The sequence below is a fragment of the Lissotriton helveticus genome, chromosome 1_1, assembly GCF_964261635.1.
Source record: "Lissotriton helveticus chromosome 1_1, aLisHel1.1, whole genome shotgun sequence".
Classification (NCBI taxonomy): domain Eukaryota; kingdom Metazoa; phylum Chordata; class Amphibia; order Caudata; family Salamandridae; genus Lissotriton; species Lissotriton helveticus.
In genome coordinates, this window is record NC_136057.1 from 2,001,924,211 (window position 1) to 2,002,500,926 (window position 576,716).

A 576,716-nucleotide genomic window follows, 5' to 3' on the forward strand; every position below is an offset into this window, starting at 1 on the left:
TTCTGTAAACAGAAGTGATGACAAAAGGGCCCATAGATTCCGTGATACCCTTTTTATGCCACCGTGGTTTTTTGATGAGTACCCAATCACCCACCTTCCATGTTGTGGGTTTGGTATAATTCTTAAAGTCAAACAGCTCCTAGTACCTCTCTTGATAAGATTTGACTCTTGCATCCACCTCCTCCTTATCCACAACAGGACCCTCAATGAGAGGTAACCAAGCAGGATTAAGTTTGGATAAAGCAACTCTTCCTCTCAATATTTGAAAGGGAGATTTCTTTAATACAGCATTGAGAGCAGTGCGATGTGCCCACCAAATATCCCTCAAGACACTCTTGAGGGAAACCTTCCTCTCTATAGCCCTCGGCACACATGCTTTAACCACCCTTTTCATACGTTCCACAAGCCCATTGGCTTGTGGTGCATAAAGTGCAGTTGTCTGATGAGTGATGCCATAGTCCCTCAAAAACTCCTGCATCTCTTGCGATATGAACTGCACCCCATTATCTTTTATGAGGAATCTAGGTATGCCTTCACATGCAAATTCATCTAAGGAAGTCAATAACAACTCTGGTGCTGATAGAACTCACACACCTGGTAGACACCCACTTGGAAGAGTAATCCACCAAAAGAATCACAAACCTCTCTGAAGGACCCAAAAGTTCAAAGGGACCCAAAAGGGCCAACCCAAGCTTGATCCATGGCTCGCGCAGAACTTCAACCGGTGATGAATGACCAGTATTAGTGACTTGGGATTTATCATTGGAGGCACACTGTCAGCACTTTTTAACAACCTCCTCAACATGTCTATCCATCCTAGGCCACCAATACCTCTCACGTAGTTGAGACTTCGTAAGGTTTCTCCCTAAGTGTCCCTCATGAGCGAGATTCACCAGCTTAGGTCTTAAGGCATCAGGAGGTATTACGCTCTCACCACGCATGAGTTGACCTTGGCATTGGGTAAGCTCATTCCTAATGGACCAGAAAGGTAGCAGGTCAGAATCAAGTCTCTTGCTGTCAGACCACCCTTTAACAACAAAATATTTAACTATAGGAAGCACCACATCTCCCAACAAAGCTTGTTCCCATTCTAACTCTTGAATAGCAGGCTTTGTTACCCAACAAACGCTGACAGTGTCACCGTCCAAAAGCATCATTGCAAGAGTCAACGGGCAGTCTGGACAAACAATCTGTTGCCTTATTGGCAGAGCCAGGAAGATATTGCACCTGAAAATTGTACTCTTCCAACCCCTCGCTCCAACGCTTAAGACTAGGGGTGAGTGTTTCGCTCGCCACACACGAGAAACCTGAACTAAGGGGCGATGATCAGCTCTAACGACAAAGGGAATGCCCCAAAGGTAAAACTTAAAGTGTTTAATCGCCCAAACAATAGCCAAAGCCTTCCTTTCGATACACGAATACTGTTGCTCCAGTTTCTTCAATGCTCTAGAGGGGAATGCAATGAGCTTTTCCACACCTCCTTCAACTTGGGAAAGCACCTCTCCAAGGCCAGACAAACTGGCATCAGTAGTTAAGAAACTTTTCCTCTTAGAGTCAAAGTGACCAAGAGTAGACATCTTACCTATTGCCTGTTTTATGAAGCTAAAAGCTGAAATACATTCTGGTGACCAAACAAAGTATGTACCTTTCCTTAGAAGGGCCCTGATGGGCTCAACAGTGGCAGCAAAACTTGGAACAAACTTAGAGTAAAACTCAGCAAGGCCAAGGAAAGACCTGACCTGCTCTTTGTCAATTGGGGCATGAGCATCCATAATACTCTTGGCCAGTTCCAATTTCGGTTGGATACCCTCCCCAGAAATAACATGTCCCAAATACGTGAGAGAAGATACCCCAATATTACACTTCACTCTATTCACAGTCAAACCACTGTCAATCAGTCTTTATAAGGCACTTCTCAAAACTCTGTCATGTTCCCAATCATCCTTTTCCATGGATTAAGATGTCATCCTGGAAGATCATGATATTGGAAATATCGCCCAGGATCATCTTCATGATGCGTGAAAACAGGCAGCCTCAGAGGCTAACCCGAATGGCATTCTGATAAAACAGAAGGCCCTCAGTGGTGTTACAAAAGAAGTTAAATAATTGGACTCTGGATGGAGGGGCACTTGGTGATAGGCTGAGGAAAAATCTAACACATTGAAAACCTTGGCTCCATCAAGCATGTTAATTGACTCTGAGATATTTGGCAGAGGTTGGTGGTCAACCCATATCCACCTATTCAGGCTCCTCAAGTCCACACACATTCTAATACGTTTCCCTCCATTCTTTGGGGCCAAAACCACTGGGGCCAACCATTCAGAGGATTCAATCTTCCTCTATCACACCCATAAGTTCCAGTCTCTTAAGTTCATTCCTGAGTGGTTCAAGTATCATGTTCCCATCCTCGTTGCCAGTGTTGAAAGGACTCACACAGGTAAGTTTCAAAGTCCTTTTTATTCTTCATTCATAGTGCCACCAACTCCAGCTGCCAGCCTGCTTGGTTCTCCTGGTAGTAACTGTCTCACATGAGACGCTACCATGGAGATGGAATATTAGGCTCATGCAGCTCTAAGATAAACATAACAGAATGTCACCATGAATTACTGTTGTTTACCTACATTCTACCTTTGGTCAGTATGAAGCTAGGACTGGAACCAGGCAGAGACAATTGGCATCTCTGTGTTGTGTGAAATTAGCACAATGGGTCCTTCTACCTTAATTGAGAACATGTTGACCATCTAGTTCTTAATTGCCCTTGCCCCTCATTATGCAACTTGCCTTTGGCCTATCATTTTCAAGCAGTCATATAATAGCAGCAAATACCCTGAGTTCAAAACACCCTTAGCATTAAACAAAACACTTAGTCCTGGTATCTTTTTATAGGAGACTTCATGTGGCTAGACCAAGCAATTTAAATCTATTTCAGATCTAACTACAGGTCAGTATGCCACCTATTCATAAACGCTCCTTTAACATTTTACATTTAAGGAACGGACTTTCTGCCTGTATTACCTGGGTCCCCGTGACTGCCCTTGACTGCCGCTACAACTCCCCAGTGCTTCCGTGGGGGCTGCGAGGTGGAGAGGGGCGCGACCAAACATCCAGCAGTCTCCTGTAGGTCTCCCCCGCCGCCGCTGCACTCTGACATCCGTGGGCAGCCGCCGAGGGGGGAGACCACAATTCTCACCACTCCCCGCGGCTGACCCGGCCCACCAAAGGATTTCGCGCCAGGCGGCGCTTCAAAAGGCGTATAGAGGTCCCGCGTCGCGGGACGCGCGCGGGCTAAGCCCGGGCAAAGGGCGGGCCGTCTACGCCCGTCACAGGCCAGAGGAGGCCGGGCTGGGCCCCCCTTTTTACTTTTTTACTGTTGTGGTACTATTGGCAAGGTCTGGCTGACTGTTTCCATTACACGTATTTGGTTTCTGCAACTTCTGTTTCCTCTTCTCTATTTACAATATATTTAGTTTTGTTGACCAATGTGCATTGGACGCTCAATCACAGGCCTGTGCTTATATATAGACTAAGTGTGTTTTTGGGGACTTAATCAAAGCATTAAAGTGGCAAAATGACAACATCTGCCCCCACAGCAACACCCCTAGTAGGCGGAGGAGAAGAACAAGGTACATTAGACAACTTTCCCATCCGGCCTGCTGCAGGAACCGACAGGGACATTGCACTTGAGGAACGACGGGCAAATAGACGTCGCTCCATTGAGCTAATCAAAAACAAACGCTCATCCCTGGGCTCGCTGCAGCTAGCCATGTCTCCGCTCCCCAGTGTGCAGGGTGAAAGTGAGGGCCTGGACACATCGTTTGGAGACAGTATTCCTTTACTTCTTCAAGATATTACCCCCCCTCCAGATCCAAATAACGACCTGCTTATAAATTTTTCTGTCTCCTCAGGTAATATGACGCGGGAAGCAGATACTTTCGTAGATATATCGACTCCAATACCAGAGCCTGTTAAAAAATATAACAAACCCTCTAAAAACGTACGATCACAAGGTCCCCCGCCAAAAAGAAGGAGAAAGGGGGGTAGTAGACCACAGCCAAATAAGATCAGTACCATAGTTTCTCCTAAACCCAAGAACCCAACCACAAACGCTTCTATACCACTTGAACCAGCAATTGATTTACCTCTTCTTCTGAAAGATTCCTCTAGTAATGACATAATGGGAAATATAGAAAAACTAATTAGATCTTTCATATTGCCCCTAGTAGCAAGGTTACAAAAAATAGCCCTACAGCTGGAGAACCTTGAACAGGCAATTGATGTAATCAAAGAAGGAATTAAGATAACCCCAGCCCCCTCATCAGTGTCCATTAGCACTGTCCCACTTCCAAATGTAATTGATCAACTGGCGGCCAAAACCAAAACTAAAACTGCAAATTTAATTAACTCGAAATCTTTAAAACCTACACCCATTAAAACATCTCGGCAAAAGGCTTTAAATACCGACAAAGTAGTACACGCGGGAGTAAAACCTAATCCACAAGAAAAATCTAAACCTAATCCCCCAGGAAATTCCCATAAAACTAACGATCGGGAAGACTCTGTAAGGCCATCCTATTCGAAGAGGTTTACCGTAGATCTACCTCCAGAAGCAGCCCCTCTTGTGGTGGTCCTCACTGGAGTCCCGGTTTTGGAAGAAGGCAAAAATGAGAACCAATCACAATTAAAAAACAAAGTCATATTTTGGCTTAGGAAGAACCGCCCTATTCCTCCAGACGTGAATGGTGAAATCCTCAATGCCAGACGTCTCTCCTGGCTAGGTCCTAGTAAAAAGAACATCATAGGGGATATCATCATAATAAACTTTAGAGATGCCAGGGCAGTCAGATACACTTTGGACTGGTATCCCTATGAGGACAGTAACGCAATCACAGCCCGAGATCTGACTTACTTTTACCCTAGAAATCTGATAAACCCTTCTCATAATTCTAGGCCGCCAATTTACCATCATGATGAACACACTAGACCTGTAATCCGGCATGTGGCGGATTGCTCTAGGCCCCATTTCAATTATCGAGATGATCACTTTAGCCCTCTATTTCGGTATCAGGATGTCGGCCCCAGATTCTTACCCTCGCACCAGAACGATTATAATAGACCACCATTTCACTTAAAAAATCATTACTTAAAGCCTCCAGGTAACCACTATCTCCCATTATGGAACAATTTTCCAAGGCAGGAACTCAATTCTAATTACCAACCGTCTATTAATCCATTCCGGATTTCCACCCAGAATCGTTTTAACATTCTGTCTGGAATGGACGATATAGAATGACTGAGAGTTATCCCAACTTCTTTGGATAACCGTAATTTGGGCCCATCAGGAAACTTGACTGCAGATAAAAATGTACCATCATTGGTGGACCTTTGCGGTAACCACCCGCCCTCTAGTGACATTCAAAATAAGGCCCAGGAAAATAGTATTCTGATTGTAGGGGCCTGTAACCATCTAGAAGACCCCCACCGATGTCGCAGGACCAATTTGCGGAAATTCAAACACACTCGAATCAGTTGCATCCTTCTCCCAAGGCTTCTTTATTTAGCTTCCAGACCTTTTCTATTACATTCTGGAATATAGCAGGCTTGCGCTCTAAAGCTGATCAACTAAACTGGCTCGAAAAAATTAGAAACTATAATATAATATGTTGCCAGGAAACCTGGTCGGTAACTGCTATCCACCTCCAGGGGTACAGATCGTATAACTCAAATGCACGTCCCTCTCTTTGTGGTAGACCCAAGGGAGGTCTGTCGGTTTATGTATCTAATATCCTCTCATTTAAGGAAATTGTAGTAATATCAACTGAAGAGAATTATCAGATACTTAAACTCACAGTGAACGTAGGGCATTCATATCTATTGGTAAATTTCTATAACAACCTGTAATTTCCTGATTTTCGGATGGTCTTAAAAAGGTTAACTCTTGCTCTGGATGAGCATATAAAAAAATGTCCTGCCTCATCTTTAAAATTGATTTGGGGTGGCGATTTTAATATTACTCTATGTAAAGAGTACAATAATTTAAGCTGTGGTATTGTAGACGAGGAAGGGAGACCTCTGACGCATTTTGCACACTCAAGTGCTGGGAACATCCTAAACGAAAAGCTTTTTTCACTAGGACTGGGGTTTGCAAACGAATTAGTTGAGCCGTCAATTGATTTCTCCCCCACTTTTCATGGTAGGGGCTGTAATACTATTATCGACTTTATACTGACCTCCAATTTAATGAAGGATGAGCAGCAGTCATTTCTAACTGGAGATGACACTAGTAGCTTCCCTAATAGTGTTACTATTTTATTGCAAACTGCATGCACTTCAATAAGTAATCCTGGATTACTAACCCAAAAGGCCATAAGTATAGATAAAATTAATGGTTACTAAGTCAAATGGTCCAAAGTAGATCCAGACGCTATTACAAATGCCGTCATTACCAGAGCCTCCTCTATGTTAGAAACATGCCTTAATCCGGATACCCAGGCAGAACAGATTTTGACCACTCTTATTAATATCACCAAGATAATTAGCAAAGAGCTGCAACGAAAACAAAAGCAGAAATTCCAACATGTTAAGGGGTGGGTTAATTCGGACTGCCGTAAGGCCCTTTCGAATTTAAAAAAAGCCCTGTGCAAACCTGAGAGGGACCAACCTGAAGTTAGGAGGTTGAGAAAGTGTTATAACTTAGCTAAAAAGAATGTAGGAAAGACAGGAAAAAGCCTTGTGGGAGAAGCTTCACGAAAGCTGCAACAGAAAGGATGGTTTAATGTTTTGGAAAGTGGTTAACTCACCCTTCCTGAATGAGGGGAATACCGGACCCAGCATTGAGGTAGCAATCACAGCCGAGGAGTGGGTCTCTCACTTTTCAAAAATATTTTCAGTAGAAGGTGTCCATCCAAATGAAAGTGGAGAGGAAACTATTATAGACACATCACCCTATCCCATTGATCTATCCTTTAGCCACGAAGAAGTAACTAATGCCCTGACATCCTGAAAGTCTGGTAAAGCCCCCGGGCCGGACAGCGTACCCCTGGATATATATACTCATATTCAGGAACTCTGAACCCCAGTGCCGACCCGAGTAATTGAATCAGCTCTAAAAGAGGGACTTATAAAATCCTGGTCAAGCTCTATATTGTTGCCCATCTTTAAGAAGGGCGATCGTAACAACCCCGCATGCTACAGGCCCATTTCACTCTTGGACTCTCTCGGAAAAGTTGCTGGCCGTTTGATTCTATACAGACTGCAGGCCTGGTCCGAGGATAAGAACATCATGACAGACCTGCATTACGGGTTCCGGGAGGGTCTGGGCACTGTGGAGCAGGCCCTGAATCTCTCGCTACTTATCGGGAAATACACCCAGGCCAAGAGAGGTAACCTCCGTCTAGTTTATGTTGACTTGACCGCAGCCTTTGATTGTGTCTCTCACTCAAGGCTGTGGTCAATTTTAACTGAACTGGGCGTAGATCCCCCGATAATATCATTTATACGCGAATTGTATTCGGAAGCATCGGCCAGGGTGAGATTTGGGGTAGATGGTGAGCTTACCCCCCCTTTTGCAGTTACTGAGGGAGTGAGACAGGGGTGTGTCCTGGCTCCCCTCTTATTCAACCGCTATACCAACGGACTTGAGAAGGCCATGTTAGAGGGGAGCCAGGACTTGCCAGCAATCGCCCGTCGTCCCATCCCCGTGTTACTTTACGCGGACGACGCGGTGATTATGGCACGCACCCCATTGCAACTCCAAAATCAGCTAAACTCCTACTGCAACTTTATGACATCATTGGGCTTAATGGTAAACATCAAAAAAACTTTTGTCATGCACTTTGGTAAAAAGGCAGCAAAGAAAAAATCGATATATATTGATGATGCCAAACTAGATTGCACTAAAACCTATCCATATTTAGGTATCCTATTCGATAACATCTCTACTTGGAAATCGGCCATTGTTAGCAGGCATCTCCTGTTTCTGAGAGCTACTTCGGCCCTTATTGCCTTTGCACGTAAAATAGGGAAGCCCCCCCCAACAGAACTCATACAAATATACAATGCAAAGTGTCAAAGCGTAGCTGTATATGGCGCGGGGGTAAGGGGCTACGTACCTGTGGATATTTTACAGAAGGTTGAGAACATTTTTATTTGTTATTTGTTGGCTGTTCCAAAATGCTCTCCAACGTTTGCCTGTCACGTCGAATTGGGAATGGACTATATCGCTGACTATATTACAATACAGCCAATATTACTGTGGCACCGTGTTTGGACCACGGAGCAATGCACTTTAACACGAGGGTTAATTTTAGATTGTCTTGGCCTAGATACCTGGTCAGATATTCCGTGGCTGTCCTTCGTACATAACTTCCTTAAAGATCTGGATCTTTCTATTTATTTTAACGAACCTTCAATTTTAACTACCATTACAAGAAAGACCCTGAGGACGCTTTGCTTGACACATTTAAAGGAGCTACGTATAGCCAGAGAAATACATAAAGTATCAAATTGCCACATTCTAACAATTCAATGTACCCAGGGCAACTGACCTTTTGTCTGACCAGTTATGAAAAGTACCTGTTGACACGATTTAGGTTCAGTACATTCTTCCGTTTGGTTACATTCCCTAATAGACAAGATTGGTCCAATACAATTATCCGGTGTCCTTGCGATGGTATTTCTGAACAGACTGCCACTCATGTTTTGCTGTTTTGTAAATTTTATAAATTACCACGCAAGCGCTGGATCATTCCATTACTGCAATCCCAGGGCTTACGCAGATGTCGCCCTGCCCTTCTGGCATTACAATATCTTGAATCAGTATTGAATGCTAAAAGCATAGCAATGTTTATTAAAAACTGCCTGAAAACCCGCTGCAAATACGACTAACTGTAGCTTTCGAGTGGTACAAAGTTTTATTTTTATATATAAATCTCTTTATTGAACAAAAAGTAGCAATCCACGTGTGTACAATGAGCAATGAAACAGGCGCCAAACGGGGCCCAATTGCAGCAGGTATCAGGAAACCAACAAGTGTACACAGCGTAATGGTAGGTAAGCATGACACAATACACATTGACAGTGATGATTGCAATGGAAGCACAACATAAACTGGAGAGACAATGAAGTTTCTGGAAAAAAAAAACTAAAATCAAACAATAAACCATAATAGTGAGTGCGTGAGAGCAGAGGGGTAGACCAAGAATCGCTAGAAGTATGTAGAGTAGTGGACATTGAGCAAGCGGAGGCAATCAATATAGCAGGTGACAGCAGCAGTAAGGAGGGAGCAACCCTCAAGCCCGTGGAGGCCTTCAATCAGTTCCATACATACTTTGTACAGAGCATACCTGCACAGCACCCCTATGTCCAGCCGGGAACGCCGTAATTGAACGGGCGTCATATAGTGACCGGGTAGATAGGCGGAGCGATTTTTCCCTGAGCAGCCTAGCCCACGCCCTCCGGGACAATGGATGCCATCGATCGAGCCTGTGATTCTTGGGTCAATTTCGCAATGTATGTACGGTACGGCTCCCAAATATCCAATGGCCGGGATGCAGAGGGAAGTTGCCCAGAGTATTCAGTACTGTTAACATTGCAATGGGCCAAGCTGCAGAGCCAAGCGTGTACAGTAGGGGGCCGCCTAGCGCACCAGTGCAATGCAATCTCCCGCTTGGCTAGCAAAAAACAAATGGCCGCTAACTTACGGAGTGGGCGATCAAAGTTAACCACATAGCCAAGCAGTGCTATCTCAGGAGTGGGTACCAAAGGCAATCCTAAGATTTCCCCCAAGGTCTTATGGACCTGGAGCCAATAATGTTGTAGCAGCGGGCAAGTCCAGAAAAGATGGGCAAAGTCAGCCTGCGGAGCAGCGTATTTGGGGCAGGAATGTGGTCTGTTAGCATCAATTCGATGAGCAAGTGCCGGAGTGTGGTACATCCGTCTCAGAAACTTAAAGTGTATGAGTTTGTGTCTGCTGTTTATGGACACTTCCCTGGTGGCAGCGCAGCACGCCTCCCATTGATCATCCGTAATCTGTGTACCAAGGTCGCTCTCCCATGCTGCTCGAACCGCTGTGTCGGAAGTGGGAAGCAAGGCTAAACAGAGTTTAAATAGCTTCGAGACAACATGTGACCCTGTTTGAGATTGAATTATGTACGTGAGCATAGCGGTGTCTTCGGGGGGAAGCGAGAATGTGGGAAATTCTGCACGCAGCATGGATCTAACCCTAGTCAGAGTGAATGAATCCATGAAAGTACGATCCTGGAACCTCTGGTCTTCGGTCAAGGAAAAAGCGTGGCCCTCGGGGAACAGGTCCCCGATCGTGGTCAGGTGGAATTTGGAAAGCGTGCGGCGAACCACCGAGTCGTCAGTGATGGGGAGCCAGTGAGGATTAGGCAACGGAAGTGCGGGGAATATAGCCGATCAATTCTCAGCATCCGTCTCAGCTTTTCCCAGGCCCAGCACGTGGTGGAGACAGTTTGAATGTCTTGTGGATCGCGGGGAATTCCGCGGGGGAGAAGGGACTGAAGGGCTATCGGTAATGCCATGTCCGCCTCCGGCCGCAGATGAGGGATTCTGGCGTCAGGGTGAAACCAGGAATGGGCATACGAGCACTGCGCAACCAGATAGTAAAGGAAAAAATCAGGCACACCGAATCCGCCGCGTTCATAAGGGAGAGTCAGGGTGCACCACGCCACTCGGGGGTTTTTGCCGCCCCACACCAAGCGTAGTAGGACGGTTCGAAGTTGAGCGAAGAAGACCCTTGTCAGTGGGATAGGTATATTATTAAATAAGTATAAAAACCGAGGTAGCACAATCATTTTAAGAATGGCAATCCGGCCAGCCAGTGACAGAGGAAGTCGGATCCAACGTTCCGTGTGGTCTTCCAGGTAGTCGAGTGCACGGCCATAGTTCAAACGCACAATGGACACCGTGTCTAAATGGATATGAATTCCCAAGTATTTCACGGAGTCCGTGTTCCATTCCAGAGGAAAAGTGCAAGACCATCGCGAGGTGGCCGGGGTAAGCGGAAAAATGACAGACTTGTGCCAGTTCACACGGAGGCCCGAAAATTCGCCAAATCTGGTAATTTCCAGTAGCAAGGGCTCGAGATTCGTTTGCGGAGTTCGGACATACAATATCGTGTCATCCGCATATAGGGAAATTAAGAGCGGGCCCGTGCGAAACTGGAGTCCTCGGTGGAGGTGGGTCTCCTGAAGGTGACGAACCAAAGGTCCATAGCCAGGATGAACAACAAAGGGGACAACGGGCAACCCTGACAGGTGCCACGGGAAAGGGAGAAGTTAGTGGTGATAGTGCCATTTAAACGAATCCGGGCAGTCGGCGCAGTGTACAGCAGCTCGACAGTTGCCACAAACAATTCCGGCATGCCCATGCGGCGCATGACCGATAGGAAGAAGGTCCATTCTAAAGTGTCGAACGCCTTTTCGGTGTCTAAGAACACCGCTGCAGCTGGGGTGGCCGGGTCAATCCTGTGTAGAACCGAAAATAATGTGCGCAAGTTCAGAGATGTGGACCTATGCGGTACGAAGCCAGATTGGCCAGGGGAGATAATAGATCCCATCAGTAGGGAAAGTCGGATCACCAGGACTTTGGCTAAGATCTTATAATCTAAATTCAGCAAAGATAAGGGTCTGTAGGAGCTGCACAGGGAGGCGTCGCGGTCAGGCTTGGGGAGAAGAACAATCACAGCCTCTCTGAGTGTAGGAGGGAGAACGCCAGATTCAAGGGCTTCTGCATAGACCTCTACCAGTTTCGGCACCAATTCTTCTTTATATTCCTTATAAAAATCGGCCGAGTAGCCATCCAGGCCAGGGGCCGAGGAGCTGCACAGAGAGTCGATGGCCTCGACAATGCTGTCAGGGGTTATGGGCATAGCTAGAAAGTCTTGCATATACTTTTCGAGGTACACCATGGCAATCTCGTTTATGTAAGGGCCAGGGTCGCGCCGCTCATCCGCTAGCGAGGAAGTATATAAAGTCTTGTAGTACTGCAAAAAGGTGTCGCAGACAGCAGGGGTGGAGTAGTGTCGCGTGCCCCGCATGTCCACGATCTCTGAGATATAGGCTGCCTGGCGGGGAGGACGGAGCATTTGTGCAAGGAGCCTGCCCGGTCTCTCTCCCTCGCCGTACTGACGAGCCGTGTGGTGTTTACCCAAAAAGTGCAGCTCCTTGTCAGCAGTGTCCCTGAATTCCATCAGTAACGTCAGGCGTTTGGCCTCCTTCGCGGTTGAAGGACAAGCAGTAAGGTCCCTCTCTAATGTAGTAAGTTCCCTCTCAATGCGGGACAGTGTAGAACGTATATCACGCAGAGCCCCCACATGTTTTGCGATGCATGTCCCGCGAATGGTGGCTTTGAAACCCTCCCAGAGTGTAGCCCAGGAGGTCACCGAGCCGGTGTTGTTGTCAAAGTACTCGTCAATAGCTTCGCGGAGCTCCTCCTTAAAGACTGGATCCTGCAACGCTCTGCTCGGGAACCGCCACTGTCGTTCATAACCACCCAGCCTAGGAATCAGCAGTGTCAAAGTAATGGGAGAGTGATCGGACAGCATACGCGGCAGAGTGGAGAGGCCTTCCACCCAACCAGCGACACCAGGGGATAGGAGCCAGTAATCGATCCTAGTGCTAGTGTTGTGGAAGCCAGAATGATGTGTGTACTCAGGGGCGCCGGGGTGCAGTCGGGCTTCAATGTCGATGAGGGAAAAGTGAGTGCAAATCTCTGTGAGGACTGAGCGGGCCTGAGGCTTGCAGTCTGGGGAAGGGGAGGTGCTGTCCCTGATCGGAGTAGGTTAAAGTCACCCCCCATCACTAATAGATCAATGTCTGAGTGGAGCAGCAGCATTTGTAAGTCATGAAAAAAGGCGGGGGAATCGACATTGGGACCGTATACCCCAACCAGTGTAATCTTATACCCAAACAGCGCGCCGGAAACGAGCACATAACGGCCTTCAGGGTCTGTCGCACTACAGTGAAACACAAAGGGGACACGCTTGTGCACAAAGACTGCAACCCCCCTGGAGTAGCTACTGTAATTCGAGAATATCCTATGTTTGCCCCAGCCCTGAGCCAGTGAAGAAGCGCCGTTCTGCGCCAAATGCGTTTCCTGCAAAAAGAGCACATCCACCTTATGACGTGCCACATAGTTCAGTACCTGTCTACGCTTGCGTGTGTTATTCAATCCCCGCACATTCCATGACATAAGCGTGAGCCTAGACGGGCCAGTCTGCAAACCTACCCTGGCCATAGCGCTGCAACAGAAGGAAAGTAAATCTCGCTAGCATCAAATAGTCCACTTCCAGGAGCTCTATCAGCACTCACCATAAAAAAGGAACACACAAAAAACACAAGCCCCACCCCCAACCCACCACCCAGCCTCCCACTGACCCTGGAGAGGCAAACCCCTAACTGGCTCTGGTACAAGGTACAAAACTGATCATGCAATAGCAATAACCTCAAACGATAAGGCAAAACATAGATCAAAACCCCAAAGAAGGGAAACATTAAGGCATACGCCATAGGGGGTGGCAACACCACTCCATGCGGGCGCACCAATCAAGGCGACCAAAGTCATAAAAGCATTTAAACAAGTGACAGAGAAATAGGAAACTGACGCAAATCGACAGAACACCGGGCCGGGTGCAGCAATGTGGCAATGATCATCGAACAGCAAGGTTCATTCATCCCTGGCCAGTCTCAGCAAAAAGTTCTGCTCTGGACTGCGTGTTCGTCCGGGCCAGGGATCGCGTCGCGGATCCAGAAGCCGGCGGCGAGCCCTGCTGCCTGTATCCATGACAGAACTCTTGCGCCTCCGTGGGGGTATCGAAGATTCGGAATCTCCCATTCACTTCCACTTTTAGGCGGGCCGGATACAACATTCCGTACTTCAAGCCAAGGTTGCGCAGTGTTGCTTTGACCCCATTAAATTTGCGGCGGGCTTCTTGCACCATGAGGGTGAAATCCAGGAAAAATGATAGGACACTACCCTGCCAGCGGACTTCGCCGGCCTCACGGGCAGCGCGTAGCGCGGCGTCCCTATCCCGGAAGTTCATGACTCTGGCGATTATAGGTCGCGGAGGCTGACCAGTGCGAGGTTTAGGGCCCAAGGACCGATGCGCACGCTCGACCACAAAGCCAGACGTAAAGGTGTCTCTGCAGAATAGTTCAATGAGGAGGTGCTCTACAAAGGTGCCAAAGCGACCCGTCGCAGTCGTCTCCGCCACACCAAGAATTCGTATGTTGTTCCGTCGACCACGTGCTTCTAAGTCCTCGTTTTTCATGGCCACGTCCTTGAGGATTTTTTCCACTCTTTCCAAACATTTAAGCGCTTTGGCGGCGCTGTCCTCCCCATCCGAGATCCTGGATTCGGCCAAGTCCAGCCTCCTGTCGTGCGCCTGCACTGTAGTGCCCATGTCGGCAAGTTTCTGTTCTAAGCCATCGAAGCGGGTGTCGAGCGCCTTGAAGCCAGCGCGCATCTCAGTCATCATGGTGGCTACCATGGCGGCAGTGTCGCCCATGTCCGCAGAGCCACAGGCCCCGCTGGATGAGCTGGGCGGAGGATCCGCGGTGTGGAGAGGCGTTTTGTCAAAACTCAATTTGCGTTGGTTCGGGTCCCTCTTCCCCATGGTCTGGGCAGCAAGCGCGGCAGAGGCGACCAAGGAAGGGTGAAAAAAACCGCAGACTGGACAGTAGGTCGTGATAGGGCAGGACCAGGTCCCAGGTGAAGGCCTGATCACAGCGCGCCGCGAGGGACTGGAGGGGTCGCAGCACTCAGGTGGCCGCGGGTGGTATCAGACCCCCCTTCGTATTCGCCGGCCACTTCAGAAAGCAGGAATGTCTCTGGGCCAAGTTTTCTCAGTGTTGTGGCAGAGGCTGTGGCTGGTTCTGCTGGGAAGCGCCCCCCACCGGTGTGAAGTGTGGCAGGGCAGATGGAGTCTCCGGGCCTCCACACGCGTGTGCCTAACGGGGCCGCCTATGGGGAGAGGCAGAGCGCAACGACGACCCAACCGCCGCCACCCCCGACCCCGGTTGTCGCCGGGCGGACAGCCCCGCCCCACGCCCAAGCCCCGCAGCAGGCCCGAAAATCGAGGCCCCGGCCCCAACGTGCGGCCAGGCCCAGCGCCACAGCCGTGCCCCGGAGACCGGCGCCCCCCCTCCCGGAGCCCGCGAGGGACCAAAGGCGAGAGTGGCGTCCAAACCCCGCGAGCAGCCAGGCAGAGGCGCAGCAGCCGAGCGCCGCGTCGTCCTTACCCGACTCCCTGGCGCAGTTAGGGAAGATGGCGGCAGGGCCCGATTGGCCCGCTTTCCCCTCCGTCCGTGGCACCGCGGCGGGCTCTTCACGCAGCCTCAAAAGTCGCCCAGTTGGTCACGGCAATGTCCTCATCCGGAGCGGCAGCAGAGCGGGTTCGGAAGGCGCCGGGTCACATAGTTGGGATCGTCTTAGGCCGCCCGCATGGAGGAGCTTCACTCCGAAGCGGCCATTTCGATCGCCTCCGTGGCCACGCCCCCCCGAGTGGTACAAAGTTTAATGTCTTATTACTGAATTATATATAGTATTCATGCCTGCAAATATATAAATTACTAGCTAAAGTATAATTTTTCTGCTAGAAATCAAATTTAAATTTTATCTAGAAACCATAGTTATTGTAGACTTTATTCTGTCAAAGCAATTAATTGTTTAATAATATTTTGAATGTATTTTTAACGATTGTGTATGAAACTGTATATTATGATTGTTGCTTTTATGATTTTTATCTGTTTTAAAATCGAATAAAGCTTTCTACTACTACTATTCATAAACTGTAAGCATAAAAAATGTTGAACAACAGTGTGAGAAAATCCCTCTTTTTCTGTGATCACCCCCGTTTTTGCTGGCTGGTATTTTGAACTCTGCGCACTGGAGGACTGCTGTCCATTCCCCAGTGTGTGTGCTCTGGGCTCAAAAATATGGTTACATTGGCTAAAGGCCATGGCATATGGAGCAAGAAAACTACTAATGGCATGGAAGGTGAAGGTCACCTGTGGTTTGCAGCACAAATTGTGCCAATCACTATCCTGACTAAACTAAACATGTGTTTAGGCCTGTAAGTGTAGTCTGGCTGCTGCAGCTTTTAAATCTGCAGTTGAACCTGTAAAAATAACTTATTCTGACCGGAAGGCAGTGGCTGCTCTCTGTTATGGCGGAGGAGCGTCGCCCCACTGCTTTCAAGGAGTGCGAGTAGATGAAACATAACATGATGATAACTGTTATGTTTTCTTTGCAGGTGGGAGGGAGGATGGGTGTGGCTGCTCTGCTTACGGAGCAGAGCAGGGGTGGAGTATTTGCCCACTCAAGTGTACAATGACTGTTTGGTCGGCCCTCTCTGGCCGCCCAAAGCAGTCATGCACACTTTTCTGTTCTCCATGCAGGCTGCATTACAGGCTGCATGGTTAGCATGCCCACTCCTACAGCCCCTGCCAGACAAATCACAACGCTGCATTGCAGCGTTGTGTTTGGGGAGGGAGCCTGGCTTCCTGTTAGTGGACTCAGGGGACCAGGAGCACAGAAGATGTGGGACACGGCCTCGAGGTAAGTTTTTTATTTTTTTAATTTCTAAACCTCGCAACCCCCCCTCACAGCCTCTCCACAACACGCCTTGGACCTCCGTCACTCCTTTGACCACCGCCCACACTTGTGAGCCATGCCGGCCACCCCTGCCGGAAGGAACAATACTTTTAAATATTAAGTTACCCCAAAGTAGGCCTTGTATCCCAAAAGATAGGGTGCCTAATATTTAAAAGTAGAACATGTAGGAATGTTATGTTTGCATGTTGCTAAAGTGGCAAACCACCTAGAGCTATTTTCACTGAACAGGAGGGTAGTGGATACTATGAGGTAACCTAAAGTGCAATTAAAATACTATTTTTGCAAGCTCTGGTTTTGGAGAAGCTACATAAATAATTCAACCACTGTTTTTAATATTTGTTTTAAATCCAATTCATTGGTGAAGTTGGATGTTCCCCTCATTGATGTGTGAAAACTGCTCTCAGAGCAGAAACCAAATAATACCTTTTGACAGAAAGACTTTGGTGTAAGGTATGTGTCTCCTCTCAGCTCAGGAATGGCAGTTTGGGGGGAGTTAAGGAGAATCATTAACTTGAAAGGGGCCAATGTGAGACCTGTCCATTCATAGTTAGGTGTAATAGGATACATGAGAAAGAGAAACATTTGTTCCCCGGAGCAACTGTAGCCAGCTTGGCCCCAGCCCCGTGCTCGTGTCACAACCAGTTTAGAGTGGTTAAGGAGGAGGGGACTGCTCAGTTCCTTAAACAGAGCATGCCTTGGACACCAGCCACCTCCAACGGAAGAAGAATCTCTCCATGTTAGATTTTACTCAAAGAAGTGAACTGTAAGATAATTTGAAGTAAGACAAATGGTTTGTGACTGCAATCACAGTTGCAAACCATTGTATAGTTACTAACCCCAGTAGGTCTGGTAAATGATTCACAAGGAGAAGCTTTCCCTGCAGGGCAGCTTCTCCTTTGGTAATTGGAAAGGACATCCTCTGATGGAGCAGGCAGTGGTCCTGCACCAACATAGCGACCTGAAGCCTGTAAATGTTGAACAGTGTCGGGGTGAGGGAGGATCCTTGGGGTACGCCGCAGATGATCTCTTTGCCACTGAATTCAAGCAAGCCGGGCTGAAGACGGCTGGAATGCCAGAAACCGGTCCACCGAAGCTTGTTTCCGGTCCAGGAAAGGCATGGCTTGGCAGTTCGGGCTGGACTGTTCCCATGAGGCACAGGGTCAGACTGATTTGCATATAGCCATGTCTGAACTGGGGTGGCAGAGTGGGCTAAAGAACGGTGATGGATCAAACCCAGATCTTTTGACTGGGTGTGAGTGTTTGATTGGTTCAGATGCTCCGTCCATCACCACCCCCTTTTGTACCGCTTTGGCCGCCATAAGTGTGGCAGGGTATGCTCAGATGTGAGTCCCTTGCTCACTTTGCCACTGGATTCAAGCAAGCCGGGCTGAAGACGGCTGTAATGCCAGAAACCGGTCCTCGGAAGCTTGTTTCCGGTCCAGGGAAGGCATGGCTTGGCAGTTCGGGCTGGACTGTTCCCATGAGGCACAGGGTCAGACTGATTTGCATATGGCCATGTCTGAACTGGGGTGGTAGAGTGGGCTAAAGAACGGTGATGGATTAAACCCAGATCTTTTGACTGGGTGTGAGTGTTTGATTGGTTCAGATGCTCCATCCATCACCACCCCCTTTTTGTACTACTACCAGTTCCTTAAACAGAGCATGCCTTGGACACCAGCCACCTCCAACGGAAGAGAAATCTCTCCATGTTAGATTTTACTCAAAGAAGTGAACTGTAAGATAATTTGAAGTATGACAAATGGTTTGTGACTGCAATCACAGTTGCAAACCATTGTATAGTTACTAACCCCAGTAGGTGTGGTAAATGATTCGCAAGGAGAAGCTTTCCCTGTAGGGCAGCTTCTCCTTTGGTATTTGGAAAGGACATCCTCTGATGGAGCAGGCAGTGGTCAAGCACCAACATAGCGACCTGGAGCCTCCAACTAATACATAATCGTAAACTAGCCTCCATAAAGGTAAGCTTAATTAACAACTCAATTTCATTTGACCTTCATTAAGAACAACTAAATGAAATACGTTTTAGTTCCTTGTTGATTCCTGCTCTGATTTCCTTCTTATAGAGCATCACCACGTTCTTAATTGCACAGAAAGAATGACTGTCTTTTTTTATTAGTATAAGGTGAATGTTTGATTTAAGTGTCCCAAAATCAACGCAATACTTTTTCCTTGTAAACGAAACAAAAAAGGCAACAAAAAAAGAGATTTGTACGGTACCCAATACCTTAAACAGGATGCAAGATGTACAAATAACTGCTCCTTGATAAATGATGTAACACATACACTCTCACATGCCATGCCGCGTTCTAATTGGCTGAATGAAGACAGAAAAAAGGCTGTCCCAACTAAACCCAGTACAACCGGTACATAACAGAAAATGGAAATCGTCCTTCCCCAATCGCTTTGTTTTAGTCAGACAAAAGCAAACCAATAGTCATAGTATGTATTTCTAAACCACAAGAAGAAACACAGAAAGTGTTGTTCGCTCTTCTGTGTCTAAAACTAAATGTAAAGATCTCAACTGACAGAAAAGCAACCAAATTCTCAAAGTAGACAGACCCTTTTGTTGACCTGTTAAAATATGCCCTCTCTCTTTGTACTGATTTTCACCGACATGACATAACTAGCTGATAAGAGCCAATTTCACTTTCACTTATATTCTTTAAGTATGCCTCCCTAAGTCTACTATTAACTTACTAAATTTCTAGTTTCATATAAAACTAGATTAGATATATCATATTATCCTATTCATATTTGTCACTGAGCTCATTTTTGTGGGTATGCAAATTAAAGATGTAAAATTGTTCTCTGTATATTTTTCTTATGATGTCTGTTTTATTTGAAATAATGTACTAATTGCGTCTCTGTTCTTTTAGTTCCAATTTCAGACCTGTGCTCACCTAATCTAACTTGCATTTCTCTGCTTGTTTCACCCATATACCCAAATTGCAAGGGGGTAATATCAATTAAATGACAACATCCCTGTGTTAGTATTAATTTGTGAAATGTCTCCATCTGAAATGTTGTGCTTTGGAAATATCATTCAATTGGCCATGTACATAGAATCTTTTTTTACATCACTATATTTTAGGACAGGGGTGGTTCATCTTCGAGAGCGCTGGGGCATTGCGCCCCTATATTTGTGGCCCGACACCTTTTTGTGGCCTATTCATCCCCACTGTAATAAAGAAATTTATAAATAAATTCTGGCCGTAGCGGTCAGCTTTTCAGCCAAGGGCCATTTGCATAAATTAAAGTTCCTGAGTGAGGGACCTGGGCGGTGTGTAGCTTCAAATACACAGACACAGTAAACATGACTGACAGTCACTGACTCACTCAAGTGTGCATATTGGGCTCGCTGCAGAAAGACAGCCGTCCATCCCAACATGCACACTTGAGGCATTTCTCATCTGCTCAATTAGAGAGCCGGGGGACTCGCTGCTGCAGCCCCAGTCTCCTAATGAGTGCTAACTTCACCTGCTCAAGCCAATCCTTGCACTGCTCTCATGCTATGTTGAGCAAGAGAGCAGTGTAGGGATAAGGCTCAAGAGATGTGGTTAGTAGGCCTCTCTGGGGCACAAGAGGCAGCACGGGAGGTTGTTTTAAGCCCACGGAGCTCATGACCAATCACTGTAAGGCTTTATTATGAAGCCATGCCGTGATTGGGCCTTTTTCCTGTTGCAGTGCTGGAGTCTGATCCTTCCTGCCATTTGCCTACAGGGCCTGTCGACCACCAGCAGTACAGCATTGTGGCAGACAGTTAGAGTGTAGACACGACAAAGATGAATCGAAGTGGTGGACGAAGGTAAGTTGATGCGAGTAGTGATATTTTTGCTCTTTCTGACCATCTCGATCATCACCTCTCTGACTCATTCTAACTTGCATGTGCCACGCTCAGGCCCGGGCCTGACCTCTGCGCAAGCCAGTACTTGAAGCCAGCTTCAAAGACGCTGAAGCCGGCAGCAGTGTCCAAAAAAATAAATAAGGGCCAGACTTGCTGCACCTCTACGAGGAAATGGTGGGCAAGGGTACTATGCCCTAATCCTTGCAGAGGGTATGATAACACTCTTGTATAAACAGAAGGGAGAGAGAGAAGACCTCAAGAACTGGAGGCCAATCTCTCTCCTCAATGTGGACTACAAGATTCTCGCAAAGGTGATAGCCAACCGCCTAAAGAAAGTGATAGCGAAGCTAGATCACCCTGGCCAATCCTGTGGGATACCGGGTCCGCAAGGCACAGACAGTCTGGTCCTGGTCCGGGACACGATTGAGCACATCAAGGGTCGCAAAGTACTGACGGCCTTGGTCAGCCTGGATCAGGAAAAGGCATTTGACTGCGTTTACCATGAGTTCATGGACCGTACACTCGGAGCACTGAGACGGGGAGACGTTTTCTGTGACGTGGTGACTACAATGCATAGAGACGGCATTGGTAAATGGCTGGAGAACCGACCCCTTCCCTGTCCTATCAGAGGTGAGGCAGGGATGCCCACTTTCCCTCCTCCTGTTAATCTGCGTGATTGAGCTCCTCGCCAAACGCATCCGGCAGAACAAGATCATCAGAGGAGTGAAGGCACCAGGAAGCAGGGGACAAGGCGAGGTGAAGTGCTCCCTTTTCATGGACCCTGTCTCAGTCTTCTGCGCGGACGGACCATCTGTGAAAGAGCTGGAAAGGACCTGTGTAGAGTTTGGAAAAGCATCAGGAGCAAAGATCAACAGCACCAAATCGGAAACCCTACTCTTCGGACACTAGGCCCCACCGTAGACCCTCTGCCATTCCCCATCAAGCAGGACTTCTTGAAGATCCTTGGAGTCTTGTTCGGTGGAGAAGGTGCTGAGGAGAAGACATGGGAAGAGAGACTGGTGAAGATGAGGCGGAAGCTGGGACTCTGGAACCTCCGGAAGCTGACTATCAAAGGGAAGTCTTTGGTCCTGCAGAACGAGACCCTGCCAGTGCTCCAGTACGTCGCTCAAGTGTGGCCTGTGCAGACCCAAATGGCCAAGGCCATCACGAGAATGATCTTCTACTTCATCTGGAGCTCGAAGATGGACAGAGTAAAGAGGGCGGTGATGTTCAAGACCCACGACAAGGGAGGCAAGGGATTGCCAGACATCGCCACCATCCTGAAGGGAATCTTTGTGTGCCACTGCGTGAGGAACACCCCGAGGACTGCAAATAAGAGCCATGTCTGCCTTTTGATGGCACACTTCTTCCTGTTGCCAACGTGGAGAAGCCTCGATGGGCAGAGTGGGTGAGTGCTGTCTCGTACAACTGGGAGACCCAGTGGTTCTACAAAGAAGTGGAGAAGTTTGTGAAGGAGTTTGGGTTGGAGGCTGCAATCCCCGTCACATGGATCCCGAAGCTTGTCCAACACCAGATACAAGCAAAGGACATCAGCGAACCAATCAGCGCCCTCCCCTCTGCCACAGCGAACCACATGTGGGGAACGTCGCATCCAAGTGCCTGACGAGTCAGCACAAAGATATCGCCTGCACCGTGGATGAGACGACATACCATCTCTTCTGGAAGTTAACATACACACAGGGCCTGAATACCTACTTCATGCATCACTGTGGACTCTGTGATGTATGGGTTATTCCCAGGGACACATGCACTAGGAGACCGCCAGGGCTGCTTGAGGCTCCTGTGCTGTTTTATAGATGTTCTTCTGTTTTCCCAAAAACACGTGGTAGTTGGGAAGGAGGAGACATCGATCCTGGTGTGCCGTAATATGATGCACAGCCTCCTGCGTGACTGAGCTGCACTGGACTGATCAGATGAACACGACAACAACGACTGAGGACCCAAAGGCGTCCTTTTGTACCCTTTCACGGGGGGCCTTTTTTCTTTAACCCAGGAACTGGTTGGCGACAGGGGAGAGGAGAAGGTGGATGAAGAAGGGTGGAGTAAATGTAGTTATTCATTATATGTATTTGACTAACGTGACCTTTTCCCTTCACAGGTAAAAGTGCACTTATTGCCAAGTTTGTTACCAACGACTGACTAATATATAGGGAGTTGTGGAAGGTGACGATTGATGTATCTGAACCAGAAACGACGTACTGACAAGAGAAAATAAATAAATAAATAAACAAGGTAAAAATAAATTGAAAATAAAAGTAAGTTCAGTCTGTGACTGTGAGTTAAGTGTATTTTTTACTATATGGTTGTTGTGGTGGTGCCACTGGTAAAAATTTGCCTCGGAGATAGAGATGTCTTTTTTTATACTAAAAGATTTGAATTGTTATTGTTCACATGTGGAAATTAATTGTTGCACCAAGTTGAGTTGACTTCTCTTACTGACGTTAGAGGTGCAGGTGCCCTCACCTCGGACCATTCTTGCTTAGATTCACATGGTTCACCACCTGTGTGCAGTAAACCCTGTGCTGTTTGCCTTTTCCATTTCTTTGTTGGGTGTGTTGTAAAGCTAATGTAAGCTCTTGCTGCTCTTGTCAGCATCCCCGAAGGGGCTTGGAGCATATAAAGCAGTTTGCTGCCCGATGTTGCACCAAGGAGACCCCTGCTTTGAGCCAGGGTATAAATGTTCCGGCATCATGGTTTAGCCTAGGGCATGGGTACTCACAAACTTTCTCTCGGGGGCCAAATTTACAGTGTGGTTCGTGTCCAAGGGCCGCACCAGTGGGGGTGGGGGTCAATGGGGGAGGGGCGGGGCTAGAGCAACAAAAAAACTGACCATGAGATTGATCACTGGTCTCTGCAGCGGACGCCTTCGTCCACTGAGCCACCAGACCCAGCATACACACATCTCTCTCTCGCTCTCTTTCTCTCTCTCTCGCTCTCTTTCTCTCTCTATCGCTCTCTTTCTCTCTCTCTCTCTTTCTCTCACTCTCCCTCACTCTGTCTCCCTTTCCCTCCCTCAGTCTCCCTTTCCCTCCCTCAGTCTCCCATTCCCTCACTCACTCTGTCTCCCTCACTCTGTCTCCCTCACTCTGTCTCCCTTTCCCTCCCTCAGTCTCCCATTCCCTCCCTCACTCTGTCTCCCTCACTCTGTCTCCCTTTCCCTCCCTCATTGTGTCTCCCTTTCCCTCCCTCACTCGGTCTCCCTCCCTCTGTCTCTCTCACTCTGTTTCCCTTTCCCTCTCTCACTCTCCCTTTCCCTCCCTCCCTCTCCCTCTGTCTCCCTCTGCCTCCCTTTCACTCCCTACCTCTCCCTCTGTCTCCCTTTTCCTCCCTCTGTCTGCCTCCCCCTCCTTCACTCTCCCACGGTCTCCCTTTCCCCCCTCACTCTCCCTCTGTCTCCCTTTCCCTCCCTCCCTCTCCCTCTGTCTCGCTCTGACGCCCTTTCACTCCCTCCCTCTCCCTCTGTCTCCCTATCCCTCCCTCTCCCTCTGTCTGCCTCCCCCTCCCTTGGTCTCCCTTTCCCTCCCTCACACTGTCTGTCTCCCTTTCCCTCCCTCACTCTGCCTCCCTTTCCCTCCCTCCCCCTTCCTTTCCCCCCTCACTATCCCTCTGTCTCCCTTTCCCTCCCTCCCTCTCCCCCTGTCTCCCTTTCACTCCCTCCCCCTCCCTATGTCTTGCTCTGCCTCCCTTTCACTCCCTCCCTCTCCCTCTGTCTCCCTTCCCCCTCACTCTCCCTCTGTCTCCCTTTTCCTCCCTCATTCTATCTCCCTTTCCTTCCCTCACTCTCCCTCACTCTCTCTGTCTCCCTTTAACTACCTCACTCTCCCTTTCCCTCCCTCACTCTGCCTCCCTTTCCCTCCCTCCCTCTCCCTTCCTTTCCCTCCCTCCCTCTGTCTCCCTTTCCCTCCCTCCCTCTCTTTCTGTCTCCCTTCCCCTCCCTTTCCCTCCCTCCCTCTCCCTCTGTCTCCCTCCCCCTCCCCATCTCCCTCCTTTTCCCTCCCTCACTCTCCCTCTGTCTCCCTTTCCCTCCCTCCCTCTCTTTCTGTCTCCCTTCCCCTCCCTTTCCCTCCCTCTCCCTCTGTCTCCCTCCCCATCTCCCTCCTTTTCCCTCCATCACTCTCCCTCTGTCTCCCTTTCCCCCTCACTCTCCCTCCCTCTCCCTTTCCCTCAATCACTCTCCATATGTCTCCCTTTCCCTCCTCCTCCCTCCCTCTGTCTCCCTTTCCCTCCCTCACTCTCCCTCGGTCTCCCTTTCCATCCCTCACGCTCCCTCTGTCTCCCTTTCCCTCCCTCACTCTCCCTCCCTCTCCTTTTCCCTCCCTCACTCTACATCTGTCTCCCTTTCCCTCCCCCTCTGTCTCCCTTCCCCCTCACTCTCCCTTTGTCTCCCTTTCCCTCCTTCACTCTCCCTCCCTTTCCTTCCCTCCCTCCCCCTCCCTTTCCCTCCCTCCCCCTCTGCCTCCCTCCTTGTCCCTCTCCCTCCCTCTCCCACTGTCTCCCTTTCCCTCCCTCCCTCTCCCTTTCCCTCCCTCACTCTCCATCTGTCTCCCTTTCCCTCCCTCACTCTGCCTCCCTTTCCCTCCCTCTCCCTCCCTCCCTTTCCCCCCTCCCTTTCCCTCCCTCCCTTTCCCTCCCTCCCTCTGTCTCCCTTTCCCTCCTTCACTCTCCCTCCCTTTCCTTCCCTCCCTCCCCCTCCCTTTCCCTCCCTCCCCCTCTGCCTCCCTCCTTGTCCCTCTCCCTCCCTCTCCCTCTGTCTCCCTTTCCCTCCCTCCCTCTCCCTTTCCCTCCCTCACTCTCCATCTGTCTCCCTTTCCCTCCCTCACTCTGCCTCCCTTTCCCTCCCTCTCCCTCTCTCCCTTTCCCCCCTCCCTTTCCCTCCCTCCCTCTCCCTCCCTCTGTCTCCCTTTCCTCCCTCACTATCCCTTTCCCTCCCTCCCCTCTCCCTCCCCCTCCCTCCCTCTGTCTCCCTTTCCCTCCCTTCCTCTCCCTCTGTCTCCCTTTCCCTCCCTCACCATCCCTCTGTCTCCCTTTCCCTCCCTCACTCTCCCTCTGTTTCCCTTTCCCTCCCTCTGTCTCCCTTTCCCTCCCTCACTCTCCCTTTCCCTCCCTCACTCTCCCTCTGTCTCCCTTACTCTGCCTCCCTTTCCCTCCTTCCCTCTCCCTTCCTTTCCCTCCCTCCCCCTCTGTCTCCCTCCCTCTCCCTCCCTCCTCCTCTCCCTCCCTTTCACTCCCCCCTCCCTTTCCCTCCCTCACTCTGTCTCCCTTTCCCTCCCTCACTCTCCCTCTGTCTCCCTTTCCATCCCTCATGCTCCCTCTGTCTCCCTTTCCCTCCCTCACTCTCCCTCCCTCTCCCTCCCTCTCCTTTTCCCTCCCTCACTCTCCCTTTGTCTCCCTTTCCCTCCTTCACTCTCCCTCCCTTTCCTTCCCTCCCTTCCCCTCCCTTTCCCTCCCTCCCCCTCTGCCTCCCTCCTCGTCCCTCTCCCTCCCTCTCCCTCTGTCTCCCTTTCCCTCCCTCCCTCTCCCTTTCCCTCCCTCACTCTCCCTCTGTCTCCCTTTCCGTCCCTCACTCTCCATCTGTCTCCCTTTCCCTCCCTCACTCTGCCTCCCTTTCCCTCCCTCTCCCTCTCTCCCTCCCTTTCCCCCCTCCCTTTCCCTCCCTCCCTCTCCCTCCCTCTGTCTCCCTTTCCCTCCCTCACTATCCCTTTCCCTCCCTCCCCCTCTCCCTCCCCCTCCTTCCCTCTGTCTCCCTCTGCCTCCCTTTCCCTCCCTTCCTCTCCCTCTGTCTCCCTTTCCCTCCCTTTCCCTCCCTCACCCTCCCTCTGTCTCCCTTTCCCTCCCTCACTCTCCCTCTGTCTCCCTTTCCCTCCCTCTGTCTCCCTTTCCCTCCCTCACTCTCCCTTTCCCTCCCTCACTCTTCCTCTGTCTCCCTTACTCTGCCTCCCTTTCCCTCCTTCCCTCTCCCTTCCTTTCCCTCCCTCCCCCTCTGTCTCCCTCCCTCTCCCTCCCTCCTCCTCTCCCTCCCTTTCACTCCCCCCTCCCTTTCCCTCCCTCACTCTCCCTCTGTCTCCCTTTCCCTCCCTCACTATCCCTCTGTCTCCCTTTTCCTCCCTCCCTCTCCCTCCGTCTTGCTCTGCCTCCCTTTACCCCCTCACTCTCCCTATGTCTCCCTTTCCCTCCCTCACTCTATCTTCCTTTCCTTCCCTCACTCTCCCTCACTCTGTCTGTCTCCCTTTCACTCCCTCACTCTCCCTCTGTGTCCCTTTTCCTCCATCACTCTGCCTCCCTTTCCCTCCCTCCCTCTCCCTTCCTTTCCCCCCTCCCTCTGTCTTCCTTTACCTCCCTCCCTCTCTTTCTGTCTCCCTCCGCCTCCCTTTCCCTCCCCCACTCTCCCTCTCCCTCTGTCTCCCTTTCCCCCTCACTCTCCCTCCATCTCCCTTTCCCACAATCACTCTCCATCTGTCTCCCTTTCCCTCCCTCTGTCTCCCTTTCCCTCCCTCCGTCTCATTTTCCCTCCCTCACTCTGCCTCCCTTTCCCTCCCTCCCCCTTCCTTTCCCCCCTCACTATCCCTCTGTCTCCCTTTCCCTCCCTCCCTCTCCCCCGTCTCCCTTTCCCTCCCTCAGTCTCCCATTCCCTCACTCACTCTGTCTCCCTCACTCTGTCTCCCTTTCCCTCCCTCAGTCTCCCATTCCCTCCCTCACTCTGTCTCCCTTTCCCTCCCTCATTGTGTCTCCCTTTCCCTCCCTCACTCGGTCTCCCTCCCTCTGTCTCTCTCACTCTGTTTCCCTTTCCCTCCCTCACTCTCCCATCTCCCTCTACCTCCCTCACTCTCCCTCTGTCTCCCTTTCCCTCCCTCACTCTCCCTTTCCCTCCCTCCCTCTGTCTCCCTCTGCCTTCCTTTCACTCCCTCCCTCTCCCTCTGTCTCCCTTTTCCTCCCTCTGTCTGCCTCCCCCTCCTTCACTCTCCCTCGGTCTCCCTTTCCCCCCTCACTCTCCCTCTGTCTCCCTTTCCCTCCCTCCCTCTCCCTCTGTCTCGCTCTGACGCCCTTTCACTCCCTCCCTCTCCCTCTGTCTCCCTATCCCTCCCTCTCCCTCTGTCTGCCTCCCCCTCCCTCACTCTCCCTTGGTCTCCCTTTCCCTCCCTCACACTGTCTGTCTCCCTTTCCCTCCCTCACTCTGCCTCCCTTTCCCTCCCTCCCCCTTCCTTTCCCCCCTCACTATCCCTCTGTCTCCCTTTCCCTCCCTCCCTCTCCCCCTGTCTCCCTTTCACTCCCTCCCCCTCCCTATGTCTTGCTCTGCCTCCCTTTCACTCCCTCCCTCTCCCTCTGTCTCCCTTCCCCCTCACTCTCCCTCTGTCTCCCTTTTCCTCCCTCATTCTATCTCCCTTTCCTTCCCTCACTCTCCCTCACTCTCTCTGTCTCCCTTTAACTCCCTCACTCTCCCTTTACCTCCCTCACTCTGCCTCCCTTTCCCTCCCTCCCTCTGTCTCCCTTTCCCTCCCTCCCTCTCTTTCTGTCTCCCTTCCCCTCCCTTTCCCTCCCTCCCTCTCCCTCTGTCTCCCTCCCCCTCCCCATCTCCCTCCTTTTCCCTCCCTCACTATCCCTCTGTCTCCCTTTCCCTCCCTCCCTCTCTTTCTGTCTCCCTTCCCCTCCCTTTCCCTCCCTCTCCCTCTGTCTCCCTCCCCATCTCCCTCCTTTTCCCTCCATCACTCTCCCTCTGTCTCCCTTTCCCCCTCACTCTCCCTCCCTCTCCCTTTCCCTCAATCACTCTCCATCTGTCTCCCTTTCCCTCCTCCTCCCTCTGTCTCCCCTTTCCCTCCCTCCCTCTGTCTCCCTTTCCCTCCTTCACTCTCCCTCCCTCTCCTTTTCCCTCCCTCACTCTCCATCTGTCTCCCTTTCCCTCCCCCTCTGTCTCCCTTCCCCCTCACTCTCCCTTTGTCTCCCTTTCCCTCCTTCACTCTCCCTCCCTTTCCTTCCCTCCCTCCCCCTCCTTTTCCCTCCCTCCCCCTCTGCCTCCCTCCTTGTCCCTCTCCCTCCCTCTCCCTCTGTCTCCCTTTCCCTCCCTCCCTCTCCCTTTCCCTCCCTCACTCTCCATCTGTCTCCCTTTCCCTCCCTCACTCTGCCTCCCTTTCCCTCCCTCTCCCTCTCTCCCTCCTTTTCCCCCCTCCCTCCCTTTCCCTCCCTCCGTCTCCCTTTCCCTCCCTCACTATCCCTTTCCCTCCCTCTCCCTCCCTCCCTCTGTCTCCCTCTGCCTCCCTTTCCCTCCCTTCCTCTCCCTCTGTCTCCCTTTCCCTCCCTTTCCCTCCCTCACCCTCCCTCTGTCTCCCTTTCCCTCCCTCACTCTCCCTCTGTCTCCCTTTCCCTCCCTCTGTCTCCCTTTCCCTCCCTCACTCTCCCTTTCCCTCCCTCACTTTCCCTCTGTCTCCCTTACTCTGCCTCCCTTTCCCTCCTTCCCTCTCCATTCCTTTCCCTCCCTCTCCCTCCCTCCTCCTCTCCCTCCCTTTCACTCCCCCCTCCCTTTCCCTCCCTCACTCTGTCTCCCTTTCCCTCCCTCACTCTCCCTCTGTCTCCCTTTCCATCCCTCACGCTCCCTCTGTCTCCCTTTCCCTCCCTCACTCTCCCTCCCTCTCCCTCCCTCTCCTTTTCCCTCCCTCACTCTCCATCTGTCTCCCTTTCCCTCCCCCTCTGTCTCCCTTCCCCCCTCACTCTCCCTTGGTCTCCCTTTCCCTCCTTCACTCTCCCTCCCTTTCCTTCCCTCCCTTCCCCTCCCTTTCCCTCCCTCCCCCTCTGCCTCCCTCCTCGTCCCTCTCCCTCCCTCTCCCTCCCTCTCCCTCTGTCTCCCTTTCCCTCCCTCACTCTCCCTCTGTCTCCCTTTCCGTCCCTCACTCTCCATCTGTCTCCCTTTCCCTCCCTCACTCTGCCTCCCTTTCCCTCCCTCTCCCTCTCTCCCTCCCTTTCCCCCCTCCCTTTCCCTCCCTCCCTCTCCCTCCCTCTGTCTCCCTTTCCCTCCCTCACTATCCCTTTCCCTCCCTCCCCCTCTCCCTCCCCCTCATTCCCTCTGTCTCCCTCTGCCTCCCTTTCCCTCCCTTCCTCTCCCTCTGTCTCCCTTTCCCTCCCTTTCCCTCCCTCACCCTCCCTCGGTCTCCCTTTCCCTCCCTCACTCTCCCTCTGTCTCCCTTTCCCTCCCTCTGTCTCCCTTTCCCTCCCTCACTCTCCCTTTCCCTCCCTCACTATTCCTCTGTCTCCCTTAGTCTGCCTCCCTTTCCCTCCTTCCCTCTCCCTCCCTTCCCCTCCCTTTCCCTCCCTCCCCCTCTGCCTCCCTCCTCGTCCCTCTCCCTCCCTCTCCCTCCCTCTCCCTCTGTCTCCCTTTCCCTCCCTCACTCTCCCTCTGTCTCCCTTTCCGTCCCTCACTCTCCATCTGTCTCCCTTTCCCTCCCTCACTCTGCCTCCCTTTCCCTCCCTCTCCCTCTCTCCCTCCCTTTCCCCCCTCCCTTTCCCTCCCTCCCTCTCCCTCCCTCTGTCTCCCTTTCCCTCCCTCACTATCCCTTTCCCTCCCTCCCCCTCTCCCTCCCCCTCATTCCCTCTGTCTCCCTCTGCCTCCCTTTCCCTCCCTTCCTCTCCCTCTGTCTCCCTTTCCCTCCCTTTCCCTCCCTCACCCTCCCTCTGTCTCCCTTTCCCTCCCTCACTCTCCCTCTGTCTCCCTTTCCCTCCCTCTGTCTCCCTTTCCCTCCCTCACTCTCCCTTTCCCTCCCTCACTATTCCTCTGTCTCCCTTAGTCTGCCTCCCTTTCCCTCCTTCCCTCTCCCTTCCTTTCCCTCCCTCCCCCTCTGTCTCCCTCCCTCTCCCTCCCTCCTCCTCTCCCTCCCTTTCACTCCCCCCTCCCTTTCCCTCCCTCACTCTCCCTCTGTCTCCCTTTCCCTCCCTCACTATCCCTCTGTCTCCCTTTTCCTCCCTCCCTCTCCCTCCGTCTTGCTCTGCCTCCCTTTACCCCCTCACTCTCCCTATGTCTCCCTTTCTCACTCTATCTTCCTTTCCTTCCCTCACTCTCCCTCACTCTGTCTGTCTCCCTTTCACTCCCTCACTCTCCCTCTGTGTCCCTTTTCCTCCATCACTCTGCCTCCCTTTCCCTCCCTCCCTCTCCCTTCCTTTCCCTCCCTCCCTCTGTCTTCCTTTACCTCCCTCCCTCTCTTTCTGTCTCCCTCCGCCTCCCTTTCCCTCCCCCACTCTCCCTCCATCTCCCTTTCCCCCTCACTCTCGCTCCATCTCCCTTTCCCTCAATCACTCTCCATCTGTCTCCCTTTCCCTCCCTCTGTCTCCCTTTCCCTCCCTCCCTCTGTCTCATTTTCCCTCCCTCACTCTGCCTCCCTTTCCCTCCCTCCCCCTTCCTTTCCCCCCTCACTATCCCTCTGTCTCCCTTTCCCTCCCTCCCTCTCCCCCGTCTCCCTTTCACTCCCTCCCTCTCCCTATGTCTTGCTCTGCCTCCCTTTCACTCCCTCCCTCTCCCTCTGTCTCCCTTCCCCCTCACTCTCCCTCTGTCTCCCCTTTCCTCCCTCATTCTATCTCCCTTTCCTTCCCTCACTCTCCCTCACTCTCTCTGTCTCCCTTTAACTCCCTCACTCTCCATTTCCCTCCCTCACTCTGCCTCCCATTCCCTCCCTCTCCCTCTGTCTCCCTTTACCTCCCTCCCTCTCTTTCGGTCTCCCTTCCCCCCTCCCTCCCTCTCCCTCTGTCTCCCTCCCCCTCCCCATCTCCCTCCTTTTCCCTCCCTCACTCTCCCTCTGTCTCCCTTTCCCCCTCACTCTCCCTCCCTCTCCCTTTCCCTCAATCACTCTCCATCTGTCTCCCTTTCCCTCCTCCTCCCTCTGTCTCCCTTTCCCTCCCTCCATCTCCCTTTCCATCCCTCACGCTCCCTCTGTCTCCCTTTCCCTCCCTCACTCTCCCTCCCTCCCTCACTCTCCATCTGTCTCCCTTTCCCTCCCCCTCTGTCTCCCTTCCCCCCTCACTCTCCCTTTGTCTCCCTTTCCCTCCTTCACTCTCCCTCCCTTTCCTTCCTCCCTCCCCCTACGTTTCCCTCCTCCCCCTCTGCCTCCCTCCTCGTCCCTCTCCTTCCCTCTCCCTCTGTCTCCCTTTCCGTCCCTCACTCTCCATCTGTCTCCCTTTCCCTCCCTCACTCTGCCTCCCTTTCCCTCCCTCTCCCTCTCCCTCCCTTTCCCCCCTCCCTTTCCCTCCCTCCCTCTGTCTCCCTTTCCCTTCCTCACTATCCCTTTCCCTCCCTCCCCCTCTCCCTCCCTTTCCCTCCCTCCCTCTCCCTCTGTCTCCCTCTGCCTCCCTTTCCCTCCCTTCCTCTCCCTCTGTCTCCCTTTCCCTCCCTTACCCTCCCTCTGTCTCCCTTTCCCTCCCTCACTCTCCCTCTGTCTCCCTTTCCCTCACTCTCTCCCTCTCCTTTTCTCTCCCTCACTCTCATCTGTCTCCCTTTCCCCCCTCACTCCCCCTTTGTCTCCCTTTCCTTCCTTCACTCCCTCCCTTTCCTCCCCTCCCTCTCCCTCCCTTTCACTCCCTCCCCCTCTGTCTCCCTCCTCGTCCCTCTCCCTCCCTCTCCCTCTGTCTCCCTTTCCCTCCCTCTCCCTCTGTCTCCCTTTCCCTCCCTAACTCTCCCTCTGTCTCCCTTTCCCTCCCTCACTCTGTCTCCCTTTCCCTCCCTCACCCTCTGTCTCCCTCCCCTCTCCCTCCCTTTCCCTCTGTCTGCTACCCCCTCCCTCACTCTCCCTCGGTCTCCCTTTCCCTCCCTCCCTCGGTCTCCCTTTCTTTCCCTCACTCTGTCTCCCTTTCCCTCCCTCACTCTCCCACACTCTGTCTCTGCCTCCCTTTCCCTCTCCCTTTACCTCCCTCCCCCTCCCTTTCCCTCCCCCCCCCCACTCTCCCTATGTCTCCCTTTCCCTCCCTCACTCGCCCTCTGTCTCCATTTCCCTCCCCCTCTCTCCCTCTCCTTCCCTTTCCCTCCATTCCTCCCTCCCCCTTTCACTCCCTCCCTTTCCCTCCCTCTCCCTCAGTCTCCCTCCCTTTCCCTCCTTCCCTCTCCGTCATCTCACCCTGCCTGTGTGTGCCCGGGCTGAGACAGCTTCCGGGCGCACACACAGAGCCGCATCTGAGCACTTCACAGGTCTTTAAAAGACCATTTGCGTGTTAATGAGGCTGCATTGCATTTCACCTTTTAGCACCACAGCTCCACTCAGACTATGGCTGGCCCCCACAGAGCAGCAGAGTCTCCGGGTCACACTGGTAGTCGTCTGAAAGGTCCGCGGGCCGCCAGGGAAAGCTTGCCGGGCCGCTGGCGGCCCACGGGCCGTACTATGAGTACCCGTGGCCTAGGGAGATCCTGCTTCAGGAACTTTTCTGGTGTGCTCTTTGGAATTTCAGAAGCAGGTCAGAAGTTTGGGGGGCAGGTCCCACATAAAAGATGACAATAAGGACATTACATCATCCTATTCTTCTCTCTTTGAAAAACCAAATAATCTGAAGTTGTTTCCCTGACTTCTGTCTTCAAGGTGATCTTCCACAGCTTCGACCCTCCTACCTATTCTGTGCTTCTGTGCCTGACCTTCTTAACAACTTCGGCAACAGTTTTTGAAGTTCTGTCTTTTATAGAGTCTTTGGCTGTTTTGATTAATGTATATTCTTTCATCCACACAAGTCAATATTGCAGATACCTGGGTGGTCTTTTGTTTACCGGCCTTCCAGTACAGAGACTCTTAAGAAGTGGTGGGAATATGAAACCATAGAGTGCTTGGACGTGGAAATGTTGTACAACTGTTAGAAATTCTGTACTGGTTGGCAGAGGTGTGCAGCCTTGTCAAGCAGGAACCACAATCATAGTCAGGGTAAGTCTGATAAACACCCTATATTAACCTGTTCTCATCATCTGGTAACTTGGTACAGAGCAGTCAGGCTTAAGTTAACCACTTTGATTTTGAGGACAGAATGGTTCTGTCCTCAGCCACGGCGATTGTGTGCTGAGGATGGAACAGTTCCGTCCTTTGCGCATGACCACCAAATCCCTCTGTTTACTTTTTTGTTTTCCATCTTCTGGAGCTGGGGAAGAACTTCCCCCGCTCCGGAGGCATTTTTTTTATGTAATAACTATCACGCACATGGCACGCTGACATCATTACATTGAAAGTATGAGTGAAATGAGCTGATTGGCTCATTTCACTGTCACTGCATTGGTCAATCAATCAATCAGTCATTTGTTAAGCGCACTACATACCTGCAAGGGTCTCAAGGCGCTAGGGGGGTAGGTGGCGGCCGCTACTGATCAACCAGCCAGGTCTTTAGTATCCTCCTGAAGGTCAGCAGGTCTTTGGTCTGTCATAGGCTCAGTGGGAGGGTGGTCCATGTCTTGGTGGCGAGGTGGGAGAAGGATCTCCCGCCGGTGGTTGTTCTTCGGATGCGTGGGCGGTGACGAGTGAGAGGTCGGTGGAGCGTAGCTGGCAGTTGGGGGTGTAGAAGGAGAGCCGTCTGTTGAGTTAGGCAGGGATCGGTCTTGTGGAGTGATTTGTGTGCGTGGATGAGGAGCTTGAAGGATATCCTCTTGTTGACGGGGAGCCAGTGCAGGTTTCTCAGGTGGGGGGTGATGTGGCCCTGTCGTGGTACATAGAGGATCAGTCGTGCCGAGGCGTTTTGGATGCATTGTAGTCGATTGATGAGCTTGGTCGGGGCTCCCGTGTAAAGGGCGTTTTCGTAGTCGAGTCTGCTGCTGACGAGGGCCTGGTTGACTGTCTTTCTTGTATCTGTCGGGATCCATCTGTAGATCTTGCGGAGCATGCCAAGGGTGTTGAAGCAGGAGGAGGAGACGGCGTTGACGTGCTTGGTCATTGAGAGCGTTGAGTCGAGGATGATTCCCAGGTTGTGTGCGTGGTCGGTGGGGGCAGGGCTGCCCCCAGTGCCGTTGGCCACCAGGAGTCGTCCCAGGCTGACGGGTTGGAGCAGAGGATGAGGACCTACGTTTTGTCCGAGTTCAGCTTCAGATGGCTGATCTTCATCCAGTCGGCGAGTGCCTTCATTACTTCATGGAGGTTGGCTTTGGCGGTGATGGGGTCCTTGGTGAGGGAGAGGATCAGTTGAGTGTCGTTGGAGATTATGTTGAGGTTGTGCTGTCGGGCGACGTGTGCTAGCTGGGCCATGTAAATGTTGAACAGTGTCGGGGTGAGGGAGGATCCTTGGGGTACGCCGCAGATGATCTCTTTGCCACTGGATTCAAGCAAGCCGCGCTGAAGACGGATGGAATGCCAGAAACCGGTCCTCGGAAGCTTGTTTCCGGTCCAGGGAAGGCATGGCTTGGCAGTTCGGGCTGGACTGTTCCCATGAGGCACAGGGTCAGACTGATTTGCATATAGCCATGTCTGAACTGGGGTGGCAGAGTGGGCTAAAGAACGGTGATCGATCAAACCCAGATCTTTTGACTGGGTGTGAGTGTTTGATTGGTTCAGATGCTCCGTCCATCACCACCCCCTTTTGTACCGCAGATGATCTCGAAGGCTTCGGAATGGAATGGGGGGAGACGGACGCTCTGGGTTCTGCCGGAGAGAAAGGAGGTGGTCCATTCCAGTGCCTTGTCTCGGATTCCTGCGGCGTGGAGGCGTGCGCGTAGTGTGTGGTGGCAGATGGTGTTGAAGGCGGCGGAGAGGTCTAGGAGGAGGAGTGCTGTAGTCTCCCCGTTGTCTTTCAGGGTCCTGATGTCGTCGGTGGCGGTGATGAGGGCGGTCTCGGTGCTGTGGTTGCTGCGGAACCCTGACTGGGAAGGGTCCAAGATTCTGTTCTCTTCGAGGTATCTGTTAACGATTTTCTCGATGACCTTGGCCGGGAAGGGGAGCAGAGAGATGGGTCTGAAGTTCTTGAGGTCTCTTGGGTCTGCCTTGGGTTTTTTGAGTAGGGCGTTGATCTCTGCGTGTTTGCAGCTCTCTGGGAAGGTCGCGGTCTCAAGGGAGAGATTGATGACGTTGCGTAGGTGGGGTGCGATGGAGCTGCTTGCTTTGTTGAAGACGTGGTACGGGAATGAGTCTGACGGAGAGCCGGAGTGGATTGTGCTCATGGTCTTGATGGTTTAATCGACGCTCAACCTGGTCCAGGCTAGCAAGGGGACGTGGTCGATGGTGTGCGGAAGGTCTATTGTGTTGCTGTCTGTGGGGGCTGTCTGGGTGTTGAAGCTGTCTTGGATGTCTGCTATTTTGCTGTGGAAGAAGGTGGCGAGGGAGTCGCACAGGGCTTGCGACGGCGGGATGTCGTTGGTGTTGGAGCTGGGGTTGGAGAGTTCCTTCACGATGTTTAAGAGCTCATTGCTGTCGTGTGCATTTTTGTCGAGGCGATCTTTGAAGGAGGCCTTATTGGCAGCCCTGATGAGGTGGTGGTGGTTGCGGACGGCGTCCTTGTGTGCTGCGTGGCTGTCCGGAGTTTGTTCACTGTGCCATTTCTTCTCTAGTTTCCAGCAGGCTAGCTTGGAATCTAGGAGTTCGGGGTGAACCAGCTGGCCCTCTTGCTGGTTTCTCTGTGGGGGGGTTTCTTCAGCGGGGCGAGGGTATTGCTGCAGTCCCCGATCCAGCGTCTGAGGCTGTGGGCAGCGTCGCCAGTGTTGGAGGGTTCGGTGGGTGGGCTGAGAGCGAGGTTTGCGTGTAGTTAGTCTTCGGTGATTTTGCTGCGGCGGGGGATCTGTTGGGTTCAGTGGTGTGTGGTGGGTTTCTGGAAGGTGAAGTGGATGCAGCGGTGGTCGGTCCAGAGGAGTTCGGTGGTGTGGCTGATGGAGACGTGCGGGCTTGAGGAGAAGACGGGGTCGAGCGTGTGGCCGGCAGAGTGGGTGGGCGTTGTGACAAGTTGTCTCAGTCCGAGGTTGGCGAGGTTATCGATCAGGGTTGTGGAGTTGTTGTCATTGCTGTTCTCAAGGTGAAAGTTCAGGTCTCTGAGGAGGATGTAGTCGGTGGAGGTCAGGGCGTGCGTGCTGATGAAGTCGGCGATGGAGTAGCTGAACTGGGGGCGGTGTCCGGGGGGTCGGTAGACGAGGGTGCCTCTCAGGGTGGAGTTGGGGTCTGTGTGGATCCAGAAATGTATGTGTCCAGCGGTGCTGAGCGCTTCGTCGGTGCTAGTCGAGACACTGATGGTGTTCTTGTGGATGATGGCGATAACTCCTCTGACTCCGTTGGTGCGGTCTCTGCGGGTGATCTTGTAGCTGTCTGGCAGGGCTATGGTGATGTCTTGTGCAGAGGAGTTGTTCAACCAGGCCTCTGTCAGGAAGGCGACGTCTGGGGAGGTTGTGTTGAGCAGGTCCCAGAACTCAACGGCGTGTTTGCGTGCAGAGCGGGTGTTCAGTAGTATGCATCGGAGGTGGTTGAGATCTTTCTTGGTGGGTGGTTCGTCGGCTCTGTGGCTGGTGTAGCTGCAGTTCCGGCAGGTGAAGGGACCGTGAGTGCGTTTCGGGGCAGCCTTGAAGCAGTTGTGGGTATGTCCGGGGTTGAGAGTGTGCAGAGTGTAGTGGCGGCGGTCGACGTGGCGGGGGCTAGGGGTTCTGGCGCTGGGCACGGTCCAGGCGCGGGCTGGCGCAGACGGGCTTGCCGCGCCCCAGTGGCGCGACCGCGCAGCAGCTGGCATGCATGGGGAGGTGGGAGTGAGGAGCAGCTGGGAGGCAGGGGCAGCGAATGGGCAGTCAGGGGGCGGAGCCGCAGGGGACGCAGCGGCGGGGGCGGTGAGGGGCGACGAAGGAAACAGAAGGCAAAAGGGCACAACAATTGAGGGGGAAACGAGTGGCAAAGAGGGCAAAAGGTCACAAGTAAGGGCAGAAAGGTCACAAAAAACGGGGGGAAACGAGTGGCACAGAAGGCAGAAAGGTCACAGAAATGCAGGGGCAGCTAAGCAACAGAAGGCAAAAATGGGCAGAGAGACACGGGGGCCGCGAAGGGAGCAGAAGGAAAAACCAGGCAGAGATCAAGGGTCGCTCTCCTCACCGCGCAGCGGCCGGCCTATATGGGGAGGTGGGAGGGAGGATCAGCTGGGAGGCAGTAGGTGGGGGCAGCGAATGGGCAGTCAGGGGGGCGGGCCCGCAGGGGACGCAGCAGCGAGGGGCGATGAAGGAAACAGAAGGCAAGAGGGCACAACAATTGAGGGGGAAATGAGTGGCAGAGGCAGGAAGGTCCCAGGAAAGGGCAGATAAGGTCACAAAAAATGTGGGGAAACAAGTGGCACTGAGGCAGAAAGTTCCCAAGAAAGGGCAGAAAAGGTCACAAAAAAACAGGGGGAAACGAGTGGCACAGAGGTACAAAGGTCCTAAGAAAGGGCAGGAAGGTCAGAAAAAATGGGGGGAAACGAGTGACACAGAGGCACAAAGGTCACAAGAAAGGGCAGAAAGGTCACAAAAAACGGGGGGAAACAAGTGGCACAGAGGCACAAAGGTCACAAGAAAGGGCAGAAAAGGTCACAAACAAATGGGGGGAAACGAGTGGCACAGAGGGCAAAAGGTCACAAGAAAGGGCAGAAAGGTCACAAAAAACGGGGGGAAACAAGTGGCACAGAAGGCAGAAAGGTCACAGAGATGCAGGGGCAGCTAAGCAACAAAAGGCAAAAACGGGCAGAGAGACACAGGGGCCGCGAGGGGAGCAGAAAGAAAAACCGGGCAGAGAGACACTGGGGCAGCGAGGGGAGCAGAAGGGAAACCGGGCAGAGAAACGGGGGCAGCGAGGGAGAGAACGGGCACAGGCGGTGCTGTGCAGAGGGGAGCAACTTACCTGGAAGGGTCAAGGGTCGCTTGTGGGGCTATCTCAGCCCCGAGCACCTGGAAGAGGTATCATTAAAAAAGGAGAATCTCTCCTTTAAAATGGTAACATTCCCTAGTGGATCACCGAAGGAGAGTGATCTCCAAGCAGGAATCCACCACTAGACATCGAGTGGCCACCACTTGGGCAAGGGCTTTTGCTCCCCCCCAACTGTTTTTGGCCAATTCAGTCTTTCTGCCCACTGGAGGGCAGATGCGGGCAATAGCCCCTGATATGCCCCTCCTCCAGGGGGCAGAAAGGTTTCTAGGCACCAGGACTATTTTCATTTCATAGTTTAGAGGTGGAGCTGCCCAGAATGTCAATGCCCCTACCTGCTCCCACAAAATAGGCCCAGTATTTCTGCCCCCCCAGGGGGACTAATATGGAGAACAGTCCCCGATTTGCGCCCCTGGGGGGAGAAGAAATCCCACTGGGCACTAGGTACTATTTGTTTCTTAGTGTACAGTTGGGGGCTGCCCAGAATGGAAGTGCCAATGCCCCGCCCAAGAAAAATAGACACAATCTTTATGCCTCCCCTGGGGGGGGCATATGAAATAAATGAAATACCAGTATTTGTAAAGCGCACAGCTACCTCCGAAGTGGTGTCCCAGCGCTGGGGGCCCTCAGGAAGATTAAGCAAGCTATTGCCCAGAGTCACATGGTGCTGGGCTGACCTGCCCCTGGTACCGGGGATCAAACCGTGAGCTCTAGATTCCAGCGCCAGTTGCTCTGGCCGCTGCGCCACACCTCTTCCACCATATGGCACTAGCCCCTGATCTGGGGACCCACTAGGCACCATGGACTATTTGTTTCTTTGTGTGGGGTTGGGGGCTGCCCAGAATGAGCATGCTGATGTCTCTCTGCTAAAAAAGTGGGCATGTTCTCTCAGCCCACCCATGGGGGCCAGATATGAGCAATAGCCCCTTATCTGCCCCCCTGGGGGGGTCAGGGGGGGGGGCAGACAGTCCACTAGGCACAGAAGACAATTTTGTTTTCTTAGTGTATGGGTGGGGGCTGCCCAGAATATCCGGGGCTTGGCGGCCATCCAGTAAATTGGTGAATTTTTTTGTTGCTAAATTTGGGGTTTGCAGGGGATTCTTGGTAAGAATACGCTGGGGGATCTATGCAAGCAACACCTCCCTGGACTCCCCTGGGTGTTCAGTTTTAAGAAATGTATGGGTTTGGTAGGTTTCCTTAGATGGCTGTTGAGCCCGGGACCAAAAGTGCAGGTGACGACATTGGAAAACCAAGTAATTTTGAATGATGCCTCGACAAAACGTGTTGGACCTTCCCCTTTCGCGGGCACTAGGCCTACCCACGACAGTGAGGTACAATTTTTCTCATGAGACTTGGGGAAATGCTGGGTGGATGGAAGTTTATGGCTTCCCTTAGATTGCAGAACTTTCCATCACAGAAATGTGACGAAAATGCGTTTTTTAAGGCAAATATTGAGGTTTGCAAAGGATTCTGGGCAACAGAACCTGGTGAGAGCCACACAAGTTACCCCATCCTGGATTCCAATAGGTGTCTAGTTTTAAAAAATCAACAGGTTTGCTAGATTTCCCTAGATGCAGGCTGAGCTAGAGCCCAAAATCCACTGTCAAGCACATTGCAAAAAAAGGAATCAGTTTTTAGTGGAACATTTTCCACATTGCATTTTGGGTAGTTTCCTGTCACGGGCAGTAGGCCTAACCACACAAGTTAGGTATCATTTTTATTGGGAGACTTGGAGAAATGCCGGGTAGGTGAAAGTATGTGGCTCCCCACAGATTCCCTAACTTTCCATCACAGAAATGTGAAGAAAATGTGTTTTTTTAGTCTAAGTTTGAGGTTTGCAAGTTATTTTGGGTAACAAAAACGTGGAGCCACCCAGTCAGCCCGTCCTGGAATCCCCAATGTATCTAATTTTAAAAAATATACAGGTTTGCTAGTTTTCCCTATATGCCGGCTGAGCCAGTGCCCGAAATCCACAGCTAGGTACACTGCAAAAAAAGGGTCAGTTTTCAGTGGAAAAATGTTGAGTCCACATTACGTTTGAAGCTGTTTTCTGTTGCGGGCTCTAGGCTTATCCACAGAGGCAAAGTACAATTTTTATTGGGAGGCTTGGGGAAATGCAGGGTAGGTGGAAGTTTGTGGCTCTCCACAGATTCCAAAACTTTCTATCACAGAAATGTGAGGAAATGTGTTTTTTTGGACAGATTTAGCGGTTTGCAAGGGATTCTGGGTAACAGAACCTAGTCAAAGCCACCCAATTCACCTCATCCTGGATTCTCCTCGGTGTCTACTTTAAAAAAAGTGTACAGGTTTGCTACGTTTCTCTATGTACCGGCTGAGCTAGGGTCCAAAATCCACAGCTAAGTACATTGCAAAATAAGGGTCCGTTTTCAGTGGAAAATTTTATGTGTCCCCATTGCGTTTTTGGATGTTTCCTGTTGCAGGCACAAGGCCTACCCACACAAGTGAGGTACCATTTTTATCAAGAGACTTTCAGGAACACAGAATAGTAGAACAAGTTTTATTACCAACTGTCTTTCTTTACATTTGCGCTTTCCAAATGCAAGACAGTGTGCCAGAAAGAAGTCATTTTGAAGAAATGTCCTCTAATTCACATGCTAGTATGGGTACCCACAAATTCAGAAAATTGTAAATAAACACTGCTTCTAAACTCCATATCTTGTGCCAATTTAGGAAATACATTTTTTCTTGATACCTATTCTTCACTCTTATATTTTCCCAAATTAATTGCTGTATACCCAGTACAAAATGAAAAACCTTTGCAAGGTGCAGCTCAGTTATTGGCTCTGGGTACCTTGGATTCTTGATGAACATATAAGCCCTATATATCGACACAACCACAAGGGTTCAGCGGACGTAGCAGTATATTGTTTTAAAAAAAGTTACAGATGAAAACGTACACACAATGGCTGTTTTTTTCAACTCAATTGCAATATTTTTTTATATCAACTGTTACTTTTTATAGGAAAACCTTGAAGAATCTACACAAATGACCCCTTGCTGAATTCAGAATGCTTTCCGAGACCCACTATGGGGTTCAGATCTGTTTCTAACACTTACTGGACGAAGGTTGAAAGCACAAGAAATAGAAAAAATGGTCTAGCTCCCAGTAAAATGCCAAAACTGTGTTATAAAATTTGGTTTTCTCATTCAAGTCTGCCTGTTCCTGAAAGCTGGGAAGATGGTGATTTTAGCACTGCAAACCCCTTGTTGATGCCAATTGCAGGGGGAAAAAACACTTTCTTCTGCAGTACTTTTTCCCAAAAACTAAATATTGCTATATTTTGACTAATTTGTCAGACTCCTCCCTGGTAATCAACAAACCCTGGGTACCTTTAGAATCCCCAGGATGTTGTAAATAAAAAAGGATGCAAGTTTGGCATTGATACCTTATGTGGACAAAAAGATATGGAGGCCTAAGCACAAGCTACCCCAAATAGCCAAAAAAAAATGCTCAACACGGGGCGAAAAGGCATAGCAGCGAAAGAGTTAAGAGACTAACAGCCTGATTCATGAAGCGAAATAGCGCCCGCAATGGCAGCGAAAACGCAATTGCGGGTGCAAAACATGGAATCGGCATTCATGTACGAAATAGCGAAATCGCTAAAAAATAATAGCGAGCGGAATAGCGATTACGCTGTAAAAGTCGCAGACTCCGGGAAGTCGAGCATTAGCGAAAATGAAATAGCGACCAACCACGGAATCTGCGATTTGAATAGCGAAACGCAATACTGTCTCAATCGGCATTCATGAAAGAAATACATTAGCGAAAAATCGCTAAATCGCACATTAGCGCGGCGCAATTTAAGGACAACTCAAAGCAGGTGGTAACCATAAAAGCCATGATTAACCAAATTTTGAAAAACTGTTAGCCAATCACCAACAGGTCCAGGCCTGACCAATCACACATAAGGACATTCAGCAGCAGCAATAGGCGTTCCACAATGCCTGGGATGTACATGGTGGTGAGGCGGCGAAGGCTACAGCGAGCAGCACGGAGGAGACGCATGAGGCAGGCACGGATTTACCGGCAGCGGGTCACCTTGCTGGGGCAAACCAGAGAACAGATTTATGCCAAATACAGGCTGAATGGGGAAATGATCACCTGGCTGATACAAGAACTCGACCCCATCATGCAGCACCCAACAAGGCGAAACAATTCTGTGCCCACACATGTGCAGGTATTGTGCAGCCTGCACCTCCTGGCATCCGGCAGTTTCCAGGGCATAGTAGCCGCTGCTGGGGGGATTTCCCAGCCCACCATGTCACGCTGCCTCCACACTTTTGTTGACGCCATGCTCACCCAGCTCCACCAGCACATCACATTTCCCACCAGCCAACAGGATTTGGACCTCACAAAACTACAATTTTATAATGTTGCCCATTTTCCCCATGTCCTTGGCTGCATAGACTGTACCCACGTCGCCATCTGCCCACCAGCTGGCACGGAGTATATGTACCGCAACAGGAAGTCCTACCACTCCCTCAACATACAGATGGTCTGCAATGCCAAGACCATCATCACTGACATTGTGGCCCAGTACCCAGGGAGTACCCATGACTCCTTTATCTTCAGGCACAGCGGACTCCACACACGACTGCTCAGGGGAGAGTTTGGGGAAGGACACCTACTTGGTAAGTACACTTTGTCGACAATGTCACATTGCTATGAAGTAACTGCGCTGCACAGGCAATCAACATCTGCTCCTCTCATTCAGGTGACAGTGGCTACGCCCTACGGGAATACCTCCTGACCCCTTACCTCAACCCTGCCACACCTCAGCAACGCCGCTACAATGTTGCGCACATCCGGACAAGGAACTGTATTGAAAGGACATTTGGCCTGCTCAAGAGCAGGTTCCGTATACTGCACAAGACAGGTGGGGCCATGTATTACAGTCCTGCAGCGTGCTGCCGCATTGTGGCTGTCTGTGCAATGCTTCATAACATTGCAACCAAGCGCCGGATACCTGTTGACATCTCAGGCAGTGAATCTGAGGGGGACGACCGGCCACCAGCACATGCGCACCATGCACGCGGGGAGAACCCAGCTGAAGGCCACAGACGTCGCAACCATATCACAGCTAACAATTTCTAGCCCACCCCCTTCCCCCACCCCACATATCACAATTGCATGCAAACTGTAATGATTACACAAGGCGTATGTGTGCACCAAAATAAATGTATTTGTTTGAATCACAAAAAATATAAATGGGTGTTCGTAATAACTATATACAAAAAGCAGTATTCATGCATACTGCATGGGACGCTCCATTGCAGGCTTAAGTTCAGCCTGCGTCTGTGTCCCTGTCACAATGTCATTGCCGTCTCCGGCGCACAAGTTGCTGGCGCCTGGGAGCCTCTTCCTCTTCCTGGGCAGCTGGAGGTGGGGCAGCCCTTGCGCTGCGCCTAGGTGGGGGGGCCTGCGCGGCAGAGTGGCTGCTGACACTAGAGGTACCCTCACTAGCATCATCACCCCCCACAATTGCCGGAATCACAGGTGCGTGCAGTGCGGTGACCGCGGTTGTCAAGTGCTCCAGCACCCGGGTGATATCTTCGCAGCACTGGACGAGTTGGTGCTGCTGGGTTAAGGAGCGGCGCGCAAGCAGGGCGGTGGCATTTGCCGAGGAATAATTGGAGCGGCTGTTGGTGGTCAGCCGGCTCAGCAACTGGTGGTGGCGCCTGCCAGCAACACTTCGGTGCTTCACCAGCGCAGCGGTGTTGTCTTCCATTGCCGTCGTCATGCGGTCAATGGCCGCCGTCATGCGGTCCACCCTGTCGCCCACTCCCGCAACATTGCGGCCGATCTTCTGCAGCTGGAGCTGGATGGCTCCCTGCTGCTGCGACTGGCGCTGGTGTAAACGCAGCATGCGCCGCTCCACACTCATGCATGCGTGGAAGTGGCCATTGCCCCTCCTGGTGGTCGGCCGCTGTGTAGCCGATGTGGCTGGCCCAGATGGTGGTGGACGAGCTGCAGGTCTTGCAGCAGCTGGTGTTGCAGGTGCGGCAGGTGTGGTGGGTGGCCTGGCCTTGGCAGCCGGTGGGCCTGAGGCGGATGCTGCAGGCAAGGTGGGTGGCCTAGACTTGGCAGCCGGTGGGCCTGAGGCGGATGCTGCAGGCAAGGTGGGTGGCCTAGACTTGGCAGCCGGTGGGCCTGAGGCGGATGCTGCAGGCAAGGTGGGTGGCCTAGACTTGGCAGCCGGTGGGCCTGAGGCGGATGCGGCAGGTGTGGTGGGTGGCCTGGCTGCTGGTGATGGCGCTGGCGCAGGGGCTGGTGGCTGGGTGGCAGGTAGGGATTCCTCCTCCTGGGCCTCCTCGTCGATCAGCAGCCTCTCACTGTCGCTGCTATCTCCTGCACCTGTGAGGGTAAGTGGATACTCATTAGGTGCATGTGACTGACAGACGTGCAGATGTTACATGCATGCTGGGTGTCATTCCCTGGGTGGCTGTGTATTTGCGCACTTTGGAACCTTTCGGGCCGCATTGTGGTAGTACTACATTGTGGACATACTACGTCTCCCACAATGCTTCAGGGCATTTCCTGATGCACGGCATGACTAAGGGCCAATGAGTGAGCCTATTTGGTCATGGGCGGTCATAGGGACAGGGTCGCAGTCGCATGCCACTTACCTTGGGTGTCTTGGGTGGGGCGGGAGGAGTCCAGAGGGGTGACGCCAACACACGCCTCCCTCTCCAACGTGTCCTCTACCCGGTCCTCCAGGGGGGTGTTGGGTGGGACAGTCGGGCCACCTCCTCCGGTGCCTGATGCCTCACCAAGGCGCTCCGCAACCCTCTCCTTGGCACGCCCTCGGAGGTCGTACCACCGCTTCTTTAATTCCTCAAGGGACCTGTCCGCAACTCCCACAGAGTTCACACTTGCCGCAATCCCCACCCAGATCCTCCTCTTCTCCTGCTCCGGGACCCTCCGGGAGTTTGCACCAAACAGCTGGTCGTGGTTGGCCACCACACCCTCTATGAGGTTCTCCAGCTCCTGTTCCGAAAATTTCAATTTGCGCTTTCGGCCAGCGCTGTTGCTGGGTCCTGCCTGCTGGTCCTCTGCCATAGCGGTCGCTATTTCGGCGGGGTCGGGATGCGCAAACGGCGAGTTGGTGGCAGCTTTCCGTCGTGGACAGTCGACAGTTGGCGTCACTGTGGTGTTTGGGGGTGGGATTTGGCTGCTTCCTGGTTGTGATGTCATCACGGTGCTCGGAATGCGTCTTCCCGTTTTCCTGATCCCGCGAGAATGCGACTCGCAATCCCGTGCAATCGGGATTGCGAGCGCAATCTCGTGCGATCGGGATTGCGAGTCGCAATTCCCGTTCGCAGGTAGCCGGAAATAGCGATTATTCTGCGTTTTTGGTGGGTCGCTAACGGCTTTAGCGCCCGCATGCGAGTCGCTATTTTTTCTCAGATAGGTACATGAATGCCGTTTTGCGTTTCCTCAATAGCGAGTCGCTATTGATCGCTATTAGGGACACGCAAAACGGCCCGTACATGAATCAGGCTGAATGTGTAATGTATTTGTGAAACACCTCAAATAGTAAAACTGTGAAACACCACAAAAAAATAAACCAAACCTGGTTAGAAAAATAGAGATTAATTTAATGAAGGATACTCCCATTTATTTTCATCATATTGGAAGTAGGGACCAAATATCAGTGTGGCATGGAACAAATGATTAGCAATCTTTGTGAAAGCATATCTTTGGCGAAGGATAAGATGTTAAGTCTGTGGGTTCTGATGATGTTGGCCAATGGGGTCATATAAACATTGAACAGTGTAGGGCTGAGGGACACGCTCGAGGGATGCTGCAGATGATGTTCTTGGGTTCTGAGGTGAAAGAGGGTAGGAAGTCTCTGTGTTCTTCTGGTGAGGAAGGAGGTAATCCATTTGAGGGCATTTCCTTGGATTCCAATGTTGTGGAGTCTCTTAATGAGGGTGTAGTGGGATACAGTGTCGAAGGCAGCTGAGAGGTCAAGGAGGATCAGGGCTGATGTTTCTCCCTAGACCAGGAGGGTTCTGATGTCATCAATTGCAGCGGTCAGGGCGGTGTAGTGCAATGGTTGGTGTGGAATCCAGATTGGGATGTGTCCAGAAGACTGTTGTAATCAAGGTGTTCCTTGAGTTGGCAGCTAATGGCCTTTTTGAGGACCTCGGCTGGAAAGTGGAGAAGAGAAATGGGACAGTAGTTCTTGAGGTAGCTAGGATCGGCGGATGGATTCTTGAGAAGGGGCTTCACTTCAGTGTGTTTCAATTCTTCAGGGAAAATGGCCGTGGAGATGGACATGTCAAAAATGGTGGGAGCTTGTTGCTGATAATATTGTTCCAGTGGTTGAAGATGTTGTGGGGACAGAGGTCCAAGGGTGCTCCCGTGTGGATGTAGTTCATGGTGGCGGTGGTATCTAGAGGGGTGAGCTGGTCCTAGGAAGTGAGCCGGTAGGTGGGGTTAGGACTAGTGATTGCAAGGCTGTTGAGGATGTCAGCAGTGGTGGGTTTGGGTCCGATGTTCTTGTAGATGGTTATGATCTTATAGTAGAAGTTCACCAATGTGTCACAGAGTCGCTGGGGGCGGGGGGTGATAATGCATATTTTTAGTGGCTATGGGGTTGGAGAACTCTCTGATGATGTTGAAGAGTTCTTTGCTGTGGTTGAAGTTGGCTTCGATGCATTTGGTAAGGGCATTCCTTTTTGTCTTTTTCAGGAGTTGGTGGTATTGGTTGAGGGATGTCTTGAAAGTGGCTCTGTCCACGGGCTCCTTGGAAGTGCACCATCTTCTTTCAAGATGCTTGTGTGTGGGTTTAGTGGTTCTCTGTTCTGCAGTGTACCAGTACTTGTTTGGAGCGTTTCTAGAGTTTGGTTGACTTAATAGGGGTGACTCTGTTGGCATAGTCAATGAGCCAGATGGAGAGGTTCTGGACGGCTTGTTCTATTTTGGTGGAGGTGTCAAGGTGGGCGGTGGTGTGTGTGTGGGTCCACCGAGCCTCAGATACTTTGTTCCTCGTGTGCTGTTGGGTGATGGGCTCTTCATGGCTGAGCCAGGGGATCCTGTGATGGTGAAGTGGACAAGGACCCTTGAAGTCACTTTGGTTCTGGAGATCGAGATGCAGGTCCAGTCCTTCTTACTCGCAGGCAAGGAGGGCAGGCACAGCAGAGCAGGAGTCCAGCAAAGTCCAGCAGAGTGACAGTCCTTTCAGCAGCACAGCAGTTCTTCTTCCTGGCAGAGTAGCCTCAGCTCCAGAAGTGTACTGAGTTGGTGTCTGAGGTCCAGTGCTTATGCCCAGTTGAGGCTGTGAAGTGGGGGAGACTTCAAAGAGAGGGAAATTGTGGATAATCCAATGTTACCATGTTTTAAGTAGACAACACATGCACTTTAGCACTGCTAACCAGTGGTAAAATGCCCAGAGTTAGAGTTTGGGGGTACCATGATTGTCTGTTTCACTGAATGGATACAGCAGTAAATTGGCCTTTAAGCCAACTGAGATGCAACTACATGTTCTCTTTGAAAGTGTTGAGGGTTTGAGATCCCCAATGCTAGAGATGAAGGCGGAGTGAAAATGAAAGTCAGCAGACTTGGGTAGAGATGGGTTTGAGGATCTGAGGATGCATTTGGAGGTACAGTTGGAGACTGCCCAGTCTGAGTTATACAGCAAAGCCATGGTCTGTCAAACTGCAGTTTTAGGGACTTGTACAGGCATAGACGGTAGCACATGGCCTACCCATCTGGATGTTATATGGGGCTGCTGGGTTAAGAATGTATTGGGAGATTAAAAAGGCACAATTATCATAATGATCATATTTGAAAAATTTGTAGAGACAGTATTGCTAAAGACTTAGTAGGATGCAATACCGATATACAAACTTAGCAACTATTAAACCTGTTTAACATTTTAGAAGGTGAAAGGCTGCATTACAAATGTGGCGCTGCTTCTTTTTGTTAGTGGTCAGTGATTAAGGCTATGACGATGCAAAATATCAGAGGTTGTGAATGCAGTTGGTGACATGGATTTGATCACAGGAAGCAAACAAATGTGGGTGTCTACATTTTTAAGGGCCACTTTAACAACTGAAATTAAATGATCTCAGCTTTAGTTAAATCTGAAACAATGAGTGGTCCTGCATTATAAGTGAATGAACCCTATTGAGCCATTCATATTTGTGGTACTTTTTAGAGGACGGGACAGGCAGAAAAAAGAGTTATCTGTCATATAAAACACACAATTAACTATCAAGCTACTCACTAGACAATCTAGTTAATAATAGGCCAAAACAAGTTATAATGATCTCTGAAAAAGTATTGTAGAGTGAAACGGGGAGTGGCCGAAGACTGGGACTGTTAGAATTCAGAAAAAAGAGTTTAGAGTTGGTCAAAAACTATGAGTTGGTGTATCCTGCGATGTATAAGGTGAAGTAGTAAAGTGTGGTCTATCTGATGCCCGGGATCTGCAATTTGTTTAGGAATATGGTGTGATCAGTGTTGTTAATAGTGAATTAGAGTTTAAGATGTATCAGTATAGAAGACACACTGTTGTGGTGGGGAAATTATAGCTGGAGCTGTTGGAGTGAGGACACCCAGAATAGAAATTGTTGTGAAATCCAAACTAGAGTGGCTGAAAAGGCTCATGGCTGAACACTAGCCTATCAAGAGCTTTAGAACATTAGGGAGGAGGGAGACGATGTATTTTAAGGTGGCTAGATGGGGAGTAGGTCTGCAGAAAGGTTCTGATCAGAATGACTATAGAAGTCTCTGGTCAAAGATGGAAAAGGCCAATGCCTCCCTAACATTGTCCATTTTATTTGGCCTTCAAGGTAATCCTCTCTTACTGGTGTAGATGGGGAAACCACGATCAAAAAACAGGGGGAGGGAGTGGTGTTAGTTAGGTTCACCCTCCTTACTCAATTATGAAAGCAAAAAAACAGAATACCGGGATAAGAACCTAACCATGGGAGAGAAGTAGGGCTTCCACTCATATGAAGTAGGAAAGCCTTCTATCTTGAAAGAAGTGTTTTTCTTTCTAGAGTCACCTCACCCACCAGGGTTTCCCCTTGGTGGCATGCTTCCTCATAGGGGTCCTCTGAATCTGCTGCGGATTTTGGTGTGCTGCGACTTGCGAAATTACGTAGGAGCACTTTTGTGGAAAAATGTGTAGTGCAGTGATGTGGAGTGGAAAAGAAAAAAGGTTAAAAATACCTAACTAGTGGGCCAAATCTTTATTCCTGCTCCTAGTTGGTATGTTTAAAATCAGGGGAGAAAACTGGGGGAAACAACATAACAGTGATGAGTCAGGTGTCCCTAGTATTAGTTAACATGTTTCGAGCCTCCCCTAAAGCTCTTCCTCAGGACCACACAGGGGTCAGCCCTGTGCGTACCACTCCTAAGTAACCTATAAATAAGGTAAAGTTGAGAAAATAAAGTGAAAAATGCCACACATATTGTGCGAGTTGTGCGAGTTTGACTCTCTCCCATATAAAGGCAACACTATCTAAGGTTCCTAGAAAAGTTTTAATGGTAAACCACAAGACCCCGTTCACAAGGCAGCTCAACAAGCTATGTCTCTCAGAGACCATTTTCTTAGGCAGCCCTTTACTTATCTCATTTGTTCCAAAATACTCAGTTTAAACCAAATGACTACTAGTGAGGACGTATCTACTTCTACTGTCAAGTACCATTATGAACTTTACCACAGGAGTGAAATGAGAGATGTATTTTTGTATCTTCAAAAAAGCTCATTTGAAAACCAGCATTCGCTGCCTTTTTTTATTAAGAAAAGAAACAATACAAATGTAATTTTACAACAGGACTGCTCATCATAAAGGAGCACAAAACAGCAAGTTACTTTAATAGGTGCCTAAATGTGTTCAATTGAAGGACCAATGGTTATACTAGTTCAGCAAGAGTATTTTCTCCCTATACCTTTGCAAAGGACCACACATCGTTTCAAACTTCTTGATTCTATCTAATGTCTCACGTGTTTATGTTTATTTTTATAAGCAATGCATACTTCATGACATCAATATTCAAACTGTGGCCATTTCTCTTTGTGCAGTCTTTGCAATTGTAACTGTACCTTCCAACATACAATAATTATCTCCCAAAGTTTTTAGGGTATAGATAAAAATAATTTTCCAACTTGTTGGGTAAGTCTCAGCATCTAAGATTCGACAATTGAGTAAACATGTTTCTCTAACGATGTTTAAGAACAGACTATCACACATTGATATAAACCTGCAACCTTGCCTAACTGTAGTGGATGCATGACCCTAAGACAGTTGGTCTAAATTTAGAAACAAGTGTATATATATATTTTATAGTTCAACGAGCCAATCCCATCCTATGACATTTTTGCCATCCCAAAGATTGTCAATCATTTGTTGCCATGCCTCGGTAATATTTGTTTCCTGCTCCAAATATGATGAAAAGAAATGGGAGTACACTTCCCTGCACAGCAGAGTAAAGAAATGGGTATGTGGGAATACGGTTGACCCAGGTACTTCCTGGGATTAGGGACTCAACCTTTGGCCTTTCATAGTAAGAACAAAAGGGAGACTGAACACTTTCCAGTACGCTGTGCTGTCCATTAATATCTCCATTACTTCTAGGTCCTCCCATGCTTTTGATCTGATCTCTGCTTTCCTTATAACTAGTGTCTCCTTATAAATCCAGCTAGCATCAGTTATTCGTACTCAGAGCCTGGGCAGTTACTATGGGCTTATTTAAGATTTTTGTGATCTGCTGTATATGCATGATTGAACCATTTGTATTGCTGCGGGCTCTTCTGTGGTTTCTGTGGAACTAACATGGATGAAATAGGCGAGAGAAATGAACTAAAGGCTTCTAAAAAAAATGCACAGGCTCCAACATGGCCTGTGCTTGCTATAATAGTGAGAGAGCGCCATTTGCAGAAAAATTTGTAGGGGTGCATCGTATGTACAAGTAGTCAGTAGTCAGCACCCGTATATATAGAGGATTTTAATCATGTTTAGATGGAATGTGGGATGGAGAACTAGAGTAACTGGTATTAGAAATCTGAAGAGCCAAGGTTATGAATTGCATCCACATTTGCTGTTTAACATAGAGATGTAGTTGAAATGAAATCTTTCACTAATGAGAAGCGTGTTTAAACAAGCACTTTCGTGCATTCAGATTTGCTTATTGAAATATATAACGGTCATTTATACTCGATAACTAGCAAAAATAGAAAAATGCATTTGCTATGAAGGTTAGAGGCCTAGGGAACCAAGGGATTGCTCAGGCAAAATGTTGGGCCTATAAATCAAGTCGAGGCCTAGTCTATGAAACTCTTGCAGGCCTGTTTGGGAAAAAGTCTTGCTTAGCATTTAGCTGTGGAAATGTTTTATAAAGATGCTTTTAGAAAACTTTGCAACATTTATGGAATGTGAGCCGAATCGTATGTATTCCTTAGCAGGTGCACCACTGTGTAGGCATCAGAGTAGAAGGGCTCATTGTGTATGAGAGTTAGAAATGTTAGACTTAGACATGGAGAAGTAGACCAGGAATTTGAAGATACAACTGGAAGCGACAGAGAGTCTGAGACCCAAGGACGTTTTAACGGACGAGGATGGAAGAATGCCATAGTGGAAAACTTTTGAAATCAACACCTTCGAGAGGGGCGTACCGAAAGGCGTGTCGTTCACCTTTTGGGGTTTCGTATTAGGGACAGCACCCCGAGGGTGGAGGCAGAGCAGGTGGGCTGAGGAGTTAGAGAGAGCAGCTGGCTTGGCAGGGAGCTTAGCTAGGATTGATGATTCTCTAGTCTAAGATAGGAGGTGAGTGAACTTCTTGGGAAGTCACCACTGCTGACACCTTTGGTTAGGTCAGGCAATTGCTGAGTAGGGATGTCACTTAAGCATAGTGTAGGGACAGACTAATCTGAATTTATGTCTATTATTCCAATGAGTGCCAGAACACAGGTTATAGAAATCTTGTTTAGATACAAACAGAAGCTGCGGTGAAAAACAACCTACTAAATGCACCTGTAGAGATATAGTATTTAATAACCTGAATTGATAATTGTTTAGACACTCAACTTGGAATGGTCCACCGCTAAGGCCACTACAAATAGAAATAATATACAAGAAACCAAGGAGTATCAAAAGTTCAAAGTCCAAATCATTCAACAGTCATGTGTAGACATAGTTCTTCAAACAGAAAGAGAAACTCTTAACAGCAGGTGTTGTTTCTTCTTTTAGTTTTTATTTCTCGATTTCCACTTGCAAAAAGAATATCTTTAAAAGATGTTTCCAAACGATCAAATGAAGTCAGTTCAATTGATAATCAAATAAATGCCAGTACAGCCTACGCGTTTCGTCCTCACAGGGACATCATCAGGGCTGTAGAGTAGAGAAAGAAAGAAAAACTATAACTAACCGTTCATTCAATCACATTTAAGTGTAAAAGTTCATTTAAATCCAACCCATTTTGACTTATTCAAGCTGCCTATATAACAATCTCGAGTCATTTAAAGCCATGCCTGCCTATATAACATTCTTTCCCAACAATATCATTAATGAGAGAAACATCAACAAAACTCCTGATGAATGAGACCGGGAGTTGATCTTACTCCTAAGTGAGTTTCTGACAATAAACATAATCTCATAAACAAACTATTTTTACTTTTTCACATGACCTGTTTCTTTACAGTTATCCCCTGCTTAAGGATGATAAGTAATGGCTCACCTAAATTCGTTAGAGATCGGTTTCCTCCTTTGAGTTTAAGTATTTAAGGTATAAGCGGTTGAGAAGTCTTCAAAAACTAGTGCACGATATTTCTTATAGTTTGACAGTCTGAGATAAAAAGAAATGTTGTTTAAATATTTTTTGTATATATACGTTTTAAAAGAAAACACTGATTCTTTGTTTTGACTCTTATCAATCTTAAGCGATCAACTGAAGTACTTTGCTATTCCTATTCAAATCGCATAATAAAATATGGTCCTGCCATATAAACATTCTCTAAGTGGAACAACAGATTTATCAAAAATGTAGAATATAAGGTGCTCCTACCCTTGTAGTATTTAGAGCGCTGCCTGTTACTTCTCACATTCCAATAGCGGTCATATAAGACGTTTTTCCTCCTTTTCAAATTCCTGAATGGAGAAGACAGACTAAGTAAACTGTGCCCCTTAAATGAACAACTGACCTCTTATCTTTCACAAGTATTTGCCAACTAAAGTTCAAGTCTATAGTGTACATACCTTCGATAATCAAAGTCGGCTTCTCCCGCATGTAACCTCCCAGACGGCTCGCTTGATAAAGAGTCGACAAAATACCTGTTCTTTCTAATCACTATTTAAACAGTGAATTATCGAATCACAAACTTGCTATGTGTGCACCAATAGCCTATTCGTTTATATTTGAACTAGTTCCCTATCACGTCCGCATGTTATCGTGTCATACGAAAATCCAACCATCCATTGCGTGCGACAACTTTGCCTCCATACAGATACAAATACCAAACCGGAAATCTGTGTATTGTTTCCGGTTTGTCTCGCGTTTTTTTCTAATAGGCCCACCGATGGGTTATGAGTTGGCCATTCTCCATTAGAAAAAGGTTACTAAAACAAAAACTACACACCGCGTAGAAATAAGCACTCTTGACTACGCTGTTAACTCTTTCTAGTTTTGCTTAAATAGGCCATGGGAACCTACATATTGCCATGTCATACGAAAATCCAATCAACCGTTACGTTCTGAAGCCTTGCCTCAATATGAGTACAAGTAACAAACCGGAAATCTGTGTATTATTTCCGGTTTGTTTAGCCTCTTTTGTGATTGGCCCGCTGGTGGGTTGTGAGTAGGCCAATCTCCATTAGGCAAAAGTCGCTGTAGCTAGAACTAAACACCGCGTAGCAATATACCTGAAGCTGGGGATAAATGCAAAACAAGGACAGTAGTCTCTAATGTGTTCATCAAAATGCGTAAGGACCGCAATTTACAAAATGAAAAAAATGAAAAAAAAAAAAAAACATATTTGGTAACTGTCTACTATTTATTTAAAGTGGAAAATGCAATGTGTAACCAACGTAATTAACTAGAATATACAAAGATCAAAATGTATTTACTTATCACAATACAAAATCAGTAAAAAAAAAAAAAAGATACCTGTTTTCTGTTTGTTTATAATAAAGAGTGCCATGTATGCCCAACCTGGGTAACTCAATAACACATCTAATTAATACTCAGAGTGATAATTGCTACATTCAATTCATAAAAAATGATGCATTTCTGAGTCGCTGTTCAAACCATCCCTCACCGTGCGACAGCGACTTATCCATCTCGCTTCTTCTTGCCTGATCATTAGTTCCCAGTCTCCCCCCCTCACACTGGGTTCTATTTTTTGGAGACCGTGAAACTTGAAATCTTTTTGGTTCTCATGAAATCTTTTTACGTGTACATAAATGGGTGATTTAAGGTCTTCATTAAGAATGGCCCTTCTATGTTCTTGCATACGAATTTTGAGAGCCCTCTTGGTGCTCCCAATATATACTTGATTACAAGCACAGATCAATGCATACACAACTCCAGTGCTGTTACAATTAATGAATTGTTTAATTTGATGAGTCCGTGTGCTATTATATCGAAATTCCTTAGTCCTATTCAAACCCCAGGGACACATATTGCACCCTCCACAAGTAAAAAATCCATTAGGTGTTATGGGCATCCATTCATGTTGGACTCGTGTCTTAGGCTGAATATAATTTCTGGTGATCAGATTGCTAATGGTCGGGCTGCGTCTATATATTATGTTGGGAGTTTCTCCAATCTGTCCCAAGAGACCAGGTACGCCCATTAGCAAATGCCAGTTCTTTTTAAGAATCTTGTAAATTTTTTCTTTATCGGAATTATATGTTGTTACAAATGCCAAAGGCCTGTTCATCTCTTTTTTGCCTTTCATTTTAGGTGTCAGGGTTGTGTGTCTTTCTATCTGGCTTATTTTCTTCCGAGCAGAATTCAACAATTTTTCAGAATAACCTCTATTTTTCAACCTGTGGCAGAGCTTATTGATCTCCTCCTTAAAATCTCCCGTCTCAATACAATTTCTTCTTATTCTGACCATTTCGCCAAATGGTATGCCCTCAATTACTGATGCTGGGTGTGAGCTATCTGCCCTTAAAATTGAATTAGTTGCGGTCTCCTTTCTGAACAATTTGCTTTTAATGGAATCTCCCACTACAAAGAGTTCCACATCCAGATACTCAATCCTCTGATGTTGAAAATTCATGGTTAACTTCACATTGAACAAATTATTGTTCAAATAGGATAAATACTCTTCCATCTGTTTTTCAGTCCCTCTCCAAAGGATCAAAATGTCATCTATAAAACGACCCCAGAAGAGTATATGGTCTGTCCAACTGGCGGCTCCCAGGCTCCAGGCATGCTCCCTCTCGTACCAACCCATGAACAGGTTGGCATAAGAGGGAGCAAACCTGGATCCCATCGCCGTGCCCCTGATCTGATGGTACCAATCATTTTGAAAAAGAAAATAATTGTTGTTGAGTATGAGAGAGCTCATGGTCACTAACATTTCTGAATGCTCAATCAAACTGGCGCTTCTCTTTCCTAGAAAATATCTTAGGGCTGCTTCCCCTGTGTCATGTTTAATACAAGTGTAGAGTCCTACTACATCCATAGTTACAAAGCTCATACCTTCCTCCCAAACCACATTCTCCAATTTGTTCAATATGTCCATGGTGTCTCTGACATAAGAGGGTAAATTAAGAACCATCGGTTTTAAAAAACCGTCGACAAATTCTGACAGATGTTCTGTCAGACTACCTATGCTGGAGACAATGGGTCTTCCTGGTGGATCAGATCTTGATTTGTGTATTTTAGGTAAGGTATAAATAAATGGATGAGATGGGTTCAAGATTCGCAAATATTTGTACTCAGCCTCATCCAGTAACCCGGCTTCCTTCCATGTAAAAAGACGTTCTGCAATCATTTGTCCTGCTTGAGTAGTGGGATTCTGGCTTAGTTTGCGATAGCATGTCTGATCTGATAATTGTTTGGAAATTTCACTACAATATTGAGTTTTATCTTGCACAACAATATTTCCACCTTTATCCGCCTCCCTTATTACGATCGAATCATCATTCTTCAAACTCTTGATCGCCAATCGCTCTCCCATAGACAAATTATCTAGAATTTTTCCAAATTTTCTAGGCCGTTTGTCCCTGTCCTGAAATTGATGTAAATCACTCAACATTCTCTGTGTAAATATGTCAATGGCAGCAAATTGAGTCCCCTGTGGGGTGAATTTTGATGCTGAGCGTAAACCGCTTGTCAACTCATAATTAGTTTCTACTCCCAATAAACTTGCAACGTCATTGATACTTAAATCTTCCCCCTCTGTAATAGACATTAATAATTGTACATCATGTAAATGTTCAATTGACAAATCAGATTCTTTAATGACTGTTTTGGGGTTGACATTCTTGTTGTACATTGAGAAAAAACTTTTTAGTTTCAACAAGGGCCTTTCTTTCTGTCCTCAGCAATGTTGTGACTTTACAGAAATTGAAATTGATTTATTTAAATTTTCTCGCTTGTTGAAACTAAAAAGTTTTTTCTCAATGTACAACAAGAATGTCAACCCCAAAACAGTCATTAAAGAATCTGATTTGTCAATTGAACATTTACGTGATGTACAATTATTAATGTCTATTACAGAGGGGGAAGATTTAAGTATCAATGACGTTGCAAGTTTATTGGGAGTAGAAACTAATTATGAGTTGACAAGCGGTTTACGCTCAGCATCAAAATTCACCCCACAGGGGACTCAATTTGCTGCCATTGACATATTTACACAGAGAATGTTGAGTGATTTACATCAATTTCAGGACAGGGACAAACGGCCTAGAAAATTTGGAAAAATTCTAGATAATTTGTCTATGGGAGAGCGATTGGCGATCAAGAGTTTGAAGAATGATGATTCGATCATAATAAGGGAGGCGGATAAAGGTGGAAATATTGTTGTGCAAGATAAAACTCAATATTGTAGTGACATTTCCAAACAATTATCAGATCAGACATGCTATCGCAAACTAAGCCAGAATCCCACTACTCAAGCAGGACAAATGATTGCAGAACGTCTTTTTACATGGAAGGAAGCCGGGTTACTGGATGAGGCTGAGTACAAATATTTGCGAATCTTGAACCCATCTCATCCATTTATTTATACCTTACCTAAAATACACAAATCAAGATCTGATCCACCAGGAAGACCCATTGTCTCCAGCATAGGTAGTCTGACAGAACATCTGTCAGAATTTGTCGACGGTTTTTTAAAACCGATGGTTCTTAATTTACCCTCTTATGTCAGAGACACCATGGACATATTGAACAAATTGGAGAATGTGGTTTGGGAGGAAGGTATGAGCTTCGTAACTATGGATGTAGTAGGACTCTACACTTGTATTAAACATGACACAGGGGAAGCAGCCCTAAGATATTTTCTAGGAAAGAGAAGCGCCAGTTTGATTGAGCATTCAGAAATGTTAGTGACCATGAGCTCTCTCATACTCAACAACAATTATTTTCTTTTTCAAAATGATTGGTACCATCAGATCAGGGGCACGGCGATGGGATCCAGGTTTGCTCCCTCTTATGCCAACCTGTTCATGGGTTGGTACGAGAGGGAGCATGCCTGGAGCCTGGGAGCCGCCAGTTGGACAGACCATATACTCTTCTGGGGTCGTTTTATAGATGACATTTTGATCCTTTGGAGAGGGACTGAAAAACAGATGGAAGAGTATTTATCCTATTTGAACAATAATTTGTGCAATGTGAAGTTAACCATGAATTTTCAACATCAGAGGATTGAGTATCTGGATGTGGAACTCTTTGTAGTGGGAGATTCCATTAAAAGCAAATTGTTCAGAAAGGAGACCGCAACTAATTCAATTTTAAGGGCATATAGCTCACACCCAGCATCAGTAATTAAGGGCATACCATTTGGCGAAATGGTCAGAATAAGAAGAAATTGTAGTGAGGAGGGAGATTTTAAGGAGGAGATCAATAAGCTCTGCCACAGGTTGAAAAATAGAGGTTATTCTGAAAAATTGTTGAATTCTGCTCGGAAGAAAATAAGCCAGATAGAAAGACACACAACCCTGACACCTAAAATGAAAGGCAAAAAAGAGATGAACAGGCCTTTGGCATTTGTAACAACATAAAATTCCGATAAAGAAAAAATTTACAAGATTCTTAAAAAGAACTGGCATTTGCTAATGGGCGTACCTGGTCTCTTGGGACATATTGGAGAAACTCCCAACATAATATATAGACGCAGCCCGACCATTAGCAATCTGATCACCAGAAATTATATTCAGCCTAAGACACGAGTCCAACATGAATGGATGCCCATAACACCTAATGGATTTTTTACTTGTGGAGGGTGCAATATGTGTCCCTGGGGTTTGAATAGGACTAAGGAATTTCAATATAATAGCACACGGACTCATCAAATTAAACAATTCATTCATTGTAACAGCACTAGAGTTGTGTATGCATTGATCTGTGCTTGTAATCAAGTATATATTGGGAGCACCAAGAGGGCTCTCAAAATTCGTATGCAAGAACATAGAAGGGCCATTCTTAATGAAGACCTTAAATCACCCATTTATGTACACGTAAAAAGATTTCATGAGAACCAAAAAGATTTCAAGTTCCACGGTCTCCAAAAAATAGAACCCAGTGTGAGGGGGGGAGACTGGGAACTAATGATCAGGCAAGAAGAAGCGAGATGGATAAGTCGCTGTCGCACGGTGAGGGATGGTTTGAACAGCGACTCAGAAATGCATCATTTTTTATGAATTGAATGTAGCAATTATCACTCTGAGTATGAATTAGATGTGTTATTGAGTTACCCAGGTTGGGCATACATGGCACTCTTTATTATAATCAAACAGAAAACAGGTATCTTTTTTTTTTTTTTTACTGATTTTGTATTGTGATAAGTAAATACATTTTGATCTTTGTATATTCTAGTTAATTACGTTGGTTACACATTGCATTTTCCACTTTAAATAAATAGTAGACAGTTACCAAATATGTTTTTTTTTTTTTTTTAAATTCATTTTGTAAATTGCGGTCCTTACGCATTTTGATGAACACATTAGAGACTACTGTCTTTGTTTTGCATTTATCCCCAGCTTCAGGTATATTGCTACGCGGTGTTTAGTTCTAGCTACAGCGACTTTTGCCTAATGGAGATTGGCCTACTCACAACCCACCAGCGGGCCAATCACAAAAGAGGCTAAACAAACCGGAAATAATACACAGATTTCTGGTTTGTTACTTGTACTCATATTGAGGCAAGGCTTCAGAACGTAACGGTTGATTGGATTTTCGTATGACATGGCAATATGTAGGTTCCCATGGCCTATTTAAGCAAAACTAGAAAGAGTTAACAGCGTAGTCAAGAGTGCTTATTTCTACGCGGTGTGTAGTTTTTGTTTTAGTAACCTTCTTCTAATGGAGAATGGCCAACTCATAACCCATCGGTGGGCCTATTAGAAAAAAACGCGAGACAAACCGGAAACAATACACAGATTTCCGGTTTGGTATTTGTATCTGTATGGAGGCAAAGTCGTCGCACGCAATGGATGGTTGGATTTTCGTATGACGCGGTAACATGCGGACGTGATAGGGAACTAGTTCAAATATAAACGAATAGGCTATTGGTGCACACATAGCAAGTTTGTGATTCGATAATTCACTGTTTAAATAGTGATTAGAAAGAACAGGTATTTTGTCGACTCTTTATCAAGCGAGCCGTCTGGGAGGTTACATGCGGGAGAAGCCGACTTTGATTATCGAAGGTATGTACACTATAGACTTGAACTTTAGTTGGCAAATACTTGTGAAAGATAAGAGGTCAGTTGTTCATTTAAGGGGCACAGTTTACTTAGTCTGTCTTCTCCATTCAGGAATTTGAAAAGGAGGAAAAACGTCTTATATGACCGCTATTGGAATGTGAGAAGTAACAGGCAGCGCTCTAAATACTACAAGGGTAGGAGCACCTTATATTCTACATTTTTGATAAATCTGTTGTTCCACTTAGAGAATGTTTATATGGCAGGACCATATTTTATTATGCGATTTGAATAGGAATAGCAAAGTACTTCAGTTGATCGCTTAAGATTGATAAGAGTCAAAACAAAGAATCAGTGTTTTCTTTTAAAACGTATATATACAAAAAATATTTAAACAACATTTCTTTTTATCTCAGACTGTCAAACTATAAGAAATATCGTGCACTAGTTTTTGAAGACTTCTCAACCGCTTATACCTTAAATACTTAAACTCAAAGGAGGAAACCGATCTCTAACGAATTTAGGTGAGCCATTACTTATCATCCTTAAGCAGGGGATACCTGTAAAGAAACAGGTCATGTGAAAAAGTAAAAATAGTTTGTTCATGAGATTATGTTTATTGTCAGAAACTCACTTAGGAGTAAGATCAACTCCTGGTCTCATTCATCAGGAGTTTTGTTGATGTTTCTCTCATTAATGATATTGTTGGGAAAGAATGTTATATAGGCAGGCATGGCTTTAAATGACTCGAGATTGTTATATAGGCAGCTTGAATAAGTCAAAATGGGTTGGATTTAAATGAACTTTTACACTTAAATGTGATTGAATGAACGGTTAGTTATAGTTTTTCTTTCTTTCTCTACTCTACAGCCCTGATGATGTCCCTGTGAGGACGAAACGCGTAGGCTGTACTGGCATTTATTTGATTATCAATTGAACTGACTTCATTTGATCGTTTGGAAACATCTTTGAAAGATATTCTTTTTGCAAGTGGAAATCGAGAAATAAAAACTAAAAGAAGAAACAACACCTGCTGTTAAGAGTTTCTCTTTCTGTTTGAAGAACTATGTCTACACATGACTGTTGAATGATTTGGACTTTGAACTTTTGATACTCCTTGGTTTCTTGTATATTCAATCTTGTTTAGTCTGATGATTCTGGAATTGATTCTCGTATTATTCATCAGTCGCCTGAGACTTTTCCGTAGGATTATGTTTGTATTAGGACCCGTTTACCTTTTGAACCTCTTGTTGAGATGCTTGTACTTTCAATTGTTCTTGGTTATGTAATAAACCTTCAAATTTTGTCCTTAGTCAGTGGTTCTTTGGGGGAAGCAATTGGGAATCTTGGAATTAAATTGAAAATTGTGAACAGGTTGCCTTAATCACTCTATGACAAGTAAAAAGGTTCAGTCGACCTGAGACGGGATTCTGGAGAATGGTAAGCAGATTCTAGAAGTTGAAATCCCGCCTTTCCAGTTGGTAGCAGAGTAGGATGGTTTATCTTCTGGAGTGAGGGTAATCTAGAAGTAGGTTGAGATTTCCCCGAGGCCCATAGAGAACAAATGAAGAGTGTCCAGAGAGTTGCAGACGGAGGTTGGCGTTCCATGGAAACTGACGGAGAGTGACAGTGCGGCAGAAAGCAGCAGGTCGGAGGAGAGTGAGTATGAAAAGGGTCATGCGTTGTTAGATTGCGGTTATGTTGTGTTGTTGTGTTGTGTTGTCTTGCGGAGTTGAATGCCTGTAGTGTGAAAGGAGAACAGGTTGTGAGCGCGCGCAACCGGAGAAAATCTTAAGCTCAGAGAGTTTAAGTGGTTCGGGTGTATCGAACACCCAAAGTAATTGTCGACCATTGTTAAGGGGGTCATGAGGTACCATTGATCGCCCGCAGGACCGAGATAGGGGGAACGAATGTGTGAGTGCGTGGGTAACAGACGCTGGTCGGAAGTTGCCGTGAGTTGTAACCTATCAGTTAAGGCGATTGTCAGGTCGTTCGCGGACAGACATTTGCCAGTTTGGTGACAATTACAGTTAGACTGTGGACGTACAGTCAGGGAAGTGGTTGCTTGGTCGGAAGTACTCATTTTCAGCGTGTGATTGGGACGCATGCGTGATTGGGAGACGAGCGGAGAAAGGAGGGGAACTGCTGCGAAACGGAGGCGAGTGACGTCAGAAAGAGCCGCGCTGGGATTGGCCGGCTAGCGTGGAGCCGCGCTGGGATAGGGCGGTTAGTGAGAAGCCGCGCTGGGATTAGTGGATTGTCATCAGGAAGTTAACGAGTGCAGTAAACAAGAAAACGTTGTGAATTTTCATCATGAAATGTTTTAAAGTGTTGCGGAAATGTTTCAAGGGCGACAACAAGATAGAACCTCGGGGTGGGGAGGAGGCTCCACCCGAGGATACTCCAGCTTATTATATGGCAACGAATGTTGGGTTACACACCATATTGTGGCTTGGTACCTGGTGTAAGATGACAGACGGAAACGAAGAATTGACATTTCCTAAATATGGAACGTTTAGACTAGAGGTGTTGTATCAGTTGAAAGCGATTATGGCTGCGTTGCGACCGTTGCCCAGACCAACACAGTTTGAAGCACTAAATGCATGGATCAGGGCAGCCCATGAACGGAACAGAGATAGGAGACAAGAAAGGGTGAAGCGATCAGTTAGGGCAGTGCAAGATGCGAGATGGGATGCAATGGCCAAGAGGTGGAGGGTACAGACCATTGAAGGAGATAGGTTGTACCCGTTGTTGGTAAATACGGGAGATGCACAGAGGAAAAGTACGGAGGATGAGGACAGTGAGACAGACGACAGCCTGATAGAGAGGCTGTTATCAGAGAGACCACCTCCTTACAATCCTGAGTTGGAGGGAACGCCAACATCAGCAAAGAACTAGGAAGTCCCTGACGGGGATGGTGGGGTTAAAATGGTGAGTGGGTCGAGTACCTTAGGGGACAAGTTTTGCCCAGCAGAGGGAGAAAAGGCACCTCCACCTTCCCCAGTGGCGAGGGTAGTGGGAAGGTTTACTGTACAAAAAGTTCGGGTAGAAGAGGGCGTCAACTCTCATAAACTGCCAGATGCTCTTATGGTACCGGTTACCATAGGTCCCATAGTATCAGTGTACAATCCAGAACAGAAACAAGGCGAGAGTCCACCACAAAGAGAGAGCTAGAGATGTGTCAGTGAGGACAGGAGTAACGTGGCAGATGGGTGGAGGCAGTTGCCAAAGCCCGTAGAAAGAAGCACTCCTTTGGCAGCATCAGCAGACTCCTCAGAAGAGCAAATGGGTTGGAGAGGACCAATGGATCTGAGGGGACCGCGGCCGAGGTCGATGAGAGAATTAAGGCCAGATTTGAGAACTTGGGAGACCATTGTGGACACTAGGAGTGATAGATCAAGGAATGTGTTTGGATCTGAGAACCAGGAGAATAGGATGGAGTCTCACTGTGTGCCTAGTGAAAGCAGGCAGGAATGGGTTTGCAAAGGGGTGGGGAATAGGGGGGCGTCCCACCACACCTCTGGCGACAGTAGACAAGAGTGGGACCGGGAAGGTTGGAAAAACAGAAGGGTTCCCCCTAACACACCTGAAGAAAACAGACGAGAGAGTCAGGACTGTGCCGGGAGGGACTCTAATGGGACTTCTAGTCAAGGTACATTGAGGGCTGCAATTAAGGCACGAAGGATCGATGTGCTGAGACTAAAATCAGAGGTGGAGGAAATAGTGGAAGGTACATTGCCACTAGAAAGAATAGAACTCTATGAACCAGACGAGCTGTTGTTTGTGGCTAAAGATGTTACCCGGAGGGCCAGGACAGCTCACGAGAAACTTTCTGAATTAGCGAATAAGTATACTGTGGATTTGACAAAGACAAAAGCGCTACAGGGTGGCAATAGGTTGCAGTACTCGGACCAAGATCTAGAAGAAAAGAGGGTGATCGGATTAAAAACCCACATTAGGGAACTGATTGTGGGGATCCGAACGTGGTCCAATTTGGAGAAGTGGGAAGAAAGGTGGTCAAAGAAAAAGACGGTTAGACGAAGTGTTATTGAGACATCCCCGGGAGGAGGATTGATGCATACAGAAGCGTACCCCTTGCGGGAGGTGGCTCATGGGGGTTATGTACATGTGCCCTGGAGTAGGGGAGATCTGGCTGCCTTTACGAACACATTTCCAAAATTGCGTGAGAGTCCAGTGGAATGGTACAAACAGGTAGAGAGGTTCGTTAAAATCTCAAAGGTGTTGTGGATTGATTTGAACATGCTGTTTGACATTGTGGTTCCAGGTGATTTGTGGATAGCATGTAAGGTCAGTGTTGAATGGCCCACCGCAGAGCCAGAGCGAGATGCTGCCACAAATGGACCGTCACCCAGGGTGATGGCAAAGTATGAGCAAGCAATCACGTGGCTAAAAACTAAAGTACCTCCACAGGACATTGACTGGGTGAAAATAGATCGGACTAGGCAGGAACCAAAGGAGACAGTACATGAATATTATGAGAGATTATTGCAGATTTTCAAACAGTATACTGGATTAGATGTTATGGATCCAAAAGACATGGGACAGTTTGTATCCAAGTTTGTCCTGGGACTGAGGCCTGATATTTGTCTCATGATACAGCAACATTTAATCTGTTGGCAAAACAAGCCTCTGGATGAGATCTTGAGGTATGCAAGGTATTGCAGTGACGAGATAGACTCGAAGACAAGAAAACTTAAGGATAAACTAATGTTAGTACAGATGCAATCAGGAGGACAGGGTCAGTCAAGCAATGGCACGCTGGGGAGGAAATCGGGGGGACAGAAAAGGGACAATGAGGAGGGTCCGAGACCAAGGATAGATATAGCGACCCTGAAAAAGACGACCAAGTGCCATCAATGTAATGAGGTCGGGCATTGGAGACGCGAGTGTCCCCATAACCCTGACAATCGGGTACAGGAGGAAGAGGAGGAGGAAGTCCAAGCCCCTCCAGTATGGAAAGTAACTGTGACAAAATACCAGACGACTAAAGGGGGGACTTCAGCCCCTAGGGCTCCGGTTCCCCAGCCGCCGAAGATATCAGCAGGGAACAAGGTTTACAAGCAGATGCCTTTCATAGTCGAGGGGGACGAGTGTTATTACTTTGACCCTGTGACAGGACGGTACTTGGATGGGGAGGAGGGCTGTACTCTTGGAGCGGTGCTGGAGGTAGATCAGAGAGGACCATTTGTGGAGGCAGATGTAGATGGACATCCCACCACCTTTTTAGTTGATACTGGTGCTTCTCGCTCTACTGTGCGATCTGCGGTAGTCCCGAACTTACCCCTTTCAGGACAGACCATCCAAGTTGTAGGAGTCGCAAACAGGAGAATGACAAACCCCCTGACCGAGCCAGTCCCTGTGAAGATCGGAAGTTTCAGAGATAGACACCAGTTCGTAGTGTGTGATTCCAGTCCCGTGTGCCTGTTAGGAAGAGACCTTTTGTGTAAACTCAATTGCACCATCTATTGTACCCCAAAGGGAGTGGAACTACAGACTAACGATGATGATGCTGACTTTAAAGTTGCAAATACGCATGTGTGCATTGAATTGTACCCTGCTTTGACGGTGGAGGAACTTCCTTGGGATTTGAGAGATTCAGTCTCACCGGAGGTTTGGGACTTTACAGGGGAGGAAATCGGATTGATTAAAGGAGTAGAGCCGGTCAGAATTCAAGTTAGACCAAATGCAGAATTCCCGAGAACACCCCAGTATAAGTTGACCCCGGAAACACTTGCAGGAATAAAACCCGTGATTGAGTCCATGATTAGACAGGGAATTCTAAAGGAGGTTATGGGCAGTCCCTGTAACTCTCCGATAATGGGTTTGCAGAAACCAAGTGGGAAGTTTAGGATTGTGCAGGATTTACGAAAGGTTAACAACATAGTTGTTCCATGCTGTCAAGTGGTACCGAATCCATCAGTGATACTGTTTCAGATACCGTTCCAAGCTGAATGGTTCTCTGTGATTGACTTGTGTCAAGCCTTCTTTTCCATCCCATTACATGAGGAGAGCCAATTTCTTTTTGCGTTCAAAATAGAGAGCCGCTTCTTAACATGGTGTCGTATCCCTCAAGGGTATACAGAGAGTCCATCAATCTTTAATCAGTTGCTGAAAAAGAATCTTGAGAGTCTGGTACTGCCGCAGAACTCTGTTCTTGTGCAGTACATAGACGACCTCCTTGTTGCGTCAGACACCGAAGATGCTTGTAGGATTGACACCATTGCCTTGCTGAACCATTTGGCAGAGAATGGACACAAGGTATCCCCCAACAAGTTACAGTACTGCCTATCTGAAGTGCAGTATCTGGGTCACAGAATAGAGAAGGGAAAGAGAAAGGTGTCGCCTGACAGGATTGAGACGATCATGAGGATGACGGTGCCTTCAACCCAGAGAGAGGTCAGGATGTTCCTAGGCATGGTTGGCTACTGCAGACAGTGGATTGCTAACTTTTCCCTGAAGGCGAAACCATTGCAGAAGCTGACACACAAGGACGTGAGTGATCCGGTACCATGGGACACAGATTGTATGATGGCCTTTCGCGAGCTGAGAGAGGACTTATGTCGCGCTCCGGCTCTGGGAATGCCCGATTACACCAAATCGTTTGCATTGTTCTGCAGTGAGAGAGAGGGGTGTGCTGTGGCAGTCCTAGTGCAGGATCATGGAGGAGTCCGTAGACCAGTTGCCTACTTCTCGGCTACCTTAGATCCAGTAGCCGCAGCGTTGCCCGGATGTCTCAAATCCGTTGCTGCAACAGGTGTCAGCATTGAAAGATGTGAAAGTATTGTGATGGGATATCCACTGACAGTGCATGTACCCCATTCTGTGGAATTGTTGATGACCAGGACCAAGACGCAGCACTTGACCAACAATAGGCTCACTCGCTACGAGCAGGTTATACTTGCTGCGGAGAATGTGACTCTCAGGAGGTGCTCTGTCTTGAATCCTGCTACTTTGTTGCCATTACCAAACGATATAGAAGATGATTGGGAAGACCATGATTGCCTTGATGTGACTGAACTATGCACCAAACCTAGTCCGGATATTGTTGATGAGCCATTGACGGACCCTGATGAAATTTACTTTGTGGATGGCTCATGTGTAAGAGACAATACTGGTCAGTTGAGAGCAGCGTTTGCTGTCTGTAATATTTCTGGAATAATTGAAGCAGCCTGCCTGGAAGGAGTACACTCCGCACAGGTGGCTGAGATAATTGCGTTGACGCGTGCCTGTCTGGCAGCCAACGGGATTCGGATCACCATATTCACTGACAGCCAATATGGATTTGGGGTGGTTCATGACTTCGGTCAATTGTGGTCTCAAAGGGGCTACATGACATCATCGGGCTCCCCAATCAGGAATGGCGAATTTATCAGGTTATTGCTGGAGCCCTTGCAAGGTCCTGCAGAGATAGCCGTGGTAAAATGCACAGCCCATACCAAAGGTACAGATTTTGTGACAATGGGGAATCGTTATGCTGATGAAGTTGCACGATATTGTGCGGAGCAGGGATACTCCTTTACTGAACAAACCATTGAGGGGCCAAAGGAAAGAACCGAACTAAGCATGATGCTTGAGGTGGCAGACACATGGGAAGAGTTGAGAGACATGCAAGGACAGGCGTCAAACTATGAAAGAAGGGTGTGGGAATCGGCTGGTTGTGTTAAAGGAGATTTGGACATGCAGGGGACTTTCGGCTGATGGAAGAGCTGTGTTGCCGAATGAGTTGGTGAGCTGTGTTGCCGAATGAGTTGGTGAGTGCAATGGCACGACAGATACATGGTCCTGTGCATCTGGGAAGGGATGCGATGATGCGTGTGTTCAGGCAAACGTGGTACAATCCGAAACTCCGACAGGCTGCGGAAGCAGTATGTCAGAGATGTGTAACCTGTCAGCAGATGAATGTTGGGAAAAGAACACCAGTTACATTGAGTCACATTGGGAGGTCCGGAGGACCTTTCTATAGGATGCAACTGGATTTCATTGAGATGCCGAGGTGTAACCACCTCAGATACGTCTTAGTGATTGTGTGTGTGTTCTCTAGATGGGTTGAGGCATATCCCAATCGTAGGTAATACACTCACAGTAGCGAAACTATTGTTGAGGGAATTGGTGCCACGATTCGGGGTTCCGACCTCTTTGGAATCGGACAGAGGAAAGCACTTTAATAGCGAAGTTGTGAAGATGCTCTACTCTGCCCTGAACATTGACCAGAGGCTGCATTGTAGCTACCGCCCAGAGGCTTCTGGCATAGTGGAGCAAATAAACGGAACTCTCAAGGCTCGAATGGCAAAAGTGTGCTCATCCACATCCCTGAAGTGGCCCGATGCATTGCCGTTGGTACTAACGAGTATGCGTAGTACCCCAGACAGGAGGACAGGGCTCTCACCTCATGAAGTACTGAGGGGGAGGGCTATGCGACTGCCATCTATTCCTACAACTGACTTGCTGAATATCACAGATGATCTGATTCTTGATTACTGCAGGGGACTTTCGGATGTCATCCGTTCTGTGTCCCTTCAGGTGCAAGCTGCTGAAATCCCGGCTTCTAGCGACCTTTGTCACGACCTGTGCCCGGGTGACTGGGTCCTGGTGCGGAAACACGTTCGGAAAAGTTGCCTGGATGTGCGTTGGAGAGGACCTTTCTAAGTTATCCTGGTCACAACCACTGCTGTGAAGTGTGGCGGATTGCCAAACTGGATCCATGCTTCTTATACCCGACGAGTCCCAGCACCCCAGGAAGGAACCGCTCCTCTAGAAGAGAAATTCTGACGAGGAAGAAGATCCACAAGAGGGGTCGAGCCAAGCTGTGGGGGTGCCAGTGGAAATTGGGGACTCCCCTAATCAAGCTGAAAGTGACCACGACGGCAGTGACACTGAGTCTGCCTCAGAAAGGGGAAGTGGCGACGAAGGTGATCTGAGCGCAGAAGAGGCCGACAGTGGGGACGAACAGGGTGTGTAAACGAGAAGCAGAAGAGCCAGAAGTGCAGAGGCTCATTGGCCCGAGAGACGGAGGCGAATGAACGTGAGATTGGCTTCCGAGAGAGATCTTGCTCCGGTGTCTGAAGAATCAGATCTGGAAGAGGGAGAACAAGAATCAGAGCAAAGGGGTCCGAGAAGGTCAAGGAGGGTAAGAGTACCTTGCCGAAGATACGCCACTCCTGAGTGGACCTACCCTTTTACAAATGCCAGGTGTACTGAGGTCCGGGAAGGTGAGGTCAGTGGCTGTGACCAGTACGATCCCAAACGTTAAGTTGGAAGTGATACTGTTGGTACCTGGACTTGAAATTGAAGGCGTACTGACACTCACAATTCCCAATCCCCCTTACCTAAGCAAGATACGTGATTTACTCCTGGATAGACTGATTTTTCCTACATTTGGTCCGGATATACCAGCCTATGACGCAGTTGTGCTCCGCATGGAACTTTTAGACTATGTGTTGCAGGCAATTGGACCCAGTATCATAATCGATTATTAAAGACTTTGTAAATAGCTGTGAACTAACCTAGAGCCCAGTGAAAGAAGAACCAATTTAGGGAATTTCCACAGAGGACGGAGAAGGGTTAGGGTTGTCTGCAGTTGTTGAAGCAAAAGAAGAACTGAAACGGATTTCTGATTCCCAGCTGTAGTTCGAGAGACTCAAATAACAAAGAAAGAGACTTTGGGTGCTTTCCGAGAGCAAACTACTTTGTGCTGAGACCATGGCGCCTGGAAACCCGAATCGTAGAGCCAAATGCATAGTAGGAACTCTTTTAGGAGGAGTGATACTCCTTATAGCTATAGTAGTTTTAGTTTCCTATTTTGCACCACACGAACAGGTAGAGAAGGCTGAGGGGACACCGACACCTACCACCCCTAGCCAGAAAGAAGACAGAGCAAGGAGAGAGAAAGCTTTGCTGGCTGCAGAAAGTCGCAGGCTACATACAGATCTGTCTAAGGGAAACTTTGGACAGAATGCATATGCAAAGTTGTTGTATGAATACATTGATGCGATGGATGCGAAGGACTGTTATGTGTGTATGCAACTGCCAGCTTCAGTAGATGAGGGCATTAGATACCATCACCTTCCATTGACATATGGAATTTCATGTAGTTTACTGATCAGTATACTTTATGGGCGAAATCATTTTGAATATTTCTTTTCGAATTATGATGCTGTGTTGCCGGAAGTCCCGAATTACAAGCACCTGAACAAATGGGATTATTATGTGAGAGGACAGACTTGGATATTTTTTCATTCCCACACAAGAGCTAGACACCCCGTATGCACATCAACACAACTTAACCTGCTCATTATCTGAGACGGAGAAGAAGTTCATTGAACAGGTGGAAGATAGGTACACGAAGCAAAAACAGTTGCGAGATTCAGGGCAAGGCAAAGTAGATTGGACGGAAGAAGAGAAGCAGCATAAGTCAAGAGGGAGTTATGGTCCAATAGCTTTAGATGAAGTGCAGAAAGGGAAGTTGTGCCTTCACCGACCACAGACGTATTATGAAAATGTGTATGTGGGCCATACTACATGTGAACACACCTTCACATTGGAATATTACACGAAAGATTTCTTGAAGAGCGTGGTGCAGGTGATTCCTACTGTGTATTTTGTTTGCGGAAGGAATGCGTATGTGAGATTGCCAGAGAAGTGGTATGGAACATGCTGTCTAGCAATTATTTTTCCCAAGATTTATCATACTGAAGATTTTACGCTCTTAGAGGGAGGGCCTCAAAGGAGGGGAAAGTGCTGGAGCAATTGTGGGGGATGTGTTTGGAGCAGCGATACCTATGTTGGGGGTCATTTTGAATGATGTGAAAATACGGCGATTGGCAACTGTGGTGGATGAATTGTCAATGAATACAGCTAAGTCACTAGTGTTGGTTGAATGGGAGATGTTGTCGATCAGGACGATGGTTTTGCAGAACCGTCTTGCGCTAGACGTCATACTAGCGAAAGAGGGCGGAGTCTGTAAACGATTGAAGGTTCAGGAATGTTGCACTTATATCCCAGACAACTCTAAGGATCTGGAAAAATATATAAGCAACATTACGGCAATCCATTACGAAATAGAGGATTTGACTCAAGAGAATGCATGGGAGACGGTTGGCAAGGGATTTGGGAAAGTTGGAAACTGGTTTGCCAATTTGGGAAAGAGTTTCCTTGGGTTTGTACTGAAACTCCTCATCATAGCGGTGGCATGTGTGATTGGATTGGGGGGTTTAGTGAGATTGTACAAGTGGTACAGGTCAACTAGATTGGCGAGATCAATGAGAGCGCAAGAGGTACGAATGGAGAGGCTGCAGGACAGTCAATACCGCAGCTTGAGAGCGTTGGAAATGCTCAAGCGAGGGAAAAGGGCCACAAGCTCGGTTTAGAGCGGTTCTTACCCCGAGGAAGGTGTAAGGGTGGTGATGACACGGGTCATCAAAGGGGGGAACTGAGAGAGCGCCATTTGCAGAAAAATTTGTAGGGGTGCATCGTATGTACAAGTAGTCAGCACCCGTATATATAGAGGATTTTAATCATGTTTAGATGCAATGTGGGATGGAGAACTAGAGTAACTGGTATTAGAAATCTGAAGAGCCAAGGTTATGAATTGCATCCACATTTGCTGTTTAACATAGAGATGTAGTTGAAATGAAATCTTTCACTAATGAGAAGCGTGTTTAAACAAGCCCTTTCGTGCATTCAGATTTGCTTATTGAAATATATAACTGTGTCATTTATACTCGATAACTAGCAAAAATAGAAAAATGCATTTGCTATGAAGGTTAGAGGCCTAGGGAACCAAGGGATTGCTCAGGCAAAATGTTGGGCCTATAAATCAAGTCGAGGCCTAGTCTATGAAACTCGTGCAGGCCTGTTTGGGAAAAAGTCTTGCTTAGCATTTAGCTGTGGAAATGTTTTATAAAGATGCTTTTAGAAAACTTTGCAACATTTATGGAATGTGAGCTGAATCGTATGTATTCCTTAGCAGGTGCACCACTGTGTAGGCATCAGAGTAGAAGGGCTCATTGTGTATGAGAGTTAGAAATGTTAGACTCAGACATGGAGGAGTAGACCAGGAATTTGAAGATACAACTGGAAGCGACAGAGAGTCTGAGACCAAAGGACGTTTTAACGGACGAGGATGGAAGAATGCCATAGTGGAAAACTTTTGAAATCAACACCTTCGAGAGGGGCGTACCGAAAGGCGTGTCGTTCACCTTTTGGGGTTTCGTATTAGGGACAGCACCCCGAGGGTGGAGGCAGAGCAGATGGGCTGAGGAGTTAGAGAGAGCAGTTGGCTTGGCAGGGAGCTTAGCTAGGATTGATGATTCTCTAGTCTAAGAGAGGAGGTGAGTGAACTTCTTGGGAAGTCACCACTGCTGACACCTTTGGTTAGGTCAGGCAATTGCTGAGTAGGGATGTCACTTAAGCATAGTGTAGGGACAGACTAATCTGAATTTATGTCTATCATTCCAATGAGTACCAGAACACAGGTTATAGCAATCTTGTTTAGTCTGATGATTCTGGAATTGATTCTCGTATTATTCATCAGTCGCCTGAGACTTTTCCGTAGGATTATGTTTGTATTAGTACCCGTTTACCTTTTGAACCTCTTGTTGAGATGCTTGTACTTTCAATTGTTCTTGGTTATGTAATACACCTTCAAATGTTGTCCTTAGTCAGTGGTTCTTTGGGGGAAGCAATTGGGAATCTTGGAATTAAATTGAAAATTGTGAACAGGTTGCCTTAATCACTCTATGACAGGTAAAAAGGTTCAGTGGACCTGAGACGGGATTCTGGAGAATGGTAAGCAGATTCTAGAAGTTGAAATCCCGCCTTTCCAATAGCATGCCGATTAAAGCATCCCACTTACCTCTAATCCCTTTATTCTGCGAATGCTTGCCTGCTTGGCCCTCACTCTGGTCGCTACCGTCTTTTAGATTAAAGTTGATGGGTGCTGTAAGCAAGCTATGATCATGAATATAACTATTAGATTGAACTTTCTCACTAATGGTGCGATATTTGATGACAGTAGGATAAACTCAATCGTGCTACAGCTTTCGTTGCCATTGTATGGGGCAGCTAATTTCTCATTTATTAGCTCTATATCACAGGCACAAATCAAGTACTTTGGGCCATATGTATCAACAACCTGATTTGCGATTCTCAAATAGCGATTTTTTAGAAAATAAGGATTTATGTACAAAATCGCATTTTTTTAGCGATTTCTTAGTATTCCTTAACTGCGATTAGTAAAGTGCGATTCGCAATTAAGGAATACTTTCCCATTCATTTCTATGGGAATGAATGGGAAGTTATTGTCAATTTGCGATTCGCAATTTGAGAATCGCAAATTGAGAATAATTTGAAGGGTGCAGGTGTGTCCAAAGGACACCCTGTTGCACCCCTGAAATTAGCATGGGTGCGCATGTGGCGCATATCTGCTTCACATTGCACTTTGAAAAATGCAAAAAAATGCATTTTTCAAGGAATTTGCAAATTACCACCAACTTGAAGTTGGTGGTAATTTGCGATTCCTTAAGGCCAATTTGCATTTTTTTAATGCTTCTTACATTGCATTTAAGGAATCGCAAAATTTACGATTCCTTAAATGCAATCTCAAAATAAGGAATCGCAAACAAACGCTGAAATTCTGAGAATTACGGCGTTTGCGAACACATTAGTGCTTGATACATATGGCCTTTTGACATCAGAATGCTATTTAATCCATCTCCTTATGGGAAATGTCTAAAATGTGTATCCCAGTCCTACCCCCTCATATGCCACAAATGGTAGTGTTGCTTGTGGTGCATAGGAAAATATCAAAATCTTCTACCCATAGAAACAAAACGTATTTTTGATGCTTTTCTAGAAAATTAACCAAGAACATCAAGGTCTTTGATTACCTGAGTAGATCTAACATTAAAAAAATCATGAGACACATTTATCAACATTATCTCATAAGCTTCAGGTATCCTGAATAACAATAATTGATTACAAAAGTGGTGCATTTGAATTGATCAGCACACACGTTTAGACACCCTAAATGTGATCATCATGACTAACCCTCCTTTTGCTCTGCCTGCAACACGTGCGGTTGCTGGGTTACACAATGTGTAATATCCATTTACAGGAAAAAAAAGGATCTGTGCCCCATGTCTCTTGGCAACAAATAGTGTATGTGGTGTATTGAAATATCTATTGATACTGTACAGTTTTGGACATACTTTCAAAATAAACGTACTTAAAACGTGGCTGTCAACAATTTGCAAACAATCCCATATGAAAGTTATACATACACATGCCCTACATTAAGTTAAAAACTGTTCATCTGCATCTTCTGCCTCATAATATATTTTGGCTTCATGGTTGTCTGAACATCAGTTAAGTTAGAGTCTTGCTATTTTCTTCCAAGCCAAGCAAAAGGACCTACATTAATTTCAGTAGTGAATATGTTTTTGAAAAGAAAATTAAAAAAGCATTGTGAATTTTGATGCTAATAGGCTGGGAGAAGAATTGCAAAAACAAGCAAGTTTCATATTTCCCAGAGAGAATTGACATTTCATGTGAATTCTGCTGAATTCTAAATCCATGATCTTGTCTATTTCTAAAGTAATCAGATTGCTACTGGAACAAATCACTAGGTTTGGCACACTCTTATAAGCTTTAACTTATGCCCACAAGTCCTAAAATGTTTTCACACTGATAGAGACTTGTTGAGTGGCTATACATAATAGCAACAAGAAGGTCAAACAGAGGTAACTCTGGTGTGTGCCACAGGTATTCTGGTAATGGATGCCCTTTGACTTCTACTCTATGTTAACATTTGTATACAGGGCTTGGATTATCCAACTGCAGTAACAGAGCTCAAAATACTACCAAGACACCCCATTGAATGCCTTGTGCACATTGTGACTGCTCACTGGCAATATGTTTCGATCCTGGGATACTTCACCCAAAGTTTAGAGAATAGGGATTTTGGCAGACGTTCCCTGCTTGATAGATTTTTGCTACAAAACCTTCAATGCTGACTAATTGAAGTTCCCCAACTGTGTAGATCCCTCAACACACCATGGCTTTGAAAATATGCTTGTATGTATGTATGCATGCAGTGGTATTTACATAGCACAAAGCTGGCTGAAAGACAGCGGAAAAGGGGCATCTGCCTAGACGTGTTGATTTTGTTCTTTTTGAAGTCGCCTTCGTGCAGTATAACAAATACCAAGAGCTTCTCACATGACCCAGCTCACCTAGAAGGGATAGAGGCCATGTCAATGAGCAAGGGTCTTAAAAATCAGCAAAAAACAGGGACCGAGGTGTAAATGCTGGGAAAGGAGAGGGCAACTTTGTAAAGAACCAGAATCTCGAAAATCTTACAACTCATCCATGCAATCATATTTTGAGCAGACTTGTTAAAGTAAAATGACTAAGAGGTCATTTGGGTGGTGCAGAATGCAGGTTACCTGCCATTAAGCCATGGATGTCCTGCACATTTAGAGATTGTTTACCGCTTTCTTTCTGAACGGAGAGTCTCAGCTGGTTCTGCCGAGAGAATCAACCTAAAGCAGGCACATCCACTATACCACCACTGGTCTGTAAACGCCTGTTGGCCCACCCTATTGAAGGCTGGTCTTCCCATTATGACTCTTCCTGCCTCCACCATGACCTGGCAGAAATCTCTCAGCGCAAAAAGGCTAATTCAATGTGTTTCACAGAAATAAAATCAGTCTGTGGAGAGTTTTTCTGTGAAATACAATCAATATAGACCTGACTGCCATGACCAGACATTAGAATTTAAGAATGCAAAAGCACTTCCGGCAAACCTTTTCCACCAGGGAGGTGGGGAACTCTAACTCTACTGGACAGGCTGTCATGGAAATGGTAGAGGTGGAGCCTCAGCCACCCTAGCTCTCTGGTGGCCGGTCCAGCAAACGTAAACAACCGCCTGAGTTGAACCCATATCTGCTGCAACGAGTATTGAAATGGGTGAACTTCAAGTTCGCTTTTGGATTCCTGGTGAATCTGGAGTCATTCTGATGACTCTAGGACCCACGGACTATGATTAAAGGCCACAATTGTCGTTCTACTTACTTTCTTCACTTTGCTTTCTGCAAATACTTATATTTTCAGAATCCGCTATTGTTATTTGCATTTCTGTTTGTTTACAGCATCTGTGTTTTTATCAAATGTTTGTGTGGTGCAATATTTCTGTTTGCTACAAAAGATTCCTCCATGTACATTTCACCCTGATTCAAATCACGGTATGGCTCGGGAAATAGGTAATGATATTATGCTCTTTCACAAAGAGCACACCCACACACAACACAGTTCCAGGGATTACTATGACAAATTGTGTTTTATATGCACAAAAAATATTTTTGCTTTGAGACAATTTTTTATTTTTTTATTTTGGGGATGCCTTGGCAGCTCCCCCAACAATAAAGTTTTACAAAAACAAAGCAAGCCTTGCAAAGCCAAAAGGCGTGCATCCAAATCAAGATCTATTGCCTTGGCCAATGCTTGTTCTGTGTTCTGTTGAATGTAGCTAAAGCCCTTCCTGAATAAAGATAACGCATGTGGTATATGCTGATGTACAACAAATAGATTTACCAGTTGTCTTTGAAGGAGTTTAACACATATTCATATTGTATCTGGTGCAACAATTCACAGGAAATTGCATCAAGGAAGACGAAAAAATAACTCATTTATTTGATGGTTTGATTTACTTTCCAAAACACTTTTATTCTGCATCCCTAATTTTCTGCATAGAATGAATATTTACAAAATGAGGTAAAAAGAGGTAAACAGTGACCATCGAACTCTTGGTTGCTTTATGAGTAATACGTTGAGCTATCTGACATGGTCAAGTTGTCCAAGCAAGATTCTTCGACGGCAAAGAGCTTCAGCATCTCGATCTCAAGAGGATGCATGTAGCCGGTTATTATCAAGGAATGGAGAGGGCCACCGAGCTCCACCGTGCCCATTTGCTGCAAGGTGCCAGCAGCAATTTTCTGGTCTGTGGCGCCCACCCTAGCAAGACCAACACAGATTGTCTTCTCGGTAATGGCTGAAAATGAAATTAAGAAATGTGAAAAAGTTACAGAAGCAAAAAAATCTCAATGTAATAGTTTTCATCTACTTTTGCAGGGCAAGGGTCTTATTTAGAGTTTGCCATATGGAATAGTCAGTGCACAAACATGACGGATGACCTGTCCGCTGTATTAAAAGTACACTTGTAATACGGAGGATGAGATTTCAGTTACATTTGTGATGGGTGTATCCCATCTGCCAAATTCTAAATCAGGCCCATATTTTTGCACAAGCGTACACCCCCATAGTTATCTTCGGTATACACCTCTATTGATGACATAGTGAACGGCATGGTCAAGTGAGGCTGTCAGTGCAAAATATTCAATCACCACTGCCTTCAAAATATGCACAAACAAAAGTGAAAACTGGTTTTCTTTTAGGTTTTCAGTTGTCATGAACTATTTCATTTTAAGTAGTCAATGGGAGATAGCTTCGAACCATTTCTTTCAAACAGATGCTTCCCTATGTTCTTGAATGTGTGTATATGTATGTATATATGTTTGTGTGTGGAGAGTTTTTCTGTGAAATACAATCAATATAGACCTGACTGCCATGACCAGACATTAGAATTTAAGAATGCAAAAGCACTTCCGGCAAACCTTTTCCACCAGGGAGGTGGGGAACTCTAACTCTACTGGACAGGCTGTCATGGAAATGGTAGAGGTGGAGCCTCAGCCACCCTAGCTCTCTGGTGGCCGGTCCAGCAAACGTGGAAAAAAAAAAAAAAAAAAAAACATTATGGCTGCAGAAAGTCGCAGGCTACATACAGATCTGTCTAAGGGAAACTTTGGACAGAATGCATATGCAAAGTTGTTGTATGAATACATTGATGCGATGGATGCGAAGGACTGTTATGTGTGTATGCAACTGCCAGCTTCAGTAGATGAGGGCATTAGATACCATCACCTTCCATTGACATATGGAATTTCATGTAGTTTACTGATCAGTATACTTTATGGGCGAAATCATTTTGAATATTTCTTTTCGAATTATGATGCTGTGTTGCCGGAAGTCCCGAATTACAAGCACCTGAACAAATGGGATTATTATGTGAGAGGACAGACTTGGATATTTTTTCATTCCCACACAAGAGCTAGACACCCCGTATGCACATCAACACAACTTAACCTGCTCATTATCTGAGACGGAGAAGAAGTTCATTGAACAGGTGGAAGATAGGTACACGAAGCAAAAACAGTTGCGAGATTCAGGGCAAGGCAAAGTAGATTGGACGGAAGAAGAGAAGCAGCATAAGTCAAGAGGGAGTTATGGTCCAATAGCTTTAGATGAAGTGCAGAAAGGGAAGTTGTGCCTTCACCGACCACAGACGTATTATGAAAATGTGTATGTGGGCCATACTACATGTGAACACACCTTCACATTGGAATATTACACGAAAGATTTCTTGAAGAGCGTGGTGCAGGTGATTCCTACTGTGTATTTTGTTTGCGGAAGGAATGCGTATGTGAGATTGCCAGAGAAGTGGTATGGAACATGCTGTCTAGCAATTATTTTTCCCAAGATTTATCATACTGAAGATTTTACGCTCTTAGAGGGAGGGCCTCAAAGGAGGGGAAAGTGCTGGAGCAATTGTGGGGGATGTGTTTGGAGCAGCGATACCTATGTTGGGGGTCATTTTGAATGATGTGAAAATACGGCGATTGGCAACTGTGGTGGATGAATTGTCAATGAATACAGCTAAGTCACTAGTGTTGGTTGAATGGGAGATGTTGTCGATCAGGACGATGGTTTTGCAGAACCGTCTTGCGCTAGACGTCATACTAGCGAAAGAGGGCGGAGTCTGTAAACGATTGAAGGTTCAGGAATGTTGCACTTATATCCCAGACAACTCTAAGGATCTGGAAAAATATATAAGCAACATTACGGCAATCCATTACGAAATAGAGGATTTGACTCAAGAGAATGCATGGGAGACGGTTGGCAAGGGATTTGGGAAAGTTGGAAACTGGTTTGCCAATTTGGGAAAGAGTTTCCTTGGGTTTGTACTGAAACTCCTCATCATAGCGGTGGCATGTGTGATTGGATTGGGGGGTTTAGTGAGATTGTACAAGTGGTACAGGTCAACTAGATTGGCGAGATCAATGAGAGCGCAAGAGGTACGAATGGAGAGGCTGCAGGACAGTCAATACCGCAGCTTGAGAGCGTTGGAAATGCTCAAGCGAGGGAAAAGGGCCACAAGCTCGGTTTAGAGCAGTTCTTACCCCGAGGAAGGTGTAAGGGTGGTGATGACACGGGTCATCAAAGGGGGAACTGAGAGAGCGCCATTTGCAGAAAAATTTGTAGGGGTGCATCGTATGTACAAGTAGTCAGCACCCGTATATATAGAGGATTTTAATCATGTTTAGATGCAATGTGGGATGGAGAACTAGAGTAACTGGTATTAGAAATCTGAAGAGCCAAGGTTATGAATTGCATCCACATTTGCTGTTTAACATAGAGATGTAGTTGAAATGAAATCTTTCACTAATGAGAAGCGTGTTTAAACAAGCCCTTTCGTGCATTCAGATTTGCTTATTGAAATATATAACTGTGTCATTTATACTCGATAACTAGCAAAAATAGAAAAATGCATTTGCTATGAAGGTTAGAGGCCTAGGGAACCAAGGGATTGCTCAGGCAAAATGTTGGGCCTATAAATCAAGTCGAGGCCTAGTCTATGAAACTCGTGCAGGCCTGTTTGGGAAAAAGTCTTGCTTAGCATTTAGCTGTGGAAATGTTTTATAAAGATGCTTTTAGAAAACTTTGCAACATTTATGGAATGTGAGCTGAATCGTATGTATTCCTTAGCAGGTGCACCACTGTGTAGGCATCAGAGTAGAAGGGCTCATTGTGTATGAGAGTTAGAAATGTTAGACTCAGACATGGAGGAGTAGACCAGGAATTTGAAGATACAACTGGAAGCGACAGAGAGTCTGAGACCAAAGGACGTTTTAACGGACGAGGATGGAAGAATGCCATAGTGGAAAACTTTTGAAATCAACACCTTCGAGAGGGGCGTACCGAAAGGCGTGTCGTTCACCTTTTGGGGTTTCGTATTAGGGACAGCACCCCGAGGGTGGAGGCAGAGCAGATGGGCTGAGGAGTTAGAGAGAGCAGTTGGCTTGGCAGGGAGCTTAGCTAGGATTGATGATTCTCTAGTCTAAGAGAGGAGGTGAGTGAACTTCTTGGGAAGTCACCACTGCTGACACCTTTGGTTAGGTCAGGCAATTGCTGAGTAGGGATGTCACTTAAGCATAGTGTAGGGACAGACTAATCTGAATTTATGTCTATCATTCCAATGAGTACCAGAACACAGGTTATAGCAATCTTGTTTAGTCTGATGATTCTGGAATTGATTCTCGTATTATTCATCAGTCGCCTGAGACTTTTCCGTAGGATTATGTTTGTATTAGTACCCGTTTACCTTTTGAACCTCTTGTTGAGATGCTTGTACTTTCAATTGTTCTTGGTTATGTAATACACCTTCAAATGTTGTCCTTAGTCAGTGGTTCTTTGGGGGAAGCAATTGGGAATCTTGGAATTAAATTGAAAATTGTGAACAGGTTGCCTTAATCACTCTATGACAGGTAAAAAGGTTCAGTGGACCTGAGACGGGATTCTGGAGAATGGTAAGCAGATTCTAGAAGTTGAAATCCCGCCTTTCCAATAGCATGCCGATTAAAGCATCCCACTTACCTCTAATCCCTTTATTCTGCGAATGCTTGCCTGCTTGGCCCTCACTCTGGTCGCTACCGTCTTTTAGATTAAAGTTGATGGGTGCTGTAAGCAAGCTATGATCATGAATATAACTATTAGATTGAACTTTCTCACTAATGGTGCGATATTTGATGACAGTAGGATAAACTCAATCGTGCTACAGCTTTCGTTGCCATTGTATGGGGCAGCTAATTTCTCATTTATTAGCTCTATATCACAGGCACAAATCAAGTACTTTGGGCCATATGTATCAACAACCTGATTTGCGATTCTCAAATAGCGATTTTTTAGAAAATAAGGATTTATGTACAAAATCGCAATTTTTTAGCGATTTCTTAGTATTCCTTAACTGCGATTAGTAAAGTGCGATTCGCAATTAAGGAATACTTTCCCATTCATTTCTATGGGAATGAATGGGAAGTTATTGTCAATTTGCGATTCGCAATTTGAGAATCGCAAATTGAGAATAATTTGAAGGGTGCAGGTGTGTCCAAAGGACACCCTGTTGCACCCCTGAAATTAGCATGGGTGCGCATGTGGCGCATATCTGCTTCACATTGCACTTTGAAAAATGCAAAAAAATGCATTTTTCAAGGAATTTGCAAATTACCACCAACTTGAAGTTGGTGGTAATTTGCGATTCCTTAAGGCCAATTTGCATTTTTTTAATGCTTCTTACATTGCATTTAAGGAATCGCAAAATTTACGATTCCTTAAATGCAATCTCAAAATAAGGAATCGCAAACAAACGCTGAAATTCTGAGAATTACGGCGTTTGCGAACACATTAGTGCTTGATACATATGGCCTTTTGACATCAGAATGCTATTTAAAACATCTCCTTATGGGAAATGTCTAAAATGTGTATCCCAGTCCTACCCCCTCATATGCCACAAATGGTAGTGTTGCTTGTGGTGCATAGGAAAATATCAAAATCTTCTACCCATAGAAACAAAACGTATTTTTGATGCTTTTCTAGAAAATTAACCAAGAACATCAAGGTCTTTGATTACCTGAGTAGATCTAACATTAAAAAAATCATGAGACACATTTATCAACATTATCTCATAAGCTTCAGGTATCCTGAATAACAATAATTGATTACAAAAGTGGTGCATTTGAATTGATCAGCACACACGTTTAGACACCCTAAATGTGATCATCATGACTAACCCTCCTTTTGCTCTGCCTGCAACACGTGCGGTTGCTGGGTTACACAATGTGTAATATCCATTTACAGGAAAAAAAAGGATCTGTGCCCCATGTCTCTTGGCAACAAATAGTGTATGTGGTGTATTGAAATATCTATTGATACTGTACAGTTTTGGACATACTTTCAAAATAAACGTACTTAAAACGTGGCTGTCAACAATTTGCAAACAATCCCATATGAAAGTTATACATACACATGCCCTACATTAAGTTAAAAACTGTTCATCTGCATCTTCTGCCTCATAATATATTTTGGCTTCATGGTTGTCTGAACATCAGTTAAGTTAGAGTCTTGCTATTTTCTTCCAAGCCAAGCAAAAGGACCTACATTAATTTCAGTAGTGAATATGTTTTTGAAAAGAAAATTAAAAAAGCATTGTGAATTTTGATGCTAATAGGCTGGGAGAAGAATTGCAAAAACAAGCAAGTTTCATATTTCCCAGAGAGAATTGACATTTCATGTGAATTCTGCTGAATTCTAAATCCATGATCTTGTCTATTTCTAAAGTAATCAGATTGCTACTGGAACAAATCACTAGGTTTGGCACACTCTTATAAGCTTTAACTTATGCCCACAAGTCCTAAAATGTTTTCACACTGATAGAGACTTGTTGAGTGGCTATACATAATAGCAACAAGAAGGTCAAACAGAGGTAACTCTGGTGTGTGCCACAGGTATTCTGGTAATGGATGCCCTTTGACTTCTACTCTATGTTAACATTTGTATACAGGGCTTGGATTATCCAACTGCAGTAACAGAGCTCAAAATACTACCAAGACACCCCATTGAATGCCTTGTGCACATTGTGACTGCTCACTGGCAATATGTTTCGATCCTGGGATACTTCACCCAAAGTTTAGAGAATAGGGATTTTGGCAGACGTTCCCTGCTTGATAGATTTTTGCTACAAAACCTTCAATGCTGACTAATTGAAGTTCCCCAACTGTGTAGATCCCTCAACACACCATGGCTTTGAAAATATGCTTGTATGTATGTATGCATGAAGTGGTATTTACATAGCACAAAGCTGGCTGAAAGACAGCGGAAAAGGGGCATCTGCCTAGACGTGTTGATTTTGTTCTTTTTGAAGTCGCCTTCGTGCAGTATAACAAATACCAAGAGCTTCTCACATGACCCAGCTCACCTAGAAGGGATAGAGGCCATGTCAATGAGCAAGGGTCTTAAAAATCAGCAAAAAACAGGGACCGAGGTGTAAATGCTGGGAAAGGAGAGGGCAACTTTGTAAAGAACCAGAATCTCGAAAATCTTACAACTCATCCATGCAATCATATTTTGAGCAGACTTGTTAAAGTAAAATGACTAAGAGGTCATTTGGGGGGTGCAGAATGGAGGTTACCTGCCATTAAGCCATGGATGTCCTGCACATTTAGAGATTGTTTACCGCTTTCTTTCTGAACGGAGAGTCTCAGCTGGTTCTGCCGAGAGAATCAACCTAAAGCAGGCACATCCACTATACCACCACTGGTCTGTAAACGCCTGTTGGCCCACCCTATTGAAGGCTGGTCTTCCCATTATGACTCTTCCTGCCTCCACCATGACCTGGCAGAAATCTCTCAGCGCAAAAAGGCTAATTCAATGTGTTTCACAGAAATAAAATCAGTCTGTGGAGAGATTTTCTGTGAAATACAATCAATATAGACCTGACTGCCATGACCAGACATTAGAATTTAAGAATGCAAAAGCACTTCCGGCAAACCTTTTCCACCAGGGAGGTGGGGAACTCTAACTCTACTGGACAGGCTGTCATGGAAATGGTAGAGGTGGAGCCTCAGCCACCCTAGCTCTCTGGTGGCCGGTCCAGCAAACGTAAACAACCGCCTGAGTTGAACCCATATCTGCTGCAACGAGTATTGAAATGGGTGAACTTCAAGTTCGCTTTTGGATTCCTGGTGAATCTGGAGTCATTCTGATGACTCTAGGACCCACGGACTATGATCAAAGGCCACAATTGTCGTTCTACTTACTTTCTTCACTTTGCTTTCTGCAAATACTTATATTTTCAGAATCCGCTATTGTTATTTGCATTTCTGTTTGTTTACAGCATCTGTGTTTTTATCAAATGTTTGTGTGGTGCAATATTTCTGTTTGCTACAAAAGATTCCTCCATGTACATTTCACCCTGATTCAAATCACGGTATGGCTCGGGAAATAGGTAATGATATTATGCTCTTTCACAAAGAGCACACCCACACACAACACAGTTCCAGGGATTACTATGACAAATTGTGTTTTATATGCACAAAAAATATTTTTGCTTTGAGACAATTTTTTATTTTTTTATTTTGGGGATGCCTTGGCAGCTCCCCCAACAATAAAGTTTTACAAAAACAAAGCAAGCCTTGCAAAGCCAAAAGGCGTGCATCCAACTCAAGATCTATTGCCTTGGCCAATGCTTGTTCTGTGTTCTGTTGAATGTAGCTAAAGCCCTTCCTGAATAAAGATAACGCATGTGGTATATGCTGATGTACACCAAATAGATTTACCAGTTGTCTTTGAAGGAGTTTAACACATATTCATATTGTATCTGGTGCAACAATTCACAGGAAATTGCATCAAGGAAGACGAAAAAAATAACTCATTTATTTGATGGTTTGATTTACTTTCCAAAACACTTTTATTCTGCATCCCTAATTTTCTGCATAGAATGAATATTTACAAAATGAGGTAAAAAGAGGTAAACAGTGACCATCGAACTCTTGGTTGCTTTAGGAGTAATACGTTGAGCTATCTGACATGGTCAAGTTGTCCAAGCAAGATTCTTCGACGGCAAAGAGCTTCAGCATCTCGATCTCAAGAGGATGCATGTAGCCGGTTATTATCAAGGAATGGAGAGGGCCACCGAGCTCCACCGTGCCCATTTGCTGCAAGGTGCCAGCAGCAATTTTCTGGTCTGTGGCGCCCACCCTAGCAAGACCAACACAGATTGTCTTCTCGGTAATGGCTGAAAATGAAATTAAGAAATGTGAAAAAGTTACAGAAGCAAAAAAATCTCAATGTAATAGTTTTCATCTACTTTTGCAAGGCAAGGGTCTTATTTAGAGTTTGCCAGATGGAATAGTCAGTGCACAAACATGACGGATGACCTGTCCGCTGTATTAAAAGTACACTTGTAATACGGAGGATGAGATTTCAGTTACATTTGTGATGGGTGTATCCCATCTGCCAAATCCTAAATCAGGCCCATATTTTTGCACAAGCGTACCCCCCCATAGTTATCTTGGGTATACACCTCTATTGATGACATAGTGAACGGCATGGTCAAGTGTGGCTGTCAGTGCAAAATATTCAATCACCACTGCCTTCAAAATATGCACAAACAAAAGTGAAAACTGGTTTTCTTTTAGGTTTTCAGTTGTCATGAACTATTTCATTTTAAGTAGTCAATGGGAGATAGCTTCGAACCATTTCTTTCAAACAGATGCTTCCCCATGTTCTTGAATGTGTGTATATGTATGTATGCATCTTATGCACCGGAAAGTTTTGCACTACAATGTTCTGAGGGTGATTAGGATGTTTACTTTGATGCAGTGTAATGTGTAACATTACATTTTCTGAGTAGTTTCTGGTATTCAATAAAAACATTGAGATAATTTCAATACATATCACAAACTACCTGTACGTTTTCTTTAATGCCATTTTTCTCATATAATCATGAATTTTCTGCAATATTGATAAAACGAAAACCTGACACAACATTAAGTTTTATTTGAAGACGTTTTGTTTTATGACCATGCCCATAAAATCACATTCAAATGACAACCTGGTAACATCAGGAATATTACTTGGTGAATGTGCTTCTAAATTTAATTTTGGAGCCTCAACTCCTGCAAATTTGCCTTCACTTGATTTGTTTTAAATTGAACATACTATATGTGAGGGAACGACGAGTGGGAGGTGCTGCTCCATAACACACAGTACCTCTGTCTAATTTCCATCATAGGGGCATAGCTTCCTTTCTCTGGGCTCCAACAAGGGAAGAAGTAAATTGGCTGATAAGAGCAACTGATCAGGTTTGATCAGTGGTATCAACGGTTGTGCGCCACCAGGTGGCGCTCTGCTGCAGCCTGACCCTACGCCGATGATAAAATAGCAGCTGCAATATTAGTAAAAAAAACACGCTTATTTTACAACGTTAAGGTTCAATACGCCGAGACCACACATGCCTGCATAGAAAATAGAGAGACAGACAGAAAAGTTGCTTCTTAGAAAATGTGGATACATGTAGAATCCTAAGGAAGAACTCAGATGTATACTATGGATGAATGTATCCAGGCATGAAGCAAACAACTTTCAAGCAATAGGGAAGTCGAAAGTCCGTATCTCACCTGGTACTCCATGTACATAAAATCACGTGTGTGTTTGCAAGTGTACAAACATTATGTGGTGTTAGATCAGAGGTTCTGCTCACAGAAGGGCGAATCAAGCAGTAGTCCTTCGTAGCAAATGCAACATTGTATTATTTGTAACGCCAGTCCACACATAAATCCAAATGAGAAACACTTTGAAAAGCTGACTTGGTTGGCACAAGACTGAGATGTTTCGAAACCACCGTGAGAAAGATAACGTACAACTTGTGTGAAAAGTGGTTGTGTAATTTATAATTATTTGGAGACCGAAGATTTGCAAATTTAGCTGAAATGGCATATCCAGACAACTGCTACAGCGTACTTAACTTAGAACATAAGACTACACAGAATATACAAATAATGTAAAGTTCCTTGAAAACTACTGTGAAAAACTACGTCGACGCACCGTGGCATTCTCCCCTAAATATGAACTTCTGAACACTGCCTCACTCATTCACACAAACGTACTCATTTCCAGTCCCACACACAGGCAAACAAGAACATTAGGGCATTGGTAATATGATGTGCGCTAACTAGAGCATTATGGAAATTAGTAATATAGGCCAATGGCACTATCTAGATATTCGCACTAACTGCAAGATTTATGGAAACCAGGGCATTTTGGAAATGTAATCTTTGTAAAGTAAGTAAAATAGCATGAAACCTGAACCGGATCCAAAGACTATGGAATGCTTGTGAGTGATACACATACAATGTCACTCCACAAAATGACACTTCACTCAACTCCACACAATGCCACTCCCCACCACACAATCCCACTTCACTACACACCAAACAATGCCACTCCACGTAATGCCATGCTACACAATACCACACCACGTAACACAAAATGCCACTCCTCGCCACATCACCCAAAGCCACTACATGCCTCTCAATGCCACTTCACAAAACACCATTCTACTCCCAACAGTCCCACTCCACTCTCCACAATGTCACTCCAAGTCACACAAAGGCACTACATGTAACACAATTCCACTCCACACCACACAATGCCATTCTACTCCTCACAAAGCCACTACACTCCCCACAATTCCACTCAACACAATGCCACTCCATACAACACCATGCCACTACACACAATGCCACCCCACTCTACGCTACACAAAGCCATTCCACACCCCACAATGCCACTCCACTCAATGTCACTCTACTCTACTTGACATAATGTCACTCCACACCACACAATGTCACTCCACTTCATACGACACATGCCACTCCACTACACTTATTCAGTGCCTCTCCACTCCACACAATGCCACTCCACACAATATCACTCCACGCCATACAATGCTACTCCATGCCACACCATGTCACACAACACCACTCCATGCCACACAATGCCACTCCATGCCACTCCACACAATGCCACACGCCACTCCACACAATGCAGCTTCACTCCACACAACGCCACATGCCACTCCACACCACACAATGCCACTTCACTCTACACAGTGCCACTCCACTCTACACAGTGCCTCTCCACACAATTCCTCCTCATGCCACACAATGCCATTCCACTCCCCACAAAGCCACTTCATGCCACATGTCTCTCCACCCCATGCCGCTCCATGACACACAATGCTGCTCCTCACCACACAATTCCACTCCACACCACACAATGCCATTCTACTCCTCACAAAGCCACTACACTCCCCACAATTCCACTCAACTCAATGCCACTCCATACAACACCATGCCACTACACACAATGCCACCCCACTCTACGCTACACAAAGCCATTCCACACCCCACAATGCCACTCCACTCAATGTCACTCTACTCTACTTGACATAATGTCACTCCACACCACACAATGTCACTCCACTTCATACGACACATGCCACTCCACTACACTTATTCAGTGCCTCTCCACTCCACACAATGCCACTCCACACAATATCACTCCACGCCATACAATGCTACTCCATGCCACACCATGTCACACAACACCACTCCATGCCACACAATGCCACTCCATGCCACTCCACACAATGCCACACGCCACTCCACACAATGCAGCTTCACTCCACACAACGCCACATGCCACTCCACACCACACAATGCCACTTCACTCTACACAGTGCCACTCCACTCTACACAGTGCCTCTCCACACAATTCCTCCTCATGCCACACAATGCCATTCCACTCCCCACAAAGCCACTTCATGCCACATGTCTCTCCACCCCATGCCGCTCCATGACACACAATGCTGCTCCTCACCACACAAAGCCACTCCACGCCACACAATGCCACTCCACGTCGCACAATGCAACTCCAAGCCGCACAATGCAACTCCAAGCCGCACAATGCCACACCATTACACTCCCCACCACACAATGGCACTTCACTGCACTCCACCCAATGCCACTCCACTAAATGCCACACAATACCACAGTGCCAATCCACAACACACAAAACCACTCCACACCACACAAAGCCCACACCACACAAAGCCCACTCCACACCACACAAAGCCAATAGGTGTCACACCTAGACTGGATACACTCATTCCTCACAGGCAGAACATGGAGAATAAGACTCCTGCCCTTCCTCTCAGAACCGATAGCGTCCAGATGCGGAGTACCCCAAGGATCCTTCCTCAACCCCACCCTCTTTAACCATGGGCTCAACATCGTTTCCTATGCCGATGATACCAAACTCACCCTCTCCCTCACCAAGGAACCCGACATCACCAGGCACAACTCTTTCAAGAAGGGATGAAAGCTGTCACAACCTGGATGAAGAACAGCTGTCTGAAACGCAACTCAGAGAAAACAGAAGTCCTCATTCTCAGCTCCAACCCCTCTGCATGGGATGACACCTGGTGGCACCCTGCCCTCGGAAATCCACCCACCCCAACAGACCATGCACATAACCTCTGCATCATACTGGACTCATTGCTCACTATGAATCACCAGATCAACACAGTCTCCTCTGCATGCTTCAACACCCTCCACATACTACATAAAACATTCAAAGGGATACCCTCCAACTCCAGAAAAATGGTCACTCACGCCCTCATCACCAGCAGACTGGACTATGGCACTGCCGTCCATGCCAGAATCAACAAAAAACTCCTCCGCAAACTCCAGACCGTCTAGAAAGCCGCAGAAAGACTAATCCTTGATATCCCAAGGCACAACCACATCACCCAACACCTCAGCAACCTATACTTGCTCCCAATCAAAAGAAGAATAACTTTCAAGCTGCTCACACACACTTACAAGACCCTCCACAACATCGGACCACAATATCTCAACACCCCCCTCACCTTTCATGCCCCCAAGAGAAACCTGCGCTATGCTGACCTCGCCCTAGCCACTGTCCCACGCTTCTACAGGAACAGAGCGGGTGGAAGGTCCTTCTCCTACCTTGCAGCTAAGACATGGAACGGGCTCCCCCTTCATCTCCGGCGAAGCCCGACACTGCACCAATTTAGGAAAGACCTCAAGACCTGGCTCTTCGAATGACCCCAACGGAGCTGTACACACCCCCCACCAGCGCCTTGAGACCCTAACGGGTGAGCAGTGCGATTTACAAACCCCTGATTGATTGATTAGTTCATAGGTAAGATCAATTGGTTTTGCCAATGCTTTTTTCTCATGGCTGTCCTTACTCTCGCCCCTCACCTTCCCTGTGCCTCTCCCATTTCTCGATAAGTAGACTTGAGAGAAATGATTACTCAAAAAACAAACTAACAAAATCAGCCTTTTTTCAGCTTGCCTGTGGAGTGTAATTGTGATAATAATTGGCCATATCTTTTCTGCAGGAGAACTATTATAAACAAACATTTATTGCAGGAATACAGGGGAAAACAATTCTGTATACCACGACTCTCTAGACCATAAAAAGTGGTCCAGTGACGTGTAGCCTGCCACAAGGAATCTAAATCAGCAGCCAATCAGGACTTCCAACGAGTAATGTCCGCAAATGACATGTGCAGAAGTCTGAGCCCCGGTGCTACATTATAACCTGAGGTAGTTGGACCCTTTTTTAGGTAGTTGTGCATGATCAAGACCAAGCAAAAATAACATATTTGGACTGTGATTCACATCTGCATAATGCGGAATACAAAAATACCACAACACATGAGCAGACTAGGTCAAAACAAACACTAACCGGCGATTATATAGGTCAGTGCCTGAAACAACACATGTATTTGTAGACAAGGGGAAAAAACAAAGGGAGGGAACCCATGAGCAGTTTAAGCAGCCTAAATATCTGCCAGTTTGTCCTTTTTTCTTTATGAGCATCATTGGAAGTATTCTTTTTCTGGACAGAGGGACTTGGTTCCTGAAGTATGTTGGAATCAGTTCAGGAGCCACTGGGCACATAGGGGTTGCTGACCACATTTGTGGGATGTGGGTCTGTTTACTTCTGATATCCTGGGGATGACCTGCTATGCAATCCAAAAACTGAGCACCAAGTAAATCGTAACATAAATAAACCAGCTATGATATCAGGCCATAATATAAGAAAAACAATGGCTCCTGTGGAATAGATACTCATTAATATTATCAAGACAAGGCGAAAATTCGCATGTGTAGCCAGGGTTAGGGTGAGATGAAAATAGAAAAAACAGGCCAAAAACACAGATTAGCGTTTTCCAAAAGAAACTGTATTTAAATGTAAATATACATTTAACGTACTGATATCAGGCCATGCTAGAACTATGGGCAAAAGAGAGATAATGCCTCAGTGTTTAGAGTGATTCGATGTGTGCCTATAGCTGTGCCCTTGGGTTGTTTCCTGACAACTGAGCTTTTAGTGCTGTTGGACAGACTAAACTCTAGTTCAGTATGTGCAAACCAAAAGTCTCAAGCCACTATAGGCCTCAGCATAACTATTCACCTTGATTGCTATGCCCAGGACTCTGTTCAAGTGAGTCATGCCACAACTGTAGTAGCCCGGTTGCAGCTTTTTCGCCTGCCCAATTTACCTTCTTTCATGACACCTCTGTGGTCTCAGACTACAAGCCCAGAGCAGCCCCTGCCCCCAAATGGGATGAAGGTCATTTGAAAAAGGGAGCACCTCTTCAAGCAGGTGAGGTTGGAGCATGATGGCAAACTACTGTTTTCTCTAGAATCACTCTATAGGAACCCTGGGCCCTGGAATTGTTGAAAGGGTCAAAGGTCATAGGGGCAGAGAGTTACAGCACCATGCACAGTGTTGGCAACAGAGCAGGAATTACTGACTGTAGTTTCAGTCTTTTCCGTGTGTTGCTTTTAGAGACACTATATGTAACCCATGATATTATAGGCAGGTCCCACAGCAGTAGGGCTCAACCTCTCTGGGTATATGGTACTTCAGTATGCACTGGCACCCCTGCTGAGTTCTCATAGGACAGAAATGAGGGGCTAGACAATCTTGGGGCCAGGTTGCTTGCAGTCAGAGATCTATGACGCACCAGTCTCTTCCTGGGCTTCACAGTGCAGGTGTTGCTCATTGACGTTGTTTAGATCTTCTTCTGGTCAGATCTTCTCCTCCCACACAGCTAGGCTCTGTGCTACGCAGTCCTCTTCTGCAGAACCACTTCAATTTCTTCTCTTTCAATCGTAAGGTGAAGATCCTCAGCATATTCAGCAGTATTTCTTGGACCACAGGTGATGTTCCCTCATCTGGCTTGGAAGCTCGCTGTTGGAGAAACCAGCATTGGATCACAGAAGTTTCTCTAATACCATACAGATGTGCTGCCTCTGCATGGGTCAGTGAGAAGACCTGGTACATTAACTTGCGGTGTCAGCTTCAGTCTTATACCAAAGCTTCTTGCTTTTTTTAATGAACATGGTTTTGTTGGCTTTAGGATTCCTTGCACTTTTTCTCTGCTAACCCGTGGTAGAGCGCTTGTGCTCTCTCTCTAATCATGGTAAAACTGACCCGCAACTAATTGGCACATTTAATTTACATATAAGTCCATAGTAAATGGTACTAGGTGTATCCAGGGCCTGTAAATTAAATGCTACTAGTGGGCAGCAGCACTCCTTGTGGTACCCACTAAAGTAGCTTTCAAAATATGTCTCAGACCTGCCACTGCATCCTGTAATGCAATTTTAAGGCATAAACTTTCCTTTTTAACATGTATAAGTAACCCCTAACAGACCCTAAAGTGCCACACTTCAGAGTGCATAGTATGTAAAAAGTAGGACATGTGTACTTGTGATTTACATGTCCAGGCAGGGAAAAAAACTTCTAAAGTTGTTTTTTGCTGCTGTATGGCCATCTCTTTTGCAGACTAACACTGAGTTACCTTATGACGCTTAATAAGGGATAACTTCAGTTTGGGATCAGATAGTGAAATGCTGTTTCCATTCAAATTAATTGTAATTTAAAACCTTCTTTAATAGCAAAGTTAGGTTTAGAGTTACTATTCAGAAAACGTCACTTTAAAAACGTTGGCATTTTTCCACCTAAACCAACCGTGCTTTTCTACCAGTGTCTAGGGTCACATGACTGCGAATGGGTCTTCTGTGGTGGGCTGTGTATTATTTTCAGACATGGTGACAAAGGAGGCCTATGTGTGAGGGGAGTGAGTTTTCCTGTCAGGATAGCTGGGGAGGAACTCTACCCTGCTGACTGCACTTCAAAGGGCCATGCCAGCAGCACACACAAGAAACCGGACACCAAGCATGCCCTTGCCTGTGTCACCCAGAGAGTTTGGAACCAGGACCAGGCGACAAACGCACCAGAATCTGCTGTCTGAAGAAGGAAGATATGACCTGCTTGCCTAGAACCCAGGCCCCCCACAAGTGACTCCAATGGTCAGACAGCTGACCTCTTGTTAGAGCTACAGGGACTCAACAAGCTAGAGGCCTCCCTAATTGGCAACTGCCCAGCTGATCAGTACCAACTGGACCGGTCTGGATTTGCATGAACCCTGCTGCTGACCTCCCCTGAAGTGAGTCCTGATCCCCAAGAGGTGCCCCCAAGTCCTGGACCCTTGGCTGGCACCAGAGTGAACTCCTCCTGAACTCAAGGTGAAGATGCAGAAGTTTTGGGCTCCTCATGATCACAATGTGACCTCTTTGCACCTAGAAAGGACTGCCTGTAACAACTGGCAACGCAAAGCTTCAGCAAGACCTGCTGTTTATGTCAACCGCGACAACACGAAGCTCCAGCAACAATAGGCTCTTTATGCTACAACAATGAACATCTGTGATGCCTGACCTGCTCCTCAAGTCGACAACGACCTCCTAGTGGCCCCCACAAACACAAATGGCTGCCCCTCATGTGGGCTTGAGAAAGTAACTCTTCATCGGAACAAATATGGTCCCTATATCCAAACCGTTCTCCATCACAGTCTGCCTGAACTTGTGACTTTACCACTTTGAAGTGTAACCAAATAACTGAGTGGGCTTCTCAGGCAATATTTTCACCTACATTTTAAAAACTCATCTCTGGTTGTACGAAATGGATGCCTGCTGTTTTGGTATCATTTTAGTTATTACATTTGACTAAATTGGTTTGGGATTTTTCTTGTGGTTAGTCTTTACTTTATTAATGTTTGAGTATTGCATAAATAATTTACACATTGCCTCTAAATTAAGCCTGATGCTTTTGTGCCAAGCTACCAGAGGGCTAAACACAGGTTAATGTGACTTTTTGGGGTCCACCCTGCGAGGACTGTGTTTAATGTGAGTGGGGATTCCCCCCTCCCCCCAACTGATAATCCAATATCTTAAAATAACAATGTTCAAATCTTGAACACTGCACTTATTCAGTATCTAGAGTATTCTAAAACACTGCACAACACAGTTTGCAATATCCAGTAGCAATATGATGAAAGGACAAGGGAAGTCATAGTTAAAAGGTAGTAGTGGATTTATGACTAGTAGTACTAATAGTAGTGTGAAAAATTGTAGAGGCAGCCGTAGTATTAACATCGGTAGTTGTTGGAACCCAAAGTGTAGCACTCATGTTAGGCATACACTCCGAGGGCTAGTGTTACAAGGTACATTCAGAACTACTTGAAGCAGCAGAAAAACTGGTAGAAGAGTTGGTTTTAGTAACTGGTGCTACAGTAAACATAGTTATAGTAGTAGTTACATTGGTAGTATTTGTCCCAGCTTTAGTAGTTGATGCACTAATTCTAAATGCCGGGCATCAACTGGCACTACCAGTACCAGAGAGGGAAGAAGAAACGTTACCAATATTAATTATTGGTCTCCTACCATAGCTGTATTACCGGTGGAAGCATAACAAATGGAAGTACTCGAAGTACCAGTTGCAATATGGGTTAGTGTTACTGTGGAACGTAGCACAACTAGCAGCAATAGAACTGCTAGCAATAAATGTAGTACTATTAACACTATGCAGCACTGACAGCTTTAGTGAAGTTCATTAGGGTAAACAAATATATTCCATTATTCCGTACACCAAATGCACTGTATTACATTTAGAGTCCATTGATTTGTGGGAGCGTTTTGTTTTTGCATAATTACGAACGTGCTGCATTTGACACAAAATCCAGCATATGCTGCATAATCTGCATATGTTACATAAACTTTAGATTTGTTGTTTCTATCTCAAAAGGATCAATAGATACTAAAAACGCTGCAAAACACATTACCGCGAGGCGGAAGGCCCTTAGCAAAGGCTGACTGCTCACTTTGTATGTTGATTATTAACTGCATTTGAGTGTCAGCCAGGTACTAATTATATTACATTTTCCCCCAGATAGTGTTAACATGTGAAAAATTCCAAAATAATGAGGTAAAACGAAGACAACATCTGTTAACTAATTTGCCTTTTCTATCTGCATACTTTCGCCAACCATGCTGCATAATTTGGGACTCCCCTGCAGCATAATTCCAGTGACCCTGATTATATCACATATTCAATGTTTAGAAAGGGGGTGCTATGGAACTCGGCCCCTCTGATGAATACGTACTTTCTACGTTAAATTGAGTGTTCGAATAGAATAATTTGGACTATGCAATAATACACCCCAACTCACTGGCAGCGGTTTCCAGAACCCAGAAGTGCAGGACACAGCAGACCTAAAAATCTTGCAGGGTCTCAATTTCCACATCCAAATTTAGTGCAGGTCAGGAGCCGCTTGAAGCCCTCGCACAATACATAAATGTAAGTTTGCGCTAAATAATGCCGATGTTGAGTGTGGTTTCAAACTGTCTGTGCCTGGTCGCTTTGTGCTGTGGTAAATGACACAGCTGATAGTCTGATAAGAAAGGAATGCCTAGAAATGTGCCCTCTGTATGACAGAAAATATTTTCCAGCTGTAATCTGCTCGGTCAGATTCCTTTCAAGGATGCACAGGGCATAACATCAGGAAACGCTGGAGAATGTACGTCACTCCTTTGAGGAAGTTCGAGTGCTTATTGGGCGAGAAGAAAGGAATGCAGCAGTGAATACGCTGTTGGTACGTAGTCCCATCACCTTAGTAATGCATCCTTCCGATTCGGTCATTAGGCGGAAATGAGTGTGCGGGTCGCCTCTTACTCACATCTAGCAATCAAAGCAACAGGAAGAGCGCAGGACAGAGGGCCACAAATATCAGGAAAAGAAACATTCTTTGAATGCAAGCAGGGCACCCTGCCTCCTTTGTCACGATCAGAAACTACTCAGAACTTTTTCTCCTTCTCAAGGACAGCGATTATTGTAGTCTGCTACGACTACTAAGAAAACACGATTCAATCACTCAATCAATCAATCAATCAATCCCTCAATCAATCAATCAGAGTACTTGTAAAGCGCGCTACTTACCCGTGAGGGTCTCAAGGCGCTGAGGGGACGCTACTGCTTGAAGAGCCAGGTCTTGAGGAGTCTTCTGAAGGCGAGTAGGTCTTGGGTTTGCCGTAGGTGGGTAGGGAGGGTGTTCCAGGTCTTGGCGGCAAGGTAGGAGAAGAATCTGCCGCCGGAGGTCGTTCGTTGGATGCGGGGGACAGCGGTGAGGGCGAGGCTGGCGGAGTGGAGCTGCCGGGTGGGGGTGTAGAAGCGGAGTCTGCTGTTCAGGTAGGTTGGTCCGGCGTTGTGGAGTGCTTTGTGTGCGTGAGTGAGGAGCTTGAAGGTGTTTCTCTTGTCGACGGGGAGCCAGTGTAGGCCTCTCAGGTGGGGGGTGATGTGGCTGCGGCGGGGGGCGTTGACGATCAGTCGGGTGGAGGCGTTTTGGATGCGTTGTAGTCTTTGTAGTTGTTTGGCTGGGATTCCTGCGTAGGGTGCGTTGCCGTATTCTAGTCTGCTGCTGACGAGGGCCTGTGTCACTGTTCTTCTTGTTTCAGTCGGGATCCACTTGTAGATCCTGCGGAGCATGCGGAGGGTGTTGTAGCAGGAGGAGGAGACGGCGTTGACCTGTTTAGACATGGAGAGGGAGAAGGCAAGGATTAATCCCAGGTTGCTTGCATGGTCGGTGGGTGTCGGTGCTGTTCCCAGTGTGGTCGGCCACCAGGAGTCGTCCCTGGCTGAGGGGGTAGGTCCGAGGATGAGGACCTCCATCTTGTCTGAGTTCAGCTTCAGACGGCTGCTCCTCATCCAGTCGGCGACGGCCTTCATTCCCTCGTGGAGGTTGGTTTTGGTGGTGTGTGGGTCTTTGGTGAGGGAGAGGATGAGCTGGGTGTCGTTGGCATAAGAGATGATATTGAGGTCGTGGTGGCGGGCCACTTGTGCGAGGGGGGCCATGTAGACGTTGAACAGCGTCGGGGCTGAGGGATGAACCCTGGAGGACGCCGCAGATGTCGGTGGCTTCGGATTGGAAGGGTGGGAGGCGGACGCTCTGGGTTCTGCTGGAAAGGAAGGACGTGGTCCAGACGAGGGCCTTCTCTTGGATTCCGGCTTCTTGGAGGCGTGTCTTTAGAGTGCGATGGCATACCGTGTCGAAGGCGGTTGACAGGTCCAGGAGGATGAGGGCTGATGTTTCGCCGTTGTCTAGTTGGCGCCTGATGTCGTCTGTGGCGGCGATGAGGGCTGTCTCAGTGCTGTGGTTTCGTCTGAATCCGGACTGGGACGGGTCCAAGATGTTGTTGTCTTCGAGGTGGCGGGCCAGTTGCATGTTGACGATTTTCTCGATGACCTTCCCTGGGAACGGGAGCAGGGAGATGGGCCGGAAGTTCTTGAGGTCCTTGGGGTAAACTTGGGCTTCTTGAGGAGGGCGTTGATTTCGGCGTGCTTCCAGCCTTCCGGGAATGTCGCTGTATCGAAGGAGATGTTGATGACCTTCCATAGTTGGGGTGCGATGGCTGCATCTGCTTTGTTGAATACGTGGTGTGGGCACATGGTCGGACGGAGAAACTGAGTGGATGGAGTTCATGACCTTGCGTGTCTCGTTGTCGTTGGACCATGAGGTCAGGTGGTTGGTGCTGGTGGTGTTTGCAGGGGAGGTGGAGTCTGGCATAGTGGGGGCGATCGTGGTGTTGAAGCTGTCGTGGATGTCCGCGATCTAGCGGTGGAAGAAGATGGCTAGTGAGTTGCATAGTTCTTGTGAGGGCGGGATGTCGCTGGCACTGGGGTTGGAGAGTTCCTTTATGATGCTGAAGAGCTCTTTGCTGTCGTGTGCCTTGTTATCCAGGCGGTCTTTGAAGGAGGATCTCTTGGCTAATCTGATGAGGTGGTGATGTCTGCGGATGGGGTCCTTGTGAGCTGCGTGGTTGTCCGGTGTGCGTTCGTGGAGCCATATTTTCTCCAGTTTCCGGCATGCGCATTTGGAGGTCTGGAGTTCGTCAGTGAACCAGGTGGCTCTCTTGCTGGCATGGCTGTTGGGGGGTTTATTGATCAGGGCGAGGGTGTTGGCGCAGTCGATGATCCACCGTATGAGGTTGCGGGCTGCGGCGTCTGGGTTGGTGGGGGCGGTAGGTGAGTTCTAGGCGAGGGTGGTGATCAGCTGGTCTTCGGTGACTTTGCTCCAGCCGCGGCGGGGCAGCTGTTGGGTGCGGTGGTGCGTGGTTGGTTTCTTGAAGGTGAAATGGATGCAGCGGTGGTCGGTCCAGTGGAGTTTCATGGTGTGGTCGAAGGCGATGTGGGTGCCTGTGGAGAAGACGGGGTCCAGCATGTGGCCGGCGTGTGGGTGGGTGCGGTGACGAGTTGTCTGAGGCCAAGGTTGGCGAGGTTGTTGATCAGGGTGGTGGAGTTGGCGTAGTTGTTGTTGTTGTTCTCGAGGTGGAAGTTCAGGTCCCCGATGTGGATGTAGTCCGTGGATGTGAGCGTGTGGGTGCTGGCGAGGTCGGCGATGGAGTCGCTGAACTGAGTCTGGGGGGTCTGTAGATGAGTGTTCCTCTGAGGGTGGTGTTGGGGTCGGTGTGGATCCGGAAGTGCAGGTGTTCGGCGGTGTTGAGTGTGTCAACTGCATCGGTGGTGACCTTGAGGATGGACTTGTGGAGGATGGCTATTCCTCTTTTGATTCCATTGGCGCGATCCCTGCGGGTTATCTTGTAGCCGTCCGGGATGGCTATGGTGAAGTTAGGCGCCGAGGAGTCGTTCCACCAGGTCAAGGTCAGGAAGGCTACATCTGGGGCGGAGGTGTCGAGCAGATCCCAGAGCTCGATGGCGTGTTTGCGTGCGGAGCGGGTGTTGAGGAGTATGCAGCAAAAGTGGTTGAGTCCTGTCCTTGGAGGTTTGGGGGCTCTGTCGCAAGTGAAGCTGCAGGTGCGGCAAGTGAAGGGTCCGTGGGTCCGTTTCAGGGCGGCCTGGAAGCAGGTGTGGTTTCGGCCGGCGTTGAGTGGGTGGAGGGTGCTGGCGTCGTAGCGGAGTCTGGAGTCGAGGCGTTCGCGGGGGCCAGGGGTTCTGGCGCTGGGCGCGGTCCAGACACGGACGGGCAAGGACGGGCTTGCCTCTGGCGCGCCTCCGGCGGTATTATAAAATAACACCTCGGATTTAGAAAGAAAAAGTAGTTGTGTTTGTCAAGTTGCAGAACCTTTGCATACTAGTTTCCAGATTACATTTGGGGAAATATAGCTTCCTCCGTTCGCTTCAGTAAGTCCTATATCTATTATTAGGCCCGGCTAGAAGCAAATCTAGTTATCTGCTGGAGTTCAGCTATGAAAAAGAAAGCGGGGCTTTGGCTCTGTGCACTATTTTGATCTTCGTCTTAATTTCTTTTTTGCGTGGACCACTTGAGTCAGACTGAGTACTTCTATTGCAGTGGCTGTAAGGTGAAGTGTCCATACATTATATAAATAAAGATGCAACATTTCCTCAATTGGTACCAGAAAAAAACTCTGCTGCGGTCAGACTGTGTGCAAAGCAAACAGCAACAACAGCATATTGTGTGCCGTGTGTCCACAGGAGCAGTGCCGGTGTAATGATAACGATAGCTAAGTAGTGCTGTAGTTGATCTATATTAATGGGTAGCACAGAGACTAGGACGCTACATATTAATATATTAACCCTAGATACGCTAGGGTTTTTCCATCATCCAAGATGGTCAGCATCAGGCCCGGTTCTAGCGGGTGGGCCGGGTGGGCCTGGCCCACCCAAACATGAGCCTGGCCCACCCAAACATGAGCCTGGCCCACCCAAACATGAGCCTGGCCCACCCAAACATAAACCGTGGCCCTGACGTCAGGGGGGCAAAAGCAATTGGCCACGGCAATTAAAACGTTCTTCTGAACGTTATTTTTCTTATTTTTCTAGGAGTTGCATGATTGGGCCTGGGCTTTTTCTCACAGGCACCCCCAATCACACATCTCCTTTTAGGAAGGTGGGTTGTGTCCCCGCCCACTTGTGCAGGTACAGGGGCATGGCGAAGGGGTGAAATCCTCTTTGGCACCGGGTAATGTGTGCACACTGTCCTACTGCGTGGATATTTCAGCGCTGGAGAAAAGGAGTTTGTTGATCCAAATTCACCTTTCCTGACCCCTTCAGCTGTTTATGAGATCGGGCTGTGCCAGAGTTTGAACGGAGCAGTTAAGAGAATGTGTGGCTATTGTTCCATTTTTTTTGAATCCGCAAATGCCCAGCCAGATGTTTGCTTCGAGGATGTGTGTATATTAGTTATTTTTAAAAAGTCTGTATCGTTATCATGACGGATGCACAACATAACTACTAATGTCCAGATTACTCTGATGATCAATGATCCTGCTGGAGAGCAATAGTTTGTCTGTTCCTAATTTTTAAATGCAGGTAAACTGTATTTATGTGGATAGCTCAGTGGGTTACTTGCAGTACAGAAGTTACAATCCTAAAATAGGACAGTGACCTATGAACTGACATCAAAGAGCTGCATACAAACCTGAATGGTATAATTAGAACTTATTTTTTTTGGTGTTGCAACAAATTAGAATTTACCCTGTCCTTCATTACTCTAATGTTGCTATAAAGAGTTTGTTTTGGCAGATATACATTTTAATCAGTAAAGCCAACTCCACAACCACTGGGGTATGCTATAAGTCCTGTGTTTGTGCTTCTCCAGACCAAACCCTCTTAAAACATGCTGCCCACCAGTAATGATGACATGTGATACCTACACCTTGTAATCCTCATTGGCTTGCGTGACATTCCCTATAGACTGATTTACATACTTGCATGATTCATTGTCTCTGCATGATGTAAGTACTGTGACACCCTACACTATGAGTAGCGCTATACAACCAATGAAATCAAATATGAGGGAGGGGCTACAGAGAGATGAAGGACACTGTTGGAGGGTGACAATTAGGGAATCCGAATAGGGGGTTATGGGGGGCTACGGAAAGATGAAGTGCACTGTTGGAGGGTGGTAGTGAAGGTGTCTGAGGAGGAGGTGATGAGGGGGAGAGGCTATGGAGCGATGAGGGGCACTGGTGGAGAGTGGAAGTGAGGGAATCCAAGGAGTATGTCATGGGGGGCTACGGAGAGATTAAGTAAACTGTTGTAGGGTGGTAGTGAAGGTGTCTGAGGAGGAGGTGGTGAGGGGGAGAGGCTATGGAGCAATGAGGAGCACTGGTGGAGGGTGGCAATTAGGGAATCCGAGGAGGAGGTCATGGGGGGAGAGGCTATGGAGCGATGAGGGGCACTGGTGGAGGGTAGCAATTAGTGAATCCAAGGAGGAGGTCATGGGTGGGAGATACGGAGAGATGAGGGGCACTGGTGGAGGGTAGTAGTGAGGGAGACTGAGGAGGAAGTCATGAGGGGGAGGAGATTGTGAGAGGCACTGTTGGAGGGTGGCAGTGAGGGCATACCAGGAGGAGGTCATGAGGGGGAGGGGCTTTGGTCAATGAGGATCACTGTTGGAGGGTGGAAGTGAGGGAATCCGAGAAGGAGGTAATTGGGAAAGGGGCTACGGAAGGATGAGGGGCACTGTTGGAGGGTGGCAATCAGGGAATCTGCAGAGGAGGTCAATAGGGGGATAGGCTATGGGGCGATGAGGGGCACTGGTGGAGGTGTGGCAATGAGGGAATCCAAGGAGAAGGTCATAAGGAGGAGGGCCTTTGGAGAGAGGAGAGTGTAGTTGGAGGGTGGTACTGGGGGATTCAAGGACGAAGTCATGAGGGGGGGGCTTTGGAGAGATGAAGAGCACTGTTGGAGGATAGCAGTGAGGGAATCCGAGGAGGAGATCATTGGGGGAGGGTGGGAGATACGGAGAGATGAGGGGTCTTGGTGGGAGGGTGGTAGTGAGGGAGTCTGAGGAGGAGGTCATGGGGAGAGGAGCTACAGAGAGATGGAGTGCACTGTTGGAGGATGGTAGTAAAGGTATCAACAGAGAAAGAGATTAGTGATGAGGCACCAATAAATAACTCTCCACATGCTCTGTTTACACACAGAAGCAATCCTTGTATCTTGGTGACTGTTTGCAAGTAGATATGATGTAATCTATGGCTTGTAGACTACCTCCAGAAGCGACAAATTGGGCTGGTAGTGGCCCACCCGAAAGCACCCTTGGCCCACCCAAACAAATATTTCTGGAGCCAGGCCTGGTCGGCATATTTAAACAATGCAGTGATGTGCAGGGAGAAACCCACTAAGTAGAGGTAAGCACAAAAGCATAGAAGTGCGAGTCTCCTGGTGGGCCAGGGGATGGTGTTGTGGACAGCAACGGCTGCACTTGTGGTTGTGCCAATCTTTTTGCCTTCTGAGGCATTTGGTGCACTGCTGCCGAGTCACCGCGCAACCTACCAGCCTGCTTACGCACGCCAGTGAGGAGGTGGTGCCTGCTGTCGTGAGCTATGATGCTTGCCGCGACAAGACTGTCAGGAGCATCCCTGTCTGGTGAGGGGGTGCCACAATGCTCAGAACCAAGCAGCCTCAGCACACCAGTGAGGAGGTGATGCGTGTGATGATGAGCTCTGTTATGCACTGTGAGGTGAATACCTGCCTGTTGTGTGGTGCCACAATGGTCAGTGTAACGGTGCTCAGTGGTTGCTGTGCGGTGCAGCTCTTCTCACTCTGTGGAGCCCCAATGGCTGCGTGAGAAGGGGCCTTGTTGCTTCTGTCCCAGTATCTGTCCTGTGTTTCTGTCCCTGTATTTCTGTCCCCGTCTCCTTGTCCTGTGTTTCTGCCCCAGTCTCTGTCCTGTGTTTCTGCCCCAGTCTCTGTCCTGTGTTTCTGTCCCAGTCTCTGTCCTGTGTTTCTGTCCCCGTCTCCTTGTCCTGTGTTTCTGTCCCAGTCTCTGTCCTGTGTTTCTGTCCCAGTCTCCTTGTCCTGTGTTTCTGTCCCAGTCTCTGTCCTGTGTTTCTGTCCCAGTCTCCTTGTCCTGTGTTTCTGTCCCAGTCTCCTTGTCCTGTGTTTCTGTCCCAGTCTCTGTCCTGTGTTTCTGTCCCAGTCTCCTTATCCTGTATTTCTGTCCCAGTCTCCTTGTCCTGTGTTTCTGTCCCAGTCTCTATCCTGTGTTTCTGTCCCAGTCTCCTTGTCCTGTGTTTCTGTTCCAGTCTCTGTCCTGTGTTTCTGTCCCTGTCTCCTTGTCCTGTGTTTCTGTCCCAGTCTCTGTCCTGTGTTTCTGTCAGAGTCTCCTTGTCCTGTGTTTCTGTTCCAGTCTCGGTCCTGTGTTTCTGTCCCAGTCTCCTTGTCCTGTGTTTCTGTCCCAGTCTCCTTGTCCTGTGTTTCTGTCCCAGTCTCTGTCCTGTGTTTCTGTCCCTGTCTCCTTGTCCTGTGTTTCTGTCCCAGTCTCTGTCCTGTGTTTCTGTCCCCGTCTCCTTGTCCTGTGTTTCTGTCAGAGTCTCCTTGTCCTGTGTTTCTGTTCCAGTCTCTGTCCTGTGTTTCTGTCCCAGTCTCCTTGTCCTGTGTTTCTGTCCCAGTCTCCTTGTCCTGTGTTTCTGTCCCAGTCTCTGTCCTGTGTTTCTGTCCCAGTCTCCTTGTCCTGTATTTCTGTCCCAGTCTCCTTGTCCTGTGTTTCTGTCCCAGTCTCTGTCCTGTGTTTCTGTCCCAGTCTCTGTCCTGTGTTTCTGTCCCAGTCTCCTTGTCCTGTGTTTCTGTCCCAGTCTCCTTGTCCTGTGTTTCTGTCCCTGTCTCCTTGTCCTGTGTTTCTGTCCCAGTCTCTGTCCTGTGTTTCTGTCCCCGTCTCCTTGTCCTGTGTTTCTGTCAGAGTCTCCTTGTCCTGTGTTTCTGTTCCAGTCTCTGTCCTGTGTTTCTATCCCAGTCTCCTTGTCCTGTGTTTCTGTCCCAGTCTCCTTGTCCTGTGTTTCTGTCCCAGTCTCTGTCCTGTGTTTCTGTCCCAGTCTCCTTGTCCTGTGTTTCTGTCCCAGTCTCTATCCTGTGTTTCTGTCCCAGTCTCCTTGTCCTGTGTTTCTGTTCCAGTCTCTGTCCTGTGTTTCTGTCCCAGTCTCCTTGTCTTGTGGTACTGTCCCAGTCTCTGTCCTGTGTTTCTGTCCCCGTCTCCTTGTCCTGTGTTTCTGTCCCAGTCTTCTTGTCCTGTGTTTCTGTCCCAGTCTCTCACACTATACAAGCAGGGGCTGCCTCATTGATCACAAGACATTTCCAGTCAGGTGCCCTATCTCCTGCTCCTCTGCTGACTCTGCCATCAAAGATCAGGGCTTGTCCCTGATCATCTGTTCCTGGGCAGCACGGGCTTCAGCTCCACTACCTGGCATTAAGCACTTGTCAACCCAAGCACGTGTCACCCCACAGCTCAGCACTTCAGTGAGGCTCACGATCTTCAGCCAATGCCTCCAGGAATGTGAGGTCCGCCAAATCCAGCCAACATTCCTACTCCGACCAAGCCCACCCTGTTAAGATCTCAAATGATCACTATAGTAATGAACCTATATTGTGAATGGTTTCTATGTGTCCAAGACAATGTTGACGCACTTCCATGCATAAGATATGAATACAGGGGACCCTATGCTGCTCCGCTGACCGCCCTGTGATCTCTTGAATGCAGACTCCACCAAAGATATGCTCTACTTTGCTGATCTAACGAGAGCTATGAAGGGCTGCAAGGTGTGACTTCTAAAACATTAGCAGAGATTTAAATGCTAGCCCCTGTTTACTCTTAAAAAAATGTTACATATTTGCTATCTGTTCATATTTCGAATACTCACGTGCACCAACCTTTTACATATTTTAAGTATAATAGTATTTTATCTGTTATGGTCTAAACTAGCGCCTAGTAAAACCTTTTGAGATCTAAAAGTTTCACTGCAAATTCGGTGTTGATAAATCTATCAATGGTATGTGTCCTTCATGCAATCAGGAAGAGGAAACTCTCCATCACTTCTTTTGCAGTGCATATTGGAATGGCTTAAGCCACTATGCAAGCTTCTGGGTTTTATGCAGTATACCACCAGACCCAGAGTCCTTTGCACAGACACCAGTCAAGTCAAGTCAAATAATTTATATAGCGCACTACATACCCAGAGGGTCTCAAGGCGCTTCAGGAAGGGTGGGGAATTATTTGTCGAAAATCCAGGTTTTGAGCTGCTTTCTGAAGGCTGGGTGGTTTTGAGTGAGGCGGAGGTGAGTGGGAAGGGAGTTCCATGTTTTAGCCGCTAGGTAGGAGAATGATCTTCCCCCCATGGTGGATTTGTTGATGCGTGGAACCGCAGCGAGGGCTTGGTTGGAGGAACGTAGCTGGCGGGGGGGGGAGTAGAAGGATAATCGCGTGTTGAGGCATTCTGGTCCAAGTTTGTAGAGTGCTTTGTGTGCATGAGTGAGGAGGCGGAACGTTATCCTCTTATTGATAGGGAGCCAGTGGAGGTCTTTTAGGTGACCGGAAATGTGGTCTTTACGCGGGATGTCTAGTATGAGTCTGGCTGATGCGTTTTGGATGCGTTGGAGTTTTCTCTGAAGTTTAGCGGTGGTACCGGCGTATAGGGTGTTTCCGTAGTCCAGGCGGCTTGTAACTAGTGCGTGGGTGACCGTTTTTCTAGTTTCGGTGGGGATCCAGCGAAATGTTTTTTTGAGCATGCGGAGGATGTTGAAGCAAGATGAAGAAACTGCGTTGACTTGTCTGGTCATCGAGAGAGAGGAGTCCATGATGACGCCCAGGTTCCGTGCGTGGTTCGTTGGAATGGGTGCTTTTCCTAGGGCAGCTGGCCACCAAGAATCGTCCCAGGCAGAAGGGGAAGTACCTAGGATGAGGACTTCTGTTTTGTCTGAGTTCAGTTTAAGACGGCTGTGCTTCATCCACTCGGCTACTTCTTTCATTCCTTCATGTAGGTTGGTTTTAGCGGTGTTTGGGTCTCTGGTGAGGGAGAGGATCAGCTGAGTGTCATCAGCGTAGGAGATGATGTTGAGGTTGTGTTGGCGTGCGATGGCCGCGAGGGGGCTCATGTATACGTTGAAGAGGGTGGGGCTGAGTGAAGAGCCTTGTGGCACGCCGCAGGTGACTTCGGTGGCCTCCGACTTGAACGGTGGGAGGCGGACTTTCTGAGTTCTTCCGGCGAGGAACGAGGTGATCCAGTCCAGTGCTTTTCCTTGGATTCCGATGTTGTTGAGGCGTTGTAAAAGGGTGCTGTGGCAGACTGTGTCGAAGGCTGCGGAGAGGTCAAGGAGGATGAGGGCGACTGTGTCTCCATTGTCTAGTAGTGTTCGAATGTCATCTGTTGCTGCGATGAGGGCGGTCTCAGTGCTGTGTTTGGCTCGGAAGCCGGACTGTGATGAGTCGAGGGATTTGTTGATTTCGAGGAAGGCGGCAAGCTGGTTGTTGACTGCTTTCTCGATGACTTTGGCCGGGAATGGTAGGAGCGAAATGGGGCGGTAGTTTTTGAGTTCGGTGGGATCAGCTGTGGGTTTTTTCAGGAGGGCGCTGAGTTCGGCGTGTTTCCAGCTTTCCGGGAAGGTGGCGGATTTGAAGGAGCAATTGATGACGTCTTGGAGATAGGGTGCTATGATGGAGTCTGCTTTGTTGAAGATGTGGTGAGGACATGGGTCTGTGGGGGATCCTGAGTGGATGGAGTTCATCAGGCGGATGGTGTCCTCAGTGGAGATTGGGTTCCAGTCATTAAGGATGTTCAAGGGGGGTGAAGGTACGGTGGAAGGTTGGGTGGGTTGGTGTCCGGGTTGGTTGTCGAAGCTGTTGTGGATGTCTGCGATTTTGTTGTGGAAGAACGAAGCTAGGGAGTCGCAAAGGGTTTGAGAGGGAGTGATGTCGTTGGAGTTGGCAGTGGGGTTGGAAAATTCTTTGACGATGTTGAATAGTTCCTTGCTGTTGTGGGCGTTGTTGTCTAGTCGGTCTTTGAATGCAGCTTTCTTGGCAGTTCGGATCAGTTGGTGGTGTATGCGGGTGGCGTTTTTGAAGGCGTCTCTGGTGCTGGTGTTTGGGTCTTTTTTCCAGGCTTTCTCAAGGGAGCGACAGAGTTTCTTGGATTTCTTAAGATCATCGTTGAACAAGGGGGCGTTTTTGCTGCCTAGTTTGATTTGGCGTTTTTTCAAAGGTGCTAGGTTGTCGGCGCAGTTGGTTATCCATTGAGTGAGGTTAATGGCTGCTTGGTTGGCGTTCGATGAGTGGGCAGGGGGGTTTTGAAGAAGCGATGAGGAGATCTGGTCGATGGTGATTTTGTTCCAGTTTCTTTGCAGAGTAGGTTGAGGATGGTTGTGGGTTGTGGTCTTTTTGTAGACAAAGTGAACGCAGCTGTGGTCCGTCCAATGGAGAACTGAAGTGTGACTGAAGGAGATGTGTTTGCTGGAGGTGAAGATAGGGTCGAGAGTGTGTCCTGCGTTGTGGGTGGGGGTGTTAACTAGTTGTTTGAGTCCGAGGTTGGCGAGATTGTCCAGAAGGGTGGTGGTGTTGCTGTCGTTACTCTTTTCCAGGTGAAAATTGAGGTCTCCCAGTAGGATGTAGTCCTCGGAGGGGAGGGCGTGTGGGGTGATGAAGTCAGTGATGTCTTCACTGAATTGTGCACGGGGTCCTGGTGGCCTGTAGAGGAGTGTGCCTCTGAGTGTGGTCTTGGGGTCGGTGTGGATCTGGAAGTGAAGGTGTTCGGCGTTAGTGAGGTTGTTGTCAGAGTTGGTTGAGACGCGGATGGAGTTCCTATGGACGATGGCGATGCCTCCTCCTGTTTGGTTAGTGCGGTCCTTTCGGATGATCTTGTAGCCTTCCGGGATGGCTATGGTGATGTCCGGAGCTGAAGAGGCGTTCATCCAGGTTTCTGTTAGGAAGGCGACGTCCGGAGAAATGGTGTCTAGTAGATTCCATAGGTCGATGGTGTGTCTGTGGACCGAGCGGGTGTTGAGCAGGATGCAATTTAGGTGGTTAGTGTCGGATCTCTGTTTGGTGTTTGTGGGTGTGGAGTTGGTCTTGGTGCCGTCATACTTGCAGGAATTGCATGTGAAGGGTCCATGGGTGTGTCCAGGTGCGGCTGGGGCGCAGTTGGGGAGTCGGCCGGGGTTTAGTGCTAGGAGGGTGGAGGCGTCGTATGTAATGCGGGAGGGGTGGGTGGAGCGGGGGCCAGGGGGTCTGGCTCTGGGCGCGGGCCAGGCGCGGACGGGCGTAGACGGGCTTACCTTTGGCGCACCTTCGGCGCGGCCGCAGCGCGTGGCCGCTGCGCGTTGGGACATCTGCCTTAAGAGGATAGTGGAGGGGGGCGGAGCATGGGAGGGGCAGCTGGGAGGCGGTATCGGGGAAGGAGAGGCGGGCCAAGGGAAACCACAACAACAAAATGGAGGTCAGAGGTAAATTTAAACAGGGGCAGCAAATGTGCAATAGCACCGAGTGTTACCAGCGTGTAAATATGAGCCTGAGAAATGATGCGCTATGCAGAGCAGTGAGTGCGGCGCTGCGTCTCAAAGCGCTAGATTATGAGACTTTGATTTTCGCAAATTACATTTAATTAAAGCTGCGATGTTAAACACCAAAAAAACGATACAAAAGTTAAAGCTGGCAGAGTGAACGATACCAGATCCGGCAGCAATTCGATTCACCAGTGAAGTCGCTGGTATCGCAGTATCCAAATGCATTCATGCAGCATGGCTCATGCGGGTCCTAAGGGAGCGTGGAAGAGGCGCGCTCACGGAGGCCTCTGTGCTCCGGTGAGTAGAGTCCCACTCCTTATGGGCCCTGACCACTGGAGCACCCTGGGAGTTTTCCCAAGAGGTCATTATCTAATCTCTACTAAGCACTGGCACTTTCTGCCAAGTAGGGACGGCAATGTGGTGTTTTATCTTGAAATGGAAATTATATTTGTTTACTTAGCTTGCTCTCTAATCTCCAGTATCACATGCACCTCGCTGATGGTTTATGCTTTTATTCTTGCATTTTACATGTTACTTATTCTTTGTTGTTCATGTGTGCTTTTATTGCTGTGGTTATTTATGATGAAAATGTAGTGCTCGTTTTATTGTGGTTTTATGGATTTTGTATCCGAAATAAACTAATAATGAATGAATGATATAGCATTCTGGCTGTCTTTCACTTCTGAAAAGAATGTGCAGGCTTCATCCTCCCTGAATGTACCCAGCAGAGACTCTGGCAGGTCTGGGCAGTCTCACTAATGGCCCATTCTTGTGGACTCTGCCCACAGGAGGGTTGGTGGCTGCACGGACCAGATACATTGTGAAGGGGATACTGTTATTTATAATTCTGTGAGGCTAAATTACCTATCAAATAGGACATATTGTCTCCTTGACTGCCTCAGCCAAAGAAAACTTAAAAATCTTATTAAACAAATGGAGATTATTAGTTTCCTTTTTTCTTCGGATGATTGGGCCAAGGCTTCATTTTAATTTGCTCGCCATCCACACCTGTTCCAGCGATTCAATCCTTGGTGACTCCTGACAATTAAGATCAGCTGTATGAATTTAAGGCTTCCAACTCCACTACTTTTAAGGTAACCACTAATTCACCATTTGTCTGTTCAGTGCACCACTATGCAGATTTGATTAAATTCAGCGATGAGTCAACACTAACATTTATTTGTCTCTCAGTACTGTTTGCTTCTCACAACTTTGTCTTACAGAATTAATTACCTGCATCATAGTAAGATTGAGCAGAAAACATTTTCTGAGGACGTTCATGACCTTAGATTACGTAGACGTCATAAACAGTGCAAGTCAGCAGCCTTCATTTCCCCTGATAAACTACACCACAGCATGCTCTTTAAATGGACTGATTTACCCCCACCTTCAATTGGATGTAGTTGTGTAAATTTAGTAACCAGACAAATACAATTTCCTAAGCAATTCCTCCCATGCATTATTTGAAGTTATTCCATAAAGTGTTGAAAGGATCCAGAGTTCTATTCATCTTCACAAAACTCCACATTCTCCTTTTCAACTAGAATTTTGCAGTGAATCGCAATCTACATATTACCCTAAGCACGTGGTGCAGATCCTCTAGTCAAGTGTAGCTAGAGCCCTTTGAAAATGTGTGCCTGTGAATCTTTACAGTGATGACATCTATCAACCTCAGAGTAATAATCTCGACTGCAGATTCAATTATGCGTAGGTAGTAGGCTATCAATGAGGCACTGATGCCAATCACTACTGAGTCTCAATGAGGAATTATTAGTGCCAAGTGGTAAGCTCAGGGGACATATTGCTCATACTGGATTTCAGTTACATCTCGCAGGTCTCTGGAGACAAATGGAATCCGGACCCTGTTGTTGGGTAAAGTGAATAAATCTTGAAAAATAAAGAATTCCTGTCCCCTTAAAGATGTGGCCAATGTACTACTTGGAAAAGTTGGATCTAAATTGCTGTTGCCTCTGATGCTTACTGGTCGAACCCCATGGTTGCTCTGTGCCTGAAAATGAGACTTGGAACCTAATCTTGTTATGAGATCCATATAAATCAACAGTCTACTGGGTGTGGGTGTCATCAAATTAGCTTTGCACTCTACATGAGCTGCCCTGGCAATTACAATTTTGATATTTGCTCTGATGTAAGGTTATAAACTTTTAGTAGCAGTATTGCACTATAAAATGACACAGAGGGCCTTCCACAGCTTGTTCCATACTATGATGTAGATGCATGCTTCTTCTACTTCCACTGAGCGAAGCCAATCTACACCTGGCACCAGGGGCAGAAGCAGGACATTAGACCTCAATTCTCTTTCTATAAGGTGAAAATGGATGGGAATAAAATCCCTATCTATTGTGCACCTTGGGAACTCGTTCTATGATCCTTAGTTAAGAAACCTCTGAATTTGTGCAATTAGGCCTGATAATGTCCATGGACATCTTGAAGCAGATGCTGATGTGATTGCGAAAAGCTGACAATCATTTTCGGCTATGATTAGAACTCATAAATCCAGGATTAGAAGGATCCAATAATGTTAAATATGTGCAGTCTTCTTCCAGTACAGGAATCATAATCCAAAACACTGAAGCTTCTAGTCCCTCAGACTGGTGTGGGATTGACTTTCGAACAATGCATCTTTTTTTAAAACTATGAATGAGCAAATTATTTCTTTTTTTATATATATTGTTTTATTTTAAAGCTTACAAGGGACTTTCAGCTTTTCCGGTCACAAAGCAGTGTTAGAAGTGGGCGGGATCGGAAGGGCACGGCGTGCCCCTACTTTTAAAAATGTTAGTCCGTTCCCCTACTTCTTTGTTTTAAAAAAGCGTACCGGGACTGCAGGATTAGCCCGGCTTTCAAAGTACAACTTTATTTTTCAGCCTGTGTGGTGCACCATGCACATCGAAGAAGGCCTCTGCAGTGCGCCTGACCTCCTCCCCTTCCCCTCTGTGTCTTGGGGCCTGCAAAGTGACACTGAATGGGCCATCAGTCTTAGCATTGGCGCAAAAACGGCTGCCTTTGATGGCCCTGCTTGCAGCTGTGAGCCCGTGATTCACACCTCATTGAGTTAGGACGATGCCTGCCTGCCCCCACTGTGACCATCAGAATACTTTGGTGGTGCCGCCCTTGAGGCCACCTGGAAAGAAGAAAAGAGCTTCACTGGGAACTTTGTGGATTGCTGTAAATCTGCTTTCCAGCCAGTCAGAACTGAACAAGCATTGAAAATGCAATATATTTCGCCTTTGATTAAGTTAAAGCCATTTGCTTTGCTAATGGTATTGTATAGCAAAGCAAGTTGCTTTAACTTGATGAAAGGCAAGACCTATTGCATTTTTATTATTAATGCTTGTTTGGTATTGTTTTTTACTGTGCTGTTCAGTGCGGACTACTTGTCTGCTGCATGCAAATAAATACAGCTAGTAATCCAGTAGTTTACTTGCCACTAGTTTTTCATGTTAAATAGATAGTCTGTTTCTAGATTGATTATATTAAGGCACAAGCCCAGATGGCACACTGTTTCCAGTTTCCTGTATCAGATTTCTTCATCAGTACCTCTATTTGGTAACGTTTGGAGGTCTGACTGACCTTTGACTATTTGAGTTTGTTCACTTTTGGCCCTACAGCACATGCTCATTGGCTTAGCTTGCAAATTGAATAAGTTCTTCTCTTTCCCTGCCAGTATAGAAACCATGCTCATGGCTGTGCACAGTGAGTGACCCATCTATGTGCCATATCCTAGTAGCATTCTTTGGGACATATTAGCTTCACAAAAACTTTAATTGATCGCAAAAGATACTGAGCCTTGCAGTTTCTCTCAGAGTGTAAAAGCATAGGCATGCACTCGCCATACACTTATCAGGGGAATCGGATAATACCTGTTCTTGCGGTTTGTGTTTTTACAGAGTGGGAGGTTAGAAGAAACCGAGGCCTCTGTACATAGAATTATCTGTTTCACAAACATCAGAGACCGCACTGTACCATGCCGTGCTGTAGCACAGAGCAGGAGAGGTCTTACTTAACCCACCCTATGTTTTGGCAAAATTTACAATCATCATAAAATCTTTAGTTTGTCAATAAAAGCGACCGAAAAATTATAACCTACATTAAAAACGAGTATATATATATATATATATATATATATTGCACAGATTACAGTAAGATAAAAACATCATAAAATAAAAAATTAAGAACAGAATTAATATCCATCATCAACTAAAGTGACCTATTGCCTCTCGCACCTCACTGTAAATTGGCCAGCCGGTCCCCTGCAACCGGGTCCTTCAACCATCCATGAGGGACAGGAATGCTGTATGATGCTTCTTTCTGCTTGTATAGAGGATATTTGTATGGGTCGTTTATGATACAGGTGCTCCCAGCCATGCTGGAATCCATTTAGTATTTGCTACAAGTGATATCTAAGATGAAGGGATGGAGCGAAGTCAGACAGCAGATGTGAATTCCAGGGCTCTTTCAGGGCAGTGCAGCGATCCTTTGTACTGGAACAAACTTGTGGGTGTGGAAGAGGAGACAGAGAAACCCTTGAAACTGGATCATTAACCACATACCCTTCCCTGGCCTATTGTTTGCTGGAAATGCCACTACCCACAGGTTATCAGAACTCTTGCTTACCCTCACCTTCCTGCTAATATCTTGTGATAAAGATCTTGGTTGAATCAGTCTGAGTGAAATAACCAAAGGGACAGAACTGGCAAGAACTACTCACAGGGCTGACTGTTGAAATGCATAACTACTTAATAGTATAAAGATGGACCACAAACTTCCAACCAGTGTGCAAGGTGCCAATGCACTTAGAAGGCAGGGCCAGAGAATGTTCCCTGCAACAGTGTGAGCCAGGATATAGTGTGCCAGCAAGGCTCATTAAACAATGAAAGATAATAGTCATATATCTATAAATCGGGACACTTGTATAGTGTGCTTCAGTGCTTAATTTGAGCAGGTTGTTTCCGGTGCTCGGAACCAGCACTTAATTGTCAACACCGGCACTTGTGACAGTCTGCCACAAGGTGACGCCGTCTGACTAATTTAAAGATGATCAAAACAACGGATGATTATTAAGTCACTATACACTAAAAATTACTATTTCCTCCACCCAGCCCATTCTTATAGCTTTGGGGGCCTGGAATTGTCTAAATTGTTTTTTTTGTAGAAGTTGTGTTGTTACTATCATTGGCAGCATGGCTGATTATATGATTCCAGGAAAAGAAGAGCTCCAAAACATATGATGTCTATTTGCCAATGGAGAGCAGAAATGGTAAGAAAAAGGGAGGAGAAGTGTCAATGAAAGAAACTGCATGGCTCGGAGACAAATGTCTTATGATTCCACTTATAAGCGTATTTTGGAATATTCTGTGATTGGAAATATGTCCCACATTGTAAATGAATTAATTATAAACAACTTATATATTAAACCTCAAATAAACATGTTTATCGATTGTTTGAATTAAATAACGTTATAAGCTGTAACTGGTCAGTGAAATGCCAAACGTACTAAAAATCGGTATGTTTTGCTATTTCTCCGCCCACTATTCCAATCCTCTGTTTAATCCCGCCCCCTGATTCTCCGCCCACAGTTCCCCTACTTTTTTTTCCCCACTTCGACCACTGTCACAATGTACCATAGATTCTTATAGGGGCAAATTAATGTGAACTAAAATGTTAACATTGGTGTCTGAGAAAGGCAGTGAGGTACAGAGAGATAAGATAATAATCTAAGTACTGCATAAATTGGTTACATAAAAAAGTCAGGTTCTGACCCACATCTTCAGGTTTTAAAGGCTGACACTAAGACGTTTGATATCTAGGCCTCTAACCCATGAATGCTTAGAGAGATGGAAAGAGGCTTGACTGTTACCTAAAGGAGTGTGGATGGTGTTAAAAGATTAACTTGTGTGTTTCAGTGCAAAGAGCAATATCTGCTGATGAAGAAAAAGATGTTTTCCACCAAAGTGCAGGTCAGTGACATTTACCTGCACATTTTAATCCACAGTAAACGAATCTCCCCACTTGTGTGTTATGAATATTCTGGCAGCTACTAAAACTGACTTAATTATCGAGGAAGTGTTCTCTGATACAATTTCATCACTGCTCTCTCCAACAACGAAGAGAGGTATTCCAGTTGTGCACGATGCAACACATCTGCCCACCTCAGCCCGCGTATACCAAGCCCACCCATAGTTGTCATTGGTGTGTGTCATTGTCCATTCTAAATGATGGCTTCTGATTCATCAATAGGCTTGTTAGTCCCTCCTTAGTACCGCCTCCTCTTCATTTGTCACCTCCCATGGCGACTGGCCACTTTACTTCGGTTGTTACATGGTACGTGTTATTTAGACTGTGAGCACTATTTTCTTTAATAAGGTTTTCCTACTGCAGGTACGACATGCTTTGGTGCCTTCTCCCTCCACCTCCCTCCCATTGTCCGTACCTTCTCGCCCCCGCCCTCCTGTTGTCCGCACCTTCTCGCCCCCTGCCCGCCCTCTCGTTGTCCGTGCCTTTTCCCCCCCTCCCGCCTGTTGTTCGTGCTTTCTCCCATTCCCTCCGCACCCTCCCGCCCTCCCTCCCTCCCTTTGTCCGTGATGCCTTCCATTTTCAATGCAATAGGTCTCGCGTAATTGCGAGACCTATTGCATTGCAAATGCTTGTTCTGATTTATTACCAAAGCGCTGTATGGGTTTCTTGGTAGCTTGCTGAGGCCTGCATCGTTAAGGCCACTGTCTGTAATGGGAGAGAAAGGGACAAAGTTATGGAGGTGCCTCAGTAGAAATGAGCAAGGTTGCAGTGGAATACACCTAATCTCGTGGCACTGGGAAAGCACCAGCACTTCATAACAGGGAACAGGCAGGGTTTTAGGTGGGCTGGGTCTCACCGGTGCAGAGCACCGGCAGTTTTTTAAAGGAGGCCTCGAAACGGGTCTCTATCGGGCTCAGTTTTGTGCCCTGCCACAGGCGGTCAGTTTTTTTCCGGACTGCAGTGACAGCAGGCATATCGATGTGCACGTGCTCATACTGCTCGCTTCTCACTACTGGAGAAGTTACGGTATGTCTTCATGCCAGGTGAGCGTTGTAGGGGAAGGGAAATCCTTTTAAAAGAGTCATTTTCTCTCAGGGTTTCCCTTCTCTTTTGTAACTCAGAAGCAGCAACATTGTCGTGGTGTCACCAGGGCTTTAAGTGGAAGTTTTTTCAATATTATATACAAGTCATAGTTGCTGCTTATTTGATTATTTACCTTATGCAACTAGGTATGATGTTACTTGTTGTATCATATAACTGGATGCAATGACAGAAACAGCAAAATTCAAGTTGGGCGGCACACTATACTAAGCACAGATTTTTAGCTTACATGTTTTAAGCCACGCCCTTAATTACATTGGTCACGCCCCTTTAAGAGACCCTGCAGTTTTTTCATCCCGCTTAAAGCCCTGGGAACAGGTACTTTAGAATATTGAGTGCCTGCACTTATACCTTTCAAGGTTACAGAACTGAATTAAACGTTCTGTTTTTACCATCTCAAGTATGCGTTTCTAACACAAGTTCATAGAATGAGCCAACAGACAAAGTAACACATTACATGGTGCTCAGCAACCCCAATGCGGTAACATTACACCCGGAATTACAGATAAAGCGAGCTCAGTGACTACGGACACATTATTTGCTTTTTCGCTCAGGAATGAAAAATAACAGTTTGCATCAGTGGTTGTGCACTAATGCCTGCGAGTTTTTGCTCTTACCTATATTGCTTAGTTTTTCCAGGAAAAATGTGCTTAGTAGAAAATAGTGGAATTATTCAGGATCTCGTACTGTGGGCTGAGGAGGATGACAGAAGCCATTATTGGCAAGGCCGCCTGATACACTTACTGGATTCTTCCAATATTGGGTGAGTTCTACGGGCCTCATGGTTCTATGAATGAAGTCAGCCTGGAGTGGCCAAACATGGAAGCCTTCTTCAGGATAAATGAGGTGGGGTGGCAAGCGTCACTTTTTGAGTTTCCCTACTGTAAGCTCCCAAACTGACTTTAGAGAGTAGGTAAACGTTTTTAAAATGTCGCTCGAAGAAAAAGGACACGAGCAGCACAACTATGCATCAGCTGCTTGGAAAGAGAAGCCAGGACTGCCCAAGAAGACTGGGTGGAGGCTTCATGGGTGGCCACAGCAAAGCCACCTCCTGTCAGGAAACAGATGTGATGGGCCGGGGGTGCGGCTGCCACAACCGTGGCCGGAATCCAACCACTGCTCCCAGTCAATGGCGTTGTGAATCCCCAAAGCCCCTGAAGAACAACAAGCATTGCTGCTTCAAATCAAGGGCTGCTCCTTGCACCCAAAACCACCGCCAAGGGCGGGAAAAAATACACGCGAGGCGAGAGCGCACAATACATCCAGCAATCGCTGACCAGAGATCTAAAGTAAAGTTTAAATGATAGTCTGTCTACGTTTGTTGACAATATTTATACAGCGCAGCCCACACAGGGAGACTGGCATCAGGGCGCTTTGAAACTTACTGAAAGCACGGCAGCCGCCCACCGATTAACAAAACAAAAGAATATTAAAACGTGCTGAAAATGCTACAAGGTTTACATTTACGTTAATTAAACCGAACACAGAAAGGTAATAATGCGGCCAGCCGAGGAAACGGACATGTCAGTATGCATGTCTTTAGCACTACAAATTCAGAAAGGATATGCAAGCCCAGCTTTTTATTATTTTTCCATGTTCGCTGGGCTCCGCCTATGCTTGTGGTGTTCTGAAATGTGCTTTGAAAGAGTGCTCCCGCCCGTGTGATTACAAGCGCTCTACAAACCACAGTAATTGTACTAAGTGATTACCCAGCGAGGCCGTGAACTTGATCATGAGGATTTCTGTCCTACAAACCCGAGTCTGGGGTGGTACAGCGCTGTGCTAGCACGCCACGCCTGTTTTTTTTTTTCCAGAACAAAAGGTAACGCCACGCCTGTTTTTGACACACACTTTTCCATGTGGACATAGAGACATAACAAAGAGATAAGCAAGAGAGGCAACATGTGAGGAGGACACCTGGCTTAAAGCCATGTGCCCATACACAGAGGACATCAAATGGGGCCTCATTACTAGCGGCCTGGAGCGATCTCCTGGAAGGGGCCAATCCAACTTGCCCTCTATAGGCCCGGAATTGCTGGACCAGGTAATTCCAGGTCTGCAAACACCGGACCTAATACTTATGGGCCTGAGACACTGAACCCCGATCCGCAAGTGGTGCTGCTAGGGAGTAGGCAGCGACTGGCCTCCCCTGCCCGCTCCCAAACTACCGGGTAGTTGCATATGGTCCACCTAGCGTTTTTCCTGGTCTGCTCTGTCATGCACCAGTGGCTAAGTTGACATCCGCCCGAAGGAAATAAGGTGTCCAATTTGCACCTGTAATTTGTGGCCTGATCGTGCCCAGAGCCTTAATCGTTGGAGACCTCGACCACAGAGATACATAGTAGAGTCAAAAGTAGAGGCTTAACACACACAGCCTGCTCAGACCACATCATAATGGAAAGTTTGGCGTCACTTCAACACCGTGTTATTCCAGCTAACAAAGTTTAGGGGGCTACCTGACAAGATGCACCTACAATACTTGCGAGTTACAACAGTTGTGTTCAAAGATCACATGCAAATGCTCCCGACCGTGGCCCTCCCAGACCAATCGGGATTCATACCAGGCCGCGCTACCACGCATAACCTAAGAACGGTCTTTTCAGCATTGCATTACTTACATCCCGATACACAAGCGGCGGTGGTGTTTCTTGACGCCACGAAAGCGTTTGATTCCCTTGAGTGGTCATTCATGTTTACCATTCTGGAGCGTATGGGGTTCAGCCCATTATTTGTCAATCTGATTCGCCTACTCTATACCGCCCCAAAATAAGAATAAACGGCATGGTGTCTGACTCCTTTCCAATCTCCAGGGGCACTAGACAGGGGTGTCCACTGTCCCCACTCTTGTTCGCCATTGCTATGGAACCACTAGCCGCCAGGATTGGACAACATCATACGGCTAGGGGCATTGCACTCAGCATTCGCAGCCTACTCATCTCCCTATACGCTGACGATGTGACACTGTACGTCAATAACCCAAATGAGAACCTTAATCCGCTGTTGCGTGAGTTTGTTAGGTTTGGGGGGCTGTCTGGCGTTTCCATAAACTGGTCCAAGTTGGTCATATTCCCTCTCACTGACAGCACCACAGAGGTACACTCAGATTACCCTCTAAGATGGGAAGCGGATGAGGTAAAGTACCTGGGTATCTGGATCAGCCGAAAGGTCCAGGAGATCTGGAATCTTAATTTCGGTAGGGCGGTGTCCTGGCTGGAAGGCAAGGTGGCGATTTGGTCCAAACTTCCTCTTTCTTTAGCAGGTAGAATTGCACTGATAAAAATGATTGTGTTGCCTAAGTTCCTTTATTTATTCGCAAACATCCCACTTCCACTGACACAACATTTTTTCACCTGCCTGCGCTCTCACCTGTTGGCGCTGGTTTGGGCTGGGAGTCAGGCTAGACTGTCATGGGCATTACTGACACTTCCACTTAGACAGGGAGGGTTGGGAGCTCCGGACATGCATTTATATGCACTCTGCGCACAGGCCCAATACCTACACTTTTGAGCTTACCCCACGCCTTATCAACCACATGTGGCAGTGGAGATTGACATGGTTTCTCCGCTCCCACTAAGTGTGGCCCTGTACCGTAGGGCTCCCAGGCAGTCACAGGACATAAACTCAGCTGATATGCTCCGCTGGACTTGGAGGGAAATGCTAAAACGAGCTGCCATACCCCTGTTATATGCGCCTGCTATACCCCTTAGTCATAATCCTATGCTCCCATGCCTGGAGGTCGGCGGTGGTGAGATAACCATTGCTGGCACCACCTTGCGCACATTTGCAGACATTTACCCTGCTGGTACGTTTCTGGACTTGCCTACTGCAACTGAAGACAACCCGCTGCCCTTTAGTGACAGATTCACACATCATAAACTCAAATCTGCATGCAAGGCATTGTGGGACCGGTTCCCTGAAGAGCCACCTCACCTGCAGGCGCTGCAAAACATTTTAGCTAGAGCTTCCCGAAAGAAGCTTGTGTCGCGTCTGTATAACTCCATGCATGAACAATCCCCCATAGTGGTGCCCAAGTCACAGCTACTGTGGAGCGCAGAGCTGGAGGCGCCCCTGACTGATGAACAGTGGTCGTTCTGCTGCAGGCAGCTATTGATACTCTCCCCAAACTACAAGCTCAGGCTTATACACTTCAAGTTCCTCCACAGATTTTACCGTACCCCGCTGTCTCTCCATCGCATGGGCATCAGGGAGGATGACAGATGTTGGAAAGGTGGTGCAGAGGGTGCTTCCTTTTTACACGTGGCTTGGCACTGCCCGGCGCTGTTTGATTACTGGTCTGAAATTTTTGTTGCTATTAATCAAATCCTAGACAGGGCGGATGCCCCATCTCCACTCCTAGGCATTTTGGGGTGGGTTGAGAACACTGCACCCAAGAGTCGAAAGCTACATGCATTGCTGCTGTTATATGCCAAGAGGCGTGTGGCCATTAACTGGGGGCGGATATCCAAGCCCAAATTTAATGACTGGCTGGCAGATGTTACATATGGCCACACGCAGCTGTGAGCCTACTGGGATCTAATGCCGACCACTTCGCGTCCCAGAGACATTTGGGAGCCTTTCTTGCAGTGGTCGCGCGGCAGATCGACCTCCCCCGAGACTGCACCTGAGAGCCCAACTGAGCAGCCCTGATCTGTTGTTGAGAATCTGTCCTTAATCTGTTTGTACGAGTGTGCCGCGTTAAGGCCTGGGTTGATGCTGTGATGTGTAGGGCCCCTGGAAGTTTCACTTACCGCCTCAGCGGTTAATATATCAGAGATGATGTGGTTGCCCTTTTGTCTGTGGATATCAAGCTATAGATCTGCCCGGATACTGCATGTTGACCCTAGAGAGCATATTTATGTATCAGACTTTTCATACTTAAATGCGGTCATGTTTGATCTGATTTAAAACTACACTGACGAATGCCTATGTTCTGGTTAGTTATGTCAAAACAGAAAAATTGCATCCTTTTGTAATGTACAACAGCAACGCTATACCGATTGTTTCGTCTGATGTAACTGAGATATCTCAGGATGTAATTGTTGCTTTCTTATTCTGAAATTCTTAATTAAAAAAAAATTAAAAAAAAGATCACATGCAAACAAAATAAAGACAAGGTCATGGTCAAACTAAGCCTGCTGAACTAGACAAGCAGTTGAGGGAAGCCACGACAATCTCTAATAAACAAACAAGTACCGAGTTCTTCCCCTCGATCTCTTCTGTTATTAACAATATCCAGGAGCTGCTCTGCTGCTTGGTTCACGCTCATGTATCTTGGAGGTTCATAGATCTTCTTCCCTCTGAAAGGAGAGAATCAAGTAGTAGTTATTTAAACGAGCCTGGCACGCTGACTGCATCTTTCACTAGCCCAGTCATATTTTTCAGAAGTAAAATCCATTTGTTCATTCTAGGTAAACAAGTAATTTGAGAATTTTTTAAAAACTACAAAACTCAAAATATTCAACTTAACATGCAATGAAGTCATATCTGAAATGTAGCAGTGTCACTTAAACAATTATTAAAAGGGCTCGCACAGTTTGAGGGTCAGCAGATGAGCCTCAATTTTGCAAAATCGTGAAACCTCAGGTTACTGTCCTGGTTCCCTGGTGTTCCAGATTTCTAACATGCCTGCCTTGTTGCAAAGAGAAACTGGTGTCCGTGGTTTTGGTGCCAGTATTAATAACAGAAGAGATCGAGGGGAACAGCAACACTATCTGTTTAGTTCCTTCCTAGCCAATATTCAGCATAAACCTATCAGGTTCTCAGGGAGCAGGAAGGAATAACAATTCAACATGTGCTACAGGCTAAGACCATAACTTACCCTGATGACTTTGGCATTTGCCTGCATAAATTTGAGAGCCATTGACTGGTACAACCTTTGGCCAGTTCCCAGACGCAATCTCCTTTCCCATAAGAGAGGATAAAACCTGGCTCTTCAGTTCACCTGCCGGGACCACCAATAAAATAAATGTTGAGGTTTGGATTCTTCCAGATTTCCTAAGCCTGCTTAAGGACTTTGTGCTTGACGAGAAGTGCTTGCTTCCATGCATTAGATAAGGCTTCAAGGCTGGCACTAGCAGACAGATGCCCTTTGGTGTCTCAATGGACATAGTTTCAAGCATTTTGCTAGCAACAAGTAGCACACCTTGGTAAAATGCTAGACCTTATGTTCACTGGTACCAACCAGAGCCTTTTGCCAGGATTGACCTGAAGGTGAAGGATCAACTGCAGCCAAAGAAGATCCTTATGGTTCTAGTAGGTTCTTCAAGAGCAGTAGCAATGGCACTGGAACAAAAGACCATCGTTATGGTGGCCTGTGGTCTAGTAACTCCTCAGTATGTGCTACAATGGCCTGAAATTTGTATAATGTGAGCTGCAATAGGAGCACGGGGCCCTGGAAAGAAGCCACTACTGCAGGGCCCACAGAAGACTCACTAGTCTTCCGCTTGGTACTCAAGGCATGCCAAAATGCATCTGAACTAAGATGAGATGTCAGCATGTCTGCAAACATTGAGCTGGGGTTCATGAGAAGTAAGGAAAGGTGGCTCATGAGTCAGAAGCATCATATCTATCCACCATGAATTCTAAATTCCAAGAGAGCAGGAGAGGTTGCTAATGATCCTAAGGCAAAGGCATCCTGATGGGATTGATTTCCAGTATAAGCTGTATCCTTAATGGCTGTATCCTGGCACTGCACCGGAGAAGAAAATACTGGCCTCACCACACACAACAACAGGAAAGGACATATGTCTCTCAATTTGGAGTGCAATTCAATCCGACAGGAAGTAGGACTTGACCTGGTATTGCAAAGCACTCTATGGACCAGTAAGTATTAGGCTCCTGGATGTTCCCAGAGACTGGGTGTCTCTTAATTGGGCCTTGATAACACAAGAAGGAAGGGGATATTAGTGTTATGACAAAATTGGAACGAAATGACAGAGATAGGGTCCCCACCAAGGGCATTCATTACTCGATGTATATGAAACATGTTCTAATCCATACAGATTGGCTTACAAAAACAGAAGTGGGAAGGGGACATGAAAGCTTACGATTTATGATTACACAAATTATACCAGACATGCAAAGCTATATATAGCAGCTATAAAAAACGTTCTGGTTTATCCCACAAGGTGGTATGTTACCCAAATATTGACATAGGAAGAAATACAGGGCATAAGAAGACATTAAGGTATTTATACCATTTTGCCTAGCACTAGTATTATGCTTTTTGGGCCATCTAGGGTCCTACAATTGAGGTAGGCTATATCAGACAAGGGATAACAGAACTATTATGCTTTATACTGTGGCACATATCTCAAAGTAACTTCTTGAAATCGTATATTGTTTGTGGCCAGCTCTCATTCTCATAATCTTATGAGGACGCCTATTAGGGATAGAACCTAAAACATATGAGAAATTGATGTATCCTAACTGATCTAGATATATAATTATCAAGGCTGAAACTTAGCATCAGATATGTAATACGTTGTAAACCTTTCCAACTCTTAAAAGGGGTTCTGCAACCCTTTATAAATCTCAAACAGGAAAGGGCATGAAAGAGGTGCTTTCCTCCACTTTGTGACTTGTAGAGGAATCAGTGCTTCGGGACCTCAACCGCAGTCCCAAACCAGTGAAACATTACAGTCTGTCAAATTGGGGTAGTAACCAAGGAACAGCTTTCCCTTTGGTAATCATGCAAGATGGCCTCAGAGGAATTTTAGTCATCTGTGAGGACCACTGCCTGCTCCAGTGATGTGTTCCCAAATGGGAAACAGTCTTTTGAATAGACATTGGCTGCTTCGTAAATTACATTCATGTTCCCAAACTAGTAAGTGTGCAATTTGCACAACTCTGATTTACAAACAGGGACAGTGCATCACGCCCCCGGTTCTTTCACATTGTTTTAGCTTTGATATGGCACTTTAAAATGTTTTAGGAAAATTAATCTTTGATGATCACCCCTATTGTTTTGGACTGATGCTGTTTTTTTACTCTGTGCACTAGGACTCTGCTAACCAGGGACTAGTGCACGTGCTCTGACCCTAAAACATAAAATAAATTGTATATTTAACTTACCTGTAAGTCCCTAGTGTATGATATAAAGTGTACCACAGGCGTGTAAGTTAAATGTCACTAGAGTACTTCAGCATGCATTGTGCCACCATTAGAGTGACCGTACAAAATATGGTTGCAGGCCTAATATTGTAGCAGTTTTAAAACTGCTATTTCAAGCAGTCTACTTAACCCCTTTTGACAGGCCTAAACCCTCTATTTAAATATTACCAAGTCACCCCTAAGTTGGCCGTAATTCCCTATAAGGCATGGTGCATTGTATATAAAAGTAGGACATGTGAAAGTTTAATGCAAAAGATGTCCTTACAGCGACAAAAGCTATTTTCACTGAAGCAGGGTTCAAGTCAAGTCAAGTCAAGTCAGAATTTATATAGCGCACTACATACCCAGAGGGTCTCAAGGCGCTTGAGGAAGGGGGGGGGGAGGTTTACTTATCGAATATCCAGGTTTTAAGCTGTTTTCTGAAGGCTAGGTGGTTTTGAGTAAGGCGGAGGTGGATGGGAAGGGAATTCCAGGTTTTGGCCGCTAAGTAGGAGAAGGATCTTCCCCCCATAGTGGCTTTGTGGACGCGCGGAATAGCGGCGAAGGCTTGGTTGGACGAGCGCAGCTAGCGGGTGGGGGTGTAAAAGGAAAGGCGCGTGTTGAGACAATCAGGTCCAAGTTCGCATAGGGCTTTGTGTGCGTGGGTGAGGAGACGGAACGTTATTCTCTTGTTGACGGGGAGCCAGTGAAGGTCTTTCAGATGAACGGAAATGTGGTCTGTGCGGGGGAGGTCTAGTATGAGTCTGGCTGAAGCAATGTGGATGAGTTGGAGTTTTTTCTGCATTTTTGCGGTGGTACCGGCGTAAAGGGTGTTTCCGTAGTCCAGACGGCTTGTAACCAGTGCGTGGGTGACTGTTTTTCTTGTTTCGGTGGGGATCCAGCGAAATGTTTTTTTGAGCATGCGTAGGATGTTGAAGCATGATGATGAGACGGCGTTGACTTGTCTGGTCATCGAGAGTGAGGAGTCCAGGATGATGCCCAGGTTCCGTGTGTGGTCCGTCGGTATGGGGGCTTTACCTAGGGCCTAGGTTAGTTGTTCCATAAGAAAGCATTGGGATACAATAATACAATTAAAGAATGTTCTCTCCAAATATCTTCAGGTTCAAAGTTTTGTCCATAAACATTTGAGTGGGTCACCTTCTCTGTTTCATAAATTACCTATATGTGAATTAATTCAAAAAAGAGTTAGAATAGGAATGCTGTATCGTTACTTATTATCTAGTTTTATTGATGATTTAGGGGCCCAAAGTGTCAAATGGGAAGGTAAACTCGGAAAATCGAGTATCGATTTAAAATCGTCATTGGAGCTTGCTAGTGAGGTGTTGGTATCTGGTTGTCTTAAGACCCAAAGCTACATGGCATTGTTTGATTTATATTATACGCCTGCAAAAATTGGGAAGTGGGGTAGTAGAAAGGGGGACCATTGCTCAAGGTGTGGGTTGTTTGCTGCGGACGACATCCATATGTTTTATTCCTGCCCATGTCTTGCTGACTTTTTATCTGATGTTGAGCACTTTATTAACGGTGTGCTCAAGATTCAGTGTACTTTGATTCCAAAGATGGTGATAATGGGCTATGATTCAGGGAACATCGGAAATACGTGGTATATGTCGGCCTTTTTGTATATAGCTATGTCTCAGATTCGGCTGTGTGTAACCTCACAATGTATGTCACCTGAAGCACCGACATTTATGAATTGGAGAGCTAGACTGCTTGCTATTTACAAGCTCGAATACTCAGTATTTTCTTTAAAGGGTAGGAGGAGGAGGAAATTGGCTTCTAAGATTTGGGCACCAAATGAGGAGTGGATAAAATGATAGGATATTTTGTTACTAGGTGCTCATTGCTTTATGGTTAATTTCTGCCCCACTTTAGCCTTATGTTTTTTCGTAGGCTTTGTGGATTATTTATTATTGCTGATTATCTTTTTTCTCATTTTTTCCCTTGTAGAAATTTCCTGTATGCTTTTTAGTTAAATGCAAGTTGATTTATAAATCTGATGTATTATTGTATTGAATGTCATGACTGCATTGTTTGGATCAAATAAAATGTATAAAAAAAAAAGAATGTTCTCTTCAGTCAGGGAAAAGCTACAATGTTGATTTTTTGACTATTACATTTTTTACTACACACTTACTTCAAAGATAAAGTAAAATGTATACTAAATATTTTACAAAAGGTACTTTTATAAAGTCACTATTAACCTTCTTAAAGCCTCTAGAAGCCCATTTGCAAGAGCCTCCAATGGACTCCTAGGAGTTGAATGGCTCCCAGAGCTGACACAAAGGCCTTGGGTGTGGGGAGATGTTCTGTTCAATCTCGGCAGTGCCAAGGGACTTAATTAATTTCAAAGAGGTCTACCCTGTCACAGGCAGATGTAGCTAACACCCAGAGCTGCCCCACCCTTTGCCCCCCTAGTCAACTGGGCCCCAATACCAGTGGGAGAGGAGCTCCCCCAGAACCAGTTATAAGTTACCACAAAGGAGGAGTTGTTCATTTCCCTGGCCACACATCTAAGGTGGGCATAAGAGCACTGCATAGAGTAAAAGTTCTGCCATGTTGGTTTTAAATATAGACAGACATGGGAGTGTTTGCAGGAGGGCACCCAAGAACTGCTGTGGAAGTGGTTATGAATACCCCAGGGAACCTTCCCCTATAGATTAGTGTTGGATTGGGCCATCTGTCTACATGGTCACCTAAGATTCTCTCCTCCCTTTGCTGAACCTGTTTTTGTTGGCTTTTAGGATGCTGTGCACTTTACTCTTGTTAACTAGTGGTAAAGTGCTTGTGCTCACCTTTGAAAATATGGTACAGTTGACTTACACCAATTTTACTTCTATGCCTCTTTTAAATGGTACTACATGTACCCAGTGCCTGTAAATTAAACGCTATTTGTGGGTTGTGCACTTAATGTGCAACTTACTAAAGTAGCACTGTCTCAGGCCTGCCACTGCATCCCATTGAGCAGTTTTAAGCTGCCATTTCAACCTGGCAACTTTTGCCAGGCCTAAACTTTCATTTTTAATACTTAAAAGGCACTGTTAAGGTATGCCCTACTCACTCCTAGGGCAGGATGCATGGTATTTAAATCAGGACATGTGTATTTAAGTTTTACACGTCCTGATAGTGGAAAAGTCCTGAAGTTGTTTTTCACTGTTCCAAGGCTATCGATCCAATTGACTAACACTGGGTTACCTTACTACACTTAATAAGTGATAACTTCAGTTTAGCACCAGATAGTGAAATGCTGTTTATGCTCAAATGCATTGTAATTTAAAATTATTTTTAATTCTAAAGTCGGATTTTAAGTTACTATCTTAAAAAAGGCCCCTTTTAGAAAGTTGGTATTTTTCTGCCTAAACCAAATGTGTCTTTCTGCCCGTGTCCAAGGTCACATGGCTGTGAATGAGAATTCTATGGTGTTTTGTGAATTCCTTCCAGACATGGGACAAAAGGGCCTTGGGTGTGGGGCAGGGGGTTGCTCTACTGACCAGGATGTCCTTGGTGGATTTTACTCCGCCATTCTGATCTTCAAAGGGTGGTGTCAGAGCTATGCCCACCCCCTTCCTGACTTCTAAGGGTGATGCACCTCATACCAAGGTCTACATGCACTTTGTTATCCTATACAGTTAGGAGCTGATGGAAATGGCCCTTCTTAGGGAAGCTCATGGCCATTCTTAGTGAATTTACCTAATACGTTTTGCTTTTTCTCCTCCTTGTTTTTGCGGATTCTCTTTTCCTGGCTTTAGGACTCTGGGCGCTTTTCCACCATCATGCAATTTGAAAGTGTGCATGCCCTTCCTACCCATGTTAGGAAGTGGTGCTTACTTGATTGGCTTAGGTATGAGTGCCCTGTAAAAAGATACACCACATACCCAGGCCAGGTACTGCACTGGCCAATGGTGGGACGCAGCACTGATTGTCCCACCCACCAGAAAACCCTTTCAAACAAGAATCAAGCCTGCTATTGCAGGCTTGTGTGTGTGCAATTGAATTAATGTCCAGGTTGGCTTTTCTAAACCACTGGCCAATCCTGAGGGGACCTTTCACTACCACAGGGGAACCCCCTTGGTAGGTGAAAGGCAGATAGGTACACATGAGTATTCCCTGCCCAGGTAGTGAAGAACCCCCATGTGGGTTTTCCCTAACTAGGAAGTCGGCTCTTCCCATGGGACAACACCAGGGTTTTGCAGATTCTCCTTTCAAACAATATAATTGTTTTATTTTTCATTTGCCGGTTCTCCAGCCCGGCCACATTGAACAGCCGGGCTGGAGAAACCCTCCACAGACTCCCTGGTCTGAGCGGAGCATCTTTCCAACCCGCTCAGACCAATCCTTGCGCTGCTCTCACATGAGAGCAGCGCAGGGATTGCAGGGAGTCTGTGATGCGGCCCAGTGCTTGCTGGGATCAGGAAAGATGAGGCACAATGCAGGAGGTGGCGGCAGCTCCAGGTATGTGTTTCTTTAAAAAATATATATATTATTAAATCCATCGTGCTCCCCCACGTCCCCTCCTCCCGCATCACCACCTCTTTATTGCAAAGGCCACCACTGAAGCATGGATATTTGCCTTTCTAGGAACCAGTGGACGTGAACAGTTTTTGGACTTTTGCCTGACTACCCTGTCATCCCTAGTTGAAACAGGCAGCAGAATGCAACCTCCCATGTCATAAATTAGAAGAAGCCTGTCACTGAAATGCTCAGTCATAAGGAAACATCTCCTACATAAAGAACAGACAGAGTCTTCTGCAGTCCTTTATCATTGGATTTGATCCCAGAACCAAGACACAAGACAAAGAGGTCATTTTCATACGATTCGAATGAAAAGCTAGGAATAATTTAAAATGAAAATGGTAGAAAGCTAAGAATATCATGTGAAAGAATTCTTCGGTCACCCAACAGATGGGCACGTAGTTTTATGTACTCAAATGAGAGTGGGCCCTGCTTTTGCTCCTCTTGGTTATTCCAGCTCCCCCATCAGAGTGCACACTTGTGTCTCCATACACAATGCGTCTAACTCGTATACCAGATTGTTCATGTTACTAAAACCCCTTTTCTCGTTCTCCAGCAATATGGCACACATTCAGCAATTCTGTGCACAACGTGTAAACATTAAATAGAAAACGCAAGACTCAATTTGAATGTGCCTATAGTCAAATTCAGACATTTCACATAGATGCTGAACCATCGGCCCTGTTGAGCACTTCAAGGGATCATGACACACTATATAAATGCTTTTACACAAACACAGATGAACCATGCTTGTGATGTAGTCACACTATCTTTGTGGTACACATCTTCTTTACGCCACATATAGATACAGTGATATAGTATTAAAAAAATTTGGCATTGGCCTTACAATTTTGTATGGTTGGCCAGCAGTAACATTCCATTCTTAGGCCACACCACATTTAGCGAACACGTCACATTTCAGAAGAGCACACCAAAGCATTCCAGTAACAACACAAGGACGAAGTGGAAACCGTAAGTGCAGTATCATTTCCAAGATCAGATGTTTTTAATGACAGCCTCTGTGAAAGTCAATGAAATTACAAGTCGCTGGGCGAAGCAATGAAAAGGGCTAAGAAATGCAACGCTGCTATCTAGCAAGCCTCAAATTGGGGCCTGAACTATTTAAAGAGCCAGTAGCGTGGCCGAGTGCCACAGCGGCAGGGCTACATTGGCAGCTGCTGGTTCAGAGGACACACGCCCCTGCCCTCCCTCTGCGACGACAGGAACGCTGAAACAGGTCACGAATCTCCAGGAAACTAAACTACGGGCATCCAAAGATGGCGCACTCACTTGGTTCAAGAATTACTTTATATATTTATCTATACAGGGCAAAAGTAAAGTGCAACATTTGGCCGATTTTGAACCTGGGCCATCTTGATGCAGGCTTTTCGGCTACTTAAGAGATCCGTATAGCAAGAGATATGTGGCAAGAGAAGCAGGTAGGCAGCTTGAGCTGTGACTGAGCTCCAGATCGACCTATATTGAAGGATCCACAAAATCAAACAGTTGTACCCATAGAGAACCATGGTTTGCTTTCGGTCGCATTACCCGATCCAGGAGAAATGCATTCTCTTGTACAAAAAGACAAGGCCTTCAAATGTTATGAAAAAAATATATATTATTATAGAAAGCAAATCCATTGCAAAATAAGAAAAATGATAGAATGGCCAAAGCGACTTCTAGGATTTAACATTACCAAGGCATTCAGTTAGACTGACCCGCAAGTGCATAAAATCTGACTGAAGAAAGTGATGATGTTCCAGTCAAGATTTTTACATAAACATTATGTTAAATTACACAGTAAATATCTGCCCATTGGAACACAGCTGGAGGCCTCATTGGATTAGGGCAGGAGGAGGTTGAATACACGATGATGGAGGTCTGAGTGAGCTGCTGAGATGGTGTGCAAAAATAAAACCTCAACGCTGAAAGAAGGAGCCTTCGTCAAGCTTCTAATGAGTGTGCGAAATTCACGCTGTCATTTTTCCTGTGGAGTTTACAAAGGTCACATATGTAGAGATGGTGCTTCCCAAAGGATCATGTTGCATTAGAAAGTCACAGTCTTAGCTGCAGTTTTCAGCGCTCCCAAAGACAACTTTCTAAAGTTCAATAAAGCGCTACTTAGGACAAAGCACCTCTCCAAGCCGAGGAAACTACATCTTTCGCAGACAAGTGCTACAGAATACCCACAGTCCTCTGGATGGATTCACACAGGTTAAATACTTCCAAAGGGCAGTAAGCCTAGCACTAAGTGGTCATTTCAAGCAAAATCAAGGAAACCAGAGCTATCTTGTAGAAGGATGTATGGGACTGGCTGAGTGAGCTCATTACTCGTGGAAGAAAATAGAGTGGTCTCTCAAGATTCAACTCAGGTCTCCACAGCCTTTTAGCGAGCAAACCTGTTAACTGGGAAATGTACCGGCAGGCCAGTAGATGCTTTTTCTTGAAAACAGATCACAGAGAGAATCCCTTTACCATTTTACATTTACCTCACCATCATTGACCATCAATACAGGTGTACCCCCGGGATCTATATTCTCCACATATCTGTTCGACGTTTCTATTCTACCTCATGTGCACCTAATTAGAAATTTGGGATGCAGGTTTTACACATGTGCGAAAACCACCCAATTAACATTTTACTCAAAGGAAGGATAGCCCGTCGCAAAACCCAGTGTTAAAAATTGGATGGATTACAAATGCTGACAATTATATGGGAGTAAGAAATCCTGACAGTGAGTGAGAAAGGACCTTTCTGTTTGGACTCCTAGACTGTGGCTAGTTTATTTAGGCTCCTTTTCCCTAACCGAGGCCTAATGGCATTTAATGGTATTAAATTGGATGCTAATGTTAAAATGGACTCCCACCTCTCTGCCATGGTTTCCTCCTGCACCCTCTGCAGGTGTAAACTCAGACCAATTCTCCCCCTTTATTCAATAAAAGGCAGAAGATCAGCAGTAGCAGTTTTATTATGATCTAGATTAGACTACAGTACCTCTCTGTATCTTACTATATTCAAATATTTCCTACAAAGACATCTGACAAATCAAAACGAAGCATCAAGGTTAGTGTTCTCACCACCTCTTCTCACAAAAGTTTAGCCAATCCTTGACCAACTACTATGGTTGGCAGTCCAAAAGAGAATTCATTTAAAAACATTATGTCTAGTGTTTAAAAGTTTATATGGAAGTGCACCAGAACTTCTGAAAGCTAAGCTCATCAATTACTCCCCTACTCACACCATTCACCTGGCCCCAGCTAATTTACTTGTTCAAAAACAATTCAAGAAATCCTCCTGCGAAGAAAAGCTTTCTACGGGTTTGCCCCATGCGCCTGGAACACCTTACCATCTCAATTAAAAAGAATACCTTCACATTTAATTTTCAGGAAAAAAAAAACTTCCTCAACAACTGCCTCAGTAAATGCATGCTTATCTTTGTTTAGCGCCACAAAGACCTTAGGTATATGTTGTCCTTTATAAAGGAAACTCAAACTCTCATATTCTTAGCAATCCAAGCTGTAAATAGTATGTTCTATGGTAAGCATTCATGTTGTATCTGGCACACCTGGACATCTCAGAGCATTTTGTCCCCAGAAACTCCCTCCCTCAATATATGGAGCAAGTCCTTCAAGGAAGGATTTATGCTTTTCTTGCTTTCCTCCTACAAGCAAATAGGGATTCTTAGTAGCAGATGTTAAAGATTTCTTCTGATGTCTTTTTCAAAGATTGGTCTGAAGGTCCAGTAGGTTCATGGTGTATTGTTAAAAAGAAAACATAGAAGACCCCCCTTTCCCAATTAATTATAAAGTCACTAAATTCCACTTATCACTAATTTGATGTATTTCATGCTCAGGTAAATTGCCTTAGAGTGGAAGAAATCTTTGACTGTCCCTAACAAATAGAATCCAACACCACAGAAGTCTTTTTCATTTAGGCAAACTCTCCGGTTTCCCAACACCAACACTTACAAATATGTCCAGCCCACCTCACAGTAAAGGCATTTCTCAGACACCACAGGCTGGCTACCCTTCAGACAGGAGAATCAATCTACCTGAAGGAAACCTATCAATTCAATAGGTGTTGAGTTAGTCACACTTTCATGTGAAGTGGGATCAACCAAGGAAAGTATCTCCTATTAATCTCTTCTCCATTGTAGCAATCTTTAAGCATCGTACAGATCAACCTCCAGCACATGCTAACATGTAACGTCGATAATATTAATCAAAGATTAGCACTTATTTTCTCCTTTTTGTCTTCTTTTTTGATTCTTTTGTCCAGTTGTTTAACTTTTTAGCCTCATAAGCCAACATGTGTTTTGTCGCTCAAAGAGAAAATATCCAGCGACTTCCTCAGGGCTATATTCTCTTCCAAAGTTCCTTATGATCGGTTGTAATTATGTCCCGCTCTTTTAATTTCATCAACCTATAATACTCCTTGTCTTTATGTCAGTAAAGGACCTGTTACAAATTATCAGTGTGTAGGTTCATCAGTAACATGCTCCACGTGTAAAGAATACCTTTCAGGTTTGTACCAGTACAGAGTATCTCTCTCAGTATGACTAGCAGCGAGTATGTTGTGTCTCTGTGTTGGCTTATGAGGCTCAGGAGTTAAACAACAGGACACAAAGAATAAAAAAAGAAGACTACTGCTAATCTTTAATTATTATTATCGATGTTATATGTTAGCGTGTGCTGGAGGTTGATCTGTATTGCTATGTTGTCTTTGACCACATATTAGGGAGTGGGGTGGTTCTCCCTACCTCATTAGCATCGCATTTCTTTATATCATATGATCAGAAAACATTTTGGGCATTTCTCTGAAGCGCCAACTCCCTACGATCCACCACCCAATTTTCTGAGATTTGATTGATTCAATAGGTCATTAACTGCCATCTGCATGTTTTACTTTTTTCCCTCTTGAGTTTGGGGTGTATTTACTGCATCAACTCACCCTCCCTAGAAAAGGCACTATATTTTTTAAGATGTGCTCATATTGGGATAATTAAGATATACATTGCACATATTAAACCGATGGTCGTGACAAGGCCAATTTTGGCAATGAAAGGTCAACTTACAAAATCCAAAGAGATGAAGATGAGGGGACATACTGCCAGCACTGCATGACCCAAAGGGTCCAAATGAGAAAGGTCTGGGCATACATTAGTATGCTGCATCCATATAACCCTCCTACACACAACAGTTACTACTTTTAATTGTGGTAACTCAGTTGTTGATATTTCACACTGGGCAGTATCAGCTTGATGGTTAGGCCATTCCAATTGTAACAAAAAGTTGCAGTGTCAGGAAAGAGACTGTTATTTAAATGTAGCACATGTGGCTGATGCCTTGAATGAAGATCTATACCCACAGTTCAAAAATCTGGAGGGAAAAAACCCATCAAGAGCTAGAAAATGGAATCGCTTACAGCGACTTTCAACTACATCAAACAGACAGGCTCACTGAGCTTGGAGCCCATCGTTCTAATCTTACTTTCTTTAAATACATTATTTTGATCAATGACCAAAAAAGCAGCATAAAATAAAAGTCACGTTGGGTCAACAAACCATTAAATAAACTCAAAGCTAAAGATTCCCAAAGGGACAATGCCTTAACCGCATGCGTGCGGGCGGAATTCCGCCTGTACGCTGGGTTTTTAAAAAGCGCACTTTACGTGACGAGCTGGGCTCGTCATGAGCGTGCAAGGAGGCTACGCCATGACGAGCCCAGCTCGTCATGAGCGTCGAAGGGGTTAATAAAAAAGATTTCATTTTTAAGTTTAAATAGAATATGAATTCTAAAAAAAAACTTTCTCACTTTAAAAGATTAATTTGGAGGTGATGCGGTATAAAAACAAGATTTTGTTAAAAGTGACTCTATTCATGGACGATTATGTTTGGTGGTTGATCGAATAGTGGTGTGCAGCTGTAGCTATGGTGTCATGATCACGGGCAACTTGTATACTCAATGGTTGGGTTGTGGCGTTTGCATAAGTATCCTAGTACGAATAGGCCCAACTGATTCTAAAAGTTTAGCTATTGAGAAAACCACACAAGACCCCGTATCTGACCTGATAATGCGCAAAGTTTGTGTAGCCTTATTCCAAGGTGTCTGCACAAGGGGACAATCCAGCATTTCCGCTGTTTGGTGTATGCAGGGCAAAAAAAAAGAGTAAGTGGGCGTCTGTATCCTTTGCTGTGCCACATACAGAGCAGCCAGCACTGCTGCTTGGATGGGATCTCCATTTGCTGGTAAAGGATGCAAGTGGCAGGGTACCCAGCCTGAATAAGCTATACAAGGATCTAGTGAATGGCGGGTCAAACCATGGCTCAATTTTTTGTAACTGCAAAGAATCAGCTCAACTGCCACTGGAGGTGATTTCCAATACTTTCCTCCATTCATTTGTCCAGAAGGCTTTTCTGATCCCCTTTACAGATAAGACAGAGATGCCCTCTGGGTGTTGCCAAAGATCTGACGCCCCCAGTGCAGTGAGCGATTCCCTGATGTAGCTGAGCCATGGTAAAGTGTTGGCAAAAAAGAACAAGTGATGGACTGAATGTGGATCAATGTCACACACTCCCCCAGTCAAAAGATCTGGGCCCAAATCCATCGTTTTTTTGCACTCCACACCACCCTGGGTCAGATAATGGCTTTATGCAAATCAGCTCTGACCCTGTTGCCCCATGGGAACAGTCCAGTCCGAACTACAACAGCCATATCTTTCCCAGACCGGAATCAAGCATCCGAGGACCGGACCGGTTTCGAGGTAACACCTCTCTTCAGCCCGGCTAGCTTGACTCCAAGTGGTGTGGAGTGCCTGGGACCCACGTCTGGGCATCCCCAGCGCACTTAGGGCGGCAAATGCAAAAAAGAACAAGTGATGGACTGAATGTGGATCAATGTCACACACTCCCCCAGTCAAAAGATCTGGGCCCAAATCCATCGTTTTTTTGCACTCCACACCACCCTGGGTCAGATAATGGCTTTATGCAAATCAGCTCTGACCCTGTTGCCCCATGGGAACAGTCCAGTCCGAACTACAACAGCCATATCTTTCCCAGACCGGAATCAAGCATCCGAGGACCGGACCGGTTTCGAGGTAACACCTCTCTTCAGCCCGGCTAGCTTGACTCCAAGTGGTGTGGAGTGCCTGGGACCCACGTCTGGGCATCCCCAGCGCACTTAGGGCGGCAAATACAAAAAAGAACAAGTGATGGACTGAATGTGGATCAATGTCACACACTCCCCCAGTCAAAAGATCTGGGCCCAAATCCATCGTTTTTTTGGACTCCACACCACCCTGGGTCAGATAATGGCTTTATGCAAATCAGCTCTGACCCTGTTGCCCCATGGGAACAGTCCAGTCCGAACTACAACAGCCATATCTTTCCCAGACCGGAATCAAGCATCCGAGGACCGGACCGGTTTCGAGGTAACACCTCTCTTCAGCCCGGCTAGCTTGACTCCAAGTGGTGTGGAGTGCCTGGGACCCACGTCTGGGCATCCCCAGCGCACTTAGGGCGGCAAATGCAAAAAAGAACAAGTGATGGACTGAATGTGGATCAATGTCACACACTCCCCCAGTCAAAAGATCTGGGCCCAAATCCATCGTTTTTTTGCACTCCACACCACCCTGGGTCAGATAATGGCTTTATGCAAATCAGCTCTGACCCTGTTGCCCCATGGGAACAGTCCAGTCCGAACTACAACAGCCATATCTTTCCCAGACCGGAATCAAGCATCCGAGGACCGGACCGGTTTCGAGGTAACACCTCTCTTCAGCCCGGCTAGCTTGACTCCAAGTGGTGTGGAGTGCCTGGGACCCACGTCTGGGCATCCCCAGCGCACTTAGGGCGGCAAATGCAAAAAAGAACAAGTGATGGACTGAATGTGGATCAATGTCACACACTCCACCAGTCAAAAGATCTGGGCCCAAATCCATCGTTTTTTTGCACTCCACACCACCCTGGGTCAGATAATGGCTTTATGCAAATCAGCTCTGACCCTGTTGCCCCATGGGAACAGTCCAGTCCGAACTACAACAGCCATATCTTTCCCAGACCGGTTCCCAGACCGGAATCAAGCATCCGAGGACCGGACCGGTTTCGAGGTAACACCTCTCTTCAGCCCGGCTAGCTTGACTCCAAGTGGTGTGGAGTGCCTGGGACCCACGTCTGGGCATCCCCAGCGCACTTAGGGCGGCAAATGCAAAAAAGAACAAGTGATGGACTGAATGTGGATCAATGTCACACACTCCCCCAGTCAAAAGATCTGGGCCCAAATCCATCGTTTTTTTGCACTCCACACCACCCTGGGTCAGATAATGGCTTTATGCAAATCAGCTCTGACCCTGTTGCCCCATGGGAACAGTCCAGTCCGAACTACAACAGCCATATCTTTCCCAGACCGGAATCAAGCATCCGAGGACCGGACCGGTTTCGAGGTAACCGTCTCTTCCTCGGCTAGCTTGACTCCGGTCTGGAGATTGCTGTGTAGTCGGACTGGACTGTCCCATGGGCAACAGGGTCAGAGCGATTGCATAAAGCCATTATCTGACCAGGTGTGTGGAATGCACACACCCCAGTCAAAGATCTGGGCCCAATCTTTGACTGGGGGAGTGTGTGACATTGATCCACATTCAGTCCATCACTTGTTGTTTTTTGCAATTGCCGCCCTAAGTGCGCTGGGGATGCCCAGACGTGGGTCCCAGGCACTCCACACCACTTGGAGTCAAGCTAGCCGGGCTGAAGAGAGGTGTTACCTCGAAACCGGTCCGGTCCTCGGATGCTTGATTCCGGTCTGGGAAAGATATGGCTGTTGTAGTTCGGACTGGACTGTTCCCATGGGGCAACAGGGTCAGAGCTGATTTGCATAAAGCCATTATCTGACCCAGGGTGGTGTGGAGTGCAAAAAAACGATGGATTTGGGCCCAGATCTTTTGACTGGGGGAGTGTGTGACATTGATCCACATTCAGTCCATCACTTGTTGTTTTTTGCAATTGCCGCCCTAAGTGCGCTGGGGATGCCCAGACGTGGGTCCCAGGCACTCCACACCACTTGGAGTCAAGCTAGCCGGGCTGAAGAGAGGTGTTACCTCGAAACCGGTCCGGTCCTCGGATGCTTGATTCCGGTCTGGGAAAGATATGGCTGTTGTAGTTCGGACTGGACTGTTCCCATGGGGCAACAGGGTCAGAGCTGATTTGCATAAAGCCATTATCTGACCCAGGGTGGTGTGGAGTGCAAAAAAACGATGGATTTGGGCCCAGATCTTTTGACTGGGGGAGTGTGTGACATTGATCCACATTCAGTCCATCACTTGTTGTTTTTTGCAATTGCCGCCCTAAGTGCGCTGGGGATGCCCAGACGTGGGTCCCAGGCACTCCACACCACTTGGAGTCAAGCTAGCCGGGCTGAAGAGAGGTGTTACCTCGAAACCGGTCCGGTCCTCGGATGCTTGATTCCGGTCTGGGAAAGATATGGCTGTTGTAGTTCGGACTGGACTGTTCCCATGGGGCAACAGGGTCAGAGCTGATTTGCATAAAGCCATTATCTGACCCAGGGTGGTGTGGAGTGCAAAAAAACGATGGATTTGGGCCCAGATCTTTTGACTGGGGGAGTGTGTGACATTGATCCACATTCAGTCCATCACTTGTTGTTTTTTGCAATTGCCGCCCTAAGTGCGCTGGGGATGCCCAGACGTGGGTCCCAGGCACTCCACACCACTTGGAGTCAAGCTAGCCGGGCTGAAGAGAGGTGTTACCTCGAAACCGGTCCGGTCCTCGGATGCTTGATTCCGGTCTGGGAAAGATATGGCTGTTGTAGTTCGGACTGGACTGTTCCCATGGGGCAACAGGGTCAGAGCTGATTTGCATAAAGCCATTATCTGACCCAGGGTGGTGTGGAGTGCAAAAAAACGATGGATTTGGGCCCAGATCTTTTGACTGGGGGAGTGTGTGACATTGATCCACATTCAGTCCATCACTTGTTGTTTTTTGCAATTGCCGCCCTAAGTGCGCTGGGGATGCCCAGACGTGGGTCCCAGGCACTCCACACCACTTGGAGTCAAGCTAGCCGGGCTGAAGAGAGGTGTTACCTCGAAACCGGTCCGGTCCTCGGATGCTTGATTCCGGTCTGGGAAAGATATGGCTGTTGTAGTTCGGACTGGACTGTTCCCATGGGGCAACAGGGTCAGAGCTGATTTGCATAAAGCCATTATCTGACCCAGGGTGGTGTGGAGTGCAAAAAAACGATGGATTTGGGCCCAGATCTTTTGACTGGGGGAGTGTGTGACATTGATCCACATTCAGTCCATCACTTGTTGTTTTTTGCAATTGCCGCCCTAAGTGCGCTGGGGATGCCCAGACGTGGGTCCCAGGCACTCCACACCACTTGGAGTCAAGCTAGCCGGGCTGAAGAGAGGTGTTACCTCGAAACCGGTCCGGTCCTCGGATGCTTGATTCCGGTCTGGGAAAGATATGGCTGTTGTAGTTCGGACTGGACTGTTCCCATGGGGCAACAGGGTCAGAGCTGATTTGCATAAAGCCATTATCTGACCCAGGGTGGTGTGGAGTGCAAAAAAACGATGGATTTGGGCCCAGATCTTTTGACTGGGGGAGTGTGTGACATTGATCCACATTCAGTCCATCACTTGTTGTTTTTTGCAATTGCCGCCCTAAGTGCGCTGGGGATGCCCAGACGTGGGTCCCAGGCACTCCACACCACTTGGAGTCAAGCTAGCCGGGCTGAAGAGAGGTGTTACCTCGAAACCGGTCCGGTCCTCGGATGCTTGATTCCGGTCTGGGAAAGATATGGCTGTTGTAGTTCGGACTGGACTGTTCCCATGGGGCAACAGGGTCAGAGCTGATTTGCATAAAGCCATTATCTGACCCAGGGTGGTGTGGAGTGCAAAAAAACGATGGATTTGGGCCCAGATCTTTTGACTGGGGGAGTGTGTGACATTGATCCACATTCAGTTCATCACTTGTTGTTTTTTGCAATTGCCGCCCTAAGTGCGCTGGGGATGCCCAGACGTGGGTCCCAGGCACTCCACACCACTTGGAGTCAAGCTAGCCGGGCTGAAGAGAGGTGTTACCTCGAAACCGGTCCGGTCCTCGGATGCTTGATTCCGGTCTGGGAAAGATATGGCTGTTGTAGTTCGGACTGGACTGTTCCCATGGGGCAACAGGGTCAGAGCTGATTTGCATAAAGCCATTATCTGACCCAGGGTGGTGTGGAGTGCAAAAAAACGATGGATTTGGGCCCAGATCTTTTGACTGGGGGAGTGTGTGACATTGATCCACATTCAGTCCATCACTTGTTGTTTTTTGCAATTGCCGCCCTAAGTGCGCTGGGGATGCCCAGACGTGGGTCCCAGGCACTCCACACCACTTGGAGTCAAGCTAGCCGGGCTGAAGAGAGGTGTTACCTCGAAACCGGTCCGGTCCTCGGATGCTTGATTCCGGTCTGGGAAAGATATGGCTGTTGTAGTTCGGACTGGACTGTTCCCATGGGGCAACAGGGTCAGAGCTGATTTGCATAAAGCCATTATCTGACCCAGGGTGGTGTGGAGTGCAAAAAAACGATGGATTTGGGCCCAGATCTTTTGACTGGGGGAGTGTGTGACATTGATCCACATTCAGTCCATCACTTGTTGTTTTTTGCAATTGCCGCCCTAAGTGCGCTGGGGATGCCCAGACGTGGGTCCCAGGCACTCCACACCACTTGGAGTCAAGCTAGCCGGGCTGAAGAGAGGTGTTACCTCGAAACCGGTCCGGTCCTCGGATGCTTGATTCCGGTCTGGGAAAGATATGGCTGTTGTAGTTCGGACTGGACTGTTCCCATGGGGCAACAGGGTCAGAGCTGATTTGCATAAAGCCATTATCTGACCCTGGGTGGTGTGGAGTGCAAAAAAACGATGGATTTGGGCCCAGATCTTTTGACTGGGGGAGTGTGTGACATTGATCCACATTCAGTCCATCACTTGTTGTTTTTTGCAATGGTAAAGTGTTGGCACACATTGGGATTAGAAGGATATCCTTCAATCCATTTCTAAAACAGTTCAGCTCTGGGACCAACCATAATCTCAGCTAGTTTAAGATTGGTTTCTGACTCACTATGGCATTGATGGGGCAAACATTTAGATCCACTCTGTAAAACACCCAGGGTATGCCTTGTGGAAGTCTACGTGCTGGTCTCATAAACTTGCTTTTGGCAATACCCAATGGGTTAACATCGCTATAGCCCCATAGTTCAGAGCCGTAGTAGCTGCAGCCACAGCTTGGGCTTTCCAGATTTCCAACAGTGGGGACATAGGATGGAAAGATATGTTCTTAGAAAAAATCAACCTGGCTGCTGCCCTATGGTTAAGAAGTAATCTACTCTTAACAACCTGGCTGTTCCAAGAGCTGGTGTTGGAAAGGCCTATGCCCAAATAATCAAAGTCTGAGACTCTCTTAGGTTCTGTCTGTACTCAGGGTTCTAAGCCAAGCTTGTTAATTGTTTCAATTACTTTACCCTTCCAGGAGTTAAGAATGGTGTTCATGGGTGCATAGTTCTTTCTAGTCTTTTGTTTAGACTTTTTCTTCAGTCCCTTTGCAGCCTTATCAAATATTGTGCTTTCTTTGTTGTTTGTCTCTACTGAAAATCGGGACATCTTCTATCTTTGAGGATTTAGCACCTCAACTATCAGACTAAGGAAATTCCCAAACAATGCAAAACGTACATTTTGAGCACCGTCAACCCTATGGCCAGGGTTGATGGGCACTATTTGCTAAAAGGCAGTCAGGATCACAGAACGCCTGACGGATGGTAATCTTTCCCTGGAACTCAAAGTTGTTAATTGGTCAATTTGAGGTTTACTCAGATCAAACTGTTGAGGTGCCTATTACTCTACCTTTAATTTCCACATAGTGTACAAGTAGTAATTGTCAGTCTTCAGGCTGCACTTTGGAAACAGCATATACAATGGCCTCTATGCTATACCTAAGGAAGGTCTGAGGTCCTTTTGCGTACTCGGTGTCTGTTTGCAGATCACTGCGCACAGAGATAAGGGAACATGAGTACTAAACTTAGCAGGGGAAGGGCAGATGGAGAGCGGTAGCCAGAAAGGATTCAAATCATCCAATTAGAGGATTTAGTAATTTCCATATGTAAAGATGTTTTGCAAATGACATAGCAATCTCCAGAAATCAATCATATTGGAAAGATATTTTGGATGCTAATGAAAAAAGCTGCACATATAAAAAGGCATAATTGGAAAGGATGCAGCTATTGTAGATGAAACCAGATTTATAAGAGTACATATGTAATTACACATTTTAGTTCTGAAATTGTCTGAGTAGCAAATGTCAACAGTAAGTGTTGACCACAGAGGCCTGGTACTGTGGCGGGTCAGACTTTTTCTTAGAGTGTAGGTGCTCTGTGGAACTCATGGCCTGTGCTAATTTGCAACTGTGGTTAAATCCAGGACTGGTCCTGGGGCAGAGAGGGGAGGCCTGCAGCAGCTATGGTACACAAGCTCTCCCTGCCTGGTATGCAAAAGGGGGTAATATTGACCAACTATAGGAGCAACTGTAGGCCTTGTGTGGATGTAGGTACAGATAACAGTTAAAACATTGTCCCACAAGGTATCATTTGGAAAGAGGTAGAGAGGTATTGGATGATATGCTTAGTATGTAACAACACACACAGATGTGACCAGCATATATGAATTTTACAAAAGAAGAAAAGACCAAATAAACCGAAAGAAAGTTATTTATATATGGCAATAATATAGGACATAGACACAATATTCAATAAATAAATAAACAATTGCATAGGTGCTCAGTGTAAAAAGGGTGAGCACACAGCACTGCTTAGTGAAGTGGTCAGTCCGAAAGCGTGATCAAACAGAATGGTATGGCAACAGACTGCACAACTTATAGGCAAAGTAATTACTATTAATGAAGTCTGTGTTGTTTTTAGGTCGAGCCTAGAGGCGGGCGCAGATGAGCTGCGCGCTCTGCGAGACTGCTGTACTAGAGTATGGGAGAGAAGCTGCGCCAACTCTCTGCCCATATTTTTCAATGGCTTGTGTCATTGTCTTTTGTAAATGCTTCCTTTGGATTCGTTAATAGGCTTATTAGTCCATCCTTAGTATGGCATTGTCTTCATTTGTAACCTCTCATGGCTACTGGCCCCTTTACGGTTGTTACATGGGACCTGTTATTTAGTCTGTAAGCACCATTTACTTGATTGAGTTGCTCTTACTGCAGGCCGGACATGCGCTGCTTCAGCTGAAACCGCTCGTGTTTTTTCAAGCAGCACAGCCGCCCCCGTAAAACGACCGCATGCTTTCAACCGCCTCAAGTAAAATGGATTTAGCAATGATTAAGGAATTAAGTCGTTTGAATTCCAGGTAGCACATAACCCTATGCTAATGAGCTGAAGCTGACAACAGCACATCTCTGTTACATTTCATCTGTTTTATTAACATCACCACCAATACCACCACCGCCAGTACCATCACCTCCACCACCACCAGGGAAGAGGTGTGGCGCACAGCCAGGGTGACTGACATCGGATGCTGGGGATCACGGTTCGATGCCCGGGTCCGGTGGCAGGGGTCTGCCCAGCACCACGTGACTCTGGGCAATAGCTTGCTTAATCTTCCCAACGGCCCCCAGCACCGGGATGCCTCCGGGTAGCTGTGCGCTTTACAAATACTGGATTTACAAATACTGGAATTTACACCACCAATAATAATACCACCACCAGTACCATTACCTACACCACCACCAATACCACAATCAATACCAACATCACCACCAATAACATCACTAGCAATAGCACCACCACCACTAATACCATCACCACCACCAATACATACCACAACCAATACCACACCACCACCAATATCATCACCACCAATATCACCACTACCCCCAATACCACCACCACCAATATCATCATCAATACCACCAACCACCACAAATACCACCAACAATACTAATACCACCACCAATACCAATACCATCACCACCAATACCACCACCACAATACCACCAATACTACCACCACTAATACCAATACTACCACCACTAATACCACCACCAATACCACCATCAATACCAAGGCCACCGCCAATACCACCACCACCAATACCACCAATACCACCACTAATAAAACCAATACCACCATTACCACCACCACCACGAATACAAATACCACCAATGCACCAATACCACCAACAATACCAATACCACCACCACCAATACAACCACCACCACAAATATCACCACCACCAATACAATCACCAGCACCAATATCACCACCAATACCACCACCAATACCTCCAATACCACCACCAATACCACCAATACCACATTACCACCACCACCACTACCACCACCACCACCAATACCACCACCACCAATACTACCGCCAATATCACCACCACCAATACCACCACCACCATCAATACCAAGGCCACTGCCAATACCACCAATACCACCACTAATAAAACCAATACCACCATTACCACCACCACCTATACACCAATATCACCAACAATACCAATACCATCACCACCAATACCACCACCACGACAAATATCACCACTAATACCATCACCAATACCACCACCACCACCAATACAATCACCACCACCACCAATACAATCACCAGCACCAATATCACCACCAATACTTCCAATACCACCACCACTAATGCCACCACCAATACCACCACTACCACCAATACCACCACCACCACCATTATCACCACCAATGCCACCACCACAAATACTACCACCAACAACACCAATACCGCCACCACCAATACCAATACCACAACCACCAATACAATACCACCACCACCACCTTCAATACCAAGGCAACCACCTATACCACCACCACCACCAATACCACTACTAATAAAACCAATACCACCATTACCACCACCACCAATACAAATACCACCTATACACCAATACCACCAACAATAGCAATACCACCACCACCACAAATATCACCACCAATACCACCACCACCAATACAATCACCAGCACCAATATCACCACCAATACCACCACCAATACCTCTAATACCACCAATACCACCAACACCACTAACACCTCCACTAATACCATCACTACCACCAATACCACCAATCCCATCATCACCACCAATAACACCACCAATAACACCAATACCACCACCACCAATGCCACCAATACTACCGCTAATATCACCACCACCAATACCACCACCACCATCAATACCAAGGCCACTGCCAATACCACCACCACCAATACCACCAATACCACCACTAATAAAACCAATACCACCATTACCACCACCACCAATACAAATACCACCAATACCACCTACAATAACAATACCACCACCACCACCACCACAAATATCACCACCAATACCACCACCAATACAATCACCAGCACCAATATCACCACCAGTACCATCACCAATACCTCCAATACCACCACCAATAGCACCATCACCACCAATAACACCAATACCACCACCACCACCAATACTACCGCCAATATCACCACCACCAATACCACCAATCCTACAAACAATCCTACCAATACCACCACCATACCACCACCACCACCACTAATACCAATACCACCACCACCAATACCACCAGCATCAATGCCACCTCCACCAGTACCACCACAGCCAATACCAGTACCAATATCAATACCACCACCACCAATACCGCCACCAATGCCACCACCGCCAATACCACCACCACTAATACAAATACCACCACCACCAACTCAGCGCCTCTCGCTCACTTGTAATAGCAGGGACACTGTACGAGGCCGTAGCTGCAGCCGAGACCATCCCTCCCTCCTTCCCTCCGTGCTTGCCATAAAGCACAGCCCACCCTGCAACAGGAGGTGAAGCCAGGGCCCTACTACAGCTGGATTGTTTTTTATTAGACCAAAGATAAGAATGAAATTACGCAATGCCACACTGCACACTCAAATCACAGAGAGGGCAGGCAGGAAATACTCCCCCGCGTTCTTCCTCCTGAGCCGCGACCGTGTAATCACAGAGCAAAAGGTGTTGGAGCGCCTTGTTAGTGTTTATAGCTTGGATCATATGTAACTCACTTCACACTTTGTGTCTGTGTAATTTACAACACTTGCACATCTTCTTCACAGCACTATTTATCACTACTTTGAAGACGTCGCAGGCCGGTCTCTTCATCTGATATTTACAATCTAACAAGCGGTCGAGAAGGCCCTTTATTGCAATGCAATAGGTCTCGCATTAGCAAGAGTTTAAGATATTAGTATTGTAAATGATAATGCCTTTTATTTATGTTTTAAAACATAAAACATAAATAAAAGGCATTGTCATTTACAATGCCAATAGCTCAAACTTGCGTGAATGTGAGACCTAATGCATTGCAAATGCTTGTTTAGTTTGTACTCAGCAAAAGGAAGATATCCAAGAATAGTCCTTATTGTTGTTATCTTGTTGACTACATTTCAACCCTTAGACCATATTTGACAGGCCATCGTCGGGCCCAAAACAAAGTAAACTGAGCAAACGTGGGAGTCTTAAGACTCTGTATTGATTAAAAGATATAAAAAACAATCAGGATATGCATGAGATTGTAGCTAAGAAAAGTCATACATGGCCAAAAGACTGAAAAATCCCATAAACTCCTCTAAAGGTAATGAATATCTGAAAGAAAAAGTGAGGCAATAAACTGGAGAGATTAAAATAAAGGAAAAAAATTAGAACCCATGTATGGGTGAGCACATGTACGAAGGAACGTACAGAACACAAAAGTTGAGATAACCGTAAAGTCTAAGTGGGGGAGAAATGACCAAGAGATTTAGAAGCGTACTCGCAGAGGATATGTAATGGATTACGCAGAAAAACAACCTTAAGACAATCAATGCAGGGAGGAAAAACTGACATCTATCTGAAGCAAAAGGCAGAGTAGATCTGCACCAAGGTGATACTACAGGGGAGAAGTCACAAAAAAACTCTTGTGTTGGACCCGGCCTCGTGGTGTGGTCCTACCTTTCCCGCATGGCGGGCCCTGGACGACATCGGCCCTCCATCGACCCGCTGTCGCCCCCCCCGGACACCACTCTCAACGAACTCTCGACGAGAGCAGCCCCCCGGCTCTCCCCCCTGGAACCCGGCTCGCCCCAACTCTGCAGGTCCGGTCACCACCCCGGACCACCATTTCAGGCCCGACTCCATCTTGGGCCCATCACGTCCCGAGCATGTGGCCTCGGCCCGACCCCGGCCGCGGCCCCAGCGAAGCCCCGACATCGAGGCACCAAGATCAGCCCAGGTGGTAGAGTGGCCACTCGACGGATCTAGGAGGAGGGTAGTTTCGATGGCCCTCCAGCTGTCCCCGGACGCCTGGTATCGATCGCCCTCCGGCCTCCCTGGGCGCTGGCTCCACCCCCCTGCTGGGTGTCTGGACACCTTCATCCCGGCCCCTCTGTCCCCCAGGCGCGAGGGTCCGGACATCAAAGGACTCCAGTCCTATATCTGGGCCAGCCCTGGATCAGGACACCAGTTGTATCTTGGAGTCGAAGCCCTGCTGACCTCGTCACGGCTGATCCTGATAAGAACTCTTGTGCCTGGAACCTGGAACCTCTGAGCCCTGCTGACGCTGTCGTGGCTCGACAAAGCTGAACCACCTTCGGAGCCCTGCTGACGCTGTCGCGGCCTGACATCGCTGAACCACCTTCGGAGCCCTGCTGACGCTGTCGCGGCCCGACCAAGCTGAACCACCGTCGGAGCCCTGCTGACGCTGTCGCGGCCCGACATCGCTGAACCACCTTCTGAGCCCTGCTGACGCTGTCGCGGCTCGACCAAGCTGAACTACCTTCGGAGCCCTGCTGACGCTGTCTCGGCTCGACATCGCAGAACCATCCTCAGAGCCCTGCTGACGACGTCGCGGCTCCTTGCACCCCCCCAGCTCGAGGATTGAGAGCTGTGTGCAGGGTAACCTAGTACTAGTTGGTACCAAGACTGTCCTGCTACCCCCTTCCCCCGGATACTAAGACTTTTGAGGATCCCCTGATCCCCCTGTACATATTGCTGCCAGAACTTGCCTTTATTCCTTATACAAAGACTCTTAAACCTACTCTCGTGTGGTGTCCCTCTGTAGTGGTGTGATTGCTAGGCTGTTACGATAGTAGGAGAGGAGCCTCGCCAAGGAGGCCTCTCGACAGCGCTCGGCCTATTCCATAAAGAGAGGTGGGTCTCGGGGTGGTCAGTCAAGACATCTTCTGTCTCCCCTGGGATCGCCTTTCTAACATTGGTGGCAGGCGACGGGATCCGAGCCGACGCATATCGTACAGCGAGTAACTCGCCCACTACTAACAGAGACCCACAGCAACCATGAGTGCTAAGGAAGCCGGAACGACCGCAGAGTTCCAGAAAGAACTATTGGAGGAGTACACACATAAAGAACTCAAACAATTTTGCAAAGACTTAGGTATCGCTACCACCGGACTAAGTACCAAAGAAGATTTTAAAGAAGCGCTGCAAACATGGGTGGAGGCCAGAGAGACACCACCCCCAACCAAAGGTGACACGGTCTCAGACGTGCACCCGGAGACCTTAGCAGCCCCCGCAGAGGGAAGAACCACCATCAGAGACACGGGCATCTCCCACAAAGACGCCCGAGAACGAGAGAGAAGCCGGCTCCATGAGTTGGAGCTCCCCGACTCCGGCTGGACGGAGAACTCCGACTAGCGGAAAGAAAATGGCCATTGAGCAACTACGGCTGCAAGGAGACCTGGAGGAGAGACGGAGGCAGAGAGAATTAGAAGAGAAGAAAATCATGCTCGAGCACGAGCGTGGCCTCAAAGAACTGGAGATCAAGGCCAAGAGCGAAGAAGCTGGCGCCGCTGTGATCTGAAACCCCCAGCCTCTTGCTGACACGAAGGTCCACATTCCCATTCAGCGAAGGAAGAGACACCCTGCTGGAACTGGCCGACGACGTGATGTCCTCCTATGATCACATGAAGGACGCCCTGCTCACCCGGTATGAACTCACCCCTGAGATGTACCGGCAGAGATCCCCGGTACTACATGGGTGGAGTACGTGAACTTTTATAGCAGAGCGCTAGAAGGGTGGATCAAGGGCAGCAAAGTGACCACCTACGAGCAGCTGTTCGACCTCATCGTATGGGAGCACCTCTCCAACAACTGCTTCGTCGAGCTCAGACAGCATCTACTCGACAGCAAACTGACCGAGCCACGGAAACTCGCCATCGAGGCCGATCGATGGGTGAGCACCCGGGTCCCCCGGACCCCGATAGGAGAATCCGGACGGAACGCACAGGGGCACCCCCGCCAGCGAGGCGGCGGAGGAGGCCAGAACCGGAGCCGAGACTTCCCGCCTGTGCCGCCCCGGAGTCCACCCCGGGGGTCGCCTCAGAACAACACTTCGCCATCCCTGACCAGAAGAGGGCCTCCCCCAGCACGGCCGGGGCCCCGCCCGAACGTTACCTGCCACAGATGCCAGCGGCCAGGTCACTTTGCCAGTGACCCCCACTGCCCCATGAACCAGCGTCCCGGCCCCACCGGGCCTCCAGTCCGCCAGATCGCTGCCGCCGCCCTGGGAGAAGGAGAAGAAGAAGAAGAAGTCTACAACGAGGACCAGACCGAGTGGGAGCCCGCTGCCATGGCCCTAGTCGGTCTGGGCGAGAGAGACATGATCCCCCGTGCTCCCCTCCCGAGCAACACCCAAAAATACCGTCAGTGGGTCAGCATTAATGGGCGCCAGGCCGAAGCACTCCGTGACACTGGGGCCAGTGTGACAGCCGTCCGCTGCCACTTGGTGACCCCCGAACAGATCCTACCAAATGTGCTGTGCCCCGTGCTGGCCGCCGACGATTCCGAGACCCTGTGCCAGATGGCCCGAATCCCCTTCGAGTGGGGAGGGGTGTCAGGCCTGCTAAAAGTGACCGTCCGGGACGCCGCCCCCGTGGACTGCCTCCTCGGGAACGACCTCGAGAGTTCCCCCTGGACCCAAGTCGAGCGGAGAGAGCATCTGGGGATGCTGGGACTACCCGAGTGGGTCTGCGCGACCACCCGATCCATGGCAGCCCGGGCCCCGGCGCCGGCCGAGGCCGCCCCGACCGAAGAACAGGAGTGGCCAGCGCCGCCGCCGCCCGCCGTCGATGAAGAAACCAGCCTTGAGTCCGGGCCACCGGAGCCCAACCGCGAAGACATCGCCGAGCTCGGCGACCTCCCTGAACTAGGCCAATGGCGCCAGGAAGGTGGTCCCACCCGAGAACAATTCCGGCAGGAACAGAAAACCTGTCTCTCCCTCGAGGGGCCCGGCAGCAAGCCGCCGCTCAAGCCGCCGGGGACATGTTGGGGTCCCACTGGGTCTACTGGGACCACGACCACCTATACAGTGAACAGAAAATTGCCGAACTGGGGGCCAGCCGAGTGTTGGTGGTCCCCCTACGATTCAGAGACTTCCTCTTAAACCTAGCACACGACGTGCCCCTCGCAGGGCACCTGGGGCAGGACAAAACCTACAGCCGCCTGGTGACCCATTTTTACTGGCCCAAAATGCTTAACGATGTGAGCAATCACTGCAGGACCTGTCCGACCTGTCAAGCCAGCGGGAAGAGCGGGGGTAAAGTCAAGGCCCCGCTCCAACCCTTTCCCGTGGTAACAACCCCCTTCGAGCGAGTAGGGATCGATATCGTGGGGCCCCTGGACCCCCGCATCCTCGTCCTGGTGGACCATGCCACCCGCTACCCAGAAGCCATCCACCTCCGGACCATCACGGCCCCCGTGGTGGGCCGAGCGCTCATGGGGATCTTCTCCCGAGTGGGGTTCCCCCGAGAGGTCGTGAGTGATCGGGGCACAAACTTTATATCAAAATATATGCGGTCCCTGTGGCAACAGTGCGGGGTCACATATAAGTTCACCACCCCATATCACCCCCAAGGGAATGGACTTGTGGAGCGGTTTAACAGAACACTCAAGGGAATGATCTAGGGCCTAGAAGAACCCCTCCACCGCAAATGGGACGTCCTGCTACCCTGCCTCCTGTTTGCCTATCGGGAGATACCTCAGAAGTCCCTGGGGTTCAGCCCCTTTGAACTATTGTATGGACACCCTGTCCGAGGTCCCCTCAGCCTGGTCAAAGAAGGCTGGGAGACTACAGTCCGAGATACCCCGCCAGATGTCTACCGGTACCTCCTGACCCTCCGAAACCAGACTCGGAAGTTCCGGGAACTGACCGAGGCCAGTCAGGAGGAGATGAAACGCTGGTATGACCAGAACGCCTCATCCATCGAGTTCGAACCGGGCCAACAAGTCTGGGTCATGTCCCCGGTCGAACCCTGTGCCCTCCAGGACAAATGGACGGGGCCCTTCAAAGTGGTGGAGCGCAAGAGCCCCGTCACCTATCTGGTGGACATGGAGTCCCCCAGGAACCCGCTCCGGGTTCTGCACGCCAACCGGCTCAAGCCTCACTTTGCCCGCACGGAGCTGAGCCTGCTGCTAGCTACGGATGACGGAGCCGAAGACGACTCCGAGCCCCTGCCCGACCTCCTGAAGTACTCTGAAAAAGACGGCTCCATCGAGGGAGTCCCCCTCTCCTCCGCCCTGACCTCCGAACAGCACCAGGACTGCCAAGAGCTGTTGGGGCAGTTTGCGGACCTGTTTTCGCTCACTCCTGGGGTCACACAGTGGTGTGTCCACGATGTCGACACCGGGGACAGCCCACCCGTGTGACAACGGGCCTACCGAGTTCCCGACCGAGTTCGGGCCTGCATCCAGTCCGAAGTTGCCAAGATGCTAGCCCTGGGAGTGGTCGAGCTCTCAGACAGTCCCTGGGCCAGTCCAGTTGACCTGGTCCCTAAAGCCGCCGCCCCCGGCGCCCCTCCAGAACTCCGGTTTTGTGTCGACTACCGGGGACTGAATGACGTCACCAGGACCGACGCCCATCCCATCCCCCGGGCTGATGAACTGATTGATCGCCTGGGGGCCGCCAGGTACCTTAGCACCTTTGACCTCACGGCCGGATATTGGCAGATCGGCCTCACCCCTGGTGCCCAAGAGTGATCTGCCTTCTCGACACCCGATGGCCACTTCCATTTCAAGGTGATGCCCTTCGGCATGAAAAACGCCCCGGCTACCTTCCAGAGACTGGTGAATAGGGTGCTAGCGGGGCTAGAAGAGTTCAGTGCCGCCTACCTGGACGATATTGCAGTATACAGCCTCCACTGGGACGAGCACTTGAGGCACCTTGGGAGGTCCTGACGGCCCTCCGACGGGCCGGACTAACTGTGAAAGCGAGCAAGTGCCAGATAGGCCAAGGGTCTGTGACCTATCTGGGGCACCAAGTAGGGAGCGGCCATGTGGCTCCCCTCCAACCCAAGATTGACGCCATCGTGGCCTGGGAGCCCCCGGCCACCCAGACAGCAGTCCGAGCCTTCCTGGGGCTCACGGGATATTACCGGCGCTTCATAAAAGACTATGGGAGCATTGTGGGGCCCCTCACTGAACTGACCTCCAAAAAGCAGCAACCGAAGGTGCACTGGACACCCGAGTGTCAGACGGCCTTTGAGACTCTGAAGACTGCCATGTGCACCGCCCCTGTGCTCCAAGCCCCCGACTACAGCCGAGAGTTTGTAGTCCAAACCGACGCCTCGGAGCACGGCATCGGTCCGGACACCACCCTCAACGAACTCTCGACGAGAGCAGCCCCCGGCTCTCCCCCCTGGAACCCGGCGAACCCGGCTCGCCCCAACTCTGCAGGTCCGGTCACCACCCCGGACCACCATTTCAGGCCCGACTCCATCTTGGGCCCATCACGTCCCGAGAACGTGGCCTCGGCCCGACCCCGGCCGCGGCCCCAGCGAAGCCCCGACATCGAGGCACCAAGATCAGCCCAGGTGGTAGAGTGGCCACTCGACGGATCTAGGAGGAGGGGAGTTTCGATGGCCCTCCAGCCGTCCCCGGACGCCTGGTATCGATCACCCTCCGGCCTCCCTGGGCGCTGGCTCCACCCCCCTGCTGGGTGTCTGGACACCTTCATCCCGGCCCCTCTGTCCCCCCAGGCGCGAGGGTCCGGACATCAAAGGACTCCAGTCCTATATCTGGGCCAGCCCTGGATCAGGACACCAGTTGTATCTTGGAGTCGAAGCCCTGCTGACCTCGTCGCGGCTGATCCTGATAAGAACTCTTGTGCCTGGAACCTGGAACCTCTGAGCCCTGCTGACGCTGTCGCGGCTCGACTAAGCTGAACAACCTTCGGAGCCCTGCTGACGCTGTCGCGGCCCGACATCGCTGAACCACCTTCGGAGCCCTGCTGACGCTGTCGCGGCCCGACCAAGCTGAACCACCTTCGGAGCCCTGCGGATGCTGTTGCGGCCCGACATCGCTGAACCACCTTCTGAGCCCTGCTGACGCTGTCGCGGCTCGACCAAGCTGAACTACCTTCAGAGCCCTGCTGACGCTGTCGCTGCTCGACATCGCAGAACCATCCTCAGAGCCATGCTGACGACGTTGCGGCTCCTTGCACCCCCCCAGCTCGAGGATTGAGAGCTGTGCGCAGGGTAACCTAGTACTAGTTGGTACCAAGACTGTCCCACTACCCCCTTCCCCCGGATTCTAAGACTTTTGAGGATCCCCTGATCCCCCTGTACATATTGCTGCCAGAACTTGCCTTTATTCCTTATATAAAGACTCTTAAACCTACTCTCGTGTGGTGTCCCTCTGTAGTGGTGTGATTGCTAGGCTGTTACGATAGTAGGAGAGGAGCCTCGCCAAGGAGGCCTCTCGACAGCGCTCGGCCTATTCCATAAAGAGAGGTGGGTCTCGGGGTGGTCAGTCAGACATCTTCTGTCTCCCCTGGGATAGCCTTTCTAACATTGGTGGCAGGCGACGGGATCCGTGCCGACGCATATCGTACAGCGAGTAACTCGCCCACTACTAACAGAGACCCACAGCAACCATGAGTGCTAAGGAAGCCGGAACGACCGCAGAGTTCCAGAAAGAACTATTGGAGGAGTACACACATAAAGAACTCAAACAATTTTGCAAAGACTTAGGTATCGCTACCACCGGACTAAGTACCAAAGAAGATTTTAAAGAAGCGCTGCAAACATGGGTGGAGGCCAGAGAGACACCACCCCCAACCGAAGGTGACACGGTCCCAGACGTGCACCCGGAGACCTTAGCAGCCCCCGCAGAGGGAAGAACCACCATCAGAGACACGGGCCTCTCCCACGAAGACACCCGAGAACGAGAGAGAAGCCGGCTCCATGAGTTGGAGCTCGCCCGTCTCCGGCTGGACAGAGAACTCCAACTAGCGGAAAAGAAAATGGCCATTGAGCAACTACGGCTACAAGGAGACCTCTCGACAGCGCTCGGCCTATTCCATAAAGAGAGGTGGGTCTCGGGGTGGTCAGTCAGACATCTTCTGTCTCCCCTGGGATCCCCTTTCTAACATCTTGCCATAAATAACTGATCTTTTCTCTTTAAAGTTTTTATAGACCTTTTATATTTGTTGTGTGTTGTGCAATATTAACTAAGCCATCCAATACTACTTTCATTGCAAATGATGCCTTGTTGGACAATGTTTTGGTGGGAAATTAGGGGAAGGGACATTCTTCACATTAGGCCAAACTGAGATGAACTATTTAGCGAGGAACTGAAGAGATCCGTTGTGCCATTAATGACTATTTTGACCTCAATACCGGGTCTGTGGAGTCCTGGGCGGTACTTTGGGAGGGGTTCAAAGCCACTATTCGTGGGGCATGTATCGCCGAGCATGTGGGTGCCTTGCGAGATATATTTGTTCTCTTTGTCCCGTTTTGAGAGGGATATCTCGGATGTGGACCGGGAATTATTGGTCAGTCCGACGGAGGCTAGAGAGGCCAGACGCTTGGAGCTACTGCTAGAGCTTCGGGAGACCGCAGAGAGGGAGATGAGGTTTCTGTGCACACAATATACTGCGCGTCAGTATGGAGAAGGTGACAGACCAGGCAAATTACTGGCGCAGATGCTCCTTCCTCCACATCAGGCAGCGTATATTACGGAAATTGTAGATTCACAGGGAGCGGTGCACTATTCTACCCCAGACCTCTGTGACACTTTTTTGTCATACTACACGAACCTCTACACATCCAAGTTATCGGGAGACCGGAAGGATCCCGGACCTTATTTGAATGAGATCGCACCCCACTCAAGCAGTCAATCTCTCCGCATCTTCGATCCCTGCACTGGCTGCCAGTTGCCAGCAGAATAAAGTTTAAAGCATTGACATTGGCGTTTAGATCTCTGCATGGCTCCTGTCCAGAATACTTGAAAAACCGCCTCCCCAGATACTCCCAAACCCGTGCATTGCGGTCCAATTGCCGTGTTCAATTGGCAGTCCCACGCACGAAAAAGGCTCGACTAGGCGGTCGGACCTTCTCGACTAACGTCGCCGCTCTGTGGAATACCCTGCCACAAGAAATTCAACGGGCTCCTTCTGAACCCTGTTTTAAGACATTGCTGAAAACTTGGCTCTTTATCCAACCCCGTTAGCTTTTCCTTCATTTGCCCCGGGTCTTCTGTGTTCTACTAGCGCCGGGACACCTCCTCGCGAGGTAGCTGTTGCGCTTTACAAAAGTCCAGTATTATTATTATTATTATTATGGTCTATCTCGAAAAACACATGCAAGAGTTCCTTGCTACACCCATCACTCCGGATAGTATGGTCGAAGCCATAGATGCATTAAGGGGTTCCTCGGCGCCGGGCCTTGATGGGTTCTCCGCTGATTTTTATAAAGCATATAAAGAGGAATTGGTCCCGAAACTGGTGGAGGTATACGCAGAGGCCTTGGAATCCGGCGTTTTACTACCAACTCTCCGTGAGGCGGTTATCATTCTTCTCCCAAAGCCTGGCAAAGATCACTCTTTTTGTAGCTCGAACAGACCCATTTCTTTATTGAACCTTGACTATTAGATCCTGGCTAAGGTTCTGGTTATCCGTCTTTCGCTTTTGATGGAATCCATTATTTCGCCAGCACAGTCGGGCTTTGTCCCACATTGTTCCACCTCCTTGAATTTGAGGACCCTGTTCTCGGTTCTACATAGAATTGTCCCCTCCACCCCGGCCGCTGCTGTGCTTCTAGACGCTGAGAAAGCGTTTGATTCACTGGAATGGCCCTTTTTTATCTATTATGAGGCGCATGGGTATGCCTGAGGTGTTTGTATCCACAGTTGCTTTGTTGTACACCGCGCCCAAGGCCCGGTTACGCTTGAATGGCACTATTTCTAAACTGTTTTCTTTGTCGCGCGGTAGCAACAGGGATGTCCCCTCTCCCCCCTCCTGTTCATTCTGGCGATTGACCCGCTGGTTTGTCATTTTCAGGAAAAACACCTTCACCATGGTCTTCAGTTCCGAACGGGCCCACTTTTAATATCTTTGTATGCTGACGACACAATTTTATATATAGGTTAATCAAACAGGGCCACCTCACATTAGGTGGGTGTGTATCCAGATGTCATTGGAATACACCATCTTTGTTAAAATACCCCTCACACACCAAAAGGGCCCTTGGTGTCATGCTTCATCATCGGGGTCTTCCCGTCCCGCTGCGGGGCGGGCAGTGCTGCGACAAGCGGATACGCTGGAGCACCTTTAGATGGAGGTGCTATGTGTTGGGAGTGAGTGTCATTGGGGTCAGGAGTGATATAAGTGTGGGTTGTTTAAAAAATACCTGGCCTAGTGGAAAAAAGAATTTTATTAAACACTGGCTGGTATTATTAAAAGAAAAGTGAAGCGGAGAGATGGAGCAGGTTAATGGGCTCTCTCTCCTAAGTGGGTCAACATGTTTCGAGGCACGGGGCCTCTTCGTCAGGACCTAGGGGAGATCCCCCTGTCACTCACTAGTGTTTCTCCACAGAGGTAGAAAAAAGTGTATATACAAAAAGTGAAAAAAAGAGACTATGTGAGTAACTACAATTAATAATTACACCACATATGCTACCACACTAATAATGTAGTATGCCTGCAAGGTAAGAACAATAGATTAAAAATGCGCCGATCCCAAAGTGCGCTTAACTCTAATTCACCTGTAATGGAAAACGAGAAACACACAGATATATACCAGATTGGGGTGTAGGATCATGCGTAAACAGTGAAGAATATTGAAGCATTTCTTCAGAACACACACAGTCACACACAGAATAAGTAACACATAGGGGATGAGAATAGCCAAGGGTGGAGGTATTCAAATGCATACTTATCAGTGGGGGGGTCAATGCCTCATGAGCCAGCTTAAGACAGAAGGGTATGGTGGGGTCTCAACTGCAGAGAGGGAGAAGAGGGAGTGTATTGTAATTCTGTCCCATAAGTTGTATATTTAAACACTACCAGGTAAGGCTAGGATCCAGGATTCATCCTAGTGGAGACGGCTGTGCCGTACTTACTGTGCCCCTAGCACGCTCGTGCTTCCTCCTTCGTCCGCGGCTTCCGTGGATGTGAGGGAGGCTGAGGGCGGCGAGTTTATATACAGAATAGTAATTGGATAATTGTTCAATTAAGCGCGGAAAAAGCCCGCCGAATATACAAGGGCCAGAAAGGAAAATATAGCGGGCGGCCATGTTTGAGTGTTAGGTAGCACCCATAGATGCAGTCATGGTCTATTGTTCTTAGATCGGGTGCCCGCTTCATACCAGGTTTAGACACATTACTTATGTCTGTGGCAGCTCCTTGCTTTGTAGACTAACGGACTGGTGAGATCCGATTTTCCCAAACCTATGTTTGCACATAGAAGAGGAATGAACCTAAAGGATCTTCTGGTCCATACCAGACCAAAAGCAACAGGTGTAATTGAACCTTCTAGAGTCATAGGGGTCAGTGGACACCACCCATGTGGGACCTGTGTATCTTGCCAATACACAAAGAAGAGCAGACGTATCACATTTTCTAACCAGTCTACATGGGAACAGCGAGCCTTCACCAATTGCAATAGTCGCAATGTGGTGTACCTAATCACATGTCCCTGCAACAAGGAGTATGTGGGCATGACCAGCAGACCCGTGAAAATTCGAATGGGTGAACACCGCAGTAATGTACTCTGCAATAGGACAACTACAAAAATGTCAGCACACTTCGCCACCGTAGGACACAGTGTCCACGACCTGCAGTGGACAGTCATCGAGGCCTTTTCCAATGATAGAGACCTTCTATCGAAAGAACAATGCTGGGTGTTCCGCTTGGGGACACACCGCACTGGCTTGAATGATGACATTCCGTGGGCCCAACTGAATACCTAGGGCTCGCCATGTGCGTTACAACTACAGACACCTTTGTTTCCAATAGAAATGTCCTGTGGAAAGAATGGTTATTCAAGCATAATGCATTACAGCATAAGTTTTCCGTAGGTTCCACCCCTTCCAGTCCTCCTGGAACTGTATTGTGTATATATATATATATGAACATATCAGCAAGCAAGTGGCATACTGTATTTTAATATCACAGCCCCCCAAGGTTCTAACCCTCCCAGTCCTCTAACAAACTGAGGACTGGGAGGGAGGGCTAAGTAACACCGAACCATGCATGAACGATAGTGACTGGGACGAATTGGCTGTGCTAAGGAGAACACAGATCAAAACGGCCCTACACGGTCTATTCATGTCGGAATATCTGAAGTCCAAGACAGCCCCGTCAGGGTTAATAGTTAAAAATGAACCTTTCATCTTTACCCACGACCTCGAATTTAAACGAGACTGGTCCTTGATTAGCTGGCGATGCACCAGAGATTGGTTGGTTCTCATTGTAAAGACAGCGACAAAGCTGACCCAAGAACTTAAAATTGAAATTTCAAAACTGGAAGTAAAAATCAAGAGTTACTTATCCCCTACTGCCCTGAAAAAACGACTCGAGGAACTAAACCAAGAAATGACCGAGTTCGAACTCACTCTGAAAAAAAGTAAAAGTAAAAAACATAAAAAAGATACAGAGGAGTTCACACATGAGCGGATTTACCCGTATATCAAGAAAGACTATGTGTCAAAAAGTCAAAACAGTGATCAAGACACCAACCTTTCTGATACTAGCTCGAATAGCTCTAACTCGAGCAGAAATAGCAATCAGGGCGCAAACAGAGGAAAAGCCTCTTTCAGAGGGCAATTCCCAAGAGGCGGAAGAGGGTGGATACCATACCAGGCCCCCCCAGGGTACATGCAATACCAACCGGCACCACCCTTTATGGGTCACCCCTTCCAACCTTGGGACCCACAGGCTCCCCAGTTTAACTACTATGGGCAGCAGCCTTTTTTAGGCCAGCGCCGAGGCCCCAGAAGGGGAAGAAATCGAAAAGGAACTCAGGTTCACTGGAACCAACCACCGGAGACCGCACCAGGTGTATCAACCCGGAGCCAAACAGCCTCCACCAGCCGGGGAACCTAGTAGTGAACCTGTCGGATCAAGAGCTAACAGAGGACCAAGAGAAGGTTCTGTCAAAAGGTCTAGGCTATGTCCCCACGAACAAAATGGACAAGTTTAAAATCTGCCAAGAGATGAAAGAGTTCATGCGGAAACTCAAACTCCGAGCTTTCTTTCAGGACTCGACCAACGAGGGTACCGAGCAGTCAGATACAGGGTTAAAGAAAAAGTCGACTTTCACCCCGCTAGACTCCACCATTCCTGTAGAACTGTTAACCTTCGAGAAAGCAGTAATGGAAGATCTTGAGAAGTTACCCACCGGTGACAAGATCTCCTTTCGGAATACTTCTAGACAAGAACAGGCTGCATTGCAGGAACTTGCGAATAACCAAACCATTGTGATCAAACCAGCCGACAAGGGTGGGGCCACAGTTGTACAGGCCTACAGTAACTATGACAGGGAATGCAGGAAACTGTTGAGCGATGGGCGTAACTACCAGGTGCTAAGAGAAGATCCAACTGAGGAAGTGAGGATCTCGATCCTGATAATGATCGAGGAAGCCAGAGCTCACGATTGGCTGACTAGAAAAGAGAGTGAATTTCTAATCCAAGACAAACCAAAAGTACCGTACTTTTACACTATACCCAAGATTCACAAGGACGCCCCTTATCCACCTGGGCGTCCTATAGTGTCTGGCATAAACTCAATCTTGGAACCACTATCTAAGTTTGCGGACGCATTCCTCCGGCCAATTGTTCAAACCACCGATACCTATCTGAGGGATACCAAGGCAGTCCTCCAAGTGATCAAAGATGTTTCCTTTTGACCCGGAACATGATCTTCTTGTGGGACTTGACGTGGAGAGCCTTTATACAAGTCTTCCACATAGAGAAACCTTGGAGATAATAGAGGAAGTACTATTCTCCACACCATGGGATTACCACACCCCCAGACAAGTGGTCCTCGAATGCATCTCTTTGTCCCTTACAAAGAACTTCTTTCAATATGAGGACACTTACTACCTCCAAAGACACGGAACCAGCATGGGGAGCACCTGTGCCCCCAGTCTGGCAGGTCTATACGTGCACCACCTGGAATCCACTAAAATTCTGGATCAGAGCAATCCCCACAGGCATCATGTACTTACATGGAAAAGGTACATAGATGACATATTTGTCATCTGGAGGGGCGACCTAGACTCCGTTACCCGTTTCATGAACTGGCTGAACCAACAAGATCAGTTCCTAAAATTTACTCACACTGCTTCCAACGAAAATCTGGTGTTTCTAGATCTAAACATCTTCCCTAAAGAAGGTAAACTTGCAACTAGCACTCACTTCAAACCCACAGCCAAGAACAGTCTGCTCCTGTACAGTAGCTTCCACCCGCGCCACTTGCGTGAGAACCTTCCGTACGGACGTAACTGTAGCAACATTGATGACTTTAAGACACAAGCAGCAGACTTGGAGTGCAAACTCCTGAACAGACAGTACCCTGCGAACATTGTTCGTAAAGGCCTCAAGCGTGCACGTAATAACAACAGAGAAGCCCTTTTGGAGGACACCGAAGCGAAAGAACCTGATCTACGCCCAATCTGCGTAACCACTTACAACACCAACTCCAACCAGATCACTAAGATCGTGAACAAACATTGGAGGGTGTTATCATGTGGCAAACTGGATTTTCCCAAACCTATGTTTGCACATAGAAGAGGAATGAACCTAAAGGATCTTCTGGTCCATACCAGACCAAAAGCAACAGGTGTAATTGAACCTTCTAGAGTCATAGGGGTCAGTGGACACCACCCATGTGGGACCTGTGTATCTTGCCAATACACAAAGAAGAGCAGACGTATCACATTTTCTAACCAGTCTACATGGGAACAGCGAGCCTTCACCAATTGCAATAGTCGCAATGTGGTGTACCTAATCACATGTCCCTGCAACAAGGAGTATGTGGGCATGACCAGCAGACCCGTGAAAATTCGAATGGGTGAACACCGCAGTAATGTACGCTGCAATAGGACAACTACAAAAATGTCAGCACACTTCGCCACCGTAGGACACAGTGTCCACGACCTGCAGTGGACAGTCATCGAGGCCTTTTCCAATGATAGAGACCTTCTATCGAAAGAACAACGCTGGGTGTTCCGCTTGGGGACACACCGCACTGGCTTGAATGATGACATTCCGTGGGCCCAACTGAATACCTAGGGCTCGCCATGTGCGTTACAACTACAGACACCTTTGTTTCCAATAGAAATGTCCTGTGGAAAGAATGGCTATTCAAGCATAATGCATTACAGCATAAGTTTTCCGTAGGTTCCACCCCTTCCAGTCCTCCTGGAACTGTATTGTGTATATATATATATATATGAACATATCAGCAAGCAAGTGGCATACTGTATTTTAATATCACAGCCCCCCAAGGTTCTAACCCTCCCAGTCCTCTAACAAACTGATAAATGCAGTTTTTTTTTTGTATATAGTAACATCAGTATGGAGTTAGTTCAGCTATCGACTTCCTCAGCTTCTCTCCAGCCATATATAACTCGGGAGTAGTGCTAGTTCCCAAATCCTGAATCGCGTGTGTCTGCAAGATACACTATACCAGGGTAGTTGTGCGCATGCGCGCCGACCTCAGTGTCGGTTCTACACGCATGCGCGCAGAACGAATAATCCGGCGCATGCGCAACTCCACAGTAGATTGCACTCTGCGCGGTTACGGGCTGATCTCACCAGTCCGTTAGTCTACAAAGCAAGGAGCTGCCACAGACATAAGTAATGTGTCTAAACCTGGTATGAAGCGGGCACCCGATCTAAGAACAATAGACCATGACTGCATCTATGGGTGCTACCTAACACTCAAACATGGCCGCCCGCTATATTTTCCTTTCTGGCCCTTGTATATTCGGCGGGCTTTTTCCGCGCTTAATTGAACAATTATCCAATTACTATTCTGTATATAAACTCGCCGCCCTCAGCCTCCCTCACATCCACGGAAGCCGCGGACGAAGGAGGAAGCACAAGCGTGCTAGGGGCACAGTAAGTACGGCACAGCCGTCTCCACTAGGATGAATCCTGGATCCTAGCCTTACCTGGTAGTGTTTAAATATACAACTTATGGGACAGAATTACAATACACTCCCTCTTCTCCCTCTCTGCAGTTGAGACCCCACCATACCCTTCTGTCTTAAGCTGGCTCATGAGGCATTGACCCCCCCACTGATAAGTATGCATTTGAATACCTCCACCCTTGGCTATTCTCATCCCCTATGTGTTACTTATTCTGTGTGTGACTGTGTGTGTTCTGAAGAAATGCTTCAATATTCTTCACTGTTTACGCATGATCCTACACCCCAATCTGGTATATATCTGTGTGTTTCTCGTTTTCCATTACAGGTGAATTAGAGTTAAGCGCACTTTGGGATCGGCGCATTTTTAATCTATTGTTCTTACCTTGCAGGCATACTACATTATTAGTGTGGTAGCATATGTGGTGTAATTATTAATTGTAGTTACTCACATAGTCTCTTTTTTTCACTTTTTGTATATACACTTTTTTCTACCTCTGTGGAGAAACACTAGTGAGTGACAGGGGGATCTCCCCTAGGTCCTGACGAAGAGGCCCCGTGCCTCGAAACATGTTGACCCACTTAGGAGAGAGAGCCCATTAACCTGCTCCATCTCTCCGCTTCACTTTTCTTTTAATAATACCAGCCAGTGTTTAATAAAATTCTTTTTTCCACTAGGCCAGGTATTTTTTAAACAACCCACACTTATATCACTCCTGACCCCAATGACACTCACTCCCAACACATAGCACCTCCATCTAAAGGTGCTCCAGCGTATCCGCTTGTCGCAGCACTGCCCCGCCCCGCAGCGGGACGGGAAGACCCCGATGATGAAGCATGACACCAAGGGCCCTTTTGGTGTGTGAGGGGTATTTTAACAAAGATGGTGTATTCCAATGACATCTGGATACACACCCACCTAATGTGAGGTGGCCCTGTTTGATTAACCTATATCCCTGATAAGAGGAGGACGTGCCCACCTCGGTGCCCATCGGCACCACCTCTTCACTCCCCCCTTTTTGATTTTCTTAGACACAATTTTATATGTCAGACTGCCACGGGTCAACCTGGAACCTCTGGTGCTTGAGATAATTTGTTTTGGAGAATATTCTGGCCTCTGCATTAATTGGCACAAGTCCGTCATTTTTCCGCTCACTCCCTCCACTTCACAATGGGACTGTGCCTTTCCTCTGGAATGGAATGCTGAGTCGGTCAAATATTTGGGGGTTCATATCCATCTTGACACGGTTTCTATGATCAGATTGAACTATGGACAAGCTCTTGATTTTTTGGAAGACCGACTTGAGCGCTGGATCCGCCTCCCTCTATCCATGGCCGTTCGAATTGCCATAATAAAAATGATAGTGCTTCCTCGGTTCTTATACCTTTTCAATAACATTCCGATATCACTCACAAAGGTTTTTTTCGCCCAACTGCGCTCCTTATTGCTACGACTAGTGTGAGGCGACAAGGCTCCACGGGTGTCCTGGCGTGTTCTAACGCTCCCATATGAGAGAAGCGGCTTTGGGGTCCCTGACTTCTAGCTCTATTTTTTGATGGCGCAATGCTCTTACGCATACTCCTGGTTGCATCCGGATGCCAGGATTTTGTAAATGAAGCCTGAGGCTGACCTGGTGCTCCCTGTGCCTCTTAATAACGTCCTTCCCGGAGGTATTCCTCGTGACCCGCAAGACATACAGACTGTCTCGTCCACATGCTGGGCTTGGGACAGGGTGCGCAGATTGCTTCATCTGGATCGACTATATTCTCCCGCCCTCCCCCTGCCCAACGCTCATTGGCTTCCCATAACCGGTGAGTCCGTGGTCCAGCGCACATTGTCTAAGTATTCACTCCACACGGTTGGTGATCTCTTCCCCGAAGAGCATGCTTTTTCCATATCAGAAGACCAACGTTTTGCTGACCGTTCATTTATTGACTCTTTTGTATTGACTAGAATCCGTTCCATGTTGCGCGCTGAGTTCCCCACATTTCCGGTCCCCCCGGATGACACCGCACCACTCACGTTTCTCGTGCAGAGCCAGACTGGGTTGCATATGGTCTCAAAGCTGTATAAGTCGTGTGTAGCCGTACTCCCTCCTGTGGATTCCAAGGTGCGCGCTGCCTGGGAGGGTGATTTGGGCAAACCCATGACAGAGGATCAATGGGCACAGTGTTGTAGAGCCACGAGGGATGTATCCATCAAAAGTAGGCATAAACTCATACATTTCAAATTCCAGAGACGGCTTTATCACACTCCAGACCTTTCACACAAGATTGATCCTTGCAGATCTCACTGCTGTCCCAAATGTAATGCCCCTCATGCTGATTTTGCCCACCTTTCCTGGACATGTCCTCTTCTACATGATTACTGGGTCCAAGTCCACCGTATCTTTGGTGATATATTGGGTATAGTGCTGACTCCCACACCCGAAATTGCACTATTGGGCTATGTCGCTAACTTTCCACGTTCTGTCCGCAAGCTTGCGCTGCCCTTGGATTTCTGCTGGCAAAATGCGAAGTTGCGCTGCTTTGGTGCTCTAGGCGTTCTCCAAGCCCACGCTTTTGGCTTCAGAGTATGGCGTTCTGCAATGTTAACTATGTAGAGTACTCCATGCAGATCCCACTTACTTCCCGCCCGGTTGATATCTGGGGTCCATATCGATCATATATTGCTAAAAGAACTGAGGAGCACCAATCTCGGGCGATGAGCTCCATTGTCCCAGAAGGGGTGGGATAGACGACTGTATGCAATTGCGCTGTCATTGTACGCCTCACTTTTCTTGCGTTCAATTTATTTGATGTGTCAAAAAGGTGCCAGCAGTTGCTCTGTGGATATATGTTAATTGCAGACTTGCAACTTTGGTGAGGATTTTTTGTTTGCTTTGCCTGCACTATGTATTCTATTGCCCTTTTCTCTCGGAAATGTTAGCTTTGATTTATAATGGGGTTGGTTGGCGGCAGGCACCAGTGCGATTATTAAGATTTAGTTATGTGTTGTGCGCTGCTTTACCCCCATTATCTCATTGTTTACCCATTATGTTAGGTACTTTGGATGCATCACTGCAATCTTTGCTTTGTACTGCTTTCTTTTCTGTTTCTTTTTGAAAATGATAAATAAAATAAAAAATAAAAAACTATTTAGCGAGGAGAAAAGCTCAAGATACGATAGAAACCACAGTTCTTGTAGAGCATCTCTCCTTCCTATCTTAAACGTGTACTGTAAGAGCCCTGAATAAGAATGGAAGTCTTTATGATCAAGTCATCGAAATACAGTGGATTGTCTTTCTGCTAGTTTGTTGCTCTTTCACTTTTTTGCATTATTCCTCAGCTTTTTGGAGGAAGAATATTAGACTTTTCTAGCCCTGCTGTGAATAAGTCCTGCTGTCTCCAAATCCATGCATGGATCACTGTTACCAGCTCCTTCCCTACTAAGCCAACTTTTGATCCTTTTTTCGGTAGAAGCTTACTAGACTATCAGGGTTTCTATAATAGTTTTGCAATGCATATTACTGAATTGAATACAGTTGAGTATGTTCTTGTTTTCTCTCTTAACAAGGGCTCTGGATCATTCCTTCCTTTTCTCATTTTTAGTGCACCCACCGGCTTCACCTTTTTCCAAGCATGTGCCTCTGTCCTTCTGCACTTCAGTGATGAGCAATCATGCAAAGGTCCACTTCTGCCCACGCGGTCCTGGTGGCTACCACTAACTTCGCCCGACATGACCTCTGCAGCATTGGGCAGTGGAGCTAACTGCTGCATGATCCTTGCTCTCCCATCCACTTGTTTTTCCTTTTCTGCTCCCTTTCGTGGCTACAAGGAGCAAGGAAGGAGATTAGGAGAGCTCTATGGTCCAATGTAGGGACCATATAGTACAGTTAAAGGAGCACAAAAACACACCAAATGCTCACTCATCCACTGGGGCACTGGCCCTTCCTGGGTAAATACCAATAAAACCACTCAATACAGTACACATTTTCTCAGCTTAGTGGCCTGGAGACCCATCGGACATCCCCCCTTCAAGGGACGGGGGCGGGGGGGGGGGGGGGCTGTGCTCCAGCCACCAGAAGGGTTTGCATAGGGATCCTGGTCTCTAGAAGTTTAGAAATGTTTAGTGATACATTCATAAGGCTTTTTCTTTCACACCTCCTGATGCTAAGATTTTGTTGATGGTTGGGAAATTATTTGTCTATTCTTCCTCAGCTCAGGTAACTGCCCTCTTGTGCCTCAATCTCCTTGCAGTCTCCATGACCCTCATCCATTGCCAGGAGATGGCTAATCCCACCCATATTGGCTTATCGTTGAGGACTGGAAATCATTCTTTTTGAATGCCTAATTGAACTAGAAATTCTGCACAGGTCATAATCAATTTGTTAAATGTCTCAACAGGCTACCTGTTTGCAGATAGCAAGTTGAGTTAGTCAGTAGTCCTATCTGCTCTGTATGTGTACACCTGAGTGTGCAAGTACTCACATTAACAACACAGAGCCTCTTAGCCCAGCTGTGCAGAAGTGGGCTTTATTTTAAAAAGAATAGGCAGATACTGGTAGTTATCACTCTAGTCCTTGTTAGCAGAAGCTTACATTCAGCAAGACTCAATTAGTGTTCCTCGCTCACAGCAGAGGCCCACATATCAGACGTTTAAATAAAAAAAATCTCAAGAGTGTAAACAGGACAGAATACAATTCTTCACAAACATGTGGCAATTGTTTGGGCTGGAGCAAGCATTTATAATTATTTACATATAAAAGATTCCAAGACACGCGCATAAGTGGTAGAGGTTTTCATACTTTCTTCACGTGTGGGTTACGTTTTTGTGAGTTGTTGAATTGCTGTCAGTTTGAGGATTATAGATATCATTTTGTCCCACTAAGGACACCTTTGTCAATATTATCTTCTTCTGGTTCACAGAGGGTGTGTTCAGGTTTCTCAGTATTCCCTGACAACGATTGCCATTATTTCTGCACGGCTGCTTAAAGTTTACCAATCCAAGATTGTTCCATGTGAATTTCCATTTTGAATCATATATTAAAAAAAGTCTGTTCTTTGTTACATTCATCACCCACTTTATTTTTACTCCTGATGTTTTGCCTATTTTTCAGCAGTTAGTTCCCTGTTGGACTCCAGGAATCCCGAATCCTTTAGCTGGCTCTTTACTCTGCGGAGGCTTGGAAGGATCTCGTGCCTTGCCAACTCTCTAATGTTTTTCTTCCACTTCAATCAAGAGTGTTAGGATTGCCCTCGAAGCTTTTTCTGTCCTTGGCTTTTACCTCCTTTGGAAACAATACTAGAAGGCATTGGTCACCTTTCAAGTACCAGAGCTGTGCAGAGTAGCCCCTGGGGTACTAGAAAGGGATGACCATTCCTCAGCTAATTAAAGCAAATCTAGCACACCACCACCCAGATACCTATAGTTGATTGTAAGCTCCAGCAGGGCTTACAGTCACAGGATACCATCAGCAACAGATATCGAAAAGGCGTTTGAACCTCTACAATGGGAGTTTCTTTACGTGGTGTTGGCCAACATAAGTCTTGGCAGTGTCTTTGTTAAATGGATAAGACTATTGTATGCTAACCCACACCCTGTATCAAGACAGGCAGCATCATATCCACGCAGATTTCCTATAGGCAGGGATATGCAACGAGGCTGCCCACTAACACTGGTATTATTTGCTATGGCGTTAGAGCTGCTGGCTTTGATAATTTGGCTGGGCAATCACTATCAAGAATTAGTGGTCCGTCAGTCCCCTCTGAACTTATTAGATGTGTACGATATGTTGTTATACCTACAAGGTGAATAAAAAGAGTTGAAGGGGCCTTTGATGCCCTAAAACAAATCAACACATTATGCAGATTAAGGGTGAATTGGGATAAGTTATATGCTTATCCTAAAAGGACCCCTTAAAGTAGTTTGCAAGCCCTTGGAGATAGGGAACGCCACTTGATGGGACCCATATATTTGAGAGTACACATCTATCGATTGGATGACTGATTGCTGGATGGCAACATAATTGCTACCCTGTCACCCTTATGATAAACTATGGGGTTTTGGCATACTCTTCCACTGTTGGTAATGGGAAGGATTGCTCTCTCAAAAAAGATTTTTTTCCCAAGGCTGCTATATATCTTCACTACTATCCCAATAAAGAAACCTGGGAGGCTCTCAGGGAGAGTTCAGTTAATTTGGGGCACACAGCAGTAAAGAATAGCATTTGCAACGCTAAGGTTTCCCTCTGTGAAGGGGAGACTGGCAGTCCAGGACCTAGAACGTTATTACTTGGCAGAGCAATTACAGTGGACTGCTGGATGGCAAGCCTTTCGCTGGGGAGCCTGGAACAGGGAGGATTTAGAGCTTGCTGCAAAGGAAGCAAAAAGGATTGCCATCACTCATGGGCTTTTCCAGACCTCACTGTTAGCTGTGCTGTACTCAGGAAACTGAAGCGGCCTTCATGAAAGGGTAAACATGGCCTTAACACGGAAGGGGAGCCGCAAGAGAATGGCACAATAGTGGAGTTCAGGGACTTGATTGAGAGGTATCAGATATCAGGCCGGCACTTCCTGCTACATGCGGTGCTGGTAGCTTCAATGCAAGAATGGTGGGGACATGGCATGCTAGAACCACAACAGCATGATTGCCTTAAGTATTATTTCATGATTAGTGGAAGACACCGACTGACTTCGCTGCTCAATGGGCCGCTGATTGCGCAACCAAACTGCAAACTAAATGGCTTACATGATCGTTGGGCTGAAGACATGAGCATACCCCTCAGTAACAGCAACTGGAAGAGCATATTATGGCACACCCCTAGTACGTCTAGGAATGCTACATTCAAACTAATTCAATATTATTTTTTACACAGAATATACATAGTCCGGGGGCTTGCAGTCTGGGACTATTTCCAAGGATGTTGTTACATCTAAATTGGTAGATTAAGACTTGCTACTGGCTCGGCGCCAATTGGCGATGAGGTTCAAGGCCTCCGACGGACGTAAATTATGAAGCATGAACAAGAGAGTCCATAAATGTGCATGTTGTGAGGGAGCCGTGTTGAAACGCACAACAGACACGGGGCTCAGAAACCAACATTGGACGATGGCCTGTGAAACCATACTACACTCCGCCCCACAATAGATACAACTGGGCGAATTATACACCTCTTGGAGGATGATGACTCTGAATAAAGCTAGACACCATGGACTTTAGCAATCTTACCAAACATACCCGCGTAATGGGACCCTCACTTGTGTGTGCATTGAGCATTACACGTTACTTTGTGGCGAAATTCACTACCATGTAAAGTCACTTCAGACTGACAACTCACTCCTACAACCAAATCTTCAGCAGGGTTTTTATGGCATCACTGTTCATTAATCAATAAAACATATTTCTATAACAGAATTGTACTTATACCAATTACATATGTAGTCACGGTGGCATGAACCTGAGGATTTATTTGTTTAGCAAAGTGGATGGCTACAGACGCCAAGTGTGAACAATGGAGAAGATGAAAAAGTGTATGTATTCCTGAAATTGTTGGAGAAATATAATGTAAATTTCTAGTTAAGGAACAGTCGCAACTTAAAGACCAAAAACTGATAAAATATGTTTTTAAAAAATTGTGTAACGCAAATTATGCAAAATGTTGAACATTAAGCTACAGTGAAATTATACACAATTGTATTGCTGAGAGGACTCGTTTAAGCCGAACATATCTTACGGGAGAGAGGTTTGAGCAGGAAATGTGGAAGGAGAGGCATTTTCTCAACGAACCAGTCTTTTGGACAGCATCTTAAGTGGCCACTGAATGCGAGTTATGCCCTTGTATTCAATTTTCACTCAAGATATCCTCAGGTGAATTTTGTGTAATTTAGACATAACATCACACACTCTCTCGACATTTTGAGAAATTTTAGATGAAGAAATACACAATTTCACAAGCACTTAACTATAATCTAGGCGGTCTCTCCTTTAGTTAAATGAGCAAAGAAAACTTTTTAATAAAATTATTAGTCTAGGACTATGTTACATTAAACATGATTAGCCAAAATTTTGATATGCGACTTATCATAGGCTGGGGGATCTACTAAGGAAAACCACCCACCAATAAGACCCTTATTTAGCCAATAAGTGTATCCTAAGGGATTGTACCTACTGAAAAAGCAGTAATGAGCTTTTGTTTGTAATATATATTAATTTGTAGTTTTTATAGCCCTCAACTTGTCATATTTTGTTTTCCTTGTGGCGCTTTTGGCCTATTAGTCCTGTAGGTCAATTTGTGGTTGTAGATCCAGTCAATAGTCTGGGTGATGGCTAGAAGCTCACAGTTCAACACCTGGGGTCGTACATAGAGTATGCTAAAGGATTTGGAAGGAGTGCATGGCACAGAGTGTAGTTCGCTCTGGTGTGCAGAGTCACCAGTCACCCTAGTAGAACAATGGATGGGGCCTGGGTTCTCAAGAGAAACAACGGGGGCGATCTAACCAGAGATTTATGTTTTAGAGCCATGTTTGGTGCTCAATTGCACATCAACAACGACTCTGAATCACAAGATAATGTTGTGTTACGTTAGGTGCAGTGGCATAATGCAAAATGATGGAGCCTCCCAGCAGAACATGATGAGGGGCCCGAGTTCTCCATATCTCACGATTAGTCATTGGTCTCGGGCTAAATGGGGGTCATCTAAGGGCCTTGGGGCCCCTGAAAACTTAGAGGCCTATTTGCACCACAGGAGCTTGCGTTACGCCCCTGATTATACGCACTTATGTACCCTTCATTCTGCCATTGGTATGTCCTTGCAGTAGTATCAGTGGGTCTCCTCCCTTATTGCCATCATTTAGACTGGTGTCTGGTTGGGTTTATGAGCTGTAATGCCAGTTGTTTTTTGTGGGTCCTTTGTAATAGGTTTTCTTTAATAATTTATAGATCAGAGGATTACGATGTTTAATGCAAAAGAAAGATATATTATCAGTTCGACAAACAAAAAAATGGCTGGGTTTTCTTTTAACGATCTGTTCTGGTTCACCTCAGAGGCAAGTTACTGACCGACTGATTTCTCAAAGGGAAATGCATAGATCTTGCCTCTTTTTTCATCCAGTTTATATGGTGGCCTAAATACATACACAAGAATCCATGCTATGCTTTATATCTCTATGTATAGGCCTATCGAACATCAATTTGGTTGCACAACTGGCGGGGAGGGGGGCATAGCGTGAGAATCCTTACTAGCTCGGTGCCGTCAATGTAGCACAAACCTGCTGACGTTCATTGACAGAGAACTTTATACCTAGTGTTATTATTTTGAACATCTGCCAATTACCTCACTGTGCTACCTAAAAAAGTGCTTTAATTGCTTACAACTATAAAGTACTTCTACTCTGGGAAGTGACAGTAACAAACACTTGCCAACAGAGTAACAAATGAAGTGAGAATTAAGGTAATATTTATATATGTTGTATTATGTACTTGTCTCTGTTGATCAAAATATGCCATTCTAGCAGATGGCCGGGACTTGATCCAGAACTCATGAAGACCTCAGTCATATTGTCGGATACTTTGAACTAGGAGGAAAAACCAAGCAAAGCTGACATGCCCTTAAATAGCCACAATACTGTCAAACAACCACAGTTTAAAGGGTCCCTGGGGAGTAACGGGGATGGCTCTGCTGCTCCACAACATCTTTACTAGGTGATTGGTGAACTGAGACTTCTTTGATAAATACGAACCTAGTTTATCGAACCTGAAAACAGTATTGTCAAACATGATATTTAACATGATATTTAACTAAAAACACAGTACAATCACATGGGCCACCATATACGTGAAAAGTGCGTTTGTAGCAGAGACTGAAGTACACAGATAACAAGCATTTGCAATGCAATAGGTCTCGCAGCATTAAAGTTTGAGGTATTGTCATTGCATATGACAATGTGTTGCATGAAATTTTTAGCAAAGTCTGTATTGCTGTATGAAGATGATTTGCAAGCTGTTAGTTGTAGATGAAGGTGGCAATGTGTACAAAATTTACATTCGCTTACTGTTCACAAACCTCCAGGCTTCACAAAGTTTGAAAAGTTTGCAACCTTAAACAAGTCACTGCAGAAGGATGTCCCCCTCCCCCCGACACAATTAGGAAAGTATCATGGAGGAGGGCGGGGTAGTTCACAAAGGCAACGTTTAACACCTCCACTAGGCTTCTGTTGAAAGCCTACTCCCGATAAACACCACATTGCGCCTAATGCAACAGCACTATGCAAAATGAAACAATATTCAGCAGCAAGGTTTAAGACATCAGATTTCGTCATGATTTTGAGTAAGCCAGGCAGCGTTTAAGAACAGGACGCTCACGTAGTCTTTGGAAGCCAATTATGGTACTGTTTTTTTAAGTGCATGGCAGAGTGTAGACGGGATGTCACTGTCACCCTCTGAACTGGAAGCTAGCCAGCCAGCAGCAGTTAAGAATTAAAGGCACTCAACGAGACAGTAACATTTCTACCTACTAGAATGAAGGGGGAAAAAAGCTTTGAAACTACAATCGTTCTTGTGCTGCCTTTCATACACGAGTGCTGAAGAGGGCGAGTGGGGAGGGTGGGATTGAGGAGAGGCACCCGGGCAGCCATTATGCATTACCAGCCTGCTTACTATTTTACAAATTAAGTTGGATGTGCTTTGCTAGGGGATGAAGGGTGTAGCGGGCGGCGGTGTAAGGAATGGAACAGACATACTTGGACCTCGAGGGTGAAAGGCTACACAGAGACGGGTCCGATGGGAGAGCTGTAGCAAATGTTGGCTATTACCCCAAACCTGCCTAGCTAGAATGTAAGGTTGGTGGCCACCAGTTGTGTGTTAACAGGGAAGGGTGTGTCATAATTTACACTGTCTCACTAAAAAGTAGAGCAGCAGACAGTGTACTATGGTCCTTATAGAACCGTATCATAAAAATACAGTGTTCTAAGAAGAAAAATCAATGGGAGTTCAGGTAGGTGATGCATTGGGTGCACGTATCAGTATGATGAATATTAGTATTGTGTAACACCTCTACTTCAATAATAGACACCAATGTGCTATTAAACCACTTCTGTGCGGCTGCACATTTTAGGATCATGGAAGTGACGCATCTTGTGTACAGACAGTAAAAGGTTTGAGAATAAATAAAAACAAATCTAAAATAAAACCATAAATGAATTGGTATGCACTACAATATTTTTACTATGCTGCCGGTACCAGGGCTTTGTACCCAAATAATACGATCAACAAATATCTGCAAGCCTTGAACTGCTTCACTTCCTCCTAACGCCCCCCTCCCCCCCAAAAAATAATAAGAAATAGGCTAAAACGTCTGTAGGAGCCACATTGGGTGCAACGAAAGAAAAGAACACACGAAAATAATACATTGCGCCCAGCAGTTCATGGATGCATATAGCGCCCTGCCTCTTTGAGAAAGAACCCAGTTCAACATTTCGATTCTACCCGCAGCCTGTGCCACGCTACGAAAAGGAATCAATCGCAGGCCTCTGAAGATGTCCTTAAAATGCTGTTATAAATGTTTGAGACCTGAGAAGAAGTCACCAAGATAAAAGGCAAGCACCTTTTATTGTAACTTTTTGCACCAGTGTATTGAAAAATCAATTGTAGTGAACAGACACCACTATATGTGTGTGTATGCATCTGTGGGCTTATATCTGTGTTTGCTTGTGTACTTGCAATGTAATATAGAAATGTCTTATTGTGTAGGTGCGTGCACGTGTGTGCGGTCTTATATGTGCCCTGGTGTATTTGCATGTCTGTGCATTTATGTGCGTGTGTTTCGATGTGCGTGCTTATATGTGCCCTGGTGTATTTGCGTGTCTGCATGTATGTGCTTGTGCTTCGATGTGTGCGTGCTTATATGTGCCCTGGTGTATTTGCGTGTCTGTGCTTTTATGTGCGTGTGTTTCGATGTGCGTGCTTACATGTGCCCTGGTGTATTTGCATGTCTGTGCATTTATGTGCGTGTGTTTCGATGTGCGTGCTTATATGTGCCCTGGTGTATTTGCGTGTCTGCATGTATGTGCTTGTGCTTCGATGTGTGCGTGCTTATATGTGCCCTGGTGTATTTGCGTGTCTGTGCTTTTATGTGCTTGTGTTTCGATGTGTGCATGTGTGTTCATGCTTATATGTGCCCTGGTGTATTTGCGTATCTGTGCTTTTATATGCTTGTGTTTCGATGTGTGCATGTGTATGTGTGCTTATGTATGCCCTGGTGTATTTGCGTGTGTATGTGCCCTGGTGTATTTGCGTGTCTGTGCTTTTATGTGCTTCTGTTTCGATGTGTGCATGTCTGTTCATGCTTATGTATGCCCTGGTGTATTTGCATGTCTGTGTTTTTATGTGCTTGTGTTTCGATGTGTGTGTGGGATTTTGTACACGGCTGTACCGATGTGCGGGTGCTTTCAGAAACTGCGGGGAGTGAAACAAAACATGATTTTTTTATTGCGAAAATCAAACAAAATGTTCGTCCACTTACACGAGATTAGTGAGTTGTGCCAGGACGCTACTGCGTCTGGCCTTGTTGTGTTGCCCCTTCGCCTTGTAAGTCACACGGTAATGATACATTCGGTTTTGGCATTACAAGTGAGATGTTGCTGCTGAGTTTGACGACTTTGCATTTTATTGTGTGCACGACAGGAGCTTAGTGAGTTCACAATTGAAATCACGAGGCACTTGGTCGGATGACCACACTTCTGGCTTAATAGCAGCTCGGTCCTTGTGAGTTCACCTTACTCCTTGTGCATAACGCAGCTTCCGTGGGTTTGTATTTTGATTTGCTGGATTCTGTTTGTTTGACATGCTGTCTTGGAAGTGACACAGCTCTTGTGAATTCACACTTACACTTCGCCTTGTAAATGATAGATCCCCTTAATCAAATTAAAGCACTATAGAACAATTGGTATTTATGTCCATCTTGCATCCACCGTACCCGCCAGTACAACCGAGCAATGGCATTAACTAAAGACATCTTGCATTTTTACAACGGTTTCTACTGGGGAGACAGAATAACAATATGTGGGTAGTCTCATAATGTCTATATTTTACACAAAACTTGCAGAGACTGTTTTCACAGATGAAAACAAAATGGCACGTCGGCAGACCTGCGAGGCCTTTACAGGTTTGCACTGACTTGAAGCACTGGGGGCTCGGGCATCTCGCTTCGCTGCGGTCTGCGGACTGTCTACTAAGGTTTTTTCCTCTCCCAGCAAACATGAAAACACAGCCCACAGGCCTCAGACATCTGGTAGTCCAATAAAGTGATCCTGTCTCAGACACCGAGCATTGATATCGGCTCACTCAATGCAGGTGCAGGATTCATCCTTTGCGTCAAGCTTCCGCTCAATGTGCTTCTCACATGACGTCTACATGCATTTAATGGGGCTTTGTGCGTCTTCACTTTTCTGACCAGTGTGCAGTTCCTCGGCATGTGCAATCGCAGCGCCAAGAAAGAGTTGTGGTTAATCCGCTTCCATTACTGTTTTCGCGGGAGGAAGCCGGCGCACAAAACAGCCAGTTCATTTTTAACTGGCCTTGCAAATGAACATTGTAAAGAGCTTTGCAGGCAATTACTCTTTTTCATGCAGTAAATTGGGGGGAGTACCTAGAATGCGAATCTATTTGTAAAAAAAACAAAAAACGCTATTTTCGATACTCTTCAAGAACTTCGCAGCCCAAATATGGGCCGGACATCACTCTCAAAAGAAGTGAAGGTTGTTCATGGACCTTTTACGAGATACAAGCAAGCAATCAGTACATAGATGCTGTCTGCAGCTGCGTGGGACGTCAATGACTGCTGTACCACAAACGTAAAAGTAACATGAGGAGACCTGGGAGGGCGGGGGCTGCCCGCGCATGCGCGGCATTTCTAACTTTTATTCTGAAGAGCCCCAGTTACAAATGTCGCGCATGCGCGGGCAGCCCCCGCCCTCCCAAGTCCAGCAGCTGAAGTCCCGGGTCCCAGGAGGGGGCCTGGGTGAAGAACATCGGGAAGCCTGGTGAGGTAAGAGGGGGAGGGGGGTGTAGCTGTGTGTGTGCGCGTGTGTAGCTGTACGTGTGTATGTATATGTGTGACTGTGTGTTTGTTAGCTGTGCGTGTGTATATGTGGGTTTGTGTGCCTGCGTGGGTGTATGTGTGTGCACATGCGTGAGTGTGGCTGTGTGTGGGAGCGGGCGAGAGCCTGTCTTGCTGTGAATCTGAGGCAGGAGCTGGGCGTGCGCGCCCACGAGGTTAAGTCGACGCTCGTGCCCGGCCCCTGTCTCAGATTCCCAGGAGACGGACGGCTATAGTTGTCGAGCTGGACTCAGCATGCTTCGCATGCTTTCTCCAAGGCTCGACCTAAAAACTCATTGTCGTAACAAGGCCTGTTCATGTCAATACTGCTATAAACAATGCTCCCTTCTTCAAGGTGAAAAATAAACAAGCAATATTAAATTGCATAATGGTGCAGCTAATACAAGTTTTGACACTAATTGTACTTAATGCTTGGATGTTGAATCTGAGTAGGCAATACATACGGTCTGCCATATTATACTGTAAGTGATCTGTTCCAACCAGGCATTTAAGTGTGCTCTATGTTAATGTCTGCACAGTCCTTCACTTTCCACAAGCAATGCCGCGTTCCACTTATTCTGAGTTGTGGAACAATAACTTTGTGAGTATATTATATCATTTGATGTATGATACAATATATTTTTCACTTACAGCGAATTACTCAAGATATGTGCGCAAGTACATTCATTGGTTGTGATGAAGAGGACTCCTAAAGGTCTCTTCCCTAGAAGTCAATATATATCTTAAATATATCCGTAGAATCCCTATTGATTAACTACATTAGATTCCCTGATTATGAGGATTACAGGCACACTCCAATATTTTAACAAATTGGGTCAATGATGAGGCAGGTTATGTGACCCTGAGAAAGGCTGTGCCCTGTTAGGCGCGTAGTACACCCCGGGAGTGCGGACTGTCTGCCCCTTAGCAAGCGCTTGGCTTACGTCTCTCTGCAGGGGCAGGGCTGAGTATGCCCAGCTGCCCCTGCGAGTAAGGGAGGGTGCTACAGATGCTATTCAGGCACAAATGTTCCACTTGGCCGGCCCCAGCGGATTCTTAATTCCCGCGCAGGGCATTGTGTACCCAGTCCTTTACAGTGGCATCTGCAGCTGTGGGTTGTAATGTGAGGGTGCTTCACAACATGAATGTAAATGTCACCGAAATGTAATGTAGCTCGGCTCAGGCAGAATAGGTCTCATAACTGCTATAGATGTGACAGACAAAAGGCATTCTCACCTCTTGTCGGACCAGGTTACCTGTACACTGCACATTTGACTTTGATAGCATTGTCCAATCAAAGATACAAATTATGTCACATAACATTTTTATATACCCAGAAGCAAAGGTTGCTAGGAAAATATACAATCCAGGGTCATATGACATTTTTAGGAAGATGGAGGGTCAACAATAGCCTTTACTATTGTTTGTTGTATTTATACTTTAGGCAGCTGTGTAGGGGGCGGACACACACATATCTGCCTTAACAGAGAGACAGTTAAAGCAATTTGGAAACATCCTATAAACAGAACATATGGGAATGAGGCTAGTTAGTAGGATGCAGTCACTGAAGAGTTCAGAATATCAGCTTTTCAGAGCAAGTGAATTAGGAACATAGCTGTAAATGGATTTCCTTACAGAGGTGCAGTGCTCGACAACATGTTAGTGCAATTGTAGATCTACAATTATACTCATAGAGACGTGCCATGTGCAGTGTTGTAATCATTCTCCAAACACCTCAGTGGTCAGGGTGCAAGAATGTTTCAAGCCACATTATATATATTAGAAAGGGAAACAGTGATTGGAAATGTCCTAGTCCAAGGGCTTTTCAGCAACTGACTACATTAAAATGCATAAGCAGGTGTTACAGTACTAATGGTCTGAGCTATTGTTCACAATACAACCACAAAACATCCTATGAACACTGGAAATGTTGAGTGGGATAACATGTTTTTTTAGGTCTCGCCTGTCGTTAGCAGCGTGCATGCGCTGCACTCGCCATGCAAGGGTCTCTTGGAATCGATACAGATTCCTAAGTAACTTAAAGCCCCGCCCTTGTTTTCAATTGGCTTGCATCATCATTTATGTTAAACGCTGGTGCGTGATTGAAAACCTGGCTTTGGGGTTCCCGCGTTGTCCACTTTTAGAACGGCCCATCTGGACAGGCCGAAGCCATTTTGGATTCCCGTGATGTAGGAGGCCTTGCTCCTAGCTTGTTTAGGGGTGCTGTTGTAGACAGTCCAGTGCGCCGGACAGAGTCTCTCTTTCCAGCTACTACTGCCTGAGAACTGCGGACCACAGCAGATTTGGAGTCTGGCAGATGTAGGGTATCCACTTACAAATGGGCTCTTTTTTATAGTGTGTATGTGTGTGTGTAAATGTATATAACAAACAGTTAGTGCCCTGATTCTGCCAAACTCTACACTTTCTGTGTCTTCCTAGGTTAAACATCTGTTACTGACTTCAATTCCATCCCCCAGGTTTGGCCATTGCAGCTAGCGCCCAGTACAGCGCTCCTTTGTAAGGAGGTACATTCGTGCTTCGGAGGTACTGAGACACACTTACACACAGAAGTTTTACCCTAATATGAAGGCTTATTAATGTCCAAAGACAAACCTGCACAGCAGCAGCTCACTCACTTCACATAATACTTGGAACATCTTTCGACAGAGATCAGCAAGGGAGTCTGTGTGTAGTTCCTGCTGAGCCGCTTATGTCTAGACTTAGCAGGCTGCTGCCCTTTGCCCTCTGCGGCCCCTTCGGAATCAGACAAGGGCATGCTGTATGCACCTGGGTCCTGAGGGGGTGCTCTGAAATGGTTGTACTATGTCGCTTGCAAAGCTCTTAAAATGCCTCTTAAATTGATCAGACAACACTCCGTCACTAAAACAGTTTAATGGCGTGTTGCAGGGGAGAGAAGAGGGTTGGTGCAGAGGGGCTGAATTGACCCTGAGGCCAGGGAGGGGCCGGTGTCCTGGCTTATATAAACAGGGTGACCAGTGTGAGTGCGAGGTAAGACAGACGAAGAGACATCTCCTGGTGAGTACTCTGCGAGGGAGATTGCGCTTGGCTTTACTAACTATCTCAGACAGTAAGAGAGTTTACTAGGGAAGTTGTTCGGATTAATACCTGTTGTTTTTGTGAGGATGCAGAGACTCTTTGTGTACCCGGGCACTTTTACACCTGCACACATCCAATGCATGCACAAACAGAAACACACATCACATCCATAAACATCAGACTTAAAAACCAGGCAAACACCTAAACAAACATACACACAAAACATACTGTTGGACCCGGCCTCGTGGCGTGGTCCTACCCCTCCCGCATGGTGGGCCCGGGACGACATCGGCCTCCGTCGACCCGCCGTCGACCCCCCTGAACACGAACCATCGACGAGAGCAGCCCCCCTGGCAACCCACAGCTCTCCCCCCCTGGGATCCCAGCGGACCCTGCTCGCCAACACTGCCGGTCTGGCGACCATGCCAGGCCACCATTTCCGGCCCGACTCCATCTTGGGCCCATCACGTCCCGAACACGTGGCCGCAGCCATCCCTGGCCCCGGCCCCAGCGAAGCCCCGACATCGAGGCACCAAGATCCTCCCAGGTGGTAGAGTGGCCACTTGGCGGATCCCGGAGGAGGGGAGTTTCGATGGGCCTCCAGCCATCTCCAGACGCCTGGTGTCGATCGCCCTCCAGCCTCCCTGGGCCCTGGCTCCACCCCCCTGCTGGGTATCTGCACACCTTCATCCCGGCCCCTCGGACCCCCAGGCGCGAGGGTCCGGACATCAAAGGACTCCAGTCCTATATCTGGGCCAGCCCTGGATTAGGACTCCAGTTGTATCTTGGAGTCGAAGCCCTGCTGACCTTGTCGCGGCTGATCCTGATCCGAACTCGTACACCTGAACCACCTTCGAGGCCCTGCTGACGCTGTTGCGGCCTGACCGAGCTGAACCATATTCGAGGCCCTGCTGACGCTGTCGCGGCCTGACCGAGCTGAACCATCTTCGAGGCCCTGCTGACGCTGTCGCGGCCTGACCGAGCTGAACCATCTTCGAGGCCCTGCTGACGCTGTCGCGGCCTGACCAAGCTGAACCACCTTCGAGGCCCTGCTGACACTGTCGCGGCCTGACCAAGCTGAACCACCTTCGAGGCCCCGCTGACGCTGTCGCGGCCTGACTCCTTGAACTATCCACGCACTAGTTGGTGCCAAGACTGTCCCGCTACCCCATTATTCCCGAAACCACGACTTTATGGATCCCCCGATCCCTACTTGCTAACCTGCTAAGAACGTGCCTTAATTTCTTATATAAAGATACTTGTGAATACTCCGTCGTGTGGTGTCCGTCTGTAGTAGTGTGATTGCTCAGCTGGTACGATTGTAGGAGAAGAGCCTCGCCCAGGAGGCCTCCCTACGGCGCTCGGCCTATTCCATAGAGAGAGGTGAGTCTCGGGCCGGGCAGTCAGACATCTTCTGTCTCCCCTGGGGTCGCCTTTCCAACCTTGCTGGCAAGCGACGGGATCCGAGCCCGCGCAAATCGTACAGCGAGTAATTCGCCACTACTAACAGAGACCCACAACCACGATGACTACTAAGGAAACCGGAACGACCACAGAATTCCAGAAGGAGCGATTAGAGGAGTACACCCATAAAGAACTCAAACAATTCTGCAAAGCCCTGGGTATCGCTACCACCGGACTAAGCACAAAAGACGATTTCAAAGACGCGCTGCAAACGTGGGTGGAGACCGGAGCGACCCCACCCCAGGCTAACGATGACATTATCCTAGAAGTACCCCTGAGTACGGTCATAGCCCCAGTGGAAGAAAGAACCGCCAACAGAGAACCGGGCCTCTCCCACGAAGACGCCGGGGAGCGAGAGAGGAGTCGGCTCCATGAACTAGAGCTCGCCCGACTCCGGCTGGATGGAGAACTTCAATTAGCAGAAAAGAAAATGGCCATTGAGCAACTACGATTAGAAGGAGATTTGGAAGAAAGGCGGAGGCAAAGGGAATTGGAAGAAAAAAGCTCACGTACGAACACGAGCGTGGCCTCAAAGAACTAGAGATCAAGTCCAAGACCGAAGAGGCTGGCGCCGCGATAACCTGGAACCCTCCACCTCCTGCCGACCCGAAGGTCCACATTCCCAAAGATATCGTCAAGGAATACTACAAGAATGACGATATCCAGCAATGGATCAAGGCGTATGAAGTTGCCATGACCGCGCACCGCATCCCGCGAAAAGATTGGGGTGCCGGCTTATGGGGGAGATTTGTCAGCGAAGGGAGGGACACCCTGCTCGAGCTGGCTGAGGAAGTGATGTCCTCCTATGACCACATGAAGGACGCCCTGCTCACCCGGTATGGCCTCACCCCCGAGATGTACCGACAGAGGATCAGAGACTGCAAAAAGATCCCCGGTACCACGTGAGTGGAATACGTAAACTTTTATAGCCGGGCCCTGGAAGGATGGATAAAGGGCAGCAAAGTGTCCACCTACGAGCAGCTGTTCGACCTTATCGTTTGGGAGCACCTCTCCAACAACTGCTTTGTCGAGCTCAGACAGCATCTCCTCGACAGCAAGCTGACCGAGCCCCGAAAACTCGCCGTCGAAGCTGATCGATGGGTGAGCACCCGGGTCCCCCGGACCCCGATAGGAGAAACGGGACGGAACGGCCAGGGGCACCCCCGCCAGCGTGGCGGCGGAGGAGGCCAGAACAGGAGCCGAGACTTCCCGGCGACCCCGGGCCGGAGCCCGCCTCGGGGGTCCCCCCAGAATAAACATTCGCCAACCCTGACCAGAAGAGGACCCCCTCCAGCACGGCCGGGGCCCCGCCCGAACATTACTTGCCACAGATGCCAGCGGCCCGGTCACTATGCCAGTGACCCCCTCTGCCCCATGAACCAGCGCCCCGGCACCACCGGGCCTCCGACCCGCCAGTTCCCTGCTGCAGCCCTGGGGGAAGGGGGAGAAGAAGGCGAAGAGGTCTACAATGAAGATCAGACCGAGTATGAACCGGCCGCCATGGCCCTAGCCTCCCTGGGCGAAAGAGGCATGGTCCCCCAAGCCCCTCTACCGAGCAACACTCAAAAATACCGTCAGTGGGTCCACATCAATGGACGACGGACCGAAGCCCTCCGAGACACGGGAGCCAGTGTGACGGCCGTCCGCTGCCACTTGGTGACCCCCGAACAGATCATACCCAACGTGCGATGCCCCATGAGGGCCGCCGACAACTCCGAGACTCTGTGTCAGATGGCCCGAATCCCCTTCGAGTGGGGGGGGTGTCGGGCACCCTCAAGGTGACCGTCCGGGACGACGCCCCCGTGGACTGCCTCCTCGGAAACGACCTCGAGAGCTCTCCCTGGGCCCAAGTCGAGCGGAGAGAACATCTAGGAATGATGGGACTACCAGAGTGGGTCTGCGCTACGACCCGATCTATGACTGCCTGGGCCCCGGCGGCACCCGAGGCCACCCCGACTGAAGAACCGGAGTGGCCCGTGCCACCACCGCCCGCAGTCAATGAAGAATCCGAGCCCGAGCCATCAGAGCATGACCGAGAAGGCAGCGCCGAACTCAGCGACATACCCGAACTAGCCCAATGGCGCCAGGAGGGTGGTCCCACCCGAGAACAATTCCGGCAGGAACAGAAGGCCTGCCCCTCCCTCGAGGGGACCCGACAGCAAGCCACAGCCCAAGCTGCCGGGGACACCTCGGGGTCCCACTGGATATACTGGGACCACGGCCTTCTATACAGTGAACAGAAAATTGCCGAGCTGGGGGCCAGCCGAGTGTTGGTGGTCCCCCTACGATTCAGAGACTTTCTCTTGAACCTGGCACACGATGTGCCCCTCGCCGGGCACCTGGGGCAGGACAAAACTTACAGCCGCCTGGTGACCCATTTCTACTGGCCGAAAATGCGCAACGATGTGCATAACCACTGCCGCACCTGCCCGACATGCCAAGCCAGCGGAAAGAGCGGGGGGAAGGTGAAGGCCCCGCTCCAACCCTTTCCAGTGGTGACCACTCCCTTCGAGCGAGTGGGGATCGACATCGTGGGGACCTTGGACCCCCGAACCTCTCAAGGGCATCGCTTCATCCTCGTCCTGGTGGACCATGCCACCCGCTATCCCGAAGCCATCCCCCTACGAACCATAACGGCTCCCGTGGTGGGCCGAGCACTGATGGGGATCTTCTCCAGAGTGGGGTTCCCCCGAGAAGTCGTGACCGATCGGGGCACAAACTTTATATCTAAGTATATGCGGTCCCTGTGGCAACAGTGCGGGGTCACATATAAGTTCACCACCACGTATCACCCCCAAGGGAATGGACTTGTGGAGCGGTTTAACCAAACACTCAAGGGGATGATCCAGGGCCTAGAAGAACCCCTCTGCCGCAAATGGGACGTCCTGCTGCCCTGCCTCCTGTTCGCCTATCGGGAGGTACCACAGAAATCCCTGGGGTTCAGCCCCTTCGAACTCTTGTACGGGCACCCTGTCCGAGGTCCCCTCAGCCTGGTCAAAGAAGGCTGGGAAACTACAGTCCAAGACGCCCCGCCGGATGTCTACCGGTACCTCCTGACCCTCCGAAGCCAGACTCGGAAGTTCCGGGCCCTTGCCGAGGCCAACCTTGAGGCCAGTCAGGAAGACATGAAACGCTGGTATGACCAGAACGCTTCATCCATCGAGTTCGAGCCCGGCCAGCAGGTCTGGTTTATGCCCCCGGTCGAGCCTTGCCCGCACAGAACTGAGCCTGCTGCTAGCTACCGATGATGGGGCCGAAGACGACTCCGAGCCCCTGCCCGACCTCCTAAGGTGCGCTGAGAAAGACGGCTCCGTCGAGGGAATATCTCTCTCCTCCGACCTGACCCCCGCACAGCGCCGAAACTGCCAAGAGCTGTTGGAGCAATTTACGGACCTGTTCTCCCTCACCCCCGGGGTTACCCAGTGGTGTGTCCACGATGTCGACACCGGGGACAGCCAGTCAGTGCGACACCGGGCCTACTGAGTTCCCGACCGAGTTCGGGCCTGCATCCAGACAGAAGTTACCAAAATGCTGGCCATGGGGGTGGTCGAACCCTCCGACAGTCCCTGGGCCAGCCCAGTTGTCCTGGTCCCCAAAGCCGCCGCACCTGGCACCTCTCCAGAACTCAGGTTTTGTGTTGACTACCGGGGACTAAATGCTGTTACCAGAACCGACGCACATCCCATCCCCCGGGCCGATGAACTAATCGACCGCCTGGGAGCCGCCAAGTACCTCAGTACTTTCGACCTCACAGCAGGGTACTGGCAGGTCGGCCTCACCCCTGGCGCCCAGGAGCGATCGGCCTTCTCCACACCCGATGGCCACTTCCAATTCAAGGTGATGCCCTTCGGCATGAAAAACGCCCCAGCAACTTTCCAGAGACTGGTGAACAAAGTGCTGGCGGGGCTAGAAGAATTCAGCGCCGCCTATCTAGACGACATTGCAGTGTACAGCCACCACTGGGCCGAGCACCTGAAGCACCTCTGGGAGGTCCTGACGGCCCTCCGACGGGCCGGACTAACAATAAAGGCCAGCAAGTGCCAAATAGGTCAAGGGTCCGTGACCTACCTGGGACACCAAGTGGGGAGCGGCCATGTGGCTCCCCTCCAACCCAAGATTGACGCCATCGTGGCCTGGGAGCCCCCGGTCAACCAGACAGCCGTCCGAGCCTTCCTGGGGCTCACTGGATATTATCGGCGCTTCATAAAGAACTATGGGAGCATTGTGGGTCCCCTCACTTAAATGACCTCGAAGAACCGGCCACAGAAAGTACCATGGACACCCGCGTGTCAGGTGGCCTTCGAGACTTTGAAAACAGCCATGTGCACCGCCCCTGTGCTCCAAGCCCCTGACTACAGCCGGGAGTTCATAGTCCAGACCGACGCCTCGGAGCACGGCATTGGGGCGGTCCTATCTCAGATTGACCCCGAGGGGATTGACCATCCTGTGGCCTTCATCAGCCGGCGGCTGCTGGCCAGAGAGCAGCGATGGAGCACCCTTGAGAGAGAGGCCTTCGCCGTCGTGTGGGCCCTCAAGAAACTCCGGCCCTACCTCTTCGGCACCCACTTCCGGGTCCAGACTGACCACCGGCCCCTGCGGTGGCTGATGCAGATGCGTGGCGAAAACCCAAAGCTGCTGCGATGGTCCATCTCCCTCCAAGGGATGGACTTCACTGTGAAGCATCGCCCTGGCAACGACCACGCCAACGCTGACGGCCTGTCCCGCTTCTTCCGCCTCGACGAGGAGAATACCCAGGAAGATGGGTGACTCTCCCCGCCTTCAGCTGGAGGGGACGTGTGTTGGACCCGGCCTCGTGGCGTGGTCCTACCCCTCCCGCATGGCGGGCCCGGGACGACATCGGCCTCTGTCGACCCACCGTCGACCCCCCTGAACACGAACCATCGACGAGAGCAGCCCCCCTGGCAACCCACAGCTCTCCCCCCCTGGGATCCCAGCGGACCCTGCTCGCCAACACTGCCAGTCTGGCGACCATGCCAGGCCACCATTTCCAGCTCGACTCCATCTTGGGCCCATCACGTCCCGAACACGTGGCCGCAGCCATCCCTGGCCCCAGCGAAGCCCCGACATCGAGGCACCAAGATCCTCCCAGGTGGTAGAGTGGCCACTTGGCGGATCCCGGAGGAGAGGAGTTTCGATGGGCCTCCAGCCATCCCCAGACGCCTGGTGTCGATCGCCCTCCAGCCTCCCTGGGCCCTGGATCCACCCCTGCTGGGTGTCTGGACACCTTCATCCCGGCCCCTCGGACCCCCAGGCGCGAGGGTCCGGACATCAAAGGACTCCAGTCCTATATCTGGGCCAGCCCTGGATTAGGACTCCAGTTGTATCTTGGAGTCGAAGCCCTGCTGAACTTGTCGCGGCTGATCCTCATCCGAACTCGTACACCTGAACCACCTTCGAGGCCCTGCTGACGCTGTCGCGGCCTGACCGAGCTGAACCATATTCGAGGCCGTGCTGACGCTGTCGCGGCCTGACCGAGCTGAACCATCTTCGAGGCCCTGCTGACGCTGTCGCGGCCTGACCGAGCTGAACCATCTTCGAGGCCCTGCTGACGCTGTCGCGGCCTGACCGAGCTGAACCACCTTCGAGGCCCTGCTGACGCTGTCGCGGCCTGACCAAGCTGAACCACCTTCGAGGCCCTGCTGACGCTGTCGCGGCCTGACCAAGCTGAACCATCTTCGAGGCCCTGCTGACGCTGTCGCGGCCTGACCAAGCTGAACCACCTTCGAGGCCCTGCTGACGCTGTCGCGGCCTGACCAAGCTGAACCACCTTCGAGGCCCTGCTGACAACTTTATGGATCCCCCGATCCCTACTTGCTAACCTGCTAAGAACGTGCCTTCATTTCTTATATAAAGATACTTGTGAATACTCCGTCGTGTGGTGTCCGTCTGTAGTAGTGTGATTGCTCAGCTGGTACGATTGTGGGAGGAGAGCCTCGCCCAGGAGGCCTCCCTACGGCGCTCGGCCTATTCCATAGAGAGAGGTGAGTCTCGGGGCGGGCAGTCAGACATCTTCTGTCTCCCCTGGGGTCGCCTTTCCAACACATACAGTTCAGACACACATGCACACATACACACACCACATCCATACACTTCAGACACCCACACACATATACAAACACAACACATCCATACATATCAGATGCATAAACCTAATACCGAAGCGCACACACACATCACATCCACACACATCAGACACACAGATACACACAGCAGATTCAGACATATACACATTAGGCAATCACCAGTCATTACATTGGGACTGCATCGAGTGCCTGAGGTGGGGATCCAGGTAACAAGCATCAAACGTCATCTTAAAGAGGTCAAAGTAAAGGTCCTGGACTCTGTGCAGCCATACCCCAGCAGTCACCCATATTTATCAGTATGTGCCACTGAGTGCTCATTTGATCTTGGTACGTCAACTGTGGTCAAGTGTCTTGTGTACATGTCCACCAGATCAGAACTGCATCTATTAAGATCAGTGGTGCTGAAACGATTTTCAGGGTGGGGGATACTGCCAACAATGTTGCGGCAAGTAACACATAGGCCCGCGAACAATCCAAGCGTTTCATTAAGGACAAGTCCATTCAGGAGACTGGTCAAGGTGTGGTATGGAGCAAGGGGCGCATTATGAAGAATAGGTTATTAAAAGCATCATGTGATATAGCACACATACATCATGTATCCATTGATAAGGCTGCAAACGTTGCACTGATGCAGTTTTACTGATAGAACTATATAGCTCACATACCATAAGGTGTAAATATCTGGTTTCAACAAATGTTTATCTTTTACTCATCCCAAGTAAAGGATATTCATTTGTTTTGGTCCTATGAAATATTTGTTTCCGTCACACTTCAAGCGTGCTTTCCTAACTGCTGATGTTTCAAAAATGTGTACAATTGATTTACAGGTATTTACATTTTGTTGCATAAAAAAAACAAGCATGTGCAATGCAATAGGTCTCGCATTTACGCAGGTTTAAGCTATTGGCATTTAAAATGACAATGCCATTGATGTTTTAAACACAAAAATAAAAATAAAAGATATTGTAATTTGCAATGTTAATAGCTCAAACTCGGGTAAATGCGAGACCTATTGCATTACAAATGCTTGTTTACGCTGACGCTGGAGCTTGTTAGAGAATGATGTTAACACATTAAGTGTAGGAAATGTTAAGACTTAGCAGTGTGGACATTCTTAGGTCGACACAAACCACCATGACTCCTAATAGTGAAGGCATAGCTAATACCTTCCCTGAGTTCCCAGGATGGTTTAGATCTCAGTCTGGGCAGGTTAGAGATTCCTACACCTAGTAATTGTCTAGTTTCTTTATACATTTCAAATGTTGACACTCAGCAAAACTTTCCTAATTTTAGAATTGTTTCTAGCACTGTAGCTTTTTCTATGGTAGACATAAAATTTCAGGTTTGATGGCCAGAATACAAAAATGCTTATGGTCTGAAGGTATTTTGCTGAGACATTATTTACTACTGTGTGAATAGACAGGACAAACATGTGACTAAAATGTCCTACAGCACTGGCCACTACCACATTTACAATCTCTCTTGTATATTTATTGTGGGCATTTAACTAAAAATAATCCTTTATTTATTGTATTTTAGCACTGAAGCTCCTTTCAGTGTAAAAACAGGAATATAAGGAGGCCATCAATCCTAAATTCCAAGTCATTCTGATTGCATTTTAAAATGCAAACCACACACAATAGTATTTTTAATACACTGTTGTTACATTCACTCAACTATCTTAAGTATCCAATCACAATTATTATAGATACAAAGTAGAAAATATTGGAGACTCACCTCATCAGATTTTCATATGATTGCTCCTTTACCTTGATATCTTTAGGAGAAAGTGAGACAATACAATTTGGTCTTTGATCTGAAACAGTCAACTAAAAACTACATGCAACCCTAAAGAAACAAATACATTTCAATTTAAACAATAAAGTTCAAGGGAACGGAAAGGCATTGGTATCATTTAATTAGACTTGACCAATTGATTCAGAACAATTCAAAGTCTACATTCCAATGGATCTGCACATTCAATGTCTATATTTTATTAGACTTTATTTATTTGTAACTTGCTCATGCAGGTGGAAACGGGGGCTCCAAAGTGTGTAAGGGACAGTATGGGGGTGTTACTCGGTATTCGTGTGGGGCAGAGTTCTCCGATTAATTGACCCATGGCTGTTGATGGTAGCCATTGAGTGCAAAACATCTTCCATTTGGGGGTTTCCATATTATTTATTAAGTATTTTATTTGTCTTTTCTAAAGCACTAGAAACCACTGAGTTACCTTCAGGACACTTTGGATCATACATATAGAAGTGACAGAAAGTAAAAATCAGTCAGCTGTTTTATTATAAACTAGTACATGGATCATGGATGTTGATACAGAGATTGTAAAGAATTGGAGAAGAGTCAATGGAGTCTCAAGTGAATAAGGAAGGGGATGCAGCAGATTTTAGTTGTCGTAGGGGATGAGGCTCTGTTAAGCAGGTCTTGGAAAGATTCAAAGGTTCAATCGATCTGGATATCACAACTTGTGCCAATAAACTGTGGGTCTTTCTTGCACAAGTATGCTGAAGGGAGTTGGAAAGAGTTGGGTACTGAGCACTGCCTTTATCTAATCCCGTTGATTAGCATCTGGTCAGAATGAAGTGCCTTTGCAAGCACTGTGAGAGTGTGGTGTTCATGTTTTTGTGGGTTAGTGTATCCCATTGCTCATGCCAGCGCCTACCTCTTCTGAGATCCCGTTTCTGCTGTGTCCACTTGTCCTCGGTTATCTCTGTTTCTGTTTTAAGCTATGAAAAGGCTGGTACAAAAAACTGGGAGTGGAAGAAAGTGCAAGGCTGTTAGCTTGCAAGGAGGGAGGGTGGTTTGTCAGGAATGATAAGTAGAGAGAAGGTAGATGGAGGGCAGAATCCTTAAGAAGCAGGCTAAGTTAGGGAAGGCAAAGACATGGGTACTTCTGGGACAGAACGTCCACTGGCCAGAAGTGAGGAAAAAACATAGAGCCTATTACAACGTGCGTATAACACTTTTGAATAATATTTAGTCTGTGTTTTTTCTCGATGGGTAAAAAGGGCCAGACTAGAACACCTTAATGTATAGAAACAGTAGAGTGATGCACAAAAATAGACAATTTGAAACTGCAAATACTTGAGAGAAGCTCATTTACTAATAGCAGTTTGAAATAGGTTGGGGGCTTTACGAAGATTTTGTGAACTGTGAGAAAGACAGTGAGGGAGAGAGAAAGCATAAAACAGTGTGCAAGAGAAATAGAAAGATATGGATGTGCAGAGAAAGAGAAGGGGAGAGAGAAATTGGAAGAAGTAGAGATACACAGAAATAGATAGAAAGAGAGAGACAACACAGTGTTGCCCAAAAATAGTACTTCATGGAGATTCTAAAGTCACATGTATCAAATATTATCCACTGCTAGGAAGGATCTCCCTGAATCATTTTCCATAAACTCTATCAATGCATCCCTTTTGTGAGGAGAATGTCCCACCTCAGATTTGATGCTAGGCCCACTAGTAACATTACAGGCCCTGGGTACAAGTAGTTCAACTTTACTAGGAATGTGCATGTCAATCAAAATGCCAATTGAGTATAAGTCAATTTTACTATGTTTTAAGGAGCGAGCACAAACATTTAAATACTAGTTAGCAGTCCTATTAGCCAACAGAAACGGGTTCAGCATAATGGAAGAATGAAGGCAAAAACATTGGGGATGACCCTGCATAAAGTGCCAAGTCCAATAGGTATTCTAACACTCATCCAACTATACTACTTTGGATGACCAAATTAATGGTACTTTTAGCAGTATGAGAATCAATCAACGCATTGCTCATTTTTTGAAGAACCCTGAGAATATTTACACAATAATGACATCCTCTTTTTTTAAACATGGCAATTTAAGAGATCTTCTACAACATGAATACATGGGGCAGGTGGTCATTCTGATTACTGAAATGGACTATAGGTTAATGCCTGTCTTTGTGCACACACCCTCTCACTTATTCATGCTCGAAACATATAATTAATACTTTTCAATATATACATACTGCACTGTGCTCATTTATGATAATTTATGCGTATAGAAATTCATTTAAACTTCAGTGTCGTAGGCCAATTGATACCTAAACCCAGAAACAGGTCCATCATGAACTATATTATTGTTTTGAAGGACAGTAGAAAAAGGGGATTTTCCAGAAAGAGATACCAAATACTCTGAGTTACTTTATATGTCCTATTTCCTCCTATGGTACAATAGTCAGTAATCAGGTGTACTTCTTGTTCGCTTTAATGTCCCTAAGAAAGAAATGTATTAGGCTCATTTAACCATCACTGAGGCACCCTCACCTAAAAATGCAAAGATCAGGCAAATTCTTAAACAAAACACTGGTCAATCTTTTCCAAGTGGCTTGAGTGTCACGGAGCAGGACACGTACAACATCTACCTACTGTTAATTCTCATCACTGTTTTTATCAATCATGCCCTTCACTCTGATTGTTGTAGAATATTACAGGAGTGTGACCCATTAACCACGTTGGGATTAGGGTAGACAATCTGAGTGAAAAACACAATATCCCAACTGGTATTATTCAAAAAAGGCAATTAAACATGTATGCGAAAAGTATTACGTGAACAGAAACAAGGAGACTCATTTGGTTATGAAACGTGCTCATGGCATAATATAATTAAAGAAAGAAGAGGGGGGAAAACAAAATATACAGTTGTATCAGCACTATACTCTAATGAATAACAAAACAACCCGATTTGGACTTGGTGCTCAGCATGTGCAAGTGGCATAAAGTGCGGCGACGCAAGTGACAATTGTGATCAGCATGAACGGCGCATGGTATAAAAGTGTTACATATATACAGTGAATTGAGAGAACAATGTGGCTCCAAATAAATTGCGATGCGAAAGTTTTTTGGTTTGCAGTAGTGATTTGGACGAGCCACATTTGGAATTGCGCCCTTTATAGCGCTGAATGGTCGACAAAGTTTCGATCCGTCTTAGTTGGGATCATCTTCAGGACCGGGTTGTGGTTGGAAAAACAGTGCTGTACAGGTAAGGAAGGAAGATGGTAAGGGTAGGGAGGGAGTAGGGTGGGCGCTGGCGCTCAAGAGGTAGGAAGAGGGGAAGGTTGGCAGTTGGGAGGTGGTGTGGGAGCCCAAGAAGTGGAGCAGGAGGCTTCTACAGATGTAGGGTCGGGTGGAACATGGATGGGGGTGTGTGTGTGTGTGCTGGTCAATTGGGTCAGGGGGATGTGCAAGATATCGGAGTGCGGGGGGGCCTTATAGATTAGCCCAGGTGGGAAAAGTGGGAGGGGGAACCAAGAGATGGAGGGGGTGATGGAACAGCGGGGTATAAACCGTGAGGGCTGGCGTGGGTGAGGCTACGGGAGTGGATGTGCCGGAAGGGAGCCGGTGGGGACAGCGAGCGCGGTGGACACAGCGGGGGTAGGCGTGGGTGGGCAGTGGGTGAGACTGCGGGAGTAAGTATGAGGAAGAGTGCTGGTGTACACAGCGAGCGGCCGGTGCTGTGGAAAACATCCAAAGTATACTGGCCCAGTGTCATGATTCGAGAAAGTAGCCGTCGTGTTGAAGGGATTTGGTGCGGAAAGAGCGATGACTCGTGAGTAGCGAGGCGTTAATCGAGAAGCAGGCAGGAATTACCTGAAAATCAGTGGGACTCGATATGTGAAATCGGGTCCGATGAACCATCGTCATGAAGCTGCCTGTGGGAGGGAGAAGAGGCATGAGACCGCTGTTGTGCTCGGACTGAGCACGGATCATATGAAACAAGGCATGCGAGCAGAGATGAGAGTGGCGAGGGTCCGCGGGGTGGTGGAATATTAAAGGCTCAGGGTGATGACGGCTTACCTTAGCTGAATTAGGCAGCGTGGATCGGCGTAAACTCGCCACTTTGTGTGCAGAGTGCCGTGGTCAGGGACGGGAGTCAAAGGCGGAGGTCCGAGACTAATAGGAAGGGTCACGTGGGAAGGGACACGTCGGAGCGTAAGTGGGGGGAGTGGCGGGGGAAAGGAAGGGAACGAGAGAACGGTGTCACGGAGGACGAAACGAGGAACAATAAAGTATTTCAAACAAAATAACTCATATGAGTGCGTACATCATTCATGTCACAAGATCGATATAGATTTAGACATTTGGACGAAATGAGACAACAAGGAGGATGGATGTACAGGTTTTGAATCAATAGGTATCATGAGATAAAATTTGTCAAGTTAGAATGAGAAAATATTTAGTCAAGTCAAATTGAATAGGTACGATGAACAATGAATAGGGTATGGCGCACAAGGAATAGCGAGACTTAGTTAGGAACAGACATGGTCTTCAAAAATTACAAGGTTAATTAGGGAAAAAGGACATGTAAAAACCGGATAGGAAGGAGAGTAAGGCATGTAGTGTATCACAGTACATAAGTGGCAGTTTAAACACAATTAAAGAACAGACAGGATTATGTCTCACAAGTCAGATGGAAAGGGGATGGAAAAGGAATACAATGGTGAGACAGTGCCTGTGGTGTATAGATGGGCTAGGTTGGTATTCTGATATCAATGTCTCAGGGGAAGTTAAATGGAAATGGTACTGTTCCATTCATCAATTGTGTTCAAACCCTGATTCACTGAATTACATAAAGTAATCCATTTACATTCACACCTATTTAGGAGCGTTCTGATGTCTACGCCCCTGTTAGGTATAGTTGGTTTGTCTATAACCTGCCAGCTGATGTCTGTGTCTCGGTGATTCTTTTCCAAGAAGTGTGAGACCAGTGGTGCGGGGAGGGCTTTGCAGTTGATGCGGCTTTTATTTTGGATGATTCTTTGCTTTACCATCTGAGTGGTCTGCCCCACATAGATCAAGTCGCATGGGCAGCGGATGGCATAGACCACGTTCTGTGACCGGTAGTTGGTGTGGTTCTTGAGTCTCCTTCTAGGATACAAATATATATCCTTGGGATGGTCCGCCTAAGAAATCTGTATTTATTATTCAACGGCCCTATATGATATATTTCCTTATTCCTGGCTAGGAATACTTACTATAGCTCTGGGTCTTATTACATTGATCAGAGTTCCTTGATTCAACTTGACTGCACTATTGGAAGACTGACCACTTATTATATTTGCCCTGACGAAGCTCCTGCTGGAGCGAAACGCGTTGGCTGTCTTGTGCACCTGAAAAATAAGAAAATAAAAAGAAAATATATTTTTGGAATAAACATTTGGCTCCATTGATTCACTTCAAACTTGGTGCTGCCTCCATTTAGTCTTGACATTCTACATCTGGGATTCCAGTGGGACCCAATCACAGCAGGTCCCGGAGGTTTACAGCACAATTACAAGTAAAACTTTTATGGGACTTTGGAAATCGGAGGTGCTTGCTAGTTGATCCGCTGTGGAACATTTTTCTTTGGTTCTTGAGTTTGTACGTTCTGTCTTTGTGTGTGAAGTCTTTGGTATTCAGGGTGAGGTCACACACATTGCAGTTTTGGCATTTGTAATGTCCAATAATAGGTGGGAGTCCCCAGGAAGCGGTGATGGTATGTTTGTCTGTCGATTTTTCTGGCCATGTAATTGCATGTACAAGGTGGGATGCTAGATTGTCTCCATGTTGATAGGAGAAGAATGGTGGTTCTCTGAAGATATTGTAGGGGCATAGCAATGTCCAGTTCTTCTTGATAATCTTTGAGATTAGATTGCTGCATGGGCAGAATTTGGAAACAAAAGGTATTCTTGATGATAAATGATAAAATTATTTATAGAGCGCACGTTTACCAGCTGTTTCTTGGCGCTTGGATGGAGAGGCTGAAGGCCACGGCCGTGAGTTGGAATTAGTTGTATGCTTGGGAGAAAAGCCAAGTTTTAAGCGACTTCCTAAATTGAGGATGGGAGGGTATTAGCGGAGTTCTGGAGGGAGTGGAGCTTGGGTGGTAAATCTCAAACCACCATGTTTCTTGCGTCTGAAAGTGCCAGGGGACAATAGATTGGAGCAGGAAGAGTGTAGGACGCGGGAAGGGACATAACAGTGGATTCGGGAGGCAATGAAAGAGGGTCCCTAGGAAGAGAGGGCTCTATGGATCAGGCAGCCAAGTTTGAAGAGGCTGCGCTGGGTCACTGGGAGCCAATGAAGGCTCCTAAGGAGGGGTTTAGCGTGGGTAAACTTTGGCTGGCCATGGATTAGCCTGGCTGCTTGGTTCTGGACAAGTTGAAGTCGGTGGGATTGGTACGCGGGGATTCCGACATACAGGGAGTTGGCATAGTCAATGCGGGACATGACTAGTGCCAGGGTAACTTGGACGAGGGCTTCATGTGAGAGAAATCTGCTGATTTTCCTGATTCGGCCTAGGTGGTAAAAACAGACAGAGACCACCGAATTAATTTGAGCCCTCATGGAGAGGTTGTTACTGATAGTGACGCCTAGGCGCTTGACCGAGTTGACTGGGGATGGTGGGCAGCCCAGGGAGGGGGGCAAGAAATTGGAGTTCCAAGGGTTGCCCGGGGGCCCTGTGAGAACCAGCTCTTTCTTGTCAGGATTAAGTTTGAGCTGGTTCGCGTTCATCCAACTGCTGATGAAGGTCATGGTGGATTGAACGTTCTCGATAGAGGAAGGCGAGTTATCAATATTGAAAATGAGCTAGGTCGTTGGCGTAATTAAAAATGACTACTGCTCTTTTCTGGAGTTCGGAGATCAGGGGGAGAATATATAGATTAACAAAAGGGGGGAACGGGAGGAACCCTGATGGACTTCACAGGTAAGCCTTTTTTCGGTCTTTGAGAAATTAAGTGAGCCACCTCAACGGTGGGCCCCGGATCCCTGCGCTCTCTACCCGATCGAGAAGAAAAGCGTGGTCGACGGTGTTGAACGCCGCCAACAAGTCCAGGAGCACCAATGCCTGCGAAGTGTTCAGATCAGCTCCCTTTCTAAGTTTATCATGGACGGCCAGGGCGATGGACTCAGTGGAGTGTTGGGGCCTGCAGCCAGCTTGATGGGGGTCTAAATAGTGGGAGTTTTCCACAAAAGTGATTAGGCAATTTGCTACAAAGGCCTCCAGAATTTTGCCCAGGAAGGGGAGTAGCGAGATAGGGCAGAAATTACATAGCGCCTCGGGGTCGGCTCCTGCTTTTTTAAGGATAGGTGAAACTACCGCAGTTTTGAAAGAATTGGGGACCACGCCAGAGGTAAGGGAGTTATTGAGGAGAGAGAGGGGGGGTGGTCGGGGATATTGAGAAAGATCTCCTGGGCAATGTGGGGGGGGGACAGCTGTCCCGCGGAGAACTGGAGCAAACTTTCCTGAGGAGGGAGAAAAAATCCTCCTGAGTGATCGTAGGAAAGTTGGAGAAGAGAGAGAGTTATGGGGTGCATTGCTGGGATCACGGGGTGAGACGGCCTTGGGGTTACTAGTTTTAATGTTGATAATCTTCTCAATAAAGTAACAGTTGAGGGAATCACAGAGGGATCGTGATGGTAGGGGTTGGATGGTGACACGGTCATGTTTTACAAGTTCGTCCACGATGGAGAAGAGGTCTTTGGCTTTACTGGTCGAGTTCAAGATTTTAGAGGAGAAGTATTCAGTTTTGGCTACAAGGATGGCGGTTTTGTAGTCTTTTAGGGCAGAGAGAAAGGTGGATTTTTTGAGGGGACAGAAGTCAAGTCTCCACTTGCGCTCGGTTTGGCGTAGGGCGAGTTTCCTGTCTTTAAGGTCCTTAGTGAACCAGAGCTGGGCATCGTGGGGCCTCCTATTTTTAAGTTTTTTGCAGGGGAGCGAAGTTGTCTCTTGCCTGGGCCAGCCAGGTGTTAAGGTCTTCTGCCTGGGTATGAGGTGAGGTCGGCGGTTCGGTGGGTTGGGAGGCACTAGGCATAGAGGTTGAAAGGAATGCACAGAGAGTAGGAATATTTACCCGACTCCAGTTCCTGATCATGAGAGGATCAGTGGTGGGGGATTTGGTGGTAGTGGGTGTAGTGATGGAGAAAGAAATAAGAAAGTGTTCAGACCAGGTACAAGGGTAGATCTGGAGATTAGTGATGTCGAGGTTAGAGGTCCAGACCTGGTCCAGGGTGTTTCCTTTCATGTGGATGGCCGCTTTAATATGCTGGGGGAAGTTCATACCGTTGAGTAACTCCATGAAGTCCATCGAGCAGGAGCTTTCGCACGAGTCATGAGGCCAGTAATTGAAGTCCCCTATGATGAGGATTTTGGCATGGTTTATCACCAGCTCAGCTGTCATGCTACTGAATAGTTGGAGAAAATTCGGCAAGTGGGCAGGTGGCCTGTAAAATAGGGCACAAGTTAAAGGGAAACTTTTGGATTCGAGTTTAAACAGCAAGAAGTCAACAGAGGGGATTTTGGGGGGTGGTTAGTGAAGTGAATTTGTGGGATTGAGAGATGATGGCAGCGACTCGTCCACCCACTGTACCCTCTGGCCTATTCGCCTAGAGGATATAGTAGTTGTCAGGATATAGTAGTTGTCATGGATTTTTTTGATTATGGTGTGAGGAGGTGGTCACGATGACGGTACCATGCCCTCTTTCGTGCTCTGGTCACGAGACATTTGGGATATCCTCTGTTGATTAGTTTGTTGATGAGGATGTCTGACTCGTGGAAATAGTCTTTACGCCATTTTCAGTTCCTTCTTACGCGTAAGAACTGGCCATATGGGAGGCCATCTCTCAATCCTCATGGGTGATAGCTAGAGTATTGTAACAGGGTGTTCCTCTCTGTAGGCGGCTCTCGATTAACGCCTCGCTACTCAAGGGCCATCGCTCTTTCCGCACCAAATCACTTCAACGTCATGGCTACTTTCTCGAATCACCACACTGGGTATGTATACTTTGGATGTTTTCCACAGCACCGGCCGCTCGCTGTGTACACCAGCACTCTTCCTCATACCTACTCTCACAGTCTCACCCATGCCTACCCCCGCTGTGTCCACCGCGCTCGCTGTCCCCATCGGCTCCCTTCCGGCACATCCACTCCCGTAGCCTCACCCACGCCAGCCCTCACGGTTTATACCCCGCTGTTCCATCACCTCCTCCATCTCTTGGTTCCCCCTCCCACTTTTCCCACCTGGGCTATTCTATAACGCCCCCCGATATCTTGCACAACCCCCTCTGACCCAATTGACCAGCACACACACACCCCCCTCATCCATGTTCCACCCGACCCTACATCTGTAGAAGCCTCCGGCTCCACTTCTTGGGTTCCCACACCACTTCCCACCCGCCAACCTTCCCCTCTTCCTACCTCCTGAGCCCCAGCGCCCACCCTCCTCCCTCCCTACCCTTACCATCTTCCTTCCTTACCTGTACAGCACTGTTTTTCCAACCACAACCCGGTCCTGAAGATGATCCCAACTAAGACGGATCGAAATGTCATCGACCATTCAGCGCAATAAAGGGCGCAATTCCAAATGTGGCTCGTCCAAATCACTACTGCAAACCAAAAAACGTTTGCATTGCAATTTATTTGGAGTCACATTGTTCTCTCAATTCACTGTATATATGTAACACTTTTATACCATGCGCCCCTCATGCTGATCACAATTGTCACTTGCGCTGCCACCCTTTATGTCACTTGCACATGCCGAGCACCAAGTCCAATTCGGGTTGTTTTGTTATTCATTTGAGTATAGTGCTGATACAACTGTATATTTTGTTTTCCCCCCTCTTCTTTCCTTAATTATATGATGCCATGAGCACGTTTCATAAACAAATGAGTCTCCTTGTTTCTGTTCACGTAATGCTTTTCGCATACATGTTTTATTGCCTTTTTTGAATAACACCAGTTGGGATAATGTGTCTCTTCACTCTGATTGTGTCACAAATATTGAAATAATATGGGGGGTGGATGTCTCAAGCAAGTGCTTTGGGGAAACGTCTGCAGTTTATGACATGGTCCATCAACCATAGCTACCTGCATAGTTATTAGGACCACTGCACCGTATTGGTTCACCAATACTTCCATCTGGTTATATTCAGTGTGTCAAAACAGGGGGCACACATGTGGTGCTCCTTCAACGTGATATACAGAGTGCCTCACCTGTCTAGTGAATAACCAAATTTGCTGCTTGGGACATAAATGGAGGTGAACTGTTACATGTCCAACACCTGAAACACGGCTGCCATACCATCAAAACCTGGATGGTCTTCCACTGCCACAAATGCAATCTTTCAAAAATAATGTATTTTGTTTCTTCTCTTTCAGTCTTGACATCTTGTTCTTGACTTTCCACACTCTACCCTTTTGGTATTGTCATACATCAATAGCATGAGCCTTTTTTAAACTTTAGTTTTTCAGCCTTCGAAATTCCAGCACATTGTTTTCAGAAGACTCACACCTTCATACTTCATTTCCATTTCCAGTCCGTTATTCATTCTCAAGGAAGATCTGTAAATGACAGCTAATATTTTTATTTTCCGTGTGATGCAATCTATCCTGACGACGACAGCTGGAGGATTTATCAATGGTAACTAAAAAGGCAGGGAGGGGTATAAATTCGTAAAATCAGGGTTAAACATCTACCAACCCTCAGTCTTCTTCCACCCACTACATACTGATAAGGTTCTGCTGAGAGAAAGAGCAGGTTTAACAAGAAAACTGAAAGGGGTTTACAGTGCCTCCTGTCCTCCTTCTCAACCACCATTCCAAACCATATGTGGAAAACTGAGAAGTGGGGATTGGAAGATGGGGGGAGGGGAGGAAAGGAACAGCTGGACAAATAGCATATTTGATCTTATTTCTGCCAACTCACCCCTCCTTCAGTGTCAATTTCACATGCTCACTATTGCATCTGGAGATAAACATGAGAGTTGAAGGGTATAATAGAGGCTTCCCAAAATCTCTTTTCATCCCTACAAACTTCCCAAGCAACAAGTGGAGAAAAAGTAAGGGGGATTTAACAGGTGGAGAGTTGGCAAAGCTGACTTTGCTTTAAAATCCCAATGGTAACTCTTCCAGTGCCCATACCAGGATCCTCAACTTTGTAGATAGAGAGACAGCCCATCCCCATTCCTCTTTCTCGGCAACTAGGATAGGTTTGGAAGGAGGATGACAGAGAGGGGGAGCAAGGGGACTATTGACTCAGCCCAACCCAAACATTTCCTGGTTTTATGATGTCATCAGTGTCGACTGTTGCACCTGGCACAATTTGCGAATGCAACGGATTCTCACATAGAGATTCAGAAATTTGTGAATGTGAATACTTATGAATCGTTATTTACAACCAGCAAAGGTATGTACATACTGGTTTTCCATCCAATAATTCTGATACGTTAGTATTCGCAAATTGTAATTTGTTCAACTGGGTACATCAGGTCACGTATTTTTACAAAATACTAATTTACACAAAGATATCATTACAAATGCACACCAGAGTTGATAACAGGAGCAGCCCTAATTATCAAGGTCCAAAAAGCACTGAATAACATTTGTTTAGATGTTTCCAAACAAGAAAACATTCAGCAGGCGGTTTATTTTAGGCAAAAGAGAGGTCCACAGATTAGGAGCCAATACAGAACAAGCATTGGTAAAGCCAATATGTCTCGCCTACATAAGATCAATTGCCTATGTCAATTTCTTTTCAGACATGTTGCACAACAGTGCAGGCTGCTGTACAACATGGATTCGATTTGTTTTTTTTTTAAAAAGCCGTCACATAGCCATGCACAGCCTGTGTTGCTGGGCAATATGTCTAGCAACATTACACAAAGTCAAATAGGCCTTGCATCTTCAAGAGCTATTTGGCTTTGTTTAATGTTTTTTGTGGGGCGGCAGTAGGGTTGGAGGGAGCAGGGGGGGAACATGTGGGAACTTTAACTTTTCAGTCAATGCATTTAAACATTTACAACTCATCAGTTTGGGGTTAAAAAATGTTTGCAGATTGCATTTGCAGTTTTAATGGGGCCGCCACTTTAAAGAGTCCAGTGGGGAAGCAGGGTTTTGTTACAGTTCTTCCTCTTCCTCACTTTCCTTCTTGCCCATGGCTGCATAGTCTCTAAGCAGGCTGAGCACCATCCTGCGGCACCCTTCTCTGTTCACCGCCTCTCCATTGGTCACCAGGCGGGTCCTGGCGAACATGAGAATGTCCTTAATACAGCAGAGGAACCTCCAGCACCCCTGGATAGCTTCCTCTGTGTGTGTCCCTGGAAACAGCCCGTAGAGCATGGACTGTTCTGTAATTTTCTCGTAGGGGAAGGGCTACCAGTTCTTGTCGCAAGGCAGCCCTTAGTCTCTGGGCTAGGGGCAGGCCCAGAAGAGATGGTGTGCAGATTCCTCTGTGGGGCATCCCCTTGGGCAGTTCCTGTGTGGGCACAGGCCTCTGCTGTGCATGAAGGACCTCACTGGCAATTAGCAACACAAAGTCGGGGGGCTGAGGGTGCGAGGGTAAGCAACATGAGGGAGGTGTGTGGGAGGGAGCAGCAACTCAACAGAGGTCAGGGGGAGTGCAGAGGCACAAGCAATACAAGTGTGGAAGGGAGCTGCAACAGAACCGGAGGGCAGAGGAGTAAGGGGGAAAGCAACACAACTAAGGTGTGGAGGAGGAGCGAGGGAACAGCAACAGAAGAGAGAGCTGGGAAAGAGATGGTGTGAGGACGGAGGAACTGGAGACACATGTACTTATATAGAGTGTATGTAAAAAAAATTTAACAAGTAGTTGTAAGAGCATGCAACCAGTGGAATGAAACTGGCCACAGAAAGGAAACTGTACTTGGTCCATGTCCCACAGAAGGGACAAATACTTGAAGACACAGCAGGTAGTAGGAAGTAAGCAGGAGGAGGTGAAAAATAGGTAGCAAAGAAACAAGAGTGATGTGAAAGCCAATGGGTGGGCTCTAAGCCTGTTTTTAAGCTTTTATGTTACAAACGGTTTCGCTGACAGTGCATGTGCACTGTTGAGGCAAAACCTGAAAAAGAAGGTATACTAAAAAGTGTTCAAAGAAAACATGGAATAACAAAGAAACTAAGGCTAGTGGACTGAATATTATGAGTAAATGGATAAAGTATCAAAATATTTAAGGTCAAACAAGAGCCTGTAAATTCAAACCTAAGGTATGGCAAGTGGTACTAAAGACAAAGGGAAAGGGAAGCCAATGGCGTGTAAGTAATTTATACAAGGATGACACAACCCCCAAAAAAGTACTCGGTGCATGCAATGAATTGTTAGGGTCTTACTAAATACATTGAAAAGCTGATCTAAACAGGAAAAGCTTATGCACATGAAAGACATTTTAAACAACTCTATGCTTCCGATAAAATAACATATCTCAATGGTGCAAAGAGAATGAGTGCCACTTCTAGATTTGAGATTGCCCCATCAAGAACTAACCACTGTGTTATAATAAACAAAACACACACCAAACTAAATATCACCCAGAGAATGGTATAATGGGACAATTCAAGAAACTACTCGAGACAAGCGATTTATTGGTAAAAAGAACGCACTACCAATTGTGAGAATTGGTAGAGTTTTTCTTTCTTTTAATATTAATTGACTGAAGATTACTGGTGAACAAACACTGCTTGGATTGCATCAGGTTTTCATCTATAGACGCCAAACCTACAGAAACTTCAATCACTAAATTTTGGCAGGGACTATTTCCGAGTTTGCAATTAAAAAAAGGCTCGATATATAATTCTTTATTCCACGAGCATCTACAATAACTTGATGAAGCTACACACATACCATAATCCAAAAACATGCTTTAGATTCTTGACAATATTCAACACACACCTCCAATGTTTTACTGAAAGTAGACGCCAAGATATTTTCAAGATGACAAGTAGCTCTCCTGAACTAAGTGTGACTAATATTCAAATGAAAATTAAATAAGGATAATAGACTACAGAGACCAAATGGCACTTTTAAACCGCTCATATTTGTTATAGACACAAAACATTAGTCTGTGTTGGTTCCGTCATCCTTCAGCCGGTATAAAAACCTTTGCATTTGTTCATTCAATTCAATGCAATTCTTACTTCCTTTGCATATAGCACCAACCATGTTTTATTATGGCTACTTAAAAGTCCTCTTGATCGACAAAGTGGATACCTAAACTATGCTTGGTAGTTTTACAGGGAATACAATGTTATTGACCCTCAACTATGAGCACCTTTGACCACCAGCTCTTCAAATGCATCAAATGCCAAGCACTTTTGTTTATTTGTAAACTTTTACCACCCTCTGATCTAATGGCTTGACTCTTTCCAGTTAGATGTACAGGACTGTACCTGTAATATGCTAAATTCCTCAAATATTTCATTCACAGTGGACGAATCATATGTACAATGATTGGTAGAACATTTGGACAACTTTGGTCGCAAAGAAATGTTGGACCCATGAGACATTCCACAGTCTTGAATTGTTTTTCCTTCCAGGTAGTAAACTTCCATATCCTCATTATAAACCACTCTCTTGATCAGAACACATCTTGTTTTGCTTCATCATCAAAGACCTGTCTACAGTTTAAACTAAGGTGCACGACTGATCGTGGTCCCTGAAGAAGAAACATCACAACGTTTCAGCAGCAAGATATGCTTCATGATTTTTTGAGGTAATCGTATCTCCATAATATACACTAGTGTTCATATTATGATAGGGGATATAAGAAGTCATGACTGGCATTAACATAGAAAATCTCCAGCTGAAGGGCAATTCAATCTGCTAAACCTACACTCAACAGCTGTTTCCCTGATGTTTTATACCTTCTGAAATGCAGGTACAGGGCCTTAGCATGACTTTGTTATATGTCCTGAGCACTGTGTAGCATTGTTGAAGATGGAAACAAACAAGCTATTCTTCAGGAAAAGGAGTTTTATTTCCAAACTCAAATCATGCGTTTACGTCAATTTTTTCCGAAACTAAACAACCAAGAACTGATGGTACTTCTTTTGACTCACTCCTATTTAGAACCATTTTAAGTTTTATGACAACCTAATAACCTGCTTGACTGACAGAGCAGCTAATATTTATGCCAACATCCCAGCAGCAGTGCCTTCTCCTCATATCGCTATCACAGAAGACACACATCATGGTGCTATTCTTTTTAAAAAAAATTTTTTTTTTATATATTTTTATTGATTATAACACAAGAGTAAAAATGTACATACCGGGTGTCATTTGGTGGTATATAGTACAGCGGTGAACGGGCGAATGAATTGAGGAAATACACTACAATCATAGGTATCCGAAAAATATCAATACCAGCTTAGAGCTGAGGCAAAACAATACGATACAGATAGCCATAAGCAAACCTCATCAGAACCCGCCCACCAGGGATACAGGATATGCAGATTGGACATTCGACACCCGGATACGAGAGACAAAAAGATCAGGAGAAGATGCCGCATCTCTTGTGAAGAAGGGAGAAGGGAAAGAGAAAGGTCATAGAACACAATAAAGGAAAAATAAAAATAAAAACTCAACCCCCACCCTGCACCCCTGCGGATGGCTACGACCTAACCCCACTAGCAGCGTGCCTGTCGTCCCCTAAACTACAACCCAGGGAAGGGAAAAAGATGGAGGAGGAGAGGTATTACAAAATGATACGGGCTCCCGGACTCCCCCCCGCCAAAAGCAGAAATCCCCTACCGCGATATTAAGCAAGTTATAACAGACTAATAAGCAAACCAATAGGGGAGCCACCGACAGAGAAAAGACCGTCCCGCCCAGCCCCCGGCACCACAGAGACAGCAAATCCCTTTTCGATCATAGCAGTCACACCAAACCCAGACAATAAGAATTCCATCTGGCCCTCACTCCCACAGAAACAACCCAGCTGAGCCAAAAGAAAGTCATCGTACCGAATTCAAGTCAAAGTCAGCCCTGGCCCATACGATCCATTGCACAAACCCCATCCAGTAGAACCAATACAGTAGCAAAAGAGTCAAAGTGTTGGTGAAAAAGGAGATCAATATAGCCAAAAAGAGTCAAAAAGGTTAAGTCTCGAAGTCCATCAGATACACGAAAGTCAATCCAAAAAATAGTAGTGGTGGTCTGCAGAAGAGAAGGAAGAAGTGAGTCCTGTGCGGGCGACGACTTTGCCGATCTTGCTAGGTGTTCAGGGGCTCCAGTAACGTAGCGCTGTATTCGTGCGGGCACAATCGGCACCAGGTTCAGATCATAGTCGGGGTTCTCCTCTCGAGGTAGATCAAGCGTCGCGGGGGTAAGCGTATGTGTCAGGTCTAACACAAGGCTGGAGTCCGGTCTCAAACAAACAGTCTCGAGGCGTGCAGTCAAATTGTGAAGAGCAGCCTCCATTTGCAGGCGAAGAGCCCCGATGGCGGCCATTATGGTCCCCAGGGTCGGTCCACACATCGTCCGATCCATCTCCGCGTGGGCGATAGAAAAGCAGATCTTCAGCCCCGGAGGCCGGCTACTCCGGGGAAACCAACAGGCGCGGAGTGGACGGAAGCGACTGGCGACTCACAGGCTTGGCGACCTTTACACCACTGCCGAGAGCGGGGGCCCACCCCGGACCCCAAGGGCTGCAACAGGGTCCCGGGACCCGGCCCCCACCCACCGCGGCAACCACATCTCGTCGCTGTTCGTCCAGTATTCGCAGGGACCGAAAACCACCACCAGGATAGAGAATATGTTCCACTCCGATGAGACCGGACTCAGGCACCCGCGGCCGATGTTGTTCAACTGAAACCCAGCCGGGTCAGTACTCGAGGTCCCGGCTTACACACTGGAGGAGGCCCAAAAATGAAAGACGGTCTAACTTCGTCAATAAAGGTCGATAAAAACTCCGGGATTGCCCCTCTGGGCTCAGCAACCATTCAGACACACGGGAGTCTGGCGGGAGGTCAGGATGAAGTTCAGGATAAGTCCGCCAGCGAGGGAGGTCGACGGAGCCGGGAGCCTATGCGGCCATCTTGGATGCTTGCGTAGCTCCTCCTCCGGTGCTATTCTTGGAGTATAAACTGCAGTCGCTGAAGACGTTGTAAGTAAGAAATACGTACGCTGTTCCTGCCATCATCTGTAATAAAGCCATCATCAAACATGCTCGCCGGTCTGCACTCCATTTATAACAAAGCTTATCAATGCCGCTCTTTCATCTAGCAAAGTCCTCGAGGACAGCAAGCACATCATCATTACCCCACTGCTACAGAAACCTATGAAAGACCGAGAGAATATGGAAAAATACTGTTACATTTTAAGGCTTCTCTCCTCTTGCCTATTTCTATGATATTATAGTAACAGCGCAACTCTCGGCACGAATAGAAAACAACACAATCTTTAGCAACTTGCAGTCTGGCTACCGAATGTATTGAGGTACCAATCTACTTCATGAATATTGTTGGAAACGGGACCCCCGGCTGGCCAGGGCTTTCGCCAAAGTCAGTCAGAGATTCCCATTCCCAAGTCAGGGCAAGGGAGTCACACAACAAGATAACCCCTGCTCACCCTCTAGGTAACGTGGCGCGAGCAGCAAGGCTAAACTTGGAGGCGATCTAAGTTAAGTGTTTGCGCGCGCACCCTCAGCAACAACTTCCAAGGCCCACCACAAAGGAAAACTCCACACAAGGTTATATAAAAATAGCCTTTGTATTACAATAAACATACATTAGATAAAACACACATATTGTTACACTGTGCCAACAGGCACGGGCGGAATTTACAAGGGATATTGTACAAGACAGGGCCACCTGGACCACTATCAAGGGTATGCACTTTTAGAACTTAGCACTTGTAGAAAGAATACTTTAGAATGTAAAATCACTGTAGCACACAATATAAAAATAGAGCACACAACCAGTAATCACTGGTAACAAGACCTCACTAGCACCACCTGCGCTAGGAGGACAACAACCACCTAAGTATTACAATACCTGTAGGGGTGTAAGAACATAACACATGATGCAATGCATAACATTCATTCAGAGGTGTAAGGAAGGGAAAACACATGATGCATCAACAATACATTCAGAGGTGTAAAAAACAAGGCACATGATGCATAAAAACACATTCAGAGGTGCAGGAAACACAATAGCGCAAAACTCACATTAGTCACCACCTGTGACTGTCCCTAGGCCAACTGGCCTCTCTAGGGCTAGGACGCCCTGTGTCCCAAAAGTCAGGGGGCCTAAACGTGGCAGTTGCCCACAAAGTGCTGGGCAACTGGTACAGGGAAAGTTAGGGCAACGTTGGAGCCTGGTGGGCTCAAGAACCACCACTGTGGCACTGCTGGGCCTCTCTGGGCTCTAGAACAAGAACTGGCCCTCCTGAGCCTCTCTCAGGCTCTTCAACAGGACTGGGCACTCGAGCCTCTCTGGGCTCGCAAAGCAAAAGGCGGGCTGGAGCCTCTCTGGGCTCAAGAACGAGGAAAGGGGCACCCTCAGAGCCTCGCAGGCTCGTAAATTTACTGTGGGCGGGAGAGCCTCGGGGCTCTGCACAAAGAAATGCCCTCTCAAGAGCCTCGGGGCTCTGCACAAGAAATGCCGCCTTGGTTGGAGTCCCCCCTCTGGGGGACTCGAGACGCGGAAAATGCCCCTTGAGCCTCTCAGGGCTCAATCAGGAATGCGGCCGTCTCTGGAGTCCCTCTTGGACTCTGCAAGAATGCCCCTGGAGCCTTTCGCCAGGCTCCACAACAATGAGCACGAGATCGCGCTCTTGGGGGGGGGCGGACACCGACAATGTGTCCCGGCGCCCCTCCCTTCTCTACTTTGGCCGCACTCACCGGTACTGGTCGCAGTGCTCTGCAGCGGCTCCCTCCTGGGCGGCGGGGTCTCGCGGCCAGGCTCTGCTCCCTCCTTCAAGCTGGTCACCACGGGGCTCTCCCTCACTCCTGGGAGCCCCGTGGAAGGTGCCGGTCGCGAGCTGCTTCTTCCTCCAGTTAGGTCCCGGGCCGGCAGCCAATCAGAGCGCGGCTCGGGGAATGACGAGTGTCCCGCAGTACCGCCCCCGGCCTGCCTGACTTCCTGCTGCGGGTCGGGCGGCGGCAGGGACAATCTCGGGGGCAACTACCGGACAAAGCGAGGGGTGAGCACCCTCGGACGCGGACAATGCCGGGTGGGCACTGGCCTTTGCAAAACAGAGCGCTCTAAAGCGCTAGTCAAAATCCAGCACTTCCAGGCGCTTAAGGCAAAAGTAAAGCGCTCCCAGCGCGAAAGGACAATCAATCACCGGCTGTGCACCACAAGCACTCCCCAGCGCTACAAGCCAATTAAAGCGCTCTTAAGCGCTATGAAAAGAGAAAGCACTTCCAGGCGCTTCCAGGGGTGAATGCAGCGCTCCCAAGCGCTATCAAGGCTAATCAAGCGCTCCCCAGCGCTGAAGGGCATAGAGCAGCGCTCTCAGTGCTGTAGGCACAGCACAAGCTCCAGCAGGGGCTGGAGGCAGGCAGGGGGGCAAGGCTGGGCCAGAGCCAGCACACTGGGTCTCCAGGCAGGGAGACAGTCCAAGTGGCGGTCCTCCTGGCCCCAGCAGCAGCAGCAGCCCCCTCTGGCAGGATCAGAAAAGAGAACCCATTTCTGGGGACACAGCCCTTTCTTATACTGTGAAATCCTTTGTTTCAGGGTGCAGGGTGGGGGGAAAACCAGTTGCAGCTGGTTCTGGAGCACTCTTGATGGCCCAACCACCCATTTCATTCACTGGGGAGGGTAGGGTCGTTAGACACACCACAGGGGGGCGGAGCCAGCATTGTGTGGGGAAAACCCAGCCCATCCAGGACACAGGTACACTCCTCCCACACATCACTCATGCTAATCTCACACTCACCACCGGGCAGACCCATCCAGACTTCCTGGAGTCTGGCATGCCAGCCAGCTCCAGCCAATCACGCTCCAGCACCCTCACTGCACACATATCTCAACGTCCAGAAGTAGCACTTCCCTTCTAGACACATACAAGCCACACATACCATCGTGCAGCATTCACTCTCACGAGTTCACACACACCAAACTCGAGCCTGCACTCCCCACGCATCAGGAACTACCAGGGACACATACATTCCCCATGCATTCCTATGGGAGGGCAGGCCAGCCATACTACACGCACGCACTTTCACTCTGGGACCCAGGGAAAAGTGCGCAGAGACCCAAAAATCACTAACATAGGGTCACACATAAAAGCAAAAAAGTTTAGGGGTGAACCTGCCCTACGGGCCAAGTCCAACAAATATCATAACTTGTCACTTCCAGAGGTGCACACTCTGCAACACTGTACTCGATCCCACTGTGCTCTATACGACTCTACACCATTACACTCTACAACAATGCACTCTATGCCACTCTACACCACTGCACACTATGCCACTCTAATCTGCATCACTGCACTCTACACCACTGTACCATTTTCTGCCAACATGTCACACAGGCTTCAGACAAAGTGAATATCGCCACCGATATGATGTGCGGCCTACCACAAGTGCTTTTGCAACATAGTTGTAGGAGGGTTACTTTGGTTCAAGTCCCTTTTCTTTCACTCCATTGCAAAGTGAAATCAGGTTTCCTTCTATTGACTCCTTGCGTGTCTCCTCTGGCATGCTTCTAGCCTATCCTAAAGGTCATCCCAAAACCTCATCGTTTTCTTATAGCCACGTGACCCAACTCACACAGATTTCGGATAGTCACAGCATTGGCTTTCACATATAGGGCGGTAACACATTTCAACATATCAGCCCAAAGTAAAACACACGGACGAGATTGCATCATGCGTTTCCAACAGCAAAATCTGTGCAACTGGCTCTTACTCAATACTGCTGATATTGAGGTATTGATCTCAACACCTCACTGCTGTAGCTCTGCTGACCCTTCTCAACTCCCCTCCACATCAGCAACATGGAAGGCACATTTCATGATGAACTTTCACTCAACCTGCACCTCAAGAATATGGTCAAATCTGTGTTTATCCATCTTCACACTGTCCCCTGCTGATGATACCACATTTCATCATCCTGGCCCTCGCAGTTGTCCTCTTCTGAACTGTTACTGTAAAGCACACACAGTTTAACAAGCATTGGCAAAGCCAATAGGTCTCATCTATGCAAGAGCAATTGGCATTGCCAATGTGGTTTGGCCAAGTTGTACATCAGTGTGGCTACTGTTCAGTACGGCCAAAATATAGTGGCATAGAGGAGAGTGGCATGGAGTGTTGTAAAGTGGAATGGCAAATGGTGGAGTAGAGTGTCGTAAAGTGGAGGGACATATAGGGTCGTGTATTGAAGTGGCAGAGTAGAGTGGCATACAGTGGAGTGGTGTAGATTAGAGTAGAATGATGTAGAGTGCATTGGCGAAGAATCTTGCAGATTATAGTGGTGTAGAGTGTAGCAGCATAGAATGCAGCGGAGTACAATGCAGAAATGTAAACTTTGTGGCGTAGATTTGAGTGTTGCATAGTAGAGCGCAGTGCTAAAGGGTGCAGTGGTGTTGTGTAGAGTGGCGTAGAGTACAGTGGCGTAGAGTACAGTAGCGTAGAGTAGAGTTGCATAGAGTGCAGTGGCAGAGTGGTGCAGAGTAGAGTGTCGTAGAGTGGTGCAGAGAAGAGTATGGTGCTGTAGAGTATGTTGACATAGAATGCAGTAGTGCAGAGTAGAGTGAAGTAGAGTTTAGTGGCACAGAGTGCAAAGTTGCAGAGTAGAGCAGCGTATAGTGTAGTGGAGTAGAGTGGCATAGTGTGCATTGGCATAGAGTGCAGTGGCATATAGTGGAGAATGGCGCCGAGTAGAGTGGGCTGGTGTAGAGTGCACTGGTGTCGAGTGTTGCAGAGTGAGATAGAGTGCAGCAGCGTATAAGCAGTGGCGCAGATGAGAGTGGTGCATAGTAGAGTGCAGTGGCGTAGCATGCAGTGGAGTTGAGTGGAGAAGAATAGAGTGGCAGAGAGTCGAGTACAGTGGATCATAGTGGCATAGAGCAGAGTGGCATGGAGTGGCAGAGGGTGCATTGACATAGACTGGTGCATAGTGAAGTGGCATAAAGTGGAGTACTGCAGAGTGCAGTGGTGTAGAGTTCAGTGATGTAGAGTAGAGTGGCGTAGAGCGCAGTTGCATAGAGTGCACTGGCATAGAATGCAGCAGTGCAGAGTAGAGTGACAGAGAATTCAGTGGTGTAGAGTGCAGTGATGCAGAGTAGAGTGGCTTAGTGTGCAGTGGTGTAGAGTGGCATAGGGCGCATTGTTGTAGAGTATAGTGTTGTAGAGTCACAGAGCGTAGTGGGATAAAGTACAGTGTTGCAGAGTAGAGTGCAGTGACGTAGAGCGCAGTGGCATAGAGTGCAGTGGCACAGAGTGGAGTGGCGTGGAGTGGCATAGAGCAGATTGTTTCAGAGTGGAGTGGTACAGGGTAGAGTGAAGTGGCGTAGAGTGGCGTAGGGTGTAATGGAGTAGAGTAACGTGGTGTACAGTGCAGTGGAGCAGAGTAGATTAGAGTGGTGTACAGTGGATTGGCATAGAATGTAGTGGCGTAGTGTTGAATGGTACAGAGTAGATTGCATTGTCGTACAATGCAGTGGTGCAGAGTGCAGTGGCGCAGAGTTCAGTGGCACAGAGTGCAGCATTGCAAAGTGCCACAGAGTAGAGTAGAGTACAATGGCGTAGAGTAGCATGGTGTAGTGTGCTTTGGCAGAGTAGAGTGGTGCAGAGTAGAGAGGTGTAGAGTGAAGTGGCATAGAGTGCAGTGGTGTAGAGTGGAGCAGTGCAATGTGGAGTAGAGTGCAGTGGCGTGGGGTGGGGTGGTGAAAAGCAGAGTGGTGCAGAGTACATTGTAGTGGCATGAGTGTTGCAGAGTAGAGTGAAGTATGCAGGGTGTGGCTGCCATTACAGAAAACACATTTTCATTTAAAATGACCAATACATTTGCACAGACATTCAGTTTTACTAGTCAAACTTCACAGTTTACAAATACTTGCACATTGTTTTGTGGTACAAAAACATCCTTACCCTAGTAACCAGCAAGATTTTCACATATATATTCTCACTTTGAAGTCAGAGAGATAAAAATAAACACCAATCTCCCTCAGAAGACACAGCCTGGCATTTGGGCTCTGTCTTTGAAATCACAGCAAATGTGACAAGATAAGAACAAGATTTACAGGCCTGTTTGCAGAAAGGAGCACTCCTGGAAGAATACAAGGAGAGGTAGTGTGAAAAAGATTTGCTCCTTGGAAGGGACACACTCACTCTGGACAGTCTAAAACAAATAAAGCCAGGCAACCAGAAAGCCATACAATGTGAGTTACAAACCACAAAGTCAATGTTAAGCAATGGGTGGAATCCATTCCTAGGCAGGCTTTCTAAATGTGTCTAAGATGTCTTCAGCCAACCAGACTGCTGTGCGGTTTGCTAGGCTTCGACCTAAAAACTGCCTCACCCTTAAACTTAAGTGGGTCTGACACATCACCCTTGCTCTGAAGTCTATACAAAGGCCATATTTAAACTATATGTACTGTGCATATAGGCTTGCACAGCTGTGCACCAGGCTACTCATTATGGGTGATATAACAGAACCAATTAAGCGGATGCTCAGGTCAATTAGGTGGCAAGGTACTTTCATGAAAACATTTAGTAGTACGGCCCTAGCTTTTAACCCCTTGCATGCTGGGGTTATTCCCCCGCTGTGCTGGGGAGAGGGAGGGCGCGCACAGCGCCCCGGTGCTCATGACAAGCTCAGCTCGTCATGAGGCACAGTGCTCGTGTACTCATGACGAGCTGAGCTCGTCATGACCACACCCTTTTTCATGGAACGTTCAGCACAGCAGGGGAATTAGCCCAGCGTGCGAGCGTTCCACGGCTCATGACGAGCTCATCTCGTCATGAGCACTGGAGCACCGCGCCTCATGACGAGCTTAGCTCGTCATGAGCATACAACGGGTTAATTGCTCGGGAATGGTTGTGCAGGGCAAGGCTGCCTTTATTTGAAATTAAGCCATTGGCCACCACGTGGGAAACAAATAAAAGATTAATTCATAAAGTAGATTGCTTTTTAAGAGGTTTATTGACATAAAATGTACTCTAAATAATAAAAACACCATTGTCAATAGTGCTCATCAAACACCACACCAGTATGCCCATATTTTGAGATGTTTATGGGGCAGCCCTTGGCATGATAAATAGGTTCTCCTTGCTTCACACACCAGATCATAATTGCCCGACATTCTGATATTTTAGGACGAATCGATGAATTACTTTAGCGACGAATGTCCTTCTTGGTCATGATTGTGACAATCCCTACCAGTGTGCTTTCTCCACGGGTGACAATCCCCACCAGTGAGCTTTCTCCACGGGTTCCTCCCAAGTCGTGCAGATCATAAAAGTGATTTTAACATGTTAAATCCGGGATCAGGCACAATTGGGTTTGCGCCCAATTAAGAATTCTGATTCAGGTGTGAAATGTGCATTGGCCTACATTTATTTTCCCTGAGAAAATTCTTCCAAGTATTTTTGGGAGAACCTTTCTTGGAAAAACAGTCAGACAGGGGACAACCAGGCTTATGGATGAATAAAATCAAAATGTCCACAATTGGCCTTTCAGACATAAATCTCAGAAGGTAAAGGCACACAGGGAAATATTATGACCATGAAGGTATAGCATGGGTAGTTCTCATCCTGATAAGCCTGACCCAATTGGAATGAGGGGCCTGTAGTCTTAAAAATATATCCTTGGTTCAGGAGAGACTGTCTGCTCCTCCCAAGCCTGCTACCCCCTGCTTGAAGGCATGCAAGGCAATGAAGTTCTTTATTGATGAATATACCTGGATTGGAAATGATAAACAGCTTCCTCTTTTAGCTGAGTACATCATCTTTTTTTGAACAATTTCTGTTCTCAGGATGATCTAAACAGACTGTCGAACTAGTTACCTACATGCAGCTCACCCTCACATGCCCAGCATTTCATCACCCACCTGTCAACATTTAGTAAGCTATATTCTTTTCAAGTGCACCAACACTCAAAACTTTCATCCTTATTTAACAACCTCCAACCGCAATTAAGAAATCCTAACACAAAAATCAGAAACAGCTACACATGGCACACTTTCAATCACAAAGAAAAACTACCTGCATAATTGAAGGGTATTTGATGAAAGAGTAGAAGAAAAAAAATCTAATAACATGTTAAGGACATTCCTTATCTAAGAGCTAGAATCAAATGAGATAACATAACAAGAAGGCGAGATGTGTCTATAAGATAATTCGCATGCATAATTTACCTGTAACCAAAGAATTCTGATCACGTGAAGAAGGGATTTTATTCGTGGTATTGAATTTTTCAGATATAGAGTCAAACATCCATCTTAGCTGCGTAGAGCCCAGCCTGAAGCATGCTGTCGCCCTTCAGTGGGGGAATTCTCCCTCAAGAATAAAGGCATCACTATCACTTTCATCAAAAGGATCCCATAAAATTTAGATGTTATGTCAGAACCAAAATCAGCTGTACATTTTGAGACTTGTACACCAAATCCTAATAGTTGAAGACTAGTATTGTGGATATTGTCATTGTAGTATTGTATTATACCTGACAGGGGCTAGTCAGGTTTTTGAGGCCTGCACCATTGTTGACATTGTGAATTGGAATATTTGATTAAAAAGTGAATACTTTTGAGGTGTGCAAGGTATCAACACTGGCATTGTGGATATTGTGCCTTTATCCCAAACAAACTCAAGAATGATTTGACGCCAGGGGCAATAAAAAGTCGCAGACTTTCTGAATTTCTGGTGTAGGTTACATTATCCATCCTAAAATGTAAACCACTGGTCTGCCCTTTATTGCCTTTTCTCTTTGCCCTCACAACAGAGCTCTTTGCAGGTAGTCGTGCATTGCAAGGAATTCAAAGGGATGAGCATTGGGCATGACACCTTCATAGTTACCATGTATGCTGATGAGATCTTGATGGTAATAACAGACCCAGTGATCTCAATGTCTCCTCTTCTGGCAACTCAGTATCAATCAATATGGCTAGATTTTCAGCTTTATAGTAAACAGTCCAGATCACAAGCACTAAACAGGAGACACTAGTAGCACGGAAATCCCAGCTCGCTCTTCTATGGGTGAAACAGAGCATAAACTATTTCCTTATTTAGTTACTAACCAATTTTTCAATGTGGTTGGCGTAAACTACATTGCACAGTTGAGGGGCATCCAAAATAACTTACTGAAATGGTTCTATAAAAAGCTGTCCTGGGTGGGCCCTATTGCTACACATACAATTACAAACTTACTCAGGATCTTATTCCATTCAATTTACCACCATCAACCCTTATGAAACTACAAAGAGAAATGAGGAATTCATATGGTAATGTAAAAGACCCAAACTGAGTGGGCAGAGTATACAAAGACTAACCAGACAGGGAGGGATAGGAGTCCCAGATTTAACACAATACTATCAAGATTCCCAACTCTGATTTTTGGTAGAATAGGGACACACAGAAAAAGAAGGACACTGGTGTTTTGTGGACCCAGTAATCATAGGAACACACATATGGAATGTCCTCTACTTGTAAAAAACAGACTAACAATGGGACTTTACTCCACCCCAGTCACTAGATCATCACTCGCAGTATGGGACAGAAGTGCAGCGACAAAAATTCCTCACTACTTTCCTCTACCAACTCTCCCCGATCATTGATAACCTGTTGTTCTCTCCAGAGCAGGATACATGGACATTCCGGACTTGGATGGAGGCAAACTGCTACAGGGTAGGAGACCCATGCATAAAGCAGGGATCAAAGACTGGGTCTCTAAAATATGAATTTGGGATCCTAGATGGGCAAATATACCACTACTGAAAGAGCAAACATTTGGCAATGCAATCAGAGATCAGAAAAGCAGTGAGCCAAAGTCTGACTGGAAGGTGAATTCTTCCAGAGGATCAAGACAAAAGACTAGTGTCAAAAATCTACAACGTAGAACGTGAGAACTCATGCGTTTGGTCAGGGCAGTTGTGATGGAAGAGATAGCCAGGCAGAGAACAATCAGATGAATGGACACAGATTTACATTAAACACAACACATCCCAAGTTACAGCACTAATAGAGAGACAGTCGTCAAATTAGCCTAATATTTGCACCATAAACAGGTCAAAGCAAATGAATGGGAAATGAAGAACAAGACAAAATGCTGGAGGGGGTGTGAACTTTTAAATCCCTAGCAACACACATACACATTACTAGGTCTACCCAACAAATGAACTTTCCAGCTATACTCAGTGAGAGGTAAACATACTTGCCTCGGTATTGCTTGTGGGAAAACAAGCAATCCTTGTTTTATGGCGGAAAAAGAGCATGTCCACCCAATCAGATTGGATACACAGGTATGGAGCATTGGGTCATGGAAAAAAATTGAATCATCATTAACTCAAACTCCTTAAACGTTTTGCAGTCTGGAAAGTGGAATATCTGGCAACAAAGTTTAAAGAAATTGCATGTTCTAGATTTTTAAGTGCACTGGAAATATTTCCCGACACAATACCCAACTCCAATGAGTGGACAGCGCAAGCAGCACAAACTACCAATCCAATTCACATGCACTAAATAACACTCAAACATAATTTGCCTTGACCCGCACCAGCCTCTGGGTTGTAGGGGTTGGTAGCCTGAATATAAAATCTCAATAAAAATAAATGAAGCCATTCAATGTAAATCATTTCACATCATTAGTTCAAATCAGGAAGTAGGTAGAATATTGCCCAGCGATAGAGGATCGTACCCGCACCTGCACCAGTTACCCTACAGTGTACCAATTTGTATCCCTGTTCTCAAATGTGGGATGCACATTACATACAACAATCTCTCCATACATACATATATATTTGAATCTTATAGTATAATGATAGTTTATCATTTTGGTTGCGTTCTATTGCTTAGGTTTTTTAACCATATAGTTCAAATTCTCTAGATAGTCTAATCTGATTATCCAACATGACATAGTGTCCAATCACTTAGCTGGTCACAAAGTGACTAAATAATCATTATTTTCATATGTCGATAACACTGGTATTGTCTTAGCTTAACATCAGTGTCCATTCATATGTCTAAAGATTGCAAAACCCAGTTTTCTTCGTATCTAATCAAACACGAAAAAAACTTTAGTAAGGATTAGTGTTTTTTTCAATAATTTATTTACAAGCAGAAGTGACTTCATTGCTTGTAAGTAATAGCATCATTCAGCAGAGATACTTTCAACCATGTCATGTGAGAGCAGGGATCTCCAACTTTTTGTATACCAAGAGCTCCAAATGTTCAATAAAAATCATCCCATTTTACAAATATTATTAGTATTGTAATAGTGACCACATCAAACAAGATTAATTAGTGGTATCGTTTGCAAAATTCCCAGTAGTGATCATTTTGTCAGTGCATCAGATAGTCCTGTCAGCAACAATGTCAAAAAAGATGGTTTATGGAATGCCTCTACATGGGCAATACATGACCTACATTGCATCAATGCCCCTGCCACTAACTTAATAGTATTACTAACAAGTTTCTCCAAAACTGCGTGATTAAGCACTCAAATAATATCTTTATATATACTTTGGAAATTCAACCGTTTTTCTCGAAAAACTAGCTTATGAATTAAGAAATTACAAACATTTTCATGCTCAAATATATGCTTTTCTATGTTGGCTTACACGAATTATTTAAACTAAGCAAATGTTTCTAATATAGTAGGCTTGCTGCACACAGTAGAGCAACTTGCACAAGTACCAACTAGTTGGAGAATTTTGTCACCATCTATCATTATTTTCCTTTTTGGAAAACCCAGGCTACTACTTAAAAAGAATTAAATAAAAAAAGGTGGCATGCTTTATTTTCAATCGGATCCAAGTGTCATAAAATCTAAGCCCAGGAAAAGGCTCTTTTATTTCTCGTGGAATAGCTTCCTTAGTTCACATTATTATTCTTGCAGCACGAAGATTCTCTTTGCATATTTTTCTGCTGTTTAAAATGCGCACAGATTACTTCTCCTTCTGCCGTGTCCCACCATATGTCTACTCTTGAATAGTGATACGGCTGGCAGGGTTAACACGACCTTGGCAAGATTTCTGAACATACCATCCCTTGCATTATGGTGTACTCATTATTATCAGTTATCCAAATGTGTGACAACTGCTGCCAACACTTAGGTAAACATAAGCAGATGACTCAAAGGACAGAAATTTGCTCTAAAACAGTCGGTCATAGACCACAGATATTGAAGGCAGTGGCGGCCGGCACAGGTAAGAGCGGTGAGGTAGGGTAAGTCAACATATTACTGGAGAAATCAAAATAATATATATATTTTTTTAAAACACTTACCTCGCGCTCGCCGCGTCGGGGATGCGCAAGGTAAGTGGTTTTATTTATTTAATTTTACTTCTCCAGTGGTAAAAGTGGCCCTTACCTCTGATCAGGATAGTGCCTGAGAGACTCAGGGGGGTGCAAATTAAGATTATATGCACGCATATTTACCAGTACTACCAGTACAAATTTACGAAATGGGGAGTCATTGTACGGCCCAAAACTGCCCGCCTCCCGGCCTATTTGAGAGGGTCTCATTGCCTATGTGCACCTTAACTGCTGAATTGAATGCGTATATGCAGATTAGAACGGTCAATACTTGCTAGTCATGGTTTATGTGTGTGAGCGGGACGGACGTATCAGACGACACAGGTACTTTGGGTAAGTAAGGTTTTATTTGTTTTAACAGTTTCTTTCGCCTAGGGCTTGCTCGATAATATGGAAGCGAAGGTTCTTTCTCAGTTTCAGGAGAGTCGCTCCCTTTTTGTCCTCGACGCCATCTCTCCAGATTGGTTCCGGCTCGGTTTTCAATATGAAATGAAAAAGAAAGGAACAAGTCTCAGTGGAATACTTCTTCCGTAAGACTCAGGGGGACAGGGAGTGAGGAGTCACACGGTGCTCTGACACGCTAATAGTGAGTGTCGAGGGTGCGCTGGGGTAGGGGAGTGCTCGTAGGATCTGACGTGACAAGTGAGTTTACAGGTGTTTTCCAGCCCAACCCGCCAACCGGGCACGCACCTGTGATAGCCACACTTCTCCTGAAGTTTGGCTGGGCGAAGCACGGGGTCGTTGGCCTCCTGGCTCGTCTGCTTCTTGGTTCTCGGTCTCTTCTGGTCTCTCGCTCCTCCTCTCCTCGAATCTGTCTCTGTTTCCTCTGGACGCTCTTCTCTCACTCCTGAATTACGGTGCGCTCTCTTCTGGCGTTCTCTCCTCCATTTCTGTTCCGGGAGGTGGGGCTACGTCATACGTGACGTCAGCAAACGGGGCAGGGACTCCAGCGAATTCAGCCCAGTTAAAGTAACAGGGCTCTGTTACTGTTTCTCGGTGTGGCACCGGCGGCTGTATCGGTTGCTGTTGAGACAAATAGGAGGATGTGCTGTGTTTGATGATACCCGGCAACACACTACACTGCCAGTCCTGGGGCACCCTGTTACATACACCCCCCTTGGATTCTTCCGCTCGGGGAGAGGGTGCCTGGACAGGTAGTCCGGGTTGTCGTTGTTCACCCCCTTTCTATGACAAACCATAAAGGTGAAGGGTTGTAGAGTTAAGAACCATTGTAAGTCCCTCGGGTTGTTGGACCTGTTCTGACTCCTCCAGGTGAGTGGAGCGTGGTCTGTATAAAGGGTGAACGGGTGGCCTTCTAGGTAATACCTCAATTTATCAACCGCCCACTTGATGGCAAGGCATTCTTTTTCCACCGTGGGGTATTTTAGCTCTCTAGGGAATAATTTATGTATACCAATGGATGTTCTACTCCGTCTGTAGTTTCTTGTGACAGGACGGCCCCCACTCCATATTCCGAGGCATCCGTGTGTAAGATAAACGGACGGGTGAAGTCTGGACTGGATAAGACAGGGCTAGAAGTGATGATACGTTTCAATTTAGTGAAGGCTTCAAGCATAGCGGCTGTAGGACAAAGAAAAACTGTTGGCTTCGCTCCCTTTTGTAGGGTGTTGGTTAAAGGTGTGGCTATGTCTGAGAAGGAGGGAATGAAAAGTCTGTAGTATCCTATAAGACCTAAAAAAGCCCTCATCTCTTTTTTTGTCTGGGGAAACGGAAACTCAGAGATGGCACGTATCTTTTCTACTTGAGGTTCGATCATGCCATGCCCAAGCAAATAACCTAAGTATTTGACCTTGTGGAAGCCAACCCGGGATTTTTTTGAGTTGACGTGTAGACCTGCTGTCCTTAAAGCTGTAAATATTGCCTGTAAGTGTCTGAGGTGCATTTCCCATGAGGGACCGAAGACGATTATGTCGTCTAGGTAGGCTGAGCTATAGGTCTGGAGGTCTCTGAGAATTTCATTCATGAGCCTCTGGAACATGGCTGGGGCCCCGTGCAATCCAAAAGGAAGCACATTGAACTCGTAGAGTCCTTCGTATGTTGAAAACGCTGTTTTCTTACGGTCTTCCTTTCGGAGGGGGACCTGCCAGTACCCCTTCGTCAAATCCAGGGTACTTATATATTTGGCCTCCCCTAGTTTCTCTATGAGCTCATCGATTCGAGGTATCGGATATGTGTCGAATGATGAGATCCGATTCAAGGCCCTGAAGTCCATACAGAAGCGAGTGCTTCCGTCCGGTTTAGGTACCATAACAATCGGGGATGACCACTCACTTCTGGAGGGGCTAATCACCCCCAGCCTTAACATCTCCCCTACCTCCCTCTTTATGTCTTTCCTTTTCGAAGCAGGGATTCGATAAGCCTTCTGGTTCACTACCTCCCCTGGCTTTGTTTCTATGTGATGTTCGATCACTGTCGTCTTCCCTGGAAGGTCTGAAAAAAGGTCTGAAAAGGGTATAAGCATTTTGTATAGGTCTTCCTGTTCTCGTTTCATTAATTCCTCATTTATCACTAGACTATCTATGGTTGTCTGGTCCTTGTTGCTGCTCGGTATGGTAAGAGAGACGTTTTTAGGTATCGGTCCCAACCACTTCTTTAAGGAAGGCGTTATTTGAATACGATATGTAGTGTTCCCGATGGTCCCGACTACTTTATAAGGCCCCATCCATTCAGCCTGGAATTTCCTGGTGCTGGATGGGAGAAGGACTAATGCCCATTCATCTATTGTCAGGGATCGCCATCTCTTGCCTTTGTCATAGGCCTTTTTTTGATTCGCCTGGCTTTTCTCCAAACTAGTATATGCCAGTTCCCTGATCTTTCCTATCTGGTTCTTAAGGTGTTGACTATATTCAAGGAGTGTTTTCACCTCCCCTTCTTTTTCTGTTTCCCATGTCTCTCGTGTCATCTCTAACAGTGTCCTTGGTTGACGACCATAAAGGAGCTCGAAGGAAGAGCACCCTAAGCTACTTTGTACCTGTCCCCGAATCGTATATAAAGCTAAGGGGAGTATACTGTCCCATTTCTTCCCGTTTACTGACAACATTATTCGTAATGTGGCCTTTAACGTGCCGTTGTAACGTTCTACCAGTCCGTCTGTTTGGGGGTGGTAGACTGAGGTTTTGATGTGGTGTAGGTCTAGGAGCCTGCATACCTCCTTCATCAGCCTGGAGACGAAGGGGGTGCCTTGGTCTGTCAGGATTTCTTTGGGAAATCCTACCCTCGAAAACAACTATTAGTTTCTCCGCGATGGTTCTGGATGTGATGGCTTTAAGGGGAAACGCTTCTGGGAAGCAGGTGGCATAATCCACTATCACTAATGCATATTGATTACCTTTCTTGGTTTTCGGTAAGGGCCCTATTAAGTCCATCCCTATCCTTTCAAAGGGAGTTCCTATGATAGGGAGTGGCTGTAGGGGTACTGCTGGGGGTCGGTGTGTATTCCTTTTTTGGCACACCTCACATGTTTGACAGTGTCTTTTTATTTCCTGGTATATCCCTGGCCAGTAAAAATATCGGAGGATGTTCTGAGTGGTTTTCTCGTGCCCAACGTGTCCAGCTAACAGGTGAGTATGAGCATAGAACATTATCTGCTCTCTGAAACAGGTAGGTACAAGTAGTTGTAAGGGGGTCATGGATGTGCCCTGTCGGTACAGAAGACCGTCTTGAATTGAGAACCGGGGATATCTGGGGTTGTTGAATCGTCGTCACTATGGGCTTGTTCCCAGGCATTAAAAAGGGTTCTGTCATAGCTCTGTGCGAATTTGAAACTCCTGTCAGCGGACCAAGGGTCGGGGGACAGGAAGGCAGAGCTCACCTCTGTGTTCCTCTTCCCCTGTCCAGAGGATAAAGGATTTAACAAAGTAGAAAAGAGCTCTGTGAAATTCGGGTTGTCTGTGCCTAATATCAGGTCCTCGGGAAGTGTCTCGAGTACTCCCACTCTATGTGTGGTTCCCCCTTCCAGTTCTAAGGTCACCTTTGCAACGGGATACGGTCTAACATCCCCATGTACACACTTAATGGCCACCCATTCAGAAGGTACTATGTCTCGAGTTTCCACATGTATTCCCTTTACTACAGATTGTTTACATCCGGAATCAAGGAGGGCTTGTGTTGTGTTGCCGTTTACCCTCACACTTACGTGATAGGCACCTCCGAGCTCTGCTGTATATAATACTGGCTTCGATAGATATCCCACCTCCATGGGCTCCTCTGTTGTTTTCTTCTGAGGGCACAGTCTAGCTATGTGTCCCCAGGAACCACACTCGAAACACTGGGGCCCACGAAAACTGGGACGTTCTGGTTTTTGGAACCCATGTGGGCCGTATTCAGCTCCTGTTTTGGTCTTCCGGTCTGTTTTTATCACCGTTGTCTTGTGTGGTTTTTCTGGCTCGCAAGGGGATTTAGATTACGTGGTTGCCATCTCCATGGTTTGAAGGGTGGTGAGGTTTGTGTGTTGGCGGAGCCACTTCTGGGTATTATATGGCAAAGCCTCCAGATATTGTTCTAGATAGATTGTATCCATTATGTCTTCTTTGATGGATGTTGCTGGGGTAAGCCACTTGTCTGCGGCCATCTTCAGGCGGAAGTAGAGTGTTTTGGGGTTTTCTCCCGGCAACCCCTCTCCCTTCGGAACCTGATCCGTTAGACCTCCGAATCTAGGCCCAAATGGTCTAGGATGATCTGTTTAATGTTCGCATACGGCACAGTTCCCGTGGGATTGGCTACTTGGTATGCCGCTTGTGCTTCGGCGGATAGGAGGGGGGCCAAGAAGAACGGCCACTTTTCTATTGGCCATCCACATGCATGGGCTACCCTCTCAAAATTTAGCAAGAAGGCGTCCGGGTCTTCGCCTGGTATATATTTTTGGAGAGAGATCCCTGAAGGGCTTGGGTTATGTCGTACACTTCCTGACTCACGTAGGGGGGGTCGACTATTATATTCTGTAAGCCCTCTAGTTGTGCAGAAATGGACGTTTTGAACGTTTCACGGTCAGTCTGAAGGACGTAAGGTGTTGCTCCACGGCCCACCCAAGCTGCTCCTGGCCCTTCACAAGGTGTTGCAACAACTCCTCCATCTTCGTGGCACAGATGGGTTCGCCTATGCCCGCATTCTCCACCACTGTGAGCGGGACGGACGTATCAGACGACACAGGTACTTTGGGTAAGTAAGGTTTTATTTGTTTTAACAGTTTCTTTCGCCTAGGGCTTGCTCGATAATATGGAAGCGAAGGTTCCTTCTCAGTTTCAGGAGAGTCGCTCCCTTTTTGTCCTCGACGCCGTCTCTCCAGATTGGTTCCGGCTCGGTTTCCAATATGAAATGAAAAAGTAAGGAACAAGTCTCAGTGGAATACTTCTTCCGTAAGACTCAGGGGGACAGGGAGTGAGGAGTCACACGGTGCTCTGACACGCTAATAGTGAGTGTCGAGGGTGCGCTGGGGTAGGGAAGTGCTCGTAGGATCCGACGTGACAAGTGAGTTTACAGGTGTTTTCCAGCCCACCCCGCCAACCGGGCACGCACCTGTTATACCTGGGCGAAGCACTGGGTCGTTGGCCTCCTGGCTCGTCTGCTTCTCGGTTCTCGGTCTCTTCTGGTCTCTCGCTCCTCCTCTCCTCGAATCTGTCTCCGTTTCCTCTGGACGCTCTTCTCTCACTCCTGAATTACGGCGCGCTCTCTCCTGGCGTTCTCTCCTCCATTTCTGTTCCGGGAGGTGGGGCTATGTCATACGTGACGTCAGCAAACGGGGCGGGGACTCCAGCGAATTCAGGCCAGTTAAAGTAACATGGCTCTGTTACTGTTTCTCGATGTGGCACCGGCGGCTGTATCGGTTGCTGTTGAGACAAATAGGAGGATGTGCTGTGCGTGATGATACCCGGCAACACACTACACTGCCAGTCCTGGGGCACCCTGTTACAATATGTTTATCTTTGAATTTTTTCTTTACTGTTGTATTTGTACTGGGAGGCCAGGGACGCTGATGCCCAATCCGCAATGATGCTGAAATGATATTGTATTGTTATTCTTGTGACCCAGTGATTGGACGCTTCCACTGTACTGTACTTCATCGGTCCTGCTGGTGATGGGCATTGTACCCAAGTCTTTTCATTCATTCATTCATTAAGTCTTTATTGCGATTTTTCATCATAAAAGACAGAAAAAGTCAATTAATTACAAATTTCTCCCATAAAATACACCACAAAATTACAGAAGTCCAAAACTTACAACTATTACATCAACACAGTTAATAAATAAATACTTATATTTTACATTTTAAAACCAATTCTAAAAAGAGAATAAATGTATGACCAGCACAAAGACTTAGATCAAATGTCATAGTTAAAAATCTGTTAAAAAATTTCCAACTCCAAGCGCTAATTTCAAAGTCCCAGCTTAGAACTTTACATGGCTATTTCGCCCCCCCCCTTTTTCTCACGTAATACCCATGCCCAGCTCAAAAACTTAGCTACTCCTACTACTGCAAGGTCTGATGAGTCAGATTTCAGTATTCTCTTTGCAACCATCGCTGAACTTGTTACCAGGTACCGGCATACTGGTTTCAACCAAATGCTCCTTGGTTTGTGGTAAACCAGGCAAACAAATAGGAGCTGATCAGTGTTTTCTATGTGGTCTTGGCAGAATGGGCACTTATTGTTGATAGTGGGGGTCCATTTACTTGTTATCCAACGAAGGGGTAATGACCCTACCCTAAACTGATGGTAGAGTTTACGATCTTGTTGCTTTGTTATAAGATCCCAATAGTTTTTCAAAAGGGGTTCATCCTTGATCTCAACGTAATCCCTCGACAGGGACGAGCTACTATGGGAGGAAAATCTCCTAACTTTAATCAACTCCCAATACGCTGCTCTATAGGACCTTTTTGATGGAAATTCTGCTGTCTCTGGGTAATCCCAAAGATTCCTCATACCCATATCGATCAACAAAGATTTAATAACAATCAACCATGGGATCATATGTGAGCGGCTTAACCCCCTTACTTCCAACAACGCCCTTGCATAAAGGTGGAGCTCCGGAGTGATCCAGAGGCGCCTCCAGAATGCCAGTGGTCTGTATCGTGCAACATCCTCTAGTGCATGACAACCAAGGTCAAGAAGCAATGGAATACGAGGGGATGATTGGGGCAACCCCAATATAGATCTCATGAATTTATTCTGAGCTGTGGATAGTGGAGTTAAATTACAGAAACCCCACATTTCAGCACCATATAAAATGGCAGGGCAGATTTTGGTCGTATAGATTTTAACAATAGGGGCAATGGGCTTGGTTAGAGACAACCTATGCTCCTTGAACAGGGCACCGGCTAGCTGAGCATGTTTCAACGCTAGAATCTCAACATGGGGCTTCCAGCTTAACTTTTTTTTTTTTTTTTTTTTTTTTTGGTGTAAGATATTTATTGGTCGTAAACAAACGTTACACTGCGTCGTGCCAACAACCCGGAGGCAGGCCGCGATATTCACAAATAACACACAGTGATAGGGCTCATGTAGGGACGCTCCAGCATAATTGGCGAAAACGCGTCCTGCAGTTCCTGTAAACACTGTATAAGGAGATTAAACATGCAGCACAACAGAGGCAAATCACATAATCTTACATTTTTTCTTTTTCCCCTTTAGTTCGGGAATGGTGCCGCAAACAGCCAATATCAAACGTGAGTCAGACAACGTCTCGTCATATTGGCAAGCACGGAGGTCATATCGCAGCAAAACATCAGATGAGCATAGGTAAAACTGCGGCACTCATCCACCCAACCCCCCACAACAGTGCGAGGGTAACAAAGAACTACGTGGTGCTGAGTGAAATAGGATCTATATAATCAGAATGGGACTCTCGGGGGCGTGTGCGCAGGGGTGCAGACAGCAGGAGAGTGATGTAAGCAGTTGGCAGGTTCAGTGGTAGGGACAGTCCAGGTATCTCCCATGAGGTTGGGGGGGGGGACAGTGCAGCTAGTGTTACGTTCGATCAGTTAGTGGGGCGTGACGCTAGGTACAGTAGGCGCTAAGGGAAGGGCAGCCAGGGGGCGGGGAATATATTACTCAGGTTATGGGAGCAACCCCCCATCCGTTCTCAACCCAACGTAAACAGATGTCAAGCAGTCTAAGGATTTCAACCCATGTCATCAGAGACGCCCACGTCAGGGGCACCCCCGGAGGCATCAGTGCTCGCTCTCTCCCTGGCCCATTGGAGGAAAGGTTCCCAAATGTCATTAGGTCTTGTAGCAGTGGGCATCGACTCCCAGTAATGTGTAAGTTGTGCCTGACCATAAGCCACATCATTGACCCATGCCTGGAACGCAGGTAGAGCCTTACGGCCCCAATTTATTGCCACCTGCCGTTTCGCATACAGGAGTAAGATCGCGTGCAATTTTCGGTCACAAGGCTCAGTGTCTTTGACATACCCCAGCAGGCCCACAAGCGGGGTGGGCTCGTCTGAGCGGTGTAGCATTTGGTTAATGGCAGTGAAAACGGCCGTCCAGTAATCGTGCAATTTAGGGCAGGTCCATGCCACATGTAGGAATGATGCATCCTCCCCGCCACATTTCCAGCAGGAAGCGTCTTCTTTGACGCCCATGCGGTATAACAGTGTCGGGGTACGGTAGTACCTATGTAGGAACTTAAAGTGGACCAGTCGCAGCCTATAGTTCGGAGATAGTGCCAAGAGTTGTGCGCAGCAGTAGTCCCATGTGTCGTCAGTGAGGGGGTCAGCCAGGTCTACAGACCAAGCCCGTTTGGCCGCCGGTATAGTGATCGGGGCCTGCTCCTGCATACAATTATATAGTCTAGAGACCAGCTTCGCGGGGGACGGTCTCGTCAGCAAATTGTGGAGTGCGTCCAGGCGCGGCGGCTCCTCAGGGAATTGAGGCCACAATTTCTTACAGGACTCCCGGAGTGAGTGGTGCAGCAGTGCATCTGAGAACGAGTCAGGCGTGTCATCCTCCCGCGCCGGCACCTCAGCAAACTTCCCGTCGGGGTAGAGATCAGCAAACGTCCGTATGCGTTCCCCTCGAAGTAGAATAGTTTCACCCCTGGCGCATAGGCACGGCAGCATCGGGTTCCCACGTAGTGGGATCGATGGCGCGTAGAGTAGCGGGAGCTTCGCCCTGATCCGCAGCTCTCGCCAGGACCAGCGGATCATTTCCACCGTGTCAATATCGTTCGATGGGCGCGTCGCCCTGCCGTACAGCGCCACCTGGAGAGGCGACGGGGCGGCAGCGGCCAGTTCCACCGCCACATGTGGTTGGAATGGGGTGGGGAAAACCCAGAAATGCAGGAACTGCGCCTGCGCGCACAGCGAATAAAGTTTGAAATCCGGCGCACCAAGGCCACCCTGCCTGAGCGGGAGGGTCAGCAGGGCCCAGGAAGACCGAGCTTGGCCCCCGGCCCACACCAATTGCAGAAGTAGCGACCTCACGCGTGCATGGAAGTGCGCCGTCACTGGCACGGGAACATTTACAAATAGATATAAAAATTTTGGGAGGACTACCATTTTCACCAATGCTATCCGTGCAACCAGGGAGAGGGGAAGCCTGCTCCAGATCTCTACTTTGCTTTCAAGCCAGTCCACAGCTCTCCCGAAATTCAGGGACCATATTTCTTGCATGTCTCGACTCACCCATATACCCAAGTATTTCACCGCCTCGGTTTCCCACCGTAGGGGATATTCTGAGGGAGGCTGTGCAGTAGTGTCTGTCAGGGGGAACGCTACAGATTTCGACCAGTTGATCGATATGCCGGCCAAACCCTCGAATCTCACGAATTCTCGGAGCAGTGGGTTCATATTTTCAGTGGGATCTTTAATGTACAGAGTGACGTCATCCGCATATAAGGAGATCAGCAGACTCCGGGAGCTGAATCCTATCCCCCTCGCCGTGTGATGTTGACGAACCCGGGCCGCAAGCGGCTCCATGGCAATAGCGAAAAGGAGAGGGGATAGGGGGCATCCTTGTCTGGTCCCCCTGGAGATGTGAAAGGGCTCGGATATCAATCCATTCACACTCACTCGCGCCCTGGGTGCATCATACAGCAGTTTTATCAGTGTGACGAAGTTAAGGCTAAACCCCATCCTCTCTAAAATTTTGAACAAGTAGGGCCATTCCAAGGAGTCAAACGCCTTGGTGGCGTCTAGAAACACCACCGCAGCCTGGGTAGACGGGTGTAGGTAGTGCAAGATGGAGAAAAGTGTTCTGAGGTTATGGGAAGTCGCGCGGCCTGGGATAAACCCAGATTGGTCAGGAAGCGCTATAATGGGTAGTAACGGTTGCAACTTGTCCGCAAGGACCTTAGCAAAGATCTTAGCGTCTATGTTGATGAGGGAGAGGGGACGGTAAGAGTCAAGTTCCGTGCAATCTTTATCGGGTTTCAGGAGGGTGATTATTAGGGCTTCGCGCATCGAGTCCGGGAGTGCATTCAGTTCTAGAGCTTCAGCAAACAACGAGTGTAGTTTCGGGGCCAATTCTTCCACATAAGTCTTGTAGAAAGAAGTCGTAAGCCCATCCGGGCCAGGCGCCTTGTTCGAGGGCATGTTCTTAATGACCTTTGCTATATCTTGGGCAGTTACGGGAAGGTCCATGTATGTCCTGTGATTGTCGTTGAACCAAACCAGTGCAATAGAATCAAGGAAGCTATCTAGGGAAGCAGGGATTTCCGCCTGGCGAGTTTTGTAGAGGGATGAATAAAAATCAGTGAATGCCTGTAAGACTGCCTCTTGACCCACCACCAGGGAGCCCGCGCCGTCGTGAATAGTATGTATGTGATGAGACTGCGACCTAGGGGCGATTAACCTGGCAAGGGTCCTGCTCGGTCTGTCCCCCTCTCCGTACCTCCGTGCCTCAGCCTGTTTACCTAGAAATTTAACTTCTCGCTGCGCCTCCTCATTAAATACGAGCAGTTTGGCTTTGATATTGCCGGCCAGCTCTAGGGTCGGGTCCCGGCAGAAGGCCAGGTCTAACTCTTTCAGTTCCTGTTCAAGCCTGGACAGAGAACGCCGGATGTCACGTAGCACCCCAGCTTGTCTAGCTATACACTGACCTCTTATCACCGCCTTAAAGGCGTCCCATACAATAGCCTCTGTGGAAGCCGACCTCTCATTATCCCTGAAATAGTTCTCAATGTCAGTGCGAATGTCTTCAGTGAACACTGGGTCAGTAAGGGCATGTGGGGGCAAGCGCCAACTGAACGCTCTAGTGTTAGCACCAGGAATACTCAACTCCAACGCACAAGGGGCATGATCAGACAGTGACCTAGCTTGAACATCGGCGTTCACCACCCATGTCGCCACCTCAGGCGTCACCAACCAAAAATCCAACCTGGACCAAGCAGCATGATGGCATGTGATGCATGTACCCAGTCTCACTCCAGGGTGCCGAACCCTCCATACATCTGATAGCATTCCTTCCTCCATTACATCAAGTATAGCCTGTCGCGCATTAACCTGCGTGGGTCTGGCGGCACCCTGTCTGTCTAGCTCATCATTCAATACAACATTAAAATCCCCCCCTATCACAATCGAGCTACAGTTTAGCAGAGTAATTTGCGTCCAGACCTCCCGGAAAAAGTCTGGGTCATCCACATTTGGACCATATAGAGCAGCCAGGACCAGGGGCCTGCCCTGCAGCGAACCATGCAGAATGACAAAGCGGCCATCAGTATCAAGCACACATTTATGTTCTTTCCAATCCAACCCCCTACGCATAAGGACAGCCACCCCTCTCGCATAGTTGGAATAAATGGCTGAGTACACCTGTGACCATCTAGCATGTTTCAGCCTGGGCGACGGAGTCGCATTTAGATGAGTTTCCTGCAGGAAGCACACGTCAACATTGTGCCTAGACAGTACACCATGCATCAGCTTAGCCTTTTTGTAGTCCCCAAGCCCTCTAATGTTCCAGGTCCATAGCTTAACCCCCCCCATCCCAGCAATTTCGATTAAGTGTCCGAACACTCCCCACCGTGAACACCAACATTGTCCGGGTGCTCGCGCACCCCACAACCAGCAGCCCCTCTCGCACCACGCCAGGAAAGTCTAAAACCATCATGCACCAGTTCAAAACAAAGAACCAAACATCCAACCCCCCTCTCCTCCCCCCACCCACGCCAACCCCCCAATTAGGTTGCGTTAAAACCCTTGTCGTGCTCAAAACAGCACTCCAATGAAGTAGAAACAAGAACAGTGGGAAATACCCCATGGGGCGAGGTGCTTCCGGCATACACCCCCGATTCCTCGGGGTGGCTGCACACCACAGGAGAGTCGCAGCTCTTCAGAGACAACCCGACTCACGAAGGCTCTAGTAATGTACCAGAATGGGATATAGTAGTGTCTCAGACCCAGGGCTGCACCCTGTCCAGGTCGATCCCCAAGCATGGCACATGAAACAGGTTGTGGCAGTTTTCAATCCCGGTGCCCAATGAGCGCGAAGAGTCCAGGGCCGCCCTTCCAGGTTTCAGAGTGGGGGGCCCTCAGTCAGGTAGGATCGACGTGGTCAATCATTGTCGCTCATCCGGTCCGCGTCATCTTCCAGTCTAGGCGATTTTCGACGAGCACCAGGTCCGCATATGTGTCGGGAGAACTTCAGGGCGGACTTCGCGTCCGTAAAGAAGTGCGCCTCACGGTCGTGCATGACTTTCAATTTGGCCGGATATAATAGGGAGTACGGTATACCAGCTTGCATTAACAGTTTCTTGGCTGGCAGAAACTCCTTCCTCGCCGCCTGAACCCTGGGGGTAAAGTCCGGATAAAATGAGAGCTGGTTCCCCTTGTGAGTGATCTTGCCCTTCTCCCGGGCCAGTCGTAGGATCCGGTCTCGATCTTGGTAATTCAGCAATTTCGCCAAGATGGGTCGAGGAGCGGCTCCCGTCGGAGGTTTCTTGCCAAGGGATCTGTGTGCCCTCTCCACCGTGAACACCGGGGAAAGGTCTGGGTCAAACAGTTCGTGGAGAAGATCCGTTACAAAAACCTCCATCTTCCCAGTATTATCCGTCTCCGGAACGCCCGTGATTCGAATATTGGACCTCCGGGACCGCGCCTCCAAATCATCCGCTTTAGCTCGCATGAAGTCCAGTTCGCGCTCAATATTCGTTATGTGTTGCTTAGTTTGTTGCTGGAACTCGCAGCATTCCGTTTGCCTGTTTTCGAGTTTGTCCAGCCGCGTCTCGTGCGTATCCACCTTAGCTTTCACCGCCTCCAACTGCGATGCCATGGCGTCGAGCTTTGAGTCGATGCTTTTTAGGCTGGAGCGGACCTCCATAATCAAGGCGCCAAAGTCAATGTCCGGTGTGGGGCTCGTGGATGGGGGTGTCGCCGCCTCCTGATCAGCCAGCGTCTGTTTGGCTTTTTGTTTCTGCTCGAAGGTGAGCTTGGGCTGTCTCACATCCCTATTACCACCCATCTTGAATAAGGAGGTCACCACCCCTAATGGTACGTCCGGCCACCTACACCTGTGTGTCGTCCAGTCCGCAGCCCAGGATATCGCAGTTCAGAGCGAGGGCCAGCGGAGTCCCAATGGGAGGCAGTCGAGTGTCTCAGTAGGTGATCCCCACTAGTTGCAGGCGCTGGAGGGGTGCAGTGTCAGCTGGTGGGCCCCGCGCCAGGGAAATGGCGGGCCGTCCCCCAGCTCGCACCAGCCAAGCTCTGTGTGCCCGGTGTCCACGCCCCCAGATCTCCCATGCACAGTCGGGTTTCACTCACCGGGGGTGCGGCAGCTCGTCTCCCGGGCAGTAGGCAACAGGAGCGCCGAGGGTCACCATCAGGATCCGCCTCCCCTCCAAACCAGCCGAGTGATCCGGCCGCTGTGGTCCTCACCGCAGTGCTGTTTTAAAATGGCGGCCGCCTCGCCCGGTCAGCGCCCGATCCGGGAATGGGGGCAGGGCGGTCGGCAAATAGCTCTATGTGGCTCCGATTCCGCAGCTGCAGCCCAGCAATCACAGCGGCGTACTGTAAGCTCCGCAGGGGCCCCGACAGCCCCGCGCCAGCCTCATGCAGATGGGCTCCGGTGTCCGGTGGAGAGCAGCCGCCGTCTCAGGTTCCGCGGCAGCCGGCAGGCAGAGCCGGTCAGGTCAGCAGCGCTAGAACTCGTGCGCCTTGCGTCCGAGCGAACCGGGATTTTCACCGAGTGCTCCCCAGGTCATCTAGCGTCCAGCCATCTGCGAGTCAGGGTCCCTCCACAGCAGAGTAAGGATCTATGCAGGATTTACAATGTGCAGCCGGCGGAGCTCGCTCACAGAGCGGCCATTTCGCTGCTCGGCTAGCCACGCCCCTCTCGGCTTCCAGCTTAACTTGTCGCTAAATGTGACACCCAGGTAGGTAAAAACATCAGTCTGCTCCAGTGGTTCGCCATCCATAAAAACTTGTGCTTTAACTGGCTAAACCCCATGGAGCACCATAATCTTTGTTTTCCCTACATTAACCACATGCTCATGTTCGTGGCAAAACACCTCAAAACGAGACAGTGGCAACTGCAATCCCTGTCTCGTCTTGGATATTAACAGGGTGTCGTCCACGAACATGAGCAAGGGCACTTTCATGCCAGCTAATATTGGCGCATCCGTTGGGTGATTCACAAAATACTGCACCACCCCATTAATAAATAAAGAAAACAGGATGGGAGCCAATACACACCCCTGTCGGACGCCTTTGCTCATCTCAAACTTTTCGGTGACCTCACCTGGTTTGCTCCAACGAACCTGCGCATGGGTATATTCATGAAATTTAACCAAAATGGAAACTAACTCTTTGGGCATCCCTATTTTCAATAGAACTTCCCACAATTTTGCCCTTGGGACCAAATCGAAAACGGACTTAAGGTCCACAAATGCTGCAAAAAGCATACCCCCCGCCTAAAATAACCTCCTTCCAATAAATTAATACAAATCTAAAGGTTTGGTCAAGAGTCCCTATATGGGACCGAAACCCTGCCTGCAGGGGTGTCAAAATATCGGCATCAGTAATCCATCCCTGCATCCTGCCCAGTACCAATCTTGCAGCAATCTTTTGCACAGCGTCAATTAAACTGATGGGTCTGTAGTTGGCCGGAGCAGAGCGATCTCCCTTCTTATAGATCGGTATGATCTCTGCTCCGAACCATGATGCTGGGAGCGGAGCTCCACCTGCTATAGCATTAACTAGTATTTTGATTTTTGGTACCCCTAACTCTTAGTCCTGCTTAAATAAGTCAGCAGCAATACAATCAGGCCCCGGAGCTCGGAATTAACTTTAACACTGACTCCACCTCTCTGTTTCTGAACACCAGTGGATCATCAATTGTGATGAGCGGGGCAACCTCATTACTACAAAGACTTGTTTTAAACTGTGCTTCAAAAAATTACACCCATTGCTGAGGATCGAAGTGGTTATTCGGGGTTTTTGACTGTTGCCTATTCCCCCATTTGAGTAAATCCCAAAATTGGATCATGTTTCTACCCTTACAGGCATGTAACAGATCCTTCCATCGATCCTCACCCCAGCCTGTCTTGACTTGTTTTAGGGCTATTTTACATTTTGCTCTACACAGCTTTATATTGTCCTGGGACCTAGATTTTATTGCTTCCACCAAGGCTTTATGGGATAATCTACACGTGTTATTATACCACGTGCTTGGCTTCAACGTACTAGTCTTTTTAGATGGCTTTGCATTTATTTTAAAAAACCTTTTCAGCCCACTAAAAAGTTCATTGTGAACACCCAGTAAATTAGCATTAAACGCCTCCTGAGTCTCACATTCAGAAAGTTTCTCTGAGGACCCTGTTACCATGGCCCTAATCTCTGCCACACTCCTTTCGTTAGTAACTACCCGAGCCCATCGTACCCGTCTTAAGTCATTGGAGATGGTTAACATATTGGGGCAGCTATCACCTTCCCTCTGTAGGGGACTAAAAAAACTCCTATCGTTAATTTTAAAGACCAAGGGGTTATGGTCACTTTCAGGTCTACTCTGTACCTCCATGTCTAGGACTGTAGGCCACAGCTCCACATTCCCAAGAATGTAATCTATACGGCTATTAGACCTACCATTATCAAAGGTGACAGCACCCTGACTATCAGATTTTGTCCTTCCATTAACCGCCCTCAAGCCCCTTTCCAAACACAACCCCTTCAATTGAAGTGCTGCCTCAGACCATTTCCTAATAGGTTGGAGATCCAAGTGAGGGACACCCCATAGTGCATCCACATCATCACTTAGCCTTCCATCTTCAGAATCTAATGGTTCGAAGCAGGTATTAAAGTCACCAGCGATGATCAGATTACTAGTATTGACCTCTTGAGACAGGTGGCCTTCTAGGGTTGTAACGACAATAGAGCTCCTGCCACCAGGTTGGCCCCTAGAGTACACATTATAAATAATTATATTGAGGCCCCTTGCTGAGCTGACCCGACCCTTATGGCCAGAATATCTGGGCTATCGATGAAAACCTCATCCACCCTTATCCCCTCAAATTGCCTTCATGAAAAACTCCTTCTACGGACCATGTCTCTTGAAAAGCCCATATATCCGAACACTCAATATATGCGTACCAATCTGTAGACATTAATTTAGCTTCTAAACCCGCTATATTCCAGGAGGATAGAGACAAAAATGGTCTCGAGGGGCTATGACCACCATTCCCAATGCCAATCCTAACTTCGTTTATGTTAGTTTCCATTATTGGTGAATGGCCTGGGCTAGGGGTTCTAAGGGGAGGTTGTACCTCAGAAGCAATTGGGGTATCCCGCCCTTCACTTCCCATACATAAATTCCCTGTATCAATTGTTAGTATATCCCTAGGTAAAACACACCCCCTACCCAGATTGCTACCAGTGCCAATTGGTGGATTATTAGCAACCATTGTTATATCGCCACTGCCTGAAACCCACTGTACATTATCACTCCCTCTCAGTCAGTCAATGTCTTCGAGTGATGAAAGTAACTCGAAGCGGTTGTTAGTCTGAATGGGGAAGTCTATCCAATTATGTATCTCGTGGGGTACCCGTACTTCCCTACTTCTAGGCGACATACGTCGGTTGTAGAAGAATCCAAGGGGGAGTAATCTAATTCTTTCTGCAGTAGGGGGAAAGTGCCCAGCCATCTCAAGAATATAACGGACCAATGGGGGTGACCTAAAGCTCAATACCACACAATCCCCAGGCATGGATTTAAACAAATGGCCAACCCAATTGATGCGTCGCAGCATTTTAAATTAATCAAATAGTTCATAACCGATGCCTGTCTTCTTACTCAAGAAGTGGAGAACCTTGTTTTTAAGAGTGGACCAATGCTCTCGAGTACCCGAAGGGAGTGCGGGTACATTCGCAAGGATGGGGAAGATGGAGAATAGGTGACGTAACTGGACCCCCTTCTATACCATGCGCATCCAACCTCCTAACCCCTTCAGCCCTATGTTGCTGTAACAATGGGGCAGAACTACCATTACTAACACTGGTAGGGGGAGGACAAACTACGTTCACCACTGAATGTACCCGATCCACACTTATTTGGGCATTCGCCATATTTCCCCACTGTTCTTTGTGTGTGTGTCCCGAGATGTTACATTGGTTGGACCCTCCCCCCCCCCCCATTAGGCTGAGTAGTAGGTTGCGCAGGATTCCTTTGAATGGTGCAAGCTAGGGATTCTTCGATTTTATTAAGCCTAGCATCAACTGAATCTAGTCTTTTCATGATGGGATCAATAAGGGCAGCTAATTGTTCTCTTAGTAGGGAGCACAAGTCTCCTTGATTGAGCTGAAAATGTGGGTGAACAACAGGGTTAGGGTCTGTGGTATTAACATTCGGATTTCCAAAAACACAAACCCCACTTGATTCGCTTATGGCAGACAATGGATTTTGTTTAGTTGTGCCACGACCTTTCTGTTTTTTAGTATGCGGTTCCGCACCTATCCCCCCCCCCCCCATAGCTTTCTTTCCTCTGGTCTTTACCATAGCAGGGCTCTCTATACTGCGCTGAGTTTGCGGGGAACCCAGGGAGGGAGACATAGACAACACACATGATAACCTAGGGGATGTTATATCACATACAGTTTCTAATTCAGTGTTAGTTTGCAGATGGGGTATCTGGGCGCTAGGCAAAGAGCGTTCCATAGATGGTATGGGTTCAAGCGAGAGCCTACGCTCTGTTGCCTGGATCTCATTTATTAGGAGAGATTCGGCTCTGTTTAAAAAGGCATCCAAAGTGCCCACCACCCTATCCCCTACCTTCCTTTTACTCATGATATTAAGTTTCTCAAATCCACACAAAAACAGTACCCCAGCAGCCTTCAAAGGACAAAAGCCCAACAATAATCACAAGCTTACTGTCCAGCACAGAAGAAGTCAATAACGTGGCCCGGCCCGGCCTCTTCCAGCCTTTGACGGGCGCAGACAGGCCCGCCCTTGGACCAGGATTTGCACGGGCAGCACCTGGGCACGCCCGCGCGCGTCCTGCGCTGCAGGAGGGCCGAGGCATTTTTAAGCGCCTCCCGGGGACTCTGGGTAATGAAGTCCCATCGCGGAAAGCGTACGTTGCAGTCCCCACGGACTGGTCAGTGGCGGCGATGCGAAGTGGCAGCAACAGGGAGAAGTCCAATGGGTAAGTGTATAATCTGTGTATAACCTGCAGCAAAGTTAGGGTCCCAAGTCTTTTCATCGCTGATTACTCATGAGCATACTTCGTGGGGCGTGTTGGCCCTGACTGACCACTACCTTGACAACAATGATAATAAATATTTAAAAAAAAATAGTTGTATAATGCAATGGCAACACAGTAGCTAGATAGATTGTAATTAAAGCTTGGATGGGCATACTACCCCATCCTTGAGTCGAAATTGAAGACAGACAAAATATATCTGCAAAATAATTGTCTTTTACTTGTTTTCAGACTTTCCAATTTTTTGGATGAATTGAAAATTATTCCAAACAAAAACGAATATTGGACCGGACTAATAAATTGATCCTTAAAAACTCTTGTCTGAATGGATTTAGGGCCCACAATCATGATATGTTATTTAGCAAAATTAGTGCTTAACTCCAGACTGTCCATAAATTAAACAAATTAATCTAACCGTTGTTTAATACAATTTGCTGTTGCAGAAAGTGGGACAGCATCATCAGCATATGATAGTGCAGGGATGGGCAGTAGCCTACTAACAGCATGCACCTCCAATTTGATTAATGTAGGAAATCAGTGTTTTTGTGTGGTAATTCCGGACTGTTTGCCTTCTGCTGGACCCTATATTGTTGCTGGCTTTATAACGCTGTTCACTTTACCCCTGCTAACCAGAAGTAAAGTGTCTGTGCGTCACCATTAAACATTGTTGAACTGGCATACTCCTATTGTACATTCAACGTACCTAAAAGCTTCTACTATATGGTAGAAAGCATACCCAGGACCTGGACATTTAAGGCCTCTAGTGGACTTCAGCGCCCACTGTGCCTTCCACTACAATGGCAGTACAAACATGGTTTTATGCCTTCAATGTGGCAGCGTAAACACTGCAATTCACCCTGGCAAAATAAACCTTTTGGCAGGTAAAAAAATATTTTTTTAAATATCAATGTCAACACTATGTAGGCCTTGTACCTCACAAGGCAGAATGCCTGGTATTTAAATGTAGGACTTGTAGAAACGCAATATTAACATGTCCTTACATTGATTTAAATAGCAGTACTGCCAAGCAGTATGTGACAGCTTCAGATGGTTTTAATTTAGAACAATAAGTGATCAGCCCTACAAATAAGGCAAGTCATACTTTGGATCTTATGTTTTCTAATCATTTTAATGCAATGGTTAAATCTGCTCTTAATCTAATGTGGCCTGACCACTATCTGGTTCCTTTTATGGTCACTACTTCCCTGAATTATAGGCGGCAGGATGAAATACACGACATCTCAATACCCTGGCACAACATTTTGAAAACGCTCTTAGCTGATGTTCTCCAGTCCATTCCTATCAATCTTTCAGGCTCTTTAGAGATGGAGGTTGAAAGCTTTAATGGTTGGCTATCTGAGGCTTTAGATCTAATTGCCCCAAAAAAGTATCTATCTCCAGAAGATCCAAGTCTTCTGCTTCATGGTCCTCATCTGCTTTAAAAGAGGAAAAACATCACTACACATTCTTGGAAAGAAAATGGAGTAAGTCATGCAACATGGATGCAGACTTGCTTACAAAACTGCCCTAAACTGCCCTAAAATGTTTTGTAATTCCATTCGTAGGGGACACAAGGATTTCATTTCCTCCACAGTTGCTCTTGCTTATAATATGCCTCGGGACTTTTTAAAAATTGTTAGTACTTTTCTCTCTCCTACAGCCTTAAAGAATAATTTTACCACTTTTACCAATATATGTAGAGATCTTTAGGATTTCTTTTTAAAGAAAATTCAATCAATCTATGACCAGTTCCAACTCAAAGCCTGAATGCTCATGCTGAGAACTCTAGTTTTTTTTCTGGTCTTTTATTAACAGCTTTTAATTATATACCCCTTGAGGACTGAACTGCAGAATTATTTAAATGCAAATCTGGATCCCCTTTAGATCAATGTTCCCCTCAGATTTTAAAACTAGCCTCCACACATGTTAATCTCATTCTGAATAAAATCATAAATACCTCTCTGGACTCTGCACAAGTTCAGAGGAGCTGCAAACATCCTCATCTGAGCCCTTTAGTAAAAAAAGCCAAATGCCGATCCGAATACTTAAGTCAGTTTAGACTTATTTCACTATTGCCTCCAGTGACGAAAAGGCTGGAGAAACTAGTTAATAGACAACTCTCCCACCTCCTGGAATCCAATAATCTGCTAAAAGACTCGCAATCCGGATTCCGTTCAGATTTTAGTACGGAATCCGCCTTGCCTGAAGTCACAGAGTTTATTAAGGATAATCTTGACCAGAATTACTGGTCTTACTTGATTTATCCTCTGCGTTTGATCCAGTTTCTCATGTTATTCTTCTACATAGGCTCAGGAGAACTGGAGTCCATGGGATGTCTTGGCTTGGTTTAAATCTTTCTCGAAGACAGGGCACATGCCATTTTTCTACCTCCTTATTCTTCTGCCCCTAAACAACTTGGATGCCTGGTTCCACAGGGATCTGCTTTGAGTCCTACCTTCTTCAGTGTTTGTTTGGAGTCACTGGCGAGTCTCGTGGAATCATGGGGTTTGCGTGTGATTTCATACACCGATGACACTCCACTCATCTCCTTTTTTTTGTCCTCATTTATGCAATTTTTACGGTTTATATACACCTCACGTCTGGCTAATAGAACTAAAACAAATAATAGATTTTCCTGTTTTTTACTCAATACAGTTATAGGTTTGTTACTCTCCAAAATACCAAAAATAATGGTAAAGGTGCTTACCTTAATATTCGTTTCTAAGATGAGACACTCAACTCCTTCTGTCTTTTCAGGAGATTGATGTGGAAGCTTTGAGTTCTTTTAAGCAGTGTCTTAAATTAGTTGTTGAAAGGATTAACAGTAATTGTCTCAAACTCAACTCCTAAAAAAACTGAGATTCCTTTTTTTTTTAACAAAATGTTCCCCTCAGTGGCGTAACGAAATTTGAGGGGGCACCCCTGCAGGGTACGTGGAGGGGCCCCCTCCAAGCTTGCAAGTTCATCCTTCACTTACCCCAACAGTAATAAATTTGGGTATCAAATTTGATTCTCACTTTTCTTTTGAATCCCTAATCAAGGCAGTTTCTTCTAGCTGCTTTGCAACTGTTAAATCGTTAAAAAGGATACTGCATTTGTTTCCAGAAGATACTCGTAAGATCATTGTTCATTCTCTGGAGACCTCTAAACTGGGCTATGCGAATAGACTATATTTGGGTTTACCGGCCCAATTGAGTCAGAGCCTTCAGATTATTCAAAATGCAGCTGCTTGTTTCATTTGGGAAATTCCTGCTCGTTTATCAGTGACACCTTATTTGCGACAACCACACAGGTTGCCAGCAATTGAACAGATTCAATTCAAGGCTCAAACCTGTGCCTATACAGCATTTGAGCAAAAAGGACCTTCTATTTAAGGAGGAGATTCAAACCTTATAGTCAGGTTAGAAGAGCCTTGAGATCCAATGGCCTAAAACTACTTCAAGTTCCTCAGCTCCGCAAAGCTTGGAGAGGGAGATCCTTTGTCTATCTCTAAGCTCTGGAATTCTCTCCCACCTAGTCTTCATTTAGCTCCCTCTGAAGGTATCTTTAAAAAGAATTTAAAGACTTTTCTTTTCTTAGTCTGCTTGGGATGTTTCAAATTTTTGGGCTTTGGTTTCCTTATTTGGCTTACAGTACTAGTTACATGCAGTGTGCTCTGGGACACTTCTTCGGAAGCAGGTGCACTTTTTAAAATGATATTGTATTGTATTACATTGACTAGCACCCAAATATATTTTCACTGTGCCATTCCTAACTGTCTTATGTAGAAAACTAGAGTACAGATTATACAGGCACCTGGATCAATGTTGGCTTTTGCGATTTCTTAATTGCGATTTTTAGGGAATCGCAGTTAAGGAATCGCAAAAGCCTATGCATGTACAAATTGCTTAAAAAATAGAGATTTCTAAACATTCCATAATTGCGAGTCGCAATTAAGGAATAACTCCCCATTTATTCCTATGGGCCTACGCTGATGACACCCAGCTGATCCTCTCCCTCACCAAGGACCCCCACACCGCCAAAACCAACCTCCATGAAGGAATGAAGGCCGTCGCCGAATGGATGAGGAACAGCTGGCTGAAGCTGAACTTAGACTAGACGGAGGTCCTCATCCTCGGTTCCACCCCCTCGGCCTGGGACGACTCCTGGTGTCCGACCGCACTGGGAGCAGCTCCAACTCCCAACTATCACGCACGCAACCTAGGGGTCATCCTCGACTCCGCCCTCTCCATAACGAAACAGGTCAACGCCGTCTCCTCCTCCTGCTTCAACACCCTCCACATGTGGATTCCCACTGAAACGAGGAGTTTAACTTCATGGTAATTTGAGTCCCCTAGTAGCCCCCTAGTAGCAAAATCGCTACTTCAAAGGGGTTCTTGCATTGCATTTAAGGAATCGCAAAATGCGATTCCTTAAATGCAATCACAATTTGAGAACTCGCAATTAATTGCGAATTCTCAGATTGCGAGGCCCTTGACCCTTGATGCATCGCAAAAGCTAATTTTGCGATTGCAAACGGCCGATTTTTCCAAATCGCACCGTTTGCGATCGCAAAAGGCTTTGATGCATGTGCCATGCTTACCCTGTATCTCAGGAATACGACTAGCTAGAAAAATAATTCAACAGATATTTGTAATCAATATGAAAAATACAATTTAATTGTGATGGTAGTTTTTTTTAATTAATATTAAGGAAAGCAACTTTTAGAAAGTTACCTTTTTCCTACCTGAAGATCCTGGAGGCTAATTTGCATTGGCTGACCAGCTTCTCTCAGCCATCATTTAGCCTTATATGCATGAATAGGGTGACATGAATGGGCAGCAATGACTAATCTGAACTCCACAGAATATGCAGGGGAGGCTTTGGGCATACTTTTGACACTACAATGTCAAATTGTGCTAGACAGGAGTGCAGGGTTAAGATATGGAGATTTATTGTAGGTACAGAGGATACCTCAAACTGTATTTTAGTGTTAGATGTGGATGGACAATATGATTACTAAAGTACACTCCCCACACACTACCAGCCTTCTGAGCCTATGTTTAGGGTGCCTGAAGACTCTTGCCATCTTGACAATGTCCAATGTACAGAGGGGTGAACCCAGGTACTTTTACCCCATTAGTTAGGGTGTGCTCAGGATTCATACCCACACACTAGCTAGGGCCAGGCATACAAATGTACTCCTGTGGTGGATAGGGACATAAAAGACTTAATCAGAAGGTATAATCATTAACCAGGACAAACCTGGTTTGTATATCCGACCCATGGTGCATTGCAGTCAGTCTCAAATGGCACCTATGTCCTGGTCTACTGCAACCAATGACTATCATTGACGCTTTGTGCTTTTTGGTGCTATTTCTATTTAAAAAGTTAGAAATGTATATCTCCTGCTCTCCTTATTTTGCATTTTGGTGTCAGTTTGTTTGTTAATATTTTACTCTATTTCTCTAAATCAGTTTGGGATTTTTATTGTTTTGCATTTTAAATATACTACTGTTTCAGTACTGCATATGCACTTTATACATTGCTCTAAATTAAGCCTGTCTGCTCTGTGCCATGGCTACCAGGAAATCGGTTAATTTATTTGCATTAAGAGTTCAACCTGAGAAGAATTGTGATTCTTCCTTGAGGTGGGTAGTCACCTACCCTAAATAATAATAATACATTTTCTTTCAATTAATATATAATTGAAAAAGAAAAAGAAGCAGTAGACAACCTCGACGGACCCCCTATGAAGATTAAAAGATTCGCATATTCTCCCTCAGACCGATATCTGACTCTAGCAGGGAGGGTTGAGTGAAGGTCATGCAAAAAAATAACAATAATAATACTTACCGCAAGTGAAAGCACAATTGACCAGCAGCGTTTGCTACATTTGTTTTTGTAACCTTAATTGAAAGTTAAGAGCAAAGAAAAAACATCCCATATGGTCATGGCAGTGTATACAAACTTTGCTAAGGTCCATAAAGGTCAAATATACAGAGCCTTGTATAGCTAGGAAATATTTGTGAATGATAGGTGCATGTTTCAGACAATGCTCAGTTGTGCCTAGCCCAACTCTGAGTTATCCAAAAAAAGATGTCCCACTATCTTAATAACTGAATGTATTAAAGAAATGTACCTATAACAAGGGGGGTTGCTTTAATTACCCTTGTTAAGAACTGAAACTATCAGAGAGTGTGAACAAGTAGAAAGCCATCTGGTCTGAAGAGCATCCTTCAAGGTCATGGTCAAGAGAGGAGCTGTCAGGGCCAGGTGCCTTACCATTTGGACTCTTGTGTATCACCTCTGACACTTCCTCACAAGATTTGACAATTTCTTTTTAAGTCCCGAGCACTTATTTTGTTATTTTTTTTAAAGAACGAATTAGATAAACTGGCTGTGTTTTTGCCATAAATGACAGACAAATGCAAGACCCATCATCTACTGGGATATGAGAGCCACGGGACATTCACTTGCAATCAGTACCAAATTCAAATTAGGATTTTCTTCTCGATATCAGTTTTATTACCGATGCCCTTTGTCACCTTTGTTCTTGCTTTTGGCTTTGAGCCCCTAGCCATAACCATCCAGTTCTCTGGCTACAAAGTAAACTGGTCTGAGAATGAGGATCAAGACTGTGGCGATACCCATGATCAAGCACAGACTGGCTTAATCACTGCGGGAACACTTGTTTAAATGGGTCTAATTTACAATGAAATACCTGAACATATTGATCAGTGGCAATATTCAGGATATGATGGTTAATAATCTTAGAATTCTACAGCATAAACTGCACAGAGACTGTGCAAGACGGGGTAAATTACAACTTTGCCTCTGAGGCAGAATTAAAACGATGAAGATGGTAATCACACCCCACTTTAATTATGTGTTTAGCATGATACCCCTCAAGGCGCCCGCTCTCTACTGTACAACATTGACCCATAAACCAAACAATACTGGCAAGGAGACAGGCTCCGGTTGGCAATTTCTAAACTCTAAGCAGCTACTTCATCGGAACAACTACGCTTATGTAAATTAGAACTTTCCCAGATAGCCTATCTTTTCTCTTCAGATTTAGAGACCCCAGTCTGGGTCAGTTTGGGAAACAAAATTTCAGGGGGAGTAAAAGGACTGCAAACCATCCACAGGCACCTACAAACAAATGACAATATATTCGCCAATATGATCAAGGAAGGCTCCATTACAGTATGGTCAAAATGTCATAACCCTTTGAAACAAAAGGGCTTTCCACTTCCTTGTGCCCCTCTATTGAACAACGCCGACCCACATAATCAGAGGGAGCTCATTCTGTTCACCTACATAGAGTCTAAGAAGGTGTTCTAACTATTGATCAAATAATGCCTGGAAGTCCCTTGAGTATATGCATTGTGACTTTCAGCTTGCTTCTTAACAATTCTGGTACTACCTGGAACTCAAAACCTGTCTGTTGAATCAATTGTGATAACACCCTTAGGATCTCGGAGAATCACTCTGCCATACCCAACTACAGTGATTGGGAGGCTATAAAAAGCTATTTTCTGGTCTATATGAGGCCTTGAGAGAAGTATTATACACCAAAACCAATAGAAGGCTCCCCTAGCTAAAATAACAATTGCAACTGCAGAAAACCTACACAGACAGAGGGGTTGGATCTCCTTAGTGATCATGACCTGAGGAATGATAGAGGCCCGGGTGAAATTCAGCTATTTAGAAATTATACATGATTGGCCTTCGTTGTCCTACAGGCCATATAGAGGGAGAATTATGCCTATGTTGAAATGCTGGAGGTGCAGCCAAATATTGGAGATATGAAGGACATTCTCAGCCGTACTGGGAGTCAACCTGGAATCTGCTGCAGTTTACTAGAGGCCGTAATATAATCCCATCCTCCGAACGTTCAGTCCTAAACAACTCAGAAGATATTGCATCACTACTCTCCTAGCAAAATTGTGTATACTTCATCAGTGTAAGAAGGATTCACCCTTGACCTCTCGCCACTGGACGGACAGAAGCCTTGTCCACTGTGGCTTCTTACGAAAGACCGATATACAAGCTGAATAATCAGCTGATCTGTATGATGAGATATGAGGACCCTATAATCATGTCTGAATCTCAATGGCCGTAATAAAGTATAGTTGAATGGCCCCTATCTGTATGCTTGTATTATATTAGACAGGGACCCCACAGCTCCAAAAGATGATTCTGTGTAGTATACTGATATCTAATGCATACTCTTCCCTATTGTGTCCAGTCATATGGGTTTCTTAATTCTATCAAATATTGACCGCTGTTAGATCCATATAGCTGTGAAATGCGTAATATTCTTTTAGCGACACACGGGTTTTCCTTTGTTTTTTTTGCATAACATTATTTGTGAGCATTTTCTGTACTTACTGTTTATCACTTACTGTCCATTACAAAACCAATAAAATATTTGCAGTCACTTCAAGGTAAAAGAAAAGCAATAAGATGAAAGGAGACTTACTCCTTCCACTCTTTGTTTAGGGTGACCAGCAACACAGATTTCTGAGGTTCTTTTTTGTTTTTGTCTTAGCCCACTTATTCTCTAGCTGTCTGATGACATTTCAGTAGCACACACTATATGACAGAGTCTCTTGAAGCTGGTCTTGCGAAACTATTTTAAGCAAAGAAATTAGTTTTCACCTTTTGTCTGAAGCAAGGGAGAGAGACTGCCAATGTAGCATCAAGCTGCAGTGCATTCCCTACCCAAGCAACCTACAGGAGCATCTGCACCTTGGGGACAGGGCTTGGGAACAGTCAGTAGGGCCATATTTTTACTGTGAATTTCTTTGCATTTAATACGTGGCCAGAGCACAGAAGGCACTAAAGGGAGCCAGTGACTAAGGCATTTCAAAGCCAAACAAGCTAACTTGAATTGCATGCAAGCAGTCACAACCTGTGCAAAGGTCAGAGGGCAGCATAAATAGTGCCTTGTTTCCCAAGGACATTGAGGACTAGATGGTTACACTTTGTGCTTTATGAAGATGTTTGTTAAACAACACTGGAAGTTCTCCATGTAAGCATTATATTAATTTGGCCTCAAAATTGTCGAGGACCGACTACTTAACCTAATTTTTTTCTGTGAGAACTAAAATCTGTATACGTTTTTGGAAGAAGCAGTGTATTTATTACCTCGGTTCTGGCCCGTGATACACTATCCTCGCCCTTGCTCAAGTGGGGCTAACTAACTAAGGGAGGCAGGGGTGGGAAATTAGGTGAGGATTTGAATTTCAAGTCTGTTCAGGTTTTGTACAGGTAGCACTATTGACACCTATCAACCTTAACTTCCGTTTAGGGGATGTGCACTAAACGAGAACTCACAAAATGACACCTCATATATAAATAAGCATTTCCTTTCAGAAAACCCCCTTGTATACATGTGTTCTAGATCGTTTACTGTACATACAGCTACTGAACAAGGTAGTATTTGACTCATGGACTAAGTTCTTGGGGAGAGAATGTGGAGTAAACAAACGCAATGCAAAAAAGTATGCCGCGCTGATGCTTTGAACAAGGTGCCTGCTCGGAAAACCCGCAGTGCTGTTAATGTTTCATAGTTTAGAACGGGTTCCTTCCACAGCTGTTCCGAGTTGAGTTCGGGTACTACCAGGGTTTTAAGTGGGATGAAAAAACTTGGGGGGTGGGGGGGTCTTTTATAGGGGCGTGGCCACTGTGATTAAGGGCGTGGCTTAAAACACTTAAGCTAAAAATCAGTGCTTACCATAGTGTGCTGCCCCACTGGTATTTTGCTGCTTCTGTCCATTCATCCAGTTATATAACACAACAAGTAACATTACACCTACAACAAGCCAGGACTATTGGCTTTGTCAATAGCTGTAAATTGCATAAGATAAATAAGCAACAACTATCACTTTGTTGTATAAAATATTGAAAATGCTTCTCGCTTTTGTGGGCGAAGTTGTGGCGTAAGGCTAGAGCGCTCGACCTTCGAGCTGAGAAAACAGATTTGAGCCTGACGTCCTGTGATTCAAAAAATGAATATGTCATTGTGTAATGTAATTGGTGCTCATGTAAAGCGCTGCAAGTTTGCACTATATAAAACTGAAAAACGAGTCTCTTTGAAGTTACATCAAAGGCAGTGACTTGGTTGTACTATTGCAGAGATGAGTTTTCTTTTTCCATCCTGAGGGTAAAAATGGAGAGCCTGATAGGGACCTGTCTCTTCACCTGCTTTTAAAAATTACTGTTGCTGAGCACTGGCAGGACCCGGCCCACTTGTAGCCCTGGGTGCTACGCATGTTCAGTGCAGTGCGAGCATCCAACAGACATGAGTGCTCTAGATAACCCTGATGCCTTTCCTCACGGGATCACAGGCGACATCAGAAAGGACTACTGTTAACTGATGTTATTCAGGTTTGGCCATCTCTTCAATATTTTTATGGTGTGGCAACGATTTTTAAGAAAAATATAACCTGAAAGTCACTGAATGTGTTATTTGTCAATGTAACATTTGTTACCATTCCTGAAGCATGATGATCATATTGTCACAATCACAGAAAAGATGCTTTTACAAAGGAAAACATTAATTTCACAGAGTCCAGAAAACACTATTCTAGTGCTCATATCTTGATACAACGTTTTAGGACAGAGAACATTATCTACAGTGGCACTAAGCAACTCTGATGGCATGCTGAAATAATCTAATGGTCAATGCTATACCATAATCAAATTCATGGACAGGTCGATATTGACCATTCTTGAACATAGCAGAATTGCAATTGTATGGAGACAAAATAGAGAGGACCACTCCAGGAAGCCTCTTCCAGAGCAGCCAATGGAGAACAGAATTAGCATAGATAAAACGTCTCCCCTTTGGACCTTGTAAGTGTTTAGCTATGCTACCGTGGGTGCTGTACCACAAGGAATTAAAGAACTGCCGGGACGCTCCTTCGCTGGAGCAGCTGTGCGCAATACAAATAGCACTAACATAACATAACATACAAATACTACACACTGTGTCATGCAGTGTGATGTAGGAATACATGTTTGGCTCAGGAAACATTTATGGACACATTCCAAGGCTTATCTCACAGACAGAAAGACAAGTACCTTAATGAAAGTCAACAGCACTATAACATTCTGTGTGTGACTGCATCACTTGAGTATTGAACAGCCTATGAAAAAAAATGCCCCTGGTCCTTATTCACCAGGCACCCTTTCTCCAGAATTTTCCAGTCAAAACACTGCCCGCACCATCCGTATACCAGCAAGTCTCCAGCCCCGCACTCAGTCCCAGCCCCCTAGGTATATGAGCCCTGGACATAGCCACAACAACAAAATGCCCTCATTTGTCAGGTAGAGGGGAAATTATTAATAAACATTGATGGCGTTGGCATCACTTAATCTCAGCTCATCTAAAAACAAAAACAATTACCTGACCTTGTGTATTGGAATTTCCGCTTTTGGAAAGCGCTTCGATGCCTTCGGGTCAGTCGAGTTTGTGCTCTATAAAAATGCCCCCAAAAGATGAATCCTGCCTTGTGTATTGTAACTAACACTCAGGTAAAGCACTCAAACACCTTCGGGTCGCTGGAGTTCACATTATATAATAAAAAATGTCTCACAGTCCCTGGAGAGATGCAGTGAATGTGCTGTAAAATTAGAGGCGGAGGACAACAGGAAGAGGCAGCGAGGTGGGCATGCAGGAACATGGGAGGAGGTGAGAGGGACAAATGCTGCTCCCATTTGTCAGTTAAAAAGGAAAAAATGAATAAACAGTGGCCGCATCGGCATCACTTAATCTCAGCACACCTAAAACGAAAAAATTAACCTGACCTTGTGTAATGTAACTCAAGCTTTTGTAAAGCGCTTCAACACATTTGGTCAGTCAATTTCCTGCTCTATAAAAATCCCCCCAAAAATCTATCTGACATTGTGTAATGTAACTAGCACTCATGTAAAGCACTTCATCACCATCGGGTCACTAAAGTTCAGATTATATAAACAAGCATCAGAGAAAACCCAACAGGATTTGCCCACGCCTTGCCCTTAACGGTGCTGCAAGGTTGGGCTGCTGAAGGTCAGTGACCGAGGCTCGATAAAGCAACAAGCAGTGAAGCAGAAGGAGTCTGGGGGAAATTCTCACGCTTTGAAGACTGAGAAAATTAAAGCAGCGATTTCGAAAAACAGTGTCTGACATTTTATCTCGGTATTTGAATGGGATGGGGAGACTAAGAGACGGGCGCTGAAGCTGAACAACCAAAGATGGGCAAACAGTGACATGAGCAGGAATTAAAGAAAAAAAATAGTCCCTCAAATGAACACTTCAACACAGAAACGTAATGTTAACAGTAATTGGGCAATGGTCTGTGGGAGGAAACCAAACAGAAAAAGGAGGGACAAAGAGGAAGGATTAACCACTAGAAAGCACGCATTTTTGAGCGACAATTGAAGGGATGAATACAAAGGCAATGGACATGCTGTAAGCCCAGAGTGAAGACAGCATGGCTGGAAGAGACAGCGCATGCGCTGCCTAGGCTCGACCTAAAAAGGACAAAAAGAATCAGCGCTGATAAGAGAGGATAGTGGTATAACCGAGTTTATTGCAGTACTCTAATCCACTGGCACAAAGACCTACACACTGATCTTCAGAAAAACAGACATTTCACTAATTCAAACTAACACAGCAGTGATGAACTCTTACCCAATAAGCACAGCGTGTGCATTCCATTCTGTCGATTTTTCTTTATTTTATCGTAGAAACTTTCAGGTTTCCAAGTGTCAGTCCAGAAAACGATGGAAATGGTTTCTCCAAAACTGTACAGCTACAAGAAGCAAACATAACATTAAGACTAATACAAGACTGCACCAAAACACAAGAGCAAAAACTTAACAGTGCCTGTGTCAATAAACCACACACTGCAAGCTTAAAATGAATTCTAATTGTAAAAGAACCAATACTAATATACCCCACTCTGCAGGATAAATGTTTTTCCTCATCACCATTTCATCATAAATGCATTTTGTTGAAGTAGCACAATAGTATTACCTACCCATCTAATACTCAGAGATATTTAAAGGAACAAGTCAAACTTTGTTTGGAAACTAGATATGCGCGACACTATGCAAAATATTTAGCTGACAACTGATTTTTCTTCCTTTCTAATTTAGGTTGCTTCTGGTGGAGGATGTGAGGTTATGCTTTTTATTGATCTTTTCATTTTCTTTCATTATTATAGTATTATTCTACTCTTAAGGATTGAGACCGCCATTTTGGGAATTGCTGTACAATCAGTTGATTTGCTTCAAGATTTTTCTCCATTGCTTTAACATTGTTGATTAGTAAACACTTAACCAGTACACAGCTAAGGAGGGCAACCTTACACACGTCTTACTAACAGGACACAAAAGAACAAGTAACTGTAATCGTCCAGAAACAGATCTACAATTTCTGAAAACTGTGGAAGTTCACTGCAGTTTAATTGACCGATAAGAACCAAATAATAGTCTAAAGCTTATGGTATGCAACTGGATCATTGTGTTAAGGGTGCACTTTGGCCTCTAGGAACTACATTCCCTTACCTGCACCTGGTGATGATCTGCCAATACTTCTTGCTCAAAAAACCCAGGGCAGAAGGAGAGCCTTGGGTGGGAACGGCACAGAACAACTAGAGAAATTGGTGGCAAGTTATGCTCATGACAACAAACTACGTTGGTAAAACACTTAGTTTGTTGCTGTCTTCATATTTTGTTACCAAACTAAGACCACACGCCATAGCTGTTGAAATGTGCAGGGGGAGACTGATTCTCCCTCTTCCATTGTGTCCCACCCAGCTCACAGGAATGCAGCAATACACAAATCTGCCAGGGGTGTTCATTTACCTCCTCATGTTTTCACCAGGCAGGCCTGGTCCTCCTTAAATGGAACCCAGGGTCCTCCATGTAATGAACCATTACAGGCACTCTTGCACTCTGTGTATGTTTACAGCACACACACTATCCAGCACTGTTACTTCCATCTATTGTGCCACCACAGAAACAGAAAAGGGGGTGGTGATAAACAGAGTGTCTGAATTAAGCAGACCACTCTTACCCAGTCCAAAGATCAGGGCTTGATCCATCACCGTTATTTATCTCACTGCCCCATCCCAGCTCAGAACCTGGCTATATGCAAATTAGTCTGTCCCTGGCCCAGTGCATCATGGGAACAGGGCAGACCAAACTACCAAGCCAATTCTTCACCAGAAAGGAGACAAGCTACCGGGGACCGGTTTCTGGCATTTCAGCCTCTTCGGCCCGGCTTGCTTGAATCCTGATGGAGCAGTGAGAAAGGGACTCATGTCTGAGTATACCCTGCCACACCTATAGTGGCCAAAAACGATACAGAAAAGGGGGTGGTGATGAACAGAGTGTCTGAATTAAGCAGACCACTCTTACCCAGTCCAAAGATCAGGGCTTGATCCATCACCGTTATTTATCTCACTGCCCCATCCCAGCTCAGAACCTGGCTATATGCAAATTAGTCTGTCCCTGGCCCAGTGCATCATGGGAACAGGGCAGACCAAACAACCAAGCCAATTCTTCACCAGAAAGGAGACAAGCTACCGGGGACCGGTTTCTGGCATTTCAGCCTCTTCGGCCCGGCTTGCTTGAATCCTGATGGAGCAGTGAGAAAGGGACTCATGTCTGAGTATACCCTGCCACACCTATAGTGGCCAAAAACGATACAGAAAAGGGGGTGGTGATGAACAGAGTGTCTGAATTAAGCAGACCACTCTTACCCAGTCCAAAGATCAGGGCTTGATCCATCACCGTTATTTATCTCACTGCCCCATCCCAGCTCAGAACCTGGCTATATGCAAATTAGTCTGTCCCTGGCCCAGTGCATCATGGGAACAGGGCAGACCAAACTACCAAGCCAATTCTTCACCAGAAAGGAGACAAGCTACCGGGGACCGGTTTCTGGCATTTCAGCCTCTTCGGCCCGGCTTGCTTGAATCCTGATGGAGCAGTGAGAAAGGGACGCATGTCTGAGTATACCCTGCCACACCTATAGTGGCCAAAAACGATACAGAAAAGGGGGTGGTGATGAACAGAGTGTCTGAATTAAGCAGACCACTCTTACCCAGTCCAAAGATCAGGGCTTGATCCATCACCGTTATTTATCTCACTGCCCCATCCCAGCTCAGAACCTGGCTATATGCAAATTAGTCTGTCCCTGGCCCAGTGCATCATGGGAACAGGGCAGACCAAACTACCAAGCCAATTCTTCACCAGAAAGGAGACAAGCTACCGGGGACCGGTTTCTGGCATTTCAGCCTCTTCGGCCCGGCTTGCTTGAATCCTGATGGAGCAGTGAGAAAGGGACTCATGTCTGAGTATACCCTGCCACACCTATAGTGGCCAAAAACGATACAGAAAAGGGGGTGGTGATGAACAGAGTGTCTGAATTAAGCAGACCACTCTTACCCAGTCCAAAGATCAGGGCTTGATCCATCACCGTTATTTATCTCACTGCCCCATCCCAGCTCAGAACCTGGCTATATGCAAATTAGTCTGTCCCTGGCCCAGTGCATCATGGGAACAGGGCAGACCAAACTACCAAGCCAATTCTTCACCAGAAAGGAGACAAGCTACCGGGGACCGGTTTCTGGCATTTCAGCCTCTTCGGCCCGGCTTGCTTGAATCCTGATGGAGCAGTGAGAAAGGGACTCATGTCTGAGTATACCCTGCCACACCTATAGTGGCCAAAAACGATACAGAAATCTGAATCATTTTGTCCACCATAAGCGTGGAAGGGTATACTCAGATGTGAGTCCCTTGCTCATTGCACCATCAGGATTCAAGCAAGCCGGGCCGACGACGGCTGAAATGCCAGAAACCGGTCCCCGGAAGCTTGTTTCCTTCCCAGTATAAGAATTGGCTTGGTAGTTTGGTTTGCCCTGTTCCCATCATGCACTGGGACAGGAACAGACTAATTTGCATGTAGCCAGGTTCTGAGCTGGGATGGTGCAGTGAGCTAAAAAACGGTGATGGATCAAGCCCTGATCTTTGGACTGGGTAAGAGTGGTCTGCTTAATTCAGACACTCTGTTCATCACCACCCCCTTTTCTGAATCATTTTGTCCACCATAAGCGTGGAAGGGTATACTCAGATGTGAGTCCCTTGCTCATTGCACCATCAGGATTCAAGCAAGCCGGGCCGACGACGACTGAAATGCCAGAAACCGGTCCCCGGAAGCTTGTTTCCTTCCCAGTATAAGAATTGGCTTGGTAGTTTGGTTTGCCCTGTTCCCATCATGCACTGGGACAGGAACAGACTAATTTGCATGTAGCCAGGTTCTGAGCTGGGATGGTGCAGTGAGCTAAAAAACGGTGATGGATCAAGCCCTGATCTTTGGACTGGGTAAGAGTGGTCTGCTTAATTCAGACACTCTGTTCATCACCACCCCCTTTTCTGAATCATTTTGTCCACCATAAGCGTGGAAGGGTATACTCAGATGTGAGTCCCTTGCTCATTGCACCATCAGGATTCAAGCAAGCCGGGCCGACGACGGCTGAAATGCCAGAAACCGGTCCCCGGAAGCTTGTTTCCTTCCCAGTATAAGAATTGGCTTGGTAGTTTGGTTTGCCCTGTTCCCATCATGCACTGGGACAGGAACAGACTAATTTGCATGTAGCCAGGTTCTGAGCTGGGATGGTGCAGTGAGCTAAAAAACGGTGATGGATCAAGCCCTGATCTTTGGACTGGGTAAGAGTGGTCTGCTTAATTCAGCTCTGTTCATCACCACCCCCTTTTCTGAATCATTTTGTCCACCATAAGCGTGGAAGGGTATACTCAGATGTGAGTCCCTTGCTCATTGCACCATCAGGATTCAAGCAAGCCGGGCCGACGACGGCTGAAATGCCAGAAACCGGTCCCCGGAAGCTTGTTTCCTTCCCAGTATAAGAATTGGCTTGGTAGTTTGGTTTGCCCTGTTCCCATCATGCACTGGGACAGGAACAGACTAATTTGCATGTAGCCAGGTTCTGAGCTGGGATGGTGCAGTGAGCTAAAAAACGGTGATGGATCAAGCCCTGATCTTTGGACTGGGTAAGAGTGGTCTGCTTAATTCAGACACTCTGTTCATCACCACCCCCTTTTCTGAATCATTTTGTCCACCATAAGCGTGGAAGGGTATACTCAGATGTGAGTCCCTTGCTCATTGCACCATCAGGATTCAAGCAAGCCGGGCCGACGACGGCTGAAATGCCAGAAACCGGTCCCCGGAAGCTTGTTTCCTTCCCAGTATAAGAATTGGCTTGGTAGTTTGGTTTGCCCTGTTCCCATCATGCACTGGGACAGGAACAGACTAATTTGCATGTAGCCAGGTTCTGAGCTGGGATGGTGCAGTGAGCTAAAAAACGGTGATGGATCAAGCCCTGATCTTTGGACTGGGTAAGAGTGGTCTGCTTAATTCAGACACTCTGTTCATCACCACCCCCTTTTCTGAATCATTTTGTCCACCATAAGCGTGGAAGGGTATACTCAGATGTGAGTCCCTTGCTCATTGCACCATCAGGATTCAAGCAAGCCGGGCCGACGACGGCTGAAATGCCAGAAACCGGTCCCCGGAAGCTTGTTTCCTTCCCAGTATAAGAATTGGCTTGGTAGTTTGGTTTGCCCTGTTCCCATCATGCACTGGGACAGGAACAGACTAATTTGCATGTAGCCAGGTTCTGAGCTGGGATGGTGCAGTGAGCTAAAAAACGGTGATGGATCAAGCCCTGATCTTTGGACTGGGTAAGAGTGGTCTGCTTAATTCAGACACTCTGTTCATCACCACCCCCTTTTCTGAACCACAGAAACAGACACATTCAGCATTAACTTTGTGCACACTGCTCAGTACTGTAGACTTTCTATGTTGCCACTTGCAGACAAACATGCAGCTAGCACACCAATTCACCATGCATGTGTTGTACAACACCACAACCTTCATGTACTGCTTGCAGGTAAACATACACCCGGTACATGCTCTTACCATGATTGCACTGCATAGCACTACATCTTTCATGCACTGGACACAATCAATCAACTTTTATTCAATTTTCAAAGAAAATCATACAAGTGTACATCAAAAAAATCAATCCATTAAAACAAACAATCTTATAATAAAAACTGTCAAGTCGACGCCAAAGAAATATACAAAATCAATTATATTAATTCATGAAATTCATACAGACACAAAAAATCCAGCATAGAAATCTAAAGAATACAGTACTAGCACGTTTCCCGTCAGACCCAGATAAATAAAATGGGAGACAAAAAAAGAACAGTTTGGGACTGGCTAAAAGTTGCAGATATAGTTAGGTCAGTCTATTTTGCTAAATTACTGCGCTACTAAAATGGGTCTTAGAAATTTGTGTCGCAGGATAGAAAACTTAGAACACAACAAAACTAGATGCAAAGAGGTGAAAATAGAGGTGTGGTCACAGGTAAAAGCAGGTAGGGTGGATTGCGAGAACCAGACATCCTTGGTAATAGCAGCTGATGAAAGATGTTCAGTCTCAAAAATGTATAAAGACGTCAATGGTAAGTGGACATGTCCAGGGAAAGACAAGGCTCCATTCCTCGGACTGATCTGACCAGGACGTAGGCTCTGTATGACTGTTTAACTATGGCAGAATGTTCCCTTTCAGTCGCTACTCTCTGCACAAAGGCCTGCTTCTCCCAGGTTCAGCTCTTTTTTACAGTACCCTGGGGTCAAGAAACAAGGTCTGGTTAGTTCAGTTAAAAAAAGACCTCTTAATGTATGAGATCTATGGGATCCGAGCAGAACTTTCCAGGGTCAAACAATCCCGGAGGACAAGTCTGTTCAGATGAATATTCTCTTTTTGCCAGACAGAGCACCAATGAAGCAACGAACGAAAGGGGATCAGATTAAAGCCAGACTTAATTCCTCATGAACAATGTCAGATGGGGTGCTCTGGCTGACAGCCAGAGATTTATCAGAAATCTGTTGTCGATTAACTGTATGGAGTCAATGTTAGTGTATCCCAAGATTTCACACCCGAAAGTGGCCTTTGGGATGCATTTGGCCTTGTAAACCTTTAGCAAAAGTGTGGGGGGGATTGTGCCCAATTCGCCTGGCAAAATCATGTATACTAGAAATGGCTCTTTGCAGGGGGTTCCCATTTTTCCTTAAAAAGGGGGACCAGCTAAAGCCAAAGTTCCAGAGAAGGCCTAGGTAAGTGAAATTGTCCACCCTAGTTAATACTTGGCCCTGTGCACAAAGATTATGAGATGTCGTTTTTTTTAGGCCAGCTACCATAAAAAGGATTTTTTTTAAATTGGTAGTAAGACCCAGATTGTTTATAAAAATAACAAAAGAATCTAGAAGACGTTGCAGGCTCTTGGCAGAGTGAGCAAATAAAACTGAACCGTCTGCATAAAAAAGGACCAGAATTGCCCCATTTCTCTCCTTAATATGGAAGTGAAGGTGTTAGCGACCATCTTAGCAACTCGCATGAGAGCGGTGCTTCCGGACCTTGTCCATATGGACCAGTCCTCCCTGATAGAGCGACAAAACTAAACCTTAGGCGCACCCACAACTGGTTGCAAGAGGTCAAGGAGAGAAACGAACCGCACTGGTTCCTCTCACTTAATGCAGAAAAAGCGTTCGATGCGGTGCATTGGCCCTTCCTCATGGCTGTACTACAGCGGTTTGGCTTCGGACCGAAACTCTGTAACTGGATACAGCTCCTATACAAGGCCCCGAGAGCACGGGTGAGAGTGAACGGGAGACTTTCCCGCGAATTCAAGGTCGAACGGGGCACGAGACAGGGATGCCCGCTGTCCCCCCTGCTGTTCACACTTACAATTGAAATCTTAGCGATTAACATTAGACGAAATCCGGACATCCATGGCTTTTCACTAGGCCCCTCAGTGGCGGGACAGGAAAAAATACCACTATACGCGGACGATGTGCTCCTATACATTACCAACCCTGACATAACAGTACCAGAATTATTTCGGGAACTGGGCAGCTTCGGAGCAAGAGCAGGCCACGCTATAAACTGGCACAAGTCGGTTCTCTACGACCCGCAGGGGAAGGAGCAATGGGGTGACATTCCCGAGCGCCTGGTCACTACCTCCACAGGTTTTCAATACCTGGGAATATATATTACCCTAGACAGGAAACTCTCATTCTCCAAAAATGTCGACAGAATCATTGGGAACGCGGTGCAGGACATGGACAGATGGAAACGGTTGCCGCTCACGCTCCTGGGCCGGGCGGCGATGTAGAAAATGATTACCCTGCCTAAGTTCCTATATGCACTCCAAAATGAATACTACCCACTCCCGACCAATACGATACAAAAGATACACGCAGATCTTCGCACCTTTTTATGGCTGGGAAAGCAACCGCAAATAGCTCTACAGACACTCCAACGACATCAATATAGTGGGGGCATATCTCTACCTAATTTGGAGGCCTACTACTGGGCGGAACACCTGACCCCGATAAACGATTGGATACATGTCCCAGCGGACCACCCGACGTATGCCCTCGAAAGACACACACTGTCACACAGAAACATTCTACATTATCTATATGGTGGTAGGATTAGGATGTCGCTACTACCTGCAACGATGATCACACTGAAAGCATGGCGGCAGGCGACCAAACGTACAGGATGGGAGGGAAAACTCACCAAACAAACGCCGCTATGGCATTGCCAGTGGCTGATAGAACTTTGTAAGCTCAGGGGCTTCAAGCGGTGGGACGATATCGGTATATCACACATAGGTGACGTGATCCACAGGGGGGACTTGAAATCATTCCAGACACTCAGAACTGAATTCGGGCTCCACCACTCACAACTGTTTAAATACACGCAATTGCGACATGCCTGGAGGACACAAAACGTTACACTTACGGACATACCTGAATATGCACCACTGGAGGGCAGACTACTCCAGGAACATATCATGGGTAAGGCGGTCTCCCTCACTTACAAAACCCTAACTAATAATATGCTAGGCGACCTGGCGAGACTGAGGGGCGTGTGGGAGACAGAGGTGGGTGAGATGGAAGATCTAGACTGGGAGATGGTCCTCATGCACCCCCGTGAAGTAGCGATCAAATCCAGGTTACGTCTCATTCAGTTAAACGTGCTGCACAGGACGTATTTTGATAGAGTGAGACTACTCAAAATGGGGAAAATAGTAGACTCCACATGCCTTAGATGCGGTCGTCAACAGGGGGACTTCTACCATACTATATGGCAGTGCATTCATATACAAAACTACTGGACGCACATCTTTACTGAACTAAGGGAGGTTCTAGGGGTGGAACTTACACAGGAGCCTAAGCTGGCCATACTGGGCATGACCACCGAAGTAGACCTGCCGCGACCTCTGCTCATTTTTCTGGTACTAGAGCTGGTGGTTGCCAAGCGGGACATAGCAAAATACTGGGGGGCCACAACATCGCCGAGCATCGAGGAATGGAGACGGGGGCTGGACCTCTATATGGTAGCGGAGAGGGTAACTTATAAGGCAAGAGGGTGCCCCAAAAAATTCCGAAGAGTGTGGGCCAAGTGGAGACAGTACCATGGTCTGGAGGGGGGGCAGTGAGGGAGGGAACTGGAGGGAAGGAGAGGAGGGAAATATAAAATGTGATGGACAAGGATCTGTATTCAATGTGACTACAAGCTACGAGGTACTGCGGGACTGTGGGAACAGGCTGTGAACTAGTTTTGTTAAAGATTGTGGTTGCGGGGGGGGGGATGGGATGGAGTGGGAAGGGTTGTGCATCAATGTGTCGATGTAAGCGGGGAATGTCCCTCGACAGCGACCCAAGGAGTAATAAGTGGCACGGCAGGGAAGTGTCGCACCTGCGGCAGTTTAGTTAAACAGTTATGGAGGGAGGGGGAGTTGAGGGTTAAAAAGGGACTAAGTTAAATCTAAAAAAGCAGATATTCACTATGATCTGGATTGTTATTAACGGCCACACTGGTTTGCTTCCAACACACACCTTACGAACGCCGCCCAACCTCCGGGGTGTGGGCTGATTGGCTGTGTGACATGGTGTTTTGTCTACGTTTTGACTCTCCCGCATCTGGGACAAATGAGACTTGCATACCATGCTGGCCTTTTTGGGTTTCGCCTGCCGAAAGGCTGCGCTCTGCGCAGACTTTCAGCGCAGGTGAAATCCTATGTCTACACTAAGCACTTCGGGAACGTCCCCCGGCTCTCATTGGCTAGCTCCATAAATGGAGGCTAGCCATTGAGTGCCGGATCTGTCCGTCAAGGCCGGACCAGATTTGGGGGCGTTCCCGAGATTTTTTCCCTGGGCGGAGATGCGCTGTCCATTCCCGCCCCCTCCGTGTGCCTCCCCGCCCCACCCTCGCTGTCCTGTGCACGTTTCCTGCAGTCCGTGTCCCCTCCCGCCGTCCGTGTCCTCTCCCGCCCCCCTCCCGCCCTCCGTGTCGTCTCCCGCCCCCCTCCCGCCCTCCGTGTCGTCTCCCGCCCCCCTCCCGCCCTCCGTGTCATCTCCCGCCCCCCTCCCGCCCTCCGTGTCGTCTCCCGCCCCCCTCCCGCCCTCCGTGTCATCTCCCGCCCTCCGTGTCGTCTCCCGCCCCCCTCCCGCCCTCCGTGTCATCTCCCGCCCTCCGTGTCGTCTCCCGACCCCTGTGTCCTCGTAGGTGCTTGTTTTCCTTTGAATTCTAGAACTCGTAGTGAAATACACAAACCTACATCTAAAACAAAAGCACACCTGGACTGGAGCAGCTAGCCATGCGGCGACATAGGAAACATAGCAGGACTGATTCTGCCTCATGTATGTAGACATGCGCGTCACAGACTACCACAGCCACTTTCGTGATACTGGGGTAAAAAGTGTTCGCTAGAACACTCCGCTGTTAACCACCGAGGATATGTAATAACACCGCTCAGAAAAAAAGTGTTTGAAGTACGTCACGTGACGTCATAAGGCAGCCCTTCATACGTCAGAGATAGAAGATTCTAGAAGCAGGCGGCAGAAGGTTGTCCTCAGAGAGCGCCCGGCTGCCCCAGAGGGAGGCCACCGAGGTGGCGAGGGCCTGGCGGCGCTGGTCTGTGACCCCGGAGTTAATGCAGTGAGGAGACACCTTATGAGTAGAAAACACACTGCTTTGGGTGTCCCGTACAGAAGTAAATTTCAGCAGTCGCTTCCCCTGGCGGTAAGGAGGGTGCCTCACCCGCTGTACGGAGTCAAAGCTGCAAGATCGACAGCATTCAGCTGACAGGACCACTCACTGTCTTCCAAGAATTCTTTCGGGTACTTCAGACCTGCTCCGCATTTCATCATAACGGGACGTTTTTGTTGATAACAAAGAACAGCCACATTTATCAAGGGAGGCTATGTGCCAGTAGAAACCGCCGATTAAATAAGCAATGGGAAAATTAATTATCATTTGAGTTAAAGACAAGTTTGTCTTTTTAGTGTTTGGGTCTCTCCTACAGACAGCTTTTAGCTGTGATTCGTCAAAAGACTCGTGGACCCTATCAAACCTTAAGGGGGGTTACAGTTATTGCTTACTATTGTTTTTTTGGTCACTCGCATTTGTTTGATTTTAATTCGATTGCTTTCCTCCTCCTCTTCTGTTTGTCTCTCCCCTTGATGGACCGTCTTCTTGATTGGATGGCTTGTATTCTCCCACTGCTAACATTCAAGGGCTTACTTTTTCTTTTGTTATTGACATTCCATGTTGAGTCAATGAGTTTTGTTCCTTTTTGCAGCATGTTTTCTTGTGTTGTTGCAATAATAATTCAAAGTACGCTTAAAGAAGTCTTCACTAAAATGTAATGGCAGCAAACAACCTGTGTCTGTATTGCCAGGCACTTTACTAATCCGCTCCGCAAACTGACATGGAACCCCGTGATGTCACCGCCCAAGGCCCCCAGGCAGTGCCTATGACATCAAGAGGATTCCACAGACCCACATTAGAAAAGCCCATAGCATACAGCCCACCGCTCCTTTGTGGTTCCTCCCAACCTTGTTCTACGTCTGGTCCCCGTGTGACAGCAGGCCTCCTAGATTTTGTTTCAGCCTAAACAAACAAGCATTTACAATGCAACGGTTTCGCCTTTGGAAAAGTTTGAGTTATTGGCATTGTAAATGACAACATTTGTATTTATGTGTTGGTTTTGAAAACAGATAAATAATTGCCATTGTCATTTACATTGCAAATAGCTTTAACATTTCCAAAGGCGAAACCGTTGCATTGTAAATGCTTGTTCTTTCTCTGCAATAAAAATAATTTTTTAAAAAAAAGGACCAGAATTAGCTTTCTTCCCACCTGGGAACATCTGCCTCAATGTTGGTTGAAACCTCATCTAGCAGAATAATATACATTATGAATAAGAAGGGCAAAGGGATACATACCTGCCGAATTCACCTTTTAATTTCAAACGGCTGGATGCATTCATCATTTGGGGCCCGCTGAGTCCATAATCAAGAACTCTCATGAAGGCAACCAGGACTTGCTCCACCCCCATGGACCCCAGCTCAGACCAAAGTTTATCCCTACCGACTTTATCAAAGGCAGAGCTCAGGTCCATAAATGCAAGATGGATTGCTCCCCTCTTCAACTAAGTATATTTGGAAATCAGGAGATGGAGGATGAGGTTTCTGTTCAAACATTCCCCTACCTGACCTGAACCTGTATTAGATGTCTGAGAGAATAGACCACGTATTCGTCAATGAGGTTTGTCTCTCAAGAATGATTCTCTCAATAATCTTAACCTCCACATCATTTAAAAGATGGGTCTATAGGAAGCCGGGCCAGCCCTGTCCCCTTTATTAAAGATTGGAATCATAACAGAGCATTTCCATGCAGCGGAAAGGAGACCTCTGATAGCAGCATTAATATGGCGGGTGACAACCGCAGCCCACAAATCGAACAGCATGGAACTAGATACCATTTCTGTTACAGCTAAATTGAGGAGGGACTACCACTAATCGGATAGTCACTTGGATCTTCTGAGCAAGATCCCCCTGATCTGCAGCTTTACTGGTCCTCTATTCGTAGAACTAGTCCTTAAAACCAATGTCTTCACATAGTAAAGGTAAACTGGCATACAATTTTTGTGACCGCCTCATTTTTGGTTCTCTCTTCAAGAGTTAGATCACAACAAATGATACGGTAGCAGAAAACTACACAAAATGGCAGCAGGGTACGGAGTCCTGGGGCCGTAGCATGAGTATATCTTCATGCAGGGAATAAGACAATGTGCCTGCAGACCTGGAGTATATTTTCAGAAAGGAAGAATGGATGTGCAGATAAACTCGGCACGTGTTTCCATCCTTACTGGATTTTTACACACATCGCTGCATATGTTCACTGATCATTCATGCAATGGTGAAAGCACATACTCCTTCCTCAAAGTTCCTGTCTCCTCAGGACTTCAGCTTTCCTAGAATAATTTTTTGAATGGGGGTGCTGGCCAGGGGCATCAGCTCACTAAAATTATACAGGTTAAAAAACAAAATGTTGGTATTACTTAACGAGCGCCTGTATCAAAAGTGTAAATAACTTTAAGCAGGAGTGTTTGCACTAGGGAAGGCGGTGAATGTGATGGCAGGCCAGGACATATTTTGCAAACGTTTTTTTTAATGGTACATCATGAAGCAATATTCTTAAAAGACAGGGATACGTTTTGCCAATGTTTATTCAAAAAAGCATTTTTATAAAAGACACAGTTAACAAATCGAAATTGTTTTAGTCATGTGGGCAAACGAGGGTAAAATAAAAGTGTACTAGTAGGTTTTCTCACCACACATCGAAAATTGCCAGCGACCACATTCCACAATTACAAATAAAAGGTTCAAATGAAAAATTTGCCTCATTTTTACTATTTGTAAATTTTAAAGAGAAGCTATTTTTACATTGGTGACTTTCATGTGCTTATTCTATCATTTTCTTTCTGGCCCAAGCACAAGAGTGGCAAAGGTTTGTTAGCGAATGGAATTGTGAAGCCACATAATGTAAACTTAGATACCCAACAAGAAAACGTGCAGTGGTTTGTTAAAAGTTGTTCTCTGTGCTCTCTTTAATTACCACTGACTTTTCACCAGCACTGGAACAAACAGCTAATGCTGCATGAAACGAAAACTGAGAGAAAAGCCTTATTGTTTACCATTATCTTTCGATCCTGCCTTCAGGTCTGGGTGGTGCTGCGGCGCCTGCCACACCCCTTGGTCCAGTGTCCCTCATTGGGATGAATGCACCATCATTCTTGCAGCACAGGTAGGTCAGTGCATTTGGACAGATCCTATTTCCAATGGTGCTGTCATAAATTCAGGATAAGGAGTGGAAGCTCTCATATCATTCACTTGAGTAGTGAGATAACAGATGTCATTATCCAATGTAAAGACAGTGAATTATCTACCAAGAAAGAATGAAAGGTTGAACTGGCCTTGATGGGATTCAACCTAGTGATCTGCAGGTTATGCAGATGTCAGCAGTGAGCGCTTAACTTACTGCGTCATGCATGCAGTCTTAGCCAGCACTTTATTTATTCTATTATCTGCTTGTTTTTCTGTACTGCAATATTATTTTTAATTCGCACACTGAATTTCTTGCAGGGTACATGGAGTGTGAAAGGAAAGACTTTAGGATGTCATTTTTTGCAACACAAAACAAAATGTAAACACCTGCAAATGAACTGCACACATGCAGCAGTTCAGAAAGCAAAAATGAAGCAAGTCAAATTATCAAATCAAGATGCCTTTTATTGGTGATGCACAATTGATAAATATTCACTGAAACCCGATCTCCACACACTATCATTTGTCTGCACTATAGTTATTAGTAAAACTGTATGTCTTTGCAAATTTAGTGGCCATTTTAATGGAAAATGTGCTGTCTGTAAATTATAGTGCGCTTCCACTTAATGCTCTAGTTACATTAAAAAAATTGTCTGCATCAGGCCCATTAATGCTAGGGGGGTTGTGAAAGATTGCCATGCTAAAAAGTAGGTCGTGGTTCTAAAAAGGTTGCGACGCACGAATTTAGATGCAAATTTGAAGTGAAACTCATGAAACATTCCAATACTTCAAGAACTGGAAAGATGCCCTGGAGCATTTGTCTTCGCAGCAACAAATGATATATGTGCCTGTAACCAGTGCATAATTAGCCAAACTAAATAAATAAGTGCCTGTGCCCGAGCATTTTCAAAAGGAGAGCATCCCCCCATTCCCACAATGGCATGGTCCACTTCTACCATTGGTGCTGTGCCATCCAGGTTGCAGGAAACAACGCTGGGGTCCGAACATTCACTAAGCTCACGGAAAAAAAGTAGCAAGGCTGACTTCCATCGGAGGGTGGGGGCTTGCAATCATCTACTCGAATGTGTGGCTGAGCAACTATTGAGGGGGAAAACTGAAATCACATTGTTGTAAATAAAGGAAGTCAAATTCATCTCCTTTAAATCTTCTTTATTATCCAAGTATAATTAACACAGGCCCACATACAATCAGTAGTAAAATAATGACCAGTCTCCAGGAGTCCTTACTGCAGTCTCACACAACATTCTTATACGTCATATAAATACCTAAGTAACATTCCATTTATTATGTGAGGCACAAGTTAAGTACTGATAGGACAGTGACCTTGTGCGAGTGTTAATGTGAATGTATGAGTATTAGTAACTGTGTCACATGTATTACTGTATGAAGGTTGTATGAATGATTGTATGCATGACTATATGAATGTAATGTTTTGATTAGTGTCATGCTTATGAACTATATACATCTCAATTTCCATAAATAAACAAATAAGATATTTACACTAATACATCATGAAATCGGATTTTTGCTCGGTACAGTAATCCTCCTCCAGAGTGTAACACGTTTTCAATTTTTTTCAATCATTAGTATGTGAATTTTAATCCTGTGAAACTGGCGACTTAAATTCTTGCCATTCACTAAGATCAACCTCGTGTGATACATCACCTTATAAAACATCTTCACTTTCTACAACAATACTGCCTGTGTCATTACACACCTCTTGCCCCTTTTTCTTATAAGGAAAAACAAAGTTTCTATCATTGTCAGTTAGTGTCACACTTTTATCTTTCCAGAATTTCTCTAGTCCAGATTGTAATAAAACAACAGCACTCTTACTCCACCATCCTTTGTAAGCAATACTGCACTACTTGAAACATTCATTATCTGTAAATATGAAGAGTACACTGGCTCCCCTTTTTGAACTTTACCTGGTTTTTAGGTCAAGCCTAGAGCAGCGCATGCGCTGCTCTAGTAAAACGACCTCTTGGAATCTCCATGGACTTTTCACACGTGTGAAAAGGCCTAGGGCTTGCGGTTACGAGCAGCAACGCGCAGTGTGCAATCTGTCAGATTTCACACACGCGTGCAGCTGCTTTCAATTCACTGTCACTTTAACTTTTCTCCCACTGACTCTGATTTATAGGATTTGTTTGGATAAACTAATCTGCCCCGGGTTGCTGCTTTTTGCACTCACAAACATTTAAGGGTTTGTGCCAAGCATACGAGGGATCATTGAAAACAATGGGGTAGACCCAATAAGTCAAAGGACCTGGGTAGCAATATGTATAAAAAATATAATGGTCCTAGACAACAAATCTAAAAATCAATTAATGTGAATCTTGATTTTTCACAAAGCAATTAATCAGATTGAATCTGTACCAAAGGGAGATTTATTACTTGCGTATTATGCTATAGATGCAATAAACCCAACACAACAATAGCAAGAAAAACATATAACTAATAATCACATTTATATCGCAATTTTATTTACATATTCATAAAATGAATGGAAGGGATAGAAAAGGGGTGCTCAAGTGATATGGAAAGAAAGCTCAAGGCACAAAATTCAAAGTAATTCTGTACAACAGGAGAACAATTTAAGTTGCACAAATAAAGCCTACCCACACAATTCTATGTACATTCTTTCATAAGGGGACAGGGGAATAGGGATGTAGGCTTTCAAATTAAAGGGGCCTAATCGTCGATGTTTCGACCCTGGCGCAATACGGGAAATTCACGACCTCTGCTGCGGGTCTCCTTCAGGGGGAGGGGGGGCAGGCGGGGGGGGGGGGAAGTGGCGGTTGGACAAGGAACCACAAACAATTTATTTAATGAGGGTGTCACGCCAGATCGATTGGACGGGCCACCTCTGACTGGTGCATCCATTGTGTATTCAGTTAGAAGGTATGATTGGAGTGGATATCGAGAAGAATGGTTCCTAGTCTGGTAACACGATGGACGTGCAGATGGTCGTTTAGAATGAAGCACTACTTTTGGGACCTTGGTCACTTCGTTGGTTGATTTATAAATCCACACGCAGGTTAGTTTAGGGGCAACACGATGTGCATTCAATCCGAGTCAGTTTCACGGAATTACAATGAATTCGCGGCACGCCCCGTGTCTCACTCCCTCCCTCCCCCCCTCCCCCTGAATTAGACCCGCAGCAGAGGACGTGAATTTCCCGTATTGCGCCAGGGTCAAAACATCGACGATTACGCCCCTTTAATTTGAAAGCCTACATCCCTATTCCCCTGTCCCCTTATGAAAGAATGTACATAGAATTGTGTGGGTAGGCTTTATTTGTGCAACTTAAATTGTTCTCCTGTTGTACAGAATTACTTTGAATTTTGTGCCTTGAGCTTTCTTTCCATATCACTTGAGCACCCCTTTTCTATCCCTTCCATTCATTTTATGAATATGTAAATAAAATTGCGATATAAATGTGATTATTAGTTATATGTTTTTCTTGCTATTGTTGTGTTGGGTTTATTGCATCTATAGCATAATACGCAAGTAATACATCTCCCTTTGGTACAGATTCAATCTGATTAATTGCTTTGTGAAAAACCAAGATTCACATTAATTGATTTTTAGATTTGTTGTCTAGGACCATTATATTTTTTATACATAAGCATACGAGGGAGTCTTGCCATTTTGGCAGGTATACCTATTTATCCTCCTGTTTGGTGTTCTTGTTCAATCTGTATATTCAATCTACGTTTGCTTTTAAAATCCCAATGCCTATTATTTTACCCATGTATTGGTCGATTTTAAATGTATTTATTTTCCAGAGTAATTGACTTTAAATATGGCTGTGTTTTAACTGTAGAAGATACCTGGGGTACTTATCTTTCTAGGCTTCCCCCAAAAACCATACACGCATGAAAGAAATATGGATGGGATAACTTGGGAAGGTCCTCAAAAACGTGGGGGGCAGAGCTTAATGGCAACCGGAAAGGGCATACAATCATGTTTCTGCCTGTCTGTGCCCGGATGTCTGCCCTTTTGTCTAACGCTCCCTGTCCCATAAAATAATATTTCAAACTCACTTTGCCCCTCAAACCCACTTTCTCTGTCTCATGCGCAGTCCATTTAAACCCTGCGTCATTCCCGACACCCCAATACTCTGTCTCTCTTCTTTAAACTCCCTCTCCCTCACATGCATGTTACCCTCGCCTATATTCCCACCCAAAACTCTGTCCGTCTCTTTCTTCTAGTTTCTAGTCTCCCTAACTCATCTCTGCTTATCTCTTTTATACTAACTGCTATCCTTCAAACTCTCTGTTGGTCTCTATCTATGTTATCCCATTGTCCCCCACTTGCCGTCCTTCTGCAAAACTCTCTCCCTCTGTCACACTGCCCCAAACACTGTCCTTAAAGTCTAACCAAACATTGTTAGCTTTTTATTCAACACAGCTGGTTTCCCCGTTTCATGCCCATACCCTAAATATGCTGAATCACTAAATACGTATAAGGTCCCAAAGGTGAGACCGATTGCATAGTAAATGCATGTTTAACTATCAACCAATCAACTTCTTTTAATATTTCACTTTGACTTTTACTTAATTGACAGAATCATGACAAGTCATTTGTAATATTGTATTTATTTCCAAATTTGGGTGTAAGAATAGTGTTTACCACACAATAAATGAAAAGGTGAAAATGAAGTTACCGTTTCCGATGTATTGTTGTAACTATTCATCTTCTCACGTATAAACTCAAATGCAGACAAATGAGAAATCATAGCCATTTGTATTCTATTCTTAAGAAATCTATTTACTCTTTCCACTTGGCCATTCGAAGGACTATGGAGAGGTGTTTTTTCCTGTTTCGGCGGCAGGGTAAGTCAGATGCCAGTAGCGTGAACACAGAGGACCCAATCGGTGTCCTTTATTACTGCCGGCTACTGTTGCAAGAAAGTCAAGACAGTATTGGTCAACGACCAGAGAACTGGTTATGTAGAATCCACTTACCTTTTTAGTGTAGATAGCGTTCCTTTGATCCTGAGGAAGTGCTCTGATCTTGATGACATTTGAGGCACAAAACATGTTGATCACCTGAGAGCAGGGCAGACACCACTAGACACATTGCGACTAGTCTTTTGCCCCTCTCACTCTTTTACTGCAGGCAGTTTACCTTCTTAATAAACTGTAGGCTAGGACTAACTGACCTGTTTTAACACAAACGTCTTCCCACATATACACACACTAGGCCCCTCACTCCCACTGTACCGTCAGGAATTTTAGCACCGACCTGACGAGGGGCAGGCTCAAATGATGACGCATGACACCTAGCTTGCTGGGTGTGTAAGAGCCCTAGTTCCGACAATGATAACTCCCTCTCTTTTGCATACATAACAGTACTCAGTGACCCATTTGTCTCTACCTACTTCCTGCTTCCCTAGACCCTTCCACTGAGGAACTTCGTACTCTCTCTGTACACAGCCTTGCTGGGGCATGTACGCTGGATCTCATTAAACTAGCCCCTCAGTCTCTCCCTGATTTGATATTTTCCTGTTTGATACCATGTCAAGCCAAATATTTTGACAATTTTATTAACGCCAATTGTCTGCCTTTGTCTGAGACTAAAATATTGGGTAAATCAATGGCAAAAATCTTTTTTTCAATTCAACAACTACACCTATTGTAATATTGTACATACAATCATAATGAATCCACTTAGAATAGTAGTTAGTAAGAACAACTAAATAACGTTTGTCTGCCTCCAAAATATTGAATGGACCACAAAAATCTAGGCAGTAATCCCAGGGTGACCCTTATGAGCTCAAATCAAACGTTTAGCCCACAATTCAGGTGGTTTAAACAAATCGTGTCTCAATTATATTTCACCTTTAATTGTTAATTCACTAACTACTTGAAAATAAATCCTAAACGCTGTATCTAGATTTCTGATTGGCGGCTAACACTCAATTACATATCTCATTACCTGTTTAATGGTCACATCATATTTTAATGCTGCTAACATTTCTTTTTCATGAATTACTCCCTACATTCAACAGCATCAACTGGAGCAGCAACACCCACAACATCTCCCAAACATTCTTCACCATCTTTTTCATCTAATGTTAACATGGACAAACATATTTGTGCAATTTAGCAATTAATCTCACTAGGCGTGATGATGCTTTCGAGTTCCCCCTACCACTACCATCCATCATGTATAACAAAGGTTTGTGATCTATAAGAAGATAAAATTCTCTACCCCACAAGTAGGGTTTTAATTTTCAACTGAGTGGGACGTGTTGGGGGTGGGTTAGGCATACTCTATAGAGACTGTTTTTCCTGCCACACCATCCCTCTCAATATACCGCTAGGTTCCTCTCAGGCCCTCCAGTTCTCTATTAGCGGACCCTATGTAGTTCCGCTCACTGGCCTTCTTATATATAGGCCACCGGGCACCAGGACAGCTTTCAGCCAACACATGCTCAACCTGTTAGAGCCATATTTTGGCTGTGAGCACTTTACAGTCCTTGGAGATATGAATTTCCATCTGGAAAATTTGGAGTCGAAGGATACTATAGCCCTATTAGACACTTTTTCCGGTTGTGGGATGAAACAACTAGTGAATGACCCCACTCATCAAGCAGGTCATGTGCTTGATGGGGTATTCTCTAACGACCCCCGGCTTACCACTGGGACTCCCATTCCTCTTTCATGGTCGGATCATTTTGCGATCCCTTTAGAACTAATCTCCCCGACTGTCAAGACTAAGGGAAATCAGTCAAGCAAAACGGAATTGAGACGCAATATCAAAAACATCTCCAATGAAATGCTTGCCCTTAGACTGCCCAGTATGCTGACTGCTTCAGAGGAGGATGTAGGGAAAGCAGTAGACAAATTTGATACTGCTATTAGAATTGCCATTGACGATCTGGCCCCTGCCTCACTCTGTTATTCTGCGAGGAAAAGCCCTTCGGCACCGTGGTTTTCTGAATCACTGAGACTCCTCAGACAGGGAGTTCGAAGACAGGAACGCCTATGGAGGACTAGCTGGGATCCGCAAGAAAGGGATCATCATAAAACCCTTCTTAAAGAGTATAAAACTGAGGTTATAAGGACTAAACAAGAGTACTTCACCTCACTGACCTCTGCGCTCTCTTCGCCCAAAGAGCTGTTTAAGATCGCTGACATGCTCACCTCTCTGAAAATACCAGACCCCGTGGTCAGTTCACAGCGGCTCTGTGATGATGTGGCACAATTCTTTCAATCAAAAATTGTGGACATTTATTCAGCCTTAGAATCCCAGAGGTCGGCACTATCTCTCTCTCAGAGCGTCCAGGTCCCTCCTCTAACACCCTTGGAGGAGATACCGGCAGGGTGTCTTTCCAACTTTCCCCCCCTCGCCTTGATGGATCTTGAAGCTCTCCTTTTGAAGACCAGATCGGGGTCTCCTTTGGACCCTTGTCCTTTAAAACTTCTTAAACAATGTAAGGAGACTCTTCTGCCCTGGTTACTTGAGATTATGAATAGGGCAATGAGAGAGGGGATCTTCCCGCCACAATGGAAAAAAGCGGTGGTTAAACCACTGTTAAAAAAGCCTACCTTGGACCCGGGTGTTCTTAAAAATTTCCGCCCTATTTCACTGCTCCCAGCCCCAGCAAAGATGTTGGAAACCCATCTGAACCAGCATCTGGCGGTTTTCCTGGAATCTTCTGGCCTTTTAGATCACTCGCAGCATGGATTTCGGAGAGAGCACAGCACGGAGTCAGCCCTTACCACGGTGCTCGATAACATCCGTACCAGGGTGGATAAGGGCATGACCACTCTCCTCATCCTATTAGATCTTACGGCTGCGTTTGATACCCTGTCTCCCTCAGTGTTAACATCACGGCTGAGGGAGATAGGGGTTGAGGGGTCGGCACTTAGTCTGCTTTCCTCCTTTCTTGGCCAGAGGGAACAGAGAATCAAGCTAGGGGAGTTCCTATCTCCATCCCTTCCTGTGCGTTGTGGGGTCCCACAAGGGTCGGCATTAAGCCCGACCCTTTTCAACATCTATGTGACCCCTCTCGCCAGGCTTATTAGATCTTACGGGATGGAGGTAGTCTCCTATGCCGACGACACGTAGATTATGATGTCTCTCGCCCATCCGGTCACCTCGGCTGCCTCCAATTTTAGACACTGTATGGAGGCAGTGGCTCAATGGATGATTTGCAATTCATTGAAGCTTAATGGCGAGAAGACCGAAATTCTGGTGTTCGGAGGCAAGGAGGACATTTGGTCAGCGGAATGGTGGCCTCCTTCCCTGGGAGTGTGCCCCACACCCACCGCCCTGGCTAGGAACCTAGGAGTTATGATCGATCCTCATTTGGGGTTGGGTCAGCAAGTGAATAGGACCATCTCCACTTGCTGGGGCATAATAAACATCCTGAAGAAAATAAAACATTACCTGTCCCCACCAGCAAGAAAGCAAATAGTAGTTGCACTGGTAGGCTCAAGACTCGACTATTGTAATGCCCTATACCTGGGCATTAACAAGAGTCATATCACGCGACTTCAAATGGTGCAGAATGCGGCCGCAAAATTTGTTTTAGATCTGCCCAGGCGGGCCTCTGCTACGGCTGCTAGGAAAGCATTGCACTGGCTCCCAATCGATGCCAGGATCTCGTTCAAGTGCCTTTGTTTGATCTATGGGGCCTTGGCCACGAACAAGTCAGGAGGTATAAGGGATCTATTAATATCCTATACCCCCTCCAGATCCCTGCGCTCGGCTAATAAAGCCCTGCTATCCATCCCCCGTGTCCGTAGAGCTAGGTGGGGTGGCAGAGCCTTCTCAACCTTAGCTCCAAGGCTGTGGAACTCTCTGCCCGTTGACATTAAAACCCTCCCTTCAAAACAGGCCTTTAGAAAGGCACTCAAGACATGGCTTTTTGCCAGTGCATATCCTTAGCTTGGTTCTGCCTTTTTTGATTTTATTTTGTTAGGCGCCTTGATGCCTAAGGGCTTAGTTGCGCGTTATAAATTTCATTTCATTTCATTTCATTTCAACTGCCCCTATGCATTCCAGGGTTTCTCTTTCTATAGTACTGTAAAAACATTAGTAGTTTCATAAATTGCTAGAAATTAAATTTACTGTATGCTCCATGCCAAACCTAACCTGGCTAAGAACGGCTCCAATACCTACTGCACTGGCATCACCAGTAATTATATATCTTCCTTTTGCATTCATTTGACATTCTTTCTCTCTTTAAAAGCATTCTCTTGTTCAGATTACTAAATACATTTTATTTTCTTCAAAAGTTCTCTTGAAGGTTAAACAATGACTGCATGAACCAGTACGAAACGCAAATAATATTCGCTAAGTCCTAAGAATTACCTTAGTGTGTTTTATCTTGTGGATTAGCTGCTTCCCTAATGGCCTTTACCAAGTCGCCTTGTGGTCTTATGACCTCAAAGGATAAAGTGTGCCCAAGATACTCTATTTTTGTATGTAAAAGTTAGCATTTTGATTTAGAGACAGTGCCTCTAGCACCTAATGTTAATAAAACCCTGTTCAGAATTTCACTACGCTCCTGAATACTCATTGCATGTGTTAAGATGTCGTCCTGAAAATTGTGAACTCCCTGTAAATTATTTAATAAAACATCCATCAATTTTTAGGAAACGCTTGCCACAGAAGCTAATCCAAACGGTAGTCGTACATATCTGTAAGCACCAAAAGTTGTTACGAAGGTAGTTTTTAGACTGATTAGAATGATAATCGTACCTGATATGCTGACTGTAGATCTATTAACGAAAAATATTTGGAACCACTATGCTGTGTGGAAACAAAATTTGACATACTTTGTGTGATCATATTTGCCCTTATATTTGGCCTGGTGTTCACCCACTTTCTTGGAGATTTCATTACGGTCCACTACACACTCTTTTACCTTCTGCAAGTTAGGAGGGGATAACCTCATTCTTGGTGCTCTGCCTTTTAAGGACATGAATAGGGATATCCCTGTGATAGTGTTGTGAGTAGAGCGATACGCCCAAATGGTGTATTGTATAGCGGCTAAAGCAGATGTGCTAAGGGACTCTGCCCTTTGTAAACACTCCTTAAACATACGGTTCATCCACTCTACCAGTCCATTAGAGTGGGAGCAATACAAGGCCATTTTATGATGAACAATGCCTAAGTCACTCAAAAATCCGTTCATGTTCTCTGACGTGAAATGCACTCTGTTGTCTGTGACCAACACATCAGGGATACGTTCTTCAAAAAATGCCCCTTTCAGAAACGTTATGATGGCTTCTGTGTCTATTTGATGCATACACTTGAACACCACCCAACGAGTGTGGTAATCTACTAACACCACCATGAAGCGCTTTCTGAGCATTTTGAGGTTAAGCGGTCCAATAATGTCCATTGCCAATTTAGACCAAGGTCTATTGGGGACTTCTATGGGGGAAAGCAGGGGTGTGTGTGTCTGGTGAATTGTGTCACTCTTCCCACACTCAAAACATTCCTTCACTATGCTCTTCGTCATGGAGTCCATGCTTCGCCACCATTACTCCAGGCATACCTTGTTTTTTGTGAGACTGTGTCCTAGATGGGTTACGTGTGCTAATTCTACGGTTTTAGCCCTTAACTTCTCGGGGGAATGATCTTCTCACTGCTACAGACCATCCCTTCTTGTATGCTGAGCTCTAGTCTCACCTCCCAATATTTGCAAAGCGAAACCGGAACCTCATCTTTGGTTGATGGCCAGCCCTCCCTTATGTACTCTTTCAGGGACTTAATTTCCTCATCAGCTCCTACACAAGCTTCCCATTCCTCTCTGTTAAGACTTGTTCATTTTAGGACAATTTCCTCACACTCCCCGTTGGCAAAATCTTCCTCTACTTTAATAGGGCTCAGGGTAAGTAATCTGCCACAATATTTTGCGTACCAGGCACATATACAAACTTGAAGTTAAAACCTTCCAAACCTAAGACCCATCTAGCAATCCTGGGTGTAGTCCTGTCCAACCCTTTCGTGGTGAACACAAACATAAGGGGTTTGTGATCTGTTTTCAATGTAAATGGTATTCCCCATAGAAAGAATTTAAAATGTCTGATTGCCCAAAAGCAAGCAAACGCCTCCTTTTCTACCACGGAGTAATTTTTCTGTGCACCTTTGAGTGCACGAGAGGCAAATGCCACCACTTTTAATGCCACCACTTTTTATTTTCCCTCCACACATTGAGTGAGGCTAGCTCCTAACCCTTTGTTGCTAGCATCAGTACATAGTGTAGTAGGCTTTGTGGGGTAAAATCTGCCCAGAGACGGTGCAGCCAAAAGCGTCATTACACTCATTGTTCCATATATAAGGGACTTTACACTTGGGCAGGCTCCGTAAAGGTTCTACGATGCTGGGATAGTTGCGAACAAACCTGAAGTAATAATCCGATAGACCCAGAAAGGACTTAAGGTCCTCAACACATGACGGCTCTTCAGTACTTTGGATAGCTTCCACTAGATCTAACTTGGGTCTGATGCCATTGTGTGAGATAGTGTAGCCCAAGTACTCCACAGATGCCACTCCTATGCAACACTTCTCTTTTTTTAAGGTGAGTTCAGTCTCTTCCAGATTGGATACACAATTCTCAGCCTGACATTATGCTCCCCCACAACCCTTCCATAGATGATGATGTCATCTTGGAAGCATAATGTCCCAGGAAGATCCTTTAGCACATGTTGCATAATACGCTGGAAAGCAGCTGCAGCCGAGGCCAGTCCAAACGGCATGAGTAGGAATTGGAATGCAGCCAAGGGGGTTATAAGGGATGTAAGGTGGCATGAATCTGGATGGAGCTCTACCTGGTGATAGGATGCAGACAGATCCAGGACACTGAAACAACTTGCTCCTTTAATGAGTGTGAGGACCTCATGAATAAGAGGCAGAGGGTGTCTGTCTACCCAGATGTTTTCATTCAAATCCCTGAGGTCCACACAAAGTCTTATGTCTTTCCCCGAGGCTTTGGTGGCGAGAACTATGGGAGCCAGCCATTGTGAATTTTCAATGGGTTCAATGACACCCAAAGCTTGTAGACTGTCCTGTACAAGTCTTAAGGTTATTTGCATCAAGTGGGGAATGTGCCTGACCTTATGTGCAACCGGCTTGGCTTTAGATTTCAGTTTAATGGAATGTTGATACCTTTTTAACGGACCCAGTTCCAATGAATACCTTGGGGAAAAATTTACAGGTCTCCATCCCTCCCACAGATGGGTCCACGAGGAGGACTTGGTCAGGGGTGATGGGTCTAATTTGATGCCGAATTCATTCTGGTGCCTCCACCCCAGTAAGCTTGAACCTTTTTGAGTAATATAAATCTTGCCCACAGTTCTTCTGCCTTTGAATACAATCTCTATCATAGTCATCCCCACTAAAGGTATGGGATCTCCATTGTAGCCCCCAGGTTGTGTATCTGGAGACTGTAACATGTCTTGCCATGCAGGAAAAAGTTCAGAAAATCATTTGGCATCCACTAATGTGTATGGGGAGCAAGAGTCAGCAAATACTGACACCTTTTCTTGTCAAGTGTGATGTTGTATGAAGGAAAACGTGTGGTTTCAGTGTTATCTTGAAGTTGGAACACAAATTTGGTTTCAGCAGGGGATTCATGTTCAATGGCAAGGACTGGTTTGCTATGTTGTTCTCTGTAGACTCTTGCCAAGTGACCTCTTCTTCCACACTTGTGACACACACCTGCTCCCGCTGCGCGAGCTACATTGTTCGCCAAATTGGCTGGGCTGCCACATCTGTAGCACTTGAGTTTGACCGCTGAAGGAAAGGTGGTACTGATTTTGCTTTTATTGTCCTTCCCAGCCTCTTGTTTATTGATGATGTTTACATCAGATAGCTTGTCTCCACCCTCTTTCATAGCCACAATGCAGTCAGCTGTGTGTTCAAATCCTACTGCAATGTCAATTTACTATCTTAGGTCGGGATTTGCAATCAGAAGTCTTTCATGGATCTTCGGATTATTGGTACATCTGACCAATTAGTCTCTAATAAGTGACTCTTGTAGCAACTCAAACTCACATGTATAAGCTAAACCTTTTAAAGCAGCAATGAACGGTTTTACTTTTTCATTTTTTCCTTGTACTCTTGAAAAGAATTTGCGCCTTTCCAGTACAACGTTAATTTTCTTACTGAAGTGCTTCTCTAACCTGTTCACTGCAGCTTGATAGACATTTTCATCTCCGTCACTGTCGTCATCGCCCAGATCGAACTCTGAGATATTATCATAAGTTTTACGACCTTCAATACTCAAGTTGTGAAGTAGCGTGTGTAGCTTCCTTAATGGTGAGAATTTCCCCCCTCTTTGGCAATGAGATAAGATTCCAACAATCCAAACCATTGTTTCCACAGTAATAGAGGTTCCCCTACCGCTTTAGAAAAGGGGTTCATTGTGACATGTTCGCAGAGGCCATGGTAAACCAGTGACAGAGTGAGAAAAGTCACAATGTAGATCTTTATTTAAGTTGGGATGTGCCCATCAGTGAAAGGAGACCGACAAGCACCTAAAAATATTGGTTGTGCCCATCAGCGAATAAGCACAAATTGCACATTGTTTAATTGAATCAAAAGGCTGTGCCTATCAGCGACAGAGGACTGACAGGCAGAGGTTACTAGATGGCTGTGCCTATCAGCGAAATGAGCATGTCTGCTCTGGTAAAGGATGAACAGGCGGTGCCCATCAGCAAATACTGGAATTGACAAGCAATGTGTTACGTAGCTGTACCTGTCAGCTCTAAAGAAGAACACCACAAGGAGCTGACAGGCTGCTGACCAAACAAAGCGTGTCAGCGTTGAGGCATTAGGGGGAGACCGTCAGGCTGCTGGCACACCAAGAGTAATGCTGTGTGTGTCAGCGTTGAGGCATCGAAACACAAGCAGGTTTTAAACTGTGCACAGCCGGTGAATCTTGCAGCTGATCGCAGGGAATACACCCCCCTCCACACACCACCCAGGAGGGGGCGGCAACCACTAGGATGCCTTACCTGAGGGGAGGAGTAGAGACGGCTATGCGGAAGCAATCAGCCCTGGAAGGTGGAGACTGTTTCTTGAATCGTCGATGATGAGGAGGCACTCAGAAAGCGGCAGGCGCTGTCACTGAAAAAATGCTCTGAGGCGAAGATCTGGTCGATGCGCGCTAAACGCCTGCTGAAAGGAATGCCCTCAAGATGCAGCTGGCACCATCTCTGAAGAGAGACGCTGTGGGGAGAACGTTGATTAAAGCAGTTCGACCTTCACTCTGGAGAACACTGAGAGGAACGGCGCTGAGGGAATCTGAGGGCAGCCACCGGGGACACAGCTTGACTTGAGGAAGGCTACGCAGAATGGAAAAAACTGGGAAACGAAAAGTAATGGCCCAAGGATACACTCAGGGGCAGCCTCAGTTTGAAGAGCACGAACATGTACCCCAAAGTGGCGCTAGCTAACTGCTCACTGAGAGACAGCGTCCCGATGGTTCCACCTCAGGCTAGAGTGAGAGGAGCAGGTTGAAAGTAGCTGGGCGTCACACTGGTTCCCAAACCAGGGAGTAGGGAACACTAGCCGGCCAGCTCAAAAACAGTACCTTTGATCCACACTGGGAACAAGATTGTACAGCTTGAAGAATCCACAGAAGGTACAACTACACCGGTTGACAACAGAATAGCACAACACCAGACACAATTCTTCTGGGGTGCAGGTGTAGAAGGAAGCAGACAGCACTGGAGAAGAAGCTGGGGGTGGTGATGAACCGTCCCCACACGGTAGATCGTCGCCAGTAATATAATCGAAGACAACACTCAGGTAAGTGTTGAGAAGACTTTATTCTCTTTCACCACCCCAGTCCAGTGAACTGGAGTCAGCTGTGGAATGTTAAGGACAAGGTAAGGCTGAGCCAAGGGGAGGAAGAAGGAGGGGGGAACGCAATGTACCAACTACCGGATTATAACAGGAGGCAACCTGTCTAACAAACAGAGGGGGGACTGAAATCCAAGCAGGCTGGTAAGAAATGTTATGTGCTGCTTCTGTAGACCTAGAGCGAGGGCTAGATGGTTTGACAGATCCTCAGGCCACTTCCACCACCTCATCCTAAAGGGGCAGGAGTGTCAGGGGGGCTACATCCAATAAGTACCATCCAGCGTTGAATGTCATGACCACTCTCTAACAGAAAGGGTTTAGCTCATCAAATGTCAAACATTTTTGTACAGCTTAGAGAACAACTTTTATAAATTTGGACTGGTGGAGGGCTTGCACAATCAACAATAAATGCTCCACCTCACCGAAGTCTGAGAAGCAGAGCACAACTCGGTGGTCCGCTGCGCGTGACAGATCAAACTTTTCAAGCCAGTGCATTAGGAAAAGAAAGAGAAGGGATGCGCACCAGACCTTTCAAAGCTGTGCCTGCTACCGTGGAAGCCTGTTCAGTGTATTGTTCTGATCTGTTAAAACGAACCAGCTGCAGCATAACCTAACGCGTCATGGCTGAATAACTAAACAAGAAATTCACTAATGAACCTGGCGTAGCAGATAAAAAAGGCAATTTTCGAACTTATTTGACTAAAATTGGTATTACGTATTGAATCAAATGCAGCTGTTGGACGTATAAAATGTTCACTTTTGTTAAATACTAAAGAGAGATGATTCTACGCATGAAAGGGCTCAATGGCAAAATATTGACAATTAAAACAGTGTCACGTGACTGCCGTCTAATCAATAAATGGACCGCGCGCTCAACTGTGAGGCGCCGCAGAGCAGTAAAAGTAACATCAGTAGCTGAGGGTGTTACACACCCTCATAATAAATTGATTCTCTAGTAAATAGTTGGGTCAGAAGCGCAACTGGAGACAAATTTCGCGGGGGCTAAGAAAAAATTTCAGGGGGGCTAATTCTTCTAGCAATAGTCAGAGTGGAGATGCAGAGGCTTAACAAGCAAATGGTCGTTTAAAGACCTGTGAAGTACTGGGGTGTGGCTCTGTGTGTGCCCGGGAAGCTGTCTCATCCCTGGCTGCCACACACGATCGGGGAGGGGAGGGCGGGCTGAAGGCCTTTGAGCCCAACGGGCGTTGCTCGCCTGAGTTGGGTACAGATGCTTTCAGTGGGGTATGGTCAAGTGGCTGTCGGATTTCACCTAGGATTTTTACAAACACACACAGAGAAAAACAAAACCTTTTTCTCTCTAGCCTCTCTGTTTTGAAGTTTTTAAAACTGTTATTTTACAACAAATAGCCTTTTAAGTAACCCAAACAATCTGCACTGCTATCCCTCCCACACCCCTTCTCAAATAATGTATTTTATTTACCATGCCAAGCGAGATTGTTGAAAAATTAGAACCCCCAGTCTTACTGACCAACCTATGCCACTGTATGCACTTTCAGAGTGGAACAGCAAAATAGGGGAGCATTGTTTTATGAGTTTTAAAATAAGAGCCTAAAAGGATGTTAAACACAGTTACATCCTGGCTGCACGCTAAAAATCTACAGAGCTGTCACCGGCTTCCTGCTTCACTACCGATCGCAAATCTATTAACGCGCATCTGGAGTCTTTGCTATTAATACAGATTTAATTCTTCACAAAATACGGGGTCAGCTATTTGGGAACGTGTTACTGGAAAGCTGTGTCAGAAGCGCAGAACTTTCCGTTACCGGATGAAGAGTACAGGACAGGCCAGAGCACTAAGCAAAAAATAATGTAAGGTTCATGGGAATTCCTCGGACCCGCACGTGCTTCACTGTATGCATCTGTTCCGGGTCATGGGGACGGCATCTGATCATCAGTGGGGCTCTTACGTCATCAAACCGCAAAACATATGTTTGCGAGAAGATCATGGAGAGGGTGCAGTGGGAATCCGTGGAACAGGTATGGAAACGTCACTTCCTCGAGGAGGGGCCTACTTACTCATCACCTAAATAGGGTGCAAGTGAGAAGGAGAGGAGAAGTGGGCTGCACCCTCTTCAAAAAATATTTGGGCACCAGCACTTATTCTTTTACAAATTAAGCACGTATAATAAATCAGTTTCTCAAACTACTTGAACATTAGTTTTCATTACTTTTATCCATCAGTAAGTCAGTCTCTTTGATCTCATTCTTCCCAGACTCGATCACCTAAGCCTGCTGCATGTTTTCCCAAGATATGTATGCGGTGGTTCAAGCAGCACATCTGTACATATTAGGGTCACTGACACTGCATCGGAGGGCACAACTTTAATCCTTCACCATTACATCATCACGCTTCTAGGAATCAACTGCAGTTACCCTTGGGAGCATTATTTTACAACAACACTACTGCAACTGCAGTAAGACCTTCGTTTACTGGATACTTCAACACCTGAGTGAATGCAACGGTAAATCCCTTCTACTGAAATGGTGTAAATCAGCAGTTCTTAACCTATTGTGACTCCTTCAGAATCACTACTAGAAACTGTAAGCCTCGGTCTAAGAACCTCCTGCTAGTTAAACCTAAAAAAATACACAAAAATACAGAAAGGAGTATATATCAAACAAATGTGCAAATTAAAGAAATGTTTCATTCACAAACAAACAATAATCAAAAATCGAAATTTTTATGGAAAATTTGGAGCTTTTCAAGTGTGGTTTTATTTCTAAAAGACGACGCAATATATTAGTAATTGGCATATCGTTTTTCCTTTTTTTACTACTTGCATGCTTACTATTTGTTGGTGCATACCAGTGCTTCAATTAAGGCCACCAACCGTTCATTTTAGTTTCTGCTTGCTGTACTTGCATAACTCCCATAAATCAAGTCATGAATACCAACTGAATTTTTAGCCTTCAACTTCAAATTCTTCCACATGAACAGTTTTTTAAAATGTTAAATTCCACATTTTACTTATTTATAATTTATAAATACATAGTTTAATAATCTTTTACTATCATTTAATTTTCTAAATAGTAACAGACCCCAGAAAAAGAACTGCAGGTGTAAAAAAACAAATAGCTTACCACCACCCTTATAAAACGTCTATTCTGGACAGAATTGATCAAATTCTGTTTCAGTTTCTCGTTTGTACAAATACTTTATTGACTTCCAGAATGACAGCCAAAGCATCCCAGAGAAGCTAAGCAGGTAAGGAAAAGGTTCCTTATATGTAAAGAGTTTCTGTCTCCCCCGCGTTCTACAAATCCAGAGCGGAGTCACTTGTCGCTAATCTGATCCTGTCCCTACTGTCAGCTCTCTGGACAACCCATATGCACAGTCTGCCTTGAAAAACCTGTTCACTCAGAAACCAAATGCACAGTAGGTGCATTGTACGTGGACGTGGGAATCCGTCACAGGGTTGGATGGCCGTAGCGGGCACCCGGTGTTTTCCCGGTGGGCCAAAAGGGTGGGGGCCGTTTTGGGCCGGTGGTGGCCGTTTTTTGTTGTTACTTGGGGCTGGTTTTGCAGCAGTGCTGCAAGATCGCCCCCCTGTAACAAAAGTGCAGCAAAGCAGCAGTGTTTCCCACTAGGATCCCCCTCAGCCAGGACAACGTCATTGCTAGGGCTCATTTGCTTTCCCAGTCTGGCCCGGATCCTTCCGGTGCACACAGTAGAGCCAGTTGGTCAGCCTTCCTGGCTAATAATATCTGAACCCTTTCCACCATGAGGACTCTAGTAAAGGTTTCCAAATACAGAAAAGACAGGCTATGAGTTTCCTTCTTTGCTCTTTTGTCTACCATCAGTCCACGAATAGTTCCTTCTGCAATCACAGAGGTCACCAATCCCAGTCCACCGAGTTCTTCTTAAACTACATTGTGTTTGAACGTGATGAAAACCACAGATGTCTCAAGGACATGGAGATATTTTAAGTCACTTTCTGTTACAGTTTGCCATTTAAAAGTCCCAAGTGGTGAAAGACATGCAGAAATGTCGAGATGGGAGTGCAACGTTCTCACGGCTGAAGCCAGATGATACAAGGGGAATCAAAGAAGTAGAAAAAGGATCCTTCCACTACCTACACTTGCTGCATTAGGGCATCTTAAACAGGTATCCTACCATAAATATATAGGATTTTATGACAAAGTATCACAACCATAATATTGAATACCACAATATTATAAAGCTACCTCTACATAGGTATGTGTAGATTTACTGTTCGTGACTTCACATGATGATATATTTTCAAGGTACATAGATGCACCAATAAAGGTAATTAAAACAGCCACCAGGCTGCAGCGCAGGGCTTCCATGTTTATTTGGTCCAGTTTCTCAACTGTAATAAGTTATTAAAGTGGAGTTCTGATGTCACAATGCCTGCTGCCAGCAGCCTAGGTCAGAGACAGGCCAAGGAGAATCATTGCAGCTGTAGTTTAAATAGGAAAAATTAGAACTGGAATTTGGTTCTCATCTGTTTTTATAAAATGAACAGCGATCAATAGAAGGTAGATATTTATGTCAGCATGTTTATTTTATGTACGTCATAGGTCATTACAGGAAGCAGAATCTCTCCGCGTGTTGCTGCACGTTCTGAGCTACATACTTTTTTAACCCAAATTATGTTAACTTGGTTCCAATATCTGTTCTGCAACACATTAGCAAATGTTTTTTGATGTGTTTGATTTTGCACTACAGATTCTACTTTCATTTTTTATGTCTGCAACCACACGATCTCTTTCATATGAAAGAGCAATAAACCAAGGATTTAAGTGGTTTGTGAGAAGCATAATGGTGTGACCAAGTGATATAAGGAATAAAATATTTACTGCTGTATGTTAAACGGATATCGCAAGTCTCCTCAGAACTTCAAGACTTGGCCTTCAGACTTGTTCCTCTATATGGTCAACTGACTCCATCTCATGTTTATAGTTTGCCTACTTCCTTAATGTTCCAATGCAATTTTCAAGAGAAGACACATTAAAAAAGAAAGCATGGCGGGGAGGAGCCTAGCCTGCAAACATGATGGCCGCCTAAACCCTCGGCTCCGCTGCCCCGCTTGTCTTCCCTCCGTACCGTTGCTCATCCTGTACTTTATCCGGTCTTCTTGATACGGTATCGGATTCGGGAAGTGATGCTGATTCCAGCGGTGTGCCCCCCGATGTGCTCCCTGCAACAGGACTGATTGAACGTCCCTGTTTCTTTTCCGGTGTTAATGGCGGCGACCGGGTCTTTGTTCTCGGAGCCGGCTGGCCCCGACCGCCACAACAGCGGCCACTGACGGCAGAGCGGAGTCGACCGGCGGATAGCGGCGGCCGCTTAGAGTTCTCCGCAGCAGCGCGCTTTCATTCCTTTTCACCTCCACACTTGCTCGATCTTGCAGCTGCCAGTGCTACATTTGTATCCTTACCCCTGGCCGACTTTGGGTGCCTTTCAGAGCGGTGAAGGTGGCCATTTTGAACCGAGCGCTCGGCGACTATACCTGGTGGCCTGACCAACTACTGAGGGTGCTTACGACTGCCGACATCGCACAATTTCCGTGTGCCGAGTCGGTATGGAATGTGCTGCCCATGTCCCCGCGACCTGGCTGTGCTTGTCGGGGGGCCCATGGGACGACGGACTGCTGGAAGGGGATGCCGGCGTACGGACTCGAGGACTGCCCCTAGTCGTCGAGCCCTGTGTGCAAGGAGCTTCATCATCCTCATCTCCGGAGGTGCCCCTTAAGATCACCGAGATTCTGGGCGCCCTGGTTGCCTTACGAGCTGCTTGGTGTGGTCATGCCCGGGACCTGGGAGGCCGATTAGATGCCATTTTGTCCACGCCATCCTTAACTGGCCGAGCTGGAGATCGCGTGCAGAGCGCTTCGCCACACCCTGGGCCCGATTACGGTGAGCTGTCTATCCAGAGGTACATGGAGACGCTGGGGGTGCGAGAGCTGGATACCGCTGCGACTCTATCTGCTACAGCGGTGGAGAGCTGTGAGACTCCTGGACTGGCGCAGCTGCTGGGGAGTCGCCTTTGGGCGCCATGTCCTGCAACTTCTTCGGGATCTGCTGGCGATTCTTCCTATTGTGTCCTGGGCGCGCTGCTTCTACTTCAACTGTTTAACTTTGGAGAACTGCTATTGCGCACCGCCCTTCTTTGTACACCGGTGGCCCGCATGGCTTTGTGTTGGACAGTTCTTTGTGGACGGCGCCCTGTCCTGCCGTGGTCCTTGCAGCTGTTTACCTCATTCTGGGGGGCTGTTTTATTGTTGCTTCTCGTTGGCACGCTGGATCGTCAGGGACAAGGTTGAAAATTATTTTCATTTTTGCTTACTGTTGTTTGCTTTGCTGGGACTGTGATGGGTAGACGGGGGAGCTGGATGTTGGTTATGCTTCAATTTGGGGTCGGGGGTAGGGCGGCCGAGAATATCCTGACGGGCTGTTTAGGACACATAAATTTGGCCCTCCTCCGGTTTTATATGTATACTTTTTCTTCCTTTCTCTTCTTTCTTTATTTCGGGTACTCTTTATTGGGCGACCGGCACGCTGCTAGGGGGGGGGTAGGCCGTAGCCTCTGCATGTGTGCTGGGTGGGGGGTAGGGGGGGGGGCTTTGTTTTGTCAGTTTTAGTTCCTATGGGCCTTATTTTTTCTTTCTTTATTCTCCAATTCCTTTCTCCTTTTTCTTTGGGTCAATGGTGTGGGTCGGGGAGGGGTGGGTAGCGATCGGCACACGACATGCTAGGCGATTATCAATCCTTTTCAGATATCACTGTGCCGCCATTTTGCTTCTGTTTTAATGCTCGCTGGATTTCTTTGATGGACGTTGCCCACCTTTGTTTTGAATGTATAGTGAGAACTTTGATCCTTTCTAACGTTTATTATTACATATGCTTTATGAACATTATAAAATTAAACCTTAATTTCTCCTGCTTCTCGGTAGTGTAAATGCTTCCACGTAACCTAGGTTGCCTGTATTTGGATTTGAGTTGCTACTGAGTTGCCATATTGCTTGCTACGGTGCTCCGAATGATGTCGAGGCCGGCCGGATGGTTGTAGGCCCGTAATTGTTTATGATTCTGTGCAATAAAGGTTTTTAAAAAAAAAAAAAAAAAAGAAAGCATGGGATAGGCACACTTATTCCAAAAACACATTATTCACTCAGAGCTACGATAAACAGAGTGTGATTACTCAGTGGACGAATGCTTCCGATGCTTGTTCCTGGGTAGGTTTGAATACCAATAGAGCAGCATTGAGCTCAATAAAAATAAAGGTCTGTTATATATTGCCCAAAAACCTTGGGCGCCCATGTGCTTTACAAAAACACCGTTGGGTCTGTCCGACTCAGTGCCGATCAGCATTCAGAGACTCAGAGTCGGTCAGAGCCGAATCGTACAGGTCTACGGACCGCATTACGATGTCGGATTCCGACAGCCGTTCCAAATCAGTCTGTCCGACATGAAACGGCTGTCGGAAACTGACTTTGGGGGCCCATAGCAGGCCCCCCTTCACCCAGAGGCCTCTGGTTGGGGCCCGTTGGGTAACCCATGGGACTCCTCTTTCCAACTCACCACAGGGTGCAAGGATTTCCGCAACCACACCGTTTTTCAATGGGAACCGGTGTTGTCGGTCGGAACACAGGCTCACATTGAAGTCAATGGGAGTACGAGCAAACAGTGTTTGAAATCATAGTAAGTCAGTCAGAAACGATTGCAACAAGGAGTCGGGCGGAAGTATTTCCGACCGACATGATAGTGAGGCCCTAAATGTTGTAAGCAGTAAGCTAACGATCACCAACATGGAACAATAAAAATATAATTTTTTAGTGACTATTTCTCATTCTCGCCAGCAACACAATGCAAGCTGTCTGTTTGTGGAAAGACCTATTGTCAGCTTCAGTGCACTTAGAGCCAGCGCAAGTCTTTATTGGTACTCTCATATGCTCGCTTTTTATTTGTTTAGCTTGTGTGGTCTTTCTTTCTTCCTCTTGTGTTTGTCTTTCCCCTGGAGCATGGCCTTATTACTTCTGTCCTTCCACTGTTTCCTTTTTAGGCACTACTTTTTGATTGGGCACCACAAGAGAGTGCAAGTGGTTTCCAACTATCTCCCTTGTGTACTTCTTTTCTCCACTCTTCTGTGGCCTATGTTGCTCATGTGCTTCTCCCCCACACTGTTCCGAGTTGTGCTCACCCTCATGCGCTTCTGCACCCTGTTGCTTTCTTGCCCGTGTGCTTCTACTCCTGACTTCTCTTACAGCACCATGTGTCTCTCTCTCTCGTTAATGTAGGGTGCTTCTCCTGTGCTCTCCGTGTCGCTTCTGTTTTAGTGTTGCATTACCCCAGATAAACCTTCCATATTACTTCAGCTGCCCCTCCCTGTCCTCCGTGTTACTTCTCCCCACCCACTCTGGAAGCAAAAAAAAAATAAGGTTTTTTTCCCTCTTTAAAAAAATTACCAATCAAACTCAGATAGGTAAATAAAAAGAAAAACAAAGTGCTGCATCATTTTGAAGACACCTACAAAATGACTTGGCTGGACCATCATAAAATATTTTTAGGGGAGGGGTGTTGGGCGGGGGGATCCTCATTAGCCATGCTGCACAGCATCAACGATGCTGTGCATCTTCACTAGAAAACCTTTGGGAAAAGCAATAAGGCCCCAAAGGCTTTGGCAATGTTAGTTTTAAGGGAAGCAATTTCATGCGTTGCTTAAAGCTAGTTATGCAAGCACAGCAAGAGTGGAAGTCACCGGAGCAACAGCTGTGCAGAGAAAAACAATCTATGTAGAAATGCGCTGCTATATAAAAAATATTGTTCTCAGAAACACTACTCACATCTGTATGAATGACTGTGCATTTCTTAAGTGAAAGCCACAGGATGCTTTTAGAAATGGCATGACGTAACATTTAGACCGTTTTAATCCTTGCCTGATTAGAGGATTTTCCAGACAGAATTCTCATCAATGTGTGAATGGATATCTGAATAGGGAGCCACGGGAAGCACGCTGCGCAGTAGCCCCAGCCAAGGCAGACTGTTTAGGAAGCTAGTGGAGCAGTGACAGAAACAAACCCATGGGTCGAGAAGTATAGGATGCCCGAAAAATAATAAAGAGCAGGACAAATCTGAACTGAGAGTGGTGACACTTTCAAAGTTAGTGGACTTCAGAAGTCTGGAAACCCGTAAGCAGTGAGACCACTATAATAACAGTGGATAGATAGATTTAATTCTTAAAGTGATTCTATACAGCTAAATGTCACAAAGCTTAAAGATATAAGGGAATTAGAGAGGAGGCTACACTTTTAAATCACCATAATTTAATCTTTATTAGTATTTACTCTTAATATCAGAGTGACGCTTCAAAAATGGAGTAGAGTAGTGAATATAATGAAAGAATATACTCATTTAAAGACAAAAAGATTGCACAAGCGCAGTCAAAAAGCCAGGGGACCCTTACCGCTGAAATGAAATCAGGTATTGTGACATAATCACGCATATACCTAAAGCGGTAACTATCAGCTCGTGCAGGCCAACGTTAGGTGCAAAGACAACCTAACCAAGCCTAGGGCCAGTGTTATGTTGAAAAACACAAGTGAAAACACCTACATGAATTAGAGTACATGTACAGTTGGCATGACCTACCCTATAAGTCCCTAGTAGATAACAGGGCAAGGGGATTACAACTATCTTTAAGTCCCTAGTAAATAATAGGGCATGGCAGTTTAGAGGCCAGCAGCCATTTTTGCACTTGCATGTGTGCACTGCTGAGCTCCTGATGTCATTTTAAAAGCAGCCCTGTGTTGCAGCACTTCTTTTAAAAGTAACTTCACTACAAACTCCACTTTGGTGGCAGGGGCACTTAAAATGTAATAATCTACAGTATTTTGACATATTAGGTACCCCAGGGTCTCCTCTAGGTGTCCCAGGGGTGGCGAGTCAGGTAATTATCAGGAGGGCCCTTATAAAATAGGTTTTCTATGCCCAGGGGATAGAGAAAGTGCACATTTATCTTTCCCCATTGTAGTAAAGTTCCACCCAAAATCGACGTTGGTGCTAGGAGCAGTGTGGAACGTGGATCTACATTATTGTTTCATATTCAGAACCCCCTAGGTGTCCCTAGGGTAGAGGGCCATGCAACTATAAGCAGGGTCCTTATAAAATATGTTTTATATGCTCTGGTATTGGGGAAATTGCACATTTCTTTTTCCCCATTGTAGATCCCCAGCCACATAGAATAACATTGCAATAGTTAATAAACACATACATATTTCTAGGAATTCCATAAATATCATTCAAGTACTTAGGAGAATGGAACTGATAAATCCAACAATATGCTATTGTTGAATTTGTGCTAAAATATACAGAACATAAGTTATATGACTTTGTCTGTAAGCCAAAATTCAGCCTTACTGTGGTTTTCCCAGATTGGTCAGAGTTCACAGGATTAGCCAGGTTGCTTTGATGAAGTGATAAGTGGTTCACCCAGGGAGAGGCTATCTGGTGGAGAGGGTTCTGCTACACTGGAATGATAGAGCAGGAGGGAGGGGTTGTAAAGCATGAAGCTTCAAAGGAGGAATAGGACAGGCAGGGAATACCAGGTCCATCTACCCCTATCCCCTCTGACCTAGCCAGGTGGCAGGCTTAATGAAGGAATCTGGAGATGTTAGGGGGAGGAGAACTATGGAAATGAGCCACACTGGAGGTTGGTTTAGCTAGTTCTTGCTCCTCTGCTGATATTTCAGCCATACTGAATTTTGGAAAAAATAGTGCTTTCTGGGAGAAAAATATGCAACACTTTGGAGGAAGTGGTCATTCTCTGGGGTTGCCCTGCACCTCATTGGACAGGAGTGCTCTCCTGCTAAACCCCAGAGAATACTGAATAAATATGTGAGAGGAATAGAGTATCAAAGATCTGCTGCATGAAACTAAGAGAAGGATTGCCAAGCTGGAAAGTTGATTTGCACCACCGAGCCCAGCATTCTGACTGACTACGCCTGCTGCATTATCTGGAAATACAGCCCAGTGGATGTACCTTGCTTCAAAAGGATTAAAGAGTGGACTCCCTGCATGCTACAGGTTAACAGAGCACACCTTGACCATATTCACCAAGAATCCCTTGCCTGGAGTGCGTCCAGTGGATTTGTAAGGGTTTTGTCCAGGTGCATTGTGGGAACTGTGGTCCCAGCCTTTCAAGGACCATCTCGAAGCTTCTAGACCCTTGGATTGTGTTTTGGACACTTTGGATCCTCACAAGGAACTTTTGGACCGACTCAACCGCGAGAGCCGAGCCAGCCACCTTCAACCATGACCTGGCCTGGATTCCAGGTTCATCCCGCTGAAGAGCTCTGGAGGCACGATTTCCAGATTTTGACCAGGAGCTCCCTGAAATTCAAGCCAGCGAACCCTCACTGAATTCAGCATGGTGAAGAGCAGCGAGGACCCTTGGAAGAAAAAACTCCAGAAAAGTTTTTAAGTCCGAAGGTAACATTTTGACCGAGGCCTACTATGTGTGGAATACGAGTAGGGCTCCATCGCGGTTGACCTGAAACTTTGACTAGTCCTGGTCAAGCGTGACCAGGTGTCCCAGAGTGGCGCTATAGGTTTCTATGTACTAGAAGGTGTTTTGTCTTTAAAAAGCCATATATCCGGTTCCCTACATTGGTTTTGTGTAGTTTCTGTGCCATTTTAAAGATAAAAATATTTCCTATTGTTATAAATTGGTGTTGGACATTTATTGTGTGTGTTGTCTTAATTATTTACTGAATTGTTTATTTTTTAAATTTCTGTTTATTGAGAATATCTGTGGTTACAATCAGAATATTGCAGCAGAGTACCCCCATTTTCACATTGAGAAAGGAGCAAGATCTCCATACAGCCTGTACATAACTTCTAGTCCAGAAGCCCATCAGCAGTGTGTCATGCAGTTATATACCGAGTTCCAGGTTTGTGCCACAGATCCCAACCAGTAGAAAAAAAGACCAGAAAAGTGAGAGGAAAAAGCGAGGGAAGGGGGTGGGGAGGTGGAAAGCTGACCTCCTCATACTGTGCCACACAGTGATTCCACTCCTAGTTGCCGTCAATCTGATACCTTTATCTCAAGCGTGCTCGGTGGCGATAGGGGCAGGGCAATGAATTCCCCTTCATCCATCCTGCACACTCTGTCGCAAGTAATTCTTTAACGGCCCTCAAATTTCTCGGTGACGTGCTTGGACAAGCATAAGGTCCCAATAGGCTGACAACTGACCTTGGCAAAATGCTGCATCTCGGAGCCAGTCCTTCACATGAACAACCTAGTCGTGGCCCCAGCACATCACTATTCGTCGCTTAGCAAGCAACAAAAGCAAGGAAGCTAGTTTCTTGTTGTCTACAGCGATCTTCCCAACATATCCCAGCAACGCAATCAAGGGGGAGCAATCTAGGCACAGCTCTAACATTGCATCAACTGCACTAAAAATGTCTCCCCAATAATGACTAATGTCAGGGCAATCCCAAGACAGGTGCAGGAAAGTAGGGCTACGGGCCAGGCATCTCACACATTGCACATCTTCAATCAGGCCTACCTTGTGCAACCATTCTGGTGTCCTATATCATCGATGTAACAATGTAAAGTGGATCAAGCACAGCGTTTTGTCAGGGGACAGTTCTCTAGCCTGCGCACAGCATTATGCCCACTGTTCTTCCGACACCGGTGTACCCAACTGAGCCTCCCAATCCTGACATGCCTTTGAGACACATACTAGCGCTGTGCACTGCATTTCAGTGTATAGCCGCGCTCATGCCAGGCCCACACAGTGCATTCAACCGTGTCCATTCTGGCCTGCGGCTTAGACTGTGATCTATAGAGAACCGTATGCAGTGGGTGTGGCGCTGCTTGGTCATGTTCAGGCACTGTGTGTGCCATAAATTGTGTAGGGTATACCCAGTGAAATCCAAATTGCACCTGTGCACAGCTATAGTAAAGATCCAGTTCTGGTGCGCTCAGTCCCCCCTGCTCAAAGCAAAGTGTTAGTATGTCCCAAGAGGCCCTGGGTTGTTTCCCAGCCAATGCCAATGTTATCAGGTTTGAGCATAATCTATGCCTCTAGCCTGTTGCGGCCCGTGGAGGGAGCTCCGTGGGGCGGAAAGGCGGGGCGGGGGAGGGGCAGGGTGGGGGGTAGTAAACACCGGAATATGGATGATTGGAGGTAAGTAAATAAATAAATAAAACACATTTTCATAGCTCACGCTGCATCGCAAAATGCGATGCAGCGCGCTACAAAATTCGCTTTATTTATTTAATTGTTTACTTACTTCCAATCATCTACATTCCGGTGTTTAATACCCCCACCCTGCCCCTCCCCGCCTTTCTGCCCAACTGAACTCCCTTAAGAGGGAAGGGGAGATTAATAAATGGGAAACATCCTTTACAGCGCAACTTTTACCACGCAGTGCTATTACAACGCAGATTTTACAACGAAAACCATTACAACGCATTGCGCTGGGGGGCGCTCTAGGATAGGGAATAGATTTAATTTACTATCCAACACCTTCCCTAGTGTCCACGGGGACTGGAGTTGGAATAGTAAATTAAACTATTCACTATCCAGCACCCTAAAGCGCTATGCGCTGTAATGGTATGCGTTGTAAAAACTGCGTTGTAACAGCATGCGTGGTAAAAGCATGCGTTGTAACGTCATACATCCTTAATAAATAAATTAAGGAATTTGGGCACAATAACCATTTTGGCTACGGCCAGCTCACCCACCAGGGACAATGTCAATCCCATCCACCGCTTCAGTCGGCTCTCCAACCATTCAATAAGTCTGCCATAGTTGGATCGCCATAATTCTTCAACATAACGGCTTAACCAAATTCCCAGATATTTTACCGGGCCCTATGCCCAGAAAGCGGAAATTTCTATTGGAACCGCTCCATAACTTCCATTAGCGGGAAAATTACCAACTTTGTCAAGTTGATGAAAATGCCCAATAGCCCTCCAAGCCTGATACATTCTCTGATTAGAGGATCAAGGTTCTCAGCCGGATGTTTTACATATAGTGTGACATCGTCTGCATATAGAGAAACAAGAATTACCCGAGGGGTGAAAGCTAGACCACAGTGCACATGATGCTGTCGGAGGCAGGCCACCAAGGGCTCCATGGCGATGGCAAAAAGAATTGGGGATAGTGGGCACCCCTGCCTCGTTTCCCGGGAGAACTGAAATGGAGGCGATATCACTCCATTATTCCGGATCCTCACAGTAGGATTTGAATAGAGAAGGACAATCAATTGAATAAATTTTGCGTTGATTAACAGGCGGACTGAAGCCCAAAAAGATACAGCTATTCAAAAGAATCAAACGCCTTGGTGGCGTCCAGAAATATAGCAGCCACTTGCAGCGAAGGGTCAAGTTCTTGTATTGTGGCAAAAAAGGTGCGCAGGTTGTGCGTAGTGGTCCTCCCCAGGACAAAGCCAGACTGATCAGGTCACATCATGAGGGGCAGCAGGGGAGAAGCCTCGAGGCAATGAGCTTTTAATCAAGCCCTACAGATTTTAGTGGAATCTTGTTCAGAGTCAAAATCGCTCATTATTTTAGGTGATTTTAACTATAAGTTGGAACTTAATAATAATTCTGACACTAGTAGGCTATTGAATAATCTAGCTGGGTATGGTCTATCCCAGATAGTGTCTGAACCTACTCATTCTGCTGGACACACACTAGACGGTATATTTACGAATAACTCCGATGTCACAGTGGTTAAAACTTCCCCTCTTCCCTGGACCAACCATAGGGCGATACATTTCAACATTAAGTTCACTCACTCTAATATTCCAATTGCAAATAAATCTGCAAGTCTAAAAAGAAGATCATGGCATAAAGTCCAAGGGGCGGAACTTGAGCAGGCTTTAAACATCTGCCCCCCTCACCCCCACCCGCGGGTCATGAATAACAATGATGCTGCAATCCAGTTTGATAAATGGATTGCTACAGCGGTTAACCAGTTAGTACCTGAAAAAACTATTAAAGTACGAAGATCTCGAGAGACCTCGTCATGGTATGGACACGAGCTTAAAAGCTACTTGTAGGAAAGCTGAGCGCACCTGGAGGACGGATTATAGTAGGAGCATATGGCTGCATATAATATAACACTATAACTTTATAAAGAGGCTATTATAAAATCTAAAATGACATACTATACTGCAACAATTGAGGAGGCCAAAATCTCCTCCAAAGAGCTTTCCAAAACTGTCCAAGTGTTATCTAAACCACAACAGGTTAGTTAATTTAAGCCAGACCAAGCTTTTTGTAATAAAGTGGCGAATTTCTTCCAGACCAAGGTGCAACTAAGCTATGACGATCTTTCTAACAACGTGAAGTCTGTGGAAAGCGGCCTGGATTTAGCACTGGAGGACATAACGCCTTAGTGCCAATTAACTAGCTTTAGTTCTTTCACTCCAGAAGAAGTGAATAGAATCTTATTGGCAACTAAATCTGGATACCCGAATGACCCATGTCCACCAATGGTCATGCACCTGGCTTCCGGGATGATTAGTTCATATCTAACCCCCCCTCTTAAATCAAGTACTTGAGTCGGGGACGTATCCGCTGGTCTGGAAAATAGCCTGCATAAGACCAATTCTGAAAAAAACAGCCTTAGACCCCATGGAAGTGAGCAATTATAGACCCATCTTGTGTCTGCCTATTACAGCTAAAATCCTCGAAAGCGCGGTGAATCAGGAGCTTTGCAATATCTAGATGTTAACAATCTGTTGGACTCTAGTCAGCATGGCTTCCGGATATGTCACTCGAACAAGACCGCCCTGATCATGGCAACTGAGGAAATTCACAGACAGGTAGATGGAAGGGGCAGAGCCATCGTCATTCTCTTAGACCTCTCAGCAGCGTTAGACATTGTGAATCACACGGTGTTAGCGCCACGGCTGAGGGCGGTGGGGATTGGGGAAGTGGCACTGTCCCTTCTTTCTTCATTTCTGGACTCCAGGGAGCAGGGTATATATTGGGAATACGTGAAATCTGAACCTTTCCGCCTACTGCGTGGATTGTCGTAGGCATCTGCACTGTCACCTACACTGTTCAATATATACGTCACTCCACTTGCCACACTCATTAGAGAGTATGGCTTTTCGTTGGATTCCTATGCAGACGATTCACAGATTGTCATCACTGTATCCAAACAGTTTAAAGTTACGTCAGTTAACTTTCATGCCTGTCTCCCCCACAGAATGAGATGGACGAGTTGTTACTATCTTAAGATCAACACGGATAAGACGGAGGTGATGGAATTTGGCAGCGGCCCATCCATGTGGAATCCAACCTGGTGGCCGACAGAGGTGGGGCAATGTCCCATGCAGTCTAACAAAGTGTAGGATCTGGGGATCATTTTTGATGGCCAGCTTAATTTTACAGCTCAGATCAACAACGTAACCTCAACCTGCTTCTTTGTATTGAAGCTTCTTAGGAAAATGTTTCGTTTGATCCCTCAAGAATTGAGGAAATCAGTATTAGTGGCCCACATCCTCTCGTGGTTAGACTATTAGAATGCGATTTTTATAGGCATTAATATAGCGCAGAGGATAAAACTGCAGTCAATACAAAATGCTGCTGTCCAGCTATAGCTAAACATTCCTAAGGGTCACCCCACTTCCACTTCCATCAGGTCATTACATTGGCTCCCGATTCAGCAAAGGACGGAGTTTAAAGCCCTATGCCTGGTCCATAAGACATTATATGGCAGAGGGGCAGCAGATTTCCGGAAACTCTTCTCCTGGTACATCCCCACCAGAAACCTCAGATCCACAGACTCAGGTCTCATCTGTATCTCCAAAATTGGTAAAGGCAGATGGGGAGGGAGGAGCCTATCATAATCTGCAGCCAAACTGTGGCACAAGCTGCCCATCTCTATGAGATTATTGTCGAATAGGCTTCTCTTCAGGAAGACACTAAAACTGTGGTTGTTTCCAGTACCCAAGGTCAGGCATAGCTGTTGCAATCCCTCAAATCTCACCTTTTAGCACCAAGACGCTTCGGCAATCGAGTGACCTATAAAACTATATCCTATCCTTAGCCAGAATTTTGTTGTCCAGATTAATCATGGACAGCGGCCTGTAAGATTCACAGCTTTGTGGGTCTTTATCAGGTTTTAGGATCGTAATAAGAAGCGCTTCTTGAAGTGACGGGGGAAGCTCCTCCCTTTCAAGTGACTTCCTGTACATATTTATGAGGTGTGAAGCTAATAACGACGCATATTCTTTATAAAATGCTGCCAATAGACCATCCAGACTAGGAGCCTTATCTCCCGGTAACACACAAATTGCCTGAACCACCTCTTCTTCTGTGAATGGTTCGTCCAGATACCTTTGGTGCCCATTCCGAAGCCAGAGCAGCTGTATTGAGTTCAAAAACTCACCAAGATCTAGGGTGGGCTTTGTATAAAGAGATCAGTTCAGTCTTCACAACTTCCTGACCCACCACCGCCGCATTTCCGGAGTATGTAATTCTGCAATATAGTGACTTGCCCAGGGTTTCTGGAGAAGGCCGGCTAAAGTCTTAATCACCCGATCTCCCTCTACGTATTACCTAGCACTCGCTTCCCTGCCCAGATAGTAAGTCTCTCGCAAGGCAGCGTCTTCAAAGTCTACGATCTTTCCCCTGATGTGACTCAGTATCTCTGCGTAATTAGTAGTGAAAAATTCTCACGCCAAATCTTGCATCTCTTCTTCCATTCGCCTAAGCTCTCCCTGTAGCGAGCGCAGTACTCCAGCCTGCTTTGCAATGCATTCCTTCCGTTAACCAGCTTGAATACCTCCCATAGTGTCGAGGGGGACTCAACTTTACCCTCATTAATCTCAAAGTACTCTATTATTGCAGCCCTGATGGTTTCCTGAAACACCCGGTCACACAGGCCACCAGGCGGAAGTCGCCAACTGAATGCCCTGCTGGGGTACTCTGACATGTTGAGATCCACGAGCACCGGGGAGTGGTCCGATAGGGTTCTAGGTAGGAGCGCACAGCAGTGCCCCAAATATTTATTTAATTTTCTGTTATCTGTCGAGCCCCCCACCCTATTCCATCCTAACGCCCCACCACTCTTACCTGCACAGGCCTCTTCTGATGCTTTGTTGTTGGGTATCAGAAAGCTCCAAAATATTTAATCTGGAGACATTTTTATTTTCCTATTTTGCATCACTGACCACCCTAAATAGAGTAAATAGTGTTATGTATTTTCTCCAAATGCCCCAATTTCATTGTGTTGTTGGAGACAGCATTCTGTCGATGGAGCTGATGGAAACTCTATTGACGGAATACTATTATTTCTCCAACTTTACTTCTTCTTTAAAAAAATATCTTGCGCTCCGTCCAAGGTGTTGGTCTGCACCCGGACGTTTGATGCGGCCCTATGATGAAGAATGACACTGCATAGTGTGTGAGGGCAGTATTAAGAGAAATCATTTTTCCCTCTCTTCTGGTCTCTTGTGGCACGAATTAGTCAAAGATTATACAGGGAGCTAGATTAGGCCCTCAAACTCAGCTCATATTTTTTAATGTATATTTTTAGTCAGTCCTTCTCTCTATAGTAAGTTATACACAAACATACTTGCCTAGTTTTAAGAGTGACCTCACCATAAAAAGATGCCTAAAAGCACCGTTACCCCTTGACCTATCGTGTTCTGCACAAACAGAATCAATGTGAAAATTCTTAAAAGAGGTAAAAATATGAGGTTTTGCAAGCATTTTTGCAGCTTAAGTTGTAATATGCTATTTCCTTAACAATTCCACACGTCTCCCAAAGCATATGATTGCCTTCACAGCTTCAGGGGGGAGGGTCTATCGGTCAGCAGCTGTCATCTACCCTGGAGATAGCAAAGACTTGGCAAGGCAGGATTTTGGTGCAAGCCACAATTTAGAGGCAGTATTGAAATGAAAAACTGCAATAAATAAAGTATGCGGTACTACACATACATTTTGCATGTTTTGCTTTTTGGAAACTCTGCTTTGCAACCTTTGTATTTAACAAATCTGAAAAGTATTCTTTTCGAAAACTACAATGTATGAAGAAGGCAACGAAGTACGATGAGCTCGTGAGGGACAAATGGGAGGAAGTACTTTGGAATGTAAAGATATAAAAAAACAGGGTTAGAAATAGATTCTCTGCTGGTGTGTTCGATAGGAGATGGTGACAGAGGCAAGGTACGTTGTATGATATGTGGATGGGTGAGAAAGTTGAAAACTAGCATAAAGAAACACATTAAGATAGCACGAAACAATATGACTTAACATTTGAAGTCTAATACGACTAAAACAACTCATATCACAAATCTAATAAGAGCGAGAGGAAAAGATAGTCATAAAAGATATGGGGAATGTTACAAAATAATAACTGATTAGACATGAAAAAAAGTGGCAATATGGGGAAGGAAGGATCGGAAGCGTTCAATTAATACTTAGAATTGGGTGAAACGTGCTTGCGAAGAACACACTTCTAGGAAACAATGTTTATCAACATCCTGCAGAATGAAGTAGTACAGATTGTTAAACCCAGGGAGTAAGACCCATGCAAGCTGCTTAAATGTAAGGCTTACCTGTATTTGTTAATTATCTACATTTAAAAATTAGGGAATCCTTGGCTACAGAAGGCAAGAGTAAACAAGGAAAATAAATTAATGTATGTGAGCTATTAAGAGCTGCCAAGATGGCTCTCCCCACCCAGATGATGACGGCTAGAAGATTTTTTTTATGACCCACCTTGGCCTCTAATCCTTAGTCGCTTACAGGTCCCCCATTCAATACTACATGTGACAGTGATGGCGATAAGGTGTTTTAAGGCCAAGAAGCGTCAACACATTACAGAAAACAACAATACCCACCGCTATCCCTTGTTGCCTCGGATGCATCAGATTCAATCTTTTAAAGAAAACAAATGTACAATTCTTAATCGTGCACCATTTCCTCTCAATAAGTAATTTAACTACCCCTAATTTCGTTCCCAATGGGGATAGTTTTTTCCCACCTACCCATGGGATGGTTTACCAAGTCCCGGTCCAGAACAGGTACCAGTCCCTGAGTTTCTTGGACCAGAACGATTGACATCAGATGGGTCCTGGGACCTGGAGGGACGTTACCTTGAGTACCACATCAAATAATCAAAGTGAGGAGAGAGTGGCTATCCAGAGCCCATTTACTGCCACCATGGGTAATTTGAGTAGTGTGACTGCAGTTCACTGTGTGAATGAGATTGTTGAAGAACCGGTGAATGTTACAGGTAGGCATATAGTTGGGTCTGTGGATGACCGAAGTGACAAGGGTAATAGTACTAACAATGTCCATGGTATTGCTAACTATCATCAAACTGTGGGGATTTCTATTGCCAGCTGGAATATTGCTGGATGGGCATCTAAAGTACATAAAATGGAGTGGGAGGGTATTGTTAGGTCTTATGACATTTTATGTTTACAGGAGACGTGGTGTGTTGAGAAACCTAGCCTTGAAGGGTACACTTGCTATAGCTTAGAAGCCTCTGAAACTAGGCATGGCAGGGCAAAAGGAGGACTTCTTTTTCTTATTGCAGTAAACTTAAAGTTGACTATGGTTAAACATTTGTTAGTTGAACCACACTCACAAATCCTTTGGGTACGTTTACTGGATGGCACTGATGTGCTTTTAATACATTTTTATAACAACATTTTTAACAATTCCCGGCACAAAGTGATAGATGAGTTATCATGTACCCTCATGAAGCTGGAAAGCGAAGCAAAAAGCATTTTTACTTACATTTGGTTGGGGGATTTTAATTTAACAGTTTGTAGTTTATCCTCTTCCAGGGTTTGTGGAATCCTAACTAATAGCGGGGAGAGTATGTCGCATTTCCCTCATAATGCCTACGGAGAGTCAATCAATAGCGTCATGGCTTTGTATGATTTAGAGCTATTGAGTACTGTACAGGAGGGTAGTGAGTGTTCCATCCCCACCTTTACTGGTCGGAATGCGGGCTCCACTATCGACCACATCATGGTTTCGTCTAGTTTGGTACCGCACTGTTTAATTAAAGTAAGGGATACATCCTCTTTGAGTGACCACAATTGTGTTACCATGCATATTACCACGTGGAAGTGTAGAACTGAACTGCCCACTAGAGTGCTGGCCAATATAGGCCACATAGGACCAACGGGACCAGGCTGAGATGGAAAGGGGAAAAATCAGCTACAATGGAACCCATAATCATAAATAAATGCCTGACGGACATTGACATTATTTTGTCCCCAGGCCTGTTCATGTTATGACCCATTTTCTTAATATTAATAATGTCATTAACAACATCTTCACAGGGAATAAATCGGGTAGAGGAGAGAAAGGGATTGGATGGTTTGACCATGCCTGCACGTCCCTTCTCTCGCAATTTAAACACTAGCCCACACCCCTAGGGATAATGATAGAGTCAGACTTCTGAGAACTGATTATAAAAAGGCGCTATCCAAAAGAAAGAAGGAGTTACGGCAGGAAGCCTGTGATCACCTTAGCCAGGCAGCAGAAACTGCCGATAGTCGCCTGTTTTGGTCCACTGTTAACTCCCCTTTCCTTCAAGACGATAAAATCCCCCATCTTTCATCTAATGTGGGCAGTGAGGACTGGGTGAACCATTTCTCGGCGATCTTTCAAGATAACACTCTGTCGTCTAATGAGCATATGCTATGGCCCGTGGTGCCTCTTGACATCTCTCTGGGGGAGGTGGAGATTAGTATTAAAACCAGTAAGGGGGGAAGGCTCAGGGGCCAGATGGAGTCCCGATAGATGTATACAGGGCTCAACCGCAGCTTTGGGGACCAATACTTACCTTGGCACTCAATGCTGCGGTAACCACCATGATTCCACAGACCTGGGGTGACTCTATTATTGTCCCTATTTATAAAAAAGGGGACAGAGCACTAGCCTGTAACTACCGGCCGATTAGCCTGCTCGATTCATCAGTAAAAATCATGAGCAGAGTACTGCTTTCCAGATTAGAAGAGTGGGCAGATGAGAACGGGATTCTTGCCAATTCTCAATATGGGTTCAGGAAGGGAAGAGGGACCCTAGATCAGTGCCTGAATCTAGAATTATTGATTGGCAAGTACACTGGAGCTAAGCCCGGTAATATTTGTCTTTGCTTTGCTGACCTAAGCAGTGCTTTCGATTTAGTTAATCATTCACTTCTGTGGTCAGTTTTGCTAGACATGGGTGCCCCTAAAGAAATTATTTTTTTCCTTGCCAGACTATATAGCAAGTTACAAACATGTGTCCGGTATGGTACTAGCGGGGAGTGCACTAGTAATTTTAATGTGAAACGGGGAATTAGGCAAGGGTGCGTCCTTGCGCCCCTGTTGTTCACCCTTTTTGTTAATGGGGTTGAAGCCGCCCTGATGACTGTTAAGGCTGATGCTCCACAGGTTGCCGGGGACAGTGTCCCAGTTCTGCTGTATGCAGACGACGCTGTGCTCCTGTCACGGACACCTGTTGGTCTGCAGCGTCTGATGGACAAGTTCACCGAATTTATTGGGAGCAGGAGACTGCTGATCAATAAGAAAAAAAAAACATACAATGACCTGTGGAACAAATGCGGGCAAAAGCCATTCCTTTTTTATAGATGGGGATAAAGTTCAGCATGTGAATAGTTTCTGCTACCTGGGGGTAACTTTCACTAGTGATGGCAGCTGGGGGCAAGAACTAACGAATGTTCGAACTAAAATGAGTAAAAGTTCTTATGGCATTTTTAAATTCGCGTCTAAGCTGGGGGATAGGCGAATCAAGGATATGATGGAAATCTACAAGGCACGTAGTATATCCATTGCCCTTTATGGGGCGGGGCTCTGGGGTTACTGCAATATTGAGCGTTTGCAGACAGAAGAAAATAACTTCCTTAAGAAATTATTGTGCCTCCCTAAATCTGCCCCTACAGAGTTGATTCACAAAGAGGTTGGGTCTCTTACCTGAGTGAACTTGCTTCACTTAGGCCTTTGTTGCTTTACCGAGCCATTTGGCTCAAGGAAGAGACTGAGTTCAATCAACTTGTAATTAGGGACTGCCTTGGACTAGACAATTGTTTGCAGATACCATGGCTTAAATATGTTATAGATTCTTACAAAAGCATCTTTGGTATTAATTTGTTGCTAGATCACTGTCCCCCTAGAGGTCTTGCCAAACAAGACATGAAAAACTCTTTTAAGTCTTACAGAACCCATAAACGCTCAGCTGTGAGTAATTCTCTCGTTACTGTTAATACTTATAATAAATATATTGTTACTGAGGGATTCCAGAATTACCTGAGCATTGTAACTAGGCCTGCACATATATTTGTACTGACTAGATTAAGAGTTGGAACTGCTCATGTACTGGTGGCTTTCCCACATCCAAAAAAGCATCCGGTTGGCCCCTGCCCCTGCGATGGGCATTCGAAACAAAGCACAGTGCACTTTATGCTCATTTGCACCCTGTTCAAGAACGTTAGGATATCCTTTTTAAAAACAATATTTCTCAAGTATGGTGTTTTTAATGTGGAGGATGCAATGTGTTTGTTGTACAACTTGGACCGCCCCGACATATGTTTTTATATTGCCAGTTTTATTTGTAAATCCATGACTTTTAGGAAAAGTATGATCTTTTAATTATTGCTTGTATTTTTATCTTGTTGCATGTTGTTCTGCTTTTATGGTTACTATTCTTAATGACCGAATAAAGCTTCATGAACTGAACTGAACTGAACTACCCCGTTCTCAGGAACGGTCTCCTGGAGCACATCTCAAGAAGTCTCTTGTCACGTCTGGCTGGGTAAAGCTATACACATTAGGGGACAGATGCAGCGATGGAAGGCAGAGCAGTAACACTTCCATACGTATACATGTGGATTGTCTTGGACAGCCCTACAACTTGTTTAGGTTGAGAGCACACATTCAAAGATCAAAGCTCCCGGGCTCTCTAGGGAAATTACTCCCCATATCACCGCCACCCTAAAGATCTGCTGCAGCCTTCCTTCACTAATCTGGCTTTTTTCTTTCCCTCTGGGTACAAGCCAGATCGCTTTGACAGTATTAATTGATGGTGATGATGGCTGGCAAAAATACTGTGCATCTATACAAGAAGTCACTCGCATGCTCCTTTTAGGATTCAAAGCGCTCGTATTGCTGACCTCTTTTTGTTTTCCTCTTTTTCTTATTTCTGAGCTCTGGACTAAAGCAGTAATAGAGAAGTCCTGAAAGTTCCTGATTTTTTCTCCAGAGGGCTCTACATCTGTCATGGCTCCTTTGCTGGCTTAAATACCTGCCTAACGGCTCTATAGCTTTCTGCGTGCACATCACTCCCTGGTGTCTCCATCTGGCTGTTATAGTGGCCACTGGAGATCCTACACAGTGGACCTTTTTGTGGAGAATGTAAGTACAGTCAGTGGCTAAGCAGTGCCTTCTCCATGGTTCCCCAAGCTGTCTATTTCAAACTCTTGTCTTCCTTCCTGCATGGGGTCACAGTGACAGTTACCCCTGGCAGAAAGCACCAACGTCAACAGAGAACCACCATACTCCATCACTTCTTTCAGGGGGACTGCTTCTTCCTGACATATTGTTCCTTTGACAGAAATGCATAAGCAAGCAAAGGAGTGGTTCGCCCCGGTTGTAACTCCTACTCTTTGCACCTGGCTCAATAAGGACTAGGTCTCAGATTCCAGTCCTGATTTTCCTAGGTTTCTATTAACTTAATCTTTTTTTTAACAGCCTTTCTATTTCGGACGACGTTAGTGTCTGCCTTGTGCGTTAGTGTCTGCTTTTGTTTAACCTGCAGGAACTGGTAGAACAAAAGGGCCAAGACTCTGTTCAGCATCTAGTGCTTGACTTTAAGAGGGTCCCAAATTTGCTGTTAGAAGCATACAGCTGGGACAACTGAATATCAGGTTTGCTAAATATCATGGGTGCCTAAAGTTGGATCCACCTCATGAGTCCCTCTTTCACCACTCTACACTTCCAGTCTCCTTATGTACTCTTGTAGGATCATCTTCACCCCTACTTCCACCGTTTTTTTGCGATATACCTACCTTTCTGTTCCTCCTCCTAGCTCCCGTTTCTTTTGATTGATTTGGCTTAAAGGTTGTGGTTGAAAAATAGGTCTAGGTACCCAAAAATAAGTGCTGGTGCCCACCACCTGCAAACACTGGCACAAATTAAGCATAATCGGCCTCTAGCATCCAATTAGGTTCACATGAAGGTTATCGCTCATACTAGCTAATCCACTCCAGTCAAGACACAATTGAAAGGTTTTTCAAGAAGAATGACCTTAAGAAGTCCTTCAACATCCAAATGTTTTTTTTATCTTAGTGGTACAGTCTGGTCTTAATAAGAATAGTAGTGCGTTACAAAAGAACATTAGATCTGAAAATCATCTAAAAGTTCATCTGAAATTACTAACACAACCTTGTATCTTACCTTGTACAACCTTAAATCCAGTGAAGAAACCACTACTTTTGCAGTGTGGAGGATGTGAATGTTCTGACTTCCCACAGCAGGAGGGAAATCCTTCTGGTGGGATCCCCTTTTTATTTTTTCAGCACGGGCTACTGGAGACGGGCTTTCCCAGGAAGATCAACGCTTTTAAATCTGAATGACAATCAGCGTGCAGAGCACACTGACATCATCAGAGTATATTACAGCAATGAATGTCCAATCCATTGCTTGATTACCTTTTATAATAGAGAAGTACTTTATTATATCAAAACACCACATAAAAGGTAAATGCCAGTGGGTACAGGGTTCTATAAGATGCATTACTGGAAAAATAGGTGAAAACATCTGAGGTTTAGGATAATCTCACATGTGCAGGCTCACCATGGCAGCGTCAGCACAGGACGTGGTGCTAGGCACAGTCACTGGAGAACTGGGACACCGTCAAACACTCTTTCTCCCTCCTTTTTCAAGTTGGCGCCTTATGCAGTCCTGGTTGACCCAGCAATCTGGGAGCAGGGTGACTTGCTCCAGCAGGTAGATTAGGACATCTGCTGCTCCATCTACTACTTCTTGGAAGCAGCACACCAAGTGATTGAACAGCAAATGGGTGTCAGGAAGACCCATTGGAGCACTCGCTGCTCCTCCTGCATTGCGCAACATTACCTCTGAGCAGTACATTCCATTCAGGCCCATAGTCTGGGATCCTCTGGGCTGCCTCCTCCTGCAGGGATGTCTTCCTCTCCCCCTCTCTCAGTATGTGATGGACTCTTCGTTACCAGGGCAGTCCCGCAGCTTCTCCAGCAGCTCCTTGCAGACTGTCCAAGTGATGTCCCCATATCTTTGTGGGACTAGCGGTCAGTGACATCAGCCCTGGATCTCAGGAATTCATTTGGTACTCTGCAGAGTGCAAGTCCTTCAGTCATCAAGACGTCTGGACCCCAGTGAAAAGGTTTCAGTATTACTTTTACAGACATATTGCTGAACAGGAATGTTGATTCCATTTGCAGGGACCTAGAACCGATCGAAAGCAGTTCCACTCTTAGTGTTGCGCTCCTCTTCGTAGCAGATGCAGTCTTTGTTTCAGGTGATGATTTCCACAGTAGATAGTGGCAAGGAAGGGCCCATGGGTTTCTCAAACTGAGCACAACCATGCATGTAGACCTTGCACCGGTAGCCATTAGCCTTTGGCAGTAGCATCTCTGAGAGTAGCAAAGGGACATGCCTTTCTTGGATGATACCCACTGCACAACAATGGAAATCGTTGCTTTACGCTCCCTACACCCTCCATCATGCCAAACTGTATTTTTCAGGAAGAGACAACCAGCAGGCCCCTCCCTGTATGTCACTGCGACATAAGTAAAACAGTCCCGTCTCCATCCTCCACCACTTTACTTTTCTTATACTAATTCCAAAGCTCAGGGATGCGAACAGTACACTTTGCGAGTCTGGGGAAGCTGTGGTCAGCTCTTATAGATTCTGGTACTCTCTTTTGCACCTTGAGCCACAAACAATAAATCGGAAATTGAAAGTAAATTAATCAAGAGATGTGATTGCGACTATTTTACCAGTTGATATAATGGATCCTTGTGGGTCACAGGAAAACAGCTGGAAATGAAGAACTATATTAATACTTCCCACTATAGGGAATGGTTGGCCATTTTAAAAGGGAATACTTGCACCTAAAACAGGGATGTATAGAGGTTCCCACTGTCATATTGCACATACATTAAGGTTTCACTTTACAATATCACCTTCAGAAATCACTCTATTCATATGTTTTCCAAATGTAATAAGCTAAAAGTTACAGCAATGATCGGAGACCAGTCTTTAAGAAAAAGGGGCTTCAAACATCAGTGTTTCATAGAATATGCTGCATCCCACTGCACAGTTCGAAGCCTTTTTTCAGCAGGACAGTAACCGTCATTGATATTGGAAGGACAGATTTACAAGCCGAACCCTGAGATTTCTCCTAAGCAACACAGACCAATTACACTGCACATACATCTCCATCTCATATTAGCGCCATTCTGAGCCCAAATGTAGAAAAGAAAGCCCAAGTGAAGACATTCCACGAAATTTAAGACAATACAATGAAGCTACCCATCATCTGTGGACAGGTAGAACCCACTCTAGTCGGTTTCAGTTTACTGTGCTACCACCCACAATAGTGCTCACTCAATGACAAATAAAAATAAGCATGTCTCTCAGCACTGCACTCGTCATCTTTGTGTTTTTGGCACTCCCATAAGGGGATCCAGCGCTCAGCGTGCCTAAAGGCACAAGTCACACCTCACTGATAAAGCTAAACAAAGCTATCACAGGTCTTGGTTTGCGTGTGTTGCTCTCCAGAGGGGGCGTGGCCGGACGTTTCAGACTGGACTATTCCTATTGGAACAGGACGAACTCTGGTTGCAGACATTTGGTCCATGTTTGGAGGACATAATGGACTGGGATGCAGCATAGAGTGAACTCCAGGGGCTTAGGCTGCTGTAAGCATGCCCCCGGCATAAGCTTTATTTTGCAATTGTTTCTCTTCCTCTTAGGCTTGCTACAAAAACGTGTGCTCTCTGGGAAGATAGATGGTCACCAGTATCTTTAGTGCTTCACTTGCCCTCTTCCTGAAATTTGAGTCTATGTCAGGCCTCTCTCATCCTGCAGCAAAGGGGGCAGAGCAGCAGCACCATCATGTGATGCACGGTGTCATGTTAACAGCAATGTTCCTTCAGAATAGCATATTAGAGGGGTCTGAAATTCACCTAATTTGCTCTTGTGTGTAACACATAATTTCAGGAAAATTATGCGAAATTACTCAAAATGCAAATCCAACATGTTACACTATATGTTAGCACGAACTGTGTACTCGCGTCCATTATGGACTGTGCAATTTCGGTCTTTCCTCCTTCTTGTTTCCCCCCCCATAAGACCTGCATGCACAAGCACACATACACACTAAGGCATGGGGGCCAGATGCAAGGTGTGACCTGTATCAAAGCCTGCTTAGCACAGTCAAAAGCCATGCTCAGTTGTGGCAAATGTAAATAGGGAGATTTTACGTCTGATCTTGTGGCTGTATTTACGCCACAATGTAGTCCTTCTGCCCTGAAGTACAAAAAGGAGGTATATGCTTTTGGAAGGAGGGGGGGGGGGTTGCTGCGCGGCCATATCCATTACAAATTTTTCTCCAAGTATTTGCACATGGGCAGCTCCATAATGCATCACAAAAAAGAAAAAAATTCTACTTCAAATATAAGTTCGGGAGCTATGAAGTTTTCATATTCTAACTTTCTTTCAAAACTCTGACCTCCTCTACCTAATTCATCCAACTAACCTGCAGGCATATCCAGCATCCCGCTTAACATCTCACAACGTCCCTTTACACATCTACTTCAATTAATCTATCCCTTTCAAAACGCTGAGTAAATGCATGAAATCTCAATAGCACAAACTTAACAGGCTTACCACTCTAATCCACAAGGAAAAAGGAAGCACATTACTCATTTTACTATCTATTTAACACTAACATTAGGTTTCAGAGTTGTGCGCTACTCGCCATAAACCTCTTCAACGACTCAAATACAATACACAATTAGAGGACAAGCTGCAGAAAGGGAGGGCTGGCCAAGATGGCTGCAGTGGAAAATAATGGAATAATTGATTTACTTAGAGGGACACACTTTTAGATCAATTGAACTCGTAATGGGGGTTTTCACGACCATGGCCTTTGGCACTAATAAGGTGTTTTAATCGTTGTTATTTTTCTACATTTGAACTTAAGACCGGTTTTATGTATTATTGACAATTTTAATGGAGCATGGCAGGTAGCCTTTTGCTTCGTTTTCATTGATTTTGTGAGTAAATCGGTCAATTGCTTTAGTCTGTGACAGCAGTGGCAGCTAAGAAACGAGCCACTGATGGTGGCCCTATTTCACTGGGGATGTCGCTCAGCCCCTGCACCCGTTTGGTTGGATGCCTTTATAAACATGATAGCACGTGCTCCTGAAGCTGTTGTTAAGAACTGCTCGTTGAAATTGGGCGAGAAGCCAATGAAAAAGAGGAAACAACAAACTAAAAGCATATGTGGCTTTGTTATGATCACTGTCATCCCATCTGTGAAAGCACTATACTTTTAAATGACAGGAGAAACCATGCTTCCCCAGGATCTCGAGACAGACTTGTTTACCACTTACAATGACAAAATAAAATCTGGTAGTTTGCAAAAGAAAACTCAATGCCACACTGCATACATGGTATTTGGCCAATACTTTTGGGAGTTATTGCTATTTAATAAATGTCTGCTAAGTGATAGCCAGCAGAAAAATGGCCTCATGTTTTCACCACAAGATAGCTTCCAAGACTGGTCCGGAAGACTAGAAACAGCAAAGTTGGGTAAACGCTCACGGTAGTTTGATGGGGGATCTACAATCGGAGACCATTCTCACGTGGCAAATGTGGCCGGTGAAAACATCTGTAAAGGTAAATATTCACTGATGTTGCCATAGTTTAAAAGATTGTCTTTCGGAATACCCAATGTTTTGCAAATCACACGCTCATCCAACAAATCTCCAAGTCTACTCACATCATCTGTCAAAAATCCTCCCTCTCTGCTCAATTTCATATTCAGTAGATGTGGCCACTAAGGATTCAAGTGTGACGAGCTGCATTTTCAAAACATATGCAAGTTATAAGCAGCTTGTGGACCACGTGGACGGTGGTGCTGGAACCATTTTCAAAGTGGGGGTGCCGCCATCAATGTTACATCACTGAAATCGTAGGGATTGCAAAAAATGCAAGCATCACACAAAGAACAAGTGTCACTAATCAGCCCCGCCCATTCAGCTAGAGAATGGTAAAGTTGAAGCAGGGAGGTGGTGTTGCAATTTGGAGCAACCTGACACTAACACCTTACTAAAACATGGATTGGTAGGGCACTGTCATTTGGAGACTTAATGTTTTCCACTGAAATGAACAACGCCATTCAAGGTTTACTGATAAAACTATACAGCTCACAAACAATAATATGTGGGGGTGCAGCAAACCTTTGCACTCTTTCTTCGAGTGCCCATGCATTGTGAAGATCTAGAAGGAAACATAGGGGCAGAAGGAAGTCATCAGATCTCCGGTTGCCATTGTGCACAGGCACTGGAAGTAAGCCTGCTGGTGGTGCTAAAGCACCTCCAGAAAAAAACATGCTGGGCTTCAGAAGCTGAATGAGCAATAATGAGGTAATAATTGATATTCTGGTTACAGAGCACAGCCACTGATAAGTTTCACTGCTGACTTAGTTGTCAGTATTTTTTAATCATATATTCATAACACCAATTTATATATCAATTATAAAAAACTAGTAAAATTGCAAAGAATGATCTTGAATGTGTTGACACGTCAGAGGTGTTGAAGAAAAAGACAGCCAAAACGTGTTTCGTTGTAAAGACGACTTCTTCAAGGCTGTTTAAAGAAATGTACATACCAACATTCAATGTTATATCAAATGTATATATATATTTGGTATACTGTCTCTGCATTATATCTTTTTTATTTAAAAAAAGATGAAAAACATCGTGAGGATTGTGAATCCTTCACCCAACCAGCTTTAGGCCAAATCGACTTAGAATAATTTATTGTAACGCTAGTGCCCAAATGAAAAATTCAAATGGGCACTCTCATATATAGCACCCGTGACCCATTGTGTATTTTTAAAACAAATAGGAGGTGTGAAAAATTCATAAAAACGATATTGGGAAAAGCAGTAAAGAGGTCTTTACATTTTGTGTTTACCTTGTCACATTTGATGAGTGATCAAAGACAAAGGTCAAATATCAGGCTTTATCTTAAGACAAATTTCTACTAATTCTGAAACTAGGGTGTTCTTTTATTTCTCTGACTGCAAAGTGAGAGGAGTTTGTAAAAGTGATCTGGGTGACATTCCTACTGGGGTACAGTCAGTCAGTCAGTCAGAATACTTTATTTCGATAAATTAATATCATAAAAAGACAATGGTACTGTACAGAATTAACATAAAATACAGTTACAATAATTGTGCATGCTGAAACAGAATTAATTTATACAAAATTGATTTTACACAAAAAAGTATCAAACATTTAAAATCTTCATAAAATTCATAAAAAGTTTCATAAAATTTCCTACAATGTGGTCATAATGTTAAAAATTTAAAAGACTATTTCAGTTATTTAAAATGGATCTTTCACAATAATTATCCTTAAATGCTATAACATATTATGTGTAGTAAACCCAAATTTCAGCTCAGTTCATATCCATACATTTACGGGCCTTCGTTCATGTTCTTTTTACTAACCCTGCCTGCCCCACTAAAAAACTAGCAACATGGAAGATAATCCTGGGGGTTTGTAATAATTGCAAATACAAAAGGGCAGGCTTAACCTGCAGAAACCCAGCCTCCTTTATAATAGGGACCAAAAATTTTAACCTTAGTTCCGTATAATGACCACAGAACATCAGGAAATGCATTGTGTTCTGGGTAGAAAAATCGCCACAGGAACACGGAGTTGCATTTTCTGGGGTACTCCAGTTAGGGAAATGTCCAAGGTTCAAATGGATCATATTGAAACGGAATCGGGTTAAAAGAAACCTATGATATTGGCGATTCACTATTTTAAGATAGGTTTCAGGTCCTGGTTGACTAGAAATGATAAGATTTGCCCTCACAGTAGGTTTTTTCAGCTCCAGTTCTTCCCTTTCCAAACTTAGCATGTTTCCCATTGCACCCTTAATTAGTGCAATGTCCTTTGATGTTATTGTCTCCGGAGTAAAAAAGAGCTCTGGTCTCCCCAGTTTGACAAAACTGTTTTTAATATATGTCAACCACTGAATCTTAGTATTATTGTCTAAGAGTAGACAGTCTTTCAGGATAATATGGTTCAGGGGAATCTCCTGATTCAACCAGGTCTTCATCCAGGATATTAGAGGGGCCATTTTTATCCTGTCTGAAATAAAACCTTCTCCAAGTTCGGCATGAATAGAATATGAGGGAGTAGACTGTGGCACTGAAAGGACAGATCTTAAAAATTTATTTTCGGTAGTCTGCAGACAGTCCGGGGAGCGATATCCCCAGATTGAGCTGCCATAGGTGGCCACTGCAAGGCATTTAGCTTTATAGATTTTCATTAGAGCTACTATGGGCCTTGCCCTCAATCGTTTAGAAAAACCCTGGAGAGCAGAAGTAGTTCTTGCGAGGGAGATGTTTCTATTTTTTTAACTGCGGTCCCCAGTTCCCTCTTTCATCAAACGTTATCCCCAGATAGGGGAATGTAGTAACTTTGCAGAGTTCTTCTTTTCCACAGGTGAAAGTTTTGGAGTACTTCTTCCTAGAAAACTTTCCCATGATCATGATCTGGGACTTCTTAGCATTGGTTTTAAGGTCCAAGGAGCCCATAAAATTCTCGAATGCATCCAACAGGCGTTGTAAACCAACCCCGGTCCGCGAAAGAAGAACAGCTTCATCCGCGTATAGGAGAACCGGTATTCCAAGTTCTCCTACACGGGGAATGTCAGGGGTGGCCTTCTTTAATACGGGTTCCAGAGCATTTATATATATCGTAAAAAGAAGGGGAGCCAGGATGCACACTTGCCTGACCCCCCTTTCTGATTTAAAATTGGTGGTACATCGGCCCTCCGTGGTGACCCTGACAGAGGCTAACAATCCCGAGTGTAAATCAGCCAGAAGGTTAACCAGGGCCCTTTCAAGACCAATATTAAGTAAGAATTCCCACAGCTTTGGCCGGTTTACAAGGTCAAAAGCTGAGGAGAGGTCCATGAACCCCAGGTACATGGACCCCTCCTTAGCCGTGGTGTATTTATTCAGGAGCAGATGTAAGTTAAGACATTGGTCTAAAGTACTCCTTTTTGGCCTGAAACCATATTGCACATTTGACAGGACCCCTTTTTCGTTTACCCATTCATTCAACTGGGGTACAGGAAAGGAAATGAATGGCTGTAGCATGTCAGTTTTTTTTCTAAAACACATCATTTAAATAGTGGGAAATCAATGATATACATTTCAAATTATATCAGCATTAGGAACGCACAAATGAAGCACTTTTTTTTAGAAGTCTGAAGTGTGATGGAAACAAGATTTTAATAGGATCAAAACAAATCAAGGCACTTTACTTGGTAATGTGCAAATGATAAATATTCACTGAAATGCAATTTCCACTCATTATCTTTTTTGTGTTATATAGTTTAACCAGCATAACTGCCAGTTTATGCAAATGTAGTCATCATTTCAACGGAAAAAGTGCTGTCTGTAAATGACACTGAGCCAACAGGCACCACCAGCTACACACCACACCCTTACCACTCTCCTGCTGAATGTTCATGGCACATTTCCTAAATGTGTGTTTTTTGGATGATGCTTGGATTTGTCACAATCCCTATGAGTTCAGTGATAGAATATAAATGGCTGCACCCCAGTCTGGAAATTGTTTCACCACCACTGTTTTGTTGTTATTTGTAAAGAGCTCCTTTGCTCTTGTGGCTAATTTTGCGCTAGGTAAATACTTAAAGAAATAAAAAAATTAATTAGTATCCCTAAATTATCGAGAAACAGGAGGCAGGGATTTGCTACCCAAGCGTGATGTTCTGCATTAAATTAACTCTCACACCTTACGCTGACGCATGCAGTGGTTCCTCAATGTAATTAACAAAACAGCCTGTGCTTGTACACAACATTCTATATGAACAGCGATCAAAAGACCGTGCAGCACAACATACTTGTAGTGTCTAGGTTGGTTTGTCGTGATATAATTTACATGTTCACAGAAAATAGTACTTTCAAAGAAGGCAGAATGGAGTAAAGAGATCAATTCTAAAACTGAAACCAAGAGATTTTATTCGGTTATATGTGAAACATAATCACTGGCAGCCAGTTAAGTGGCATGCATCTTTCAAATTTTATGCATAGGATAGATTGCCCAAAGGCAAATATCTTATTTACAAGCAGGTTGCGAAATAAAGAGCCATCATCTACCACTCTGCCTTTAGTAAACAAATCTGGATTTATCCAAAAAATATCAGAGAACGAAGATAAAAGATTGAGCGTCTCTTTTCAAAGATGGAACATTCCAAAGTGAATGCTCTTTCAGATTATTTGACCTCAATCTTTCAAAATCTGACTTGGCCCTGTGACTTCACTATCCTTTCCTTAAGAGATGTTAGGGTAACTCGACTGAGATCAGGTAGAGAGGAGATAATGTTTACATCACCACAGGTGTTGTTTCATCCTGATAAAGTTTTTATACTTGTGTAATTCATTTTAGAATTTAACTTCTTGGTCTCGAAAACGTGTGTATTTACGGGAATTCTAAAATATCTTTATAGATCTGATTCTCATCAGAAGTGAATAACATTCCATTTGCTGTAGTTCATCTTTTGACTCTGGTTTGGACCTGTGCTGTAACTTGATGTTCGTGAAACAGGGCTCCACCATAGTAGGCTTTGTGTAAAATGGCAGAAAAACACCTACTATTTAAGTCTGAAGTGACCTTACAAAGTCAGGACACCAGGCTCTCTGTGTAGTCTGCCATGTCCAGTTACAATATGTTCCTATTGCTGGACTGTGAAGTATGATATTAATATTCACCTTCCTGACATAGGTCTCTGTGGAGCATGGTGTCATACTGCTTGCTATACAAGTCTACATAAAGCAGATGTTGCCCTGATCCTGCGGGCAAGAACATTTCACAGCATCCAGGGCCTACATTAATCAACGGTAAACACCATCTTTTACCGAACAATTTAATTATTAATACTTATTGAGTGCTTGAGTTAGAGTCGATTATTGTGTTTTGTTAACCAATAAGTCTAAGCCACCAAATAAAGTTCAGAACTTTTAATGACAGAGTCCATCAGATGCCAGGCTCAGCAACTCCAAAGTGGTTGTTTACAACACTCAGAAGACCAGGAGAAAATCTGACATGCACCTGCATTTCTCCAACTTGTAACTCTGCTGACATTTTACACGTTTCAAACTCTTTGGGCCCAATCCACAAACTGAATTAGTACCAGAAAATGTTTTATAATACATACTACAAAATGTAAGTTGTACCTATAATTATACTTGTGGAGTTCTCTGCCTTGACCCAGAATCTCCAAATATGCAAGAAAACATTTTAGTAGTAAATGTGGGAGGGACACAGGGCAGAGGTAGGAAGGATGTATGTCAGTACAACGCAATCTTTTAGATCGCGGTACTTAACAATGCGGTTATTACAACGCAAGTCGTTACAACGACTTGCGTTGGAGGGCGCGGATTTAGGAATATTATAATTTTATATTCCAACACCAGTCCACGTGACATTAGGGAAGGTGTTGGAATATAAAATTACAATATTCCTTAACCAACAGCGCCATCCAGCGCAAGTCGTAGTAACGACTTGCGTTGTAATGGCAGCGTGGTAAAGGTTGTGCGGTGTAAACACCACGTTGTAAACGACGTTTACCAGGTGGGAAAAGGGGCACACTTACTCCTAAGGTGGATAGGGTTAGGGAGGCGTAAGATGGGTTTAGAGATGGTTGGGAGTGGTTTAAGGAGGTTTAGGAGTGGTTTCGAGAGAGATGTCACCCAGTCACACAAGTCTAAGCCAGTTGCTTTACTCTGGGGGTGGAGACATGAAATGTACTCTTTTGTAGTAAGTTTATTGGAGTTTGCGAATATTGAAAGTAGTAAACTTACTCCAGAGTGTAAACTCCTTTAACTTACTCAAAGTGTAAGTTACTTTTGTGAATCCGGCCCCTTGACTTCTCTGCTGGATGGTCAATGATGGTGACATTATATACAGCAGAAATGTTTTTATAGTGGTTGAAAGCATGGGCAATCGATCAATAAGGTGAAAGTGTCAAATAGTTATAGTAAAGAAATAAAGGATTCTGTCATGACCAACAGAAAATGTATTCGGGTCCTCCTCACCACGGACTACACACCAGATTGCAATCGCCTGCTCAAATGAAAAGCATTATAAGATATTGATGGAGAGTCCAACGACATGTTTGATGATTATCATACAAAAACTGGTGTATGAAGCAGAAACTGGGAACTGGATTTTCAAAAGAGTGGCTCATTTCCTGATAAACCAAAACCCGGTCACGCCATATTTTTACATCCTCCCTAAGATCCACAAGAATAAGATCCCCCCACCGGGACGACCAATTGTTTCAGGTATTGAATTTATTTTGGAGACATTATCTCAATTTGTTGACTTCATTTTACGACCAGTTGTACAACGCACACCCACATATCTGAAGGACATGAGGGACTTATTATGACTACTACAAGATACAGCTTTTGATCAAACCCAATATATCCTGGTGGGTTTGGACATTGAGAGCCGGTATACCAGTCAACTAAATCATTATGTTTGAATTATTTTTGGCCCACTAGGTGCTTTTTGGATGCCAGTACCTTCCCTGATGGTCATGTTAATTATGTTCCAAAAAACAGTTGAGGAAGTGTAGAGGCAGTAGTGATAGAATCACCCTCCTATACGTTGTAGATAACTAAAAGGATTCTATCAATGTGAAAAAGTGGTTAATTTTATTTATTTTCTTTATAAGGTGAAGACTATGTGTCTAAGGGTTCCAGTGTGTGCTCTCTTCGCGGGTGGTTGAAGGAGAGCACTATGTGCTTTTAAAATACCCCTCACACACTATGAATCCCATAGTGTCATGCTTCATCACAGGGGTCTTCCCATCCCTCTTCGGGGCGGGGCGTGCTGCGACCTATGAACTACGCGGGAGCACTGAAGTAATGAAGATAGGCTATGTGTGGTGTAGTGGCAGTGGTGTATGGTGAAGGTGGGGACCTACTGAAGTGTGGTGATAATACTAAAAAAACATTTATTCACTTCTCTGGCTGGGAACAGTAAAAAGGGGTTAAAAAGGAGTAGAACAGAATATGTTAACTACTTGGTCGACATGACATGTTTCATAAGCAGACCCCTTCTGCTTATTCATCAGGACCTATGGTTGTCCCGAGCAACAATACTCAATTCTAGGTAAAATGTTGTATGCCTAAAGTCCTATTCTTGGTGGCAAAAATCAGCCGTCAAGAAATGCTTCTGGGCTTGAGTGGGCCCCTGGTGAAGCTTTGGAAAAGATTGACCTATTCCGGTCCCTGTGGAGAGAAAGAGGAGAAAAAAACAACAAAAATACAATTGGTGAATTTTGTAAAAGCACATGGGAAAAAAAATGCTCTACGCATAATGATCCAAGACCAGCTTATTCGCGTGGGTCACATAGTGGCATAGTATTCATCAGCAGGGGTGTGTTGCACTCATGCTCAATCAGAGGGAAAGGAGACTATTAGTACATGTTCCCTAGGTAATCATTGTTCATAGGGTGTAATATCCCTTCATTGCCTCACACATAAAACGGTACACATACTGCAAAACAAGTACACACACAAAATCTCTCAATGTCCCAGGTCGTAAATAACTAGAAGTAGCAGGAGCCTCCCTATCGATGTTGCGAGTGGCAAGTTTAAAAAGGGGAGGGGTGCGCGGGGCGGCCGAGAAAGCCCGGGTCCGTTTTATGAAAAAAACGAACGGTGAATTTATGGTACCAGTTAACAAGTAAATACTAATGGCATATACATACACTTGTTTCAAATGGTGTTTGCCCCAGGAGTCTGCGTCTTAGGGTTCAAATCACCGGTTTACTATAAGAAAACAAACGATGGAATCATTTGGACTGCTTGTTGTTCAAGCGTGACCCACTTGTAGCAAGTAATCAGGTATTTTTAAAGACCCGTGATCAGGGTCTGACTTACGTGACCGATTGCGAAAATTCGCGTTATTCCTACCCTAGCGCAGCTCCGTGGGATCCGAGGGGGACGTCAAACCCTCTTCTTTTAAACCGGAAGGCCAAATTCCTAGTACGATGCGTCAGCATATTCAGTCAGTGTTGAAGAATAAAGACTAGAGCGTGTACAAAGATGGCCGACCTCTGTGGCATAGTTGGTGGAAAAAGAGGGCCCGGTGGTTTGGTCTCTCTTCTCTTTTCACTTATCTCGATGGGAGCGGTTTGTTTCAGTTCTTTAGCATATAAAGTTCATTTTGGGCTTGAAAGAGATCGACAGTTAAGACGATGTTCATATTCGTCTAAGAAATAGAGAATTATGATAAACCTCTGAAAGTGCGAGCAAATGGCCTTTGGAGTTTCATTTGCGCATATGATGTTGGAATAAAGCATGGGATTTCCTCAGAGTCGCTGTTTTTAAAATTTGGAAAACACCATGATCTGGCTGTGGCGAGCTGGAAGCATGCCCCCATTAGAAAATCAAAAATACGCTATGAAAGAAGAAACAATTCTGCTATTGCTTCTGCTATATATAATCTGCGTCAGGGCAATGGCAGTATTTATTGAGTGGGCATAAACCTGGTGGCTTCCCTACAGCTGTACCCACGGTATTTAATCGTTCAAGCCAGTGTTAATAGTGTCCAGACGGAACACCCATCTTTGTTCCTTCTCGAGGAGGTGTTCCTCTTTGGTCACTTGCTCAATGATTGTCCAGGAAATATCTTCAGGTTTATGGTTCAGTTCCAAAAAATGTGTTGTCAATTTGGTGCTTGCCCTTCTACATTTAATAGTGCTCTTGTGCTCCCCTATTCTTGTTTTTACGGGCCTACTGGTCATGCCCACGTATTCCAGGTGACAAGGGCAGGTGATCAAATATACAACATGGTTGGTGTTACATGTTGTCAAGTTCCTCTGTTCCCAGCTCGTTCCATTCCTGAAGATTAGTTTATTGCTCTTTTTTGTCAGACAGCAGACCCTACAGTTGCCACATGGATGATGGCCTTGGACAAAGTTAGGGTTCCTACTGGGGTTATTGTTCGGGATTGTTCGACATTCTCCGTCACATTTTTTCCTCTTGCCCTTACCCCCCCCTTCATCTTCTCAACAGCTCTCTCTCTCTCAGGGCGTTGTACCCGCCCCATTGAAAACAGCAATCATTGTCCCTATCCTAAAGAAACCGGGCGCGGATCCCTCGGTCCCCGCCAACTATCGCCCCATCTCCCTCTTGCCATTCTTGGCAAAAGTACTCGAGCGCCATGTCACCTGCACTTTGAGCTCTTTTGTGGAGATGCATGGGGTCTTAGCCCCCCGTCAGGCCGGTTTCCGCCCCGCACACTCTACGGAGTCCGTAGTACTTTCGGTCCTTGACAACCTCAGGGAGGGAATGGATACCAACCAGACCCAGGCCCTGGTCCTCCTCGATCTCTCAGCCGCCTTTGACACGGTTGATCACACCATCTTACTTTCCCGTGTCAAGGCAGCGGGGATCGGGGGTACCGCCCTGGTATGGTTATCCTCCTTCCTAAGGGACCGCACCCAGGCGGTTCGCCTGGGTGACTTTTCTGCGGACTTCCGGAAAGTTCAGTGTGGGGTCCCCCAAGGTTCCTCCCTTTCACCCCTCCTGTTTAACCTTTACATTGCCCCTCTTATTTTCTCATTGCAGCAGATGGAGGTCTCCGTGTATAATTATGCGGATGCAAAACACAGAAAGAAGACCAGGTCAATTGGTGGTGTGTTGTCCTGAATGGAGAGCAGGAATCACAAGGACACCCGTGTGGATAAATATGTTGGGTCACACTGGGCTAGAAAAGTCCCATCAGACCACCCTCTTGGCGGCATATCATCATGTGGGGATGGGCAGCTATTCCATTTACCGTACCGTCCATGTAGCGGTACGGGAATGAAGAACAGCATGTTTTGCCACAGTTGTGCCCAAAATAAGGTGTGAGAAAAGTGCAGTGCTATAAAGAAGGTGATACTTAAAAATGACTACCTAGACTAAACAGATAACTTATTGAAATAAGTATAGGTGTCAGGATTAAAAACACGCCTGGTAGTAAACAAGTAGGACTACATTATGGCGCTGTGTGAAATGCGGATGACCTCCAACTTGTCTTTAATCTGTCTTCTTCCCCTTCTTCTGTTTCTAACTTTCAATCTATTATGATTCACATCCGAGACTGGATGAACCACAACCATCTGAAACTCAACCCAGACAAGACTGAGCTGGTGTTGACGGGTGGTTCATCCAGTCCCTGGTCTTCTCTGTTTTGGCCCCACTCCCTAGGTTCTCCACCTGTCCCCTCTACCTCAGTAAAAACATTAGGCATCAAACTCAATTCCCAGCTCACCCTTCACTCCCAGGTTAGTTCTGTGGTGTCCTCTTCCTTTCTTTCACTGCGCACTATACGCAAGGTGTCCCGTTTTTATTTCTTTTGACGCTCTGAAACTGATTACCCTGGCAATGGTCATCTCCCGCCTGGATTACGGCAACTCCCTATATGCTAGTATACCTGCATATAGTCTAAGGCGGTTGCAGCAGATTCAGAACCAGGCGGCGCCCTTGGTGTTTAAATTGCCAAAGTTTCACCATGTCACCCCCCTCCTCAAATCTCTGCATTGGCTCCCAGTCCGTGAGCGTGTCCAGTTCAAGCTCGCTTCCATCACCTTCCAAGCTCGACTGAGCACGGCACCGGTTTTTATCTCATCTGAGATCATCCCCTACGTTCCTACCAGGGAACTACGTTCATCCACCAAATCCCTTCTCACAGTCCCGCGGTTCCGGAGGAAGAAAATGGGGAGGATCGAAATTTGCGACCCTTGCTCCACTTTTTTGGAACTCCCTGCCTCCAGAACTCAGAGCCTCGACTCTTTATCCGCAATTCAGGAAACAGCTTAAAGCTCATTTGTTCACCAAAGTTTTTAATTAGTCCTTCTGTAGTTCTAATTCCCTTAGCTTAGTTTTTACCATTCCTGCCCTGTTATCTGCTAGTTGCAGCGCCATGAAACAAGCTGGTGAACGTGCGCTTAATAAATAATTTTAAATTCAAATTAAATTCAAATTCAAATTTTGGGTCTGGTGTGCGCCAATATGTCTCTAATGCTCCTCCCCCTTCTGTGTGAGAACATTGGTTTTGGAAGCTGCAGACCCCCACTGTTCAGAATCCTCCAATGTTTATTTACGATCTTGGTGACCTGGTTTGAACTCATATTGTAGGTTGTGACACATATAGGTCTTTTTTCTTCCTCTTTGGGTATTTTTTCTTCAAGGAGTCTCTCCCTGCAATTGTACCCACATCGCCATCTGCCCACCAGCTGAAACGGAGTACATGTACCGCAACCGCAAGTCCTACCACTCCCTCAACATCCAGATGGTGTGCAATGCTAAGACATACATCACGGACATAGTGGCACAGTACCCGGGGAGCACACATGACTCCTTCATATTCCGGCACAGCGGCCTCCACACACGACTGGCCAGGGGAGACTTTGGTGAAGGACACCTACTTGGTAAGTACACTTGGCCCACAATGTTACACTGTGATGAAGTAGCTGCGCTGCAAGGCACTCACCCTCTGCTCCTCTCATGCAGGTGACAGTGGCTACGCCCTCCGTGAATACCTCCTCACCCCATACCTCAACCCTGCTACACCACAGCAACGGCGTTACAATGTAGCACACATACGCACAAGGACTTGCATTGAGAGGACATTTGGGCTACTAAAGAGCAGATTCCGCATACTGCACAAGACTGGTGGGGCCATGTACTACAGTCCTGATGTGTGCTGCCGCATTGTGGCTGTGTGTGCAATACTACACAACATTGCTACCAAGCGCCGGATACCTGTAGAGATCTCTGGCAGTGAGTCGGAAGGGGACGACCGGCCACCTGCACATGTGCGTCAAGCACGCGGGGAGAATCCAGCTGAAGGACACAGACGCCGCAACCACATCACAATGAACAGTTTCTAGTGCACCCACTCCCCTCACCCCACAATTCACAAATGCATGCCAATGGAAATAATGACAGGAGGCCGATGTACAATGCTAGAATAAATATTATTGTTGAAGGCACAATAATAATGACTTTTTGCAATTCTTAACATGTGAGCAGTATTGTGCCATACTCCTCTAAATCATACACAGGACATGCTTCTATCATCAGCATGTCCCTGCCAATGGACAGTAAAGTCAAGTGCACCTCCGGCGCGCGGCACCCAATCGCCTTTCAGGCTCATCCTCTGGGACGGCACGTGAACCCGCAGTGGGCCTGCTGCTGCGGCGTAGCACACCAACCTGTGAGGCAGACAGGATGCTGACACTGGAGGTCCCCTCACTAGTGTCGTCCCCACCACCATTGGCTGGGCCGGTTGGATGAAGTGCCAGTACGGCACTGGTGACCTGCTCCAAGACTCGCGCCACATCCTCGCAGCATTGCACTAGCTGCAGCTGCATAGCTAGGCACCGACGTGAGAGCTGGAAGGTGGCATTACCAATGACTTAGTTCGAGCGCGTGTAGGCAGATAGCCGCGTAAGTAGCTGGCGGTGGCGGCGGCGGGCGGTGTTGCGCTGCGAGATGAGGGCCGCAGTGTTCGCCTCCATAGCAGTTGTCATCCGCTCTATCCTGTCCGACACATTTGCGACATTGCGGCCAATGTTGTGGAGCTGGAGTTGCATTGCCCCTTGGCGTCGTGCCTGCAGTTGATGGATGCTCAGCATCCGGTGCACTATGCTCTGCCCTGGCACGCGCACAGCCATCCCCCTCCTGCCGCTGCGTGCTGTGCTCTGCTGGCGAACCCTGCCATGCCTGCTGTGCTGCCTGGCCACAGTGGGTGTGCACACTGTCTCCGCACTAGCAGCACCAGATGTTGAGGGTCCCGCTGGTGGTGGTTTTGCGGTTGACAATGGTGCAGCGCCTGATGGTGCTGGCGCAGATGGTGCTGGTCTGGCAGCAGGGATTGGAGCAGCGCCTGATGGTGATGGCGCAGATGGTGCTGGTCTGGCAGCAGGGATCGGTGCAGCGCCTGATGGTGCAGGATGTGTGGCTGTTGGCACCTCCTCTGCATCCTCTGGTGCCTCGTCTATGTGCAGCCTGTCGCTGTCGCTGCTGTTGTTGTCAGCGCCACCTGTGAGGGGAAGTGGACCTAGATTAATTGCATGTATCTGTCACACGTGCAGTTGCTACATGCATGCTGGCTGACATTCCCTGACTGGCTGTGGCATTGCGTACTTTGGGACATGTCTGGCTGCATTGGGGTTTTTGTACATTGTGGGCAGACTACATGTCCCACAATGCTTTTGGGCATGACCTAATGTGCATGGATTGCATGACTTGGGTTGATTATGGGAGGCTATAGGGTCATGGCCATTGTCAGGGGACAGGGTCGCAGTCGCATGCCACTTACCTTGGCTGTCTTGGGTGGGTCGGGATGAGTCCAGAGTGATGACCCCTATACACGCCTCTGGCTCAAGTGTGTCCTCCACACGGTCCTCCAAGGGGGTGTTGGGAGGGACTGTAGGATCTCCACCAGCAGTAGCCAGGGTCTCGCCCAGCCTCTCTGCCACCCTCTCCTTGGCACGACCTCGGAGGTCGTACCACCTCTTTTTTAGCTCCTCCAGCGACCTGTGTGTCACGCCCACAGCGTTGACTTTTGCGCCGATCCCCAGCCACAGTCGGCGTTTCTCCGCTTCAGGCACCCTCCTGGAGTCCTTTCCAAATAATTTTGGGTAGTTTTCTACCACTCCCTCTATCAGGTGCTCCAACTCCTGCTCACTAAATTTGAGCTTCCGCTTGCGCCCGGTGTCACTATGCTCTGGTGCTGCATCCTCTGCCATTGCTGCAGTCACAAAAGTGAGGATTTCAAAGTTTGGAGGTGTTCAGGAAGGAGCTCTGTGAGATGCAGCCTCGAGATCTGCCTCACTGTTCTGTATGGGGGTGGGAACTGCCTGCTTCCTGGTTGTGATGTCATCACTGTGCTCGAAATGCGACTTCCCGTTTTAGCGATCTCGCTATTAGCGAGATCGCATTTAGCGAACTCGCTAATAGCGATATCGCAATTCCTACACGGATTTTGACAGAAATAGCGATTTTCCAGCGATTTTTTTAATTCGCTAACGCTTTTTGCGGCCGCGTGCGAATCTCTTTATTTTCTCGCAGATTTTGATGAATGCCGGTCTGCGAATTCTAAATTGTGATTCGCTGTCAATCGCAATTTAGAATTCGCAGAATTCGGTTTTCATGAATCAGGCCGATAGTCTTCACCTTATAACGAAAATAAATAAAATTAACCACTTTTTCACATTGATAGAATCCTTTTGGTTATCTACATGTTAATTATGTACCTCTCCTCTTTACTATCAAAGTTTTTAGAGCAGTTTCACTGTTCTGATTTTTCACACCACCACTGAACCTAACAATGTAGATAGGCACATAGCAGGCTACGTACTTTCATTGTACAAACGAGGGGCGGCAACACTATACCACAAGTATGTATGAGGGGCAGGACGTTTAGCCAACGCTGCGCATACAGAGGAGGAGGTGCCTCCAGCAAACACACCGCTCTGTCATTCAAAACCCCACCAGAAGACGTAGACTTCAGTATGGAGGGAAAGGAGGTCCCATTAGGTACGATTGAAGGACTGAACCCTTAACAAAGTAAATGAGGCCCTTGGGGGAGGATGCTTGATTAATTGATGTTTTGGATAATTTGTCACCAGTCCTTTCTGCCCATCCAATTTCTTTGCAGTGTGTGACTACAGGGTCTGTTCTCCTCCAGTATTCACTATGGGACCTTTGATAGCCCCCTGAGAGGTACATCTTTCCCTCACTTTACCTTAAGTGCCTTTAAATGTGTGTGCAATTCACTTGCGTTATGAATGAGTTATATTCAAGATATCACATCAGTCCTTTGCACATGATTAACTATTTATTTGCCATATTATGATTCACATGACAAAGCCTTTTCAGCGTTCACAGCACTCCTGAATGGTGATACAGTATCCTGGTTTTTAGATCAATGAACTTAGAAACTACAACTGTGTTTCTCTACTATACTTTGTAGTTTAATGCTTCATTTGTTTTTGATTTTGTTTCTCCCAGATTTACAGGGAAGGGGAAAATTAAACCTGAATTGTACGTAAATCTGTGATTTGTATGAGCGAATGCTGTTTATGATTCATTTTATCTTAAAGGGATCTGTAGTAGGGTCCTGAAGAAAGCCACCAGACCTGATCTGTGCAGTAGTGGCTAAAACATGTTGAACTTTTAAGTGTATGCAGGGGACCCCTTACTCAACCCCGTTAAGCAACCCTTTTGTTTTTAACCTTACCCTAGCACCCAAAACAGAGACGGTTTAAGGCATAGGCAAAGTGGGCACTTGCCCAGGGCCCCAGCCTTTTAGGGGGGGGCTGAATGAGACAGCTGTGTTTTGCTGAGGGTTTTGTCCTTATGACCTTGAATAATTCCTCAAAAAACTTTTTAAATTACTCTCTTTTAATTTATTTTCGATGTGGGTTATGCGTGGGAATCTATAACTGACATTTTGCAGAGAAACGTTGCGTTTTATGTTTCATACAACATCCATAAAAAAGTTTCTTTTAGCGCAAAAAGGGACTTTACATAGGAGACATGGGTGCGTGGAGTCACGGAGATTATTTGCAATCATATTGGTGAGCTGCTGCTGTTTTACAATATTGAAAACACGTAATTCTCCCTGGATATTAGATGGAAACACATTTAGAATGTGGGCCAATGTTCCTGTGCACAGTCAGTGACCTGGCCAAAAGGGGCATGAAAGAGCTGAAATTGGATCATAAATTCAAAGCTGTTCCAAACAGGTGCCCCCAAAATATGTTGGGCCCCAAAATCCTGGCTTGGCAGTTCGGGCTGGACTGTTCCCATGAGGCACAGGGTCAAGACTGATTTGCATATAGCTAGGTCTGACCTGAGGTGGAGAAGTAAGCTAAAGAATGATGATGGTGTCAAACGTTTCAGCGCTCCGTCCATCATCTACTTGTGTTTGCTTCATTCGCCCTAAATTGGCAGGGTATGCCCACACGTGGGTCCCTTGCTCACTTTGCCACTGGATTTAAGCTAAACTGGGTGATGAGGGGTGTTACCCCGAAACCGGTCCCAGGATGCTTGTTTCCGGTTCAAGGAAGACCTGGTTTGGCAGTTTGAGCTAGACTGTTCCCTTTGGCACAGGGTCAAGACAGATTTGCATATAGCTTGGTATGAACTGAGGTGGCGAAGAGAGCTAAAGAATGATGATGGATTCAACCCAGATCTGTGACTAGGGATGAGTGTCTGAAAAGTTCCAGCGCTCCGTCCATCATCTCCCTGTGTTTGCTTTGGGAGCCCCTGATAGAGCCAGCTGTGTTCTGCTGAGGGTTTTGTCCTTATGACCTTGAATAATTCTTCAAAAAAATTGTTTTAAATACTCTCTTCTTTTAATTTATTTTCAATGTGGGTTCCGTGTGGGAATCTATAACTGACATTTTGCAGAGAAATGTTGTGTTTATGTTTCATACAACATCCATAAAACAAGTTTATTTTGGCGCAAAACAGGAATTCACATAAATCGACATGTGGGTGGGGTCACAGAGATTATTTGCAATCATAGGTCACAGAGATTGTTTGCAATCCTATTAGTGAGCTGCTGCTGTTTTACAATATTGAAAACACACGTTATTCTCCCTAAATATTAGATGGAAACACATTTAGAATTTGTGCCAATGTTCCTGTGCACAGTCACTGACCTGGCCAAAGGGGGCACGAAAGAGCTGAAATTGGAATCATAAATTGAAAGCTGTTCCAAACAGGGGCCCCCAAACTATGTTTGCCCAGGGCCCCCAAAATCATTAAGATACCGGACCCACAAGCTCAATAAAGAATCTTTTTGGGATACTTGAGGTCCTTTTAATCTTTCCACAGATCCCCCAAAACCATCTAGAAGACCTTTATCTTTTTGTGAGATTGAGCCCACTCAGACCCCCAAGGTAACCTGGGTGTGAACTCGAGGATGAAGCATGCCACTAGAGTATTCAAGTGGATGAGAGTCCTTTTAAAATCAATAAAAGATTCCCAGATCGGAAGAGGTATTTTCCTGGTTCCATTCTTGTTTAGTTTGTAATCAACCAGCCCACCAGAGCACTCTTGTGTAATGTACTGTTGGATTGCTCCTGGGTACAAAACTCGGTGCATCATGTTCCACAAGTATTACACTGCAAAAACACCAGATGTAGGCTGCAAGTACACCCTGGTACAGAGAATGGTGACTTAAGGTCTTGTGGAGACCTCAGACTTCTTTTAAGTGTTAGGCATGTGTGACACCTTGTGTATTTGACTTGTGTCTTGAAAGACTATCTCGCCCTACTGGTATTATCTCAAAATGCTTTCCACCCACCAGTGGGCTCACTGCAAAGTACTTACTCTTGTGTTCAAAGCTATTTGTAGCTATTTGTAGTGCATAAAGCCACACTTCTCCACGTTTATGACAAGCAGTCACACTAGACCCAATAGCTGAATGTCACCACTCCTCCAGCGAACATTTCCAACTGACTCAATATGATCCAGCTCTTGAGTTGCTAGGTCAACTACTCCAGAACTCCTGTGACAGCCACTTCAGATCTACACAGTCTCTGGATCACTTCAACCAGGCCCTGGAAGCTTGCTTTATTAAGCTGGAAACCCCAGGCATTTGTTGTAGTCTCCACAATCCCACATCCTTCCTCATGACCGCCCCTGACATCTTCGAAAATGGGTAACCTTCATAGGTTTCTAGTATTTTAAGTTGTATTTACATTGTTTAGCAGCATATAACGAGATGTTGCGATGCCTGAATCCCATTCCTCAAACTCGTGCACCCTACAACATGAGTGCCCATCCAATACAATCCATATTGGCCCTCGTGTACCGATGAACTACTATGCACAGCACTACACATGTAAGGAGTTACCTGCAGGCCGCAGCATCCCACTGCATTCAAGATGGAGGCGTTGTGAATAACTCGGTACGGGATCCCAGCCTTCACTGCGCGCAGCACAAGATCGCTGTGAGTTGTCGCCCTGTGATCAAAGGAAGAATAAAGGGGCATCCTGAATACAACAGCTTCACTTGGGAAACAATTCAACATTTACAGGTCGCAAATACGTTACAAGAATTACTCGTCTGTCAACTTTTACACATTTTCTTCACACGTGGTTATCAAATGCAGGATGTTTACGTTCACGCTCTCTAAGTCTGGATCATACCAAGTTGAGTCAGGGAAGTCACATTGTGCTTTAGAACTGCAGGCAGGAAAGCCTCTCTGTGCGTTTGTTATCGGCCCAAGCCCACGTTTCACCATCGCTGCTCTTATCGCACAGTTGAAATTACCACACCGTGTTTGGCTTCCGACCCCTCAAGTTGCTTTGGCAGCTGCTTGGAAGGAAAAGTGGCCATTGTTCGGCGCCCACACCTGCAAACACATCTGTGGTGTAGCAATCCTGGTTATACTGAGAGAAGGCAACACGGGCAGGTCTCCGGCGTTCCATTAATGGCCTCTTCCTTCCACTCATTGGAAACTGTACAGTGTGTCACAGTACAAACAAAAGCGGCCAGAGCTGGAACTTTCTAGAGAACAAAACAGCATCCCTATGTACTAGGCTTCCAGTGACTAGAAATGCTTAAACATCCATGAAACTATGGAAGCAGAGATACTATAGGCACCATGTACATGTCCCTAAGGTCTTTAGGAAATCAGCCAATGAAAGGGAGTAAAAACAGGCGGGAGATGGGGGAGAAACAACCTTTCGCAGCTGGTTTCACACATTTATCAGGCAGGGCTGTTTCCTGTCTGCTCCCAAACACAATGTTCTAAAATTAAAAGTACAGCAAAACATGGCCTTTCCATTCGAATGTTTTCTTTTGGGATGCCTTCGCTTGTTATGCATGACCTGTTTTAATGTCAGGAAGAATGCTGCCACTAAATCACCATAATGCTGGTTTCGAGGCACAGGATGGAAGTCCATCAATGATGCAATTTCACAAAATATCATGACAAAAACACATGCAAATCAACAAAGATTAAAAGTAGATTATGCCATTTTATGATTCACTTATAAATTGCTTGAATGACCCACAAAGCCATACACTGCAACACCCCGAGATAACTTGCACAAAAATTGGAACTATCGGGTGGTTGTATTGCTTCTATAGGCACCCTACTGCTGAAGCCAGCGAAATTTGATTAAAAAAACACGTAACCGAGCATTCTCAGGCATAGCCCCAAAAGTTTGGAACGTTACAACCCCTGAAATCAGACTGATTCCCTCAATTGCGTCATTCAAAAAAGAAGTTAAAGTGACACAGATGAACACATTTCTGCCATAGAATCCACAATCTCCTCTCTTGTATACTATGTGTTTTAGTCCTGCATTCATGCTTATCCCTTGAGTCTTTAATTTGTATGTCTTGGACTCTGTGTTGGTCTTACTTGAGTGTATCATAACGTGTTTTGTCCTTGATAATTATGTTGTTCTTAATACTCCCAACTAATTAAACACTGCAAAGCGCTCTGATACCCGCAAAGGTCATTTTCACTCTATATAAAATGTTATTAATACATTAATATATAAATTAATAAAATGTGAACGGACCTGCAACATGATAAAAAACAAGTTAAATTTGCAGGAGGCATTTATAAGAAATAAAAAGATGTCAATGCAAAATGTCAAATGGGCCACGCGAAAACGTAAAAGGGAAAACAGCAGGGAAACGAGGAGTGACAGTCCAACTATGCTTCCATTCAATCAAAGAAAGAAAAGATAAAAAAATCTCATAAAACAGCAACATTGTTAAGCGCTGAAAAAGAATGGGTGTGGTGTCCTTAAAGCTTTAGATTGTAATGTGGTGGAAGTGCGTTTTGCCCGGGAGAATCACTATACCATGCATGTCATTGGACTAAACTATGTCCCCATCGTCAATTATAAGTGTGGAATCCTGAAATGTGAGGCTGGTTTGAACTTTTTTGCCAGAGCTGAATTTAGTTTCCAGTCCAGCCCTAGACACCAACAATTTAGTAAGTGTCAGCAAAGGTACCACTACCATGTCACAACACCACGTTTCACCACCAAATTTTCACCAACCAGATTAATTGAATCTTTCGACTTCTAGTCTGATTTTATCCCCAAAAGGCACCACTGGGCTATACCAAGACAGGCTGTTCACTACGCAAAGGTGAAATAAAAGATTCACATCAAAGGCGCAACTGAAACAACTGGATTACCACACGTGAAACAATGGTTTGATAATGGAAAGTCTAGAACTGAAAAAGCTGCTTCCTAATGTTATATGGTTACCCTATTTACTGTGGTATTTATAATGCACATATTACTGTAGTATTGCAGTTGTGGTGCTGGTGCCCTGTCATTTTGTCGTAGTGTATCTATAATGATACAGTTATACAACTCCTGTTTGCATATGTTTTTACTTTAGGGCAAAGCCAATGGATGGAGTTTGAATGACTACGGACGTCAGGTGGGAGGAAGGTGAAGGACCAAAGATGGGAAGATGGTGAAGCAAAAAGAGGGCAGCAAGAGATCACAGATGAAATTAGAGCAAAGGGGCACACTTGGCAGGTGAGCGGAGGATATAGAAGCACAGACAGAAGGTGGGAAGAGGATGAAGAGGTATATGTGGAAGGAGGGTGAAGCAGCACAGTATTAACTCTGGGGCTTTGCCAACTATTAGGGCCACCAATCACCAATATCATTCTGTAAATATGGGCTGTTTTTAGGTGTATTGGCCCAAAGTAATAGTTTCACCAGTGCCAGGTTCACCAGAGGGTAGAGAAAGCAGGAGCTATGACTTGGATGACCACCAGAAATCTACTGTGCCCGCCCCAGCCCAACTCAATTTAGAAAGCACGCTTTTATCCTTCTGTCAACAGCACATTAATCACCATCAGAGCTGAACAGGCTCCTCCTGCCACTGTGGAGTATGTGAATAGGTAAGCAGGTTCATTCTACCCCTTACTGTTGCCTAGGTCCTTTGTGCTGCGGCTGGTGGCAGCAAAGTCTGTTGAGTGGCCTGTCTTCCTGCTCTGTGCCACATCATCTACTTTGTGACATCCATCCCCCAAAACCACCACACAACCAAGACACCAAAGCAGGGAAGTGCTTCAGCACTTGCACATGCAGTGCAAGTAGGGTAGTGATCATGAAATGTCATAAAAATTACCTGTCTTGTATTGGCCACTTGCATTGTCTCAGGGCATTTCTGTGGACGCCAGAACTGTTCCCATGCTGAAAACATACTAGTCTGAAGAGGAAAGGGTCAACCCAGGAGTATGGCACGGACCACCACTCAGTGTGCAAGCTCTTAGCATAAATGCCACTCAGGCCCTGTTTGCTGCAGGGGGCACTGGTCCAATGCTGGTGTTTTTTTTAGTTCAAAGAACTTTATTGGGTTTTATACAAAGAAATAGGAAATAATCGACAAAAGGGATATTAAACCAGATATATGGTAAAATTGACCAGAACAGTGTATATTCACTTAGACAAAGACTATTTAGCATAGTGCAAAAAAGAAAAAAACAAAGCAGGCAAACATGAGTAAGGGGGGGGACGTGGCCCGGATGCAAATGGAGTGAAACGTGAGAGCTCGGGTCTCCGCTCCACCGTTCCCGCTAATGCTGTTGTGTCCCATTGTCGGGTCAACTGTTTGGAGCAGGGGTGCCTGAACTACCGCTGTGCTCTTGTGGGGACCCCCGGAGCGTAGGAAGGGGGCTCTGTAGCACCTGGAGCCGCGGATTCCGGAGCGGCCTCCGCAGCGACATTCGTGGCCGCAATTTTGTTTTGGCGGACTCAGCTTGCCGCCGCAGCAAAGCTGAGCCACCTGGCCCCTAGTTTCAGGTCCTGGCAAGCTGCGGAGCACCTTGGGGCTGTGCCCGATACCAGGTCTGCCAAGTATCACGCAAAGGACGTGACTCTAACACATTTCAGTGTGGTGTTCCGCAACACCGCACTGAAATGCTTTGTCACGCAATTTAATGGCACTGTCTTTCTGCTGTACCAACCGCGCCCAAGTGGCAACGCCAGACTGCTACTAGCGCGCGCCGACCTCTGTGACTCTCAGAGTGCTAGAGTTAATTATGATCTTGTGTACTACTGCTGCTGCTACAATGCATCTTAAAAATGTATTGCTGACATTCCCACCAGCGGCGCGATCGCGAACAATGGCGCGGCTGAGTCACTCACTACAGCCCTGACGTCACCCAGCCGAATGGCAGGCCTTTGTCCATTCAGACACTGTAACTCGCGGCGGGCGGGGCCTGCCCTCAGCAGTGGTTGCCTACTGGTGCCGCCGGGGAGGGGGAGGGATGTGACCTCACATCCTGGATGTAGGAAGTGAGGTTGGGATTGGTAGGAACTTAAGCGGGAACTCGACCGGAGAATGGATTGCCGCGCGTCGGGGGCAGACCGAGTAACTGTCTTGTCCTCGTCCCGGCGCATGAACTCACTCAGTGTGTGTGGACGGTGCTGCGCATATTTACTGGCGTTGGACGCGGGCAGCATCACTCAGCAGCATGGCGCCTGAGTGGCCTCGGCCGCTGTGGAGTCACCGTCACCCCGGAATGCAAATGCCAGGGTAGGAGCCAAGGGGCCCTGTCGGCATACGCTGGCTACAACATGGCATCATGATCTAATTATTGGTCCGCCGGCCCAGCAACACACATGCCCAACTAGTGCATGTGTCTGATTGTCAATTTCCTGCCTCAGCGTCTGGTGTAGTGTGCACCTGCATGATGCCTACGTTAAAGGAAAGCAGTCCAGTGTAATGAATGCCAGAACACACTGCAGTACTGAGCCCCAGTAAGGATAAAAACTGCTTCAGCCTATCTACTATCATGCCAGCACCAACAACATTCAGCTAAATTATCACAGGAAACTGCATTAGAAAACCGACACCAGTACAGTAAGCTTTTTAATATCTTGACAAATACAAAAGGTATTTTACCCATATTTGCACATACTTTAAACCGTGCATATGATATAAAACATTATACAATGTGTTCCCAAGCTGCCCTAAGAACACCTGACTGATAATGTAAACAAAGACAGAAAGTGTATTTCAAAAATGAATACGGACAATTTCATATAAAGTTCCCTTAAAAATTAAGTCAAGGCCTTAGCAAACTGTTAAAGGAATGGTGGCTGGTATTTTTTCTGCATAAAGTGGCAATCCTAAGTGAGTACCTATTGAGGCCGCATTTAGAGGCCACCACTCTCTGCAGCACTGAACCCCTGACAGATGACAGTACGATCATCTTAGAAAGGGGCAATAGGTGAGTGAACTTCCTTTTCAGGTATTTTATAGTCGTTTCAATATCTTTTTGAAACTTCTCATTACTTGAAAGTGTGTAATTTCGGATCTCTATTTCAATGCACTTCATTGCTTGATTTGACTTGTGGAAGTGTCACTGTATGTGTTACACATGTTGTCAAATGTTGACACTGAATGTCACTCATATGTACAGTGAAATCGTGAAAATGTGACACATAAGAAGTCAGAAAACCTACCAGCTTATGTGCTTGAGACCGAGAGACAGTATAATCGCTTAGCTGCACTTGCTATGCTATAAAATTTGCTTTTTAGGATACTGTGTGGTCATAGGATACTGTGTGGTCATGAATGATCAGATTAATAATATCTTCTGAGCAGCTGCAGTTTATGCCCTCTGTTACTGAGAACTGCAGTCACCCTTTCATTTCTGGTGCTTTGCAGCAGTTTTCAGATCTTCTCAGTTTCTTGTTGCTCAAATGGGTGTAATTTCTGATATTTAAATGTTTACCTCGTCTTCTTTCTGTGATTTTGCTTTTGAGAAAGTGTCACTCATAATCGTTGAAATGTCACTCACAATTACACTGGAAGTATGAAAATGTCACACATAGCAATCTGAAACCTTGGCAGCTATGCGATACCGGAGGCAGAATGACCGCGAGGAACATCGAGAGTCGCACAGTGACGCTGCCGAAGCCCCGGTAAGAGTGTCCAGTGCCCTGGTGGCCCAGCCCTGGTGGGTTGGCTGACTTCGGAGGAGAAGCTGTGAGGCCCCAGAGAAAGGGAACAAACTTCAGGATCACTAAGCAGCAGCTGGGATCCTACCTGCGCTGGCAGATCGTGGGGGTTGTCGGCCCCGTTGTGATTCCTTGAGCTGCATGCAGTCTTGACTCCCCTGCCCGCCCGAAGGCTGTTGCCGAACCGGAGAGGCGCGGGACTCGGGCCGACTGGGAGCCCCGAGGATGGTTAAATGTTCTTCACAACATGTCGGATGTCAAGAACCCTGGGGGAAGTTCCTGGGCCCCTTTGCCTCTGGTCCTACAAGGTGAACTGTGGTGGGGGTAAGACCCCATGCTTGTATTGTGGCTCGCCCTGTTAGTGTGGCTCTGAAGTTTTAACCTGTGTCTTATGGACCTCACTCTCCCTGCTAAAGAGCAAGGCACTGGCGCTTGGGGGGGGGGGGGGGGAGGGGGGCGGGCTGTTGGAGCTTCTTTAACTTGGCTCATAGGGGACCACTACAGACACAACAGCAGTTGCCATATCTCTCTCCCTCACTGCTCCTTCACTCCGCCCTTGGGCCCTGGATATTTTATATTGCTAGGCGTGTGATCCACCCAGAATGCCTGATCATGCCTCCTAAAAATAAAGCGCAAAAAGATGTTGAGTCCACTGCGGCTCGGGACAATCCAGTCACCTCTCTCTGGTCTAAAACTAATGCCCAGACTCAGGAGGATTCCACTGCCTCAACCTAGCCATCGGGGAAGTCTAACTCGGAAGGGCCGGTTACCCAGGCATTCATGGCATCCCTCCTGCAGGAAATCAAAGAAGAGATTGGCTCTCTCAGACAGGATTTTAAAGCAGGCCTGCAGGATATTCATCGCAAGGTCACGGAAATTGGTGGTAGGGTAGACGAACTGGAGCACACCATGGACACCAGAGCGGAGGATCACGAAAACCTGTGGAAGCGCATGTTGGAATTAGAAGAGCAGAATATCACCTTACAGCTGAAGCAGGAGGATTTTTAAAATCGCAGCTGAAGAAATAACCTGCATATCAGGGGGGTTCCATTGGGGGTGGAGAGTATGGATATCCTGGCATACACGGCAGAACTCTCACAAGCCATCCGAGAGAATGAAGAGGCCTCACCGCCTATGTTAGACAGAGCTCACCGGGTCTTTGGCCCGTGCAATCGGCCTGACTTCGTTCCAGATATTCTTAACAGGGTCCACTACTACGCCGACAAGGAGGCCATATTGAAAAAGGTGCAAGGGATTCAATCAGTCTCGTATAATGGCCTCTCGATTCAGATCTTCCATGACTTGGCGCCAGCCACACTAAGACGAAGGAAGGACTTTAAGCCTGTCACAGATAGGCTGAGGGAACTCAACAAGTACCAGTGGGGTCATCCTTTTGCTCTGATGTTAGCATGGGAGGACAAGAGATGAGTCCTTCGGTCACTAAGTGACGCAAAACAGCTTCTGCACCTCACCATGGAGACCGAGGGGGGGAACTGCCTTCACGGCGAGAGCGCAGAGAGGGGCCTCTTCGTCCGCTATGGTCTACAGTTATGCCCCCTAACTCCAGACGCCGAATACAGGAACTTAACTCTTCTCAAGCGAAACAGGAGATCATTAGCCATACACGCTCCCTGAGTAACTCTTCCTCTCCAACTCAATCGACTGACCATATGGACTGACTGTTTCCTTGCTGTGCTGGTGCTTGGTAATGCGGTGAGTCCACTCAGGACTTGCAATGGATTCATGATGGCCTGACTCAGGGAAGGATCTCTTATCTTCCGATGGGAATTGTGGCACACTTCAACAATGCACATCATGGACGATGACGCTTGATCCTCCTATACCGAGCGTCTGCGGACTTGGAAAATCTTGGACATCTCATAGGTCCAAACCGCCAGATGGACCCACTGGCGCTTTTTTCTTTTTTTAACTTTGTCACAGGACAAAGGTGGCAGAGACCCATGATCTTCTGTATGACTGCCACCCCCCCTTTTTAGAGTCCCGCAGGAGAGTAACTTTTCCGGAATGGCCCGTCTGAATGACATTGGGCTGTTCTTGATTGACTCTGGCAGGGTATGGCCCGTTTGGCCAGTTGATTTTGTATCCTTTATATTCTCTGTTTTTTTTTCATAGTTTGTTGTTTTCTTTTGGATGCGCTGATTTTAGGGGCTGGGAGGGTGCGTACATTTACTTGGCGGGGAGAGGGTTTGCAGGAGGAGATGTGGATCTGTGGGTGTCTCTGTGGGAGCTGTGAGGGTAGTACCTCGTTTACTGGAAATGTTATGACTAGCTCCATTAAATTTCTCTCTCTAAACGTAAAGGGACAGAATTCACCTAACAAGAGGCGACGGGTATGGCGATATCTCTTCCACCAGGACCCTGATGTTATATTTATTCTGGAGACTCACCTGCTCCTTAATGACATCCACCTTATGTCCCATCCCAAATATTCCACTCAATTCTGGGCCTGCTCATCTTCTAAAACTGGGGGAGTTGCAATCTTATTCAAATCAAGCTGGCATGAGCGGTCTCCCAAAGTTACACTCGACGAGGGCGGGAGGTTTATTAAGGTACACATCGCTTGTGTAGGGTGGTCTCTAGCCTTCGCCAACATATATGCACCCAATAAACATCAGGGTGCCTTTCTACGCATACACCTTAGGGAGCTTCTACAGTCTGTCACAACTCCAATTATCCTCGGGGGAGACTTTAATTTGGTTTGAGACCCAAAATGGGACTGCACTGCGCAGATACACCACAGCTCTGGGGCGAAGTCGGCGGCACTGAAGAGTGCCATATCAGAACTGGGCCTAGTTGATGCCTGGAGACACCTGCACCCAAACTCTAAAGATTATTCCTTTTACTCTCATACTCACAAATCATATTCTCGTATAGACTACTTCTTCCTCTCCCTCCCCTTGGTACATGCTTTGAGCGGCGAGGAGGTATCTGCAGATCCCTGTCGGACCACGCACATGTCCTGGTCACGCTCCTACCCCCTAACCCCCGGTAAGAGTCCTTGCCCCATTGGAGATTGCCCCCTCAGTTCCATCGAGACATGGTAGACGTGGCGTATATATTAAAAAAGGGATAGAGGCCTTTTTTCTTGCGAACTTCATTACTGAAAAATCAGAGGACACTCGATGGGATGCTTTTAAAGCTACTATTCTGGGGGTCATCACCCCTATATCAATCGCTAGGACCCAGGAGGCTCGGTTGGTGAAAACCACTCTCGCTAGAGACATCAAAACCCTAGAACGCAGCAATTACCTCCACCTGGTCTCTTAGCAACAAGCGGCGCCTAGCTGAATTGTGGGGCCAATTACTTCTGCACCGTACCAACAGGGCAGTGACACTTCTGCTCAATCTTAAGCAGAAGTTTTAAACTGGGGGGGGGTAAGGTTGGGGCGTGCCTGGCACGGCGCCTCCGCGCACAAACAGCGACAGCACACGTCGCCAAACTCAAGCACCCAGATGGTTCATGGGCCATTTCCGGGGCAGATAAAGGCCTGGAGTTGGAGAAATGTAATGGGGACCTATATGTGCATGCTCCTTGTCCTACGGAGACTGTTAATGCCTTTCTTAACTCCTGCCCCTGGGACCCTATCAACCCCCACTTTACAAAGCTGCTGGAAAATCCCATTACTCACGTTGAGATTGCTAAGGCCTTAAAGCAACTTCCGCTTGGTAAGACCCCTGGGCCGGCCCGACTGCCCGTCACTTTTTATCGGGTCTTCTACCCGCCGCTTTGAGACCATCTACTCCATCCTTTTAACAGCTTTACGGACACCACGGGTCTGACCCCCTCAATGAACAAAGCGGAGGTGGTCCCTAAGCGAGGTAAAGACCATACCCTCCCTGCGTCCTATCGCCCTATTGCGTTGTTAAACACTGACGCAAAGATCTACACAAAAATCCTAGCCAATCGCCTGGAACCCCATCTTCCTGGCCTTATTGATCCTGATCAAGTGGGGTTCATTCGCCATCGCCAGGGGGCAGATAATATCCGTTGGATAGCCCACCTCGTGGAAAAGGTACACTATAGAAATATTCCTGCCTGTTTGGTGTCCCTTGACCCGGAGAAAGCCTTCGACCGGGTAGATTGGGAATTCCTTAGGGAAGTATTGCGGAGAGTGGGGCTGGGCCCGGGAATGGTCTCTAAACTAATGGTGCCATACGCGAAACCCACTACCCGCATAATCTTTAATGTTCGCCTCACTGCCCTTATCCCCATTCATCGAGGCACCAGACAACGGTGCCCACTATCACGTCTGCTGTTTGCCTTGGTGGTCGAGCCCCTGGCTATCGCCATTCGACACAATCCGAACATACAGGGTATTCCCATCTAGGGGACGGACCACAAAGCCTCCCTTTTTGCTGATCACCTCCTTCTTTCCTTATCCTCCCCATCTACAGCTACTCTCCTGACAGCCTTTGAAGATGCGTTGGTGTATAAGATCAATCTTGACAAATCTCATGCCCTTAATCTTACTCTCCCAGCCCAGGAGGTTCAGGAACTGAGAGATCTGATCCCAGTACAATGGGCAGAGGTATTGATTCGGTATGTAGTACTTGACCTGACCCCTACACTCTCGACATCTTCTCAAACCAATGGGCCTAGATATAGGAAGGCCGTCCGGGAGGAACTGCATAGAAGGAGCCGTGGATGAGCCAGAACTAGGTGGAAACGTGGGGAGTCGTCAGCAAGCCAACGCTGACGTGAAGAATTCCTCCACCACGGACTCATGGGGCCATTTCTGTAGGATCGATGCAATCCTAAAGAGAATGCTTGTCTTTCACTATAATCTAAGAAAAGACTGGAACACTAACAGAATTCCATAATCCTCACAGAACAGAGGTAACAACACATCTGAAGTTTTTTCCAAAACAACGAACAAAAGTTGGTAAAAACGTGTTCTCTTGAACATCCATCCGACGTGAGTAGGTACTTTAGGGGGTGTACTGCCTCGCTGGGTGAGTTACTTTTATCACTGGTCCTGAGGAATGCTGGGTCGAATAAGACCATTTAGCTGAAACATGTCGACCGTTTTTTAGGACAGGAGGTTCAAACTTACTTAACTCTTCACTGTCCGTATAAGCACATAGGTTTTAACTGAGTTCGAATCACCCCTCTATTAAAATTGTTGGTTGAGGGTGTGATCTACACTCATTTTAATCTGCACTTTTGTTTTCGTACTTTTTCACATACGAAATAATGGGAACCCGATGAAGACAAATGGCTACCTACCTAGTGTGGGTGCCTGAGGGGCCCATTTTTTCCTTTTGGTATACTCTTTTTTCTTTCTTTCTATATATCCGTTACGCTTCTTGACACAGTCATTAAACCTCGCATGGGGCACTGATGTTTGTTGGTGAACGGTTGTTCTCAACATCTCTCCCAGTGAGCTTATGTTTTTTATAGATTATGATACTCTCTAGTTGTTTTTGATAGAAGGTAGGGCCTCCCGCTTGTCTGGCTAGGACGTATCAATAATATTAAAATGTCCCTTCTTCCTAAAATTTGATATCTTTTCCAGACCCTGCCTACTCCAATACCGCAGGCTGATATTCTAGCCCTACAACGTGACTTTACTAAATTTATATATGGGGGAACTCCCACCCACGCTTTCCCAACAAGATTTTAATGCTGCCTCAGGACCGGGGTGGACTAGCATGTCCCAATATTTTGGAATACTAATGAGCCTGTCACCTTAGATATATATCAGAATGGATGGTTCACGAAGGTGAAAAGAATTGGTTCCACCTGAACCGGGCGGCTGCGTGTAGACCTTTCTGGGATCTGGCTTGGCTCCCCCATGTGGCGCGCCCCTCCAGCGCTTACATAGCTACCCGTACCAAGACAGTATTGGAGATTTTGGATAGGTTGGCGATGTCCCGGGGCTTAACGACATTCCAATCCCTTAACACACCTATATCCTGTAATCCTATGTTCCCCCCGGCTCTACAGATGCAGGCATTTAGTAACTGGGCGGAGGGTGAATGCCGGGCTATCCAGTACTTATTTCAGGTGGAAAACTTCCTCACGTTTGACGAATGCCGGCAAAAGTACCACCTCACAGGGGGATCACGAATGCAGTATTACCAGATACGACATTGACTTAGCTCCCAGACTTACATCGAGGGTGCCACCAGATAACTTACCGCCTTTCAGTCCCTGGTTCGTAAATTCGAGAGGTCGAAGGGTCTGATTTCTAATACATATGCTGTCTTAACAGCATTCCCAGCAGCCAACATACCATGGGTATCAGACGAGGTGGCCTTCAGATCTAGAAGAAGAGGTGCCACCCGAAGGGTGGCCTTGTTTATGGCGAGATATCCCAAAGACATATCAGATCATACCACAACGTGAGTCAGCATATAAGTTAATGATGCAGTGGTACTTCACTCCAGTCCGCTTGCACCAGATGTTCCCAAACTCCCCCGACCTGTTGGAGGTGCCAGAGAGAGGGGATCTTATCCACATTTGGTGGTCATGCCCGAACCTCACGATATTCCGGACGGAGGTCCTCAGTCACATCAAAGAGGTGGTGGGCTTTCCTATCCCTTTTTCCTCGGCCATTACGCTGTTAGGCATTAAACCCTCAATGCTCACTGCTATGACATACAGATTGGCGCTAGATTCTTCATATGCTAGGAGCGGCTAGACAATCAATAGCTATGTTTTGGAAGAAACCTCATACTCCCCTATTGCTACTTGGTTTCTTCGTCTATGGAATGTTTTAGCCCTTGAATTGCTCACAGCTAGCATAAACCACACAGATGCTCGCTTCACCTGTATTTGGCAGCCCCTTATACAATACTTCACTACGACCAGGCAATCTCGGTTGGTGCCCCCTAGACTTCGTGCCTTGCAGTTGTTTGAGGACTCCCTTGAACCATATTTTAGGGGTCAGTAGTCAGACTCTCCGGATTGACTCCCCTCTGTCAGATTACCTAGCCCCCTGCAACCAGGCGAGCCCCCGGCTCATATCCGGTGTTCTGGCTCCATTCAGCGCATTCTTTTTTATTCTTTTCTTTTGTGAGAATCTCAGTTGGTTCTTATTTTGTTTATTATCTATTTATGATAGACAGCAGTTCCCTGTAGCTTTTTAAGGGTAATGGCCCCCATGGACTGGGGTAGTATATAAACATTGGGATGTTATACATGGAGTGCCCACAATACTTTTACTACATTGCCAAGGATAGGCGCTTACTTAACACTGTTAGCGCTGGAAGCCTAGTTCCTTCGCCTCTAGATTTGTTCTATATTTTTGCTTCTGCCACAATGTGTTTCTTGACAAGATAACTGGAGATGAGATCCAAGCGACTATGGTATTCTGTTTGCTGTATTATGCCTTCTTTTTTCTTCAAACAACAATGTCCGCTATGTAGGACCTGACAGCTTTTTGCATGGTCTAGACCCCAATATTTGTGTTGTCAATAAATTATCACATCATGTACCATGGAATGTGGGCATATTTGATGCTTTTTCTTTTTTACAGGGATACATGTCTCCAATCTGTCTGATTTGTATTGTTTGTTTCGTATTCAATAAACAGAATTTACATAAAACATGAGTAAGGAAAAATCAACTTAATCTTAAAAAGAAATATAACACAAAAAATGAATGTTGGTCAAAAGGGTTACAATTGTAGGAATGATAATCCGTGGTACAATGAAGCAATATACAGCTCTAAAAAGGAAATGATCTGGCGTCATAGACGGGAAGTATACAGGCTAAATAATGATTATACGGCCATTTCATTGTATACGAAGGGGTTCTTGGAGGGGTGTTATTGGCAAAATAGTTGTCAAGTGACTTCGAAACAGATCTAATCTGTGGTCTGTATGGAAAGTGAGATTATCGGCACCTCTAGATGTGAGAGCCAGTTCTTTGAGGATCGAAAATCAATAGCAGCTGTATTTTTCCAGTTATTCAAGAAAGACTTACAGGCTGCAGCTAATAATATGTCAACTGGAGGATATCATCATGTGACTTGAGTTAGGGATCAAGGAAACCCCGAATAAGTGAAAGAAAGTCCAGTTTCAATCGGACCCCAACTAAAGCTTTGATATAGTCTAATATGCTGTTTCAGATTTGAGAGACGGCACTGCAGTAGAAAAGTAGGTGTGGCGACCCCCAGTGGCTTTACTACAGTTCTATCAAGTTGGATTTTCTATAAGAGACAGCTTATGCAAACAGGAGGGGCTCCAGAATGTCCTATGCAGGAGCCAGAATTTTGTTTGTGATAGAGAGGGGGAAATTCTGTGGGAGAATACAGATTTCCAAATTAGTTCCCAGTCCTCCGGAGGAATAACTGAGTGGGTATCCCATTTCATCAGTATTTCTGAATCTAGAGGAGTAGATTTATTCTTTAAGAGGCTGTAAAACTTAGAAGACTGGTAATCAGTTTTATTAAATGAGTGAATGATCTTCAGGAGAGAGGGTTCTTTACTGGAGAGCTCAGTTTTAGGTTGTATTTTTGTTGCATTTCTCTGAAGGAAAGAGGGCCGTGCTGTGATCTTGGTTGGTGCAGGAAATGAATGCCCTTGGAGGCCCAAGAACACCAAAATATAGGCACATATTGGACTTTGATTTTAGGAATATACCAAAGTGAGGTCAGGTTCGAGTGGGCAATGGGAGTCTCCAGCAGTATGTTAATTCTCAACAATGCTTTTTTTGTACTGTTAAATATACATTTGGCTGGTAGTGGGGATTTCGTTTTCATGGATAAAGCGTCCTATAGATGTAAATCACCAAGTAGATCTTTCTCAACGGATAGCCATGTGGGAGTATAATCCAAAGGAGAGGAGAACCATAAAGAACCTTGTCTGGATAACAATGCAGTTTGATAGTTTCTAAAATCGTCCAGGTTTACTTTTGCTAGATTCATGGAAAGTCACAGCTTTTTGATGGAGATTCTGGGGTGTTTGTTCTGCCAAAGAAATTTCCGTAATAGCTTGTCCAACCTTTGACGGATTTCATCAGAGAGCATTAAGGGTAGGATGTTTATAAAATAATTAACTATCATGGAAACCATCATCTTTATGGTCTCTATGAGACGCCACCAAGTAAGGAACTTTGGGTTCCAAGCATCCTGAAGATTTTTGATTTTTTTTTAGTTTTGAATCTTCGTCGTGGGGGCGCGTTTCTAGCAGGTCCGAGCCAAATTCTAGACCTAGATATTTAATAAAATGAGGTTGCAAGGATAGTCCTGAGGAGTTTAAAAGGCCACTAGTACAAAAAATGTTTAAACCCTCAACTTTGGATTCATCTCTATTGAGTTTATTGCCTGCAACTAGGGAATATTTGTCAATCGTTTCCAGCAAATGGATGATAGAAGGACTGGTGTTCTCTGTCATGACTAAAATATCATCTGCATAAGCCGCCACCTGCGATTCATGGTCGCAATATTTTGGTTTATTTGTCTATAGAGGAGAGAGCAGGCAGCTAATAGTTGAGGGTTTGCTAGATTTCTGAACTTTTCGAATGATACTATTTCCCTACGTATAGCAAACTAAGCATTTGTAGGGGTCCCCTGTTTTCTAAATAGAGTAAGCCGCCACCTTTACCATGGTGCTATTGAAGGAGACAACTAAAATAAAGGTTTTAGTCCAAATACTATGTAGTAAGGATTCAAGTGTCTAAATAAATAAAGATGGGGAGATAGGGCGCAGCCCTATCTGATGCCTCTTTCTAAATTTCAGGAGGGAGGTTATAGACCGCTGGTTCTCACTTTGGCAGAGGGGTCACTGTAAAGGGCCATGATAATCTTAGTAAAGGTTTTGCTCAGATTGAACTTCAGAAGGGTTTAACGAAGGAATTACCAGGAGACTCTGTCAAATGCTTTTTCAGCATCTAGGGTTATTGCAACAGTGTCAGACTTTGATAATTTGGATCTTTCAATAATAGGACATAAGAGGCAAGTGCTGTCATTATATAGTAGATTCCTCATGAGCCCCCCTGTGAATGGTCAATACGGTGTGGCAAAATTGGCCCAAATCTTTTACAGAGGATTTTGGCATACATTGTTGCATCCAGATTAATCGAGGAAATTAGCCTATAGATTTCGTCACAGTCGGGTCTTCCCCATTCTTGGGGATCACAGCAATACTAGGCTCAGTAGCTGTGCCTGCAATGACGCCTGACTTTGAGAAGTGATGGAAGAGATCTAAGGACGGCGGCAAATGTTTTATAAAAGTTAGCATTAAAGCCATCAGCCCCCGGGGCCTTGTGAGCTTTAATGGATATAGCCATTGTTATTTCTGCTAATGTCACTGGCGAGCTGAGGGTTTCTTGTTTGAGGTCGAAGATTGTAGGCAATTGCATATTTTTGAGGTATTCCCTGCATTTCTTCGTAGATGTATTTGAGTTATCGTCATAAAGAGATTTGTATAAGTCTTTAAGTATATCTAAGATAGTTTGGGGATTTGTGTGGGTTACATTCTTTTTATCTTTGAGTGTGTAAATTCCTTTCAGACTTGTGTTTCAAATACGACACCAAGATTTTACCAGCTTTGTTACTTTCGAACAAATGTAGGCTTTTGTATTTATTAATCCAAACTCCTGCCCTTTCACTGAGGATTGTGTTCTATTCATATTTTTTATTGGTGAGGAGAGAGAGAGAGAGAGGGTATGTGATTCATATTGTGGGCTTTGCTTAACTTTAAATTGAATCTTAGTTAAAGAGCCTATAACAGTTGGCTTAAGCGCATAGGTAGAAGGAGATGTGCCCGAGGCCATTTTTCTTTAACAAAATTTATCATGGTTTGTTCAATGATATCATCCTTAAATGATTCAGCATTGAACCTCCAAATTTTACAGGACAGTCTTGCATTCCTACCTAGTAAAGAGAAGGCATAGTTTAAGAAGTGAGTTGTGCGATTTAGGGGGTTGTAATGAGGACTTGGACTGCCTATCAGTGGTAACATCCATAAGGAGATTTAAGTTAACTCCCCTGATGATTAAACCGCCGGCCCTAACTTGGTTTAAAAGGATAGTCAGGGAGTCCCAGAATTCCAGGTCATCTATGTTTGGGCCTTACACTTTAAGAACGTGAAACAAGTATGTGTTGTTGGAGAGTTTTTTCAATATCCTTCTGCCCTCATCATCTGTAATGCGAGTGTCCATGGATAAGACTGAATTTTTTACGATAAGCTTTATCGACCCCTGTTTCTTATTGATGGCAGGGGAGCACAGAACATTGCTAATCCAGTTCTTCCCAAATAATGACATTTCTTTGTCGGAAACCTTGGTTTCCTGAAGTAGGAATACATCACCTTTGAGTTTATAAAGGTCATATTCAATTTTCTTTCACTTAACTGGGTGGTTAAATTTAGGGAAATTACCTTTAGATTCACATCCAAGGGATTGTTAGACATGTTGTAGGAGTATGTATATGGTTACAGGATGTATGACCGGAGGACATAAAATGGGACCACAATAATGGCTGTCATAGTGATCCATAAATATAGAGGACAACCAAGAGAACTGCAACAACAAACAGTTAGGGTGAAATTGATACAGGGGTACCTCCCTCCAAACGTGGATGAAGGTGATTTGTCAGCAGGAAATATATATCAACAAGAATTGGAGAGTCAAGCCATGCCATACAATACATCAGTAGCAAAATACATAACAAAATAGCATAATACAAAAATAAGAAAACAGAAAGAAACCCATTCTGCAAACCCGCTATCATCCTCCCCAAGCCCACCCTGAACTTTGAACGTGAGGGAAATGACAGCGGGGTGAAAACCCAGCCAACACGGAAATCCAATTATCATTTGAACAGGAATAAACAGTGGTCCGCAAATAAGAGAAACCCTGAAAGGTGCAGATAACAGGAAATCAAATTATGACACAAAACCTAAGTTTAACCGTGGTGTTCCATTAGAACCTTACACAGGCTTCAGCGACAAATTAGAAAAGGAAAAAATGTTTGGAAGGACTATGGTTGATTCTAATAGGACATAGGCTTATAGGCAGCCAACAGACTAGCAAGAAAAAACTACTGGAACATGGAAAAAACAATGCAGGAAGTTGAGAAATGCAGTAGGACAATGGGGCCCTAAAAAGAAAAAAAAATCTTTTTTATGACGTTGCAAATGTGGGGAAAAACAAGTTAGTATCCTATGTCATAAGACAAAAAATACAAACCGTTTTCATATGAAACAGTAAGCAACTAAAGGTTGAAACCATTTTCAAAAGAAAAACCTGTTTTGCGATGTTAACACCCGTATGGATTTCAAATGATGCAGAACGCACAGGAGCCACTTTGCCGTAGTAATAGAGAGTATCAGCAAGGGTGCCTGGGCGTGTCTTGGATCAACAGCCATTTTGGAGTCAGCGATCAATCGTCACACAGAATCCAGCAAACAGCAATAATAAGTCTGCAAGGCGCCCACTAAATGTCACGTAAATGGGTTCACCAGGTTCCCAAATCCATAGATCCAGGGAAGACATGGCTTGGCAGTTCGTGCTGGACTGTTCCCATGAGGCACAGAGTCAGTCTGATTTGCATATGGCCATGTCTATACTGGGGTGGTGGAGTGAGCTAAAGAAGGATGATGGATTAAACCTAAATCAGTTGACTGGGGGTGAGTGTTTGATTTGCTGAAACACTCCGTCCATCATCCCCTTTGGTATCGCTTTGTTCATCCATAGATCCTGTCACATCGGCGGTCGAGTGCGCTCTGCGGGAGCAGCAGAATTAAGCCATCATACACCGCTCCATTCAAGCCACGTCCCCCTCCCAATGCTGGTGTTTTATTCTTAACACTTCTGGATAGATTTTGAGAGAAAGCAGGGCTCTAAAGATCATAAAAAGCTCCATGCCCCATTTATAGCTGTAAAAGCATTTGCGTTTTATCTATGATGCTAGGAGACAGTCTTTTGAGCAGTGCCTACTTAGACATGCGATCTTATTTCAGATCCAAAAATAACAGCTCCTGACCCCGCAAGGACTGAGATTTATGGCTGCGTGTGCCTATCACCAATGCAACATGTATATGTGAAAAATGTAAACAACTGCAAAACACCGTTTGTTGCTCCAATATTTAAGCAGCATTCCATACAAGCAATGCCTGAAGATGGCCAACCTAAAGCAATGGATGGCTGAAGAGGGCTGACTACTGACAGAACTGGCCTAGGAATTCTGCTCTCAAATGCCTTCAGTGGGACATCTCAACTTTAGAATCTGTTGCACAGAAGTACCTGCTACCAAAATACTTTTTATGCAGACAGCGTAATGACCACCGAATGCAGTGCATGCAAACTCAGGGCATCTGAATGATGTGCGTGTAGAAACCAAGGTCTTCAGCCAATCACATGTGCTTTCTCCATTGCATTTGTGAGCTCTGGCAGTTTACCCCGGCCCTGGGATGAGCCAACAGCTCTGTTTTTTATTGCAGGTGGATCGGTCACATTTTAACCCGTTCCGTGCGTTGGCCGATTGGGAGCACTACCTGGCTGGTGCTGCGAACGACCGTTGGCCAACGCAACCCCACCCATTTTTCGAACTTTCCGCACTGGCGTGGAACGTTCGAAGCAGCTATGGAGTTAAAATGGGGCAGGGATTCCTCTAGGTTTGTTGTCGAACTGCACCCATCTTTGAGACGATGCTTAGAAAGTCACTGGCATGCATGTTTCCCTCTAAAAAGTTGCTATGGGGGCACACTGACTTTGTGCCACGTCCAGTGTGGCATACAATATGTGCATCTCCCAATGTTTTCTGTGCCACTAAGCTGAATTCTGTAATATGACTTGGGCGCAACGGCAAATGCTTTGCTTTAGTTGTACGGGGGAAAGATGAAGGCATAACATGATGTACTGAACTGAAGGAAAGCAAACTAGGAGAAGGATACCAAATGAATGAACTAATAAATATTGAGTAACTATAAAAGTAGTAAGGGATGTGTATAGCAAAAAAGTGAGGCTTACAAATGCAGTTGTGAGAAAGTCTAATTGAGTAACCCCTCACGCACATCACAAGTGATTTGATTTCATGTCATGGTTTAAATTACTGTATCTGAATGAGCCTCTGCATCCAATTCTAGAAGTGAGAATACCTTCAAAATGGAAGGAAAAAGACGATGTTGTGGTTTGGAGAGCGTTGGGGAATGTCATAAGTCATTCATTTTCCTGCGTTACTCCTCCTGTCTTATACTCTTCTTCTCTTCTCATATTTTACATAATGATATTCTTTTATCCCCAATAGACTTTGTTTTAATTTTTGCAAGGTAAGTACTTACCTGTGATAACATTTATCTATGTCATCTACATATTTATTAATTCTTACTCTTTATACAACTTTCTTCTCTCCCCTATGTCTTTTCCTTTCTCTATTTACGTGCTTACTCTCTATCTGTTTGTCTATTCAATTACTTAAATATTTATTCGTAATATACTTATTCATATATGTCATTTATGTATGATTTATTTAAATAACAAATGTCATGTATCTATTGGTGCCTTTTTACTTTTACAGATTATGTCATTTATTTATTACCAATCTTCTTGTTCTCTTGTCTTTATTCTTAGGATGTATTCTCTTTGTAAAATTCAATAAAAAAATTCAACACAAAATGGAAGGAGAAAAAACCCTTGGCTTTATTACTTCCATGAACCTTTCAGTTAGACCAAGGAGAACCGACTGGAATAATTCGGCACCACCAGAAATTGCCAAGTTCATGTAATTATCCATTGTTATAGACTCTCTGTGAAGAAGGGAACAGAGGTATTGCGGCTTTACCATACAACAGAACCAAGCCATGGAATTTTACTTGGCTATGGGGAAAAAACTGTGCTTCGATATCCCAGGATTGGCATACACTGCTTGCAGACTCTAGGAATAAGGTTCATACAAATGGAGTAAAATCCAATAATAAATGCACAGTAAAAGTGCCATGGCATTAAGAAATGCTGCATGTGTTTACACAGCATAAAGAACACACAACTCCTTATTAGGAGTTGCACAGAGCAGTATTCTAGCGAGAAAGCGCTCTGGGCAACAACCAATGGTTTTACTGGGCATGGATCAGTACCTGGGAAAACCGGAATTGACAAAGGGTATGGGCTGCAGCCACAAACACAGCTCGGCCTCACATCCGCCCCTTTCAGCACCGTGAGGAAGGAGCCAATGTACCCCCCTGAGAAGTCCAAGCCCTTCCCACAGATGCCATTCCTACCCGACATCCCTCAATCCACAATAGGTCCACTTGGTTATTCTGAATTCCAGGATATAAAAAACTTGGTGTGGCAAGATTCCGGTGTGGGGTACCAGCCTGAATCAGAGACTGGGTCTCCAGCATCCCATCACCTAAATCCAACCCATAATAGCAGAGGCTGCCCCGAAGGGGGCCTTGAGGGCCGGTGTCATAACAGCTACCAGAGCCCGAAAAAGAACAGAACTGGTTTGCCCCACCCGGAAGCACTGCGCGGCAAACCACACACCTTGTGGCGCTAGGTCACTGGACCAATAGGGGGGCCTGGCAAGGGTTCGGATCACCCAATAGGGTGGCACCCCCTCCCCTCCCCCCTTTCAAAGAGCAAGGGCGAAAAGACGAAAAGGGGGAAATAAGGCAACGCCCCCCCTGGGGCAGCTCATGAGGGTTACAGAGTGGAAAGTCATCAACACCTTCAGAAAACCATATAATGCCACAAACGTGTGAGATTAACAAGTCCTAAGACACATGGCAGACACTGAATTTATAGCTGTGAAACATCACATAGCTAAAAGAACACACACGATCTAGATTGGTGTAATGGATACAGAAAAGGCCCAACAGTGCGCTTCAAGTAGGGAAGAGAGTGAAATCCTTACTATGAAGCCAAACTCACAACTTACAACTTCAAAGACATTCCAAGACAACCCTTTAGCTCCATGTTCAAAACTGGTTAGTTGCTTACCAACATATAGGTGATCTGTGATGCACCAATTGAATTTCAGTCAAAGCAACAAAGTTAAAAATTAACAGCATCATCCGGCTTTTTAAAATATCACATTCACATTGATTCAACACTTAGAAGGGGGCGTCACAGGTTTTAGATGCTGATCACGCTCCGCAGCTCTGGCGGCACCTTCAATGGCTTAAAAATTACGCATTTGTGAATTTCCTGTCACAACATCATCTGTGGTACACTGCACCACGCAGGCATTTAATGACTTCAAAATGTGCGGGAAGCAAATTGTAAAACGTGAGGAGTTTTTTAATGACCCTGGCAGATACGTAAATGACGTCGAGCCGCCATGTAGTAATAAAAAAAAAGATAACTAATTGTCACGTTTAAAATATAATTTTACACATGGGAAAAGAAGCAGCTGCCATATGCCGATCCGAACCCAAAAAAAATAAAGCAGCAGGCAGTAATTCACCACGTTGCGAGATTGTTGCTGGTGATAGCCCTGAAAGGCTCGAGGCTTCGCGGTTTCTTCCAGTCTCGTTGCCAAGAATGTTTTGTCATTTGTGAGACTGGCTGCGTGAGTGCAATTTGTCTGGTTTTAAAGTGGCTCCCTGCTAGAACGGGCCTTTTCCCCCCTGTTTACACCAGACTGAGAATATTTTAGCCGCATTTATGGTTAAAGAAATTGGAATGGGCATCATTACATCTGTTTGATATCACGGTAAAAGCCTTCTCAAGTCAGGCACGCAAAGGATACCAATCAGAAAATTCGACTTCCCTACTCCCCCCTTGAAACCATCGGTACAAGAATTCTTCCAGGTCCGCCAGTGGTAAGATATGCAGACAGAGGAGGCCAATCCGAGCAAAGACCATCACCATTAACTCACCTGCTAAACAAGTGCCTGCCTTATCTAGGCTGACAAATGAAACAAGAGCCACAATGTAATACTTGATGGCATGTTCATAGAAGCAGGAAACACGCAGAGACCGATTCTGACCCATTCTGTATTCCAAATTTCAATTTAGGGGTGAAAAATTCAATTTACAGAGGAAAATCCCTAAGGATATTCACAGAATCTGAAAATGCTTCTCTTGCAAAGTGCATAAGTAAATGTGGAAATGTCAGTGGTACAGACGAATAGCCGGAATCGCAAAGTTGTTAATAGGGCGTATTTGGAGGTTGTTCCTGGAAATACATAAAGCTGTAGAAAAGTAGCCGCAAAATGGTAATTGTGTCGCCATTCCCACCTCCTTCAGGGAGTGCCCCACCTTGCCACCATGGAGAAATGTATTCTTGCAGGTGGAAGTGCATTTTTAGACTGGAAACGGAAGCCAACACCTCTTTATAGGAGTCTAGCCACCACCCCAACCCACACAACGAAAACGTTTTCCATTGGAGAAGTTAAAACGGAAAAGCTAAATATGCAAATGAACGTGTGTCACATTTCCATACACAGGACGTTCAACCCCATGGAAAATTCACATTATCACATTTGCGCATACCAGTAGGCAGGCCCGGTTCTAGCGGGTGGGCCAGGCTCACCCAAACATGAGCCTGGCCCACCCAAACAGGAGCTTTGGCCCTCGCAGTGAGGGCTTTAAGTCAGGCGTTAAAGGCACAGGTCGTGAGTGTCAGCCCGGCCGAGACAGCTTCCCGGGCGCACACACACAGAGACAGTTTTAGAGATGATCGCAGCCGCACCCGAGCACTTCACAGGTCTTTAAAGACCATTTAAATGTTAACAAGGCTTTGCACCCCTTCATCTCTGCATGGTGAAAGACGACAAATCCAGACAAAAAAAGTTTGTTTATTCCTAGTCCCCTTTCCTGACCCCTGCAGAGACTTATCACATCAGGCTGTGACACAAAGTTTGAGTAATTTAGTAGGTAAGAGAATGTGTTACTACATTTTTTTCTTTGTAAAATCTGCACAGGCCCAGCAGGACACATGTGTGCTTCATTTAAACAGTTTTTATCGTTATCATGGCCGATGCAGGACAGCAATAAGACAATACAAAATGCCCAGATGACGCTGGTGATCACTGATTAATGATCCTTCTGGAGAGCAATCATTTCTGTTAATAGTTTTTAAATGCAGATGAACTGTATTTTATGTGGATAGCTCAGTGGGTTACTGCCTTTGTCACAGAGATCCTTGTGTTACTTGCAGTTCAGAAGTTACAATCCTAACATGGGACAGTGACCAATGAACTGTCACCAAAGAGCTGCACACAAACATGAATGGTATAGTTAGAACTTCGCTTTTTTGTTTTGTGATATAGTTGGAACTTCCCCAGTCTTTCATCATTCTAATGTTGCTAAAATGAGAATGTTTTGGCAGATATACATTTTTATCAGTAAAGCTGACCCCCATGGAATACTCTTTAAATCCTAAGGTTGTGTTCCCCAGACCAAACCATCTTAAAATATACTGCCCACCAGTATGGATGGCATGTGATTACTACACCTTGTAATCCTCATTGGTTTATGTGACATTCCCTGTAGACTAATTTACATACTTGTATGATTCATTGTCTTTGTATAATGTGTGTGTGGTGTAAAGTACTGACACACACTACACTGATATGAGTAGCGCTATACAACAAATGAAATGCATATGAGAGAGGGGCTACGTAAAGATGAGGGGCGATGGTGGAGGGTGGCAGTGAGGAAATCCGAGGAGGAGGTAGTGGGCAGGATTGGATTGGGATTGAAAATCGGCCCAGGCACGCCAATACAAAAATCGGCCCACATTTGCATAATCACTCCTCAAATCACTGCTTTGGCGTAATCTTATAAAAAAACTTTAGGAGGAGGGGTAAAAAAATGCATGCGTTAGTTTACATAGGTGAAACAAGTGAGGCCTCTTCTGCCCAAGCCCCCTGCCCCCACTCAATATGTGCACACATTAATGGGCTGGCCAGCGAGAGAAAGGGAGTGACACCACTGCCTGTTGCTAAACTGAAGTAATGAGCGCCCATCTGCCTCTAGAAAGGCCACTCAGACACCAAATGGGCCGCTGGCTGAGCCTGTATTCGAACAATAAACACAGCGCCCAAATGGCCCCTCAGATTGCTAAAAAAAGCAGCCCACAGCAGAACTCGGACACCGGCCCCTCGGGCATTGCCCGAATGCGTATGTTACCAATCCGACGCTGGTAGTGGTAGGGGCTATGGGGCCATGAGGAGCACTGCTGGTGGGTGGCAGTGAGGGAATCCGAGGAAGAGGTCCTGGGGTGGAGGCAGGAGCTAGGGAGAGATGAGGGGCACTGATGGAGGGTGGTAGTGAGTGGATCCGATGAGCAGGTCAATAGGGGGGAGGCTATGGAGAGATGAGGGGCACTGGGGGAGGGTGGTAGTGAGGGAAATCCAAGGAAGAGGTCATGACGTGGAGGAAGGAGCTAGGGAGAGATGAGGGGCACTGATGGAGGGTGATAGTGAGGGAGTCTGAGCAGGAGGTCATGAAGGAGAGGGGCTACAGAGAGATGAGGGACACTGGTGGTGGGTGGCACTGAGGGAATCCGAGGAGGTTATAAGGGGCAGGGGCTATGGGGAGATGAGGGACACTTGTGGCGTGTGGCAGTGAGGGAATCCGAGGAAGAGGTCAATAGGGGGGCCATGGAGGGATGAGGGGCACTGTTGGAAGGTGGTAGTAAAGGTATTTGCTGAGAAAGAGTTTATTGGTGCGGCGCCAAAAAAGACTTTTGCCTCAGCGCTAAAGCCGGCTCTGTCATGGCCTTTCTGTTTTTGTTTATTTAATTAGCAGTCGGGCCATAAGGGCTACTGTGGAACATACTTTAAAGTGTCTGCTAATTATATTTACTGCTATATTCAATGTTTTAAGTATGAAGGTGATTTTACGAATGTTTTTACCGGGAAAAATGAAAGTGGAGCCCGATGGTGCCTGATATGGGGCTGGGGCCCAAGGTCAGCTGTGAGATAAGGTGCACTGGAGAGGAGTAGTGGATAATCAAGCCTGTAAGGGAATGCGTTGCAGAGTCTGTGGTTAGGTGGAGGTAGTAATGAAGAGGAATTCTACCTGAAGGCTCGCACAGAGGGAGACCGAGGAGTGTCACTTGCCTGATACTCCCACCTCAGAAACCTCCTCTTCCCATCAAAGTAACATTACATGGAAAAAACACTTTTTGAAAGTGATAACATTAAAAGGAGATTTGGAAAAGAGTGAGTTTTACTGGGCCTTGTAAGACTCAGAAGAAATAAAGGAGGGCCCTGAAGCAGGCCTGCCTAGACATATATGCAACAACTCAAGCCCGCAGTGGCCCACCCAAATGTACCCTTGGCCCACCCAAATAAAAATTCCTGGAGCCGGGCCTGGGTGGAGGTAGTAATGAAGAGGGATTCTCCCTGAAGGCTCGCACAGAGGGAGCCCGAGAAGTGTCACTTGCCTGATACTCCCACCTCAGAAACCTTCTCTTCACATCAAAATAACATTACATGGAAAAAACACTTTTTGAGAGTGATTATATTTAGAAAGAGATTTGCAAAAGAGTGCGTTTTACTGGGCCTTGTAAGACAAAGAAGAGATAAAGGAGGGCCCTGAAGCAGGTCTGGCTAGACATATATGCGACAAATCGAGCCCGCAGTGGCCCACCCAAATGCACCCTTGGCCCACCCAAATAAAAATTCCTGGAGCCGGGCCTGCCAGTAGGCCTGAGAAACTATGACCCTCATCACTCAGGTGCAATGATTAATATTCCCTGAAAAGTGGAAAATTTCTCGAAATTCAAGAGTAATCCGACGTGAGCGAACTGCTGACTTTCGGAGCTAAAACGTGACTCGAGCTAGTGGTGTTTGTTTCTTAAAAACAGGTGGTTCGTGTTTTTAGTATTTATTTATTTTTATTTATAAAGTTTTATATTAATCTGTAGTTATTTGTACCATGTTCTTCACCTCTAGTCAGGGCAACATTTCTGGTCGAATACTGCAGCCAACAGTGAAAGTGCTTACTACATTTTCAGATGAACCTAAGGTACTTTGCCTACAAATAAAGACGTTGTATATACTTTGTTGATTGTGTGATATATCTGTTATGAGAGCAGCAACCAACTATCTCCAATGCAGTAGTGGCTGGTATCTAGTGGGGGAGGAAGGCTGAGGGAGGGGTGAAAATAATATATAAAAAAATAACTTACCTAGAGACGAACACAAAGGATGTTCTCCGGTGTGGACATCTACTTCCTTCCACAGCAGCCTGGCCACCAGGAAACTCCCTTGCCCAATCCTGGCGCTGCTCTCATGCAGCATGGGAGCAGCGCCCTGACTGGAGGGACAGCCTCACTAGGGGCTCTAAAGTGCTCTGGAGGCCTGCACCCCCTCTCAACCCAGCTGTCGGAGGTTTAAAGTGTGCATGTGTGGCTGAAGGGGGGGACTGCAGTTTCTGTTGTTCAAAATGAGGAAGTTTCTAGTCAAGACCTGCCCTTTTGTTTGCCCCAGATTACTACTTCAGGATGAATGATGACGGCCAGATGTAGATATTTCCCACTTTACTGCACTCATGTTTTGGGTATCACTGCTTGGAGGCAGTCCCTGTGTTTACTGATATTAGGAGCATCACAAAGGAGGTGTCTGGAGAGCAGCCAGAGACGGACACTTGAAAGAGAACCACCCCAAACCGCGTCTGAAGTGACAGTGGATCTCATCTCCTGCCCAGAAAATGTGCATAACAGAGGGACGCAATCTGAGTGGCACGATAATTTCAGAAAAAAAACTTTTACACAAATAGGTATGCAGCATTAATACGTTTGAAGACCATTGTTTTAAAGGAATAGCACAAGGTTACTAATCAACCGTGTATACTACAGGTGGGAATTGAACAGGATATATCAATGTAATGCAAAAATGAATGTGACCATCCATTTTAACCTTATATCTCTCCAACAGTCCGCATCTGTTCACCGGTGCACAGCTGCACCAGGAAGGATGCTTTCCTCTTGCAGCGATCACCTGCATCAATATTTCACAACAATCCTGTGGTTTTAGTATAGAAGCAAACACTAGGCACTCATCTCAGAGTGTAATAACTTACTAAATAAAGAAATGCATGGAAGAAAAACCAACGCGTGTTCACGATGGGCTTAGAGTTTCGTAGCCGCTGAGTCCTCCTTCATGATACCTCTCAGGATAGCTTTTCCAGATGCCCAGAGCGTCTGATGCAAGGCCACTGTGCCATCGTTGTCCTATTTTGTGCTCCAGGAAAAGCCCTCTTCATCCAGCAGATGGGGGAAATGTAGCCGAGAAGCAGGTCTAGGCAGACCATCCTATGAGCTGTGACAGCAGCCTTGTGAATATCACAATATGTGACCATGGGGAGGAGTGGGGACTGAAGGAGGAAGCAGTCAATTCAAGCCTGGGTACCATTGGAAAAGAGAGTAACATGTACTCCCTATTAGAAGGGTGCAAGAGGCACCCTATGTCAACCAAGGCATGGTCTGTCAGGAGATGACTGAAAACTGCCCTATCTGCCCCAGAACAAGCATCTATCTTCTGACTGGACGAGGGTGGGGTCTGGGGACAGGTTACAATCACCCGAACTAAAGAAGTGCCACCAACGAACAGAACAGCAAAGGAAAGGGATGCCAGGAAGTGAGTTTTGTTGGTATTGGGCGCACAGACAGAGTGCTCAACCAGCGTCTGATTGGGTTAACGTAACTTAGCGAAAACCCAGTGCCCCTTGTCATCAACCCAGGATTTGAGAGGTTTACAAGGAAGGTTGCGCCATATAAGGATAGACACTCCACATTTCTTGGAACAGATGCTGGGGAGGGGATTCAGAACATCTGCCGCCAAGACATGGCTGCTACTGATCACTGTGCCCACCCTGTCCAGCTTGAGTTTCAGGGACTCAGCAGGGTCAAGTGGGTTTTTTCAACAAGTGCAATGTCCAAATGTTTAGTTCTCAGATAGTGAAGGATTTTCTTGCACTTGATGAAATGCAAAAGGCCAATGACATTTATCGAGGCAAACCTGAGGTGCGAAGGCATCTGGCCTTATAGGGAAAGATGGTGGAACCAAGGGTGTCGGCTCCCAGGTATGGGGGTGCCAGGGAGTAAAGGTCTGGGGCTGTGCAGGTGGAGAGGACTGAGTGTGGTGGAGGAAAAAAGAAAAGAAGGAGGCTGGGGAATAGGGAAGAAGGTGGGGAAAGGAACAAAGAATTCATTAACTTCTGGAGCTGGGAACCTGCGTCCAACAGCGCAGAAGGTTCCCGCGGCCCCCTGGGTGGAAGATGAGAAGCGTGCATGTAGGTGGGCATGACATGGGCAACCATGGTGACCGACGAGGAGTGGGAGGTGGTAGAAAATGTGGCCGGCAGAAGGGAAGGGGTGCAAATCAAGAGAAAGTGTGGGGGGAGAACGCCCATGAACCTCAGAAGAGGGTCCATGGTTACCCTAGTCAAGCCATAATCGGTCAGACTGTTGGGCCACAGGAGTGGAAGGTGTGACAGACACCAAGGGGAGAACAACTCTATATGAGCGGGAAGGAGAACACTGCTCACCAGCAGGGTCAAATAGGCATTAGAGCAGAGGGAGCTCCAGAGACAAGGGTTAGGGGGGTCAAACTGATGGGGAGTAGGGCAGCCCCTTTGTGGGGTTCGGGGGAGTGGTTGTTTGAGGGGGGCAGCAAGACTTGTCCCTATCCTGGTCCCCACTCAAGGCTGCAACCACCGGGTTGAGGCCTTGCTGGTGAGACTCCCGGTGCCCGAGGCCTGGGAATGGAGATGCGGGTGTTGCTTGAGGAAGAGCGGCCAAGCCACCTTGTCTGATGGCATGTCCACCAATCCATCAGAAGGTAGTGGTGGAATTCTCAAAGTCTCCCAGGAAAGCCTGGTTGCTGGAGTCGATGAACATCCGCCTTTTCCCATCCATTGAGCCCTTCATGTGTGCTGGGGTTGAGAAGTCAATACTTGAGATCCCAGCAGTGGAGCAAAGACAGTAGGCCCAGGAACTTCTTACGTTTAGCGGATGTGGTCTGGGAGTAATCTGCAGTAAAGGAAATATAGTGATCCTAAAAAAATGGTGGTGCCTGTATTCGTCGTGCCACTTATATAAAAACATTGGCATGCTGGTGGAGCAAAAGGCAAGCAAAAATTGGGTGAGGGGAACCATTGATAGCAGCAGAGTGAGAGAGGGACCCTGTGCGCCTGTTGGAACTCTACGGTTTCCAAAAAGCAGATCTGCAGCAGTTTAACAATCAAGCTTCCCAGAAAAGTCAGTATATGGTCTCCCGCTACTCCCTCCAGAACTCCAAGAACACAAATACTGTCTCTGCGGAATCGGTCTTCCAGATCTGCAGCCTTATGGGGGAGGAAGTCGATGTCCATATCCCAATCCAGCAAGGAGCCATACTGAGTGTCCAAGTGGTCCACCCAGGCATCTAAGCTATTGAGGCAGACATGGAACATGGTAACCTCCAACCGCAGGAATTTCATCTCTGTAGTGAGGACTGTCATTTTGTTAGTCATGGAAGTAAGGGTTGTCCCATTAGTTGATATTTTCTCCAATAGGGCATCCATGTTTTCCTCTGGTGGGGAGACTAAGTCAGAGGAAGAGCACAGGTGGCTAAGTATTTAGGACGCGCTACCACCTCTGAAAACAAGAGTAGATGGGATGCAGCATGGGCTGTGACACGGGGGACAGCAAAGAATCAGGTAAGCCTCTGTCCTGCAAGCATAGGGAGGTTATTGCTGCCAAGTGATCTGCTGTCAATCTCAACTGTCTCTGGATTCAAGCATATGCGAGTGCCAATCAATCAATCAATCATAACACTTGTATAGCGCGCTACTCACCCGGAGGGTCTCAAGGCGCTTGGGGGAAGGGGGTCTCTACTGCTCGAACAGCCAGGTTTTGAGTTGTCTCCTGAAGGCGAAGTGGTCCTGGGTCAGCCGGAGGTGGATGGGGAGGGAGTTCCATGTCTTGGCCGCCAGGTAGGAGAAGGATCTGCCTCCGGCGGTGGCTCTTCGGATGCGTGGTACGGCGGCGAGGGCGAGGCTAGCGGACCGTAGCTGGCGGGTGGGCGTGTGGAAGGTCAGGCGGTCGTTGAGGTACTTGGGGCCCAGGTTGTGGAGAGACTTGTGTGCGTGGGTGAGGAGCCTGAACGTGATCCTCTTGTTGACGGGGAGCCAGTGCAGGTTCCTCAGGTGGCCGGAGATGTGGCTGCGTCGAGGGATGTCCAGGATGAGTCGGGCGGAGGCGTTCTGGATGCGTTGAAGTCTTTTCTGTAGCTTGGCTGTGTTTCCGGCGTAGAGGGTGTTTCCGTAGTCCAGCCGGCTGGTGACGAGGGCCTGGGTGACCGTCTTCCTGGTTTCGATCGGGCTCCATCGGAAGATCTTGCGGAGCATGCGGAGGGTGTGGAAGCATGAAGAGGAGACGGCGTTGACTTGTCTGGTCATCGAGAGGGAGGAGTCCAGGATGAAGCCCAGGTTGCGTGCGTGGTCTATCGGCTTGGGGGCGGTGCCCAGGGCTGGGGGCCACCAGGAGTCGTCCCAGGCGGAGGGTGATGGTCCAAGGATGAGGACTTCCGTCTTGTCTGAGTTCAGTTTCAAGCGGCTGGTCTTCATCCACTCGGCGACGTCTTTCATCCCTTCGTGGAGGCTGGTTCTGGCGGTGTCGGGGTCTCTGGTGAGGGAGAGGATCAGCTGGGTGTCGTCGGCGTAGGAGATGATTTTGAGGTTGTGTTGGCGTGCGATGGCTGCGAGAGGTCTCATGTAGACGTTGAAGAGGGTGGGGCTGAGTGATGATCCTTGCGGGACGCCGCAGATGACTTCGGTGGCCTCGGAACGAAATGGGGGGAGGCGGACTCTCTGTGTTCTTCCAGCGAGGAACGAGATGATCCACTTCAATGCCTTCTCTTGGATGCCGGTGTTGCTGAGGCGTTGGACTAGGGTGCGGTGGCAGACGGTGTCGAACGCGGCGAAGAGGTCCAGGAGGATGAGTGCTGCTGTTTCTCTGTTGTCGAGAAGGGCTCGGATGTCGTCGGTGGCTGCGATGAGGGCGGTCTCGGTGCTGTGGTTGGCTCTGAATCCTGACTGCGAGGGGTCGAGGGATCCATTCGTCTCGAGGAAGGCGGCAAGCTGTCTGTTGTCTTCTCGATGACTTTGGCAGGAAAAGGGAGGAGCGAGATGGGGCGGAAGTTTTTGAGGTCGGTGGGGTCCGCTGTTGGTTTCTTCAGTAGGGCGCTGAGCTCGGCATGCTTCCAGCTCTCCGGGAAGGTGGCCGTGTCGAAGGAGGTGTTGATGACATCTCGGAGTTGGGGTGCAATGGTAGAGTCGGCCTTGTTGAAGACGTGGTGGGGGCAGGGGTCAGTCGGAGATCCGGAGTGGATGGTGTTCATCGTGCGGGTTGTGTCTTCGGTGGTCACTGCGGTCCAGGTGCGGAGGGTCGTGGTGGGGTGCGTTGGTTCGACGGTTGGGTGCGAGGATGTGCCAAAGCTGTTGTGGATGTCGGCAATCTTGCGGTGGAGGAACGAGGCGAGGGAGTCGCAGAGATCTTGTGAAGGGGTGATGTCGTTGTTGCCGGTGCTGGGGTTGGAGAACTCCTTGACGATGCTGAAGAGTTCCTTGCTGTCGTGGGCGTTGTTGTCCAGTCGATCCTTCAGTGATTTCTTCTTGGTGGTGCGGATGAGCTGGTGGTGCTTGCGGGTCGCGTGTTTGAGGGCGGTCATGTTGTCAGTGGTCCGGTCGAGGAGCCAGGCTTTCTCGAGGGTGCGGCAGGTCTTCTTGGAATCCTTGAGTTCGTCGGTGAACCAGGGGGCCTTCTTGCTTCTGGGTTTGCTGGGAGGGTTCTTCAGTGGTGCGAGGTCGTCGGCGCAGGCTGTCAGCCACTGCGTGAAGTTGCGGCCTGCTTCGTTGGGGTCCGGAGTGCTGGCAGGTGGGTTCTGGCTGAGGGAGGTGGTGAGCTGGTCGGTGGTGATCTTGCTCCAGCTTCTGTGAGGAACCTGTTGCGGGTGGTGGTGGGTTGTGGTTTTTCTGAAGCTGAAGTGGACGCAGCTGTGGTCGGTCCAGTGAAGTCCGGTGGAGTGGCTGAAGGCGATGTGCTTGCTGGATGAGAAGACGGGGTCAAGCGTGTGGCCGGCGTTGTGGGTGGGGGTGTTGACCAGTTGCTTGAGTCCGAGGTTGGCGAGGTTGTCCAGAAGGGTGACGGTGTAGCGGTCCTTGTTGTTCTCCAGGTGGAAGTTGAGTTCCCCTAGGAGGATGTAGTCAGCGGAGGGGAGGGCGTGTGGGCTGATGAAGTCCGCGATGTCTTCGCTGAATTGTGTGCGTGGTCCTGGGGGTCTGTAGATGAGGGTGCCTCTGAGGGTCGTCTTCGGGTCGGTGTGAATCTGGAAGTGGAGGTGTTCGGCGGCGGTGAAGGTGTCATCGGCGTTGGTCGTGATGCGGATGGTGTTCTTGTGGACGATGGCGATGCCTCCTCCGGTCTGGTTGACGCGGTCTCTCATGGTGATCTTGTATCCATCCGGGATGGCGATGGCGATGTCGGGGGCTGAGGAGGCTTTCATCCATGTTTCAGTGAGGAACGCGACGTCTGGTGATGTTGTGTCTAGCAGGTTCCAGAGTTCGACGGCGTGTCTGTGGACGGAGCGGGTGTTGAGCAGGATGCACTTGAGGTCGCTGCTGGGGTTTGGCTTGGCGGGCGCGGTGCCAGTTCGGAGGCAGGTGAACTTGCAGGTTGAGCAGGTGAAGGGTCCGTGGAAGTGTTTCGGGGCGGCCCGGCAGCAGGTGGGCTTCCGGCCGGTATTGAGTGCGTTGAGGGCCGCGGCATCGTAGGTTTGTCGGGTCGTCTTGCGTAGTTGGGGGCCAGGGGTCCTGGCACTGGGCGCGGTCCAGGCGCGGACGGGCGCAGACGGGCTTACCTTTGGCGCGCCTTTGGCGCACAATCGGCGTGACGGATGCGCGTCCGCGCGGTCGTCATTTATGGCAAAATGGGAGGGAGGGAGGAGCAGCTGGGAGGCGGGAGCGGGGAGGGCACAAAACAAAAGGGGGCATGGCCGCTTGGACGGCGACGGGAAGCGGGGCGGGCACAGGGGGACAGGAACAACAACGAAGCCTGGCAGTGGCAGAATACAGAAAGGCAAAAAAAGCAGTTAAATAAGGAAAAACAAGGTTAAACACAGAATTAGCGCAACACACGCTCGAAAAATGCTGAGGAGGGTCTGGGAACAGAGAGGCAGTCCCAACGAGGCTGCGGGAGCAGAGGGCGGGGGGGCACACACACAGCTGGTGGCCGTGCGGCGCGGGGGTGTCCTGGGACAGGTCACACTCACCTGCGCCGCGCGGTCGCCATTTATGGCCAAGTGGGAGGGAGGGAGGAGCAGCTGGGAGGCGGGAGCGGGGAGGGCACAAAACAAAACCTAAAGACACAAATGAATAGGGCGAAGGAGAAGAGAGAGTTCAGTGGCCCCACTCTATGCACAGCCCCACCAATGTCTGTATGGGGTTTGGAGGAAACCAGGACATCTGGTAAGGCGTACATTGGGGGACCCAGGGGTATCTCAGTGGCAGAGTCCGGTGAGGAGAATCTCCAGGTGGGGCTACCTGACCAGGTGTGGATCCCCTCTAGAATGAAGAGCAGGGCCCCACCATTTATGCAGGCAAGGGCACCGAGGGGGGGAGACAGTCTACAGGAAGCTCATCTGTTGACGCCCCCTCGGGGTCTCTCGAGGGCTAGGAGTAGGATGGGGCGTTTAGCCATTGGTGCAATGGGATCCTCAGGTGTACTGCTACAGAAGGAACTACAGCAGTAAGGATGTTCCAGGTGATGGCCCGTTCAAATATGCGTTGCCAAACAGGGATAGAGCCCAGGATCGGGCCTCAACTCTCACCACATGTGTGGCCCATAGTTGCAGGAATAGTAGGTGCTTCAGATTCTGGGACCATTACCGGGACGGAAGAGGGTTAATGAGGGGGGAATCACCACACCAATTCCGCTAAGGATCATGCCGGCGGATGTGCAGGCTTGGGCAGATGGAACCGCTCTTCTCCCACCCTCTTGCAGGGGTTGGTGGCTTCCAGGCGAATGGTGCCGCAGGCGGTAAGAGCAGCCTGGATTAGTGCATGGAGCGTGACGGGGCTGGGTGAGCCATTATGAGACGACTTGGGCAGTAGGCCCAAAAAGTGGCTCCCGCGAGGTGAGTGCTCGGTGTAGATATCGGAGCTTCTGTGTGGCTTTGCGCCTCCTGTTGGGTCCAGTAGGGAAAAGCAGCCCCCTCGACAGACACAAGAATCAAGATGCTACCAGACAGCAGGATCGGAGAGCCGCTGAAGGCTGTTTTGGTCGGAGCTCTAGCAGTCTTGTAGATCGGCATTCAAACGCAGGGTACTGTACATGATAAGAAAGCAGATATTCCAGTTATCAGCTGTAGCATTTTAGTAATTTAACCGCGAATAAAATACTGCGATGATGCACAGACTATTTGAGTATCATGTTGAATGTGGATGGTCTACAATCAAAAATAGATGGTTATAATACAAAGACTCGATGGGACAGTTAGCGAGACTTTATGCAGGATGGTGTACCTCAATCTGGAGGCGACAGCTCTAGAATAGTTGCTTGTACAATCTGGAGGCGACAGCTCCAGGAGTATTTAGACGGATGAGAGATAGCCCAAAGGTGGTATAGTTAAAGCATAATTCAGATGGCAATTGGGTTGAAAATCACCATATATGTATATTACAGAAATATCAGGAAATGGAGGGGATATCATTTAAAGTCTAACATTTCTGGAGGGAATAGACAGTGCAGCATGAGAATACACACGGACATGACAAGGATACACTAATACATACGTTTTCATGAGAGTTTATTGTGTTGTGCAAACTTGGCTGCATAAAATGCAAAACAATTTTTTATCAGAGGCTAGGGTAGGGAAAATGGTAGCAATAGTATGAAGCAAGGCTGTGTTAAACTGGAGAAAAAGTAAAGTCTATTTATGCTTTAATTAATAAAAATAGAGGTGTTTAAAGAGTTTAGTCACATTTCAGCTCATCCTAGCTCATCGAGAAGTTGGCTGCTGGCGGGGGACCTTCTAATAGTAGAGAGAGAGAACCCATTCTCTATTTCAATTCTGTAGCTGAGAATGTACAGACATTTTCCCCATTTGCTTATGTTGTTAAGATAATCTTATTTGAAAAATAGGAGCGTATAGAAAAGGAAAAATGGAATGGAAACAAATATCAGTTGTAATGCCCAAATGTGATGTTTTATAAATTTTAATAGATTACGCCTAAAATACTTCACATGTACTTTCAAAAATTGTACACCTAACTTAAATGCTCTTCAAGTCTCTTTAGCCTATATGTTACAGTTGACTAGCTCTAATACGAATGATTTATTGCTAAATACAAGGGGAAAAGCTATAAATGTGCTTTGAGACAGTAAAATTTGCACTTTAAGAGATAATTTAATAAGCTCTTGAGCATTCTGCGATATTCCATTCACACCTTAATACAGATTGTCTCGATATAGAATCTTCTGCCATGCACAACAAAGGGCTATGCCTTTTCAATAAGAAAGCATTTGAAACAGCAATAGGTATCTTTAAACAGGTCTGCATATTTGGATAATACATTTTTCAAGTTTTCTTTGTCACAAAAAGCAATCACGCCTAGGTTTTTGAAGCAGTGAGTTAAAAGCTAAATAAAATAAGAAATACATTTTGAGTACCTCCCCCAAAAGTGTCAAATATTAAAACATCTTTAGAAATGAAAATTCGATATTTTAAACAAATCACTAACTCTTGGCAATTTGTAATGATGTTGCCATCTGGTACTATGGACAGGTGAAATGGTGAATGGCAAGAAACATCCTTTGTTTTCTATATCTTTTTCTGGAAAGGGCTTTGGATCGAAATCAATTGGATAACACGTAAGGTAATGGAAAAAAAATTTTTTTAAATGGTCTTTGGGTCCTTTCTTCCAGCTTTACTGTGGAAATACTTATTATTTGGTGTCATAGTTTTCATTTTGATTTCTCAGAGATAGGTATTTCCCCCTGGATCGTGTATCTGATGATATTCAATCTGAGCATAACAGAATACTTACAAATATGCATTAAAACAACAAGCTTTGGCAAAGCCAATAGGTCTCGCCTTCAGGGCCTAGCCCTATTGGCTTTGCCAATGGTTTTAGCAACAAGGCAAATCATTCCTGATGCTGTCACTTGGATAAAATCTTCACAAAAAAAGGCTTTTGAGGCAGCGCTTGTTTTGTGTTTCATTTTAGTTACTGATCCAAGCTGGATCAGAAACTACAAAGAAAAACAAAATGCGCAAATGTGCAGGAGCCTTTTTTAACCCCTTCGATGCGGATGACAAAGCCAGCTCGTCATGGGCGTTACCTGCGCTACGCGGATGACGAGCTGGCTTTGTCACAAACCGGCCGTTTTTAAAAAATCAGCGCACAGCGGGAAAACGCGGTAGCGCGGTAGCGGTTAAAGCATTTGGGGGGGCAAAGGGAGAGCAGAAACACCATGGGTTTAAGGGGTTTAAGATGGGTGGTGAAAGCAACCCTGGGGTGTAGGTGGAGGGATCATAGCTGCAAAAGACAGCAACGTGGAGCTGGCAGAGAGAAAGCATGTGAGTGAGAGGGCTATGTGGGGTGAGTGGGGAGAAGCACAGGTGCGAAGGAGGAACACAGCTGAGTTTGGAGGGAGCACATGAGGAGACAGCAGGAAAACACATGCACTTACATAAAGTGCTCGAACAAAAAAAGAAAAAAGTAGCGCCTGAAATAGTGAACTGTGTAAGGTGATCACAATGCTTCCATGCTCCGCGGGAGGGAACAACATAAAAAGAGGAAGAAACGCCCCCACAGCTAATGAGTAAGAAGCAAGCAAATGAGAGTGACAACTGCACAACCAGTGGTAAACCCTGGCCAGGCTCTACGCACGATGATAACAATATGCCTCGCACCAGTAAGCACATGCACTGTGAATGGAGAGACCTAAAAAGGAATGTTACACGTTTATATGTTTTTTGCATAGGCCACAGGTCAGGCCACCTATGCAGGAATGCATCTGACATTTTCGATAAAAAATATACAGAGATGTCCAGCCAAAGGAAAAAGGCTGTCAAAGTGATTATTATGGGACAACCAACTTTCCCAGATCTTCAGTCTGCAACTAATTGTATTCTAAGCCCCTGATTATGACCTGTCCTTTAAATTCAGATTTGACTGCAAACTCTTATTTTTGCAGGGATCAGAATTCTGAGTAAATCACCTCCCAACAACATGAATTAACAAGCATTTGCAATGCAATAGGTCTAGGATTTACAAGAGTTTCAGCTATTGGCATTGTATCTGGCAATGCCTTTTAGTTATGTGCTATTAAAAAAAAAATAATAAAAGTAATTGTCATTTACAATGCCAATAGCTTAAACTCTTGCAAATGCAAGGCCTATTGCAGTGCAAATGCGTTCTGCATCCGTGCTATAAAAAATGTTTATGAAGCGTTAGGAAAGAGCGTGTCCTGCTTGCATCAGCAGGCAGGACAAAGCTATTTGAGAAAATATTGCTCGGAGACTGTAATTAAAGCCTACCGAGTAACAACACTTGTAACAGCGGGTGTTGCCATGGGAGGTTACAAAATGAGACAAGGAGTTACTAAGGAGGGACTACTAAGCCTATTGACCAATGAACAGCCAGAATTTACAGTGGACAATGACACAAGCCAATGAAAAATATGGGCAGAGAGAGGGCATAGCTTCAAGTCCCTACCTGAATACAGAATGCCTCGCAGAGCAGCACAAGCGCTGCTCAGGCTCGGCCTGAAAATCTACATGCATTATGACCCCAAAATATCAATACTCCTATGACAAGCAGTATCTAAAGGAGAGAGGATCTAACCAAAGTACTGCTCAATAAGGGTTTGAAACACAGCCTGGCAAACGCAGTCGTCATCCCTATAGTCCGTTTCAAGAATCTATAGCTTGCAGACAGTGTGAAAATAAGATTAACTTTACCTTTGCGGATGGCAGATGAGAGTCCCTTACGAATGTAAGTAATCATTTTAATAAACCCACAGGACAAGAAAAGTAGTAAATAGCTGTGAGAAGTTGGCCTGATGTATGATGTCTCCAATTCTGGGGGCACCTTATATCAGTCCAAACAATCCCTTATGGTGGTGGTTGTAAATCAACCTTATAGACAAGCTATCCTAGGGGTAGCATGGACTAAGCAGCCTAAAGGCTTTAACTTCAGAGGGCGAGTGAAGCCAGCTGTTTTACCATAGGCAATCCTGTAATATCAAATGAAAGGACACCACACAAGTTATATATGATCAAAATATATGTATTTATTCTTAGAATAATCCCCACTACTCTTTATGAGCAATGAAGCACAAGCGTTTAAATAAATGCACAGTATAACATACACAAGTTGCACAATTATGGATGAGGCCGGTGGCCACTCAAACCATATATCAAAAAAGTGGTATAACAATCACTAATCGATCAGGGGTAAGGCCTAGGGCCTTGGGAATCGCTTGGACTACACTGGACTAACAGCAGTTAGGACAGAAGTAGCCCGCGGGATTCGGGTGCAGTGCCTAAAGCACACGCATGCACCAATGCAAAGTCAATGGTGCGTAAAAGTTATCGAGTTACAGTTTTAAGAGTCTTCCGACTGGACTAGAAGGACAAAACTTTAGACTTAGACACTAGAGGTGTAAACCACTACAGGAGCACCGGCGTTCAAGAGTTACCTCACCCACAGGAAGCGGGTGCACAAGTGCAAAGATGTGTCGGGTTTCGTCACGAAGATCTATGGTGCCTGGAGAGGAAGATGCTGCAGGCGTCCAGAAGAGAAGTGTCCGGTGTGATCCAAGGGTGGATCAAAGATGTAGAGTACCTGAAAGCAGAGGGGACAGAGTCTGGGTCACTAGCCAGTAACCAGGAAGGAACCAGGAAGGAACCAGGCAATGTCGGGCGCAATCAGGTGCTTTTCGTGAAGCTTGTCTCCGCTGCCAGGTGGTCTCTGGGGCACCGAGGATGTCCTAGAGTGAATCACGAGCTGTCCCACGTAGGCTCTCGCTGTCGGCGGTGTCGGCTTCAAGATCGGAGTCAACAGGCCTTGGCAAATGCAACCCAAGCAGGATTCGAAGATCGCTTCTTACTCGGACCAGCAAGGTCTGAGCGGGTGCTCCTTTTCAGGGGAGCGAGGGCCAGTCTGGAGCAACCAGACTAGCAGAGCAAATTCAAAGGTTCATCGGTACTGGGGCCACTAGCCAATAGCCAAGCGACCGGACCAACGCGTCGAGCAGGAAAATGCAAAAGGGCCCCACGCAGCACTCGAGGAGTGTGGAGGGGTGAGCTTCGGTGCAAAAGCTGCTCGGGGCTGGAGCTTCTCAAACTTCAATGCACAGCTTCGAGGGAGCCTCGGATGCTGCACGGTCAGCGCTTCGTGGTTTTTCCAAAATGGCCGGCCCCACACTTCAGGTCGCCTCCACGGGTCTCAGCTCTGCAGGGACTGTGGATCGGGCTGTTAGAAGGCAGGCACGCTGGGTCTTGTCGATCTCTGTCGCTCGAGTTCCGGCGGGAACTGCAACAAAGCAAACGTCGAGGTGCTGGATGGTGCCTGTTTGCACAGGGTGGTCACTCCTTGACCACAAGGGAGATTGTTCAGTCTTCCACGTCGAGTGGGATGTCGAAGGGTCCAGAGTTTCGTTTCATAAGTTTCAGTCAGGATAATCTGATGTGCATCTGCACAGCTCCTACTTTTAAGTCAAATCAAGGGGCTGGATTACCTACTAGGTCCCTCCTAGGGGTGGGACCTGAGAAGGGGGTGGTTACACCCCTTTCCCTTTGTCCAGTTTCGCGCCAGGACTGGGGCTGGATGGCCCCAGAACCGGTTTGACTGGAATCTGCCCAGGGACACCTTGTGCGCCCCAGGTAGTGTCTAGTTTCTTTCAACCCTCCCTGCTACAATCCACTATCTCCTGTCTGGGGTGGTGTGACACCACCCTGTGACAGGAAACCCTTTGTCCAGGCGTCCTCTGCCAAGTTTCGGTCAGCAGCAGGAGGCCAGACATGTGTCTGTGGCAGCAGCGTCCATTTTGTGATGCTGGGGCTCTGGTTAGGATTAACCGCGTTTTCAGTAAAGTAACATGTATTCTCCCTCTAGAAGGGTGGAATGCTACCCCCGTCACCAGAACTGGCGAGGGGGTAGTATTCCAAAGTGTATGACACCAAACACGACATGTTTTGATAAAGCCAAACCAAAGTTAGCATTAACCGCGAGGATTATAATGCATTTAAGAGTATATGGTATGGCAGTATCACTGGAACAGTAGTAAGGAATTGGTTCCAAACACTGCAGACAGGCTCAGCTCATGCTAGAGCACCATCTCACATAAAACCTAGCACTCTGCCTCCAGGATTGTAAAGGCCTTCCATAGGAGTGACTTATAGGTGTCTATGTGTCCAGATATAGGTTTAGACATAGGTATACTATATCTAAGCAAGGGGTGAGTACACCACCTTGCCCCAGCTGTGTGAACAGCCAGTTGTGTCGATTTAAGAACCAGCCAGGGGTGGCAAAAGATATGCTGCAGCCCCTGGTAGGCCTTGGATGCACCTATGCCCTTGGCACCTATTGTGCACTGGATAGGGGCTGACAAGGTGTCCAGTACCAAATTGGTTATGTACCTATAGTACATGTCTGTGAATTTAGAGAGAGAACAGCAGGCTGTGGGTCTGATTAGCAGGCCCACAGCCACATTAAGTCGAAAACCAGTGAAGCAAAAAGCAAAAATTGGGGTGACCATAGGATAGCAGACCCTACTCTCCTACAATAGCCTACTTCCTGCCACAAATCAACGTTCTCATCCACTTCATCAATGCATGTTTTTGATTATGGGCATTCTGGCAGATTTTGTTAACTTGTGACCATACCCTTAAATTGGATCAAGAAGGGCCTTTCGAGGAAGAAAAAGCTGGTGGTGATCACAGAATGTTGGTGGTGCTTGGCTAAAGGTTGCGCAAAACTGCTCTACATGATTGCACCCAGCAAGAAAACTACATTTCCCATGTACACTTGAGCTCTGACACATTTTGCAATTAGCAGCGGCCATTTGAATCTCTAGGTAGAAGTTGCCTTCTACTTCACATAGTCATTGCTAGGAAATCATCATATTGTGTTGCTAACATCAAGGACCTTGTTACTTGGATTCGTGTATCGCTGAAGAAAAGCTGTTTCTTATAGAGGTTGCAGGTGAACAGTTTGGTAATAGGGAAAAGTATTCCGAATAAAGATGCATTTAGGATAAACAAACATTCATCTATTTCAGCATTGACATTTGAGATTATTACTCGTACGAACTTTGGGTTTTATTCACGTGAGGATAGAGGAAGGACCCACTAATCAAGGATTGTTGACTATCGATCATTTTTAATTATATTTCAGTTGCACATAAAGTAATCTAAAAACCTAAAATCAAAGCCTATCACAATGACAGAGTGCATATCTACAAGCCGGTAGGGAAGAAGATATTTTATTTCTACATTACTTAAATAATGTCTTGTGTAGGTTCAGGAACACCAGCCAGAATATTAGGATACCATCATCAAAATAGTTTCTTTCAGAAAGTTCTTTCCTTAAAAACACAGTACAACATGAGTCAGTTTGCTATCATTAACTAAAGATATACAATAGATCATAAAACCCAATAAACAAATCATTCAGTTTTAAAACAGTACTACAATAAAAGGTCACAACATATGTTTAAAAGATAGTTCATAATTTCGTTGATAAATTTGCTCTAAACAGCCATCCATATCGATTGAATATAGTTCAACAGACAAAATACAGCTAGAGTGCTATTGTCCGTTCTAAGGATTCTTAATGCATCTTGATATCTTATCTTGTCTTTGTATATAGGAAATAGTGTGCAGAAGACATTGCGACACGGATGGATCAATTAGCTTAGGCATTGTTGGTGAGTGAACATGCATGTAAAAAGAAAAAACCTGTACTACGCTAGGACAGCAGTTGATCTTGTGATGCTTACTTTTGCTACATGAAATACACAAAAGTATATGTTCTGCCAAGGTGTTGTGTTTACTCTGCCATGCCAATGCAATGGATCGGGAGAGACAGACCGTTGAGGTTATGTTAACCCAAAAAAACAGGAGATTAGTTGAAGGCCCCGGGAGGATGATTAGTACCAGGGAGAAAGAGGTTTGAGATGCAGCTGGTAGGAGTCAGGAGAATCCTGGGTGTAACACAGGCCCCCGCAGCCCCTGCGGTGTGGGGGGCCCCCGAGCTACAGGGGGCCCCATCAGCACAATACTCAGGGCCAAGACCTCCAGATTAAATCCGAAGTGGGGTCCCCTTCCTGTGCATGGCAGAGGGCCCCCCTCAACTTTCGTTACGCCACGGAGGAGAATCTTGGGTTAGCAAAACTACAGATAACACCGTAAAGACACCTGGCACAGAAAAGGAACTATCTTTCTGTAAGCCAGATTTTAGTGCATAAAAAGGAGTGGTGTGGCGCACTAGGAGAAGCTCACAGACGGTGTTGTGCACGTCTGCCGCTGTCCACATCCCCTGTCCTTCTGCACAGTTTCCAGAGAGTATTTGGAGCGAGCTTCCCGCTGCTAGCTGCCAAAGCAAAGTGAACCAGGGATGTAGGGCTTTTTCTCCTACTTTAGCTTTAATCACAGAATTATTATGTTTTTGACTTATTGCACTGTAAGTGATTTGAGACTGTTTTGCTATTATTGAGACAGTATTGCAATATAAATATACATCTGTTTTTCTACTGTTTAGCCAGCATTACTAACATATGGGACTATTTTGCTATTGTTCTCATTAAATCCATACTGTACCAGCTATATGTGTTTCTCATTACTGAGCATCCTCATTGAGTAGTATCTGATAAATGTAGCTTGGGGTGGTTGCAGGCCACCAGTCCAACACAACTTGTTAAATGAATCAAGGTAACACATTGTTCGCCTATGTGAAAGGTAGGCCTCACAAAACAAAAAATCTGGGAATTTTTCACAACCAGGCATGTAAAACTTAAATGTTCTTTTCCAACCTTTTAAACATGCGCACCCTGCCCTATGGGCTGTTTACACCATACCTTATGGGTGACTTGTATGTATTAAAAAGGGAGGTTTAGGCCTGGAAAAAGGTTCATTTTGCAAGGTCAAAGTGGCAATTTAAAAACTGCACACAGGCTGCAATGGGAGGACATTTTGTACCACTTTACAAGCTATGCCAATCAGGTTGACCATGTTTTAAGGCGTGAGCGCAAGCACCTTAGCTCTGGTTATCAGTGGTGAAGTTCACAGAGTCCTAAAGCCAACAAAAACACATTTAAGCATCAGGAGGTGATTAGGCAAAATGTTTTGGGGAAGACCACCCTAAGGGCTGTCAAGTCTAAAATGTGCACCCCCCACCTAGTTGAAATAGGGGAGAACTACCCACCTTCTTTTGAGTTCTCATCGCTAAAGTGGAAGAACCTGGATTGACAATCAGGCACTTTAGTAGTATGACCTAGGGTGGTGTTCCACCATAAAGTCCACTTCCTGTAGAAAGATGGATCACATCAACAGTTTGGGAATCTCATCCCTCATCTACATGAACCATCTAAGGGGCTGTGATCTTTCTGAACTTGGATGTTAGACCCAAACTGGCATGGTTTCACCTTCAGTGCCAAGACCAAAGCAAAGTGTCTGTTTCAATAGCAGTCCACCTCTGTGCCCTGGGGAGTAACCTCCTACTTATGAAGGCTACAGGTTGGTTTAGGCACTCCTCATTTAACTTTGATAGTACCTACGCTATGCCATGCTCTGAAGCATCTGTCTGCACTATAAACTCCTTGAAGAAGGAAGGGGCACTGAATACAGGTGCTATACACATGGCCTCCTTGAGGGTACCAACAACTTTCTGGCATGCCTCTGTCTAGATCACCTTTGGGCTGCTTCTTTGAAGTCCGCTTAGTCCAGGGGGCAACAATAGTGCCATATCCATTAACAAACCTCTTATAGTAATCACTGAGGCCCAAGAAGGTGCTCACTTCAATCTATGTTTTCGGGTGATCCAGGCCAGGATAATCTCAATCTTGGCCTGGAGAGGCTGCACATTGCCCCCACCCATCAGGTGTCCCAAGTACTACCCTACCTGCCACTTGCTAGTCTTGATGGTCAGGCATGTCTGTTGCAGAGCCTGACATCCTTACTGATGGTGGAAGAGGTGATCCTCTCACCCAAAACTAAAGACAGATATATTTTCAAGATAAGCTGAACTAAATGCCTCCATCCTAGCTAGAACCCTGTTTTCCAACCTCTGAAAGGTAGCAGAGGCATTCTTTAACCTAAAGGGCATCACCCTAAATTGGAAGTGGCCCTCTGGTGTGGAGAATGCGGACCTCTCCTTAGCCCCCTCATTTAGGGCAATCTGCCAGTATCCAGTAGTCAGAGCGTAATTAGCCCATAATATACCTGTAAGCTCATCAGCTCGGTGGATGGGGTGCGCATCACTCTAGGTCAGAGCTTTCCAATGTCTGTGTCGCGACACAGTACTGTGTCGCCTCCCATGTGTGGGTGTGTCACGACGATGACGTGAGGTCGTGGGAATATTAGGGCGAATGCTTGCATTCAGTGAGGCAGTACAGTACAGCGACGTACGCAGAGGAAGGAGAAGTTGAGCGCGCGACCTTGTTCCCTTTCTGACACAGATACCACGGAGCCGCCTCTGCTCCCCAGGCACTCGGTAAGCCAAATCTTCGAAATTTTAACACTCTGTTTAGGCCGCACGGGGATTGCATTTACAAGTGTGTCGGATTTCAACAAACCCTGTAATTACCGGTTGGTTTAAAGACCGAACTACCCCTCCCCTAGCCCCAAACCCCTCCAGTGTAGATTTCAGCAGGTCAAAGCTGCTTGGCTCCTGTGTATCAGTTTTGAACGGGTGTGATAAACCTCAAGATAACCATCAAAATCAGGTCCCTTGTCTGCCTGATAAAGTCCGAAAGGGAGTTGTAGGCTGCTGGGAAATGGGGCATGCAGTCATGGCAAGGTTGGTGAGTGGAAATAAAAAAAACGTGTGATCCTAGGCTTATTTTTAACCCTGCTGCGTTTGCCAAAGATGAGCAGAAGCACCGTTTCCTACATCTGTGCCTTGCGAGGGGTGGGAGCAGGGGGACTTTTGTCCTCTATCTTATCTGAGCAGATACAATGCAGAGTGCTGCGAGAGGGAAGGTAAGTGTGCGCATTTGGCGTGCTTGAGCGAAAGTGCCTGTGTGCTTTGTGTGTCTAAGAGAGAAAGAGCTGTACATCATCTCTGAGTGTCTAAACGTATGTTCTGTGCGAGAATAGAAAAGGATGTACTGTGTTCTTGCGCGCGCTATGTCTGTGCAGAAGTGGTTTGTTTGGGGTACATGCTATGCTTTCGTGTGTGTGCGTGGTTCTTTGAGCAGTGTATTTGTCTGAGTGCAGGGGTACTGGGTTCGGGGTCAGCAGGTCCCTTGTCTGCCTGAAAAAGTCAGAAAGGAAGTGGTAGGCTGCTTGGAAATGGGGCATGCAATCATGGCATGGTTTGTGAGTGAAAATAAAAACGTGAACACTGCACTGCGCGAACAGCCATATCCACTCTGCATGTTTCTACAAAAATTGAGACACAACATATTTTACCCTGACACATTACATTGATTTAAAAATATTTCTGCAAAATACGAACTGCTTTTTAGTGTGTTTAATTTCACATTGCGGATTCTGCTTTGATTTTAATTGCACCCTCGCTCCCTAAGCCCCGGTGCCCCTGAGGTGGTTCGGGCTCGCTCGCATTACCGTGTCGCAATATGAAGATTGTTGAAAAGGTGGGTCACCAACATGAAAAGTTTGGAAAGCTGTGCTCTATGTGATGGAGCTGGGACCCCTATAGTTCACGCAAAATCTGAGTTCTGGGGTGGCAGCCGGAGGGGCGGCTTTGGGTGACAGCACTACTGGGCTAGACCAGGGGCTATTGGAGTGGATCACCCATAATTCAAGAATCTTGATCACTTATTCCTTAATGCTAGCCCTCACCCAGTCATCTAGCCAGTAAAATGTATTGTCACTGGCATACTGTCTTACTGACATCTGTATCAATATCTTGGGTACACAAATGTGTGAACCCATCGGTGAGGGAGAGCCGAGAGGCAAACTCCTCCAGCAACTGGTGACAGTTCCCTCTGGTGCACTGGGGTGAGGGTTGGGGATAGATTGACACACTTCACTGACCTTTCCTGTTCCTTTTAAGATAGGAGGTCAGGGAGAGCTTCACTCTCCTCTTCCACCCCATTATCAGTCACAGGAGCATGGTAACTTCAGACCTCTCATAGTGTGGTTTGAGGTGATTTACATGGAACACCCTTAAGAGGTTGCTGGGGGTCTTGAGGCCCACCCGGTAGGTGACTGCCCCTTCCTCTCTTTAACTTCATAAGGGCCAGCCAAGCGGTCTTGGAGGGCCATGGGCTCCACAACCTACACTTTTTGTCCTAGGCTGGAACCTGATTAGAGAGGGCTTCTGGTCATCCAGGAGTTACACTACATTCTATCTTACTTCTTGGTTCTCAAAAGCCTTCTTCCAGAAGTGTTGCATCTAGTTTCTTAAAGCTAGCATGTAGCTAACCATATCCTGGGAGGGAGAGGTGGCTGGGAGCTCAGAATGACAGGTCACCTAACAGGGTAGAAATAAAAGAGCAGAACCCAACTAATTTCTGTGCTGTAGGCAAAGATAAGGTATGGCAAGAGTATGTTCCATTTGCACCTTATGGGCTCTGGTAGGCCCATAATGATGCCTTTAAGGGTCTTGTTGAACCTTTCAACAAGCCCATGGTCTGAGGGTGACAGGGTGTGGAGAACTTCTAAATCACATCACACTCATCTCACCTTGACTTCATGAGGTTTGTACCCCTACCGACGCTACTTCTTTGGGGACCCCTACCAAGGTAAAAATCCCCAACAAGGGCCTAGCCAATGCAGGAGCAGTCCCAGTTCTCAGAGGGATGGCCTCTGTGTATCTAGAGACATGGTCCACCAAAACTAAGATAGACCTGTTGCTGAGAGCCGTTTTGAGATCAAAGGGCCCAAAAAAAAATCCTATCAAAGGGGGTGCTAATATCAAATAAGGGAACCAGGGGAGCCTTGAGCTTTTGCCTAGACTTCCCACTGGCCTGGCAGGTGGGACATGATCTACAGAATGCATTGGAGGCGGTCTTCATTCGGGGCCAATAAAAGTGCGTGTCAAGCCTGGCAAAGGTCTTGTCCTGTCCCAGATATCCTGCCAGGAATACATCATGAGCCAGACCCAGAAGGAAGGCTCTTTTGCACTGGGAGACCACCAAAACATCAGTTGCTCCAGGCTCAGGAACCTTAGGTTCACTATATAGGAGGTTATTCCTCCAAGAGATAAGGTGCTCTCCAGATATAGCATCAGCTACCTGGGCCCCATCTTGCCGTTTCAAGCCCTCTAGAGTTGGGCACTCTTTCTAAGCTCTACAGAGCTCCTCCCTGGTGGGCCCACACTCCCCTTCCCATGCATGAGCTCAGGCAGATCTTCCAGGGCTTTAATGTTCTCCCCAGGAGGTTCCAGAGAGGCATCCTCATGATGTGCCCCCTCTTAGGATGTGTGAGTTTTACAGGCTGGTTTCCCAAACTTTTGCCCTTTTTCTTTTTTAAATCTGCCTGGTAAATTGTATCCGCCTCCAGGACCCCTTGACTCCCCTCTCAGCCTGCCATGGATTTGTGGGCATACACACCCACTTAGGTTACTAACGTCTCCTGGTTGGACTTGAGCTACACTTCTCTACAGACAGTGTACTTCAAATCATTCCCTAGTACACAATCAACAGGCATGCTAAGACTCACAGCTACTTTAAGAGAACCTGAGACCCCACCATCTACTTAAAGCTAATCAGAGCCACTGGGTAGGGACTTTCACAGTTGTCTGCAACCAAAAACTGGTGGAATGTATTAGGGATTACTTGCTCTGGAGACACCCGATGTCACTGCACAGTAGTCATACTGGCTCATGTGTCCCTCAGAGCTTCCACACTCTACCCATTGATGGTGACCCACAGCCAATACTTGTAAGTATTAAAAGGCATTTGGATTTTGGGGACAAACTCTTTTTCACCCATGGACACTAAGATAACCTCTGCGCTTTCCCCCGTACTAACTAATCTCCCCCCTAAGCAATACACTGGCCAACTCATGGTTCTGCTCCCCAGTGGGGCGATGTGCCTTCTTGAGACACTTGCTATTTCCCTTCACATGCCCATATATGTAACACTAATAGCACTTGAGGACATACTGTCTTCTTGTATATAAACACATTCCTTTCTGGTCAGGTTGGGCCTGGGTATCCTTCCCCTGTGAACTGTGAGTGTGCTGAGGCAGCCACTTTTGAAATGTAAGTGGGGCACAGAACAGCTCTATCCTGCCAAAATCTAGTACCCCTTTGTCTCACTGTCTGGGAGAAATACACAAAGGCCAACTGCCAACTACTCATAATTATGTGACTCAGGATACAGGCACAAAATGGTTAGGGCAAGAAAATGCCAACTTAATAAGAGTGGCATTTTCAGAATTGTGACTTAAAACCTGACCTTGCCATTAAAGAGGATTAAAAATGACAATTATTTTGAGACCAAGCATGACATTTCTACCTGTTCCGAAACAAAAATGATCAATTATTAATAATAATCAAGTAACACAATGTTATCCTACGAGAGAGGTAGGCCTCACGGTAGTGAAAAATGAATTTAGGAATTTTTCACTAGCAGGACATGCAAAACTTAAAGGAACACGCTCAATGTTTTAAAAGCACTGCACTCTGCCCTGTGGGCTTTTTTGACATTCCTTGGGGGTGTCTTATATATATTCAAACGGGCGGGGTCTAGGCCTGGCAAAATATTCATTTGTCAGGTTAAATTCGGAGTTTAAAAACTGTAAACAGACCTTATTGACAGGCCTGAGACATGTTTTAAATGGCTACTTAAGTGGGTGGCACAATAAGTGATGCAGATCCACTAGTAGCATTTACTTTACAGGCTCTGGTACATGTTGTACCACTTTACTAAGAACTTATAAGTAAATTAAATGTGTCAATTAGGTATAGGTCAATTTTATCATGTTTTAATGAGTTAGCACTTCAGCACTGGTTAGTAGTGGTAAAGTGCACAGAGTCCTAAAACCAACAAAAATGATTTTCAGCAAAAGGCGGTGAGTAAACTAAAGGTTTAGGGGAAGACCTCTCTGTTAGGTCTAACGCCCCTTTGAACTCAGATGTGACAAGTGCTGGCAAGGATCTGGGGAACAATTGAGGGAGACTTGAGTTAGCAAAAAAAGGTATAAAACGGATTAAAGAGATTCATTTCAAAGCTCTTTCCTTTGGGGGCGGGAGCTCCACACATGCATTCTTTAGGTACGCTTCACACATCCACTACCAAAGTCATCGATTCCATTACAAAGATGTGTACTGCTCTTATGTCCTTTTAAGGGTGATTGCCTCTGCTGTTTCTGTGCTTTGGAACTAACCTTTGATAACACCCTCTTGGTTATTCGGGGCAGAGGTGTTTTCCGTTTTCGATGGATTGGGCAGGCTCGGATCTAAATGATGGGGCCCTAAGGACTCTGATCTTGAAACTGGCCATCTAAGTCTTAAGCAAGGAAGAACCATCTGCAAATCGTAGGGCATAATTTATTCTATAAACCGTAGGGCCCAGTATTGAATCATTATCTTTGACATCTGTCCTCAGATCTTTGAAAGATGACTTTATACTGGTGACAAATGAGTCCTAAGCAGAAACATCTGAGGCACATTAATAGACCAATCAAGCTGCGGCCAAGTGGAAATGATGGAATACGATTCTGAGAGGACTTTCCATTCCTTACACTAAAAAATATGGTATAATTGGGATTTATAAATCCCTATACAAGCAGAAAGATGAAGATATATCCAAGGAATAATTAGTTATGGGCACCACAAACAGGAACGGTTTGAGCCTTAAACTGTGAAAAGCTTTATTTTTTTTTAAATCAATATATATATATATATATATATATATATATATATATATATATATATATATATATATATATATATATATATTGCCTGCACTGTTAAATAAAACCATTACTGCTATAACAATAATTACTGTTAGCAGTGAACAATACGTAAAACAAAGGCACATTGAAAATAATTTTTAAAAAACACCACATAGCTACAATTTATATAAAAATTCAAAGTGCATGCTTTAATTTTTGCCACTGTATTTCTGCATAGTAAAAGGCAGGGGTGTAACTTTAGGGACTGGGGTGTTACACCCCCCACACCCAATAAATGCATTCTATGATAAATAGTTGAGTACAGAAGATGTTAGTCGGATTTCAGAATTTTTACATACACACAGCCAAAATGCACACTCGCTCTGCTTTGAAAGTCTTCAAAAACATTGGTTATTTAACAAAATATGACATTTGCTCTCTTAGTACTCCTGTCAACCCTCATTCCCCTCCCTTTCCACTGCCCTTAGACCCCTCTCTACTTGTCATATTATGTATTTGAACATTATATGCCAACCTGACTGTTGGAAAATCTGAAGCTCACATCCCCCAATGTTACGGACCAAGCTACACCCCTGGCAGAAACGCAGAAGTGTGGAACAACTGTAGGCCTCTGGTGAAAAATGAAGGCGTGTGCTACAATAGCCACACAAAAGTATCACCCAAAGTCAATTCAGGACTGCAGAATAGAACAGCACACCTTCCACACATAGGCAGCACGTGGGTCCTTCAGGCGCCACACCTGTGCTGGACGAGAAGACGTAATGCACATACGGACTACTCCGCTATCAATGAAGTCGAAAGACGCTGATGTGGAACGCAATTCCGCCTAATGGGCCTTCAATGTCATTGAGCCGTCACCATGAAATGTTGATGGCGCTCACTCTTAATACACTTGAGATTAGATGTCGCACTCCGCAGCTGGGTACCAGAGCTGTGATTAAATATAATGCATTTCGGATGAGCTGGGGTCCCGCGCGCACGCACGCTCTCCTTCGTCGTCATTCTCTTAACCACAGGCACGTATCCTTCGCCCCCACCGATGACAACAACAAGGCCCGTCCAGCGTGGCGTGGCATTGCAGACGGAGTCATTGTAGGGGCCGTGCGTCGCGAGGGCGTGCTTCCGGTAATGAGCCTTGACTGGGCTCCCTTGGGGAACAGGGCGCCTAATGGGGGTCTTGGTAGGCGACCTTGAACGAGGCGTACAAATCGTGACTCAGGTCTCTGGAGACAGAAACAAATATATAGGAAGAGGCATATAAAGGCATCAGAAATTAAATTAAAGGAGCGTAACAAAAGCCAAGAAGGGGGCCTAGTTTGTAAATCTTAATTAATACGAGCAGCAATTTAGCACAATGCACAGAACTTCTGTGGACTGAAAACATAGCTTGGTATCTTTGGGAAAAAAAAAAACCAAACAACAACCACATGGTCCGAGCAATACTTAATAACAGGATTTATGTTTATGTGTTATTGATATGTATGCGTAATATTTTTTTTTAAGCGCGCAAGATGGCTCAGTGAGATAAGCATTGGCCATGGACGTCCAACAGTCACTAGTAGATCAGAAGTTAAAATCGCAACATGTTCAACTCCGCCATTTATGGATAATTTGCAAGGAGAAGAAATAACTTCAGAAGATGCCTGTGAGAAAAATCTGGCACTCTGTAGAAGACAATAATTTCAAAGCAATGTCTCACAGTGTTTTATCCTGTGGCACTTGCTTGTGCTACTGGAGCACGTGCCAGAAACACTGCCCCACTGGAAAGACCAACAACATTAAATCCCGTGCAAGAACATAATGTGGTTGCTGTCCCATCTAGCAACTCCTCTAACTTTCTGGGATAGATATTTGAAACAATCAGACCAGGTGCACTTACAAGCCAGAGAGCTGCTACTGGCCCCTCTCCTTCTCCTCTTATTCTTCCTCCAGTGTGCTATGCAGAGACGTTTTAAGACATTGGCAAAGTGGGCTTTAGCCAATGACCCCCTACCTTTCTTGGGGCCCCATCATCAGGGCCGGACTGGGACAGCAAACAATACTGGCAGATTGCTGCTCGACCGGCCTGATAGTGGGAGGGGGGAAGGGGGGGTAGGGGGGGTTCTAATAAGAAGCACGGCTCTTGCTTTTGTTACATGTGGCCGATATTGCATCACTGCTGCACAACCGGCCCCCAGTGACAAAACCAGCCACCAAGGTGCCAAAACTGGCCCCCACCCCTCAGGCCTGCCAGGGAAACACCAGATGCCCGTTACGGCCAGTCCGGCCCTGCCCATCATTAAGCTTTCAGGACAATCCAGTGGCATAACGCAGAATTAATTCCCCCCCCCCCCCCCCCCCCCCCGGACAATATGAAAAGGGGCTCCCACGTCTCCAATATCTCATGAATATTCAAAAGCTTTGAAAGACAGGTGTCCCCTTAAAAGTTTGGGGGCCAACAAATAAGTTGTCAATGATCAGACCATAGTTGCTTAGGGTTTGACTGAGCTGAAAATGAATAATAAATTCAGGGTTGTTTCAAGCAGGGGTCCCCAAATTATGTTTGGCCCGGGGCCCACCAAATCCTTAAGGTGTTCCTGCGGAAATTAGTTGGAACACAACTAATCTATGGGCAGAGGCTGCTGGGAGACATTGAACACTTGATGACTCACCCCTTTTGCCAAGACACCAACTATTCAGTCCTTAAAGGTGTCACAAGAGACCACAAAACCCCAGCTGAAAACATCAAACAAATATTCTAGAATGCCTGTTGTTGTTGATTAGTAATACAAAAGGGGATGATGGACGGAGCGTTTGAGCAAATCTAACACTCACCCCCCCAGTCAACTGATCTGGGTTTAATCCATCACCATTCTTTAGCCCACTCAGCCACCCCAGTTCAGACATGGCCATATGCAAATCAGTCTGACGCTGTGCCTCATGGGAACAGTCCAGCCCGAACTGCCAAGCCATGTTGTTGATTAGTAGACATGCAGAGCTGAGCACAGAGATCGGTGTTTTTCTCTACTCTGAATGGCTGCTGTAAGTAACCCTGGTATACCCTGCAGTCACGGTTGATTAGGGGATCAAAGGGAAGAGTAGAACAGCCCGAACACTGAATTCCACATTGGAAAAAAGAGGAATGTGGTGGTCCCACTTATTAAGCATTCTAAAATCCTGTCAGCCCCTGATCTCCTATATGAACACCCTTCAAGCAGCCCTGCCATGCATGAACCCACCTACATCTTCCAGCCCCCGCGAAAAATGCCCGGATAGCTTCTGGCCAGTCTAGATGTGACCGACACTCACACAAATAGCGCAACACCATTATACAGTAGGACTTTAAGGTTTCATTAGCACAGGCCAAAAACCACAAAAATTGTACAAAGGTAAGCACACCCCACAACGAGCATAATAATCAAAACCTTGTTGTTAGGAATTTCTTGAGTCATTATTTATGTGAAGAGAGTAGCAGGCTGCCTCACCTGGAATAAACAAATTCAATCAAAGAACTGGACACTTGGAGAATTTATATTACAACACGAAATACCGGGGGATCGTGCTGCGTTGAGTTGTGCTCTATCAGCAGTAATGAACAAAAGTGCTACTAACATTAAAAAATCGCCTACTGCCCCGGGGCTACCAAACAGATGTTTTCCAGCAATCCTTCAGGGCAACAAACCAGCACACCATGCACCAGCCCTCTTAGAAAATACCCGCTTAGCTGCTGGGCAGTCCTTCTGTGCCTCAACCCACACAGCACCATTAATGCTTATTCCTACTCCCCATCATTAACGGATGGGTTAAGCCCTTGCATACATCTGGCCCTTAGTTTGGAAAAACGGGAAGGTAAAAAACAAGTATGACATGGCAAATATTTCAGAAGAGCAGAGGTGATTGACGGCTGCATGCAGAAAAATACAGACATTGTTACAGAAACATAGACCAGAATTGGAATTGTCCTCACCCAAACGGATCCCCAACCACCAGGAACGCAACATCGGAATCAGCAGCAGCTTTCAAAATATCACCTGCTTCTTGCTCCACAGTTTCTCGGTCAGTCAGAAGCAACTCTTTGCCGTAAAACTCTTCCTGGGATAGAACAAAAAGAGAAAGCGTCCATCCTTTTGGTAGCGGTCAAGTCATTTGTAATGCAATCGTCCATGCATATTCGGTTACTGTCACATTTTAACAGGTTGCAGTTCATCATAGGCATCTAGTAAGTTCGAGCACAAGATGCGAACTCATCACAACCAAACCAAATATTCACAAGCTATGGGTGCTGCATGAACCATGGACCACAAAAGAAAGGAAGAGTGTAGGGTGACCAGATTCTCAAAACAAAAAACGGGGACAGGTCATAGACATAGAAGTAGGACTACGGTTTGCCGTAACCATCGACATAAAAGTATGATTATTTGACAGCTGTCATAGACATAGAAAAAGGACTACAATGACCGCTCCTTCCACAGACCGAGATGAAGCATTACAGAAAATAAATCCGAGGTCTTTTATTGGCACCCCTCTCCTTTACACAGCAGCACTAGTACATTTATTACATTTACACTTTTAAGGACTATAGCATATATTTGCCAAAAATCAATAAAACATCACAGGCTTGCTACGCCAGTGCAAAGAGAGCATGCGGGCGCATACTCAACCGAAACAATGAAAAACAGGGACATTTCTGTGTTTAACTGGGACACTGATTGAAAACGGGGACATTTGAGTCACTTGGAGAAAAGTGTCGGGACACGGGGACATTTCTCCAAAAACGGAGACCGTCCTGGGAAAACGGGGACGTCTGGTCACCCTAGAAGAGTGGGATGAACAGTATCATCCCAAAGTTACTTTCTTTGCTTTAGATGATGTATGGGTCCCCCTAGGTTGACAAGCGACAACATCGTTTTTTGCCTACACAATCACTTCATAATAGCTCAGACTGGACATTTCGATAAATAAATACCTATATGTGAGAGTTCCTGTTGTCTGCATCAAGGTCTGATAATGTGACAATCTAGATGGTCTATATCAGAAAGAGCTGCCGGCTTTCACCCTCTCTCTGCTCCTACTCAGGTGCCACAGGTGAGAAGAGCTATTCACCACTGCTTGAAATCACATCACTCACACGACCTCCCCTGGGAACTAAAGCCAAATCAACACCATTTATTATTATAGGCTGTTTCCCATTTGATAGCTCAGGCGAGGGTAGAACTACAAGAGTTTATGTGGAAATTCACAACAAAAAGCACTGCTTTTGCTCTACACTTTCCAAAATTCCCCCAAAGTGATGCAATGGAGGCAGAGAGAGAGTTCCAGAATATACACGGTCTTGTGAGACATCTTCAGGTAGGTCCATCTAGCTGCTGTCCCCTTACATGGGTCCCTAAGGGAACCAACAAATGGTCAGCCTCTAAGAATACTGGGTTGTGGATTAATAACTATTGGAACAAGAAAAGCCTAGTTTATAGGACTTATCAGTGTTAACGTAGCTTATGTAATGTGTATCATTCTATATTCCTGAACTGTGGCAGTGTTGACTTTTAGGAGATTTAACAACAGCAAACCTAAAAATTTTTATTTATGTGGATTTTCTTTCCCTTTTTTGTTGTTGTTGGAATATACAGTCACGAAGTATTGATTTCACACTAGTTGAGCAGCAATATTTCAAACGAGTTGGCCAACAAATAACCAATTAAATGATTTTTCTGCATTTGTTTAAGTTTTCTCAGAAAAAGGGCAATGATAAATGGAACCCTGTAAGCTTAGTAAAGATTGAAGGGTTTCAGTGATTGGTTCTAGTGCTAGTGTTAATTTACATTTTTACAAATGATGAGGACAAGCCAATCAGATGTTAGTACTACACTGGAAAGTTTAGAAAGCTGGGCTGCTGCAAATGGTATGAGCTTTACCATACACTTAAAAAACGCTTGATATAGGATGAACCAATCCGAAACTGGCATAGATAAATGCTTAGTAGAAGGATGGTCTGAAGTCATTCTGGGAACACTCTGGATGCACCCAGGACAACACCTCAGACATGAACAGTTGCTGTGACTTAATAACAAAACAAAGAACTACAGTCCATCAATCAATCAATCAGGTCATTTGTAGAGCGCGCTACTCACCCGAGATGGTCTCAAGGTGCTGGAGGAGGGGGGGGGGGGCTACTGCTGCTCGAAGAGCCAGGTCTTGAGGCGTTTCCTGAAGGCGAGATGGTCCTGGGTAGTACTGAGGCATGTGGAGAGGGAGTTCCCCGTTTTGGCCGCCAAGTAGGAGAAAGATCTTCCTCCGGCGGTGGTTCTGCGGATCCGTGGGACGAGGGCGAGGCTGGCTGAGCGGAGTTGACGGGCAGGCCTGTAGAACGAGAGGCGGCTGTTGAGGTATCCGGGGCCCCTGTTGTGGAGTGCTTTGTGTGCATGGGTGAGGAGCCTGAAGGTGATCCTCTTGTTGATGGGGAGCCAGTGCAGGTGTTTCAGGTGGGCAGATATGTGACTGTGGTGAGGAATGTCGAGGATGAGGCGTGCGGAGGCGTTCTGAATGCGTTGTAGTAGTTTCTGAAGTTTGGCGGTAGTTCCTGCGTATAGGGTGTTTCCGCAGTCCAGTCGACTTGTGACGAGGACATGGGGGACCGTCTTTCGGCGGGGATCCACCGGAAGATCTTACGGAGCATGCGTAGGATGTTGAAGCATGATGACGAGACAGCGTTGACTTGCTTGGTCATCGTGAGGAGGGGGTCCAGGATGAACCAGAGGTTGCGTGCGTGGTCCGAGGGGGTCGGTGCGGTGCCCAGCGCCGTGGGCCACAAGGAGTCGTCCCAGGCTGAAGGGGTTTGTCCGAGGATGAAGACCTCCGTCTTGTCTGAGTTCAGTTTAAGGCGGCTGAGCTTAATCCATTCCGCGACATCTTTCATGCCTTCCTGAAGGTTGGTTTTGGCCGTGGCTGGCTCTTTGGTGAGGGAGAGTATCAGCTGGGTGTCGTCGGCGTAGGAGATAATGTTGATGTTGTGTTGGCGTGCGAAGGAGGCGAGGGGGCTCATGTAGATATTGAAGAGGGTTGGGCTGAGCGACGAACCTTGGGGTACGCCGCAGATGATCTCGGTGGGTTCTGAGCGGAAGGGAGGGAGGCGGACTCTCTGGGTTCTGTCGGAGAGGAACGAGATGACCCAGTCCCGGGCTTTTCCAAGGATTCCAGTGGTGCAGAGGCGGGTTATTAGGGTGCTGTGGCACACAGTATCGAAGGCTGCCGAGAGGTCCAGGAGGATGAGGGCGGTTGTTTCTCCGTTGTCCATCAGGGTCCTGATGCCGTCGGTGACTGCGATGAGGGCGGTTTCTGTGCTGTGGTTGGCTCGAAATCCAGACTGGGATGGGTCGAGCAAATTGTTAGCCTCGAGGAAAGCGGTCAGCTGTTTGTTGACGGTCTTCTCGATGACCTTGATCGGGAAGGGAAGAAGAGAGATGGGACGAAAGTTCTTCAGGTCATTGGGGTCTGCCGTGTTTTTTTTTTAGGAGGGCGTTGATTTCTGCGTGTTTCCAGCTCTCGGGGAAGGTGGCTGAGGCGAACGAGCTGTTGATGATGTTCCGGAGATGGGGTGCGATGATGGTATCGGCTTTGTTGAAGATGTGATAGGGGCAGAGGTGCGAGGGGGAGCCGGAGTGGATGGAGTTCATGATGCTTATGGTCTCTTCGGAGCTGATAGGGGTCCAGGAGCTTAGGGTAGTGGTGGGGGCTTCTGTTTCGGTGGTAGGAGGCGGTTGGGGTCCGAAGCGGTCGTGTAGATCTGCGATCTTTCGGTGGAAGAACGAGGCGAGGGAGTTCTTGTGTAGGCGTGATGTCGTTGGAGCTGGCGCTGGGGTTGGAAAGCCCTTTAACGATGTTGAAGAGTTCCTTGCTGTTGTGGTTGTTGTTGTCTAGTCGCTCTTTGAACGATGTCCTTTTGGTGGAGCGGATCAGCCGGTGGTGTTCACGGGTGGCGATCTTGAGGGCTGACATGTTTTCTGTGGTTCGATCGTTGCGCCAGGTTTTTTCGAGGGTACGGCAGGCTTTGTTAGATTCTTTAAGGGGGGGCCGTGAACCGTGGGGTTTTCCTGTTGCTGGTCCCGCCTGGGGGGTTCCTAAGCGGTGCGAGGTTGTCGGCACAGTTGGTGATCCAGTGTGAGAGGTTGAGGGCTGCGTTGTTGACGTCGGTGATATTGGCTGGTGGGTTCTGGTTCAGTGTTGAAAGGAGCTGGTCTGTGGTGATTTTGCTCCAGCATCTGCGGGGGATTTGTTGAGTTCGATGGTGGTGAGTGTCCCATTTGAAGGTGAAGTGGACGCATCTGTGGTCGGTCCAGTGTAGTCCAGAAGAGTGGCTGAAGGAGACGTGGTTGCAGGCGGAGAAGATGGGGTCAAGTGTGTGGCCAGCGATGTGGGTGGGGGTGCTCACCAGTTGTTTGAGTCCGAGGTTGTCGAGGTTGTCGAGCAGGGTGGTGGTGTTGTTGTCGTTGTTTTTCTCCAGGTGGAAGTTCAGGTCCCTGAGGAGGATGTATTCTGGTGAGGCTAGGGCGTGCGGGCTGATGAAGTCGGCGATGGTTTAACTGAATTGTGCGCGTGGGCCCGGGGGTCTGTAGATGAGTGTTCCTCTGAGGGTGGTCTTGGGGTCGGTGTGAATTTGGAAGTGTACGTGTTCGGCGGCGAGGGGTGTGTCTTCGGTGGTGGTCGTGATGTTGATGGTGTTCCTGTAGATGATGGCGATTCCTCCTCCGGTTGGTGCGGTCTTTCCGGGTGATCTTGTATCCGTCGGGAATGGCTATGGCGATGTATGGGGCCGAGGAGGCGTTCATCCAGGTTTCCGTGATGAAGGCGACGTCTGATGCTGTTGTGTCCAGGAGGTCCCATAGTTCGATGGCGTGCTTGTGGACGGAGTGTGTGTTGAGGAGGATGCACTTCAGGTGGTTGATGCTGTTGCGAGGTCCGGTGGGTGGTCTGCAGGTTCGGAGGCATGTGTATTTGCAGGCTTGACAGGTGAAGGGTCCATGGGTTCGCTTAGGGGTGGCTTGGTAGCAGGCGGTTGTTCGTCTGGTGTTGAGTGCGTTGAGGGCGGCGGAGTCGTATCTCAGTCGGGTGCTTTGTGAGCGGTGGGGGCCAGGGGTTCTGGCGCTGGGCGCGGTCCAGGCACGGACGGGCGCAGACGGGCATGCCTTTGGCGCGCCTTTGGCGTGCCACCGGCGCGGCCGCACAGCGGCCGCCATAAGAGGGGAGGAGGGGTCAGCTGGGTGGTGGCAGGGTAGGCTGGCCAATGGGTGTAGGGGGGTGGGGCCGCACTGGAGTCAGCGGCGGGAAAAACGGGGCTGAGAAGCCCGGCAGGGATCGCGAAGATCCACAAAAAAGACAATAGAAAGGCACGGAATGGGCAAGAAGCCCGAAAAAACTTCAGGGACACTCTCTCGGGGTACAGAAGAGAACGGGGACGGCAGGCACACGGGGTCACAGAAGCAGGGGCACGGCGGTGATCGTGCGGCAGAAGTACAGCGCCGATCAGAGGAGCAGGATGAGGTCAGGAACAGCGGTCAAGGCAGGCGGGGCTGCAGCGGTGGGGGAGCGACCTACCCAAGGGTCAAGGGTCGTTATACTAAAATAATTATAGCAAGCAGAAATAGAGGTTTCGATTTGATTCCTTATTGGGAAGATTGCAATTCAGATATCATGTTGAGTTTGACCAAATTCAAGAACACTCATGCTATTCATGCATGGGCAACAAAAGCCATTTGTATTTTAAAGTAATCAAGCACTTATTCTTAGGCAGCAAAAAATGAAGTAGAAAGGTAGCTGTAAAGTTCTACATGGACGTTTCAGGGCATAATTCTCATACATCCAACTACTCCTGTAAGGAAATAACTTCTACTGAAAAAGTCAATGTTCACAATTAAAAATGGAAAATCCAGCTCAGTATATGAAAAGCTATCCAACTAACCGAGCAGTGGTTACCTTTTTGAGTTGCTTGCCATATGACTGTCATAAACTCCAAAAAACACAGTTGATGGACAGAATGTAGAACAATGTCATACATTCACCCCAGTACAAGGATATGGGCCTAAATCCATCGTTTTTTTGCACTCCACACCACCCTGGGTTAGACACTGGCTATATGCAAATCAGCTCTGACCCTGTGCCTCATGGGAACAGTCCAGTCCGAACTACCAAGCCATGTCTTTCCCAGACCGGAATCAAGCATCCTAGGACCGGTTTCTGGCTATCAGCCTTCATTCAGCCTGGATAGCTTGACTCCAGTGGTGTGGAGAGCCTGGGACTCACGTCTGAGCATACCCAGCCCACTCGGGGTGAAAATTGCAAAAAACACAGTTGATGGACAGAATGTAGAACAAAAACAGGGGTGAGCTGATGTGGAAACATTCAGCCATGTGGAATTTTGCAGAATTGCTGGCGAATGGTGCAATTTCCCTTTCACTTTTAAAGGAAGCCCTTTTTTTTTTCCCCAAAACTTCGACGAGAAATAAGCTAGCCTCTGTTTGGTTGGATAATCCTTAATCTAAGTCTATTAGGAAAGTACAGCTTTTTCGAACCACTAAGGATATAAGTTTCACATTTGATATTAAATCTCTGAGTACTTTGAAAATTAATAGGCCAGTCACTAAAATATACTCCACGTTACAGCAATGCCTACAAGTAGCTATGTGTCCCAAAAGTGAACATTGTTTTGTGCTTTTCAAATGTAATCAGTTAGCCTTTTATACCTCACTGGTGCAAGTCTGGAGCCTAAGATGGCCAATTACATATGCACTTTGTGGAACATGTATCAGTTGTCCATATTGTATGCATTTGCCCTAGTCTCTTGGAACTCGGTATGCAGTATTTGAGTAACTGTCTTCTTGACTGTGGGATCCAGACAATTGGGAGGCAATTGACTTTAGTGATAAAGGACTGTTTTAAGAGATTGTGTGCTTGGTTGGTTCATTTTTTTGAGTTATTTGACAAGAGAACCCCCGCAGTTATCTTGACAGATAGATTGCCTGTAGCCCCTAGTAGGTGGTAGGGGCATTCTTCTTGCCAAAGGGCATCACTTTAAAATAAAAGTGGCCCCTAGGAATGGAAAATGCTGACCATCTCCATACTCCCTCATTTCACTTAGGCGTAGTTGGGCATAATCTCTAGATGTGTGAGTATGCTTATTTGCTTAGGTAACAATGGCTATACTTTATCAAAGTACCTACAAATGGTGCTCAGTATGCGCCCTATCCCGAACATAAACTCTTCACTTGTACCAATGTGCACTGCCCAGACTAATGTCCTATGTACAGTACCAGTACTGATTAATACTAGACATGTGCGCGGTCACAGAAATGTATTTTTGGAATTATGACAAATTTGCACAACCGTCCCAAAAAACTAAATATGGTCACCTAAGTTTTATATTGAAAGATGCATACAGACGCGTAAAGCGGGAGGAAGACATACGTTGCCATGCCCATTGGGCTATAGTGATATAGGGAACTGGTTAAGGAGTATGGCTGAAGGCTAAACCTTGTACCCAGAGCTCTTGGGCAAGCCCATGCGCGCTAACAAAGCCCACACTGTAGCAAAAGTGTATCACTATGACATACATTTTTCCTGTAAATAGATGTCCATTATTAGGCAAAATTTGAATAGGGAAGCATCAGAACCTTTTTTTTTTTTTTTTTTTTAAAGAAGCAAAGTAATCCTTCTCTAAAACGCCTCCCACTGACCAACATAGATTTCAAGAATTTGTTTAAGCTTTTCTTTTAAAATGTCCCAGAAGTGTGTCCTAAAAAATATATTTTTTTTCAAAAAATAATGCTTCGTCCAAAGCTGTCACTTTACAGATAGTATTCGTTGCAGTGTAGCTTGGAATTAATTGCTAGCATTCACGGTGGATATAATTACATTTTAAAAGTACAGTGTCAGCTTCAATTCGGAGAAGAAACACGTGTTAATAGTAAATGTGCAGTGCTGTGTGATAGAAAATTATCAAAACGTGGTATGTTAGATTTAGTAGGTTGAGTCCTACTAGAAAATGTTTGAATGTAATCTCCTGTTGACAAAGCTTCTTTTCATTAGTCAATAGTCCATGGATGACATTGGTTGTGTATGGATATCTTTTTCTTTTTATGTTTGTTCTTGAATTTGCCAAGTAAAATCCATTTGAAGGAATCGTGTGCTTAATGACATACATATGTACTGCATTCTTTTTTCATAGCCTTGGTGGTTGATTAATGTGTTTTAAATACAATAAATACGTGGACTTCTGAATAATATTAAGATACCTTTGATTTCTGTGCTAATGGGTTTATATGCACAAGGTCCATACCCTGTAACATCCTCACCAGATAAATATGGATAGAATGCAGCGTGAACCGCTTTGTACATAAACAACCAAGATTTTGGCCAAGCAGATTATTGTCCATTTGGACACTTTTTGTAACTTCAAAATGGAAACAACTCTGTATTTTCGTCACTGCTTAGTGACCTTCGACCAATTGCACCCTAAAACCTGGGTAACTAACTGCTGCTTTTCTCTCGCGCCCAGACCATGACAAGTGCTTTGAAAAAAAGAGTGCCTCCATTGGCGCGGATGCTGGCAGTTCTAGCCCAGGCAAACACTGCATGTGTTGATGGGGCCGAAAACTCAACCAATGGGCCATCTGCTCCGGTCTTGGACCAACTCCTGCTTCCACCCTGTCAATAAGTTTAACTGAACTGAAGTTCATCATCAGAGCGGAATGAGGCAGGATCCAGAAGATCAAACTGACCAGTAAGTACCCCAGAAGAAACGGTACACAATCTTTTTGTTTGTTTGTCCATTTGTGGCAGATCATTGAGGCAGTGTGTGGGGGCTGAGGGTAGCAGAGGAAGCCCCATATATATATCCACCTTTCAGAACTGAACTTTAAAATTGAGTATTGCATAATTAATTTATTTAATCAGACAGTTTTTGTTAGTGTATTTTTTTTCCCAAACACCCTCAAGTCTCAAACTCCTAGTACTCGAACAGTGCGCATGGACAGACGTGTGACACTTTTTTTAATGAGCTGTAAGAAGAGGAAGCCCAGACCTGGGATCTATATAGCAAAGAAGATGAAAAACTATACAAATAATTCCTATGGCAAAATTTACTTGACTAGATTCTAAGTAAATCTGGAGAGCAATAGTACCCTTACTACTATCCCGTTCTTTTGTTAAGGGTCCATCTAATCTTTCTTGTCACTTTATCCTGCCCTGGACTTTAATCAAGCGAGATGCTCCTGTTATGTTCTCTACGACATTTCCTGTGTTTTTGTATTGTTATCCCATAAGTCTGTACTTTTCGACTTTTCCTGTGTATTCGTACGGTTATCCCATGCTTGTTCTCTCCTTCATAATATTGCCTGTATAGTGTGACATTCTATTCGTTATGTATAATCAGCTTTGATCACTTTAAAGCAGCTTTGATCACTGTAAAGCGCTCTGATATCCGCAAGGATCTTGTCCGCGCTCTATAAAACCTTCAAAATAAATAAATGTCATACATTCACCCCAGTACAGAGATCTGGGCCTAAATCCATCGTTTTTTTGCACTCCACACCACCCTGGGTTAGACACTGGCTATATGCAAATCAGCTCTGACCATGTGCCTCATGGGAACAGTCCAGTCCGAACTACCAAGCCACGTCTTTCCCAGACCGGAATCAAGCATCCAAGGGCCGGTTTCTGGCTATCAGCCTTCATTCAGCCTGGATAGCTTGACTCCAGTGGTGTGGAGAGCCTGGGACTCACGTCTGAGCATACCCAGCCCACTCGGTCTGGGAAAGTCATGGCTTGGTAGTTCGGACTGGACTGTTCCCATGAGGCACAGGGTCAGAGCTGATTTGCATATAGCCAGTGTCTAACCCAGGGTGGTGTGGAGTGCAAAAAAACAATGGATTTAGGCCCAGATCTCTGTACTGGGGTGAATGTATGACATTGTTCTACATTCTGTCCATCAACTGTGTTTTTTGCAATTTTCACCCCGAGTGTGCTGGGTATGCTCAGACGTGAGTCCCAGGCTCTCCACACCACTGGAGTCAAGCTATCCAGGCTGATGAAGGCTGATAGCCAGAAACCGGTCCTTGGATGCTTGATTCCGGTCTGGGAAAGTCATGGCTTGGTAGTTCGGACCGGACTGTTCCCATTAGGCACAGGGTCAGAGCTGATTTGCATATAGCCAGTGTCTAACCCAGGGTGGTGTGGAGTGCAAAAAAACGATGGACTTAGGCCCAGATCTCTGTACTGGGGTGAATGTATGACATTGTTCTACATTCTGTCCATCAACTTTGTTTTTTGCAATTTTCACCCCGAGTGTGCTGGGTATGCTCAGACGTGAGTCCCAGGCTCTCCACACCACTGGAGTCAAGCTATCCAGGCTGATGAAGGCTGATAGCCAGAAACCGGTCCTTGGATGCTTGATTCCGGTCTGGGAAAGTCATGGCTTGGTGGTTCGGACTGGACTGTTCCCATGAGGCACAGGGTCAGAGCTGATTTGCATATAGCCAGTGTCTAACCCAGGGTGGTGTGGAGTGCAAAAAACGATGGATTTAGGCCCAGATCTCTGTACTGGGGTGAATGTATGACATTGTTCTACATTCTGTCCATCAACTGTGTTTTTTGCAATTTTCACCCCGAGTGTGCTGGGTATGCTCAGACGTGAGCCCCAGGCTCTCCACACCACTGGAGTCAAGCTATCCAGGCTGATGAAGGCTGATAGCCAGAAACCGGTCCTTGGATGCTTGATTCCGGTCTGGGAAAGTCATGGCTTGGTAGTTCGGACTGGACAGTTCCCATGAGGCACAGGGTCAGAGCTGATTTGCATATAGCCAGTGTCTAACCCAGGGTGGTGTGGAGTGCAAAACAACGATGGATTTAGGCCCAGATCTCTGTACTGGGGTGAATGTATGACATTGTTCTACATTCTGTCCATCAACTGTGTTTTTTGCAATTTTCACCCCGAGTGTGCTGGGTATGCTCAGACGTGAGTCCCAGGCTCTCCACACCACTGGAGTCAAGCTATCCAGGCTGATGAAGACTGATAGCCAGAAACCGGTCCTTGGATGCTTGATTCCGGTCTGGGAAAGTCATGGCTTGGTAGTTCGGACTGGACTGTTCCCATGAGGCACAGGGTCAGAGCTGATTTGCATATAGCCAGTGTCTAACCCAGGGTGGTGTGGAGTGCAAAGAAACGATGGATTTAGACCCATATCTCTGTACTGGGGTGAATGTATGACATTGTTCTACATTCTGTCCATCAACTGTGTTTTTTGCAATTTTCACCCCGAGTGTGCTGGGTATGCTCAGACGTGAGTCCCAGGCTCTCCACACCACTGGAGTCAAGCTATCCAGGCTGATGAAGGCTGATAGCCAGAAACCGGTCCTTGGATGCTTGATTCCTGTCTGGGAAAGTCATGGCTTGGTAGTTCGGACTGGACTGTTCCCATGAGGCACAGGGTCAGAGCTGATTTGCATATAGCCAGTGCTTAACCCAGGGTGGTGTGGAGTGCAAAAAAACGATGGATTTAGGCCCAGATCTCTGTACTGGGGTGAATGTATGACATTGTTCTACATTCTGTCCCTCAATTGTGTTTTTTGCAATTTTCACCCCGAGTGTGCTGGGTATGCTCAGACGTGAGTCCCAGGCTCTCCACACCACTGGAGTCAAGCTATCCAGGCTGATGAAGGCTGATAGCCAGAAACCGGTCCTTGGATGCTTGATTCCGGTCTGGGAAAGTCATGGCTTGGTAGTTCGGACTGGACTGTTCCCATGAGGCACAGGGTAAGAGCTGGTTTGCATATAGCCAGTGTCTAACCCAGGGTGGTGTGGAGTGCAAAAAAACGATGGATTTAGGCCCAGATCTCTGTACTGGGGTGAATGTATGACATTGTTCTACATTCTGTCCATCAACTGTGCTTTTTGCAATTTTCACCCCGAGTGTGCTGGGTATGCTCAGACGTGAGTCCCAGGCTCTCCACACCACTGGAGTCAAGCTATCCAGGCTGATGAAGGCTGATAGCCAGAAACCGGTCCTTGGATGCTTGATTCCGGTCTGGGAAAGTCATGGCTTGGTGGTTCGGACTGGACTGTTCCCATGAGGCACAGGGTCAGAGCTGATTTGCATATAGCCAGTGTCTAACCCAGGGTGGTGTGGAGTGCAAAAAACGATGGATTTAGGCCCAGATCTCTGTACTGGGGTGAATGTATGACACTGTTCTACATTCTGTCCATCAACTGTGTTTTTTGCAATTTGTCATAAACTCGGCATCCCTGCTTCAATGACTCATTCCAGTCTCAGCTTTCTAGCTAACTTTGTGGTCTTCAAATTAAAATGAAACCAAAAGATTACCCCTCTAAAACCAAAACTCCAATTTTTAGTTTGTCTTCTCCCCTCTCCCATCTCCAGATGTCTTACTGCACCCAGCTCTGGTCCTCTGCCAATAACCTGGAGGTTACATTTCATCCACCTCTGCCCTTTTCTGCTCCTTATTTTCCCACCGCTCGAGCCTGTAACTTTTCAGTTACTAAATCTGCTTCAAAAATTCCCACTTCATCAACAATCCTTCCTTCTTTCATTATGGGACTAAATTCCCACAGCTTGTTTTACCTATAGCAGGGGCGGCTCCTCCATATGGGCGGAGGATTGTCGCCTCACTGCTTTCTCGCAGTGCGAGAAGCAGAAACATAAAATGGTATTATGAATACCATTTTATGTTTCTGGGCCGACCAATCCAGTCATACGCACTCTCTCGTTTTCACCCATCATATAGGCTACACGCAGCCTGCATGGAGGAAACGGCCTCCCCATAGACGCCTGTGCGGTCGGCGTCCCAGCATATCACAACGCTGCCATTGCAGCATTGTGATTGGCTTAGGGGAGGAGAGGGAGGCTGCCTGCTTCCTGGGACTCAGAGCAGAGAGAGGAGGAGAAGTGACGTGGGACCAGAGGCGAAGGTAAGTTTTAATATTATTTTCAAATTAACCCCCGTTTGACCCCCCGCCCCTCCACCCGCGAGTCATGCCAGCCACGACTGACCTAGGGTCTCCATCACTTCACAAAATCTTCCTATATTCAGCCTTGACTGCAACAGCACAGATCACCCAGCAACTCTGCTTCTTAACAAAGCACATCATTGACCCCTTTTCTTTTTCACTTCCCCTCTGTGGCCCCTCACTTGTATCTCCACCTTCTTCTTAATTTCACCCTGTATTCCCCTCTATCTTGGTCTCTTCCAGTTCGCCTTTTGTTTATTCTTCTGTACCATTACTCTCATGGCATTTATCTAAACACTGCACTTCCATCTCTCTCCCTGTACCTGCATTATTATCACATGACGACTCTCCAATAATCGCAGGTTCTGATGGGCTGCTGCATTCAAATCATCTCTTGAGTATTACCTCTAAACGTCAACCATAACACTTCTAAAAATAACACCTCCCAATAATTAGTTATAAAAAATAAAAACTGGGAAAAGGGAACACTTCCCATAAGGGTTGTTCTCAAAATATACTGAAGTAAATAAAGACAGCGTGAAAAGGGTGAAGAGACAGAAGGTTAGATGATCAGGGCTTTGAACTATGGGTAAATTATTAAGAATTAATGTTTAAGGGTTTGCGGGATTGGGTAAAGTATTAGGGTATAGTTTAAAGCGCTTAAAGTGATTTTTTTTGTTTTAAAGGTGTACAGGTTATGCATATGGGGTTAGCATACAGGATTGAGGGTTTAGTCTACAGAGTTAAGGGTTTAGGTGCAAAGGGTATAGAGCTAAAGGTATAGTTTTAAGGGTTAAGTCTCTAGAGAGAAGGGTTAAGGGGATAAAGGTATAGGTGTTGAGGGTATAGGATTAGGCATTACGGAGATTGCTTTGGAGTACAGGTGTGATGGGTAAAGGGGTAACATTTTAGAAGTACGGGTTCAAGGGCATAGAGGGTAAACTGCGGGGTTAGGGTTGGGTTCAGGGGATTAAGTATAGGGGTAAAGACATTGGGTTGAGTTTGGTGTATAGGGCTAAGGGTAGATGGCTGATGGCATGAGGTAAAGAGTTTAAGGGTATGACATTAAAGTTATACGGTTAAGGGGTAGGTTAAACATAAATGGTAAAAATATGAGGTTAAGGACATATGGTTAAGATTGCGGAGTTGGGGTAAAGGGTTAACCCTTATGATTACATTTGCTTAGTGCCTTCCTTCGAGATGTATTTATGATGTGTTAATAACTGTTCTTGGACTATCTGTTGAAAATATAAAAATAAAAAAAATTGAAGTGCTGCCTTTCATAGTACCACTGCACTTAATTATTTTCAATGAAACATAGTACAATTTTGAATTCTACAATTAGAAGTGTTAAAAACAAACTGAAGCTACTTCCCAGTAAAAAAAAAAGCAAGTTGCAACCTATACCTTTTATTCATTTATATCTTTTGTTTTACTGATTTTGATTTTTTGCTATGTAAGTTTGAATTGGACAAAAGTGCTTTAAATATAGTCCGTCATAATAATGTTTATTTAGACCGCTTGGCCTTTACAAACCACCAAATGCAAAATGTTCACCTTATGTATATGCATTCTCACATTTGCAAACATATTTTAACACAGTTCAAATTCAACTATTCAAATCCTGTTAAAATCAAATCAACTTAACAAATTCTCCATTGTATTAGCATCTGGACCTTATTGCACAATCAGCAGTTCATTAACATAAATTACCTAAAACCTCACTTTTTTTTGCACCTAAAGGACCTTTTTAACTTCATCATAAACCTCCCAATGGCGCATGTTCTAGCCAAAAAACACATATCCGTTAAAAGTTCTATAGTTTGCGCACAGCTTTTAGTACCATATTTTAAAAATGTTGGTCGTAAAAATCAGTCTTCAATGGGGTAAAACTTTTAGACAATCTACTAAAATGTGCAATAAATCGGATTTTGTGTTCTCTTCAGATAGTATAGTTTTGTATTCTAACTGGTCATTGGTAAAACAGGTGTTGATGCCAATCCTTATTCTTAACAATTCACACCTAATCCTGCAATTTGGTAGAACATCTACATACGGAACCCATGCTTCATTCTACCAAGATTTTATCATGATTTGTACTGACGTTTTCCCCCCTCAAGTAGTGCTGATTATATTCATGGGACAGTTCTTTACCTAATACCCTTAACTTTCTATTTGAGACCTCTATTTGAAACTTCTGTGGGCACAACTTTACTTTAATATCCTTACATACCGCCACCAGATTTTTCCTTACACCTTTTGCCCATTTTAATTCACTTTGCTGGATCTCATTTTAACATCACTGGGAGACTTTCAATTCTACACTCAATCTTTGCCATTATCTTATTTGCGCCATTTGGGCCAGTATATTCCAAAATATCATACCAGTCTCTATTCTTACTGCATGAATCATGGCAGATCCAGGTAGGGACAGCAAGCGCTTTAAACATTTCTCCTCCTCTGCATACCATCTGATTTTCCCCTTAATCTATTACAGCTCGGGACCGTATTGAAATAGCGGGTGTATCATGGCCATGTAAGCTTTTAAAACCCGCTTATGTGACATTTCTCCATAGTCTTAATTTAATGTTTTCAAACTGCCGACCGAGGCTAGAGCCCTAGCCTTCAGAGCTTCAATATGGGTACTCTATTTCAATGACCTGTTCAACCAAACACCTACATACTTATATTCATTGACTATTTCTAACTTGGTGGGACTTAAACATCATCTGAACTTTTTTCCCTTCTTACCAAAGCACAATACTTTAGTTTTATTCATATTCACCACTAGTTTTATTTGGTTACAGTTTTCAACCAACACATCCAACGTCCTCTGCACGCCTAGTTCTGTTTGATCTAAAGTTACAAGATCGTCTGCATACTATATGTTTGTCATTTATTTTGGTGCTGGCACCCCTCGCTACCGCCAAGGCATTAAGCAAATCGGCTAAAATTTAAAAAAAGGTAAGGGGCTCAGTACACACCCCTGCTGTAGCCCGTTATTAATTGGAATTTCCTGTGTCAAGGTTCCCTCCTTGGCCCATAATAACCGGAGCCCGATTACACCTGTGCAGCTCCTAAATTAGCATTAAGAGGCCCTTTGGAATGTCATATTTTACCAAAAGTTTCCATAAACAATTCCGGTCCACCATATCAAACACCGCACAGAAATCTATGAAACAGCAAAATAGATAACCTCTCTGATCGACAGATTTCCACACTATGGACCAGACAAGAAACCAGTGATCAACCGTGGAATAACATTCCTTGAAGCCCCCTGTTCTGGGGGCACGTGATTCAATTTGGCGATTCTTTCAGCATTCCCGAAATACTTTTTGTGAATAGTTTTTCTGCCATATTTAGGAGGTTAATCAACCTATAATTCTTGGGGGCTTTTATAGCCCCCTGTTTACGGATGGGTCTGATAATTGCACCTCTCCATTTATTGGGGATCTGACTTGTATTGAATATATCCAAAAACATCTGGGACATGAACTCTGCCCACCAATCTTGCAGTGTTTTTATTATAATGGCAGGGAAGTTATCGGGTCCAGCTGCTCCAGTCAGGGTCTAGTTCGCTATAATGCGTCTGATATTCCATACTGTAAATTGGGACCTAATATCCTCTAACCAAGTCTCTGCACTATTTGCTATTGGCTCCACTCTGTTGCCATATATTTCCTCCAAATAATCCTCCCATGCGGCTTCTATAACTAGCGTCCTCTGTGTTTTTCCTGACCCTTCTTGTACTAATTTTCAAAACTTTCTTACACTTTTTGTTTTTTTTACTTCAAACAGTTTTCCCCAACACTGCTCTCTAATTCTGGGACTAGCCTAATCCCTTTTTTTACCACCTCCTTCTATGCCTTTATAATTGTTGATTTTACCAGCCCGGAGTACAACAAGACCTTCGTGATTTAATTTCCCTTTTTATTTTGCATAAAGACCACTTGGCTGAGGTTTTTTGTGCCTATTTCTTTCAGGCTTACATATTTAGAAAATGAGAATAATAGCTGGGTCCGATTTAGGGGGCGTAACCTTCTCACCTTTTTGCCACCCTTCCCATTTTGGGATGGTTCAAAATAAAGCCAGAGATCACACCCATTCCTGCTTTCCAATTCTAAGGGTCCTACTCTGTCCTTACCCCTGCTACCCAATACTTCCATTTTCCTCTCTTCCTCCTCTGTCCCATAGATTTCCCTTTCTGCTTAATGCACCCATCTGTTTACCAATACTGTCCTCCGTCTTACTTCAGGGATGTAGGGTAACTTCCTTTGTTCTACATCGCATGCCTGATCCTTCACCCTTTGACTCCCCCCTTTTTAGTAACGTTGGGGATACATATCGGGTGCTTCTTTTTTTGCTCTTTTACTAATTTGTTATCCTCTCTACATATATCTACATCCTTTATTTCCCAATGTTTCCTTTTCTGCCCTTTCTCCGCAACCTTCATCACTCTTTTTGTATGCAGTATTTATTGCCTATACATAGTTGGTTCCCCTAATTTCTTACAGGCATAGGGCGTCTGGAGACAAACAAACTTTGTAATCCAGCAGACCAGGAGGTTTCCTCTTCTGCATTCAAATCAGCTGACATTTCCAAATTTTGGTTATTGCTTTCTACGGGTCTTATTATAGAAAGCATGTGGTCCTGAACTTGTTTCAATTCACCCGGAATAAACTAAACTGGTCCTTTTGGGCTTTCAAAAGGTCATTGTTCATCACCGATACTTCCAGCAAACCTAGTAATTTTTTTTGTAATATTTAGATTTAGTCCAACATAGAAGCTGAATGAGTAGCTGAGATCTCTAGACTCAAAATAGAGTTTTGAACTGAGCCCCTCATTTACTGTAACCCAGGACTGCTACCTACTCTTTTACTACTCCTCCTGCTCCCTCTTATCATTACCGGAGGCCACCCTACAATGCTCTATTACTGCCCCATCCTTCCCCTACACTGATTGTGGTCCTTCAATAACCCCAATGGAGAAGAGCTGTGGACAGTTTTGGTTCAAAAGAAACTTCATTCTGGCTTGGGGCAACTTGAGGACTTGAAAAAAAATCCCTAGCCAACATGAGAGACACTTACACTACCACCAGAGCACCCCATGGCCACATCTTAAGGGGTGAAGTGAGTGGTAGGTGAAAGGCAGGGCAGGGACACATGTATGCTCCCTGCCCAGGTAGTGAGGAATACCCACGTGTGTTTTCTCTACCTATGAGGTCTGCTCGTCCCATAGGCTAACATGGGGAGATGGTTGCTATTACTTCAGGCTGCAATAGTGGATTGCAGTGTAGCAGCCTCATAATGTTTCCAATCATTGGATTCACATTGACAAACCCTTTCAGTGGTAAGGGTGGTTTTGTTGTAACTGGTTTCGAAATATCCCTTCTAGAAAGTGGGCGGGGGGGCTTTCCCTGCCTTTTTGCTTGGCTCCAGTCCACACTGAATGCTGGAGTAGCACATCTGGGCATTACCCAGCGACAGCTATAAAACATTGGGCATGCAACTGGACCGACAGACCTCTGCCATTTGTGGGCCTGGCTGGACAGATTGGAGGAAGAGGTTTTGACACTTGGCTTCTGGAGCCTCACAAAAGATTAAGATCGGCATTCCGCGGCCTCATGGCAGACTGGACTGAAATTCAGGGGAGACATCTGTGTACCTTTGAACCACACCAAACTTCAAAGGCACACTACAGTATAACTACTGGTGCCATGCTTCAGCAGGGTAGAGATACACTTGTGGGGACGTGGGTCAGAAGAACCTGGAACTGTGTGGTGCACACTGCCAGAGGAATCTGTTGTGCACAAGGAGGTATGCTGCCATTGAAAGAGACTGTGCACCCTTTCTGAATAGTGGCTGGCCTTTGCTTACTACGTGCTGCTGTGTGGCACCCTGAGGTGTGCTCCCAAGAGCTTATTGGCTTACCCCCTGTCTTTAGGAGATCTCAGGGGCATCGAAGATCTCCTACGAGGGACCCACACAGTCTACTTGTGACACCTGGAGAGCGGTAGCTTCTTAAGTGCCCACATTGTCTGCTGGATACATACTGGTAGTGCGGCATGAGCGTGGAACTAAGATTAGGGCCTTGAGACAGGATTGCCTTGTGCGCAGCCCAATAAGTCTTGCCCGCATCTAAGGCATGTGGCCCCTGCATCGTGGGGACCTCAACACGCATAAGCGTCTTGTTGTTGGTGAGCGGATTGACCCACTGAAAGACCCTGCTTGGCCAGCTTCGTCGATCGTGCTGCAACTCTCTCGTGCGACATGCCGACTGCATGCTCATTGCATGTGGTGGCCAATTCACAGGTTGCGTACCTTGGAGGTGGAAGCATAACCATTGTAGTGCCTCATTTTACCTCGTGAGGCATTGCTGCACTTGCACCAATGTGTGCAACCTACTTCAACGCACACCGGACACGGTGCCTCATTTCCAGGAAGGTACGGAATTTGCAACTTTCTGTTGTGTGTGACCAGAGCTGTCTGGTGGGACCTGAATCACCATGCACCAGACATTGTACCCAAATCGCCTGGGTACAAGTCTGACCAATCTGTACCGGTCAGGATGCCCCCTTCTTCCGAGGGGCTCCCCTGCTTCATTCTCCATTACCGATTGTTCCCTTTTGACCCTCAGCACGGCGGGCCCAACTGCCTTCTCCTCACCTGGCCCCCGACAACATTGTGTTGCCAGTTAGTATTGCCCGGCGCGGGTTTGGGTGGTGAGAGTGATTGACTGGGCTGGAAGAACGCTTCAGAGAGCGATCGGAAGCATGTCAAGAGACTGCATGACCCCGTGCTTTGCAGAATACCCTTGCGAAACCCTTGTGAGTGACCGACTATTACCCTCAGCCCACTTCTGCTCCACATCCTGTGGGTGAACTTCGAATGGCTGCCAACTCCCTTTGACAACTACCTCCTAATTAGCCCTGCTACCTACCCACACCTGCTTCCCTGGGACACTAAGTGTGACTAGTATTCAGGGGGAGCAAGATTGGTTATCTTCCAACTGTGGGAGCAGGACAGTCTGGGTGAGCTGGAGGGAGGCTTGGGCCACAAGGTCTACAGTGTGTTATAAGTTGACCTACAGGGTATCAGTTGTACCACAGTAGGGTGCTGAGTGTGTATGTGTGCGAGTCCGTACCATACAGACCTGCCTGATATGCATTGCACCATGTGTCAGTGCGGGTTGAGTATGTGTGGGAGTGAAAGTTTGCAGACTGCCTGTGATTCATGACACTGGCCGATGGTACTGCTTTACAAGTTGATTTCTTGCCAGAAGAAAACTACGGTGGACATTGGTTCTACCCACACTGCCTCGGGTCGCGGCGCTGCTAAAATGTGTTATAATTATCTGTATGTACATATTTTTTATACGGTTGTGACCAAGGGTGCACCCTATAACTGTGTGGTCCTGAATTATAAGAATTGTTAGGTTGGGCCTGGTGTTGCTAATGTGTTGCACCGCATAAGGGTGCTAGGGGTATTAGAATATGCTCTGTCCCGAGAGTGTATGTTATTGTTGTTATTTTAACACAGTTGGGCCTAGTCCTGCTACTAATAATTCAGTGTGATTTATGTCCAGAAAGACAGGATGTTTATGTTGTGTTGATTATTATGTGTGTTGAATACATTGTTTACATACATCACCTATAAAGTCTCTTTTGTGACAGTGTATTTATCATGAGTGCTGTGCCAATGCTTTACACATTGCCTCTGCGATAAGCCTGGCTGCTCAGTGCCAAGCTACACAAGGGTGTGCGCAGGTTATATACAGTGTGTGTAATCATCCGCCCCTCACAGGAGAGCCAGGTTTTTCCACGCTAAGGCATTGCCTCAGCCAACCGGAATGTGCCAGTAAAGTATGATCTGGATTTTTTTTTTTACTTATGAAAATTACTTTTTGGGGAGTCTGTCCTGAGTCTAGCATATGCTCCTGGCTGTCAAGATATTATTTTGTAAAGGAAATAGGAATCAAATCTCTGAATATGGTTCCATGATTATTTTTCAGAATTTCACAATTAAACGGGTCTATCATCTTGTAGCCATGGCCTCTGGTTCTGACCTCTGGGTCGTGCATGAAGGAAGGGCATGCTGCTTAAGGCGCACACAAAAACACAGAGACAAATGTGTTCACCCTTTGCATTTACAATAAGGTTGGGGATTTGAAAAGTCCAACCTAATATCAGTGTGCACTAATCCATCATTTAGACAAGCCTCTCGAGGCTGTGGGCAGCTGTGTAGTATCTAAAAACAGAAACACAAAAGCTGCACCTATCTTCTTCTCCACACAGAAAACCACAAACCTCAGAGGCGTCTCTCTCAACCTTTTTGTATCTCTGACACTTATAGTTGTTTTTTTGTTTCTCAAACGTCTTATTCTTTTCTGGAAAGGGTTATTGAAATTAGGCGACCGTAAAAGTGCAAGTTATTCAACGTGCTGACGTGTGTTTTCCTATAGCCTTGTACGTATACATATGTCCCTGGGTCATATTATGCGTGTTCTTTTTTTTAAGCCATTTTTAAACGTACTTAGATAGAATTCTTTGTTTGTGTGGGTGCAAATAGAAAGAAAAAAAAACAAATGTGAGAACATAAAACAACTTATGCTAAGCAGATCCCTTATACATTTCTCTACTAGCCAATCCTAGACCTAGTGTGCTGCACTGTTTTACCTATACTCTAAAATTCAATTTATTTCAGCACTGTGTTTGCATACAGCACCCCAGTTTGTTTTAATACATTTTCGAACCTGTGAAGGTTTTTTTCCAAATACTGTTTTCCAATTATGTTTTAATTTTTCTCAGTTATACTTTTACTTTTTTATTGCATCACTTTGTCCATTCATTTTAACTACACACGAACATAGTTTTAATAATTTTCTTCACTCCATTAATTAATCCAATGCCCTAATTTGCTTTGTCATATTTCAAGGTAGATCGGAACTGATGTTTATGTCGGTAATTTGTAAGGTTAGAGATGCGTGTCATGATCGTGGTAGGCAAAGTCATTGTTACAAAAAAAAACTAAAACAAATTACTTTAAATGTGGGTGGGCAGAGGCAAGCAGTAAAGAGGCACATGACAGCTGTGATGATTGGGTACTCTGGATAAGACATGGCGGAGGTCAGAGAAGTCGTTTTGAACAGTCAGATAAGGTGCCTTTAGAACAAATGAGGGAAGAGTTTGTGGCTTATGCTATGTCTTGGACAGCAGGATCCAACCATATACAGCATTCGTTCCACGTCCATTGACTTTTAACAACAAGCATTTGCAATGCAATGGGTCTCGCATTACTGATAGTTTGAGGTATTGGCATTGCAAATAATATTGCAATGCCAATAGCTCATACTTTCAGTAATGCGAGACCTGCTTGCGTAGTGAGCCAGGAATCAGCATTGTATGTCTCAGTGCAGTACCGCCAGCTGCTCCTAGAGGTCCCTAGTGAGCAAGGCACCAGCATTGCATGTCTTGGTGCAGCACTGCAAGCTGCTCCTAGAGGTCCCTAATGAGCAAGGCACCAACACTGCATGTCTAGGTGCAGTACCGCAAGCTGCTCCTAGAGGTCCCTTGTGAGCATCATAAACTAGCTAAGCGAAACGCTACACAGCTGCTTGAAATATGAGCAATTATATGATTAATGTCATTAGGCCGTGGTGACAGCAATGGACTGCTGACATTCCACTATAACAAAATAAGCGAGGTCATGTTCAGGTAAAAGAAATGCGCACCACCATTATCCCATCTGAGGTAGCAGTGTTGCCTACATTTTAAAAAAGCGTTTGAGAGAGGGCGCTAGCGTGTAGCAGGCAGAAGAAAGCCAATTAAGAAAATAGTGCTCCCATGCTCTAATTAAAGCATATGTGTAACAACTAAAGTAAAAGGGTCAGTCCTCATGGCAGGTTATAAATAAAGACAAGGTGGTACTAAGGAGGGACTAACAAGCCTATTAATCAATCAGAAGCCAGCATTTACAAAGGGCAATGACACAAGTCAATGACAAATATGGGGGAGTGGGTGGGGCTACAAGTACATACTACAATACAACATGCCTCGCAGAGCAGAGCATGCGCGCTGACTCTAAGCTCAACCTAAAAAGTAGAGGAACTGATTTTATTAAATTAAAAAATAATAGGCCCGTCATTCCCCAGAAATCCTACGCACTTCAACTTCTGCATTAGACTAGAATTCCTAAAGCATGTCTCGCTCACTACCCTGGACAAGCAGTTGGTTCCCAATCATATGGCATTCTCCGTTGGATTGTGCACCTTCAGTTAAATTATCAGTACCTCATAACTAAATGCATACATTTATAGCAGAATATTCGTGTATATGCGAACTACTTTCACAGCCTCTTTGTTAAGGAGAAAGGCTGCCGACTCTGTACACAGGCTCCATGCTGACCTCTTGCATGTACATGACTGAAGTGCCAGGTAGAGAGCAATGCATGACCCAATGAAGCTCACCAATGCACTGTCAGGCATTTTCTCCATGAATCGTGTGGCCCATGGGTATCAGCAAACAGGGCAAGTGATAAAGTATGGGCATGTTCAATTTGTCTGGTGTTTGCATAGGTTCTAACATAGCAATCTAAACTGTTTGTGAAGTGCTCTATGATTCTGGGGTGCAACAAAAACGGGGGGACGGTTAAATAGTCATTAACAGCTGATTTTAGCAGATTTTAAAACATGAAAAACTTGCGGTATTATCAGTACAAGGTCTATATATTCTGTAATAAACACATCTTGTCATCCCTAAACTTCCAAACCCCAGTCTGAATGTTGTTCATGGTGTTTTACTGAAAAACTATTGTCAGAGCATTGTGAAAATTGGGGGTAGAAATTAGCGTAAAATAAGATCTGAAAAGGAGTCAAATTACTGTGTTAGTGTGGGGTGAGAAAACCTGATCTACTGAAGAAATTGGCCGCAAAGGTACTGAAATAGAAAGCGTTACATTTAACAGAATGAGTTTCCAACACAGAAAATGGGATCATCAACCTGGGGCCTTGATGTAAAACTTTGCCCTATCCCATTTAGATTGCTTAAGCAGTGTCTCTATTCACCCTTGTGTCTGTAATTGCATTGCCAAATCCAGGTCCCGAAACCCCTCAGCAGACAATAAATCGATACTAAACCCGTAAGCTTCTACAGAGGCGTAGCTAGAGCCAGTGGCGCCCGGGGCCATCCCATAGACTGCTGCCCATGACATCTGCAGCCTCATGACCATGCAAGGTCAAGTCTTGACTCGAATTTCGAATCTCACCCCACTGCCAAACCTCGGGCACAAATATTTCTCACATGTATCACCGGAATGGCAGCACGAGCCTTTTTCCCGAAGGAACAGACGAAGCAGTGAGAAACGCTGGTCGGGTGTGGAGGAGCCGAGGCGGTAACACGCAAACGGTGACAAAATATCGCTCCACAGCTGTTAGCATCCACCCCTTCAGGACGCTTATACTTGTGAATAAAGATAAAATCGAGCACGGAGAGTAACGAGATTTCTGAAAGGCTGTCAAGGTGATATAAGCCATAGGACATAGACACTTTGAAAGAGACAACACTTTAAACAGATATATTGTTCCTGCATGCTCGTGCAAGACTCCATCAAAGTGGCACAAGAGGAAGAAATAAAAAAAGGATACATCAGAGACTCAGACCAGCCTTAAAGTTGAGGATGCGGATGTTCAATATCCAGAAGAACTCCACATTTAACATGAGATAAAGGATTTCTTAAACCTCAAGGCAACCACCCAGTGCCGCTGACCAAGAGAGACCAAAAAAACAGTCTTGAAAAAGATGGCACAAAATTGAAATAAAAGCCATCGAAACGCGCCGACGCTACACAATTTGCACAATTGAGTTATCTTGCCTATCCTGTATATTGCAAGAATCAAATGTGCCCAGGATTGGTTGCTTGAAATTGAGATACTCGATGTGCTATGTCCCAATGACAAATCACATTGTCTTTTTGTTTGTCTCTCCATTGTGTTGTGGTTTTTTTAATTGATTAACTATATGCAACTGGCTGTGTGTTCTAAAATCAGTATCTTATGTTGATTAATCTTGTGTTACTTAGGACTGTCAAAAAAATTTTTAGTCAGTACAAACTTTGATTAAGTATAATTGTTTTTATTGTGTAAACTTTTTTATGTTTTTAACAAAATAATACATTTGATATAAGTTTTTATATACATATGTTTTTGTCATATTTGTCCAATGTAAATGTCCGATATTAACATTTGGGCTTGATTAGCTAATAATCCTGCCAAGGGAAACTTTTAATCTACTGTTGATAAGTACCCTATTCCCCTGGTTGAGGGGGTCTCTCTCTTTTTAATTCAACACCAACCAGTGCAAGTCAAGTGCCAACCATCTGAACTTGCAGCTGCAGAGGGCGGCGCACAGCACCCCGGGGCCACTCGCCCAACCATACTGGTGTGATTCTTCCTAATACCTCCAAACATATCAGTCAGCCTGACTGACTGTGACCGGCAAGCACGTCCCACAGGCTCTCCCAAGGCCCGCCCAGCAACCATGCTCAAGTCTCCATAACCACACTCTTTCACAGATGCATTTAATTTGATTTACAGCGCCACTCATACCAGTATACGGTGTCAGAACACTTTACATCACACACACTACACAGAGACAATCACTTATAAGTGTGTAGATCACTGTATAGGAAATGTTACATAAGACAAAGGACTACAAGGTGTAGAAGCCACATGAAAACCATACTGCTAGGCAGTATAGTTTAATAGCTCACTGTTCTATGTTAGGATTTTAACTTATAAACTGCAAGTAACAAAAGGATCTCTCGGACAAAAGCAGTAACCTACTAACCTAGTTAATATTATGTGCACTTTGTGATCTTCATGGTACACGTTTTTTTGCAGCAGACACATTAACCCTCTGCAGTACTTTTCCAGGAGTCAACCCTCCCACTAGACAAAACTCCGATCTCTCTCTAGGAAGAACATTAATCACCAAAGTTATCATGACATTTTTATTGTTGCTGAAAATTGCTCGAGGCCAGGAAGGAGGCAGCAAGTTTTTTTTAAACCCTAATATACTTGCAAACACTACGCACCCACCCGAAATAGGTACCCAGTGCGGTCACACCGTTCGCAAGGTTCATGTGACCTTCGTGACAGAGTCACAGTGAAGGGATCACTGTTTCTCTAGGGTGTGCTGCTTCGTAGGCCTCCGCAAGACTAGAGATGAACTTCAATATGGATTGTGATGGACAGGCCTTCACGGTTAACCCACAATTGACACCACTAGGGTAAACCTGCTTGTGCTAAGACATCAGGCCTTCAAAGGTTTAGTGGGGCCTTCTAAGGTCTAGCAATGGTTTATGCTCCCTCAGTAGAGTGGTCTGGTCATGAAGGCTGAACCCAGTTCCAAATTCGAGAGCTCTGGCCATAGTGCCACATCCTCTCCCCCTCTGAACACCATACTGCTCCACTGAGAGAAACTTGCACTGCCTTCAGCTACAACCTAATTATGCCCGCTATAAACACCTGGATGTGGCTCAATTCAATTTATGCACTTGATAAGAGTAATATGCTGCCTAAAAAACAAAAAAAGGTCAAAGCAAACACTCATAGGGAATGCAAGATTAAGTAAAGCATGTGAAATGTAAGCAGAAACACCATGGTTACCTTAACAATCTCTCACTCACTATTTAGAAATCAGCGAGTGGTTTTACCTGAAAAGTAACGTCATGACTACAGGGACCTGAAGCGAACCGTTTCAATCTCCATTGCTTATATCCTTACAAAACGTAAGCAGCATAGTTTAAATAGACCACATCCATAAACACAGAGCCATGGTACATTTTGTTTTCCAATCCACCCATCAACCAGATATTGCAATAAATCCAGGAATGGTGCACTTCCCCACCTGGGGACAACAATACTGGCTGGTCAAAGAAAGACGAGAAAACAAAAGTAGGGCTTCACTGCAAAGTCTGTAAAGTGAGGTTGATGTGTTTGGATGTGAATAAAACCAATCTGGCCACTTTGCAACCACTCTGTCTTGCTTTATTTAGTTATGTATTCATTTATATTTAAAACCTTTTATTTCTCTCCATCCCGAGGCTGCACTTTGGAATAGAAAAATGTCAGAAAAAGGGCATTTCCCACAAGAGTGTTTTTCTTTTTGGGATCCATTTCACAGGGAAGCAACTAAATGAAAGAAGGAAAGAGAGGTTGTGAACCGTTTCTTCAAGTCACGGTTTTCAGTAAGTGAGCAGCAAGACAGAAAGAGAGGGAATCAGAGGCATAGCTAGACTGACTGACAGTAGTGTCAGTGAGTGTCCCGGTCCCCAAATAAACTACAATGGCCGCCGCACCCAAAATAGTGCCGCCTGGGGCAGACAGCCCCCACCGCCCCCCCCCACCTCCCCCAAGCTACGCTACTGAGCTTCTATTTTTAGAGACACCCATGCACTCTGAACCACTAAAGACTCAGGACAAACTGTGCGATAGAAACCTTAAACCTGGGATTGATATATGTTGCTCTGCTGAGAAGGAAGAGAAAAAGGTACTGCCAACTGCTGTGCATTAAGCAGTCCATCAATGTGTAGTAATGCTGTGCTGATGTTAAACCTTTTTGCAGTGACATATCTTTCCATGTATACGCCTCCCTCTAAAAAAATAATACATCGTCAAAAAATCTTAACAATTTAATTCTTCTTCCTGTGTACGATACAGGAGAACAGTCAGGGGGCAATACATTTTTTTCAGTCCATGTACATTGAAACAACTCTTGAATGATCATAGGGATCCTTGCTCCAGAATCAACAAGCAATCTAAACTGTTTATCCCCAACTTGAATATTCACAAACCGGTCTACGCATTCACACGGTTCACCTCGTTTCACATCATCGTCTGCTACAACTAACACTAGATCCTGGATTTTGTTTACCAGCTCTTCAGAATCACTACCCCTTTTATCAGACACAACAATAACTTTTTCACATTTTGGGGGTTTGCACACTTTGGCAGAATGCCCAATTCTTTTACAAAGTCTACACAATACATTCCTGGCAGACATGGTCTCCCATACTTGCTGTGAGACAGATTTCCACATCTGAAAGAAATATTTGTTTGTTTGAAAAATGAGCTGGGCTGATTTGAAACGCAAGACTGTGGAAATTTCTTCCCCTTCCCACTCTCTTCTTTGTCTCTCACGGGCGCAACCTGTTCACTGTCTTTATTATCTCATTCCTTTGTATATTTGAAAGATGTTTCAATACTTTTGGCAATCCTAATAGCGTCTATTGATGTTAGGTTTCCTAAAGTGAGTCATTTGTGCCACATATTCTTATCTGAAGAGTGACCAATGAAATGGTCGCAAATCCGCTGGTCACTGAAATATTCAAATTGGCACTCAGCAACCAATTTGCATAAGGATGAAATATACGAGTCAACATCTTCATTGGGATTCTGTAACCTTTTGAAAAATGTATGTCTGGAAACCACCAAACTAGGTGGTACATCAAACCTGTTTGCTACCTGAAAGGAAGTCCAGAGGCGGTGAGTGCTTGAGCACAACTTTATTTAACCCCGTCTGGCAGCAACTACCACCCTTGCGAATCCCCTCTCCCCCTCACCATTCCGAGTTCCACGCAGGGAACTCTCAACCAACATTCTATCCCATCACTAACCTTTTCACAGTTTCTTGAAAATCATCAAGTTCCTCGTTTTCCACTATTTCTAAATCTGGCAGATGCTTAAAAAGGACCTGTACTCAATTCCAGTGGAATGAAGTAATAAGTATTTTTACATTCAGGTCGGAATCTTGACACCCCTATGGATCCTAAGTATATCTCAAACGCATAAAGCCATTGCCTCCAAGGTACGGGTGGGTGTCCTGAAGTGTCTAAAAATGGTGGAGGAGGACTCACAGATTGCAAGTTTAGATTTACCACCAAAAGAAATTACACACAATGATTACAAGAAAAACTACAGCTGAGTAATTACCACTAGAAATTGTGCACAATACTTAGCCCAACACACACCAGCTATACAGCTTTCCTTATTAAATTTCAGCTAGAAAAATGGTGTGCTCTTCACTGTATGCCATAGCTTTTGTAAACACATTATATCTTTAAAAAAAACACAACTCAAACACAATGGCAAAAATAAGTGTTTTAAACATGCAGAACTGTTTGGAACAACCATGTGCTGGTGCCTAGCAACCCAATGACAGTGGCTTACTTTTGTAGAACTGGAGAAAAAAACAGCTTAGCATCTGTACGATTGTATCGGTGTTTAGCCTTTTAAATGTTTCCTGACTCTACCATACGACTAGACTGCTGCACACCTCAATGAGATGGCCTCTGCTGTGCCGGCTAGTGTGTCAAGTATGTACATTTCAAAAGCAGACACCAGAGCGCTCCTAATGTCTGCTACAATTGCGCACTACGAACTTTGAATCTACTGAGCAGAACACTATTTCAATGATTAGCAAAAGTCAGCCAACAGCTGTTGATGACTCGATTATAACATGGCCGCCGCTGTTACACGGTAAATGCGCTCCACTCCTCATGCCTGCCCAATCTCATACTTTAGCAAATCAATGTGCGGCTTGCAAGTATTATAAGTATTTTGTGCATGTATCAAAAGTCACAAATTCCTCACCTGAGGATTACGCTAAGCTGCCACTGTCTCTAGCTTTCGTGCTTCAGCTTGTCTGGTGGATAGCTGTTGCAACTGTGCATTGTGCTGACTGACATTGAAAGAGTGTGCTGCCTCATATTAGGTGCTGCAGCAACAAATGATGGACAAAATGCTGAATGAATCAAACATTCACTCCCACTCAAGAGAATTTGGTTAAATTCATCGCTCTTTTGCTCACTAAGCCACCCCAGTTTGAACCAAGCCATATACAAATCAGTCTAGACCCTGCTCCTCAGGGGAACAGTCCAGCCCGAACTGCCAAGCCGGGTCCTCCCTGGACTGGAAACAAGCATCCTGGGACCGGTTTGGGGGCATCATGCCTCATCAGCAAGAATAGCTTGAATACAGTGGCACAGCGAGAAAGGGACCCAAGTGTGGGAATAATCATCATACTTAGGTCGAAAAGTGCTGCGGCAACAAATGATGGACAGAATGCTGAATGAATCAAACATTCACCCCCAGTCAAGAGATCTAGGTTAAATCCATGTTCTTTTGCTTACTACGCCACCCCAGTTTGGACCTAGCCATATGCAAACCAGTCTTGACCCTGCTCCTCATGGGAACAGTCCAGCCCGAACTACCAACCTGGTTCCTTTCTGGACCGGAAACAAGCATCATATAAAATAGCGCCCACCTCACGCTGATCCATGCAGCTTGCTGTATACATCTTGGTGCTTGCAGTTGCGCACCGTGCTGTCTGACAGGGGAGAGATGATGGCCCCATACAATGCTGCACCCACCTCACGTCGCTTTCAGTCCTCTCACACCGGAGAGAAGGCTTTAGTTAGGGTGAATAGATGATGCCTCTGGCAAAATTCTCTTACATAGGTTCGGTGTCAGAGGAGTGGTTTCCTTACTACAACTCGTCACCAAAATGTAGTAAAGGAGAGGCTGAGACTAATATAATACATGTGTTTTATATTCTAGATCATGCGACAAACCACCATGAGTGGCAGTCACACCGGCACCTTGCTCAGCTCGCCACCAACTGTCATCATTAACTAAATGTTTCATGTGGAACATTACGTCACGTGTCTGGTGGCAGTGCGAGACAAGAATACTACACTATGCTTTCAGTAGCTGTTCCAGCTGGGTAAAAATGCAGCACATTGATGGCTTTCATAATACTTAAGAGGGAAAAGAGAGGAGAAGCTAACGGAAATTGATGAGGACCTGGCCTCCTGTGAGGAAAAGTGAGTGTATGAGTGGCAGTGATCACCTGGAATACTCATCTATTGCTAAAAGAGAACCAGCTGGCCAGAAAGAAGAAAAGAGCCAAACCCTTCTGTTAAATATTTTTGCCCACATGTTTGAACAGAAATTGAGGGAAAACCAGTGCTTTAAATGGGCCGGTACTCCCCGGTACAGAGTACCGGCACTTCTCAGTTCTCCCCTAGAGTACCAGAACTTCTCCTTGTGTCAAGAGAGTACCGGTACTCCTAGAGGCAAGCTGGGGTCGGGCTCTGGGGCATGGGATTTTATTAACCCTGGGCGCAGAGTTGCACTACGCGGAGCTCCGCAGGCGGCAAAGTACGGTAGAAAAATGCAGTTCGCGGTGATTGCACAGTGCCGGATGCTTGTCCGCAATGTGCAATCATTGCAAACAGAACCATGCACAGAGCAAGCTTACCTTTTCTGCCGCTTGAGTAGATTTTTACTCGAGTGGCAGCTTTCTCAATGCGAACGGGCAGTTTCTCAACGCAAGCGCTCGTGAGCATACGTGACCACTCTCAATGAGTAACCTGACCCCCCTGCATTGAGAAATTTCACCAGGAGGTTTATTTTCCACGATCACCAACTTGATGTTGGCGATCGCAAATGAGGAAAAAGCTCGCCGGGAGATGGATTTTCCTTGCTCGCGCTTCCAAACTTGACGTTGGTGAACACAAGAGAGGGAAAAAACTCTGCGAGCTCTGCGTAACACGGAGTGGGGGAAACTTCGCAAACTCCGCGAGCTGAGTGGAGTACACCGACCAGGCCGAGATTTTATGCAGCGCAGGTGCTGCTGAATACCTTCAGGGGGAGCTTGTCAGTGAGGCGCTCTAACAGTCAACAGTGAGTGTATTCCAGCACTAGGCTGCAACTGCATCCTTACACTGACAGCGTGACAGAAGTAAGGAGATATGGCCTGTCGGACAGAGCTACTCACATTGGAACTTTTGCGCTGTCAGTTAGAGGGTAAGGCTGCAGCGCTGGAATACACTGTCAGAGCACACAACGCCTGTGACCAAGTTCAGCTCATTTATACAGTGCGCAATTAGCCCTTTTTTGCGGTTATATATAGCGCACTCTTGGCAGGAGGGTATTAAAGCACTTTAAATTAGTAGTGCAAGTTCTACTTGAAAGTGTACTTTATTTTTTTTTAATGGCACAGAGAGCTGAAATCCCAGTGTCTGCTCAACATCCTGTTATTCTGGGTGATCTTCCCCTACCATAAAAACAAAAAAAAGAGATGTTTTCATGTAAAACTTCTGCTTCTCAAGTAAAAAGCTTTAATGCCCTTTGGCCAAGTTCGCACAATACAAAATTGCAAAAAACACCAATTACGATGTGCACATATGAAAAAACTTGGCCGAAGGACACTAGAACGGTTTTGCATTGAATAAGAAAATGCCACCATTGTTAAATACCTGCCTCGAAGCCACGCCCCCTGACACGCCCCTACAAGACCCTCAAGACCCATCACAATAAATTAGGTGAGTACTTTTCTTTTTCCATTTAAAGCACTGGGGAAAACCTTACGAAGAGAACAAAAATACACTTTAACTTCACAAGTGTCCCTTCAAAAGAGAAATGGAGTGCACCGCCGGCCTAGCAGTATTCGTTTGTGTGTACGAAGCAAGCCTTTCTGCACACACCTTTCCATTTCGGTCTAAATGAAGGCCTGATTTCACCTCTCAAATCGGTAGGATTTTTAAAAGAACCCAAACAAAATTTTAAAATATAAATTTCAAAATACCGAAATCAAACGTTCAAATCAATTCGGCTGCGGGGATGGGGCAATATTTAAAGTGTTCAGAACATGGCTTCTTTATTCAGAACATAAATAAGAGGACATTGAGGTGGAGTAAGCTCCCAAAAAGGGAATGCCTATTCACAGCCCAAGTCTCAATGACTGATTAACAAGCTGTAAAATGTTTGAATTGTAGAATACAGCCTTGGAAGAAAGGCTGCCACTAAATCTCTCCTAATTCACTCTTAAACCACTCTTTTAGAAGGAGACACTGATAAATATTCTACAAACTTTACAGACCCAACTATCATAGTCCAATATATATGTGGTGAACATGTAAATGTTAAGTTAGATCGCACATTTTGGGGAAACGAGTGCAAGGGTGATTCACAATAAAAAACTATAGCCAAAAGTGAAAGAAATCAAAGGCATAGGAGATGTAAAGAGCGAGAGAGACGAAGAAAGGGGGAACCGAAAACATATAGGTTTTGAGATTTGAAACAATGAGAAGGAAAGATAAGGCGTGAAAGGCAGAGAAAATTAGTTCGTGAGAAAAGATTTGAGACAGAATTAATCAAGATGTACTGATCACACATTTTAATAATTACGCCTTTCTAACTTCTAATATTGTGTTTAAAGTTTCAGTTAAGTCCAGACTTAAAAAGAAACAACGCTTTCAACATCTATCTTATGGCAAATATTTTAAGGTTGCAATCTGACAAGCTAATTATACCCTTAAACTTGACTATTTCAACTGTCTGATCTCTGGTTCTACGAATGAGTAATAATGTGTTTTTAATTGCTACCACACTTCAGTCCTAGGAGGCATGTCTTATCCTAGTCAGCTGGTTCAAGAGCATCAGATTGAAGTGTGAAAATGGCTATTCTGGTTCCAGACCCCGAGGGAAACTAGGCTTGAGTAGGCTGAGGAGGCTGGGACTGATGAGAAGCATCTGAAGTTGGAATCCAAAGGTTTTCCCTATAGTTTGGATAAATATGTTAGTTAGCAATTTATCTGTAGGTGATAGATTCTGTGTTTAGTAAGAATGTAATGATGGTCCACAATGAGAGTGGTCTCAAGTTTTAATTTTTTTTGGACTGGTTAATAAGGTCTAATAAATAGATAATACAATAATACAATACAAGCCGTTTTAGGGCACACAGCTGCCTCCTCTGAAAAGGCATCTGGCGCTGGCAGTAGAGGTCAGAATTGAGAAGGACTGCTAGAAATGGGCTTACACACCCTCTAGACAGGAGTCAAAAAGCAGAGTTTTATGATTCTTTCTAAAGACAACTTTAGAGGGGCTACAGAGCAAACAGAGAAGGAGGATTCAACAGCCTGGAAGAGGGAAAAATAAAAGATCTGCCATATCTCCTGGCCTTAGAAATGCGAGGCAGTTGAAAACGTTGGAAGTTATTAGATTTCAGGGATCTGACTTGGCAATAGGGCTTAAATCTCCTCCTTAGATAGAGGAGACCTTTTTGCATAAAGGCCCTAAAGGCAAAAATGAGAGCCTTAAATTGGATCCTCTTGATACCATGGAGCCAACTGAAGCTGCCGTAGGAACATTACATCTGAACTCGTAAAGGTATGTTCAAGATTAAGCGAGAGGCGGAGTTCTGAATTATTTGCAAGTATTGATTTTAGTAGGCAGTCAAACCCCAAAAAAAACTATTGGTATAGTCCAATTTAAATGTAACCAAGTCATGGACAATCGTCTTTCGAAAGTCTTCGGGGATAAGGTGGAGCATCCTTTTTAGTAACAGTGTGGAAAAACAAATGCTGGAGATAGCCGTAAATTGGGGCTTGAATGACAGATTAGAATCAAATTTTACTCCTCGGTTTATCCCCATAAAGTGCCAGAGGAGTGGGGCACAGCCAATTCTGTTGGCCACCATTTACAGGAATCCGGGGAGGTCTTAGTGCCAAAGTAGAGGATATACTTTTTTTCTGAATTCTATAGAATTGTACAATTAATAAAGGACTGAGCTGGGATGATGTTGATGAGTGAGACGCATTCACAAAGCCTTCAGTGTGTGTCCTTGGTGCTGATTCTGGCAATCGGTGAGAAAGCAGCAATCAGGGGCTGGTCTGTTAGGGCTGGTCATGTAGGGTGGACTTTTAAGAGTGATGATGCAGGCCTGTCAAACTTCTAAATTGGTTATTCAGATTTTGGACATCAAAGGTTTGTCTTGGAAAAATTTGAAATTCACTTGTTTTTAGAGTTAATAATTTTGCAACGTTTATAAAGATGGTATTTTGTTGACTATGCTACCTTTTTTTGCTGTGAAAAGAGGGATAGTGTTTGACAGAGATGGTTTTATACTATTAGAAATGTTGTGTGGTTGATAATTCACTTCCATTACACTTCCTACCTCAGCAGTTCACACAAACCCTACGATGGAAAACATTGCTTCTGTAAACGGCTATTCACCCACATATCTAATATAAAATAATAGCCTGGGCAGAGGAGGCCCTCTCCTCAAGGAATCAGTCTAATCCTTATTGACCAGTTTAGCCTGACGCAGGAAAGATCTAAATAAAGCTCTTACAACATTTTAGAACTTAGAACACTGAGGGCAGGCTGTTCTAAATTAAACTCAACGTCAATAAGACAAACACTGGAATATTGGAGCAGAAGGTCTAACCCAGCCATTATCGGCCCTCCCTTGTCTTCAGATGTGCTTGCAATATCCCAATGTTCTTATACAAGAAGAAAGAGAACATGAATTCTATGACTAACACAATTTCCGATTTCAGTTTCCTATAAAATGTCCATTTAAGTTTAAGTCCATGTGTGCACAGAGCTTGGATTTTTAGGGACCGAAAATTAAATGTGTTGCAGGGTGGTTAAGCAGCGGCGGCTCCTCCACAATAGCAGAGAAGCATCACCTCAACTGGCTCAGAGCCAGCACCTGAAAAATAAAACCTTATTTTATTATTGTTTTATTTTTCAGCTACTGGCTGAGCAAGCATGTGTAGGGAAGGGTGGGGTCGGGCCATGGCAGATGGGGCAGAGTGATGTGCACTGTTAAGTGAGCATGTCGGTTTGGCCGGCTGTCTAAGGCCGGCCAAACACACATGCGCACTTAGGTTTTTCCAACTCAGCTGTATTGCACAGCTGGGCCGGAGAAACAGCACAGACTCCCAGTGCCTGAGCGAGAGTTAAAACAGCCCACTCAGGCAAATCCCCGCACTGCTCTCATGCTTGGTAATAGCATGAGAGCAGAGCAGGGATTCAATGGGGAGGCTCTGATTCTGTCCCAGGGACTGCTGGGAGAAGGAAGCAGAGGAGCACCGAGGCGCAAGGGGGACGGCAGCATCAGGTACATTTTATTTATTTATCATTAACCCCCTCTGTGCTGCACCGCCACCGTATTCCTCCCCGCCCTTTCAACCCGCCCCACACTTTTTGTGTTGGCAGCCGCTGTGGTTAAGTCTGTTCATCTGTTGCATGGAAAGTACTGTAGCCAACCCACAAAAATATTGTAAATAGCAAAGCCACGTTGTGAAAAAGAAAGGTGGTGGTTAAACTCGCAGTAATGGACCCAAAAGATGGCAGTTATGGGCGATAGAATAGTGCGGGCCAATGTGGGATGCTTGAACACTAGTAGGGATATTGCTCGCTACTGAATAAAAGACAATCTTCCTCCACTAGAGATATGGCTCAGGGGACTAATAAAGTGGCACAGGCAATATATAAAGATAGCAGTTCTCCAAAAAACACACACAAAAAATATAAAACCCCTAGTAGACTTATTTTCAATATGTAGCATCAGTACTGTAAAAGTGATCGAAATATTAAGAATATAGAATAAGCTTGTTTGAAAAGATATGTTTGCACAAGTAAGTATGCTGCTGACTTTGGAACTAGGGAAATAGGTTTGAGTCCTAGCGTCAGCTCAGAATTTTGTGTTTCTGGGTAAATCACCCAAACTAGCCATGTATTAAAAAAAGTACATAAATAAACATGAATCTGACCGTGTGTAGCCTGATCTGGTACTCATGTAAAACACTCTAATGCAAATGGGCCACGTTTGTGTTACCTAAAAATTGTTTATTTTTTATTTAGTTTTTTAAATGTATAAAATGGCATTTTCGTTGAACAACTGCTAATTGTTAGGTTTACAAAAATATCAAAACAAAGTTAAAAAAGAGAAAAAATACTTTAAGTTGGAAAGGTTTCGGATGTTAAAACCATCGCTGGAAAAAACTGCTCTCAAGTTCCCATGCATGTAATGTAGCATCTTGTACAAGAGCACGCTCATCAGAAATTTGACTTTTGAAAAGTGCAGTGTGGGTAATATTAACGTCAGTGGCCAGGTTTCTTTTCATGAAAAGAAAACAAGCATTCTTTTGCATCACTGCTTTGCTGAATCATAACCGGGGTTTTCGGAAGTTTGCTGGTCCTCTCATCTTTGCAAAGACTTTTTGGGATGCACAAACCACATCTCAGCAATCCCAGACCAGAAATAGCACGCGTACACTGTCGGGAACTCAACAAGTCATTTCCACATCTAGAGGATAAAAAACGTGCAAGTCATCTATTTTTTAATGAACTTATTTCTTTCAATTGGGTAATTAAATAAGGTGGTGACCCGGCGCCTGTTCACACGCAATGTGACTCAAAAGCAGTTAACTCATTTAAATGCCTGCTGTTTTAATATTAAACTTTTGGGATTTGGACAACTGGTCTCATGATTCATCTGGACACTGGCCAGAGACGACGAGGGTGGAGAAGCACTTCGGAACTTCGTACGAGAACCCCCTCAATCGGACGTAATGAGATGAAGTTTGAGGTCAAAGCCAATAAACTCTGTTCTTCAACTCCACAGAACTGGTACTCGATGGGACTGTGGTACGGCAATCCTTCAATGCCCGGTCAGAATGTCAATGAAAAACAAAACTTGAGTACACGAAAACCACTCAATGGGACTGAGGCACAGCATAGCAATGTTTGACTGGCCAGTCAGAGGGTCAATTGAAAGTAGAACTCTGGAACTTTAGCACCAAGAAATGGGACTGTGGGTGGGGCGTCACGACAATCCTTCAATGGCAGAGTTTCCATTGAAAGAAGAACTCCGGAACTCCAGAACCAAGCAATTGGACTGTGGGGCGGCGCAGCAATCCTTCAATGGCCTGTCAGAGGGTCCATTGAACGGTACAAAAGGGGTTGGTGATGGACGGAGCATCTGAACCAATCAAACACTCACACCCAGTCAAAAGATCTGGGTTTGATCCATCACCGTTCTTTAGCCCACTCTGCCACCCCAGTTCAGACATGGCTATATGCAAATCAGTCTGACCCTGTGCCTCATGGGAACAGTCCAGCCCGAACTGCCAAGCCATGCCTTCCCTGGACCGGAAACAAGCTTCCGAGGACCGGTTTCTGTCATTCCAGCCGTCTTCAGCCCGGCTTGCTAGAATCCAGTGGCAAAGTGAGCAAGGGACTCACGTCTGAGCATACCCTGCCAACTTATGGCGAATAAAGCGGTACTAAAGGGGGTGGTGATGGACGGAGCATCCGAACCAATCAAACACTCACGCCCAGTCCATTGAAAGCAGAACTCCAGGGACTCTAGAACCAATGAATGGGACTGTGGGGCAGCGCGACAATCCTTTAATGGCCTGTCAGCGTGTCCATTGAAAGCCGAACTCCGGAACTCTAGAACTAAGCAATGGGACTGTGGGGCGGCGTGATAATCCTTCAATGGCCAGTTAGATTGTCCATTGAAGGTAGAACTCCGGAACTCTACCACCAAGCAATGGGACTATGGGGCAACGCGGCAATCCTATAATGGCCTGTCAGAGTGTCCATTGAAGGCAGAACTCTGGAACTCTAGCACCAAGTAATGGGACAGTGGACGGCGTGACAATCCTTCAATGGCCAGTCAGTGTCTCCATTGACAGCAGAACTCCGGGGACTCTAGAACCAAGCAATGGGACTGTGGGCTGGCGCAACAATCCTTCAATGGCCAGTCAGAGTGTCTATGGAAAGCAAAACTCATATTTGAGAACCAATCAAAGGAACTGTGGTATGACACAGTAACCCTTCAAGGGCCAGTCAGAGTGTCAATTAAAAGCAAGTAACAACTTTGTCAGCGTTAAGGTCGGTTGTCTATTATCTACTACGGAAACTTGCCAAGTTAAGTCTGCAAAACAGTAGGTGAGCAAGTGGTGAATTAGTGATGTATGAATGGCTCTTCTATGACAGAAGATCCATCGTAGAATAGTTGTGGGTTCCCTTTGCACACCTGTGGTGAATTGGATTCTGCAAGATAACTTGATGCAGAGTCACGTTAAGTGGTCTCTCCTTAGAGAAGAAGAAATACAATGACATAAATTCAATTATGGAAAGGGGCTTTGGGAAAATCCTAGAACTATTATTGTAAACACATGTCTAGTTCCCATTTTTCTGTTTTCATGTAAGTAGACATACAAAAAAACAACCAGCCCGAGACTTACGAATAATAGCAAAGGTAAGATCTGATGGGACATGTAAAGTATCATGAATTTGGAACCAGCACTAGAGAGCCAACATTACCTATCAACATAACAGAGTAGATAAAAAATAGCATGATATGTTAATTTGCGCACCTCAGAGTCCCAGGCACTTACTTATCGTTCTTCTCACCATCTATATATTTAACCATCTTGCCAAGGAGCCCAGACCCTTTTCTACTTTTTTGGACATACCAGCACTCATAAATAAAATTCTCAGTAGATATAAAGAAATCCATTCCCACATCCATTCTTCAATTTGTGGAAAGTTTGAGCCTTCTTAATCCTGGGCAGTATCCCATCAAGCCATCATTAGCGTCAGACTATATATTTCTGCACAAACATTTTGGGTATGAGTGTTATCCACAACCAACGTGCACATCATCTCATTATGTAGCCTATCCCAAACGTCCGCCACAGTCCCTTCTCTGGATGATTGTTGACCCTCTTGTGCGGCCATAAGACACACAAAAGTGGTGAATGTCACATTTAGAGGTATGTCAACTGAGTTAAAGGAAATAATCTAGGAGATAAGTTGGGATTTTTCTGGCAGAAAATATATTAGCTTAATTACGGCAAAAGGTCATTTCTGAGAAGAGCAGAAATGTGGGATTATCGTACTGCTGGTTCATGGACGTTGTTAATCTCTTAAACAGATGCGGAGGCGGGCTTCTCATAGCTATAATCACCCAGGACATTCTCTGTGTCAGGAAGTGATTCTCCTCTTCCCACTCTAATGGATTATAACACAAAATATGAGAAATGTTTTACAGGAAATCCCTGTAGCACTGCAGACAAAGGCATCTGCAAATCAACCAGACAGATGTGTGCCATACGGGTTCAAGAGGAAAAAAGACACCTACCTTATGCAAACAAAGTTACCCTTGGTCTTCTTGGACATGGTGGTGATGACCAAGACCCAAAAAAAACTAAAGGAATTCTCTGTGCATCACAATTTTATAGTACTTATAGGACGAGGACCTTTCTTCTGTTTTTTTAATTAACTTCATGTTTGAGGGATTGATATGATGAGCCAAGCTGGGTGGTATGGCAATGGATGGGTTCTTTGGCCATGGTATATTATTCCTAATTAACAATAATCTCCATTACAAAAGTTAAAATGTCACTAAAGGAAAAAGAAAATGATGATCACTACCTAGATATTTCAGAACAATTTAATTTAATAAATGTAATCCTAAGTCTCAGAAAGTATTAGCTTTCGTTCATAAGACACTCCCCAAAAACATCGTGTAATACCAAACGTTAACCCTGCTGATGGTGAGAGAAGGCATTGTGTTGAGGTCAAACAGCATTTAACCTACAAGACCACTGATTGTAGATGCTTGCTGATATGAGCCTCACTAGCTAATATGTCGAACGCATTTCACCTGAGGGGCGATTAATCAGCCTATTAATGGCGGCTGCAACTGCATGTGGCCCAGGGCCAGCTCATATAATCCTAATAACCCCCTACCAAAAGAATTGACAGCTTGCTGCGACCCACCCTCCTCCTTCCCAATCAGAGAACTGGGGTGACTGCCGGGTCTACTCATGTACCCAGCTGCGGGCAAGACAGAACCTAAACTTCGCTGAAGGCCTGAGGGGGCTGAGAAATGAGGATGACATAGCAACCTAGCTATCTATGCAGCGATCACAGCCAATCACCGTGTATTGCGCCCTAAGATGGGGGGAAAAAAACGCCAAGCTTTCCTTCACCACGAGGAGGCCGGTGTGGGAGGCTGGCGATAGGTGCGAGAGCAGACAGCCCCTGGACCATAATACAGAAGAGACTGGCAATGACCGATATCATCTGCTCAATGAAAAGCTTCAAAGCTTGCGCACAATTGTCTCAAACATTGATACCCTAATCCTCAGACTGGACCGAATAAGCGGGAAGCTTGATAAACATGATAATCGACTGGGCCAACTTGAGCAAAGAGTTCCTGACATGGAGGATGGTGCTACCATCTCCAATGAACAGCTCTCACATATGAAAAAAGTATTGGAAATAATTAAGGTGAAAAATGAAGACCTGAAAGCTCACTCACCCACGCGATATGCTAGCTCCCAAAGCACCCCGCAGATTACATTGATATGGCCCGGTGACCGATATGGGCATTAATAAGCTCCAGCACAGGGCTGGCCTACCATTATTGTATTCACGAAAACTGCTGTTGGCACATAATCCATCATTGCCCCTCACCATGGACACTCAGGTCAGCAGATGACTCCGGCACCTGGGCTTTTCCATGCTGGGTGAACTATTCCCTGACGGGACAGTTCCAATACCAAAAACAATCATGGCGAGTGCAGAAAACACACCCCTAGACATTTTTCTTTATTATCACTTGTGAAGCATCTGCAGGGCAACACAAATAGTCTACCCAAAGGTACCCCTTAGCCTCGCGGCTTTGGACTTTGTGTTGGCCTCGCCCTCCCCCAGATAGCAGATTACGCTGCTGTATTCAACCACCCAGGACAAGTCACCAATCACTGTGCCAAGAGTGCAACAGACTTGCCAGATTACCTTGGGCGCAGAAATATCAATGATCAATTGAAATATTGTTGCGCCCAGAAGGGTACTGTCTCCCAACTACAGATTGCGCATTATTCATATTAAATATTTACACCAACTGTATTGCACACCCGTACAACTACACAAAATGGGTTTATTGAGTAACTCCTTTGGTGCCAGGTGTGAGGCTGATGGACCAGACTTCTTACACCTGGCGTGGCTCTGCTTCGCGGTGGCTAAGTATCGAACTGAAGTATATGCCTGCTTAGTGGAGATCTACATCTCACCTGTTCCCAAAATTCAAGTGGTGGCCATCCTGGGCTTTGCAAGGCACGAACCACCCGGGGCTCGGAATCTTGTGGCACTACTATTACTGTTGGGTAAGCGTAGGGTGGAGATACACTGGGAGGGGGGGCGTCCCCCACGATCCAGAGCTGACTTTGTGATCCCTCCTTCTTCCAGCAATGGTTTGAGGTGTACTGGTCCCTGATGCCTGCTCCCTCAAGATCCATAGACATATGGGCTCCTTTCGGTCGTTATATGGCCTCAAGGGAGGTCCTATCCATTATGGACTACTAGAGCCGAACTGGCTTAGATTTCAGAGACTTTATATCTATACTTTGTCACCATGCAACTTCTCCTAAGATGGACACCACCATGGGCACCCCACCCTGCACCCAGGGCCCAGGGAACATACTATCACTCTACCGCTACTTCATTCACCACTGGCAAGCCGCATTGGGCACTTAGATCATATATGATTTAATTGTTCTAATAGAAGGAGAAATATTACATCTTTAATAGCTGTTTTTGATTTCTGCATTAGCTTCAATAAACACTCAATAAAAAAGGTAGCTCAACGAACCCTCGTGATGTTCTATTCTAAGCCACAGACCCTTCCTGTTCTAGAGTCACCGGTCATGGTATACTGTAGAAAGTTAGTCGCTTACCCAACCATTTTCAATCAGATTGTGACTTTTCCACTTCCCCTTATTTAGTAAAACTCTAAAACAGGTCTCTTTTCACATGTCCTCAGTAGGAATCCATATTAGCGATTGCTTTAAGTTTTAAAATCTGTAGTAAACAACTGCAAAGCAAAGATTTTTCCTTCACATTATTCAACACAAACCATTACTAAACTAAACACTTAACAAATGTCTGCTAACCTTACACAATCAAACAACCTATCATTACCAATGGATGGACATACAGTATCGTTCGCAAAGTGCGTTTTACACTGGTGATATGGTACACGTGAATAAGCTGGTGTTTACAGGGGCTGTGGAGACCCCTTGCAGAAATAGAAGACTTCTGGCAGTAGTGTGCAGAGTTCCATTCTGTGACATTCTTCAGGGTGGCCGCAATCAAGCGTGACTTTAGAAATGGCAGGTAGGCCACTGGATTCATCCCTATGCATGCACCTTTAGGCAGCAGCAGTGCCACCTGTAGGTTGATTTTAAGGGAGGGGTGGTACAAATCAATATTAACCTAGCAAGTGTGCAGTATAGAAGAGCATCCCTGCATTCGGGAGAAAACGCCAGTCTAGGGCAAAAAGCTGGTCTCTGTCTTGGTGGCACAGTGGGTAATACAATGATTGCTTTGAATGTGGCAACAAGTACTTGTGGCTGAGATTAATCCCATTCATTGCTTATCTTTTTCTAAGTGGAACTTGTTGCCTAGGTGCAACAGGTATGCCTAGATGGAGTCTTCTGCTCAGTGTTCTTTTGTCCTCAAGTTGTACTTCACCGACGAGGCCCAAAGGAAGAAACAGCTCTGGGCTTCTTCCATTCCTGTCTGAAGAGGATCCGACATAACGATTTGGGATAGACTGCACCTAGTGGAAAAAGACCAGGACTGATTTACTGATTTGCAGATGGCTGGGCTCAGTATCAAGAAACATGATGAGTAAAAAACAATAGAGTAGGATGGGGGCCAGAATAATTACCAGCATCTGACAGTAATTTGAACATTCCACTGATAACTTTTTGATTGTCTTAGTACCACAATAATACCTACATTAGGAGTTAATGGTAGGCATACAAGAAATTCTGACTGGCACTACAGCACGAATGGCAAGAGAGCAGTGGAGGAGCATTGGTGCTGCATGCTTTCTTTTAAAGGAAAATTAGAACATGTTTAGGTCAGGGAGACAAACATGTACTGTATGGAGGAGACCTAGCTACTATTCATGGGGTGAGGAATTTGGTGTCGTGGGAGGTGGGAGGGGGACAAAAGAGAGAACTAATGGAGGTGAGGTGTAAAGTCGTGACATGTCTTGATCAGAGGTGAACCAATGTCAGGGATGGTTCCGGTCTGAGGGAAATAGGAGAAGCTCTGTGATTCCAAGATGTAGGAACATCGAGATGATTCAGACAGCAGAAACGAACAAGCATTCGCAAAAGCAACAGAACTCACCTTAGGGACCTAACCAAACTTGGATCATGAAAAATAAAAAGTATCTACACAAACTAACCTCAACTATCCTACATATCACAGGTATAGACGCACAGGTCCACAATGAAATCAGAAGACGTGTCTGCCTTGCTATTGGAATAAACCGAGCCCTCATACAAGGACCAAAGTCAGGCAAGGAGGTAGGGGACTGGTGCACAAATATTTTTAATTTGAGCTAATGTAGGAGCGTGGGCAAGCAGCTACCATGACAAAATGTAGGCAATAGGATTTTTAGTTACCATTTGATTACTGATAGTTAAGAGGCATTGCTCAAATAGTTAACATATTGCTTTCTTTCAATGCAACGTATAGTTTGGTATCATTACGACAGGGTGTTATGACAATTTGCATCAGTATTACAAAGCACCCCTTCTGAAGTGCTAATCTGATTTATATAGACCATGTCAATATTGCCATTGATGTCTATTCTTGGATTGATTTTACTTTTTGTTGTAAGCCAAAAGAAAGCCTGATAAATTAAGAAATAGATCACAAAAAGAGATCACAGATTTGTGCGGCCTATCTTTGATTCTGATATTAGACCTAGATACTAATAAGTTGCATCACAAAATCTCCATTTGCAGGGGTCACAGAAATGCCAACCTAATGAGTGTGACTAAGGTAGTTGATATTTGTGGCCATCTGCTACTGTAAGGAACAGTGATGTATTTTATGGTAAGGCTCTGCGACCTCACTGTAGAATACACTCACAAAACCAATTTTGGTGCAGTCAGGCTTCGAGCAACAAGTCTTAAACAAAGAAAGAAGTATAAAGTACCAAAACAACAGAATAGTAAAGTTATGCAACAAGAAAGAAATCAACAACAAATTATAAAAATAGCTCTTATTTTTATGATTTTTTTGACTAACTGGCAAGAACAGGCTTCTTCGGCTTTTGTGGTTCTGGTGCTGTAACACTTAGTCAGGCACCAAAGGCAGGAGCCCAAGGATCAGCAGGTGCCTTCCAGCTGTTTGTATAGCCTTACTTGCCAGGTCCAGGGAACAGCAAGGCAGTTCTTCTTTGGTTCTATCTCCAGTCCAGATATGATCGGAGGTCTGGGTATCAATGGTGACATATGTATGTCCAGGAAATGCCCTCAGGGGAGCTAGCAGTTACTAGTCAATGGGTTACTGGGACCCCCCTAGCTTGGTGATGACTTCCTGCAAAGTGTGGCATCTAGCTATCTCACAGTGCACTATTCTGCCCACTCCCAATATGGCTTAAACCCTCTCTCGGTGTATGAAGCTTGCTAGCCCACCCTAGAGGTCCGTCTTCCTGCGGTCTACATGCCCACAGAAAGAAAGATTTGGCAACTGGTCAACCCTCTCTATCCCCAAAGGCAACCCACATACCTCAACAAAAGAGCAGCTGCTCTCGTGTGTGCCAATAATTTGCCCTTCACAGGCAGATTTCTCTTTGAAGCTCTCCCTTTGGGTTCACACCCTTGGTGGCTTCCTTCCTATTGTTTCCACACCTGGAAGTTATTCACACTGCTCTACAGGAGGGCAGAAGGCTGTCTTGTGGTCAACATCTGCAAGTGGCCACTGGAAAACTTGGACTACAGTGTGACAACTTTTTAAAAGTTGCATGTACTTAGAAGTTACACTAAATTCTACTTGGGCATCAAGTCAGGTTTAATGCGATACCAACTTTAGTAGTCCCATTCAGAAGTTAGCACCGCTGAGTTGTCAGCGTGTAACCCTGTACTCTCCAAAGGGGCTACTAACGTTTTTGCAGTAAAAACTGGGGGTTTTACTGCTAAGACATATGGAAATACATGTCCTGCTCATTAATATACAACACCCAGCCTTAGGACTCGATAGGCCTGCTGTAGAAGTGGCGTATTTGTTATTAAAGGGGGAGGGAGGTTTGAGCTTTTCCATTGATTTAAATGGCAAAGTTGAGTTAGCAATTTAAAACTGCTCTGCCAGTCTGCAGTGGCAGGCTGGGAGACATGTTTCATGTGGTCACATCGAGGGTAGCACAATCAGTGCTAGAGCCATGGTGGGAGACTATATAAGGGACTTATTAGTAAGTTAAGTTATGGCAATTGGGCATAGCCAATCTAACATTGCACTTTTAAGGGTCAAAGCACTGGACCTGGAGGTATTGTTGGCAGGCCTTTAAGTCGCAGAACTGCCTGGTGCCTGCTCCCACCAACCGCCATTACGATTGCAAAACAGGATTCCTTCCCCTTTGCAAACAAGTTACTTCGTCCTTTAAGGTGTTGGCCCCAAACCACTGCAACTCGTAACTAGGAGGGTGTTGGACCTGGCCCTTTTTGCAGGGTCATCCCTGAGCTTTTTGCCTTCCTCTTATATTTTTTCTGACCTAATGTTGGCTATTTTATGACTCTGGGCACTTTACTACTGCTAATCAGTGCTTAAGTGCATATGCTCTCCCTACTGTTAATGAATGTATTAATTGGTGATTCCATGATTGACTATTTGGTATACTTGTCAGACCCTAGTACAGTGCACTGAGTGTGCCCAGGGCGTGTAAATCCAAATGCTGCTAGTGGGCTTGCAGCACTGGTTGTGCCACCCAGAGAAGTTGCCTTATAAAATGTTTCTAAGGTCTGCCATTGCAGAGCCTGTGTGCAGTCTGGTACTGTCATGCTGACTGAGCAAGTGCACCCACTTGCCAGTCCCTAAACTTTCCCTTTTCTTCATATTAGTCACCCCTATGGTAGGCCCAAGGGCAGGGTGCATTGTAAGTATAAGGTAGGACAAGCCCTGGTGTGTGTGTTATGTCCTAATAGTGAATTACTGCCATTTTCGTTTTTCACTATTGCAAGGCTACCTGTTCTCCAAAGGTCAGAATGGGCTGTTAGAATTATTACATTTTACAATCCTAACTGTCTCAGACAGCATGGTAGAAATTCGAGTTTAGTATTCCTGGGTGGGTTTTAACATTCTGTGTTTGCAAATACCACTTTTAGAAAGTAGGTATTTGCTTGCCTAACCTTTCAAGCCTGCCTCTGCGAAGTTGTGTATTCCTTTGTCTGGGATTTGTGAGTGACAGGGCTGGGGGATTCCAGGAGACAGGCTGGGGCAGCCCAGTGGTAAATAGAGAGATCTGCATCTCGATGGGAGGGAGGAGTTGCACCTGGGACCGGAATAGGGCTGGGCCTTCCCTCTACAATGCCGGCTCCACCCCCTGTGGTGCATCTGATGTCTCTGCCCTGCACACTGAAAGAAGAGAAGGAAGACTGTCAACAAAGTGCTCCAGGACTGTACTTGCCTTCTACAATGCTGGCTTCACCTCCTGTGGGGCGTCTGATGTGCCTGCCCTGCGCTGTGAAAGGAAAGGAGAAGTCTGGTAAACAGAGTGCTTCAGAACTGGCTTGGATTGGGCACAGGCCCCTCTCCCCTCAGAGAACAAAGGATTTTGGGGTATAAATATTGGGACCCTGATCCCAAGAAATTAGATCACTTCTGGACTTACAAGACAAAATCTCTGCTGAGGAGAAGGAACCTGAAGAAACTGAGGAGAGACTATTCCCAAGCTGAAGTGTTGCTTGGGGGATTCGCCTGCTGTGGTTGCCTGACTGCCAAAGAGAGGAGAAAGAACTTGAATGAATGAATGAATAAGGATTTATAACGCGCAACTTAGCCCATAGGCACCAAGGCGCCTAAAGGATGGTACAGCTGCTTGTGGTGTGAGGAAATGCCAAACTACAGGTAGGCCTCTACAAATAGCCATGTTTTTAGTGCTCTACGGAAAAGCAGAATGGAAGGTTGCTCCTTCAGCTCAGAAGGGAGCATGTTCCAGAGTCTCGGGGGCGAGGGAGGAAAAAGCCCTCCCTCCCCATCTGGCCTTGAGTACTCTGGGGATGGACAAAAGAATCTTATTAGAGGAGCGTAGGGTTCGGATAGGAGAGTAGGGGGATAGGAGGGACCTGACGCCTTCTGCACCAACTCCCTGCAAGGCACCGTAGGTGAGACACCTACGGTGATCCTGGACTGGATGGGAAGCCAATGCAAATCTTTCCTGGCTAGGGAGGCTGAAGAAAGTCTGGGGACGTCAAGGTCAAACCTGGTTGCCGCGTTTTGCACTACCTGCAGACGCTGGACCAGCCTTTTATTGATGCCTAAATATAGCGCGTTACAATAGTCCAGTCTGGAGGAGACGAGAGCCACTGTAACCTGCTTCCAGGCTTCAGGAGAGAGATAGTATGCGACCTTTCTTAGGATCCTGATGACACCACAGCAGGTTGACACTGTCCTACTGACCGGACGGTCAAAGGAAAGTGTGGTGTCTATCAAAACACCCAGATTACGAGCGAATTGAGAAGGCAAGGGGCACACTCCAAGAGACGGAGGCCACCAGTCACTCGACCAGATGTCCTGTTACCCCCCAAAATCAGGACCTCGGTTTTCTCACCGTTCAATTTCAGGGAGTTCTGGATCATCCACCGAGAGACAGCCTCCATACAGTTCCTGAAATTGAGAGCAGTGATACTCACCGATTGGGAGAGGGAGACCATGATTTGAGTGTCGTCCGCATAGGACAACACTTCCAACCCAAAAGATCTTACTAGCCTGGCAAGTGGACTTTTCTTTCAAACTTGTGCAAAGATCTCCAAGGGTTTGGAAGAGAGCTTGCCCCCTGACCCAAGTCCCAGGACCAGTGGAATTCACCAGCCTTTGTGGATTGCTGCTGGAAATGCTGTTTCAGTGGCTACAGAGGCAGGGAGCTGTGACCGACTCTCACGACCGGCCCGATGTCCTGTAGGCACGGCAACAAGCAACATCCGCCTCGAACAACGGTAGATCTGAGCTCACTGACTTCATCCTGACGCCGTCACCGAGCCGTTGCCTCCACCGCAACTGATGGACACCGCGACGTGCAACACCTCGCTACACCGACTCGTACTGGTCTGACCAACGCGGTCACTGCTGCTGACTCCGAGTCCCGTGAACACACCAGAGTTGGGCACCGCCTCGCACGCTTTGCGACGCACCGCCCAACTCGCACCGCTGTCTGGACTGATCGACGCCAGCTTCCGAACTCCGGCTCTGTCGCCGCACCGCAAGCTGCAAGCACCGCATCAAAGCCACGTCTAGCCCTGCAACGCACGCCTTGGATCCACCGATGTTAACAGGCCGCTGCCTGCACCGCATCGAGGGACAACGAGTCGTGCAACGCTTCCTTTCTGCACCGCGATGAATACCGGAACCGGCTCGCACATCCGTGCCGGCCGCCTCAAGTAAAAGGTACTGTGATTGACATTTGAGTGGGCCCGAAGCGACGCGATCTGCTGGATTTGCTAGACTCTGTGTTATTTCAACTACGCTGTAGTCAGACCGGGCTACCGACTCGCACAGAACCTTGAATTAAGCCTTTTAACCAGAACTCTTGAAATCTAATAGTACTGTGGATTCTTTTTGTCGTTTATTGGTCTTGTGGTAACTCTATATAAAATATACTTATTTTTGATATACAACCTTGTGTGGTGTCCATTTGTAGTGTTGTCACTGGGTTACTGTATGTGGTCACAAATGCTTAACTTACAACACCTCTGAGATAAAGCCTTGCTGCTCGTGCCAAGCTACCAATGAGGTTCTGTAATTCTCGAGTCTGACTCCATTTTGTTCTGTGCCACCATTTTGTGTTGCCCTCACGTAGGCCTGTAAAGGTAACCTGGCGAACAAAGTGGCCTGGCCTTCTTAGTTCATGTATACATTAACTAGGTTTCTTTTTGACTCTGAAATGAACTGTAAGAAACTGACCTCTTCACCTGAAACTGAGCTCGCAAAGCCAATTTCCCTGATCGATCTTTATCTGAGATTGCCAATCAATGTTCAGGACATCGTTAACTTTTTAGTTTCCTTGCACGTGCTTTATCTTGTTCAGCATCTGTTACTGTTTCTTTTTTTATGTTTCTTCATTACATGGGTTATGCTTTCAATTATAGGTTTGTCCGGCTTGTGGAGATTGAATTTGGGACATTCCTAATAATTAACTTTTGGGTTGGGATACTGTAAATTGAGTTTTTGCTATGTGATACTTTGTTGGAAAAAATGTATCTTATTGGTTAGAATTTTGTGCAGTGGGTGTACATTTATAATGTGAATATTGGATATAAAAGGAGACGTCTCGCCTTAGTAAAATGAGCAGTCTCCTGAGAATTTACACCGTGATGTATTTCTAGGATCACGGTTATTAGCTGTAGCTAATAAACTTGGTCTCTGACGCCATCCAGAAGTATTCCGTGTCTTTGAATACCAAGACAGGTGAACTTGAAGATCTTAGGCGTGTCCCTGACACCGCTGGTTTAAACCCCGGTTCTTCACCAAGGGGGTGAGCGGGGGTTATTTTAGGAGTGTAATCCCCTTATCCTGACTAGAGGAGAGGGTCCCTATTTGTCACAAGTACCTACCTGTGCCAAATAGAGACCCCCAATTCTAACAGAGGGGATGCCCCTTTCATGCTCCCTCCTAACTGCGATTTGGAAAGGCTTTTCAGACTCACAAAATGGGTATAATAACTAGAAAAATGTCATTTTGCAGTCACAAAGTCTGTGATTTTGTAAAGCACATGGTTTGCAATCACAAAATGGCTCTACACATCAGGAGCATAGTTACAGTCTAAAAATAACTAAACTGTAAGTACAGTAAAAAATGTCTAGGGTAATAATAATACTCTTTTATTGGCTACTTTTGATTAATTGAGTGAGTGTGAAGAATATATTGCAAACGGGTGGATCAACTGAACCTCAGCACACCTTTCAATAACTGTTTCTCATTTTAAAGGCTATGGTAACAATGCAAGTACAATTCATTGTAAAACTGTAACTAATATGAGTAACCTTAAGCATTTAATGTCACACATGCCATACAAATGACATCACATATGGTCAGTCATGAAGACAGTCAAACATTGCACTATTTGCTTGACTTAATCATAACCAATGGCAATTCATCTACGTAGCACTCCATTTGATAGTTTATAGCTCAATTAATCATTATGTTGAAATGGATCAGTCCAGATCTTATTGGTTAGAATTTTGTGCAGTGGGTCTACATTTATAATGTGAATATTGGATATAAAAGGAGACGTCTCGCCTTAGTAAAATGAGCAGTCTCCTGAGAATTTACACCGTGATGTATTTCTAGGATCACTGTTACTAGCTGCAGCTAATAAACTTGGTCTCTGACGCCATCCAGAAGTATTCCGTGTCTTTGAATACCAAGACAGGTGAACTCGAAGATCTTAGGCGTGTCCCTGACGCCGCTGGGTTAAACCCCGGTTCTTCAACTGGCGCCCAACGTGGGGCGACTTCAGCGGTACTGGTCCAAGCCCGAAGATTGTGAGGAGCCCCGTGAGGAAAATCTGGAGGACGGCCGCCACTTCATTGACCCCTGCATGTCGACGTGGACCGAAGGTTTTTTCTGCGAGGCTTCCCCTTTCCGATGGCTGCGTAGGACTGCTGCCCTGACTGTCGCCCTGTCTTGGACCCTCTTGTGATGATTTGTAAGGCGAGACGTTAGACGGTCTTCTGGTGGCGTGACAGACATTTTGGTTAAGTATAAGTGAGTCGCTCCCACGACTTTGTTTTGTTTCTTGGTTTTGATTCGGCCATTGCAATAGTCGAAGCCGAGGGGTTCGTATATTTACGAGTGTATCATTTTTGATAACCCCTTGATGTTTGAAGCAAGACTAGCGAGCTAAAGATGCCTGTTTTGGGCAAAATTAGGAAATGGTTTTGTTGTAGTTGTAATAAGGATTCCCAATTGGAGGACTCGTGTCCGAAACCTCCAGTTGGAACTCCAACCTATGAGCTCTATTCAAAGCATGGTGTGGGTCCCATTACCTATAATGAAGTATGTGTCCGTTATAAAAGGAAAGATGGTGTTTTACGATGGCCCCAACATGGTAGTTTTGAATCAGATGTTTTAGATAACCTAGAAGTTGCGCTATTTAAGAAGAAAGCCCGGCCGGCGATGTTTGACTCTTTCCGCCTTTGGCGTAAGGAAGCCAAACAGTGAGAAATTAAGCAAGCTAAGAGAGATAGGAAGGAAAGGAATATGTCGGTAATGCAAGCTGCTAGGCAGTTTAAGGAAAATGAAGAAGATCGTGCGATTGAAGTGTTAGACAACATTGTATGGCTATTGACAAATGTTACCCGGCTTTGCCACCTCCCCTTTCAGATTTGACTGAAGACCCTGAAAAGGATCCTTTGATGTCACATTTACTGATATTACCACCCCCTTATGTGCAGGGTGCTACTGCACCTCCGTTACCTCCAGTTGTTGCACCCCTTGTTGTCGTTCAACCCCCTGTTGTTGTTCCGCCGCCTGTTGCTTCACAGGTGGTTCTTCCTTCCGCGGTGCAGCCTCCTCCACGGCCGCCAGCTTTGCCACTAGCCTTGCCTCAAACTCCTTTGCCTTACACTCCTTTATCTTCCACTTCTCTTATTTCTGTCCCTACGTCTCTCTTGCCTCAAAACACTTTGTCTCCTGTCCTCATGTCAACTTCTTCTCCTTCTGCTCGGCAACGAATAACCGAGGAGACTGTCACTAGTCTTTTGTCTCCTTTCTTTGGGTCACTAAATATGACCCCTGTTTCTGAGCGTAAGCAGAGACATAGTCAGCTTCCTGGTCCCGAAGAGCGGGCAGTGTTAGATCTCCTTGCTCGTAGATGGGTTTCGAATGCCTCCAAGTACGGTCCACAAGTGGTTATGGATATCTTCCCACAGTGGGAGGCACCAAAACAAAGGTATGTTTTTGATGTCATGTATACCTTCCTTTGTCAGGAGTGAGAAGATAATGAGTTGGGTTCAATTCCATTGGAATTGATTAATGTTCAGTGAATTTGCTAAAGGAACGATAGTGGGCTCCGATGTTGAGGAAGCGGTAGAGACACTACTCACTTTTAGGTCTAGACTTCCACCTCAGTCATTGTTCGAACCTGACCCTTCTGTTAGGAGAAAAGTGAAGCAGTATCCTATGAGAGGGGTCCCCCCTGTATGGAGAGAGGCAGTTGTGGCTGATGCCGCTCATGGTATTGTGGCTGCACCGGCTCATTTTCAGCGAGTGTGGGTGCATGTCCCTTGGAAGAGAGCTGAGGTCTTGGCTCTTAAGCAGACCTTGCCTGACCCCCGTAAAAATCCTGCCGGTTATTACAAGGAATTGTCTCAGACAGATGATGCATGTGTTATGAATTTAGCTGACATAGATATGTTGATGGGTAATGTAGTTCCTCAACCCTTGTGGGCGAAGATCCGTCATGAGGATCACGCGCCAGAGTTAGGAGATACATGGGTTAATATTACTGCTGCAGATGGTCGGCAGGTAGGAGGTGCCAAACCTGAACCCTTAGTTGCAGAACTACCTGGTAGAATTATTAATTTAATGAAAACTATGATGCCTCCTTTGCGGGTGAATTGGGACAAGTTAGCAGCATGCAAACAAAAGAAAGATGAGAGTGTGTCTGATTTCTTCACTAGGTTTGAGGAAACATTCATTGATCATAGTGGTCAGGACATGACTACAGAAGGTGGTCAGAGGTTGTTTGTAGATAAGTTTGTTTTTAATTTACTTCCTGAACTTTCTAATAAGTTAAAGGACTCTGAGAGTTCATGGGCTGTTTCTTCTTCGGCCCAGATATTGGCTACTGCACAATACTATGAGAATAGAGATAAAGATGAGAAGGATAAAGTAGAGAAGAAGACTAGAGAATTAAAAACGAAAGTTCTTCTGCAGCAGGCTTATCCGCCTCGCCCTAATCAGCGTCAGTTTCAGCTACCCCCACAGTTTCAGAAACTGTTGCAGAAGCCTGAGTCTTTTGCTTCGCGACTCCCGCTAGGCCCTAATCAGTGTGCTTATTGTAAAGAGGAAGGTCACTTCAAGAATAGTTGCCCGATCTTGCTACAGCGTGCGAATGGTATGTCTGGTTTGAGAGGTCGTGGTGGTTACCAACAAGTACCTAGGGGTAGGGGACGTGGTACGTTTCCCCAGAATGAACGTTCCTTTTCCCCTCAGAATTCAATAAATTATTTTGACCAAAAGAATGTTCCGACGTTCAGTCCGCTCAGTACTACACTGATGATTATTATGTTGGAAGTGAGAGTGCTGGTTTTAATGATAGTTAGGACAAGTAAAAAAAAAAAAAATGTAAACAACTAGAGAGAAAGGGTCAGAAGGACACTCTTGTACCCCTTGATAACAACAGTAGAAAACAACATAAGAGTGACCGCATCAATCAAAACAAAAATAAAAATAAGTCATGGAGTCATGATAGTACATACCACCAAGACAAGTACAGAAACCATATAGGGATAGGTTAGGTGAACATGCAAAGTGAAAAGAAAAGCACCCTCAGGCAACCACAAATGTTGGTAGCCATTGTCTTCATTGGGTTCTTTTTTTTTTTTTGAGACAAGAAATATATCCAAAGTGTGATGAAAATGTGAGTTTAAAAAGAGTGTGGGCTACACCTCAAACAAAACAATCTTTATTATGAGGGTAGTTCTAACTCTGTTAAAAACCTTCAAGTCCTATGGAAATGTTTAAGAAAGGTCAACATGTTTCTGCTAGCGAGTCAACAATCAACTCAGCATTCGTCAGGACCAAAAAGAATCGATTCGGGCAGTGGATGTGGCCGATATAGGTTCGAAGGTGGGCGGTCGTCCTGGAGCAAAGAGCCCGGACGTGAAGGTTTCCCCCTGCCACTAGCCCATGGGGAACGACCCCTATCTGCAGAATATTTTCCTGTCTCTCATGTTCTGGAGAGACCGCAGGAGACAACATTTGTGCAATTCGCACAGTTAAGATTGTATATTTGTCTCTGCCCACTCCAGATGGGATTGGCACCTTAGTGTGTGTCATCCTCGGAGTGAGGATATATTTCTTTTTGGTCCTGACGAATGCTGAGTTGATTGTTGACTCGCTAGCAGAAACATGTTGACCTTTCTTAAACATTTCCATAGGACTTGAAGGTTCAAATTAACTCAACCACACATAAGTCCGCCCTCTTTTCACTGTTTTTAACAGAGTTAGAACTACCCTCATAATAAAGATTGTTTTGTTTGAGGTGTAGCCCACACTCTTTTTAAACTCACATTTTCATCACACTTTGGATATATTTCTTGTCTCAAAAAAAGAACCCAATGAAGACAATGGCTACCAACATTTGTGGTTGCCTGAGGGTGCTTTTCTTTTCACTTTGCATGTTCACCTAACCTATCCCTATATGGTTTCTGTACTTGTCTTGGTGGTATGTACTATTATGACTCCATGACTTATTTTTATTTTTGTTTTGATTGATGCGGTCACTCTTATGTTGTTTTCTACTGATAGTTAGGACAGCCATGGACAAAGGGAGGGAGTAGTGTCAGTTCCAGTAGACCAGAGTGGACCTTATGTTGAAGTGATTACATCAGGTGTGGCAGAACCTTTTCTTTTGGATACTGGTGCAGTAAAGAGTTCTATCATGCACTCTAAACTCCCTGGCGCACCCTTGTCTGGCTTGACTAATGTTTCGGTAGGATTTTCTGGCGCCCCAGTTCGTAACCCGGTTTCTTGTCCTTTGCCCCTTTCTATTGGTCCCTGTGAATTGGAGGCTCCCCTTATTCTAACGACTGGCTGTGGCGAGAATTTGTTGGGTTTGGACTTGTTGAAAAGATTGCATGCGACATTACATTGTTCTCCTTTGGGAGTACACCTTACGGTGGGTAAGAAAGTGATTTCCCCGATGTATCTGTCTAAGGATCGCCTTCCACTGGAACTGCGTTCTCTCCCTGATACACTTTGGGCTACAGGTCCTAATGATGTTGGTCTTTTGCAGATTCCACCCTACGTTGTTACCCTTAAGTCGAATGCTAAATTACCTCGCATTCCTCAGTGCAAAATTTCCAGTGATGGCGAAAGAGCTCTTTTAGCGATTATCTATGATTTGGTTGAGAAAGGTGTGGTTGAAGAAACGAGAGGCAATGTGTGTAATAGTCCTGTTCTGCCTGTCCTTAAGCGTACTGACTCTTCTCAGCCACCTGTGTATCGGTTTGTGATTGACCTTCGAGAGGTCAATAAAATTGTTGTGCCACAGTTTCCTGTTGTTCCAGACATTACTACTTTATTGACTATGATCCCTGCCTCAGCTGCTTGGTCTTCTGTTATCGATCTGTAGAACGCTTTCTTCAGTATTCCGATTGCTGAGGAAAGTAGGGATATTTTTGGCTTCTCTTTAGGAGGCCGCAGTTTCCGGTTTAAACGCGCTCCTCAAGGTTATTGTGAGAGTCCCTCCATTTATAGTCAGGCTTTGAAAACTCAGCTTGATACTTTTGCATTGCCTTCTGGTGCTACTCTTATCCAGTATGTTGATGATCTGTTGGTTGCTGATGATGATGAAGAGATTTGTAAAGAAGTTACTCTTTCTTTGTTGCGACACCTGTCTGACCTTCAACATAAAGCGTCACCTTCGAAGTTGCAATATTGCCGGCAAGAAGTGACCTACTTAGGTCATCTCTTGTCGAAGGAGGGAAGACGATTGACCCCAGAGCGTATTCAAGCGATTGCCCAAATGACTGTGCCATGCACACAGAGAGAGGTGCGTGCCTTTTTAGGTATCACCTCGTATTGTATTTTTTTTTTAAACAAAATTTTATTGGTTTTATACATCAACAAACAAAAAAAATAGAAAAACAGATGACAGTGGCTTCACTGATTGCACGTTACTTATCAATAGTTCTGTTATCATACCCAACATGTCAATGCCCTCACCTTCTCATTCCCTCCACCCCCTCTACCCCCACCCCCCCCATGTCAGTGTGCCCCAAGTGGTACTCCTGCGTTGTGACATAAATCTGCAGGAAACGGCAGATGACTCCTCCTAGGTCCAAAACAGTAACTCCCACTCCGAGACGGGGTCTGAACGTTGGGTAGACCTGTGCTTGCCACTCCTTCCAGCCGCCACCACCCCCAGTGCAAACCTTCAGTCCCTCTGCTGTTAATGGGTGTGTAGGACTAATGGGCTATTCCCCCTATAGGTGTCCCCGCCCACCCCGCTACCATCGCTTCCCCAGGGCCTGCTGGAGCCTCTGCCTCACTGCCCTCCGCTAAGTCTGACATTAATTGTAATTCTGCCACTAGCGCACTCCACGCCCTGGCTGTTTCCATTGCTTTATCATTGGCTGCGCGGGCGGCTAACTGTAAGCGGAGGGTCCCCTCACTAGAAGCCCATTGCTGGAAACACCCCCGCCATCTCAGGAAGCTGGGACCCCCCCTTGATTTCCAGTGTAGAGTGAGCTCCCTCTTGGCCAGGATCAACCACAGATCGATAAATTTACTGGTAACTTTCGTGGATGGAGTGTGCGGGAACCAAAGTAGGAGGCAAGCTCCCATGTCAGTTTCAACTTGGCGTCCTGTAATCTCATTCAGACAAGTCACGACATCAGCCCAATACGAACCAAGTCCCATACAGGCCCAGAACATGTGTCCAAAGTCAGCACCCTCCGAGTTACAACGAGGGCACACCGATTGCGCCCCACCGAAAACCCGCTGGATCGTGGCCGGCGTCCAATACGCCCTATGTAGAGTGTAGTATTGGACCAATTGGAACCGAACATTGCGCGTGCCCTTCCAGGCCCGGCGTACAAGTTGGGGCCAAGTCGTCTCAGGGATCTGTCGTCCCAGGTCCGTTTCCCAGCGTTCCCGCAGCTTGTCTAATGGGGGGGGGGGGGGGCCATCCAGCGCCAATCTCCTATATAAACAAGTAATGGCCTTGAAGGTACCAGCCGCCATCACGACATATTGACAGCCTAATGACGTAGGAGGTTCCGCAAAGCCCTTCCTCCAGCGACCCTGAATTGCAGCGACCAGAGCCGCGTGGAGTAGGAAGTCGCCTCTCGGCAAGTCAAAAGCCTCCCGCTGGTCGGAGAACGATAACAAGACACCATCCTTATACAAGTCTCCTACCATATGGACCCCATTGTCCTCCCAAGTGGCCAGCCCTGACCAGTCCCCGCCGTGCGGGAGGGCTGTACACATACCCAAGGGGATCTCAGGCGCATAAGGAATGTGGATACCAGCCCGCTTTTGACTACGAAGCCAGCAGCGGCGGAGGGTACGTTCCTCCAGAGACAGCTGGTCCAGACGAAGTCCCTGATGAAGTAATATGAAGGACAAAACATGTCGCCGTATAATTCTGCCCTGCGGGCCGTCAGGACCCCTAAACTCCCGTGCCACAGCCTGCGTAAGCCACTGCAGCTGTGCTGCCAGGTAGTACCATTCGAAATCCGGCACAGCTAGGCCTCCCTCCTCCCGCGATCTAAGTAGGGTGGATAAAGCCACACGCCTCCTGCCAGAGCCCCAGAGGAATCCTATCACCATCGACCGCAACGTTCGAAAAAAGGAGAGCGGAATCCACACCAGCAGTGTGCAGAAAAAATAAAGCAAGCGCGGGAGAACCACCATCTTCAGTAATGCTATTCGTCCGGCCACAGACAAGGGAAGGGTACGCCAAAATCCAATATTGCCTCTGATGCCTCTCAACGCTCTGCCCACATTCCCCTCATATAGGGACGCATGGGTATGATAAACGTGTACCCCGAGATACGGTAGACACTCCGGCTCCCAACGTAGTTCCCCAAGCTCTGTGGGCCGTGCACACCGAGGAGTCAGGGGGAACAGGCAGGTCTTAGGCCAGTTGACACGGAGGCCCAACAGTGCACCAAACTCTCGGAGCAAGGCCCGTGCTCCCCGCACCGAGGTCTCCACATCGGCCAGATACAGCAGGAGGTCGTCGGCGTACAGAGAGATGTGGTGCTGAACACCACGCAACAACACCCCCTCGTAGTGCCGTCCCTGTCTCGCCCGCGCCGCCAGGGGCTCAATCGCCAAAGCGAAAAGGAGCAGAGACAGGGAGCAACCCTGCCTAGTACCCCTCGTCACCGCACATGCCGCGGAGATCGTACGGCCCGTGCGGACCCTAGCAGCAGCAGATGCATATAGCAGCTGCGTCCACCGGACGAAACCGTCCCCCAGCCCAAACCGACGCAGCACACAGAACAGGTACGGCCATTCCACGCTATCGAACGCCTTTTCCATATCCACCGAAAGGACAGCCGCGTCTGAAGGACCCTCCCCCTCAACGTCCATAACCCGTATCAAACGCCGTATACACGCCGAGGTGCTCCGCGTGGGGATAAAGCCCGCCTGATCAGAGTGCACGAGGGCACACATGTGGGCCGACAGTCGCGTGGCCAGAATCCTGCTCAGCACTTTATAGTCTACAGTGAGCATCGAGAGCGGACGATACGCCGTTCGTGCCGTGGGTTGGCCGCCCTTCTTCAGCAACGGCACAATAATCGCCTCCCTCGTAGACTCCGGCAGCCTGCCCAGTTCCCATGCCTCTCCATAGACCTGCAACAACCGAGGTGTCAGAAGGTCAAGGAATGCAACATAGAACTCCACCGGGAGACCATCACCCCCCGGCGTCTTCTTCCGGGCCATGTGTTTAATCGCCGCCCTAATCTCCCCCTGCGTAACAGCAGCGCCCAGGTCGTTCCCCTGCTCCGGTGTCAGCTGCGGCAGCTGGGCCTCCTCTAAGAAGGCAGCCAATCCCTCCGGGGGCAGCGACAGCCTACCCCGATATAACTCTGAGTAATAGGCCAGGAACTGGCCATTAATTTCCCGTTGGGAGTATACCAGCGTCCCAGTAGGCGTGCACAGGGATAGAATCGGTGCGTTCCCAGAGTGAGGATTCGCCATCCACGCCAGTAACGATCCAGCTCGAATCCTCTCGGCGTGGGCCCGAACCATGTACTCCCGGTAGTCATGGCAGCGAAGCCTTTCCACTTGCACGGCTACCCGTTCCCTAGCCGCCAACAATTCCTCCCTATCGCCCCTCGCCGTGTGGTCAGCCCTCTCTGCTCGCCGGAGCGAGTCCTCCTCCCGCTCCACGGCAGCCAGCAGCGTCCTACGCACCCTGGGCGAGGATGAGAGGCACGCGCCTCGTACCACCACCTTGAAGGCATCCCATTCGACCGCTCTGGCCGATGCGGTGCCCGCGATCACCTCGTATTGTAGACAGTGGATTCCGAATTTTTCTTTGCTAGCGAAACCTTTGTTGGCACTTACTCTTAAGGACACACCACACCCTCTTTCTTGGTCTGACGAATGTCAGAAGAGTTTTTCTAAATTGCGTGATGCATTGTGTTCTGCTCCGGTGTTGGGTACCCCCGACTATAGTAAACCTTTTACACTTTATGTACACGAGAGAGAAGGTTGTACGTTGTCAGTGTTGACTCAAGAATTTGGAGACAAGCAGCGCCCATGTGCGTATTTTTCAGCCACTTTAGATCCGGTAGCTAGGGCATTGCCTAGTTGTCTAAGAGCTACAGCGGCAACGGCTGTTTCTATTCCACAGTCTGCTGGTTTGGTATTGGATAATACATTGATTGTGATGGTTCCACATGCAGTGGATACCCTATTGAATAGAACAAAGACTCAACATCTTACCAGTGCACGTTTGTCAGGTTATGAGTTGACGCTTTTGGCTAGTCATGTGCACATCAAGCGGTGCAACACATTGAATCCAGCTACATTGTTGCCAATTTTTGAAGAGACAGATGCTCAGGAACAGCATGACTGTTTTCTACGGACAGAGGAGGAAACGAAGGGTAGAGTTAATCTGAAAGATACTCCTCTTTCGAATCCTGATGGTACCCAATGGGTGGATGGTTCGTGCTTTAAGCTTCCGAATGGAGAGACGACTGCAGCATATGCTGTCACAACTTTGCACACGATTGTTGAAACAGCACGTATTGCACAGAATTCAGCACAGGCAGCAGAGTTGATAGCATTGACTAGAGCGTGTGTGTTGTCAAAAGGAAAGAGAGTGAATGTTTTTACTGATAGCCAATATGCATTCGGCGTGGCTCACAGTTTTGGTCGTTTGTGGAAAGAGAGAGGATTTCTTACTTCCCATGGTACAAAAATTCAGCATGGACAATTAGTGAGTGAACTTCTTGAATCACTTACTTTGCCGACTCAAATTGCGATAGTAAAGTGTAGTGCTCATAAGAAGGTTACGGATGATGTGGGTCGAAGGAATGCGTTTGTGGATGAAGTAGCGAGAGAAACAGCGAAAGATGTCACGAGTCGGATGTATGTTGCAGGTCCTGCCAGATGGGTTGTGGAAGGAGGAATGTGTGAAGATACAACAGAAAGTGTGAAGATGATCCAGGCAGAAGCTACTGAGAAAGAATTGAGTATGTGGAGAGAGAGTACGGGAATGTTGGATTCAACAGGCTGTTGGGTTGAGTTGTCAGAGCACCGGCGATGGTTGTTGCCGGATGCATATGTGCTTCCGGTGGTTACTATGGCTCATGGACTGGCTCACATTAGTTCAAAAGGGATATGTAAGTTGTTGGCTCCGGTATGGCAGAATGGTGGAATTCCTAAGTGTGCTGAGAATTTGGTTAAACACTGCATGATTTGCTTGATGCATAATCCTGGAAAGGGAACCCCAACTCCAGCGGATCATTTTGCTCCTCCAACGTATCCGTTCGAGGTGCTGCCGATAGACTACATTCATATGGAAAGATGCAATAACTTGAAGTATGTCCTTGTAGTTGTTTGTGCCTTTTCCAGATGGATAGAGGCCTACCCCCTAAAGGATAATACTGCCTTGTCTACAGCCATGGTTTTGCTCAAAGAATTTTTTCCCAGATATGGCTTGCCGAGGATGGTATGGAGTGATAATGGAAGTGAATTTGTGGGTCAGATTATGAAGAAAGTATGTGCGGGTCTGGGTATCAAACAGAAATTTCACGCTGCGAATCACCCCCAGTCAGCAGGCCTGATCGAGTGCTATAATGGCACACTGAAGCTGAAGTTGGCCAAGGTGCAAGCGAGCTCTGGTCTTACATGGCCCGATGCCTTACCATTGGCACTTTTGTCCACGAGAACGACAGTACATTCTCGTGTGGGACTTAGCCCATACGAGATTGTTTTTGGATGCCCGGCGAATGTCTGGGGTGTGCCGAGGCCTAAGAATTACAGTGATATCGAGTACCCTATGTTGGTTAACTACTTACATGATTTGACTGCTAAATTGCGTGTTCTTCACCAACAGGTCCATGACACTTTGCCTTCAGTTTCTGTAGACGCAGGCCACACGATTCAACCTGGCGACTGGATTCTAACCAGGAATTTCCAGAGGTCAAAGAACTTGGAACCAAGATGGACCGGTCCATACTGAGTCCTGTTATCAACTCGGACTGCTATTAAGGTGTTCGGCAAGAAAAACTGGATACATGGTACCCATTGCAAGAAGATACCTTTGCCCTTACCGTACGATAAGTGGGTCCGGGAAGGTGTTGCCGATTCCGAGAGTGAAAGGGTTCCAAGATTTGTACCTTTTAGCGATGCACATCTGGAATGGACTCAGTCAGAACGTGCGGATAATGAAGTCTTGCAAGAAGCTGTGCCGCTGTGTTTGAGATTTGATACTACGTATCCAGAGACACTCTTTCAGGATCAAACTGTGCCTGGTAAAGAACGCTACAACTTAAGGTCTAAAAAGGACAAATAAAATCTGAATTTTTGTGTGAATTACACTCTTTCAGACAAAAGACTATTTTTCTTTTTCTTTTTTGAAACCACCATCCAGGTTCAGCTGCAGGGTCGCGGTATAAGACTTAAGGGGAGGCCCGCGTATTGACAAAAGGTCTGCGGTTCTAGGGACGTCTAGGACGCCTGGACGCACACTTGAGTGAAGAAGGAAAATTGCCGCGAGCAGCACGTTAGAGAATGGAGTCTGTTGTAACTGAAAGAGATGTTAAGAGAATAGATCTTAAGACAAGATTTTGTACATTGATATGTAGCAAATGTTTTATAATATTGTGCTTTTTGATGTTTTTAAGTATCACATTAGCTTGTGTGGGTTGGATTGTCTATGTTACACAACAGACCTCTGCACCCACCTCCCAACCTATGCTTTCTTTCACTACTGTTTCTTTGCATCAGTTTTATACGTTGCCTGAACATGAGCAAACAAGGAGATCAGAATTTGTCAACAACTCGTTCATACAGTTGTTGCATCAGCATCAGTTAGCAGTAAATACCACTAATTGTTGGGTTTGTGGTCTTATGCCTCATACGACAGATAAAGGTATGCCATATTTGGTTTTGCCTTTTTCTTTTAATGGGTCTGTGTGGGCTTTACAGACCATGTTTATCTATGCAAATGAGGTACGCCCCTTACGTTCCCTTAAAGATAACTCCAGCAATAATGCCTTGATAAGGGGAATAGTAGCTATGATCCGAGATATTGATGCTTATAATGCTATCCCTAAGGATGAGGTGCAGGCTTATGTTGGTTGGAACGTGACTGGATATAGTACCAGCTTGACAGAGAAGGAGAGAGGAAAAAGGTCTCCCCTATTTGGATTGTACCCCACCGAGGCCATTTTTGTCTGCAAGGTACTGGTCGGAATCCGAAAGCTCAGCTAGGTAAGAGTGTGTGTGCTCAAACCTATGGCTATTCATCCCGGACTTCTCCACTGTTTGTGCCAGCTAAAGGTACATATTTTGTTTGTCATGACAGAGCCTACACATGGTTGCCACCTGATTTTTCAGGAACATGTTATGTGGCGTTTTTGCTTCCCCCTACATACACTACTGCTTCAGACTATCATAGAACGAGATATGGTAGAGGTGTCTTCAATCAGGAAGATACTGCAGCACATGAAGTAGGAGATTTATTCAAGGGCTTCCTGCCCTTTTGGGGTCCTATGATCAATAGTAGGCATATTCGACATCTTGTCCGCGTTGTTGAAGCTACTATTAATGAGACAGCAGGTGCTCTTAGTAATGTTACAGCTGAGCTTCAAGCGGACCGCCTTATGACTTTGCAGAATCGTACGGTATTAGACATCATACTTGCAGATCGAGGAGGAGTATGTAAATTGATTGGATCTAGTTGCTGTGTTTACATAATGCCCCTACAGTGTACCAAGCCATCTCTAGGTTGCATAAGATCTCTGAGTCTATCCATGTAGACGAAGGAGACTGGTCATTGACGGGATGGTTTTGGGGACTGCTGTCCAAATGGGGATGGAAGATTCTGACATTCCTTGGTATGGTTTTAGCCATCTTTTTCTCTTGTTGTCTTTGCATCCAGTGTGGTCCTGCCATTTGTAGTCTTTGTGCTACTATGTGTGTTCGGAGATCTGTCCCGAGAGAAGTAGAGAATAATAAAATGATGCTACAGCAACACTTTGATGACCTAATGAATATTGATATAGACCTAGATTCAGATTAACATAAGTCTTAGGTTATTGCCTACGTAATGGCAAAAGGAGGGTCTGAGGTTCTGTAATTCTCGAGTCTTACTCCATTTTGTTCTGTGCCACCATTTTGTGTTGACCTCACGTAGGCCTGTAAAGGTAACCTGGCGAACGAAGTGGCCTGGCCTTCTTAGTTCATGTATACATTAACTAGGTTTCTTTTTGACTCTGAAATGAACTGTAAGAAACTGACCTCTTCACCTGAAACTGAGCTCGCAAAGCCAATTTCCCTGATCGATCTTTATCTGAGATTGCCAATCAATGTTCAGGACATCGTTAACTTTTTAGTTTCCTTGCACATGCTTTATCTTGTTTAGCATCTGTTACTGTTTCTTTTTTTATGTTTCTTCATTACATGGGTTATGCTTTCAATTATAGGTTTGTCCGGCTAGTAGAGATTGAATTTGGGACATTCCTAATAATTAACTTTTGGGTTGGGATACTGTAAATTGAGTTTTTGCTATGTGAATACTTTTTTTGAAAATGTATCTTATTGGTTAGAATTTTGTGCAGTGGGTGTACATTTATAATGTGAATATTGGATATAAAAGGAGACGTCTCGCCTTAGTAAAATGAGCAGTCTCCTGAGAATTTACACCGTGATGTATTTCTAGGATCACTGTTACTAGCTGCAGCGAATAAACTTGGTCTCTGACGCCATCCAGAAGTATTCCGTGTCTTTGAATACCAAGACAGGTGAACTCGAAGATCTTAGGCGTGTCCCTGACGCCGCTGGTTTAAACCCCGGTTCTTCACCAAGGGGGTGAGCCGGGGTTATTTTAGGAGTGTAATCCCTTTATCCTGACTAGAGGAGAGGGTCCCTATTTGTCACAAGTACCTGTGCCAAATAGAACCCCCAATTCTAACAGAGGGGATGCCCCTTTCATGCTCCCTCCTAACTGCGATTTGGAAAGGCTTTTCAGACTCACAAAATGGGTATAATAACTAGAAAAATGTCATTTTGCAGTCACAAATTCTGTGATTTTGTAAATCACATGGTTTGCAATCACAAAATGGCTTTACACATCAGGAGCATAGTTACAGTCTAAAAATAAATAAACTGTAAGTACAGTCAAAAATGTCTAGGGTAATAATAATACTCTTTTATTGGCTACTCTTGATTCATTGAGTGAGTGTGAAGAATATATTGCAAACGGGTGGATCAACTGAACCTCAGCACACCTTTCAATAACTGTTTCTCATTTTAGAGGCTATGGTAACAATGCAAGTACAATTCATTGTAAAACTGTAACTAATATGAGTAACCGTAAGCATTTAATTTCACACATGCCATACAAATGACATCACACATGGTCAGTCATGAAGACAGTCAAACATTGCACTATTTGCTTGACTTAATCATAACCAATGGCAATTCATCTACGTAGCACTCCATTTGATAGTTTATAGCTCAATTAATCATTATGTTGAAATGGATCAGTCCAGATTCCTGTCTAACCCTACTTCTTGTGGCATCTCTGGAGGCTCAGTATTTACATTAATGTTGCCAAATATTTACAAAAGGTTACTTGGAATAACCCTCAGTAATCAACAGGAAAGGTATCTTTACCAATAAAGTGATGACACCTAATGGAATTACTAATAACACATTTAATGTCATCCCCTTTCAACAACCATTAACTAAAATTGTGTCTGGATAGCTATCAAATATGCAAAAAAAGTCCTGGTTTCTCTTCCAGTGTTACAATGGGTTTCAGTAGGGAGCTGAAGCATAACACAGAAATATGTAAACTCTAATTGCATGAATTAATCCTTTGTCTAAAAAAAGTAGTAAAATACAAATAAAGCGTGATTCTCTTAAAGTTCATTCTTAAAGCATAAATCTCTTAAGGTCTATTCCTAAATTCATCCTATCATAACACAGTCAATATAACAATGGTGACTCTTGCTATCATAACACAGTCAATATAACAATGGTGACTCTTGCATCTTGACAATCATCCTATACCTTGAAGGTTTTCTCTGTAGTTGTTATAAAAGGGCCTTTAAGCCACAGTACGGCTAATTCTCACAAGGTACAGCAAACACGTGTTTCGTCGCTATGATGCAGCCTTCTCAGAGTTACATGGTAAAATATATTTCTATCACTTTCCTTTGTCTTGTTTGACCTCTTAGCGTAATATCTCATCAAGATTAATCATTCTAAGTATAGAATATCATTTTGTCACACGTCCAATGATTGATACTCATACAAATTATTCATTCCTTCTTAATGATTCTTCTTATCTATCATTGCAAACAGCTCTCTCTTTTCCTTGAATGTTGCATATACCACCAATTCTATATGGTTTTTCATTTGAACTCTATATATCATCATGCATTATTTCTCAATAGCACCAGGCCTGGGACTATTGAAAATGTATCCATGGTGGCATGCAGAGCTTAAATTATGAGTATCCATCATTAGAGGTGTGACAAGATGACAATCTGAAGTCAGAACAAACAGTCTAGATAAGGAAAATAGTATTTTAAGAAAAAGGACAATTATTGCAATACAGACTACCATACAGCCCGGAGGAAGGTGCATCATAGCTTCGAAACGTGTTGCTGAGTAGGATTGTTAATATGTATTGTGTCATGATAGGAAGATTTTATTAATGGACCTTAAGGAATTCATGTTTTTTACATGTTTTACTAAATGGTTTTTGAGTAAAAAAAAGAATAAAATCAGAGTTTACATATTTCTATGTAATGCTTCAGCTCCCCAGTGAAACGTATATGCCAGAAGTTTTGGTTTACTAGGTAAAGGGGTTGGTGGCAGCTTCCTCCTAAACTCGTTTGGCCTCAGGTGTTCCCGCTTTGCACTGCTTTTACCTCTATGTAATTTTAGTGATTGTGCATTTTAAATGTGAAGTGGACATTTGACTGCGTAACGGGGAATATTTAGACTGTGACACACGCGCTCACTGGGCGCTTTAGTCTTACCTCGCAGGAACGAAGGCCTGAGCTCGGTGACCTGTCCTACCCGCCCTGGTCCGACGAGGTAACAGTACCGTTGCGCGGAGGGCGTGGTAGGTAGAGTCAGGCACTTCCTGTTTGGAGGGTTAGCGCTCTAGTTGCAGGGGAGAATCCTGCTTAAATTCCACATGCCCCAGCGACTGCGCAGCGGAATCGCGCAGCGGGTGCGCCGCTGGCGCGCCAAAGGCAAGCCCGTCCGTGCCCGGTCGGGGCTTGGGGCTAAGACCCGTGGAGGAGCTCGGGCAGGTCTTGCCTATTCTAGACAGGAGTTGTGGGCTCTCCGCACTGGAACATTGGTTGAATGTAGACACAGTATGTACCCTAATGCTGGATGCCGTTTTAAGGACTGTAGGCACTGTGGATTTTGCACTAAGCCCTTTGTACAGATAGGAGGGACGGATAGGGAGCTCAGATGTGCTTTAATCAATAGCAGATCTCTTAAAAAGCATAGTATGGAAACACACAATCTGCTGATTGACAGGCAGATGGATGTTCTTTTTATAACAGAAACCTGGCTGGATGAGGAGTCGACCCCTGAAATACTGGAGGCTCTGCCCCCGGGCTATAGGATAAGCAGACTGGATACACCCTACGGAAGGGGGGGGGGGAAATTCGCTGTGATCAATAAAGGCAATATTAAATGCACCTTGGAGCCAGTGACCATATCGGATAGCGAAGCTGGTGCCTTCTCTATAACAGTGTCTAATGATTACATAATTAAAGGCCTGTTAGTTTATAGACCGCCGGGTGGCAGTACTCAATTTGCAGTGAGTCTTTTACAGAACTTACTGGCCCCCGCTATGCGATACGAGAAATTCATTTTGTTGGGGGATTTGAACTTGCATTTTGAGGATGCCTTGAATGCTCCAGCTCAGGAGCTGCGACAGGATCTCTCAACTTTGCAGTTAACATTAAAATCTGAGCTTCCCACACACTGGCTGGGACATCTTTTAGATTCTATCTTCGGCAATTGGGAAGCTCTTAGAACTGATCCTCCTCTGCCTATGGTGTGGACGGACCATTTGTTGGTACCTTTCCATATTGATTACAGCATTGGTGCCTCCTCTGGGAAACTGGGAGGCACTAATAAAAGACAGAGAAAATGGGCTTAGTTCTCTCCTGAAGACTTTTGTACTACCCTGGCGCAGGGTGGGCCCCCAGAAGGATTAGGATCTATGGTCGATGGCGCTTGTGAGGCTCTGGACCATCGCATACAGCTCGCTCTAGACAAAACAGCTCCCTGGTCCAGCATGGGCCCCTTGCGGCGAACTAAATCCGCCGCGTGGTTCAATGCTGACTTAAGGGAGGCGAAGACTGGATGCAAACGGCTTGAAAGTAGCTGGAGGAATGGCTACCTGCCAGCTACGGAAAAGGAATATAAATAAGGCCTCAGGAGGTACCATGCCTTGATAAGGAAAACTCGTTCTGCTTATTATACTGAGCGGATTGACAAGGCAAACTGTTCTGCTAAGGAACTGTTTGTGGTATATAAAGAATTATCCTCACTGGCCTCTTTTGAGCAACAGGAGGCGGGTTTGGTAGAATCATGTATTCGGATAGCTAGTTTTTTTTCCAACAAAGTGAAGGATATTTACTCTACTTTCCCGAAGGAGGCTAGGGCTTGCGCCGGGAGTGAGGAGATATCTTTAAATGGCCTAATGGAAAGAGATTGCCTTAAGGTGTTCATGGTTCCAGATAAGGGGCTGTTGATTAAAGTGGCTAGGGGCGTGAAATCTGGCTCTCCTAGAGACCCAGCTCCTGCTAAAATTCTGCGAGGGAATATTGAGTCCTAAGCACCTTATATTAACTATTTGCTAGAACTGTCTTATGGATCTGGTAAGGTGCCGACAACATGGAAAGAAGCGGTGGTCCTTCCATTAAAGAAAAAGCCACAGGTTAGTATGGACCAGATGAGCAACCTGCGGCCTATATCACTCCTCCCTTATTTTGCTAAAATAGCTGAAAGGCTGGTTAATCAGCAACTTACAGCCCACATTGAACCCCATAAGCTCCTGCATCCTTCTCAGGCGGGCTTTCGTGCTTGTCACTCTAAGGAGTCCGCCCTGCTCTTCTCCACAGAGGCTCTATGGAAACATGTGGACGAGGGCCAGACCGCAGCACCGATTCTTCTCTATCTCAGTGCCGCATTCAACACTGTGGCACACCTTGCTGCAGTGTCTCAGAAGGGGTAAAGTGGTTGGGAAGGCCTGGGACTGGCTGGACTCTTTTCTCCACGAACCTAGTTTTCGCGTTGATCAAGGACCCCATAGGTCTGAGGCTTTTAAACGGGAGCAAGGGGTTCCTCAGGGTTCCAGCCTGTGCCCCACCCTTTTCAACCTTTATGTGGCACCTGTGGCACTGATAGCTGAGCAATATGGAGTGGAAGTGGTAACGTACGCAGATGATACACAGCTGGTTGTGGCTCTGACACAGCTGGCTGAGCAGGCAGCCAGTAAGTTTGCGTCTTGCCTCCAAGGATTGGCCGTTTGGATGGCCAATAATTGCCTCAGACTGAATGGTGACAAAACTGAGGTGTTGATTGTGGGCAAGTCACCATCGGTCTGGACATCGGCTTGGTGGCCACAGTCCTTAAGTCCTTTACCGGGGCCTAAGGATCAAGTTAAAAACATGGGAATCTGGATTGATTCGAAAATATCTTATGAATACCATACCAAACGTGTGGCCGGAACCTGTTTTGGCATTTTGCGTAGCCATAGAAAGACACTCGATTTGCTCCCTGTGACAACAAGGAAAGCCCTGGTCCATGCCCTGGTCACTTCCAGGCTGGACTATGGGAATGTCCTTTATTTAGCAGCTAACGTAAAGTGTCTTCAGAGACTACAGCATATTCAGAATGCTGCCGCCCGCTTGTTGCTGATGTTGCCTAAGAGAGCTGCCTCAAAAAAAGCCTTGGACACACTCCACTGGCTACCCATTAGGGAACGTATTCTGTTTAAAGCCCTGTGTGTCAGCCACAGGATTGCACAAGGGAAGGGTCCTTGCTTTCTGCGCAACCTGCTTAAAGTGCATACTCCTTCCCGCCTACTGCGATCACAGGGGGCTGGCATGTTGCAGATTCCCAAAATCAGAAGGGCTAGAATGGGAGATAGATCCTTCCGTTTACTGGCTGCCAGTCACTGGAACACCCTGCCCCTGAGGTTGCGCATCAAAACCTCTGAGGTGGTCTTCCGGAAAGATCTAAAAACGTACTTATTTCTTAGGGATTTGTTCTTGACCGGGCTGGAGGTGGTGGTGACTGTGGGACTTTGGGGCCAATGGCTAGCACTGGGATACACTGGTTAGTGTAACCAGGCGCTGTATAAGCTCAGGATTATTATTATTATTATTAAAGAAGTGCAAGTCCTATATCGTGACCCCTTATTTATTATCACTTCCAAAGATGCTGTCCAGTAAAAATGCTCAGCTGCATACCTGCCAACTCACATAATGCCACAGTGTGACATACAATATCAGCTTCCATCACACGGTGAGGAGCCGATACCACATGGTAGCAGGGAAAATGAGCCGACAACCACTGGACATTGGCACTAGCCTCAGCAAACTTTGTTTTTATTAGGAGGGGGGGCTTGGGGGCAGGGTGGGATTCAAAATTGCCTTTTAGGTACTTCTCAGCATGAGGCCCCGCCCTCTCCAAGGCCCCATCACCCTCCTCACACAGTGAGATTTTTGTTCGAGTTGGCAAGTAGGCAGCTGCTTCCACTCTGAATAGGTCGGTCCTCCATACTACTCTTCACCTCACTTAAAACTACACTTCCGCTCAACTACAGTGTGTATGCCTTCCAAAATAACACACTAAATCAAAATTAACAAAATAAACAATGATCATGAATTGGTTGGGATAATAGATACAAAGACTCCTGCACCCTAAACCTAATCATACGCACCTTCCCCGGCCTTTATATTTACACAAAGGCTCTGATGATAGTAACCAGCAAAGACCTTCACAACACTGAGCTAAAAAAAATCGTATCTGAAAAAAACTCATCCCCATCTTCCAGCATTTGATTTAGCACTGACAATTTGTCTCTGCAGGTCACATCATAATTTTATTATCAATGGTCAGTTTCTCCCAAATTGTAGTGTTCTCATGTAAACTTAGTAGTAGTAAAACTTTATTTGATCCAGACCTCAACTGAGGTCAACAAATACAAAATTAAAATAATTTCAAATACTCATAAAAATGCTTAGCTAAACACTTTTGCTTTTTTTAAACTCGCTACAAGATGGTACAGTGTTGATGTTCAGCCACCAACTCAGACAACATTAGAGTGAATTTGATAGAATAGAATAAAATCTTTGGATTGTACTTCTTGTTTAAAACAGCTTCTAGAAGCTTTTTAAAAACTTAAACAGGTTATGACAAACATATTCATTAACTGGAGAGTTACACAATGTAATCAAATCTTGAGCAGAGAAAGCGTTATACTTTAGTTGAATTGGGGTTATGTAACGTCGGCGGGCCTTAACTATGCTCTCATTAGGACAGATTAATAGAACGTGGAGCAAATCTTGTTGCCCGCCTTTACAAAGTTCACATATACCTTTAGGGTTATTAGTACTATCCCAGCTAGCTGAGAAAGTAGCTAAAGGGAGTATGCCCAAACGTAAAAGTAAAATACACCGCCTTACGCCATGCTCTAATTGAAAAAACAAGTAAGGGACAGAAGTTTTAAATTCCTTTTGTTCAGCGAACCGTTTATAGTGCTTCAATTGACAACAGTGATCTTTATCAGATTCAAAACTAATTCTAGGGGCCAAATGTTTCAAAAACAGTTTCAGATGTGCTGGAGTCCAATCCTGTAAAATTGCAACCGTGCATTGTGAGACCTCCAAGGCTTTTACCATATTCGTATTAAAGGTGTACCCAGACGCTTCCTCTCTAAAAAACTCAAATTTTAACAAATGTCTTAAGGTGTCTGGGGCTGCATGTAGCAGATTGTATGCCCACCTGATAATATTACAAATTACTCTGGCAAAAATTCCCGTAACCGATAGCTCAAGACGAAGGGCTTGAACTGGGACCGACTGTGCCACTTTTATCAGTTTTCGAAGAATGGTCCCTTCTTTTACTTTTAACGATTGCCACGTTTTCATTTGAGAATATTACATGGCATATGATAAGATCGGGGGATTTTCATATTATAGACTTCCAGCAATGAATTAAAGTGTCTGTTTCCTGTGGAAAGATACAATCTCTGTAGAGCCCCAACATGGAAATCTCCCTTCCGGTACAGGTGGCAAAGGTGGTCTTTATGTTGGAAGTGAATATTCGACCCAGATACACGTACTCACTTACGGACTCTATTGGCTTGTCTCCTAGAGACCAAGTATAAGGCGAAGGCTTCCTTCTGCCCCTAAAGGGGAGTACTTTAGTTTTATTGAGATTTGGCATCAGGAAGTTTTCGGTTGCATAGAGATTTAGTTCATTCAAAGATCTTTGTAGACCTATCGGGGTCTGGTCAAGAATTACGATATCATCTGCGTACATTAAACACAGTATATCTACTTGAGCTAATTTTGGAGGAAAATTATTTCTTTTAGAGAGACGCCTTGGGAGATCGCTGATATAAATAGAAAATAATAAAGGAGCTAATAAGCATCCTTGTTTTAGCCCATTCTGCAAAGGGATGGGTTTGGTTAGGCCTTTTTCGCCCCCCATTTGAACTCTGCACCATGTAGATGTATGTAGGGCGATTATTATTGTTAGGAGATCTTTGGGTATCCCTAATTTAGCCAATTTTCTCCATAGTGTCGGACGGTCTACACTATCGAACGCAGTCGTAAAGTCGATAAAAGCACAATATAAAATTTGGCCATTTGACTTTACAAACTTATCTAGCACAGTTTGGAACACAGCAATATTGTCCAATGTAGAATGCTTTGAGCGAAACCCAGCCTGATACATAGGAATTACTTTCTTGGAAAAAGCCCAGTCTTTTAAGTGTTCCAAAATACAAGCAGCAAAGATCTTGCCGGAAGCGTCTAGGAGTGCTATTTGCCTATAGTTTGCAGGGTTTGTTCAGACGCCTTTTTTTAAAAGGGGTACGACCACGCTCCCTCGCCAAGATTCAGGAATTTCACCACTTTCCAAGCAATATTGAAAAAGAGGGGCTAAAAATGTTCCCCAGTCGTCAGAGTTTTTTTGTAATACTTTGATAGGAATCTTATCTGGGCCCATTGCCGATGTAGACCTGGCAGAAGAAATCAAAGTAGAGATCTGAGCGGCTGAGATTTCCATTGTCTTAAAAGGTCTTGATGGTTGGATTTATACAGCCTTAAGATATACTTTTCCCAATCTGATGATGATACAGGAGTTGCTTCAACCGATTTTCAAATCCCCATCTGCGCAGAGATTATTTTCCAGAATGCTTTATTATTATTGTGCTTTACTGCTTGTTGGATGTCTACCCAGACACAATCTCTCAGAGCTTGTCTTTCTCTCGTTCTCATGCAAAACACTGTGCATCCATAACCATGTTCATGCCACAGTGCCCGACTGGATTGTGCCACGTTCCTCCACTTCTACACACCCAGTGTTATAACAAAGCAGCCCTACAATCTATTATAGGGTGCCCATCATGCTATAAAGGCCAACACTAAATTTTCACATATGCATGCATACCGTACTGTACAAAAGAGGCAGTGTGGTCTCCATCACAACCTTGTGCAACACAAAACTCCTTAAAAACATAGATTAACATAACCCTTTTAACATTTTACAAATAAAGTACAAAAGTAGAAATCAGTATGTCCCCATGTGAATACTTCTATCATACAAAGAACACTTATATTGACCTTTTCTCCTGGGTCACAGGAACAAGTTTTGACCATTTTCAATTGGGGTGTACCATGAACAGCCTCTGGGGTATAGATGGTTGTTGGATTGTGTGTACTTTGGCAAAAGGCAGCTGTGCTGTGGTGGGTCAAAGGAAATGATGCAGTGAACAAGCTATTGAAGACATAGCTATGTTCGAAGAATGGAAGTGCAGTGTTACTGTGATGTTATGTAGTGTAAATTAAAGCGGTTTATATTCACTCTTTCCTAAAAAGAACCAGGGTTGAGGCAGCGGTCTTGGATATGGAGATTTTGTTCCTGAACCTAGATGCAAATGGAGGCCTATTGTTCCTTACTTTTTCTAACTTCTCCATCTCCAGTCTGATTGTCTACTGGTTCTGCCTTCTTATCCCACTTTACATATCAAATACATTTAAGAGGATATTCAAAAAGAGCAGGTTTTTAGATTTATGCTACTATATTGGAAGGTGGTCCATCTTGGGGAGGCCTGTTGTTTGCGGCATTCGTGGACCTCAGGTCAGCTTTCGACCTTGTACCCAGGATTAAGCTCTGGGAAGTTCTGCTGGATTTAGGCATGCCCAAAGAGCTGGTGGCGCTGCTGATCAATCTGCATTCAAATACCTACGCTAAAGTAAGATGGGGTGGTCCAGGGGAAGTCACTGACAGCTTCAAAGTTGCTAAGGGGGTTAGACAAGGGTGTGTGTTGGCCCCCACCCTTTTCTCTTTGTTTATTAATGGGGTGACCAAGTATTTCTCCAACTATCCAACGGATGCACCTATCCTTGCTGGAAGAAAAATTCCCCTCCTCATGTTCGCGGACGACACTCTTATTATCTCTAAAACGAGGCAGGGACTACAGTCTGCCCTGGCCCGTTTTTAGTGTTTTTGCATCGAGCACGAGTTAGAGGTGAATGTCAATAAGACCAAATTTATGGTTCTGCGAGGCCCCAAGGCTGTGAAGGCCAAGGTGTCGCTGAGCGGAGCCATTTTGGATCAAACGGAGGTTTTCACATACTTGGGTGTCACATTAAGTGAGAATTTGAGCTGGAAACCGCAAATGGATCTTATGACCCTGAAACATGCGCAACTTGGGGGAGCCTTATTGAAGGAGTATGCAAAATCTCTCACTAAACCCATGGCACCGTTGGTTAAAATTTATGGTTCCAAGGTAATTCCTGCAACTATCTACGGTGCTGAACTGTGGGGGTATAGTGATTTATCCTCTCTGAAGGTGGCTCAGAATAGGTTCCTGAGAATGGCAACTGGCCTACCACAATCAACACCCTGCTTACCCCTGCAGCTAGATCTAGGTGTCAAATCCATAGAGGATGAGGTACGGTATAGACCACTGGCGTTCTGGCGTCGCCTATGGACTACACCGGAATTATCCCTGTTCGCTGAGGCCATCGATGATGTGAGGGGTCTTGAAGGGTCTCACAGGGTACCCTGGTTCTGTCATATCAGGATGCTCCTGAAAAACTTGAACCTGGAGGCATTATGGGATGATCCAGCACGCGCGACCTTTCCTTCAAAAAAGGCACTTAAAGATATTTACTGGCATTGGATCACTGAGAGGAGATCCGCTATGGTTGATGGTCCTACTATGTCACTGGAATTTTTGGTCGTAAAAGATGTCCCTAAATACGAAGCCTATTGGGACTTAATCACCAAGCCAAACGATCGCAAACTGTACCACCAACTACGAGTAGGCTTGTTACCTGTGCGGGGGCTCACACACTCATGGACAACTGGTGGTAGTGATAAGTGCCCCTTCTGTGTAACAGCAGTAGAGAACATTGAACATCTTTTTTTCTGCTGCCCCAAGTATTTGATACCCAGGAAAGTCTGGCTTTTACCAGTTTGTCGGTTACTAGGCACTAGATCTGCTGTTGCAGCGTTTAGGATTCTTAAAACTGATACTTCCCCCCCCCATCGCTATTGGTGTAGCAAAATTTGTGAGCTGGGCGTGGTCAATCCGCACTCGCAACCTTGGCAAATGAAGTTCCCATTGTACAGCTTTTATGACTATTAGCTTTAAAGTAGCATTGTTTTTATCTAGCAAGGGGTCTTTTCATTCATCATTGTCTAAAAATGTAATACTATTTTTAATATGGTTTTAAAATGTAATGTATTTATTATCTTGTATGTAAAAGTGTATGAATTGTTTTTTTATATGTATTTGTCTTTTATGATGCAAATCGAATAAAGACCTCTTGACTGACTGATATTCAAAAACTACCTTCAGAGGTTTCAGCGATCTAACCAATGCTAGTGAAATCCATATGTGGCCTACAGCTCACAAGTGTGGACCCCAGTAATTCAACCTTCTGGAAGCAAAACACAGTGCCAATTAAATTAGTTCTAGTATCCCTCATTTAGAGGGCCCAGAAATGACAAGATGGTAGTATAAATTACTACATCAAAGCCAAGGAATTATTTTGAATAGCCAGACCAATTACCACAAACATAGGGCATCGTTTGCAGCTGATGATTCAGACAACAAATGGTCCACCTGACAGTTAGCTTGCAGGTCTTTCCAGCTACCCTCACGATTTGCCTTCCCACTTAGTATACATGGAACAACAAAGAAGCAACACTAACAGCAGGTCTCCAAGAGACAGCAGCAGGACTTTCACAAGGCTCACTTGGAAAATCACCTAAGAAGGAATGGTGTCAGCACTCGTACATTCGCTTATTCATCTACCAATGCATTGCCCTCATTGAGTAAACCACGGGCTCCAACAATCTGTCTGTAACCTACATGTCACTCATGCCTCAACTGTGTATGTTCTATGAGTGATACAAGCTTCTACCAGTAGGTCTTGTTGGATTTCTTCTTCGGAAAATGGAACATTGCACTTGTTGCCTTGTGTGAGACAACAAAGCTTGTTTTTCTCCAGCTGTGCAATTACTGTTCTTTGAGAAAGTAAAGCTTGCACTGGTGCTGCTCAATTTGTCCCAGTTCTGTGGAGGGAAAAACTTAAGCTGATGGTACCCTAGCTATACCCATCCTCTGAAGGGGGGATGCTTGCACTGTTTCTACTGTAAAAATTTGGGGGGAATTCTCATGATTAATACTCGCTGTGAACTTGCTAATGTATGTATATTGACCTTGTAAAGCGCTCTGATACCCTCGGGTTCAGTAGCGCTATATAAAACTCTCAAAATAAATAAATAAATAAATACCCAATTTGTACCAGTCCTGTGATGGGAAAAGTTTGTGCTGATGGTATCCTAGCTATACCTGTCCTCTGAAGGAGGGATGTTTTTACTCAAGGTGTAGCTGTTTTTTGCAGAAGGGGGTTTCTACTGCTTTTGCCCAATCATATAAAACAAGCATTAAAAATGCAATAAGTCTAGCCTTTTATTAAGTTAAAGCCATTTGCTTTGCTTTACAATACCATTAGCGAAGCAAATGGCTTTAAACTTAGTCAAAGGTGAGACCTGTTGCATTTTCAATGCTTGTTATTTCCTTACAGCAGCAGATTAAAATTCTGTGTTAAGTGGACAGTAAGCAGGACAAGGAACGTTCATAAATCATGCACCTTTAGCACAGCACTCAATGTTGTAATAGACATATGCTTGCTGCAGAGGAATACTGTTCCTGGGTACACCGAAGTGTTGAGATATTTAAAGAGCTCCTCTTCGGGCTGTTCGTAATACCCACAGCTTTTAAGCCGGTACATTTTGAGATCCTTGCAGTAAAAAAAAAAATCATAGTCTAGCCAGTTTTGTAAAAAACTATATTTCGGGACCCCTACCGCTACAAAAATCTTCATGGATTACGTAGGGGCTGCGTTCACTGTGCTTGCGCCATTTAGGGGTTGCATTAACTGCATCTGTCACCCGTCCTTTACGTATTCTTTGTGTTAGGGTAGGTTGCACTGGTGTTCGTGTTGCACCTTTATTGTGTTGTGACGCTTGGTATTTTAGGCATGAGACAGGCAGATTTGTAAAATTTTAAACCATAGCTTACAAGCGGGTCTATATTATATGTAATATCTCAAGCCAGTTCTGCTATTTTGGTCAACAATACTATGCATATTAGGATTTTTAACCCATAATTAATCTGTTAAAAGCAAAACTACAAGCCCCACAATGCAACATGCAGTTGGCTAAAAAATGGTAATTGAGCCCTATGTTGGAGTGGAATAGCTCTGAGTTGTGAAATAGAAAATACCATTTCGTTCCTAGCTTTCTGCCTTTTTTCACCTGACAAACAGGGGTTAAACAGTCCAGTGGGTGAGAGCGCAGAGACAGCCTTTCAGATGCTAATCAGAGCATCTCACTGCTAACGGGTTAAAAATAGCACTGTTTGGCAAAGTGGCACAATATATTGTTATTCCCCCAACAATTAAACGTGCCAGGAGGCACAGAGAAAGGAAAAATAACTTCCGGTCACCCTTCTTCCCTAGCACACCCTGGACCTAGAAGCTGGTGCGCTCTGTGTTGAAGTGCATGCAGCAGGTGCGGCTGCGTGAAGGAAGCCAGCCAGTGATGTGCCTGTACATGGAGAGGTGTGTGGCGAGAATAAAATGAGCTCCATTAACTTTTAAAACAGATACGTGGTAAGAAACAAAGCATCATCACCTAAAGGGAGTATACGTTTTATGTTGCGAAACATCTGAAATTGAAATGGACTTTTGTTTGTGTTTATATATTGCGGAAATAATATACTGTTTACTTTTATTCCGCGCTCGGTGGTACACAGCGCCTAGGCGTGCTTCACAGGACAGTAGAACACGTAGCACCTAACTGCAAACTAGCAAAGACGTTGTGCTCCATAGCAGGTTTCAGTGCACAGACCTACCAGCGTCTCCTTGCCCACAGTGAGGATGGATGTGTAGGACTCCAGGTAGACCCGGCTGCACCGCTTGATCACCTCCAGCCCTTTCACTGTGATGTCTGTGGCGTCGCCCAGACCCAAGCCCACCAGGTAGAGCATAGTGGGGGCAGCGGGAAGCAGCGCGAGCCCCGCAGCGAGGAGTGTACCCTGGGAGCTGGAATAGTATGATAGTGACAGCTGTCAGTGTTCCCACTTCCAGCCCGGCTCTCTTCCACGCCGTCGCGCTGCAACTCGCACTACGGCCTTTTGCGACATTGCGCTGCCATGCCTTTCCGTATTTTTGTGATCCTCATGTTTCTGCGCGTCCTAGGTAGCAGTCTAACGCGAACGTGTAATATTCCGTGTAACATTACTTTTGCTAAAACCACAGCCCAGTAATTAAACTGCAAACTGGTAAGGGAGGAGCAAAGCAGTGAACCGATTTGGCTGGCAACAAATTATTTTTTTTAAGACGGGTTAAAGAGTAGAACTAGTTACAATGTGTTTTTGGTAACAGTGTTTCAGTATGTGCCACTTCCAGTACATTTGAAAGGCAAGCTTTAACCCGTCTCTAGAGCAGGCAGGAATTTGGGATCATTCCTCATGATACGGAAGGAAGCGCCTCACTCGGGAGTGAAAACTTGCCCTGGCACAAGTGCTCAAACCAACCCCGCTACCTTCCTCTCCCCTCTCTGCCTAACTCTTTCCATCCATTCTCTCACTCGTATCACTTTCTCCCCACCTTACTCCTCTCTCTCTCTCTTTAAAAGTCCCCATGTGCTTGCTGCAGTTGTGGAGCTGAGGAAAGTGACAGGCACCAAGAGCAGCCCTGGGTTTACAAAACCAGCATCCAAGGGCTTCAGCACACCGGGGAAAGGCCCAATGGAACAAGCATTGGCAAAGCCAATAGGTTTTCCCTATGTGATACCTATTTAATTTATCAACGTCTTTTAGCCATGCTGTACAGCAGCGGGGCTCATGGAAATAAAAAGCTCTATAGTGCTGCCAGTGCTGGTTGCGTCATAGCACTTTTTTCTCTGCTAATAGGGATGGGACAAGCAATACAATGCAGGAGTGGAATGGTACAAGCAACGCAACATGGGAGGGGTATGGAACAAGCAACATAATGCAAGAGGTGGGTCAGAATGATAGGTTGCCAGGCAGTGAAGCTGCTGTGTTGAACTGCTTTGTCTTTAATAAATATGGGGCATGCAGGGATGCTAAACACAAGTCCAGATGGGCTGGATTCACACCATAGTTAAAGGATAACTTAACCACTGACTAATTACATAAGTTGTCTTTCATATCAATGTAAGTATATTTTTTATGTGGACGACAAGAAAACCAGAAAGGAATATGGGTTTCCTGGATCTACATCGGACACCCTTGCAGTCGCTTGTCATTTTAGCTATTCTTCACGACAAAGGCTGGAGTAAGAATGGTTGCTGAATTGTGAATTGCTGCTTGGAGCACAAGCGCTGTGTGATTAATTTTTTTATTAAATGCGAGTAGGTAAACCATGTTAAGATGTGGAGTACATCTTACTATACTTTCTTCATGTCTGAATTAGGAGAAGAAACAAGACATTTGGTACATTAACCTGCGTAACAGTTGTTATATTTAAAAAACATTTCGATTATCTACAAACTAATGCAATATGAAATGAATGCAACTGACAAGGAGAAATTTGGTATTTCCTATGTTTTCTTTTAGTGTAGCAGGTGATACATGCTATCAACTTTGTTTTGGTTTTGCTGCTTTATATTTGAAGGCAATAAAAGGGTAGGTGGCAGCGAGTGTGATCAGTGACTTGCAAATATATCTGCTATATTTGTTCATATAGCGGCAACTAGTCCAAGGTATAAGAGGGACGCTCTCCAGTGAAATCAAGCACTCTTTGGCTCAGAATATGACTCTGAAGAATGCACAATAAACAAGAAAAAAGCTGTGTGGAGGAAGAAGCAAGCAGATGGAGTAGGCAAGAGGGGCAAGAAATAGAAATAGTACCTCACTCACATCAGGAGCAGCAGACGGGCACTGATTAACTTGAATCAATCTGTGCTTGGTCCCTGCTCCACAGAAAGGTTCAGAAGTGACGTTTTGCCTGCACTAGCCAATTTGGGAGCCTGCAAATAAAAGTAACAGTGAAGTCTTTCTGTAAATAATAGTGTCTTGCAAGTGAGAGCACATGTGCTAGGCATTCTCTCGCACGCTCAACCCTAAAAAAAAAGGCCTGTTCAGTCCTGCAGTGACTGCCACCAAATGTGGGGCTTTTCAAAGGCAACATTTACATAAGCAACATTAGTCTGACCTGTGTTAATTACACTAACAGCTTTTGAATTCAAACGTGACAACACCATCTAACCCTATGCTCCTTACACTAGCATCTTTGAAATGCACTTCGTGTCTCCTAATACACGCTTGGGAATATAGGAACCACAATCACAGTCATCCCTCAAGGGGCAGCACCTGTAAACTGTATTGTGCATGTGGTAAGTGTATGCCACAGTGGTGTTGCAGGTGTGGCCTCTCAAATCACTGGAATGGGCTCCAGTTCAGCTGACTGTTCCTTGTTGCCAAACACACATTTGGCATATTTCGACGTGGGCATTATCACAGGAGGAGTAGGGCTGCTTAAGGTTGGAAATATCTTAGGCAACTCAAATTGTTTTTCTACTCTGAGTTTCTTCAAACGATTGTGGTGGGTAGTGCTGTTCAATAGCTTCCCCATTTTTTTTAAATACATGTATGTGCCTTCCCGCTATATGAACAAATATAGCAAATATACTTGCAAGTCACTGATCACACTCGCTGCCACCTACCCTTTTATGGCCTTCAAATATAAAGCAGCAAAACCAAAGCAAAGTTGAAAGCATGTATCACCTGCTACACTAAAAGAAAACATAGGAAATACCAAATTTCTCCTTGTCATATGCTTCAGCCGGTTCTTGATATTTACCTAACAATAGTCTATATTACAGTATTTGTAGTTTGGCACTTACTATTATAAGTGTCGGTTTAAATATGCCAAAAGATCTGTGACTGGGGGTGAGTGTTTGAAAAGTTTCAGCGCTCCGTCCATCATCTCCTTGAGTTTGCTTGATTGAAATATGCCAGCATACAATGTGCTGATATCAACCATTAAACAGGCATTTTATGATGTTTGTTGTCTCCCGCTTGGAGTAGTTGGAGTCGTTAAAAAAAAGTACGAGAACTGTGATCCTCAGAGCAATGGGGATCGCATCGCTGACATGGCTAAATAAAATAAAATATTATGAAACTGTTTTGCTGGCCTTTCAACTTCAGGTAACTACATACTAAATATAAGACACGCCTTTCAATGAATAAAAGCTAAACCAATCAATGGGAAATGCATCTTTTTTGCTATGAAAGCACAAATGCTTAGTGCAACCACTGCAGATGTCTGTGTATGTGTAACCAGAGATTCACCAAACTGAATTTTGGTTGGCACAGTAGGGAATAGTATCATACTGACATTGCTAAGGGGTCCCGGCCTGCAACAGAAAGCACTCTATGTAAATCCTTATTTAAAATTTTATTACACATATTATAAGATAGTCTGCCACAAAATGTGCAACAACATTTCCGGTTTAAGGTTAAGCGAGTGCTTTCAAAATACATATGTTTAACTGTATGCTAGTAGACTGTACCTAGTGCAAAGCATTTTTACAAGTGAAGTGTCCATGTCAAAAGAAATTTCAACACTCCAGGAAGCCAAAAGTCTAACTTTTTGAAGCAAAAATAGAAAGCACCAGAGCAAATTATCAAGAGACAATCGTCATTTCAATTGACCGATGCTCTTTCCCAGAACTGTCAGTTTGAACTTTTAATCCTAAAATGAATGAACATGTGAACTATTTATATACATTTATCCCTCAGTACAAGTCTGTGCTGTGCAAACACAAGAAAGAAACTTGTTATGTGGAGCAACATTTATCTAAAGAGCCGGTGACAGGATCTTCTCTTCTGGCTACATCATTTTCTTGAAGTCATGCTTCTGGTGCAAATATTGAATGTGTGGCTCTGACTTACTATAAGAAGCGGGAAATATGCATATGTATTACCTCGACCAATATGGCGTGTAGGGCTGCTAGCATCATGAAATGTAACTGGCATTTTGGGGCTAAAGAGCACTTCAAACTGAAAAGAAAACAGCATTCATATTGGATTATAAAATCTGTGCATGTTGTGATATGCAGGTACGAAGGACATTGCCATTAAAGCAATAGGGATATAAGACAATATTTTCACATTCCCCACACATTTGTTTGCTGGGCGGCAAAAATTATTTCCAACTATTTGATCGCAAATAGATGCATCAATAGGAATGGTGTTGGCAATGTCTTTATTTGTGCCAGTGTATGATGATGCACATTATTAATTTAATTAATACATACAGAATATCCATAATTAAAATGAATTGAATGATTCTTTCAAATGTTTACATTCCCCAATGCCTAAATATTCCACCTAACGACATCAAGATGCCAATGATATTAACATTTAGCCTGTTCTGTAACTAGTGCAGTTTCCTAGCGCTGTCCTTGACGTGGTCCATTTGCTCATGTATCTTGTGTGAGGTACTGGGAAGATGAATGCATCATTGAGATCCTACTACAGCAGCCCCGTTTGCTGCTATATGTAAATTAATGCCATCCGGTTCTGAACCAGCATCTTGGCATGGGTGTCTAATTGGCCTATAACTAATCCTAAAGCTAATGCAGTGGAGTTGGCAATCTGTTCAATGATCTGTGTATTTGTTCATTCTTTATCTAAGGCAATTGTTATTCCATACTGTGGCGGGATAGAAGTGATAGGTTGGAGGCCAGGTCAAGTTAGATAAGGTTTTATTTTTCCAAACACTCTCTTATGGCGACTTGTCAGTCTCTCAGCAGCAAACTAGGCAAGGATCCATGATGCCAGGTGTTCTTGGCTCGTTCGCCTTTTTTTTTTTAATTTATTTTTATTGAGAGTTCATAGACACAAAATATAGAATATAGAATACATATGAATTACACACGAAATTCCAAATATACCAAGTACATACATGGCAGATTACAAATACTTCAAAGTGCAAACACAGTTTATGATCATTAGATAACAAAAAATCCTTTAAAGTGCAATGTGCAGTATACAGGATATTATTTGAATAAGAACTTAAAAGAGACCCCGAGCGGTCTGGCACTCATACTATAACCCAGCACCAATCCTGAGAGAAAAAAAAAAGAATAATAAATAAATAAATAAATATATATATATATATACATATATACATACATACATATACACATACACATACACATACATACACATACACATACATAAATAAATACCAGAGGGGCTAGCATTCGAACACACTCCAATATCTCTCATATTTCTTTTCCATCCCTTGAATATTTGATATTTTTAATTTCAATGCATTAAGAGTCGGAACTTCATCTGTTTTCCACAGTTGCAGGATAAGAGATCTTGCTCCAAGGGCTGCTATGAATAAGGATTCATCATGGGCAGAGGAAACAGAGGAGCAACCGAAAACCACGATAGATTCATTTAATGAGATTTGGGTGTCTATTGTGTTTCAAAGATATTTTTTAAATATCCGTCCATAGAGTCTGTATTTTGGAGCATTCCCATATAATGAGCTTCCAATTGCCTTTTTCCTCCCAGCGAAAACACTTATCCTCTACTTGAGGATAAATGTTGTGAAGAAACAAAGGTGTTCTATAAATGAACCATTTTGAGAAGAGTTGCATCCGTTTAAAGTTAACACCTCGGAATATAGATTTATTATATTTATTTAATTTATCCCAGGTTGCTCTATTAATCTCAATATCTTCTCTTTTTCTCCATCTGTCCCTAATCTTTTCATACAAAGAGAGAGATCTGCCCTCGTCAAAGATTTTTATCCAAGCGCTAACCTTCCTCCTTGTAGGGCTATTTAGGGCTTCGCTTATATAAGTTTTATAGAATAAGTTACCCATATCAAGTTCGGGCAATGTAGCATGAAGTCTAACAAAAGACCATTTTAAAATTGTATTAGAGTGCCGAAGCCCCATTTCAATATCTTCCCAAGTTTTCCAACTATCCCCCGTGAGGAAGTCCTGGATTTTATCATAACCATTTTCTTCCCACCGTCTCAATGTGTTTTTATCTAAAGTGCCCATCTCTCCTATATGTAAGTTCATTAATCTCGTTGTACTATTTATTCTTAAAATATCATAATATTTCTGCATCTGGGCCCTTTGTTTCAATATCCATTGTATGGTCTTATATCGTACTTTCTTAGGGTACTTTGTTACTCTTACTGGGTCACTAATATTGAGTTCAAATAAGATCTTTTTTATAAAAAAAGTATCTGCCTCTTGATCATCTAAGAAAAAAAAACTAAAACTGTAATGTGCAAATGTCGCATAATAATAATCTCTGATATTTGGGAGGGACAATCCTCCCTCTGTAATCGAGCAATTTAAAGTGCTAAGTGCCAACCTCGGTAGCTTGTTTGCTCATAAAAAGGAAGAGAACATACCATCTATTTGCTTAAAGAAAGAAGCCTGTATTGCACAAGGAGCAGCATTGAAAAGGAAATTAAAAAGTGGAAGAATAGACATTCGGATTAGGGCGGCACGTCCCATAATTGAGAATGGGAGTTGATTCCACCGTGCTAACTGAGAGTCTACCCTCTTTAGTAGTGGTATATAATTTAGTGGGTAAAGGTCTTCCAATTTTTCTGTAATATAAATTCCTAAGTACTTCTTAGGGCGGGTATTATATGTTGGCTTAAACTCAGCTAATAAGGTGTCTACAGTGCAATTACATAAAATAATTTCTGTTTTGGTCTTATTTATTTTATAGCCACCTAGTTTTTGGAAATTTGTGAATATTTGTAAGATTTCCAACTGGCTTGCTGACTTTGGATTTAAAAATAAAACGATGTCATCAGCATAGAGTTTTATATTAGTCATTCCAGATATTGGTGCTGTATAAGCACTCTTTCCCCTAATTGCAATAGCTAGTGGATCAATAAATAGGGCAAATAAAATTGGGGAAATGGGACAGCTTTGCCGAGTGCCTCTGTTTATATTGCATATCCCTACATTTACTGAGTTAATTACAATCTGTGCCTGGGAATGCCTATAGAGTTGCTTCAATAAAAATATAAATTCGGTCGGAAAGTTAAAACTCTGCAAGATAGCAAAGAGGCAATTCCATGAGACAAGATCAAAGGCCTTTTCGGCAGCTAAAAACCAAATCTGTGCTTTTACCTTATTGACATTAAAAAAATCCAAAGCCTCCAGTAAAAAGTTTGTATTAGTGTGGAGCTGTCTCCCTGCTATAAAGCCGCACTGGTCTGGTTCGATAAGTAATCCTAACATTTTATTCAATCGGTTAGCAAGGAGTTTGGTAAAAATGTTGTAGTCAGTATTTAATAGGCTTATTGGCCTATATGAGTTTACATTTTCTTTGTCTTTCTCTTTCTTTAAAATACTGACTACAACTGCAGTACGAAAGGATTCAGGCGGTGGTCTTCCTTGCAACAGATAATTGGCAAGTTCCAAAAACTCTGTACGCAGAGTTTCAGTAAAAAATTTAAAAAACTCACCTGGGATTCCGTCCTCCCCGGTGGCTTTACCGCTGGGTAGGGAGCTTATTACCTCATCTAATTCTTCTTTTGTAAACTTCTCGATGAGCAACCTTTTATAATCATTTCCTAATTTTGGAATTTGTAAATCCTCTAAAAAATCAAAAATTGTTTAGTTTGTAGCCTGTTCAGAGGCCTGGTAGATCCCCTTATAATGCTTGAGGAACATCTCGCCTATAGACTTTGTAGTCTTTGCGTGGGTTTTGGCAACTGGATCATATAAGCTGTCAATTCTATTACGAACCTGATTTTCTTTGGCTTGCCAAGCTAGCAGTCTCCCTGTATACTCACTCTCTTCGTATAACTTCTGAGAGTATAGACTGCTAGCTGCATCCCCTAGGTCGTAATAGAATTCCCTCCTTTTTTTTTGCGTTCAGTACTTTTTGTTTAGTAGCTAGGGATCTAATTCTATAGTGCTCTTGATTTACGTGCAACAGATTTGTTTGTAGAGCAGCTTTTTCCTCGCTCTTAGCCTTTTGTTTCGGTATTTCTTTGGAGGTGATTATGCCTCTTAATGTAGCCTTAAAGGCGTCCCAAACTACATTAATTGGGGCTGAGCCTCTGTTTAGATTTAAAAAAAGCCTGTATCTCCTCCTCAATTTCTGCCCACCATTGCGGTTCTGCAAGATTCAATTTATTAAAATACCATCTTTTAGATCCTTCCTTTTCCAAGTTGCCTAAGATTATTTCCATCTTAATTAACGCATGGTCTGCAAATGCATTTGGGAAATGTTCATAGCTACTAATTTCGAGACCATGTGAGATTAGAAAAAAGTCCAATCTGGATGCTGAGTTATATTTCGCAGAGTGGCAGGAATATTCACATTTATATGGGTTTTGAAGACGCCAGCCATCCAGAATGTCCAAATCCGTTTTGCAGCTCTGCAGGGCAATGGCCATTTGCGGTTTATTCTGACGCCGATCTTTTTTAGTCTAATCGATTTTAGGATTTTGTAAAAAGTTAAAATCGCCCCCCCCCCATATTATTTGACCTGGTATGCCCGTCAATGCTTGTTTTAGTTGCAAAACAGGTAGAGGGTCATCTATAACTGGGGCATATATTGTGGCAAGTATTATATTTGCCTGATTTATTTTCCCATAGGCAAAAGCCCATCTACCACTCAGACCTGAGTTTGACCCTTCAATTTCAAATCTGACGTGTTTTCCTATGAGGATACTCAACCCCCTCTGTGCCATCCCGGATACTGACGAGAAACTGTACCCTGGCCAATTCTTCAAGAATTTTTCAGAGTCTGCTAAGATCCTATGGTGGGTTTCTTGTATAAAAATTACGTCTGGGCGGACATTCTTTAACCAGCATTCTATAGCATTTCTCTTGCGTCCGTTATTCAGCCCATTCGCATTTAAAGACAGAAATATCAACTTATTTTTCATTGTTTTTCAAAACGTTTTTTTCCCCCTTTTTTCCCCCTGTTGTACAGTACTAAGATTTCTAAAGTGCAATCAGTATAACAATTTAAAATATACAATCCAAGCATGTTGCAACAACGCCAGCAATAATATGTAAATTAATGCCGCCAGCAATAATATGTAAATTAATGCCATCCAGTTCTGAACCAGCATCTTGGCATGGGTGTCTACTTGGCCTATAACTAATCCTAAAGCTAATGCAGTGGAGTTGGCAATCTGTTCAATGATCTGTGTATTTGTTCATTCTTTATCTAAGGCAACTGTTATTCCATACTGTGGCGGGATAGAAGTGATAGGTTGGAGGCCAGGTCAAGTTAGATAAGGTTTTATTTTTCCAAACACTCGCTTATGGCGACTTGTCAGTCTCTCAGTAGCAAACTAGGCAAGGATCCATGATGCCGGGTGTTCTTGGCTCGTTTGTCTTGCCTGGTCTTCCGCTTCCTAGGGTCTGGTCAGGTCTCTTAGTAATCCAGCCGTAGCAAGGGCATGTAGGGTTAAAGAAACATAGTGTCAGGACGGCGTCCAAATGGGACATATATAGCCTAGGGACTGGGGAGAGAAGGGATCCCCACTTTCTGCACATATTTAAAGTATATACCAAAAACAAATGAGGTTTCGTAGGGGGGGACCTGTAGAGTGAGTGATTAGTGCACAGGGGTAGGTAAATCAGGTCGTGAGTCGGTACTGGGGATAAAAGGCTGTCGTGCTTTACACCGACGGGTTACCCCGCCTCCCAACCCAGCCAGAGTGTTCTGTTGTTGTTCCTTTAAGTCCACGAGGTTAGAACATAGAGTGTAATGGTTTGATAGTTCCATGTGGAACGGAGATTGTACAGAGCTGCTGAGAGAAGGACATCGCTTCCCTGGCTCTCATCTGTTATTTACTTTTACTTCGAATAAATGCTATATTCACCTTCTACATCTTGTTGACTACCTTCACTTCAAATTGGCGACGAGGGAAACTGGCGTTTGGTCATCTTTACAGACTATTTTATTGGAAATATTTCGAAGGAAATTTCATTAAAAAAAAAAAAAAGTAAAGAAAAGAAAGCGGACTGGAACGAGAAACTTCTGTGAGTTAATTTTTTTACATTTACCTTGACGTTGCCACCACTCGCCGACTACGCGTTAAATAAATTACTAACTGTGTATTGTAGACACAGCGCCGCTTAAAAACAACCGTTACTTATCAGCGTCTACCTGCATTGTTCAACTGTGCCTGCCATTCCACTGCGTGCGCCGACTGCGAGGGGGACTGCGCGCGTCACTCATAACGCGACTGCATCAATACCCTCAGGATCTGACGTCGGACGCAGGTCACACAGCGTGACCCCAACGTGGTGGCCATTTTGCAGCCATTGTTTACATCGAGTACTTCTCAGAAAGTAATAAAAAAAAAAAAATCTGGCACATTCTGAAATAAGCGTCTAAGGTCGTGTGGTGCAACGCGAAAGAGACAATTTTTACATTTCACAGAAGATACATTCCGGACAGCACAGTAAGGTGAAACAGATATTTTATTTAATAATTTTTTTTGTGTGTGGAACATTATAACAGGTGAGAAGGTCGGGAGAAGGTTGTTTTTGTTAATTTAACTTGCACTTCACTGTGCATGGAAGAAGGTGATTCCAGTGTAAGTACTGTGGTTAAGGACAGAAACATGGCACAACAAAATTTTTCAATTAGTCCTCCTCAACCATTTTGGGTTAAAGGTACCCAACCGAGTTTAAAGTGGATAGAAGGGAAAGAATATTTCGTTAATTATTTGGAAGCCGTTGATGAAACCAAGAAAATGAAACCCGAGCAAAGAAAGAGACTTTTATTACATTCTTTAGGTCCCATAGGATTAATGACATTTTCAAGAATGAGTAAGTCTGATGACTCCAGTCTAGATGAGTTTGAAAACGCGATAAAAAATATGGACAAATATTTTGCACCCAAGGTGTGCATTGGGGTCATAAGACACAAATTCTTCCAAAGAAAACAAACTAAAGAGGAAACTGTGGATGAATGGATGGATGACCTCAAAAAACTAGCCATTGATTGTAAATTTGACAATTTGCATGATGATCTTATACGTGATCAGTTGGTAATGCACAACAACAACTCTGCCCTACAAGATCGTCTTTGGGTTAATGGTGATGCACCTCTTGATGATGTTGTAGCCATCATGAGAAAATCTGAAATGTCAGGGAGGTGTGCCACAGTGGTGAAGGAGACTGAGAAAGATTTGTCCAAGGCTTCGGGAACTGTTTGTAAGATTCAGGCTTCCAATAGAAATTTTCGTCAGCAGCAGCAACAAGGGAGATGGACTGGTCAGCCTGCAAGGGTTCAGAACAAGAACATGGAAGATAGGAGATGCTATAGATGTGATAGTAAAGAACATCTAGCATTTAGTAGACTGTGTCCAGCGTTAAAGAAAAAGTGTGGTATTTGTGGACTTTTAGGTCTCTTTAGCAAGATGTGTCGCAGACGCAGTAATGTGAAGTATGTGTATGAAGATGAGTTTGAGAATGTGGATGAAATAGAAACTGAGGATGAATGTTGCATAAAAAGTGTTCGTGGAAACTATGTTATCAACATTTCCGAGGATTCGCTAAAAGGAAAACCAATTTGTGAGATATCCCTTGGTGGGGTAGTCATAAGTGTGTATGCGGACTCTGGTTCCCCATACACGATTATAAATGAGGAAGTTTGGCGGAAGAAGTTTGTAAATAAGATTGGTGAGCAATTGTATCCATCAGATGTTTGCCCAATCAGTTTTACAGGTAATAGAATTGGAATGATTGGTTTTAGATGGCTTACCTTTTTGTTTAAAGGCAGGTCCACGAGAGCGAAGTTGTATGTGGCAAAGGTAGGACCATCTGTGTTAGGGTGGTTCGATCAGAAGAAATTACACATCATCTTAGATCCTAATTCTAAGGATAAAGTATTGATTTTAGATGACTGTAGTAGAATGGAAGAAACACTGTCTGAAAATGTTCCCAAAGTGTTTAGCAAGGAGTTAGGTGTTCTGAAGGGGTTTGAACATAAGATAATTTTAAAAGCTGACGCACAACCCAAAGTTCACAAAGTGAGACCAATACCTATACTTATAAGAGAGGAAGTTAAAAAGGAAATTCAAGGACTGCTTGCCAAAGGCATTATAGAGGAAGTTGAAACATCAGAATGGATTTCTCCGATTGTGGTTGCCCGGAAACCCAACGGAAAAATCCGTCTATGCATTGATTTGCGCCACTTGAACAATAACATCGTGGTTGAAAAATTTCCCCTTCCCAGAATCAATGAAATGGTATCTTCCCTTAAAGGTGCTACATGGTTCTCCACTGTTGATCTCTCTGCCGCTTACCACCAGGTGATGTTAGATCCCGACTCTAAGAACCTTACGGCGTTCATAACACCGTTTGGTTGTTACCAGTTCAGGCGTATGCCTTTTGGGTTGGCCTCAGCCGCTGCTGTTTTTCAGCGGTTGATGCACAGACTTTTTGGAGATATGGAGAATATCTCATTTTTTCAAGATGATATCCTTGTCGCGGCTAAAGACAAAGAGAGCCATAACTCTAAGTTAAAGCAAGTTTTGGAAACCTTGCAGTCAGCTGGTCTGACTGTAGAGTTATCCAAATGCAAATTCAGTCAAAGAAGTGTTTCATATTTGGGACATATCATAAGTGAGGAAGGTGTTGAACCCAAACCAATGTTAGTTGAGAATATAGTTAAATTCTCTGCACCTGTTTTAAAAGATGAGGTGAGAGCGTTCCTTGGCATGGCCGAGTATTGTGCCAAGTTTATAAAAAATTTTGCTGCAAAGGTTTACAATATGCGTGCACTATTGAAGAAGAACACTAAGTTCATATGGAGTGAGTTATGTGAAGAAGAATTTAAATTAATCAAGAATGAACTGCAAAATGTAAATGCTCTTGCCAGTTTTGACCCCAATATCGACTGTTTGTTAACAACTGACGCAAGTGACAAGGGTTTGGGTGCTGTATTGTCACAACATGATGGGGAAGGTAAAGAAAAGGTAATTCTGTTTGCTTCTAGGGCCCTTTCCCCTGCTGAAAGTAGGTACCCTATCATCGAAAGAGAAGCCCATGCGTGTGCATGGGCGTTGGAACATTTCCGAGCATTTGTTTGGGGGAAACCTGTGACCATTCGTACTGACCATAAACCGTTGATCCGCATATTATCATGTGAAGGCATTTCAGGTGCATCCGCGAGATTAGCTAGATTATCTATGCGGATGAAAGAATATATCTATAAAATGGTTTACCTACCTGGGATGGATAACCGCATTGCTGATTGTTTGTCGAGACTTCCACCTCCTCTTGAGAAATGTGAAGATGATCCCTGGAGCGAATACTGTGTGGCTTTAGTGCATGATTGTGGTGAGCCTGCCATAAGTAAAACGGAATGGTTGACTGAACAGGAGAAAGACTCTGTTTTGAAAAATGTTTTAGAATATATTTGCAAGGGCTGGCCCAAGAAGAAGAGTGTTCCTGGATTGGATGCTTTTTGGCAAATCCGCATGGAGTTGTCCTCTGAAAATGATATGCTTTTTAGAGGTGATAGAATCGTTCCACCTGTGTCATTAAGAAAGAAAATTCTGCAACTTTGTCATGAGGGGCATTTTGGGATTATGAGAACCAAATCAATTGTCAAAGGGATGTTTTGGTGGCCAGGAGTTGACGGTGAAGTCGAGTAGTTTGTCAAGAAGTGTGTGGTTTGCATGTCCGCTGACAAGACTCTTAGGACATTTAAGCCTAAGATGAGTGATGGTTTAATTCCTAACTTTCCTTGGGACACCATCGCCATTGATATTTTTGGACCTGTTGGGGACTCTAAAGAATATGGTTTGGTGGCAATTGACCTTTTTTCCAAATGGCCTATTGTCAAAATTGTAGAAAGGGTTGACACTCAAACAGTACTTAGATTTTTGGATAAAACATTCATGGTGGAAGGTTTGCCGGTTTGTGTGCTGTCTGATAATGGTGTCCAATTTACGTCCAAGCAGGCTAAGGAGTATTTCGACAGGTGTGGCATCAAACATAAGACTACTGCATTGTATAACCCTAGTGGGAACGGCACTGTTGAAAGGTTCAACAGAGTGATAAAAGGTATCATTCAGGCCTCTGTGCATAGTAGACTCGATTGGAAAGTACAAGTACAAAAAGCGGTTTGGTCATATAGGGTTACTGTGCAGAACAGCACTGGCATGTCCCCGTTCACCATGATGAGAGGCAGAACAGCTAGATGTAAATTTAATCCTGGATGGCTTTTTGATGGAAAAATTGCATGTTGGTCTCCAGTAGATGTCAAAGATAAGTTACTGTCCAATCACGAGAAGAGCAGAGAGTTTTATGACTCTCATCACAACACCAAAGATGTTTCTATCAAAGTTGGAGATTGGGTAAGGGTTAAGAAACCTTTTAAGGTACCTAAGGATGTGAGTCGTTTTGAACCACCATGTAAAGTAGCTGAAGTTTTAAGAAATTCTGTGAGATTGGAGGATGGAAGGGTATGGAATCTTAAGAATATTGCCTTTAACCCTGATCAGAATTGTGTAGAGGTGCTTCCTGACTCCAATGTCTACAATTTTGATTGGGTAGAAGATCATTTCGAGAATAGTAATGTTCAGTCTCAACTTGGTAATGATTTTGCGTCTGTTTCTTTTGAACCTAAGCAATCCAGCCTTCCTTTGCATATTGAGAGGGGAGTGGGCGAAGGTTGCAGTCATAAGGTCCAAGCAAACATCAATGCCTCTACTTCTACAAGTTTGGACACAAGTGTTACCCAGAATAAGACCAGTGTGTTACTTGATAAAAGAACAAGATCTGTGCCTAAATGGCTTAAAGACTACGCTGTGTAGTATGGCTAATTTCTCTTTTTGGTTTTTTTTATTTCCTTTACTACTCTTTTTTTCTAATGTTCAATTTCCTTTTATTGTATGGGGGGGGATGTGTTATGTTGTTGTTCCTTTAAGTCCACGAGGTTAGAACATAGAGTGTAATGGTTTGATAGTTCCATGTGGAACGGAGATTGTACAGAGCTGCTGAGAGAATGACATCGCTTCCCTGGCTCTCATTTGTTATTTACTTTTACTTCGAATAAATGCTATATTCACCTTCTACATCTTGTTGACTACCTTCACTTCACAGAGACTCTCTCTCGTACCTGCAGAAGCCACGCTCCTCCAGGAACGTTGCTCGGCGATGCATGTGGATGTTGGCCTCCTGGCTCAGCCCGGGCTCCTCCTGGAATCGATCTGCCGTCCCTCCCACGATCCTCGTCTTCTCCTGTTCTTTCCTTCATTGCAACCGCTACAACTCCTCTGTCTTCCGTCTTCCGTCAGGTGTCGATGCACACCTTCTTCCGTGTTTCCTCTCCTTTTACCATTGAATACGCGCTGGCGTCTGCTGGGGGCGGGGCCTCGTCGTACTGAAAGGCCCAGTTAAAGGCGCCGGCTTCAGTTTCTTCCTCCTGTGAGGTAAATAATGGTGTAGGTTCCCAGTTCCATACGTCCTGCTGAGAAGGAAAAAGAACTGGGAACCTACACCATTATTTACCTCCTGTGAGGTAAATAATGGTGTAGGTTCCCAGTTCCATACGTCCTGCTGAGAAGGAAAAAGAGGGGGACATGGAGGTATAGCGGTCCACCAGTCCATTTTGGATTTACGTTGTGGGGCCGACGGATCCACCCAGTCACACATACATTTCTATTAAGGCACAAAACAATCTAGTGTGGAGGAAGTCCACCTGCCCCTCCTTCGTTACAAAGGGTGATCATCAAAGTATCTCTTAGCAGGAATAATATAATCTGGATATCAAGCCCCAGTCCAATCTAAGGGCAATCACGGATAGACTCGGGATCCAAAAATGAAGTATGCATATTCTTCCTGCTGATGACACTTGTGAAACAGCAGCCGATGAGGAAAACGGAATTGGTAAGGGGGCAATTCGAAAGGAATGTTCTACAAAATAAAGTCACATTTACAGTTTCCAACAAAAATCCTGGAGATGTATGCTTTACAGGGCTCACGAATAAGCCCATGCTCAGTTAGAGCAAGATGAGACATATCTGGCATGTTTTGGTTGAAAGAATTGTTAAACTTTTCAAGGTCCTGCTAAGAAGAAGTAGGGGATATGCTGGCAAACACTTTCAGTCGATGCCCATGGTAGAAGAAATGATGGCAAGTGTCTTTGTCACTGATGTCCACATTAATCAACAAGCATTGGCATAGCCAGTAGGTCTCGCCTTTGGGACCTTATAAGTGTTTAGTTATCCAGCACAATATCCTTGGTGCAACAACATCAAGTGTTGCATGGCTAAACACTTATAAGGTCCCAAAGGCGAAACACATTTGGCTATGCCAATGCTTTTTTAATGAATACTTCGGCAGCCATATGGCAAGCTATCAGGTCTGCAATCACTGTGCCCGTATTATGTAGAGCATGATTACAGCATTACGCTATTGCCTAGAAAAAGGGCAACATAAGTGTCTACAAAGGAAAGTGGTGTGAAGAGAAGAACGTACGTGATTGAGACACACTAAATAACACTGCTCCTCCCAATGAGCTTAGTGAAATTTAATAGTCTCATATGTTCAGTATTGAAACTGTTCAATATTATTTACACAAAAAGTATTGGAACGCGTTTATCTTAAACAGCTACCAACTACTTTTAAACTAACTAGTCCTAGCTTGTTGTAGGGGTGTGTTAGTTTGTACATCATATACCTGGAGGCGCTAACAGAGCCCATACACAGGCACTAAGATACTAGTCGGTAAGCATACTATGTGAAATTAGTTTACATGTTTAACTCACGTCTCTTGTAAGATTTCTAATGACACTTTTATGTCACACTCCTTTCACCGAACACACTCACTTCATGTCAGGACTATATTTATGGTGGGACGAGGAATGCACCAGGACTCTACAACAGGATGAAAACACCTCCGCTTTGATGAACAGGAGGAAAGGAAAGCTGCTTGTGCACGAGGCTGTGTCCGAACAGTAAGGTGCAATGGAAGCTTTGCACCGAGCAGATGGGCACACCTTGACTTGGCATACATCGGGCATAGATGTTCTTGCTCAGCATTACTAATGCCAGACTCACCCTCCTCTCCGCAGCGTACACGATCAGCCTCTGCTCCTTATGTAATGGGCCATTGAAGGACCTTGTGTAACAGCAGCACACTGGACCAAGGGAACAAGCCCAACCGCTTGAGAGAAGTAACCCAGCCTATACTGATGACCTATGCTGGACAAAAAAAATAATCACGTTTTAATTTCAACGTGTACAGCACCTTTATGTCTGAATGCAGGCGCACTCCCGGAAACTTCCAAAACTTTGCTGTGGTACTAACGTGCAACGGGGGCTACAAAAAAAAATCAAGTTTTAAATTCAACGTGTACAGCACCTTTATGTCTGAATGCAGGCTCTCACCAGGAAATTTCCAAAACTTTGCTGCGGTCCTAACGTACATGGGGCAGGGAGCGCAAGGAGGGTTGGCATTTGAGTGGGGCAGCAGCACAAAAGGCAGAGTGTGAGACAACACATGCCCTCCAAAGGAGTGCTGCAAGAAAAAGAAACAAGCCCAGGAGTGGTGCGCGTGCACAGGCTTCACTTTTCAAGCACTGCAATCGTGCTTGTGGCGCGCCCCTGCTCACTCTCGTAAGGTGGATGCCGCCACAAGCACGAGTGCAGTGCTTGAAAAGTGAAGAGCGACATCTAAAGGTCCTCCTATGCAGCGCATGCGCGCTTCATAGGCAAGACCTAAAAAGGAATACTATCCCCTATATCCACAGCAAGAGTGTGCAAATCTAGCAAGAAGAAAGATTAATTGTTTGTCTGCACTTTTCTAGAAATATCATACAGGAGTAGTAATCATTGGCGTGGCAGCTATTACATGTGGGAACAAGTTAAGTACAATTAGTCCTTGAAATGAGTCCCCATTTTGCAGTGAGGATGTACCTCACCACCAACTAGACACTCAAGCCAGAAGCAAAATTAGCAGGCCAAACCAACAAAGGGATTCAGCATGAAAGAGGTTAATCCATCAACACATCTAAAGGTACAACCAGTAGTCTGTATTAGAAAAATCTCTTTTCATCATGTTGAAAGCCATATATATTTCAACAGTTGGATGTATTGTGCCCCCACATGTTCAAAATACAATGAGCTCTTTGCATGTGTAGCTAATTAAATTGGAGAACATATTCACCTGTAATAAAAACTACTGGACCTGGACCTCCATCATTCTCTTATGTCTCCCATGAGATACATAAGAGAATGTTCCAGACTGAAACTCTGCTTGTGATGGTGCTGTAAAATAATCTGATTGTAACTGGGGAGAGTGTCTTATTTCTCTTGACCCAGATGGACATATCAGATAATTTTCTCTCCTTACTTAGTTCTAGAGTTGTTTAATTAATATTTTGACATGTCCCATTCCATTCAAGAGTGAAGTGTTCACAGGTTGCTCCCTTGTTCATGCTGTTATTTAACATCTTTTCGGAGCCACTCATGATATTGCTCATGTGCCAAGAACCACCATTTCTCCTCCTCCATCTGAATTTCACAGCTATGTTGGTATGAACTGCACCTGAAATGGATCACTGCACCTCCGCTGGAGAGATGGCGTGAGTTGGTAAACTTTAACTAGCCCCATTTTTAGGCTGTAGATCATTGATGGCCTTAGTGGTCTTGTTGACAAGGCGTCTTGAACCGTAGACATTTAGTCTGTTGCCTAACTTAGCTCACAACAACATCATCAGGATGGGTGTATAATTAGCAATGCTGGAGATATTGAAGGCAGAGAACCATGGGTCTTCCCATCAACATTTCATGACCAATCAAGCTATTTGGTTGGTGGTGATTCTCTTTGATATTAAGGATATGAGTAAGAAACCAGCCTATTTCAAAACCAGTCTCAGCACCCAGTTTTTTATTTAGTTTTTTTAGTGTTCCACTGAAGCATTCAACCCTACTAAAAGGATGGTAGGCGCGTTGTAAGTGTTGTTGCAAACTAAGAGCTTTAGATATTTCTAAAACTACCAACGACACATAGGGGTCGATTCCGATTCGGGAAAAACCGCTCCGAATAGCTGTACGGAGCGGTTTTCCCGTATGAATCGTACCCTGCAACGTCCCCCGTACGTACGACGAAGTACGATTCGTACCAGGAGCTGGACTCCGTACGAATCGTACATAGACCGTACGAATCAAATCCCCGTACTGATCTCCCTCGGAAACCCGCTGTAGGCGACATCCGTATGGTTCTCGGCTGGTTTTTCCGACCCAGCAAGTACGATTCGTGGCGGGTACGCACCATACGTAGCTTTTTTTCCGGGAGCCGAAAACATCTGGAGAAGCAGAGTTCGCCTCGAAACAGGTATGGAACGGCCCCCCCAGGGTACGGTGCGTACCCCTGCGATCATGGGGTGTACACACCATACCCCGTGATCATGGGGTGTACGGACCATACCCCATGTTCGCTGGGTGTCTGGTGCGTACACCCTGCGATCATGGGGTACGGTGCATACACCCCATGATCGCACGGGTACGCACCGTACCCGTGCGATCATGTGGTGTACGGACCATACAGTGTGTATGTGATTGTGTGCTTTTCTGTACGAATCGCCCTTACCTGACGTGGACCGTAAGAATCGTGTCCTCATACCCCGGTCCGGATCGTACTCGTCGGGTCGTACGGCATGTTTACGATTCGTACGGAGAGGGCTCCGGATACGAATCGTACGGACGTTTTTTTTTCAGGATCGGAATCGACCCCAAAGTGTCCGCCCTTGCCACCTCCGATTTTGAAGGGGATTGTGAATCTTAGGATATTGTTCCAATTCATTTTCTTAGTTACATTGAGAGTTTCTACCCTTGTACACGGAAAGCCTCAACCCATGCTGAAAATATAAAAGCAATGATCCATTCAAACTGGTAAGAACAGCACTAGGATATCTGAATTAAGTCAAATTGAACACAAATGTAAGGGCCCCTTGTAACTCAATGTGCATCTCTGGGCATCTTGACACTTTTAACAAAATTATACAACAGACAGGGAGCAGACAAGCGATATTACCATTGGCCACAGCAGGAATATGAAGAGCAACCACTGCCCATTAGCTGCAAAATGTTTTTTCTTTCCTTACATACGCAATACCATTATATAAAAGGGCAAAATTAGGGCAAAAGCATCCGGTGGCAAAAAATACAAAACCTCAAATATGGACCTATATTCCTTTTAACATTGAATAAATCTTTAAGATGTTTAGAAACGGATGCCAAAGAGAGAAACTTCACAGTGTTATGAAAACATATATATTTATTAATTTTTTTTAGAAAGTTATTTCTTTAAGAAAAACATTTATGCATCTGTACATATCATATCATTTTATCGTCAGTAAGAAATTCATAACTTTTACAAACATAATTTTTTTCCACAAAAAATCTGTGAGATATAATGCTAAAAGTGTGCCCTCTAATAGCAACTATTCTTACCACTCATACATGCATACTTATATGTCAGTCATACCATTCCTATTTGTGAGAAAAGACAACCTATCAACATAAGCACAAGGACTAAATATAACAAAACATGAAACAAACATAAATGGCAGCTCTAAGGTGTACTTAGTGGGAAGCTCAGAGAGCCTGGATGATAAAGTTCTGCTGGTGTAGGTGGAGTTAACCAGTTTGTATCCACAACAGGTAGATGTTAGGCCGACGTACGTTTCGGTGAATGTCACCTTCCTCAGGGCCAAGGACAACGTGTGCAAAGATATTACATAAATATTTATAGTATTTAAAAAAAGTTGGAGGGCATAGTACAATTTTCTATGGTGTGGGTGCTACAAGTATGGGTTGAACTGAAGGGCAGATGTTGGTCGTTCCTCTAGGGTATGAACTCAGTTTCAAGGTTAGACAGGCCTTTGAAAATATTAGGTGCAGGTCCTATCGGGTGTGAGATTCAGGAGACTGCTGCGTATCAGGGGTGTTTTCTGATCGTTAATGTTTTTGAGGCGTTATACACTATGATATTGTTGCTCTGCCAGCTTGCTTATCTGTTTCAAATGTGCTGGTGCCGCGACAAGGGGTTCCGGAAATTCGGCCCAAAACGAAGATTCGTAAGAGCGATGCAGAATGTTTAAAAATTGCCTGATTCTCACTACGCTGTTATCGCGACCGGGGGTTCTAGGGACGTGGCCCAAATGTTCTAGGGACGCATTTGGGCCACGTCCCTAGAACCCCCGGTCGCGATAACAGCGTAGTGAGAATCAGGCAATTTTTAAACATTCTGCATCGCTCTTACGAATCTTCGTTTTGGGCCGAATTTCCGGAACCCCTTGTCGCGGCACCAGCACATTTGAAACAGATAAGCAAGCTGGCAGAGCAACAATATCATAGTGTATAACGCCTCAAAAACATTAACGATCAGAAAACACCCCTGATACGCAGCAGTCTCCTGAATCTCACACCCGAAAGGACCTGCACCTAATATTTTCAAAGGCCTGTCTAACCTTGAAACTGAGTTCATACCCTAGAGGAACGACCAACATCTGCCCTTCAGTTCAACCCATACTTGTAGCACCCACACCATAGAAAATTGTACTATGCCCTCCAACTTTTTTTAAATACTATAAATATTTATGTAATATCTTTGCACATGTTGTCCTTGGCCCTGAGGAAGGTGACATTCACTGAAACGTACGTCGGCCTAACATCTACCTGTTGTGGATACAAACTGGTTAACTCCACCTACACCAGCAGAACCTTATCATCCAGGCTCTCTGAGCTTCCCACTAAGTACACCTTAGAGCTGCCATTTATGTTTGTTTCATGTTTTGTTATATTTAGTCCTTGTGCTTATGTTGATAGGTTGTCTTTTCTCACAAATAGGAATGGTATGACTGACATATAAGTATGCATGTATGAGTGGTAAGAATAGTTGCTATTAGAGGGCACACTTTTAGCATTATATCTCACAGATTTTTTGTGGAAAAAAATTATGTTTGTAAAAGTTATGAATTTCTTACTGACGATAAAATGATATGATATGTACAGATGCATAAATGTTTTTCTTAAAGAAATAACTTTCTAAAAAAAATTAATAAATATATATGTTTTCATAACACTGTGAAGTTTCTCTCTTTGGCATCCGTTTCTAAACATCTTAAAGATTTATTCAATGTTAAAAGGAATATAGGTCCATATTTGAGGTTTTGTATTTTTTGCTTGGTTTGTTTCTCCCCCCTCTGGACCTCAAATCAACTGGGAGTACTCTCTCTTACTATAAAAGCATCCGGTGGCTACTATTTCACTGTTCTTTGACCTCCACATTTTGTCTGGTTGCAGAAAGCACCTATTTTTCCTTCAAACCAACTTGTTCGGGATAGCATGATCATTCAGGGTGAGCATAGGGGAATCAGGATTGAAAAAGAGATACATTGTTGCTGAATCAGCAAGATATTTTTCATGATACAATTCATCTTGCAATTGCTGTTATGTAGAACACTTTGCTAACGCTACCTGTTTTGTGAAGCTGCAAACATCAGGCAGTCTCTTTACTTATGTGCCATTCATGATCGGTGTGTCTGCAGATATGGAGAAATGTTTTCAGCCACAGTTGGCCAAAACCATGGGTAAATATAAAGGCATAATTTGGGAACAACGAGGAAGGATTAAACAAGGAGCATCATACAAGAATAATATGAGAAACAGACAAAAGTAAAGTTTCAGAATTTGAGAACCTTGACGTTGACCGTTTTTGCATTTTAGTAGTAAACAAGAGGGCAACAAAATAATAAGGAACAGGGGCTGTAAGTGGAGAACCCAAGACAATATTTTAGGACACTTAAATCAATTAAGTGGAGAGCAGTAGCCGCCTCTCATAAATATGGAGGTAATCCAGCAGCAACAGGGCCTGAGCAGAATAACAATAAGCAATACAAAGATTTCTGTCACCACATTCTGGAACCAACATTCCAAGGGCAAACTCCCTCTTTCAGGAGGGCACAATGTGGAAGTCTTTAAACAGACAAGCAAATCTAATGCATGGTGCTAAGGATGGAGCGGTCTTTGGAGAGGCCAAAGTGTCCCTAACTTCCTTAAACCAGGGCAAAGGCTTTCCAGTGAGGTCCAGAAGAAGTTATCAATACCAGCATAATATAATTCATTGGTAACAAACAGCCATCCACAAAGGGTATAGATTTAGGACAAAGTAATGGGACGTTTTGAGACAAGCTTAGATGCAAAACATGGATAGATGCAAAACAGGGATAATGCCTTTCTCCTGCCCAAATGTTATGAATTAATAACATACAAAGGAAAGACAAAACTGCAATTTCTTCTTAGATGCTTTGTGTCCATTCTTGTATTTTTCACTGAGTAAACACAATGAATAATGTTGGCATTGGTACTAAGAACTGGAGGCAATCAACAGGTTGCCCACACACTGACTAAGAACAGAACCACCAGGAAAGGAGAGAGAATCAAAGTCTTTCTAGAGGCTTTGGGAGAATACAGAGGGCAATTCTGTGTAGGGCTCGGGAATTCTCATCAAAGAAAGCTCTTGCTTTTCAAATATGAAGGCAAACAGAAATAATTGGCTATCTGGATGTATGGGGATGGGACCGAAGGCAGAACACAAATCAACCACTGAGAAATACGTGGTGTACAGGTTAGAATGCTCAATAGATTCAGAATAACAGTGACAACTGGACAGCAATAACGGTTTAGGATTCACAAATCCTGCACAAAGGGATACACATTCTATTTGGACTTTTACATAAGACAGGAGTGTTGTAAATGCCATAGGTGGGGGCGAGGATACCTTGAAATAATATAGCTATAATACAGCAGTTTCTTTTTTCTTCTTCAAATCAAGAGGTGTTCTTGGGCAGACGGGGAAGGTTTTTCACCGGGTTCAAATAAATCGTTGTGGGCTGAGCAGTGAGGATATGCCCTTCTTCACTAGTATGTGGGAACCACAGGGAAGTGGGAACCCTTTCTAAAATAGGAAAATATCCCTCTGAAGGGGAGATTCACTCAGCCAAGCCTAAACTGAATTTTCAACAGGAATAACGAATTAATCAGTCCCCATGAGTAAATGAGGTGAATCCTCAAGTATATCCGGCTAGCTAAAAGATCAACACACAAAAAATTGTTGATGTTTTTAGAGTCACTACTGTTAATTCACAGCTCAGACTTGAGACAATAGGGTCATCAAGAGATATTTGAGAGGTCATCTCACCCTTAACATATCAAGGCATGCTTCCTCATTGGCGACCTCTCACACTGGGATTGGAGCAATGCCACTCCAGCATACTCAAACGAAGGAACGTTATAGTACTGGCGGGTGGCCCTGCTGGGTGCAGAGATAAGGTCTACCTTCTGATGGATGTGTGACTACGAAGAAGACATCCTCACACTCACCCACGAGGCCTGTAGTTTAATATGACTCGGGTTCTAACTAATCCAAAGCAGGGACAGGTAGGGTTTTAATAATTCCTTTTGTTTGAATGATTAAACTGGTTTGACTGGATAGTATAGCTAGTCAGTCCTTATATCCTAAAGAATACCTTACACCTTTTTAGGCTGTTTTATAGGTCAAAACATGTCGGTAACTCATGGATACAAGATTGACATATGAATTCTTGCACTTCACCAGATGAAAAATGTTGTGTGTTTTTAAACAATATTAGGGATACTCACTAATAAAGGAAATCTTTGAGTATACACATAGAGATTTTACATTATTTTTGCTTAAAACAGGGCCTGAGTATTTGTCCTGAAACAAGATTTATAAGAACTCCCATAACTAAATAATAGCATGAGTGGTACAACATGCAGTACAATCAATTTTGCACAAACGATCTCATCATACAAGAATAGCAGGAAATGACTGATGATTGGATATGGGACCTAGGGATTTAGTGACAGCACCAGTAACACTGTGCTGCACCCTCCAATTGGAAATGCCAACTACAATAATAATTTTGTCTGAAAGGGAATGTCGCACTGTTCCTACTAATCAACAGGGTCGGACTGGGAACCAAAACCGGCCCTGGCAAAGTGCTCGGCCGGCCCCCCGGGGGGAGTTTGGCGGTGCGACCGAGCTCTTTGCCGGACCGGTTTTCGGCCAATTTTGTTACAGGGCAGATTTTGCAGCTATTTTTTATTTATTTTTTTGGTTTTTAAAAGACCTTTATTGCACAGTAAATGGTTATCATACATTTCACAATCTACGTCTCACAATTGTTGCGTGAACGTATAGCAGTCTGTCAGGTTCTGTACAGGATGACACAGCCGTTCAGCCGACAACCCGGAGGTCCGGCGGCGAATTCCATGTGGTAACATGGGTAACCATCTGTTGACTCATGTTATAAGTATTAGATCTCATGGTTTTGCATTTTATCATCAAAGTTCAGTTCGCAATGTTCACCCAGCAGTGGCGCCATGAATGTGACCTCCCAAGTTCCCGTGGGTCGTGTGGGAGTCAGCCGTGGTTAGTCAAAAATGGGTAGGGGAGTCGGCTATAGATGTGTCGCCAATGCCGAGTCAGTGTTGCTGTCCGTGAATTGGCAATATGGGTATTAGTATAGCTCACTGAGGCACAGGAGCAAGCAGGTGTGTTCAGCAGGGTTAGTCTGCAGCCATGTTGGGCAAGGCTCAAATATCCAGCAGTAGGGTGCCTGTGTGGCAGCCCAGTTACATCGCTGGGAGGGCGCTAGGGACATGACAGCATCTAATGAACAGAGCATCAAACCCGTGTCTAACACTTATGTGTCCAAGTGTCAGTGTGTACCTCGTGCAGTGTGTGAGTGACATCGCGTTTTCGCAATCCGCAGGTAGCATGAGGCCCTCGAGGGATTGCCTCCTGTTAGTGACGTGGTACCTCTAGTGTCTTCATGTAAAGCAAGGAAAGGGGTCTGGTCCGGGAACTTGACCAGCAAACAAACTGTTCCCTACGCTCATACAGTGGCTGGGAAAACTGGGGGGTAGGGCAAGTGTGAAAGACAGGGGAAGGGAAGGGGAAGGGGGGAGATCAGTGTGGGTTCCGATGTGGAGCATCTATTGTAAAGTGGGGTCCAGCAAGACTTCATGTAGTGTATAGGAACAGCCGGGGGGGGGGGCACGAGTCCCCCGTCCTAGTCAAGGACCGACGGGCGTCTTCCGCAGTGCAGGGTCATGGTGTATGTCTGCAGTGCGCGGGGTGGTGGTGCAGGCCATCTATGTGCTAGTCATTCCCCTGTAGGAGAATGGGAGGGGGGGAGGCGGGGGGGAGGGGGGCTGCATCCCCATTTTTGGGGTGTCTGCAGTTGGCGTAGGCATGTCAGGGCCAGGGTAGCTGCGCGCGTTCAGTGCCCCAAAGGTGTCCAGTGTAGAGCGGTGATGCGGTATTATCTTCATCCAGGGGTGCATGTCTTGTAACAGCGGGAGGTGAGTGGGCGGGGGAGAGAGCGGTGCGGGGCTGCATCTGCCCTCAGCACCGGTTAGTATCGCCATGGCGATGATGCCCCTTGCCTCAAGTGATCCCCCGTTCCTGGCAGGCGTGCTGGAATGTTTTCAGGAGGTCGTTGCAGATTTTGCAGCTATGCTGCAAAAACATCCCTGTAACAAAAACTGTCCGAGGGGCCCAAAACCGACTCCCACTCTTGCGGCGCACCAGGAGATTGCCCAGTGCCTGCAACGGCCAGTCCGGCTCTGCTAATCAAGTAAGACTGTGCGTCTGAAGAACATTTGCGTCATACTCTGGGAACTTAGTCCATGCATTTCATTCAAATATGTTAGCGAAATTCCTGGCTAGCTCCGAGGGCACCATCTGGACACCTAAACCTGACAGGGTGCCGAATGGTGTCTGCAACCTAAGAACATGACCACCCTAACTGCACATGGAAATCGTGGAAACAGAACTACCCTTTCATGGTTGCCTTAGGCATGTCCAAGGGGAGGCCCAAGAAATACGCACATTGGCATTTCAAATATTTATTGATGCAACTGGATTCTTGTGTAAAATACATTGTTGGCAGCATTACAAGAATGGTGAAGAAGATGAATAATTCAACCATTATAACGTTGCAGTGATTATATAAATATATATCATAATGATGACCCAATCTAACACTGACTCTAGAGAGTGAAATACGAAATGCATTCTACCAGATCTCTGGGAGCAGCTAAACTCCCCATTTATCTCCATGTGTGATGTATCCAGGAGCCAGTTTGGTGTAGAACAGGCCACCATCCCTTTCAGAATAGTGATGGAAGTCAGCAGGGCTGACAATCATTCATAGGCGAACGTCCAGGATAATCCATGGACGTGCTCCTTTGACGATCCAAAGCTCATAAACAATTTATATAATAACACTGTGTTTGTTCGCATTGTGTCTGCGGTCATTGTTTGTATTTCCGATTCAGAGCTGTCTCCAAACGGGCAACATCAGACAAGAGCAGTGTGCTCAGTGTACTTTATCTTCGATCATAATGTTCAGTGTCATGATAAAATGCTTATGAAGTAATGTGCATTGCAAGCAGAACACTGTCTGAGTACGTTATCATGTACGTGCAAAGTATTTTAAAAGTCACTGACTAAAAAGATGTTAAGTTTAAATGTGAACTTTTAAAATGAAAGCTGTTGTACACGGGCCCTGTTGAAACACACAATGGGAAGAGGATGGTAAACAGAACTCTCTAAAGAAGATCGGCTGGTACCAGTATCAATGAGAAATAGAGAGGACCTACTGTTGGTAAGGTACTCAACATTTGACCCTTTTGATCTACTGATTAAGATGTAGATGGGGCAGTCATCTTCTCACTGTCTATCTGAGGAGGGAGGGAACTTCCTTGGAAGAGGAGGTAGAAAGCTGGATTGTTCAGGGTTGTCCTGTGACACCTGAGGCAATTCAATAAGTCCCTTTTCGAGTGACATACTTGTTCATAGGTGTAACCTTCTGTTGCCCTGCCCCATTCCACCCTATCCTCTCCATTTTCTGTGTAGTATGACTGCATCTGCAGGGATATGGGTTTTGTCCCCCTCTGGGCTCTCATTTACGCCTTAGGGGCTAGGGAGAGATTCTCTACTCACAATAGTTCATAGGGATTTAGTTTGCCTTCCTACACAAATGAGAGGTAATTGGTCCTGAATTTTATGGCGTTCCTGCCTGGCCTATAGCTTCCCCCGATAGCCTCTGCCATTGTTTCTGAAGTATTTGCATATTGAATGTTGGCCAAATATGCATTTCAATAGGTCCAAGTGATCAGCACGGTATTCTCTATTTATTCTTTTGGAATTGTTGATTTTGTCCGGTCTGTTTTGGTTCCACGGCATAATAAGTGCTTAATTTGAGGCAGTGGCTTCCGGTGTTCGGCACTGGCACTTAATTGTCAACATGGACTCCTATGACAGCTACCACATGGTGGAGCTGTTTGGGCAAATAAAAGATGAGTAGAACAACAGTTCATTCATTCATTATACATTGAAAACAATCAATACCAGCCACCCAAGCCATTCGTATAGCTTTGGGGCACTAGAACAGTTTGAAATGTCACACTTGTAGCAGTGTGATATTTAGTTGTTGTGCAGGTACTGTTATTGGCAGCGCTGGCAGTGGCAATGAGTGGTGCAAGCTATGGTGGCCTCCTGACGAGGGCCCTGGCACTTATTTATTTTTTTGCAAATTAAGTGCTTGGCATAGCATAAGCTCCTGCTGACCTGCAGTGCAGTGGCAAAAGTGGTAGGTGATGGGCAGGGGAGGGTGGTTTCCTTCTGGGTACTTTTGTAGGGGGACCCTCAAATATTGTTACGCCACTGTTTTGGTTCTGCATATTTCAATAGCGCATTAACATGCACTGTCTTCAAAGTGGTATCATCAGAAGTGGTCTATTGTGGTCATGCAGATTTTACTATCAGCCATCTCTAACATCCACAGGTGTCATGATCCTCAGTGACTAGTCGTTTATTCGGAATATAACATTCACTGATAGTCTGGAGTTCTTATATTTTTGGGGATCCTATCTAAACTCGGGAAGCTATTGAATTACAATTTGGCCGTTGGCCAGTGTTCATAGTAAATGGACAGTTACTGTTCCTCATGTACAGGGCGTTGAAATTAAGTGGCTAAAAGGCAGGGGCATCTTCTTGGAGGTCCTCATGATCCTCTTTATCACTCACTAGCAGCCCGTCCCGACGTTGTCGGGTATGAAATAGAATGTGTGTAATGTCTCGCGGTAGACAACATTTTTTGTTTAATTAGAATAAGGACGGAGAAGGGCCAGCTGCAGCCCTGGTTGATGTTAGCAAGCGCGTGTAATTGGTGTAGTGATACGCCGCCTGAGCCCGGCTACAGCCCTGGTTGATGTTAGCAGGCGCGTGTAATGTCGTTGAATGAGAGAGTTATCAGCCGCGGGTAAATCCGTTTAATGAGAGAGTTCAGTGACAGCGAGTAGGAGAGGCTGCAGTAATTGTCCCCACAGACACGCTCATTTGCGTGTTCCCCCGCTTGAAGCCCAGATGCAGGCCTGTTTGATGTTAGCAGGCGCGTGTTCCCCCGCTTGAGGCCCAGCTGCAGCCCTGGTTGATGTTATCAGACGCGTGTAATTTGTGTACTGATCCGCCTACTGAGCCCGGCTAGAGCCCTGGTTGATGGTAGCAGGGTGTCTATTTTCGTTGAATGAGATAGTTCAGTAACAGCGCGCAGGAGAGGCTGCAGTAATGTTACTTACCAGGCCTCCAGCTAAACGGATTTGTCATGCCCCCAGCACACGGCCACAGCAGACGATCTTCTGATTAATGTACGAACCACATGGCATGAAGGGCAGAACGTAGCACACGCCCCCAGCGTTTCTCACGCCCCCAGCGTGCCCCTTGATGCGGCGCAATTGCGTTCACATGGCATGAAGGCCGGACACACGCCCCCAGCGTTTCCGCCCCCAGCGTGTCACGCCCCCAGCGTGTCACGCCCCCAGCTTGCCCCTTGATGCTGCGCAGCAACGTAATTGCCGCTTGTATGTACGACTCAAATGGCATGAAGAGCGGGCACACGCCCCCAGCGTTTGTCACGCCCCCAGCGCTTGTCACGCCCCCAGCACACGCCCACAGCCCACGATGTGATGGCCGTACCACACGCCCCCAGCGTTAGTCACGCCCCCAGCCCACGCCCACAGCACAACGCAGACACGCCCACAAGGGACTACTTTGCTGGCATGTTTCTTTTACCTTTTAAATGTATATGGTGTCCTATGGTACACTTATATGTCTTGCACTGTATGATTGTGATGAACACCACTGTTTCTTGAAAAGTTATTAAAAACTATTTTAAAAAAATGTATATGGTGGCCGTCTGCATAGCCCATGTCCTTCTGCTGCAACTGCCCTTTCCAACGCTGTATTGGGTGTTGTGATTGGTGCTGTGGTTACTGAGATTACCCGCCTCAAAGGTTTGCGCTCTCTCTTTATAATATTAGTATGGATAGAGGGAACCCTTTATCTATACCTATGTCTCTGCTCTGGCTCTCAATCCTTCTGTGTGCAGTCAGTCTGAGACTGTCACTGGTAATGTTGAAGTTAAGTCAAGTGACTTCCCACTCTGAGCACTAATCCCAGGGTCAGATAGTACTGACCACCTAAAAGGAGGTGGTAAAGGGGTCTTTTTAGCATTAGCTTCTCATCGCATCTTAGAGTTCACTCGGTGGCTACGAAATGTGCTACCTAGCACAACAATTTTATTAAAATGTTTTAGATGCCCATCTCACTGCAAGGCTTTCATTTAGTGCTTTAGTGAGGCCCTGTAACAGATGGCTGCTACAGATTATATAATTAAGCTTAATATGTTGTTTTTTAAAGCAATGACTTCCATCCCAATTTGGATTTTCTTGGCTTCAAATATATTGCCCCTTTCTCCGTCACAGGGTTGAATTGTAATGATACTTTCAGTGGTTCATGCTGTTTTTCACTGTTTCATTTAGTCACATTAAAAAAAAGTCCTCCTACAACATATTCTCAACTTATTTTTCAATGCTAATAAGACAGTGTATTTTTTTCTTGAGTGTGCATAATTTATTCAAGGGTGATCTTAATCTGTTAACTAACTCAGGCAAGTTCTTCGTTTATTATCACTCCGCCATTTATGAGTCACAGTCAATGTGAAGGACTGCCTTATAGGAAATCTCCAAATGTTATTAATATTCATTTTATATGATTATTTGTAATAGTATGCCTGATGTGGGAGCATCAGGATGGCACGAGTGCAGATTATCTTACGTCTTTGGTACATGCACTACAGAGTGCCTATATCTCCCTACTTCTTTAAAGGCAGGTGACTTGGACAACCTACCCTTGTTTCCAACAGTCACAGTCTAGGATGATTTTTCTCCTCTTTTACTATTTTAATATAAGGTTAATTATCCAATAGTTTTTGTTCTGTTCTGCTTTGCACTTCCCATTTGTGAGCAATGATACCCCTTTGTCCTAATCTTATTCCTCTGCTGAATGAAAATCGAGAAGTCAGTAGGTATTGGGACTGTCTTTAATGACTTCCTCTTACCAAATCTTTTCAGTCCTTATTGTATTGTTTGTGTCAGTGTTCAAGGAGATTCTCACCATAATTACTGGTGGTAATCATTGCATTTACTTTGATTGACTGACTACAACAAAAACAGAAAAACTGCATCCATCAATACATTACTCAGGGTCACAGTCTCTATATACTGAAAATATCCCAAACATTATATAATGGAGTTAGGTAGTAATACCTTGACCCCCAGCTCTTGCAGGAGAGGTCCAAGAGGGATCCCCGGGTCTAATTTGAAAAAAGTGGGGTTTTTTAGGGTGCTACAATCCTGCTGGAGTCTCTTTCGAACCAGCACGATCCCCTGTGCTCCTGTGAGAGCCTCTGGGAAGGGTGGGCAGACAAGTTGTCTCCAAGTGCCTCTCACAAAAGTCACTTGGAATTAAGAACATAATAAAAATAAAAAATAAAGGACTTTGCACAATGAGATTTTGGCCACCTGTGGGGGCTCGGGCGTATCCAAAGGCAGGGGTTAGCCAACCCTATGCCATGCTTGTCGAAAGACCTTGCTCAGCAGGGGTTTGGCATAGTAACGTATGAAAATAAAATCTTACTTTATATTACCAAATCATAGAAGTTCAATAAAAAACAAAGATTAAAGTGACATTAAAGTAGGTATTGTAATAATGTCTTACATTACATTTTTTTTTAAACGTGGAAATTCAGTGAAGAAACCAAAGGTTAAAGTGATGTTATAGTTAGGTGAAAATGTAAGTTAAAAAGTGACAGTTCAAACTCAAAAAACACAAAAATTCAGGAGATTTAGTTAACTGAAGAAACTAAAACAATACTTGTGCCCTCTCCATGCACTGCTTATGATCTCACATATTACATTACTCATGAAATGTTTTATGACATCTTTTATAACATCACTGATGTCATCTAAAATTACATCATTGGAGACCACACAGGGTGTGACAAGAGAACGAGTTATAGATTCTTCAATTACTATAACTGATGAATTTCAGTGAGTTTAAAATGTTATGTTTTAACTGGCATATTCATCTAACTATAATGTCACTTTAACCTTTGTTTTTATTAGTGACATACATCTATGTATGTATGTATGTGTGTATGTATGTGTGTGTGTATATATATATATATATATATGTATATATATATAATATATAAATTTTAAAAAAAAGGTTACAGAGCCGTTATAGTTAGGCTCAGATTTCACTCAAACAAAACCAGTGAAATTCAGCAGTCATAGTTACCTGTGCTAACTTTAACTTAGGTCCCTCCAATGCATTGCTTATGACCTCACATATTACATCAATCATGACATGGTCAGTGACATCACTCATGCCAGCTCAAATGACATCACTGATGACATCATCCAGTGATTGTGAGTGTTTTCTAAAAGTTTGTGTGTGTTAAACATAATTACTAAGATACCACCAAAGTTAAATTAGTATACTTTGTGTACTACTAATGAGTGATTCATTTTTTAACATAGTTTACCTGAGTCGCTGTGTGAGTGGGAGTCTGAGTGACTGAACAGTGAGTGGGTGTGTGAGTGGCTATATGGGTGTGTAAGTGGGTGTCTGAGTAGCTGAGGGGGTGACTTAGTGGCTGTGTGAGTGGCTGTATTTGTGAGTGAGTGGGTGTGTCCATGGCTGTATGAGTGGGTGAGTGAGTGGCTGTGTGAGTGTCTGTATGAGTGGGTAAGTAGATGTGTCAGTGACTGTATGGGTGAATGAGTGGGTGTCTGAATGGCCATATGAGTGAATGACTAGGTGTGTAAGTGGCTGTATTGGTGGTGAGTGGATGTTTGATTGAGTGTTTAGTTAAGTGAGTTGGTGTGTGAGTGGCTGTGTGGAAGAGCGAGTGTCTGTGGGATTGGTTGTATGCATGAGTGAGTGGCTGTGTGAGCAGTTGTATGGATGTGTGAATGGGTATGTAAGTGGTTGTGTGGGTGCGTGAGTGAGTATGTGAGGAGTTTTATGGATGAGTGAGTGGCTCTGTTGAGAGGCTCGATGGGTGAGTGAGTGGATGTGTGAGTGGCTGTATAGGTAAATAATAGGCTGTGTCAGTAACTGTATGGATGAGTGTGTGGCCTTGTGAGTGGCTGTATGGGTGAGTAAATGTAAATGTAAATGTACATGGATTTATATAGCGCAAATCACCACTGGTTTCTAAGCGCTTGCTTAGGGAACCCGTCCTGGTATTCCCCTGCGAGATACCCCGGCAGGGTATCTGCAAGGTTAAAGCCAGACATCCCGCCACGAGGGGCCGTTGTGGAGATTAAGCAATCTATTGCCCAGAGTCGCAGAGTGTGAACCCATGAATCGATTAGGCACCGGAGCGAGAATTGTCGAGTCCATGGACATTTTAGGACTCAAGACCCCGCCGAGCTGGGAATTGAACCCTGGTCCCGGGCTGCCCTCTGCTTCCAGGTCTGCCTCCTCTAACCAGTGAGCCACACTTCTCCACTGGCTGGCTGCATGATCAGGCTCTATGACTGAGTGAGTGGGTGTGTGAGTACTCTTATGGGTCTGTGAATGGGTATGTGAGTGGTTGTGTAGGTGTGTGAATGGCCATATGAGAGGTTGTATAGGGGTGTGAGTGGGTGTGTGAGTGGTCCTGTGGATGATGATATCAGAGAAGTTATCAGTTATGTCATTTAAGATCTCATCAGTGATGTCAATGGGCATGTCATGAGTGATGTAATATGTGAGGCCATAAGCAGAGCATTGCAGGGGCATATGTTATTGTTAGCGCAGGTAACTATAACTACTGAATTTCACCAGTTTTGTAAGAGTGAAATCTGAGCTACAATGTCCCTGTAACCTTTTGTTTTCAGTGAAATTTTAAGTTTTATAATTCTATTTCCTAAGTCTAAAGTCCATGTAGCCTCTTTTTGTAAATTTCTACAGTTAAATAAAAATTCTATTTCCTAACTATAATGCCCCTGTATCTTTTGTCCTTTTAAAGTGAATTTGTAAGGTTTTTTTAACTTTTACAGTGAGTGCATGAGTGTCCCAGTGGGTGTATAAGTGTTTAAGTAGGTTTATAAGTGGGTGAGAGAGCACATGAATGAGGCTGTAAGTGGGTATATGAGTGTCTGAGTGAGTGTGTGAGTCTCTGAGAGGGTCTGTGTGTCAGTGTGTGAGTCTCTTAGTAGATCTATGAGTGGGTGAGACAGAGTACAAGTGATTCTATAACTTAGTTCATGAATGTCTGACTGTGTCTGTGTTTGGGTGTATGTGTCTGAGTTTGTCTGTGAGTGGGTGCATGAGTGAATGGGTCTGTGAGTGGCTTTGGAAGCATCTGAGTTGCTCTATGAGTAGGTGCATGAGTACCTGAGTGGGTTCTGCTAATTTTCTGTAGGCTTGGGCTGGCTTGTGAAGTTTCACTCCATAGAATTCCACAGAGTTACCCAAAAACGCCACCAAATTCTACGAAGTTCCGTGAGCAGTAGTATCGCTCAGCCACCCAAATGAAGTCGCCTGTTGTTGAGGGTTGTTGGGGGACAAGAACTCCCATTGTTGCCACTAGTAAGTCCTCTACAGTGGGAGTGCTGAGACCTCATCGGCGGCACTCCCCCTTTCTCAACCACTCTGCAAACATACCTCCTGGAACACTACAGGCTTGGGAATGAAGTCCCCTTGGCTGCTTATGTAGTTGGGGGCCAAGAACCCCTATTGGTGCCACCGGTTAGTCCCACACAGCAGGATTGCTGAGACCTCATCAGAAGCCCCGGCCCCTTTCTCAACCACCCTGCACGGGTCCTCATGACCCACTACTGGTTGAGAATAAACTCCCCTTGGCTGCTGCGAGTTCGTTGGGGCCCAAGAACCCCTATTGTTGCCCCCTTTCTCAACCACTCTGCAAAGGGGCTTCCTGGCACACTACTGGTTAGGGGTGAAGTCTAGGGGTAAGCGCATCGGTAAAAACAGTTTTTGCTAAATTTTGCATCCCAAACAGAGCACGGAGCAGCAAACCCCTGCAAACTCTACACGCAGAGCAGAGTTTAGCACACACCCCTAGTTTTCAGTTTTTTTCTGCTCAACTCTGACCTGTATTTTGCCTGTTTGTGCTTGTTTCTGACATTTATTTTGCCTCTTTCTTCTCCTTTCTCAGTGAGATCTTGCCTCTTTCAACTCATTTCTGACCTTTATTTTGCCTCTTTCTGCTCGCTTCTGTCCTTAATTTTGTCTCTTTCTGCTCGTTTCTCACCTCTATTCTGCCTGTTTCTGCTCATTTTTCACCTTTACTATGCCTCTTTCTGCTAGTTTCACACCAATATTTTGCTTCTGTCTGCTCATTGCTGGCCTTTATTCTGCCTCTTTCTGCTAATTTCTGGCCTATATTTGGCCTGCATTTGACCTTTATTTTGCCTGTCTTTGCTTGTTGTTCACCTTTATCCTGCCTCATTCTGATAATTTCTAACCTTTATTCTGCCTGTTTCAGCTCATTTCTCACTTTTATGTGGCCTCTTACTCCTGTTTGCTGACCTTTTTTCTGCCTCTTTCTGCTTGTTCCTGACCATTATTCTGTCTCTTTCTCCTTTTCGATCTTTATTTTGCCTCTTTCTCATCTTTTTCCCCCCACAGACCGCAGGGGAGCCTCAAGGCCCCGGCTGTCACAGACAGCTGCCCACCTCCTGTGGGAGCCGGCATTGCTCTCACAGACCGGGAGCTGCTAAACATGCAACTCCCTGTCTGTCAGAGCAATCTTTTAATCTGCTTTCATTCCCACTTGGGGAAACAGATACAAACTCAGCTCTCAGCAAGGAGAAGTGGTTTGCAGCTCTTGCTTGCTGAGAGTGGAGTTCATGTTTGCTCTGACATGGCAGGAACTGTCAAAGCTCCCACCAAGTCAGAGCAAACAGCTATGTCCTGGGTGTCAGCACCCATAGCAGAAGCCGGCTCTCGGGGATGGTGGTCCACAGAGCCATTACTGGCTCCAGGTGGGGGGCCGTGAGGCTCCCCAACTTTGATCTGCACAGGCAGGCCTCATGGAGGTGGTGGTCCCCGGGTCTGTATATGGACCCGGGTGGGGGGCACGCTGCCCTTCTCCCCTTTATATTTAAATATTTGGCCATGGGCATGCAGTGGTCCTCAGGGCCCAAGGGGCTCTGCAGGGCTCACCATTTGGTGTTATTTAGCCACGGGGAGGTGATGATCCCCAGGGATCAGGGTTGTGCGCCCCCCATCAATCCTTCTTTAGCATTGGGGAGGTAGTGGTCCACGGATCTTATAAAGCCTATGGAGGGGGCCCCATGCGCCCCCTCCTTTTTATCAATAAAGCCCAGGAGAAGTGGTGGTCCCTGGGGCTCAATGAGCCTTCATCGGGGGGAACCCTGCGGGCCCCCTTCTTTTTTCTAAAAATGCCCCCAGGACCTGGCCCACCCAGGGGCTGTATTCAAAACAAGTGCAGAGGCCTGTTTTTATCTTACATCTTATTTTTGCCTTGGAATCGCGGCTCATGTTTTTGCAGAAAATTTGTTACAATGTGATTCTGGCCCTTTCGGGCCACAGGGGGACCGCACTGTCCCACCTAGGGGGTCATGGAATTCTTACCCTGTCCCCTTGTCTTACGGCTGAAGGTGAATCCTAAAATGGCTGCCTACACTTCCTGGCTGAAGTGTTGACAGCCAATCAGATCTACCTATAAGATCTGTGCTTATGCCCGGCCCAGAAATCCTTATTTGCTTTCTCTTACATTTCTCAACAACTACTGAATGGATTGATACAGAAGAACTTAAAGTGTGATCTGCGAACCAAAATCTACCTTCCTGCTCAGTTTGGTGTAATCCCATCCAGCGGTTCCGTCTCTGTTCAAAGCTCCTAAGGGAATTAATATTGGAAATCATATTTTATTACCCCCCTTTTTCTCAGCCCCACTTTATGAATCACCCTGAAACTTTCCATGCACAACAAGACTCACTATGACACTGTTTTAGGAAACTGTAATGAAGATTTGTCAAAGGACGCCAAAGATATAGGCAAGTCAAAACACATTTTCTATGGAAACATGGTTCTAACTATGACCACCTCTTCATAGGTAAGGCATTTGTTGTTTTGTTCATAACTTTTGCACCCTATGAATAACCTTTGCAAAGCTTTCTATAAATAGTTCAGCCACCTCAGCTCCATCCTTGAGGAGTTTCAGGATGATCCGTCAAGCAGGAGCCAAGACAAAAAGGTGGCTCTCAAATGTATTTTCCCCATGCAATTTTCATTAGGGAAATCGAACAGCGAAACCACACAAACTGCTGAATGGAATTGCACTACATTCAGCAAAAAACTTGATCTTGGTCCAGAAAGCAGGATTTTTGTGACTTGGAGTAAATCTGTTCAGCAATTTTTTTTGTTTAACTTTGTTTTATTGAATTTTGGGGATGTGAGCCCTTTTACATTTAGGGTAATAACTTTCAGAGTGGCGCTCGTCATATTGTCTGCGTACCAAGGGACAGCATTGTCAGTGGAGGACTACCCCCACGAGGCATCTCACATGACCCTCTCCCCTTATGGCACACTGGTTCCCTTTCCCCCGCCCACTGTTCCCCGCCCCCCCCCCAACCCACCCCAGTCCCAACCACCCCCCCCAGAACCAAAACATCATTAGCAATCTGCTAACCCAAGCCCCTTTCCCCGCCTCCCTAACCCCAACTTGACATCCCCAACAAACTACCATAGTCCAATGCCTGCCATCCTGTGCTGCAGACATGTGGTAAATTTACCTGTAGGAGCGTGCAACCCCAGCAACCCCGGCCCCCCGCCCCCCTCCCCCCAGCCAGCTGTGAGTTAGTGTGTATGTGTCCTCATTTGTAGATCAGTTCATTCAAGAGGCGAGGTGTCTCTGGTCACAGCATCTAGGGCCGATGCGCGTTCCTGTGACATAGTTGTGTGGTCCGGTTTCAGGTCTGTTGTGGGTGGGCGTCTACGGCCCACTCTTTGCCATCCTTCCCTCGACGACTTCTGGGAATGGTCCGGGGAAGCGTCTGGTGCAATGTGATCAAGGCTCAGAAGAACGCAAGTCTCTTGGAGGGATCTCAGTTGATGTAACGCCCGTTACATTTAAAGATTAAGTGGAAGGGATATCCCCAGGAGTAGGGTATCCCTTTGTCTCTAAGGAAAGAAGTGACTTCTTTAAACGCTTTTCTTTTTTGAAGGGTGATGGAGGACAGATCCTGGAATAGTGCCACTGAGTGTCCTTGATGTTGGAGAGGCTGTTTCAATCTTGCCTCCTGTAGGATCCGCTCCTTTAGTGGAAAGTCTGGCAGGAAGGCCAAGATGTTGGGGGAGGAGCAGGCGCACGTCACGCCAGGCCTACTCTGTGCGCGCGGTGATGCATATCTCGAAGTCTGGGCCTTCGCCGAGTATCTCCCTAAAAAGACCTTGCAGATAGTGGGTTACCTTCGCTCCCTCTGCTTTCAATGGGACACCCCGGAACCGGATGTTGTTGCGCCTCAACCTGTTCTCTAGGTCCTCAGCGTGCGCTTGAAGGCCCACCTGCTGTTCTTTAAGGCAGATGAGTTCTTGTTGGAGGTGTTTCATCTCCTCGCTTCTGGTGCGGTCATTATCCTCAATGGTGGCAACTCTCTCTCCCAGCCCGTCCACCTCGCGACGTATCTCCCTCACTTCTCCTGCCACCTACTGTTTGAGTGTGTGAAAGTTCTTGCGCAAAGAATTAAAGTGTCTTCAAGAACGCTCGGGTGATCGGCACTTCCCCATCCCCGTGGTCTGACTGCTGCATTGGGGTGGAGGTGGAGGTGGAGGAGGGACCTCTGTCCCCCCTGTTGGGGCCCTTGAGAAGCATGTCCAACAGTGTGCGCTCCCCTTTTTGCGTGTTGTGGCCATGGTAGGTTGCCACAATTGGGGTGCCCGTTCCCGGAGCTTGCCGGCGCCTCAAGGGAGCTATCACTAGAGGCCCTGTTTAATTGCGACTGCTATGATCGCCCTCCTGCAGATCCGTGCATTGTAACCGTGCTGTGACTCGTGCCGGGGTTGTGCCCGCTTTTGGAGGGGATCATAGAGTTCCTAGGGCATGCCCCGCTTTGTCAGGGGGGATGGTGGGTAGGTGCAGTCCCGCTGCAGGTGTGCGCTCTTGTCGCCTGTGTGTGGCCCTCTTTTGTGGTTGGGGCCCGGTAGTCCCGGTAGATGCACTTAATATGAGCGCCATTGAGTGTTCGCTATGTGGCCGTGCGCTGGCAGCGTCAATGACACTCTCCTCCTCTCTACCCGTGCCCCCTGTAGTGTCAGCGTTAGTAATGGTGGCCTTGCACCCACTACACCCTGGTAGGCCTTGCGAGTGCGAGCCCAGTCCTCTGTCCCCGCACTGTTAGTGTGCTCTGTAGTTCTGATGCACCCCCGTCGCTAGATCCATTGACACACGCGTCGTGGGAGAGGTTTAGCCTTCCATCCACACCTGAGCGAGTCTTCTAGGCCTCACCTACCCCCATATCTTGGTATCTTGGTGACCGTGGGGGTGGGGAGGGGGGGGGGGGGTTTGCATGCCCTCCGCATTGCACCTCTGTTGTGGGCCCCTGGTGAGCTGTCTGTCCGCCGGTACTAGTGTTGCTGTGCCCCCGCTGTCACCTATGGGGCCCCTCCTACTGCTCTCCCCGTAGCCTCACCAATATCTTGCTGCATGGCCCTGGGTCATCTGCGCCACTGGGTCCTCCAACAAAATGCCTCTGCCGCCACTATGCAGGGCGCCCCCCGCTGTGTGCAGACTCCGTTGTCCCTTCTTCCCCACACAGCGCTGTCTCGGGATGGGGGGAGGAGGGGGGAGTCATCGGGGAGGGTTGGACTCACCCCGCTTCCCTGAGCGCCTCATTGATTCCGCTGTGGCGTAGGTGCAGGCCTTCCTCTGGCGCTCAGCCCGTCTCCCCTCTGCCGGGGGCAGCCGATCTTGGGGTTTCCGTGCAGCATCAGCCCTGCCACGCCGAAGGTCTTGTGCGGGGGCTTCCAGCCTCGCCCCTGAGGGGAGCGACACCTGCTCGTGCGCGACCAAGCCTGACAGCCTCAGCCTCGTTTTTCTCACCGCAGCACGGGAGTAGCGGGCGGCCCTCTGGTACACGATGCGAGCTCTGTAGAGGGATCTCCACTGCACCCCCCCTACACCTTCACATCCCCTTCTCTGTTGTCTGGGCAGAGGGCAGCAGGCTACCGTAGAAGCGCTGATGTCTCTGCTGACAGCGGCTTGGTCGTGGCCGCGCTAGCGTCCGCTCGGTCGGGGCGCCATTTCGTGGTTCTGGGTTGGATCGGCGTCTTCCAGGAATGTAGTGCTGCAGAAGTTGCTCCCAGAAAGAGCTCCTCGCCACCTCTCGCCCTACGGCCAAGTATGTGCAATTTTTGGGGACTCTTATGCACAATTTGGCTGGGGGAAGGAGTCCGGCGCGAGGAGCCTCAAGCTTTCACGTCTATCTAGGTCGCCATCTTGGCCACGCCCCTCTGTTCAGCAATTTTTAAAGAAAATTGTACATTTCAGAGCCAACAGAAGGTAAGATGTTATTGGTTGTTACCACATCAACAAAGATGTGGCTGCATCAATTGTAGGACTTTAGGAACTCAGGCCCCTGTCCTGACAAAAAGTTTCCAAAAAACATTTAAAGGGCCAGAGTAGGGATAACCTGCCTACCTGCCCCTGTAACTATATCTTTAACATGCACTGCTAGTTACGTCTCATATTACATCACTCATGAAAAACTATAGATTGGTTGATATTTGAAAAACATTCCGGAGGTGAGGTGATAGGTGAAAAGATATAGTTAATACTTCACTAAAGCTTTAGTCCTATAGCGCTTGGACTATGCCAGCGTTTTACTTCTAGGCACAAACAAAGCAGAGATTTTGCGGCTCCAACGAGTTCAAAACTCGGCAGCCCGTGCTCTTGTGGGATTCCCACGTAGATGTTCTGCCAGAGCCACTATCAGAGCTTTACATTGGCTACCGATCCAAACAAGAATCCAGTTTAAGACTCTTTGTTTGGCGTTTAAAATCCTAAAAGGCACTAGTCCTGAGCTACTTCGCCCTCTTCTAACTCCCTATAATCCCCAACGTAGCCTGCGCTCCTTGGGTCAACATCTGGTGACCATACCCAGGATTAGACTCTGTCGTGCCGGAGGCCGTTCTTTTCGGCTCCTGGCGGCTAAATTGTGGAATTATTTGCCTGTCTCCATTCGTAGTATTGATGACTTACTGTTATTCCGAAAAGCCATTAAGACCTTTCTTTTTCCACAGATCTAGGGTTTCCATCCTTTCGGCCTATACTGCTATCTTGTACAATTAGACGGTCAGCGCCGGGACGCCCCTTAGCTGGGGCAGCTGTGCGCTTAACAAAATTATAACATAACATAACATAACATAACATATTTGTTTTTTTAATCCTCCGAATATGCAGAGTGTGGCCTATGGGCATCCTTCTTGAAACTACAGTGTCAAATCCTGCTTGATAGTTCTTCTGGGTTCATATTTAATAGTTGTGGCACACTTGAAAGGAAAGAAAACAGGATACCAAGACAATTCATGTATAGCCACTGTCTGGTTTCTGAAGAATCCTGCTTTTGTCCCATCAGACTTTTGTCTCTGAGTTTATTGTGGGTACAGTGGCTGCTTCAAACTGCAATTTAGTGTTAGATGTGGGAAGACACTAGTATTACAATGGTACACTCCCCACACACACTCCCAGCCCTCAAAGCCAGAAGTTTAGTGTGGCTAAAAACTTTTGCCATATTGAAAATGCCCAACTGTGCAGTGTTGGCCTCTGGAACATTTACCACATTGGTTAGGACATGCACAGTACAGGAATAACTCCCACCCACCGGCTAATGCCAGGCATAAATGTGGCACTTCCAGGCACCCACTTCTGAACACTTCTGGACCTGTGGAAGAACAGAAGAGCACTGTACCTGAATTCAGTGACCTTTAGCCAGGATACTCTTCGGAGCAGCTGTTTGCACTTTATAAGATCTGTGCATTTATTCATTAATTCTGAGAGGAGCTCTAGGATTGCAGGGAGCTGCCTCGTTTGGCACTCCCGAGGACACTGGAGCACTATGCTGTATCTAACCCAGTTGTCTAAGACAACTGGGTTAGAGAGGTTTAATCTGCACATGTCTGGCTGGCCGTCACAAGACCAGGGCAAAGGGACATGCACACATTAAACTTAAAGTGCCCTGCCCATCACTGCTTTCTGCTTCTGCCTGATTGGCAGCAGCATAAATCAGAAAGCTCCGCCGCGCGTCCTGAAGCATGGCGCGGACAAGGTTTTGAAAAATAAAATGTAATGTATTAACTTTATTACCATTTTATTTTTCCATAGCTGGGGGTAATTTGGTTAGTGTGGCAATGCTCCTCCATCTTAATGGAGGAGCTGCCCCTAGGTTTCAGTAAAGTCATTGTGTAGCTGGGGAACTTATAGTGATCATTGCCCTAAATATACTTAAGATGACCTCACTGTTCACTGGTATTATCTAGTAATTTAACTAGACAGCATAGGGGCATATCTACTCATGCATACATGACCCCACATGTAATATAATGCACCCTGTCTTAGGGCTATAAAACCTACTGTAAGGGTCACTTACTGTCTGTGGACATGGCACACAGGGTGTATGCCATGTTGTGTTTTCACACTTGTTTCCACCATTTCGTGCAGCCTGCAATAGCATCCTGCATGAGTTTGGTGGTGGGTTCCTTAAGGTGGCACAATACATGCTGCAGCCCTTAGGGATCCTCTCAAGCACCCATGATGTAGGTACCAGGGGTACCATTTACTAGGGACTTGCATAGGTAATAAGGGTCTTGCCAATTGGGGAACAATTGAACAGTTACCTTGTTTTTAGGGAAAGAACACTGGCACTGGGGAGCTGAATAGCAGGAACCCAATGTATTTCAGACAGAATTGCATTAAATACTACGCAAAAAGTGGGAGTGACACAACCCCACGCCAAAGAAAAGAGAATGAGACTAACGTTTCCCAAGAGAGTCCTGGAAAGGCCGTCTGCTTTGGCATGGTCAGTCTCAGGTCTGTGCTCAATTGTAAATTCCATTCCCTGTAGGGAGATGGATCACCTCAACAGTTTGGGGTTTTCACCTTTCATTTGTATCAGCCATCTGAGAGGCCTGTGGTCAGTTTGTACAAGGAAGTGAGTACCAAACAGGTATGGTTTCAGCTTCTTCAGTGACCAAAGCACACCAAAGGCTTCCCTCTCAATGGCACTCTAACACAGTTCTCTGGATGCGAACTACTAATGAAAGCAACAGGCTGGTCATGGCCATCATCATTGGTCTGGGACAGGACTGCTCCCATACTATGTTCAGAGGCATCAGTCGGCACTATGAACTGCTTAGAATAATCTGGAGCTTTTACATTGTGTGCTGAGTACATTGCTTCCTTCAGAGTATCAAAAGCCTTCCGACAGCTCACTTTCCAGTTTACCCTCTTTGGTTGCTTCTTGGAGGTCAGCTCTGTGAGGATTGCCACAATCGTACCATATCCCTTCACAAACCTCCTGCAGTACCCAGTTAAGCCAAGGAATGCCCTGACTTGGGACTAGGTTGTTTGAGCTACCCATTCCACAATTTTTTGGATCTTGGGCTGGAAGGGTTGAACTTGGCCTTTACCTACAAGGTAGCCCAAGTATACAACAGATCCCTGCCCTATACGGCACTTGCTTACCTTGATAGTGAGGCCTGCACTCTGCAGAGCCTCTATAACCTTGCCACGGTGGTTCTGGTGATCCTACCAAGCGGAGATATAGACAACAATATCATCAGAAAATGCTGTAGTAAAAGGCTCCAACCCAGCAAGGATTTTGTTCACCAGCTGTAGGAAGGTGGCAGGGGTATTCTTTAATCCAAATTGCATTACATAATACTGGTAATGTCCATCTGGGGTCAAGAATGCTAATTTCTGGGGGCGTGGCCGACAGCCGGCGGGAATGGTCGCTTGCAAGCGCGACTCCCGACCCTTGCCCAGCGATCCGCCTCACTGATCCGTCTACGGAACGGGGTCTCCTCTGCCACTAGGGAGAACCCCGTCAGGAACCAACTGTGCCTACTCGGTAGCGGTGCAGGCCCCGTCGATGCTAACTGAAGGAAGGTAGAACCCGTAATATAACGAGGTGGTCCCCCGGGGCCCGCAAGATGGCGGCTACCTCGTAGCTCCGACCGGCATCCTGATCGGCCTCGGCTGGCCGTGACTAGACCCGGACCGGGGTCGGAATCCGTCTAGCCTCGCCGCAATCCGCCGGACCTGCTTCCCACCCTGTCGGGGTGGGGCGGACCCCCTGGACGCTTTTGGGAGGCTACCCCTGGCCTGAGTTGTGAAGGACTGCTGGGGTCACTTGCGTACCGGGGCGCCATTCACGCGACGCCCTGGCTTTGAGGCCTGCCGTCTTCGAAGCTCTGATCCGCTTTCATCTTGCCGGCTGGACCCGGATCTGGGTTGGACCCTATCTTGCCTCGCTGCCACCCGTCGGACCTCTTTTCCTCCTGCTGGGAAGAGGCCAACCCCCCGTGAGTGATTCTATAGAGGTCTTGGGCCTGAGTGGAGAGGGGCTGCAGGGGGCGCCGGAACGCCCCGGCTTTGGGGCCTACTATCCTTGGGGCACTGGTGCGCTTTCCTCTCGCCCCGCGAGGCCTTGCGGCCCCCCCGCCTGATGCCCGCAGTTTGGACTTGACTTGGCATCGAAAGAGGTTGCCCTGTGGGCCCTGGAGCATATTTGATCTCACTGACCTCGCCTGGTTTGAAGTTCTGTCTTTGACGTCGGAAAGTCCATCGAGGGCCGGGACTTTGTAGGGATCTACTTGGACCAAGCTGGACATTTACCTACTGCACTTGCCCCGACACTTGACCCTATGCCGCCGCTGTGGTTCCGCTCCGGGCGCTGCGCCCTTCAGTGCCCTGGTGATTGGCGCCTCCTCTCTGCGCCTAGGTGGCGACCCTCCCCCTCTTGCACCTGCCGTCACCTTGGGGCCCCGCGGCGACATGCTACGCACAGATGCTCGTCAACGCTGGTAGGCTTGACCCCTCTTAGGGCCGCCCTGCGTGCCTCCTGAACTTTCTTGCAATCTCCGTCCAGATCTCGGGCACCGAGGCGGCTTGTGTCTGTGGACGTCTGCGAGGTGGGCCCTGCTGATACCACGGCGAGTGGTGCCGGAGGTGCTGTGGTGTGCGTTCCTGGAAAGATCCAACGCCGTGGGAAAGTGCTGGTCTCCGTCCTCTGTCTTGGCTCCACCTCATCCCGATCGCTCCGGGATTCCACCAGGCAGGCAAGATGGCGTCCGGCAAGGGGTCAAGGCCCCCAACTCAGAGACAGATTACCAAGAACTCATGGGGCAATATAGGGGACAACAGGGATGCCGCCCCCCCAGGAGATCCGAAGCTCGCGTCCCCCTCACAAGGGGCAAAGACACTCACCCTAAAGGACGTAATGGAAGCTATCGCTGGAGTCCGCTCCTCTTTTGAAACCCGGATTGACTCCGTGAACATCGAGGTGACTCTCTTGCGTGCCGACTTGCGTAAAATGGACACTAAAGTCAAGGACGTGGAGGTCAAGGCGGCAGCCTTGATTGATGATACTTCTACGCTCCAGCAGCAAGTCGCCCAGCTTCAGAAACAGCAGAAGCAGATGAGTGAACAGCTGGACGACTATGAAGGGAGGGCAAGACGGAATAACATCCGCATCCTAGGGGTTCCGGAGAGAATGGAGGAGCCCTCAGCTGACTTATTTGTGGAGTCCCTGGTTACGGCACACCTCAGGCCGAAGCAGCTCTCGAGTTACTTTTCCATTGAAAGAGCACACAGGGTCCCGGGCGGTAGACCTAAGCCAGGGCCACCGCCCCATCATCGCGAGGGTCTTCAACTTTAGAGACCGAGATGCTATACTTCAGGCTGCAAGGTCCGGCCCCCCTCTGCTTCTAGAAAACACTTGCATCTCCATGTTCCAGGATTTTACGGTAAAGGTGCAGGCGAGGCGTCGCAGCTTTCTGGAGGTCAAAAAGGCACTGCGCGATAAGGGCATCAAATACTCCATGCTCTTCCCTGCGAAACTACGCGTGGAGATGGACGGGAAAACATGGTTCTTTCTCTCGCCGGAGGAGGTGTGGAACTGGATAGCGGGCTGGCGTAGGGTCGGAGGATCTCCGCGGAACCGCTCAACGCCGGACGAACTCCCACGAGAAGAGCATATGCCAGAAAGTCAAGAACTGTTCACCGGACCTCTTGATGGAGTGGAGTGACATCCCCCCTGCCAGGGCGAAACATACCCGAAAAAGCTGTGATCTCGGATACATGGCTCCCGGGCGGTTGCTGCCGATGCCCGGGGTAACTGGCTTCCACCTTTTGTAATGACATATGTTCCTGGGTCCTGTTTCCTTCGGCCGAGATCGGGCCGCACCAGCTGACTGACAAGTAACTTTTCTGTTATGTGAATGTTGCATGAGTCTTATGATATGATTTTACAAGTGTATTACATCTACGTTGTTCTTGAGTCGGGTAAGTGACGCTGGCTGCTCACCTAGTACCCCAATTATGAGTGGGAGGGCGACAGGCACTCTGCCTAGTTGGGGGTGTGGATAGTACTGAATCCGCGGGCAGGGAAGCAGGGTGGGGGGTAGGGGTGGGGGCTGGGGGGAGTTGGCGTTGTTTTGTTGCTATTGTATTGTTCAATTTTGTCCTCGGCAGAGATTCCTATGGTCATATAGTCTCACTTACTTGTTCTATTGTCTTCAGCAGAGTCGTCTTAAGTCTCGCTTTTTTGTCTATCCAGGGTCCCAGATTGCGTAGCTTGATACCTTAGTTGCTACCAAGTTCCTGGGGAACACAGGTTCAATTCAGTCCCATGCTCCGAGGGATCCCGGGGCTTGGCCACCATAGGTGGTTCCTTCCCGGACGATCCGTCTACTTGACCCTCCACTCTCATAATCATGACACAGCTACTTTCTAGATCTCTTACTATCCTCTCATGGAACGTCAATGGTTTAGGTCACAAAATAAAAAGAAGTGTGGTTCTTCAATTCCTCAGGCGCCACTACCCTGACATTGTTCTGTTGCAGGAAACACACTTGGTCGGCAACACTTGTCAGGCGCTCCAGAGAGGGGGATATAAGCTTTTGATTCACGCGGGGTTTACCTCAGGGTCCCGAGGTACCGGGATTTTGGTTAGAAAAACTCTTGCACTCACTCACTCACGGTGCTGGGCTGACCCTCTGGGTCACTTTGCATTGGTGGAGGCCACTTGGGAGGGGCGTCCCTTGAACATTTCTGCGTACCTCCCGCCAACCTTAGTACGAGACTCCCTTAAGGAACTGGGCACTCAATTGTTGAGCCTCTCCCCGGGTACACTCATAATTGGGGGGGACTTCAACATTACAATGTGTGATGACCTGGACCGTAGGCCCAAGAGAGAATCACACCGTCAGAGCTCAGACTTGGCTGACTTCACCCATGCTTTAGGACTAACAGACATCTGGCGCCTTCACTTTCCGGACACACCATATTTCATGCACTATTCTAATGCACATGATAGTATGTCCAGAATTGATTATTTATTCTGCCCCAGCGCGGACATCGGTTGCTTTGTCCGCCCGAGAGGTCTCCCTCGTGGTATCTCCGACCACTCGCCACTTATGGTGGACCTCACTTATATTCGCCAGGTGGTGCGGGGACCTATTGCTATTAATCCCTGGCCATTGCAGATCCCAGACATTAGAGAGGCGTTACAAGAACGTACTGAACTTTATTTTCAGGAAAATGTTGGCTCAGTGAACTCGGCTGTTACGCTTTGGGAGGCCTACGTGGCAGTTGTGAAGGGTGAAGCACTGGCCCTTAAGACGAGCTATCTGCGCAAACATGCCGAACAAATTACGCAAGCCGAAACTGATCTCATCAGGCTTGAGGCATCCCATAATGCGGCACCCTCCGATTCCACTGCTGCTCGTCTCCGTGCCCAACAATTGATCTATAAGGCGCTGGCCCAGGAAAAGGCACAGGCACGGCTGCTCCACACACGTCATCGGGTCTATGAGTTTGGAGACTGTGCAGGCAAGATGCCAGCATGGTTGGAGCGTCGGGACCAGGGATCTAGATGGGTGTCGTCCATAACTAGACCAGATGGATCTGTGGTAGTGGATCCGCAGGATATTGCGGAGGCATTCGCCAAACATCTGGAAAAGGTTTATACAGCTGGCAATGGCTATTCGTCCGCTGAATCTAGACAACTATTGGAGGAGATGCGCCTCCCGACCATTTCGGATTCGGACAGGCTTGCCTTAGACGCTGATATCTCCGCAGATGAGCTCACTACGGCGCTTTTCGCTGTGAACTCCGGCAAGGCCATGGGCCCTGACGGACTCCTTGTTGAATTCCTGAAAGGAATGGTTCCTGACATAATTCCCCATCTCTTAAATATGTTTACAGAGAGCCTGGAGCTCGGGGTTCTCCTCCTCGACCAATGACTGGCCTCGATCGCGGTCATTCTAAAACCTGCCAAGCCTCCCACTGATTGTAGCTCCTATCGGCCGATATCCCTAATCAGCGCTGGGGCCAAGTTCCTGGCTAAACTACTAGCGACTCGCTTTCTCCTAGTACTCCCTTCCCTAATACACGACGATCAATCCGGTTATCTCCCGGGCCGTAACACAGCGCTGAATCTCCGCAGAGTGCAGAATGTGTTGAGCCGCCGGCGTCTTATGATGCAAGACGCTGCCATCCTATGCCTTGACGCAGCGATGGCGTTCGACTCGATCGAATGGCCATACCTGTTCGAGGTCCTCCACCGCTTTGGCTTTGGACCCCACTTCATTGGATGGGTGCACCTTCTATACACGGGCCTCCTGGGCCAGGTCCGGGTTAATAATTACACGTCCCGGAGATTTCCTCTTCATCGAGGTACCAGGCAGGGTTGCCCCCTCTCTCCCCTGTTATTCACCCTCACCCTGGAGCCTCTGGCCCACTGGGTCCGCACGGATGTCTCTATTAGAGGCCTACGCTGGAGCGGCGAGACTGTGGACAAGATCTCTCTCTATGCTGACGACATACTGATATACGTGTCGTGCCCACAGTCCTCCATTAACAGCCTGTTTCACGTCCTTACCAATTTTGGGAAATATTCAGGATACGCTATAAACTGGACGAAATCGGTGCTGTATATGTTGCATGGCCCGCCGCCTCGCCTGCCTAGAGGGTTTTCTATCACAATAGCCACTGAAGGTTTTACATATCTTGGTATTTTTATTACACCCGACTCCAAACAGTTCCATGAACGTAATCTGCTGGGCCCACTGCGTAGGCTTCGTGGCGATGTTGCTCATTGGCGATCACTCCCGCTCTCTCTTCCGGGCCGGGCAGCACTATTTAAAATGTTGGCCCTTCCACGTTTCCTGTATGTCCTACAGAACTGCCCCATCCCCATCCCAGACTCATATTTCAAAACAGTGGAAAGCAAGCTCCGACTGCTACTCTGGGACGGCGGGGCCGCCCGGATTGCCCTCTGTAAGTTGTTCCAGGGCTGGTATGATGGGGGTATTGTCCTCCCTAACCTCCGTCTTTATTACTGGGCCTCCCAACTTATGGTCATCAATCACTGGATACACGGCTCACCTCTGAATCCGGCCTTTCTATTGGATAGAAATCAAACCGGGTGAGAGGGATACCTGGGGGCCCTCTATAGTAAGCCAACTAAAACTAGATATGTGGGACCTATGGTACATACGGTGGAAATTTGGCACAGAGCCAATAGAAGATTGGGATGGGCTGACAGACTTACCAAAGCCTCGCATCTATGGTTTACACAACGCTTGGGTTCCCTCTGCTTCTCCCAGGGCTTCGACAGGTGGGACATGATTGGGATTTCTGAGGTTGGAGACCTTGTCCACAAGGGTAAATTGCTGACCTTTAGTGACCTCCAGGCTAAACATGCCCTCGCATCCACTGAGCTCTTCAGATACCTGCATATCACACACGCTATCCAGGCCGCTTTTCCAGACCTCACCTCCATACCTGATACCTCCCCCCTGGAGGACAGGTTGCTGTCAGAACAGCTTCCTGAAAAAGCCATCTCTCTTACCTATCGTAAGCTCTGCAATAATCTCCCCGACTCCTTCCTGTCACTACGGGCCAAATGGGAGGTGGACCTGGGTCCCTTAGATGAGGAGGACTGGCGGTCGGCACTAATGTCCCCGAGGGAATCAGCTATCTGTCACAGGTATAGATTGATCCAACTAAAAGTGTTACACAGGGTGTACATGTCTGCCCTCACCCTGGCTAGAATTGAGAGGCGCCCAGACACACTGTGCCTGCGGGGTTGCGGACTCCTTGGTACCTTTTACCATATCTTATGGGACTGCCCAGTAATACAGCAGTTCTGGACGGCTACGCTGAGTAAAATGAGCAGATCCTTGGGTAAACCACTCTCCACGTCACCTAGGGAATGTGTCCTCAACACTTGGGGGCCAAATTACCTAAATGTTCCGGAGTTGCAATGGACGGCATTGGGCTATCTGCTAGCCAAACGCTCCATAGCAATGAAGTGGGGCTCCCCGGACAGACCACTGGTGGTGGGCTGGATGGCTGCAATGGATCATTGCATGATAGCGGAGAAGACTGTGTATAAAATACGAGGTTGCCCGGAAGTGTGGGACAAGAAATGGGGACATTGGAACGCATATCGAGGCGAACTGTGCAATTCTCCTATGACAGAACTGGCCATGCCCCGTGGAGGATCCAGAGGTGGGTTGATACGCTAAGGGGTAACGCGCCTGATTCCACTGCGACCTCTTTTTGTTTTTTATGAAACTCGTGATAGCCCCCTGATTTTGTTTTATACCAGTGAGTGCCTGGGTTGATGCAACACCAAGTGTCCGAACTGGACCCTTAAGACGGAATATCTGCTACTTTGACTCTCTCTGCTGGGTTTAAAAAGTGGTGTAACTATCCTCTCTGTGTCCAATGCAGGTTATGCTTTGCTTTTACTATTTTTTGCTCTATTGGTATGCCGTCCGACCTCAGGGTTGTGGACTGAATGGCTGTGTCCTACAATCTAACCTGTATATTGTTCCTCGTCTTATGCCTGCGTGTACACAGACCTGATTGCAACATTTGTTTTCTTGACAAATCACCACAATAAAAAATAAAATTTAAAAAAAGAAAGAATACTAATTTCTCTTTTGCTCCTGGGATCAAACCAATCTGCCAGTACCCTGATGACGAATCAAAAGTACTGAGAAATTTGGCTACTCCCAACCTGTAAATTAATTCATCAGCTTTTGGGATAGGGTGTGCATCTTCCTTGGTGACAGCATTGAGACCTCTATAGTCCACACAAAAACCTCAGCTCTTGTTTACCACCCTTAGAAAGAGGCTTGGGGACTAAGCCCACTTGGCTAGCCCAGGGAATGTTATTGCGGGGATTCTGCTCATGCACAGAACTATGCGCAGGAAACCTGGACCTCAGTGTATTGTGGTAGATCAAAAACCCACCACAGTGCCTAGAATCCCCATCAGACTAACATCAGTGTCTCATTCGTTCTCCGTGATACAGCGAAGCTACCAATGATTAGACAACCCAGAACAAGTGACTTAGTGAACTCTAAGGAATAGTGGGAATCAAGAACACTATTTCATTTTTATTCTCATAAATGTCCACAAAATGAGTAATCAGAGACACGGTATAGTTTAAAATGTTTATTTTAACTACGTGCTCTAAGATGCAGTATCTTTGCTAACATAAGTAAAAAGATGCATAGAATCAATACAATCAGCATTGTTACAATTCCATAAAATACAAAGGGAGAAATCATAGTATAATGATAGTGGAACCAGGTCTATAGCGCATTGTGTACAACCCTCCCCTTGCTAGGAGCTAGGTAGTATAATTATCGAAGATCTCTAGGTTAAAACGGGGAACCCCATACCTCCAAAATCAGGTGAAGTGAATCACATCCCAGATTAGCACAGCTCTTTGTCGAAGTAAAGGTTTTCTCCAAAGGTGCCTATCCCATTCATGCAATGCAATATTAAAAGCACCCGAGTTTCAGTAATGTGCAGCTGTGAGCGTGTTATGTCTAGAGCATTGGCCGATCAACCTGAATCAACACCATACATTATTATTTAACCTTGAACACTATGTACAGACTTGAGGTCACAGTGTAAGTCTAGAGATGTGAAAAACAAACCGTTCTCATGTGAAGAAAAGCTAGCAGTTTGCCTTCATAAGAACAGAGGCATGTAGTGTTGTGTGCAAAAGCAACCAAATGGCGTTTGAGCAACTAACTCACTTATGCTAACATAGCAATGTGTGCAAGCAGAACCGTATCCTCACTACACTGTCAGAGGGTTTAATCACCCCTAACTCCAGCACCTTTCTGACTTCCACTATGATGCTTTCCTTAGCGTGGTCAGACTGTCTGCATATTTTGTTTTTATCAGGTGTACTGTCTCCAGTGTCCACATCATGGGTACACCAGATCGTCTGGCCCGGGTTAGGGAATTGAGCCCAGCATACTGCCTCAGAACTTGCCTGCAGTCAGCTTGCTGTTGGGCACAGAGAATGTCTGAGAAGACAACTCCTTCAACTGAGCCATCTTTAGGACTGTGGGGGGGCGGTCAGGGAGAGGTTCACTTTCTTCTTCCTGATCCTCATCAGTGACCATCAGGATGGCCTCATCAGCCCAGTCATGGAAAGGCTTTAGGCGGTTTACATGGACGATCCTGTGAGGGCTCCTGCAAGTGCCTAGGTCAACCAAGTAGGCAACCTCATCTTGCCTCTCAAGGATAGGGTAGGGGCCACTCCATTTGTCCTGGGGGTACCTAGGACCCAAAAGCTCCAACACCCATACCTTCTGAAATGTTTAGCACTCTACCAGTGCAACCTTTTGGTCATACCAGAGCTTCTGGTGCCCTTGGCTTGACTCAAGGATTTTGGTTGCTTTACCCATGTACTCAGCTATTCTTGAGTGTAGGCCAAGCACATAGTCTACAGTATCTAGCTCGGGCTCCTTGAGAGGGCTCTCCCAGCCTTGCTTCAGCAAATATAGTAGTCCCCTCACAGCATGAGTAACCGGAAGTTCAAAGGGACTAAAGCCCACTCCTTTCTGTGACACTTCTTTGCAGGTGAAAAGCAGGCATGGCAAAAGGACAGCCCATCTTCTTCCAAGCTTTTCAGGGTATCCCATGATCATACCTTTCATGGTCTTGTTGAATCTCTCACCCAGACAATTTGTTTTTGAGTAACATAGGGTGGTAAAGTTGTATTTTACCCCATACTCAGACCACATGGCTTTTCGGTAGCCAGACATGAAGCTACTAACTAAGGGATCTGGCAACTGCAGGAGCATTGACAGTCCTAAGTGGAATTGATTCAGGATATATGGTGGCATGATTCACTACAACCAGTATAAATCTGTTCCATGATGCTAGTGGAGGTTCAAGGTGATCAAGTATGTCAATCCCTACCCTTTTAAAGGGACCCCGAACCATTAGGAGTGGAATTAAGGAGGCCCTTGGTTGCCAACTGTCTTGTCACTGGCTTGACAGGTAACACAGGAGTTGCAAAGCTCCTTCACCTTCTGGGACATGTTTTGACCATAGAAGTGTGCGACCAGCCTACTCCAGGTCTTCCACCTGGCCAAGATGTCCAGCAGGAAGGATGCCATGGGCAAGTGAGTGTAAGAACTCTCTGTATTGCTGAGGCACTACCAATCTCTTAGTGGTACCAGGTTTGGAATCTGTGACCTTAGCATACAGAAGCCTCTCCTCCCAATAGATCCTATGGGAGCCACTGACATGTCCCTTTTACTGTGCAGTAGCTTGCTGCTCAAGCTCTCTAGAGTGGGACACATTTTCTATCCCTGGCACAGCTCTTACCTAGAGTATCCTCCTGGGCCTAAGACTAAGAGCTCTGCCGTATAAGGCCCAAGTTCCTGGGGCTCAGTTCACTCTGGGGCTGACAGGCCTTCCACCAGAGCAGTATACCAATACCAAACTTGTGCAACAAAATTCAAACACTAAAGAAGACCCAGAGGGTGAATCACTGTCTACGTATCGCCAGTCTAAATATCATAACAGAGGAGCTACCCCAATTATGTCCTGGCCTTCAAATTATTAAACTCAGTAACTCGACGCAAGATGACAGACCGCCTGTACTATTATTCAAAGTCTACATTCATCGCAACTTATCCACAAAAAAACCTTAATAGAAAAAAAAAACATCCAGTATATACAGTTACAAGCAAGATCAACCTACATGGGACATAATATTGATGGGAGACTTCATCTCAAACCTTATTCATACCACAGAGAATGAAGACATACTCAATACTAATAATACATTTTGGAATGTACCGGTCCAGGCCAACTGAAAAGCCAAGCGTTGAGATCCTAATGGAGAAACATTTGTCATGTCACTGGAATTCCTAAGAATGGAATGGAAGATTTGCTGATGACACCACACCTAATTACACATACCATGGTCCCAATTCATGATCTATCATTGACTATACAATATTCTCTCTGCCAGTGACTCCCTTCGTGAAGTACATCTCAATAAAATATACAAGATACAGTGATCACTCAAGCCAGCTCCTGTTGTTAGGAATAACTCCATGTATCCATGTATACATGCACTGGCCCCAGTAAAAACTGGTGTGACTACCACAACCAACCTGAAACGATTATGATGGTCAAATGAATCCATAGCAGGCCTCGCGTCTCTGGCCAAAAAGTTAATGATCTACAGTATAAACACCATGGATCATCAAATTGATGCTTGGGTAGGCTTTGGAACCACATTGCTGGGGAGCAGGACCAAGGAGCAAGATAGCGACCGCATAGGAGTGCCGTGGCCGAGCTCCCTTCCGGCTCACCTCACCTTCCCACTGGAGTACGGGCTCGTCTTCTGTCTGCTGTCGAGCAGATTGGTCAGGTCACGTGCGCAGCATGATCAGAGAGTGGCGGTGTGTTAGCTCCGGGGGAAACGCAAGGGTTTTGCCAGAACATCGGACGGGCTCCTGGCTCAGCTAAACCAGATGTGCAGCATCACTGGAGGATCTCTGGTGTGGTTTCCGACCACGGAGCAGATGCTGTTTGGTCTTGTTTGGTCTTCCTCATGGACCCTAAAGCTGCAAAAACATTGCGGGAGATGGGAGATGCTTTGCCTGTCGCAGCGCGGGCAGCTTCACTCGTACTGGGGCAAGACAGGAGCCTTCTCAGGAGCAATCAGGCCATGGTGCAGGTAAGCAGATAAAATGTAAATGTAGTACTTGTATAGCGCACGTATCACCCCCGAAGGGGTCTCAAGGCGCTTGTACGCATACCGCTGAGGAACCCTTCCTGGTTTTTCCCTGTGAAGTGCCCACTCCTGGGCACCCCCAAGGTGAAGACCGGCATCCTAGCGCTGTTGGGGCCGTTGTGGAGATTAAGCAAGCTATTGCCCAGAGTTGCAGAGTGGCACCCATGATTAGAATAGGTACCGAGGCGAGAATTATCAGGTCCGAGGAAATTGAGCCCAAGACCCGCCGAGACGGGAATTGAACCCTGGTCCTGGGCCAGACCTCTGCATCAGGGTCTGCTGCTCTAACCATTAAGCCACACAGACTGACGACCTGTTAAAAACTGGCTTGAAAGTTTGGGAGCAGGGAGGAGGAGGAAGCTGCCAGATCGGTCAATAAGCGCAGTGCAAAAACAGTGACGCTCTCTGCTCCAGAGGTAGTGGATTTCTGTCCCAGCAAGGAAACCTCATAGCCCCCACAGCCAGCAATCACTGAGTTCTTTTTAGTTAAAAATACAGCGATGGGTCTGGCCCTCCAGGAAACCTCTAAGGTGCTTGATAAGGGAGAAGGTGATCTATGCCTAGGTCAGATTGCTGCTGATTCGTGTAGGGGAACTCTGGAGCTGCAGGAGGAGACTGAGGTGGTGGAGAAAGCAATAACATCAGGTGCTCAGGGGCAGCGGGAAACATCCTTTACAACGCAACTTTTACAACGCAGTGCCTTTACGACGCAACTATTACAACAAAAACCATTACAACGCATTGCACTGGGGGGCGCTCTAGGATAGGGAATAGATTTAATTTACTATCCAACACCTTCCCTAGTGTCCACGGGGACTGGAGTTGGAATAGTAAATTAAACTATTCACTATCCAGCACCCCTAAGCACTATGCGTTGTAATGGTTTGCATTGTAAAAGTTGCGTCGTAAAAGCATGCGTGGTAAAATCATGCGTTGTAACGACGTACATCTGGGGCACCCAATGCAATTGTGTTAGGAGGGCCGGGAGAGGTGGCTAGCAACCCTACTGAAAGGCTACAGGAGAGGCCCACTAAAGCCCCTAGAATGGATTTCCTCCAGGAAACCTCTAAGGTGCTTGATAAGGGAGAAGGTGATCTATACCTAGGTCAGATTGCTGCTGATTCGTGTAGGGGAACTCTGGAGCTGCAGGAGGAGACTGAGGTGGTGGAGAAAACAATAAAATCAGGTGCTCAGGGGCAGCCAATGCAATTGTGTTAGGAGGGCCGGTAGAGGTGGCTAGCAACTCTACTGAAAGGCTACAGTAGAGGCCCACTAAAGCCCCTAGAAGGGATTTCATGCTTTCGCTTCGGTCTGGTACACCAGGAAGAGCCAGGAAGCAGAATTGGTTGCAGCCATGGCATCTGGGAGAGACCTCACCCCTGTGCTGAACTGACTAGTTATAACTAAGGCGCGGTCAAACAAATTTACGGCTGAGAAGATCGCCAGGAAATTCGTGGCTAGAGACCAGGAGTGCTATGGATATAATGACCGGGTGGGGCGAATATTAGCAGTTAGGTCAAAGCAAGGCAGCTGGGCATTAATGAGATTAGGAATATGCAAGGCAGTTTGGTAACTGACCCTGCTGAAGTTAGAGATGCATTCTGTGAATTCTCTGCTGACCTTTATAAAGCCTTTTTCATTGTACGCCCTGAGGATTTAGAGTTATATTTGGACCCGGTGACGTTTGCCAAAGCTACACAGGAGGAGAGGTCAAATTTAGGGCCAGACATTTTACCAGAAGATTTCCAGGTGACCCTCCAGACTCACCCATCTGGTAAAGCAGTGGGAACGGTTTCTATACCACTGGAATTCTATAAGATTTTTTCCATAGTACTTCTCCAGGAAATGTTGGAGCTTTTTAGGCATGTTAGAAATGGGGCACATCTCCCAGGGTCCTGGGGTACCGCAAACGTAATCATTTTTTTAAAAAAAGGTGAGGACCCTGCGTCTCTGGGCTCTTATAGACCAATCACATTGTTAAACAGTGATGTTAAACTCTATGCCAAAATATTTGCCAGTAGACTTGGCGGTATTATACACAGACTAGTCTCAGTTAGACAGCATGGGTTTATCCCAGGGAGAGGGACCTCGGACCATGTACGGCATGTAATATCATTGTTTGATGCCACCGAGGTCCTATAGGAACCCATTGGGGTCGCCCTGCTGGATGCCGAGAAGGCTTTTGACAGGTTGTTGTGGGAGTACTTTTTGAAGGCAATGGAGTTCAGTGGCTTGGGTGGGCCTTTCATTCAAGCAATTTAGGTAATGTACTCTTGTCCCGTAGCCCGATTACAGGTAATGGGAGTATAGTCGGAACCTTTTCTGATAGAAAGACAAGACAGGGCTGTCTGGCCTCCCCTTTGTTATTCGCTTTATACATAGATCCTCTCCTTAGGAGATTGGAAGTCTCTATGGACATCTTGCTGATTAGCCTGCAAGGGTGGGATACGAAAATATTGGCTTATGCTGATGATATGGCAATAGTTACCAGTGATCCAGATAGCGCTGTCGGCTCCACAGATAGGATAAACAGAGGAGTTTATGGATATACTGGGTTTTTGCTAAATAAAGCAAAAACGCAGTCAGTAATAAATAGATACACGCTGGCCAATGATAGCCATGTAGTAGAGCAGGCTACTTATCTGGGAGTTAGTATTACAGTGAAAGTGGAGCGCTTAGTCGAAATAAAACGTACCCCTATTATTGAAAAAACTAAGACGGATTTTATTCGATGGGATAATCGAAATCTGTCAATAATGAGAAGATGTAATCTTATTAAATGATCTTCCTCCCAAAATTATTGTATGTTTTTCGCACAATCCCACTGGAGGTTGGTAATGCTTGGTTCAAATAAATCGAAAGAACAGTGGCCAGATTTATCTGGGCATACTGGAAGATCAGGAGGGCAAATACATTTTTGTGCTTACCCAGGGATAGGTAGGTTGGCCGTTCCCCAACATTAAACTATGTTATCTAGTGGCAGCTTTGCAATTTTATGACCCCTTTTTCAATAATAACATCACTGCGGAGGAGAATGCAAGTTGTGTTCCGTCGATGTATGAGCTACAGATTGAGGCAGCTGCCAAGTGACCTCTGTTGCAGATTTTTGAGCTGAGCTACTATAAAAAGATGTGGTTTTAGACTCTGACAGCTGCACTCTGGAATAGGACGGGCATACGGAAAAAACTGGGGGTTGGAAGGTATAGCTGGTACACTCCGCTGTTGCGGAACAGTTAACAGCCTGGAATATTCCACTGCAATTGTTTAGCCAAATGGGAACAAAGGGGCTTCAGTAGGATCAGTGATTTGCTTATGGGAAATTATATGGCATCATTTGAAGAAGTTAGGTGCAGATTTACCAATGGGACCCAGATTTTTTACAGATGAGGGATTTCTTATTGAGAAAGGTTGAGAGATTATCAGGTTTTTCTAGGATGCCCTGGTGGAAATTTCAACAAAGGGCACTAGTAATTCAATTTCAAAATACATGGGTGCCTTTTGGAAGGGATCCCAGATGATTTGGAAAAACATGATGAAAAACGGCGGGTGAGGCTAGTCTTGGAAAATTCTGTTTCTTCGAAATCATTGGAGCTGGGGAAGGGGGGGGTCAAATTTATGCTCAGCCAACTTGCATACGCAACACTATATATGAACACCCACCAAAATAGCTAAATGGGGCGGGCTGGCAGGGACCTCCTGTCCTAGATGTTTTGAACCCAGCGCTGACCTGGTCCACATGTTCTCATCATGCCCTTGTCTAAAGACAGTCAGCTTAGAAATTGCAGGTTTTTTAGGGTAAGTCCCCAAGGTGAATGTATCCCCGTCACCGCAGCTTGGGAGTTGATGAATTAACTATAGGTGTTGGGGTTAAGAATATTTTTATAGTGATGGCAGTTTTTAGGCTTTGTGTTGCTTCTTCCTGGCTTGATCCTTTACCCCCAACATTTCAGCAATTGATGGGGTGTTTTCTATATGTTTGCAATTTAGAAAAAGCACTTTGTGAGCAAATGACGAAGAAGGCGAAAACTAAAGGGAGGCAGATCTGGGGACTATTTTCGACCTGGGTTTCATTGTATAAGTAGATAGTATCTGCTTGACTGAGCCTGTAAAGGGTAAAGGGTATAGGTTGGGGTTGTAGCGATTGTTGAAGGCCATATATGGTAATTATGGGCATGCTATTTGTTAAGTTGCCCATAATGTACTATTCTGTCGGGCCGATTGGTCGATGAATTCTATTTATGATCTAACTGCTGAATTTATTCTTATTTATTGTATTAATGTAATCTTGCTAATAAAAACAAATGGGGAAATAAAGGAACCACATTGCTAGTGCAAGCCCCACTAGCAATACACAGAACGACTTCTGGCCCACCAGTCAAGATAGGAAACCACCCCGTTCAAAACATTAAGACTTGCCAGGCAACTAAAAGTGCACCCCTAAAATCTCCCCCTTTGAAATGTCTCAAGAAAGAGCACGAAAACAACTATAGGAAAATAAGAAAGTCGTGAAGGATGCCTTCTCAGCTAAGATAATATTCGATGCCAGGCTGAGCAACCCAAGGAAATTCTGGAAAACCATAAACAATCTTAATTCCAAAGTAAGAATAACAAACGACTCAAATATCACAGAATTAACATGGGGGACCTATCTTGCCATCACTTTTTCTATAAATCAACAATCCTCTAGTGCTGAACACCCTAAATGCAATAAATGGGGAAGGCGCCAGTAATTTCAACCTCAACTCTAACTAGGGATGAAACCATCTATGCCCCAGCCCAAGTCCGAAAAATACTCCTTAAGGGGCATCGAGAAGGTGCACCAGGGCCAAATGGCCTACCATGGGCCATCTTCAAAGAAGACATCACATTTTGGTCAGGCGACTGGCTTCGCTATTTAAGGAAGTTCAGATAAGTGGGGCATACCAAAAAGTTGATGAGGCTCCATCATAAATCCAATATTCAAAGGAGACAACAGGAGGAACCCTGCCAACTACGGGCTTATTGCCCTCCTCAATTTAGATGCTAAACACTATGCATCCTTGCTACTTGCAGATTTAAAGGTCTGGTTAAAGAAAAATAACATTATCCCCCTAAACCAGACTGGTTTTAGAAAAAGAGTTGGTACCACAACAAACATTTTAGCAACTATCTTGCTGATCGACCAATGTAAGCAGTTCAAGCAAAAAATACATCTCTGCTTTATGGACTAGCTTCAAGCCCCTTTTAGTAAACAAAATGTCTTGCAAGTGACAGTGCATCCGCAACATTGCAAAACAACAAATTACAAAACTGTGCTGCAGTATAAGAACACAAAGCAACAACTCAAAAGAAATACAGGCACAATTCAGCAGCATACAATGAGGAATCCACAACCAAAAAGAAACCACCACAACAAAACAGCAGCACAATACAATTATGGGAGAATATCATTATGATGTTTGGAAGTGTACACACACTAGAAGGGGACTTTGAGTTCATTTATCAAGAAATTGCTATCTAAAGAACATAACTCAGAAAAAGAAGTAAAGTTGTCTTAAAGAAAAGTTGTCCACTGGCATAGTTTATTAGAAGGGAAGAGGAGGGAGCTAGTTTGATAGATATTCGTATTTGAAAGTATGTTTTGAATTTTTTAACTACATTTTCATTCCTATACTGGTAGCATTTGTAGGCCCACTTCGGGTTGATTGCTCTTTTTACACTTTCGGTTTTAAAAAAAGAAAGTATGTGGATAGAATTATTAATATTTCTTTTAAATCAATGTGTAAAGGAAGCAATATTTTTTTTAAACTTTTTGGTGTGTTGCGTTTTTAAAAAAAAGAATAGCGAATTCATGGATGTTCGAGCACGTGGAATTATGGAGAACACAGATGGATGGTCGAACGGATGTTTTGGACAATTTGGAATTTTTGCTAATGGATTTTAACTTAATGCAGGATTTATTCTCAGTGTTAAAGTTTGGATTTTTGACTTTTGTAACACTTTGGAACGAAAATCGATGGAGAGGGTATTGCAACAATGGATTTCTTTTTGCGTTATTTTTACAAAGTTTTTTCTTTTTTCTGAATTTTGTGGGGGGATGCACTTTTTTTAGTTTACACAGTATATTTTGCAATGGGAGAGCATGGAGAGGTGCCCTACGAAAGTGTCCTTGCCAGTAAGTGAGGCTAACCAATTCCTTTATGTAAGGCAATCCTTTATATGCAGAGAGCCGTGGTTCTAGGTTCCCCAATATCCAAGGAAAATTATGATGCGTCCTTAGCACATTCCACATTGACGACCCGGGAAGGAACGCACCAGACACACCACGCTAAAGGTACATAAATCCAGGACCTTATCAAGGAGGCTGGCTAAGGACGCAACTTCACACCCTTCCCACACATTCACCCACGGATTTCTACTTACAGTTTTAATACCACATGAGCTTCATCGTAATTTCCTTGGATATTGGGCAACCTATGACCATGGCTCTCCACACATTGTCAACCAATATATGCTCTGAAGAAGTTCATTCCTTAATGAAGAAACGCGTAGGCTGGAGTTCATGTTGTTTTACTAAATAAAGGATTGCCTTACATAAAGGAATTGGTTAGCCTCACTTATTGGCAAGGACACTTTGGTAGTGCACCTCTCCACGCTCTCACATTGTCTATTCTGCTTTGCAGTTGGCACCCAACAATGGCAGGTGCAGGAGTTGTATGTGCACACAAGATCTCACTACTTACAGATTATTACAAACGGAACATAGCAGAGAGGTGCGACATATACCATCCGCCGTTGCTTGCTGCTTACTTCAGTATATTTTGCAGCAGTGTGTTTGCTGTAAAATATGGCTATGCCAATCTGTGTCTCTTTGGATTGAATAGTGGATTATGGATTTGCTACTTTGGATATTTGGGGCCGGATGAAGGTAATCCTAATTTACAGATTCTAAAATACCGAATTTTACCGATTCGGTATTTTAGAATCGGTAAATGTAGAAAAAAAATCGGTAAGTATTACCGAATCGGTACGATTCGGTATTTACCGATTCGGTAATTCCCATTCATTCCTATGGGCCTGGAGGCCCATAGGAATTAATGGGATTCGGTAATGGGGGAACACATTCAAGGGTGGCAGGGTGTCACATTGACACCCTGTTGCACCCCTGAATCGTGCATGTGTACACATGTGGTACACATACATGCCCTAAGGGCATGTATGTCTGCCACATGCCACTTTTGGAAATGCACAAAAATGCTTTTCCAAAGGTTTTCAATATTTACCATCAACTTTTAGTTGGTGGTAAATACCGAATCCTTAACTATGCAGTTCACTCATTTGAGTGCTCCCTACATTGCAAATTGGCCACCTACATCTCAAAAGCCTAATACCGGTCGGTAACGGCCGAAATTCGGTAATTTTGGCCGTTACCGACCGGTATTAGGCTACCTACATCTGGCCCCAAGTGAGCTACAGACTGTTTGTGAACTTTGGAATTTTACAAAAGAAGATGAGTTGAAGAAGAAAGACAATTAAAAGTAGGAAGCCCGACTTTTTTTTATAAATTTGGAAAAATGTTTTGAAAAATACAAAAAAAAAATTAATTTGCAAAACAGGCAAGTAAGATGGAATAGGTATTAGTGATAGTTAGAAATGAAGTATGTGTGCAATATTGTCTAGGTAGTCTGAAGCCACCATCAATGAAAACTGTAGAATTTGTCCCAATTGTTTTCTGACATTTCTTTTGTTATTTTGTAAATTTATGGGGTCAGTCTACCAGTCAATGATTGTGCTATTCTCATTTCTTGGAAACATTGCTCCTTCTTCGAAATTACCAAGAATTTATAAAAGTTTGGGTGAGGTTTTCCGATTGATTTATTGAAGGAGTTGTGCCATCCCTCTATGCCATTATTGTTCTTTGCTCCTCCATCTAAGCAGGTCATATAAAAGTTCCACCACTTCACAGGAAACCTTGTATTCCTCCTGTGACCTGACCTGCTTAAAAGGCCAATCCTTGTGTCCTCAAAGTAATTTAGAAGGGCACCCAATTTGTCTCCATTTATAGTGAATTATTCAGATTCAGTAATTGATGTGTAGTATTCATCCACACAGTCAGGATCAACAAAGCACAAGGCAGTTCGTTTTTTACACTCAAATTGCAGTTTACTGTCTGATATGTAATCCTCAACTAAGGATGTTTTTTAATTTTTCACCAATACGCCTGTGAAAAGTGAAAAAAGCAACCTTGAATTTGAAATGGTTTTTGGGGCGTTTTTGTTAACCTTTATAGAAAATCCGATTTATGTAAAACGTTCATTTAGTGTTCATAGTAGATGAGTAATGTTTTGCTGTTAGGCAATAGCTGTATGTCAAATATCTATTAATTTATTATATTAGAAAAGGTTACTTTATGTTTGACAACTATTTATTTTGGATGTAAATGTGTTTTGTTTAAAACTTAAACTTGTGCTTACTTCAGTCAGTAGATGGAAGTGTGTCACGTTGAAGCTCTCACAAGATTTCCTCTACTGTAGAGGCATGTGGTTACCTGGGAAGTCAGTGTACCACTGAACCCCTGCCCAATTTACCCCAGAAAGGAGGCACACAATACATTACATGAGTGGAGAGCTTCAAGCACTGAAAGCAGTAGGTCAAGCACCCAAACTGCTCTATATTAGAACCGGACCGCGACCTAAACATAACCACTTGCCCATACTGCAAACTATCCCTTACAGAGCTACCAGTCAGGCAATTTACTAATAGGAAACACAAGACAAAGGAAGGCACACAGAAAGGCACATTTTTTAAAAGTTCCTTAATAAATGTGAGGTCCCTAATCAAGCATAGACATGAACTCGAACTCCATACTGACAATGATAAGACAGACATAATATTTATAACAGAAACATGGGCTGATGAAGCTTCCGGCCCAGACCTGATTGAACAGCAAAACACTCAAGATGATGGACGGAATGTTGCACAATGGCAAAACATTCACCCCCAGTCACAGATCCGGGTTTAATCCATCGTTATTTTGCTCACCAAGCCACCCCAGTTCAGACATGGCCATACGCAAATCAGTCTTGACCCTGTGCCTCATGGGAACAGTCCAGACCGAACTGTCAAGCCATGTCTTCTCTGGACCCGAATCAAGCATCCTAGGACCGGTTTATGGCTATCAGCCGTCTTCAGCGAGGATAGCTTGACTCCAGTGGCTTAGTGAGCAAGGGACCCACGTCTGGGCATACCCTTCCCACATAGGGTGAACAGCAAAACACACAAGATGATTGACGGTATGTTGCACAATGGCAAAACATTCACCCCCAGTCACAGATCTGGGTTTAATCCATCGTTATTTTGCTCACCAAGCCACCTCAGTTCAGACATGGCCATATGCAAATCAGTCTTGACCCTGTGCCTCATGGGAACAGTCCAGCCTGAACTGCCAAGCCATGTCTTCCCTGGACTGCAATCAAGCATCCTAGGACCGGTTTCTGGCTATCAGCCGTCTTCAGCTAGCATAGCTTGACTCCAGTGGCTTAGTAAGCAAGGGGCCCACGTCTGGGCATACCCTTCCCACATAGTGTGAACAGCAAAACACACAAGAGGTTGGACGGAATGTTGCACAATGGCAAAACATTCACCCCCAGTCACAGATCTGGGTTTAATCCATTGTTATTTTGCTCACCAAGCCACCCCAGTTCAGACATGGCCAAATGCAAATCAGTCTTGACCCTGTGCCTTATGGGAACAGTCCAGCCCAAACTGCCAAGCCATGTCTTCCCTGGACCGGAATCAAGCATCCTAGGACCGGTTTCTGGTTATCAGCCGTCTTCAGCCAGGATAGCTTGACTCCAGTGGCTTAGTGAGCAAGGGACCCACGTCTGGACATACCCTTCCCACATAGGGTGAACAGCAAAACACACAAGATGATGGACGGAATGTTGCACAATGGCGAAACATTCACCCCAGGCACAGATCTGGGTTTGATCCATCGTTATTTTGCTCACCAAACCACCCCAGTTCAGACATGGCCGTATGCAAATCAGTCTTGACCCTGTGCCTCATGGGAACAGTCCAGCCCGAACTGCCAAGCCATGTCTTCCCTGGACCGGAATCAAGCATCCTAGAACCGGTTTCTGGCTATCAGCCGTCTTCAGCCAGGATAGCTTGACTCCGTTGGCTTAGTGAGCAAGGGACCCACGTCTGGGCATACCCTTCCCACATAGGGTGAACAGCAAAACACTCAAGATGATGGACGGAATATTGCACAATGGCAAAACATTCATCCTCAGTCACAGATCTGGGTTTAATCCATCGTTATTTTGCTTGCCAAGCCACCCCAGTTCAGACATGGCTGTATGCAAATCAGTTTTGACCCTGTGCCTCATGGGAACAGTCCAGCTGGAACTGCCAAGCCATGTCTTCACTGAACCGGAATCAAGCATCCTAGGACCGGTTTTCTGGCTATCAGCCGTCTTCAGCCAGGATAGCTTGACTCCAGTGGCTTAGTGAGCAAGGGACCCACGTCTGGGCATAACCTTCCCACATAGGGTGAATAGCAAAACACACAAGATGATGGACCTGATTGAAGCCATACCCTCAGGTTACAAAACAGTGCACGCTGACAGGAAGTTAAAAAGAGGTGGAGGATTAGCCATTATCTTTAGAGATTCAATGACTGTAAAGTACATTCCAGGCACGAATGTCGCAAATTGCAAAAACATCGCATTTATAATTGAATTAATCACAAACTATTGATTAAATGGAATTGTTGTTGTTTGGAATATTGTATTGTCCCCCTCCGGTGCCATGGGACATATTTCTTTCCAACATAAACACCCTCTTAGAGCACAGTGTTACTAGCTCGGATTACTTTGTACTGGGGGACTTTAATTTCCAGCTAGAAAATAGAATGGACAATGATACTATCCAACTGTTAGAGCTCATGGAGACTCTGGGACTTGAGGGCCCCACTCAACCCGGGGGTCACACACTGGACGGGATTTTCACATACAATACATACCTGGTAGTAAAAAGTACTCTTCCCCTGTCATGGTCAAACCATAAGGCTGTTTCTGTCTCCATCAGCCCATCACAACCACAAAAAGCAGCTATGGCATCATCCTCTGGATCCCAAAAAGTCAGAGCATCGGGCCAAATAAACACAGACGAGCTCGAAAAGACCCTGCTAGACACGCTTCCCTCAATCAATGTAGCTGATGATGATGTTGAAACAGACACACATACATACACAATTTTGGCTAAAAAAAAGGCCATGGATATCTTAGCACCTGAAAAAGTGCAGAAAAACCGTCACAGTACCCGGTCTGAACCTTGGTTCTCTGAGTGCCTGAGGGCTCAGAAACGAATATGCAAGACACTAGAGCAAGCATGGAGATCCAAGTAGGATCCTCTAGATAGAGAGACCTACAAAAAAGCCATTGCCAAATACAAAACTCTTATACAAAGAGAGAAAACAAAGTACTTCACTGAAAAAATTCTCCTAGAAGAAAATTCAGCTAAAGAACTGTTTAGCACGATAACAAAATTATCAAAAATGATCACAAAAAGTGATGGCACAGCAAATAAGACTTTCTGTGATATCCTCGCAAGTTTCTTTCAAAGTAAAGTCACTGAGGTCTTCGATTCCTTCACATTAAATCACAGTTAAGTATCTATGCCCCAATGAACAACTCCCGTACAATTTTGAATAGGTTCTCTTCCCTTAACAAAGAGCAGGTTCTGAAACTTATAATATCATGCAAATCAGGGTCCCCGTTAGACCCTTGCCCCCTGAAAATTGTACACCAAGCCCCCTAAGTTTTTGAAGAACATCGCACAAAAACCCTGAATAAAGCGATCAGTACAGGACATATTCTGTCCGAAAGGAAGGCGGGATCTATCCTGCCCATACTGAAAAAAAACTATCTTGACCCCAGGAACCGAGTAGTTATAGGCCCACCTCTATACTTCCTTTCCTAGCCAAACTACTAGAAGAAACACTAAGGGGTCGATTCCGATTCGGTAAAATCCCTACGATTCGCCATACGGAGCGTCTTTCCCGTATGATTTGTACAGCCTAAACGTCCCTGTACTTACGATCAAGTACGATCAAACACAAAGCAGATCTACGTACGAATCGTACCAAACACTGTACGACAAAAAAATACATACGATTTGTATCTGGTTCACGCAGTACGCTGCGTCCGTACGTAAACAAGCAGCCGTTTCCGGCCCAGCAAGTACGATTCATGTCGACGACACTCCGTACGACCCTTTTTCTACGGGAGCTGAAAATGTCCTTAAAAGCAGAGTCCGGCCCAAACTGCACCCCCGGTACGCGACATACATGCCATGAACCCCATCGTCCGTGTCATCCTATTCCTGTACACCTACGACCTGGTGCACAGAAACCGACGACGACGCAGACAGTGAGTACAAAGTACCTCAATATCGGAAGTGTACTTGTATGGTGCGTCTGACACTCTCGACTATACGACCATTGCAACAGTGATACGAGCCGCACACCCGCCATGAAAGTTGGGGTACTGTGTGTTTCACGCGCTCGCGTATGGCACCATTGTAATAGTGATACGAGCTGCACACATTCCATGAATGTTGTGGAAGGGTGCTGAGGGAAGGGTGGAAATGACTCCCAGCAGTGTCCAGACATATGAGGGGTGGGTGGCTATGACTCCCAGATTAGGCCAACAGCACTGGGGTGGGTGGACATGACTCCCAGCAGTGTCCACACATATGAGGGGTGGGTGGCTATGACTCCCAGCATAGGCCAACAGTATGGGGGTGGGTGGATATGACTCCCATCAGTGTCCACATATATGAGGGGTGGGTGGATATGACTCCCAGCAGTGTCCAGACATATGAGGGGTGGGTGGATATGGCTCCCAGCAGTATCCAGACATATGAGGGGTGGGTGAATAGGACTCCCAGCATAGGCCAACAGTATGGAGGTGGGTGGATATGACTCCCAGCAAGGTCCAGATATATGAGGGGTGGGTGGATATGACACCCAGCATAGGCCAACAGTATGGGGATGGGTGGATATGACTCCCAGCATAGGCCAACAGTATGGGGGTGGGTGGATATGACTCCCAGCAGTGTCCACACATAAGAGGGGTGGGTGCAGAGGACTCCCAGCCGTGTCCACACATATGAGGGGTAGGGGGATATGACTCCCAGCATAGGCAACAGTATGGGGGTGGGTGGCTATGACTCCCAGCATAGGCCAACAGTATGGGGGTGGGTGGATATGACTCCCAGCAGTGTCCACACTTATGAGGGGTGGGTGGCTATGACTCCCAGCATAGGCCAACATTATGGGGTGGGTGGCTATGACTCCCAGCATAGGCCTACAGTATGGGGGTGGGTGGATGTGACTCCCAGCAGTGTCCACACATATGAGGGGTGGGTGTATATGACTCCCAGAAGTGTCCAGACATATGAAGGGTAGGTGGACATGACTCCCAGCAGTGTCCAGACATATAAGGGGTGGGTGGATATGGCTCCCAGCATTGGCTAACAGTATGGTGGTGGGTGGATATGACTCCCAGCATAGGCCAACAGTATGGGGGTGGGTGGATGTGACTCCCGTCGGTGTCCGCACATATGAGGGGTGGGTGTATATGACTCCCAGCAGTGTCCAGACATATGAAGGGTGGGTGGATATGACTCCCAGCATAGGCCAACAGTATGGGGGTGGGTGGATATGTCTCCCAGCAGTGTCCACACATATGAGGGGTGGGTGCAGAGGACTCCCAGCCATGTCCACACATATGAGGGGTGGGTGGATATGACTCCCAGCATAGGCCAACAGTATGGGGGTGGGTGGATATGTCTCCCAGCAGTGTCCTCACATAGGAGTGGTGGGTGCAGAGCACTCCCAGCCGTGTCCACACGTATGAGGGGTGGGTGGATATGACTCCCAGCATAGGCCAACAGTATGGGGGTGGGTGGCTATAACTCCCAGCAGTGTCCAGACATATGAGGGGTGAGTGGTTATGACTCCCAGCATAGGCCAACAGTATGGGTGTGGGTGGATATGACTTCCATCAGTGTCCACACATATAAGGGGTGAGTGTATGTGACTCCCAGCAGTGTTCAGACATATGAAGGGTGGGTGAATAGGACTCCCAGCATAGGCCAACAGTATAGGGGTGGGTGGATATGACTCCCAGCAGTGTCCAGACATATGAGGGGTGGGTGGATATGACACCCAGCATAGGCCAACAGTATGGGGGTGGGTGGATATGACTCCCAGCATAGGCCGACAGTATGGGGGTAGGTGGATATGACTCCCAGCAGTGTCCACACATATGAGGGGTGGGTGGCTATGACTCCCAGCATAGGCCAACAGTATGGGGGTGGGTGGATATGACTCCCAGCATAGGCCGACAGTATGGGGGTAGGTGGAAATGACTCCCAGCAGTGTCCACACATAAGAGGGGTGGGTGCAGAGGACTCCCAGCTGTGTCCACACATATGAGGGGTGGGTGGCTATGACACCCAGCATAGGCCAACAGTATGGGGGTGGGTGGCTATGACTGCCAGCATAGGCCCACAGTATAGGGGTAGGTGGATATGACTCCCAGCAGTGTCCACACATATGAGGGGTGGGTGGCTATGACTCCCAGCATAAGCCAACAGTATGGGGCTGGGTGGGTATGACTCCCAGCAGTGTCCAAACATATGAAGGGTTGGTGGATATGACTCCCAGCAGTGTCCAGACAAATAAGGGGTGGGTGGATATGACTCCCAGTATACGCCAACAGTATGGGGGTGGGTGGCTATGACTCCCAGCATAGGCCAACAGTATGGGGGTGGGTGGATATTTCTCCCAGCAGTGTCCACACATATGAGGGGTGGGTGCAGAGGACTCCCAGCCGTGTCCACACATATGAGGGGTGGGTGGATATGACTCCCAGCATAGGCCAACAGTATGGGGGTGGGTGGCTATGACTCCCAGCATAGGCCAATAGTATGGGGGTGGGTGGATATGACTCCTAGCAGTGTCCACACACATGAGGGGTGGGTGGTTATGACTCCCAGCATAGGCCACCAGTATGGGGGTGGGTGGATATGACTCCCAGCATTGTCCAGACATATGAGGGTGGGTGGCTATGACTCCCAGCATAGGCCAACAGTATGGGGCTGGGTGGATATGACTCCCAGCAGTGTCCAGACATAAGGGGGTGGGTGGATATGACTCCCAGCCGTGTCCAGACATATGAGGGGTGGGTGGCTATGACTCCCAGCGTAGGCCAACAGTATGGGGGTGGGTGCATATGACTTCCAGCAGTGTCCACACATATGAGGGGTGGGTGGCTATGACTCCCAGCATAGGCCAACAGTATGGGGGTGGGTGGACATGACTACCAGCAGTGTTCACACATATGAGGGGTGGGTGGATATGACTCCCAGCAGTGTCCAGACATATGAGGGGTGGGTGGCTATGACTCCCAGCACAGGCCAACAGTATGGGGGTGGGTGGATATGACTCCCATTAATGTCCATCCATATGAGGGGTGGGTGTATATGACTCCCAGCGTGTCCAGACATATGAAGGGTGGGTGGATATGACTCCGAGCAGTGTCCAGACATATGAGGGGTGGGTGGATATGACTCCCAGCAGTGTCCAGACATATGAGGGGTGGGTGGATATGACACCCAGCATAGGCCAACAGTATGGGGGTGGGTGGATATGACTCCCAGCATAGGCCGGCAGTATGGGGGTGGGTGGAAATGACTCCCAGCAGTGTCCACACATAAGAGGGGTGGGTGCAGAGGACTCCCAGCTGTGTCCACACGTAGGAGGGGTGGGTGGATATGACTCCCAGCATAGGCCAACAGTATGGGGGTGGGTGGCTATGACTGCCAGCATAGGCCCACAGTATAGGGGTAGGTGGATATGACTCCCAGCAGTGTCCACACATATGAGGGGTGGGTGGCTATGACTCCCAGCATAGGCCAACATTATGGGGTGAGTGGCTATGACTGCCAGCATAGGCCTACAGTATAGGGGTGGGTGGATGTGATTCCCAGCAGTGTCCACACATATGAGGGGTGGGTGTATATGACTCCCAGTAGTATCCAGACATATGAAGGGTTGGTGGATATGACTCCCAGTATACGCCAACAGTATGGGGGTGGGTGGCTATGACTCCCAGCATAGGCCAACAGTATGGGGGTGGGTGGATATTTCTCCCAGCAGTGTCCACACATATGAGGGGTGGGTGCAGAGGACTCCCAGCCGTGTCCACACATATGAGGGGTGGGTGGATATGACTCCCAGCATAGGCCAACAGTATGGGGGTGGGTGGCTATGACTCCCAGCATAGGCCAACAGTATGGGGGTGGGTGGATATGACTCCTAGCAGTGTCCACACATATGAGGGGTGGGTGGCTATGACTCCCAGCATAGGCCACCAGTATGGTGTGGGTGGATATGACTCCCAGCATTGTCCAGACATATGAGGGTGGGTGGCTATGACTCCCAGCATAGGCCAACAGTATGGGGCTGGGTGGATATGACTCCCAGCAGTGTCCAGACATAAAGGGGTGGGTGAATATGACTCCCAGCAGTGTCCAGACATGTGAGGTGTGGGTGGATATGACTCCCAGCCGTGTCCAGACATATGAGAGGTGGGTGGCTATGACTCCCAGCGTAGGCCAACAGTATGGGGGTGGGTGCATATGACTTCCAGCAGTGTCCACACATATGAGGGGTGGGTGGATATGACTCCCAGCATAGGCCAACAGTATGGGGGTGGGTGGACATGACTCCCAGCAGTGTTCACACATATGGGGGGTGGGTGGATATGACTCCCAGCGTGTCCACACATATGAAGGGTGGATGGATATGACTTCCAGCAGTGTCCAGAAATATTAGTGCTGGGTGGATATGACTCCCAGCAGTGTCCAGACATATGAGGGGTGGATGGATATGACACCCAGCATAGGCCAACAGTATGGGGGTGGGTGGATATGATTCCCAGCATAGGCCAACAGTATGGGGTGGGTGGATATGGCTCCCAGCAGCGTCCATACATATGAGGGGTGGGTGGCTATGACTCCCAGCAGTGTCCAGACATATGAGGGGTGGGTGGATATGACACCCAGCATAGGCCAACAGTATGGGGGTGGGTGGATATGACTCCCAGCAGCGTCCATACATATGAGGGGTGGGTGGCTATGACTCCCAGCAGTGTACAGACATATGAGGGGTGGGTGGATATGACACCCAGCATAGGCCAACAGTATGGGGGTGGGTGGATATGATTCCCAGCATAGGCCAACAGTATGGGGTGGGTGGATATGACTCCCAGCAGTATCCACACATATGAGGGGTGGGTGCAGAGGACTACCAGCCGTGTCCACACATATGAGGGGTGGGTGGATATGACTCCCAGCATAGGCCAACAGTATGACCAACGACCCCGACACCGCCAGAGCCAACCTGCACGAAGGGATGAGAGACGTAGCCGAATGGATGACGACCAGCCACCTGAAACTGAACTCAGACAAGACGGAGGTCCTCATCCTGGGCTCCACGCCCTCCGCCTGGGACGACTCCTGGTGGCCCCCCGCCCTGGGCACCGCACCCAAACCGACGGACCACGCACGCAACCTGGGCTTCATCCTGGACTCCTCCCTCTCCATGACCAGACAAGTCAACGCCGTCTCCTCGTCATGCTTCAACATCCTGCGCATGCTACGTAAGATCTTCCGGTGGATCCCCACCGAGACGAGGAAGACGGTCACCCAAGCCCTCGTCACCAGCCGACTGGACTACGGCAACGCCCTCTACGCCGGAACCACTGCCAAACTCCAGAAGAGACTCCAGCGGATCCAGAACGCCTCGGCGAGACTCATCCTCGACATCCCCCGACGCAGCCACATCTCCGGACACCTGAGAGATCTGCACTGGCTCCCGGTCAACAAGAGAATCACCTTCCGGCTCCTCACCCACGCGCACAAAGCCCTACACGACCAAGGCCCGAGCTACCTCAACAACCGGATCAACTTCTACACTCCCAAGCGCCTCCTCAGATCAACCAACCACGCCCTCGCCGCCGTCCCCCGCATCCGAAGAGCGACAACAGGAGGAAGATCCTTCTCCTACCTGGCCGCCAAGACCTGGAACTCACTTCCGACCAATCTGCGCCTGACCCAAGACCACCTCTCCTTCAGGAAGAAGCTCAAGACCTGGCTGTTCGAGCAGTAGCGGCACCCCCCCCCCTCCCAGCGCCTTGAGACCCTACGGGTGAGTAGTGCGCTCTACAAATGACCTGATTGATTGATTGATTGATTGATTATGGGGGTGGGTGGCTATGACTAACCAGCATAGGCCAACAGTATGGGGGTGGGTGGATATGACTCCCAGCAGTGTCCACACTTATGAGGGGTGGGTGGCTATGACTCCCAGCATAGGCCAACACTATGGGGTGGGTGGCTATGACTCCAAGCATAGGCCGACAGTATGGGGGTGGGAGGATTTGACTCCCAGCAGTGTCCGAACTTATGAGGGGTGGGTGGCTATGACTCCCAGCATAGGCCAACAGTATGAGGGTGGGTGGCTATGACTCCCAGCATAGGCCAACAGTATGGGGGTGGGTGGATATGACTCCCAGCAGTGTCCAGACATATGAGAGGTGGGTGGCTATGACTCCCAGCATAGGCCAACAGTATGGGGGTGGGTGGATATGACTCCCAGCAGTGTCCACACATATGAGGGGTGGGTGTATATTACTCCCAGCAGTGTCCAGACATATGAAGGGTGGGTGGATATGACTCCCAGCAGTGTCCAGACATATGAGGGCTGGGTGGCTATGACTCCCAGCATAGGCTAACAGTGTGGGGGTGGATGGATATGACTCCCAGCAGTGTCCACACATATGAAGGGTGGGTGGATATGACTCCCAGCATAGACCAACAGTATGGGGGTGGGTGGATATGACTCCCAGCAGTGTCCAGACATATGAGGGGTGGGTGGATATGACTCCCAGGATAGGCCAACCGTATGGGGGTGGGTGGATATGACTCCCAGCAGTGTCCAGACATATGAGGGGTGGTGGGTATGACTCCCAGCATAGGCCAACAGTATGGAAGTGGGTCGATATGACTCCCAGCAGTGTCCACACATATGAGGGGTTGGTGGATATGACTCCCAGCAGTGTCCAGACATATGAGGGGTGGATGGCTAAGACTCCCAGCACAGGCCAACAGTAAGGGGGTGGGTGGATATGACTCCCAGCAGTGTCCACACATATGAGGGGTGGGTGGCTATGACTCCCAGCATAGGCCAACAGTATGGGGGTGGGTGGATATGACTCCCAGCAGGCTCCACAGATATGAGGGGTGGGTGGATATGACTCCCAGCAGTGTCCGGACATATGTGGGATGGGTGGATATGACTCCCAGTAGTGTCCAGACGTATGAGGGGTAGGTGGCTATGACTCCCAGCATAGGCCATTAGTATGGGGGTGGGTGGATATGACTCCCAGCAGTGTCCACACATATGAGGGGTGAGTGGTTATGACTCCCAGCATAGGCCAACAGTATGGGTGTGGGTGGATATGACTTCCATCAGTGTCCACACATATAAGGGGTGGGTGTATATGACTCCCAGCAGTGTTCAGACATATGAAGGGTGGGTGAATAGGACTCCCAGCATAGGCCAACAGTATAGGGGTGGGTGGATATGATTCCCAGCAGTGTCCAGACATATGAGGGGTGGGTGGATATGACACCCAGCATAGGCCAACAGTATGGAGGTGGGTGGATATGACTCCCAGCATAGGCCGACAGTATGGGGGTAGGTGGATATGACTCCCAGCAGTGTCCACACATATGAGGGGTGGGTGGCTATGACTCCCAGCATAGGCCAACAGTATGGGGGTGGGTGGATATGACTCCCAGCATAGGCCGACAGTATGGGGGTAGGTGGAAATGACTCCCAGCAGTGTCCACACATAAGAGGGGTGGGTGCAGAGGACTCCCAGCTGTGTCCACACGTATGAGGGGTGGGTGGATATGACTCCCAGCATAGGCCAACAGTATGGGGGTGGGTGGCTATGACTGCCAGCATAGGCCCACAGTATAGGGGTAGGTGGATATGACTCCCAGCAGTGTCCACACATATGAGGGGTGGGTGGCTATGACTCCCAGCATAAGCCAACAGTATGGGGCTGGGTGGGTATGACTCCCAGCAGTGCCCACACTTATGAGGGGTGGGTGGCTATGACTCCCAGCATAGGCCAACATTATGTGGTGAGTGGCTATGACTGCCATCATAGGCCTACAGTATAGGGGTGGGTGGATGTGATTCCCAGCAGTGTCCACACATATGAGGGGTGGGTGTATATGACTCCCAGCAGTGTCCAAACATATGAAGGGTTGGTGGATATGACTCCCAGCAGTGTCCAGACAAATAAGGGGTGGGTGGATATGACTCCCAGTATACGCCAACAGTATGGGGGTGGGTGGCTATGACTCCCAGCATAGGCCAACAGTATGGGGGTGGGTGGATATTTCTCCCAGCAGTGTCCACACATATGAGGGGTGGGTGCAGAGGACTCCCAGCCGTGTCCACACATATGAGGGGTGGGTGGATATGACTCCCAGCATAGGCCAACAGTATGGGGGTGGGTGGCTATGACTCCCAGCATAGGCCAATAGTATGGGGGTGGGTGGATATGACTCCTAGCAGTGTCCACACATATGAGGGGTGGGTGGCTATGACTCCCAGCATAGGCCACCAGTATGGGGGTGGGTGGATATGACTCCCAGCATTGTCCAGACATATGAGGGTGGGTGGCTATGACTCCCAGCATAGGCCAACAGTATGGGGCTGGGTGGATATGACTCCCAGCAGTGTCCAGACATAAGGGGGTGGGTGAATATGACTCCCAGCAGTGTCCAGACATATGAGGTGTGGGTGGATATGACTCCCAGCCGTGTCCAGACATATGAGGGGTGGGTGGCTATGACTCCCAGCGTAGGCCAACAGTATGGGGGTGGGTGCATATGACTTCCAGCAGTGTCCACACATATGAGGGGTGGGTGGCTATGACTCCCAGCATAGGCCAACAGTATGGGGGTGGGTGGACATGACTACCAGCAGTGTTCACACATATGAGGGGTGGGTGGATATGACTCCCAGCAGTGTCCAGACATATGAGGGGTGGGTGGCTATGACTCCCAGCACAGGCCAACAGTATGGGGTGGGTGGATATGACTCCCATTAATGTCCACACATATGAGGGGTGGGTGTATATGACTCCCAGCGTGTCCAGACATATGAAGGGTGGGTGGATATGACTCCCAGCAGTGTCCAGACATATGAGGGGTGGGTGGATATGACTCCCAGCAGTGTCCAGACATATGAGGGGTGGGTGGATATGACACCCAGCATAGGCCAACAGTATGGGGGTGGGTGGATATGACTCCCAGCATAGGCCGACAGTATGGGGGTGGGTGGAAATGACTCCCAGCAGTGTCCACACATAAGAGGGGTGGGTGCAGAGGACTCCCAGCTGTGTCCACACGTAGGAGGGGTGGGTGGATATGACTCCCAGCATAGGCCAACAGTATGGGGGTGGGTGGCTATGACTGCCAGCATAGGCCCACAGTATAGGGGTAGGTGGATATGACTCCCAGCAGTGTCCACACATATGAGGGGTGGGTGGCTATGACTCCCAGCATAGGCCAACATTATGGGGTGAGTGGCTATGACTGCCAGCATAGGCCTACAGTATAGGGGTGGGTGGATGTGATTCCCAGCAGTGTCCACACATATGAGGGGTGGGTGTATATGACTCCCAGTAGTATCCAGACATATGAAGTATTGGTGGATATGACTCCCAGCAGTGTCCAGACATATAAGGGGTGGGTGGATATGACTCCCAGTATACGCCAACAGTATGGGGGTGGGTGGCTATGACTCCCAGCATAGGCCAACAGTATGGGGGTGGGTGGATATTTCTCCCAGCAGTGTCCACACATATGAGGGGTGGGTGCAGAGGACTCCCAGCCGTGTCCACACATATGAGGGGTGGGTGGATATGACTCCCAGCATAGGCCAACAGTATGGGGGTGGGTGGCTATGACTCCCAGCATAGGCCAATAGTATGGGGGTGGGTGGATATGACTCCTAGCAGTGTCCACACACATGAGGGGTGGGTGGTTATGACTCCCAGCATAGGCCACCAGTATGGGGGTGGGTGGATATGACTCCCAGCATTGTCCAGACATATGAGGGTGGGTGGCTATGACTCCCAGCATAGGCCAACAGTATGGGGCTGGGTGGATATGACTCCCAGCAGTGTCCAGACATAAGGGGGTGGGTGGATATGACTCCCAGCCGTGTCCAGACATATGAGGGGTGGGTGGCTATGACTCCCAGCGTAGGCCAACAGTATGGGGGTGGGTGCATATGACTTCCAGCAGTGTCCACACATATGAGGGGTGGGTGGCTATGACTCCCAGCATAGGCCAACAGTATGGGGGTGGGTGGACATGACTACCAGCAGTGTTCACACATATGAGGGGTGGGTGGATATGACTCCCAGCAGTGTCCAGACATATGAGGGGTGGGTGGCTATGACTCCCAGCACAGGCCAACAGTATGGGGGTGGGTGGATATGACTCCCATTAATGTCCATCCATATGAGGGGTGGGTGTATATGACTCCCAGCGTGTCCAGACATATGAAGGGTGGGTGGATATGACTCCGAGCAGTGTCCAGACATATGAGGGGTGGGTGGATATGACTCCCAGCAGTGTCCAGACACATGAGGGGTGGGTGGATATGACACCCAGCATAGGCCAACAGTATGGGGGTGGGTGGATATGACTCCCAGCATAGGCCGGCAGTATGGGGGTGGGTGGAAATGACTCCCAGCAGTGTCCACACATAAGAGGGGTGGGTGCAGAGGACTCCCAGCTGTGTCCACACGTAGGAGGGGTGGGTGGATATGACTCCCAGCATAGGCCAACAGTATGGGGGTGGGTGGCTATGACTGCCAGCATAGGCCCACAGTATAGGGGTAGGTGGATATGACTCCCAGCAGTGTCCACACATATGAGGGGTGGGTGGCTATGACTCCCAGCATAGGCCAACATTATGGGGTGAGTGGCTATGACTGCCAGCATAGGCCTACAGTATAGGGGTGGGTGGATGTGATTCCCAGCAGTGTCCACACATATGAGGGGTGGGTGTATATGACTCCCAGTAGTATCCAGACATATGAAGGGTTGGTGGATATGACTCCCAGTATACGCCAACAGTATGGGGGTGGGTGGCTATGACTCCCAGCATAGGCCAACAGTATGGGGGTGGGTGGATATTTCTCCCAGCAGTGTCCACACATATGAGGGGTGGGTGCAGAGGACTCCCAGCCGTGTCCACACATATGAGGGGTGGGTGGATATGACTCCCAGCATAGGCCAACAGTATGGGGGTGGGTGGCTATGACTCCCAGCATAGGCCAACAGTATGGGGGTGGGTGGATATGACTCCTAGCAGTGTCCACACATATGAGGGGTGGGTGGCTATGACTCCCAGCATAGGCCACCAGTATGGTGTGGGTGGATATGACTCCCAGCATTGTCCAGACATATGAGGGTGGGTGGCTATGACTCCCAGCATAGGCCAACAGTATGGGGCTGGGTGGATATGACTCCCAGCAGTGTCCAGACATAAAGGGGTGGGTGAATATGACTCCCAGCAGTGTCCAGACATGTGAGGTGTGGGTGGATATGACTCCCAGCCGTGTCCAGACATATGAGAGGTGGGTGGCTATGACTCCCAGCGTAGGCCAACAGTATGGGGGTGGGTGCATATGACTTCCAGCAGTGTCCACACATATGAGGGGTGGGTGGATATGACTCCCAGCATAGGCCAACAGTATGGGGGTGGGTGGACATGACTCCCAGCAGTGTTCACACATATGGGGGGTGGGTGGATATGACTCCCAGCGTGTCCACACATATGAAGGGTGGATGGATATGACTTCCAGCAGTGTCCAGACATATTAGTGCTGGGTGGATATGACTCCCAGCAGTGTCCAGACATATGAGGGGTGGATGGATATGACACCCAGCATAGGCCAACAGTATGGGGGTGGGTGGATATGATTCCCAGCATAGGCCAACAGTATGGGGTGGGTGGATATGACTCCCAGCAGCGTCCATACATATGAGGGGTGGGTGGCTATGACTCCCAGCAGTGTCCAGACATATGAGGGGTGGGTGGATATGACACCCAGCATAGGCCAACAGTATGGGGGTGGGTGGATATGACTCCCAGCAGCGTCCATACATATGAGGGGTGGGTGGCTATGACTCCCAGCAGTGTCCAGACATATGAAGGGTGGGTGGATATGACACCCAGCATAGGCCAACAGTATGGGGGTGGGTGGATATGATTCCCAGCATAGGCCAACAGTATGGGGTGGGTGGATATGACTCCCAGCAGTATCCACACATATGAGGGGTGGGTGCAGAGGACTACCAGCCGTGTCCACACATATGAGGGGTGGGTGGATATGACTCCCAGCATAGGCCAACAGTATGGGGGTGGGTGGCTATGACTAACCAGCATAGGCCAACAGTATGGGGGTGGGTGGATATGACTCCCAGCAGTGTCCACACTTATGAGGGGTGGGTGGCTATGACTCCCAGCATAGGCCAACACTATGGGGTGGGTGGCTATGACTCCAAGCATAGGCCGACAGTATGGGGGTGGGAGGATTTGACTCCCAGCAGTGTCCGAACTTATGAGGGGTGGGTGGCTATGACTCCCAGCATAGGCCAACAGTATGAGGGTGGGTGGCTATGACTCCCAGCATAGGCCAACAGTATGGGGGTGGGTGGATATGACTCCCAGCGGTGTCCACACATATGAGGGTTGGTGGCTATGACTCCCAGCATAGGCCAACAGTATGGGGGTGGGTGGATATGACTCCCAGCAGTGTCCACACTTATGATGGGGGGGGGCTATGACTCCCAGCATAGGCCGACAGTATGAGGATGGGTGGATATGACTCCCAGCAGTGTCCAGACATATGAGAGGTGGGTGGCTATGACTCCCAGCATAGGCCAACAGTATGGGGGTGGGTGGATATGACTCCCAGCAGTGTCCACACATATGAGGGGTGGGTGTATATTACTCCCAGCAGTGTCCAGACATATGAAGGGTGGGTGGATATGACTCCCAGCAGTGTCCAGACATATGAGGGCTGGGTGGCTATGACTCCCAGCATAGGCTAACAGTGTGGGGGTGGATGGATATGACTCCCAGCAGTGTCCACACATATGAAGGGTGGGTGGATATGACTCCCAGCATAGACCAACAGTATGGGGGTGGGTGGATATGACTCCCAGCAGTGTCCAGACATATGAGGGGTGGGTGGATATGACTCCCAGGATAGGCCAACCGTATGGGGGTGGGTGGATATGACTCCCAGCAGTGTCCAGACATATGAGGGGTGGTGGGTATGACTCCCAGCATAGGCCAACAGTATGGAAGTGGGTCGATATGACTCCCAGCAGTGTCCACACATATGAGGGGTTGGTGGATATGACTCCCAGCAGTGTCCAGACATATGAGGGGTGGATGGCTAAGACTCCCAGCACAGGCCAACAGTAAGGGGGTGGGTGGATATGACTCCCAGCAGTGTCCACACATATGAGGGGTGGGTGGCTATGACTCCCAGCATAGGCCAACAGTATGGGGGTGGGTGGATATGACTCCCAGCAGGCTCCACAGATATGAGGGGTGGGTGGATATGACTCCCAGCAGTGTCCGGACATATGTGGGATGGGTGGATATGACTCCCAGTAGTGTCCAGACGTATGAGGGGTAGGTGGCTATGACTCCCAGCATAGGCCATTAGTATGGGGGTGGGTGGATATGACTCCCAGCAGTGTCCACACATATGAGGGGTGAGTGGTTATGACTCCCAGCATAGGCCAACAGTATGGGTGTGGGTGGATATGACTTCCATCAGTGTCCACACATATAAGGGGTGGGTGTATATGACTCCCAGCAGTGTTCAGACATATGAAGGGTGGGTGAATAGGACTCCCAGCATAGGCCAACAGTATAGGGGTGGGTGGATATGATTCCCAGCAGTGTCCAGACATATGAGGGGTGGGTGGATATGACACCCAGCATAGGCCAACAGTATGGAGGTGGGTGGATATGACTCCCAGCATAGGCCGACAGTATGGGGGTAGGTGGATATGACTCCCAGCAGTGTCCACACATATGAGGGGTGGGTGGCTATGACTCCCAGCATAGGCCAACAGTATGGGGGTGGGTGGATATGACTCCCAGCATAGGCCGACAGTATGGGGGTAGGTGGAAATGACTCCCAGCAGTGTCCACACATAAGAGGGGTGGGTGCAGAGGACTCCCAGCTGTGTCCACACGTATGAGGGGTGGGTGGATATGACTCCCAGCATAGGCCAACAGTATGGGGGTGGGTGGCTATGACTGCCAGCATAGGCCCACAGTATAGGGGTAGGTGGATATGACTCCCAGCAGTGTCCACACATATGAGGGGTGGGTGGCTATGACTCCCAGCATAAGCCAACAGTATGGGGCTGGGTGGGTATGACTCCCAGCAGTGCCCACACTTATGAGGGGTGGGTGGCTATGACTCCCAGCATAGGCCAACATTATGTGGTGAGTGGCTATGACTGCCATCATAGGCCTACAGTATAGGGGTGGGTGGATGTGATTCCCAGCAGTGTCCACACATATGAGGGGTGGGTGTATATGACTCCCAGCAGTGTCCAAACATATGAAGGGTTGGTGGATATGACTCCCAGCAGTGTCCAGACAAATAAGGGGTGGGTGGATATGACTCCCAGTATACGCCAACAGTATGGGGGTGGGTGGCTATGACTCCCAGCATAGGCCAACAGTATGGGGGTGGGTGGATATTTCTCCCAGCAGTGTCCACACATATGAGGGGTGGGTGCAGAGGACTCCCAGCCGTGTCCACACATATGAGGGGTGGGTGGATATGACTCCCAGCATAGGCCAACAGTATGGGGGTGGGTGGCTATGACTCCCAGCATAGGCCAATAGTATGGGGGTGGGTGGATATGACTCCTAGCAGTGTCCACACATATGAGGGGTGGGTGGCTATGACTCCCAGCATAGGCCACCAGTATGGGGGTGGGTGGATATGACTCCCAGCATTGTCCAGACATATGAGGGTGGGTGGCTATGACTCCCAGCATAGGCCAACAGTATGGGGCTGGGTGGATATGACTCCCAGCAGTGTCCAGACATAAGGGGGTGGGTGAATATGACTCCCAGCAGTGTCCAGACATATGAGGTGTGGGTGGATATGACTCCCAGCCGTGTCCAGACATATGAGGGGTGGGTGGCTATGACTCCCAGCGTAGGCCAACAGTATGGGGGTGGGTGCATATGACTTCCAGCAGTGTCCACACATATGAGGGGTGGGTGGCTATGACTCCCAGCATAGGCCAACAGTATGGGGGTGGGTGGACATGACTACCAGCAGTGTTCACACATATGAGGGGTGGGTGGATATGACTCCCAGCAGTGTCCAGACATATGAGGGGTGGGTGGCTATGACTCCCAGCACAGGCCAACAGTATGGGGGTGGGTGGATATGACTCCCATTAATGTCCACACATATGAGGGGTGGGTGTATATGACTCCCAGCGTGTCCAGACATATGAAGGGTGGGTGGATATGACTCCCAGCAGTGTCCAGACATATGAGGGGTGGGTGGATATGACTCCCAGCAGTGTCCAGACATATGAGGGGTGGGTGGATATGACACCCAGCATAGGCCAACAGTATGGGGGTGGGTGGATATGACTCCCAGCATAGGCCGACAGTATGGGGGTGGGTGGAAATGACTCCCAGCAGTGTCCACACATAAGAGGGGTGGGTGCAGAGGACTCCCAGCTGTGTCCACACGTAGGAGGGGTGGGTGGATATGACTCCCAGCATAGGCCAACAGTATGGGGGTGGGTGGCTATGACTGCCAGCATAGGCCCACAGTATAGGGGTAGGTGGATATGACTCCCAGCAGTGTCCACACATATGAGGGGTGGGTGGCTATGACTCCCAGCATAGGCCAACATTATGGGGTGAGTGGCTATGACTGCCAGCATAGGCCTACAGTATAGGGGTGGGTGGATGTGATTCCCAGCAGTGTCCACACATATGAGGGGTGGGTGTATATGACTCCCAGTAGTATCCAGACATATGAAGTATTGGTGGATATGACTCCCAGCAGTGTCCAGACATATAAGGGGTGGGTGGATATGACTCCCAGTATACGCCAACAGTATGGGGGTGGGTGGCTATGACTCCCAGCATAGGCCAACAGTATGGGGGTGGGTGGATATTTCTCCCAGCAGTGTCCACACATATGAGGGGTGGGTGCAGAGGACTCCCAGCCGTGTCCACACATATGAGGGGTGGGTGGATATGACTCCCAGCATAGGCCAACAGTATGGGGGTGGGTGGCTATGACTCCCAGCATAGGCCAACAGTATGGGGGTGGGTGGATATGACTCCTAGCAGTGTCCACACATATGAGGGGTGGGTGGCTATGACTCCCAGCATAGGCCACCAGTATGGTGTGGGTGGATATGACTCCCAGCATTGTCCAGACATATGAGGGTGGGTGGCTATGACTCCCAGCATAGGCCAACAGTATGGGGCTGGGTGGATATGACTCCCAGCAGTGTCCAGACATAAAGGGGTGGGTGAATATGACTCCCAGCAGTGTCCAGACATGTGAGGTGTGGGTGGATATGACTCCCAGCCGTGTCCAGACATATGAGGGGTGGGTGGCTATGACTCCCAGCGTAGGCCAACAGTATGGGGGTGGGTGCATATGACTTCCAGCAGTGTCCACACATATGAGGGGTGGGTGGATATGACTCCCAGCATAGGCCAACAGTATGGGGGTGGGTGGACATGACTCCCAGCAGTGTTCACACATATGGGGGGTGGGTGGATATGACTCCCAGCGTGTCCACACATATGAAGGGTGGATGGATATGACTTCCAGCAGTGTCCAGACATATGAGTGCTGGGTGGATATGACTCCCAGCAGTGTCCAGACATATGAGGGGTGGGTGGATATGACACCCAGCATAGGCCAACAATATGGGGGTGGGTGGATATGATTCCCAGCATAGGCGAACAGTATGGGGTGGGTGGATATGACTCCCAGCAGCGTCCATACATATGTGGGGTGGGTGGCTATGACTCCCAGCAGTGTCCAGACATATGAGGGGTGGGTGGATATGACACCCAGCATAGGCCAACAGTATGGGGGTGGGTGGATATGACTCCCAGCAGCGTCCATACATATGAGGGGTGGGTGGCTATGACTCCCAGCAGTGTCCAGACATATGAGGGGTGGGTGGATATGACACCCAGCATAGGCCAACAGTATGGGGGTGGGTGGATATGATTCCCAGCATAGGCCAACAGTATGGGGTGGGTGGATATGACTCCCAGCAGTATCCACACATATGAGGGGTGGGTGCAGAGGACTACCAGCCGTGTCCACACATATGAGGGGTGGGTGGATATGACTCCCAGCATAGGCCAACAGTATGGGGGTGGATGGCTATGACTAACCAGCATAGGCCAACAGTATGGGGGTGGGTGGATATGACTCCCAGCAGTGTCCAACATTATGGGGTGGGTGGCTATGACTCCCAGCAGTGTCCAGACATATGAGGGGTGGGTGGATATGACACCCAGCATAGGCCAACAGTATGGGGGGGGGTGGATATGACTCCCATCAGCGTCCATACATATGAGGGGTGGGTGGCTATGACTCCCAGCAGTGTCCAGACATATGAGGGGTGGGTGGATATGACACCCAGCATAGGCCAACAGTATGGGGGTGGGTGGATATGATTCCCAGCATAGGCCAACAGTATGGGGTGGGTGGATATGACTCCCAGCAGTATCCACACATATGAGGGGTGGGTGCAGAGGACTACCAGCCGTGTCCACACATATGAGGGGTGGGTGGATATGACTCCCAGCATAGGCCAACAGTATGGGGGTGGATGGCTATGACTAACCAGCATAGGCCAACAGTATGGGGGTGGGTGGCTATGACTCCCAGCATAGGCCAACATTATGGGGTGGGTGGCTATGACTCCAAGCATAGGCCGACAGTATGGGGGTGGGAGGATTTGACTCCCAGCAGTGTCCACACTTATGAGGGGTGGGTGGCTATGACTCCCAGCATAGGCCAACAGTATGAGGGTGGGTGGCTATGACTCCCAGCATAGGCCAACAGTATGGGGGTGGGTGGATATGACTCCCAGCGGTGTCCACACATATGAGGGTTGGTGGCTATGACTCCCAGCATAGGCCAACAGTATGGGGGTGGGTGGATATGACTCCCAGCAGTGTCCACACTTATGATGGGGGGGGCTATGACTCCCAGCATAGGCCGACAGTATGAGGATGGGTGGATATGACTCCCAGCAGTGTCCAGACATATGAGAGGTGGGTGGCTATGACTCCCAGCATAGGCCAACAGTATGGGGGTGGGTGGATATGACTCCCAGCAGTGTCCACACATATGAGGGGTGGGTGTATATTACTCCCAGCAGTGTCCAGACATATGAAGGGTGGGTGGATATGACTCCCAGCAGTGTCCAGACATATGAGGGCTGGGTGGCTATGACTCCCAGCATAGGCTAACAGTGTGGGGGTGGATGGATATGACTCCCAGCAGTGTCCACACATATGAAGGGTGGGTGGATATGACTCCCAGCATAGACCAACAGTATGGGGGTGGGTGGATATGACTCCCAGCAGTGTCCAGACATATGAGGGGTGGGTGGATATGACTCCCAGGATAGGCCAACCGTATGGGGGTGGGTGGATATGACTCCCAGCAGTGTCCACACATATGAGGGGTTGGTGGATATGACTCCCAGCAGTGTCCAGACATATGAGGGGTGGATGGCTAAGACTCCCAGCACAGGCCAACAGTAAGGGGGTGGGTGGATATGACTCCCAGCAGTGTCCACACATATGAGGGGTGGGTGGCTATGACTCCCAGCATAGGCCAACAGTATGGGGGTGGGTGGATATGACTCCCAGCAGGCTCCACAGATATGAGGGGTGGGTGGATATGACTCCCAGCAGTGTCCGGACATATGTGGGGTGGGTGGATATGACTCCCAGTAGTGTCCAGACGTATGAGGGGTAGGTGGCTATGACTCCCAGCATAGGCCATTAGTATGGGGGTGGGTGGATATGACTCCCAGCAGTGTCCACACATATGAGGGGTGTGTGGCTATGACTCCCAGCATAGGCCAACATTAAGGGGTGGGTGGATATGACTCCCAGCAGTGTCCACACATATGAGGGGTGGGTGAATATGACTCCCAGCAGTGTCCACACATATGAGGGCTGGGTGGCTATGACTCCCAGCATAGGCCACCAGTATGGGGGTGGGTGGATATCACTCCCAGCAGTGTCCAGACATATGAGGGGTGGGCTGTAATGACTCCCAGCATAAGCCAACAGTATGGGGGTGGGTAGATATGACTCCCAGCAATGTCCACACATATGAGGGGTGGGTGTATATGACTCCCAGCAGTGTTCAGACATATGATGGGTAGGTGGATTTGACTCCCAGCAGTGTCCAGACATATGAGGGGTGGGTGGATATGACTCCCAGCAGTGTCCAGACATATGAGGGATATGTGGATATGACTCCCAGCTTAGGCCAACGGTATGGGGGTGGGTGGATATGACTCCCAGCAGTGTCCACACATATGAGGGGTGGGTGAATATGACTCCCAGCAGTGTCCAGACATATGAGGGGTGGGTGGCTATGTCTCCCAGCATAGGCCAACAGTATGGGGGTGGGTGGATAAGACTCCCAGCAGTGTCCAGACATATGAGGGGTGGGCTGTGATGACTCCCAGCATAGGCCAACAGTATGGGGGGTGGGTGGATATGACTCCCAGCAGTGTCCACACATATGAGGGGTGGGTGTATATGACTCCCAGCAGTGTTCAGATATATGATGGGTGGGTTGATTTGACTCCCAGCAGTGTCCAGACATATGAGGGGTGGGTGGATATGACTCCCAGCAGTGTCCAGACATATGAGAGATGGGTGAATATGACTCCCAGCTTAGGCCAACGGTATGGGGGTGGGTGGCTTTGACTCCCAGCATAGGCCAACAGTATGGGGTAGGTGGATATGACTCCCAGCAGTGTCCAGACATATGAGGGGTGGGTGGCTATGACTCCCAGCACAGGCCAACAGTATGGGGGTGGGTGGATATGACTCCCATTAATGTCCACACATATGAGGGGTGGGTGTATATGACTCCCAGCGTGTCCAGACATATGAAGGGTGGGTGGATATGACTTCCAGCAGTGTCCAGACATATGAGTGCTCGGTGGATATGACTCCCAGCAGTGTCCAGATATATGAGGGGTGGATGGATATGACACCCAGCATAGGCCAACAGTATAGGGGTGGGTGGATATGACTCCCAGCAGTGTCCAGACATATGAGGGGTGGGTGGATATGACTCCCAGCAGTGTCCAGACATATGAGGGGTGGGTGGATATGACACCCAGCATAGGCCAACAGTATGGGGGTGGGTGGATATGACTCCCAGCATAGGCCGACAGTATGGGGGTGGGTGGAAATGACTCCCAGCAGTGTCCACACATAAGAGGGGTGGGTGCAGAGGACTCCCAGCTGTGTCCACACGTAGGGGGGGTGGGTGGATATGACTCCCAGCATAGGCCAACAGTATGGGGGTGGGTGGCTATGACTGCCAGCATAGGCCCACAGTATAGGGGTAGGTGGATATGACTCCCAGCAGTGTCCACACATGTGAGGGGTGGGTGGCTATGACTCCCAGCATAGGCCAACATTATGGGGTGAGTGGCTATGACTGCCAGCATAGGCCTACAGTATAGGGGTGGGTGGATGTGATTCCCAGCAGTGTCCACACATATGAGGGGTGGGTGTATATGACTCCCAGTAGTGTCCAGACATATGAAGGGTTGGTGGATATGAGTCCCAGCAGTGTCCAGACATATAAGGGGTAAGTGGATATGACTCCCAGTATACGCCAACAGTATGTGGGTGGGTGGCTATGACTCCCAGCATAGGCCAACAGTATGGGGGTGGGTGGATATTTCTCCCAGCAGTGTCCACACATATGAGGGGTGGGTGCAGAGGACTCCCAGCCGTGTCCACACATATGAGGGGTGGGTGGATATGACTCCCAGCATAGGCCAACAGTATGGGGGTGGGTGGCTATGACTCCCAGCATAGGCCAACAGTATGGGGGTGGGTGGATATGACTCCTAGCAGTGTCCACACATATGAGGGGTGGGTGGCTATGACTCCCAGCATAGGCCACCAGTATGGTGTGGGTGGATATGACTCCCAGCATTGTCCAGACATATGAGGGTGGGTGGCTATGACTCCCAGCATAGGCCAACAGTATGGGGCTGGGTGGATATGACTCCCAGCAGTGTCCAGACATAAGGGGGTGGGTGAATATGACTCCCAGCAGTGTCCAGACATGTGAGGTGTGGGTGGATATGACTCCCAGCCGTGTCCAGACATATGAGGGGTGGGTGGCTATGACTCCCAGCGTAGGCCAACAGTATGGGGGTGGGTGCATATGACTTCCAGCAGTGTCCACACATATGAGGGGTGGGTGGATATGACTCCCAGCATAGGCCAACAGTATGGGGGTGGGTGGACATGACTCCCAGCAGTGTTCACACATATGGGGGGTGGGTGGATATGACTCCCAGCGTGTCCAGACATATGAAGGGTAGATGGATATGACTTCCAGCAGTGTCCAGACATATGAGTGCTGGGTGGATATGACTCCCAGCAGTGTCCAGACATTTGAGGGGTGGGTGGGTATGACACCCAGCATAGGCCAACAGTATGGGGGTGGGTGGATATGATTCCCAGCATAGGCCAACAGTATGGGGTGGGTGGATATGACTCCCAGCAGCGTCCATACATATGAGGGGTGGGTGGCTATGACTCCCAGCAGTGTCCAGACATATGAGGGGTGGGTGGATATGACACCCAGCATAGGCCAACAGTATGGGGGTGGGTGGATATGACTCCCAGCAGCGTCCATACATATGAGGGGTGGGTGGCTATGACTCCCAGCAGTGTCCAGACATATGAGGGGTGGGTGGATATGACACCCAGCATAGGCCAACAGTATGGGGGTGGGTGGATATGATTCCCAGCATAGGCCAACAGTATGGGGTGGGTGGATATGACTCCCAGCAGTATCCACACATATGAGGGGTGGGTGCAGAGGACTACCAGCCGTGTCCACACATATGAGGGGTGGGTGGATATGACTCCCAGCATAGGCCAACAGTATGGGGGTGGGTGGCTATGACTAACCAGCATAGGCCAACAGTATGGGGGTGGGTGGATATGACTCCCAGCAGTGTCCACACTTATGAGGGGTGGGTGGCTATGACTCCCAGCATAGGCCAACATTATGGGGTGGGTGGCTATGACTCCAAGCATAGGCCGACAGTATGGGGGTAGGAGGATATGACTCCCAGCAGTGTCCACACTTATGAGGGGTGGGTGGCTATGACTCCCAGCATAGGCCAACAGTATGAGGGTGGGTGGCTATGACTCCCAGCATAGGCCAACAGTATGGGGGTGGGTGGATATGACTCCCAGCGGTGTCCACACATATGAGGGTTGGTGGCTATGACTCCCAGCATAGGCCAACAGTATGGGGGTGGGTGGATATGACTCCCAGCAGTGTCCACACTTATGATGGGGGGCTATGACTCCCAGCATAGGCCGACAGTATGAGGATGGGTGGATATGACTCCCAGCAGTGTCCAGACATATGAGAGGTGGGTGGCTATGACTCCCAGCATAGGCCAACAGTATGGGGGTGGGTGGATATGACTCCCAGCAGTGTCCACACATATGAGGGGTGGGTGTATATTACTCCCAGCAGTGTCCAGACATATGAAGGGTGGGTGGATATGACTCCCAGCAGTGTCCAGACATATGAGGGCTGGGTGGCTATGACTCCCAGCATAGGCTAACAGTATGGGGGTGGATGGATATGACTCCCAGCAGTGTCCACACATATGAAGGGTGGGTGGATATGACTCCCAGCATAGACCAACAGTATGGGGGTGGGTGGATATGACTCCCAGCAGTGTCCAGACATATGAGGGGTGGGTGGATATGACTCCCAGGATAGGCCAACCGTATGGGGGTGGGTGGATATGACTCCCAGCAGTGTCCAGACATATGAGGGGTGGTGGGTATGACTCCCAGCATAGGCCAACAGTATGGAAGTGGGTCGATATGACTCCCAGCAGTGTCCACACATATGAGGGGTTGGTGGATATGACTCCCAGCAGTGTCCAGACATATGAGGGGTGGATGGCTAAGACTCCCAGCACAGGCCAACAGTAAGGGGGTGGGTGGATATGACTCCCAGCAGTGTCCACACATATGAGGGGTGGGTGGCTATGACTCCCAGCATAGGCCAACAGTATGGGGGTGGGTGGATATGACTCCCAGCAGGCTCCACAGATATGAGGGGTGGGTGGATATGACTCCCAGCAGTGTCCGGACATATGTGGGGTGGGTGGATATGACTCCCAGTAGTGTCCAGACGTATGAGGGGTAGGTGGCTATGACTCCCAGCATAGGCCATTAGTATGGGGGTGGGTGGATATGACTCCCAGCAGTGTCCACACATATGAGGGGTGTGTGGCTATGACTCCCAGCATAGGCCAACATTAAGGGGTGGGTGGATATGACTCCCAGCAGTGTCCACACATATGAGGGGTGGGTGAATATGACTCCCAGCAGTATCCACACATATGAGGGGTGGATGGCTATGACTCCCAGCATAGGCCAACAGTATGGGGGTGGGTGGATATCACTCCCAGCAGTGTCCAGACATATGAGGGGTGGGCTGTGATGACTCCCAGCATAAGCCAACAGTATGGGGTGGGTAGATATGACTCCCAGCAATGTCCACACATATGAGGGGTGGGTGTATATGACTCCCAGCAGTGTTCAGACATATGATGGGTAGGTGGATTTGACTCCCAGCAGTGTCCAGACATATGAGGGGTGGGTGGATATGACTCCCAGCAGTGTCCAGACATATGAGGGATATGTGGATATGACTCCCAGCTTAGGCCAACGGTATGGGGGTGTGTGGATATGACTCCCAGCAGTGTCCACACATATGAGGGGTGGGTGAATATGACTCCCAGCAGTGTCCAGACATATGAGGGGTGGGTGGCTATGTCTCCCAGCATAGGCCAACAGTATGGGGGTGGGTGGATAAGACTCCCAGCAGTGTCCAGACATATGAGGGGTGGGCTGTGATGACTCCCAGCATAGGCCAACAGTATGGGGGTGGGTGGATATGACTCCCAGCAGTGTCCACACATATGAGGGGTGGGTGTATATGACTCCCAGCAGTGTTCAGACATATGATGGGTGGGTTGATTTGACTCCCAGCACTGTCCAGACATATGATGGGTGGGTGGATATGACTCCCAGCAGTGTCCAGACATATGAGAGATGGGTGAATATGACTCCCAGCTTAGGCCAACGGTATGGGGGTGGGTGGCTTTGACTCCCAGCATAGGCCAACAGTATGGGGTAGGTGGATATGACTCCCAGCAGTGTCCACACATATGAGGGGTGGGTGGCTATGACTCCCAGAATAGGCCAACAGTATGTGGGTGGGTGGATATGACTCCCAGCAGTGTCCACACTTATGAGGGGTGGGTGGCTATGACTCCCAGCATAGGCCAACAGTATGGGGGTGGGTGGATATCACTCCCAGCAGTGTCCAGACATATGAGGGGTGGGCTGTGATGACTCCCAGCATAAGCCAACAGTATGGGGGTGGGTGGGTATGACTCCCAGCATAGGCCAACAGTATGGGGGTGGGTGGATATGACTCCCAGCAGTGTATACACATATGAGGGGTGGGTGTATATGACTCCCAGCAGTGTCCAGACATATGAAGGCTGGGTGGATATGACTCCCAGCAGTGTCCAGACATATTAGGGGTGGGTGGCTATGACTCCCAGCATAGGCCATCAGGATGGGGGTGGGTGGAAATGACTCCCAGCAGTGTCCAGACGTATGAGGGGTAGGTGGATATGACTCCCAGCATAGGCCAACAGTATGGGGGTGGGTGGATATGACTCCCACCCGTGTCCAGATATATGAGGGGTGGTGGATATGACTCCCAGCAGTGTCCAGACACATGAGGGGTGGGTGGATATGACTCCCAGCAGTGTCCAGACATATGAGAGATGGGTGGATATGACTCCCAGCTTAGGCCAACGGTATGGGGGTGGGTGGCTTTGACTCCCAGCAGTGTCCACACATATGAGGGGTGGGCTGTGATGACTCCCAGCATAGGCCAACAGTATGGGGGGTGGGTGGATATGACTCCCAGCAGTGTCCAGACATATGAGGGGTGGGTGGCTATGACTCCCAGCATAGGCTAACAGTATGGGGATGGGTGGATATGACTCCCAGCAGTGTCCAGACATATGAGGGGTGGGTGGGTATGACTCCCAGCATAGGCCAACAGTATGAGGGGTGGGTGTTTATGACTCCCAGCAGTGTCCAGACATATGAAGGCTGGGTGGATATGACTCCGAGCAGTGTCCAGACATATTAGGGATGGGTGGCTATGACTCCCAGCATAGGCCATCAGGATGGGGGTGGGTGGAAATGACTCCCAGCAGTGTCCAGACATATGAGGGGTAGGTGGATATGACTCCCAGCATAGGCTAACATTATGGGGGTGGGTGGATATGACTCCCAGCAGTGTCCAGACATATGAGGGGTGGTGGATATGACTCCCAGCAGTGCCCACACATATGAGGGGTGGGTGGATATGTCTCCCAGCATAGGCCAACAGTATGGGAGTAGGTGGATATGACTCCCAGCAGTGTCCACACATATGAGGGGTGGGTGGATATGACTCCGAGCAGTGTTGAGACCTTTGAGGGGTGGATGGCTATGACTCCCAGCATAGGCCAACAGTATGGGGGTGGGTGGATATGACTCCCAGCAGTGTCCACACATATGAGGGGTGGGTGTATATGACTCCCAGCATAGGCCAACAGTATGGGGGTGGGTGGATATGACTCCCAGCAGTGTCCACACATATGAGGGGTGGGTGTATATGACTCCCAGCAGTGTCCAGATATTGGAGGGTGAGTGGATATGACTCCCAGCAGTGTCCAGAGATGTGAGGGGTGGGTGGCTAAGGCTCCCAGCATAGGCCAACAGTATGGAGGTGGGTGGATATGACTCCCAGCAGTGTCCTGACATATGAGGGGTGGGTGGATATGACTCCCAGCAGTGTCCAGACATATGAGGGGTAGGTGCCTATGACTCCCAGCATAGGCCAACAGTATGGGGGTGGGTGGATATGACTCCCAGCAGTGTCCACACATATGAGGGGTGGGTGGATATGACTCCCAGCATAGGCCAACAGTATGGGGGTGGGTGGATATGACTCCCAGCAGTGTCCACACATATGAGGGGTGTGTGGATATGACTCCTAGCAGTCTTCAGACATATGAGGGGTGGGTGGCTAGGACTCCCAGCATAGGCCAACAGTATGGGGGTGGGTGGATATGACTCCCAGCAGTGTCCACATATATGACGGGTGGGTGGATATGACTCCCAGCATAGGCCAACAGTATGGGGGTGGGTGGATATGACTCCCAGCAGTGTCCACAAATATGAGGGGTGGGTGTGTTTGACTCCCAGCAGGGTCCAGACATATGAAGGGTGGGTGGATATGACTCCCAGCAGTGTCCAGCCATATGAGGGATGGGTGGATATGACTCCCAGCATAGGCTAACAGTATGGGGATGGGTGGATATGACTCCCAGCACTGTCCAGACATATGAGGGGTGGGTGGGTATGACTCCCAGCATAGGCCAACAGTATGGGGGTGGGTGGATATGACTCCCAGCAGTGTATACACATATGAGGGGTGGGTGTATATGACTCCCAGCAGTGTCCAGACATATGAAGGCTGGGTGGATATGACTCCCAGCAGTGTCCAGACATATTAGGGGTGGATGGCTATGACTCCCAGCATAGGCCATCAGGATGGGGGTGGGTGGAAATGACTCCCAGCAGTGTCCAGACATATGAGGGGTGGTGGATATGACTCCCAGCATAGGCTAACATTATGGGGGTGGGTGGATATGACTCCCAGCAGTGTCCAGACATATGAGGGGTGGTGGATATGACTCCCAGCAGTGCCCACACATATGAGGGGTGGGTGGATATGTCTCCCAGCATAGGCCAACAGTATGGGAGTAGGTGGATATGACTCCCAGCAGTGTCCACACATATGAGGGGTGGGTGGATATGACTCCGAGCAGTGTTGAGACCTATGAGGGGTGGATGGCTATGACTCCCAGCATAGGCCAACAGTATGGGGGTGGGTGGATACGACTCCCAGCAGTGTCCAGACATATGAGGGATGGGTGGATATGACTCCCAGCTTAGGCCAACGGTATGGGGGTGGGTGGCTATGACTCCCAACAGTGTCCACACATATGAGGGGTGGGTGAATATGACTTCCAGCAGTGTCCAGACATATGAGGGGTGGGTGGCTATGTCTCCCAGCTTAGGCCAACAGTATGGGGGTGGGTGGATAAGACTCCCAGCAGTGTCCAGACATATGAGGGGTGGGCTGTGATGACTCCCAGCATAGGCCAACAGTATGGGGGGTGGGTGGATATGACTCCCAGCAGTGTCCACACATATGAGGGGTGGGTGTATATGACTCCCAGCAGTGTTCAGACATATGATGGGTGGGTTGATTTGACTCCCAGCAGTGTCCAGACATATGAGGGGTGGGTGGATATGACTCCCAGCAGTGTCCAGACATATGAGAGATGGGTGAATATGACTCCCAGCTTAGGCCAACGGTATGGGGGTGGGTGGCTTTGACTCCCAGCATAGGCCAACAGTATGGGTTAGGTGGATATGACTCCCAGCAGTGTCCACACATATGAGGGGTGGGTGGCTATGACTCCCAGAATAGGCCAACAGGATGTGGGTGGGTGGATATGACTCCCAGCAGTGTCCACACATATGAGGGGTGGGTGAATATGACTCCCAGCAGTGTCCAGACATATGAGGGGTGGGTGGCTATGACTCCCAGCATAGGCCAACAGTATGGGGGTGGGTGGATAAGACTCCCAGCAGTGTCCAGACATATGAGGGGTGGGCTGTGATGACTCCCAGCATAGGCCAACAGTATGGGGGGTGGGTGGATATCACTCCCAGCAGTGTCCAGACATATGAGGGGTGGGCTGTGATGACTCCCAGCATAAGCCAACAGTATGGGGGTGGGTGGGTATGACTCCCAGCATAGGCCAACAGTATGGGGGTGGGTGGATATGACTCCCAGCAGTGTATACACATATGAGGGGTGGGTGTATATGACTCCCAGTAGTGTCCAGACATATGAAGGCTGGGTGGATATGACTCCCAGCAGTGTCTAGACATATTAGGGGTGGGTGGCTATGACTCCCAGCATAGGCCATCAGGATGGGGGTGGGTGGAAATGACTCCCAGCAGTGTCCAGACATATGAGGGGTAGGTGGATATGACTCCCAGCATAGGCCAACAGTATGGGGGTGGGTGGATATGACTCCCACCCGTGTCCAGATATATGAGGGGTGGTGGATATGACTCCCAGCAGTGTCCAGACACATGAGGGGTGGGTGGATATGACTCCCAGCAGTGTCCAGACATATGAGAGATGGGTGGATATGACTCCCAGCTTAGGCCAACGGTATGGGGGTGGGTGGCTTTGACTCCCAGCATAGGCCAACAGTATGGGGTAGGTTGATATGACTCCCAGCAGTGTCCACACATATGAGGGGTGGGTGGCTATGACTCCCAGAATAGGCCAACCGTATGTGGGTGGGTGGATATGACTCCCAGCAGTGTCCACACTTATGAGGGGTGGGTGGCTATGACTCCCAGCATAGGCTAACAGTATGGGGATGGGTGGATATGACTCCCAGCAGTGTCCAGACATATGAGGGGTGGGTGGGTATGACTCCCAGCATAGGCCAACAGTATGGGGGTGGGTGGATATGACTCCCAGCAGTGTATACACATATGAGGGGTGGGTGTTTATGACTCCCAGCAGTGTCCAGACATATGAAGGCTGGGTGGATATGACTCCCAGCAGTGTCCAGACATATTAGGGGTGGGTGGCTATGACTCCCAGTATAGGCCATCAGGATGGTGGTGGGTGGAAATGACTCCCAGCAGTGTCCAGACATATGAGGGGTAGGTGGATATGACTCCCAGCATAGGCTAACATTATGGGGGTGGGTGGATATGACTCCCAGCAGTGTCCAGACATATGAGGGGTGGTGGATATGACTCCCAGCAGTGCCCACACATATGAGGGGTGGGTGGATATGTCTCCCAGCATAGGCCAACAGTATGGGAGTAGGTGGATATGACTCCCAGCAGTGTCCACACATATGAGGGGTGGGTGGGTATGACTCCGAGCAGTGTTGAGACCTATGGGGGTGGATGGCTATGACTCCCAGCATAGGCCAACAGTATGGGGGTGGGTGGATATGACTCCCAGCAGTGTCCACACATATGAGGGGTGGGTGTATATGACTCCCAGCATAGGCCAACAGTATGGGGTGGGTGGATATGACTCCCAGCAGTGTCCACACATATGAGGGGTGGGTGTATATGACTCCCAGCAGTGTCCAGATATTGGAGGGTGAGTGGATATGACTCCCAGCAGTGTCCAGAGATGTGAGGGGTGGGTGTATATGACTCCCAGCATAGGCCAACAGTATGGAGGTGGGTGGATATGACTCCCAGCAGTGTCCTGACATATGAGGGGTGGGTGGATATGACTCCCAGCAGTGTCCAGACATATGAGGGGTAGGTGCCTATGACTCCCAGCATAGGCCAACAGTATGGGGGTGGGTGGATATGACTCCCAGCAGTGTCCACACATATGAGGGGTGGGTGGATATGACTCCCAGCATAGGCCAACAGTATGGGGGTGGGTGGATATGACTCCCAGCAGTGTCCACACGTATGAGGGGTGTGTGGATATGACTCCTAGCAGTCTCCAGACATATGAGGGGTGGGTGGCTAGGACTCCCAGCATAGGCCAACAGTATTGGGGTGGGTGGATATGACTCCCAGCAGTGTCCACATATATGACGGGTGGGTGGATATGACTCCCAGCATAGGCCAACAGTATGGGGGTGGGTGGATATGACTCCCAGCAGTGTCCACAAATATGAGGGGTGGGTGTGTTTGACTCCCAGCAGGGTCCAGACATATGAAGGGTGGGTGGATATGACTCCCAGTAGTGTCCAGCCATATGAGGGATGGGTGGATATGACTCCCAGCATAGGCTAACAGTATGGGGATGGGTGGATATGACTCCCAGCAGTGTCCAGACATATGAGGGGTGGGTGGGTATGACTCCCAGCATAGGCCAACAGTATGGGGGTGGGTGGATATGACTCCCAGCAGTGTATACACATATGAGGGGTGGGTGTATATGACTCCCAGCAGTGTCCAGACATATGAAGGCTGGGTGGATATGACTCCCAGCAGTGTCCAGACATATTAGGGGTGGATGGCTATGACTCCCAGCATAGGCCATCAGGATGGGGGTGGGTGGATATGACTCCCAGCATAGGCTAACATTATGGGGGTGGGTGGATATGACTCCCAGCAGTGTCCAGACATATGAGGGGTGGTGGATATGACTCCCAGCAGTCTCCAGACATATGAGGGGTGGGTGGCTAGGACTCCCAGCATAGGCCAACAGTATTGGGGTGGGTGGATATGACTCCCAGCAGTGTCCACATATATGACGGGTGGGTGGATATGACTCCCAGCATAGGCCAACAGTATGGGGGTGGGTGGATATGACTCCCAGCAGTGTCCACAAATATGAGGGGTGGGTGTGTTTGACTCCCAGCAGGGTCCAGACATATGAAGGGTGGGTGGATATGACTCCCAGTAGTGTCCAGCCATATGAGGGATGGGTGGATATGACTCCCAGCATAGGCTAACAGTATGGGGATGGGTGGATATGACTCCCAGCAGTGTCCAGACATATGAGGGGTGGGTGGGTATGACTCCCAGCATAGGCCAACAGTATGGGGGTGGGTGGATATGACTCCCAGCAGTGTATACACATATGAGGGGTGGGTGTATATGACTCCCAGCAGTGTCCAGACATATGAAGGCTGGGTGGATATGACTCCCAGCAGTGTCCAGACATATTAGGGGTGGATGGCTATGACTCCCAGCATAGGCCATCAGGATGGGGGTGGTTGGAAATGACTCCCAGCAGTGTCCAGACATATGAGGGGCGGTGGATATGACTCCCAGCATAGGCTAACATTATGGGGGTGGGTGGATATGACTCCCAGCAGTGTCCAGACATATGAGGGGTGGTGGATATGACTCCCAGCAGTGCCCACACATATGAGGGGTGGGTGGATATGTCTCCCAGCATAGGCCAACAGTATGGGAGTAGGTGGATATGACTCCCAGCAGTGTCCACACATATGAGGGGTGGGTGGATATGACTCCGAGCAGTGTTGAGACCTATGAGGGGTGGATGGCTATGACTCCCAGCATAGGCCAACAGTATGGGGGTGGGTGGATATGACTCCCAGCAGTGTCCACACATATGAGGGGTGGGTGTATATGACTCCCAGCATAGGCCAACAGTATGGGGGTGGGTGGATATGACTCCCAGTAGTGTCCACACATATGAGGGGTGGGTGTATATGACTCCCAGCAGTGTCCAGATATTGGAGGGTGAGTGGATATGACTCCCAGCAGTGTCCAGAGATGTGAGGGGTGGGTGGCTAAGGCTCCCAGCATAGGCCAACAGTATGGAGGTGGGTGGATATGACTCCCAGCAGTGTCCTGACATATGAGGGGTGGGTGGATATGACTCCCAGCAGTGTCCAGACATATGAGGGGTAGGTGTCTATGACTCCCAGCATAGGCCAACAGTATGGGGGTGGGTGGATATGACTCCCAGCAGTGTCCACACATATGAGGGGTGGGTGGATATGACTCCAAGGATAGGCCAACAGTATGGGGGTGGGTGGATATGACTCCCAGCAGTGTCCACACATATGAGGGGTGTGTGGATATGACTCCTAGCAGTCTCCAGACATATGAGGGGTGGGTGGCTAGGACTCCCAGCATAGGCCAACAGTATGGGGGTGGGTGGATATGACTCCCAGCAGTGTCCACATATATGACGGGTGGGTGGATATGACTCCCAGCATAGGCCAACAGTATGGGGGTGGGTGGATATGACTCCCAGCAGTGTCCACAAATATGAGGGGTGGGTGTGTTTGACTCCCAGCAGGGTCCAGACATATGAAGGGTGGATGGATATGACTCCCAGCAGTGTCCAGCCATATGAGGGATGGGTGGATATGACTCCCAGCATAGGACAACAGTTTGGGGTTGGGTGGATATGACTCCCAGCAGTTTCCACACATATGAGGGGTGGGTGAATATGACTCCCAGCAGTGTCCAGTCATGTGAGGGGTGGGTTGCTATGACTCCCAGCATAGGCCAACAGTATGGGGGTGGATGGATATGACTCCCAGCAGTGTCCACAAGCGGACCCATCTGTGTGGTAGGAAGTGTCGCCTTCCAACAGGTCGGCAGCCTGACTCCCCTCACCCTCCGTGCCACTGGCTTATTCCGACTCCACAGCGATGGTGGCAGTGTGGCTGGGTCCCTCCTCTTGGTCCGTGCATGTGTCTCCTTCTGTCTCTGTTGATTATGCTGTGGGCAAGTAGAAGAAACAGAAATGCATCAGTCACCTGTACACATCTGACACATGAGCACAAAATCAGTAGGTCACATTGCAAATCATGGCATGCATCATGAGTAACAGCCTTATAGCCCTGCACATATTTGAGACTTGTACTGCCCAGTTGGTATAGACACAATGCTCCTTGGACACAAGGATCCAAAGAACACACCAGGCCACAATTTTAATGAGAATTACACAGAGAGGTTAATGTTTGTTTACAGGAGAGCAGAACAATACAATGAAGTGATTCCATCTCAAATACACAAAATATTTAAGAGTAGTGGTGCCCCTCTGGGAAAAATAACCCACCTCACTCCACACCGTGATACAACACTCGTAGCCCTGTAAGTACATTGTTGAAAAAATCAATGTAAATAAATGTTTACATCTTGGGACTCAATTAGTCATTAACATCAGTAAATATAAACTGACCGAACATGAAGAAAGACTCCTACAAAAAGGCACCTCATTCATACCTACCACTCACACAGACAACCTAGAACTGGAAGTAAGTTTTTTTAAACTTATGCGGAAGCTACGGCTACGCCATTTTTTTGATAACGTTGTGCCTAAACCACCCAAAGATGAACCAGATCAACTATTAGGACTACGACCTCACAGCACATTTCAATCACCTATAAGCCACAAAACACTGGACCTCTTTGAAAATAGAGTCAAGCAAGACTTAACGAAGATTAAACATGGTAAAAAATATCACAAGAACGTTACACAAAAAGATAAGGACACGCTTAAGAGGATTTCATCAAACGAACGAATCAAATGTTTAAAAGCTGACAAAGGGGGAACCCTAGTCATCATGGACCAAAGCATGTACAACCGAAAAGTAATGGAACACATTACTGACACAAACACCTACATGAAATTGGACAACAATCCAACCATGGAATTCATGAAACTCCTGACAATCCTTTTAGAAAAGGCGTACGACCAAGGAATCATCAATGAACGCACAAAGAAATTTCTGATCAAATCCAACCCGAAAAGTCCTACACTGAGAATGGTGCCGAAAATACATAAAGACCTAATGGACCCCCCCATGAGACCCATAGTGTCTACATACGGAAGCATCCATGAACCTGTCGGACAACTAATTGATAAGTATTTACAACCTGCAGTTCAATCTATGAGGACATACACGAGGGACACCACCGATTTCATCTCCAAACTAAATAACATTGAAATTAATCCAGAAGAGAAGTTAATTTTATGTACAGCAGACGTACGTTCCTTGTATACATCCATCCCCCACTCCTTGGGCATTGAAGCAATTGAGAAAACGCTGTTAGACTCCAATATAGAAAGTGGACTCCAAACATTTTTGATGGAATTAATGCTATTTACCCTCTACCATTCTTACTTTAAACACCAAGACACCTGGTACCTACAACTGGTTGGCATGGCTATGGGCAACTCGGCAGCTCCCGTGTATGCTAATCTTTTCATGCAACAATTTGAAGAAACCCACATCTTCTCAAAAACAGAATGGACGGATAACCTGAAACTACTAACTAGATACATCGACGATATTTTTATCGTATGGAAAAATAGTAAAGAGACACTAACAAATCTGCTAACCGAGTTCAACTTGATTGATGACAGGATTCAATTAACTTGGGAAATATCTGATAAAAGCGTTAACTTCTTGGATGTCAAAGTCACAATCAGCCCCCAAGGATTCGAGACAGACCTATTCACGAAGCCTACAGACAGGAATAATATGCTTCATTTCTCGAGCTTTCACGAACCCAACCTAAGAAAACACCTTCCATTTTCCCAAATGGCGCGCGCCAAAAGAATAACATCAGACCCCCAAAAATCAATTTTGAGAATCAATGAAGTAGCCCAGAAATTTCATCAAAGAGGTTACCCCCAGGAAATTATCAATGAATCTACTAACAAGATTCTCACAATAGAAAGATCTAAACTCCTACAACCAAGAAAAGAAAAAGCACAAACCCGCATAGTGGCGATTTCAAAATATTCTACAGCTAGTTCCAAGTACAAGAGCATAATTCACCAACACTGGCCACTACTTAATTTGGAACCAGATTTCAATCAGACATTTAAGGAACCACCCTTGTTTGCATTCACAAGGGCACCGAACATTGGTGAACTAGTCCAACACAGACACATATCTATCACGAAATACACGGGCACTAAACCGTGTTTAAATTGCGGGAACTGCAACAACGTTATGAAGGGAAATGTAATTACTCACCCCATGAAAGGCAACTCAATAAAATTACAAGTGAATGCCACATGTGACTCAAACAACCTGATCTATGCCTTAAAATGCCCATGTGGGAAACTCTACGTTGGAAAAACCGAGCGGAAAATCAAAACGAGGCTGATTGAACATAAATCAAACATACGGCTAAAGAACAGTAAATCTGCCGTAGCCATGCACTTTCAAGAACATACTCACAATGTTTCTCAATTGAAATTTATTGTACTGGAAACGATTATGAAAGTTGAAGGAAGAGATAATACCAAATACCTGTTGCAACGCGAAAATGTTTGGATTCAAAGACTATCGACCCAGAAGCCAGCTGGGCTTAATGAAAGAATCGAACTTTCCTGCTATTTATGATGAGGAATAATGTGATCCCATGAATGGAGCAACAATGGGACACCTGTGCATATTCATGTTCATTTGTTTTCCACTGTCATTTTTTACCATGTCTTTACTATTTTTTTATTTTTGTACCGTTTACCCAGTTTGCCATATTTGCATATGTTATTATTATTCCTAAGTCCGATATAGATTTTCACCTTGACCCTTATGGCACACTATTAACACACGATATCAACACGGCCACCCGGAGGCTTTTTTCACTTTCTATGACCACGTGATCGTAACCTTATCACATGACCCGATCACCAAACCCCCACTAACACTCCCGTTCGGATGACCGCGGCAGTTTGGAACACCCCCGGCGAAACCGGCACTTATGAAAAGGTTAGTTTAAAGACACCTCGGTAGCCTTACGGCATGTTTATATTCTGAGAGCGTTTTCGTAAGAGATACGTACCATTGCTCTTACCGGCACTTTTTAATTCACAGATTGCACGAGCGCACATAGCTGCGGCGCACGTAAGCTCCATGACGATAATCTCCCACCACGTTGCACAGGTTCTGGGAATATTTTTTAAGGTGTTACCGTAATATGACACGTTCCAAACCACAATTTTCCCTTCCTTTCCTCACGTTTATACCCCATAGTATCACTTACACTCCACGAATTCAGCCCAACACTTATCACGTTTCATGTCTCATTACATTTCAGTATCCTTTCCCTGATGAAGAGGCGATTACGCCTCGAAATGCATTGGATGTTCATAGAAGGACAGTGCTGACATATTAAATATGTAACAAACACCTGCAAAAACGCTGCGAAAATGAATAAAAGAATTATTTAAGAAGAAATCAAATAAACATTGCTGAATAAAAGCATATTTGAAACAGCAGAATCAAGTTTGGAACCTCTTTCTTTAGAAGAGGAATAGCGTGTGCATCACAGGATGGGACAGTGACCCACTGTTCCCACTACCAGTTAGTTTATAGACTTACGCCGTGGGATACGCGACGATACTGTGACTGCACCCAAAAAAAACGGTAACATTTCACAAAATTTGCTGTGCATCGATCCATTTTCCTTTGTTACATCTTGGGACTCACCACACTTTACACAATCGACATGTATTGAATGTGGTAATTCGCCATCTTGTGAAGACAACACGTATGTGCCTGCATGACAGATGTATCACAATGAAATGCACACAAAAAAGATTTACACATTCTTTGAAACAGCTGGCACCCTTTAAAATAAGACACTGTTAGAAACAAATGGCATTGCAGATTTGCCATATACATGGTCCAACGGAGGTCTGGATGTCTTGACACCCATTAGCCTCATCGCTGCTAGAGCGATTCGCCTGCTGTGCTGGACAGCAATAAAAACGGGTGTGGTCATGACGAGCTCAGCTCCTCATGAGCACAGGAGCACTGTACTGCATGACGAGCTGAGCTCGTCATGAGCATGGAAGGGGCTAGTTTGTACAATTGACAACAAAGGAGTTTCAAGACCTAAAGACCACTGTGGGGACATGTATATGGAGATCAAGGCACACCATTAATCACTAACACTGGCCTCTTTCTAAAGCTGCCTGCTTCTTTAAAAAAATGTCAATTTTCGTTTTGTGTGCACTACCTTGTGAGACAACTATCATGCAGGTACATAAGTGTCCTTTTCACAATTCATCATAATAACACATTCAAAACATGAACAACTTTTAACAAGTCTTGTGAGTGCCAAGGTACAATCATTTATGTGATACTACTTGAAATATGACAGTCCTCACATGGGCATCCAATCACTGATGACACAGTTGCTTGCACATTAGAACAACTGGCTGTCATGTGAAGTGGCACACATGTCCTAACTCAGGACAATGCTTCAGCTAATGGGCCTGCAATTGTGATGACCAAAATCATTGCTGCATTGTGGACACACCGTTATCCCCAGGCAAAATGTCTACACAGAAGTGTGCACACTAAGACAAAACAGTTTTGCATCTGAACTACATACATGTGGCAAAAATGTATGAGGCAGAATCATGTCTGGAACCAAATGACATCGGCTGCCAAGCCCCAAATGAAATCACTGGCCAACATCACTGGGGCAGTGCATGGTGAAACATTGATCAGCCAATTCACACCCACAGGTCAGACCTGGCAAGGGTAAATCAGGAAGGCCCATGTAGACTGCTCCTGCACAACACCCCCATACCTCTGTCAATGTGACTGATAGAGCTCAAGAAGTGAGACCTCAGAATCAGGGTAACAAAAACTATGCAGCAACAATTCTAAAAGTAACCCAAGTTCACCTCGTGGGGCTGGGGATACATATTAGTCACAAACAACCAACAACAGATTGTTGTGACTAGGCACACAGGCACTGCCCAGTGTGAGTATGCACACGCCAAATCTTCTATCCATGTCCAGTGGACACATGTACCAGACACAGGAAAAATACAAACTATGCCAGGGAACAATACCAAAGAGGTAGACCCATGCTGAACCCACATACAATGGGCACAGTGTTAGATGACACACATGATTAGGAGGCCAGGTTGTCTCAGGGGACTGTAGTGGGCACACTGATATGTGGGTCTGGAATGAGCGGACTGTACCACGAGTAACCGTCATGGCACTATGCATATCTCACACTGATGTACATCATGTCTGAGAACACAACATGGGTCATGCATGCTGCAAGGGTGTGCAGTTGTAACCTCACACTCCTATGTTGAGACTCATCATCAGTGCAAACGAATATAAAGCCCAAACACAGTGCACAGGTCATGGCACAGGCAAGGTCCCAACATATGTCACAGACCACCCTCCCACATGATGCGGAAATCAATGTGCAGTCTTATATTCTTGCACCCTAGATGAGCATGTGCAAAAGTGATTACACACAGACCAGGGGACACATGTTAAGGAGGGGAAGGGATGAAAAGGAGCACCAGGTGACTATGGGGAATCTACAAGACACTGCACATATAACCTGTCTGACCAGACACCCCAACTGTGGGAGTGTAGCCAGGCTTCAGAGCACTTCAAAAAGCAGGTGACACACAACACAACAAACAGCCATGTACCTACCCTCTCCTTGCTGCTGTCTCTCCTGCAACTGCCTATCGAAGTCTGGAAACATGACTGCCAGGACCCGGAGCATGTGGGGGGTGAGGTGACGGCTTCCACCATGCCGGCGTGGGGGCTCCATCTTCAGCTGGACCTGGGCGAAACACCAGGTCCAGCACCGGATGTCTTGCCACCTCTTATGGATGTTGCGCAGCCCCCGGCGATGGCCCCCCGCAGACCTGACGGCCCTGACAATCTCCAACCATATTTCCCCCCTCTCGTAGGCAGTTACCTGTCAGGAAGACAAAGTGCAAAAACAGCACTACACCTGCTCCATGTCCCAGACACACACACTTGCACACCATTGATAATGTGAACAGGTGCGTGTGCCTTGCAGTCAGCTGTCTGGATGGGATGACAACCCTCAACCTGTGACTAAACTTTGGATTTGTTCGATCTGTGCACTGCTATTTTGTTTTGAAAGTTCAAGAAAGGTTTATGATTTAGGTAGGTGCTCCTCAGGTGTCGTCGTCTACCCACAGAGACGAGTATAGTTTAATGCTGACCGTGTGAACAATTGTAAATTGAAAACATCCCTTCGGGCACACTGATGTTTGGGGTGATTATCCTCCGTGTGTTAAGAAAAACAAGTTCATTTGAGTTGATGATATGAAGAATTTATTGACTTCACTTCAGTTTTGTTGACGCTTGTTAAATCACGTGTCGATAAAGTTTTTTTCATTTTAAACATTTTTGCATCCTTCTGCTCCAATGCATTTCGGGTAAGTACCCTTCGTCTGGGAGCATCTATAAGAAACGAACATATATAACCAGTGTAAATACGATTACAAAATAAATATCTGAAAAATGCTGCAATCGGTAAGTGTGGGTAAATACCAGAGTAGGATTAAAAGAACAGTGAGCCGGGAGGGTTGTTTGAATGAAGCAATTAAACACTGTGAGCATTATCGTTAAAGGAATGGTGGAAAAACAAAGGGCTACAGATTCCAGCGATCTAATAGCAAAGCTGTGAATCTGTCAGGAGAATGACCAGCTTCCACGGGAGCGAAGAAGAATCCCTCCACCTCCAGGACACAGAAACAAGAATGCGAAATATAACACACTCCTGTCTACTGTCCCCTAAAAGTATGAGGGAATTACCCAAGGAGTGTCCACCACTCTCCTCATACGAGGGGGTCAAAGGGTAACAGAAGGCGTCTCAGGTGATGGTCCAGGCTAGGAAACAAAACCAAGTCATACAATGTAATAAGCCCACCGTTACTCTGGCCACTATTAATAAAACATTGACATGTGTGATTAATCCAAGTAATCTTACCCCAACTGCAGGTCGGGCGTGCCTTATCGATGAGTTCAGGAAACAAGGGAAGGCAGGAGGCCCATGAACAGGCCAGAATGAGCAGAACTCACGAAGGACTCACACACCAGACACAAACAAATAAATACAGGGAGTGAGGTGCACCGACCGGCTGCACGGGGGCATGTACAGCGGAGCAGTACACACTCAGGAGGAGAGACACCCGGCCCCTCGGGATCACCAGGGCGGAGCGCTCACTCTCAAAAGGGTCTCAAACAATATGGAAAGGAAAGGAATGAATACAGCCACAATGCGGGAAGAAAAGAAATGCGACGAGCAGAAGACGCCCGCAAAATGCGTGAGCAAAGGTAGGGTAGTCGCAAGCGCTTGCTCGCGCACAGACAGAGAAACGCCGAAGACCGGCAGACACTTTCTCACAGAGCACACGAAGGGCTGAGTCAGAGAGCAAGGTGGCCGCTTCAACTAAGGCGGGGAAATCTCCAAAAACAACCAGAGGGTTCTGTAGGACACCAGGGAAATGCGAGCAGGAACCAGGAAGTGGAGAGGGGGGGCATGGTACCGGGAAAGTAAGCCAAGCAACGGCTGCTGTCTGCCGCGCCTCTTTACTCGCGTTAGGGAGCGTCCACAAATGTTCTTGCACACAAGTTTAGGGTTATGGGATAAATATCGGACTACCAGTAATCGCACATGTCAAGGTTTCTAACTCCTAACAGTACCCCTCCTCAAAGGCCTATTCCCAGGACCAGGTTTGGAGGGATGGAGTATGTGAAATTGTCTGATCAATCTGGCTGCATGTATATTTTCAGCAGGCTCCCAGGATCTATCTTCTGGGGGATATCCTACCCAATCTATGAAGTACTGGAGTTTACCTCTGGATTTCCTGGAATCCAGAATTTTGCGTACTTCATATTCTGCTTCGCCATCGATCTGTACCGGAGGGGGAGGGATCTCAGGGACAATGGAGGGTATGTATTTTTTGATCAATGAGCTGTGGAACACGGGATGTATTTTCATGCATGGGGGTAGTTGAAGTCGCAAGGTGACAGGGGTTATGATTTTCTCTATAGGAAAAGGACCTATAAATCTAGGTTGGAATTTTTTTCGAACCTTCCATCCTAAGGTTTCTAGTGGACAGCCACACTTTCTCTCCTATCGTGTACATAGGCTCTGTTCTCCTGTGTTTATCCGCTTGTTTCTTCATCGCTTCTTTAGCTTTCCCTAGCTCTGTCTTTGCTGATTCCCATACTTCCTGAATGCGGGCATGGTGTTCGTCTAGTGCGGGCACAGAAGTTTCATCTGGGGGTAACACAATAGGAATCATTCTAGGGTGTTGTGCATGTAAAAAGAAAAAAGGTGAGACCTTTGTGGCGGAGTGGCTAGAATTGTTGTTTGCGAATTCAGCCAAAGGAAGAGCTTGAACCCAAGTAGATGGAATGGATGTTAATAAACAACGCAGGAATTGTTCTAAGGTCTGATTAGTCCTTTCTGTTTGCCCATCAGTTTGGGGGTGATAAGCGGTGGAAAGTCTATGATCGATACCCAGAACTGCACACATTCCCCTCCAGAACTTGGAGACAAACTGGGGACCTCTATCAGAGATTATGACTGTGGGTAACCCATGTAATTTTACAACATTGTCCAAGAAAACAGACGCTAGTTCTTTAGAGGAAGGTACTTTCTTTAGAGGAATGAAATGTCCCATTTTAGACAACAGATCCACTACTACATAGACTGTGGTATAACCCTGACAGGGGGGCAAATCCGTCATAAAATCCATACTGATGGTGTGCCAGGGTGCTGGGGGTATGGCTATGTGTCTTAAGAGCCCTGTAGGTGCGCAATGCGAAGCCTTTTGGCGAGCACAAATTGCGCAAGCTTGTACATAAGCTAACACATCTTTGGACATAGATTTCCACCAAAACCATCTGTGGCACAGTTCATTAGTTTTACGACAGCCAGGATGACCCGCCAAGGTGCTACTATGACACCATTCTATGATCTTCTGTCTCAAGGTGGAAGCAGGGACAAACAGTTTGTCTTCATGATAATACAACCCTTCTTTGATGGTGTGTAGGGGATTTTGCAACCAGTCTTCTGGTGACAAGTCTAAGAGTAGTCCCTTGATCTCTTCGAGGAGATTGTGGTCTTTTTCCCCCACCCCAAGGATCTTGTTTTCAGGAATTATTGGAAGTGGTGGTTCCTCGGCTGAGCTTTTTTCCTGACCGAGACGCGAAAAGGCATCAGCTTTTCCTTGTTGTGTCCCAGGACGATAGGTGATCAGGAAATCATATTCGCTAAAAAATAACAACCACCTCATCTGTCTTGGCGTAAGAGCTCTAGCAGATTTAAAGAACTGAAGGTTCTTGTGGTCTGAATAAATGGTGACCACATGGGGGAATCCTAATAAATGATGTCTCCATTCTTGAAAGGACAGCTTGATGGCCAACAGTTCTCTTTCTCCGATAGTGTAATTTCTCTCCGCAGGTAATAACCTTTTTGAGAAATATGCTATAGGATGCATTTGACCTGTCTCAGTGTCTCGCTGGGAAAGTATACCTCCTACAGCATATTGAGAGGCATCCGCCTCCACAAAAAAAGGTTGTGTGTTGTCGGCGTGATGGAGAATAGGGGCTGAGGTGAACTTGTCCTTTAAATCACAAAAGGCTCGTTCTGCCTCGGTCGACCATATAAAATGTACCCTTTTTTTCAGAAGTTTTGTGATTGGGGAAATAGATTCAGAAAAACGGTCAATGAATCGCCGATAAAAATTGGCGAATCCTAGAAAAGATTGTATTTCTTTGACTGAGGTAGGACTTTTCCAGTTAACCAAAGCCTCCACTTTCTTGGGATCCATCTGAAGGCCACTAGGTTTAATGGTGAAGCCCAGGAAGTCCACTTCTGAAGAGTGAAACACACTTTTATCCAATTTGGCGAATAACTGATTTTCCTGTAATTTGTTAAGGATCTTTTGAACATGCTCCACATGGTCGGTCTCATTCTGAGAGAATATAAGGATATCGTCAATATAGACGATAACAAAAATATCGATATATTCTCTCAAAATGACGTTAATAAAGTATTGAAACGCCGCTGGTGCGTTACACAAACCAAACGGCATGACGCAATACTCATAGAGTCCAAATTTGGTGCGAAAGGCGGTTTTCCATTCATCGCCCTGCTTGACACGTATCAAATGGTATGCACCCCTGAGATCGATTTTGGTGAAATTGTTTGCTCCTTTAATCTGGTCGAGGAGGACAGGAATCAGGGGAAGAGGGTATTTGTTTTTTATAGTGATTTTATTCAATGCTCTGTAATCCAGGCATGCCCTGAGCCTGCCTTCCTTTTTATCGATGAAAAACAGAGGGGAAGACACTGGCGAAGTAGAGTGTCTGATAAATCCCTTGGCAAGCATCTCATCTAAATAGTGTTTCAGGTAATCATTTTCTGAGGGAGTCAGTGCATAAATACGACTGCAGGGCAAATCTGCGCCGGGTATTAAGTCAATTCTGCAATCATAACTCCTATGCGGAGGTAATTTGGTAGCTTCTTGTTCACTAAAGACGTCTTTATAATCAGAATACTGATCAGGTAATCTCAAGTCAACCCCTGATTGAACTGCACAATATAACGGGAGATCTGGTTCTCTGGCTTCTTGGTAACAGTGAGTTTTACAGTACGGGGAAATCAAGGTGACGGTTCTTTTTACCCAGTCTATAGAGGGATTGTGTACCTGTAACCATGGTACTCCCAAAATGACACCGAAATTGGGAGCGTCAATTAAATCAAACACAAGACTCTCGGAGTGACCGTTATTAAAAACGATAACCAACGGCGGGGTTTGATAACTTATCATCCCAGAAGATAACTCAGACCCATCCACAGCCCAGATGGATTCAGGCTGTGGCTTAGCAACAAAAGACAGGCCCAGTTGTTTAGCGAGTTGGATGTCAAAGAAATTCCCAGTAGCTCCGGAGTCTAAAAGAACAGACATGGTATATTATCTTTTACCCGTGTAAGTGAGGGTAATGGGTAATGTAAAGTGCTTTACCACTAGTATCTTGTTGGTGGAGATCTGCTGAGGTGTGTAGCTTGGGGAATCGACCTCTCTGTTCCTCAAGCTTTCTAGTTTTCCGAACTGGAAAGGCTGCTGACTGATAGTCTTGGTGTCTTAGGGCGCACTGGACAGTCTCTAGCAAAATGGCCCTCTTTACCACAATACAAGCATAGATTCAATCTCCTTCTCTTATCTTTTTCTTCTGTGGATAGAGGTCCTCGGATTCCCCCTATTTGCATGGGTTCTGGGGTATCTTTTGGTAGGGATTTCTCGGTTCTAGGTAATAGAATTCTGGGGACAATATTTCGGTTCCGTTCCCCTTTTTTCTCATGCAGTGGATGATCTAACTTTACTACAAGGTCGATAAAGGAGGCACAGTCTTCTGGGGGTTCACTATCTGTGAGAGTAAGTCTTTTACCTCATCACATAACCCACGGTAAAACAAGGAGGTTCGCTTATCTTCTGGCCAATGTGTTTCTGACACCAAACGATTAAAATTAGTAATATAGGACAGGAGGTCTTTGGAACCCTCTTTAAGATTGAGTAGCTCTGTATCACTAGCTTGCATATACGAATGTTTAGCGAAGAGACTTCTCATTTTCTCCTTAAATTGATCAAGATCGTATCACAATGGATCATTATTCTGGACCATGGGTATTGCCCATTCCGCTGCATTCCCCGCAAGATACGAAATTATGAAAGCTACTTTGGCAGAATCATCGGGAAATGAGGCAGCTTTGCATAGGAATTGGAGTTGGCATTGATTCATAAACACATTAAATTTGGTGCTATCTCCTGTGAATCTTTCGGGCATTGCTAAAGGAACAGGGCTAGGGGTATTCACCGTGACATGAACAGGGGAAACGGTAGTATCACCACTAGCCCCTGTTTCTGTTGCTGGGGGAGCTAGAGTAAATCTGGCAGGTTGTATATAACTTTTGCGGGATTTAGGGAGTGTACCTGGGTCTCTCTCGCCTGTTCTTAACTGAAGTACCTCTGCCAGTAATCTCTGGTTTTCCGTCCCCAATCTGCCTACTTCTGCCTGAAGGGCCACTAATGCAGCAGTGAGGACCTCCATGGTATGTGTCTGGAGGTCAAGGCCAGTAGCATCCATAGAAGGGTCAGGATTCATCTTCGCTCGGGGGAAGGTTATTTCGTGGGCTTGGCTTTCTGTCAGGAGAATGACCAGCTTCCACGGGAGCGAAGAAGAATCCCTCCACCTCCAGGACACAGAAACAAGAATGCGAAATATAACACACTCCTGTCTACTGTCCCCTAAAAGTATGAGGGAATTACCCAAGGAGTGTCCACCACTCTCCTCATACGAGGGGGTCAAAGGGTAACAGAAGGCGTCTCAGGTGATGGTCCAGGCTAGGAAACAAAACCAAGTCATACAATGTAATAAGCCCACCGTTACTCTGGCCACTATTAATAAAACATTGACATGTGTGATTAATCCAAGTAATCTTACCCCAACTGCAGGTCGGGCGTGCCTTATCGATGAGTTCAGGAAACAAGGGAAGGCAGGAGGCCCATGAACAGGCCAGAATGAGCAGAACTCACGAAGGATTCACACACCAGATACAAACAAATAAATACAGGGAGTGAGGTGCACCGACCGGCTGCACGGGGGCATGTACAGCGGAGCAGTACACACTCAGGAGGAGAGACACCCGGCCCCTCGGAGTCACCAGGGCGGAGCGCTCACTCTCAAAAGGGTCTCAAACAATATGGAAAGGAAAGGAATAAATACAGCCACAATGCGGGAAGAAAAGAAATGCGACGAGCAGAAGACGCCCGCAAAATGCGTGAGCAAAAGTAGGGTAGTCGCAAGCGCTTGCTTGCGCACAGACAGAGAAATGCCGAAGACCGGCAGACACTTTCTCACAGAGCACACGAAGGGCTGAGTCAGAGAGCAAGGTGGCCGCTTCAACTAAGGCGGGGAAATCTCCAAAAACAACCGGAGGGTTCTGTAGGACACCAGGGAAATGCGAGCAGGAACCAGGAAGTGGAGAGGGGGGCGTGGTACCGGGAAAGTAAGCCAAGCAACGGCTGCTGTCTGCCGCGCCTCTTTACTCGCGCTAGTGAGCGTCCACAAATGTTCTTGCACACAAGTTTAGGGTTATGGGATAAATATCGGACTACCAGTAATCGCACATGTCAACAGAATCGTGGATGTGTCACGGGTATACTAATGGGCTTCGAAGTAATTAATGTGAGGAGCTTTAAAGAACAACAACCTGCTCAAGTTCATGCGGTGATACAGAACAAAACCGCGGGGTTTGTAAACCCGTTACTCACGTGAAAAGTCTCTAGGCTATGCGCGTTGTGAAGCTGCTTCGCCGTATGCGGCTGGGTTAGTGTAAGTCGGCGTTTCTTAGATCGGTTAAACAAAAAGCTAGTGCCGATCACGTGAGATGAATTGGAAGCCATAGAAAAGGACTTCGGCGTGTGTCTATCATGTGTTGGGACAGGATACCTGTGGAGGGTGTTGGGAAAGTGAACCGGAGAGCTCATAAAATGAACTGCTACAAATAGATGAAAAATGTGCAAAATAGCATAACATAAAAAACGATTAATGCTGCAGCTTAATTCATAATACAAAATAATACACTGTATGTTTGACAGTAAGGAGACAGTCCAGTAACGTGTAACCCATAAACATGGGTCCAAAGAAACAGTCTATCTGTAATCATTACAGGTAACATGAGTATTCGATACGTTCATTGAGTCCATAAGGTTTCATGGATTGAAGTCTATATATCCAATGGTTTTCCCTTTGGAGCAAATACTTGTTGTTATCTCGCCCCTCGATTTTCTTGATGGTTTCTAAAATCATAAATTTCAATTGTGATCTATTGTGATTCATTTCATGAAAATGGTTGGCCACGGTGGATTTCACATTTTTAGTTCTGATGTTTGACTTGTGTTCGTTCAGACGAATTTTAATTTTGCGCTCCGTTTTGCCAACATAAGTTTTGCCACATGGGCATTTTAACATGTATAGGACATTATTGGTGTCGCAGGTGGCAGTCACATTAATCGATATTTTGTATCCTTTCATGGGATGTGTCACTTTGTTCCCTTGGATGATGTTATTGCAATTGTTGCAATTGTTGCAGGGTTTAGTTCCACGTGACTCAATTTGAATATTTTGAGGTTGTTTGAGGATCTCACCTAGGTTTTTTCCCCTAGTATAGGCGAACAATGGCTGTGACTTGAATATGTCTTTAAAATCAGACTCCAGTTGTAACATAGGCCAATGTTTTAACACAATCTTGCGAAATTTTGTGCTTACGTCGGAGTATTTTGAAACGATGACCATTCTGTCACTTTGAGGTTTTGTTTGTGTTATTTTAACAAATCTTCCTGGTTTAGTTCTTTAACCTCTTTTTTAGCTGTCTCCAAAATTTGCTCTGGATATCCACGTTCTCGAAATCTGTTCATCATTTCTTCCATGCGGATTTCTGACTGGTTGGGATCAGATGTGATACGTTTGACTCTTATCATCTGGGATTTGGGTAAATGTTTTTTGAGTGACGCCTGATGAAAGCTCGTATAATGTAAAACATTATTACGGTCCGTTGTTTTGCGATGTATGTCTGTGATGATGTTATTGTTTTGTAGTTTTATGTTGACGTCCAAAAACGTTATAGATTTGGCATCTATTATCCATGTGAACTTTATTCTTTCGTTGACGGTGTTAAGTGTCGCCAGTGCTTGTTCCAAATTTTCTTTGGTATCTTTCCACAGAAAGAATAAATCATCGATAAAACGAACGTACATCTTAATGTGTTGATTCCAATTTGCATTGGCCCATATGTGTTTTTTTTCGAATTCGCCTATGTAGATATTCGCATAGACTGGTGCTGCTGAATTTCCCATGCTGGTGCCTACTAATTGTAAATACCAGTCCTCCTGGTGTTTGAAATAGCTTTGATAAAGTGTGAACAAAACTAGTTCCATTAGAAATGTTTTCATGGATTCATCTAGCTCAAGTTTCAAAATAGCCTGTTCCATGGCTTCTATGCCTTCGGCATGTGGAATTGATGTATATAATGCGCTGACATCAGCCGTGCACATCAATAGTTGTTCATTTGTATAAATGGTCAAGTTTTGTAGTTTATTTAGAAAATCTGTGGTGTCTCGAATGTAGCTTGTCAATGATTGGACTGTGGGTTGTAATTGCCTGTCTAAGAATTGACCTACCGGTTCATGTATGCTTCCCCTGGTAGAAACTATAGGGCGTATTGGTGGATCAGTGGGGTTTTTATGAATCTTAGGCATTGCGTATATTGAGGGACTTCTCGGATTAGCTTTTAGAAGGAAGTCTCTGGTTTTTTGATTGATCGTGCCTTGTTGAAGGGCAGTATCCACAATGTTTTTCAAAGCAGTGGCAAACTGGACTGTAGGGTTTGTTGGTAATTTCATGTAAGTAGTATCATCCATTATATGTTCATTCAGTTTCTGCCGGTACATTTTTTAATTCATTACAACTAAGGCGCCGCCTTTATCAGCTTTAGTGCATATGATTTCTTTATTGTTGGCAATAGACTTAAGTTTGTCGCGGTCCTTTTGGGTAATGTTCTTGTGTGACGTTTTATTGTAGTTGATGGTAGATAAATCTTGTTTGATGAGTTGTTCGAATAGGTCTATGGTTTTATGGCTGACTGGTGCTTGATAGGTACTAGGAGTTTTTAATCCCATCAGGGGATCTGGACCTTTATCCATATAAGTAGTCGCAATGTTTTCAAAGAAGTTCCGCAGTCTAAGTTTGCGAGTTAATTTGAATGTGCTGACTTCTAATTCTAATAGGTCTGATTTGGTGGCTGGTACGAAAGAAGTTCCTTTCTGTAACAGTTTTAAATCTTGGTTTGTAAAGATATAATCCGAAATGTTGATTACTAATTGTTTTGTTGCTTCTTGTTGGTTTTTTTC

The 576,716-nt window shown here is 46.4% G+C and overlaps 1 protein-coding gene across 1 annotated transcript; it reads right to left on the minus strand.

The window, feature by feature from the left end:
* Positions 1-84,791: 84,791 nt before the first annotated feature.
* On the minus strand, positions 84,792-460,088 carry DPH5 (diphthamide biosynthesis 5). Its single transcript, XM_078644604.1, has 7 exons — positions 459,818-460,088; positions 380,761-380,885; positions 325,745-325,853; positions 249,063-249,183; positions 188,266-188,305; positions 120,922-121,025; positions 84,792-85,135 (listed from the first exon to the last, which is right to left on the minus strand). Exons 1-7 carry the CDS (start codon positions 459,950-459,952, stop codon positions 84,900-84,902), a joined length of 870 nt encoding a protein of 289 aa, XP_078500730.1. The 5' UTR covers positions 459,953-460,088; the 3' UTR covers positions 84,792-84,899.
* Positions 460,089-576,716: the final 116,628 nt, after the last annotated feature.

What these genes read in the sequence shown, in the direction of transcription:
- DPH5 (XM_078644604.1), bottom strand. Translation starts at nt 459,952, where the DNA reads ATGCTCTACCTGGTGGGCTTGGGTCTGGGCGACGCCACAGACATCACA. An exon ending in CTGTGGGCAAGGAGACGCTG is followed by an intron (nt 380,886 to 459,817) that starts GTAGGTCTGTGC and finishes GTTCTATCCCAG; the next exon opens with GAAGAGTTTTACGGCAAAGA. An exon ending in GTGGTTGGGGATCCGTTTGG is followed by an intron (nt 325,854 to 380,760) that starts GTGAGGACAATT and finishes CTTTGATCACAG; the next exon opens with GGCGACAACTCACAGCGATC.